Raw genomic sequence first — 440,253 nt, 5'->3', positions numbered from 1 at the left:
AGATCTGTCTGACCAAAGAAAATCAAATGTTGAGCTAATACAAAAGTATTACATTAACACATTAAGTATTAAAGTACTGTAACACTGTAAAATACTAGCAGTAGCAGTTCAACATAACAGTCGTTCGTTTTTCAGTTTCTATTTTTATTCTAAACCAATGGTTTGCAAAGTGACAGTTATCTATGTAAAACTATGCAAAATAGTTCCTTCAACATAAACCAATACGGAAATGTGACTTTGGCAACAGATCTGTTGTTCAAAATGTCCTACACACCAACACCGGACAAGGATATAATAATGTGTGAGAAAACACGTAAACAAAAAAAACTAACAAACCTGAACCCCTGCGTACTACAGTGAGGACATCCCATGGTTATGCTATGTTTTGTTGAGCCATATGAGTTATTTATCCTCATAGAGGGAATGATTACTAAAAATTACAAAGCTGCTGTCATTCATGAGCTTTATTCTAGAATAAAACTTTTTTTTTCTTTTTCTTTTTTTCTTTTTCTTTTTTAAACGGAACATGAGATGATGTGGCTAACAGCCTACTAGGCCACCTGGTGGTGTTGTTTCATTTTATTTTTCCACATGCTGATACAGGCTGTATGTCTTTAAGTCTAAGATGTAATACTTGGAAGAAATCAGTGTCTGACACATATTTCATTACATCACTATTATCACATGAATGATTGCCACAGTTGTGTCTCTTTCTTTAAGATTCTTTCTTTGAAAGAGAAAAATGTTACCCCTGGGCTTTTCTGTTTTAGAATTCCCGAACTGTATGAATTTGAATATGCAATATAGCGCCATATTATATCACAGCTTTCAAAAGTATATTACTTGAAGTTTATCTGTTTTTTAAATGCTAAAATAAAATAGTGAACGCAGTTTCCTTTTCTGACATGTAGGCTGGCAGAAAGGGGGCATTCAGGGAAACAAGATGATGTGAAATACAAAAACAGACGTTACAATAAGTAGTGTGTGATTATGTGTGTGTCCTAAAACTCAGTCCCTGTGTTAACTTTAATTTTTGCCTGTGTCTTGTTTAAAGTTACCTCAGCAAGATTTGTTGTAGTGTTGCTGTCAGTAGCTGTCAGATGGCACATGTATGCAATACTAACAGAAGCCAGGGGCTTGTTTTACCAGTTCTGCATCTGAAACCCAGCCAACAGCTTACAAGGAACTTTCTATTTATATCTTCGGGGTTTTTTTTTTTAAACTGCAGACAGATTTTATAGTTAAGGGATTTGTATGAAGACAAACCAGACATTTGTATTGATGTTGGCTTGCATTAATTTACTCCAAGCTGTTGTTACTGTGTATTTGTTATTGTTTGTTTTTGTGTAGTTTACTTTCTCTAAATCCTCTGAAAGAAACCAGCACCCCACAGTTTCTTATGTTGTAAACATTTGTTGTTTCCAGCTTTGTTCATATGTAACAATTCCTTGTTCTGTAATTGTTGTTAGTGGTGATTGTTGCACTTTACAGCCCTGTGATAGATCTGTCCAGAGTACCTATGATAAGTCTGATAGCCTCCAGTCCAACTGTGGCCCTGACCTGGATAAGAGAAAGAGAATGGATGGATGGATGGATGGATGGGAGGAAATTAAAGGGTGGATGGGTCTTGTACCTAAGAATACAGTCCACTAGATGGAGATATTGTTTTTTCTTTCATCAACAACTATGTCTATTTTATGCAATATGTTTTTTTAATCTTATAGTTTTCCATAGTTGTTTATACGCCATGGTGTTTGTTCTGAGTCATGAGGTTATCTCAGTTTACTATATTATCAATACATACATTAGAAAAACTTTGAGAAAAATGACTTTAAGGTGCTTTTCCAAAGATCTTTTTATTTAGTTATTAAATTTTTTTTTATCTATTTTTATATTTTCTGTCTCATTTTTCTTTATGTTTTGTTTTTTGTTTGTTTGTTGTTGTTGTTGTTGTTGTTGTTTTCAGGCTGTTACTATGACTCTGAAGGAGCACTGCTTCATTTCAAACAACTCAGCAAAAACAGGTGTGGCAGGTGTGACTAACAACAAGGACCTGTAACGGTCATATTTCACTAAACACATATCCAAAGGTTATCATTAACTGCCAAGTGTCTCTTGTTGCAAAGCGAAATGAAAAAGTCAGGGAAAATGTAGCTAAAATATTTTTAAACGACGTAAAGGGGATTTTGACCACCAGAAAATTTCTTTTTTTAATAAGCGAGCTCTGTTTTGTTTCTAAATTATCTCTAAGGGGATGCAGAGTTATGGGTTTGTAGATGTCAATCCATAATTTTACAGGCTAAATATCAACATCAAATTTGGAGCACATGTGGGCACTTATTGGGGCGTGGTCTTTGTGGGCAGCTCTTTGGGGCCCCTGTAGGAGTTTTTTTCTTATGGGCAATACTGATGTGAAATGTGGGGCCCATCTGTGCAACCTGGGTGGAGCCCCATCTAGCTGTGGGCTGCCCACAGACCCAGGTTCATGGGTCTCACTTTGGGTATCTGCTTAGTGTGGGCTGCCCACAGTCAGCATACACTATGGGCTGCCCCGTTTGAGACTGTGTGGGTTTGTCCACAGTGGCCTCATACAGGCCCCAAAGTAACATGTTTGCGGGGTTGCAACATGAAGCATGTGCTAGATAATTCTACATTCTACATGTATTACATAAATAATACTGACTGGAATTATTTTACAAATATTACACTTTTTTACTGCTATAATTATTTACAGTGATATTGCTTAATAGAAAATACCCTTATTAGCAAAGAAATGACACTTTTGAGAGTAAGACAAAGTAAATACATAAAAATGTGGCTATCTGCAGTAATTACATTTCTGGTCAGAAATGTTGTCTTCTTAAGTTACATAGTTAACAGTGTTTGGTGCTGTCTTGCTGACACATTTGACCACTGTGTCACTAGTTTCTATCAGTATTTCAAGTAAATAGCTTGAGCTGCTTATGTGAGTTGACCCACATAAGCAGCTGAGTTGTATTTGCTTTTGAACCACTTAAAGCCTTTTGGCTGTAATCACAGAAGTCTGCGGAGTGGTAAAAAACAGAGCTGCATTTTTCACTCACAACATTTTTTTACTGCTGAAAATGGACAATCCACGCCATTTACCAACACTGTCACACAATCTTAAATGTATTACATTACATTACTTAGCCCTGAGCACCATCTCTCTGAAAATCTTAATGTCAGCCCTCAGAAATGTATATTATCATATAGAGGGTCCCTTGTTTGATTTAGCTTGCAGTGAACTGAGGGTGCTTTGCCTTTCCGCTCATTTCTCTTCTCCTCACTATGAAGCACAAAGCCGATTGTAAGTCAACTACTTCCCGGCTGCTTTTCTAAAGGCAGAGGGGGTACGGCAGTGAACAACGGGCACCGGCGTTCAACCCCCGGCCCAACAGGAAGTGCTGAAGGGTTGCTATGCAGCCCTGCTCCCCAACTGCAAGAACTCTGGGTTCCCTGTTAACAAATGATCTGTGATTTGGGCAGTATGGCGAACTATTGGAGCAGGCACTCCAGAAGCTCTACAGTAAGAATAGATCAAGGCTTGGATGAAAGAAAGAATGAGGGAGAGTGATAGTTTGTCCTCGGCACTAAAGTGTTGTTGGGTCTGTGGCCTCTTCTCCTCCCTTTTTCCTCTGGTGCCTCTTGCTTCATCCCTCTTGTTTTGTTTCTCTCCACTTCTCCTCCCTCTCTACCTGTCTCCTCCCTCTGCATCTCTGTCCTTGGTTTATCCTCTACTTGTAGTTTACTAGCCTTACTATTACATTCAAATCTTGTACAAGAGTTGAGTCAACCAAGTACAAAAAGTAAAATAAATAAATAAAGCAAAATAAAAATACATGTGTATTATTTTCACTCCCAATGCACTGCACTCTATGTACATATAGAAAGAAAATCTTGGTGTATTTTTACTGTGTATATTAATCATGTGTACATAGTATAGTATTTTGGGTTAGCTCTAGTTTTTCTAATATATCTTTTTCTAATATAATTCCCGTTTTCTTCCTGTCCCTTGTGCTGCTGTAACAAGTGAATTTCCCCAGAGTTGGATTAAATAAAGTCTATGTGTGTCTAAATGTTTGTTTTTGGAATGAACATTTCATTGTAATCCAACTGAAGACAGTTGACAAAAATGCAATTTTTTAAAATTAATCCTTTATTTTTCCAGGTAAAAATCTCATTTCCAAAAGAGACCTGGCATCAGGGCAGCTAAAGTCAAAACACATACAACACATAACAACATAGCAATTAAAAACAAACACAATATTTCATACAAACAAGTGAAAAATATAATTTACATTCAGAGTGGGGACTACCGATTGAGGTCATATTAGTCACTACTGAGGAAACTAAACCATATCTTGATGCACACTCTAAAACCCAGTTAAGGAAATCCAAAAAAGTTGATTCTTTTTATCTGCATGTAGCGTTTTCAGTGAAAGAAATGTTTGATTGTTACGTTAATTTACATTTGAAATGTAAAATCACAGTCTATTTATGTAAATTTAATGGTATTCTAGAAGAACAGTACAAAACTGTAAAATACACAATAAAATACTTTTATATTACAATTTTTTTTACAGTGTGATTTTTTTTTTGAGGTGTGCTATAAAAATAAAATTTTACTTTACTTTAACTTTACTTTACCCAGACCTACCTACTGTGGACCTACATGGGCATGTTTGCTGGCACATTATCCATTATTTATAATAAGGAAACACCATATAGGGAAATGTGACTGTAGTGGAGAAGATGAAACCACCGAAATGTTTTATTGAACTGTCAGAAATATAAAGGCTGAGACAATTTGGCTGATTCAATACCCTGGTAAAATGTAAGTTTAACTGGGTCTTATTGATGTACTGCAAAAGAATTTAGAAAATGTTATCCGAAGCCATTGGGTCATATTTCTAACAATGACTAATGTTTTTTATATATATTATTTAATTTATGGCTCTACCTGCTGTGTCAAACCTTAAACATTAATCCATATGGGTTTGTTTACAGTGCACATCGCTGAGCAACTGTCGCTGAACCAAGGAGGGGGCTAAGATTACATCAGTCACAATCATGTAATGGCGTGACTGCAGCCATTCCCCAACTCTGCTCAGCTGTCATGACAATTTGCATATAAACAAAATGATATGAGGCTGTGACTCATTGTTATGAAGCTGGTACTGGTTGTTATACAACTGTAATGTTTTTAAGGTTGGTGAAGCCTGCAGTCAGCTGAGACTGAAGAACTGGCTCAGATGAATAATGAAACATTTCTCACACTGAAAACGTTACATCCAGATGAACAGAATGAACTTTATGAGATGTAAATTGTATTGTTTAATTCAACCATAAGCCAAGTATAGCGTAAATATTTCAGACAAATATCTCAGTGGGTCGTGATATGTGAACCTAAAGTACATTAATCGTCTTATTATGGGGTGGCTGTAGCTCAGGCGGTAGAGCATGTCATCTACTGGGATGCCGTGATGTATTTGTTTGCAACACAGCTCCTCCCTTATGCCACTGCAGTACTTTGGCTGTTTTCCCCTCCATCTCCTCTTCCTCATCCCCTCCTGCCATCACACTGCAGCCAGTGTTTCTGCCTGCCTTCCTGTAGCCAACAAAGCATCTCCTCTCTTTGTTTGGGCCCTCCTTTTGGAGAGGGAGGCCGGCCTCCAAATTAATTTTGAATTCGTTAGCATTCGCCTGCCGCAGCTTAATGACTTAACTCCTTAAACTGTAGAAGAAGTGATGTGTATTTGGTTTTTTTGTGCTTATTTAGCCATTTCTATTTTAGGCTGTAGTACGAATCTCTATTGTAAGCTGTGTATTTATTGGATCAGTAAATCCACCTGAAACATTGTCAATACTTTCATTAAAAACAAATAAACTCAAACGCCTAAAGAGGTTTGATTTCTTGCATCAAACTTTTCAATTCCTGATGCAACAGCATAAATCTATTTGTAAATATGTCTTTCTTCAGATAAAAAAGTTAAGAATATTATTAATGCCGCGGGTTTTCCCTGCTCAAAAAACAGTTAGATATATGCTTAATTTTAAGACCCTGACCCTTTTATGACCCTGGTGACTCCTTGGAGGTGTAGATGGATAGTAACATCCATACCTCTGTTACTGCTCCCATAGATATGGTCGGAGTATTCCTCTGCCTCCTAGTTCAGCCATCATTACCATTTCTTTCACCTGTGTCCTTCAGTGGACTGGTAGGCATATTATAGACATTAGTATAGATTTAACACTCACACATACATAATTAGTTATTTTGCATACACCAGGGATCTTAATGGATGATACACATCTTCTATTAGTTTGTTTAATTCATCTTTAATTTAATGAGTTGACAAGAGCCAATGTAAGTGACCAAAACAGTGAAGAAGGTGTTAAAATCCTTCACTGGTATCATTTATCATATTAGTATATATACTGTTTAAGTTGAGCATGTAAGCATGTAGTTATTGGTGTATGTTTACATACAGAAATAGCTGCATGCTTACAAGTGATAAGTGTTAGCTGTCACCAACCATAATTCATCTACTGCTCCCCCCTGCATGTATATGCGACCACTGACTCTTGTCTACTCTTTACTGCAGTTTGTGGTCCTTTCCAGCAGTCATGGTAGATGGGTGCCCCTCCGTGACCTGAGGTTTACCTGCGCTCTCTTACTGTTAAAAGAGTTTATCCACCCACTCTTATCAAGTGCTTGTTCACAGAGGATTGCCAAATCCCTCTCTAATATTGCACAATATAAAGTCATATCAGATGACTATTGTTGTGAACTTCCATCCATCCATCCATCCATCTTCTTCCGCTTTATCCGGGGCCGGGTCGCAGGGGCAGCAACCTAAGCAGAGAAGCCCAGACCTCCCAGCCACCTCCTCCAGCTTATCCGGGGGAACACCAAGGCGTTCCCAGGCCAGCCGAGAGATATAATCTCTCCACCGTGTCCTGGGTCTGCCCCGGGGCCTCCTCCCGGTGGGACATGCCCAGAACACCTAACCCAGGAGGCGCCCAGGAGGCATCCTTGTCAGATGCCCGAACCACCTCAGCTGGCTCCTTTTGATGTGGAGGAGCAGCGGCTCTACTCTGAGCCCCTCCCGGATGGCTGAGCTTCTCACCCTATCTCTAAGGGAGAGGCCAGCCACCCTTCGGAGGAAGCTCATTTCCACCGCTGCTGTGAATTTGCATTACTTAAATATAATGTTTTAGAATTGTAAAAAAGAAAAAATAGTGAAGAACTGTAAAGTAAAGACTTCAGTCTGCTGGCTAGGCTCCATGGAAATACAAAGGATCAGAAAAGTAACTGATAATAATCCACCCAATACCTAAGAGAGTGATTTCAGTCTGAACCATGAGGTGGACTATTCCTTGAGTCATATTTTTCTTGCATCTCAAGGCACTGAATATAATCACTTGTAAATGTGCACAAGAGCTGCTGTTGACACTTGTGGTGTATTGTTTTCATCATACAACTTTCTTTTCTACTTGGATTCTCTTGCATGTGCAGTTAGCGCCCTTAAAATGGTGTGATGACATCCTCAGAAAGCCTGGCATACACACCTTGGTGGCAAAATGTATGTACTGAGACCCAGTGAACCGAGCAAGCATCTAGTTGCTTTGTAGGAGATTTAGTTTTTTATTTTTTATCTACAATAAACCCTGCTTCTGACCGTAAGCTGTAAAACTGTTAGGGACAGAGGTCTTTACTTAAATGGCTAAACCTCACACTGGCAGCAGAGAAGACCAACTGTAGTTAAGTTTGCTAGGTAGTTAAACACCAGAGGAAAGGTGCAGAGGAACTGGATGAAACAGGATAGGGCCAGACTGTAGCGGACAATGGACAATCAGGTCTGTAAAGAGGATCATTGTTGGTATTCATCCAGAACCTGTACAGGTTCAAGGTTAGGAAACAGGCAGAAAACATCGCTACAGATCCCTCACATCCCAGACATAAACTGTTCAAACTGCAGCCTTCAAGCAAGCGCTAAAGAGCAGTGTTTACAAAAACCAGCCGCTACAGAGACAGTTTCTTCCCCCAGGCTGTCACTCTAATGAACACTGTGAAATAACCCACTGTTATATCATTTAGATCATTTGCTGAAGTCAAATTGAAAATGTCGCATTTTGCAAGGGAATCTTACGATTCCACTTGATGTCTCACAATTACATGACAAAAATCCTCAAATTATGCAAGTTTTGAACTCCTAAAATACAGCAATAATGTGTCTGTTTATGTCTCTTAGTTTCCAGCTGCCTGCTTTGTAAAAATAACTCAAAGGTCTTGTTTTTGTGGTGGAGGAAAATTCAAGCTTGCACCAGAAAAGAATCTTTGATTACCAGCAATAAACAATCTCATATAAACAAGTCAATAAAATATGCTGAAAGACTGGCTGCTGAAAAGTCAAGCCAAGTAACGTGTCACACTAATACATTTTTATCAAAGTATATTAAGTGCCAATAATAATACTTCAACATTTAACAAGACTTAGTATGATATGGCATGTTCTTTGCCAACACATCAGAGGTCACCTAATAATGGGTTTCCAATAATCTAAAAGTGACAATGACACAAAATGTATCAAATAAATTACATTTTATTTAATTTTAAAGATTAAATCAAGTTTTTACAAGTTAATGACTTTATTGGTGTGATCCAAACATACAAACCGGGGACAATACACAAGTAAAGAGTCCTTAGAAATGTGAAACATAGAAACTCAGATGGAAACACTCAAGGGACAGAGCTGCTTAATCACTCGCCCCGATTGTCGTGGAGCAAAACACTAAAACCCAAATTGTGTCTGAATGCAAGCCACACTGTACATGACAGTCACAAATTCAGGAGTGTGTGTGTGTATGTGTGTGTGTGTGTATGTGTGTGTGTGAGTGTGAACAGGTGAATGAGAAAGTGCCTTAAAGTAAGTATAGCACATGCACTATCCCCTGGATTTGGATGCTCTTGTACATATGTGTACATTAATAACATTTATAGCAGGTATCAGTAATGCTTGAGGTCACATGAGTAGAAAGTCTTCTTTTTAGTGTAATTAGGAAGAGAGTGAGGAAGATCTAAGAAGGAATCCAGTCACCCAATCACCAAAAACATCTGTTTGGGTAAGGACTTTTATTTCCTTTGCATATAACAGCTGTAAGCACTAATTCTGCAGATGTGAACCACTAGAATGAGCCTTGTATGGTCTTTCAAGTTAACCTTAAAAAATGATTTGGGTGAAATCCTAACCAAAAAATGTGATTTACACCAATGCTAAATTCACAGTCTGACTGAAGATGGATTTCTTAACCCCACGACCCAGATGATGACGTGACGTTACTGAGTTTTGATTTTTCTGCTGTCACAAGCATTGCCTTTTAATTTTCTTTTCTTTTTTTGGAATTACTTTTCATTGTGTATCTTCTGTGATTTGATGCATTTCTTTCTTCCTTGTTTGTTTCCCCTGCCTGCCTTCCCTCCTTTTTGATTGTCTACTCTGTCTTCATCGTTTTTCACTTGTGGTCTATTGCTCCATTGTGCCTGTGCCTTGTTTTCCATATATCCTCTTGCCTATTGTGAGCTCCTCTTGTTGCCTTCCATGTGTCCTGTCATTCTGTTTGCTCTGGATTTCTGCTTTGTGTTCCCTTTCTTAATTTTTTTTTCTGTGTTTGGACTTTTGCCAGTAAAAGTCTTTACATTTTTTAATGTTAATTGCTGATTTTAGTACACAACACGTGTGTAAGTTAGCGTTGTACCACAGGGCATGAAGAAAGCAAAATGTCAAATAATCTAATCTCAATAGCTAGTGTTTGATCAGGGATATTCTAAAGTTCAATACCTACTGACTGATGTGATATGTGGTGACCTTTCTATACACAAAGGGAATGAGCAGACGATCAAATTACAATAGTCTGTAGGGAAAGGGATTTCACCTAATTGACTCTGATGGGACTAATAAGGTTGCTTGCACTGGACTATTTTTACCAAAGTAGGACAGGCTTTCATTTAAAGTATTCACCTCATGAGTACAGTCTAGCACAAAAGTGCTAAACCATTTCTTTATATATTTCAATAAACATACTAACAATAATATAATAACAAATTTATTGGGAAAAAATAGTTTGTGGAATATTAATGAGCTTAAAGGTCCATGTTTGATATGATCGCCTTTATTTTTCAATAGAGCCTGAGCTCCCTGTGAAAGTGTTCTTGTCATTTCTTTCAATAATCTTCAGGAATAGATCTCCGGGCTTCTTGAAGGACATTCCAGAGCTCTTCCTTGGATGTTGGCTGCCTTTTGTTCAGTTCTCTGTCAAGATGATCGCATATAGGAATGTCATTAATGACAGATAGTGCTCAACTATATGCTTTTCTATCCAGGTTGATTTTTACTGCATTTACTGCATATGTTTGGGGACCATTGTTTTGATTCATGCTCAATCATCGAGGTAGGGAAATCCCAAAAAGTTGATTCTGTTCATCTGGACGTAGCGTTTTCACTCATCCAAGCGACTTCTTCAGTCTCAAGACTAGTCAAAAAATGTCCAACAAAACTTTTTGTTTTGTTTTTTTAAAGACTTCCAGAAAGCCTGGAGAACTATTGCGAAACTAAAATATTTGACCCCTTCGAAGCAAAATATATGTAAAGAAAAAAGTAAAGTATGTGCTTGTCCAGATTCACAAATCTAACCACAATATTCTACAAACACATTCATCGAACAATTTTATTTAAAGTGGACTGGTTCCCTATTGCCTACGCCAGCACTCACTTACCTGAGTCAAGGTTGGGGTTTGAGAGGTGGATCGCATTGTACGCATGCGCATTTCCTGCTTCATCTGTGGGATGTTATAAGGGCAGCCCGTAAAGCGGAGCTTGGTTCAGTCGGAAGCATCTGGACCGGACCGAGGCTACCAGGAAGCCCATTTGCAAGGCGGAGGAGATGGAGGACAAAAAGAAAAGAAAGAAGAATGAAGACTCCTCCAATAGCGACAGAGTCACCCTGAAAAAAGAAATTGGACTTCTGAGCGCTTGCGCTATTATCATCGGTGAGTGTGTGACAGCTTTTGTTATACGTGCTCAACTCACGGAGAGTGTTTCGAAGTGATGAATTCTGCGACAAGGAAAAAACTGACGAGGAAACGTGACCGAACGGAAAGCTTATAACGTGGCTGATGTACAGTTACTCTTTCTCTGTCAAGGTTAGAGTATAATTACACACAGTGTGAGTCACTCACTGTACGTATGAGCTTTTATTCTAGTCCGTTCTTTTATTCTACGTATTATATTTGCTGTACGGACACTATAAAGACTAAGATGTGACTTTTCTTTTAGACGTGGTTCGTGACTGTCTGACTCTAAGAATGAATAGCTGGAAAGTCGCCGTTACGCACGCACGCTCTGATGTATGAATGCAGGGTTCTGAGCTTTGTGTGGAAACTGTTGCATCAGTCTGAGTGGTCTGAATATGAGCGTGCATACGTGGCTGGATGATCTAAAGCTAAACTTGACAGACACGCAGAACCGGCACATCTCCCACGTGCTTCAGTGGGAGAGTTTACTGTTACCATTGTAGCATTGTCCTCGGATAGTCTACTGACTAAACCAAGGCATTAATATCGTTAATTTCAGTAACCTTATCATACCAGTTACATCATAAAATACGCTTATACTGCAGACAATGAATTTTACTTTACACGTGCATCTGCAAAAATTGGATAACTGTCAAAATACAGGAAGTTGCAGTGCTGTTTGTAGTTTCCTCCAAAATCTGATGTTGCATTTTACATATCCCTTACAGTAAGTGTACATAAGGAAATGGTCGGTAAATTTAACATATACTCTTTTTATAGACTTCTACACTATTCTAGTGTTCAATTCAATCTGCAATGAATCCTGTCACGAAAATATTTTATTGTATTTCAGAACCACATGTTGCAGGGTAGGGTTTTGGCAGTGGAAATCAGTGGCTTCAATAACAGTTCCTCATTTTTGTACATTTGTTGTGGTAAATATAAAAATTAGTCTTAATGAGTGGAAAAAAATTACTAACCAACAAATAAAAAGGGAAATGTTTATCACTGGGACAAATGGTTTTTGCAGTTCAGTGAAAGGTGGAATTCTGCGACAGTCAAGAGGCTACAAAGGAACCAGTTAATAGTTTGCCTTTTAAAAATATTTTCAGTTCAACAGTTCATCTTCATAGCCATGCTCACATCTAATGTGCTCTGATAGAAATGAGATGTAATTGCAGTTAATGTTATTTCTGCAAATTTTGCGTTTGACTCACTTTTTTTCCTTCAGTATAATGCTTTATTTAGTCCATATTTGTGAAATTATTTTGTTATCAGAGTTGAAGTAATATTAAAGTATTATAAAGATTTAATGTATTTGGTGTGAAAGACTTCCTGTATCTGGCAGTGCAGCTGAATGAGTGTGTGAGAAAAAGAGCTCCGCTGCCTGCCTAGTGAGTGGTGCATCGGGTGGGCAACAACTCAAGTGGTCATTTGGCATGAAGTAAAGTCCTTTGCCAAGTTCAAAATAAACTAGCAGGTGAGCACAGCAGATCACCACTCTTACACCCACATCACAGAGGGGTGTAAGAGTGTCCTGGGTTCAAACCTGGGTATGGAACTGACCGCTAGAGCTTCTTTCTCCCAGAGCTCTAGTTTCTCCTGGTACTGAGAAACACTTTCTGGATTCATGTTGCTCATATAAGGCAAGGACACTCACACAAATAAGAAGACATAACCAGTCATCCCTGTCATCCCATTTCAGAGAGTGTGGGATTTTTGGTCTAAGGAAATCTAGAGTCACCACTCTTCCACTTTCCACCACGATCAGTAATGAGAGAGCCTTTTGCATCTCTCTGAAATTTGATCACAGGCTCTTTACAGACTGGTGCTGATCAACAAGTGTTGTGTCATAACCTATCAAAAACACAGAAATGTGGTCCACAAAGATAATGCATTGTAAGTGGTAAGCCTGTAAGTGCTCCGGGCTGGAAAAGAGATGGAGACACAGTGCATACTCTGCAGCCCTGCTTATCCTGGATGTTTGCTGGTAAGCGTTTAAGCTGATCACATTGGGAAGGCGTTTACATACTGCACACACACAAAGATTTTCATAATTACATGTTAATGTGGCAGGTCTGTAATCATTTAAGAAACTGGTGTTGGATTTCTTCAGGTAATATGACGATTGACTGCTCATTTTTCTTCTACATTAATATTTTAAGATTAAAATAAACGCTCAGATCAGCTTAGCATAATGCTGAACTCTTGCCACAAGCACAGATGGAGGAAAGCCTGTACAGCCAGTACACACAGGCAACTTGAGTCATGCTACTACCCACCAGATACAGCCTACTCACATTGCATTTCATATGCCTTGTTCTAGTAATATAGACTGCTGAAGCTGTCAGCAGGGAAGCCTTCAGGTAGCTACTGATTACCACTGGTTACACTTACAGTTAGACAATACTCCACAACTATCAAATGTCCTGTATTATTAATCTCTAACCACACTGAATATACTTTTCTGCAATTGCTCACTTGCTATTAGTCGTGACATTAATCACTATTTTCATGCCACCAGCTTCATCATCACTCACCGCTTTATCGTAGTAGTACAAGTCCCCCTCCGTTAGGAGGTATTATACATGCAGCATTACAAAAAAAACCCACATAATATGAGACATTCTTCATTTTCCCTTTTGCACAGGAGATTTGGAGTATTTGCTTGTATAAAATGGTGAGCAATGTGAGGTCATTTTGAGAAAATTTCTCAGAGATGGTGCTGGGATATGATGCAGAGAGGGTCAGTAGGCCTGTGACTAACAGTTTCAGCTGTAGTGCCAAACTTTATGACATAACAAACACAACACTTGCATTATGTAACAGCTCTGCATCTCACAGTGGCCTCCACAATCAGATCAGACAATGAAAAATGCGTTCCTCAGATCTCATTGCTGGATCTGCATCATTAGGGAGCATTTGGGGCCATAGTGTGCCTCTGGGTTTTAATAGTTTCTAAAAGATTTACAGTTGACAGGGTCATATTTTATTGTGAGGACTCAATTCTTCTCACACTTTTCCAAAGAGGACAAAGACTTGAAGGACAGTACAAACAATGTTTTGCTGTGACAGCTGCTGTTTGGTTACTTTGTTATGTGTGCTAGCTTTTGTTTTGTCGTTTTTTTGGTAGGGGTGAGGGCATGTAAATGTCAGACTGAGTCTGAACTTGCTTATTAGTATGTGCCTGAGCCAACCAAGCTGTCAGAGAACCTTTATTTGTTCTTGTTAGGGAGTCAGCTGAGCCTGATTTTTAATGAGTCACATTTTAATGAGCCTGGACTAAATTACTTTATTATCTTATTAAATATACTAGTTATTTGTATAAATGAAATTGCAGCTTTATGGATGGTTTCACCTGTATTATCACCAGTATTAAAATATCCTACCGATATTGTGTTGGTCTCTCATGTTCTGCTGAAAGATCTGAACAATCAGGGCATAGACAGAACACCTTTTGCATGTTCAGTGATGTTTAACACTGAAATGTTAGCATCAGATCTGTTGGGTCCACTTGGTTCCATGGATCCATGAATCAGATTTTGTTCATCCTACAGATTTTCATCTGAGTGGGATCTTGAAATTAGAGGCCTGGCTGTTCCTTGGGCCATCCCTAAACAGTTTCTGCATTGTGGTGGGGTACATTGTTCTTCTGCAGGACACTACTACCTTTGAGGAGTGCTGCTTCCTCCGGGGAGTTGTGCAGGATAGGCTCCATCCTCTACACAACCCTGAACTGGATCAACAGTTAAGAAAATGGATGGCTGAAAAATAGAAGAATGCCTGTAGCCACTGTGGCAGAACACTGTACAAACAGCAGCTTTAAATCACTGAGATTAGGCTGTGCATACCATGCAGTCATATGTCAAAGCATTACTATATATAGCTACATTAATCACTAAGTGAAAGCAATAGTCACATGCCTTACTGCAGAAAGAAAATAGTTTTTTCTTTACTTCCCATCATGGCTGTGCTAGTCTTTCCTCTTCACTTTCTCCTTCTCTTTAACTACAGATGTGTGTTGTCCAACTTTAGCAAAAATAGCTTGGAGAGCTACTGTTAGAGTATTGTGACCTTCAAGCCAAAGTTTTAATAAGACTTTTGGAATCGCTTTGATTCTACTTTGTGTTCTTTATTCTGTTACTTTTCTTTTTACCTGAATGTATAAACATCTGACCAAATCATCACCAAACTACAGATAAATGGTAAATGCCATTTGTTCTAAATGTCTGGAGTTTTAAATTGAAGTGTGACAGCTTTGGGAGCACAAACCAATAAAAGCAAATCTTGTGTTACACACAAAAAGAAGTCTTTGATGAATATTTATGTATAAATAATCACTGTAATATTTTCTCCTAAGGGAACATCATTGGCTCTGGGATTTTCATCTCACCTAAAGGAGTGTTGGAGCATGCAGGTTCAGTGGGACTGTCACTCATCGTGTGGGTTTGTGGAGGGGGCATCTGCACCCTTGGGTCCATGTGCTACGCTGAATTGGGTGTCACCATCCCAAAGTCTGGAGGTGACTATTCATATGTGACAGAAATCTTTGGGGGCCTAGTAGGGTAAGTACTGTCGTTGTCATTTTTCTAGATGCATTTTTTAAAATACAGATGTTCCTAAACTGCAGTAGCAGCTTGTTGCGTCTTTCCCCCTGAATTATTTTTCCTCATATGAATTATATTGCAACAGTCCAATGGGCGTGTTGGCTTTGAACCAATCATCTGTGAGCGTCTTATGACTTTCAGAGGTCATGTGGTGTGTCAGCTGATCATAGAGCGGCATTCTAAGTCTGAGAAGGTCAAACTTGTTATATACTGTGCCAGCCTTCAGAAGCATTTCTGTGAAAGTAGTTCAGTCTGACTTTCTCTGTTCGGTTATTTTGCAACTATGAATGAAGCAAGTACCACAAAGGATTAAACACAGGAGCAGCAGCAAACGACTCAAAAATGTTAAAAACAGCAGAAAGTAAGAACTAGTGTAGGAGTTTTTGAATTACAGTTGAATACCAACACAGAAAGAATAAGAAGGGAACAAGCAACAAAAAGCACTCACTCTGGAGGTGGAATTAAAGTTTTCATTATGTTTTCAACTTCCAACGCACCAATAGTAAAATTCTGGAGTTACTTGAGTTTGAAAAAAACTCCCCCAAAGCCTTACATGTCCAAAGTATGTGCTTAATGGCTTTGGTCCTCTGACGTTTTTAATTTAATAAAATCATCAGGTCAATGCTTCCTTGATGATAACCAAGTATGGCTTGCATTTAGTAAGTGCTTTATGCATGCAAGTACATCCTTTTTTTTCTAAGTTACAACAGTGGTTGTAAAATCTGCTTTAAATGCTGTCAAAAAACGAGTGTCAAACACTGAGTGTTCGCCTGAGCACATCCTCTGCAGCTACAGATGGAACGCTGAAGCTCCTGCTAATGTGCTAGAGCAAAATTTAGTGTTGTGGTCTAGACAACCCAAAATGTGATGTCCACATATGTGGGCGCCAGGTCGTAGGAGGTTAAGTAAAGACCCAACTTCTACAGTGATGTTGTTTTGCTGACAGGTTTAAGTATAGGTGTGACTGTAAAGCTGGGATGGAATCAAAGACAGTATAAAAGACTGACCTAACATCCAGGTCTGAAAAGTGAAACCACCAACCTTTTTGCAACCTCTGTGGTTGCAGAAAGACTTAATGGTCTTCAACTGTCTTGTTCTGTGCCAGAGTAAACCGTTTCCTGATCACTTTCTGGGTCTAGTTTCTGGTTTCAGGTCATAATTAAACAATAAGTTATTTTTTTAATGTTTTTTTTTACAGTCAGCAAGGAGGATTATCCAGGGTACCATCACTGGGTAACAAATCAATCACCAGCTGTTCACCAGTGAGTTGGGTGCAAATGCTCAGCTCAAGTTGTTTAAAAAGCATCACCAATATGACATCATGGCAGCTATGTCTATTTTTTATACAGTTTATTGAATATGGAATAATGTTATAAGAGCAGTGAAAGTCCCTTCCTTGTCAAAATAACTGCCCACAAGTGACAGCCCCCCCCCTCTCCACTTAGTCTCAAGTTATTACACTGAACTTTATTCTAAATTGAAATCCCGTTCTGTCTCTTCATCCTTTAGATTCCTGTTGTTATGGAGCGCTGTCCTCATCATGTACCCAACCACGTTGGCCGTCATTGCGCTCACCTTCTCCAATTACGTCTTGCAGCCGGCCTTTCAGCACTGTTTTCCTCCGTTCATCGCCACCAAACTTCTCGCAACAATTTGTGTCTGTGAGTCACCAGCAGCCTTAGAAACTCTATTTATCTATTCCATGATAGTTTAAGTAAATGTTTATTCTAGTTTAGTGTTGTCCTTTACGTCTTATCTCTCTTTGATTTTCCACTGAACAGTTTTTAGAACTGTCCTGCCAGGGTAAACATTGTTGCTAATGCTAAGCACATGGTTCTTGATTCCAAACAAACTGAAGCATCCAGTGCAGTAAAAGATCTTTTTTTTTTTCAAGAACAAGATAAGGAGACATTCTTTGCTTTTTATTAAATATAAAGTCACACACTCTGCCACAGAGGAATTCTTCAGGTCAGCATTTCAAATGCAAGACCTTGGCAGTATTTCTTTCCTGTTTTGCTTCTGAAATACAGTCAGTCATCTTGTTCTACAGCAGCAGGCCACAACTTGCTGTAAAATTGCTAATTACGTATTTAAGAATACAGTTGTTGCCCTCAGGTTTTTGAGAGCAAGATAGCTTTGACATTCATACAGCTTGCAATACACCATGGGAACTGGGAGTGCTTAACATTCCACCTCAGGAACGCAACACAACAGTTTACTTCAACTCTGATAAGCCTGAATTTTGACTGTCCATTTATGATTAATGATTAATAATGGATAAATGCTTTCCTTAGCATTTCCATAGTGGCAAGCTGATTGGTTGCTGGCCAGATTTTTCAGGTGGCATGGAATAAACAGATGAGTGGTTGACAGATTTGTTGCTCTTCTGCGTGACTGCATGTGTGTGGCCTATGCCTGTGTCATCATGACAAACTAGTTCACAGTATCACACTTCAGACCTGCTGTTGTCTTCAACATGCAAGTCATCTGACTGAATGAGCCAGAGTGACTCCCAGTGAGGTAAACATCAGACCAAGCATCTGCTTCCAAAGCAACATAAAAAGCAACTGATCTTAAAGAAAAATATCTATTTTAACTTGCACTTGTACATATATTTCCAAAATACTGTTGCTCCTATATACGATGTTCCTATAAATGACTGTTTGGAAGACAAATAATAACAAGGAAAAAGGTACTTCCATCTTAGGCAAGTTTGTGCATTTACCAAAGTAAACCAGACTAATCAAACCAAATCAAATCCATTTCCTGCGGTGGCTTAAAGAAATGTGATTCTGTGACATTTCAGTGTGCTCAGGGCTGTCATTGTCATTTGATAATTCCACAAGAAATGTTATGCTCTATCTCCAGCCTCTAATCTGATCAGTTGGGGTATCTGTATTTAAATAGCCAGTGGCCCAAGCAGACCTTGCATGTATCCGATCCACAAACCAGCCAGTCTGGTCCTGTCAGAACCGGATGGAGAAGGGGAAACGGGATAGACGGGGAGTGGGATGGTTGGCTTCGTATGTGGGTGTGTGCGCACGTCAGGCTTAGCATTTGCTGAGTACCCTCTACTATTTATGGCAACAGAATCCTACAACTGCTGCCTACTTTGGGCAAGGGACACTGTGCGAGTGGGTTTTTGTGTTGTATTCTAGAGTGTGGTATGAGTTTGTGTGTGTGTGTGTGTGTGTGTGTGTGTGTGTGTGTGTGTGTGTGTGTGTGTGTGTGTGTGTGTGCGTGTGTCTCAGTATCAGTGTCAGAATACATAATGGTGCCAGTCTTTGTGGACGCTGCTAATGAGAGGGTGTGTCTACACTATTGTGCATTGTTACTGTCACAGGGCACCATGGAAATAGGAAAAGCGCAGAATACCTTTCACATCAATAATGATGGAAGTCCCCATTGGCCAGCCAGACATTCGAGTCAGATGTTTGATGTTTCTATTGGCTAGCTGGTTCGACCCCTGTCCTCCAATCTGGTCTATGGCATCACACTTGAGACTTAAAGTCACAGAAAGATTGTAGTCACCCGTCTGTGATCAGCAGTTATGCAAGCTTCATATCTTATGAAACTCAATCAGTCTGTGAGGAGAGAAAGTGTCAGACGTCTGATGACAGATGGAAAACATATTATTCTGAACCCTAAAAGAATCATCTATGTACAGTTGAAGCCCTTTCATTGTAGTTCCATCCACCTTAAAAACCAAAGACAGGTGCATGTAAATGAGCAGCATCATATCAGGCAATTGGCAACACAGGTAGTCGATAGGAAGGGATAAGAAAAGAAAAAGTTCAAGTTACCTGTGAAGGATAAAGTAAATATTTCATCACTTTCCAGCACCAGAATTAATGTGTTATATTTTCTTGCTGTGCTGAGTCTTCGTGAGGGTGCTCTTAAGTTCACTGAACTTTTCTTAGTTGAGGGTTTATGAATGCGAGTCAGCCTAGTTATGTTTCCCCCCTCCTTCCTCTCCTGCTGAGCATACTGCTCTAGAGTCACAGGGTGACCCAGGCGTGTGTGTGTTGGTGAAAACCAGACAGGTCCAGTTGTAAGCTGGCTGTGTTCTTCTAAGAATAGGCACACTCGACAGCCCACAGCAGCACAGCCATGCACGCTCATTTATCCTGCAGTTTAGTTTGTCATCTGCTGATCAGTTTCACTAAAAAGAAAGAAAAATTCATTTTCCAGCAGTCAACACTGTTTTATATTCTTTATGGTCAGTATTTGCATAGCGCTTTACTTGATCCTAAGGACCCCAAAGCGCTTTACACTATACACAATCATCCACCCATTCGCACACTGGTAATGGCAAGCTACAGTGTAGCCACAGCCGCCCTGGGGCGCACTGACAGAGGGGAGGCTGCCGGACACTGGCGCCACCGGACCCTCTGACCATCACCAGTAGGCAACGGGTGAAGTGTCTTGCCCAAGGACACAACGACCGAGACTGTCAGAGCCGGGGCTCGAACCGGCAACCTTCCGATTACAAGACGAACGCCCAACTCTTGAGCCACGATCGCCCCGTATTCTTTAAATATTTCTTTAAATTGTAAAACACTGTAACTTGTCTTATGGAGCCATCATCATTAATTTTATACTCAATCCCACAAAACAGTCACTATAAATGTGATGTTTTTATTTCAAAGGCCAAGAGAATATTCCAGCAAGAAGTCTGTGTTAGTCCATTATTGTGTTGGTACAGTAGGGAGAAGTTTCACGTTATGTCTCCATCACTGGTTCAGATCATTGACTTCAATTTATTTCAAAAAAGAAGACTGTAAAATTGTTTTCAGTAAAAGTGGAAATACCATTTCTATTTATTTTACTATGTGTACTACAATCTGAACTACTGCTCTAAACGTTCGTGTATCAACTGTGTATTAATTCTTTCTCATTATTTGGAAAATGGAGCCCCCCATAGAGTCAGAACAACTATGAGCATAACGTAGACACAAATTAAGAAAGCACACAAGTATGTTAGCTCAGAATAAAAACGTCATGCACAAATTCTATTTTAGTGTAGCTGAGCGAGTTTAGTTCAGGCTTCCTCTGAACCCTTGAACACACTGGATGTTTTATTGAATGCTGCACAAAACTCATTTAAAATTCGATTGAGGGCTCATGGTGAATCATCAGACTAGCGGCTGCCCTAAAGACAGAACAAACCAGAGTGGCTCAGAAGAACAAAATGTCACTATCGTTGTAGGGGATGGAAAAACTGTCACACGTTGGACAAATGACATGATTCTTCCAGTGTATGGTAGGCATCAAACACCAAGAAGAATGTCATGTTTACACAGAGCTCTGTAATGGCCTTAGAGGAATTTTGGATTTAATTTTATTATGTTGCTAATTCTCCAGCTGAAAACAAAATCACAAATGTTTTATAGCTAGAAAAACTATTAAGCCAACAGTTCCACAAGTGTACCATGGCACAAGAATTGGGGTACGGTATTGTGGATGCTTGCATAGTCATTTTGTTCTTGGTTTCAGAATTGTTTTACCCCTATTCATTATTCATTTAGAATTTTTCCTCAAAGCCCATTTAATCTCCTCCATATAACATATGTAATTACATTCTTTCCTCTCTATCTGTAACTTTCAGCATCCTTTTTTAGATCTCATAGGTCTCCTCGTTGAAGATTTTGTTATCAGATATTTTGTGATGTATAGACAGGACTGGGGAGTTTTTGCCAGTGTGGTGACTCCTGAGTCCAGATCCTGGACCAGGAGGAGGCGTTCCTGAGGTTAAAGCCTGCTGATAAATCTGCAGTGAGTTGGGGTCAGAATCCATTAAGACTTAAAGTGGTAATTAGTTAGTATTCTAGAGCTGAGGCAGCCTTCAATAGAAGCAGTGACAGCAGGACACAGATTTACCTGCACTGTCACATTCAAAGCCACTGGCACCTCCTTCCTGTCAGGGTTAGAATAGAGGAAAGTTGGGGGAGGTCGTAGTGGGGGTTCATGCAGGAACACAGAAACGGAAATTCATGTAACACTCCAAGGGTAATTGACTATAAAACACAGCAGTGTTGTAGGGGAGAGAAAGCTCTGCCCGGTGCCTCCAAAACCTCTTGCCAAAAATTCACACGTGTGTGTATATACGTCTGTGCCTCTGCCAGCGGAAGCAGCTTGTTCAGATTTCTGTGGTGGGAGGAAAACTCTAGCCCTAGTGATGGATGACATGGTCACTGCTAGGTCACTAGAGTGGGTGTTAGTGGGTAAAAGAGAGAAGGAAAGAAGTGTCAGAAGAGAGAAGGTGAAATATGAGCCAAAAAAAGAATAGGTCCCAAAAAAAAAAAAGAATGAAATGAATGAATAACTAGATTATCTTCCTTTAATACACCCCGAGGGCTCAACTGTTTCCTAATCTCCATGTTCTCATTTTAAGACACCTGCAATTCTGAGGGCATGTGAAACACAAGCAACAGATAAGTGGACTATAGAGACGCTGTGAAGATAACTGGAGTTGACAAAAAAGTGGACATACCCTGGCTGGGAAGCTTTTCCTGCCTGACAACTCTCATCCTGCTTGTAAAGTTATCACTGATTTCCACCCAATAAACCCATCACTAATATTTTTATGTGATTTATTTGGGTGTCACTATTATTTATGTTGTGCATAGCTCTAGGCAAATGACTTTAAAGTATCAGAAATGTTTGGAAGTCATAAGCATGTTATAGCCTGGCTCAAAGAGTGTGACATGAAATTAGAGACAACACAAGAAGTAACTAAGAAAATGGGGATTTAATCAAACAAGGATCTTTGTCATTTGGAAGATAATGAATTTGTTGAGCCAGTAGTGTTAAGTATGTAAGGAGAGGTGGGATTGAATTCGGAGAGCAAAACAAATCTAAAGAGTATTTGGAAGAATGAAGGAAAGAGCCTGGAAGACGAGGATGCCAGAGTAAAAGAATGAGCACACTGTGCAGGTGTAGCTCGTGCATCTGATCTGCACCCGCAGTAGAGCACTTGAAGTGCTTTCAGAACAGCACAAAAAAGAAGACAGAAAATACCTAGTCCCTGAGTAGCCTAGGAGTTTAGAGGAACAATAACAGTATTGTTTGACGTATTTGTAGGTCTCCGTTTTCTTTCTTTTGCTTGTAAGCGCAACTGAGAGACATTTGTGCTTGGCTGATTTGGCTCTCTTGGAATTGGGCCATTCGATACTATGTTGGCTTTCACAAAAATACCCTCAAAACTTAGTGATAATGTCAAGGTCAGCAGCCTAGAGGAGAGCAGGGCCACACATGTGCAGTTTACACAAGCAGGAAATAGAAAGTAGGGATTGAGAGAGAGTAATTTGCAAATTTAAATGTGTTGTTGACGTGATGCTTTGCATGAAATACACAAATACCTGTGAATAAACCTTTAACTTTTTTTTACGTAAAACTTTAATGATTTTTCTGCTGTGTGTGTTTGTGTGTATATGTGCAGTATTCCTGACCTGGGTGAACTGCTCCAGTGTGCGTTGGGCGACAAGGATCCAGGACATTTTCACTATAGGAAAACTTCTCGCGCTAGTTCTCATTATAATAGTAGGACTTGTCCAAATTTGTAGAGGTAAACACACAGACATGTGCACACATGCATAAAAAATGTTTTTCAGTAATTGGTAACAGTAATTTCTGTGCTTTGGACATGTTTCATCTGCTCTCTGGTTTTATTGCATTAAAATGATTAGTGATGAACCAACAATTATTTTACGGTTTTTATTTGCTCGTTCTATATTTCTCATCTTTCATCCAGGTCATTACGATGCCCTGCAGCCCAATGCGGCCTTTGAATTCAGTCAGGACCCCTCAGTGGGACAGATAGCGCTGGCCTTCCTCCAGGCCTCCTTTGCCTACAGCGGCTGGAATTTCCTCAACTACGTCACAGAGGAGGTCGTAGAGCCGCGCAAGTACGATATGCATAAGCAAAGCTAGCAGACACACCACAAGTTTTTCTTAAGTTCTGCCCCATATCATTAATATTTTTCCTGTCATCAGGAACCTGCCCCGTGCCATCTACATTTCCATCCCACTGGTGACCCTTGTCTACACTATGACCAACATTGCCTACTTCTCCTCCATGACCCCAGAGGAGCTCCTCAGCTCTAATGCTGTGGCAGTGGTGAGCAGCTCTCCGGCGCCATGACTGGATATTTTACAAACCCAGTTCTGAAAAAGCTGAGACACTGTGGAAAATGTAAAACAGAATGCAATAACTGAACCCATGAATCCATATTTTATTCAAAGCAGCACATAGAAAACATAGCAACGGGTTTTAGGACGGGTGGCTCCCAACAAACTAAAAATGAGCCAGTATTTTTCTTAAAATGGGACATTTTCTCAGTTTGAACATTTGAGTCGTTTTCTATGTTCTACTGTGAAAATGTTGTTTTATTAGATTTGCAAATCATAAAACTACTTTTGTTTACAGTGCACACAGTGGCCTCATTTTTGGAATTCAGGCTGTATATTCAAACCTGTTTCAGCTCATATACTGCTAAAGTCAACAGACATTCCAGGCTCCAGTTGTGTATTTGCAATCCTGTCACATGTCGAGCAGCGGTCACTTCAGTCACTGCTTACGCACGCAGTTTTATTTTGCATCATTAATGGTTATTTTAGTTTGGCAAGTAGCAGGTTGCTGGTTTGATTCCAGCCTGAGACATTAACCCCTTTGGGATTGCATCAGGAATTGCATCCAGCATAAACGTCTGCCAAATCAAACATGTGGAGCCACCTGTTGTGGAGCCCCTTGTAGAGAGGGAGCAACTGAAAGTTGTTGTTTTTTCATCGGTTGTTATTACAAGTCATTGGATTTCAATGACATACCAAGGATCGAGACTGTTATTTCTCGATCTTGAGTTCACGTCTGAAAAACATTGAAAATATACTGTAAAAAATTATATCTCGTACCTACATCGTACCTACATGCATATATAACCATAGTCTTATAGTGGTATGCAGGCAGGCTGTTAAAAAGGCTATTTAATCTTTCAGTGAATCAATCAATTAGTGCAGTAATCGAGGGGACTGATGAATTAATAAATAATTAATTTAGTCAACATGTCGGTCATCTGGACAATCACGTTTTGTGTTTTTTCAGACATTTGGGGAGAAACTGCTGGGAATGTTTTCCTGGGTGATGCCAATCTCTGTAGCTTTGTCCACCTTTGGAGGAATTAATGGATATTTGTTTACCTCCTCCAGGTACAGCACAAACGCTTTGTCTTGCATTGTACAACACACCAAACCCTAATTTTTACTTATTTTTACTGATGCCCGCTGTTTCCACAAAATAACGTGTATAACATGTGTAAATATGTCTCTCGGTAGATTGTGTTTCTCTGGCGCCAGAGAGGGTCACCTTCCTTATCTGCTGGCAATGATCCACCTAAAAAACTGCACACCAATTCCTGCCCTGCTGCTCTGTGTACGTTTCACACTAACAGGTTTATCCAGCTGTGTAGCTTCAAAACAGAGATTCAGTGCTTTAATTTTCTCTTGTTTGAACCTGTTCTGTCCTACAGTGCTTTGCCACAGTTGTCATCCTGTGTATTGGGGAGACACACAACCTGATCAACTATGTGTCCTTTATCAACTATTTGTCCTATGGGGTAACCATTGCCGGCCTTCTCTACCTCCGCAAGAAAAGGCCCAACCTGGCTAGACCTATAAAGGTATGGCACTTGTTTTATCTGGAGGTATAACTTAACCACAATAAAAGCAGATTATAGTGAGGAATTTAAAAAATGAAAATATTAAAATTATGTAAGGCAGAAAGAAAAAAATAGAAATTTGAAATAAGCTTAAAAAGCTGACAGATTCAAATAAAAGTATTTAATTTTGAATTAAATTATAATAATTAGATTTTTTTTAAACAAAGGCAAATCAATTATAAAATTAAGCTTCCCATTACATCAAATCAATAATTTTTAAAAACTTTTATTCAAAGGCTCTGAACAGTGTGTCAATTTTAATGCATTTAAAACAAAGAAGACAGTGTAATGTATAGACTGGTGATGTAGACATACACGCTAATTTTCATATAGTAGTATATAAAGTAGTCTGCAATGAATGTGTCACAGTAATCTGTGCATTTAGCATAGGAAACTGAGAGCTCCCAGCAGTCTGATTTGTGTACCACTAGATTTTGCCATTTAACAATGAGTTAGCATGCATATTGTTTTGGCGCCCCCTGGTGTCACAAATGGCAGTTACATGACATTAGTTAGTGCACAAATAACATCCACTATTTCCTGTTTTCTGTTTACGTTCATTCTCCTGTATGCCATTCCCTCCAATCGCTCTCTGTTTTTACTTTTATTGTCAAATAAAAGCTGAAAATTAAAATAAAAAGTAAAAACAAACAAATAAGTATTACATTGCAATACATTAAAGCATTAAATTAAATGTCAAAAATTAGTTTTTGATAATATCCCAGACAAATATATGTACATGTTTATATATTTGGATGCTACATGTAGAGACAGTATGGGTTTACAAATGTAAAAAGAAAAAAAAGGTAAGGAAAAAGATAATTATGTTCATTGCAGATAAATCAACATATTTACAGTGGCAAGGGTTTTTGTACAAATGTGTTTTTGTTCTGTGTAGGTGAACCTGTTGATCCCGATCAGCTACCTGATCTTCTGGGCTGTGCTGCTGGGCTTCAGCCTGTACTCTGAACCAGTGGTTTGTGGCCTGGGTATGGTTATCATGTTGACTGGAGTCCCTGTATACTTTGTGGGTGTGCAGTGGAAGGAGAAACCCAAATGGCTCTATAGATTAGTTGGTGAGTTGGTTTTTTCCAGCGTACAGAACATATTAACTATTTATGTCAGCAGTAATTCCATCTGAGTCTGACTGTTCATGATGTCTTTTCTATTGCAGAAAAACTCACGTACAAGGGCCAGAAGGTGTGTTATGTGGTGTTTCCTCAGGATGACCCCTCAGAAACTGAGCCCCTCACTGCCAAAGCTACTGACTGAGGAGTGAAGTCAAACCAGGACTTCCCCTTTTGCATCAACGTCAATACTTCCCGTTTTCGTCTTAAACGTGTTCTTGTTTGGTCAGTGAAGCACGAAGAGAAAGTGTCATATATTTTTGCACAGGTGTGGACTGGATTGGGCTGGCATGGAGCCCATTTTACCCAGTGCATGTGTTTTTAACTTTTTGGTTTTGCTGTCCATCCATTGTCATCACCAGCATGCAAAGTTTTATTTTTCATACAGATCCTTATCCTTTCCCTTCTTACTCAAAGAATCTCCATTCTGTTCCAAGTCTTTTTCTGCTTCACTTCCAGGATGCTTCCAGCATGCTAATGTGCCTTATGAAATATAGACGTGTGTATAGTGTGTTGGTTGTGCGGGTATTTGGAGTGTGTAATGTCTTATATGGAATAAGATAAATATGCAAGCAGTTTCTGCACTTAGCAATACTTCTCTATAACTGCTGCTACTTTGCACTTTGCTTTACTAATTACTCACATGATGCTCACTGTTGATCTGTTGTGGATGAGTAATTTGTTCTGTCTATATCTCTGCCTGGCTACAGAATCTGGCTGTTCTATTTTCTTTCCACCGACTTTTTAAAAAGAATTATGATTATATCACTTTTCCCTCATGAGAGATGCTGTTGCTGCCTTAATGTTTTTATTAGAGACACTCATCTCTTCCAGTTATTTTTAAAAGACGGGCAAGACCATGACTGGTTCTTGCAGGATTTTGTTGCTTCAGCAGTGATTTCATCTCTGGGTTCCCACTGTGAAACCTCTCAAGGTGCTCGACCAGCCAAAACAGTTATTACACTCTTGACCTGTTGTGATACAGTATTTGAGCACTAATGTGTTGTTGCATAACTCTAACAGAATCTGTAATGATTGACAGACGGCTGGCAGTGGATGTTTACTTGAGCTCTCACTTCCCCAAAAGCCACTACAATGACCGTAACTCAATATCGCTTATCCACTGATCAGCTGACTTAACATGACACTGCTGACATCACAGAGTTGGATTAACATCCTTTTTGTATCCCATGACCTCTTGGACTTCCTGTATTAGTCAACATTGTTGATGTATTATGGCCCAGACCTGGTCAAACTTGCAACCTCAGTAATTTTGCATTTACTGTGGTCCAGGAGATATTGTTGTTGTTGTTGCTACCTTATCGTATTTGAGTATTCTCTTAATATCTCTTTTATGTTGTACATATAACAAACAAATGAAGGTTGGGGCCTTTGGCCTTTTAAAATGAAAAGTAAACCAGCAGCTTTGAACTTTATTGAACGTGCAGTCCCTTTCTCAGCCCGTAGCTGCTGGGAACTCCATGAAAAGAGACTCGTGTCTGTCCTGCCATGTCCCGGTGCTTTTAGCTCTGAGAGCTGTAAATACTGTGTGACAAAAATAAACTTTTAAAAACACACCAGGGGCTTCTACAAAGATGACATTCCTCAAACATGTTGTGGTACATTTGTATACTGTATAATGGGTGTACCTTTGTTTTGTAAAAGACAGAAGTTGTAAATTAATAACAATGTAATTGATCATTAAATATAGCGACTTCGAAGAAACTCGGTGTGTCGTCTCCTCTGTGGGATCCTTTTTAGCACCATCAGGTCAAAAATGGGGATTTCTGTGCTAATTAAGTAAGTCGTTGGTTTTCAAGCTTTTTCTGGCATGACCCACTTCGGAAGCTTGGCAGCTGCTATAATAGGTTTTAGCAAGTTTTCAGCAATTTTTTTTTTCTTAACATATTTTAATGGTTTTGTTTTTCCTCTGGTTGTTCATGGCCCACCTGCAGTGGCTCTGCACCTCACAGTTTGAAGTAAGATCAGTCAAAGGTAACTACTGTGCAAAATAAACTATGTACCAGTAGTACGTTGGTGGTTGCACTTTGAGTAGTTTGATGCCAACAACAGTTTACTATAGTACATTTTACTATGAAAAACCAGAATGCGAGTGACGTAGTAGCTCATCCAGGTACAATCCACCACAGTTTACAGGTTATTGTATCATTTAAAGCACAGAAAAGCAAATTATATGTTTTGTTTTCATTGCACAATCTAATGAGGATAGTTTGTGTGCACATTACGCTCACACATCACATTAACTCACTGGTCTTTTGGCGACGAGTTAAAAAAAAAAATTTTTAAAAAAGAAGAGAAAAAAAAAACCCCAGAAAATAAATTTTGAAGTTTATTTATTGCAGGCACAGGAAAATTATGATAAGCAGAAGATTAAACAGAATTTTGGATCTGCAAACCCAACAATGCCATGGCAGCATTTCTCTTGCAGCACAAAATATACAAACATAATTCTCAAAACGTGAGAAACAAACATCATCTTCAGCCTGTGAAGGGAACAAAGCTTCAAACTCAAGTCTCTAATGATGATATTATCAGACAGAAGCTTTCAGCAGAACTTTACTTTCCAGTGGCCACAATCCAGTGTGCTTACCTGTGCACAAAACTATACAAACGTACAGCTATTACTAAAGCATACTGAAGACATTTTGCTAAAGCATAAACGCTGAAATTCAGGGAACAGAAAAGACACACTTATCTAAACTGGCAGGTCATAATCATCAACCTAACCACATTAGCAGTCAGTGTAACACAATTTCACTAAAGATTGTACCAAATTACCATGACTCTCCTTAAGCTGATGACTACATCCTGAATAAATCACTACTTAAATACAATGGAAGAAGACCTGAAAGGTTCCCTTTCTCTTACTCTTCGCTGTAATAATCCCAGAGCTGAGATTTCTGACATATTAGTGCACTGTACCTCCAGATCAGTCATATTTAACAATCACATGACATGTATAAAAGAGTGTTGTCTAGACAAAGACAAATCTAATCTCTTCAAACAGGTAAACCACAGAGTTGATTCATAAACCCTCCTTGACCATTGCAACAACAGGGAAAACCCCATTAAGGCGTTTTTAATGCATGTCTCTAAATCACAAAGCAAGATACGCATTTTTTTTCCAGACAGCAGCTAAACGATTTCACTTTAAGCTAAATGAGGACGGATGTTTTTTAAATAGACGTACAAGAGAACACAAGTAAAACATCTGTAAAACTATAAATAAATATAATTAGCTTATTTTTTGATATTTCAAAGAAAGAACTGGAGATGAGAACAGATTATGAGGCAGAAATTAGTTGGAAGGACTATGGAGATATCTCTAATGGCACATAACATATAGCAGCTGTTCTTGGCAAAACTTGTAGGGTAGCATGGCACATTCAGCTCATTTTAAAGAAAAAAAAACAGTAGGAACGATCTAGTTTTTCCACACGAAATGGCATTCTGGTCAATTCTCTTTTGCTCCAAACCCACACTACTTATTGGCTTCTTATTCTTCTAGTATAAATATCCTGCAGCACAAGTGGGAGGGGGGAATCACTGATATTTATAACAAAAGAAGACTGGTACATTCTTTAAAGGTCCAACAGTGATTAGCAAAATGTTACCAGTGTCAAAAAGCAGCCCAGAAACAGGCAATAACTTCAAGGCAGAAAGAGAAACGTAAAGCAAAACTTTGTACAGGTCTCCACTGAAGACTTGAAAATAGAGGTCTTTGCTTAAGTGTCCAGTATTAGAAAATTCCACAGCATAGATTTGAATTTCCACCAGAATAAACCAGCAGTCCAGACATCCACGGTGACCCAGTCATCGACTGGGATGAACAGTGAACAAACAGTATTTCCATGTGAAGCTCCTCTTTCCAAAGTATATATATATATATATATATATATATATATATATATATATATATATATATATATATATATATATATATATATATATATATATAAAGTCGGGTTCATTTAAAAGGATGGACTTTGTTTAACGGGACAGGTTTGGTTTATTATGAAAAGGATGAGAGGCTTATATTAAACTGATCATACATGAAGATAAAAACTAAAGCTACAATTGATAAAAGTGAATAAATAAGTTCTTGATGTTTCTTAAAAGTGGTCAAAATGATGTCTGATGAATCAATACTGACACTGCACAAGTGTTAAAGGAAAAGTTGATATTTTTTCTGGGAGATAAGCTTCCAAATTCTCAATTATAAATATATACTATAGCTTGCACCTACTTAGCTTAGCACAAGGTTATAAAACAGAGGGGAAAACTAGCTTTAATGACTGCCTTCAGACAGAAACTATCCTAGCCTGCACTAGGGTAACCTAGACTACCAGGTGTGCTATTTTCATCAAACTCTCCACAGGAAAATATAAAAACCTATTAAAAAAAATATCAAACCTTTTTCTGACACGGTTCAAAGCTGTATTTCAAGACATTTCTTACTGTCAACAAAACGCACAACAAGACCAAAATCAACCAGTGATATCTGTAATGGTCTGTTATTATGTAACCATGAAGAACAAATCCCTGAACAATCCCTGAATATTGAATATTGACTCTTCATGGAAATGTAGAGTCAATATTCAGCTCAATATTCCATCTATTTATCATCATATTTATCAATGTGTAAAATAAGATCTTATAAGGAAATTACAAAAATGTGTTAAATAATGAATAAATACATAAGAGTTTCAAACTCCTGCTTCCACGAGTGCACCTCGTGTGTTATTCTGTTCGATGTCCACGGCTTTGTCTGATTTCTCTCCTTACTGCTGTTATGTCTTTAAGAAGGTTGATGTGGACAAATCACAGGATTTGTTGCCAATATTTAAAAAAAAATGTAAAATTTCAGCAACAACATCCTTAATTGATGCACTCAGCCGTGACATATTAATGATGTCATAAAACAATAACAACTAACATAAACAATAAAAGGGAACAAGAATAGAGGATCGATCAGATCAATTTGTGTTTTCACTCATTAGGCTGTTATGGCTCACAGTATGTAGCGGTGCATAATGGCTTTGGGTAAAGACATAAAGGCTGTTTTGGCATTTCAGATACATTTTGCCAGTAGTGGGTTGTATTAGTACTTGTGGCCAAAACTGGATTTAATCTTTTGGAACAAATTCAGGGTAAATATCATAACGGGCTAATTGGGGCTATCTGTTTGCATTTAAATGAAGTAGTTAAGCTCTGGCATGAGCTTTAGAAAGCAATTTACAGGAAGAACGACTAATGCTGGTTTTATTCGTCTTAGGATAAGACTGCATGTGCATAATTGTTTGCAACTGCACATTTTATGCATTCAAATAATGAAATGGAGTGATATTTATTGAGTTTCATATTGTACCCCCTCCAAACAAAAGGCTGAAGTACAGGTTCTCACCTCTGACTCTGGTGGAGTCACATCTCAAGGACACTTTATCAGAACTGATATTGCAATTGCCAGCTCTCGACAGTGAGGAGAGCGTCATCCTAAACTTTTCAGCACAGCGTCTCCCTTCCTAAATCTCCTCCCTCTTCACTGATGCTTCTGCCGAACCTGCATAGGCTGCTTCTTGCCTCTGGTTTCATCTCATCCCTGCTTGGCACGTTCACAGTAAACTGGCTGTCACTGTCCTCTGGTTTCACAGAGGAAAATAAGGGCTCGGTGGGTGAAGTCACCTCTGAACCCTGTGGTTGAGGTTGAGTTGATGGTGTCTGGGAACTGCTGGGAAACACAGGGGGTGAAATAGGGGACAAAGGTCCTAAGGGGGAGTAACGTCTTAAGGAAACCCCCTTCAGGTTAACTGCAAGCTCCAGAACCAATTTTCTAGATGCCCGGGGTGGGCACAGGGGTACAGAGGCTTCCTGGGGGGAGAGAGGAAGTCCACTTTGTACTGAGGAGTCACTCTGGCAAGGAGTGGGAGGTGAAGACTCTGCAGCCCTGCTGCCATCTCTGCTGACAGGTGACAGGTCCTCTTCCTCCTCTGGACTGTCTACTGAATGAAAGGAGAGAGGCGATGCAGGGCTCTCCGGCAGGTCCACACCCACTACGTCAGACCCACCTGCAGACATGGCCCTGTTCTGAGGTCCCTGCTCCCCGACAGTCCGGTAGCTGTGAAGCCCTAGTGTGATCTGCGTGGGTCCAGGGGGATCCAGGAGTGGGGCGTGGCCTCTGCCTCGTCCTCCACTACGGAACAAGCGATTCCAAAGATGGCCTAGACGTCGTCTGGAAGAGGAGGAAGTGGAGCGGCGAGTTGAGTGACGCCTTATCTGCCTGCGCATTGCCAACCGAAGATTCTGTAACACTGAAGCCTGGATGACGGGGGATTAAAACAGAAACACGCTGAAGTTCATTTCTCTCTAAATGCAGCGTCGCCAGTGTCTGTTAGTGTGCGCGAATTTGTTACCTGGGTGGGATTGTATACAGGAAAATCTTCCACCGGAGGGATAAGACCCTGGGCTATTAACTGACCATATGAAGGAGGAGCCTCTCTCTGGACAAAGTCGGCCTCCATGCGAGTCATCTGCGTCTCAAAAGCTCTGTAAAGGAGTGAGGAAGGAAAAAACAGAGCAGGATTAGGGAAAAATCAGGAAAACTATTTGAAAACCCACAAAAATACTTTCACTTCTACAGTTTCTGGCAGCTGCAACAATCAACACCATCCCAGCGTTCCTCTGACTTAACATTCATTTAGTGGCAGAATGAGGGCCCACCTGTACTCTCGGTTCCTGAGGGAGTGCAGTTTAAGGGCACAGCCAAGAGCAATAACCAACAGGAGACTGCAGACCAGACTGCCGATCAGGGCAGCTGTGATCACTTTCCTGGGCACTGCTGCCAAGCAGTCCCTCTCATCGCTTCCATCTAAACAGTCCTCCTGGCCGTCACAGCGCCACGTCTCAAAGATACACAGGTTAGTCCCACAGTGGAAGTTTCCAGGTTGGCAATCGTAGCAGTTCTTCTCGTCAGACCCATCTGGACACCTCTTCTGGTTGTTGCAGCGTTCAGAGGCTGGGTAACACATTCCTGTACCACCCTCGCAGGGGAACTCTCCATCTGGACACATCGGACAGCCCTCCTCATCTCGACCAGATGGGCAGTGCCAGTAGCCGTCACAGCGCTGGCGTTCAGAGTAACAGCCCTGATCACTGCCGCAGGGACGCTCGCCAGGAAAACAGTAACCTTTCACCTGGTAGGATGGAGGAGAAATGCATCACTGTCTAGACACAGAAGGGACAACTTGTACTATACTTAACTGACTGTGTTTTCTGAACAAAAAGAGCAGTTACTGTTTCTAAATCAGTTACTTTGGATTAAAAAAGAAAAACACTGTAACTTTTGACAAATTAAAAGTTTTAAACAACTTTAAAAAAAGAGGTTGAAAGAATTTCAAAGGATAGATGAGAATAAACGATGAATGAAATGAACATTAGCCAACCTCAGTACCTGATATGTAGCATTGAAACCATGCCCCGGACTGTGAGGCTGGGCCATGTACAAAACGCTCATCTGTCCCCGGCTCGACTCCAACAGGGCGGGCCGCCTGTTGTTGTGATATGACAACACCTGTAACAGATGCTCCGCTCGCTGCAGCAGGCCGTCATAGACATGCAGCAAATCTCCAGGCCCCAGCTGCAGGTCCAGCTGCAGAACAATGGGCTTAGGGTCCTGAGTGTCCAACAACCAGGAGCATCTCAGCTCAGTGTCGCCGCTACGGTTCGCACGGAAAAAATCGGGAGAGGCAAACGAGCCATAAAAGTTCCCCAGACGTTTGCCACAAGTAGTGTCAGGGCAACCCAGTTCGTCACTTCCATCGTGGCAGTCCCGGGCTCCGTTGCAGCGCAGGCCCGCGGGCAGGCATCGGGTGGACTGGGCCTCGGTGCACGGCAGAGAGCCAAAGGGGCAGAGGCCCGGCTGCGCCTCAGTGGGAGTCGGCAAGCAGCTGCGTTCATCCGAGGCATCCCCACATTCATCCTGACCGTTGCACTTCCAGGAGCGAGGAAGACACTTCCCATTCCCACAGAGGAATTCATCTGACTGACAGCTGCTCTGACCTAGGTGACCTAAAAAAGAATATGTCTGGTTAGCTGCTAAAACATCACTTTTACCCCCCAAGAGATAGTTGCCAGTCTCATCTGTCTGCCATGTCCAACTGCAATCAATATCACAGGTTTTAGGCTTTTCTCAGCTTTTTAAAAAAAGACAAACCATAACAAAAAAAATGCATTAGTATTGTGGATGATCATATCAAAACAAACCAAGCAGTAACCCTGTGTAAACATACAAAACAGCTCTATTAATTCAACCCTCACAAAACTTTATTATGGCTTTATTAAATCTCTGTTTTAATGCTGCATCTTGACCTCTATGTTGTTATAACTGCTGTTACTGATGCATGCTCTGGTCTGCACAGAGATTCTGCTGCTACTTTACCCACCTCGTGTTTTCCACATATGCGCATAGAAGCATGGGGAGGTCCCAGAACAGATGCTTATGTTCAAATATAAAATACTGCAGGTGGCCCTGACGTAAATGTTATAAACATGATAATTCATTTTATTTTATTTTTTTTATTTATTTATTATTTTATTTCATTTTATTTAATAATGAGTTTGCAGTGGGTGTTGCTAATGGATTAAACTGTAGAGGTATTTCTAATATTTTCACGCACTCTGGTATGTTTATGGAGTGGATAAGCAATATGCAAATATTCTCCAGCTTACCTCTGATGTAAGAGAGTCGGAAGCCCTGGGCTTGCCCAGAGCTGTTGGCTTGAGAGTGGAAGAAGAGCCAAACACGCCCCCTGGTGGAGATGAAGGGCTGCGGCAGCACCGAGCCACATAGCCTGGATTCTCTCTTCCACGTAGGTGTCAGCAGGAGCCAGTCTCCCATGCATTTTCCTGACTCCGCCAGGTCGAAGTTACGGAAACTGGAGCATGGAACATGAGTTTAGGTGACTCGGTTATAGAAATATCATATGTATGCAGCGTATGTTTCAGGGACTCTACCTGATGGTAATAACTTCTCCTTGACCCCCCTGAATATGCCAGCTGCAGTTGACCCCAGCTGGGTAGTTTAAAGGCCAGGAAGGGCTGTAGATCACACCCCTCCGCTCTGTATGGATCTCCACCTGCTCGCTGCAGCCTGTCTCAAAAAAGACAGGGGGGATGGCAGCATACATATTAGGGAGGTCGGTCTGAATGCTCCTTGTGCACATCAGAACTAAGAACACGAACACTTGGCAGACATCGAGCATTACCAAAATGTTGGCTTCCACACTCTATAAACCGTTTTATCCTCATTCTTTTATTTGTGACCGCTACAAAAAACACTAAACGATTCACTGACAAGACAAATGACCTTAGTGCCATTGTGGGGAAGCTCCACGCTGATCAGATGGAGCTTTAAACAGAAGCAGCAGCCAAACTGGCAGCCAAGGCAACAGCATCTCCTGCTGCCATCACACCATTACTCCAGGGAGCAACACAAATGTGTGAGCAGGCCAGGAAAAGCTCCAGGACTAACACGCAAACCTCTGTGTGGTGTGCAGGCACTGAATCCTGTTGTTTTTCTAAGTAAAGGCGCAGCGATCAAGTTACCGGCATCATAATCTGCAACATAAATGTGGAATGGGAAGTATCTCATTTCATTCTTGTGCTGAAAGCAATAATATAGAGCAGGCGCATTAATCATCGCATTACTGCTTAATGCCACAGAAAGAATGAAACACATGCAAGGAAACGCTGTCTAACAAGCCTCTTAATTAACCAAAACCACAGAGACAGAACATTAGCTCAACTATGATCCAGCGCTGACACACAGCAGGGAGTCTGCTGCTTAGTGCTGTTTGTTTCTGGCTTACTTGATGAATCAGTAAAGTCAGCAGAGTGAAGCAGGGTGGCGGAGGGAGGAATCGTTTAAGTGCGGATATCGACTATCCACACTAACTTAGCACACACATAAATACCTACACATACTGGGCTGGACCAAGCTGCTACACAATGCTGTTGTTTGGTACAATGAATAAGAGAACTGAAGCACATTTTGACTGTTGTGTTTGTGTTTCATCTACTTTCAAACTCAGATGCTGGAAAAATCTGATCACAGAGAGAAAGAGAGAGAGAAAGAAAATTCACATTAACTCACTATTTTTGGTTTACCAACAGATGTAAAAAAATAAGATTTAGCTGCTGTTTTATGCTTAAACTACAGAACATGAACAGTTCACCAACAATAGTTGCTCAGGGAGCAAACCTTTTCTCTATGACATCCAGAGACTCCAAAATGCACTGCAGCCAAGAACAACTCCAGCTCAGACGCCAATAGAGTCATCAAAATATTAAAATAGTGTTTTATCAGTGAAAGGTGAATACACAAAACGTAACAACACAAGACACACTAATAGATAGTGGTGGGAAAACTACATCTATAGGTTTTGACGCTGCATTCACATTTAATGAAGATCAGCTGTAAAATGTTCCTTAAAGGAGATTATTATGTCGATCCCGTGGCTGATTATTAGCATCACGCTGGAATTATTAGATGTGAAAAAACTTCCCGTAGTTTTTTTTAGGAGCTACCTTGGGTTAGGTGATGTAAACCTCAGTGGTGCTGATAATATTTGTGTGTTTTTTAGCTTAACATATATCAAACCTGTAGTTTAATAGCTTTCAAACAAATGTAATGGAGTAAACCATGCCAAACTTTCACTGAAATGTGTATAAAGGGATATTAAGTTTTGTTTGTTTTTTTACAAAAACATTTGAAATTGCATTTATAGCTTTTAAGGCATGTAAATGTCCCTTTTTAATTTCCTGCTCTGATTACAGTGAAGCGTACCTGAGAGAAACAAGTGGATTAAGGTTGCACTTCAGCATTAAGCCCTTCAGTTTTTAATCTGCATTGTTCTCAAAAACCACACATAATCATGAGCTCAGGTAAAATGTGGAGATACTGAATGCAGTTGCAGCTTGTGTGTGTATTTGTGCATGCAACTTCAATCACCCTAGAACTTTATGTGTGAAAACATCAATTCTTTTTTTGACTTTTTGCTTTTTAAACCGCTTATCCGACTAGACTCGTGGACATCCTGGACAGGTTGCCAGCACAGGGGAACAGACAGCAACACAGGCTGGAGCACCAGGCATAAGGACAACATGCACACTGGACACATCAGCCAACCTCAAAGCTTGAAGGTTCCTGAGTTGGGATGGTGTGTTCCCCTTTAATCGTGCAAATCTCTTCTCTCCTCAGTCTCACATCACCCTGACTTAACATTCATGATCTTACCCTAACTACAACTTGTCTAACCCAAAAACCTAACCTGAACATATCCCTTTATCTTAATTTTTGAAGACCTGAATTATCTGGACTGGCTTTCTGTCCCCATAATGAAGACACAGTCCAGAACCCTCGACCCCACACAATGTTAACACCTGGATCACACACACACCTCCAAACTCTCACTCTGTGTCCCTTTAGCAGCCTTCCTCTTTATTTAAATGCCAATTAAGTGCAGTGTATGACAATGGAGGGGGGAGGAGGGGACCGTGGGGTTGACTGGCTGCAGAGAAGCAGTGATGTAATGCCGATAGCAGCAGGATCACATTTGCGAAAGCGCGTCCATGTTTCCACACTAACCGTGATCATTTACCCACCACAGATCAATAATCCCGCAGGTTTCTGCACAACGATAGCCTCTGTGCTCTCCCTCCATCCAATCAAAACAATGAAAACAAACCGTCTTCATCTATCAGATCACTTAATCAGAGACACACAGTAGTAGACAAAATAACACCCACTGCTGCTGCTCGGGTGTGAACACAGAGACGCTCCGCTCTGATAGTCACTGATGTAATCATAGTAGGAGCTTTGTAAATTACCGGATCTCCCGTAAAGATGCGAACACGGATCAAGAAATAGAAAAGCATGGCCACTTACATTTCACCGGGCAATGCGGATCACTTGTGCATGCCATCATGTGTTCGTGAACATCACAGGCAGAGCTTTCTAAACTAATTAGAACAAGCCTCCGTCTAAAACATCACAGCGGTGTAGAGACGCATTGTTGTTTCTCACCTGCACAGAGCAGAGCACAGCGGAGCCACAGCAGCCCGAGAAGAGGCAGCAGCAGGGGCAGTACCGTCAGTCCCATGGTCCGGCGGGGACCTCTGCTATTATCTCCCACACGCGTTTCGCTGTTCGCTCCACATCTGTGCGATCCACACTAGCTCCGGCATCTGCGTCCAGCCTGGACACAGCTAGAGCTCCTCCTTGCCGTGAAAAGGCATTGTGTCCTTCTTTTGCAGCGGTAGCCAAGACGCTACGATCAAGTTAGCTCCAACTAGCGATGCGGCTTCTTGTTACTCCCTTCAAAATAAAGGCTTCGTGGCAAACGTTAAGTTTTGCAGCATTATAAAACTAAACGTCCTATAGACTATAGTCTTAGATATAAAAATCAAGATTATATAGGGTTTGGATTTGTAGTTTAAAATTACAGTTGAGATGCAAAGCTAGAAATTTTTTGTTTTTTTGAAGACTACTTCCGCTCTAACTTTGGCTGACTCTACTCAGCTTTCCACATCTTAAATGAAAAAAAGTGGCTCACATAATTCTTAAGCCTTGTCCCCTCTTTCTCCAGATGAAACTTTATATATTGAACTGAAATACAGAATTACGTAGACGGCTTCTGGTAGGAAAGATACATAACAATCTTCTCCCTCTCGCCCGCTTGTGCTCTGATTCTTTTATGAGTATGCCCTTTCACTTTCGCCCTCGTGTGGTTAAACTCTTGTACTGCAAGTTGGACTTTAAAATAAATTATACAGTCCCTTTTAATTTAATAACGTATTTTGAGTTTCACATACACCTGGAAAAGTGTTTTGCTGAGAGAAAAGTACTATGTAAATGTAAAATTATGACAAATGGTGCACACTGAACAACAAAAGAAACAACTGAAAAGAAAGAAATAAAAGGCACCGCTGGGATTCGAACCCAGGATCTCCTGTTTACTAGACAGGCGCTTTAACCAACTAAGCCACGGCGCCGCTGACGGAAACTGTCGAAAAGGGCATTTATGAATAGTGAAATACATGGGTCCAATGACGTCACTGCTATGTTCAGTGTATTACATGTATTCTCCTGTGAATGCGACGTGATATATAAAGTTGTCCCCTTTTATTTTTTTATCTTATTTTTTAGGTACTAGAAAATACGAAGGGCTAAAATGTTATAATTAGCAGTACACCGTTAAGTTACATTTATCCAAATCAATCAACTAAAAGGAGAGATTAACGTGGCTTAGTCAAACGGAAGCATAAATATGAGATGACACTAAAGCATAACTTTAAAGTGTAAGAAACAGTGCAGTGCAGCAGTGTCTTCGGTGTGGATTCAGTATTGTAAGAGTACAGGGTTGAAATACACAGCACACTTAAGCGAAAAAGATGATAGTGTGTATTACAATTCCCTGTAGATTATTTCAAATTTAAGCAAAAATATTATGCTTTTGATTCCCATCAATAAGGTTTTGCATAGAATGTCACGTATTTACTATTAACTAGTACATTTAGAACTAGAAAATGCATTTTCTGAAGAAACTGCAGTGTAAATGCTGATAGCTGAATGTTTTGAGCTGAAATGGCTGCTGAATGTTGTTAAAAATGTTGAATGAGCTGAAATAGGACGAAACATTCACCTGAAGGCTGAAGTGTTGAACTGTTGAAAGCTAAAGTTCACACAGATGAAGAAGTTTCAAAGTTGGAAAGTAGCTGAAGATGTTTAAAATGTAGATGAGAAAAAAACTGAATATTTGCGCTGTGTGTGTGCGCGCACATGTATGTGTGTGTTTCTGTGTGAGTGTATGTCTCTGTGTGTCTGTATTTCCTTGTGTGTTTGTCTGTCTCTCTCTCCCTGTGTGAGTGTATGTCTCTGTGTGTCTGTATTTCAGGGGTTTTGAAGCTGGCAAGTAGCCGAGCATGTTTAAAATGTACATTAGAAAATAAAGCATGAAACTTAAACTGGAACTGAATAAAAAAGTATAAAAGATATTGAAAAGATAAATACAAGCTGAATAGCTTGACTTCGTTTTAAAGTTTAAATGGTATCTGTGGGTCAACATATGTGGAAGTAGTTAGAGTTGAAAGACGAATAAGTTGAATGAGGATTTGAAGGGTCTCCCGATTGAAATACATTGTAAATTTTTGTTGAATAAAGTTGAATAATTAAAAAATATATATATAAAAGATACAGAGAAATGATCAAGAAAGACAAGAAGTTGACCCCAGCTGTCTTCCATGGGATGAACCCCTAGACCCTTACCTCAGCTCTCTTCCTTGGGGTGAACACGTACAACTAGAGGAGAAGCGCTTTGAAGAAATGCAGAATGAAAATCTCATGAACAGAGAAAAGATTATGTCCCTGAGGCAAGAAAATGAGTGAAAGAGTGCTGAATGAAAAAAAAAAACAGTCCTACCAGCTTCAAGAAAAAGAAGGTATTATTGAGGAGAAACAATGGGCTCTGCAAGACAAAAAGAATCAGGAGCTCCAAGAAAAGCTTGATCAAGCTCTGGAAAAAAATAATGAAATCTTCCAAGAGAAAAAAAAAACAGGACATAGAGTTCAAAGAAAGAAATGGACAGCAAGCTTGAAGACATGAAGGAAAAATCCAGAGTGCTCCAAATAAAGCTCAATAAAACACTGCACAGACATAAAGTTTCTTCAAGAAAAGAACAACAGGACACACAACAGAAAGAAATGGATTGCAAACCTCAAGAGAAAGAGGAAAAATATAAAATGCACCAAATAACTCTTAGTGAAACTGCTGAAAAATCAAGAGATGCTTCAAGAGAAGAAGCAACAGGACATGAAACAGAAAGAAACGGATTGCAAGCTTCAGAACACAGAGAAACACAACGAAGGCTTGCAAGTAAAGCTTGATGAAGCTCTGGAAAAAATAAAGAAATCCACCAAGAGAAGAAACAACAGGACATCGAGCAGAGAGACATGCAGTCCAAACTCCAAGGCTGCAGGTAAAGCATAACAAAACATTGCACAAAAATCAACAGCTGCTCCAAGAGAGAAACCAACAAGAGATAAAACAGAAAGGAATGGACACCAAGCTTGAAGACATGGGGGAAAAAATCCAGAGTGCTTTAATTAAGGCTCGACAAAACACTGCACAGAAATAAAGATTTTCTTCGAGAAAAAGAACAACAGGACACACAACAGAAAGAAATGGATTGCAAACTTGAAGAGATGAGAAAAATACAAGGTGCTCCAAATAACTCTTGATGAAACACTGCTCAAAAATCAAGAAATACTTCAAGAGAAGGAGCATGAAACAGAAAGAAGAAAAACTTGTTCTTCAGAGGAAAAAACAAAACAAAAAGGAAGTACAAAACAACTGAACTGGAGGGAGAAAAGAAAAAGCCGGAAAAACAATGCTCAGAGATGCAGAGTAGCATCAATGAAATGCTGAGAAAAAACACAGAACTTCAGGAACTTTCTAACTACTTGAAGAACAAGAACACTAAAATCCAGGTGCAAAAGCAACAACAGAAAACACATGAAGCAGAATTAGAAGATGTGGAGAAAAGATGCAAGAAACTTGAGAAAGAAAATGCAGAAATAATCCATGAGTTGACAAACCTTATCCTTGAGAAAAAAAGTGCTCATGGAACAGTGCCTAAAAAAGAAGAAAAAATACTTTCACTTGTTCTGGAGGAGGGACACTGCTGCTCCTCACATGATGTAACATCGTCTTCCTCCACCTCTGTTCCATCTTAATTTTCACCGCTCCTCCCAGTTAACCTATATTAGTTCTTTTCAGAATATTCTAAGTTTTTTTAGTTGTTGTTCTAACTCTCTTATAAGTACGAGTCCACTCAATTCTATCAATTTAGTTTAGCCTGATGCAGTCCACCCAATGCTTTGACTCACTGCACAAAGTGACTGATTGTGAATGCCCAGTAACACTTCAAAGAGTTACCAATTTGTCAGGGTTTATTGCTATATTTCTTTTCTTAGGTATGTTGAAGCTTTCTTAAGTTCTTGTTGTAGCTGTTATTAGTTTGGGTCTAAGTTTCCTTGTATTTTGTTATTCATTGTTTAAGTCCATCTAGTCAATGGACGTTGATTTAAGCTAGCTGGACCAGTGAAACTGATCTTTCTAGTACAAAGAAGTTTACTACATGTTTAATGCTATAATATAACAAAAACAAGTGCAATGTCAACAGTATGAAGAAAGAAATCTGTCAGTCTGACATTTCGGGGGTTAAATTGTCATTATAAAACCAAGAGTGTAGTATAGTATAGTAAGTATAGTAGATGGTGAAATAAAATAAAAAAAGATTCTGTCTAATACATTGGTAAATAAGTATGAAAGGCCATGGGGCGGTCCTTATAAATAGGAAAAGGGGTAGGCTCAAATTTATGAAAATGCACCTATCCAAAGCAATCAACTGGATGCATTTTGAGTCTTTGATGGCCGTTTACACCCCCCGGGCCTTATGTTCGGCACCCTTTTACTAAGCACTTTAGGGTTTGCTTCTACAGTGAAGTAGCTAACTTCATCTTTGCCATAAATTAAAACTGACTTAGCACTAAAGAAAATTCCATCCTTTCCATAATGAAAAGTCAATGTGAAAATGCTGTCTAAGCTTGTCTTTAAACTTACATGATAACCATAAATAATAACGATTGTTTTTCACACTGACACAGCAAAATTGGAAATAAAATGATTTTGTTATTACTTATGTACTTGTTAAAATTAAAATAAAAGACTTTTACTAGATTGTCATTTTAACTTTCTTACATTTCCTACATACTCCACTATCCCCAAATTTGGGAAAACTGTAAAACAGATTTTTGTTTTCTGTTAATCTGCACCACACTGCAACACAAAACCCTTGCCTCCTTCGCTAGCATTACTACTATGACCACCAAAAAAAGAACTGTTTAAGGGCCCCCCGCTAATGGGTCAACAAGTGACTTCTTCAATATTATCACTATTTTGCATTGTTCCATATTTGTTTGATGGCTCATAACTTACTGCATTTTCCAATAGAATACAAATGTCAGGAGCCCTCTAAAACAAGCACTGATGAAGGAAATTCCTCAGTGACCTATCAGATACCAGCATTTACACAGGTTTTTCTGAACTCTAATAAAAGTTTGATGATTACAAAGAAGACGTAGCTGAGATTTGTTAAACACAAGGGTCATTGGCACAGGTAGGACATGATCCACACTAATTAAATAGCTTGGTTTTAGCTGTTTCACTCTTTAAATGACACTGAAAGGGCCGATAGATGCCCGATGTTCAGGTCACTAAGGGTTCCTCACATTGAAGTCAATAAACCACATCACAGGACACTTAAATGGCAACACTACTTAAATCAGCACCACTAACCAAAGCTACCAGCATGACCAGTTGAAATGTATATGCATGTATATATGCGTGCTTCTCAACCCATTCAACAGTTTACACTGTACACAAATACTAATGGAAGAAGCAGTGATCAGCTGCCTCTTCAAGAACTACAGAGGTCACAGCATTGTAGTTTCATTGGCATGTCTTTCCACTCAGACTGCTTTTAGGACAGTGTGCGATCCCGTTCACTGATGACAGCTGACTGAGGATGGAAATGTTTTTTGATTTAGTCATACAGTACCTCCAGAGAATAGTTGGCAGGATCCTTGGATTAGTTCTCGTCATTGACACATTGTGTATAGAAAGAACAACTTTTTTCCCTTAGTGAGCCATTTCAAAACTCTGATGGCTTCAACTTATTTCTAGCCTACTACTTCTGGTGGCAAAAAGAAAAACATTGCAAAAATCAATGTAACACACTACGAATGATATTTCAACAGTTTATTCAACAACTTCATAGACATTTCTTGAGAAGTGTGCTGCTTTATTGGATGTTTGACAAGTGCGGGAACCAAAGCTTTGTACATGCACATGGTCTCAGCACAGGTACAGACTATAGGTTTTTATTTATTTATTTATTTTTAAATCACACAGCCTTGAAATACAGCAGCTGATGAAGCTTACCAACAACCACTTCAGTGATATACACACTTAATGAAATTTCTGTTCGAATTAAAAAGTAAAGACAGGGGAAAAAAAACAACAAAAAAAACAAAAAAAAACAACAACAACACGTAAAAACCTAGAAAGAAACTAAAGCTGTAAAAATCAGAAAACAAATCCTACAAATGGCGCCGAGTCGACAAGTCCATGAATGCATAAGTCCGAGGATCTGCATGTCACGTTGCTCAGCTGCTTTGTCTTTGCACATTGGTTAGTCTTTTAAATTAATGTAAATACTATGAAAACAGAACCCATGTCACAAAGAAACATTCCTTTTTACTGATCTTGAGCTCCAATTAGCAGGACACTGGACTATCAGCCATGACAGAGGAAGAGAAAGGTGGGTGGGTGAAGTCTGTATGAACAGAAGATCGTCATCCTAACATGGTGTTCACTGAGGCGACCACTTGTTTCATTACATCTTAAATATTTTATATGAATTTTTACCTAAAGTTGCTGTTTAAAGTGTCTAGATCTGTCTCTGGCTGCACCAGTGTTAGTTCCTCAGACAAAAATCAAAATGATTCAAGGGCACAATATTTCAAACAATCAACAACTTGTGCACGAGTCAGTGTGATTGTGATCTGTGTCTGAGGAGCTACTGAGCCTGACCTGCCTTTGTTTAGTCTGCAACTCATACATTTTCTCCCATCTAGCTCATGGGTTGTGTGTGTCTGTATGTGTATATGTCAGAGTGGGAAAGCGCATGAGATTACTGGTGGGCACACTGTACTCCCGAGCCGTGGTGGCTGCCCTCTTCGTCCGAGCTGTCATTGTAAGCCTCCCTGCGGTTACCAGATGACGAGCTCTGGCTGACGTCATAATCTTGCAGGTCGACCTCCTCCGTGTCTCCACTGATGATGGGTGGCTCTGACCGTGAGGGCAGCATGTCTTCCAGCTCCTTCACAGGGAAAACAATTTTCAAAATACAGCTTTAACAGGCAGCTTCATTGGGATTTCTAACCATTCTCTGGTGTCAGAAGGTTGTGGGGTCATGAGTGCACTGCTACAAGGAGAGAGAGAGCGAGAAGGGGTGCTGTCTCAGGAAGAAATTCACTTCCATCCTCAGCCAGAAAGACAAGCGTGACAGAATTTAAGTACTTTCACATTCATCACAAGAAGGAATCAAATCGCTGAATGGAAGTCTGAATGAAATTAATATCTTTCCCCCCCTCTTTAAAACAACGACAACAAACAAACAGGTCATACTTTCTCTTCAGACCAAAACCAGATTATGTGACGGACTCTGAAGACATAGTAGAAAAAATCATTTGAGAAAACATGCACCTTGGGTTTCTCCCCACTAACCGTACACATATAAATTGCTTTCCACCCAAGAAAAACAGCAGTCCTACATGTGAACATGTTACAGGTCAGACAGCTAACTCACTGCTGAGCTGTCTGAAAATCATGTATATTTTTCAAGTTAAAGCAGCTGTTGTTCAAAGTAAGGTGTGCTGTGGCCTTTCTCCATCAACACTGCTGCCAATATTTCCCTTTTTCCTTGCTTGTTTCAAAGCTGCTAATAAAAGAGCAAATCTATTTACTGCCTCCGTGTGCTGCCATCACTGATGCCCCCTCAGAGGCCTGATGGGCAAGTCTGATTTAAATAATATATTTGAACTCAACTGTAAATGACTCGCTGACTTAAGTCTGTTTGGAATATAGTTTTAATGTCTTAATCTAATTATATGGAGGAAAAAAAATTGCCTATGAAGGACAGTTTTGTAATTACTTCTAAGTACGAAGAATGAGCTTTGGTCTTTGTCTATAATGAGACAAATCAAAATTAGAAGATTAAAGACAGTAAATTAAAAGCACAAATCTGTCATACCCCAAGTTTCTCAGGGCTGATCCAATTGTTGTCAGGAAACTGGACATCAAACTTGATATAAAGATCTCCTTTCTCGAAAGGGTTTCGGTACTGTGGCATGCCTTCTCCCCGCACCATCCTGACAGAGCCTAGAAAAGAGTGCCGTTTGTTTAAAATTAGACTTAATCACATTTTTCTAAACAGTATTTCCAGCACTGGGGATTTAGGGTAAACCCACCCCCCAGTGTTAGTGTGAAGAACATCTTTACAATGATAGAAACTCTCTGCCAATAAAGCCCAAAGCTGGACACCTGCTAGGCTAATACACTTATCTGGCAACCACGTCAGAGCTTTGAATAATGATGCAGTCTGTTCCTGACAAATTCAGTAAGAAAAGCAATGTTAAAAATGGATGTTTACCTGGTTCAATGACTTTGCCAGCAGGGTACTTAACAACAATTTGTCTTCCATCTAAATGTTTCAACATAAACTGGAAACCACACAGCGCCTCCACCAGCCCAATCTTGTGGTTCATGAAGAGGTCATTGCCATCTCGTCTATATGTCTGAAAATAGAGAGAGATTGTTAGTAATATCTGTCAATAGATGAAATCGTCACAGTTCTAACAGATTTAAAAACAAACAAACCAAACAAACAAAGCATCATTTCCTGATATACCAAATATGACAGTGTGGGAAAGCATGTCACTGTATATCATTACCTTTGAATAAAGCTGGGGCTAAAGCAGAAGTTAGTCAATTTTAGGGGGAAAAAAAAAAGTTTTTTTTATTCCAATAATCCAAAGAGTTCTCATCGCTGAAGCCTATTCTCTCATAAAAACCACATTAAACACGGTAACAGATAATTGTCAGAACAAATTGCTTTTGTCTGTGACTGATAGCCTTTTAAAGTGGTCAGAATCATTTTCTCTGACAGTGTCTTTTGAGCTCGTCATCTGTGACAGCTATAATTGACTGTGTGACAATGCTTCTTCATGGTGTAATTTGGCAGTCAAGACATTGGGGGAGGCTATGAACTTGGAGTTTTGTAACATTTCTTTCTTATGTTGCAGTAAAATGCGTTACACAACAGCTTTAAGAACTCCTGCACACTAAACTGACAGGCAAATAAATATCTTATCAAAAGGCTAGAATTAACAAGACAAACATCAACCCATAATGGAACACTCAGTAGAGGCCTTGTACTTTAAATTCACACTGTTCCACAAGCTAGCTTTTTTGGCACTGTAATGCTTTGTCAATTTTAATTATTTTTTATTAATTATTAGAAAACAATTAAGTTCGCACCATCAATTTTTGTAAACTGTATTGTATCCGAACACTAAACACCTCTGCCTTAGAGCATTTGTTAGAAATCAATAGTACAAACAAGTATAGCACAAAAAAGTTACTAATTTACTCAATAGGATGCTGTCAGAATGTATTCCTGTATACACAGACAAGTAGTTTTTTAATGCCTCTTAAATACTTTTTATTGTACTACTTCAAATGATTTTCAGACCTTTTGTGCCATTTCATAAAGAGTACTGATGTTCCATGATCAGTGTTTTATGTGTTGTTGCTGCTGGCTGTACCAACTCATTATGCTACAGATGTCTATGAATGACATATTTTGACATTAAAGATAGACATCCTGTGGGAGAAGGAGCCAGAGGCACTCCTGAAGCTCTGGGTGGTGTTCTAGTTAAGCCAAAACCATCCACAACCCATTTCCTTTAACATTTACCAGGGTCTTTATTTACCTCAGCCGAGTAAGGTAAGTGGCTATAATTACTAACCCATTTCATTGTCTTCCTCTTAAATCCAGAATCAAATTTAACCCTCTCAGGCCCAAATTAAGTTTTTTGCTGCTAATGCACAACCAAGTCCTGCAGTGGTACTTCTGAGTAAAAAAAACCTCATAAAATATGTATGTGGGGTAATCAGGTTGTTAGTTCTTAACTGTTGCAAATCTGCAATGTCTGCCTGGAGAAGGTTAAAAGTCTTATGACCACTTACGAGGTCTAGAATAATCAGACCCCATAATACTGTATCACCCCAATAGAGGACTTTGCTCTCAGCTTCCTGGGCTCCCTCTGTATTTGAATATTTTCTAAGTTAAATAATACTTGCATATTTCTGAATTTGGCACCATTACGACAAATAAGCTTCATTACGATTTGTCTGTTTTATTAAAATTACAACATTTAGTTGAATTGCTCTTGAAAAAAAGATCAGCATCACAAGACTGATTAGCCTATCAATCCACCACTCATGATGTCAATATAACTTTATTTCACGAGAGGACACCCATCACTTTTTGGCATCCAGCTACAAGCGTTGTTAATGCAAACCAGGAACTCAACACTTCAACCATGTAGAATCATAAGCGCTGATTTTTCAGTGAACAGAAACACTCCTTTTCTTCATTTCCAGGAACACTGTGTTCAGCTACTACACAAAATCCTTTTTCCTTTGGTCCACTGTGTGGCTGCAATCACAGCATTGTAAGATGCCGAAAGATTAACCCTTAGGTTGGGGAGCCCACGGCACACCCATCTTTCGCCATCTTACAATGCTGTAATTGCAGCCATTCCCCAACTCTCTGTGAATGGTACTCATGGCCATTGATCAGTGGTCTTTGATCAGTGGTAATGAGAATTTGCATCCTTCAGTGGGCTGGTTTCAGTCATTATGCAAATGTACGGTTTATAAGATTGGGGAAACCTGCGGTCAGCTGAGACTGAAGAAGTCACTTGGATGAGTGACGAAACATTTCTCCCACAAAACGCTACGTCCAGATGAACAGAATCAACTTTTTGGAGATTTACTTTCCTGGATGATTGAGAATGCATCAAGACGTTTTGCTACCAAAGAAATTCAACATTAAGGCATAATACGATTTAATTATAAAAACTCAATAATGTATAATGTTTTCCTTCTTATATGCACTGAAATACAGACTTTTTTTCCCTGTTAGAATTTTCTGTGATACAATTTAAGATTTTCTTACTTTATTTCTTGAATTATTGCAAACAGAGGGGGTGTTTTAAATCAGTAGCTTACTCATGAATCATAAACTCACGAACAACAGCTGTATATATTCCACAGCAGGTGCACCATTTAGCCCACAATCAAACACTATATAACACATGACTTAGGCTTTTGAGTGCTCAAAGTGCTAAAACAATTATTTAAATCTCGTATTGCATAAGGAGGGGTGCCTCAACACATAAGAAATTATTTGACATGATATCTGATCAAGACAATTGCAGCTTTTATGAGATAAAATTAATTAAAAACTATCAACCTTAGTAATGTTGCATTTTAGGCTCTGACAGCTCACAAAACTATGACTGATACAGAAATCATATTTTTCTAATCTGTATCAGTTTCACCCATATTCTATCGCGATATTTCATTTTCTTATCGTTGCCCGACATTATACCGGTATTACCGTGAACGGTATGATATGGCCCAGCCCTACCTAAGACCCATAAAATTATTATCCATCAGCGCTGCAGGAGGTTGGCATGTTAGTATGAAAGTTAGGTGAAGCATAATGCCATAGACAGAGAAACAATGACCAGGTCGTCCATCTACTACACTAAGTGAATTTACTAGAGCAAACTGAAAATGCTATAGATTGCCCCCCAAATGCCTTCCAAACTGTATGCAACGCTCCAAGTTACCACAATGCTCACAGATGTACCCAGGTTGTATGCAAAAAGTGCATTGTTAAACCACATCAGGTGGGATGGGAGGGGGTAAAAACCCAAGCATCATAATTAAAAATGAAATCATGAAACGTTACCTACAACGTTATGTTGTAGGGAAAAAAAAAAAATAATAATAATAATAGGGTCCTGGTTATGACGTAAGGTACGACACAGATCTAACACAGAAGCATAATTCACCTGTTAGAATGACTTATTCACCTTACGTGTCTGTCTGGACTGTGGGAGGAAGCTTGAGTTCCCACAGGCAGAACATGCCAACTCCATGCAGAAACACCCCAGGGAATGATAATACTAACCTCTACACCAGCCTGACACTCTGCTGCTATAACACTCATTCCAAAATGTTAAAATCTGCTCCTAGATAAATATCCTCTGTGTTAAAATAATTAAAGATTAAAACTAAACATTTATAAACACGCCAAAACTAACCAAATTTATTTAAAAAACACCCTGAAATCAAAACAAAAATCAAAATGTAATTAAAACTTATTTAAAAAAAATTTGAAATATACAAATTCTGCATGACTAACTCCAACGTCTCCGAGATTTTATTTCCACTTCTTTGATGCTTATTTAAGTTGTGCGTAAATTCGTCACCTCTGCACACCCACACATGTACTGTGTTATACATACATTTTACGAACCAGCTGAGACTATGAGATTTTGGCCATTAGTGAAAACAGAATCAACAGTTTGACATCAAAAGAATGCAACAGGAAGCTTTGGTCAGGTGTGAGGAGCTGGATTAGAAGAAGTTCACCTTTTTATGGGAGTGAAGTAATTAGCAACTGACATACAAAAAACACAAAAGGAGAATAGACTGCTCAAAATAATGTTAAAACCATCACCTCCTATTACAGAGTATGCATGGGTTACGAGGGAAAGGATAACATGAATCAGACTCCCCCCCCCATGTACCTCGTGCTCTTTTTCTTGCAGGACAAGAACTATATCCCCAGGTTCAACGCCAGGTGCCTGGTCAGCTTCTCCTCCAAAGGTAATTTTCTGGCCATGCTTCATGCCTTTGTCCACATGCACCTCCAGAATCTTCACCTCCTTCACGACTTTCTTGCCCTCGCATTTTTTACAGCGGTCTTTCTCACTGATCACCTCACCTGGGGCAGATTAAATAAAACACAGGATCAGAGATCTGTGCAGATCAATAAAACACGCAAGTGCTTAGTCATGGTTTACATCACTGTGGCACTTACCCTCTCCATTACAATCAGTACACACTGACTGCATCTGTTGGACCATACCCGGGGCCAGCTGTCTGATCATGATGCGCATGCCACGCCCCCTACACGCCGTACACTTTTGTACAGCACCCGTCTTGCCTCCCTGCCTGTATTCACACAAAGCCACAGATGGATTTGTTGTAATAACCAACAAATATCCCAGGATTAAAACTGTTAATATCTAAACTATCAAGCAGAAATAACAGCAAGATGTTGGTTATACTACTCACCCATTGCAAGTGCTACAGAGTACATTCTTGCTAAGTTGTAGTTTAGTTGTTTTTCCATTGTAAAGGTCCTCCAGTGAAACCCTACAGAAAAAAAACATGATATCAACTGATGCAAGATAAAATAGTTGTGCTGCACATCAAGAGCAATTTTAATTAATTGCAAACACAAAAACATTAAATCAATTTAATGTAGTACATCTGAGTTTCCAAGCTAGGTCTTACTTGAGTGGATGGACCATGTCTTCTCCTCTCCTCCGACCTCCATTCCTGGATCGACTGCTCTGTCCACCCATGAAGCCAAAGAGTCCACCTCCAAAGATGTGGGAGAAGATATCGTCCATCCCTGGGCCACCCCCGCCACCTTCCCGCAAGCCTTGTTCTCCATAGCGATCATAAAGTTCTTTCTTTTCAGGGTTAGTTAGCACCTCATAGGCAAAGCTGATTTCTTTGAACTACATTTTGAGAAGACCAGAAACGGAGACAAGACAAAAAATAAAATAAAATTAACTGGACGAAGGGAACTGCCTGTTTCAAAATGGCTTTTGGGATTTGACAAAACAATTAACTGACCCACTTAGATCCAGCCACACATACAGTCTGGGGTTCATTTTAGAACCATTAAATAAAAATGTGTCTTAAGCTTATGGAAAGCAGACACCAATCAACTAAACTGGTGAAAAATAAATAACACTTGGGATTTTCCTTTGGCTCCATCTAAAACACCCGAGGGGGACAGAAGTCTTGGGTACAATTTCAGCTCTCCAAAACATAAGACTTCAGAGCAAATTCACAGCAAATTGATTACCTGTCAAAACAGTAACTCAAAGTTTCAACTGACCTATACAAACTTTACCAACACTCTTAGGTCTCCAATAAAAAAAATAAAAAAAATTAGAAAGAAAACTAATAGTTAAAAAGAATAACATCTAGCTTCCATTTGCTTTGAAGATAAAATGTGACGTTCAGCATGAGTTACAAGTTAATCTCACAGCCAGTGTAAAGGATATTCTCGGTAGGACACACCATTTCCAAAACTCAAATGCTTTCATTATTATGAACACTGCCTCCAGGCTTAAGACTCTAAAGTTGCCATTTTCCTGTTGGCAACAATTTCCTGCTGAGAAAATCTCTCACTGCCATATTGGGGATGATGAAAGAGAGGCTTGTAATTCCCCCCCCACACCTTTCAATAAACATTCCAAAATCTACATTAGAAACTAATGCGAATGTTAAGCACAGCTGTGGAAAGGGCTCTTCCAACTTCAGCTCAATGTTCAATAACAATTTAAACCCTTAATGAAATGTAAAGGCTTAAAGCGAAATCACCACAAAGCAAAAGTAAAACGGGAAGTAACTCCTGTCATAACAGGACTGAAAGATACATTAAAGCTTCAGATACACAAAATACTAGGCACATCTCTATGAGAGAACATGTTCTCTATGTTTAAAATGTTTTACTTAAACATTTTAAACTATTTTTCTTCTTTAGTTATACATAACACTGATAGCAACACATTGCACTTTATCCAAAGGACTAATTTTAATAAACATCCAAAAAACAAAAGAAAGAAAATCTGCAAATCAATAAACGAAACAGAGTAATTAAGTACACATACATTAGAATTTGGTGCATAAAATGAAAACAGACTTTTTAGCTTTTTATTGTTTTCCCAATCACGTTTTTTAATTTCAAACATAATTAAAACAAACATAATCGCATAACTCATCTGGACATATGATGACCAGCTCCACTGTAAACCAGGTGGAGGCTGCCACGGAGGAGTTACCTTATCTCCAGAATTAGGGTTCTTGTCGGGATGATATTCTTTTGCGAGTTTCCGGTATGCCTAGACAATAACAAAAAACAGAGATAACTCCATTAGCTAGCAAGTTTTACATTGGGCATGCGTTGTTTACGGGAAACTTGCGTCGACATGACTCCAACACACATGAAGGAAGCTTATCTACGGTTTACGCAATCACACGTGCCTCCCTCCCCGAACAAACCTGGCCGGCCACGCACTTTCTGTCTCGGCTTTAAAAAAAATCATTTTCTCCCAACAATAATCCATAACTGGTTTAGTAGCGACGACTGCTATTCACCATTTCCACGTACCCATCCCTGGGAATTACCCTTTAGTGAAAAAAGGCAACTCAAAATGTCTGACAATTTCAGTGCTAACGCTTCTAAGCTAATTAGCATATCTTCTCGCCAAGCACGGACGGGGTAACGATAACGTTTAAGATGAAAATATGACAGCGTAATAAAGTTATCCGATAATGTGCTAATAAACAAGAGGTCGGTGAACATCAATTTAGTCTAGTCTAGCATGGCCAGTTAAAAAAAAAACATCACACGCCGGTTGGGAGAAAAAACCCCCAACCAAATTTAAATAAAAAAACAAAACCGCTGAATAAATATCAAACTTGGATTCTTCGGCTCATTTTGATCACTACGTGTTAGGAATCTATTTCCACCGTTTGTCAAACACAAAATCAAGGACTAGTTTGGCTGGTTTCGCGACAAACACTTAAGCTAAAGCTAGCGTGAGGTCAATCGTTTGATGCGTACGAGCTAGCCTTGGTTTCGGTTGACCTTTTTCACATTAACAAATTGAAAAACATACGTTTTCCTAGTCGATCGTAGCTAAACTGTGAAAGAAAAATAAAACATTTATTGAACTCATAAACGACACAGCCCGACTGTCACATGAATATCCAGGCCGGTCAGCCTGATTCACTGATAATGTTAGTTAGCTTCGCATAGCAACGCATTTCCTGATTGAGGCACTTTTAAGACTTTGAAGCTTAAACGCAATATATAATCCCGCAAATTATCTCCCGTGTATTTACCTTTTTCAGCTCATTTTCAGTTGCAGACGGAGACACTCCGAGGATGTCGTACAATTTCGTGTCGACAACATTCGACATGGTGTTGCTGTTGATGTTGCTTCGACAGGAGCTGGATGGACAAAGAGAGAAGGAGCCGGTGGAAAATGTTTGGCTCGCCTCGTGTCTCCATTTCCGGAAAGTCAGACCCGCCGCGTGTCCGCTGGTGCCCCCTGGCGTGGATGTGCTTGATGACTGATGAGCTTACACACGAGAGTAAACACTCGATTTCCTTTTCATTTTTCTTCTTCTCTTATTTATTCATTCATTCATTTATTTATTTTAGCAAATATTAATCATTTAATTAAAGTTAATTTAGACAAAGCTTGAACAATTTCTTGCCATTTTATAACTGGCCCTATAGTTACACCTTCACATATAAAAGTTTAAACTCAGTTTATGAGCTCAAACTGCCATCCTGTTTTTACAGTCTGTTAATGAAAAGCGAACTTTCTGTTTCTCTTTATGCTCACTGAATCTTCTTCTTTTGGCCGCTCCCTTTAGGGATCACCACAGCAGATCATATGCCCCCATGTCACCCTCTTCATAGCATCCTCCTCTGTCACATCAGTCTTCCGTATGTCATCCTCCACTATATCCATAAACGTTATCTGTTTTCATCCCGCCTGGCAGCTCCATCTTTAACATCCTTTGTCCAGTATATCCACTATCCTTCCTCTGCACATGTCCAAAATATCTCAGCCTTGGTTCTCTAATTTGTCTCGAAAGCATTGGACTTGAGGTCCCTCTGATATACTCATTTATAAATAAATCTGAGAATCTTTCAATTCTGCCACTTCAGCTCGATCTCCTGTTTTTTGTCAGTGACACCATCTCCAAGCAATCCATCATAGCAGGTTTTACTTTGTAAACCTTCCATTTCCCTCTTGCTAATATCCTTCTGTCACACCTCATACTCATCTCCACCCACTCCACCCTGCCTGCAGTCTCTTCTTCAGCTCTCTGTTGCTTTGGATGGTTGATCCCAGGTATTTAAACTCATCCACCTTGACTACCTCCACTCCTTGCAGACAAATTATGGTTGATTTATTATTGGGCCCTTTTATTTATTATGGAATACATTGTTTTTGAATGGTTGCATCTTAGTACAATCCAAACCATGTGATTATCGCACACTCACAACATGGGAATATAATCTTGTACTTGACCACATTAGCACTGCAGATATTTGCAATTTATTTTAATTCGTTTTAAACCCGATGCTAATTTAAGATGTCGGTCACGATTTAGAGTGGCATTGAGTTTGTTATGCCTGCACAGAAATTCAATTTTGAAGTCAGTTAATGAATTCAACCTAATAGCGAGTGTCTCAATAATTAAGATCTCTCCACGTCTAACTTGTCTTCATTTTTCATGTCAAAGATCCATTACTGTTGTGGCATATTATAACCTCAGATGTCTCATCCAGCATTAGGACCGGAGGGGGATATGAGAGCTTGTCCGTGCAAATTGTCTTGGGTGTCAGTAGATCTCCTCGTCCCGTCTCACTCCTCTTCTGAGAGGCCATGAACAGTGCAATAATACTTCGACAACAAACTCATCCAATCAGTCACACCCTGTTAATTATAAATGCTTATTACGTCATTCATTGCATGTACTTATACACGTGTTGTATACTCTTCTGTGTGTACTACGTAGCAAAAGGATAAACTAGAACAATTACTGTCTAAACAGGTTTATTACCACAGTCACAGAGCATTACTCCAATCCCAGAGAGGACATCTCAGCTTTTCAATTTCATTTCATTGGTTCTCTTCCAGATCATACGAGTGGACATTGATCCGATGTTACAATGATTTCTAACTGATTTTATTTGCCATTTAATTCACCCGCAATCTGTCATATGTCTTAGTTTATATGCGTATAAAACACTTCTTGATGTCCAGATTTGTGTCTTTAGCTCGAATCTTATCAATCTAATAAAAACGCATGCTGAATGCAGTGTGTCTGCAGGTGGCGCTGCTTTTTTATTATTGCATGCGTTTCTCAGTGATGTTAATGGTGACCTTTGGCACTTATTATTGTAAAAATACAAACAGATAGTATTTTGTTTTCACATGAAACACAATTTGTAATGGAATTTCCCACTATGTTATGCTGTGTTATAGAAATTCTACTACTCTATGCAGTACTGTGGAAAAAAGTAACAGCCATGTGCTGTTAATTAAATGCACTTGGTTAAATGTTCATCAGCAATAGTGACCACCTAAAAGCAGAGGTTTTGGCAGATCCCTGCAAAAGAATGGCTGAACGTGAAAAGAAACAACATGTTGCAGTGGCTCAAAGTCCAGACCTCAACCTGATTGAAATGCTGTGGCGAGACTGCAAGAAAGCTGCGTATAGAAACGAATACCTGCAGACCTCAATGAACTCAAACAAAGAATAGTGGAACAAAATTCCTTCACAAAGATTTTAGACTCATAATGTTCAGAAAATGATTACTTGCTGCAGGCTGTACTTAGTTTTTCACAGTACTGCATACTTTGGCTGACTGTTATTTGTAGTGAGCTGTGAGACTTTGTGAAATCTGCTCTACTGTATCTCTATTGTAGGGCCTGCCTTACGATATAAAGCGCCTTGAGGTGACTGTTGTTGTGGTTTGGCGCTATATAAATAAAATTGAATTGAATTGTTCAAGAGTGATTTCAGCATAATGTATTGATTAATATCATTAGATTGAATCCCGAGACAGCACGTGTAGGTGTCACTGTGTAGGTGACCAGCCCAATGCATAAAGGAATTAGCATCAATAACGGCCAAATACTTTAAGACTGTGTCATAAGCTTTTAACAAGGCAAACACATCATGACAGCAAAGCAAATAAGAGAGCAAGTGAGAGACAGAGTGAGAGGCAAAGAGAAAATAATAATCTGTAAATATTAATTAAGCTTAATTGGTCTTTGGTGGTCAGGAAGCAATGCATTATGCATTCCACTCAAAAAGTCTTTTAAGCACAACAGATGATGGAAGTGGAATTTGTCAGCTTTTGATTATTTGTGTTCAACTTAAACTCAATCTTAAGGTTCGCACAACTCAGGGAATAAAGTATCCCCACAGCCCCTTTTGCATCAAAGCAAACCAAAACACTTTGCATAGGCTGTGTCTGTTCTGCCTGCATGTCACAAAGTGAATCTTGTCCTGACATCTCCAGCCTGAGCAGAGTTACTTTTATGTTTTTTTGGTTACAGCGAACAGAAACACTCACACGGTGAGGTGAATAAGCTCTCATTTAATTCAACAAAATGAAATTATACAACTAGTGGTTAAAATCATAATTGAGTCCCAAGTAGGCTACATGTCTGTCACTGTAAGGAAACAGGTTGTGCTTGTTTTACACACTCGATTCATGGGGACACAGAGGAATTACATTTTCTCCTTTTAAGGGTAGGGGTTTGGAGAGGCATGGCAGAGAGAGGCTATCTTGATTCAAGCCAGGGCTCACATCCAAATATTTATATCTGATAAATGATCACTCAAAGTCTGAATCCTCTTATGCTATAAAACTCAGAGCAGAAATAGTCTTTTTCTGTATTTTTTAGCAAAATAAGACAGTCTCTTCATGTGCTCTTCCTGAGGAGAGACTGAATGAAGTGTACCTTCTGTATATGTGAGGTAACCATGAAAAATACATAATTATTATAGTAATATCACATAATTATCATCGCCATCTTCATATTTAGTTGATCATTATTGATAACAACAACTTCTTCATCTTCCACCTCATCATCAACACAACATGTCATGGATGAGTCACCTTCATAAAATCGTCTGAGCAACAAATAAAAAAGATCAAAGAGTTAAAAGCCAAGCATCATCGTGAGGCTGGATACATACTGGTCTTAACGGTACAGTACACTGACAAAAATAAAGACTCAAATAAATTATTAGAAGACACACTATCGATCATATATCATATATCTGTGCATGGCAGGTGAATAAATGCAAAAAGTCAGTCTACAACATCTCTCCAGGTTTCTCTCTTTCTGTGTTTGAGTGGTAACCCAACAGAGAGAAGTCTGGGTCTACATGCGAGAACATTCTCCTAGAAGTCTCTGATGGAAGGAGATGTTTATTGAGTATAAGACTGCAGAGACCAGATGTCTCCACACTTTGTGCACTCCGAATCATTCAGTATCCTGAAGAACAGAACCAGTAGTTATGTCAGATTTTTTCCCCACTTCCTTTTAGTTCTTTTGATCCATTCTTCCCAAACCTACACATGAGAATGAGAGGAGTCCTCGAGATTTAACCCACAATACCAGTGCTTGAAGACCAATGGCAGAAGAGCACGCAGGAGTAATCAGTTTGGAATTATAGTCCTCCTGTCTTGCATTCTTTAGATGATCGACCTGCAAGATCTGTTTCCATTTCTTTTCTTCCATCTAAAAGTCCATGGACATCGAGCGCTGTTGTGGATCAACTATGGTGGTACTGTTACGAGCACTGTTGCCACGAACACTGAGGGTTCCACAGGCTCCTCCCATCCCACCAATACCTCCAGCGATGCCACTAGGCCCTGCCATGCTCATGGCTCCTGCCATACTCATTCCACCACCCATCCCACCACCCATTGCCACTCCTCCCGTTATACCCACCGCTCCACCAATTGCTCCTCCTGCAATCCCTGATGCTCCTCCTCCTCCCATTGCTCCTCCACCTGCGGCTCCTCCACCCACTCCTGTTGCACCGCGCCCATAAATCTCACATGTGGTCTCCTCTGTGACTCGGTCCTCAATGACCTGCTGGTCGCAGTCGTGAGTCTGTGAGTGCTGCTTGTAGCCATAGCAGCTCTTCTTATAGCTGGCTGTGGAGTTGAAAGTCTTCATGGGTGGCGGCTTGGAGAAGTCGTTGTGGTAGGACAGCTCCATTGAGCTCAGAGTGGTGCGGCTGTGTTTCATACTGCCACCGCCAGTAGCCACAGAGCCTTGTGAACCACAGTGGTGCTCGTGGACGCAGCGGGACATAGTGGAGGAGCGCCGCATCTTGTGGAAGCTGTCCAGCTCCTCAGAAAGGTCAGCTAAGTCAGAGGACATCTCTTTGTCACGCAAAGAGAAGAGCTCGTAGTGGGGAGGGTCGAAGACCTCCTGGAATCCAGCCTTATTGAAAACACCAGGACGTCGAGCTACAACCTTGAAAAGAAAAAGATCCATTCAGACGATACACTTAAGTGATTACCAGGCCACTGGTTGTCCACTGTGATGCAGCATGAGCATATATCAAGACAATAGAAGGAATAACCATTTTAAGTCTTAAAACTGTCAAAAAAAATGTAATAAATGTGCTGCTTGAAGCACTCTGAAAACTAAATCTCTCCTTTTCCTATATGAGTGATTTGGTCCAATGTGGACAGAGATTTAATTATTTTCCCCTTTTCATCAGGACCTCTCCAACATTAGACACTTCAAAACCTTGGGTTTTAAATCAGAATGAATTTGTACTTTTATGTGTCTCATTTCTTACTCAAATCATCTCATTTTATGCTTCTTTTTCTTTAATTTTATCATGTCTTCCTATGTTTTTATCTCTTTTGATTATCTGAAATGTACAGCACCTTGGTTGACAGTTGTTGTTTTAAATGTGCTATATAAATAAATTTGACTTTGACTAATTTATCACATGAGACATTTATGTATGTTTTCTTTTTTGTGCTGATTAACTGGATGGGTGTCAGCTGGGAAATGCCAGTTAAATGTTAAATCTGAAACACCTAACTCTGAATCTTCTCTAACTTTCTCCACTTAAACAGTCATGTTTCTAAAATGGTAAAACAAGTACTTAAGCACTTGTTTTAGTAAGTACCTTTTGTGCCATAAACATGAATGAATAATTTAACTCAATGCACATTATTTGCTTGCTTTTTAATATATATATTTTATATCCATTTAAAGCATGAGTCAAAAGGAGAGTACTCCTTTTTAGGGTCTCCACTTTGAAAAATGTTCAGCACTCACTCAGGGAGAAATCCATTATGGGAGAGTCAGACTCCAATATTTCTGGCCACCTCAAGACAGCCATAAAGTAATGCTTACTGAGTAAGTAATGGGTTCTGGGAGTTATGAGGCATCATAGAGTGATATAAAAATAGATGGAAAAGGAAGCTTAAGAGAAAATGGTGTAACATAAGAAGATATTACAATGCGACTATACATTTCCTATCTCATGTACTGGATTATTTATGACATGTGGTGAAATCTAAGCATAAGCTTTTTTTGTTTTCTGTCTTTAGAGCTACATTCGTTTCCAACTTGTAAGTAATTCCATTGCTTTTAATATTGTATCATCTTTTTAGGCTCCGACATCTCTTAGTTGAATGAAAGTCATGAAAGTCCAACCACCGTCTTTGGACCTAATAGATCATAGAGATGACGCAAATCCCCCTGGGTCTGCCTTGAGTTGATCCCCGGTTAGGCCCTCCTGACTCGATTTCCTGAATGCTGCAGTTTTATCGTGGGAGATGTTGATTCCTGTGCATGAGAGTTTCTATAGATAGGTGTAAATATGGGCTGTTTTGATACACAATGTGATGAGGTTGAGAGCCATACAGGGGTAAAGGGGTGGGGGGATGATGGGAGGGGTTCACATGGTGTGTTTTCTGTCTTGCTCACTTTTTTCTTTTTTTTTTCCTTCTTTTTTTTGAGTTATTTGTTTTGGTTTTTTTTTTGTTTGCTTTAAAAAAAATCTGTAATTATTAATGTTGCTATGCTGTTATTATTATTGTTGTTATTATTATTATTATTATTATTATTATTATTATTATTAAGCTTGTATTTTCTGTGTTTGGTTTTCAGATGTCTGAGGTTAACCTTGAAAGGCATAGATACAAGTTGTGAGTTTTCTGTTTGTTTTTTTGCTTTGTTTGTTTGTTTGTTTTTATTTGTTTTCCAATTTAAAAATGAAAATAAAGCTTGGGGAAAAAAAAAGAAAAGTCAAAAAAAAAATAATGAAAGTCCAACTACAACCAATGGCAAAACAAAGACTGTATTACCTTTTTTCTTGGCTGTTTCATTTGGACCAGGATGGAGATGATAAGAAGAACAAGAACTATGCCTGATGAGACGCCGATAACGGTGCCATGGGTCTTAGTGATCTGATGAAAAAGCCCCTTAGATCGCTTCTCTGTAGCAAAAAGGTTAACGAGAGGGGAAAAAGCAATGAAAACTGGGAAATTTAAAAGCAAATCCAAACTCTACAAACATGCCATGTAAATCTTAATCAGCTAGCTGGAAGAAAGAAGATAATCACCTTTGCAGTGGTTTTCATCCCATGGGTAGACACAGTTCTGAACGCCATTGCAGACCAGGGAGTTGTTAATACACATGTTGCTGTGACAGAAGAAAGTATTGTCGTTGCAAGGAGCTGCAGGCAAAAGACAATACACCGAGATAATGGAATTTAGAAAAAAAGAAAACATCTGTCTAACAGTGCTGAGTAAAAGATGACTACACTGTGAAAAGGACCAGAAGCTATTTTGATGATAACAATAAAACAATAACAATAAAAGAACAATCATTTGGCTGTGGAAATCTGTAGAGGCCCGTAATAAAAGATGAAATGTTCTATTATTTTCTGAAACACTGGAGGTCTAATGGAGACACAGTACACATAAGGCCATGCATCATCATTTCCTGCACACATAACATCGGAGTGACGAGGGGAGGAGATGACGGCTTCACTAAACTGCAGCCATCACGTCAAGAGACTCTAACAGAGGGGAGACAGAGAGCAGGTGGAGAGGGGGAATAGGGAAAAGATGAAAAGAAAGGCAGAGGTGGGGATGTGGGGGCAGAAATGGCTTCGGTTCATCATGGGGGTGCAGGTGGTTAGGCAGGTGCCGCGAGACACAGCACATTAAAGCAACTTTCAGCGTATGAAGACTGTGATGGCAGAGACAGAGATGGCTGGTAATTGAGGCTGGCTGCTGGGCTCAGGAGACCGATGCACTTCCAGTCAGCAGGAAGACATGCAAGGCTGAAAGAAGATGCAGATGACTGCATACTCGTATAGACAAGTTTGGAGCTGCAGCAAAAGCCAATTCTTATCTGCCAAGTGGAACTAGAGATGGGTGATGTGGAAACTGGGTTTAGGTTACTTAAGGATATTTATAGAGTATTTTGTTTATTAGTCCAGAGGAATTGTTTAGCAGACAGAATATTTTAACACTAATAGTTGGTTAATATTTCACAAAGTCCTCTATATAACAAATGGAAAATTCATGTCGGGTTGTAAAGAAACAGGAGTGTGCAACTAAAACTTCTTATTGAGTCTAATACAAAATAAGGGAAATTAGAAAACCTGATCTTTGTGAGAGCAGCCCTATATTATAAACACTTTTAACGCCAAGTGTGTCATATTCGATACATGAGTTTCTGTGTGGTTCAGTGTGTTTTCCCCCCAAAAAATCTGATCATATGAATCATCGGACACATGCATTGCCACTGTAAAAAACTGCACAGAAATACCAGGAGCAAAACTAAAACTAAACTACTACTAAAACTAATACATGCAAATTATTATTTTATTTTTCTTTAATTTGTCAGAAGGTTCAATAAACACTCTAGTTTCTAAAAATTTGAATTTTATGGTAATTATTTCATGGTTCAAGCTTTACAGGGTTAAAACAGCTGATGAGTAGTATGCTTTCATTTAATTTGTTTCCATTTCAGTTGCCAACAATAACAGAAAATGATGTCTACAGGATATTTTCTTCATCTAATTTCAAGTCGGTTTTACACTAAATCCATTAGTATCCAATTATTTGTATAAGACGTGTCGTATATCCTGGACAGGATGGCGCAGGCACAGAAACAGCCATTCACGCTCACATACACGACAAACAGGAATCACTGAGTAACAAATGGGAGTTCAGAGAGGGAAAACATGCCAAGTCCACACTGAGAGATTCAAAGCCAGAACAGTGCTAAGCACACTGTCCAATCCTAAAGCTCATAACTTGTGCAAAATATGACCCAATCAGATTTGTCCTGTTCAGTTGAGTAAAGGATGTAACAGAGAATAGATTGGAATAAAGTAATGATAACATAAAAAACAAAAACAATTATGATTAATGTATGCCTCATATTTATACTTCTTTGTTGAGCCCAAAGGATGAGCATGCTTTTAAAATGGTGTTCACAAAGATAAATATTGTTCCTCTTCGCATGCAGTACAAAGCAAAATCTGTCTCTTATGGCTTGTTCGCTTCTCCAAACTGTCCCTTCCAAGCTCCCCTGAGTAAATCATTCCACCCCTTTTTCCTCTCTCTTTTTTTAAACACACAAGCTTAGCGGCTGTGTGCACACACACTCTCTGAGTCTTTATCACAGCTGAAACAGACTCTAGTTTGCTCTACTAGTTTCAACCCTCTTCCAAGGTCCATTGTGATGAGGGCTTTGTGCCTCCACTTGCTTCCTCTGCCTCAGGGTTAAATAACTTTGACAGCGGGACATGCATATGGGCATGTATGTGAGGTTGTGCATGACAGAGTATGTGTGCGCTGGAGTGTGCTCTCCTTCTATTTCCCAGTGAGAAAGTAGACAGGGTCGCTCCCCTGACACCGCCATCACTTCCAAACCGATTATGTGTCTCTCGCCTTCAAAATGTAGTTTCTAGGAAGGTGTCAACAGCGCTTCACCCTCACAGCCTCTCTCCTCACACAAGGACATAACTCATCTGAGTGTGTGCATTGTGTGGCCGTGTGTTTATTTAATAAGGCTTTCATGTGCCTGGTTTACATTTCATAGGGGATTCTGCTGGAAGATTAGAGCACATGACGGAGTGCAAAAGGCACAACTCATCTTGTACTAAGTGACAAAGATTAATTGTTCCCTCTGACCTCCAAGCAAACTTTAAGCCAGTCGCTGACTCTGACCAAATAAAGTTTATGAGTTCTTCAGGCGTCTTCAGACTACTCTGAGATGAACTGTGTGTTACTCAAAGTCAGAATTAATGAGGATCCAAATGATCTTAAGGACTCTTCAAGTAAAAAAACAAAAAGAAAAACACTCTTGCTGAATCTAAAAGCCTTCAAGTTGCGACTGCAATCGCTATGGGTTTGCTGATGAAAACAACATTAGCATTCACACAGGGCTTGGGAAGTGTGCAGGAGAATGTAGCAATTAATATTTCAGTCCATTCAGGCATTTAATGAAAATATTACAGTGTGCTAACAGAAAACTGTTTTCTGCCTGGCAATTTCTTTCTACTTTATACGCAACCTTTGGCAGCATTTGTCTGAAAATCTCTTGTACTTCAAAAGTGATGAAGCCCAAACTGAAATTACTTCCATTAACCCCATGCAGCATTTCCTTTTACCAAAACAGAGAAATAAATTTCTAGTTCCCTTTTGTAAGTGACCTATAATAAACACAGTATGATGCGGTGACATGCATATCAAGAAACTATTTGATACTTTCAGTTACTTAAAAATGCTGGAGTTAATAATTGGTTTTCTCATATCTGCGGTCTAAACATGGCGCAGCGTAATTAGCTTTCCTTGCTGAAATGCCACTTCAGTGTCTGCTGCTGACTGCTGATGCAAATAGAACACAGGACCTCATAAATCAACTGTTTTTACGACTGCTCGTGTGTGTGGGGTTGATAATTTAGGGCCTGGAAGATCCTGAAAGTATCAACATGTATTTCTCTTTACGGATGGGAATTGAGAACTGGTTCCAGTTGAGAAGAGGCACCAGATTCTCCAAAGTTTCAGTTTCTTTTATTAGTATGAACACATTTTTATGAAACTTGCTGAATCTAAAACACAAGGCAGCAGAACTTTTTGCATGCCCGAGTCACATGTAAGCGTTTTTCTTCTGTTTATTGAATGTGTTTGGACTCAAATAGTAAATCAGCCATGCTAATGCTGAAAACCTGTGAAGGCTTTTTTTCTTTTTTCCTAAACAGGAAAATGACAAAGACTCATTAGGGAAGTGTTAATGAATCACCAAACCAACAAGCAGAATTGATGATGGCAACAAAATCTTATCTATATAAATCCCTACGGCTTACCCGTTCTTAACAGAGAACTATTCAGCCAAAGAGGGCAAAGAAAACTACAAATCACACTCCTAATAAACAAATAATAACACAAAACTGTTATATTTTATCTTATTTGTCAGCTTAAAAAAAAGCTAGAGATGGTTAAATCCCTTTAATTAGTCAATATCTACAGAGATGCATAAAGTGCTGTTCAACAGCAGCGTTAAACCCGCAGCAGAATGCCGGGTTTGATGCCGTAAAAATTGTCTAGCTCACAGTTTTTATACGTGTGGTCAGACTGAGCCCGTTCTGTGTATTCCAGATGGCATCCAGAAACTGATGTCTTATGCTTGTTTTGTTTTTTTAACAGCATAACAAATGGCTCTAGGCCAAATACTCAACCATGTGGAAGTTCACATGAGGAAACAAGATGTTAAAATGCTGGGTCCAGGCTGAATTAGTATTGTCAGGAAGACTGGCACTCACGATCAATAAATGATGTGAACAGCATGCGGAAGCGACTGAGTCGGCTCTTCTCGTCGGCCCACATTCGTACGACTCCCATGTCGTTGTTAAGCATCACATCGTTAGCCACGGTGCTGCAGAACTTGGCCTTGAGGTTTTCAATGGCACTGCTGCCATCGTACACAGCCACGAAGTTCTTCTTACACTCATTGGAATGCTCCATCTGGTAGTCTATGAAGCGCAGGTAGATCTGGGGATGCACAGGAGATGCAAATCAAATGAAATTCACAGCGATACATCACTTCGCTTCACTGCTGTCTAACCATGACAGCAGACTAACTTTACTTTTTATGTCAGCAAAGTGTGAAAAATATTCATTAAATCAGAAAACCCAATATAGCAGACACGGAAGATGTTCAGACACTCGTAATAAACAAAACACAGATAAGAGAAGAACCCCGTGAACCTGTGAATTGTTATAAAGCCCTTCCTTAGAGCATGTAGGTATGGAGGAAGGATAAAGAGTTTAACAGATGGAAAGAACATAGATTTACTTCAACAAAGTAAATCTAATTCATCCAGGTTGTGATACATATAGCAATGTATAGCAATGTGTAAAAGTAAATCTGAGAATATGGAGCAGCGTGCTCTGTGTTCCTCACACACTGTTTTTTTCATGGTTCTCTTCAGAGAATGCCGCAGGGAGGAAAGACTAGTGAGCTGAAGCTGCAGCTCTCCTGGCATTGAAAGTCTGGGCTCAGAATGAAATACTAATGGTGTGTTCACCTGGTCAGAAAGTCAGAAAATTTCAGCTTTCCAGAAATTGCAGTCAAACACAAGTATCAAAACACCTTGTATTTATCATGTTGTACTGACCCAAAATTTAATGGGATTTTTAAAAACCTGACTGAAATGCACTAGTTTGTCCTTGAACATCGCATCGATTCTCAGCCTATAACAGTTTCACCTGGTTATAGCATGAAGCACAAAGAAGCAAGTCATAAAGAATAAGCCAGTTACAAACCAGATTTAATAAAAGCTACTTTCAGCTGCTCCCTTAGTCACAAGGGGTCACGCTAGAAGGTAGTTCTACATGTTTGATCTGCCACATTTTAACACCAGACACTCTTGCTGACACAACCCCATTGAGATATGTGGGTCTCCTTACTGGACTGAAACAGGACCTTTGACTTGTTAGAGAAACGTGTAAAAATGCTAGACTATGCAGCCAGTAGAAAGCATCCTCAATACAGTTTCTTTATTCATATAATTTTGTTACTACACCTGTGCTTTTTCTACAATAACACTACTACTGAGATACAACTTCACTTTGAGCCTGTGCCCTGTTTATGAATGTCTTTCTTACAAACTGGACATAAAGGAAGGTGATGACATGTAAACCTGCATTTTTTTCTAATTACCACTAGGGGGTGACTCCCTATTATAAAGCAGCCTATGAGAAAATACATAGCTATTGCAAACTAATTAATGACCTCAATCAGTAGTTTTACATCAGTTAAGACAAAGTAATTTTCATTATGCTAACATGGATCCATGCTGAGTAAAATAAACAACAAAGCAGGTTATGCTTTAGGATGTGGCTACCTTGACACTATATGAGGGTGCAACACTTTCCATTTCTCAGTCAGAGCCACCTCTTGCACCCAATGTGTGTTTCCAAAAAAATTGGTGACGGTTAAAATGCCAGCCAAGCTTCAAAATTAATTTCACAAACCAGTGGGTTTTGTCACAGTAGCAATGTCCATCTTATCTTTACAGTCTATGTAGCCAGCACAGCATAGTTTGCTTATTATTAAGCCCAAGTATATAACTGTGTTTCATTTCAGCTCCCACTGTGAGTAACTGCATAGCACGAGTCAACAAATTATTCTGCGCACAAGTCACGTCAGGAATAATGACATGATAAAATCATGACCATGGCTCAGATTAAATTTCAGCACATTTAGCTCACAGACACCGGTGAGCAGGCAGCAGTTAAATAGCTGCTGAGCCTGTTGCTCTTTTCCTTTTGCGTCATTGAGCTAATGTCTGGCCACTAAACTCTGTCCTTCTACTAAATTCAGATCATCTTCACTTCTGCTTCACACTGCACGTGATGAATCAGTGAAGCGATTGTGGAGGCTACTTTCTATGCAAGTAAGAAAAGAATGCGTGTCCATGCAAATCGTGTATGAATAAAATATTACTTTCCTATATACATATCAGTATTTAATGTGCATAGGTAATTACTTGTACTGTGTGAATGGATACTGTGTAATTTGTGACTGAATGCATCTGCCACTTTATACTTAATAGGATGTGCATGAATTTGTGTGCATTAGTGTATTGAGCCCAGTGAGCAGCCCAGGAGTGTGTGGATGACTCATTTAGTCACTAGGGAGAAGCAGAGCAGCAATGAATTAAGGCTAGCCAGGTTGCGGTTGTAATTCCAATGAGATTTTTGATATCTAGTCATAAATATCAGAACTTATCACTGGGTTTTCACTCTTGGCCTGAAAATATTGCCTACTCGTGAATCTCCAGGGCCACACTAAATAAAATTCGCCTGCACTGCTTTTTCCCATGCTGCCTATCTGTGTATTTGCAATGCTCACACCTATTATGTTTTAAATTACAGCCACAGTACAGACAAGACTGCCAGAAGTGTTGTTCTCAATGAAAGGAGCGCACAATGCTACTGTATGTATTACCGTTACATATTTAAATGTAAATAATTTATAGACTCACTCAGATTTATATCCAACGATCAGCCACAACACTAAAACCCCTGGAAGGTAAAGTTAATCAGCGGTCATTGTGCTACAATGCAACCTGCCTAGGCATTCATGTGGATGTTACTTTTTTACATGCTAGCCATTCAAATGTGACAAAACTGGCTCAAAAATGTGGCAAAAAACACGTCTATACAAGAGGTTTACTTAAATAGGTGAGGGTGCCATAGCTGTAACAGACTGAGTACACTCCAAGGAAATAACACTCTCAACACCAACTGCACCGCTACGTTGTAAAAACTGCTCAGCAGCAGCTCAAGGAACATGATTAAAAAAAAGAAAAAAAAGTATTGAGTTGACTCTGCGTGAATTGGCACAAACCTGATCTACCGACACCCACAAACCACCTCCTAGGCGTCCCCCTTCAGTGGTAAACAGTAAACAGGTGGTTTGTCGGGTTGTGGTTTTACATCTTCTTGGCTGCATGTTTACTTATTTACTTGATATTCTTACAGAGAATATCAAAAATAGTTTCCCAGTGACACAAAAATAGATAAAAGAAATGTGTAATAGCATCACAATAGTAATAGGTGAATGTGCAAAGAATTAATGGTGCAAAGACAGAGAACAGTAGGAAGGTGAAGCAATGGAAAGTGGGGCACACTGAACAGACTGGCAGTATACAAGATGATTTCAGAGTTTACTTCATGACTGTTTAGATATTCTGAGTCGTTCCTATTCTTGTTTGTACTCCAAGGATCCCCCCCACACACACACTCGCTTCAACTCCTTTCAAGTCCTCATGGTAAAATTCAAAATTACTTCTCCTCAGATTTCTTTTCATGGATGACTATTCATATCTATTCTGGGATTAACTGCATTTGTTGCAATGAGATTTTTGTATCATTTTCATGCGATCTTGGACAGGATTCATGCAGGTTTTTGTCATTTCCACAGTTCCATTAGTGGCCAAAATAAATATTCTGAGCTGGGGTGTGAACAGAGCCCCTGTGCTCTTACAATTCACTGAGAAAGATGTGTAACCTCAATTTTCAGTGACGCTGAGAGGCGTGAAATGATTGAACACAACTGAGAGAAACATTACTGATGCTTTAGATGTAAAATTTCTGTCTTTCTGTGGCGCTAACTCAGTATGTTGCCAGTGTAACAAATATCCCCAAGAGAGATGAATAAAAACCCTTTAATGTTATTCCACTTTATTTTGTAGTGAGAATGGAGGATGTTTAGAGATTTTATTTATTCAAGGTGTGCATTTGTCTGGCATAATGAAATGGGTTTGAACATGACTCATTCAAGCAGAAAGATAGACACCAGCTAGATTTTAGTGTTTAGAAAGCACAACAATGGAGCTCGAGCAGGATAGAAAAAATGTGTTAAGGATTGTACCTGGTTACTGACTAAAATTAGTCAGTACTGTACTGACCTTGGACTGAGAAGGAGCCTTGATTGTCCAGATACAGTCCAGGGCATCACCAGGCTTCACTCGTTTTTCTTCCTCCACCTGACTGGAGCGGATAATCCCGTCCCATCCACCAACATTAAACTGGCATTCTGCAGAGAGACAAAAGAAATGTGGAGGAGAAACATTAAAAAAAGAAAAAAAATGAAAGGAGAGAAGGGTGTAAAATAAAAAAGTCAAGAATGGGGTCACATGGATGTACATAAAAGAACCAAATAGAAAAAAAAGAGCAGAGGATAACAAGAAAAATGGTTATTATGAAAAGAAACACATGACAAACAGAGGGACAGATAATGGATTTTATTGAGGAAAGAAAAGGATTTAAGGCTGAACTGAAGTCAGCAGCATTAGGAAAAAGGACAATAAGAAGACAGAGAAACAAAGAGAGAAAGGCAGGGAGGGAAGAGCAAGATAAAAGAGGTGTGTGTTCATTCTTTCGTGTTCTTTAATTTGTACATGTGTGCTCATGTACGTCCTTTCAATTCATATACAGTCGTATGCCTGTCAAGGTACATTTACGCATTCAGCATTAACGCCAGTGCCTGAGATAGCCTCCGGTAAGCTTCTGAGCACAGAGGAGCTCTTCAAAAAGGATCGAACGCAAACCTGCAAAATACTGAAGAGCTTACCTGGGATGGGGTTTAGCAGTCCACCCACGTGCAGATGAAAATCAGGGTCTGAAATGATAAGATTTGGATGGCACATTACTCTCAATCCACATAGCAGAAACAGGTAAGAAGAGAACACAAGATAAGATCACATTAACGCATCCTAGATAAAGCAGAAAGGAGGTCTGTTTGGAGCTAATATCTGTCACCTGATGGGAGGCACTGATTTCTGGGCATACTGGGTTTAGATTTAGAAGGCTCTGATGTTGGACTTGTCTCTATTGAACGGCAAGAAAATGGGGGGGGGGGGAGAATCTATGATTGAAGAAAATTGTAGATCTATGAGAGAACTGTGGATGTCCATTCTGTCTTTTTTCATCATCTTTCACTGGTAATGAACACAAACAAGATGGGAAAGGGGGGAAGATAAGTATTCCTTTTGTTATACGGAGATCAGATTCTCCTTTATGTTTTGGGATAAAAGCAAACTAATCAGATCCTGTTCTTCACACATCTTGCTCAAAACCTTTGATGTGTACAAAAACGTGCTTTCACACTCTGTGCCATTACATTCAGTGCAAATGTGCCGTTCGGTTGCTTGTACCTGCAATAAAGGTGTACTCGATTCGGAATCCAAGGCCTTCCAGCTCCTCGTCGCTGGTGAACTTAACCCACATAAAACGTCCCGTGGATGTGACAATCTCTGGATTCTTTCCCCCACAGAAGCGATCAATAAGTGGAGAGAAACCAAATGGCCCATCACGTATTTCGATGTGATCGAAGCGACACTCAAACGATGGCTCTATGTAGTAGTTCTTATCAAAAGACAGCTGAATCCTTTGTCTAGGAAGGGCTTTGGCAAACAAGGGAGCAGAGAGAGAAAAGAAACAAAGGGAGAAAATCTGTGAAAAGAATACAATTAAGTCTTTCCTTTAGAGGACGCAGATAATCTGGGTGGTGACATGAACTTTTTAGAAGTTGGCTCAGAGCAAGGTGCAGATTATAAAGTCTTGTAAATCCTGTTCCACATTGCTGACTGTTAATTTCTGATACTTAGCCATGCTAAATGTTTACTGTATGTAAATGTTTCTTAAGGTTGTATTCAGGCATGATATTCTATTTCTAGAGAGAACCAAAATGATCAAGGAAAATGTGACAAGTGGCCCACAAGAAAGTGGTTTGACTACTGAAAAGTAGCACTGAATTAAAAATGATCAATCCAAACGAAAGTGTTTCCTGTCTCTGTACAGGCTGCATTACTGAGGACTTTCAGAGTAATTTCTGCTATTCAAACTATGAATAATGACCAATATTAGCACAGGTGGTGTTCACCCCCGAATATGATGGTCTAACTCAAAATCCATCCATTCATCCATCCATCCATCTGTCTGTCCATCCATCCATCCATCCATCCATCCATCCATCCATCCATCCATCCATCCATCCATCGCAGACAAGTTTTAGCTTAGATTTTATACTTTCAAGTTATGCTACTCAGTCTGTTTACAGTGCATTCCCTGTGTGCATACATCACTCAGAAGAATACATATACAGACAGGTGACAAATTAAAGGAAAACCTACAATGAGAAAGTAAGTAAATAAGTCAAATTTATTTATATCTTTTCACAGATAAAAATCACAAAGTGCTTCACAATACAGAAGGCGATTTTGTTTGCTGGGGAAATATTTGGCATGTATAGTTTGAGCCCACTTCTCGCCTCAGAAGAGGTTCACTTCAAATCAGTACAAAGTTGCTCTGAGCATTTCTGAGTCTTCAGTGTATGATGACACATTTCTGTCTGGACTGGAGTGGTCTCTTCAAGGACGAAAATGCTCTATCCATAAGGTATAAGGGTGCACTGAATGAGTATAAAAATTATGTGAGTCACATTTGATTGCCTTTGCATTACCCAATCTTAACCCAGCTGAACGCCTACGACAGACTTCGGACGGAGATGTCAAGCAGTGCTCTCCAACCATCATCAAAGCACCAAATGAGAGAATATATCTTGTGACAAAGTTGTTCATCCTTCCAGTGGGTTACAGAAACTTGTATGATCAATGTCATTTTCTGACAGGTGTGCAATGGCCCAACACTAAAATATTCTATTCTGCACTTTTCCTTTAATGTGTCACCCATGTGTATGTGGACACACATGACCACAGCATCCACAAATGGAGCCACTGTGGGATATGTCAGCACTGCTGTCACTGATTTTGTGAATACACAACACTGCAGTCACAGCATGAACTCTAGTTCACAAGTTCATCTGTCATGCAGATCCAGATGAATGTACTGAATGTTTGTTGCACTTTAATACCATGGCTTCCCTCCCCGCATACACACACACACACATAGTCGGTTGCAAGGGCAATTCATGCCTTCAGAGATGAATCATACTAAAAAGAGATGTTGAGGGTGAGGGCGTGGGGCTCTCAATCATGCCAAGCTTGCAGAAGCAAAATGCACCCAGGAAAAGAGAAAAAAGAGCAAGGTCAAGGGTGGTACATGTGTATGGCACAGAGAACAAGTGAACTAAAATAACCAAAGTGATTCTCTTTTCCCTGTGTGAGTTTTTGCTTCTGTTCTTGCCTTTGAATTTGAACCTTTCTGCTTGAATGAGCAGCCTGTATGCCTGCACTTCCTGCTATGAGTGCATTCACTCCCTGATGTGTTGAGTCTCATTTTCTCTATAAATTTCCATCTCCTTCTCTCTCTCTCACACACACACACACACACACACACACACACACACACACACACACACATGTAAATGACACAGCTTGATACGTAAAGAGCAGAATGTATAATCACTGAGCTGATGAACTCTGGGACATGACAATCAATGAGGCTCACTAACCACAGTTTATGATTACAAAGCGATCTGATTAGCTCTTCTACCAAACGTGAGCATCCATCTCGCTGCGATTCAGACTGAAAGGCTGAACACTGGAGCCTGAATATGAATATGACTAAGGCCATTCAGGACTAAATAATAGTAAATGATAGGTTCCATCTGTGGTGTCCCAGGCCTGCTGCGAGGTACTACTGCACACATCAGTAGGCTTATTCACCAACAATAGGTCTGAGCTTGCTTTGTCCACAGGGGGAGCACTTGAGCCATATGAAAAATCTATTCTCCACCACAGAAGGTAAAAGCACGCATCTCATCAGCATGAGAGCCTGTACTTTAACTTCATGGATAAACAGTTCATCAGTTTAGAAAACACATCAAGCAGCATCCCAGACCGCATCTCCTATAGCTACTAATGATGCTTTCCGTTATGTTTCCCGTGCGGCAGGAAACCAAATTACTGATGGGTGTGATATTTCTGGTGAACACTAAAGCTGACAAGAATGCCTACAATTCAGTGATATGCCATCAGAGCTCAGTTGTGTAGCAGATGTTCATCTCTTTTATATTTTACTTCAATAACCGAATCTTTTGCCAATAAAGATGAGCACACTGTAGCACTGCTCTGATGAGACCAGAAGTCAGGCGCTACCCACAATACGCCACTCTCCATCATTCTCAAAGGGTATCTGTGTGCTGAAACAAACTCCGGATGGCTCATTTGGAAAAATGTCAGGCTGATTGCCCGCTAGCAAAAGAACAGAAAATCAGATAGGAGCGAGGTTATATAAAACAATGCCAGTCAGGCTAATGACATTCACTGAAGGAGGCAACACGCTGAAAGGCGGGAAACTGTGTCAGCTGTTCTGGCGCTATGGAGCAGAAGATGAAACATCAGTGATCTGGCTTTACCTTCCAGGATGTAAACACACTCCTTATTGGGTGGATAGGGGTTTGGGTAGTTTGGGGAGGTGAAACTCCCGCCGTTGATGTTGCGGATCCACGTGCCACAGTCGTTCTGGTTGGGCCTCTGGCCGCCATAATCGCTCGGGGATTCTGAAATCAGAAAGACAGCGGGAAAAGAGAGAGCGACAGACAGATGGGGTATTGAGTCAAGGGATGAATGGGGGGATGATTGGAAGGCAAGGAGAGTATACGGAGGATTGGTGCAAGAAAAGGAACAAGCAGGCAGAGGCTATAAAGGGACGAGAGGCCTGAAGGAATTAATGTGATAAAAGTAGAGATAATGCCTCCTCATTTCACACTGGTTCGATATGGATGAAACAACATTAAGAGAAAATAGGAGTACCTGAGCTTACCTTTAGTTCTCTGTGCCAGAGCGAAACCCTCTTCTATTAGAAAGAAGAGTACCCACGCTGTGAAACAGAGATATTACACATTAGTCACAGGTGACTTAAATTCTGTATTCATATCCTCGAGTTCATCAGCAGTAAAGCCACTGAACAGACACCGAATGTGATCGGCTGTGGTATTGATTTCCCCTGTGTCTGATGAAAGTGAAATATAGATCAATATCATTTTTAAGTACGTCTGTGATTGAATTAGTAAATTTTTTAAAAAAAGGTATGGCTGGAAAAGGAAGAGGAGAGCTGAGAGAGAAAAGTTAATGCAATAAGGGTATATCAAGAATGAGAAATGAGGAAGAATGAGGGGAAAAAACAGTCCATTATCAATACAAATTATTCATGGAAGGACAAATAGTGCACAGGCATCCTGGAAATAACACAAATCTAAGATGGAAAGTGAGAACTAGACATGAGGTCACCATTTCATTCATTGCTTTTCAGTGACTGGGTGTTGTGATATATCTGTGTTAATGATAGCCATATTGTCTCAATAAGAAATACTGATATCATGTTCATGTTTTTAAAGATTCATACAGTCATGGTTACAGACTTTTTCTCCAACCCCCATTTACAGTGTCATTTATTTACCGAAAACAGAAGCAAAAAGACACAATTAAGAAAGCTGTACAAAAATTAATTGGACCAGGAGATTTATTTTCATCAGATTTTCCATAAATAGCAGTATTACATTTATTATGAGTCTGTTTGGCCACAATAGTGACACTCTACTACACACTATTATGACAGTACTTGTCATTCCGCGGCACAATAAACAAGGGCTACTGTGATTCTTTTCTCTAATTACACTGCATATTATTTCCATGTTAACTGATAAATTGTTGGTCTATAAAATGTCAAATAAATATTAATCTAAAAGATTGTTTACCTTGTCCTATAAGTACATTTTCACATATGACTATCAAAATGGTTTCAGTTGTTCAGGAATTCCACAGATGCTTAGCGAAACACGAAACGTGGAAGCAAAAGAATATCAATAGCAATAATAGTTTTATCTGCAACACTAAAGTGCAGTGCTAGTAGGCATTTTGGCTTCAGAAATATGTTGCTAATGACAACACTTAATGGAGATAAAGTTCAGTGTGAGATAAAGGCATACATGAAGAAATAATACAGCTAAGATTATATATAGATATGAATGGTGGGAATACTTGAATTAGTCACAGCTTTAAATGTACCTATACAGTGTGAACAGACTTGCAATGATACTTGTAGAGTTATTTAAAGGTAATTTGAATCTACCAACTCCACCTACTAATCTGCAGCCTCTGGGCACCAGAAAGATAAAGCATTCGCACAAAAAAATGGATACCGGGCCTCTGGGCCCACAGCGTTGATGAGAAGACAGGCATCTGGGCAGCGCATGGACACGGCCAATACATGGAATATGTTGTAGTACAATGATATCTGCGCTGAGAGCACGCATGTTACAGCTTCTGACACTGTCTTGCTCTGATAAGCCGCTGTAGACCTGATCCCCACTGAGTTCATAATAGGTTGGCCCGCTCACATCGAATAGGAGAGCAAGTGTGAGCGTGGCACATTGCATAATGGCACCCAGGAAGGACGGATGGAAGACTGACAGAAAGAGAGAGAAAAAGAAAAGAAGCGGGTATCTAATGAAGAACAATCCACATTTAACATGAGCAATGAACACAAACGTACCAGTGAGCCTAGATGCTTAGACTCATTTTGAAATGCACACATACAGAAACCCTCCCTCCCAGCTTCAGGATCTCATTACCTCTGTCTCCATTATCTTGCAGTGAAGTAGGTGGGAGTACGAACTACCACAGGCAATTTTGGAGAGCAGACCACCCAAATAACAGAGAGATGCTGCAAGCTCACACTGAGGCTTTTTTCACTGAATAAGCCAGAATCTAAATTCTGAAGATATCTGAAACACTGCTGCCCTCCACAAAGCTAAAGTGTGCACAGTGGGAATCTCACCACACTCCGAAGGCCTTTTGTCAGAAGTTTTAAAACACAGACTTTGTAAGAAGAGTGCTTTTATCTGTAAAGACAGAGGGCTGCAGTGACTTAAATGTGTTTCAAGTCTATAAAAATGTAAACTCACTTAAATGGCAAAGGTTGCATAATTTATTCTGGTAGTTGTAACATATTTTGAAACAATATAAATAAATCAGCAGCTAAACAGGATTTCAGTCTTTGTCACTTCAACATCAAGAGAACAACTTGCAAATGTGTATAAAAACGGGTGGAGTGTGGAGATTATGAACATAGACACAACTTGTAAAAAAAATGAGTTAATGGGCTAACATCTTATGAAATAAAGCACTCTTTTAAAAATGTAGGTTGGGTCATCTCATCTCATTGACCTCTGGTCATTTTAAAGCACAAGAGGAAACGTTACCGCCGGTTTCAACCCTGCTATTCTAGGTCATGTCACTTCATCTTTACATCACTTCTCACTCTGGCGTCCAAACCAAGCAGAAGCTGGGCACAAACTGAGGTCACCGCAGCTTTCTGAACTGAAACAGAATCAGCAGCACTGCTGTACCCTACGGAGACACCCCCTGTTACACGGGTGGGAGAAATATCATTGCAGGCCCATGAGATACTATTGCCTGCCAATGATTTAGTGTGGCTTCAAGATGAATAACTTATGGGCACGAGTTAGAAGTGCCTGGGAATTAGATAATTCCCTTGTGGCTACAAGTACAAAGCAAAGGGACATAGAAACTAAACTGTCTTTATATTAGGGGGAGATGCAGAATTCTTTGTTTAATGGCCACACCAGGCAGAAATATCCTGCAGTTCATCATGGCTGTTGCCAAACAGTTGATAAGATATGAAAGTCTCTAAAAAGGCTTCAGTTTTACTCACACTGTAACCTGTGTAGTGAAATAGTGAGGTACATTCACCCAGAGAGGGTGCTGAAAGCATCAGAAAATCAACAGCGCTGGAACACACCGGACTATGCTGGCTATTAGACTCACCGCAAGCAGGATTGGTTTTCATGTATTAATCTGAGCATTTACAAACACACCTCAAAGTCAGCAAAGGCAGTTCCCTAGAAACAGCAGGTTAGTGACTTAATATGGACAGTAATGCTTGAAGCAGCTTTTATTTTGAAGTGCAAGGAACTCTAGCCTGTTCAGTAGTTTTTACTACTTAAAAATATTTTTCTTTAAGGTTTCTTTGTAAAGCTGAACTTAAAACACTATGTATCTTCTGGTCACTTATTATTAAGTCGTGGTCAGGATAGAGTTACATGCCCAGAACTTGTTTTTTCATCCCCGTGTATTGAGCAAACCTCTTGCGGCCAAGCTACTTTCTGGCAGTGACGCTCTCCTCACCTTTGTTAGCGGTGGTTCGCTTTGCTGTTAAATCGTTTTCATGGCCTAAACCTCAGCGCCTCAGCGATGCAGTGAACTGCCCACACATGCAGACCCTTTGACAGGTTCGATGCACTTAATCGGCGTTGCAGCCTTGTGCTCCGGCGCGTGCCTCCTGTGCCAACGGCACGATCCTGTGGCTGCAGCGGGAGTCGCTCCGGCGGCAGCACGCGCGTGTGCGGGACGTCTGTGACTGGCTCTTAAACTTCGTCGTTTCCACCGCAGCAGAGAAGGAACTGGCCATGGTAGCACCCATTGACACCCGTAGCTGTAACCCGTGCATTACAAAGTAATATGAGAGTATATATTTTTAGGTTATTGATAACATATATTAAAACATATAATAGCTTTAAGTTTCCTTTTCTGGACAGATTTACGCTAGGCTACACTGTTTGTGACGAGTTGTTTTTATTACGCCTTATTGGAAGCAGTCAATGCGCGCTGACGGCTCGTATCGTTGCTGTGCGTTTTTAAAAAAAAAAAATTGTATCTGACCTTTGCTGTCCACTATGATCACAAATCTGTTCCCACTGTTTACTGATTGTAAACTGAGTGCCGCACAGATTCTGTTTTTTTTTTCTTGCACCACTGGACCATTACAATATAATAAAACCACAAAACTATTTTTATCGATTAAATGCTCAAAATACCAGATGATTAATGGTGTTCGCTTTTATTTATTTATTAAGTCTTTCTAATTAGCAGCGAATGTGCTCCGGTCGACTAAAGCCAATCAGACCTAACCAAACCCTGGAGGACCTGCGTGGTTTGAGCAGCAGAAGCTTGAACCAAGATCTGTCACAAGAGGGCAAGTAGATGCAAATAAAGGAAGAATGGAAATAGGTGTGACAGAAAGCAGGGAAAAAAACCCGTTGAAAACTGTCTGTAAATTGCATCAGATTAAGCGAAAAACATTAAATTAACGAGGCGCATTTTAATATTCTAAAGCGCATCCATGGTTAATAGGCTATTTGAATTTCATGGCACCTTCATTCTGATGGGATCAAACCCCACAACCTGCAGTTAAACTGTCAGCTGCGCTAAAAAGAGAGGATTAAACGTTAAACATTATATCCAAGGTTGAAATGTGCTGTCGTCCGTGTCGTGGCCAAGGAATCAGACCTTGACGCGCACCTCGGATGACCGAGGGGCTCCTGTACAACTCACCTCTGTGCATTTCCTCTGACGATGTGATTCCTAACCCAAAAGCACCTTTTCTAAAAACGCCCTCCTTTTCTGACCATTGTAGGGGTCCACGAGGCTCTTCACAAAATCCAACTTTGCTTGGACAAAAGTAAATCCATTACGCAGAGCCGCGCTCCACCGAGCTCTTCTTCGGCGTTCCCTTTGCTGCAAGAAAAACCCCGCTGCGAGCCTTTCAGCCAGGCATTATTACAGCAAAAGCAGCCTGCAGTTGGACCACGGTGGAGAAGACATGTGGAGGATGGACTGATCCAGCTGGGCTGACGCGCTGTAAGGAGAGGAAGGTAGGTATCCAAAAGACGCAGACGGATGGATGATGGATGGAGAGTGACAGAGAGATGGAGACTGGGGAAGAGTATGGAGGAGGACAGCAGGAGGTGGTGGAGAAGAAGAAGAGTCCGTCTCTGCCAGCTCTCCGCCCGTGTCTGAACTAAGAAACGCTCCTGAACGAGGCTCATTTAAGCCGTGGGCGCTGCTTACATCAATGAGAGGCTTGTCAGAAACACGGTCAAGTTACAGACAACGCACACGGAGCTTTTCCGGTGAGGTATTTCAAAAATAAAGTTTCACTCGCGAACTTGTTGCGATTTTTAAAGAGAAAAGAGCATAAAAAATATCTGTTTATCTATCTATGGGGATAACACTGATTCAGCTATCCCGAATAATACAGTCATGGATAACTAATGTGCTAAATATTGCACATGTGGACACTGCTCTCATTAAGAAAGGGAATGACACGTTTTCCCCACGTTCAACTTTTGCTTGTTTCACTGGATGCTTTTATTTTTAAGGAAATATCATATTTCCGGTTCTGTAACGCTTTATTTGCTGCCTAGTCTAACACAGCGTGCAGCGCACCACCTACTGCTTTGAGTCCCCTTGTCTTCCTCACTGTATCTCTCCGTCAAACATTGTCTCTCTCACTCACACACACACACCGACGGCTGGCAATTGTCTATCAATACTGTAGTGTTTTTAATCAGTTGCAATCTGCTTGAAGGCTATATTGTTACTCTCATTTTCCATGCAGGGGAGGTTTACCCTCTTCATGCATTATTTAGTAGGGCGGCCCTGTAGAGGGGTGCAGGCCCAGAGGGGTGCTCCAAGGGACCTTCAAGGGTCTCATGTAAAATTAAAGGCTGTTTAATTTAACCGTGCAACAAATTCAGATAATGAGAGCATAAAAAGAGGATTATTTTGAGTGGAAATTTGCCACTAGCTTCTCAGCAAGAAAATAAACAAAAAAATGTTCTTGGAAAGGAGCTCCAGTGGGAAATTCCTAAAAGTGATCAAGTATGACTTTGGGGTCATAATTTTATGAACAGCTTTAAGAGGAGTGGAACAGGGAAAGAAACATGTGACTTAAGCAGAAGAAACCTTTATTCTCAACTTTAGTAAGTAAACACATTTAGTAGGTTGAACATTCATTTGCAAGCCAAATAAATTACATACACCCACAGTTAATCATTTGTTAAAAAAAAGTGCAAACCACATGGAAAACCATGAGCTCATTCTTGGAATATAAATAAAACACACCGGAGCCACCCAGCTCTACAGAAATTAAAACATGAAACTAGCGAACTGTACTTTATTCAGCAGGACAACCAGGCGTCGGATGATTTGCAGGACTTTGATGCAGCAGAATTAGACATTTACAGACTCCAGGCTCTTTATTTTGGCACTCCCATGATGCAGCGTTTTAGGACAGACTCAAAAGAGACAAACTTGCACTCAGCAGACATGAAGGCCATTCATTATTTTTAGTGGGATCGGAAGCATAAAAATGTTCTGCAGCATCATTATATCACATTATGTTCACTTTTCACCAATTGCTGTCTGTAGCTGTGAGGCTGAATCAATATAATACAATCAGTTCAGTTTAATTTCACAGGAAAAAACCCAAGAGGTTCATCAGCTGTGCAAAGACAATGGACAGAAACACGTGTGTGGCTTTGAAGTAACGATGCACATTTATATACACACAATGTTAAAGGTGCTTCCTTCCCAGTGAACAAACAAAAAGAAACTGCTTTTATCATTGGAGCTACTTGTTGGGCATTTCAAAAGGATCCAAATACACTAATAACACCACTGACGATCACACTCCTAACGACAGTCGGTCCAAAGAAATCACTGCTTTAAACTTGAGAGTGATTCCCATTAGGATTTCGTTGTCTGTCTCTATGGCCTTGTTGCAGCTCCTGTACTTCTAAAACTGGAATGAATAAATGAAATGGAGCATAAATATTTAACATCTGACTCAAGGACTGAAAAATATCAAAAAGAAACGTTTTGGGGTATACGAGAATCCATTTATTGGCCCTTGAAATGAGTCTGAGTGAAAACATGTGAAGAGGAAAGGGTGGTCAGGTGAGAGGCATGCGCGGGAGGATGGGAGAGGATGGTCTCCCATGATGCAGCTTTGTTTCTTCACATGGCATCAAAATGGAAACGGTGGGCTTCCTGGCGCTTCTCTCGGTCATCTGCTTTCTGCACAACACACACACACAGAGAAACACACAAAGCCAGGTTTTTAAGGTCAAAGGAAAACAGTCATTTATCTTGCACTGGAGTCATAAATACAAGAGGACACATCATCAGATTTTGTAGCGTATACAAAACAAACAATGACGACCTTCACTTATTTCTCTAAAGAAAGTTTAGGTTCTCCATCATCTGTTGAAATGGATTTTTCACTGTCATGTACAAAAATTAATTTCTAAGGAGGGACAGAGCTTGTGCTGGAGGGGAAGAGGGACCAGAAAGGCAAATCACTACCGTGTATTTTGGGAATGCCCGTGGGGTTTTCAATTACTGGCTAACAATCAGAGATGGTAGGGAAAATTTTTTAAAAAAGAAAGAAAATCGGCTTGATTATTTCAAATCTTGGGGAATGTGCCATCAGAACTTAAAGGCATTTAGAATAATGCTATTTGAAAGTTAAAAACACTCATCACATGGTTGAGTGAGAAAACACCGATGTTAGTTGACAGTTCTAACGTGACGCAGGATTTTATTGATTTAAGACTTCAGAGGGACAGATCTGATGAAAGCTGTAAAGGATGGATTGAGTTTATTAATATCATGCAGGCAAATGAGTGAGAGTTGTAGTTTAACAACCTCATAACTGTGTTACTTACAGCTTTCTGGTTTCAGTATTCAGGGTTTTGTTTTGTATTACTCCGTCTCTCTTTTATTTTAAACCCCTGTTTGCTCTTGAATCAAATGTTTGGATTTGTATGCTCTAACAGAGTTCGCATAATGTCGTATGATTTATACTACTGTACACTATGTAAGTGCTTCCACCTACACATAACACAGGAGCTGCTCAGCCATGGAAATCACTGCAGGTTTTGTGCTGATGTTAATACCAGTGGAGGTTTGGAACTGTTGTTAGCAGAGCTTTGGCGATTTTTACTCACTATGTTCCTCAACTTCTTTCTTAGAGTTTTTTTTCTGGCAACTGGCTGCTTTTTCAATCATCTTGAGTCCTGTACCTGACCATTTTCAGAGGAATTTTCTTTTTTTTTTTTGTTAAGACACTTTAACACTGATCTACAAATCATTTTGGCACCAACTTACAAACCTGTGTTGTGTCCACACACAAAAGACAACTCAGTTAAGATTGTGTTTTTAGGTATTTTGCTACCAGCAGTCACACAATTTGTTGCAAATGTTATTAGAAGTGACAAAAATAACAGTTTGACAAACATATAATAGTAGTTTTGCAACCACATGATTTTTCCCACTGAGATAATATTGAAAACCTCGGTATACCTCCGAATGTGCAGGGGGTCCTTGAAACATCTGAGGAAACTGGACAAGTGAAGGACAGAAGTGGCAGGCTTAAGAAAACCATCTATAGAAAATGAACAGTACCTGAAAGTCATGTCCTTAAGAAATGGGAAAGAAATTGACGAAATACCTGACACCCGAGAGCTGAATTGGACCTTTAGTTGACATTTGAAGAAATTACAAGAAAGCTTGCGAAGAATAAAAGTGGAGGGTAGCTCAAGACTTTTGCATAGTACTGTGCTTCAACCTTTCCAGAGAAACAGATATTTCTGGAGGCTTTTTTTAAGTACAGGTTACTATGCAATGTTTTTACTGATTTGGCTAATGGAGGGTGGCCCATGAGCCAAATAAATACAAGACCCCTGCCTTAAATTGTACTTTATAACATCTCTAATAACCAAGGAAAAACAGAACAACAGGAACACAGAGTTTTCTGAAGAACTACTGGATTTGCCGTGGAGAATAATTTAGACATCACCTGCTATTATTTCTGCAAAGCCAAGTTACACGGGCACAGTATGTGGGAACCACTGAATACTCCACTACAAACAGGTAAACAGTGCCTGTTCCCCTAACCTCACAATAAACACGAACAACATGTGCAATCACAGAAGCTGTACATATCAAAGCTTGACAGCTGCAGCCTGAGCATGCTGTTCGTTAGCCAAACTAAAACTGATGGCAGTGAGATGACTAATGTGTGACTAAAACGGAAGTACATTTTCTTAAAAGCCAAAAGCTCTGTGCATCTGTGTGCTTGTTGAATGTGAGGACACTGTATTACTTCTAAACCAGAAACAGCTAAAATCTTGATTTGCAATCTGCAGTGCATCGGTCAGAGAACCTGAACCAAGCCCAACTGAACGCACTCAGATCTGAAAGCAGTGCTGAATAGGACGAACCTACTACCATTTATTCTTGGACAGATTGCTTAACTGGAAAATTTGTACTTTATTTACATTTACCAGTTGATTAGTTAAAAATGTGTTAGGAGAAAATGATCAAACTAAAACATTCTGGTTAACTTTGTGGTCTAATGTCTTGATGCATGCTCAATCACCCCAGTAAGTAAATCTCCAAAAGTAAATTCTGTTCATCTGGAGGTAACGTTTTCAGTGGTTTTCCCACTGAAAACGTTACCTCCAGATGAACAGAATCAACTTTTGGAGGTTTGTGGTCTAATGTTCAAATCTGTTAATAAGTGATGCACAAATTAGACTTTTTGTTAGGAGGTTAATATTCAATTACATCACAACAGGTAAAAATGTAATGTTTGCTCCAATGATTAATCAAATTCAAACATCACACAAACACACAGAGTTTCTGTCCTCCCGTCAATGTGAAAAGGCTTTTAAGGATAATATGTGTGCATTCATAGCCAACAGTCTATTATCATCATCTGGGCAGTGGGACAGACAGGCAGGTGTGATGGCTGCAGGCAGTGGTGTACGAACTAAGCTGTGAACAAGCTGACAGACGTGCAGCAGCAAAGTCCACCACCCTCTCCCAACAACACCTCCTCCCTGAGGGCCCCGCTCAAGTCACCTGCTTCTACTCTAATACTCCTGGTGTGCTGATGAAAAAAACAACAACAAAATTTCAGCCAACAGCAGCAATTTCTCATGTTTTCTGTTTACTTCTTTGAACCGGCACCTAACATCGTCTCAAACAGAACAAGAACATGTTATGATGTGAGAGCCCATGAAAGCAATTTTGTAATTTCAACATGTCCAGACTGTGTTCATCCCCGCAGTGCAGGAGTAGGGATAATGTACAGTTCTTTTTGAAGACAAGAAGGAGGAGGCCATGGGGATGTGTGAACATTTGCAACTGTGGTATCAAAAGTCACAGCTGAAGTGATACTCCACCCTACATCTCTCTTTCAGGTGTCAAAGGAAAGTGTAAAACGTTTTTCGCCAAAATAAAACTAAAGACACTTTTTCCACCCTTACTGTTGAATTTGTAAGTGTGTCAGAACCACTTTGTCCCAACTTAATGACTGTTCACTACCAACAACCTGAAAAGACCGCGATTTCTTCTTAAATGCTAAATTTAATGAAGAAGTAGTTCCTGCGTACTTGTAATACATGCAATTCTATCTTTCTTAAAAAGGACTGTGAGGGTATTAACTAAATTATTTATAAGCTGCACCTTCCAGAATACACCAAGTTGATGCTTTCCTCACCAGGTGGACGTTGCAGGTTAAAACAACCATTATGCAGAGTGAGCTCTTGCAGCCGTGTGAAAAATGACATGCAAAATGTCTGAGCTTAACAGAAAGGATCTGGGGTCGACCCTGCCGTTTAAGCCGTTTTCACACATAGATAACAGCTTTTAAATTTTTGAGACATCACCTGGAAGAAGTGCAGGTGTGAACGCAGATGTGAGACAAAGTCAGATTGGACATTAGCTGGTCTTTAAAACATTTAGCTCCCTCATTAAAAAGTCTGTATGATGTCAGACAGCGTGGTTTTCTGCAAGCTCTACCCAGACAGCTTCGGTGACTAAAACCACACAGAGTATTTCCAGTAGTGCAAATGTGTGTGAAACTACTGTAAAATGATTATTCACATGTGAAAATGGCCACGGATGAGTTAGAATCCATTATTCTATTGATCAAGGCCGTAACAGTAACAAGTGTCTGATATTCCGGGGTTTATTTGAACAAAATCAGTGATTTGTTCAATCACCTAAACATACATTTTTGGTCCCTATAATCAAACCAAGAACCTACAAATAAAATAATATTGAAGTAAAAAAAGCTATACCCAGGACACAACCCTAATCTCCTTGTTTAAAATTTGCAGACTAATTCCCAACATCAGTCCTCAACCCTCCTTATGTAAAACTAGTCTCTGTACAGAACAGTCAAATCTATAAATGAACCATTTATGTCACTTTGGGAGCCATTTGGAATCAAAGTATTCTTTTGTTTAGATGTTTTATATCGGTGTAATTGTTGGTGTAATCATTCCTGCCATTCCTACTGGCCATGTTTCTCCCAACACAAAGCCAGTGTAAGTAATCAGGAATAAAAAACCTGATCAAGTGGGTATTTTTTAAGTACAAGATTTTCATTTCTGCGGGCATTTCCTAGCTGAGCTGCAGTGAAGGGACAGTCGCACAAAGGGAGGAAATTTTGTGCTAAAAATATGCAGAAGATCCTCATCGATGTGGACAACCTCACACTGCTGAAGCCTCGTGTAAGCTTTGGCTCAACTATGTATTTATGCACAGAATGAGGATTTCCCTTACATCTCTGGAAACAGTATGGGGTCTGTTGATTACCAAGAGAAATAACTGCTGCGACAAACAGCTTACATATGTCTTATCTGCTTTAAGCCACACTTGTAAATGTGTCATAAATCCATGATCCAGTTCTTTAAATGTCGTGTTGGCCCAAGTGGACCTAATTATACCTACTCTATGCTTTTTAGTTGAATCTGAAGGGGACAAGGTCAAAGTTTTAAATAATGAGGTCAGTGCTTGTAACAAGTAAACCCTGTGAGTCAACAGCTGAGGTGACAGACTGATCTAATCACCCAGTTTCAGGAATTCTTTTCTATTTTTGTCTGTATGATGTCAGTGACATCATTCAAACTGAAGAAAATTGCATTAAAAGAAGGGTGGCCTTAAGGAAGAGGAGCCAAAACAGCTGGTGTCAGAGATGGTAAACTAATGGGTAGAACCAACAAGATATACAGTGGTGTAAAAAAGTGTTTGCCCCCTCCTGATTTCCTATTTTTTGTACTTTTGTCACACTGAATGTTTCAGATCATCAAAAAATTAAATATTAGACAAAGATAACGCAAGTAAAAACAAAATGCAGTTTCTAAATTATCTATTATCAAGGGGGAAAAAATCCAAACCTACATGGCCCTGTGTGAAAAAGTGATTGTTTGCTATCACATCTTTGGAAAGCTCAATGTGGCTAGAGTTCAATTTCTCTAGCCACACCCAAGTCTAATTACCGCCACACCTGTTCTCAATCAAGAAATCACTTAAGTAGAATCTGACTGACAAAGTTTGTCCCATTACATCTGGTGTAAAAGTAACGCAGCATTTTTAGAAAGGGAACATCATCCCATCTGTAAAATATGGTGGTAGTAGTGTGATTGTCTGGGGCTGTTGTGCTGCCTCAGGATCAGAAAGACTTGCTGTGGTAAATGGAACCCTGAATTCTGCTGTCTACCAAAATATCCTGAAGGACAATGTGAGCTTAAGCTAACGCGCACTTGGGTTCTGCAGCAGGACAATGATCCAAAAGACACCAGCAAGTCCACCTCTGAATGGTTTAACAAAAAAAAAGAAAAGAAAAAAAGAAGGATTTGGAGTGGCCTAGTCAAAGAACTGACCTGAATCCGATTGAGATGCTGTGGCATGACTTTAAAAAGGCAGTTCATGCTTGAAAACCTTTTAATATGGTTGAAAAACAATTTTGCAAAGATGAATGGGATAAAACTCCTCCACAGTGCTGTAAAGACTCGTTGTCAGTTATTGAAAACGCTTGATTGCAGTTGCTGCTGCTAAGGGTGGCCCAACCAGTTATTAGGTTTAGGGGGGAAATCACTTTTTCACACATTACCATATAGGTTTGGATTTTTTTCCACTTAATATTAAACAGCTCAATTTAGAAACTGATTACTTGTGTCATCTTTATCTAATATTTGAATTTGTTTGATGATCTGAAACATTTAAGTGTAACAAACATGCAAAAAATAGGAAACCAGGAAGGAGGGAAACACCACTGTAAAATACAGAAGGATTATTTTGAATCATACAAAGCTACTCTGGTAGTGTCCATATTATTATCTCATTTATCACTCTAAGAGTAAAGGTTTTGGTCTGTTTTTATAATCAAGACGTGATGAGGCACAGGTTTAAAGGGGTGAAATGTACATCTTTAAAGTTTGTGATTTGGCACAGTTGAAGACAAATGAATAACAACAATTCTATGTTATGTGGACTGCTGATTGTGTAGTCAGTCAATGACTTTGTTCTGTGGGTGAACAGGCAACAAGTTAAAATACTGTCAGATCTTTTTTTCCCTTTCCAAACATTTAAACGTTGCTTAAATGTTACGGCAGAGCCGTTCATGTTTTAGCATAACAAAACGACTAAACCCAGTCACTACATTAGAAAGATTTTTTGAGACGCATGTCCTCTTTTGTGGGTAAGCCAGTGCGTCCCTGATGTTGACTAATTTGCTTCATCCAAAAGACGAGCAGAAACACATTTATTCAATCTTTTTTTTTAATCCTGTCAGTTTTGGTTTGTAATAAAGCCTTCATCTATCTTCAAAGACTGCAGCATCTCATATTGATTGATGCTGTGTTCTTTTTTTTACTCTTTTTTAAAAAAAAAAAGCAACATGTTTTTAGGGAGCAGATTGATTTGATGTTCTTTCCTTTGGATAACCAATCCACTGGGCTGTGCTGCTGTCCAGGCCTGGTTTAATTGACTGTCCTGGGGATACTACCAATAGTCATCCTGAGGCTTGAATCATCATTAAGCAGCAGAGCATTGATTTGTGTCCATCTAAAGGGTTTTCTGACACAGTGGGCTGGTCTGTGTCCCAAACCAGGTGGAAAACTACAGTGATGCATACTGAAGTCTCACAGGGCTTTAATGTCAGCTAATTAAGTCTGGCCTGCATGATGATGAGATTGATTAAATTCTGCTTCATTGGTTTTTTCTTTCCCACAATTTGTTTAAAGGGGACCTTTCCTCAACTTGTGTCATTTATATACTGTTGCAAAGGTTGATTCTTGCATTAAACATGGCCGAAGTTTCAAATAATGAGGTCAGTGTATGTGAACCTAATCCCTGGGAGACGAACACTCAAAAAGCTCTGTTTCAGGCAGTTGCTCTACTCTTAGCTCTGTGCATGAGATAGGATATCACTAATATGGTAATCTCAAACACATAGCTCGCTGGCTTTGTGCACAAAAGACTTACCAATCTGGTCAGAAAATCTTCTGCTTGCTACGGGCAGCCAATTGCAATAAAATTGGCTTTAAAGGAAGAGGACAGCTATTTCAGACAAACCAATAGGCTGAACCATAGTGAGATACCATATATGTAAGATAAGACATACCTCCCATATTTGAGCCACACGAGCTGTGAATCATGCAGATCGACTCTAACAAAGTCCAAGAATAAAAATATGGGGTTCAAAATGGTTTAACAGGTGCCTTTAAATACTTGTTTCTTCTACTTTCTGGAATATAGTCATATGGACTTCTTCATATCCCTAGCTAATATTGCATTGAACAGAAGTTCACAGAATTTGTGTAAAAGCCCTGTTAGCTGGTTAGGCTGGGCAACGTGTCTTTGCCCTCATGCTTCTGCCCTCTGCCTGACTTTGTTATTAGAAGAGCAAATACCAGAGGCGGCGGTGCAAACACACAGAAATGCCAAATGTCAATCAGCCGTCTCGCCTTGACCTTAGCGGATGCCCCGCATAAAGGAGATGGGAGAAGATGAGATATAAGAAAGAATGTTAGCAGCTTTTATATGTGATTTACCTTCAGTGTTAATTCTCTGGGTGGTGAAGGAGGTTACACCACATTAGCCAGTCAGTTCAGCTGTGTGTCTTCAAGTTATCAAGGCCAGACATATAGTCCAATTCAAATCAAATTTATCTTTAAATTGTGTCAACCTGAACAACCTGAAGGGTATATACCGACAAGACACTGGAGATCGTCCTCAGATAGAGTCAATGCTGTTTAGCTTTAGGGACAGAAGAACGCTGTGGGTTTAAAACACTGTTCACCAGTTAAATTAGAGACAGCTGCAGTTTGATTTATGGCAGGAAACTGTTATGTGCAGATGTATGTAAAAATAAATGTTGCAAAGTGAAAAGTGTTATTTTCTTTCTAGAAGTAAAAAAACAAATCCATGTTTTCAATGGTATAAATGACAACTGTAAAAGTGTAGCTAAACAAAGATAAGTCATATTAAAAATTTTGTGCAAGTTAAAAATTACCCACTCATGTCTGTGTTTAGAGTGGCACATTTGAACTGGGTAGATCTGAGTTTTATTGGAATCCACTGATATTACTCTCATATAATGGCGAATATTGATTAGAAGGCATCTGGCTGCTTGCTACAGACCTAATGTTAACTTACTACTAATAGCCTGCTACATTTTAAAGAAAGATGGTGAAATGTTCCTTAAGCATGCTGCCCTGCATGTCAACCATTTCATTATACTTTGGGATTTTGCTCTTTAGATAGATTTAAGTTGCCCTTTCTGTGAATTTGTCTCTAAGCTGTACAGACACTCTAGCCTCCTGAATTTGCACCCAAAATGTTTCTAAACACAACCTTCATAATTCTTGGGCGGTACAGAGGTAACAGAAAAGTAAAAAGAAAACAAACAACTGCAAAGGATAATTTTTTCACAGCACTTTTGTATTTGGTGTAACATGGTAGATAATTGGAATTTCTACTTTTCAAATTGCAGCCTTGGCAGATTTGCATGGGATAAACATCACAGACTACCTCTGCAAATATTCCAACTGCACAGAGTTCCCCAGGTAGTACTAGTCAAGTGCAAACACGGCTTAATTCAACTGTGACTTCCAAGGAGCATTTCAATAAGAACTTCAATCACTGAACCTGAAGTTCTGCTGCATGCACAGTGGAAGCTCAGGATTATGCACAGTGGAAACCTGATAATGCACTTAGTAATCTGAATCAAATGAGTTTTCATATGCATTGTGAATGTTGGATGCCTCACCAATGTGGTGAAGTGTTTTGTTCTGAATTGAAATGATGATGAGTGCGATGTTACATATTTCGGTGCATTTGAATAATATATTCCTGTGCTGCTTCTAATCTATCTAATCAAAGCCTATCATGAGTTTGCAAGTACTATATGATATACCACCATATTATTAAACCATTAAGAAAATGTTACTGAACTGCATGCTGCGGAAATGAGAACTCTGAAACGAGTAGTCAAAAAGGCCAAAAACCTTTCTGGAACTAGTAACTATTACTCTTATTAGGGGTACAGTGGGGGGTAGTGAGACATTTTTGATTACTGTGACTAGTCAGCCTATGGACACCACAGTGTTCAAAGCCAAATATATTGTTGGTTTATGACTGACAACCGCTTCCTTCCTTCTTTCTGTGAGAACAAGACAGAACTGAGTTGAATCTGTGGGCTACTCAACAACAGTACACACTGGGACTGAACATAACAGAACTGAAGTGAAATGTGTGTAAAAGTGTCCAACGTAGCCACTGTCTGAGCTTTTCATGCTGTTCTTTTGATGTTTGGTAAATGGACGGGTACTCATATAGCCTTTCTACTCAGTTGAGCACTCAAAGCGGTTTCTTACTACAAGTCTCATCCACACAAACATTCATATGCTTTTATCTACGCCTAAGTGCTTTCTGGCATTGACACAGTCTGATGGATGCATCAGGGGCAACTTGGAGTTCAGTACCGTGTCCAAGGATACGTCAGCATGTGAACTGAAGGAGTTCGATTGGTACCAGATGTAGACATGGTTAACATCTAGCTTTACTGGGTGTATGTGCTAACTGGGATTCAAACTCCAACCTGTTGTTCCAAAAACTAATGTCAATACTATACTGTCCAACTTTCAACCAATCAGCATTTGACGTATGTACAGTACGATTCATGTTGAGCTAAGCATTTCTGCTTTTTTTTTTGAAGGGCTGCACCCAAGCACGTTTAAGTAGCTTGTGTATAAACAGAATCGTAAATAACCTTTAAGAGTGAAATAACCGTTTTCTTAATTGCATTCCCCATTTCCTGCTCTTGCAACATAGCTTTCATCCACACACTCATCACTCCTCCCATCCACCTGAGCCTGCTAGATGTATCTTGTGTACGTAGTTTGGGCACCAGCCATGCTTATTTATTTATTTTTATCTTTTTGAATTTCGCATCAGCTCAGATGAAGCTGATGCACACACACCCACGTTTCTAAAAAAGAGGGCAATTAGAGCCCTTCTGTGTGTGTAACCATGCTGCATGTCAACCTGAGTGAAGACGCGCACACACACACAAACACACACACAGGAACACATTAAGTGCACATGGTCTCACGGCAGATGGTTTGGAGAAGATGCCAACAACTTACTGCACTGCTCAGCCCAGCAGACTGTGTGTGTGTGTGTGTGTGTGTGTGTGTGTGGATGAAAAAGGAAACAATCCAGAAAAAAAGAGAACATTTGCGATAATTTGTGTTTGTGTCTGAGTGTCATCAACCCTGCTATGATGGGATACATTTTTCTGAGACTGTGATGTGTGTGTGTGTGTGCCTCCATTAAAAAAAAAAGAAAAAGAAAACAGTTTTTTTTCTTCACCGGAGGTGGTGAAGAAAAAAAACAAAACCAAAAACATGAAAACATGCATCGACTCCCTGGAGAGCACATTTATGGCGGTAATGAACAGCAGATCTGCCGTGCTGAAAGGACAGAAGAAGGCAATTACAGCTGAACGTCCTTCCAGGTTGTGACCCCGAGAACGAGAGAGAGAGAGGTAGAGCGAGAGAAAGAGTGTGTATGTGTGTCTTGGTGGGAGGCGAGAGGACTACAGGACAGGGACAGTGAGACCCATCTGCTGCTGGTTGTGACCAATCTGCTCTCTCTCTCTCTCTGTCTCACACACACATACACACACTCACACTCTGAAGCAGTAAATCACCAGGAAGAGGCCAACATTAACTACAACACGCTACTCTGTGTCTGTGTGTGTGTGTGTGTGTTCTGACCTTCTCTTGCCAATGAAGGATCCCAATAATAACAAGGATGAAGACACACACGCCGATCAGTGCGATGGCCGTCAGCAACACGCTGTTGCTGGGAGTAAGGTACAATTTAGCGCTCCAACTAAGAAGAGGGAGAGAGAGGGAGGAAGAGAGACAAAGAAAGATTGCCATATGCTGTTTTATGTTTTGCCATAGTTTTATCTGACAGAAAAACAATGCAATTACCAAAATGCTGGACATTAGCAGAGACTGTGTTATGTTAAAATAAATAAACGAACAACTCTTTCACTTTCTGGTCATACAGCTGAACAGAATGAAAGACTGCGCTCTCTCTAGTTTCTAAGAACTTTTATGTATTTCCAGAAATCCAGCCACTTTGATGTATTAACTTTATCTTCATCATGATACATCTTGCAATCTGTTAGCTTGTACTTTGTGTGAAAAGACTACCAAGGCGCCTGTTTTCATATAAACAGTCAGTTAGTCTGATTTCACTTGTGGTGTATATGTAGGTATGTGTGCGTTGGCAAACATGCAAGTATTATGAGCCTATCGAGGAAAGTGCATGTGTGTCATTGTTTGTCTGCGATGACTAGCCATCTGGAGCTCCTCCTGGGTTTTCAGCTACATGTGAATAGCGTCATGATAACATGAGGACACATGCTGCGAGGTAATAGCGTGTGTGCGTGAGCATGTTTTCTCACTTCTGGGTATTGTTTTGTGAAGATATACCACAGAGACGCTGTCTGGAGCGATCTGAGGGTAACATTAACTCGAATATGCCAGCAAATGACATCAGGCGAGGCGGTTAAAAGTGTTGAATAGTGTCCATAGTAACAAATGTTAACAGGTTCTCTGAGCAAATTATATGACTGTGAACAAGGAAAGCAGCCATTTGTGACCCGTCTATATTGTATTATATCTAGAGGTGTAAGCGTTTATGTACCTGCGGGGTGTATCATGTGGGAAAGGCATGACAATAAGTTGAGAGTTGGGAATGATGGCCGTCCACTCCTTGTTCCTTATCTCCTGAAAAGAGAAGAAAAACACATTAACTGATTATCTTTATTCACAGTAATACATTATAGCAACCATATGTGCAATACAAGCAGACTGCTTTAAGATATGCACACACCGACACAATATGTATGTTAAGCCCTTCGAGGCAGAGTAATGGGTCTCATTCTTAGCTACTGTGGACTTGCTATTTTAAGCCGTGTGTTTCAGACATAGATAACCTACTACTTGAAATAAATTACCCAGGCTATGGTGAATAAAACCCTTTTTTTTCTTTATTGTGAGTGTGGTACATATGGCCGGGTGTATTTGCATGTATGATAAAGGATTTCTGTGGCAGTTTGTGTGCGAGCGCAGCCTTCTGGAGAAGTCAGTCTCCGTCTTGATGAAATTCACATGGTCTTTTCATCATGTAACGCATCACATCGCAGCAGCAGAAAGGTCTGCTTTGAAGACTGAATTTATGGGAGTTGAAAGTTAGAACACACATTAAAAGTACATACAAAATTCTAACTGAAGTCAATTATTTTGACAAAAATCTCCAGTCCAGTAATGACTCACTACATCACATTTGAAGACTGCAGCTTGAAAATTTACAAGTTAGAGATTCAGAATTACTATTAAGTAAGATAAGTAGTGTTTTTGAATATTACCACTTCAATTTAGCAAATTCTGGAAAAACAAAAGTATTTTATGTTAATGATGTCTTGTCTCCTGTGTTTCATTTACAACTTGAATGCTCATGTTTACTGGTTTCTTTGTTTGGTATTATATCAACAGTGATTATATTAACACTGAGTGTCCACAGTGGCAGGGATACTGCTTTTAAATTATGATACATTCCTAGTTTACCCAAATAAGAGTTTTGCTTTATATTTCCTGATTAGATCTCGACTCATTTCTGTGTAGGCGAGGGAAAGACAGTGTTTGACAGACAGATCCCTCAGGCTCATCTTAAAGCTTATTTTAGTTTGAGATGTTTTAGTGTCAAAAGCTCTTGTTTGCAGGAACACTCTGAATATACTAAAGTACTTTTCTTGTGTAGAAGCTGCTCAGTGCAACCACAATCTGACCTGCTGGTCACTGAACAGCTTCCCTGTACAGGTAGGGGTACAGGTCTTACAAAAGGACACCACAGTGGCGATAATGAGGACAAATGGGACATACTGTCCAATTCTTTTTTTTTTTTTAAGCCTTTTTTCTGCCTACATTTGTAGACTGGAGCAGATAACTTACACTTTACTATGATTTTAAAGCATTTAGCCACATTGCCTGATTCAAAATTTAAATGCAAAAATGAAAGCCTGAAAGGTTAAGCAGGGCCGTTACATGCAGGTATCATGAAAATAAGCAAAAGTTAAAACAGTATGATGAATATATTGAACCTCATAGTTATGCATGAAAGCAGATTAGATTTCTTTTTTTAATTAAGACAACGGTAATGAGACATATGTACAAGAAAAAAACCCAACAAATTTACAAAGAAAAAATGATTTTGCTTTTACAGCAAGAAACCATATTGTATATTTGATTGTATACTAAAAAGGTGGCAAAACCTCATCACGCCACAAACATCCCTAATTACTAAATACTGCAATCATTTTTACCTTGTTAGCTCAAAGAGTAGGAGAAAGGAAGCCTGGTTTTAGCCTAGAAACATCAGGCTATGACTTGGATTTGAACGAGGAAATCGCTTCTCTAAAAGATCTGCAATTACAGAGTGCCTTTTAACTTTCTGCAAACCACTTTCCACTGTGTCCTTGCCAGAACAAGTTCAGTGTCTTGCACATGAATACTTTGGCACGAGAAGGGGCAACCCGTTTACCACACGAGTTAATTATGCCTTGCAAAGTGAATAAATGAGGCTACTTTGCAAGAGGAAAAAAAAGAAATCTTTTATATTGGGGAATATCTAAAGTTCTGAGACGGTTAAGACAGACTTAACATAACTGCAGAGTTTACAAACATTTGCTTGGAGAACTGTTTGACAGCAGCTTGACTCTGCATAAGTTTCAGTTTCATTTTTAGTTGTTTGCTGCCTTAGGGCTCAGCAACTAGTGGTGACATCTGACATGAGACTGACACAGGCCGTATTTAGCATCTTTATAAAACAGGGCTTAGGTTTCTGGAAAAGCCCAGTGTAGTCGTCTGTGTCTGCTAGCGTTCTTATCCATATTATTCTGCTTTAAGAGCCTGCTCAGGCAACTGGGGTTGTTCTCTGGCTCATAATGGGTTAAGAGCGCAGTGGTATAAATAGGAGAAGGGGGCAATATATTAATGATTTAAAGGCTGTAACTATACTCGCAGTTCAGAGGAAAGAATTCCAGTTCTACGTTTGGCAGAATCTGTAAGTGCCACTGCTCTTTAATTGTGACTCCTTTCTTCATCAATTGGAAGGAACTACATCTTGCTATTTTGAATAAGCGTACAGCAACGGCATTGCTTTTTACATAACAAGCACATTCTAGCCGCCAGCCATTGTCGCTTAGCTCTTGGAAAGCACTGCCGTTGGTGCGGCAACTGGCGGGGGAGCAGAGCTGGAGACGAGTCAGCCTCCACTACCGCTGCCTGGGAGCAGATCCGATCTGGCTGTTTGGAAGAGAAAAGTGTTCCTAAGTCTTCAGAGAGAACGAGAGATACTCTGGTTCAAAGCCAGGAAAACTGGCACACTATGGAGAGTGAGAGAGACAGATACAGAGTTAGAGGATGAGGAAGACAGAGAGAGAGAGTGAGAGTGACAAGTAGGGGACTGATTAGTGAAGTAAACCACTTTGAACAGCAAAGGGAATCCCCTGGGTGGAAGATAAGTGAACAGGAGGACTGAGACTCACAGAGAAAGATGAGGAGGGGTGAATAAATGAGAGGACTGATTGGACAGAGGGAAGAAGATATCCACTAAGATTCTACAAAACATCGCCTTCTGCGAACCAGCGGGCAGAAACTCTCTTTGTGCTGGAGAAAGTGTAAAGGGCACAGCAGGGGAGACAGGAAGAAAACAGGACAGAAATAAAGATTGAAACAAAACAAAAATGAGAGACAAGCAGATCAAGAGAGCTGGCAAACAGAAAGAGCTAAATAAGCCGACTGCGCAGGGTGGCGTAACGATCAGATTTCTAAACCTTCGCCTCTTTTCTCATTACAGGTAGATTCAATGGAGGTACTCCACTCCCCAGTCCCTCTGGACACCAAAGAAAAAACTACTCTGCATAATAGCGCACATCTTTAGGCATTAATTAATTCACACTGTAAAAGGGACAAGAGAGGAGGAAAAATGAGGGAAAAAGGATTGCATTCCTTTGCATGGGAAAAAGGAGGGTGTGGAAAGAGGACAATAACGCAGTTTGTTTGTGATGAGTGTTCCCGGTGCCCTATGCTGTCTGACTAGCGGACTGAGCCATCTGCAATTCTAATCAGCTGTTCAACGAAAACCTTGGTACCACACAGGAGGGAAAAGGGGCCCTGTCGTGCCTAATATTCAGAGTGACAGTGCTACGTTACAGAGAGAAAAAGAGAGACGGAGACGAAGGCGGAGAGAGCTGAACTGAAGAGAGATGAGATTAGAGGTAGTGAAGAGTAGAAATATAGACAACGAATAGATAAAAACCATAAAATAAAACCAATTTTTTATTATTACTATACTGATCTGTTGCCGTATGACAGGAATCACATATGTGGTTGATTCAGAGTCATTCATAAACAGTCATTTAGCTGGTTGCTCAGCAAAGATGTGTAGAAGTAGTAAAAAAGGAAGCCATTAGCATTTCTATTTCAGTGGGAAGCTCGCTACACCTTTATTAATTCCTCTGTTGATGTCATCAATCATCCCATACATTAAAAAGGAGCTGTGTAATCTAGCTTCCGTAAAGCATCAATCTGTGTCACATAATTCTCTCAACCTTTATTTACTTTTTAGTCATTAAATGGGCAGGGAAATCTGATTTTCTTTCACCTAGATTCTACTGCGCAATCACGCCTCTAGTGAGATGTGGGTGGCAAAATATGCTTTTTCAAGTCAAATCATTGTTTATGACACCGGAGAAAATATTGTCCTCATTAAGCAGGAGAAGCAGAGGTAAATAAAATGTGAAAATCCCTACAAAAATAAAACTGCTGGCCTGTGTTTAGGTGAATTATACATAAATCAAACCAAAGACTTCCAGTAAAACTTGGAGAGAAAAAAAGTAGTAACTGTGAGATTGTGAAGATGTCATAGTTTTTTTTTTTAAAGCTAAGATGCATGATAATTCATTTTTATATTTTATTTTTATATTTCAAGCATAAAAGCTATAAAATGTACAGACTAACGTCTCTCTTTCTATATTTATGAACTAACGTCAACAGCAAGCAAACAGTTGTGTTTATGTCATTTGGCAAACAAGGTATAAAATAGTTCCTTGCATAAACTACTGCTTTAATTAAAGAAAAATCTCAACCAAGCATTAAATGCCTTTGCAAGATTAGGGAGATACTGTAGTCTCTGTTTACCTCACTTTCTAATTTGATAAGAAAGTATGTGGAGGGAAATCCCTCTACTGAACCTTCACGAAACACCTTTCAAACTAATCTCACAATCCCTGGAAGAAATGTGCTACATCAAGCATCATCATGAAAAATGCTGGAGCAGTTGGAGAAAAACAACTTTTTTGCTCTCCGCTTATGACTTACAAAAAGTGCTTCAATTGCTCCCTCCATTAATTCATCCATCATTTGATATTTTCTTGGAAGATTTTCTTGTTTTTAAAACCACGATTCCGAGGCTCATTACAGAGACATTCAATGTCTTAGTCAGGCATGCCGTACACTGTTAAATTCAGGACACGTTAAGCTGCTCAGAAATGACTTAATCTGGCATTTGACTACAAGTGTTGTATTTTAAATCACTTTGCACCTGGGGTTGTAAAAGGCTCATTTTTTTGCACAACTTTCCTTCCTTTTGCTATTTGCTGTGACATAAGCTCTGTAAAGGAATCTTCCTCAGACATTCTGTGAGACCATGAACCCTGCAGCAGAAGTACTGGCAGTTATCTCGGTAAAATTTCCTCACCGTCTCTCCAGGCTGCCGGGGGATGCCGACGAAAAGGTGATCCAGGAAGTTGGCGCTGCGTCCGAGCCCCAGTACAGTGTAGGGCAGCTGGAGGGAGAAATAAGCTGACTGGCTTAGCTGACCAGCTACAGGAGGGAAGACAAAGAAAAGACAAGTTTGCCATCAATGAGGTATTCTTTTCAGCAAACACTAAAACCAAGTCAGAATATACATTAAAATATGAATGTATTGCCCTTGAATGTACAAGCAAGCATGTGCGGTCTCCAGATGCTGAATCATTATGACTCTACTGCCACCACAGTTAACATTTTTGCATTAATTAATTCTTTGGAAAGCACTCGAGAGAATGAAATTTGGTACACTTGCCAGTACAACTTTGTACTTCTGGCTGGTCAAGTCTGAAATTTATCATGAAAATACTTGGGGGAAAAAAGCTATATCATAATTCAGTAATCTATGAGATTCAACAATGTGCAAAAAGAGTGCAGCAAAAAGTCTTTAAAGAGCATTATTATAAGCAACTATAAGCAGTGCAGAAAATATAAACAGAAATTAGTGAACATTCTTGATACAAAGGAATCTTCTGTTGGGCTTTTTAAGTCTTAGGCTTTGGAATTCATGTACTTTAGAAGTTACTTTCAAACACGCCATCCATCTTAATACTGCCAGACCACAAGCCCCTCCCTTCCAGTGACACTGCCCAAATGTTAGCAGCATCCCTAAGAAGGACACTGCACCTTAAAACACCACAAAAACTGTGCAGGAATGACAAGAGGCAAGACAAAGGAGTTGATTCGGCCTCCAAACTCCCCAAATTTAAGCGTACAAGTACCAGAACAAGCCCGATCGACTCGCGACACCAAAAGGTTCCATTTCCGCCAACATCTTGGTGTCTGACAAAGTAGGAAACCTCAAAACGATTCTGTATCCAAGATCATTACAAGGTGTTGGTCTGGGATGGGTGGGAATGAGACACAGTGTAACATCTGAAGTCAAGTCAAATTTGTTTTTCGTATATTTAGAAACAACAAAGTGCTGTAGATTCCAGGAACGATATAAAGAACATTAAATCAACAACTTAGACTTCATCACTGGGCTCATATAATGTAAAACCATGTGCTCCAACCAAACCTATCCTGAGCACGACTGTTGATGACAACATGAATACGTACGAGTAACCATAATAAGAGGAATGAGAAGGAAATACACAACCAGAGCGACTGAGCCAGAGGGACTGCAGCATGAGACCTTGTGTTCTGACATGAAGCAGCGTCATAAAAGATACAAATCAGAGAGACACCTGAGGCCAGTGCAACACCTCTCTCTGTCTCTTCACCCAACCTCCCTCCTGTAATCTCTCCCCACTCACTTAATATTCTCATCCAATCCTCACTATTGTGTTTCCTCCTTTCTGCTCATCTCTCCATTCCTCTCTCTTGATACATCACTCTGATTTGGCCTTTTGCTTCCCCTTTCTCTCTCTCTCTCTCTCTCTCTCTCTCTCCCCTTCAGCTGCTGTATCTCGCCCACGCCACCCAACTCTGCCAAGTGCAGCCGACATAAATCAACCTCTATGTGGTAAACAAAGAGAGGGAAGGGGAGAGAGAGAAAGATGGAAGAAGAGAAAGAGAAAGCCTTGAGGCAGCCAGTGATCAGAACTAATGTGGATGGACTGCGTATTGCAGGCCAAGAGAAGCACAACAGCTATGCTTCTCTCTTTATTTTCTTTAATCTATGCCCAACCTCAGTTTGTCCGGTTCATTTTGGCCACCTGCAGTAAGGTCCTGTCAGTCCACCTGACTGCAGCTAAATATTTCTCTTCTTAAAAGCTGTTCCTTGCTGCACAAATAAAGCTGGCTTTTTACCTCAGGAACACTGCAGGGGTACAAATTGACCAGCCAGCGGGTGAAAGTATCTAGTAGCTACTATATGGTTTTAGTGCAATGAAAGCCTGTCCTTGATGCTCTAATGTCCACTCTGTGGCTCCAGTTAGCATGGAAGCTCAATGAACACCATTGACTTTTGCCATCTTCAATCAAAGAAAGCTTTTCAGCCGTGTCTATTTATGCCTAAATTTCTCTCGCTTGTTATTGGTCTATGCATTTTATTTTCACAGCTTTTTAGCACAGGGATGCGGTTTTCTGAAGAGGCAGTGTAATTGCCTTAATCACACACTGCACATGGAGAGAGACAGACGATGGATGGTCAAAAATATTGGCTGTTTCCAGGAGGAGCTGGACACTTACCTGAAGTACAAAGACAGAGCTTTTATGAGACATTGAAGCTGAATCCTGGGGTGTCTGACATTTACTGAGGTGTGCGCGCATGTGCGTGCATTTGTGTGTGTGTTAGGGGAATTCACCAGATCAGTAGAGTGGAAAGCTGTGTACTTCTGCAATAAAATTTGATTTATAAATGCTTTTTACACATAGCAACATCATCATACCAGGGATAAAAATGTTTTTCAATGGGTCATTCAGTTGACCACTTGATCCAGCCTGAAATAGCTCAAAAACCATCAAACAGACTGGCAAAAATTGACTATAATATACTACAGACTGTAAGACAATGGATCATGACTATGTTGGCGATTCTGAGACTTTTCATCCTACCCCAGCTGGTTAAATTTACATGTGCATTACATTTAAAACATGTGGACAAACACAAAATCCAAGTTTACCAAAAGTAGTTTTTCTGGCAACTACAAAGAAAAGTTGAGGATGTAAAAGGAGAAATAAATAGCAACGACGCTTATAGCGACCCCAAGTCCTGATTGATCAAAATCAGAATGATGGTGTTTCAAGATAGAGTACCTTTGTTGATATCTACAGAAACTGGGGCAACAAAAACCTCAACAACAACAGAAATGGCATCTCTGAGTAAGAATCTGAATGATTTGAATTAAAAAAAATAAATAAAAATTCTTGTCAATTGCTACTTTTGTACCCACACATAAATGTGTGGGAACAAAACTGGTGAATGTGGGACAAGGGTGTGAGGATAACACAGTGGGGGGATTAACCAAGTAAACTTAGAGTTTTTGCTGCTTAACTTGACAGGTCGGAACTCTTGTTAACCACTTCTGTCTTTAATCTAAACAATTAAATAGCCTTTAGGGTTATTTTTTTTTAATAGTTGACAACCAATAATTTATTGGCAGACTAATTCTTCTCTGTTCTCTATCCTGCAGTTGTGAAAAAACCCCCACTTCATTGCTTCACACAGAACCTCAGAGCCATGGTGCTGAACAAAAGGGGATTTTTGAGGGGATTGAACCTTTAGGCCAGGTTTGGTTTGATGGTTTTGACAGAAGGCTTCTCCTCGTTTGTGGGCAAGAGGTGGATAGCTTGCAGCCCGCCACTCAGCAGGGTAGAGTGGGTGAGAGAGAGAGAGAGAGAGAGAGAGAGAGAGAGAGAGAGAGAGAGAGAGTGAGAGTGTGTGTGTGTGTGTGTGTGTGTGTGTGTGTGTGTGTGTGTGTGTGTGATGGAGGATCAAGCAGGGTTATATTGCAGGCAGGGAGCCTGGCTTAACGTCTGCTGAGTACTGTGCGAGTGCGTGTCTGAGTAGACCGGCTAACAAACACTGCCACGGCTGGAGCAAAGCCATTTCACAACACGGGGAGGCTGGCAAAGGGTATTATGCAGAGCAGTGTATCGGAGTGTCTGCATTTTGTGTGCGCTTGTGCATATGCGAGCAAGCGCATTTCTGTCCTATCTTCCAATAGCAGAGCCAGCGGAGGTCTTGGCAGGGGATTCCACCCTGCACACATGACTGACAGCCTACAATCCATCTCTTAGAAGACAAAGGGGATTCAAAGTAGCACAAGCAGTCACCCTTGGTGTGTGTACATCTGTGCGGACTTCTCATTTTCTCAAGTTTTAAACACAGACACACTTGTGGGCAGCATGATGTGCTTCGATTCAACAAGTTATTGCTCCAAAGCCAAACACATCGACAAGCAAACGCTCAAGACCACACGCCCACGAAAGAAAGTACACAGATATCCACAGGGTCCAACCCAATTTGTGCCAAAAGAAAGAGAAAAGAAAAATATAATAGAATGAAAAGAAAAAGTTGCTCTTCATTGAAGAATTACATTTCATTTTACTGATTATATAAAACAAAGTATAGTATAAAAAAGTCTTAGAAATCTTGCTTAAGTCCTTAGAACTGAACTTGATCATCCACCTTGTTACTCCAAACATGGATTGGTAGAATACAAAACACGTTAATGTCTATTTTATTATTTTGTGTTTATATTATTTTGAGACAAAGGAAAGTAAAATAAAAGATTTGGAAATGCCACCGACTGTACACCTACTAAAGTAAACTGAGATGAGGTGGTTGCTGCTGTGATTTGATGCCATACAAGTAAAGCTGAACTGAACCTGAGCCCATGGACATCACCAAATTCTTTGTTTCCTCCCTTGAGATGCCCATCCAGGGCTTTACTACAGCCATCATCACGTTTAGCTTGTTTCTACATTCAGTATTGTATTTAATAACTAAAGAACATGCTATATCAGATTCAAATCAGGTGACTGACATGGTCACTGAAGTGCTGTTTGATCAGTTATGCAGGATTCTGCTGAATCTGAGCAGAGAGTATAGTGCTAAACACTTCAAAACTCATCCTGCTACTTCTACCAACAGTCTCATCATCAGTAAACACTACTGGCCCATGTACCACTGGCAGTGATATGGCATGTTTTGGATCATGAGCCGTTCCTTTCCTTCTACCTACTTTTATCTCTCTAATCTTGGTTTCTTCTTTCTAAACTATGCACGCTTTAAAAAATATTTTCTGCAAGTCAAATCCTGACTTCCTGTTCTTGAGTATAACCAGTGGTTTGCACCTAAATCTTCTGTACTTTCTTTCATAAAGACCTCTCCTGATTATAGAACTTGACAGGCCTCACCTGGCTATAAAACCGCTTGTCGATTCATTTTAAACCTCTGAAAATGCACAAGTTTTGTAAAACCAGTTGAATTAAAGCTGAAAGATTTAAAATCAACTGTAGCGGTGTATAAAAATTGCGTCTTTGTCTAACAAATTATGGAAATTATTATTTTTTACTCTTCTAAATCATCATTATTAGTACAGCACTTTTGTGTTATTTTATGTTTTATGTTTTCATTCTTGAATGAGCACCCTCCTGTGCAAAGTCTAGCTGTGGTAACTCTGACAGTCTTTCATTCTGTTTTGACTCACTGACAGTTTTGGCATATGATACACAACTGGGTGTATTCTTTGACACCTGTATGCTAGTCACAGTACCTGAGATAACACTCTAGGCTGAAACTAATTCGGAACACTGAAAATTAAATGACTTCGATGTACCTGAGTGGAATCTCATTTTACTTTATGTTAATTGCATTTTACTCTACTGTGGGTTGAAGAGCAAGTGCTTTTCTTAGTTTATAAAATGTATTTCACTTCCTCTCACACCATCATACCTTGTTTTCCTCACAACAGAATGCAAGCTAGGACCTTGATAAGGCTTTTGGGATACAAGCCCGCCCCCATGATATTTAAGCTGACACATTTTAACTCCTTGTGGGCATGAGAAAGCAAAAAAAAAAAAAAGCAAAAAAAAAGAAAAGAAGAGTGAGACAAAGATGAGAGAGAAAGTCGGACAGAGAGAGGACATGTATGCCTCTGAGGGAGCTTCAACACGTTTGTGTGTGTCCATCTGCCGAGATCTTATGACACATCCTGTCTCTGGGCTCTACCACCTCTGGCCAGGCACATGCAGAATAACAATGTCATGTCTATCAGTCTGAAACAGAGTCAAATTTGTGTACGGGCACAAGATGGCAATAAGTGATGTAAAAAAAAATCAAGAATAAATAAGGAATCTGAACATCAGACGTGTAAAACACAACTGTTAAAAGCAACAGCACACCATCTGCAAATCCTTCCACGGGAAAATGAAAAATGCACCAATATCATGATCCCAGTAAATTCATACAGGAAAGAAATACGGTCATAAACATAATTGGCTTGCAGTGCCGACACACTTACACACACACTCTCTCTCTCACTGCTTGGGGTTTCAAAAACGAAACATTTTTTTTTGAGAACTTCCTGGTGCCCGTCGCTATAGAAACCATTTGGTCCCCTGATGGCGATAAAAGGAGCAAATTGCCGAGATGTAGGGTGGAGCCATAAGGGACAGAAGCGCATATGCGCGCGCGCGCACACACACACACACACACACACACACACACACACACACACACACACACACACACACACACACACTACACCTGGCCTGAAGAGCCCCCTTCAGAGCCCTACAATGGTGTCAAGATCTGAACATTGATTTGTGTTTTACCACACGTGTGGCAATGGGCTCTATAGTTGTTCTGTCTTTATCACCATCTAGATTTGCGCTCTCTCTCAAATGATACAGCAATAAAACATGTTGACATCTGCATCCAGATGATGAATGAAATGGAAGCATGGTTGCATGTGTGAAGCAACAGACCTAAAGACAGTGTGCATCACTCTTGCTTGCTCGCCTTTACTAAAAAAATACAGTGTAGCTCCACGACATGTAAAATTTCTTAAATTTTATGTATTCACTTCAGTTTTCCCAGCCATGTCAGCTGTAGAAAGAAATGAAATAAAGCTACAAAACACCTGAAGAAAATGTGATTCAAATGAGAAGAAAAGTATTCAGCCTGAATCAAAAATAAACTCTATTTTTTTTAAGTTAAGAAGCCTGAAAACATTTAAGAGTTGGGAGTTTTACTGATGAACCAAAAGAGCATACAGTTATGAATAATGTTCTTGGATGGACGACCTCCTTATTATACATTCTCTCAAAATGGAAGCATTCATCAATTCTCTTGTTATGAGAAACTTTGGAAACCAGACCAAGATGAATTAAGTCAATAGTACTACCCAGCAAAACAAGTGAGTAGTCAGTGTGCTTTGTCTGGAATGATAAATGTGCACTTCAAGACTGGCAGAAGGAGGAGAAACCTGAGAGTTGGCAAAAAGTTTTGTCAGCCAGTGCTGAGTGCATTTAAAAATACAGGTCTGCTTCTTAGGATTGACAAACTTCCATCATGTGGGGAAAAAGTTTAACGTCGTCATTAAGTTACAGTACATGTCAACATTAGATACTTAAATGGAGTTTTGTTATAATCAATGCAGATGATTGGCAGGTGTGTTCAAATTACAGCAATCCCCCTCAACTGCACACTTAAGAAAAACAATTTAACTGCTTGCATAGTGGCTTGCTTTTTCTGATATTATGAAAATGATCCAGTGAGATCTGATTTTGAAATCATTAGAATAGAGAAATAAACCACGCAGTTGTGAATAAGTCTCGACTTAGATCAATGTCAACATTTCTCACATTGCACTGTAGCGCTGTGCGATATGACCAAAATCTCATATCCAGATATAAGAATTCTATCGTCCCGATAACGATATAAATCACAAAAATGTAACATTTTCTGTAATTTCTGTGAATCTCGGGGAGCTCGTCTTGCGTGAAGTGTTTCCAGCTGCGCGTCATGTAGCTGGAGTCGAGTGTTTTAACCGATGTATGAAACGATACATTTTTAGACATAAGTTGTAATGGCCGCCGTTTTCTTGGTGAGTATTTATTACACGGCGTGCTGCGGGGAAAGGCCTGTTCTAACGTTTGAGTCGAAGGTTTATTTTTTAGCACTTGGCAGCTCTTTTTTAATTCTCATCCGTAAATAATCTGCTCTTTCACGTGATTCAGTTTATTTTGAAAAGTCTCAACAGGATCTTGAGCTTTATTGTGAAAGGTTTATGTGGAACATAAACAAGCGGACACGCGATGCTGTTACCGTCGTTGTTGCTAACCACACCGCATAAAAACAGGCGCTTGTCCAGAAAGGGAGAACTTTAAGAAATGAATATAGCCACTACAGTGACCATCAAAACGATGAAAAAATATTGCCGTAAACAGTTTATTTTGCGAAACGATAGACGTTTTTATATCGTCATCCGATATATATCGTTATATTGAACAGCCCTATTGCACTGGACACCCTTGATTTGAAGACAGCAGCCAAAACCTCAACTTCTAACTTCTTCTAGAAATGCACCATTTGGGATATCACAGGGCTGTAGGCAGAGTCCGAAAAACAGTTGTGTTTTGGGGTTGAGGGATTTTAAGTTCTTGGCACACAGAGAAGAAATGAGATACAGACTTTTACATTTGACCTAACAACAGTGTATAGTTTGGATAACAGAGGTGATTTCTTCAAATTAAGAACATTTCCTACAGCATGAAATACATGTCTATAATATGAAATTCTTCCTGTACCAGGTTACTTACACTACAACAGATTAAAATACTGCTCTGTTTGCAGAATAATATTCTACCAGCAGTTCACACGCATGCTGCTTGGTGCAGCACTGTAGGTCTGTTTACAGATATTATTGCTGATGATGCAAGACACAGTGGACTCTTAATAACAAATCTGAATTGAATTAAATGTGCACTTGTCTCCATGGATAAGTTCTTAAGCTGATCATTTCCAAATCCATTTATATTTAGCCACTGCCTTTTCTATTATGACAGAAAACATAAGTCTTTGCAATTTTCTGTACCACTGCACAAATCTTTGCTGACACATGATATTGGCAAAAACAACTGACACCAGAGCCTCTATGATGGAGTACCTAAGTGGAGCTTTGTTATAAATGATAAGGCTAGTATGGCAGGTAAAATGTTTATCATGTTCCCACCCATCTCAGTTTAGTCTACTAATAATTATTAACTCCCACTAAACACAAAGAATATGATGGTTTTATTAACTGTACAGGCATTTACCTCAGCAGGAAGTTACATTTTTGATCCAATGAGGACACGTTTACAATCATTACAGTCATATTGCTTGAACCATATCATTGCTTTAGGTAAGTTACTTTCTTCAGCCAACAAACTGAGAAAATCTCAGAACAAAAACACTAAAGGACACACTGTAGCTTCCTGAGATTAGTTTTACTCTCTGTGAAAAAGTTCATGATCCATTTCGATGCATACTGTATGAGCACTTGCTTCACGGAAACCAAAGGATGTTTAGCAACACACAGGACAACAGACAGGTAGGCAATAGAAGCATATTATAAGTTAAACAGTCTTGACAATACATGGTACCAATAAACTAGCTGCAGAAAAGAGAGATTAATGGGTGAGAAGAGGAAAGAGACAAAGGGAGATAGGTGAAGGAGTGAAAAACATAGACGAGAAAAAATATGCTAAGCCTGATCAATAGTAATTCACCATATCTCGGTGTTGGGCTACCTCTCTTCTTTTCACACCAATATTTCCTTCTCCTCTCTCCCTCTCTCATCTTCGGTTCTGATCTCTCGCCACTTGCATCTCTTATCTTTGTCTTTTGTTCCACCCTCATTTTCACTCCTATCCTTTTCTCTCTGCGGCTCTGTCCTCTGCACCCTCTCATTTTCTCCCTTTTTAACCCTTTTCATTTCTCCCATCCACCTACTCCCCTATCTTTCTCCCAGTATTATGAATTCTCACTGTGTGTTTAAAGTCTATCCTCAATATACCATGCAATAAATTTTCGGAGAAAAGGTTTGCACTATTGACCTGACGAGGTCTCTGAGAACAGGGGTACACTTGCCCATAGATCAGTATGACGTCAAGTGAAATGGGCTGGCTTTTAGGATTCTGCTTGAGGAATCAGAGTGATGCAGCAAAAAGCAACATAACTGGTTCCAAGTGGACAGGTCAGCACTCACATAATTTTCTCTCTGAGGTCTCTTCTTAATTTCTTTGGATTTTTTTTTTTTTAACAAACATTTAAAAGGTTAAGATCAATATGTTTTTGGATGAATTGCTGCAGGTGAACATGTGTTTTTTAAAGGTTAAGTATGAAAGTGTGTGTGTGTGTAATTGCTAATCCCGTGGACTCATTAATCTAATTGGACAGTCTATCGAGAGCTCCACATTGATGCGGGCGTGCTACGATTCTTCTCCCTATGAGCACTCCTTCCTTACACTTTCTTTGCCTTTCCTGTTACTTTGCTCTCAAATGTCCCTTTCTTTCTTTGTCCGTGGTGAACATAAAGGAAATAGTCTTTGACACTATAGACACAACTGCACTGTCTGGACAATGTGAAGAACTCTTGAGCTTTCCTTATTCCCTGTTAGCATAATAACATTATTCTTTCTACTTCAATTTCCAGCTTGGTGAGACTAAAGGCCAAAATATGTCTGGCAGAAACAACCTAATGTAATGAAGAGTTATGGGCATGGACTATAGCTAGTTTTCCATCAAATTTATTTATGAGAGTGATGGTATTTTCTTAGTTTATTTCCCAAAATAAGAAGAATCTTTCAAGCTCCCAAGATAATTTGGATTAGAGTATAAGCACTGTTTTATCTCACTGTATCTCAGCTGAGAAATTCACAGGTGGCTTTCAAGACATTGACAAGCTGTTTAAAAAATAACCGTCCTCCACCACGTCCCAGAGAAAGTGCGGACTCCTGATTGCTGTTGTGATACTAAGGCCATTAAACCCTTAATTTAAATTATAAACTAATAAATTTGCTTGACCACAGAAGACACAAAAGAAATTATACTTGGAGAGTGGTTTACTACCATCAAAGCAGCTGATGCGCCCGTTTACCGAAAACACACAGTACATATACTTCAAAATTGAATTTGGTAAGAGTGGCAAAATAAACCAAAAACAAACACAAAAAAAGAATAGTTTGTTTTGTGTGTTGCAGCCTGGAATTGCTTGCAGCTAATGGCGTGGAGATCAGTATTAAGTAAATGATGTTATCCCAAGGCCCGTTTACACCCGCACCCACAGATTTTTTTCCCCTCTTCTCATTGTTGGGATGCATTCATGCTGAAGTTGTCAATAACGTTGTTGTTGTGGAACCTCAGCATCTAGCTGAGGGCTCTGGCTAGTGCTACAGAAGACGAGCAAAGTGATTTTTAGAATTGGCAGGTAAATGAAAATGTTTTAAACAGCTTAACAAATCACCAGACACAAACTTTGCAGTTTGGATCACAGTACATGGATGGTAAATGGTAAATGGATTGATCGTGGCTCAAGAGTTGGGCGTTCGCCTTGTAATCGGAAGGTTGCCGGTTCGAGCCCCGGCTCGGACAGTCTCGGTCATTGTGTCCTTGGACAAGACACTTCACCTACTGCCTACTGGTGTTGGCCAGAAGGGCCGATGGCGTGATATGGCAGCCTCGCTTCTGTCAGTCTGCCCCAGGGCAGCTGTGGCTACAACTGTAGCTGCCTCCACCAGTGTGTGAATGGGTGGATGACTGGGTGTGTAAAGCGCTTTGGGGTCCCTAGGGGGGACTAGTAAAAGCGCTATACAAATACAGGCCATTTACCATTCTTATATAGCGTTTTTCTCCCGGAGAACTCAAAGCGCCGTATACAACATGCCTCATTCACAAGTGCAAACTAATCTACATTCACACACAGTCACACTCCGATGAACGCATCGGAGGGCAATTTGGGGTTAGTACCTTGCCCAAGGACACTTGACATGCAGACTGGGGAAGCCTAAGATCCAACCACCAACCTTCCGATCAGTAGCTGATCTTCTCTACCACCTAAGCCACAGCCACCCTACATCTGTGAGATAAAGGCAGATGGGCTGTACTTTCTTAGGGAGAAAAAAATGTTCATTTTCGATAGATTCATAAGAGATGCCGAAGTAAAGGTAAGGACTGCTCAATGAAATTCAGTCAACTATCAATTTAAAGCTTGGGTACGGTTCCAAATTATGCTAGATTTTTTAATCATTTATAGGATCTATATATGGTGTTGTGCCGAAGATTTTTCATAAAACAATTCAAGCATAGTAATTTGAAATTGTTTAAGATTGTATGAAAATACTACACAGTTTAGTATAGTTCATTGAAGACTAAATTGGTTAGTCTACTGTACTGTTGACAGAAGTTGACAATGGTGCACTATGCTGCACTGGTGCAGAGCAGGCTGTGGTGTTCATGCTCACTGTTAGGTCACATCAAGAGTTAAACTGATCAGTCTGCTTCTGTTGTTGCAGTCAATGAAATCCACAAAAAAAGCAGTAAAACTCAGAGCAGCAGCACCAGGAGCAGGTGAACTGACCCCAGCTTGCATGTAAAGACAACAAATTTACTGGAGCTCACAATAAAAATGTTTACATGTGTTCTAAGCATGTTTTTCCTGACACTGCAGTTTTGATCATGCTAATAGAGGCACATTATATTCAAACTCTGTCCCCTGATTGTCTAAAGTTGGGACCCTGAGAGGAACACATTGCAGTGTCCAGAGTGGAGGAGAAAAAGGATTAAAAAGGTTGTTAATGAATAACTTCAACTATTCATCTCCACCCCCTCACTCCCTCTGTGTCTCAGCAGGAGTTAGTTGATAATGAGGTGTGGTGGTGTCAGAATCACAGCCCATGCTCATCTATCCAACCTGCTTAGTAAGGGGCATGGCGCACCACTGTCTGGTACAATATACATACAAGGTCACAATGAGACAGATGTTAGGGTATGCATGCATGCACATGCTGCTACCCAGACAGAACACATATAGAAATACAGTATGCACACACTGCAGAATGTATAAAAGATAAATACATGAACACATACTTATTATACTGCAGTGCAATCTAATCAGATTAGAGGGTGATATGATCATTATATCGTTTTTGAGTATATACGATGTTCCCCTCAGCTCTGGTACAGGGAAGTTAAACTCATTTTAAGTCACAGTTCACATACAGTATAGCCCAGTTTGATTTCAAGTGGGCTGGACCAATTAATCCAGTGAAACCATTAAATAATCGATAAAGAAAAAAAACTGTATGATTACATTTTTGAAAATGTTCACATTAAATGAATCAACCTGACACCCTGAAATATCTTTGGAAAAATAAGTGCAATTTCAATAACTGCACTTAAAAACTGCTTTTCCAGATTCAGTCAGTTTATTGTTATTGGAAAGAGGAACTATTTCTGTAACTTACAAGAACAAATCCACATGACATCTTTCTTCATTGTGTTAAAACTGATGATTTAGACCTCTGTCGTGGAAGAAATTAACAGTTTGAAAATCACATCTACTGATGTGGTCCATTCAAAGCTACTTGCAAAACAATGCTCTGTGATGCAAAATACTATGAAAAGTCCAAAAATAATTATTTCCTTCTGTGCCATTTTCATATCACACAAAGCAGTCCCATGTGCTTGATTGAACTTGCCATATACATCTACCATCCCTGCTTTTATTCCTCTCCCATCTTCATCCAAACGGCCTCCTTTTCTGATTAGATCTTAGTATTTCTTTCTTATAAGTAACTGCTTCCCCTCTTTCTGTCCTTTTATTCCTTTTTCCTATTTTCTACTGGAATTTCAATCCCCTATTGAGCCTCCTCAGTCCTTTCTCCATCTCTTAGCATTTTATAATCTCTCCTTTCCTCTCTGCTCTCTTTCCCTTTCAGGAGGGTGAAGGGTAAGTGAAGATCGTTGGGCCCCGGTGGAGAGCCCCAGACATCGTGGGTGTGTGTATGTGTGTGTTTGTGTGCACCCCATCATTGCTCATCTCTGGCAGCCTCGCTGGCTGTTCCCCGAGCTACAAGCTACAGAATAAATACACTTTAAATCACCACACACACACACACACACACTCACTCACACATGCACACACGCCTGCTCCCTGGCAGCACTTTGCTGCTGTTAAATGAGGCGTCTGGGGAGTTGTGCCGGCAAAGCCTTTGGCTACTTGTGCTCTCCTCCTCCTCTCTCTCTGTACACTCCAAGCTAACACACACTGAAAGAATAAGCTGGAGTTATGATGGACAGGCTATAATACTGCCAGGATATTCTAAATACATGGGAGTCTGTTTTATGAACATCCCAAACCAGGAGCACTGTCTGGGGATCCAGAGACTTCTTACTGACAAAGATGTACTGGCTGAGTGAACAAAATGTCACCATGTTCTTACGAACTAGAAGGACCACATGGACCAACATGAAAGCAAGGAGCTATTCATTATGATTATTTTATTCTGTTCTGTATGTGTCTTATTTAGAATTTTTGGCTTTAAAAAACAAGAAATACAGATGACTTGCAGCAAAACTCCCTGAGGGGTGGGGGTCACAGGAGATTCACAGTTACATGGTATTAGCACTCACTGCTGCATTTCTCTTTGTATAAGTGCTGAGAAACATTTTCACATTTATCTGACGAAAATTGCTTTGATTTCCTTCCCCAGTTCCACATCAGCCATGAAAGAGTTTGGGTTTATTACCATATCTGTAGCATGAATTATGATCAACTATGGTACACTTACTGTATGCATCATCCCTTGCACTAGAATAAGAATCTATAAAAACTCAACAGTATTTAAAAATAGCTTAATCTTAAATTCGAAGCGGTAAACACGTGATAGTCTTCTTCAGACCTCTAGGAGTTACAAAACATTTGTTTTTGTCACAAACAATTCCTGAGGAAGATATCTGGCTCTTTGATTGCTAAATGTTGCACTATGTCCATCTAGGGGGCAGGGATAGCTCAGTAGGTAAAGTGGTCGCCCCATGATCGGAAGGTCGGCGGTTCGAATCCACTTAACGGCTACCCTGAGGTACCCCTGAGCAAGGTACCGTCCCTACACACTGCTCCCCGGGCGCCTGCTTAGTGGGTCAAATGCAGAGAAAAACAAGTAATTTCCCCATGGGGATCAATAAAGTATCCATTATTATTATTATTATTATTAGTCTCTAACTGTTTGTGTCTAGTGATTTATGCTGAAAAGAACTCAAGTGGGTTTGCCTCAGCTGCCTGCTGCAGCTGAAAATGACTTACTGAAAGTGGTGTGAAGAAATCAAAACAGGACAGTTGTTGCAGTGAGCTTAGGCTATGAAGGTCTTTGATAATTCTCCCTTTGGTTCATTACTACAACTAGTCACTTCACAACACGGTTTTCACATTACGTGGAACACGACAAAGTACCTAAATGCAAGCTGAGGTTTATAAAGAAAAAGAAAAAAGGCATGCTGGATTTCTAGGTTTGGTGGGAAGAACATAGATCCTTGACCCGGACCACATTTAAAACCTTAGGGATCAAAACCTTGGGGCTCTATATTAATACTCAAAGATTTTCACTTGGAGCAGAGATAAACGTAATGTTTAAGAGTCACCACACTTCACAGCTGAGAAAGACCTTTAAAGAATCAGAAGCAGTAAGTAAAAGCCACATTGCTTTATGACATCAGTTTCACCATTTTCCTGCTGTCTCTATTCTTGGTCATACTCATGTTAAGCAGTTGCACAGTGTGTTTTAATGCTGTTTGCTAAACATAATATAAAAACGTAACCACATATACATTTCTAAAACCTTTGTACAATCTAAGCTTAGTGTGCATCCACATTAAGTGGGAGTCTGTATCACGCTCTTCTCTGTATCTTCTCTGCAGTGGGTATGAGAGCAGGTGGTGCTCCTCTCTCCCCCACACTGCTCCCTCTTCACTGTTGCTCTCTACGCCCATTTAACTGCATATTTTAAAGCAGTGGGATGTGTGGAGAGGGAACAAAACAGCCAAATACAGCAGAGTTCATGTGATTTTTTGTCCACTCTGTGTTTTGGGGCTGGGACAGAGAGCACCAAACTAAAAACTCTGCAGCTATTAGAAGATTCGTTTGAGCACAGTTTCATAGACAGGAGCTTATAGCTGTCTAATAGTGGTGAAATAATGATGATGTGAGACTGTGAAATGACCGCTCTTTCTTTAAATATGTATATTCTCCAACTGTGCCAACAGACAAATGAAACAATGAAACCTGACAAAATTGAATTATGTTGCACAGAGGAATCCACACAGACTATATATATCCCTGACCCCAGGCTGTCAGTGCGTCGTGTCCTCTTCCACTTCTCTGTCCTTCCCACAATGTAACATCAACTATGTTAACTGTAGCTAATACAGCACAGCATTGCTGTCCTCAGTGTCTCCCCTTATCTTTCTATGCATCACTCTCTTTTTCCTCACTTCTACCCTTATTAGTCTTGAGCAGTAGAGTAGCGTAGAGTTCGTTACCTCATGGGCTGCTAAATATAACATGACCCAGTGATCCTACTAGCTTTAGCAATATAATCAAAACGGCTGGAGTCAAAAGTTTTCAACTGACATTAATAAAATACCACCCACCCTAAGGTATGTAAGATTTGGATAAGGACAGAATTTTTGTAATTTTTTTTCCTCTTTGCAACACCACAATGGATTTTACATCAAACAATCAAGATATGATTGAAGTGCAGACATTCAGCTTTAATTCAAAAGAATTGCATTAACTGTTTAAAGAGTAATTTGTTTGCATAACGGAGGCTAACATTAGGCTGAAAAAACAAAATAAACCTGTAAGAGAAACAGTAAAACGTGAGTGACTGAAGACTGTCTGACGTGGTCTTGAATGTCAAGACACTCAATGTCAAAGTCTATAATCGAGAGACACCTTCATTAATGGAAATACAGGCATAACAACAAGTTTTAAACTACTATTTACACTCAAGAACAAGAAAGCTAGACTACACTTTGCTAGAAAACATCTGAAAGATCTGGCACAGTACTGAAAACACTGTGGGAAGAACAAACCAATGTGTTCAAGAATGATGGGAAGAGAAAAGCATGAAGAAGCAGAGAAACAGCTCGTGATTGAAGCACACTGTATCATTTGTCAAACATGGTGAAGGCAGTGTTATGCCATGGGTTTGTATGGCTGCCAGGTGGACTGGGTCACTAGTGTTTATTGATAATGTAAGTGCTGGTAGAAGTACAAGTTTTTAAGTGTAAACTATCTGCTTTGATTAAACCAACTGCTGCAAAACTGCAACACGTTCTCACTCTCAAAGAGTAACATTTTACGCTAGGTGACAAATCGTTGGTATATTGCGGTGCCGGGCACCCACCACGTCCCTATATTGAGAAACATGAGAACCGTTAGGAATCGTTAATTTTACTTAAATCGCTTTGGAAAACACTATCTAACGTCATTAAAGTCGTGGTTAAGGTTAGGGATAAGGTTATGGTTGGGGCTGGAACGTGTATTACCACTGGAGCGTCATTCTACTGGATTTAATCCATAACCTGGCGTGTAGCATAAGAATGCAAAAGGTCATCTTTCGCGTTCCTCCTGCCACAGGACGTGACAAATCGTTGGTATATTACGCCTCAGGAGTGAGAACGGGTTCAAAACTCATTGGACAGCGGTTGACAAAAACAAAGCATAGTGCAAAAGCATCTGTAGCTGTACTATGGAAAGAATAGTCCTTTGACCATACAAGAAGAGCTGTTTTTCAACAGGAAACAGAAATTTAATTCAGCTCTCCTAACAAAGCCAAAATAATGGATATTTTTCAAAGACAAAGCCAGTCACCTGATCTCAAACCAGTAGAGCAGCTTTTCAGTTAATAAATACAAAACTGAATGGAGAGAGACCCACGAACAAGCAGAACCTTAAGCAGCTACTGAAACAGCATTTGGCAGTCACTGACTACAAATGATTTGCTTCCAAGTAAACGTCATCCCAATATTTACATTTTTCTTAATTTGTTCAATTGCTGTTAAGCATTAACAGCTCAAACTACAGTTAACAGAATATTTTGTAAAACCCCTTGAATTATAATCCACGGGGTGGTGGACAGAGGCAAAATTACAAAAACTGTGTCACTGTCCAAGTAATTATGGACATGACTTTCAAGAGGAATTTATTTAATAGAGTGAAATGTGCAAGGAACAGTCCTTCGAGCTTACTTGAAGTGGAGCTGTTTGTCAGTAGGCGACATATTTTCAGTTCAGTTCTCCTAACCAGTTCCATCCATAACAAACAGTCACTATGGCCTCATACGATCATGAACGTATTCTTCACGAATTATAAGGAGGGTGGCAGGTGATGCAGCATGACAAAATAAACAGCAACAAGAAAACAGCTGTCGTGTGATGCTGGCACTTTCTAGAAAGACAAGTAACTTGGACTTAAATCCAAAGGAAAAAAAGAATCAAAAAAGGAAAGAAAAAAAAACAGAGGAAGCTACAGCTTTCTGAGTGTTGCTTCAGCAAGGAAAGCACTTCAGAGGAGAAACAGGGCCCCGAGTGTTTTGCAAGCTTTCACAGTATTTTTCTACGATAGTCTTCCACAAAATATAAGAAATCTGTATCCCACAGACAGACCCAATGCAGTAACTCCAGGTTTCATATTTAAGTCATAATACTTGTAAACATGGACTAACACTTTAAAACTGCATTACGACAGGTCAGATGAGACAGATCTGACACATCAAACTCATTTGTTTTCTTTTCCTTTATAGCACCTTTGTGAAGCACTATATTTTCCATTATTTCAGCTGCCCTTTCTATTTCAGCCTTTTTAGTCTTTGAGACTAAAAAGCTTAAAGGCTATTTTCACTTATAAAAGGAGAAAACAAGAAAATAAAAATCAATATGCCCCTCTTCTTCAAAGTCTCTACTTTCTCCAATATCCTCCGAAACACACCTGTGGAGTTCAGCCAGACAAAGGACTACCGTCACTGTCAGAAGGTTAAGTTATTAATAGGTATTAGGTATAATTGTTGCTGGTGTGCTAAAGCTGAGGTGGTAACATATCAAAGAAATGAACGCTTATTTTGGCTATTCTACATCATTACAGAGTTATTTAGAATTATCAGGAAAAGATCAGCCCACCCCACCCAAAAAATAAAAAAGGTCTTACCTGATGCATTTTTCAGGTAACCATTAGAATCCACTGTGGTGTACTTGACATAGGGGCCTGGCTGGTTCACACCAAAAGGCTGACAAAAAAACACATGTAGACACATAAATAAGACATCGAACAACAGCTAATATTTTGCAATCTCTTTTCACTTCAGTTATCTGTCAGTGAAGGTGAAAAAGAGGACAGAGAGAAACAATCAGGGTGCGGTGGAAGTGATACAGGCACAAGTGACCTTGAGTCATTCTTCAGTTTTATTTCCACTAGTAGGTAACACGCAAAAGTCGGACTGAGCTGATTTGACTGAGCATAAATGAGTGTGACGGTTGCATGTTTACGTGCCTGTGTGGGTGGATACTCATCTCTCATATTATCTCTTCATTATGAAGGGATGGCAACTAATGAAGAGATCTGTCGCGCCATCCTTCGCTTTACATCAACTAATCATGAGCCTGTTATACACACATACACGCTGCAAGGGAGACTTGGGCCTTTATGCTGTGACACTCAGCAGTTGGGTGAGAGAGGAATAGAAATGAGGTAAAAAAAAAGAAAAAAAGGAAAGAGTGCAATGAGGAGCAGACTAGTGGGCTGAAAGAAAGAAAGACAGCAGAAGAGAGGTGTGACTAAGAAGAAGAGGAGTGGGAGAGTGAAATGAAAGGGGTTTGATGGATGGGAGACGAGAGGAGTAGAAACAGCCACGAGCTCCACTCGTCTACAGCATTCATCATACCTTTCAGTTAGACAACAAACGAGCGGGAGAGTAGACAGACAGAAAACAAAAACAACTCTAACACCAGCAGCCTGTGCTGATGCCAAAGTTAACGTGTTTTGCAAAGGGCTTTCCACTGGTAAGAGACAATACAAGTAGTGGATGTTACTGGCTGCTTTGTTTCAGTCTTTTTTCTGTTTATTTCTTTGTCCACCTACATGCGATGAGTAGCCATATGTGCTTAAAGGGCATTTAAAGCAATCTACGCAAGACACCAGACACCACTGAAGAGCCCTTGACACAACCACGGTTAGGTCCCATTCACACAGCCCTAGAGGACGGCTGGCAACCGCCACGCACGAGGGAAAAATGTTTATTTCTCAGTCAGTTGTGAATGGTTACTGGTAGTCACTGTGCACTGACTGCTAACTGTCACCCCTGGTACCCATCCCTAGGGAAAAGTGTGTTTTCTGCGACTGGTCAGTGAGTGGTTGCGGGCTGTCACTAGTGTAAAATTGGTTGCAAAGTGGTATATTGCGCTGCACTAAAAAAAAAAAAACTCCTTCTGATTGCTTTGGTTGCTAGTATATAATATTAGCGATACAACTAGTTAATATGGAAAATGCCAACTACTCACTAAATAACTGTGAGAAGTGTTTCACAATTCCAAATGGGAACTTTAAACTCAAATGTGACTGTTGCAGTAGTAAGGCAAAACTTTTACTTTGACAGAGTGTGTTCTGTTTCCGGTTTGTGTCGCACATTTTTCACATTTTGAAATTTCACTGCAACTTGCCCAATACATGGTTAGTGTTTGCAGACAAGCCAGTGTTTTCCAATCTGCTAGTGACCAAAGTAATCCTAAAGAGGTATTTGGTCCTGCACTGCAACCCTCACCCCACCACCACACCACAACCACCACCACACACACACACACACACACACACACACACACACAAAGAAAACTGACAAAGCAGGAGAGGGACAAAAGGAAAAACAGGGAGAAGTGAACATGAAACTGAACTTCCACCTATTTTGATGCAAGCCAGCGCAATTCTTGTGATAACCAATGAAAGGTACAAGCTATAATGGAGAATGGAGTCTCTGTTATAGTAACAGAAGCGATAACGGAAGCTACAAGAGCTATCATTCTGCAATGCAATTCATATTAGCAGCCATCAGATAATGCAGAGCTTTCCCAAAAGGACCTACACAAAAAGCTCAACCCCACTCGACTTGCCTCAATGCAACCTCATCTGGTAATGTGCAGTGTAGTCCAGTGATGGGTACAGGGGACATTATCAGCACTTAGTAGAATACCTTGTACTGGGAATACCAAACAGACTTTCTAGGACTGCACTACATCTTCTCGTCAGTATCTAAAGCAAGAAGCCCATCAACAGTTTTATGCAAAGCTCTTATCAGTCTGAGCAGCTGGTAAGTTTCTGTAACTGCTTTATCACATCAGGATTTCAAAAGCCTTTATTTGCTATTACACAATGTCCAACAAATGAGAAACAAAAATCCCTTATTGTTACCTTTTTCTTTCTTTTTTTTTTTTTTTACATCACATTTTTGGTCTCATCACATCGATGCAAACATGAAGCCTTGGATACGTCAGAAAGTTACATAATGTCGTCAGGGAGTTAACCAAGTATTGATATCTGTTATAAATTTATTATGAAGGTCTGTAACTTCTCTCCATTATGAAAAAGCAAATATAAACAGCACATTTCTGGTACTGCTACTGAATGAAACCAAAACGTATCATTTCATTTTTTTCCCACATTCTAAAGCTGCATTAAATGATAGGTGCTTTACTTATAAAGAAGAGCTCATGCTGCTCTAAAGCTTAAATGCACATCACCCATTCAGATCCTCCTTGCTAATTTCCTAAATATAAAGTTGATGCTCTGCACTGATGTAAAGTTTGGCCAGCAGCTGTACCATCTCTCTTCCTGCTATAGAATACTGGAAGACTGCAACCTCTGGAGGACGATGATGTACACAGATAAGTGCAATGGATAGACAGATATATCTGTGGTCAGACATATAAGAACATAACACCTTTTCTATGTCATCATTAGAAAAGTGAAAAAACAAAGCACAATATCTTACCTTAACACCTTCAGGGCAGTCATTGGAGCAGAGGCCACTGAGTACTGTAGAAGAAGAGATGGCAAGAGTTAGACATGATACTCAGCACGTGTTACAGGTGCAGCACAATAATACAGCACTGTAAAACAAGTACCTGAAGTGCTGCTGTATCAGTTCGCCAACAGTCACTATACATATATATATATATATATATATATATATATATATATATATATATATATATATATATATATATACACTGAACAAAAATATAAACGCAACACTTTTGTTTTTGCTCCCATTCCCCATGGGATGGACGTAGAGACCTAAAATTCATTCCAGATACACAATATAACCATCCCTCCCAAACAGTGGTCACAAATCAGTCCAAATGTGTGGTAGTGGGCACATCTGCTATATTGAGATAATCCATCCCACCTCACAGGTGTGCCACATCAGGATGCTGATCTGACATCATGAGTAGTGCACAGGTGTACCTCAGACTGCCCACAACAAAAGGCCACCCTGGAATGTGCAGTTTTGTCTCACAGCAAAATGCCACAGATGCCACAAGCAATGAGGGAGCGTGCAATTGGCATGCTGACAGCAGGAATGTCAACCAGATCTGTCGCCCGTGCATTGAATGTTCATTTCTCAACCATAAGCCGTCTCCACAGGCGTTTCAGAGAATATGGCAGCACATCCAACCGGCCTCACAACCGCAGACCTCGTGTAACCACACCAGCCCAGGACCTCCACATCCAGCAGGTTCACCTCCAAGATCGTCTGAGACCAGCCACCCAGACAGCTGCTGGAACAATTGGTTTGCACAACCAAACAATTTCTGCACAAACTGTCAGAAACCGTCTCAGGGACGCTCAACTGCATGCCCGTCGTCCTCATCGGGGTCTTGACCTGACTCCAGCTCTTTGCCGTAACAGACTTGTGTGGGCAAATGCTCACATTCGATGGCGTCCGGCATGTTGGAGAGGTGTGCGCTTCACGGATGAATCATGGTTCACATTGTTCAGGGCAGATGGCAGCTGAGAATGTCCCAGTTCTTGCATGGCCAGCATACTCACCGGACATGTCACCCATTGAGCATGTTCGGGATGTGCTTGATCGGCGTATACGACAGCGTGTACCAGTTCCCACGAATATCCAACAACCTCGCACAGCCATTGAAGTGGAGTGGACCAACATTCCACAGGCCACAATTGACAATCTGATAGACTCCATGCGACGATGTGTTGCACTGCATGAGGCAAATGGTGGTCACACCAGATACTGACCGGTTCTGGGTCCCCAGACCCCCAATAGCGCAAAAAACTGCACATTCCAGGGTGGCCTTTTGTTGTGGGCAGTCTGAGGTACACCTGTGCACTACTCATGATGTCAGATCAGCATCCTGATGTGGCACACCTGTGAGGTGGGATGGATTATCTCAATATGGCAGATGTGCCCACTACCACACATTTGGACTGATTTGTGACCACTGTTTGGGAGGGATGGTTATATTGTGTATCTGGAATGAATTTTAGATAAGATAAGATAAGATAAGATAGAACTTTATTAATCCCTCGGGTGGGTTCCTCTGGGAAATTCGACTTCCAAAAAGCACAGCAACGACTGAAGTTACAGTTACAGAATTGTTATATATATATATATATATATATATATATATATATATATATATATATATATATATATATATATATATATATATATATATACGCACACACACACACACATATATAAATACAGAGACAAATATAAATAAAATATACAAAGGGGATAAATAGAATAAATAGGAATAAAAAATAAAAATACAAGTTGTTAAATGACAATCAACAATACAAACTCTAACACAAGTGAATTGCACATTTCAAGTATTGAGTCTATTGCACTGTTGACTATTTACAAAAAGTATTGCACAAGGTATTGCACAGTGAGGTGAAGAGGCACTACAGCTTAGTTGTTCCCCCCTCCTTTGTCCTCCTGTTTCCCCTCCCTCTCCCCTCCAGAGAGGAGTTAAACAGTTTGATGGCGTGTGGGACAAAGGAGTTTTTAAGTCTGTTAGTTCTTGTCTTGGGGAGAAGCAACCTGTCACTGAACAGACTCTTCTGGTTGTTTATGGCCGTGTGCAGAGGATGCCTGGCATTGTTCATAATGTCCATCAGTTTCTTTAATGTCCTTTTCTCTGCCACTGTCACCAGAGTGTCCAGCTTCATGCCGACCACAGAGCTAGCCTTCCTGATCAGTTTCTCCAGCCTGGATGAGTCCTTCTTTGCTGTGCTGCTCCCCCAGCACACCACAGCATAGAAAAGTACTCCAGCAACCACTGACTGGTAAAACATCCTCAGGAGCTTCCTGCAGATGTTAAAAGACCTCAGCCTCCTGAGGAAATACAGTCGGCTTTGGGCTTTTTTATACAGGTGCTCTGTGTTGCATGACCAGTCCAGTTTATTGTCCACCCACAGCCCGAGGTACTTGTACTTGTTGACCACCTCCACCTCCTCCCCCTCTATCTGAACCGGCAGTGGACCTTCTCTGGACCTCCCGAAGTCCACAACCAGTTCCTTAGTCTTTGAGGTGTTGAGTTGCAGGAGGTTTGTGTGACTCCATGCGACAAAGTTCCTCACCAGACTTCTGTACTCCTCTTCCTGATCATCCCAGATACACCCCATGATGGCCGTGTCATCTGCAAACTTCTGAATATGGCATAATTCAGAGTTGTAGCAGAAGTCAGAGGTGTACAGGGTGAAGAGAAGAGGGGACAGCACAGTTCCCTGTGGTGCTCCTGTGCTGCTGACCACAGTGTCAGACGTGATGTCCTTCAGCCTGACGTACTGTGGTCTGTCGGTGAGGTAGTCGGAGATCCAAGCCACCAGGCAGGGGTCCACCTCCATCCTGTTCAGTTTTTCCTGAAGCATACAGGGCCGGATGGTATTAAAGGCACTGGAAAAGTCAAGAAACAGGATCCTGACCGTGCCTTTTCCCCCATCCAGGTGTGAGTGGGCTCTGTGTAGGAGGTACAGGATGGCATCCTCCACTCCGACACCCGCCTTGTATGCAAACTGTAGTGGGTCCTGGGCATGTTGTACCTGTGGTCGGAGGAGGTTGAGGAAGAGCCGCTCTAGAGTCTTCATAAGATGTGACGTCAGTGCCACCGGTCGGAAGTCATTCAGCTCATTGGGCCGGTTCTTTTTGGGGACCGGGACGATGCAGGATGTCTTCCATAGGGCGGGCACTCTCCCCAGTCGCAGACTGAGGTTGAAGACTCGTTGTAGCGGCTCCCCAAGTTCAGCAGCACACGCCTTAAGCATCCTAGGACACACCTTGTCTGGGCCTGCTGCCTTTCTGGGGCGAAGCTTCCTCAGTTGCCTCCTGACCTGATCCACTGTGACACTGGGAGATGTTTGGGAGGAGGGGAGGGGGGGAGATGTCTTGCTGCTGAGAGAGGGATTGGAGGAGGGGGGTGTCATGGTGTCAGGAAGGGGGGGAAGCGAGGGAGGCAGGAGAGTGGGGAGAGGACTCTGTAGTGAAGGTGAGGGTGAGGGTGGGGGGGTTGTGGGCTGGTCAAACCTGTTGAAGAAGTTGTTGAGTTCGTTTGCCTTCTCCACAGTCCCCTCCACTGTGCTTTTCTAGGTCTCTACGTCCATCCCATGGGGAATGGGAGCAAAAACAAAAGTGTTGCGTTTATATTTTTGTTCAGTGTGTGTGTATATATATATATATATATATATATATATATATATATATATATATATATATATATATATATATATATATATATATATCAAACACCAATCAGGCAGATAAAAGAATTTGTTCAAAATGAATCAGATGCTGAAAGTGAAATCCAAATAATACACTATTAACCATGCTTAAGCATTCCTCATATTTACATTGCATTTTAACAACTTATTAATCAGTTCTTTGCACTAGGTGGACCTGGACAATACAGGGAGAGAGGGGAGGTTATAAAATAATTGCTAGCATTGAAAAACATGAAAAATAAATGTGCAAACTATTAGCACTGCATGCGTTTGTGGACGTGCATGCTAAGAAAGTATTTCCCTCATTTGTGTGTACTAGCAGAGCAAAGACAAAATCCACTGAATTGCTAAGCAGTCATTAGAGAAGTGACTTTATTAGCATACTAATAGGGTCCTGGGTGTAGGTTGTCTTGATTTGCCTGATGAAGTCACGCTGAAGCCCGATTTTGTGTTAATAAGGTCAACACCCAGCAATGTACTAAACAAAAGCCAAACTCAAAGGGAATATCCCAGTGCCCTTGGTAAAATCATATAGTCAGTGGATGGATAAAGCCTTAAATTTCAAATGTTCATAAATAACTACAAACAGTTTTAGTGTATGCATAGCCTCGACAACATCTGAACAAAAATCAGTGCTGCAATTATTTTGTGAAGTTTCTTAGCTATGTAAAAGCCCTTGAAACCAGGGAGCTGTACTCTAATGTAGAAACAGCAGGCGATCTGTGAATTTTGGACCACTCCACATTACATGATCTCCATTCATCCATTCATGGACTCTTTTTTTCTCTCCTCCCTCAATTAAACATTCACTTATCAGCGTGCCTCTTCTATTCATTCTCTGACATGTTTAGAATATTTATAGAACTAAGCATTAGCAAGTGGTAGGTAAAATCAGTAGGTATTAAGGGCAGTCCATACAGACAAAGATGTTGTTCATCAGTCTCTGTGTTAGGATATCTACAACCATAAAAGATATAGTTCTGCATTTACATCTTCTACTATGACATAGAACACCAATTGCACATTATATATATATATACTTCACATGTAGTAAATTGCCATCTATCCATCTTCTTAAAATTTTTACATGACTACTACTTATCTACTATGTGACAAATAGTAATAGTAATCAGTTTTAATCCAATTTTTTCAACCAATCCAATTCCAGAGTGAATATTTACAACACCACCCTTTTTACGTGGAGCAATGATGTCATTTTGTTATGACTCGTTGATACGCTAGCCAAACAAAGTGTGACCAATTATGCCTATGTCATATGCAAATGCACCAGAGATGAAGGACTGCATTGCACCATTTTCTTATACGTTGGTCACTCTATGTGGTAACCTGTCTGACATCACTATGTGAATAAACAAGGATTTTTTTTTCCTTTTAAAACTTTGATTTAAAAACAAATGGCGTACACGGGGCAAAGGCAAATTTGGTGCTTTGAAGTTCACAAGCCTATTAAGTATATGCCTGCGGCAGAATTCAGATGGAGCTCCCATCAAAGAAAAGCATGTGTTCCTTGACCTTAACTGACCACACTGCATATCAGCTTCTACTTAACATCTTTGGTACACAGGTCTGACTGAGAAATTGAATTTTATCAGGAAAAATGCTTTCATTGCTCACTGGGACCCTTGCTTTGTTCTCATTAAACATGCCTTTCAAAGAACATTTAGTAATCACATAGGTACAGTTTCTATGATACTGTCAATATTTGTTTGCCAAAAATGAACTACAAATGTTTTCATGTTGGGGTATGAAATCTGGCCAGCAGTGATCACAGGCCATTCATCACTCAATGGGAGAAGGAAATCTGACAAGGGTTGTAGTTTGTTTTTTCCAATTCCCAAGGCTGTTTCTTACTTTTTCTAAGGCCCTAGAATGTCGAATAAAGTTAGATAAAGCTGAATGACACTAGAAAACACGAGGTCATTTGGCTCTAAAAAGATCAAAGTTTTTGGGAGTACAAGTGGAAATCTGGCCTAATGCAGCAACATGGTCAAAAACAGTGCAGCGTATAATTATACTGCAGCATCAACTCTGAGTGAACGCCACATCAACACTTTATAGGCTTCTCACCAAAGTCATCTATGAAGGACACAAATGATCAATAGATCCAAGGGATCCGATTATTTATGGTGTGTTTGAAATTCAGGCTCTTTTGAGTCAGAGTACTTCTGTCATTGTCACTGACCCTGTAAAGATTCAACACCGAGGGCTCAGATTGCCACTTGTTTGAACTAAGTTCCACTTGGGATTATCAAGAAAAGGGACATAGGACATAACAGAAACAGTCTAGAGAGACTGAAAGCTACAATGCACACACTCCGTGATCCCCTCTGCTACATACAGTATATGGAATTTTTTCTGAGATCCATTTTGCACCACTGAAAACGCATTCACACATTATTAGAGAACACCCATTTTCACTCCAGTAGCATGTCTGTGTGGTTAACAGGTCGATTAGGAAACCCGAAGTGTAAGAACACCATTTCCAGTGGAGTCTGTGCATCTCTGTGGGCTGCAGCACAAACTGTGAACTTGTTTCATTTTTTAGCGTCAATCTAGCAGTAACCTTTAAAATGCATCCCGAGTAACACTATATGTGAAATGTATCCTGAATGATCAAAACAGCAGAGCAAAACAGACAGATGTCAGTGCATTAAAGGGACGACGGGTGTAAACAACACAATGCAGCTGGAATACAAATAGCATCTGTTGCATGTCTGAAATTGAATGCTTACAGCAAAAATAAAGGTACTGATAAGGTACTGAGCAAAAGTCTTGGTTCACTCCTGATTCGTTAATATTTGCTTCTAAGATGTCCTTGAGCAATATTTCTCCAGGCTTTCTGAAGGTATTTTCAAGTGTTTATTTGGTCTTTGGTTGCTTTTTCACTCATTTTCAGTCTAGTCCTTGTACCTGACAATGTTCCCAGGAATTTTTTCTTTGTTTGTTAAGCCACTTAACACTGACCTATGAATCATTCAAGCAAAAGAAAGGCTATTAACTCAAATCATTAACTAGTGTTGTGTCTACACATAGCAGACAACTTAGTAAAGAACCAAAACATGTTTAACTGTATCTCTTTGGTACTTTGTTACTAGCAGCTTGTCACAAAAACACATAACTTGGTCTCATTTCTTTAGTTGAATCAGTTTGATGAGCATAACATTGTATTGTTGCAACAATGGGGTGAGAAAGCTATCAGCTATTTGGGACTCACCGGAGCACCCGGGCATATCTCTGCATGTTGTGCAGTGTGTCCTTTGACGTATCTGAGGAAACTGGAGAAGTGAAGGGCAAAAGAAAAGGGTGTGGGCCTACAGAAAATAAACATTATATAAAAGCCATGTTCTTAAGCAATAGGAAAACCCCTGAAAAGATCTAACATAGGACCTGAGAGATTTATCTAACCCTTTAGTTCATCCATCCATCTACCAAAAGCTCATCAGGAATGGTGCTAATCGATGGGTGTTAAGAAATGGAAACAAGGAGTAAATGCTGAGATATTCTGAATTACAGAAGAACGAGAATGAATGACACACGCACAAAATGCTCATTTTTGATGCAAATGATCAATTTGTACAGACCCCGACACTGAGAGAGGCACAGTGAGTGTCTACAGCCATTTGTAAAACACGGTGGAGGCTCTGTCATGTTTTGGAGCTGCATTTGACCCAGTGGTACTGGAGCTCTTGCCAAAATAACAAACAATGGAACACTATTAGTGATGGAGTGGCCTCCCCAGGGTCTGGACCACAGCGTTGTTAGTGTGGGATGATCTTGACAGAGAACAGAACAAAAGGCCAACATCCGAAGAAGAGCTTTAAATGTCTTTCAAGAAGCCTGGAGAACTATTCCTGAAGACAACTTTAAGAAATTACAGGAAAGCTTGCCTAAAAGAATTTTGGCTGTGTTGAAAAATCAATGTTATCATACCAAATATTGACTTTCAAACTCATTCAAATTGTACAAACTCTTTTTTTTTTTCCTTACATGCTGTATCTGTTTCTATGCATATTTGCTCATTTCAGTAGATTCTTGCATCCGTTTTCCATTTTCAGAGTAAGCTGCATACTGAAGTAAAACTAATATACATGGCAATTTCTGTTTTTTGTCATATAAGAGAAAACGATTTGATGTGTTCATTTCATGTGTAGATAAAACAGTCAAAATTGGCACCTCTCTGAAATAACTGTCAGAGTGACCTTGTCTGTGTGAAGCTTTACTTTCCCTTTTCTTTCCTGTTAAATTTAAAGCCAAAAAAAGTAAAATAAAAAACTAATAACTAGACCGATCCGATATTACGTATCGGTATCGGTCTGATACTGACCTAAATTACTGGATCGGATATTGGAGAGAAATAAAAAATGTAATCCGATCCGTTAAATATCAAAAAAGCACCTCACAAAATTTGGGACACGCTGTAACTCGCCTCATAACCTTAGCATCTCGGAGCAGTATGCATCACGTGATAGAGCGGCTGTGGCATGCGAGACCTGTCAGTGGTCTGGTTGAGCATTTCGCTACCAAACCGGCATTTCATCTCCGACAAAGTTATCCCGAGAGAAGTAAAGCAAGTGTGTAAGTTCATCTCTGAATGTTTGTAAAGCATTCCCGCGGTAAGCTTAACAACCGATATATGGAGCGACTGCCTCTTCCTCCCTCTCCTGCTGCTACTTCAATCATGAAACTGATCAATGATCAGCTGATCGGTTTTTCTGTCGTGAGTCCGTCTCTCTTGTTTGTTTTTGGCCCACTTCGCGCCAGAAAGAGGAAACCAGCGGCTGAACAACAGCAGCACGTTTAAGCTTGATAAGCTGTTGTTAGAATTTATTTAATATTACTTTTTACACCAGGATCTTTTTCTACGTAGCTGACGGCTGGTAACTGTGCAGGGGCGGGTCTAGCAAAGTTTAGCCAGGTGGGGCCTATAAGGCATGAACAGGGAGAAGGGGGCACAAAGACATACTTTTCTTTCTTATTCTCATTTAAAATGTGTAGCTTTTAATAAATAATTATCCGAATCTTACACCCAAAGTTTTAATCGGATGAAAAATGTATAGAAGTCCATTACTGTATATAGTAACTATTAAGTCTAATATACCCTAGGTAAGCTATAGTACTTTTTCCATCTGTGCAGTCTGCAATTCTGTTGAAGAAAGATGCTGAATCTATTTAATTATTCTTGAAAAATAATTGACTTCTGTGCATTTTTTCCCCACACTGCATCAAATTAAAGTTGATTACGTCGATTAAGCATCATGAGGTGGAGGGTGGGTGGTTCCCTATGTTTTTGGGGTTTTTTTGCTGGGAGTTTTAGAACCCTATTAGTTAGGTTGCTTACTCTTTAAAATACCAGAATAGGGAGGATGGAGTAGGTTTAAGTTTATTAGATTGATCAGTATTGCTGAACTATGAAATATTTTGGGTGCAGTATATTTTTTTACATACAGGTATAACAGAATAGCTTTAGTGTTTGTTTTTTTGTAACTTGAGTATGAACTTATACAAAAAGCAGCAAGATATTAAAAAAACATTTTTATTGATTAAAAAACACTATCGGATTCATATCAGTATCGGCAGATATCCAAATTTATGATATCGGTATCGGTATTGGACATAAAAACGTGGTATCATTCCATCTCTACTAATAACAAGGCAGTTTTGTTCATAGGTCTTTTTAAATACACTGAGGGCTCTTGACGAATACAATATGTTCGACAACAGAAAAAGTAGAAACTTCAATCAGTGAAAGGGGGCAAAAATTTGCTACATTACAAATTTTGTGGCACAAAGTCACTCATGTATAAAGAGAAAAAGATAGACAAACAGCATCAATGCAGAAGTCCTTCACAACTCAGTGGGCACGCCATTGCTTCAGGAGATAAAATGAGTCTGTGTTTGTGTGTGTGTGTGTGTGTGTGTGTTCTGTGAGGCTTCTTTTGTTCCACATACTTCAATCCTTAGTTAATATGAAACAACTACATAGCAGCTTCACAATAGACAAAACAAGATCCTAAGAATAATTCTCGAGCATCCTATGCTGCCAATATAGTCTCAGTGTCTCACCCTCTCTCACGCAGTACAGCCTATCCAGCTCAGACTGAGCTTGCCTATTTTCTCGTGTAACATTAAGACTGATGGCATCTCCTCTGCAGGGCTAACTTAATCAAGTGGAGGATGAACTGGCCTCTGTACTCTGTGTTGGTCATTGTGCGTGTTTTCATCATAGTGATAGTGAGCTAAGCAGAGACGGTAAGCACCGTTTTATGAATAGGGCTTGTGTGTGCGTTTCTTTGTACAGTATAGTTTCATGTACACTGTTGAAAAGGCTCTGCAACCAAAATAGTCCATTTGTCTAACTGTCAAAAATAGTAAAATCAAATAAGGATTTGCTTGTTTATGTCTATGTGTACACACAATCAGAAGAAACAGAAAAGCAAAGGCACTTTTCCCACCCTTCAGATTAATCAGAAAACCTATCATCTGCAGTAAAGATTGGGGTTTTGAATTAATGTAGGGATTAAAATTAGTACACAATGTATATTTTATACTATGCAAGTAGATTCCCATGGGCTCTGTCCCAATTTTCCCAGTTCACATTAGTCACTTGTGAGCAGGTTTTCAAACACTGCCGAATGCTAAGACCTCTTGCTGAGAGATTTATTTTTTCTAATCTAGCAAAATGTTAAAAATTATGCCCTGGCCAGTCACAAATTGCTGGGCAGAACACTTGGTTTCCCCCAAAAAACAAAAACAAACTAATGACCAAGATGTTTGAGCATCTTGTGAGGTAATTATATTTAGTGAGGTGGGTGCTCTGGCTTTTAATAACACGGTGAATGCTTCTTCCCAGAAACCAGTGAAGAAGAATTCTAATATATGTGGAAGCACAGCTCACTGTGTAGGCTTATGGCTAAATTAATGATAAGTAAAAGACGGGTGCCATGCTTGGATTTGCTATACTCATCAATATGTTATGTCCAGTTTCAGTGACAGCTTGCCAAGAGCTGCCAGTTAGCTATTATTCAGATTTAACCGATGAGGTGCACTGACTGATTTGGACAAAAGTACACCGTTCTAATAAATCCTAGCCTGATATTATTGAAGGTACGTAAGGGGCACTGTGTTTTAACCCATACTGCCAGTCTTTGTTCTGTGATATGAGAAGACAGTTTGTTTCTCACCACTAAGTGTAAACCAAGTGTATTTCTTATATATAATCTATCACAGATGATCCTTTATTAGATTCATAAAATCAGACAAGCTATTTCATAGACTGTACAAAAACACCCGCTTATTAAACCTTAGCCTAGTTTTGAAACATTTATTCATATATAAGGTGCTGACATTTAATATTAATAAATTAACACCTGTAACACCTGTTTGACCAACAATTTCATCTGGCTTTCCACATAATGTTTGGGAAACTTTAACCTGAATTAAGTTTCTTCTTTTGATATCTGGGTTGTAAAAACAAACTAAACTCACTACTTAAAAAGGTGACAAAAAAATCACTGGTTACATAGAAAATACAAAAATGATATAATACTAAATTTTAAATGTAACAAAAAGGAAGAAAATCAATGTTTGTGCTCAGCTTTGATTCCCAAATATGTGGCAGAAAACATTTCATATGCTGATACACAAGAAAACTAATCACTATTTGAAGCCCTTTTTATGTTTGCTACAAACACTGCACTGAGACCTGTTGTGACATTATAGTTTGCAAGAGAAAAAGCTCTCAGAGTGTATTTTTCACACCAGAAAAATCACAGTAATACAGGCTTCACAGTGCAGAGGGGTAATTTCATGGGAAATGAATTTCTGTAACTACACTTACAAACACACAATTCGGCACGCAAGTCTTATAAAGCTGAAATTAGATTTTCAACACGATATTGCTATGATATGTTCATGCATGTCTCACTCTATTGTAGTAGCCACCTACGAGCTGGAAAGGGAGATGAATTATCTTTGGCTAAGCTCTAACACAAATGGCTGAACAATTTGAGAAATGTCTGGTGTGTGGCAGAGAGCATGCCTCCTCAAGCAAGACTCTCACCTTTAACTGCCTCCTTGCTGGCAGTCTTGGAGTCATGGTAACCACATGCAAACTTCACAACAGTGTTCTTAGCTGAAGTCATGTATGAAAGTGAAATGCACACAGTGACACACATAAAGAGTAAAATGTGATGAGCAGACTTTGATAAGGAAACATGCCACATCAGCGCTAGCAGCTACCAGTGTGAGTCAACGAGACCCATGCAGACACACACACACTGTACGCAAACACACTGACACACAAACACAGCAAACAGACAGCTGAGCTGCATTTGCTCTGAGACGCACATCACTTCCCATTGTCCTCAGGCTGGTTTTGCTGACTGCAAGGGGCTGCTTACAGATACGCGTGGACACCACACATGCCCAGACAACAAGGAACACACATTGTGACTGGCAGTGAAATGACCTCCTGCTCATGGCTTTGTGATCCACGTTACAGGGATGACATATATATTGTTACAGAACATTCACTGACTTTGTGTACTGTTTATGTCCACTGTAATACACATGTCCTAGCCAGTGCTCCCATCAGACACTTTAAAGGTTATTGTCTCGTCTGGTCCTACTGTAAGTAAGACTGGGCACAGCACAGCCGTGAGGATTCAAATCTCACGGGGAGGCTTCGTTATTCAGTCTCCACTTTGGGCAACATCATTATAAGTATGTATGCTCACTGTCGCTGAACAGCTGGTAGTGGCCTGTAGTTTGTTACAGGTTCTGATAAAAATTACGTGACCACAATGTTAATATTCCCTATCAATTAAAATAAAGTCAAACGTGGTCACAAAGGCTAAACGTCTAAAGAAATCATGTTCTCCTTATCCAAACAAATTACAGTAATTTTACAGCAAAAATTGGTCGTGGCAGCTATTTTAGCGCCAGTAAAATGATAAAACCAAGGGACCTGCGAACTGTTCTCTGTTACATATTTATCGTATACTAAATATATAAAATAAACAGAGCAAAAGGTGTGACATAAAAAACCCCACCTCCAACATCTAGATAAAAACGGCACATATACCCTTAGTGTGATAACCAGTGTTGGTCAAGTTACTTGAAAAAAGTAATCAGTAACTAATTACCGATTACTTCCCCAAAAAAGTAATCCCTTTACTTTACTGATTACTTATTTTCAAAAGTAATTAATTACTTAGTTACTTTTTAAAAACACTATTTACAACCTGAAGAGGTGATAAAGCGACAGATCTTTCAGCCCAATTCTACTTTTTCTACATAATCCATCATACAAAATGTAATCAAATGGAAAAGTCTCTTTTTTTTAACTTGTTTTATCAGTTTTAATCTTTTAACTTTATGCATCAAGCAAAAATTTAATTATATGCAACATTCTCTGACTTGAATAAATTAGTTTAACATTTAAACCTATTTTCTGCACATTCCAGCACATAAAATAAAATATTTTTTGTGTTTACACTCACTCTTTCAAATAGATGGAAGTAAAACACAGCAGAAAATAAATAAAGTCAAAGACTCAGCGGTCCTGTTGCTCTATTTTCACCTGTAAAGCAGGACTGCGGTAGGCGGAGGTTTACCCTGGTGCAGGTGTGCCGCGGTCAGTTGAAGAATCCGCGAGTTTCTCTGTGAGTTTCCCATTACGTGGTAGCGCACTCGGTGCTTGTTTGGAAGTTTAGGGGTTTTTTTCGCTGTAAAAAGTTTTCTTCCCACGCACGATGGACGCTAATGTTTTAATGTGCTAATATGGAATCAAACTCAAAGTAAGGTCAGTACTTCCACGCTTTAAACGCTGCACGCTCATACTCTCTCCCACAATCGATATGTGATCCATTGTTGATCTGCACACAGCTGTTGTCACTAACGTCGCACTGGCTTACGTCACTGTCGTGAGACATTCTCACAAAAAAAATCACGGTTTTAGTAACGCAGTAACGCAGCGTTACTACGGGAAAGTAATGGTAATCTAATTACCGTTTTTGCAATAGTAATCCCTTACTTTACTCGTTACTTGAAAAAAGTAATCGCGTTACAAGTAACGCGTTACTGCCTATCTCTGGTGATAACTAACAATTTTTTAATGTCTTTAAAGCTGACTGACAGTTTCTTTGTTCATACAGACAATTATAAACCTTATAAAGACAATGCACAACCCAAGACTGTCAATAGCCACTGAGAAAAAATAATTTTCAGGGAACTGGATTAGTCTTCATGACTTCATGAATCAAACATCCCCCAAGTCCAATTTAAAATGAGGTACTGCTTGTTATTATTATTTTTTCCATTATCTAAACCACTTCCCATAATGTGATAATTGGTCTGTCTTTCATCTACCTTCATTCTCAACAGACATTGTTCACATGAAATTGATTTATGCTTCTTTTTCTGAAGCTGATTTCCCCACTGCTGCTGGTCATTTGGTTGTAGAGGTCCAATGTCATTCTTTTTGAAATGAACAAAGACAGCTAAAATTATTGGCACACCGTTACACCAAAATACAACACCCACTGGGTGTTTTATGTAATTTCATTTGTTCTACAATAGCTTCTATTAAACATTGTAGACAGATGATAAATATAAATAAATTAACTTTAATATGTAGTATTGTTTCACTTGCTTAAAAGCTTAATTTACGGTCAGAGTCACTGAGACTTCAACTGAGCTGGTAGGGGGTGATTTAAAGAAAAATTGGACCAGGACTTCCACACTCTCTGTGTGGCGACAGGGAGAGAGAAAAAGTAGTCACACCACTCTGGAAATACTGCCTCCAGTCAAATACTACTCTGGATGACACAGTTACATTTAAAGACTTCATGTAAATCTCCTCATTGCCATTTAAATGGAATGAAAAGAAGGAATAAAAGACAGTTCTGACTGACAGGATGAGAAGAGTGGAGAGGAAACTGGAGGACCGTAAAAGAGACATTTGCAGAAGAGAAACAAGAGTGCTGACAGAGTGAGGGCAGAAGGTGAGACTATGAAAACAGAGGCTGGAGAGGGGTTAGAAGGAGGAAATGAATGGGAAAAAATGGGTGGATAAACAGAAAAAAGAGAAAGGAGAAAATATGGAAAGTGGAGAAAAGAGGTCTGAATTTCACACAGAAATGATGAAAGAGGATGTGAAGAGTGAGGAGAGAATGAGGAACATGTTAGCCTGAGAAAAGCTCCCAGATGTTTCTCAATGCAGCTAATCTGCATCCTAATAAGTGAGCAGGAAACTAATCAACTCATACAGTTCTGCCTGTCAGTCTCTCTCTTCATGTCTTTTCCATACACATAGACACACACTGACATGAACACACACTTTGAGATGCTCATGTTGAGATACCCGCCTCCTTCCCATCACCCACGATTTTATCCTTCTTTCTAATTTTGGAGTTTATGATTTCTCCCATTTCCTCCCTCCTCAGCAGTAATCATCCATCCATCTGTCCACCAAGCAACCACTTTGCATACGCGGTTTTTTCACAGCTTAATGTGGATCCACTTTGCTCTGCATACGATTTAACAGTCATGCACGTCCTTACTATGTTTTGTAATAAGTGCAAATTTAAAAAAAAATCCTTTTACACTGTTGGGGGTAAAAATGCTAAAATTTCTCCTAAATTATTAAATCTGAACACATGCACAGGTATTTTCAGTCATGTTGTTACAGGTCTATAAAATCAAGCCTCCAGCTACGCAGTCTGCCTTAACAAGCCTCTGTGAAAGAATTGGTCATTCTAAAGAGCTCACTGAAGAGTGTCGTATTCTAATAGGATGCCATCTTCGCAGCATGTTCCCTCCTAAATATTCCCAGATATTCAGCTGTAAGTGGCAATATTGCAAGTGTGAGTGTTTAGGAACCACAGCAACTCAGCCATGAAGTGGCAGACCAAATAAAGTTAGGGATGTGGGAAGTGCTGGGGTACATAGTAGGTAAAAGTTGCCCACGCTCCATTGAATCATTAACTGCAAACTGCGTTCCAAACCTCCTTTGGTATTAATGTCATCACAAACACTGTGTGCTGGGAGCTTCATGCCATTGGTTTCCATGGTCCAAACAGCTTCTGTAGGTGTAATGTGTAGGTGGCACAATACTTTTAACCACAGACTGCTGAAGCTAATGAATGGGTTCAATTATAACAAACTGGCTGAAATTGAATCGAAACTGCTGCTACACATTCTGTGGTTGGCTTCATTGTTGGTGTCTGAGAAATCTGTACCATGCTGTGACTGCAAATATAATCAATGTCAGATCCATTCTTGTTTGCTTTCACCCTCAATAAAATCTCCAGAAAGACCTGGAGGAAAATATCAGTTACAGAGAAGCTGAAAAAGAGTTGCAACATTTCTGTTTTTCCTCTGTAATTCTCAATTAACGAGGATCCATTGGAGGGCAAGTCTGGTGCCAGCAGCCGCGGTAATTGCAGATCCAATAGCGTATCTTAACAAACTTCATTTTAACTTGAAAACATGCATTCTACCACTAAAGGTAATAATGCAATGCCTGATCACAGCAAATAAAGCACCTTCCAGGATCCACCTGGCTCACAAAAGTACCGACACAACCTTGAGATGCATAACTACACATATAATTGTAGCAGAGATTGTGAGACAGGTGTCATATAGTAATTTTTCTATTCATTGCTTGCCAAATGTGGATCTTCAGGTGGTTATTATGTCTATATTAATATATTTCTCTCTAAAGCACAAAACACAAACATCAGAACTAACCATCATCTTTGTGTTATACTGAAAACCTTTAATTTCATCTTGCATGTGCGAACCTGTTTTTACTGAAATTAAAACACCAACTTTGTCTCCAAGCAGCTCAACCTGAAATGTCCCTCTGATATATTCATTTCTGGAGAGAGAGGGGATCACTGGAGATTTCTCTCTGGTGGAAGTGTGCATGCATGAAGTATGCATTAGAGAATTAAAGATGATATACTTTAAATAAGACTATCATGCACTTTAAATATAATTTTGAATATCCTGCCTGTTGGTATCTAATCAAGACAGCAGACCTGTGAATGATTTAGTGTGTACTGCAGTTAGGTAAAAAAAAATTATTTATCTAGAAAATGATTAATCACTTTACAATTTATATTCTCATTCATATTCATTTATATTCTTTCTGAATAAAAAATACAAATAGTTCTTGACTCTTGGTAACTACAGTCTCAACATACAACAATCTGTCAGCCAAAAATGTCATTTTTGCAGTGTAGCCACATTCAAAAATTAACCTTCATTTCTATTCTTGGCCATCCTGGTGACTTCCATTGAAAATCTTCACATCTAGAAACTGTCACATCCAACTCAGACCCTGTCTTTTTGTTAGTGTTGTCATCTTCAGGCCATATTATGTCTCATTACCATCTTATATTTGAATTTATATTATATATATATATATATATATATATATATATATATATATATATATATATATATATATATATATACACACACACACACACACACACACATACATAGCCGGTTACCAAGATTACGTGAAGTACCCTCAGAAGGTCTGCTAGATGATGTTAATGCAGCACTACGGGCAATACCTACAACCACGATTACCGACACTAACAAGCTGATCTACAATACGGCAGCAGTGATCAGTGAGATGCTTGGCTACAAGTTGAACAGTGACAAGGGGCAGTACCCTCCATGGAGAAGGAGGCTAGAGGGCAAGATCAAAGTAGCACGGAGGGAGGTTAGCCAACTAACGGAGTTGCAGCAAGGTGCGACAAATAAGGTGCCTAAGAAATACAGCAAGCTGTCCATACCTGAGGCCTTGGAAACTGCCAAGCAAGGACTCACGGCCTTGGCCAGCCGCTTGAGGAGGTACACCAGAGAGATAGAAGGCAGGAGAATAAACCAGCTGTTCTCCACAGAACCAGCAAAGGTGTACTCTCAGTGGCAAGGGAACAATAAGAGAACAGCACCACCAAGGCTGGAGACGGAGCAATACTGGAAGAGCATATGGGAGAAGGATGCAACCCATAACGGCAATGCTCAGTGGCTAGAGGATCTGAGGGCAGACCACAGCGACCTCCCTGAACAGGGTCCAGTAACCATCACAGTGGCAGATATCCAAGAAAGGGTCTCCAGTATGAAGAGTTGGACAGCACCGACATGGTTCACGCCTACTGGCTGAAGAAGCTGACTGCACTCCACGAGCGTCTGGCAGCACAAATGAACCAGCTGCTAGTTAACGAGAGACACCCGGAATGGCTAACTGAAGGCCGGACGGTCCTGATCCCCAAGGACCCCAAGAAGGGACCGGTCCCCTCCAACTACCGACCAATAACCTGCCTCAGTACTACATGGAAGCTCCTGTCAGGCATCATATCGGCTAAGATGAACAGGCACATGGGTCAATACATGAGCGGGACACAGAAAGGAATTGGCAAGAATACCAGAGGCGCAAAACACCAGCTACTGGTAGACAGAACAATCAGCCGAGACTGCAAGACCAGACTGACCAACCTGTGCACTGCCTGGATTGATTACAAGAAGGCCTATGACTCAATGCCCCACAGCTGGATACTGGAATGCCTAGAATTGTACAAGATCAATGGGACCCTAAGAGCCTTCATCAGGAACTCAATGGGGATGTGGCGTACAACACTAGAGGCCAACTCCAAGCCCATAGCACAAGTCACCATCAAGTGCGGGATCTACCAAGGAGATGCTCTGTCCCCACTGCTGTTCTGCATAGGCCTGAACCCCCTCAGTGAGATCATTAACAAGACTGGCTACGGATACCGACTACGGAACGGAGCAGTTGTCAGCCACCTCCTGTACATGGATGACATCAAGCTGTATGCCAAGAGTGAACGAGACATCGATTCACTGATCCACACTACCAGGCTATACAGCAATGACATTGGAATGTCGTTCGGACTGGAGAAGTGTAGTCGGATGGTATCAAAGAGAGGGAAGGTAGTCAGAACTGAGGGGATTGAACTACCAGAAGGCAACATTGCAGACATAGAGGACAGTTACAAGTACCTGGGGATCCCGCAGGCAAATGGGAACCATGAAGAGGCCGCTAGAAAGGCTGCAACCACCAAGTACCTGCAGAGGGTCAGGCAAGTCCTGAGGAGTCAGCTGAATGGTAAGAACAAGATCCGGGCCATCAACACGTACGCCCTGCCTGTGATCAGGTACCCTGCTGGGGTAATAGGCTGGCCAAAGGAGGAGATAGAAGCCACTGACATAAAGACAAGAAAGCTCCTTACCATGCATGGAGGGTTTCACCCCAAGTCCAGCACCCTGAGGCTGTACGCTAAGCGGAAGGAAGGGGGCCGGGGACTGGTGAGTGTCAGCACCACAGTCCAGGATGAGACAAGGAACATCCAAGAATACATTGGGAAGATGGCCCCAACTGACCGAGTGCTCAGTGAATACCTCAGGCAGCAGAAACCCAAGAAAGAGGAGGGAAACGAGGAACCATCATGGAAGGACAGGCCCCTGCACGGTATGTACCACCGGCAGATAGAGGAGGTGGCTGATATCCAGAAATCCTACCAGTGGCTGGACAAAGCTGGACTGAAAGACAGCACAGAGGCACTAATCATGGCAGCACAAGAACAAGCTCTGAGTACAAGATCCATAGAGGCTGGGGTCTATCACACCAGGCAAGACCCCAGGTGCAGGCTGTGTAAAGATGCCCCAGAGACAATCCAGCACATAACAGCAGGGTGCAAGATGCTAGCAGGCAAGGCATACATGGAACGCCATAACCAAGTGGCCGGCATAGTGTACAGGAACATCTGTGCCGAGTATAACCTGGAAGTCCCGAGGTCAAAATGGGAGATGCCCCCAAGGGTGGTGGAGAATGACCGAGCTAAGATCCTGTGGGACTTCCAGATACAGACGGACAAAATGGTGGTGGCTAACCAACCGGACATAGTGGTGGTAGAGAAACAGAAGAAGACGGCCGTAGTGATCGATGTAGCGGTTCCGAATGACAGCAATATCAGGAAGAAGGAACACGAGAAGCTGGAGAAATACCAAGGGCTCAGAGAAGAGCTCGAGAGGATGTGGAGGGTGAAGGTAACGGTGGTCCCCGTGGTAATCGGAGCACTAGGTGCGGTGACTCCCAAGCTAGGCGAGTGGCTCCAGCAGATCCCGGGAACAACATCGGAGATCTCTGTCCAGAAGAGCGCAGTCCTGGGAACAGCTAAGATACTGCGCAGGACCCTCAAGCTCCCAGGCCTCTGGTAGAGGACCCGAGCTTGAAGGATAAACCGCCCGCAGGGGCGTGCTGGGTGTTTTTTATATTATATATATATATATATATATATATATATATATATATATATATATATATATATATATATATATAATATCCTTATATAATTTTTTTTTTTTTTTAATTTTGTATTGTACTTTAGCTTGGTTTTTGCAAACTAACACTGCATGTGCGGTGTGTGTTTCTGGCACTCCAGCATTAGGCACTCCATATGGCTGGGTTAAATAAAAGCTATTACCAACAATTCACCTTCATATTAACTAAAATACTCAGGGTCTAAATCTGAAAAGCAACTTTAGAGCATACCAAATTCAACTGACTATACAAAAGAAACCTTCCTTGAAATACTGTCAAAACAACAAGACATATAGAACCGATATGATTTTTACCCTCTGCTTTCAATTTTATTTTATTTATTACAGAATGGCGTCCTTACTGCTAACTTTTTCACTGCTCTGTGGCTCTACTCACAAAGTTATAGCATGCTTGTAAATAATAAATGGTTCGATAGCAACAGAGGTACAGGTCTTGATGGAAAGCACTACTGAGGGGACTATTCTATGTCAGGAGCTTGGAAGCATAAGATGTCAAACCAGTACAGGTTCAGGTCATCTCAGTGTGAACATGCCTGCAAGAGTCCAGGATTCTGGCAGGCAGAAAGGCAAGGTTGCTGTCTAAGGTGTGTGTGATGGAAATTGTGATGGATTTAGCCTGGAAAGTCAAAGTACTTCATGGTATCTGAGCTTTCACTCAGAAACTGCGCACACATGCAAGTGTATACCAGGCTGGACACAAAGTAAATCCTACAGTGGGTGTTGTTCAATAATGCGCATGGGAGGGTTGAGGGATGTCATCTTGAGAAAATGGGATTTCATCTTACAGAACAGAGGACTGTATCAGGCTGTCTACAAAGACACACAACTAACTGACAAAGTGTCAAGGCTGAATATGAAGTGCACGCTTTAGGCCTCACTTACTACAGTGTAATACTATTAGCTGTGCTATCAGAGATGCCTGAATAGAATGGTAAATAAACAGTTCTATCCTCATGGGGATTCACAGGATGTGCAAGGCTATTAAGCTGAATTTGAGCTCACACTCACAAGGGAGAGGAATGAAATGTTGACAAGGTGTGAACACTTGACAGATACATTTTTATTTTGGTTGCTTGTTGCTCTCTCATCTGTACTCTGCTAGATGGAGTGAAAATGCAACACAGTGAACATGTATGAAATATTTACAACCAGAAATGTAATAAGTGAAGCTGAATGAAGAGGAGACACGGGAAAGCTGACAGTGGGGAGGAAAAAAAACATGAATTTTGGCGTGGGTGTATCTTTTTGTGTGTTGTTTGAAGTGCTGCAGTGAGACAAGACATGGATAACGATAAGGACGGCAGAGTTTAAAGAGGCGGCACGAAAGGAATTCCTGTTACGGCACGAGGAAAGGGGACGTGTCAAGGTCACACACGTACAAGCATACACACAAAAGCTGTTAGAAAACTAAAAACAAATGACTCTCTTTCACTTTTTTGGCATATATAAACCACCTAATATATAATAGTTTTAGTATTTTGCTATATTTCTTCCTAATGTAGTGGTCTTTCAGATTCCCAATTTGTACAACCATGTTTATTGATGTTGAGCCGACTATGCCTGGAGAGAATCTAGATTACAATGTGCCTCCTCTGATGCACACAAAGTCACCAGCTGCTTCTTTCCTATTAGCTGTAAGGGGTTTCATTGACAGGAGGGAATCCATGCAGAGGTTCATGCCATTTCCTTGCCTCCCTTCTCATTCTAATTACCCAGAACCCCTGCGAACCAGCTTCTTAAAATGTTGCAGAAGAGCATGTAAACAACAAGTTCGAAAGAAAGAATATCAGAAAAGCAGCAGTTCCTCTCTGACTAGAATACAAACTGAAATATGTGCACTTTATGTGGGAACAAAATTTCATCTTGTGTTGGAGCCCAGGGATTTCTGGTAAGCAGAGTCTACAACCAACCAATATATTATAGCCCACTGAATTTGGAAAATGGGTTCTGTGCATCTAGGGATAAAGATTTGATGAATATACTTAATTTCATTGGGATTTTTGTAAACAGTATTGCGACAATGATTTCAGGAATTGTTACTGTCTATAAATTAAATACCTTGCATTATTACAGCACAGCCACGTATTTTTGGCAGTCTGTTTACAGACTGGCGGCTATCTTGTTGCACTTTTAATTTTTTTAAATATTGGATAAAGGAATCCTGTCATTTCCTACACAACCCAGCATTAATAAGAGAAATCGCTAATAAAAGCCACTTGCTTGTAATCAGTGGCAAACTACTGTGTAAAGGTTGAGTGTGCGTGTCAATGTGTCAGCGTTTTTGCTTGTACAGAATCTAAAGATGTTTTAAAATGTCCATCAACTTCAGGAGATTGTGACACTTTCTTTTTCTACATCAATAACCAAAACAGCTCAAGATCAAGGTTTTCTGAGGAAATCAGAGCAAGTTTGTTGAGGTGATGATATGAAGATCCCCAATCAGAAGCTTTCCTAGGGACTGCTAACTGAGCAGCATCTTAACTGTGCATGTCAATGCATCACTTACCTACTGTAACCTACTGTCATTATTTAGCTCATGTGTGACAGCACTGGAATCCTATTGCCATAACCGTCTGTCTTCTCTCTTTTATAGTTTCTTCTTTGTCCTCTTTGTTTTTCTCTCTGTACTTTTTTGCAGGCATTTCTAGCTCAGAAACAGCATTTTTCTCAGCCCCAACAACCAGAGAGTTTATTTTTATATTGGTTGCAGTTTATTGTCTTTTTGTGCTCTTCTCTCTCCTTCCCATTACTCCCTAACTGGCAGCAGATGGCTGTCCAATCTTGAGCCTACTTCTGATGGAGATTTCTCCCTGTTAAAAGGTCGCCAAGTGCTAGCTCAGAGAGGATCACTGGGAGTTTGTCTACTGAAAGTGTGTATGCATGAAGTATGCATTATAGGGTTATAGATGATAGGCTTTAAACAACACTATCATGCACTTGAAATATAAATGTTAAATTTCTGGCTACTGGTAACTAATCAAGCAGGTGTTAGCCATAGTAATGAGACGGCTTGTGAATGATATAGTGTGAGCAGCAGTTAGCTGGAAAAATTATTTATTTAGAAAATGATTCACCACTTTACAGTCTATATTTTGGAACATCATAATAAAACAAAATGTTTTCTTTCTGAATAAAAATATTTGTTAAATCTTGTCTTGACAGTCTCAACATATATCTGTCTGCCAAAAATGTCATTTTTGCAGTGTGGTCACCTTCAAAAATTAATATTAATATCAGCAGCAGATTACATCTGCAGATGCCAATTTGCAAAATTGGGACTTGGTGAATAATTACTTCCCTTTTTACAGCAATTTAAAGACATTGTTGGTAATATGTGTTGGTGAGTCATTACAACTGCTCCTCTTGAAAATTCGAAATTTCACTTTTTATTTCAGAAACGATTAATAATTCAACCCTATGTAATGAAAACATTAGTGCTTGTCCATATCAAGTCCACGCAGACTTCTTGTGGGTACCTAGGAACCACTTGCACCTTCAGTAGGACAACCTTTCAGCTTAAACACATGTCTCACAAATGCAAAATGGAAGCCAAGACACAAGACACCTGGGTCAAATCTTAGCGCTACAACTTGATATCCAGGTCACTGCTTCTACTTCAACTAACCTTGACATGACATGTCACAGAACACACCTTGCCATTACCAGGTTGCCAAGTTCCCAGAAACAACAGTATTGCTACCAACTGAACCAAATAGAGGGTTTTAGTGTCAGTTGTAACAGGTCGGTGCAATGGAACTAACCTTCTTCTGCCTCTCACATCCTATTATTCCATGAAAGTATGGCACTGCTCTGCCACTCCTCCTTCTGACTACTGTGTCATTCAAGTGGTGGAGAGAGCAGTGATTGGTTTGCTGGCTCAATTCAAAGATGTGTATTAAGACATTTAACTGTCTAACTGAACGGGCTAACAAGTGAAGGGTACTTGCACTATACCACTGTGGTGGATACCAACATACTAAATTCCTAAATCCAAACTATAATTTTATTTCATTTAGTCTTATGACTCAAATCACTTGATCCACTATTGTGAACTTGATGTAATTTGAGCATTTGTTACCACCACAAACAATTTGTTTGAGTGGAATGAGGTCTCAAATGCCTTTATTGTTGATCTGCTGTGTCAACAGTATAATGTCTTCATTGAATCAATGACAAGTGAAAGGCATCATTGGTATACAGTGCACCTCAGGAGAGGTTAACTTGTTTTGTATGTAATCCCTTTAAAACAATATTGATTCTGAGGCATAATTTAAGTGTTAGTAAGTGCTAGTACCACTGTGTGTCGTTTTTTGTGTGTGATTCAGAAAGCAGAAGAGGAGGTGTAGTCCCTCCCCTCCCAATAGACAAAACAACAACTGTTCACCAACTGTGCAGAAACAGAAAGGGATGAGCAGCGCTCCTTTTCGTGCTAATGAGCAGAGCAGAGTGACAGATTAAATTGTGCACAGGCCCACCCCAGAGTGGAACTATTTTTACTTTTCTCAAATGTCACCAGGTACTAATGCTGTACAAACATTTTGACTTCAAAAGAACACATCTTGATTTTTACTCAAACACTGCTGCAATAAAAAAATGAAAGAAATAAAATCTATTAACTTAAAAAAAAAAAAAAAGTGAGCCAAAAATACATGAAACTATTTCTGAACAGATACTGAAGCCAAAGCTGCTTGTAGTGAGACATTTGAATACAAGTTTTACAGCACTCTTGGACAAAAAGTGTGTGCCGTTTCTTCAGACTTAGTGAACATTTAATTGTCTTCCTTGCATAAAAGAATAGAAGGTATTTTTTCGAGGATCTCTGACAGCTTTGCCTGACTATCAAAAGTGGAAAATGACAGGATAATTGGGTAATGAAAAAGTAGAAAAAGACAAGCAATAACTGTATCAGGCTATTGACTCCCTAAAACAATACACTACACCCATACCCATTGCTTTAACTTTGGGTTAATAACTTTACCTGATGATACTAAATTTTGGTGGTAAATCAGTTCATTTACAACCTGAATCACACATTCTTGGCTTGATTTTTAAATCTTTGCTGTAAAAAAGAAACAAATGCACAGTAAATAGAAAAAAAATGTAATTTACTGCATAATTATTGCATACAATTGGAAATATGGCATGAAAGCAAATCAGCCTCTTCAACCTCTTCATTAAAATTCTCTCTGACTGAGAAGGTCATGCTGACTATTAAAAGAGGTGATGCTTTAAAGAAGCTGGCCTGGAGAGAAATCTTTATGATATACACCCTCAACACCATGGGAATAAATAGAACTGATGATTATTTAAATATTAAATGCCTTTTGATTTATGTGACAGTTGATAATTTGGGGGTTTGTCTTGAAGTAAACAGGAACCTGATAATGACTTTTCTAATGGATAAAAGATGGCCAGTGGCTTTGGTATATGAGGTTTTATGCATGTATGATGGATAATGTACTAGCTCTGTCCTTGTGTATATAACTTAATTCATTTTGTGTACCTCACACACTTTAATGAAGTCTTTGTGTTGAAATATCTACGTGTACTTCCACTGAAATGTGACCCAACAGACAAGTCAAACTCACTCTACTGTACAAAAAAATATCAGGTATAATATATGCTTCGGCCGGCAAAATCCAATCACCAGTTTGTCGCATCTTATAGACATGCCAGCCAGAAACTTCTACCAAAAGAAGCCAGCTCATCTACGATTCGGAACAATCGACATTGGAACTCTGACTGGATGCAGCCGAGAGCTGGCCCAGGTACTCAAGAAGAGGAACATCGACATAGCCTGTGTTCAAGAATGCAAATGGACCGGAAGCAAAGCGGCGGAGAATGGAGAGGGATATAAGCTCTTCTACTGCGGAGAGAGAGCCACTAAGAATGGAGTGGCCATCGCACTCAGCAAACACCTGCTCCAATCCCCGTATAAGATTGAGCGAACATCTGATTGATTAATGTCTATCAGAATCGAACTAGGAACAGCTGACGTTAATGTTGTGACCTGCTATGCACCACAGACTGGATGCAGGGATGAAACAAAAAATTAATTTTGGGACACGTTGGACAGGATCATACAGCGCATCCACAACATTGTGGAGGACACCATTGGTTCAACAAAACCGGGTGAAAAATACATTGAGAAACAGGTCTGGTGGTGGAATGAGGAGGTACAAAAAGCAATAAAAGTGAAGAAGCTGGCCTATAAGACTTGGTGGCGATCGCGAGCGCATGAAGATCTCACCCGATACCGCTCGCTGAAATCAGCAACAAAGAGGGCAGTGGCCTCCGCGAAAAGACGAAACCCCAAGATTTTTATGACCAGCTCCAAACCCCAGAAGTGACCAATAACATCTACCGACTTGCCAAAGCCCGCCACCGCGTGAAGTAGGACTTTGATACAAACCATGTTGTCCAAATCAAAGGAGCCAATGGGCAGGTTCTGCGAGACCCCCGAGACATCCTTCAGCGCTGGTCAGATTACTTCGCTGGAATCAGCAATGAAGAATTTACACATCCGCCTATCCCGCCCGCGGACCCAGTCGCAGGGCCTGTCACACCAATCACCACTGCCGACGTCCAAAACGCGTTGAAGAAAATGAAAAACGGAAAAGCCACAGGACCGGACGACATCCCAGCTGAAATTTGGAAGATGATGGGCAACTGCGGTACAACATTCCTTGCAGCACTCTTCAACCATATCACAGTCGAAGACAAAGCCCCCCGAGCTTGGACATAGAGCATCACAGTGCCCAACTGGAAGGGCAAGGGAGACGTCACAGAGTGCACCAACTATCGACCAATTCGTCTACTCTGCCATGCAATGAAGATCTTCGAACGTGTCCTGGCAAATCTGATCCGTCAACTGGTCACAATCACCCCGAATCAATGCGGCTTTGTTAAGGGCTGTGGATCTATCGATGCCATACACGCGGCCCGTTTGCTGATGGAAAAGCACCGGGAAAAGAACAAGACGGTGCACATGGTCTTCCTGGATCTGGAAAAGGCATTCGATAGGGTCCCCCACAAGCTGATTTGGCGATCATTACGAACTCATGGTGCCCCGGAAGCCTATGTGAAATGGACTCAGCTGCTCTACCGTAACGTCACAAGCGAGGTCCGATGTTCAGCGGGAACATCACCAGCCTTCCCGATTACCGTTGGCATCCACCAGGGCTCGGCCCTCTCGCCCCTGCTGTTCACTCTCTGTATGGACACCGCAACGGCTGATCTGCAATCACCACATCCATGGAGCCTCCTGTATGCAGATGATGTGTGCCTATCAGAAACAGAAAACTGCCTAGCCCTGCAAACCCAAACACAAGCATGGAAAGACTGGCTCTTCGAAAACGGCATGCGCCTGAACATCAAGAAGACTGAGTACCTTGAATGCAGCCCCCAGACCAACAGCACCATCACTATCGACGGCGAGCCGCTGACTAAAGTTGCCCAATTCAAGTACCTTGGGTCCCTTGTCATCTCGGACTGCGAAAGTCTACCAGACGCCAGACTCCGTGTCAACACAGCGTGGAGGAAGTGGCATCAGGTGAGTGGAGTCTTATGTGACAAGAGAATGCCAATCTATCCTAAGGTCAATTGTGCGCCCAGTGGCACTCTACGGGTCAGAGTGCTGGCCAGCGACGACCAAACATGAACAAGCTCTTCACACCATGGAGATGAAGATGCTGAGGTGGCTTCTGGGTCTAGGCCACAAGGAAGACCAAAAAAAGCGCTGGATGGACCGAATCAAGGATGATATGAAGGCTGTGAATATTACACCAGAAGACGCCCTTGATAGAAAGAAGTGGAGGAAGGCATGCAAGATAGCGGACCCTGTGTCGCGGGATATAAACCGCTAGGAAGAAGAAGAATATATGTTTCACAAAAAAACCAATTACTCCTCTTCCTCTCATCTCAACTGCCATTGATTCATTAATGGCACCAACATAGACTAGGAGAAGTGTGGTTTTATGTTTTGAGAGGCAATAGAGTGCAATAGAGTGCCTTATGTGCTGTACAAGGAGACTAGATTCGAAATGGCCTTTTGGGAGAAGGTGCATTTACTACAGCAGATCTTTTTGTGCGGACAGTGGCCAGTTTAATTTAAGATGAAATTGAACAAAAAGCTCAGAGAGATCCCTTTTTCACCACCAACTGAGTAGCTCCAGGCTAGAAATCAAAATATGACAGATAATAGTCATGACCATCTGCTTTCGAGGTTGGGGAAAAGACTTGCTCATGTTTAATGTTCCTAATTGGTCTAGGAGGGGCTGTTACAGAAAGAAAATAAGAAAAAAAGGACTAAATGATAATATATTCAAATTTCAGTATGTGTATGTTATCTGGTGAGGACAGCTTGGGAATGGAAATAAATGTTCCTTCATGTTGCCCCTTCAAGGGACTGGTTTCAGCATGGGGAGAGTAGTGAGAAAGGGAGCATACTTGGCAAATCAGTCCCTTACCCATCACTTTAACGAAGTAGGCATCGGCTTCGAAATTGTTCTTCAAAGCGTGAATTCTCAAGTCCTGTTTGCCCTCTGCCTTGCTCTGAACCAGCATGTCTAAAATACCCTGCAAATGAAGACAGACACATAGATAAGGGACAATGAGAGCATGGCATGGTGCTTCTTCTGATGTACATTTTTATCCCTCTGACATACTGGATGTCTCATCCAGAATTATCGCATCATCTCTATTCCGCTGTCTTTCTCCTTTCCTCACTAAGTCTCTCTTTCTCTCGGTCTCATTTATAAATTCTCTCTCAGGGGCGAGTGAGAGAGCCAAGCACTGAAAGCGGGAGAGTTGAATTTAATAGACAGGCCACATTAGCAGTAGTAATTAATTCTGATAAGACAAGAACATACAGTAGATCGCAATACAGCTTCTGTACTATATGTAGTCTCTCATTAAGAGACTGGGGGTGAGTGCTGGAATCAAAGTCTACGACACACACAAAGAAGGATTTTGACAAAGGTAGTGTGTAAGAGAGTATGTGTAGATGTTTTCTAGCAAGGCCCATTTGCAGCATTAATTAAATGCTTAATATCACAGAGCAACACACTTAACACACTTAATGAGAGCAAAACCTAACAAATCATTTCCCAACGTTTGGGAAAATTAAAGTATAGCTCATCTTGTTTTATCTACTCTTCCTCTATAGTGGTGTATTGCCAGGTCCTGCATCTATTGCACCCACTCCCACAATGAATCAAATTCCAAAATAAAAATGCACAAAGTGAAGAATAACACTGCAACAATGAGGGAGAGCAAAAAAACCAAAAACACACAGAGCACTCATGCGCGCGCACACACACACGCACACACAAATAAATACAGTAGCTCAGAAAAAAAGGGGGGAAAAAAAAGCACACTCATGCACACGCTACCCCATGTGCTTATAAATATTTTAATAACAACAATGAAGCACTGAACCAAATACTCATATTCTCAGTCTAAATCAGGAGTTATTGCTTCAGAATATAAAAGAAAACCGATTAATGTAAACAATTCTGTTAATGCGCGTGTCAAAAAAGCTTTACACATAATCCACTTTTCTGCATTAGAGATATCCTAGTTTGCACACTCTCTGATATGCATTCCTCTGCTCCATTTGGCAAGGATTTCTTTACGTAGGATTTTTCACAAAATGATTTCAGTTTATTGGTATATCTAACAAAATAAGACAAAAGTGGAAAGACTGTGAGCGGAGACAAATGACCCAGAGCTGTATTCTGAGGGTCAGCTGGATGACTGCATAGTTGACTTGTGACAGTTGTTAATGCTGCATTCATAAAGAGAAAAGTACTATACTAATAGCCTACCAGTATGAAGTAATTAATTAATTAATTAATTAATATGAGTTCAGAAAGAGCAATATTATTTTTGACAGCAGGGAAATCTGACTAGTTAATGCTTTGACTCTAACAATCTAACAGAGAATGGTAGGTCTAACTAATCTAATGTTGACATTTATTCACTTGATGTCAGCTCTTAAACTAGGAGAGGTGATGAGTGTGGGTGCTTTTTGCTAAAAAAGATATGAGCCTAACTTGTCTGATATTCTCAGAGTTTGCATGTAAGAGTTCAGGTAAGATTAACTTGTCAGGAGCATTGGATCTACTTACACAAAGGTGGATGACGCTTCCCTCATCATAAAAGCAAATCTAATATTGCAGTGGGAGTTGTTATAGTTGTTATTATAGTTAAATTTTCAAAAGTACAAATATTGCAAGCTGCATACAAGGCTCCTGTGAGTCTCCTAATGTATAAATAACAACAAAATAAAATAACAAGGTTAAATGATTAAATATGCTGCACATGGCTTTTTATGTATATTTAAAATAGGCTATATTTAAAAGAAAATCAGCTGGCTAAAGAACTGTAGTTCCACTAGACCAAGATAATCTTTGGCTATGGAAATGTAGTCAAAACACAAAAAAATTATTAAGAATAGTATCCATAGAAATGAGTTTTTAAAAAGGCGTAAGAAATGGTACAGAGAATGATTTATGAAATACTACTGGACAGAACTGAAAATCAACACAAAATTTAACTACTCACGTCCTCATAGATGTCAAAGAAAGTTGCCCTGACGGCATTTTGAATGGCTCCTAAATCTGACTGGTCCCAGTGGATGTGGAACATTCGTCCAACACTGTGGCAAGTGTTGCTGTTACAGGGCACGTTCTCCAATAGGAAGGCCTGCTGGCCACTGGGGGACAAAGAGAGAGAAGGGGAAAAAAACATTGTAAGTGCATGTTACCATTTACATTTAGACAGTGACAGAGAGCCCTGGTGATGTCAAATGTAAGTAATGTTCATGTCATCAGCTGATCAGTACTTTGCTTGTGTCGAGTTTGTTATCTGGCAACAATAACACCACGATGAGTCTTAGCTGGAAGTTTGATGCTTAGAATCATTTGGAGCTACAGGCTTTTACAACAACATGACATTTGTTATGCACTTGGAATTGACAAATTAAAATGCTACAACATATTAATTTAGGGTTGATTTTCTCTTTTTAAGATGATGAGAGCTGCCTTAGGCTGCTGCCCTGAGGAAATTTTGTGCTTTTTAAAAAAACTTTAATAATTTTCTGCATGACTGGATATAGTCCAAACCTTACATTGCACTGTGTCATAGTGTATATATTGAAGGGTGACAAATTATAGGAAAAATGATGAGCCCTTAACTAACATTGGAAACGATTCAGCTGTTTTGTAAGCTTTGAGTTCATTTTTATTATAGTGCAAGGTCATCGAATGCATTATACTATAATTTGGTCCCTAAGATTTGGGACATGAAAGTTTTGGGGGGAGGTTCAAATTTTTCCTCTGTAAACCACCAGAGTGGAGTTTGAGTCAAATAACTAAGATGTGACAGAAATTACTTTAATTAAAGTATAACATTAACTGTTTAGGAAATACAGCCATTTTTGTGTAAAGTTGCAAATAGAAATTTCCAGTTAACTCTGTCAAATGCTTTTTCTGCATCTAAAGAAAATATTGTAGTTTCAAGGTTTTTACTGTATGAGTAGTCTATCAAATTAAGTAATCTACGTGTATTTGTTGATGAGTGCCTACCTTTTATGAAACCAGTTTGGTCAGGATGAATTAAGAGGGGGGTTATTTTCTCCAGTCTCTTTGAGAGAGCTTTGCAGAATATTTTTAAGGTCTACATTTATAAGGGATATTGGACGATAGCTTGCGGGATATACAGGGTCTTTGTCTGATTTTAGCAGGAGATTAATGTTTGCAGAATTCATATTTGATGGAAGTCTGCCCTTTTCTTTGATTTCCAACAACGTTCTGTAAAATCTGGTGCTAGAATCGTCCAGAATTCTTTGTAGAATTGTGCAGGAAAGCCATCTGGACCTGGAGTCTTATTATTGTGCATACTTATCAGGGCTTCCTGGAGTTCACCTGATGTCAGTGGCGAATCCAGTGCCATTGCTTGAGTGTCTAATAATTTTGGAAGAGTTATGTTGTCTAAAAACTGATCAATTTCCTTTTTAGACGGGTTTATTTGTGGTGAATACAATCTTTTATAGAAATCCCTGAAAATGTTGTTTATTTGTTTCGGGTCATATATTGTGTTCCCAGATGAATCTTGAACAGCACATATAGTTGTGTTTTCTTTATTTATTTTTAGCTGGTTTGCTAGAAATTGACCGGATTTATTACCATGTTCATAATTTTGTAAGCATAGTCTTTGTACTAAGAATTTTATTTTTTTTTATCAATTATCTCATTTAACTCTAGTTTTGTTTTGCGTATTTTGTTCAATGTTTCCTGATCTTGGTGGGACGCATAGGCTTCTTCAAGTGATTTAATGGTTTTTTCTAATTCCTGAATATCTTTGTTTTCTTCTTTCTTTTTATGTGATGAGAAAAATTATTTTACCTCTCATCACAGCTTTCTCTGCTTCCCATAGAACAGATGCTGAAGTTCCGGGAGTGTCATTATAGTCTAAATATGAAGTCCACTCTTTTTTAAAATATTTAATAAAGTCTTCATCTTTAAGCAGTGATGTATTAAATCTCCAGTTTTTACTTGGCGTAGTATTATTCTTGTGCATTAGTGTTAAAGATACAGGAGCATGATCGCTGACAGCTATAGGGTGAATCTGAATCTATAGGGTGTCTGAAATGCCATTTTTATTATAGTGCAAGGTCATCGAATGCATTATACTATAATTTGGTCCCAAAGATTTGGGACAATTTTTCCTCTGTAAACCACCAGAGTGGAGTTTGAGTCAAATAACTAAGATGTGATAGAAATTACTTTAATTAAAGTATAACATTAACTGTTTAGGAAATGCAGCCATTATTAATAATATCCAATCCTCAGTATAAAATACTTATGGACCTCAACTTACTTTGATCTCTTTTATCCCATGATAAAACATTTCTACCCTGATAAGCCCCTATCTGTACAGAAAAAAGGGGTCAGTGAACTGTTTCAGGAGTATGAAAATGATGTGAATCTGACACTATGGCTTTTAAAGTGGCAGAATATTAACTAAAATGAACACAGATGGAAAATTCTAGACAGATATATCACAAAGAACCCTCCACCACCATCATCTTCATACCAAAGGAGAATATCTTTTGGAAGAATGGTGCCCCATTCCTTCATTGAGTTACAAAGATAAGTTGAGGTCTAAATACTGAAGCTTACTGTGGTATTTCCTGCACCTTGTATTTGGCATTTCTTTACAAATGCAAGCAAATAAGTATACTTGATCATATACTTGAGTTGAGGCAAAACCCAACCCCTTTCCTCTATTTTCCACCCATCTCTGTACTTGCACTTTTTCTGTGCAGTCTTTGTCACATCTTAATTCACTGGCGAGACTAAATTCAATCTTTATCACTGGAGATAGCTATCTGTACCTGTTCTTAGATCTCAGTGGGATTGCTGAGCTTTAAAAAAAAAAGAAAAGCTGTTGGTTTAAAAATAGAATAATTGTGAAAGCCCTCAGTCAATCAGGATTGTAAACACCCATCCCCACCATCACCACTACCCACAAAGCTAGTACAAGCCTCTGGGGACTAGAAGATAGACCGCAAGCGGGGACATCTTTCATCAAGGATATTTTAGAAAGACTGTGTGATCTTTTCAGCAGCAGGAAAACATTCTATCCTCATGCTTCCAGAAAATGGTGAACAGAAAAGATAAAATACTGTAATGTATAGAGTGTGTTGCTTGATAAAACCATGATTGATGGAGACGTGTCAATACGATTATCTTATCCTCCTTGGAATTGTGTTTGACTTTGCTTAGCATGCGATCTTGTAGAGAATATAAAAAGGGGGCACATCATATGGAGTCAGATGGAGTCAAGAGAAGTACCACACTACGACACGATGCACCAACACAAGTTACTATTGTGTCAACCACAAAGGGAGGAAGACACTGCAACAAAAGAATCATTGTAAAGTTTATGTAGTGATTATGAAGTGTATGCTCTATTTAAAGTATCAGCTGTGTGCAGTTGTTACATTATGGCACCATAGTACATTATAGTTGCAACACATATCTGATAAATGGTGATGTTACATAACAGCAAGCTTCAGAAAGTGGAAACCTACTGGTCAAATTGGTACTTGAAATATGCTTGTAAGCCTCTCCACTGCTGTTAGCTGTGTGATAGGAAAAAACGGAGCTTGTGGAACCAGGAGTAAGAGAAAGCAGATGAACAACTTTTGTAATATTGTATTTTATCCCTGTAGTCCTTTTCATAAAGCATCTAATTGAAATTTTGATTGTTGCTTTTCACAAAAAAACACAAACTCCTGTAATCAGCAGCAAACAGTTCAAAGTTTTGCTAAACTGGATCGTCTGACATAAGACTTACTAACTTCCAAACACAGAGGTGGAGAAGCTACAGAGCTTGGAAACCTTAATTGTCACGTAAAATGTTGACATATATTTGGATGGAATTAACACGTGAAATGCAATGAGCAGGTTGCCTCTGCAATATTCAGGACCTGTCATGGTCCTGTCACATCAACACCCTGGTTAAGAAAGCCCGTCAGCGTCTCTTCTTCCTCAGAAGACTTAGAGACTTCCATCTGCCACTGAAGGTGCTCAAGAACTTCTACTCCTGCACCATCGAGAGCGTCCTGACGTCAAACATCTGCACCTGGTTTGGGAACAGCACCAAGCAGGACAGACGAGATCTGCAAAGGGTGGTGCGCTCGGCAGAACGCATCATTCAATCAGAGCTCCCTGACCTGCTGTCCATCTACACCAAGCGGTGCAAGTCCAAAGCTAGGAAGATTATGATGGACCTCTCCCATCCCAACAATGGACTCTTCTCACTGTTGAGGTCTGGGAAGCGCTTCCGCTCCCTTAAGGCCAAAACAGAGAGAATGAAGAGGAGCTTCTTCCCCCAGGCTATTCGGGGCCTGAACCAGGTGTAAGACTGGACTCTCCCAAACACGTCACTATAAGACTGGACTCTCACACACGTCACCACACGCACCACCACACATTTCCTATAATCCTATAATTCCTATAATTTATAATCCTTATCTTTATAATCTCTTCTGCTATTTGCACATTCTTTACTGTAAATTCCTAAGTTAATTTGTAAATTTTTGTAGTAAATTGTAAATATTGTAAAACTTTTCTTCTGTCATTTAATGGTCGGGCATTGTACAGCTACAAGCATTACACCCCCATGTCATACTGTGTATGGTTGTGTGTGTGTGACAAATAAAATTTGAATTTGAATTTGAATATTCGGGTTAACTGAAAGTAATAAATGTGCATTTAGCTGTTAATTCCTAGATTCAATAAGGACAAGAATCTATATATAAAACACTTCAAAGAGCAGGGAAGAGCAGGAATTTAATTAATTCCTATAGCAGGGACGTAACGCTTCAGGCTCAGTGTCAGCTGAGATGGTGTGCTGCTGTTTCAGAATAGCTATATCTCTGTGTGGGGTGAGTGGGGTTGAAGGGTGGGGCTGCGGGAACCTCTGTAGGATTAACTGACTTTGGCTGTAATTACAGCTGGAGGTTTGTTTAAGGTCATTCTGTGTAACCCATGCGTACTGACAATGAACTAGTCCTCCCCTCCTCATTAGGCTTAATGCAAACAACACTGTATCCAGAATATGATCGGCTCTCATTAGGACCTGCAACTGCAGCACCTACTGGACAAGACCCAGTGTAAATGGTGAGCACTGATTGGCTCACCAGTAGATAATCATGCCTGTAGCCAGATAGATTTGTTGACATTCAGGGAGAGTATCTCTGTTTGTGCATGTGTGTGTTTGAGTGTGTGTAAAAAGAAAGTAACGCTATCAAAGTTTCAGGCTGAACTTTAGAAGGTATATGATTGTTATTCGCCAATATGTGTGTGTCCTTTCTGAGATTTTCGTACTTCAAAAGAACCTCTTTTCCAGCACTGCAGGGGTGGTTATGGTAGGGATGAACTCAAGGTCATAGTGTGGATCAGACTCAGACTTACACACAGGTACATGTGCTCTCAATATATACACACATACACACACAAACACACACAACTTTGTTCTCGGCATCGGTTTTATGTTTACAGCAGCAGGTAGAGGTGCAAACCTGATATCTATTCATATTATACACATGCACTCGTGCAGATGACTACTCTGAACCCACAATTTCGCATGCTGGTGTTAATTTTGATTTGAGCATCACAAATTTCTTTTTGTGTAATATAGTATTATGATTCAATATGTATTCCTTGTTTTTTGTGTTTTTTTGTTAGTAAACATCTACTTCATGTCCTCTATGATGTCTTCCCTGTCCACATTTCTTTTAAAACAATGTTAAGACATGCAACTCTTAAGTGTTTAGCATACCAAGTCAGATACATGGCGACACTGTGTTTTATATGGCAGTCAACTCCATGGCAGTGTAATACAGTATTTCATTTAATCAATGTAATATAAATGTTTTGGTGCATTCCATTTGAAATTGGAAGACCTTTTCAACTCTAACGCCTTGTTAAGTTGGACTTCGAACTTGAATGGTTGAGCACCCTCACCAACTCCAACTTCACCTTCAAAGATAGTGGCAGTGCATGTAAACTTTAGTGACTGGTTGTGACAGGCTAAATAACCCATACAGGGACCAAGTTCTATCCATTTGCAAAAGAACAAGCACAGTGTTGTACTGTAGCTATACTCTGTGACTGGTGTTGTTTAAAGTACTGCCACAATTGTTCTATGCTGGATTTATTCAGCTAAAAAAAGTAAAAAGGATTTGCAGATTTGTGGGGGAGTCTTGTGTATCTGTAATCTGTATCTCACATATTCTCAAAGTGAAGGGAGCTGAATTTGTCTCCACCACTAAAAGGATTCTTCTGTTAGAGCCCAGCTCAAGAGATCACAGTGAAAATGGTGTGCGCTGTCCATGGTCCTGAAGTTACACCAGTTTGATTTTATATTTTAATTTGAATGCAATAAACTTTATTAAAGAAAGATTGTTTTCATTAAATGCATTGATCATAACAAAAAATAGCACCTTCAAACCATCAGTACTATTCAAAAAATTAAAATGAAAAATGTGAAAAATGTGACTTTCAATGTCTAATGTCCAAGGGGTAATTATTTTAAGGATAGGGTCCAAAATCAACACTTTCTTCCTTCTTTATTTCTATCTTTCAGACATTTAGCATTGATTTTGCTTTTTCAACCTCACTACACAGGCTGTTAAATTCTTGCCACATTAGTTGAAAAGAACACAACAACAAAATATTGAAGAGTAGTAACAGGTTTTTCTGTGATGTTCCTGTGAGGTTAAAATATATAGTTTTACTGAAATGAGATTAGTTTTAATGGGGTTACTCAATACCAGGAGAGAAATGTCCATTCTTCTTATTTCATGGCATCAAATTCTTCTGCAGACAATTATGCACCAATGAGTGAAGTCAGTTATTATTATTATTGCTTTTTTTTTCTTTTTTTTTTTTAGCTTTTCTTTAACCAGGAAGTGAATACAAACCACACCCATCCTGCTAGTTAACAACTGAGTCATCATGCTGTTTAATTTGTAATAATGTCATATTGATCACAGCTTCTTCATCCTATATTGGTAATAAAACGTTTAAATAAAAACTGACAGTTAACAAAAACATGACATTAAATGCATGGCAAGACTTATTTTATAAATACCCTAATTGCATATTATAAGGTCTTTACCTTATGATATAAAACATTTGAGTCACCTGTTGCTGTGATTTGGCGCTTTAGAAATAAAACTGAAGTCAAAAAATTTCAATTGAATTGAATATTGAGCCTGTACCGACACTAATATGTGTGTGTATCTGAGGTAGTGTGCTTGAGAGATTCCATTATTGTATGAACCCAGTGTCAGCTCTGTTTTCTTGTGTGTGTATGTGCTTGTGGGGAGTCTTACACTATTTCAGGCTCTATCCACCTTCTCTCTAATTGGCCTCCAGAGGGGTGGTGAGTTGGCAGGAGGCTGACCAACTGATCACACCAATGACCCTTCTCTCCCTCAACCTCAAAAGCTCAGAGGCACCACTGTTACCTATCCACCTTTGTCCCTTTCCTCTGTCCATCCACTCATTCTTCCATCTACTCAATTCCCTAAAGCTGAATGACTAAGCTAACCTGGCCAACTTCTTCTTCATCTCTCTCTTTTTTTCCTTTTCTGTTCATTTCATTTCATCTTATCGGCCCTTCTGCTTCTCCCTCCACCTCAGTCCAACCAATCATACGCTTTTGTTCCACATTTCTGCCTTTCATAACTCCAAGGACTAACACATGGCTACAAGACATTTTAACAGTGTGTGTGGGTGCATTTCAAATTTCTCTTTTTGTTTTGATAATAACGACATTACAGTGCCAAGGAAAGACTCCCTTCTTCTTTCTTTGGTGAAATGACCTACTGTCCCTTTATTTATAGGGTATAATTTACCTAACTATTTATTTCATTATAACTTTAAAAAACAAAACACAAAAAACCAAAAGATTAAAAAAAACCTTTAAAATAATAAGGATAGACAATTTAATTTCCATATTTTAGGTCAGTATTAGTCTTATCTCATATTTATATGATTATAAATCCACTCTCAAATGTGTTTTTACAACAGGGTAATTGTACCGTACAATTTTGTTGTATGCAGACAATCTCACCTAGTACATTGCAGACTGTAACCACGTAGCTATATGTAGTCTCTCTTTCATAGTCTATCAACCCTAAAACATTTTGTGTTGTTTTGTGTGAAGAAACCTTACCATTTAATCTGCTTTCACACCATCTAAATCACTCGCTAATCAAATTGATCCAATCATAAAAAATTCGTTGTTTATGCTACTTTTCACCCATATTAGAATACATGATTTCAGCAGCTGGTCTATCTTTTAACCCATCATACATTCATCCTCCAAATTCACACCTTGCCTAACATGTTTTTGTGCCTAATCCAGAGCATGTTGTCTTTTTGAGTAGACCTGCTGCAGATTAGAATGTCTACTAGCCAAAAATATAGATATTTTTTATTGATGAAGAGTGAAGATAAATCAGTATACTGTTGAACTGTAAAACCTTCATAAAATCTAGACTTAGATTAGGATGGTTCTTTTAATCCTAAATATTATGTAACTACTTATGATCTGGTTTACCTATTTGCAATTAATTTTATTATTATTTTTTAAATCCTGTGTTTATGATTATGCATTCTGCTTTTGTGTGTCTGATTTCTATATAGTAAAAATATATAACAAATAAAGAACTCTTTCACAGACAAGTTTTAATGAGGGCAAATAGTACTGGTACTAGTAGAGTTCTCTGTAGCCTTTGAAAACAATTATATAATACTATTAACCCACTCTGAAGGAAGGAAATAACCCTGTTGATGCAATCACTGTGGGAATCTCCAGTTGCAATGATTCAGATGTAGCAGTCCTCCAACTTATTGACCAGCTGACAATAAGAGAGACTGAAAGACTGACAGCAACAGGAAAAACCCCCGAAAGACACGGACGAAAGGTGAACGAAGGGAACGAGTGGGCAGGTCCACGTAGACGAAGTGACAGTGAGACAGCGATATGTTGTCATGGCCCCGAGGGGCTGTGATTTCTCATTCTGCTAGCCACTGTGGTGATGAACACAGGCAGTAACTCACAACGACACAATCAAAGTCAAAGTACATCCTTTGGTAGTGTCACTCCTCTACACGGTCTGCCTGCTGTCACTCACTCTTTCATCCTCACTGTCTGTGTCTGGCTGCATCTTTGTCCTCACACACTTTACAAAGTCAGCTTTCTTCTGAGTCTTGCCTTATTTGACTTTTTCTTCACAAGCTTATCAAATAACAACCACCAAATTGTTTTGTTCACCAATATGTCAAACAAGGTTTTCATTACAAAAGAAAATCACAATCTGTGAAGCAAAATTCACGTATCCATTTCAGGGTTGCAGACGGGCTGGAGCTTACCCTAGCTGTGATAGATTGAGGGGGAAATTACACCCTGTCAGGTCAGAGAAGTTTGATAGCTAAAGTTAATTTTTGTAGAGATAATAATAATAATAATAATAATAATAATGGATACTTTATTGATCCCCATGGGGAAATTACTTGTTTTTCTCTGCATTTGACCCATTCACTCAGTGAAGCAGTGGGCAGCCCACTAAGCAGGCGCCCGGGGAGCAGTGTGTTGGGACGGTACCTTGCTCAGGGGTACCTCAGGGTAGCCGTTAAGTGGATTCGAACCGCCGACCTTCCGATCATGGGGCGACCACTTTACCTACTGAGCTATCCCTGCCCTGGGTATCAAATGGGTGCCATAGTGTCACCATGGTCTAATTGACTTAAAAATAACAAAACTGAAATACTTTACCCAAATTACTGATGAACTTATGATACAAAAATAGCAAATAAATATTATATGCAACCAATCACTGGACTTGTTCAATAATTTTGTTTATTTAAAAAAATTGTAAAACTAGTGGCTTGTAAATCAGCTTTAGCTGTGACATCTATGACAGAGGGTAGAAATTATACTGGATAAAAATCTACTCGTTAACATCTTGATGCTTGCACTATAATAATAAAGTAATTTGGATTTACTGAGTTACTAGACTTCTGGTTTATTGTGCTTTTCACAAATCAGTTAAACTAAACTGATCACCTACATTTTTATGCCTATGACTGTGTGCTAAGTACAGCCAAATAGAAATCGGATTACACGTGATCTTTACAGACAAATACTAAATGAAGAATAGACAAAAAAGTTTAAAAAAAAAAAGTGAAAAAGTATACAGCAATGGAGTTTACTCAAGACTGTCCAATCAAAAACTGGATTTTGAGGACAGTAAATGTGAAACATTATAACCTGGGAATAGCCTCATTTCTACTGTGTTGTTTTAACCGACAGAAAACAGCAATAACACCATTGTGCTGTGACAATATGTGGTAAGAAATACTAGAATGTGGTACAATGACAACTTTTGACACTAATCATCAAAATGACAAACACCCTCAGTCATTACATTACTTAGCAATTTCCAAGAAAGCTGCATAATTTACTTCATTTAGGGTGTCATTTGAGTTCAAACCAGCCTCCTGCAAACAAAGCAAAACTTAGCAAAGAAAATACTGTGCAGGACTAACAAGCCAAAAGTCTCATGCTACTACAGTTTCCACTCTGGTATTAACAACAAAAACCGAGAGACAAATGCAGCTACCCTGCTTCCAACATACAGAGTAAGATGGATTTTAAATGGCATTGCCTAGCAACAGCCTGCTAAGCTCTTGGCAGCTGCTTAGTCGTGGTGCATACTGATAGATAGAAACAGAGAGCCTAACACACACACACACACACACACACACACACACACACACACACACACACACACACACACACACACACACATATATATACAGACAGCAACAGTAAAACTTAATGTGATGGAACTCATCAAGGCATCAACAAGGTGAAGAGCAGTGAGCTTTGTATAAGCAAAAGGATTAATTGCTGCTCTGCTTTATGTGAGTGGGCAAATGAATGCGATGCTATACTGACTTGAACTTTAAGTTTAACATATTTAATTAAAATTCAGCACGGACACTAAAAATACATTATTTACATTTAATTGCAAAAAAAATATTAAGAATCAAATTTTTATTTGGCCATGCTTAGTGATGCAATAAAGTACTCATAAAACTGTGCAAACATTGGTTTAAGTGTTGAGTGTGACTCTGACCAGTTTGCAGGTACATGATGCCCCATAACTACAAGTAGAAAGTTTTTTCACATCAAGAAGAGAAAAACAAGCTGACAGCAAGCCAAGATAAACAAATGTCTGGGAGCTCGGCTCATTATAATTAAAGTAACTGAAATGATGACTTTGCAAAGGGAGAATCTTTCAACCAGCATTGTAAGTTTTTGTTTGAAAAAGTCATTCTGTCATTTTCAAAAACAATCATTTATCTCTGACTGTTGGATATACATTAGCTTGGCAATAGGAAATGCCAGACTCTGCATTAATCTACAGTTATCTAGACATAGGAAGCACATGCTAAAAAACAAAATATGCAGGCTGAACCATTATTAATTGAATGAGAAAAGGCTTTGCTAGGGAAAAAAATAGCTAAAGGACAGTGAAGCATTTGACACTACGGAAAGAGTAAGCACAGAAACGAGACAGAAGCAATTCCAAAAACTTTACAGAGAGACAGGTATGTGTTAGACAGATGTGTGGTTAAAGCTTTTCTACAGAAGCACAAAGAAATAAACAAGATTGAGAGGCCTTAAAAAGAAAGGATGAAAGACTGACACAGCCATCAACAACTTGCACAAGAGTAGTCAGAAGTGGTTTTAATGAAAGACTTGCACCCAAAGAGCCTTTTCTCTTTCTCCCTTTCTCTGTGCAAAAAAACTCATGACATAGAAATGCACAGAAAAAAGAAGTGGGGTGTGAAAAATGGCAGCAGGTGCTTTGAACTGACAAGTCAAAATCTGAAACATCTGCCCTCACAGAAGACGGTTTATATGCTAAGGTGCCTACAAGACAGAGTGTCTGCAGGCAATGCTGAAGGATCAGACTCGTTTCTGGCAAGTTTGGGACTTTAATTCTGAAAAACTTTATTGAGGATTTTGTCAGAATGAAGAGACTCACAAATGTTCAGAAGAACATTTGGAAGTCATTTTCCACCAGGATGAGGACCCCAAGCATAACGGAAGCCATCTTCAACAAAAAGTGCTGTGGCCACAAGATATTGTGATAACATGAATCCAGGGAATAAATGTTAGGAATAAACTCTGTGTCAAGGACCCTGAAAAGTTTTACAAGCTGTGCAAGTGCACCTGGTATTGGTGGTGTTTTAAAAGCAATGAGTGATTTATCTTTGATTTATCTTTTTTCTGTTGAAGTTAACTGATAAAGAGAAACTAAACTAAAAGACTGCACAAAAGACAAATTATCCCACTTAGCAACTACCACTGTACTTAATATCTTGGCATGTAATTGAAGATAATTTAATCGGTGTAATCTATAAATGGCTAGCAGATTTTATTTGGAAACTGTCAGTTTAAAGTCCTTCACTCTGCCCTGAATGTGAAGGATTCAGGCTGTGAAGCACCTCTTGCTGACAGCCTGTGAAGCTAAAGGTAGTTCAAGTAGCTTGAGTATAGAGTTGTCAACACTTTTACACTGGCTTTGTATATTTTGCAAGAATCTAGTATTAATATCAGAAGAGGACATTTCCTTCTAATATAAAGAAAGACTTGCAATTCATTACAATTAGCTAGAAATTGACAGAGATGGTAAATTTTATAATGAAAAAAAGAAAACAGCCAATTTATCTGATTCTTGTCATGTAGAAACAAGATAATTATATTTCATAATTGTTGCTGAATCAAGAATGTACTTATAATTTGTTTATTTGTTTTTTCTTCTCTCATAAAACACGTGTTTATTGCAGAGTGAGACAGAATTGATAACACAATAAGGTATTTTGTGACTGTAGTTAGGAACAACCTCAAGCAGAGGTTAACTACATTATTCTATTACACTCATTGACCTATAGCCTGAAGAGGTTTACACACATGTGTGTCTGAGTGTGTGTCTTGCAGATTTGCTACACATCCTCAAGGCTTATCCTTTCCCATTGTTGATTTCCTCAGCTTTGCAAAGATTATTATGACATCTGAACGTGCATCTTCATAGACAATATCAGTTTTAAATAAAACTATCTGCAATCAGCAGTAACAAGTACTAAGGTGGTGTGTAGGACACTGTGAAGTGCTCTCATATAGTGTTTGAGGTACAACAGAAATCACTTAAGTTTAGCTGCCTCTGTCTGTGACCTCATTTCATATTCCAGAAATAGCTCCCTCTCACCTCACACTGCTACATCGCATGGGTACATGGGACATGTACACACAGACACAGACAGACACTCACACGCACACAGCTATGTAATGCAGCCCAGTGGAAGGTGCAGTGTGACATGCAACAGGGGGGGCTCTTATAAAACCGAGGAGGAACATTTTAACATCAAACACTCGAGGCCAGCAGGACGCAGCGTCTCGTTGAGGGTCGCAAATCGAGGGTCGAATGGAGATCATATGTGCGTCTTCCTGTGAATGCGAAGCCTACTTGAGTACAGAGAGGCAGTGGGGTACTGGTTGATCTGCTTCACTATTGTTGTGTCTATGAAAGTAGCGTGGTCTAACGAAAAGCGGCACTATCTGATTCAAGGAATCAGCATTTTAGCTCCAGTTGTCACAGTAAAAGGTTGTAAAAATGTGCAGGATGTCTGCTCTTCACTGGCATCATTGCATTACTTGCTAAATTTAAGTATGGGGAATGGAAGTTATACAGATTTTGTGTTGATATGGTAAGGGATCTTTCTGCTTTGTTTGTCTAATGTTAAGTTTCAGTAGCTTCATGCCATGCTTCATCAATAATGTCCTAAAAGCTTTTGTACACAACCGAAAATGAATCTATATTTTTCCTGAGCAAAGTGGAGAGCAAGATGCTTCAAGGTAAAATTAGTTAACTGAGGCAAATGGCTTAATAAAACAAATTAAACGCTGGAAACTGCTGTCCAGTTTGGGGTTTAAGCAGCTGCCTGGATGATTAGAGGCAAGAAAAAAAAACACCTACACAAGCAGTTCTTTTTCCCGCAGTAAATTATGACCAACTGGATAGAAACATATAATTTGTGTGAAAGTGAAAATATTTTTCAAGTTATACCCTACTATCAAATGGTGAAAAGGCAATTAGGAAAGAAAGCAACAAAGAAATATTATTCCCAACTTTCTATTTGAATTCTATAGTTTAGAGCAGAAAGGATTTTCACAAGCTGCCACTGATATATTCTGATGACTGCTTTCCCTAAGCAACATCTGTACAGGCTGACAACTGACTGCAATCACTGAGGTGGAGTTATTATTCATGTAGGAAGCTCTCATTCCTGCCTTCCTTTCTTTATACAGCATCTTCCACAGACTTTACAATCTTTCTCATCGAGTTGGCAAAACAAATACACATTTTTTTCCTCCATCTCTGTCTCTCCATGGCACACAAACACTGCACATACACATTCGTACTCATGCTCAATCCCTGAGAGGGCCCTAAAGCCTTAATAAGTAAGATTTAATTAGTTTTCAAAGTATATGGGTGAGCAAAGAAGGGGCTATTATCTTTATGCTTAACAGCAGCAGTTGTGTGTTCCCATGGAGAGAGCATCTCTGGTGGCATTCAGTAAAACACTATGGCTTTGATGTACAAAATGAGGAAAAGAGAAAAAAGCCCAAAGGAACGTGTAAAGGCTGATTGCTCTCCTGTGTCTGTGTATGAGAGAGCAGGCATATGGTCATTAATTTGCTTTGACTCATCAAATGCATAAAATACCTGCATAAAAATAGGAATTTATCACAGCAATCAGCACATTACTGACTTTGTATACAATCTATACTCAGTGTATAAATTCTTACACTAACTTGCCATTTAAGAACGTCCCACGATTTCATCTGGAAAAAGGTACCAGGAAACATGAGTGTACTGTAAAGAGAAGCTGGTTTTTGAAAGATGGCATCCTATTCTGTGTTTTAGAGATGCCCAAAAAACCAAATAACTGTGGACCCATCTGTGGGTAGCACAAAGAAGACAATGTAGTTTGTTATCCTTTAGTCATTCCTTCATAAGACAAGAGAAGAAAGAAATGATGTTTTTTCTTTGTCAGGATGATGTGGGAAATCCAAGAGGCATACAATATGCACACAACCCCATCACAAGATGTTGTTAGACTCATTGTGTTGCTTGTTAGTCTATATTTTTCTCGCTCTCACGAATACATGGAAAATCGTTTTCAGGACAGTAAATATTCCATTTACTGGTAGAAAATTACCTACAATTAAACAGCAAAAGTTCCCTTTCACAGTAGTGGTTCTTAACTTTTTAACATTCAACTTGCTGACAGCGCTATGGCATCATCCTGCCCTCTGTCCTCTACCCTCTGCAGCTGATGGGGAGAAACAAGTTGTATGTCTATAGTACGGTACAGACCAGCTCTTTACCCTCTTGAGGATACTTCATGTGGCATGGGAGTGTGCCCAACTAGTTTACGTGTGTTTTGTGGACTTGGAGACTGCGTCCCTCAGAGTGATGGGTGCTCACGGAGTATAGGGTGTCTGGCCCGTTGCTACATGCCATTCTATCCTTATACAACCGTTGCAAGAACTAGGTCTGTATAGCCGGCAATAAGTCTGATTCATTCTCAGTGGATGCTGGACTTAGCCGGGGCTGTCCTTTGTCACCAATTCTGGTCATAATTGTCATAGACAGAATTTCTTGGCATAGCCAAGTGACGGAAGGCTTCCACTTGGACAGTGTGTGAATCTCGTCTCTGTTTTACGCAAATGATGTGGCTCTGATGCCTTTATCAGTTGAGGTGTTTCGGGTATCTGACCAAGATGCCTCCTGTGCGAGGTCTACCAGGCATGTCCCACCAGGAGGATGCCTTGGTGTTTTACCAGACAAGCTGGAGGAGGTGGCCAGCAGGAGGGAGTTCTGGGCTTCTCTGCTTAGGCTGCTGCCCCCAAGACCAGGCTCCAGATAAACAGAAGAAAATGGATGGAATTAATTTTGGAAAAATTTGGATTTTTTTTTAAAGAATTGTGGCTTGATGCTAGGACCAGTGCTTCACAGCACGAGGGACCTGAGTTTCAACCCAGACAGGGCTCTTGTGTGTGAAATTTCACCTGGGAGCTGCTGACATTGAAGGACATTCTAGGTTATGCTTTTAGCCCCCCATGGCACACACTCAACAGAGACTGCATGAAAACTTAGTGCACTATTAAACGTAACGGCTTTGGCCTGAAGTTTCTCTCATTTAGGTTGTATTCTGGTTCCAGCTCTCCTGAGACCCTGAACTAGATAAGCTGTTAGGATAATAAATGGGTGGAGGATTGTGCATTAACACTCTCATGTGAACCTCCTGATACCTTCACATTTAGAACAGTAGGACTAGACTGATTTATTTGCAAAGTATAGGGAGAAATCTACAACAAATTCAATTTTCGCAATTAAAAGTGGTCTTATCGACTTCATAGAATTCACTTTTGGACAAACCAAAAACTAATTTATTAATGGGGCCACCTTTTCCAAAAGCAGTCACAGTGTTTCTGTGTGCAAAAGATAGCATTTAGCTCAAAAAGCCTTCTGCTGGTTTTAGACGTCTGATGAGTCGTTTTTTTGTTGTTGTTTTTTTTTATACTCCGGCAGCTGGTCAGAGCTAAAAGATCAGAAGGAGACAGTTAGTGCTGCTAACTGCTGCCCACGCCACACTCTGCTCTCTAATAGAAACACCAAACAAAAACACTCCACATAGTTCATTATCAGAGAAGAGTTTAGCCCTTTTTCAAAAGCACACTATAGTGGGAGATCTGACTGGTATTAACATGTCTACACATTAATGTCCTCTAAATGTTGACACAGGCAAACAAAAGCTAAATTCAGAGAGATCAGCAGATGTTTGGAGATTCTGTTTATCTAAAAAACATTTCTGACTCCAATTTGGGGGAAAAACAATTAATGTTATTCTAAACAGAAGGCTGATTAGACATTTAAAATAATGACCATATTTTCTTGGGAGTAAATAACAGTTGGCAAAACAAAAGCAAAAAAAATAAAATAAAAATCTCTCTACTGAGTCAAAAATGGTATATACCTTTATTATTGGCAAACCATGCCCTGAATCTCAAAAAGTATGTGGGTAAGGAAAAACTATGCCCGACTAAATGAAACCACCAACCACCAGCAGTTTATATATTGCTAAGTAAAGAAACTGTGAAAGGGATTCATAATATTTTTGTTTCTAGCTCAGTGGCAGTAAAAAGACAACCCAGAATCAAGAAAACACAATAAGGTACCCTCCAAAAATTATATATATTACTAATTATTAATATGCTATCTGGTTGATTTATAGTCAATAGGAAGCAATACATACTAATTTCTAGGTCCTCGGAATAAATCAATTTCTGCATTGGGACCCATCTCTGAAGTCTCCGAGGAAGGGTGGGAGCTTGTCACTGCTGTGGCGTGTTAGTGCTCGCTGACTCATACACCTTGAAAATGGTTGTTCTGAACATTTTATATGATGAGTGACAGGGGTGGAAAGGCTGGAATATTGCTTAGAAGCATGCTGATACAGCCCAAGGCACAACACAGAGAAATATTCATGCTGGAGAGATAAAATAGAGAAAATAGTCATACTGCAAATATCGTATTTGCTTTGTAGCATTTATTTTTTATCTGAGAAGGTAAACAGTGGACAGCACTTGGACTTAATGGGTATTAAATTATTATCTCTGTGTATATGAGAGTGCAATGATGATGTAGGCCCATTTTAATCCATTGGTCTGATTTCACTTGCAGTTATCCGCTGAAGTTAAAGGTTATGGTGACGGAGGTTTGGGAAAGCCTCAGAATTGCAGGAGCAAAGATCTGACTGAAAGTGAGGTTTCATCTAGAAGGTCATCTGGCTGTTTTCAATTACTTGAGACGCACATGCTGATGTGCACGCTGGAGACACACTTGTAATTATCTCCAAGTTGCTTCAGGCAGATTACACTTTAAAGCTGACCTTTGCACATTTTATTCAGTCTATGAATGTGATACAGTTGAGGGTGGGTGATTACAGCTACGGATAATCCCAGTCTGTGAGGGCTGTGGCTGACACAAACAGTCTTACACTCTGCATACAAAAGCAGTTTAAGAGTGGTTCATATTTTGTGTTATACCTAGAAAGTAAAGCCATTTACTGGTTTATCTAACTGCACTCTGTAGCAGCTTGTGGCAAATTCTCTTTAAATAGGCATCTTCTGAAGCTTTGACACTTTCAAAGTCACACTAATGATGGTAGTACAATATACTAAGTTTGTTCTTAGTATATTGTACTACTGTACTATGTGTCCAATTTACTTGCATAACAACTTATCACAACTTTGGGTGATCAGGACCTACATTGGTTTTTAGAGAAACAGTAGATCTTTCAAAATAATTCAAAATAAAACAAAACAATACCTTTATTACTATCTTAATAAAATTAGATGTAATTAGATTAACTGTTGCATAAAGTGAATGTTCCCAACCCACATGCAGGGTTTATATCTGTAAACATGTAAAAGGTTCATAAATCATTATGCTTTTGTCAACGTGACATCTCTAACACTACTTAGTCTATGAATGGTGAACCTCAAATGACTAAAGTGCAATTAATAACTGCTTTTTTTATTTTATTATTTTTTATTCGAAGCCGTAACAGAAAATGGGCCATGTAAGTTTGTGAATAAATCATACAGCTCTACAAGCTGCTTCATGCCTGGAAACAAGAAGAAGAATCTGCTACATGTAAACTGCACAGTGACATACTCTGTCATCTATGCCAGAAAAGGAGATATTTTATCATGAGGATTCTGGTAGAAAGTTTCTTGCATGTGTAAAAGGCAACACAGGGAAAAGGTCATGTCTTTTACTTTCACACTACGTTTCTTTCACTGAGACCGCATTGCTCTCTCTCTCGGTCTTGCTTCCCATCTCAGTCAGCATCCCAAACTTTCTGGCAATCACTGAAATGCCTATAAAATTTCTTTTCAGCAGGAAGCAACAGCCTTGTACTCTTTGTTGTGATGTTCATCTGTGTGAGCATGTAACAGTGTGCACGAGACAGAGCAAGAGTGACAGAGAGAAAGAGTCTGGAGGGACCATCTGTCCTGTGACCTGGACATAACGTAGACCAGGAGGAGTGCAGCTCTGGGAACTGCCGATAGACATTAAACTGCACAAAGATAAAAACCTAAACACGTGGCACAGATATGAAGACACAAACACACACAGTGACAGTGTCTTGGAATTCATAATGCATCCATCTCTTTCGCTTATCCAGTTCAGGATGGTGGTGGTGGGTGGCTGTAGATGAGAGGTGGGGTACACCAAGCTGCCATTCTATTGCTGGGCTAACACAGAAAAACAGACAACCATTCACACTCACATTCACACCTATGGCTGATTTAGAATACCAGTTAACCTAACATGCATGCATTTGGACTCTGGTAGAAGCTGGCTAACCTATGAACATGCAAACTATACACAGAAAGGCTCCAGCTGGCTGGGGAATAGAACTCATAATGACTGCTTCGCAAAGAAATCTGTAATTATTATTAGTAATAGTATTGAGAAAAAGTATTACTAGAGGATAATTCTAGTTTTATGCTGATATAAAGTTTCTTACCCTGAAATGGTAGGTGATGCAACTGATGCCTTTGACAGCAGTGACAACAGCTTTTTAAAGTGAAAAGGCTGGATAGTAGGTTACCTACATTGCTTACAACCTAAAATTTAAATTAAGCATACAAAAAATTAATTTAAAAGTGACTCCTCCTTGAGATTTATTGGGTTTGCCAACTTTCTGCTGAGCAAAATCTATTCTTAATATCTTCAGCTATTACACATAGAGAAACATAAATTCTAATTCATAGAACTGTAGTGTCATGAATGACTTGAAATGTCTAAGAGCTTAGCAGTCTGAATGACATCAAGAGCAAACAAACTCTGAAATCATCTTAGGGTCAATCCTACAGCCATCACAAACAGTAGAACTACATGGTACTTAAGTATATTGTCACACTGGCTTTCAAGATCATTCATTTCCCAAAATTCCCTATTAGCAGGTCTGAGGTCTTAAAATAGGAGGAAAAAAGAACAGCAGAATCAATAATTAAGCATTAATAAGATAAGAAACATATCATTCTAAAGCAGTATAAACAACTTGGTTTTTTTTAAGCTTGAGTAGTAAGAGAAAATGGCCTCATTCATACTAAATGACCTTCCAACTCTCAATTTATTCCTTCTGCTGCCTCCATCTGCTCATTGTTCCATTCATTTCACTCATCTCACACCCTCTCTTCTTTTGTTCTCCTATTTTGAACACTTAAATCAACATTCATTTTCCTGCGAGGAGGAGTGACGCGGACTGGCAGGACTTTCATCTGAAAAGCTGCTATAAATACCCAGTTGAACGAGAAGAGATGGAGAGATGAGAGAGAAAAGAGAGAGGCGGAGGGGGAGTGGGACTTGAAATAGACTAGTTGTGGGCATTACAAATATTTGGTTAGATGAGAGCATCTGAGTGGAAAGAATTTACAGAGACAGCAACGCCCGATGCAGGTTGGACTTCAGAGCGCTGCTGAATCCAAAGCAGACGAGGAGGTTGGTGGTATTTCATAAAGTATGTGAACAAAAACAGCTACATCTGATCTGTCAAGGCTATCCTCTGAAACCTCGTACCTTTTACTCAAAAGAAGTAATTCAGACCAGAGTTGTGGGAGAATGGTTGTGTATAGGCCTATAGTCTAAGCATGATATAGAATTTACTAATCAAGCCACTGGCACTGTTATGCTAATCTTCTAAGGTTTGTGGTAGCTGAAAGAGATCTAAAAAAATCTAAAAAGGCATCTAAAAAATTCTCTAACCTTTTTTTTCTCTCTTTATCCTGCTCTGTTTTCATTAGTTTATAACGTCATTTGAAAAGTTAGCTGGAGCAGACTATACTATATTGGTAAAGTGTACTGCAATAATGTCCCTGACCCAGTAGAGGATTACAAAGTTCAGGCTTCAGATGAGAGCGAAATGGAAAAAGGACGAGAGGACGGGAGACACCATTGCTTTTTGTGATTAGAGCTTTTGAGAAATAAGCCATTTGTAGATGAGGGTGAATGCAAAGAGTTAAGCCCAGCAGAACTTACTGATAATTATACAGAAAAATAGAGTTCAAATGTGTCTTTTGAAGCTCTTACCCAACGTCTTACTACTTCTGACAAACACAGCAATCAGTATGCATAGATAATCGCAGCCTTGACCTCTTCAGCTATCTTATCATCATCTCTGAGGCAAGATAATCCACAACAAACATGTCCTTCAATAAACACATACTCCTTACTCCCAGTGGTTGTGGTGCTTGCATTTTAACGCATGCAGCAATGATTTTTAAAGACTAGGCTTATCAGTCACAACGTCCATAAGCTGAAGAACAAACTCACCTTAGTCGCCTTCCTTCCAGCCTGTGCTCAGTAACACTTCTTCATTAAATTATGATGTCATACATTCTTTCAATATTAAATAGATTTGGTTAATGCTACAGTCACACCAGGGGGGGGAAATGCAGACTAACATAGGTGCCTGCATTTTATATATGAATATAACCAGAATACATCCAACTGCACGGCCCCGAGATTGAGCGTGCAACACTGTCAACCTCTGGATGACCAGTTTGCCATTGCACCACCTGAAATTGGTCACCATATGTGAATGCATTGAACATGTTAGAAGTGACCGTGCTTGAGGAAGAGAGCTGTTCTGGAAGTCTACTGTGAACAGGATTGCAGGTCTATTTCTGAATACCTTGTACACTGCAAATATATAGTTTTCTGCCTTTGAGCACTAGGATGAAAATGTGTTGCCCAAATTAACTGCCTTTGTGAAAATGTAAATTAATAAGAAATAAATGCTGCTATATTATCCCTCCTGTCCCTTGTGGGTGACTGTTGCTTTTGTAAAAAAACATTTTTTTTAAATGTCATAATGGATAGTGCTATACTGTCAGGCATATACCCCCACCCCCACCATGAGAATGCGTCATTTGCAAGTACACTAATTTCACAGTAAATTAATGAGTAAATTCATCCACCGTGTGGCATCTTTAAGAAAAGAAAGAAAAATACATTTATAGTTTTGAAAGCTAAACAAATTTGCATAAGCCATTTAATTATGCATCTTGAGTTATTAGTTTCCAATCAATTCAAATTTATGGTGCTGCTGGAATACTATAGTTAGTATAATCTCATCAAATGTAGGATGCTACACAACAAATTCAAATGTGGTTAATAAATGAAGCAAACTCAGAGGTTTCCATGAAATCTGAGAGTCTCATGATATTAATGTCAAGAAACTAGAGTAATCACTATGCAAACAAGGTTTGTACGTAGCTGCACTACATGCTGTAGGCTCCTCCTGGACCTGTGCATACTGACAGTTTATTCCTCTGCACTGATGGCTCATGAAGTGAATGATGGGAGTCAAACATTAGCTGGATTGGAGTTCGGGGACCTACTTGACAAATTTCCAAGGACCCTCTGCCAAGTGAGGATTAGCTTCATTCTCACATGAAATTATTTTTTTCAAGACACGATCTTATACAAGGATCTTGGAGGAACTTGAAAATTATATCTACATATCTCACCCTCGCACAAGTAGGTTTATTACAGAACAAAACCTGCAAATATGCACACATATGAGGAGTTATTAAATGGAGCTCAGGTGTGCTTTGTTCCTACCTTCCACTTTTGTTTTGGAGGACTACCAGGGCATCAGGGAACCCATCCAGGTTGTAGTCCCCAAGGTGAAGGGCTGGGGGTTGACTCGAGTTATCTGGCACAAAGCCCCAGACAGTTTCTTTCCGCTTGAAATCTGAGAGAACTGGTATCCACTGCAAAAACAAGTCCCCCAACAGTTAGTCATCAATCACAGTCATACCAGTGATACGTTACTGGAACCTTTAACAATCAAGAACAACAAGAATACAAAGAGAAAGGTAAACAAATGAGCCTGGTAGAGAAAAAACGTTTGTGTATATTTATCTTTCTCAAAGAAAACCGGAGATTATAACTCTTGAACAGTGTTCAGAAATCTGATATATATTAAATAAATACAGTAATAAAATCATGAATATTTAAAGTTGAATTTACATGAAAGAAACAAATTTTACATATTCTGTTAATCATAAATGACTTGGTTAAATTACCTGTCTGGAGTGGTTGTTATATGAGTTTAACCTAATTTCTTGTGGAATCTTTTATTTGCATTTCAGGTATTATTTGTACTTTAACTGCATCACAAGTTACAGATCCCTTTGCCCACACAGTGTATACACCTACACATTCATACGGTACGTATGCCAATGTAATGGAATTTTGACAGCAGTAACAAGCTTAAAAAAAAAAAAAAAAACAAGAAAGAAAGAAAGAAAGAAAGAAAGAAAGAAAGAAAGAAGCAATATCAAGCTAATAACAAATGATTGCCTATTTTCAAATGCTTTTATCTCATCCAAATCAGCAGACTAAGAGCAATGGTTCAGGCAACTGACATTAATAGCAATTTTTCTTTTTTTTTCTTAGTGCGATTAGAGCACTCCAATAATACTCAAACCTGATGGTCCAACAGTGGCTAGCTTTAAGAGCATAACAACATTAAGTGTTTCAAAAATGAGTTTCTTTGAAACTTTCAGCAGTAAAGTAAAAAAAAAAAAAAAAAAAAAAACATGACTTAAGTTTAATCCTAAATCTTCTCACCATGTAATAAATCATTCTCTTTCTCCTGCAGGATCTTGAATAAAAACTAAGGCTGCAAAAATACTTGACAAACACTAAGTATTAGAGATGTGAAAAGGAACTTATACATCTCTAACTGGTAGCACTGGAATTTTTGCAACTCTGTAATGTTCAGTGTATTTTCCCAAACGATTTTTAGAATGAACAATGTGACTGAATAAAACAAAATATACAGAAATCAGCCTACATTTCACTTACATACTACATTGAAAACAAAACTGTCACCTATAGGGGAGTTTTAGAATCAGATGTTGTGCATGTGCTCACAGCCCGCAGTCTCGTTTCGATGCAATTTTCTTTACACGTTAAGAGAATAATGAAAGTAGGCCCCCCACCTTAGCAGCATCATTTTTGCAGTTCGAAAACTGACTTACATGACATGTTTGTCCTATTACTGTTCTCCAGTTGCCTACAATGGGAAAAAAATGCTATTGCTTTCCATGTTGCAACAGAAAGGTTTTATTGTCCAAATATTCCTAAACAATTAATTTCAGCAAAGTTGTTACCATGATGGCCGTAATGATCTCTCTGCTGTGATTAGTGCCATTACAGTGAGCTGTTACACAATAGACTCCTGTGAATTACTTACAATTAAAGAGAATGAAGTGTTACACAAAGAAAAGGGGGAGACTATTATCAGCCCAAATTTTCACTTTTATAAACAGAGGTTTATGAGTAACATGTGTTATCAATCAGTGCATGTATTTGACATCAGATGGTCTACAGTTAGCATTAAACTTGGATTTGAGATACTTTGAGATGCCTCGTCCTGATCCCCAATAGGTATAATAAGGCACACCCAACAACCCACAGAGCAGCCATCAATCCATTCATCAATCCTTTTACTGTAAGTTGCTGTAGTTTTACAGATATAAAGGGAGGGGGGAAAAAACCCTTTTAAAAACTGCACTAAACGGGCAGTTTGTATTAATTACATGTGCAGTTTCTAGAGAGGCATAAGAGGGGATGCTAGAGGTTTAAACTATTCATGAATGTTAAACATACACCAGGTGCAGGGGAGAGACACCAGAGATACATTCACCACGACTGCCACTAATGGCTCCTAATACAACCAGTATGTCTCGGAAAAGAAAACCATAGCCTATTTCCAATTAGTTTGAAATCCATCATGAAAATCGTAATCCACGTTTTCTCCAAACCAGCTGTGCACACTACATGATATAGAGGTAACACACGATTGCCTATTCGTAGGCGGGGTAGTGGGCTTAGGTCACGTTAATGATGTGACGCCTCAGTGGCTAAATGCAAAATGAGCATCAGCAATTTGCTTAGAGGGTCCCAGGTTGAAATATCATTTCTTTACTCTTCATTTTCAAAAACAAAGAAAATAAAGAATAGTCATTGGCCAAGTAAAGCCCCCCCCCGCTTCAAGATGCTAACAGAAATCCCAGACAGCATTTAGAAACATGACTAAAACACAGTTATTGGCTTCTCAATTCATACTAAAAAGCCAAAGTGCAGAGCTTGTCTTATTCCCTTTGCTTAATTACTTTTGGTTTGACTCAGCAAATGTAAAGACACAAACTGCCATAACTAAGTACCACAAAATATCTGCATAATTTCAAACAATTGCATTTGGTTAAAATTGGTCGCTTTGCCCCAATAAATGCTTAAATATTATTTAAATCATCATTTTGTTTTATTTGGAAGCCAATTAAAGATACTTAACCACTTTAGCGCATATCATGCAGAATATTTTTATCGTGAAGGTAGTTGCTTTTAATATCACGTTCAAGTTCTAATTTAGTGAAACATTACAGTTGTTTTCATAAATCATGCAAATAATGTGCTTTAATTCCTTAAGCGTACAAGCAGTAACTTGAACTGACTAAATGTAGGCAGAAGATTGTTGAGGTGACAGTAATTATTACTCTTCTACATTCAGATGGAGCATTAAAAGCGAGAGCGTAAAAAAAGAAACTAAAATCTACGTTTCATCTTTTTCTGAAGATAACACCGAACTTGGAGCTTTAATGCAATGGTGCCCAAGTAAGCTATCATTAAATGACTGTTAAGTGATGTTGCGATCCAGCTTAAGAGGCTGACTGCCTGCCATATGGGCGTAAAGCTTGGCCATGATTACTGCCATCCAGAGTGGATGGAAGTGCCAGAGATTGCGGCAGTGCAGCGACTGGCAGAGAGAAGCGAACAGAGAGTAAGACCCACAGAGGCTGCTGCCAGCCTATTTGCGGCCAGTAAACACAATGCTAGACATGGATGGACATAATAGTACACTGTCCCACAAAATCATTCTCATTCGGACACATCCAGAGAGGTGGAACAATTATTCCCCTGTTAACGTAATGCCGGGGGCAAACATGTTAATTTCAGTTATTTACAGTTTTTTACTCAGGGAAGTCACCAATAAGACATCGGGTGGAAAGAAAAGAAATGGGAGAGAAACAAATGAGAAAGAAAGGAGTGAAGATGACAGGCGTGCATATACTTTAGTTTGGATGAATACATGTAGGCCTTGATCTAAAATGACAGACTGTGCTTTAGATAATGACATATTACTGAAACTGGCACTGCTTTATAAATCCAAATGATATTTATTTTCAATCCAAAATCTCTCTCTCCCTCATTTATTGAATTTTTTAAAAAGCTATAAGATGTGGTGGTTAGAATTGTGTACAAGTTTTCCAGACTGATTGGGTTACTAGATTTTCTGATTACATCTTCAATCTTTGCCCTGTAGTCTGCCAGCCGAATTAATTCACAGGTGAATTCTTTCCTCTTGAGTCCTTTGGTCCCTTCTGTGCTCAGTTCTGCTATGACATTCTCTCTCAGGACAGAGCAAGGCCTTTGCTGGCTGCCAGCCTTATCAGCACACCACTGTGCTGCTATAGGCCCTGAAGCAATCATTGTACTGTCTGTTGCTCCTTTCTGACGCTGATTAGAGGAAGTATGAGGAAAAGCATGGAGAATACAAACAGCTTCTACACAACACTGAAGAAAATGCAGACGTGTATTGTGCACTGGGTTAAAGAGTTTAATCTAAGCATTATCGTTATGTGACAGTTGTTGATGGAACTGGCAAAGAAAATTATTAAAAAAATAAAATAAAATAAAGTCAAATAAAGTCTCATAAACAAAAGACACAAAAGTGTTACGATTAAAAACCTGCACTTACTTGCGTGTACACATACAAGAACTTGAATATGAGATAAAAAGATGCTTAATGAAACAGGGGACCAAAATGAAGCCTATCATATTAGTAATTTATTTAGCTGAGTGAAATCAAATGCAAGAAATACATTATCATTATGGTCTCTTATTACATCATTTCCTAAATAGAAAGATAATTTGTGTCTCTCAAACATTACCTAATGACACAGACACGTAATGATCACATTGTGTGAACATATGGCAGAACAAAAGCAGATGATGAAAGACTTAATTGTGGTAAACTGGCAAATGAAGTCATAAAGCAAAAGTGGAAGTCATAAGTTAACTATTTTCCAAGCAAAAACACCAATTCATGGTGTTTGGACACGGCAAAAAGAGGCCGCATTTTCACTCTGTTTTGGTTTTATTGGCCAGCAGTACTGTGTAGGGAATCATGCAAGGCTCAGTGAGGATATTAAAGGTTTCTAGTCTACTTAAATAATTTTTATTTCAGAAGCTGGATGAACAGCCAAACTGACAGAGCAGCTTTTTGAATAAATCATGAAGCAGTTACTCCTTCCTTGTGGCTGCAGAAGTTTTGACATTTAATCACTAAATATAGCAGAGTATTTTAATAATGTCAAGTGTGTGTCTTTATAGATTAATCAGTGGCTCTACAGTGTCCAGTTAAACAGAGAGATACTAAGTCTAAATAACTTGAGCTCGGTTCAAATGTCGACATATTAACATTGAGTGTGAGACTTTGTGTGTGTGTGTCTGCATGCAAATGTGTTAAAGCACAAATCCAAATGACCAAGTTAATGGAGATAGAGACGATGATGGGATTTGTGTGTGAGAGGTAATCTGATACCTTTAATGGTAGTGAAGGGAAGGATCCCGCATACAAATGGCTTTTTTATGAAACAGTGAGAAAACACCATGTTAAGACAGCTTATTATGGTGTTGTGCATGCACACACATGCACATTTACATGCAAAATGTGCATGTATGCAGAAAAGAATAAGAACTAGGAAGGGCACAAACACAGACCCAGACGCAAATTCGCTCTCCTGGCTTTGCTGATGACTAAAGTGAAAAAGCCGCGGCATGCTTGCAGACTCCCATTGATTCAACTTGGCGGAGAGAGCTCCCGCTTCATTAGGCCAAGAAATTAAAATGTGGGCGGCCTGCAGTGGAGGAGGGAGGTGGTGCGGGTTTATGGGGTGATGTGGGGAGGTGCAGTAATACTGACAGACAACAAGGCTGTCCAAGACAAGAAAAAAAAAGGAAACAAAAATCACAAAACAAAAACAAAAAAAAGTGTAGTAAAGCAGTGACTTTTATGCAGCTACTGATATAATGACTATAATGCTCAGCACACTAGAACTGGCATTAAAAGACGGCGTGGGACTGAACAGTACAGAAAAAAATTAAATGTAATCGTGTATTAATGGCTTTGATTATGAGTCTACATGTATGTTATAGCAGTGTTCTAGTAAATGACTCTGTTTAATTTATTAGCACAGAATGGTATTTTGAAAGAAAGCAATAATGTCTATTTTTGGACATTTTAAATAAAAGTTTGGTTTTCCTAGAAACCATAACATCAAAGAAAATACAACAGATGCTATATACAGAACATCCTGTAGTCTCAGATTAGTTACGCATTACAGCTAGAGAGGTTTTCTACTACTAAGTGTAGCGGAAATCAGAAAGGGACACTATTTCTGTAGATGACATCTACATTGCCTGCCTATACAGTAGAACACCTTACACTGATACATCCCTTTTCAGTTTTTAAGGTTTTCTACCCCTTTTTTCTTGTCCGGAAAAAGGCAGTCAGAGTCAGAGCCAGTAACAGAGTGAGACCATATGTCTTTGTGTCAGCTGAGCAGGGTGGGGACCCTGGTACCTGCTGTCAGTGTCACCTCTTTGACCACTAACTGACCGGCTGACTGGGAAGACTGGAAGGAGGCTGTCTGACTCACACTGGCATCCCTTGCAATGCCTGGGCAGCAACAGTAGGCAGCTGGCTTGGCTTTTATGGTGGCGCTTTGTATGTTTTGGGTGTGTTGAAAGATGACAGATGACAGAATCCACAAAACACCATCAGTCACAACACTAATAGCACTGACAGGTGAAGTCACATTGCTGTAACAGCGTGAGGCATACACTGTCATTGTTGTAGCAACATTGTTAGTACAATGCTCTGATAGGAAACTTTAGATTCTGACTTTCATCAGGAATGTTCCTTCAACACATATCTCCCACCTAACCACCATCTGGCATGTAATACTCTTCAGATCACATCACAATCAAATTGCTCATCCATGTAGATACAGTAGAACAAACTCAATCTAGAAAGTGCAACCCTGAAACCACAGGATACACCAGAAGTCCAATGTGCATTCCTCAGTGGGTTACAACTGTTTGTTGGTATGAAGGAGACCTCTATTATGCAAGTGTATTTAGAATTAGCTGACTTGTTTCAAAGAGAAAGAAGTTTGCTGATGGATTAAAAACAATAAAGTACAAGATGAAAACAATTTAAGCTTTGTACAGGACAAATAAAGTATGACAACACTATTGCATGAGCATTACTTTGTGCAAGTGGGATGTCTTTCTATTTGTCGTCACTTTAACATTGAACATTGAACAAAACCATTACAAACATCTTTGATTAGCATACTCCCCACAACTAATCAATTTTCAAATGTTTCTTTCGCCACAGAGTCAGGGGATGTGGCCTGTGGCCTTGACAGCTGCTACTTGAGGTCAGACACTCATTAATGCTCGGTGAAGAGTTTAAATGAATGCTGTGCTCAGTGCCTATGTACCACCAAGGGTCTTTCACAACAGTGTTACAATTCTGTGTTTATTTGCAGTGACGCTATGTACAGTCTATGTGACAACTTATTATAGAAGACTATTTATAGTTTTGCAAAAAAACTCAAAAATAAACATCAGAGACAGGTATTGGTAATAATTATTTCTTCATGGAATTGTTTAAATTGTACTGCATACCCATTTATTCAATTATTATCTGTACTTTTTGGAGCATACTAAAGGAAGCCAGTATGACCCCTTAGACCTCTATAAAATCTCTCACTTTTAAAGAAAAACATAGCCCATGTTGTGTGACTTTAGATATTAAAAAACACCATAATTTAAAAAAGAATATCTTAAGTACAAGAACGTCAATAACAGTCACTGTAAAACATCTGTTATTTTTGAAACGATTGCTCGTCTAAGTTAATATTATGATTACAAAAATCAATCTGTAAAGTAATTTCATCAATGCTTAAGCTATTTAGAACTAACCCTACACTATATGTCAACTCTGCCATTCATATTTTTTACTTTACCCAACTGGAAATGAGGCATGGTATTAAATGCTTACAGAAGCAGTACCACTGCCTAGGAAGTGCTCCCTCATGGTGCAGATTTCCTCTGACATTCAGGAGGCTGTTTTGTCATTTTGTGGTTTGGTTTGTGTTGCTACAATTCGTTTGATAGGTGTGGTACAAAATGAACCAGTTCTCTTTAGTAATAACCTATTGTGTTAAAGAATTTGGTAGGATTAAAGAGGGAAGGTCCAAAGTGAAATAGATGCAGTCAGTATGTGTGTCTGTAAAGACAGGGAATGAAGCAAAGAGAGTGTTGGAAGCCCCCTACGGTTTCTTTCAATATGGTAAACGAAATGCCTGGAGCTGCTGCAGAGGTAGAGACAAAGCTGTGGTGGAGACTGCAGGAAGGAACACAAAAACTGCTGTTTGGAGATGAACCGTTGATACACACTAGTTTTACTCAGTGGGTTTCATCCCATCTCCTCTTTGCCAGTGTACATATCACTCATTTTCTCCATCATTATCGCCCCTCCAGTATCTCACTAAATGGGCCGTTTCCCCTCAAGGTGACAATAACAGGACAACAAAAATCTCTCTTTTACACTTTCTCTTTTTCTTTCAGCTCGCTTTTCTTTACTTTATCTTTCCCACATAACCACAAAACCAACTCTTTTCTTTGATTTCCTTCTATGTTAATCCCTCCTGTAAGGTTTTACGAATCCTTTTCCTTATTTCTAAACTTTTCTTCCTTCATCTCTTCAACCATTTTCCCAGGAGAGGCATCTGCTGACTGTGTGCTTAAAATGGCTGGGAAGCCACTCTAAAGGAGCAACCAGCCACACACATAATGTAGGATCAGGCATAATTATAGCTGGCAGAGCATTTGCACAGCAAATAATGATGAACTGATAAAAATCAACAGAGTCGTGTAGATAAAAATACAAAATGTGTGTTGGCCTCTGTTAAAATACGATATTATGTAGACTGCACATTACTACAGTTCCTTGAAAGCATACAGTTGCAAAGGTTTGGGCACCCATGGGCAAATTCTATATTTACTTAATCTGGAAAGTAAAAAGGATCAAGTACAACCCCTGAAGTGAATGCATATTAAATATCAAGGTTTTCTTCATATGTTAATGCACTGTTCCCTTGTAGTAGATTATTTTTTTAAACAAATGGTAACTATTAATACCCGTCTGCAGTACTTTTGCCCAAAGTAATTCAAAAATGTTGTCAAGATGTTGCTATGTATACTTCATATGTTGATGTATCTGATGAGGTTGATCAGATTTCCTTCTGATTACTTTTCTTTATTTGCACATTATTGTTGTGCAGTAAAACAGTGCAATCATAGCAAGGTATTGCTTTCCTGTTTTGCTGTCCTTTCACATCTTGTTTTGACTTCAGCAGCTCCCCTTAACTACCATTTTATTTTGACATGGCACAATTCCGAATTTTAAGTATCTTTTTATAGTCTTCCAATGCAATGTTGGCTTTGTAGGCATCAGATACCCATGAGATACAGTTACTTTGTGTTCCATACTGCCATAGAAGTGCACGGCAACTCTAAACAACGCTTGTGATTCCATGGAGTTCGCCACAGACTTTCAGAAGGATCCCAGAAACAGCTCCTCTGTGCTATGACAAAACCTATGTACCCAATCTATTTTTGAGCAGAGTAAGACAGCAGGAAGTCAGTAACATAAGTTTCATAGAGCATCCAGTCGATCTTCGAAATAAAACACCCTGGCCAGGTCCTGATGGTAATAAGCAAAAAGCAGAAAAAAGGTTTGCTACACAAGACTTGTTGCGGTTGGTGGTTGTGGTTGTGTTTCATAGAGATGTCCGAGTTGCTTACTGGTGATACCAGGAGAGTTCTGATGTTAGTTAAATCAGCAGCCTTTTACACAATTTTGGAATATTAATTATATTGATGTTTCAGGAAAGACTCATTTTACAATCTGCTTACTGTAGGGAGTGTATTTGTTTCTTTCGCCTTTAAAACTCAACAAAAAAAGTAATTTCTCAGTGTTAATTAAACGTTTACTTATATGTATGAAAGCTTAAAGATATACTCGTTTTCCTGTCACTCCGCTAAACCACTGCCACTCAAAGGAAGAATCCTTTGCCTGTCTCTTTTTTGACAGTGATTACTGTCTCTCAAGCAAATAGCAACACAGAAAACAACATGTGTTCACTTCATCCATCAGTGCAGATAAGTCCTTCTCACGCTACCTTCCCTCCTCTTTCTTCAACACTCCTTCTTTCACTTCCTCCTTCAATCTTTTTTTCCCCCCTTGTGGCTGACAGGCAAACAAAAGACGTCCATGTCCACAGGGAATGCGCATCAGTGTGTATCTGCATGTGTGTCTTTTGTGTGCACATGTGTTTGTGGGGGTGGACACGCAAATAAGCCTGTAATATTTCTATTTTGGACTGGAAATGAAAGTGGAAGCTTGTTCTCTGGTGGCAGAGGAAGGAAGAAAAAGGAGTGAGGCCTCATGCCAAATGGTAGGATGCAACTGAAAAGAATAATTCAAGATGGTACGTAGGTGGTGTTGTGTGTTCATATGAGTGCAAAAACATGTCTGTGCACATATAATAATTTCTGCATGGGTACATTTAATTGGATGGGACAGCATGTTTATGTGCATATCTTTTACTTCGATCTTGTATGGCTCCATAAACACAGTGACATGCAGTCCTTATGTCTTTCTAAGCAAGAGAGCCTCCTGCAGAGAGCCACGTGGGTAATGCATTCCTGAAATAGACTACCATTGTACGGGTAAACACTGCTCTACTTTGCAGCGGAGTGATTGGTGAGGTGAACTTCACTCAGCGTTGCTCATATGTAAAAACACTTCAAATAATCTTTTTAAAAGCAACCTCTTTGGGTTATTACCTTAAGTAGTGTTACACAGATATTCAAGATGTCAGGGGGGGTTAGAGTGAATTTTTGTTTCACTCTAGATGACAATTAAGTGATTATCTAACAGTTACATTTTTAACTAATTAACTAATTGGTTGATTGAGTAATATTTTCCAGTTAAATGGTATCAGAAATATAAATCACTTTAAAACTACAGAGTACTATTTTTTTTTAATATTATGCATTCAACAAAGTTAATGCTTATTTTCTCTAGTTTAATAAATTACTTTTGATTTTCTTTAAATTTCACTTGAGGTCATATACAATATTTGCAAATGTTTTGGGCACCTCATAAATATATATTTTTTTAAAATCAATCATGCAGTATCATCATGGTGGGGTCGGATCTGCCCCCCCAATTCATTTTGGAACAATTATTTTTTTAATGACATCAAAATTGTACTCATGAAAGATAAGCTGCAAGAACAAATTGAAAGTGTCTAAATCCACAGAAGAAAGGTGGTAGGCTATCCGGCATGTGCTGGCTGGGCAATAAAATCTTAAAATTGCAAAAATTATATTTCTGGTGATATATAAAAAAACAAAAAAAATTAGTTTAACATTTTTAGGACTAAGTAAATTAGCGCCTTTAATCATCCCACTTTTTGTATGTGTTATCAGTGAGCAGCAGTCACTGATAACACACAAAAGATTATCTATCAAAACAAGGGATCAGCAGCATTATATTGGATTAGCATTAACCCAGAATTATATCCAGTTAAATGTGAGCACCATAGTAGCCTAGGAAATTTTAACCTCCTAGGACCTGGCGTCCACATATGTGGACATCACATTTTGGGTTATTTAGAATAAAATACTCAATTTTGCTCTACATGGGCCTGATATCCACTTACGAGGACATTATACTGCTTCTGTTGTATCAAACTTTTAAAAAAAATATCCTCATATGTGGCTCTTATTTTTCTTAAAAATAAGGTAAAAAAAAAATCTGGTAATTCTTTGTTTTTTACATTCATTGGGCCCCAATATGCCCAAATATCAAAGAGAAATTAAAAATGCATGTCGTGAAAGAATTCGGGTCTTAGGAGGTTAAGTACCATAAGTGCTTAACACTTACCAATACCAATCACTAAAGAAAATCACCCAGTAAAGCTGCAGAATATTGTGGCATAATAACACTGAAAAATATATTTTTATCCCAGGATGTTACCTAGGATCGACCTTTCTAACCCGCCCCAAGGACTCTAACTAGGAGTTCTCCAGTGATGCTTGGTTGAGTCCTGTTTACTCTTGGGCTGCACACTGGCAGCCGCTAGCAACTCCTTCGCATGTGCTACCATAGCCTGGTTATGCTCAGTGTATTTTCGCCTTAAGTGGAAAACAAGTTTGTCGTTTCCACCTGTAGTGGGAACATCTTTCTTTCATATTTTGCAAAGTATTGTGCTTTGTTGGAGGTTGTTGAAGTAACTCGCTTTTTAGGTACTAAGTCGTCATTGAAGACTTCTTGCAGCTCTTGATCTTAGACTTGCCTGTGCTAGTCTCGCTGCTTGCACTTAGGGATGTAAATGCATGGCAAAATATTGCTATATGACATTTTTATATCTGGTATTATCATGGGCAACATGATATAGCACAATTATACAATGAGAAACCTCGTAACCAACCCTTTAAAGTACCCTAAGAAGCCTGTGCATAAATTTACTTTGGAGAGTTGGTGCCATTATAAAGGACAGACAGTATGTAAAAATATACATATTACTGCATTACTGCAAGTATTGTGTCATACCACCTTCACTGTATTATCACATTTCCTGAAAAGACACTGTTCAAACATTCTGTAAAGGTAGTTGTTGTATATCTGTCACTTTTTAAATGTCTCTCTAAAAGGTTGTTCCATACATCTTTAAGAAATCATCTAAGTTGTTGTTATGGCTAAATGTTTTGTCAGATCTCCACGTCTGAACAGTACGTGTCTTTGTCTGCTTGCATTTACATTTTCAGTGTGAAATGAGAGTGAGGAAAAAGATAATAACATACCAAACAAGATATGCTACAGTTTAGAGTATACTAAAACACACAACAGGCAAAACTGCTTTTTGTTGTGCTACTCACTATACTAACAGTAAAAGTCATTTACATAGAAATGACAACAATCCTTTTCATCCACATGAGATCCAATCTATCTTTATTTTGGGAGTGTAATAAAATTCAAATTTAGAAAAGAGGACAGTCAAGCAAAGAAGTGAGGAAAACAAATGTAACAAACATTTGTTGTAACAAAGAATGAAGAGTTTAACAAGGATAAAAGCAAACTAATACATTTGAATGACTTCAAACGCATCAAAATATGGTCAGGTGCGTACCTTTGAGTCTCTTGAGCCTGACTTGGCTAGGTAGATGGTACTTCTTTGACAGCTTTTATCCAAACATGCAGGAAGGAGATGGTCCTGGTAGCCATCGCCATCTGCCAGAAACATACACAAAACGTTAAATCACAAAGCAACAAATTCTGATTGAACACAGGGTTATTGTGATGCTTTACTTTCTAAAGCTGTGCTATTTTCATATTTTTATTCCATTACAATGTCTCACTTTTTTTTCTCATGTAGAAGATGGATCACAGGAGCACCTGCTTGTTTTTTACAAGCAAACACAAATCTAAGCAGCACTTGTCTCTTTGATGCCTTTTAACAATGTCAGTAGAGTTGAGTATCATTTTCTCAACTGATTTTCATTGCTATTAATTATTCTAATCATGATGCCATGCAGGGTTCTGATGTACAAACAAGGACAGAGCCTCCAAAATCTAAACAACAGTTTTTCAAAGCACAAAACACTTGAGTGCACCAGGTATGGCTTTGCCGCACAAACTAAGTTAAAATAGCCCAAAAAAAACCCTTATTAAACCATGCTGACTGAATCTTAAATGTTTCAACACATTTGCATCAGCAAGGATAGACAAAACTATGGGCACTAATAGAACTTCTTATAATGTTTTTGTTGCTTTTGTTATAAGTCGTCTGTCATTTGTTGAGTAACATGAGACTGTTACTCAAAATCTGTTAGCAACAAATACTGAGAGGATTTCATTGATTGATGACACCATGGCCATTATTAGCTGTGCTTTTAAATTTGATTCTTCATCAGTTCTCTCATTGATTCTTGATCAATTTACTATGTGAAAAAAAAAGGCCAAAGTGCCAAAGCAGCTTTTTGGCGTCAATGAAAACAGCATAGAAGATGACTAGCAAAAAGCCTCCATATGACTCAGGTGTGAAATGACTCGAATAAGTTTGATTTCATTGCTGCTCAATGCGGCATCTATCAAGGGAAATGTTAAGCTTGTATGTATTGAATTTTAATGAACTGGAAAATATCCTGTTCCTCAAATTCTAATATGAGTTTGTAAAAAAATGACACAGAATTGTGTTATTGTCCAGTTCCTTACAAATATCGAAGTAAAGTCACATTCCTTTGACTTGCACGAGTTTAGGACCTTTTCTCCTATTGCGGATATTTTGACTTGCCAAAGCACAGGGATCACAGGTGCGCTCAATAAAAATAATCAGCACTGAATTCCAATTGAGTATTAAATCTTCAGAGCCTTGCAATGATACAGGCATGCTTGCTGAATTATTAAGAGGAGATTTAGTAAATTAAGTGAAGCCATCATCACCTTCGCTACTTACACCTGTGTTCTTCTTGTTGTAACAAGAAATCTTCCATAACTAAACAATTTACTTTGGCTTAAAAGCACACATCAAAACACTAGAAAGACACAAATAACAAAAGGTTTGAATATCAAGTAAATGGTTTGTTGCACAGCTTCTAACATTTTGCTGGGCCAGTTCATAAAAACACACCACTTGCTCTGTGTTCATGGGTTGGCATGTATTGACACCAGACATAAAGTGGTGAAACTGCTTCCAGCCTTCTCATCGCATGGTTTATCTGAATTTGTTTCAACAGGACAGAGCAACACTCCCAGACAGATGCTGTGCCATGTGGAAGGAGAAAACTGAATGACATTGATGATGAATGACAGTACAAAGCAGGGGAGGAGAAGAAGCTGAACATGTCTGTCAGGGGCAACTGAGCAAGTGACAGAGAGGGGGGAAAAATGAGTCAGATAATTAGATGCACTACAAAACAGAACAAGTCTAAAGGTCATTAAAGCCAAGTTTTCTTTAAATAATGCACAAAATATCAAAACATTTCCTGCTGTGATGCAAACACACACTCAATTTTATTTATATAGCGCCAAACCACAACAGCAGTTGTATCAAAGTGCTTTAAATTGTGAATAGTAAAGGTAGATGTATTTATTTCTTATAATTTTTAATACTGATGGCTGATAAAATTTCAACAAAATAAACATTAAAAAAGGTGGAGTTTTTTACACTTTTAAAATATAGCTTATTTCCAGATTTTAAAATTGGCTTCTGAGTAGGCAATGATACATTTCTTTTCTTTTCTGTCTTATTTAAACTTTAATATTCATGAAATATTACAGTTTCAGACTACCAGAGGCTTAAGTATCATCATCTTTTGCAGCCTTGGTGAGAATGTTTGCTTATGTTTACTTCTCCCATCGCAGCCAACACACTCAGGACCTTCTGTTGACGTAAGACCGTGGTACCATGTGACAGAGAGATACAGGAAAGTATTCTTTAATGCATAATCCCAGTTCCATGCAGTCTCTGGAGAAGATGTGGAGTTGGAGAGGTGTAGGCATTTGAAAGACGGGCAGGTCCTATCACATAGAATGAATTGTAGGAGGCCAGTATTTTGGGAACGTGACCGCTATTTGTTAATAAATGTCGGTATATGCTAGTCATTACTGCATCCCCCAATGTTGGAGAACACAATTCCAGCAACTCTAGCTCAGTTAGCACACAACCAAGCAGAAGCTGCAAATATTGACATAAAAATAATACAATGTATTATTAGGTGGAAAGCAAAAACATGGTTTTAGGTGTGGGCAATGCTTCTGATTTATGTCATCACTGTGGGTGTAATAGAAACAAAGTGAAATGCAGAAAATGAACGCATTTGGACATTTCTGCAGTGTGGGATGTCGAGAGGCTGTAGGGAAAGAAACAGGAAAAAAAGAGACTGTGAGAGAAAATGAGTGCAAATTTAGTCCTACAGAGGATGTCACTCGCCACTCTGCCTCTGATGCTTACTGTCAGTTCTGCTATACACACAAACACACCCCAACATTAGCTCCCTCTGTCCCACCTGCCCTCTCCTCATTGAATACCTTCTTTCATCTATCTACCCATCTGTCTCTTTTATTTATGTTATGCCCTCCTTCACCCGTCCCCTCTTGCCCTCCTCCTCTTCTAGCTCACATGATATTCCTTCCTCAGTCTCAAAAGTTTCTTTTCCTCAGTCTGTCTTTCCTCTTTATTCAACCTCATTCTCTCCTTCACTCTTCCCTACCTACCTCCCTCCCTCCCGCTTTTCATCTCCCGCTACCACTGATGATGCATGTTGTGATGTAGATTGGATGAGAGAGTCGCAGAGGGAGGAAACTGCAGGTATGGATTGAAATGGAGAAGGCAGTGAGGAGAGGGGAAGTCTGGAAAGGGTTGGTCAGAGAAGGAGGCGAAACAGAGCTAAATAGCTAGAGAGAAAGAGAAAAAGGAGAGGATATACAAAGACTGATGGTATCCACTGTGACCTGATAGGATTCATAGCACACACACACAAAACAGCAGCAATAACTATGCAAATCATAATATGCATCTGCACAATAATTCAACAAGAGTCCTTGAGTCATTGTCCTGTGTATATGTTTGGCAAGTATCTGCATGCTATGCTGTATATGCTAGGAGTCTATAGGAAAATGGCCCTAGGCTTCCTTGCTTTATGACCTCAACAAATTTTTGGGCTCAATCACTAGTCATAAAGCACAGGTGTCGAACTCCAGGCCTCAAGGGCCGGTGTCCTGCAGGTTTTAGATGTGTCCTTGATCAAACACAGCTGATTAAAATGTCTAAATGACCTCCCCAACATGTCTTGAAGTTCTCCAGATGCCTGGTAATGAACTAATCATTTGATTCAGGTGTGTTGACCAAGGGTAATATCTAAAACCTGCAGGACACCGGCCCTTGAGGCCTGGAGTTCGACACCTCTGTCATAAAGAATACCGAATTCAATTCCCTCATTAGGTTAGAAAGGTAGACGAACCAGAGTATATTAGATTAGGTATTGGATGACTGGATAACAGCTTGTGACTAACAAGTTATCAGTCAATGAGAAGCAGTGTCAGTTTCAGTGTGATTCCCCTGCATTCATGATGGATGGCTTTAAAATCTAAGACACCAATAGCATAAGTGCCCAGCTTGAGGCATCGGGATTTCAGTCTTTGATCATGACACTGTAAGCACATGCACGCATCGTGATAAAACAGGGCCATATAAGATGAAAATTATATCTGACAGGTCTATAGAGATCTCCCAAACAAGATAAATGTAAACTGTGACTTATCTTTTCTTATTATTGTGTGATTCACTTTGACTGAGGGATAATCACGCTGTAAGCTTTGAAGCTATTGTTTTGATATTTTAGTTGCTTTAGGGAACTGATGCCAAATGTTGCCAACTGACATCTTGACTGGCTAATACCAGTCCCTGTCTGCCATTTACCCATGGATCTATATACAATCATCATTAAACCCATTGAAAATAGTGAGGGAGAAAACAAAACAGAACAAAACACATCTTCAGGAGGTTCTGAAGCTACCTGTGTTTGTTTTATTATTATTTTAATAAATCAGCACTGCTACTTTTTACCTCATGACTCATGTAGTAAGTCTGTGTTATGTCTATTACTGTGGATATAAGGGGGGAAAAACTAACTAAACTCTTATACAGAAAGCACATACACAACACTAAGAACATGTGCAACACAATCTAAAATTAATTCAAAAATTAAGTGCTAATTAGTGTGTAGATTGTTGTGGGTGAGTTCTTCTAATTGAGAGTGCCACTTTTTCATAATTACTGTGCAGCAGACACTGGAATAAGAAAGAAGAACTCTTGGGCTTCTACCTTCAATGAAGGACACTTTTGTGAGATATACTTTGTAATTTGCATCAAATTGCATATTAAAATGTGCAAATGAATATCTGAACTTGGAAACCGTAAACCCAGGAGAATAAATCTTTTGCATTTGCATTGGAATATCTCTAAATGCAAGGGATGTCACTAAATGGTGCCTGATTAGGAGATTTTATTTTTCCAATTGCCACATTTTCACTTCATTAACATGGTCTGGAGGGATGTCTTTCACATAAACATAGATGCATAATGTTAAGCAATATTGCTTATACAACCCACTCTGATCCTGACTAGCTCTACCTCTGTTTTACAGGTATATCCACTTCTCCTGGAGTCTGAGACAAAAGGAAAGTGATGGAGAATTTGAGACTGAAAAAGCAAAGCGAGTGCGATGGCAGAGTAGACTGGCTGAAAACAAGACAAGACTGCCAGTAAAAGAAAGAAAAAGCACACAGACACAAAAAGGGGGGGGGGGGGGGGGACTGTGAAAGGTATGCAGTGGTTGAAGAGAGAATGAGGCAGAAAAGAGGGAGCAGGCCAGAGGTTGGATGTAGCACAATATAATAAGATGAGTGGAGAAGAAAATGCCTGGGGGGAGAGCGGAGAGAAATAGGCTGTTAACATACCGACTTACCTGCACGCACACACACACACATACACGTTGTTGAGCACACGCATGCACACACAGCATGATGACAGCTTTTCCAATTTTAAATATCACTTCCAAACACATTCCCGTCTCGCTGTCTGAAATATCTCCTATCCTAGTGAGCTGCTGGTCGCTGAGCCGCCTCCCTACATCCTACCTGCGCTGACGCGAGCTGACACACTCGGTTGTGGGACTTCGTTGTGCTTTACCTAATGATGAATTATGCATTGGCCGCTGTCACTTTGAAAAATGCAATTACCTCAGTGATAAGGCAGATGGGCCTGTTTTGTCTGGCATATGCTGTGCATCTATTAAGAGTGTACTGCTGGAAAATGAACTGCAAGCACACAAACATGGATGTGTGAACAGATTCCCGTACGCTTTCATGAACAATCGCATACACATGCACATAAACAAGTGCACGCACGATTCAAGTTTAGCCAATGTATGCTGTCTGGGCATGCTGCTCAGACACTTGGATTCAAATTTTTCGCTCCTGTTTGGTATTTACAAGTGTGCATCATTTTGCCCGTGTGAGTTGAGTGGTTGAAGGCAGTGCCGTTTCTGATGGGACAAAGACGTATTATTTGGTTCCAGTTTCTTTCACTTTTAAATTACTGACACACGTATTTTCACAAGACTATTACTTAACCTTAAATCTCTGCCCACACCCAGAGGTGATGGTGTAGGCCAGAAAGGTTCCAGTCAATAAAGCGAAGATTTGTGACTTTTGAAAGTAAAAAAATGTGTTCTGGTCAGAAGCCAAACTCTAAAGCAAGGGAAAGAACCTTAAGCACAAAGCTGAGTTTTGCTAGAGTGAGCTGAAGAAAATAAACTTTAAATCAAATTAAAAAGCCAAAATTGGGGCATTTCTAAACAAATCTCAGACTCAGATTTTTTGGATGCATGTACTATAGATAAGGGAAAATGACTTGAATGTGCAAAGAGGGAAATTATGAGCCATTGTATTTTTTTCCTTATGCATTTTCAGTCACAGCGGACACTTAACCCTTCGGTGATGATCCTTTGGTGACAAGACACTAGAATAATTTGCCATTTGAGAACAGGTTACCTCATGACAAAGATGCAGTAAAGCACGTACTCACCAGTAACAGAACTTTCCAGCCACCAAACACAATGCAGTAATGATAAGAATTAATTGTCTTTTCTTTTTCTTTTTTTATTACTGTTGCTATTGTTATGATAAAATATTTAATATTTTTAATAAAAAAAGAAATTTTAAGAAACAGAAAATGACAGAAACATGTAGAGAACAGACAGGACAGCAGACACAGATGTAAATCTATGGGGGAAAATCTGGTGGAAGACAGAAAACCAGAGGTAGAAGGGTAGAGTGAGAATTGACATTGTGATGTGTGATGGAAATAATTCCCACTCCAAATCACAGAGGGATGCAATGCTGCTCTATTTCATTCTCTCCTCTCTCCTATTGCTTTTATTATCCTCCCTGCCATCTTTCCTCCTCCGTCTGCAGATCATCTACCTTGGCTCTTTTTCTATATATTTCACCCTTTTTTCCACCTCACTTCATGCCACCTTTGAAATGTGCCATTTGCCCTCACTCTTTCCTTTTCCACTTTCTCATGCATTTAAGTTTTTAAGGTAAATTCACAAGGTGCTCATTAATTAACCTAAGCGGAAGCTGGTCAGAGAGACTCACAGGAGGGCCGCACACAGAGAAACAAACGCTGCAAAATAAGATTGACAAAGTGAGACTGGATGGCAGAAACAGACTGGATCAGGTACGTAAATCTCAGCAGGTAGATAAAGAAAAACCATTGGAGCACACACAAAAATGGGACTTACATGACTTTGGCAATTTGTATAAATAACAAAGATGAAGTAGAAGAGGATTTATGTCAATACTGTCATCACTCAAGCTGCATCTATTTGTAGAATTTACAGGTAAGAACTATGTTTTCGTCAAGCTGAAATAAATCAATTTTGGACATTTGGCACTAAAATATAATACGTCTTCTTTCAGGTTTGTGGTTATTTTTGTCAAATACAATCTCCTCTGAATTATACTGCGTTCACTCTCAGTGGCACAGAGCATCTCTCTTTGTATCAGTGTCTTTTGCATCTCAGAGCCCAGAGACAAAACCATAGGTTATAATGAGGAATGCCTTTTGAGCTAACATCACCTTATACAGCATGACTGATGGAACCTGAACTAAATGTAACAATTTATTCAGTTATTTCTTTTAAACACCATTGCTTCATATATTGTAAAACTAATCATAACCACTAAAGTAAAATGAACAGAGTAAAGTGATGCTTATAAGAACACTCAACAAAATAACTAAACGGATTAAAAGACAGAAAAAGGGTGATAGCTGGTCTTCCACTAGTGTAACAATCTGTGACACCCAAAGCTGTTTAGATGAAGAACAGACGGCGATGTAAGAAAACAAGAGCAGAAAATTAGTAAGCCGTAGATAGGAGATACGGAGTAGATCAAGAGAAATAAAGAAAGACACTGACAGCTTAAGAGGGGCTAAGTGAAGCAAGACAAACCAGGACAATTAAAAAAAATCCCTCTGTATTCTGAAGGCATCTTTTTGCCTGGACTTGGCAGATTATTAGAAGCGTGACCCTTAAAGGCTTCTCTCCACCAGTTAACAAGAACAAGATGTGGAAGTGTGCATTTCCAAACTGAAGGAGAAATTATGATTTTTTTTAAAAAAGGAAAAAAAATTATGTCAAGATAAGCTATTAAAAAAAACTTCTGAGATAATAAATTCAACACGCGCGCAGATTCCCTCAACACAAAGACACCCACATGCAGCCACAGCATATAGGTCATTTTCCCTTTGGCTCATACAATATTGCCAATTTTGGCACAGGGAGTTTGTTCACTAAATATTTGATGGACACCCTTTTGCTGCAGTGAGATTAACACATTAATCTTGCCAATAAGGATGTGTTTATCAGTGTGAAGCCCTTCGTGCATGTGTTTGTGTTCATGTGCATGAGTACCGCACAAGCCCAAAAGTTAATTAAAAATGCATTGAACATTACACAGCTAATAGCAGAACATAACTCAAACTAAGTGATAAGGTTACATAGATTAAAAAAAAAAGAAGATAAACAGAAAAACAAAACTAAAGCTAAAAGCCAAAGAGCCACAAACTAAGAGATACTACATGCGTGAGATTTTAAATGTACTCTTTAGCATACTTGTAATTTAATTTTCATACAAATATCTATAGCGCTATCCTGCCAACTTACTTAATATTCACTGCCTGGCTCACAGAAGAGGGTGCATTTGATTGTTTTGAATAAATACAGCAGAAGAAATGTGTTGTCAGCATGAAGCAGCAGACATAAAATCTAAGGAAGAAGAGACCTTACATGAATGAGCACACTGCATCGTTTGCCCTGAAGACATCAAGTGGCCCCCATCTTGAAGCTCCTCAATTACGAGGGATGCGTTTGATTTCTTCCTCTCTTATGCATAATCTAACTCGCCTTTCTCAAAGACCACTACAGCAAGAAAGAATGTGATGATGGATGCGTAGTGATCTCTGAGAAGTGCAGTTCCCATGATTGGGAAAAAACACGAAGAAGAAAAAGTCTGAACTGAAGCCAGAGTATGCTACGGGGATAGCATCTAACAATACAAGATGATTCTAATATAAAAGGGGAAAAAAGATTTAGTAGAGGTGGTTCAGCATCTTCTCAGGATGCCTCCTGGGCATCTCCCTTTGGAGATTTTTTGGGTATGCCCAGTGGGGAGAGACCGCAGGCTAAACTTGCTGGAGAGATTATAATCCTCATCTGATCTGGGAATGCCTCAGGATCCCCCAGAAGGAGCTCGGAAAGTTGCTCGGGAGAATGATATCTGGACTACCATGCTTAGTTTGCTGCCACCATGACTTTGTGGAATCAGAAGGTTACAGATGGATGGAGAAAAACCAAACCCTACATATACATGAAAAAATAATATCTCTCTACTGCCTCTGACAAAACCCTCTTGAACTCTATCCACTCCTGTTATGCATCTTACAATAAAGAAACACAACCTTCTCTTTAAACTCTTACACTGAAATGAATTCACTTTTTTTTTAATCCAGTAAAACCAGCTTCCTGGTCATTTTTTTATTTTAATGGTTTACAATTTGCAGTAAAAATATGTAAGTTCAGCTATGGAATTTCTTGCAGAGGTTAAACCAGCAACATTTTCAACTGTGGCGTCAATTTTACATAAGCCACAAACCACTCTGTTCAAACAGATACTATGTCAATAGCGTCTTACAGTTCCTATATGCTTATCCTTTTCATTGCTAATGAAACTATCACAACTAATTATTGTTAGTGTGAGCAGTAAACTGGTCAGTTAGCCAATTTTCTGAAAACATTCTGCAACCATAGTAGTTTCATGGTAATTTAAGTTATTTTAACAAGTATAATAATGAGAATAATAATAACAAGAAGAAGAATCATAAAAAAAAAATAACTACATGGCATCTGTCAAAAACAAAGTGACTTAGAGATGTAAGCAACAGAAAGAGAGAAAGAAAATAATTATTGCATTATATAAAGTAGTATAATCTCATATAAAAGTAAGCGCAATCCTGAAATACTCACTTGTAAAGTTAAAATAAAAATCAGTCTAGAGTCTTTTTTCATAATGGAGTCCAGAGGATCAGTCTACCATGGTTTCAGTTCAAGAAATTATTAACAGAGTTGTGTAGGAGGATCTCCTGCTGCTTGCAGGTTCAAAATAGATTGGCACATTGGAGTGAGTGAGTTAGTGTTATTGGAGTCAAATCAAAATCAATTTGAGATTCATCCAAACAAAACTCCATACTTCAAGAGAATCTGACATTGAGACAGAGTATATAATGAGCCAAGGACCGAAACACTTCACAAGTGTTAAATTACAGTTACTGGTGCTCAAATAATCCCACACTAATGTTAAGACTAAACAATATTTAAGATGTTCAGTTCGATCAGATGTTTCTATATCAGTTTTGTAGTATTGCTTCCAAATGAGCCAGCTTGATAACTTTGACTCTTCTCTATTTGAGCAATCATTCACATACTGTAATACCCAGACTACAGAGCGCACCTGATTAAAAGCCGCATGCTCTAATTTTAGAAAGAAAATCAATTTTGTACTTGTACAGGCCGCACCGGATTTTAAGCCGTATGCATTTCACTTGTAATCTGAGATATTTACACAGAAATATTACACGTGAGGATTTTTAACGTTTAATTTAATCCGTAAGGTAACATAAACATGGTAACATAAACATACAAAAATACATACTGCAAATGCTTTTTTCCGCAAACAGCGCCTGTAACACGGCTACCTTTAAATATACGTATGTATCAGTAACACACAAATTACGTTGCTTATGTTTTTTTTACGGAACAGTGCACAAACAACATTACAATGTCTCTTAACAACCGGTAAAAATATATACCGTATATATACTACTTATCAATTTTATTGGTCTACTGTTACCAGGCAAAATGTTTTTGGCCGCATGAAAAAAAAATGCATTAGCTGCACGTCAGTATAAGCCGCAGTGTTCACAGTGTGGGAAAAAAGTAGCGGCTTATGACCCGAAAACTACGGTGCTTTCCCTTTCATTTTACTTTGTACATCATCAGACTGGTAAATGAAACGGTTACTTACTTTTAAAAACAAGCACAAGAAGGCACCAAAAGACAATGCTGCCCTAACTGAGGTGACAGCACTGTCAAGATGACCAGCCAACTTTGTGGCATGCAGGCTGCAGCCTGGAGATTAGCGAGCCAGCAGAGATTTGCAGCGGATAAATGTAAAGCTCATCTGAACAATGAATAGCGCTGGCCAAGATTGTTTGAAGGGATAAGATGTCCACAAAAATCTGGCTATGGGATTATGAGTGTGTATAATAGAGTTTTATATTGTAGTGTGTGCCTGCCACTGTGCATGGATGAGATTAGCCTGCCAGTTAAGGAATGAGCATATCTGGGCTGTAAGTATTTGGAAACAGACAGTGAAACTGTCAAACCTCAAAACACAACATAGTCCTGTTTGATAGCCTTTGAAGCATCAATGCAGAAAGAGCTTTCAGGACTTCAGGAGGAAAGGAAGGGATGTAACAGACACACACCAGGACAAATTTCAGTACAATCCAGCCTCGTCCACACAGTGACTAAATGTTGGGAACTTTTATGCACCTTGACTGCACATATTGTCATTACACATTGTCTTCTTCGATTTTTGTTTTGCTCCATTTTGGCTCTGTTCATATGGCCCTGCTACTGAAAGTATATCCCAGTGCTAGGTTTCAAACCGATAACTGTATCACATTTACACAAAAACACAGCAAACAAGCAAATGAAAAATCTTTATAATTCTCACCAAAGTCCACAAAGGAAGACTGCCCAATAATTGTGGTTTCGTTTGGCTTTGACATGACGTCAGTCTTGGTGAAGTTCCCGTCCTGATAGATGACAAATGGACAGAAAAAACATAAAGAACAACTCAAATGTTTAGTCAGAGATCCAGCAATAAAAGACAAGTCCAGTTTACCCCTCGCGTGTACCATAAAAAGCTGTAATGTTTCTGGAAAGCAAAAAGTAAAAAGCTTGCTCTTGTTCATGCACTCAGTAAAATTTCAAAATATATGCATAACGCTTATCAAGCAAAAACTTCGTTTTAATCTTATTAGAAATGTTTGATTAAATGAAACAAAAACAAGATAAAAACACGATTGGTTTATAAATTCTTGAATTACAGGCCAAAATATGCTTCGTGGAATAACTGAAAATTTTTAAATAGTTAGCATTCACAACCAGTGTTTTTGTAAGATTTTATTATTATTATTATTATTATTTATTTATGTATTTATTTTTAAATCATTGCATTTAGCAGAAAAGAAGACAAACCACATTCATGATGAGTTCAACTAATATACGGTAAAGCAACCGGCAATTGTCTCCATTCTGGATTATTTAATATTTATGTATTACATTTTAATTTTAAATGCAAAATGCCACTTTTTATATTAATATTTCATCCGTTGAAGATAAGCCCCCCACCCCGGAGAGTAATTGTTCATTTTAATATGACACTGCACCTTATTGCATTTTACATTGCTGGTTTGTGGATTTAGAGAAAACAGTGGCTGTGAGAGTTCTGAAATTTAGCAAACCTATTGGGTAAGTGGTGCCCTTTACATAGGGCAAGGAAAAAAGGCAAGGGTTTAAGTATATCAGTGGGGGGAAAAAAAGATTTGTATGTGTGGGTGCCTTTGCCTAAGAACACATGTGAGTCTGTGAGCCTGCCGATAACAACATTACTGATTTATGAGAAAGTGACAGAGTAAGAAAGATAGGAAGAGAAGGTGAGGGAGGTACAATAGTTGAGTCAGAGAACACAATCTATACATTATTATATATAAGTATATAATGTGTGGGTGTGTATATGTGTGGTCAAATGTTGTTCTATGCACAAGCCAATAATTGTTGAAATGAATAAACTATGACATGAGGGGTGTGTTATACATCTATAAATTATTGTGTTTTACTAAAGCTGAGCGATAATAGACTCAATAACAATGAGAGGACAAAGGAATCAGACAAATGGCAAACCACAAATTAGCAACTGCACAACAGTAATTTAATAGTTATAATGATGTGAAAACTATTATAACAACACAACTAGAATCAAAATATAAATTTCACTTAATGGTGCTGGGCATGAGATGTAGCAAAACAAGTGGGTAAACTATCAAGACAAAGCTACGGTGAAGGAAACCAAAGGTTAATGCAACACTATTACTGCAAATTATTAACTATAAACTCCAAAATGTCATTTAAATAAAACTGTGTAACAACACTTGCAGCACATTTTCTACCTACATTGCAATCCAGTACACTCTGTATGATATTGATTTCTATGTAGATAGAAATTCCACTACACCACAAGATTGCTTGAATATTTCATGCAGACGGAAGCACCGGTTTGAACAAAATCTTTTCCAAAGAAAACTCACGGCTGTGAAATATTTAAGGCTTTCTAATTAGAACGCACAGACGGACATAAAATTACTGTATTCTTTTCTACTGTCAGCTGTTTGCAGAATGGTCATAAAATAGCATTAACTGATTAAATTCCAGTTCCAAGCATATTTGGCAAGAACACTAGCAGTGCCTATTCAAAAGTTACTGTGGTCCAAAGTGAAAGCAGTGTAATTGAACTTCCAGGGTGTAATCTGAAAATCCCAGCTGTAATGAAAATGGTCCAGGAATGCAGGAGAAGATTACCTTGAAGTTGATTTTGAGCAAATTTACATGATTTTTTCCTCCTAAAGTTTTTGGCTGTTTTGGTTATCCCAATATATGCAAATAGAAAACATATCTGATTTTTTAAAGTGGAATCTACTGCCAAGAGAGCCGAGATCAAGTTGGCCAGTTAAAAAATAACAAGAAAGATATCAATGGGAAAGGTGAAAAATAATCAGATCCTCGAAATGATTATTGCCCAAAGCCTCCTGGAAAAGCCGAGACAAAGATCCCAGTGTACAATCTCCTGGTCTGTTTTAACAGTTGGAATTCTACATCAGCAGCTGCAGACAACACAAGCAGCCAGAAAGCTGCACTCCAGGGAAAAGCATCCGTCTACTGACAGCATCATCGCTGCCAGGCTCATCCCAAGGTTTGTTAGTTTGCTGGCATAGTCTGACTGCCCCTCCATCCATTTTCAGGCAGCTTAGGCCCTGAATAACATCGTCATAGGTACCGTGGACCAGACAGCTGCTGCAAAGCAAGCCTTCATAAGCCCGGTGAATTCACCACATCTGAAAATTTATATCATGATATTTGTGCCCTGGTAACAGCAAAGGTAATGGATCCAGCTATGAGTATAATGGGGGACTCGAAAATTGCTCTACGTGTAAAAGTAGATAGGTTTGGGAAAGAGGAAAGTCATGACTCAGACTCAGTGAGTTCTTTATTTTTTTATTTTTTTATTGCTGGACTATAAAACACCTTTCTTCTGTTATACTCAAGTGTCCCAAAAAGCCATGACATTGTGACAGTGTGCCAGAATGAACAATAGGTCCCTGAAAGTGAGGCAGTTAGATGAAACTAATTAATCATTAACTTCCTAATTTTCTCCTGACACATGTAAGACGACTTTTTGTGAGAAGGCAACCTATTTAATTGTGGTGATACAGTTCAGTTTGTGCAGGTCCTGGAGAGATAGAGTAGGCAGTGCTAAAAAAGTATTTTTTTCTTCCTGAGAGAGGGCATTTCTGAAATGCCAAAGACTGTTTTTTATCTCGGGGAATTGTCATGGGTTTAATGCTTCCAGAAAAGTATGATAGAAAGTACCTACTTGATCAACTTAATGGCAGCTTCATAGCCATGGTCCCCCACTCCACTCTGAGACATTAAGATTAGGAGACTAATGAGTAGTGCTGCCAACATGATTGCTTAGTAAGACTTATGACTGTTCAGTCTGAAGTTCCCTTTAGGTTAGTTAGTACTTCAATATTTTGACATCTAAATGGGGCTTTTGCATGACTTGATTGCGTCATAAAGAAGTGGAACATAACAGTCTGACAGAGTTGGCTAGTTGAGCCCTAAAGGTCCAACTCAAATTCCAATTATCGGTTTCATTTTTACTGGGTAAAGAAATCACTTCGTTTTGAGTTAATAACCTCAGTAGTTAGATAACATATACTAATATTTGTCTTTTAAAACTAAAATATAAAAACTTGTAAAATTAATAATTACTTCAGGAAGTTTTTGTTCTGCATTTAAATATATACACGTCTTGCCAGATTTGCTTTTAAAGCAAACTGAAAGATTATTTCTTGAAGCAATGTGGGATTCATTTGTTTGGTTTTCTCCCTTTGCTAATCATGCATTTCTTAAATACTGCTGACTGCAAGTGAAACCCTAAAAATGATAATGTTATTGCAATATTTATTTCCAGTAGGGTTACAGAGCCTTCAAGTCAACACTTACTCACCCAATGCTGCAATGAAAAACATGCAGGTATGTTGTTCTGTGCTATTTTAGGGTATTTTGGTGCAATAAGCCTTCAGTAAAAGGCCAATATTAGATTCAATTTAAATTATTTACGATACATAAATTGTGCACTGAAGGGTTAATTCTTTGCATCATGTTTGATGCTTTCAGTCCTGACAAGGCACAAATGTAGAAGTACTTAGCCTGGTGATTTAAATGCACCAAGAGGTACTTTGGCAAAAAGGTTTAAACTATCACTAACAGTAGAAAGTGCAGATTCATGCGTTTCCCAAACCTATTTGTTTCCATTTGAAAGAATTACTACTTTTGTAACTACTGTGTACTGACTGTACAAACAAATCTTCTAGGGAAAGACTGCAAAGCACAAGTGCACTTTGAAGTGTTTTTCTATGATTTATAAGAAGTTACAGGGAACAAAAAAAAAAAATTCTGTCATGCTGACATTTGAAAATGTACAAAGTAATTGATATTTAAACTCATTCAACTTGAATATTCTGTCAATTTGCTTACAAAATTAGAATCAATCCACAATTAGGAATGTGGAAGTGGTCCGTTAACTCTCTAGGCATTGACATGAAACATTTTAATAGTGTGACTGACTAGTATTGATTTTGCATTCATGTGTGTGTAAACCAGGGGCGGAGCGTGGGGGTGGCTTACGGGGCTTAAGCCCGGGTTGTTTTGTCAGAAGCCCGGGGTATTTTGGAGTGTAATTTTTTCATAGTTAGATGCCTGGCTGACAACTGTATAAAACAAAAAGTACACACAATATTCGAAGCACATAGTGCACACTGTGGGAATTTACGACTGTGCGTGAATCCCCCCCTGATATTGGTATGATCCAAGCTCAGGCACTAAGCGACTGAGCGAGGGGGCGGGGGGAGCTGCTGCCGGTGAGTGCGCTGTTGGAGAGACGGAGCCAGCCATACTAAGGAGAGCTTAAGTTTGAGCAGGTACCAAAGCAAATCATTCGTACCGTACAAATAATGTAAATATGACGGTGCATCACGAAAGATTGATATGAAACTGATCACTTGACCAATATTATTTTACTTGCTCTTCAAGTGAATCAACAAATGGCGAAATGAAAAGCCGAACAAATGCTATTTTTTAGAGAGTCTTAGCTTACGTGTGTTTATTTCATATTTTCAGTTCTTACCCTCCCCGACTAATTCGGTTTCAGTTATGTACTGAAATATAAGAATGGACATTAGAGGGTTCTTTCAAAGAAAAAACTCAGGTAAATGTTATTTTATATATTATGCTTTGTATGTTGTTCAGTATATTTCTATGCAAAACAAGAGGGATTTCAGTACACAGCAGGATATTCACATTTGTAACCAGATATTTACATACACTTTAGGGAGAAAACATAAAACATTTTTACTGTACAACATCAATTTAGAGTAAACTTTTGTTTTAGATAAATATTGAAATATATTTTGAATTAGTTAAATGTCAGAATAAAGAGAGACAGAGCTGTCTATTTTTTATCACTTTCATTAAATTTAGGAGTACATGTACACTAAGTTTATTGTTAATTAATAAGAAAACTCCAGACGATTCCATTCTGAGCTGAAGAAGCTTCTGATAGGTTAGTAGAGTCCATGTGAGTAAATTGGTGGCACAGCTGTGGATGCATATAAGGCAAAACACAGAGCCTGTTTCTGTGACATGGGAAAATCAAGAGATGTCAACCAAAACACCAGGAAAAGAATCGTGGAGCTCCATAAGTGTGGCTCAATTTGAATACAATTTGGTGCCATTTGCAATTAAAAAACACAGACAGTTTCTCTCTTTACTCTTAAAGTTAACAAATATGTTTTTATATTTATCAATCTAAAAAAATAAACATTTAGTCTGATTTGATGTTACAATTAAAAAAGTGTTTGTGTTTTGATCTGAAGAGTTTGTAAATATCTGGTTTCAACTGTATATTTGATGATTGTCAGCACAAAGAGGGAGAGAGAGGAGCAGAGATTGAGATGGAGAATGAGGACAGAACAGAGATGAACAAGAGCAGGTGAGACACACATGTTAGTCAAATGGTTGCTTACTAAAAGTATCACTGTATCATAGGTACTCATGTATCTCGTACCTAGTGTTTCTTTTTAGGTTTGCTATTTTTCAAATTCTATATTTATTAAGTTCTGCAGGCTTGTTTGCACAACAAGGCTAAATAATTATATAAACTTTTCTCAATCTAAATAGTGGACTTTGGTAGAATTAAATAAATAAGTGTAGTGCAGGTCTATGATGATTTTTAGTGCTACTATCATCTAGTTCTGATTGTGGTTATGTCTTGGTTAAGTCCTCAGTAATCCTGCTTTTGAACTGTTGTAGTCCTGTTTTAATTCTGGATCAGTTCTGGGTCTGGTTGAATTGGGGTTTAGTCCCTGTGTCTTGATACAGCCCCGACTTCGTTCTGTCTTGCTGCTCAATTAAAAAACTAGTTTAAGGTGTCCTGCATGTGTGATATATATATTTCCCTATATGAAGTCATTCTTTTTTGAACAAAACTCAAAACAGAGCCTATTAATCTTTCAGTCATTTCTACACCCCCCCCCCTCAAAAAAAAAAAAAAAAAAATCCCACATGCATACTACCCTTTAGGGCTAAGCCCCGGGTGTTTCAAATGTCTGGCTCCTCCTCTGGTGTAAACTGACTGATTTGTGAAGATAAAAGGATAAATTTTTGTTATTGTTCCTTATTTCTGTTGACATTACCTTCAACACGTTTCTGTCACTCACACCCACTCATAGGCAAACAGCACAATCACATATGCCCAGCTAATGCACTAAGAGATGCTGTGCTATGCAAAAAAACAAAAAACAAAACAACAAAAAAGAAAATAACAGAAGGGAACAGGGACCAAGTCTATCTTAGAAAACTAAGGGAGATGGGTCAAAGTGTCTAAAAACACCACTTAACCAGTATTGTGTATAAGTAACTCAAATGCTAATGGAAAAGATGTGTATGCATGAAGTGTTACTGTGCTGGTGCTTTTTGAGCTAAAAACAAGGGAGGCCTGGATCAGCTTGTGCAAGGTATCATCAAGTTCCAAAATCCCAGCAACTAGTGATGCAGGAATCCAGATTTATACAGCTCTTTTACAATACTGATACAGAGTATGAATCCAATTAGGGCTGGGCCATATTATACCGTTCACGGTAATACCGGTACAATGTTAGGCAACGATAAGAAAATGAAATATCGCGATAATATATGGGTAAAACGCGCATGCGCAGTGCCTTTGTTTTCATACGCACATGGCCAAAAAAGCATGGCGGTAACGGAGAACGAGAAGGGAGAAAGCGGATCGTTGAGTGAAACGCATGAACCAGAATTGGTTTGTAAAAATGGTGCCACTTCAGTGATGTGGAACTGGTTTGGTGTTTGTCCGTCAGATACCCTACAAAGCTCTTTTTTTTTTATAGAACATGGAAGCCGGCCGTCGTTATTACCGTATTTGTCGGACTAAGGTGCTTGTAAATCTGGGAGTAATCTGGGTCCTAAACTCCGTTCGCTTCAGGTCCCAAAGTCAAACGAACACTGCAGCATCACTGAGAGTTAAAAACGGTCTAAATTCTTTCATCTTTAATAAAACGATCAGCATTGCTGCTTTATCAGGTGTAACTATGAAGTTTAACATCCAGGCATCCATGAAATTTATTACATTTAACGGAGTTAGAAGTTAGCAGGAAGTTAGCTCGCTAGTTTTGCTAGTTACCTAAGCATGATATAGCATGTTCTGACTGAGAGATTTCTGAAAAAATTCAAACGTACAGCTCTGCTATCACTTCCAACATAAATGAAGACAGGAAACTAAACAGCAGTGACGTGTGTAAGGTTACTGAAGTTGGGCTAGGTGGTATATAATGATGAGCTACGTGATCGCTAGCAACACAGCTATGTTAGCATAACACAGCGGTCCCCAACCTTTTTTGCGCCACGGACCGGTTTATGCCCAACAATATTTTCACGGACCGGCCTTTAAGGTGTCGCGGATAAATACAACAAAATAAAACTAGTACCGGTACCGATAAAAAGAAGATTTATTCATAACACACGTGAAAAGACCCAGGAAAACCAAGTTAACGATAAAAACGATGACAAAATAACGATAAAAACCCTGAAAACCATACATTTCACACCTGAGCCTCAACTCTCGCGGCCCGGTACCAAACGACTCCGAGGCCTGGGGGTTGGGGACCGCTGGCATAACAAACAGTGAAGCTGGAGGATGAACGCTAACACTTTCCCACTCGATAAAAGTTAACGTGAAGGTTCCTGATGGTTAGAGACAAATGCAATCACATGGCAGGATGCTGTAAATGGACCAAATTTCAGTCAGAAGGACAACTGAGATAATCCATCCACAATAGAAGGTTAGTCATTAATATAGTGCAACAACATGGGAATAGAGCAGCTGTGATAGAATATAGCATTAATGAGTCAATGGTACAGACGTGGAGGAAGCAAGAATGAGTTGAATAAAGTTTGATTTATCTGACTGCTTTGTTTCGCTTAATGTGCCTTATAATCCCGTGCACCTTATGGTCCGAAAAATACGTATTTGACTTTAACTTATTAAATGTTGCTTTTGTAACTTGTAATCTGTAAGGCTTAAAAAACAATTTTACTGGTATTTATAGTAAAATTACAGCCAAGGATACAAGATATTATACCAATACCAGGGCCAAATTATTGAGTCAGGATCAAACTGATCTCAATCCAAATATTGGATCAGTGCATCCCTACCATGAGTAAACTCGTGGTAGTAAACTCAAAATCACAAAAGCCCCTTAAGGCCATCTTCTAGTGGGTCTTTATATAGCTTCCAGTTAATTCTTGCTCACTCACCTCAGAAATGTACCAGTTATTTCGCCATATCTGTAATGTGACAACATAACCTTTTAACATGATTGTGATTTTCCTGAAAAAGATGAGTTGCAGGGAGGCAAATCTGAAGAATAGGGCAGGTGGTGAGCAAAGCGATATTGGTTTGGCCAAATACTGTTTCCAATGTGCTCTGTGCTCATGACGACGTGCCATTGTTAACTTCTCTCTCCGATCCCCTGTTGTCAATATGAAGTCTGGGGATGAATTTACAGGACAAATTCAAGCTGTTGACTTCTCTACTAAAATTGCTATAACCTATTCTGTCCTAGACAGAAATCCACCTTCCATTACCAGTCATGAGCCTCCATACAAAAGTCAGGTCAGTTTGTTAGAGAACTTGCTTTGCCCTCTGTGCCAGTTTGAGAAATGCATGCGAAACTGTGGATATAGAACACTGTCTGGGGATGCAGTAGGGGAGATCGATCAAATTTAAATCACATGTGTTTGTTTTTATTCATTTATTTTATTGTAATGGGATTATTCCAGGAAGCTTTTGATCACAACTTGTTTGTGTGTAAGACTGCAGCAAATCTAATTCTAATCTATACAGCACAAAACCACAACAACAGTTGCCTCAAGGTGATTTTATATTTTAAGGTAAAGACCCTACAATAATACAAAGAAAACAGAGAAAATCCCATCAATTATATGATCCCCAACATTAATACGAGCAAGCGTTTTTGGCGACAGTGGGAAGGAAAACTCCCTTTTAACAGGAAGAAACCTCCAGCAGGACCAGGCTCAGGGAGGGGCTGGGCCATCTGCTGTGACCGGTTGGGGTGAGAGAAGGAAGACAGGATAAAAGACGTGCTGTGGAAGAGAGCCAAAGAAATCTAATACTACTTATTTGGAATGATGATACACATATGGGGGAGACTTTAAAAAAAATGGATGTCGTGAATAGCCAATAAATCTCATCAAATGGGTCCACATTTGACTTCTTCTGTTGCTCAAAGGACCAAATTTCAAGCAGAACTCTTCGAAATGACATTCATTTTCTTCTTATTATAAAGAATTTTTCATTTTGCCTACCTCTCTGATATCCTGGTGAAAAGCAAGCAAGCTGATCTGAAAGGTGTTTACCATTAAAAACTGAAAGCGCAAGCCTCAATATAAAAACACTAACTTGCTTTGATGGCAAGCAGTAGTTTATTTATATGCATGTGCTAATCTGTGTAAGTGTGTGACTGGGGATAAAAACAGCTTCTCACTGACCAGTGAACTAAATTATTATATCAGCCGTTAAAGAACTGACCTTTTAAAGCACTTGGCTCTATTTGGCAGCCAATGAAAACACCTCTCTTCACTCATCTCTTTGGAGCTTGTTGATTTTATTTCCCCCTCTGTGACTGCCTTCTCTTGTGTAATCACACAAAAACAGGGGAAAGAGGAAAGATGGAAGGAGACTTAGGGGAAGAGAAAACATAGAAAAGTAATTAAAACAGAGTGCTGGAGAAAGAGAAGCGTGCTGGCCTATGACCGATAGATGCAGCCGCATTGAACCGAAAACCACGATGGGATTAACAGAGGTCTAATGCTCTAAGGATGCTGGGAAATGGCTTGGTCTTCTGTGTTTGTGTAGATTTGCACAAGTGTGTGTGTGTGTGTGTGTGTGTGTGTGTGTGTGTGTGTGTGTGTGTGTGTGTGTGTGTCTCCATGGAATGCTTCCGAAGAAACCTTTTTTGTTTTAGAAATTATTCAAGAGTGTGGATGTACAGACTTGTTTGTCAGTGTGACTGAAAAAAATGATACACTGCTAAGGAAAACAGGAAAAGCACTATAAGTAACACCTCATGTCTGTATCGCTCAACTGAGCTAAATTAGGGTGTACTCACACAAGGCACGGTGCCCCCCCAACAATGCACTTACACCGCCTGAATATCTGGGCCTGAATACGCTTAATTTTGTCTTTAGGATTTCACACTCTTTCTTGGCTGGTCTTACCCTCTCCCTTCCCCTCCACCCCCACCCCCACACACACACACACACACACACACACACACACACACACACACACACACACACACACACACACACACACGAAAAGCACTCTTGTAGAGCATAAGGGGGTTCATGATTTTATGCATTATGTGGCTTAACTGTGGAAGCAATAACACACACTGGCCTCTCACATACTAGCTAATTAATTAACAAAAGTGATTTCATGATGTCCATTACAATCACACTATATTTATACTGTGCCCACATCCAACTCAACTGTGCCTGGGCCTGCTTCTTGCAGGAGCCCAGAGCACAACACTTAGTAGTGATCACACTTAGCCAAACAAAGTGGACACTTGGGGGTCAAGAGTGCTCTGACATGGAAGTGTGAGTACACCCTTTCACTGGAAATTCATGTGTCTTGGCACGTACATAAAAACATAAGAAAGAGGCAGGACATATACACTGGTTGTTTTAAATAACTGGAGTCACAGAGAAGTTGATCTTTTGCATATAAAATGTCACTTTGCCATTATTTGTACACAATCATAATTAGCAAATAAATTATAATAAATGATAAGGTATGGCTAAAAACATATTATTTGAGTTCACAGCTGAACTTCACCTTTGACCACTAAATACTGCTCAGTTCAGCTCAGTTCAAGTGAATAAACTCAACCAAAATTTGAAGAAATTCCATCATAGTGTGGCTGAAAAGCTGCAGCCAATGGATGCAAAATAAAATTCATAAATAGAAAAAGAAAAATTGAAAAAGCATTGCTAATAAATGAGAAAGAAGAAAAAAAGACAAAGAAAAGGATTTAACTTCTTCATAGAGTAGCTAAGAAGTAGATCAAGAGATCCATAATCTGAGACTGCAGAGACACTGACAAGGTTCACTTTGTCTTGCTCCCAAATCCTTTCCACTATACCTAGAGATGCTTGTAAGACATGCTTTTTGCAGAACTACTTATGACTTGATTGGCAGGAGGCAAAGTATGCAAAATTACAAAATAAATGCCAAGATCAACATTAAATAGAATTATAAAATACTAAAACTGTTTTGGTGTGAGTGTCAATTACTTATTGATTCACTAAAAATTCTTCAGTTCTTAACATTGATAATACTATGTACTTCACATTTTTTTTATTTCTTCATGGCTAAAAATTAATCCTTGAAAAGTGTAAGTCATAGATTCATCTGTTTTATGGTTTATAGTCTACGTATGTATCCATGTATACACCGAACAGAAAAAGGATAAACGTATATTAAAAAGTGCTTCAATGAAACAATTCCACAAGCAAAACTGAGCTGAAAACAGTATCTTTAAAATGTGGTAGCTGATCTTTGGTCATTGTAAATTCCAGTTATTGATCAGGGTTAAAAACAGATGTGATGTGATATACTGGATTTTCTTGAAAAATGATTGCATTGTGCTTGTTAGCACTTTTGTCTTAAAGGAAATTATACTTTGCATATTACTGTGTTTAGTGATATTATGGAAGTTCTTTTGTAGAAGGATAAAATAGTTGAGGTCAATGCACTCAGTGTCCTATTGTTTTAAAACTAGAATTAAAATTTTCTGTTAAACTCAATTATTCATTTTTCATTCATTTCATTTTCTCATTTTCTCATGTATGTTTTGCATTTGGATGTAGGCCCTGGCATCTATTTAGATTCTATTTCATATTTTTCATTGTAATAACTGCAGTGAAATGGTTCAGTCTGTTGAAGATTCACAACTGAATAAAAAGCTAATATATTTTTAAGATATTGTTTATGAAATAGACAAAAACAACAACAAAAAAAACCCTTCATTTGCAGAGTTTTATAAAAATCATTTGGAACTACCTCAAAAGTTTAAAGTGATCTTTCTCTGAAATTCATTTGCTTCATCCTCTCCGATTAGCATTCTTGCCACCCATCGCACATCCAACTGGTATTTGGGTATGGCAGTTTATTTGCACAGTTTTGCTCCTGCTTGGTCTCTCTCCCCTCAGACACATTCTGTCTCTTCCACATCCTTCAATCTCTCTCCGTTTCCCCTCTTCTTCCTTACCTCCTCCCCGTCCTTTCTCCTATTCCCCTTCTCTGTGATAAGATAGACTACTGTTCGGCTTGTGCCTCGACCTGCTGAATTTCAAATAGGCCCCTTTGACAAAAACCCAGAGCCATGGTCTCCCCTCCTTGCTCTCCCAGAATATTAACTAGTTCTGCAGCAGTGCCAACAATCCTAGACTCCTAAGCCCACCAAAGCACTACAGATCCATTTGTTGCATTAAGGAAATGAACACTGAAGCAGAGGAGGGGATCATCACTGTCAATACCTGTAGTTATACTTCAGGACGTGAGACTGCAACTGAGGCCATACTGTACATTCTTAGTTTATAACTGAATGCCTTTGAGACTGAACACAAATCTTAGCAATAAATAAATGAATAAATGTTGTGTAACAATAAATTAAATAGCTGTTGTATAGTGATCACCAATCTCTTTATTCTTTTCAAGAAGTAGGACAGACTACAGCAAAACCTCTGTTCTAATTTGATTGTCACAGTTAGCTATGCTGTTCTTCATAAAAACTCAAACTATACATTTAAGTTCTACTCGGAAGAGACCTGCTGCCCTCTTTCGGAACTCAACCTATCAGTCAAGACCCACTGAACCAGATCGCTGACAGTTTACCATATGACTGATTTTTAGGGGTTATTGAGTTTAACTCGTTTAAAGCTCCAAACATAGATGAACACAATATGAATATTTTACTCTAGTGCACTGTAATGAAAACGAATAAAGTTATTAAGCTCCTGGAAAATAAAGTGCAAAAATATTAACTGCTTTACTGAGATTGTGTAAACGTCTGTGGCATCATCAATGTCAGTGTATAAGCTGTCGGACATTAAATTTTGAATTTTTTTTTTAACAGAATATAATATAAAAAAGAATGTTTGGGGTAATTTAGATATGGGGTCATCTCAGAGTTTGCTCTGGAGAGCAGTCCTGGCTTTCTTGTTTGTAATACTCTGCAGTGTTTGTAATACATATAGCTGAATCATAGCTGAGCAGATGGTTTTGTATACTCAAGCAGTGTCTTCACGGTAAGTTGCCAACTAGTTTACACTGCCAGAAGCTTAAACAATTCTACCATTGTTTTCCTTTTCCAGCATAACTGAAAAAAAAACCCAAAAAACAAAAAGATGATAAGATGTGATATGTATAGCCAGCCAGTTGTAATTTGTCAAATAAATTCATTACAATTGCGTCATTGCCTGCTGTAGCTGTAGTGGTTAAGGTGGATGGAATCAGTTGATTGCCGACTTGAGGCAACATTTCAGGTCACTGTGCTTATCCTACTTGTTACATTACAAATGGCTAACCACATAAGACAGACATTATATAAATGCCAATATGGTTTTAGGCTATTAGCAGCACCATGCATGCAATACAAGCTGGGCTCTACTTTACTCTGGAGGACTGTAATGCTTCACTAATGTCAATTTTGATCATTATAGAAGAGTCTGAGTTGTAAAAAGTCACTAATGATAGGCAAGAGACTCAAAGTCACTCAAATAAGTTCAAAAAGCTTATTACCTTGTTGATCCAGGTCTCAAACATTCGGTCGTTTTTCATTGTCAGGAATAAATCTGAGAGGAAGAAAAAGACAGAAGAAGGGAGGGTGCAAGTCATTAAGTGATACATTAATTTGTTTGGCAATTATAATCAAGTATGGAGCAGACGCGCTGATCAAATGTGCTGATCTACAACACAGAGAATCACAACTGGAAATGTACACTATACTCTTGCAATAAGGCTTTTAACAGATATGGACAATGTTAACAAATCCTGAAAAAATTGAGAAGACCTCTATTGTAGCCAAAAAAAAGTTCTCTTTTTCATTTTGTCTCTCAGCAGCTAAAATTGAAAACATGAAATTAAATCTACTCTTCAACACAATATATGACGCACAGGACTCAATACATGTTTATGCTCAACTTAATTAATTAAACCAAAATATACAGAAGAAGAAAAGTCTAAATATTTTAACATTCAACAGTTGACACAGAGGAATGATTAATATCTTTATTCATTTTTGTATATTTTTGACATTTCTTCCTCCAACTCTGATATAGAGAGGCACTGCTTGTTCAATATGCAGTTTAAGTAGGTTTCCTAAAGCAACAAAGATAAATTGGCTTCTTAAAACAGTACAAGTAAAAACAAGTAAGGAGAAGGAAAAGGGATAGTGGTGGAATCTCCTGCTCAAAGCAGATGGATTTTGCTCAGCTTCTGGAGTCTTCACCCCTGGTAATGCCTGTAGCTTGCTCTATTGGAATCCTATAACCTGCACTTGTACTCATATTACTTGCTCTTGAAGCTCAGGCTGCAGGCTGCACTTATAATGCAGTTTCTGCGTGCTTCTCTTTGAGAGGACGTTTACTTTCATTCCTGTGTGCTCTGGTTCTGCCCCAATAATTGGACATGAAATAAATATTGCCATTGATCTGCTTTGGGCCCTGCTATGTGTTGCTGTGCCCTGCATGGGCATATACAAATGGTACTGAAATAAGGGGAAAATTAATAAAGGAAAAACTGGAACAACAGGACAAACGGAGGTTGTGTGTGTAATGATAGAAAGCACTATAGAAATCCTATATCCATACACAGAAGAATTATCTAGTAATGTCATGGTCATCAAAGCCAACAAGTTCAAGATGCTACAATGTCACTCAATATGCATGACTATACATGACATTAAAAATACTGTTTTGAAAGAGATTTTCAGTCAAAGCTTTTTGACTGAAAAGTGATCCTCTGATACCATACCGATTAAAAAAGTCTTGTAACAAATACACATGGAAATGTAGTCCTAGATTTCATCTGTAGTCATTTCACAAGTGACAAGTAACTTTCTCTGGATGAGCTCAACTTCCCAAATACATTCTAGGAGCTCATGTGAGAAAGGATTTAGTTGGCTAGCATTCTTAAAATCTAGGTTTTAGTGCATATATGTATGTTTTGTGCTTTACACATGCTTCCCACTGTGGCAGGTGCTCCTAATTTGGTGGATTTGAATTTCCTGGCCCTCCTTCAAAATAATTCATCAGCTTCTTATGTCAGAGAGATACCAACTATTAACTATCAAGTTACCAACTATTAACATATAGAGAATATACTACGCCATCTGTGCTAAACACACATGGATTCATGGTTTTAATAGAACCTACGGTGTACTACAAATTATAGTCATATAACATTACATATCCAAAAATGTATCTGAGGCTCTGGTGCCTTTGTGTTTAATCACAGGGATGGTGGGCCACAGATGGTGGTTATTTATCTAAAAACCAGCTACAGCTGTTGCAAAGTAATGCCACATTTAAGGTGCTCAAGCTGGTAAAACAGTTCAACTACAACTTTTAATCCTTGTGGACTTGCAGAAATGCTGCCCACGCGGACTCCAAACTTTTTAACAAATGCAAAGTACATAACAAATGTATGCATAGATTATGCATATGTGCAGACGCACAAACAAACACACAGCACTTTGCAGAGCGTGTTTATGCAGGTTTTCGTGTTACTATGTGTGTTTGGAGCCACACCGGGTGGTGTGTTGATGAGCTTGGTTAATCAGCCAATCAGGCCTCTTAAACAGAACCCAGCCGTGATTGGCTGATTAGATGCGATGGCGTTGTGTCAGTGAGAGAGGAATAGAGCAGCAGAGAGATGTTCATCTTGTAAACACTTAACATTCTCGCTGTGGGGGTTCTTCCTCTTTTTGCTCATCTTATTGCTTTTCTTTTTTTCACCCATGTTCACCACTAACAGACTCATCTCCATTATTTTCTCTTGCTTTAGACTTTTACTAAATTCAGCCCAACTTAGAAGGTCACTGCACTTATTTTGGTTAGTCTGGTCTTCACCACTTTCATGCAGCATCTTGAGGGTGTAAACTGACAATTTAAACGTGGAAAGACCACTTGAGCACTCTTGAAACTTCACTCTGTTTCCTCCCTGGACACTACACTACAGGTGGCTCTGTTCTCAGATCTGTCCTAAGAAGGAAAGCAGTTTCACAGTCTGTCAAGGGGAATACAGACAGACTGAAAACAAAGTTCTGGTTTGTAAACTATGCAATATTGTAATCGCAATGTGATTCCTTTAAAATGATCTTTTTAAAAGTATTGTACTTCTCTGTTCCCCCTTCTCTAACTCACTTTCTTTGCAATAAAGTATTCCACAAATTCTCCAGAGAGAAGAGCTCCAAATAGCAATAGAAACATAAGTGCTGCCACCATCACTCACTTTAACATAGTTTTGCTGTTACAGGGACTTATAACTGGGCTTCTAAGGGTCTTTAATATAAAGATATAAAGAGGACTCCAACAAAAAAGAGGAACATAAACAAAAAACAGAACAGAACAGAAGAGTGGATCCTATGGGAAATTCCTCCGGGTATGGTATTTCATGTTTTGACCACTTATCACAATTTAATTTTGTTCTGAAATAATGTTTTTTCAAAGCATATCTTTATCATTCTTTTCTAGTTCACTGGATACTTTTTCAGTCATATTGAAAATTTAAACCACTGCCTATAAAAGCATTCCTTTTGATAATTTAAGTTAAACAAGAAGTATGTATTTACTGCCCTTGATCATTTATCATTTCCTTTGATACCTCTGATACCTTAATGATGACCATGAGTCCAAACTACTTTAGCGAAGGATAACATGTATGCAGTAAAGTATGTATGAGTAAGAATTTATATATCAGTTTAAAAAGGTTCATAAATTTTAAACCAAAACACCATCCCATTGAATTAACCCAGTCATTTTTTGCTAGAATATAAACAGTTAAATTATTAAAAACTGAGGAAAGTCTTGTCAGTTTTCCAAAATGCAGAATCTTTGGACAGACAGCAGGGATCAAAAGGGATATGACTCAATAGGTCAAGTCTACTCCATTGTTTTAACATAAAAATCTGTTTTCCTTCCTATATTCAATATGAGAAAGACTTGCCGAAAATCTTTTTAGCTTCATTTTAGCAACGTTAGTAGGGCTAGAACGTGTGAAGGAAAAAGAAACGAAAGAAAACAAGCAAGGCAGTTTAAATGTAATACTAGTGTAAGGACCAAAAATGACAAAAAAAGTATGGATCAAATAAGGATGTCGTTGGTTCTGCTGCTTTAATTTAATCTTTTTAATTTTAGAAAATGCCCACTGTGAATTTGACAGTGTTGTATGATAGCAATGGTAAATCAGCGTGACACCAGTTTAATGATACAAAGAAATCACTGAAGCAGCCGGCTTTATGGACTGTTTGATAGTCTTTTAGGAATAAGCATTAGTTATCTGATCACCAATCTCTTGTTGGGGGGTGGGCTCCTGCTCAGCACCAAATTCAAGCCACCCATGTTTGAAGTAGAGATTAAACAGCTGGATGAAATTTTTTACATTTTCAAATTTTTTCAACGTCAAGCAATGCTATGACAGGCAGATGTTCTCAATGAAGATGACACAAAACATTGAAACATTGACTGGGAGTTCACGGGCACTGTGGTTGTCCCAGTATCACGACAAGCCACCAGTAATCCTGTCAGTCCTGTGCATTTGGTGGTGACCAGTACATCCATCAAAGCCAGAGAATCCCATCAATCCACGGCCCAGTAGAAAAAGAAAATCAGGACAGCTGCTGTGTACTTGTAAGCCATCAGTAATGCCTCAGCTATAAGGAATGTGTAGCCTTCTGCTTAATATTAGGACTATACAAACAAAGTGATTAGCAAATGTTTCTGCATGTTGAGTTTAAATTGTAGTGAGGTGTATGTCGGTGTGACCTGCACTATTATATCGCTGAATCCCCAGGCAGAACCTCTTTTGATCAGTGCATAAACTAACCATATAATCTGTAAACACAATCTTCTTCATCAGATAGATGTTAGAAGACGTAATCTTACTCAGTTTTCTTTGTTCTCAAATACCCAGTACAATTTACCACGTTCTGTACAAAAGTATTCTCCCTGTTTTTTCCTTCTTTTCTCAATTACAGTTGATTTGTCTTCTCTTATGTTTTGCTATGTTTTCTATACTGAGGGTAACTGTTTTTTAGGACTTTATTGTGCATAATGCTCTATTCTTTTCATCCCATACAACTATAGACAAAAACAAACAAATACAAAAGAAACTAATCATGCGTCTGAGGCTGGAAATACCGACTGCTACATCACTTCATCCTTTAGCTCATTTTATTTGCTGAGTCACATTTAACAAACTAGAGGCACCAAATCCAACTTCAACAACATTATCTAGCTCCTTGCAGTATGAGCACATACACTCAATTAAAGCATAGGCTAATGGAGCTGTCATCCTCCACCACTTGGGAAAGATGCATAATTGAGGTATATAAATGTGTTTGTGTGTAGGAGGGTGGGATTGCGTAACAACAATAGGGATTCAGAGCTCTAACTGGTATGTCATGTTGTCGGATAATTAAAGACATGCTAACTGTGATAGCTGACGCGATGGATATACAAGGCATCAAAAACACTGGGCAGAGGGAGACAAAGCAAAACAGAAAGAAACTGATACCAAATGGTAAGGCCATCCTGTGCTTGAGATGCATCTGAAAAAGATGTTTACTTAATTAATTAGTACAGAGCAAAAGCAAGCTAGTCCTTTAATTTGCAAAAGATGCTTTCCATCTTCAGTAACTTCACCATTTCTTCCATGTTACTCTGCTTTCTCTTTCAGGCTTTTCAGTGTTGTTAAATTGTTCCTTCCCTAGAAATGGCACTGCAAAAGGCATGCACGTCATACCCATATGAGTGGGTACATGATGAGCAGCCTGCATAAACACATGCACACCCACCCCCACACCGCATGGCTGATTTCAGCACATTATTTAAATATCTGAGCGTGCATCTGTGAATTTCTTTGTCATCAGTTTGTGATCCAGCCAATCATCTACAATCAGCTGGGCCTTTCACACTAACAGAATAATTGCAAGTGTCTCTTGCTAATAACATGGTTTTTAAAACAACAAGCAAAACAGCTCAAGTACCACAGAACAACCAGCATGGTAAACTGTGGCACACAACACCATGTTGCACAATGCTGAGGCTGTGTGGGTATTGTACGTCTTTGAGCTGTTATTTTTGGGACAAATAACAGCATGTAGCACAAAGGCTGGATGGCTGATGCAGTTCCTATTACTACATAGATGATTTGAACTGCTTAGGACAGGTGTTTGCTGTTTAACACATGCTGGCAACAAAACATGCAATGTGCCTCATGTGGATTTACAATATCCTCAATCACATAAGAGTTAGTAACTGTCTTTTTTTTGTTTAGGGTACTTGGAGAAAAAGATTTTTACTCTTCCTCTCTGGAAGTTATTCTTTTCTGCATTTAGGATCTGAAGCTTGACGTACAATTTTGATCCTAATTTTATGTATTACCACATGACTAGTTCAAGTGGCTGTTGCTGTAGCTCATCCCAGGCTGCCCCAGTTCCTCACGCAAGACTGTGGACTCCTCTGATGTATCTATTGGCATATGAATGTGTGCATGATAGCTTATAGGCAAACAACAAATTGCTGCACAAGTGTGTTCAAATGGTTGAAAGTGACTTTGTAGTAAAAAGCACTTTCAGTATTCAGTAAGAGCAGAAAAGCACTTTATAAGTGCCAGTCAATCCATTTACCAAGAGGTTCTAGAGAAGTAATGGAAAGTAAATAACCAAAAAACAGTGGCTGTTATGTTTTGGTTCCATTTAAAGAGAAGAAGGAAAAAACAGAACATATATAGTTTTTCACCTAAAACATCAAAACCCCAACCTACCAGCTGATGAATTTTTACCTTCTATGATGTGATTTTTTGCCACATCATTAATATATTTTCACCAAAAGTGAGTTGGGTCGCAAACTATACTTAGCAAAATGGTGGGGATGCATATTAGTGGAATTTCTTTTATAAATATATTCTCTTCCTCAAAATTTCCTCTCAAAGCAGGGATTTATTCCAGTCCAGTCCGGACCATTTGTTTCACCGCTTTTTCATGACAACAGTAGAGATAATGATTCTCTGGCTTAGACAAGTCGTACATCTCAGGCTCTGATTTGACTCACCACTGTAACCTGCTTTTACTAATTTATAGCACACCTCCTGCTCTAAATTCAAACTAGGCTGCATCTTTCATGTAGAAAAAGTTCAAATGTATTGTAATATTACTTTACTTTTTTAAACTTCAATATCATATAAACCTTTTCCCCTTGTTAGTACTGAGTGCTTCTTGCTTAATAAACCCTGACAATGAAGATGAAAACATCAGAGCTGAATATTTTAGACATTCTTGTAACCACATTTCATTGGATTGTTTCAGTCGATTTACATGACGCAGGAGAAAGAGAGCATAAAAGAAGAAACTCCAAGGGTGGTCTCTATCAAACTGATGTCGCTTGAACAAGTCATCTGGAGACTGGACTATATTCTATCTGGTCTGTATTCATTCATAGAGAAAATGTACATTTCTGAAGAAACTGTTTGCAGCAAGTGTGATTTAAATTAAGATCTCCAAACTGGAAGGTAAGCACAAGAAGACATATCCTAATTAATAAAAGTAAGAGTAAAAGTAAGTTCCGTTGCTGGTTAAGTACGGCTAATCTGAGAAGAGAAGAGAAGAGAAGAGAAGAGAAGAGAAGCCCTTGAGTTATTCATAGCCTCTCCATCAGATTTGTTAAGGGGATTGGAAGCAATTTAAAGGCCTCTACTGACTGTTTGACTCGAGCAGCATTATGTCTTTTTATTCCATTATGTTGAGCTGCAGTGTGGGGATAAAGACCAGGCTTCCTATTAGCCTCTGTATAAACAGATAGGGTGATGCTAGGTGGGTGCTAAGCCTCTCGCAGAGAAGGAGAACTCTGACATTGAGGAGAATAGACAGCTACAGGCAGGGGCCTATACTATCTATTGCTTTGTCTCACTATCACCTTCGCTCTATCTTTTTCTCTCTGCACACACAAAGTCTTTTATCTGCGCTACTACAGGGTAGCATCATTGCCGCGGATCAAAAGGTGTTATGACTCCCAAGAACAGTAAGCTGAAACATTAACTGGTTTGTATAAATGAATGAGCACATCAAAAGGCAAAATTTCTGGCCAAAGGGGAAACCCAGTTGTAAATGATTAAGCAAACTGTTAAGGGCTAAAATGCCTTATCACAGCAGTCTCTCAACACTCTCTCTATAGAGCTAGTCCTGTACTGCCATTCCCTGCATTCTCCTAATAATTCATGTTCCAGAGTGAAGCAAAAAATGGCAAAAAAAAAAAAAAAATTCTCCTGCCCCAAAAGTGAACGACAAACACCACCTGCATTTAAAGGGCAAGAGTGGAACCTGTCGGCAGACCATCACTTAGCGCCCATTCTACTGTCTTGAGGACCAAACAGCCCCCCCCCCCCCATCCCCCCACCCCGTACTGCCAACCCCGCTTTTTTTATTTTTTTGGGGAGAGCTTAAACTAATTAAAAGGCCCTGGTACTGGATGCTGTCTAGCTATTATGGCTTAGTGTGATATCTTATGGAACTGAATCAGTAAAAAAAAAAAAAAAAAAAAAATCTTCTGTGCTATGCTTTTACTGAAATAACAGTTGCTTTTCCATGCAATAAAAAAAAACGATCTGTAGGCATTAACCTGGCCTCTAAAAATATCCAGACACAATTATAAAAAGGACCTTGGATGGTCCAGTAGTGCAGCACTATCAAAATATAGTGGAAAGAGCCTCTCGTTTCATCCCACATTTCATGAAGAAAATTAAATTCAAAGACATGCATGCTAGGAAAATTTGTGAAATTAAAGTGGCCATAGGAGTGGATGTTATATGCAAGTGTTTAATGTGAAGTGAATAAAGTGTAGTGTGAATTTAGCTTTGAGTGGTTAGTAAGACTAGAAAAGTGCAATACAAGCACCAGTAAACTTCCATTTAATGGTGCAAAAGCGAAGTCTATATATAGAGCTGAAGCTAATTGCCCTGTTAACACCAGTTGTATTACTTTCATGTCTGCCACAGTATTAACATACAAATACACACACACACACACACTACACTGGAATACTCTGAACACATCTGCAGGTCTCTTTGTCTTTCAGCACCGTGGAAACCACATACTTAAAAAAAAGAAAAACAAAAACAAAAAAAACGCATTCATTTGCTTGTGACTCTTTGTGCTTGCAAGTTCACAATTAGCAGCTTGTTAAAAGGCTAGTGCACTTTTATGGGTGGGTTTTTGTGCGTGCACTGATTGACAAGTAAAGTTGGGTCACTGTGTACAAGATTTACATAGTATGCCTTGTACATAGAGTTTTTGAAAACGCTACGTCCAGATGAACAGAATCAACTTTTGTACATAGTATAAGATAACATAATACAGTCACTCCGTCCACTCTTGATATACTCAAAGGTTTTAGAACCCAGACTTCTTGATTCGTATATACTTTGTCTTTTTCCATCCATCCATCCATCCATCCATCCATCCATCCATACATACACATATATACACTACCAGCAGACATTTCCAAGTCCAATTCTCAATTTTAGAGACCATTGCAGCTGCTATCGGCAGTGGAAAGTGGTTAAATTGGACACTTCCTGTGGACTGATTTCTAAGGCTGTATGCTCTGACTTCTTTTTCATGACAGCCATCGAATGTTTTCAGCAACTGATACTGTAATAGGTAAAGTCAGAAACAATACTGTTCTTTTTTTAAGTAGGTCCAACTTCAACAACTGACATACTAGCCTAAAATATTAAAGGCAGCAAAAAATTCACTTAATTTGTTTGAGCTTTATTTAACAAAGAAGTATGACTCTTAAAAATAAGAAAATCTATTTTAAAAATGCTCAAGGTTGCTGTATTACCTGGCTTATTTTTCCAATGGCAGGGATGCCTGGAGAAAACCTGAGTGGTCACAGGGAGAATCTCCACAGAGGAGACTTTAAACCAAGTCTCTCTGTCTGTGAGGCATCAATACTAACCACTAAGCCACCACGCTGCCTGTGTTGTAAAAATCAATTTTGAGGAGCTACAAACTAACAGTAATTATTTTACTGTCCATTCAAATAGAGCAAGTCAATGCCATTTATTACTTAAACTTAGGATTTAAATAAATACGTACATCAATAAATAAATAAATAAAAATGGAGACTAATTACAATATAAGAAATAAATTAATACATATAAACAAACACCTTTCACACTTCAATATATAGGTTCTGTGTAAGCTTTCTTTAGTCTTCAAGGGTAATTTGAGGCCAACAACAGCAAAATAACAGCCCCCTGCTTATACCTGTAAAAGGCTTGCAGCAGCAGTAGCTGCAGTTTATCCAGGCTGCAGTGCAGAGTGGATCTGACAGCCAGCAACACGAATGCTGCATTAGTGTCTGATGTGCTGAGTGTTTTTCTGCACGTGTGCTGTCACATCACTCACCACCACAACACTTCAAGCCATTTGGGTTATATAAATGTTTTTAGTGCTACAATTATATATGACTAAAGTAAAAAGGCAGTGCAGTCAAAATAGGATAAAGGGTCAGTAAAACCTTGAGAATGGCAGCAAAAGAGAAACAGAGACACAGTATGAAAGTAATAGTGAGAGAGAGAAAGTGCCAGTCCTTGGTTTCCTTCTTGTCCTGCTGCCCCTAAGCAGGTTATTTGTTAGCCAGTTACTCAGCAAACAAGCTGTGACTCTCATCCCCCCATTGGCTGTCAAATATGAACGCAGGAGCACAGACACACATGTGAAGATGCACAGCTGTGTATAAGGGTTTATCCTATCAGGGTTGCCATGAAGATAGGCTCAAGGAAGGCTATCATTTCCAACTGATCACATTGTTTTATTTATGGAGGCTAGAGGACAAATGTCCACTTCATGGGTCTTTAATTATAGTGTGTGGGTCCATGTGTGTGCATGACAGAGTTTGGATTATATTGACAGTAATGAAGTAAAATGAGGATAAAACAGAGGATAAATGCAGAGTGTACATATGTGCACTTTCTTGTTTTTGTGTATTTCGGATATATTTGTCTACAGGCCTGCTATAAGCCATTCTGCAGCCTATCAGTCAGGCCCTCTGTGTTTGTTTGCATCGATCTGTTCCTTCTGTCTTTAACCCTCGGACTGATCCACAGCTCAGCTGGACAGAGAGAGAGCTTTTGGCATTCTGAAGGAAATGTCACAGCTGTCACCAGTGAAACAGATACTTTACCTCACTCACTTACAGCGAGGAGGGAGCAGAGACGCAAGGAGACAAGGTTGGTCTGAAAATATGTTGACATTTGAGCCCAAAAGGCTAATAACTGGTGCCTGTTTCAATGCTGGAAGAAGAAAATTGTACTAACTAACGCACTAACTGGCACCACACTGATAATCTTCTGTTCCCCCAAATCTTTTATACTTTTCCTGACCAGCCCTGTGAAAGATTTGCATCTTGGCACCAACTCTGATATCCACAGTTCTTGTCAATGAGGATTTTTTTTCCTCTTTTTGTTTTTCCTTTTTTTCTTTATAAAATTGTTTGTCCACCACTTGTAATCATTTGGTAATTTCTCATCTGTAATACTTCAGCAGCCTTTAAATATTTTTACTTGTGAATATAAACTTATTGTTTGGCGTCGTTTATTGGATTGGATGATTGAAGTCTGAAGAAACAATTTTTGCAATATCGGCAATTTAAGAATGTATTCATTAATAAACAGGGGTCTTAATACCCTGGCACCCCCCTTGTACAGCCAGTGCGGCTGTGTTGGTCACTCTGACACAAACAGCACCCCCCAGCTGATGCTACCAGTTTCAGTGAGGTTGAGATCAGAATTGCAAGTAGGCAATTCCATCCTCTCCACTCCCAAACTCTGGAGGTAGTCTCTGATAATGAGGGGGCAAGTGTTATATTCTTGGAGGACAGCATTCAGTACCAGACTGTGGAGATATAGGATTGCCACTGGTTGCAGAATCTCATCTTGATAGCACTCGGCGTTGAGATTGCCTCCAATGATGATAAGCCTTGTTTTATGATGGAGGGAGAAGCCGCCCCTCACCATCACACTGCCTCCACCAAAAGCTATTACCGTATCAGTGCGATCTAACTGCCATAGGCCAAATCTGGACTCCTCGCTGAATAATGCTAATCAGCTGCCAATCAGGCACCTGCTTGTCAACACTCGGGGTACCACAAACTAAAAACAAGAGCCTTTAGCAGAATAGGCTATTTAGCATTGGCATAGACGATTTGACAAGTTTTTCATGGGCACAACCCACATACTCAACTATGCTGTGGAAACATTTAAGGAAAAATAAACAAACTTTCCAATGATATAAGATTTAATGCCAAGAAGCACTTTTACAACAAAGAAATAATCGACCAGACACAAATTTCTTTACTCTTCGAGCTAAGTTTTATATTTGTAGTGAAGAGCTTTCAATTTAATAAAAAAAAAAAAAAAAGAAGTAAAAAAACAAGGAGAAAATGTAAAAATGTTCCCAGTGTAAACACACCTGACAAACAACAGATGCACAGAATATGAATGAGTGCATATAGTGAGTGGTTGCAAATAGACAGGATGTTATGTCTGTGATTGTGCATTACAGAATAATGGTCTGTATTTTATGCAGAGTATGTATGCTTATGAAAAACAACATAGTTGCAGACATCTGCCATCTATTTGATTATGTGAGATCAAAAAGGTCATCCTAAGGAAACGGATGCCTGACACTTGCTCACCTTTAGCCCTTCACAGTTATAGCACACTGAGGTGTCTGCTCAAGAATTCTGGCTCTAAAGAATATCATATCAAGGAATTCACACACAAAAAAACCAACTTACAGGGCACCAATCACAGTAAACTAAAAATAATCCTAAAATATTTAAGATGATTCTGAAATTAAAAGAACCAAACAGTTTGAATCCAGTGTGATGGTGAATGTAATGTCCCTTCACATTGGAAAAACTTTACAATCTTGCAATGTCAGAGTGTCCCTTTAAGAGGTGCAGGGCAGTGGGTAGTGTGCAAGTTTGGTGGCAAATATTCTCTGGCCACCTTCACTGATATGTGGCCCTGTCTCTCTGCTAGCAAGAAACCAGTGGACTGTGAAACGAGCTTTTCCAAACTTGCCCAAAGCCCACAAAGACGATTTACTATAGCGTTGAAAGATAGAGCAGACGCAAACCTTTAAAAAAAACATTTGCACTGCTACTATATCACCTACACTTCACTTGTTAATGCAGTGAAAAATGACAGTAACTTTTTCCTCTCTATTAAAATGTCTGAAACAGACCAAGAGGGTTGAAAGAGCTGCTTCAAAGATGCTCTTCTCTATCAGTGTTTTTCCCCAGAGGCTGCAACATGGCTGACTTGGTAAATTAGTCAAAACACTTTTAATAAAGAATGAATGCCGTCAATCAACGTCAAAGCAGCTGCACAGGTTTTACACAAGTACACACACTACAAGCATCCATACAAATGTATACCGTTACTTACACACAATTCTCAGCTCCTACGCAAGTACATGCACCAACTCTCACACATACAGGACCATCAATAAACTGTCTCAACATCATGATGCTAGTTCTGATATTCACAGTATACATCCACAACCTTCCCTTACAAAACTACCCCACACACGCCCAGATAAAATGCAAAATCCGGGCCAGGAACAAAGTATAAAGCTCTGCTGAATAAATCCGTCTCTAAGCCAATATGTAGGCCTACTCCACACTGTGTGACTCTGACCCCGATCCATCAAAATGCCTCATTCACAAACATGGCAAAACACACAAACGCAGAATGGAGCCACGCTATTCCCAGAAAAAATAATCTCCTAAAACCATTACAGGGAACAACGTAGGTGCAGTAGCTATGGGGACTTTCACACAGACTTTCAATCCTATTTTGTTCACAACATTTTTTATGCTAAATGTGTATCTGTCTGTGAGTATGTGCAACAAGCTATAAAAGCTCATTACACAGAGTGGAACCAAGTGTGTGTGTGTGTGTGTGTGTGTGTGTGTGTGTGTGTGTGTGTGTGTGTGTGTGTGTGTGCATACAGTACATCAGTGGAGTGTCCCAACATTAAGAGCAATGAGCAGTGTACTTGCAATAAATACACTGTTGGGTGTGTCTATTCCAGGTTAAGCAATAACATTTGCAAGGGGCACATTACATATTAAGATTGATAAACACACACAAAATATGCAAACCTAAAGTGTCACAAACAAGGTTGGCAGGACTTGTCAAAACCAACCATGTTTGTGAATTTGGTTAAAACGTGAAAATTTTTTTTTTTTTTTTTTTTTTTAAATCTCAACAACCTTCCACGGCTGAAATCCAACCTGGGACCTTTCATACACATCGTCAAACAATCGGTCACCCAATACATGCTTTAAAGAGTGTTCTTTGAAAGCAAGTACAAAAATGCCCCTCTTTTCGTCGGCCATTTAGCATTCCACACTAATGAAAGCAATACTGCCTATCAGTGACACTGCAAAATATGCATGTCCACAGCTCCTGTTCAATTAAAGAAACAAAGAATCAACGTGTTTCATGCTGGGAACTTCATTCATATGTTAATTGGTCAGCAAAGTATTTCACTAGGGATTTGGGAAAATCAAGTGATTCACATTTCTTCCCACTGACAATCTGAGTGAATCACTCTGTACCTAAAGAGTTAAGTAGGTTATCTGTCATATTATACAAAAAATTTCCATCTAGAGTTCAAATGACTAATACTGGAATATCGGAATATTTAAGCAACTGGTGGTGCTGAAAGACACATCAAAGGATCCCCAAATTTATTAAGATTCATGCTCTGGCTAAAATGGATATATGCAGCAAATGTCATGGGTACTCATCCAATAATAGCTAACACGTTTCTCCAAAAGACAAAAATGTCAATTTTCTAAAGGTTAAAAAATGGATCTTGGAGGTCAGTAAGAATTATTCTTAGATACTTTCTTCAATATTTTACTTTTCTTCTAAAGTTTGCAATATATAATATATATAAAAGAGGTAATGTATATTCACAGGCTACGGTCATGGACGTGAATGCCACAACACACCACTACCACACTTCAATTTACAACACAACTATTCAAAAAGACTGGGCATTTATTCTCAGTTTATCAAGTTACTGCAAATATGGCAGACATAGTACTCCCACAAACCAGACCCGCCAACAGTTTTTGTGGTCTCTTTTTTGGGTCTGTAAAGTTAAACTATCTGTTTAGTTAAGCTTAGATGAATATCAGTGACGTTGATCTTTTCGTTTGTAAGACACCTATGAGAATTTCAAATCCCTTCATACTAAATGCACTTTGGGCACAGGTATTCTCCAAAATGCATGACCTTCAGTGTACAGAAAAATAAAGAAGGGATCCATCCTGTCATTTTCTTCCAATTTCTTTAAAATTAGGGTTAAGGTTGGGGGTTGAGCCTATTCCAGCTGTCACAAGGTGAGAGGTGGGATACACTCTGGACAGGCTTCTACTGGCTAACACAGAGAAAGAGACAACTATTAACACCTACGGCCAACTTAGAATCACCAATTAACCCAAGGTGAATGTCTCTGGACCCTGGGAGGAAGCAGGAGTAGAAGGACAACACAAAACTACACACAGAAGGAGTCCAGCCAGCCAGGGGATTCAAACTCAGAAGATTCTTGTTGTGAGGTAAGTGCTAATCACCACATCACTGTGCTACCCATAAAAATAAGGAATACTTTATCCCATATTTAAGAAATACCTTAACATGACTATCACTCATTCTTTTAGGTTTTCACGTCTGAAATATTCCTTCTCGGAAACTATTTGATAAAACAGGGAAATATACTGGGAAAAAAATACTTTTCACATAACAAAAAGACACAGCAGCAATAACATGTTGCATTGGTTGGTTGTTAAAGCTTAAAATTTCTGTAATATCCTTCCTCACTTAGTGAATGTCTCTCTCTTGCTTTCTCTGTGCAAGTGTCCTGATTCTAAAATGGCTATTAAAAATGCCTCACCAAATGTAAACTTAATCCCTGTATAATCAATTCTTCTTCTTGGCCACTCTTGTTAGGTGGCAAATCTGTTCTCTCCCCCCACCACCACATTATTAGTCACACAATCAACAAGCCACTTCAACACAGAGGTAGTTTAATTGGATGCTGCACAGAGCATTACCATGTCCGTTGCCTAGCAATGGAGCCTTATGCTGGTATTGCCGTCTTTGTGCATGTTTTTCCCCTAAAATGGCATCTAAAATTACCTTGCAATTACTACCTTTCCCTCAGACAAGTTCTTATCATGCTCCTGATACTTCCTTCCAGGCGGTGCTCTTTTTGAAATGAAGTGATGTGGCCCCTGGAGGTTACTGTGATCCTCTACGGGAGACAGATCTTATGAGTGTGAATACTCCCACAGAACATCATTCAAAAGATAAGGACATCTCCTGTAGCCATTTTTGCTATGATGACTACGGAAGCTTTGATGACCACTGAAGCACCTGCTCACATTGGCTGTCTATTTTCTAAAGCTGGACCTCCTGGCTGTCCTGTAAGAGCGGTTTACCTGTTAATTAGGTGTCACTGTGGTGACAAGTAATCAGAAGAGAACATCTACACCTACAATGAAGTGCTTAATGACAGGCTTTCTTTTGTCATTCAAAAAATAAAACAGAGAAATATACTGTACTTTTGTTTTGTGGCATCACCCCTTTTAAGTGCTAACAAATAGTAGCCTGTTGCAGTTAGAGACAGAGGCTGGGGGAGGATGATGGCAACAAAAGAGATGATGAGCCATTTGCAATGTGTCACCACCAGGTTGGTTGGCTGAAGTGCCCAATAAGCAAGCTAAATGAGGCCTTGACACTGCCCAAGTAACTATTTCTGACTTCCCCCAGCCCTTTGCTGGCAGTGCTAATGTAGGGAGGTCACCCAATACACTACTATAGTGCTGTTTACAGGGACACTGGACTTAGATTGGGGTCATGACACAGCCCTGCAACAGCCTCAATCCTCCTTGAACGACACTAACAAAATACCTCACTGTAAAATAAGATGCTGAAGAAAGCATCCTTTAAACAGCAGCGCTGACACAAAGTTAAAAACAGAGTAAATATACTGGGTGACCAGTTTATTGGGGTTTCTTAGTTAGATTTATTGCGAAATACAGTAATATAATGTAATATAATCAATGTCTGTTACCTTTAAAAAACAAAAAAAACCCACATCTTTCAATCATCTGCTTGACATGTTGATTGACATGTTGATATGCTGCTATTAGTAGCTTAAGTAAAGACAGGTGCTTTAACTGAGCTACAGTATATGAAAAAAAAACTGCAACCTGGAGTTTATTTTAGGCTTCATGAATTCTTTGTTCTTCCATTTTACCTACAAAGAGTGTGCTGAGCAGAAGTGGGAAGTAACAAAGTATAACTACTTAGGTGTCTGTACTTTACTTGAGCATTTATTTTTCTGACAACTTTTTATTTTCACTCTCTACATTTTTATACAAATATCTGTATCTTCTACTTCTTACATTTCCAAATTGAATTTGTTATTTTGGGTTTCCACAAATTTGAGGGAAGTTTTTATTTCTTAGCACTGTTCGCCAAATAAAGCGAACAATGATGCATAAAAGACAATGCTACTTGTGCATCCAGTGCAATTTATAATTTCTGCATAATCTGTAGCAGATGTTCATAAGGCATGGTCTTGGTACTTTAGCATCAAACTAGCATTACCAAAGAGGAGCGAGTATAAAGGGAATAATGGTTTTTTTTGTGGCAAGTAATTCAAAATGCAATTTTTCTATCAGCTCACCAAATATCGGCAACCACATAAGGTACAGTCGCTAGGTTTATCAAAACAGATGCCAAGCGTCTTGTCTGGAGGAAACTAAGCAACAGTCGTCACTTGGGCAATGCCATACCTACAGTAAAGCATGGTGGTGGTAGCATTATGTGTGGGGGCATTTTTCAGCAGTAAGAACTGTGAGATCAGTTCCAGAGAGCTCTAGAGAGCCTGTATCTCAAACCAAGGCAAAAGGTTTATCTTCCAACAGAACAGTGACACTAAGCACACAGCGAAGTTCATAAAGAGATGGCTTTGGGACCACTCTGAATGTCCTTGAGTGGCCCAGCCAGAGCCCAAATTTAACCTAAGTGAACATCTCTGGACAGATCTGAAAATGGCTGCACATCAATGCTCCCCAACCCACCTGATGGAGCCTAAACTTCCCAGAAATAGGTGTATATAAATAATGATGATGATGATGTATATATATAGGCGCAAAAAGACTTGAGGCTACAGTAACTGCCTAAGGTGCTTGACTATAAATAATGAATTATGACAAACATATTAATATCATAATAGAATATGAATACGTAAAAGCATCAATGTCACTTTAAAGACAAATTTATTTTAAACTGGCTAACTAACAGGATCCAGATTGTCTTCAAAACTCATTCTCTCCCTGCTTAAGCCGCACTGTTATACTCCAGCCGGTACCGCTTAGAGGAGCAGGTGGTCGCAGCAGACAGCGAGCTGAGCCATTCTCAAGACTCACCCACTGCGTTGCTCACCCCTCCTCCCACCCTTCCTCTGCCCTTTATCTTTCCAGGCATCCTTTTATTTCAAACCATCCATCCTTTCCGGCTCAGCTTTATCACTCCATCACTTCCTGCCTACTTTTCTCTCCTCTCTCTTCCTCCATCTGCATGCCCCCACAGATAGCAGCAGCCAAAGAGTCTGACATCGACCAGATGTACAGCAAGTGTCCCCACCCCCCACAGGTTCTTCTCTCTAAGCTGTTTCCTTGCATTCACCACAGCAAGTGATTGTAGTTGAATGTACTTGACAAGTCATAAGAATTTACTATAATGATCACTGTCCTTGTGTGTTTTCTGTGATTGCACATATGCACTGCAAGATATGACTACCTAAAGCAGAGAACCTAAAAAAAAAGTAAAAGACAGGCTGACGTGTAGGCCATCACTCTGACAGACAGGCTGCAGCACACTTGATAAAGAAACACATTCTAATTTGTATTAAAACAACCCCCAAAAAACAAAGATTTTTTTTTTCAATTCTGCAACAAAAAGGGGAAATTTATTGACTTTCTCCTAATCCCTAAACAGATTAAATATGAATTAAAATCTTCTCTGGTTAAATTGTGACAGCCTTGGGAAAAACCTCATAGCTCAAAAAGATACCTGCAGTGAGTATGACATGACTAAATCCTTTCTGATTACCTTAAACACAAGGATTAGCTTCCAGAGGAAAAACAAAAATCCTCCCATAAGTATAAGTGACAGCGCTACACTTAGTGGGCAGAAGGACAGGAGTGAGATGCTGTAAAACAAGAATGAGGTGATTTCTCCATTCACTGGTGAAGAAAATGACTGTTCCATTTTCCCCTAGTCAAGCTGAACTTGTGGCATTAAATATATTTTGGTCTTTTTTTCCCAGTTCCTCAAGTTCTCTCTAGAAAAAGAATAAAATAAAAAATACATCTTTGCAGAATGAACTTTATGAAACAATTCAGCTACACCACATCTGCATCGTATGGAGATTTTTGGAGAAAAATGCACCAGTTCTTTTTTTTTTTTTTTATAAACACTAAATTTATTCAGGAGATTATATGGATTTTATGTCTCCAAACACCAAAAGGTTATGTTTGCAGCTGTAAGAAGACAGTGATTACTGTGGTTTACAGTAGGCAGGGTCTCCGTGCTGCACTGACTGATACAAATAAATAGAAAAAAATGGCATTATGGACAAAGTCACTATAAATAAGTAAAAACTAACAAATGATACATTTTAACAGCAAAAGGATCCAGATTTTTCTTTTTTTGGGTGGCAGGGTGGGGGGGAATGCTTACTTTTCAATCAATTCATAAGCTTTACTAAATAAAAGACTATAAAAGACTCAGTCTCAGAAGTCATGCTTTAAAATAGGTGATAACAGGTATCAACCTTTACACCAAAACAGTACAAGGAGACCAGCAGAGGAATGAGCCACAAAACAAAACAGTGTTGAAGAGATTTAGGTCTCAGCTGAAACTGATCATAGGTCAACAGAAATGGAGCAATATGCTAGCAAGAAGGTTAAGTGGAAGGCAACACTGCACTTTTAGAGTGAGGTGACCATAGGCAGTGTTTTCAAAGCCAGGCTTTATGTAAACATTATTCACGCTTGGGGTCTTGTATGTTCTGGCTGTAGGAACCAGGCCCTGTAGGAGGTTTTCTAGAGTTGTTTTTATGGGAGAAAAAAAACCTACCAATTCCAGGCCACGTCTTAGTGTGCCATGAACCTATGCCCAAAGGGCTTGGTTAAACTGCTGCAATCAGTGGTGGTGGAAACCTATTCCATCCTCCCTTGGGTCACAATGGAAACAATGTCTAAAAGGCTTGATTAGTGGGGAGTTTCTGTGAACTCCCAACCTCACACATGTGCCAGCTACAGCATTGGAAAGGTTCCTCCTGGATTTTTTTCCACCTTTTTTTCCTCTTAGTAGCTGTACTCAATTCCACGTTCAAGGTTATCAAACACCCGTAGTGCAAACATGCAGTGACACAAAATGTCTCAAAATTATAGAAAATGAGATCCTTGTAGCACCTTACTGTACAGTGTAAGCTCACTTTATCGACCTGCTGAACGATTTGAAACAACAAATGATTTGGGTATATTTTGGGCAAATCAGGAGGTGATTAGGGGTAAGAAATTTGTGCAGTTAAACAAAGCAATGCATTTGCAGTGATGGTGAATTATGCCGGGAGATCACAAATCATAAATTGAGGGAAAACATTTCTATATCGTTATGCAGGAAATATTATTCCACTACAGAAACAAAAGAAAAGTCCCAACATGAAGCCAAAGATGACCAAAAAAGGAATAAAATAATACTCATTTAGTTTAATTTTAGTTTTTTTAAATTTATGTGCATGATACATCAGTAAAGTATCATAGGCACTTTTGCAATATGCAGTCATTTATGATCGAAGTTTCTCTGATAATTTCCCTTAAGTCAATGTAACCTTTGTACAAGGTTGTGACAGTTTTGAAAACATGCAAAGCTGAAAGACTTGATACAATTGACAACATAAGTTGTACTAAGAACACCAAAGCATTTTACAGTTGTTATTCATGCTTAGGCAATGCTTAAACATCAGACTTACCAGCAGTGAAGTCCTTGTTGAGGTCAATGAAAGCATTGGAGTGAGGCATACGCATGGCGCCAGTTAAACTCAGTGCTTTGCTGCACACTTCAGTCCTAAGAGAAGCCAAAGTTATAAAACAACCAAAGAATTTAGACACACCACAGAATTGAACTTCAGGTGTAACAGCACTAGAAATAAAGATAGAAAACTCTTAGTTTGGAAACTTTTCCATTACCTTTTGGTGAGATAGCAGACTACACTGGAGGAAGAGCTGATGACTCCAAAAACATCTGGAATCATGTCCCCATTAAAACTGAAAAGATTGTTTTTCTTTTAATGAAAACAAGACTTCAGGAGAGACGGAGATCACCAAAGTAGTCATTTTGAAGGACTTCAATGATGAGGGAGGTAAAACATGAGGTAATGGTTGCTAATATATTGGAAAAGTTAGATAAGATTTATTATTGAAAACTAAGACAAAAAAAACTCTGTAAAAACCAAGTTTGACTAAAAATGCACAAATGGAGCCAAAAATCGAAATCAAGCAAATTATTTAAAATTCAAAGCAATTCATGTAAATTTACACTGATACTTACTCCATGACAAGAGGTTGATCACTAAAGGTGTGATTCAGCTTAATCCCCCCTCCAATATCTATACAAAATGAAGAAGGTAAAAAGGCCTTGAGTATTAATGGTTTGACAAGAACACAGAACAGAAATCAGTGGTTTTGCTTAACTGAAGTCAACAGCTACAAATTGCTAAAAATAGCTAAAGCTTGAAATATTCATTATGCAATGGTTTTTCTTGTATATATATTCTGCCTGTAGTTCAATAAAAAAGGAATCCCTAAACAGAAAATATACACATAAAAAAGAAACAAATCTGAATAATCAGGTGATGAGCTTCTACTGGCATTGTATATTAAGCAAAAGTTGGTAACATGTGGAAAATGAGGTATCATTTTTATTGATCTAGTTAATGTTTATTGTTTTGGACTGAATGGTGATAGCCTATAAAAGAAAAAAGGACAGCAGTTGCTAATAAAATTAACAATGTGTCTTTTAAATTACGGTTTCCCAGTGAGTCATGATATTGTGGCAGTGACCCTCCAAAAGGTCCTAAAAGTGAAACATCTATGCTTTCTTCACTGTAAATTACTGCAATACCAACTCTAAAACAGCAAATGGAAAGTTTGGCGGGCAATGTACACATTTTGTGATTTATGTTACATCATGTGTTGCAGCAATGATTGATTCACTAAGAATTACTGCATTGCAATAATATGCCTCCATCAACTTGTAATATAAGCAGTAAAATCTGTGGGGAAATTAATATGTGTGGATACAAAGTTTAGTATCACCAATGACAAATCTGAGCAAATGCATAATCTTGACAATGTTTTGCTTCTGTTGTAACAAGTGGATAGAGAGGCCAAGACTTTCTGTTCTCTCTACCAACCATTGTTTACAAATGCAATTTAAAAAAAATTAAAGTATCATCAGAGAGTAGAAACGGTTTTTGAGTTTCCATTTCAGCAAGCATTGATGGTTGTCGATCTCTATGTGTTAGTCCTGGGAGAGACTCGCGACTTGTCCAGGGTATGGCTTTTTCCTGTGACGGCAGGGCAGCATTTGTAAATAAATCACTATTAGAGCTGTACCTAATGTCTGGTTGTGCCCCCAAAAGATGAAAACTTCTGTTTCCTGGCCATTCTTAGCTGTGAGAAGGACATCCATCTGAGAGTCTCCATCATAATCTCCGGGAACCACGCTGGTGATGTTTCTGAAACAGCAAGAAAAGTACTGAGTAAACATAATGCTGAAATGCGAGTAAGTTCAGTTTGTCAGCACTGAACATACTTACAATCATAAATTAAGACCAGTGCCATAATAAAGCTAATGGAGTGAAATAACAAACACATATGCATACTTTCCCAAAATGTTTTTGGCTTGAACTTTGGGCTTGAAGTAAGGTGGTTTGGAGTCAGCCAAGAATATGACCAAATCAGTCTCTGAAACAAAAAGAAGACAATATAAAGACGTTTAAAAAATTTAAGTTTACTTACTTTTTATTTAAGTATATATTTTTCACAAGTCATTCTGAAATGTCATTGCAGAGAAAACACAGGTGCATTTAATAAAAATACAGCAAGACCAGGCTAATTGTCGTCCAGAGGTGGACTTCCCCCCCTCTGGCTGCTATGAGACGTTTAAACTTCGGTTTTAAAAATAAAGAAGCAAACCAAAGCTACATTGTAGCTCAATGTGTAGGTAAAAACGCATTTTATATACATTAATACATGTCAAATTACATTTTATATTAAATTGATTACATTTAATGTTTTAACTCAATATACATAATTTGTGCAAACTGTTAATAAGAAGCCTTACTGACTGTTTGCTGTGTGAAGTGTGGATGAGTAAACCTACGTTCTTTGATCGTGAAGATGTCTGTCTGTTTATCCGAATTAAAATCTCCGAAAGCTGCCACCGTCCCATAATTCCCGGGACCGAAAAGGTCGGCCGTTACATCTTGAAGAGCAAATGTGTTATACTGTCCCCCCAAAAGTAACAAAAACGCTAAAGTAATTAATTTAAGCGTCCAAATCATCTTCCTGTCAGTGTAGCTCCCAACAACAACACTGACTGTAATACGGCGCACTGCTTTACAGCAGAAGGAAATGGTAGCTGCTTTTTAAGTAATTACACATAACATTTAACGGCGTTAAGCATATGTCGTGCTTTTTTATTTCTAGTGGGAAAAGCTGCAAGTAACGTTTAGAAATAAAGATAAATAATATGACATTAGAATTTCCTTATTTACGTCAGTGTCGTGCTCCCCGAGCTATTTCACAGCTATCAAGTCACTGAGAGTTACTTAGAAACAAACCGGAAACGGAAAGAAATTGTGTTCTTAATAAATATGAGACACATATTAACTATCGAAATGAGTGCGTTAATAAAAATAAATTCAATATCTTAACACGCAGAAGATAATTTGTGGAAACACTCGGGCTTTATTTACCGGTAAGCCACGGCAGAATTTAGCCTTATGATTTCTTACCCTATGCTGAGAAGCCCGATTCGCGTTTTATTTTGAAAGAAGCTACCGGATACACCTTAGCTTTGTAGCTATTTTAACATTTTCATAAACATGGCGAGCTTAGCAGATGTCGGGTGGAAGCTCTTGGAATTTAAAGCCCGATCAAAGCGATCAGGTCTGACATAACTTTGCATGATCTTCTGCATTGTGACACGCCCGCTTTTTCTGTTGTGCTTGCAGTGCCTCTGTACGTAGTGCCTCTGTTCTGCCCGTTTTAATGTGTCTACTGCACTGTTGGTAGAAGCATGAAAGGTCAGAGGTGTAAATGTGAAGCACTCAAGAGCTATTTTAAGAGCTTCTCATCAGGTCGCTGTGAGATCTCGCCCATAGTAAAACTGTGCTGCTGTATATTACTGTGTTAAACTGTGTTCCTGAAGGACTGTGCGGGCCTGTGAAAGCTGACACATTATGCTACTCTTGCGCTGGGGGAATGTGTCGGATATTGCACAAACGTTACCTAAACTCTTAACTGTCGCCAGCTGTAAGAAGCCAACCATTTTAAGAACTGCTGATAACCATCTACTTTAAAAGAGATCTTGGTGTGAAATTATGATTTAACAAGAGGTGTATCCCAGTGTAGCCTAATAACGCAGCATTCTGAAAGCATACCATTTATGTTATGAAGAATAAAGTGCAGTAATTAGTCAAATTATGTCCTAATATAGTGATGTAGTCATTTAAACCATGTATTGTCATCTTTCATTATAACTCTACTCTTCATCACTCATTTCTAAAGAAATACAATGGATTGTAATTTCTTGCATGTTCTTGATTATTGTCGTCATCCCAGGATGTAATTCGTTGTTGATTCATGCATGTCTAAAATTGTAACTCTCTGCTACTAACTCATTTACTGTGAATTGCTGTAGATTTGTGATTTAGCTGAGAGTCGCTTGGCCTTAAATTCACCTTTTGAGAATGGCCGGTTCGGCTGCGATTACCAAGCTCCACCGGACAGTTTACAGACTCGGTAAGTAGTGACAGCAGATCTGAGGGAAACAGCTGAAGGGGACATAGGTGACGATATCTGGACTCTAGACCATATACTTATTTCACGATTACAGGAAAACATATGTTGTGAATGTGATCATCCTATTCCTTCAAACAGCAACCCAGAAAAGTTCAGGTCAGAACATTTTTTTCCGTGTTTACAAGAAAAGAAAACCATCTCATGCTTGGACTGTTGGGAATTCTGACGTGCAAAGTAGAGTATTACCCATAATCTTCTGTAATTTCACACTGTTGATACAGTGTGGCTTATGTGGATTAAACTCAGAAGAATTATATTGCTCCTCCACAGTAAGCATGAAAGATCCTGATATGGCACAAAATGAATTTACAGTATTAATGAAGTCACTGAAGTTAGTCAGGGGATTGTTTAAAACCAAGCAAACAGTGACAGCTTACATTTGTCTGATCTCATGTTAGAAATTAAAATTGGAACATTGTACTTCCTCCATGCCTGTTTAAAGTGTTATCTTTAAAAAGAGATGGATTGGCTTTGTCCCCAGCAACTTTTATGCTGATGGAAATTATGCTAATTTCAGTAAGAATGTGAATTTTTCAGTACCTGTGGTACTGACCCAAGGTCAAACCTATTAAAATGCAAATCTCAGCAAAGTGAAAAGTGTCTGAAAATGGAGAAAGTCTAACAAATTGGGGCTTCCCTCAAACTGCTACTCTCTCTCAGTTCAGAGGAAAATGTCTGCTCACGAGTCGCAGCTACTTTCTGAATGTTTAGCTCAGGGCTTGAATATCATTTTGTGTGCTGAGACTTTTGTGAGTCTCAGCACAGATGTGTTGCAGTGAAAAACAGAATGTACTGATAGCATGTGTGTATTGTTTCTGTGTTTTGTCTGCTGCCTGTTCTTGTGTCCCAAGCTGACAAAAGCCGTGGCCAGAGCATTATCCATTCAGGTTGTCTTTGTGTACATACAAAGGTTTGTCCAATAGATATGACAAGTCATAATCTCTCTAAAGATAAACAGAGTTTGGTGGCCAAAGGTCAAACTCACTTTGACCACTCAAGATATGCCTCAAGACATTATGTGCTAATTCTTACAGTCAGATAGAAAATGTCAACACTTCTTTATTCTATCCAAAAGTTCAAAGGTCAGCTTTACTGTGATATCACAATGTTTGCAAAAACACTTTTTGTCCATTGTGCCGTAACATGGAAAAAGACATGGGGATTTTGGCGTTATTTCATAATTCGGTCTCTACCTTTTTAATTTCTGCATAAATTAATGGCTGTCAGAAGTCTCTTCCTGTTAAAATGGAGTTTTTCCTTCCCACCATCGCAAAATGCCACTTATAGGATGTTGTTTGATTGTCGGGGTTTTCTCCAGAATACTGTAGGGTCTTTATCTTATATTAAAAAGTCCTTTGAAACAACTGTTGTTGTTATTTTTGGCTATAGAAATAAACTTGAATTGAATTGAGATGAAATCTATATTACTGTATAGATCAATGTAAACATCAGCTTTAGTTTGATGGATACATACAACCGCAAGCCTACAATTTTAGTCTTCTTTTTTAACTGGAAACATCCAACAAAAAATAAATGTATTCTGAAACTGTTGCTAAACTTAAACCTCTAAAGAACATCAGTTTTGGGAATGCTATTGAAGGACTGTGTTTGCAAGTGTTTGTGTTTAATATGTATATTCTTCTTCAGGCTCCATCTATGAACCTCTGAAGCTGTCAAATCTCCAGCGGGAAGATGAACCCCTCTGGGAGAAGCTGGACCGCTACTACAGTGCAGGTAAATACATTTGCTCACTCTTTGGAAGCTGCGGATTAATAATGTAAAGATGTGTAGAAGAAATGGCAATCAGAGGAGTTTGCAGGCATTTTGGTACTTTTATGGAGGAGTCTGATCATTCACGTGTAATATTTTTCCCCTGATGTAATTGTATTAATTTCCACTCAATTTCTGCCATGTCATTAAACATAAGAGAAACTAGTCCCTGTTATTCCGTATTACAGGAACATTAGATCGCTAATTTCCCATAGTAATTCCAATATCATCAAGTTTATGAGTCTTTGACACCCACATAATCTACACAGTATCTCAGTGGTTTGACTTCATCTTTTATGTTCTCTCACTGTATAACTGCAGTGCACAGTGCACAGCTTTTAATATTTTAAAACTGCGCAGAAAAAGTTTCTACATTGTCTTAGATCAGAGGTTCCCAAAGTGTGGGGCCCGCCCATTGCAGGGGGGGCGCGGTATGAAAAGAAAAAAAAAAGGAACGCTTTGGACACTGCTAGCATAATGGACAGGTTTTTAACGGGGCTCCCACACAAACGCAAAGCAGGAGATGAAGCATCGCCAAATATGCTTCCTAACATATTTGAAGCATATCTGCCCTTTAGCTTCACCTGCACAAGTGCCGAGGTAGCTCTCCCCTGCAGAATTGGTTTTCCCTGCGTCGGGAGGATCCGCTGGGCTCTCCAAATCACGGACAAACAGTATCCTACATTCTTGATTTTTAGTTCACAAACACTTGCTGTAATGACTAACTACTCCTGACATTTTGGAGATGTTAGCTCTTTATACAGTAAAGTTACAGCGGGATACAAATAACATCAGCCTGATCCTGCCATGATTTGTTCCCCGGTTCAAATCACAGACAAACAGTGTCCCACAGTTTTTTGTGTTTTTGAACCCATTTTGCACAAAGAGGCATTTTTTGAAAAAATGTTTTGATAGCAATGTTGAATATTATTACACAGGAAACAACAGAAACAACAAGTAAAATAATCACACCGTGACGCCTCTGCCTTTCTAAATAGAGGGACAGTAACTGCGTGGGTATATGTAAGTGTGTAAAACCTGCAGATAGTCAGATTAACAGTAACAGTATTTTGTCTCTATCTGCCATTCTGCAATTCATCTCATGTAAACAATTACATGGCGCACAGCGTGACGTGAAAAAAGGCACATACCTTTGACGTTGCGTGATGAACTCTGTATTCCTCGTCCACACGTAAACGCAGAAAAGGAGTTTTAACAAATCTCAGTTTTCTGTGATTCGATTACATGTGGAGGAAAGGCCCAAACGCATAGAAACAGCTGCGTTTTCAAAAATACCCATGTAGGTGTGGACACAGCGTAACAGAGTTAGTAGTGGATTTTACTACTACCTGTAATTTATTGCAGTTTACTTGTATTTGCTTAATTGTTTACTAAATGTTTGAGGTGTGAAATAAAGCGCAATGGAGTTTGGAAACAATATGGGTGTGTGTGGTTGGAGGATGTGTTTGTGCGAGGGGGTGGGGGGTTAGGTGATGGGGGGGCGCAAACATTTTTCTTGTAAAACAAAGAGGGCCCAGCAAAAAAAAAAAAAAAGTTTGGGGACCACTGTCTTAGATAATGCCTTTCACTGTTTCTGTAATCTCAACAGAGCATCAGGTTGCATGTGTTAAGGCATGATCATGATGGAATTTAAACATAATCTCTCTAACCTCAGCTTTAACAGTCTCCAACCAACAACAGTCCTTTCAGTGTGTAGCTCCCCTGTTAAATGTCACAGAAGATGATGTAGAAAGTTCCAAAATACCTGGAAAGAAAGGTTTTATAGCCTAGGCATTCTTTTTATATATTATCCAAAATGTGTCCTCATCTCTGTCTTGTGTACCTGTTTCAAACTATATTTTCCTAATTTACAAGGTGTCATATATTCGTCTGAGTTTTATTTTAAGGTTTATTCAGTTTAAATGCTGGTTTTACTGTGATGTTGGACTGGAAGAACCTACAGTGTTCTATAACTGGATATCCTTTCCTCTCCATAAACCTGTGGCCCACTGGCAACACTGCTGAGCTATTGTATACGGCAGTATTTAGTATTTAGTATTTATTTATTTATTGTCATTGTCAAGAACAATGAAATTGCGTTTGGGGCTTCCATACAACCCCAAAAAAAGAAGAAAATAATAAATAAATACCCCTTAAAACCCAAGTGTACATATTTAACCCAGTGTGACTCCAATGCAATAAGACAATCCTTAGCAATAATGTTCGTAGAAATTCAGACAAAGACCTGAGAAACATGACAAAATACAACAATGCAACCCATTCAATATTATTGTACTGTGAGATATGATATCAGATATGATAGTAAAGGCTGCATTTGTTTTGTCATTGCCAATATTCTTAAATTGCAGCCTTGGGTATAGTGATTACATCTTGCAGACATACATTATTGTTTGGAGAGAGACTCAGCTGGCAGGATAAAGGCCAGACATGGGAGTTCACCGATGTTAAAGATGCAGGAGCATTTACCGCAGCATGCATTGAGCTGCAGTGGTGAGAACAGTGTTTGGATCTGTTACTTAAGTAAAAGCAGCAAGAGCGGTTTGAAATAATGTGCAACAAGTAACGATCCCACTTTAGCAAATCTCAATATTGGACAGAGCTAAGAAGAAGTACTGGCACCAAAATGCAATTATAGCACCAGAAGTAAAAGTACTCATTAAGAAAAAAGCCTATAGTGCAGTGTTCTTTACATACTCTGTGACAATACTATATACCAGCGTTCCCCAACCCCCGGGCCACGGACCGGTACCAGCCCATGAGTCTTTTGGTACTGGGCTGCGAGAGGTGAGGCTTGGGTGTGAAATTTATGGTTTTCAGGGTTTTCATTGCTTTTTATGGTTAACTCGGTTTCCCTGGGTCTTTCCCTGTGTTATGAATAAATCTTCTGTTTTTAGGTACCGGTACTGATTTTATTTTGTTGTTTTTATCTGCGACCCCTTAAAGGCCAGTCTGTGAAAATATTGTTGGACATAAACCGGTCCGTGGCCCAAAAAAGGTTGGGGACCGCTGCTATATACTATAGCCTCTTAGAATATAATAGTCATATTAAAATCAAAATAATCCAAAAGCTAATAAACAAATCCTGGTAACTAATACCTGAAGCTGCAGAGTACATTTTATAAATGTTAGATACTCATCACTCGGTTGGTATTATCTGAGTAAGGACAATTAAATGACTTTCCAGTGTGTATTACTGCTTCAGAGCCTTTTAGGGTTTGGGCAGTACAGATACTGATACATGAGCACATTTCACCGCTGATGTCAAGTTCTTTTGACCTGTGTGATTGCAGTGTACCATGCCCTGGTACTGATCTGGTATGATTGAAAAAGAAAAGCACAGAACTCCAACCCTTCCTTGCAGACAACTGCCTCTGGTGAATAATTTTCAGCCGAGCTTCACAATCTATAAGGCGTGTGAGAGGGCAGTGTCTCTGTGCTTTCAAAAAAAAAAAAACAGCCACAAAATACATAAAATCATGAACCTCATTGTGGTCTGCGAGAGCGTTTGTCTTCAAAAGGATGCGTGTGCATGAGAGAGCGAGCGGGCGAGAGGATTGAAAGGCCTTTAAGTTCAGAATAAAGAAAAGACAGAGTAATGGGGTAAAATTTACACAGAAAAAGAGAATAACTGAAATGTACTCAGACCTGGAACATTAAACGGTAGCCAGCGGGTGAGGGGGGGGTGAGTGGTGGTTGGGAAAGGAAATCATGCCTAGCATATGTATGTGCTAAACTTATTGGCGAAAGCTGTTAACATCTTAGGAAGTCGAAGATGTTAATAGATAAAATCCCAACATATTGAACATATACGCAAAATCATGCCTACATTAGCAGAAGCTTGTCTCATTAGTTTGAAACTAACTGTGAGCTACAGACACACAAATTTGGTTATGGATAGCCTGTGTGGCTTGGTCCAGGTGATAATTCTAGAATGTGTAATCAATAAGGAGGCACCAGCCTCACTGCAGGAGAGATAAATACGCATTAGTGCTGATTACAGAATTACCTGCAGCTGTTAGTGCAGCACTGTGGCTGCCAGCCTTACCTCCCAGTCCACACAGGCACCTCCCCACAATGCCACACAGCTTTAGCATCCTCAATTTCAGAATTCATTCAGATCACCCGTTTGTATGTATTCTAGCCCGCTGTTCTATAAAAGTTAAGATTAGACTTTTTATTGCTTTCATTTATTGGTTTCATAAATGTTTGTGTGACAGGGACAATAAGCTGGCAGAAGGCTAAACAGCAAATTGCAGTCAAATGTGGGACTGTAAAGCTGCTGTGCTCCTCACAAATGGATATCGGTGTGTCTGGCGATAACCTTTTTCCTGACACAGCTTTTGGCTTATTTAATAAATTGCTGAGGTGTAACTAATAGCATTAATGTTGGTTCTGCTCTACTTAGATGTGCCTGTGAATATTACTTCTGAGCCATTGTACACTATTGCAGAGTTCAGGCACTGCAACACTTAGACTGAATGCATCTGTTATTAATCTCGTAGACTGTCAGAATGTCTGCCGTGAGACTGTTCTGTGTTTGGCGGCCTTAATGAGAATGTGAGGACAGTTAAACAAAATGGGTAATAAGGTGGCAATTTGCCGTTATTAGCTGGTCAACACGTATTGTAGTAATCTAAGCGAAATATGAAACAACAGAAAACTGTCTCTTTATGTTTGTTTTGCCTTCTGATGATAAACTGGATTTGCCTTTCTTTTTATTTTACAGTAAAATCAATACAAGTAGAGCCAGAGAGCCAAACACACTGCTTCATCTGAGCAGAAAGAGGTGGGTGCAGGAGGCAGCATCGTGTGTTGCCTCTGGCTGTGTAAGGCTATTGGATTCTGGTAATGCAGCTCAGGATGCTGTCCCTAAGGATCAGTGCTGATGCTGCCACTGTTGAAACATGGTGGACTTTTCTCCGTTGCTCTTTTGAAAATAACAAAAACCTAATGTACAGCAGCTAAATGGACACGTCATCTCAGAAGGAATGTCAGTGCAGTTGGTGTTTTTCATATTTTTATTCTGTTGGTTTGTTTTGCAGAGTGCAACCAGGCAACTTCGACTGGCTGTGCGCAGATTTCCTGGGTAGAAGTAGAAATACTGATGTTGTGTAAATGATGTCGGTGCTCCTCTGCTCATGACATTTAAGGGATTACAGAATATACAAAAATTGTGGCCTTCTCCTGGCAGTGACCGTGAACAAAGATCTAAAAACAGGGTGACCTACATTAGCATTTCTTTCTTTTCTTTTCTTTTTTTCACCTGGAATTGCAAAAAGTGAAAACTAGGCTACAGGATCTCCTGCAGGATTTTTCTAGTGGAAGCCTCTCCTAAAAATAAGGAGCACATCTGCAAATGCCAGAAGACAGTATTACACTTTAATGAAATATATACACTGATCAGTCTGCATATTAAACCCACCTGCCTTATATTGTGTAGGCATGCCTTGGGCTGCCAAAACCGCTCTTGACTCATCAGGGCAAGCTGTCGTGTCTGGCACCAGGACATTAGCAGTGGATTCTTTGGGGCCTGTAGCTTATAGGCGTGGAGTCTCTGGCAACTGGGCTTGTACAAGTGCATCCCTCAGATATTCACACTGGGATCTAGAGACTTTGCACTGTTTCTCAAGTTGTTCTTGAGCACTGCTGCCAGTTTTGCTTAATATCACTTAAAATAATTTTCTTTGTCCATTAGGACCTTTTTTTGAGTAAAGTGCACTTGCACTTGCAGACTGTATGACATCTCTGATGGGTCTGAGTTCAGCCCAGTGAATTTCAAACCACACTTGTGATGTCAAGTCAGGTCAAAGGTAATACATGCTAATTATTAAAAAGCTGCAAACTCCTGCCTTTCCTCCTAGCCTTGAGTCATTGTTTATGATTTTGAATAGCTTGTCTCATGGATTCATGCTGTTTGCATCAATAACTGCGATCATACACAGCTCTAAATTAAAGAAGAGCTCAGCTTCTCCCCATGGACCCAAGCATCACAGTGCAGCAAAACAAAGAGGCAATTTTCACACCTTGTTATAATGCATGATTGAAAGGTATAACAAGCGTTCATTCTTTTTCTCTGTAGTTCCAGCCTCGCCTACAAATCTCCCCAAACCTTTTGTGCATTGTTTGCAGCTACACAACCTTGACTTCATTAGTTTCCTCTGCTGCCTCTTGTTTACTCCAGCTTGCATTGACTGGACTGGTTGCAACCGATTTCTTGATATTAAACAGTTGCACAGCTGACAACTACAAACAAGTTGTTAAATGAATCTAAATTAAGTCAAGTCACTCACAGACAAGCTCAGCGCTACGAAGCATGTGGAAGTGGATCAGATGTTGGCAACAGGTTGGTGTTTACTACAGGTACTTAACTCAAAGGTAGCACAACAAACATTTCTGTGTTTTATAGTATTTTAAACACACAGTAAAATGACATATGTGTCATTTACATTTAGATGATCACATTGTAAATGTTAAATAATACCAAAGTTAAAGGGCAAAGAAGAATAGCCGTAAAAAATGCGAACATTTACTGAGGCAAATCACAGCTTTGGGTGAGGATTTAGCTCAGGCGTCGGATTTATTTAAGGCTTTAGAAACTGCAGCTTTTGAAGTAAGCTAATGCATTTTTATTTGTCTCGTTGTTTCATTCCACAGTTGAAAAACAAGGAAAAGGAAAGGTAACTGCCCCTGAACCAGGTGCTGATTGTTAATATGTCTTGTGTGAAAGCATCTGTTAAAGGCTGGGTGCACCATTTTCTCACATGAACAAACTCGTGGCAGATATGACACAGCCCATTGGTCAGCCCTGATGAAGACGGGGCAGCTTCTGTGTGCATGTGTGTGCTCCTGTGGCAGTTTGCGTGCGCATTAATGTGCCCTTGGTGGCTTTTCATTAGGCGGCATGTTTATGTGTGTTTGGAAAATGACTGAAGACAATAAACGGTGCTTAGTGTGCAACAGGTGTAGCTCTCAGTTGGAACCGATTTGCTGCTATCAGCTAAGGCAGTAGTGCCTCCAGCATCAGCTTCTTTTGAGACCCCATAGATTTACAGAAAAAAGCCCCTGCCAGATAGCGGTATGTCGAAAACGCAGCGCTGAACATTGAGCTTGTTTAATTGTTGTGTTGGGGGCCGATTGGAAGCGCTTGTCCAATTCTAGCAGGGAACAAAGCCAACATTGTTATCGCCTGTACCCAGACCCGCTTGCCAATATACCTGCTTTCTTTCAGTTTTAGGGAGGAAAAGGGGTGGAGAGGGGTGAGGCTGGGGTGACAATGACAAACAAACCAGTTACATTTTTCCTTCCTTCTCTTTGTTTGTTTGTTGTTTTGTTGCCACCCCTAGCTCAGTCAAAGGCAGCAGTATTAAGCTTACGCTGCTGTGATTGGGGGCTTGTTTTCGCGTTATCAAGAAAAGAATACCAGGGAAGGTTTACCTCCATCTCTCATGGTTCATCACTCAATCTCCTCTCTCCCTCCACTTTTTTTTTTTTTTAATTTGGAACCGCTCTATGGTTTCTTGTTTATGTGGCATTGAGCACACACTTCACTGATTCAGCCAGTTCCCTGATAAAACAGGAAGCAGAAGGTATGGCTACTATCGCTCTGCCTTCTGCCTCATACTGATTACAGAAGAGAGAATAAGAATACGCCTCTTTTTTTTCAATTATTGCAGTCTTTTATCTTCACTTTGACTACAAATTTAGATTGTCTTGCTCTCTTATATCTTGCTTTTCCAATTATGTTATCTGTCTTTGTCATCTGCCTTATTTCTTTCATTCTCTTGGCAAGAAAAAGGCTTTCAGGATTTAACAAAATCTGCATTAAAAATGATCAGCATCCCATATTCAGTATTTCATTGTTCACTATTTATGACAAATTAACACATATCTCATTGGTTGATCCGTACAGGGTTTGTGTTACATGCTGTAATTCTTTATTTGGGGATCCAGTGGAGCTCTTCCCTCATGCCTCTTGAATTTATGGTTAGGTCACCTCATGAATTTATCATCCTACAAGTATCATTGATATCAGTCTACCTTTCCCATCTCACGCTTCAATAAAATTTATAGGAAAAGAATGTGAAGCCTTTTTCTAAACTTCTACATAAATGTAACCTAAAACACAATTTAGTTCATAATTGTTTCTTGTATTTCTGTACTGAATGTAATGTAGAACTATAGAACATTCCAAGAGTTTATACAATCCTTTCTTACAACTGTATATTTACTACATATTTTATAAAAGGTATTGTACATTATAGAAGTGCTGTTAACTGTGGTTACTCTGTTAGCATTGAGATGCAAGCAGGTCCTTTTGTGGCTTTGTGTGTGCATTTGTTTTTCATCCAACAGCTCGTGTCACAGATGTGGAATTGCAGCAACCATTATCTCAGCGTCAGCAGGAGTAGAGAAGTTATTGTTAAGACTGGTATGAATGATGAATATCAACGTTTGTGTATTTTCTCTTGTAGCATCTGCTGTGGAACTATTCGGATACCATCTGACTTCTTCCATCTTTTTGCTCTTGTTTTTTTTTTTGCTTTTCAATCTATTGCTGTTTTTTTTTCCTTTCTCATCATCTTCTCTCATTTTCTCCACACTGTCGGTGCAGTGAAATGGCCCATTGTAAAAGAGCAGACTGTGTGCGTCTGAGACATTAGCTGCTGATTTAGTGGGACATTAGCTTGATGGATGGCTAGGCAGAAAACTCCTAACAACAGTTGATTTGCATCCAGAGAAACTTGCAGCTTGAGACTGAACAATGTTAAGCTCTCTCTTAGTATTTAGTATTTATTTATTTATTGTCATTGTCAAGAACAATGAAATTGCGTTTGGGGCTTCCATTGTTTATGTTCTACATCTATTGAGGACTTCCACTGCACCGTTTCACAGCAGAGGAAACTCGAGACCTTACCAGTTTCAAATTGAGCAATAGCAAAGCATCTCCACTCGTTTTATCCTGCTTGACTTTATGATTGTTTGATGCAGTTGAAGTCGATTCTTTAACAGATGTATTATAAAACATTGTTTCTATCCATTGTTTAAAAGGTCAAAAAGGAGGGAAAGGAAAGGTGATGCACAAAGTTGCTTTGTCCATCACCCATGAAGTCCTGTTTTTTTAAGCTAGACTTGAGCTTTTTGCCTGTTGCCCTGAAGCATGTGTGTTTCTTTTTGCCTGTTTTACTCTTAATAGGTCCACAACTCACAAAAACCCCCATCATGTTATAGTGAAATGAGCAGTAGTGTCTCTGTTTATCAGAGACTTTTTTTACTACAACTGCACATTTTCTTGCAATTAAAGGTTTTGCCCTTTGCTGGCCATTAGAAAATATATTGGATTACAGCACCTTGACATTGGCTTCTCTCTTCTTTTCTGCGCCAGGGACTTTGTGTATTTTCTAATATGCAGACTGTGGGCAGGTGAACGAAACCCAGTGTTGTCTGTTTGGTTTACTGTCTGCAAGGTTGCGCTAAAACGCTTGGCTGAATATCATCAAACCTGATGGAAGGGTGGAGCGCAAGCAAAGAAGTAGCCCTATGAATTTAGTACACCCGTTTCACTTTTTAAAAAATTGTTACCTACAGTATTGGCCTTGGCAAAAGACGGCATCCTCTGAATGTCCTTCTGTTTAATGCTAATTCACCCCATCAGCCTCTTTATCTGACTGCCAATGTGACTTCCATTTTCAGTTGACTGAACACATATGCATGCACACACACAGATGACATTCCCACCCTCTCGTCCCGCTTTCAGTAGCCTTCACTTTTTATTCATACACACATATATTTTTTTCTCCTTCACACAGACACATCTCTTCTTGATCTGGTTTTCCTTCATCTGTGTCTCCTTCCGTCTCTCTCGATATCACTCTCCTTCCTGTCCGTCTCTCTTTTGCTCTGAAACAAACGACAGTGCAGAATGGATGTCCCCTTCATTTGCGTCGGCATAATGTTCTGATGAAAAATGAAGTGATCCCTCCAGACAGATTAGTCATCAGCGAGGGGACCTCTGCAGGAGAGGTGTGTGGGCATGTGCGTGTGTGTGAGAGACATAAATTACTCTCCCGGAGCCCTTCTGTTTGACTATGCAATATTTCAGCATATATTATTGGAGAGCTACGATCTGTTTTTGTATTAAGATCTTTGAACCGTTGTTCAGTCCTCAATAACTAATGCTGAGCATGAACCTTGATGAACTTGAACCATCCTAGTTTATCTTTGCTCATCCATGTAGTGCAGACAGACTTTCACAGTCAGGACTCCAGCTGAAAAATGTCCCTTTTTTCCTTATGAAATGACCTTGGTCATTACCTGCTGTAGTACATCCCACTCTGGTGACACCAAAGCAATTAATAGATGGGGGCACTCTCTCTTTATACTAGCTCATCCTGGCACTGTAGAGTCGGAATTCAAGGGATTTTTGTTTCTCTTACACCAACATCACAGTAAGTGTTGCTTATTAATATGTTTAGAAAATGCCTACTGCTGGATTCAATTCTGTTGCAAACATGCTTTTAGTTGTCTGGGTTATATCATAACATGTATAGCCTTTATGGCAATCATTTGGGAAGCCTGGTTTTTATCCCATATATCTAAAAATCCTGTGAAAATTAGTTGCAGACATTTTCTAACTGGAAAAATGAAAAAAGTTTCAATTGTAAATCAGGAACCAAGTGTTAGACATTTAATTCTGTTTTTGCAATTTTAAAAGACTCTATATAATTAAAAGAAAAGAAGGGGGCAAGCAGAGTAAACATCTAAATTATTAACAAGACTGAAAGTCCACAGTACTGCCAACAGCTTTGTTAGGCTGTACTTAGGCACAGTGGTGTTTTTGAGCTAAATGGTAAATGTGTGCTGGCGTGCTTGCAGTGACAGCGGTATTCAGTCTTAATAGTTATACAGGTGTTTGGTCATAAATCAATGGAAAAGTAAAACCTTGGATCTGATTACACAAATTAAATGTCAGAGGATGATTAAAGTTATTAAAATTCACCCAAAGGGGGTCATGAATGTCTGTACCAATTTTTGGGATCTGAGTGAAATATGAAATGTGAATCTCATGATAGCGCTAGAGGAGATCGACATGCTGTAAACAAGAATCCTGGTTTCTGTAATGGGAGATGGGGGATTAGATAAATCTTACATCTTACTGGTGTCTTTGCTGTGCATACCATAAGTGGCTTTCTAATCTGCTTTTTGTAAGAATTTATGTACACGATAAAGACTTCACACTGGTGCAGTTACAGCAGAGCAGGTGAATGAATTAAAAAAGTACAAAGAGTGATGTGTCGTATTTAAAAAGAATCGGCTTTGCTGATTTAGACACGCAGTCGGGATCACATTTTCGATTCCTACAGTCAAAACTAGAAGAGCTTGTGGCGTTTCAAGGCTGATGGTGCATTTTGCATTTAAAAAAAACAATTCAAGTGTTTCAGGAAGAATAAATTCACATGTGAATTTAATATGTCATACCCAGATAACCTGTGTGATGGGATTTATATGTAGTATGTATTCGTATGTAGTATTGTTCACAAACACTTTTCTGGACACAGTACACACTACAACTTTTAAGGACAGAAATTGGGACTTCTGTGGTTGCAAAGGCATACATCTATAGGCATTTTTTTTGTTTTGTTTTTTTATTTCCAAGTCTAATATTGATAAAGCAATGCTTGCTTTTCTTAAATTACTTTCAAAAATCAATAAGTTGGGTTACTGTTTGTTTGTTTGTTTGTTTGTTTGTTTGTTTGTTTGTTTGTTGAGCCAAAAATGTGCAATTAATTATTTCCTGGAGTAGTGTTTCCTTTTTCATAGCATCTTGATTCTAATGTGGCTGCAAAAGAGGTTAAAAATACTTAATTCATGAAATTATATAGTTTATAATTGCTTTAGCAATATATGAGAACATGTCAGATTGTAGTCTGAGGTTATGGAACAAGGGTGAGAGGACCAGAGGCGACGGGCAGTCAACCCCGCTAGAGGCCAGCCACCATGGTACAAGTCGAGAACAAGGTCACAGGGCTAGGGGGCACCTAGCAGAGGCCCCCTGACAAGGAGGAGGTCCAAGCTACCCTGAGCCAAAGTGGCCAATGAACACACCAGAACATCCAGTCACATAAACAAGCAACCACATCCCAGGGAGGGGTAGGAGCAGGGAGTGGTGACCATGTTCCACAGGGTCAAGGCTCAACAAGCCCCAGACCCAAGCCCAGCCACGCACACACACACCCACATACAGACCATTCACTCACTCACTCTCACCCACTTTTTTCCCCAGCTCACTCAAGCAGTGTAGAATTTTACTGTGCTAAAGAAAACCTAAATTAAAATGATGACCAAGTTTCCTTACCCTCATAGAAAACATGGTTAAGTCTGTAAAGTATTTAAACATGAGCAAGCTGACACTCTCAAGCAATGTGCCCTATAAAACATTAACATAAACTGGCTCTTGTCACCTTATGCAGCAAAATGCCTTTTTTTTTTTGTTTGAATGAAAAGGAAAAAAAAACAAACATCTTTAGTCAAAGTCATATTCCTCCAGGACCGGTTGCTTTTTCTAAACTGTTGCCAAGAAGCCATCTGTTGTCACTCTGCCTAAAACTAAAAGAGGAGTGTGCCAAGTAAGTTTATTAGATCAGTTTTTGTCATCTTTGATCAAAGAAGAAAAAAAATGCATGTCAAATATCTTTGCCCAATCTTCTTCTAAATGGAATTTAACATAATCTAATGTTACCCGAGTGAATTTATGCCTGAATTTGCATACAAACAGATCCAGAGAAATGGATGAGGCAGTGACACAGCTGCACACCCTGAGGACTTTTACAGGTCAACCATTACAGCACAAGAGAGGTGTAACCTTGCTCTAGAGCTAGTTAAATATATTTCACATGTCACAAATGAGGACTAGCTTGTGAACCCTAAAGCAGAGAAAGTATGTGCTGACAGTGCATTACTGGATAGCTTGTGTCTGACTCTGGCTCCCAGTTTACATAGCGATATAGAACGAAATGGCGAGGAGGGTGTCACTGTGTTACCGAATGCATTAGTTAAAATACACAAGCTAAAGTTATGTATGCATGTGGGTCAAATGAATAACTGAACTGTTTGTTACCAATATTTATCATATCTGGTACATTTCATGTTGTTCATGCTGTCTGTTTTTAGTTTTTTTTATATATATATTAGGGGTGCAACGATACACAAAATTCACGGTTCGGTTCGATACTTTGGTGTCACGGTTCAATATTTTTTCGATACAAAAAAAATGTTCATACCTTTTTAATTTATCATTTATTAAACTTATAAATATATATTTTAACTCAAAAGTACAGTTTTTAAATTTAATGTTGCTGAAACAAAAGTAATTTAAAAAATAAATATATCTCTGGGCTCTCAAAATTTCAAAATCCCTGGTAGCCCTTCGGGCAGGGACTCTTCAGTTTTTGGTAGCCCAAAATAAATTTAAGTAGCCCAAATAAAAAAGAGAGCAATTTTTTGATTGATGTTTTGTTTCCTTTACAATATTATACATTAAAGTATAATATTGTAAAGGAAACAAAACATTAATCAAAAAATTGTTGAAAAACAAATTACAACATTGTATAAAAATTACAATCATCAACTCAAATACTTGGTTCTAATTGAACAGAAATTTCTATGAACTTGTAAGAACTGTGTAGGACATGAATCCATCTGTGTCAGATCCTGAATTTGAAATTTCCACTGAAGTCACGGGTAAGAGACAAGTGGAACCAAGATCTAGGCCATTTGCTTTTTGAAGTTTGCAAAGACTGCTAAATTTTGCCAGTGGTAGTTCACTCCTTACAACATAGTACGCTGTTCTAAACAGATTTTTTCAGGTTTATTTTTAGTATGTTATTTGCAATTGGTGTTTGTTCTGTGAAAGATATTGCAGACTGAGCAATAATGCATTTCTTGCATTTCTCATGGGTTCTAATGGGGGCCTTTCTTAAAATGACTGGTCCCAGTAACAAAGGCGCTTGTCGACTCAGAAATCGAGAGAAAAACCAACAACACACCCGGAAGAACATTATGTTATTTATTTACACGGGTGCACATAAGTGGTCCGCATGTGCGCATTCGCTGTCAAAATAAAAGACCCGCACCAGATAAGAAGTTGCAACGCGCATTTGCGTCCATATAAAAAGCACTGTTTTTGTCCGCTAGAGTGGGATTTTCACGGCACATTCCGCACCACACCTCTGTGCGTTCATCATTTGCAGGAGGTGAGCTGGCTTCAAACAACCACTTTTCCGAGAATAAGTGCTTCTTTTGTGGTTCGGACTCCTTCTGACATTTGTTTGGAGGTGGAGGAACACCAAAATAATTGCTTAAAGGAGCTTGCTTCTTCGACATCTTTAAGAGTTCTAAACAAATGTCTGTCCTCCTCCAGAAAATCTTATGTATGCAAACACGTGTTGCAACTTCATATCTTGTGCGCGTTTTTTTTATTTTATTTTGACAGCGAATGCGCACCTGCGGACCACTTATGTGCAGCCCCGGTTATATAGCTTGTCTTGCAGCCACAGAAATTCTTTTGTCCATGAAACCATAAAGCTGCACTTTCTTTTTGCCTTATAGTCTGATTTGTCATAACTTTTCCGTTTTGTGGTAAACTTTTCTTTGGCGGTCACTTCTTCACCCTGACCCGTCTTATTTGGCTCAGCAGAACTAAAATATATATCCTGCTGCTTTTACACACACACACACACACACACACACACACACACACACACACACACACACACACACACATATAACGGTCAGCGATTCTCTGCCTGATCAACCTCTCACATGTTTAAGCTTGCTGCGGGAGATTTCACTTGTCATGTTTGCATAGTAAGCCAACGATTGATAAAACGATGTCAGAGGAATTGGTGCGCAAATTATCATCACTCACCAATCAGTACTGTCGCTCTCTATACACAGTTTGCGCGATTGCAAAGTGAAAGCAAACAACAAGCGCAAATTCAAACGCGATTTCAACATGTCACATATTGACAGTGGCTCATCGATGCCAATGACATAATTATCCAGCTACATTTCCGAAAGAATGCAAAAGCATTGACATATATTTTTCCTTCCTACAATCCGGTTGTTCAGTGATGACGCAACGAATCCTACTTCCGGGTCTAAAGTAGTCTGCGTTTAATATGGCTTTTGTGTTGTTAACATGTTTAATGTTATGTATTTTCTTCTATTTGATCTCAAAAAGCTCCTAAAACAGTCAGTGATCACTGTTGACCTCCCTCGGCTTTTATTACCACTAATCATTTATTTAAGCTCAGTTTTTAAAACCTTAGGATGTAACTACAGCCCAGCCCATGCAGCAGTATATGAATGACTAACCTCGTATTGTGGATGGATTATCTCAGTTGTTCTCCTGGCTGAAGTTTGGTCCTTTTACAGCATCCTGCCATGCGATTACATTTGTTCCTGACCACCGAGAACACTCACGTTAACTTTTATCAAGTGGAAAAAAAGTTAGCTTGTTTATATTATGCTAACATAGCTGTCTCTCTAGCGGTCACGTAGCACATCATTATATACCAGCTAGCCCAACTTCAGTAACCCTACAAACGCCACTGTTTAGTTTTCTGTCTTCATTTATGCTGGAAGTGATAGCAGAGCTGTATGTTTTAATTTGTTTCCAAAACCCTGCAGTCAGGACATGCTATATTGTATTTAGATAGAAGCTAGCGAGCTAACTCCCTGCTAACTTCTAACTCCGTTAAATGTCATAAATTCCGTTTTCATGGATGCCTGGATGTTAAACTCAATTGTTACACCTGGTAGAGCAGAACTCTGATCATTTTATTAAAGATGAAAGCCTAGACAGTTTTTCAACTCTCAGTAATGCCATAGTGATCGTTTGATATATGGACCTGCAGCAGAGTTTAGGTCCAGACACGGCTAGTGACGTCAGACTGAACAATCGGATAGCCCGACGCAGGGCAGAGATAGATTTTGGTAGCCCGACTGGAAAAATCGCTAGCCCCGGGACATCGGGCTAGTGATATTGCAAGCCCTGTATCTGGATTGAGGAATCACTCATCTTTGGAAAAGAGAGTTTATTACAGAGAAATGGCTCTTTCCCAAATAAAAGCTATACTATACGCTTCTTCTGGGCTATATTCTCAGCAGCATATTGTAGCGGGTCAGGGCTGTTCGGGGTTCTGTTTGTACAGTTATGTTTTGTTTATGTTGCCATAGTGACGGGTGACGCCCTCTCGCTGCAACGGTGTGTCCTTCCTGGGTCAGAGGGCGCCCTGTGTGTTGTTGTTGCTGCTGTGCTGAGCAGTTAGCTAGCGGCAGTGTTCTTCTGCAGATGTCAATAAACGGCTGTGCTCCCTGGCTACCTCACGGGAAGCAAGACCAAACGACACCTCCGTCTCCACCTTGTCTGAGCTCGCCACAATATTAAACATATCAGGTCCCCATAAGGAGAATCATGTGCTAACGGCTGTCTAAATGACTCGGGTAAAGTTTGTAGCATGCATGTGTAACAGTGTTTATGTGGTATTATTCCACTTGCCGCAAATATCAGTGTAATGGGGAAACAGCGCCTCCCTCTCGGTGTGGCTGGTTAGGTGAGGCTGGCTGCAGTAATCGCTGCCAGTCTGCCGTAGCCATATGAGAGGTGAGTTGTATTGTTCCGCACACAATATAGCTAAGTAGTACAGACACATAAAACATGTTTGATTAGCTGACGAGCACCGAGTGTAATAAGTGCTTAGTGGACACATGTCCAACACCAGTTTTATGTACTTTTGTCTTATGTACTAAAGCGGAATGCTAATGAGATGTTCTGCCGTAGTGTGCTGTGCGGAGTGGTGTATGGCGAGCCTGTGTACTGATAATACACCGTTGTTTCCATTCAGGTACATCATTTGTTGTTGCTGTTATTTTATTGTATATTAGAAATTGTAATATTGCTGCAGTAATCGCTGCCAGTCTGCCGTAGCCAAACGAGCCTGTGCACTGATAATACACTGTTGTTTCCATTCAGGAAATAAAGTGGCAACGATCGATCAGAGACTCCTTGTCTTTTTAAAAACACTACACAACGCAGAGTCGAGGAGTCTGTTTGGGCCGAACTGTTGCAGCGGGATGAAGCAGAAACCGGTTACACATGCTTGTTGTTTTTGTCTGCTTCCACTTGTCTTTGAACCAGGATGATGTCGGCGTCTTTGAACCAGGATGATGTCGGCGTAAATGTGCAGTCATATTCGTTGTGTTCCCACTAGTGCTGTCAGCGTTAATCTCGTTGAAATGACGTTAACGCCACAACACGGCAAATGTCCGTTAACGAGCTACCCCTGATCACCCCGTGCATGAGGCTAGATGGCCAACACGTTAACGAGCTAACTGCGCTAACACACTAATTCCCACCCATGTAATTGAGCATTGCGTGGCACATCCAATGACGTCTTATCAATCGCTAACTGCTCGGCGCGGCAACCGTACAGCAACAACAACACACAGGGCGCCCTCTGACCCCGGAAGGACACACCGTGGCAGCGAGAGGGCGTCACCCGTCACTATGGCAACATAAACAAAACATAACTGTACAAACAGAACCCCGAACAGCCCTGACCCGCTATACATAGCCCCCAACTAAGGGGTCAGTCGTCCCGACGACCCCATTACCCCACACAAAGTCCTGCAAATGCCCAGGTGCCTTCATGAGTGCAACGAAACGATACTCGTATCGATATTGAACAGTGCTTTTTACGTTCGGTATGCACATGTATGAACAATACAAAATTTGTAATTTATTTTATCAACTTTCCTTCTGACGATGCTGTCTGTGTTGAGCGCTCAGTGAATCTGCGTTCGACTACTCCGCCTAGGCTGCACTGTCGAGCGCAGATCCACTGAGCGCTCAACACAGACAGCATCAAGAAGGAAGAGCGCAGGGCAAGCTAGCAAGACAGAAGTTAAGCTCTCCTTGCAACATGGAAAATTTAACCTCCCCCACCCTCATTCAGATCTGGCGTTTGGAATTATTTTGGTTTTCATGTGATGTATGACCCTGAAGGTAAGCGCGTCATGGACTAAAGTAAAACAGTATGTTGGATGTGCCACGCAATGCTCAATTACATGGGTGGGAGCTAGTGTGTTAGCGCAGTTAGCTCGTTAACGTGTTGGCCGTCTAGCCCCATGCACCGGGCGATCAGGGGTAGCTCGTTAACGGACATTTGCCGTGTTGTGGCGTTAACGTCATTTCAACGAGATTAACGCTGACAGCACTAGTGGGAACACAACGAATATGACTGCACATTTATGCAGACATCATCCTAGTGCAAAGACAAGTGGAAGCAGACAAAAACAACAAGCATGCATGCTACAAACTTTACCCGAGTCATTTAGACATTTAGACACATGATTCTCCTTATGGGGACCTGATATGTTTAATATTGTGGCGAGCTCAGACAAGGAGGAGACGGAGGTGTCGTTTGGTCTTGCTTCCCGTGAGGTAGCCAGGGAGCACAGCCGTTTATTGACATCTGCAGAAGAACACTGCCGCTAGCTAACTGCTCAGCACAGCAGCAACAACAACACACAGGGCGCCCTCTGACCCAGGAAGGACACACCGTTGCAGCGAGAGGGCGTCACCCGTCACTATGGCAACATAAACAAAACATAACTGTACAAACAGAACAGCCCTGACCCGCTACAATATGCTGCTGAGAATATAGCCCAGAAGAAGCGTATAGTATAGCTTTTATTTGGGAAAGAGCCATTTCTCTGTAATAAACTCTCTTTTCCAAAGATGAGTGATTCCTCAATCCAGATACAGGGCTTGCAATATCACTAGCCCGATGTCCCGGGGCTAGCGATTTTTCCAGTCGGGCTACCAAAATCTATCTCTGCCCTGCCCGTCAGGCTACCAAAATCTATCTCTGCCCTGCCCGTCGGGCTATCCGATTGTTCAGTCTGACAGCCGTGTCTGGACCTAAACTCTGCTGCAGGTCCATATATCAAACGATCACTATGGCATTACTGAGAGTTGAAAAACTGTCTAGGCTTTCATCTTTAATAAAATGATCAGAGTTCTGCTCTACCAGGTGTAACAATTGAGTTTAACATCCAGGCATCCATGAAAACGGAATTTATGACATTTAACGGAGTTAGAAGTTAGCAGGGAGTTAGCTCGCTAGCTTCTATCTAAATACAATATAGCATGTCCTGACTGCAGGGTTTTGGAAACAAATTAAAACATACAGCTCTGCTATCACTTCCAGCATAAATGAAGACAGAAAACTAAACAGTGGCGTTTGTAGGGTTACTGAAGTTGGGCTAGCTGGTATATAATGATGTGCTACGTGACCGCTAGAGAGACAGCTATGTTAGCATAATATAAACAAGCTAACTTTTTTTCCACTTGATAAAAGTTAACGTGAGTGTTCTCGGTGGTCAGGAACAAATGTAATCGCATGGCAGGATGCTGTAAAAGGACCAAACTTCAGCCAGGAGAACAACTGAGATAATCCATCCACAATACGAGGTTAGTCATTCATATACTGCTGCATGGGCTGGGCTGTAGTTACATCCTAAGGTTTTAAAAACTGAGCTTAAATAAATGATTAGTGGTAATAAAAGCCGAGGGAGGTCAACAGTGATCACTGACTGTTTTAGGAGCTTTTTGAGATCAAATAGAAGAAAATACATAACATTAAACATGTTAACAACACAAAAGCCATATTAAACGCAGACTACTTTAGACCCGGAAGTAGGATTCGTTGCGTCATCACTGAACAACCGGATTGTAGGAAGGAAAAATATATGTCAATGCTTTTGCATTCTTTCGGAAATGTAGCTGGATAATTATGTCATTGGCATCGATGAGCCACTGTCAATATGTGACATGTTGAAATCGCGTTTGAATTTGCGCTTGTTGTTTGCTTTCACTTTGCAATCGCGCAAACTGTGTATAGAGAGCGACAGTACTGATTGGTGAGTGATGATAATTTGCGCACCAATTCCTCTGACATCGTTTTATCAATCGTTGGCTTACTATGCAAACATGACAAGTGAAATCTCCCGCAGCAAGCTTAAACATGTGAGAGGTTGATCAGGCAGAGAATCGCTGACCGTTATGTGTGTATGTGTGTGTGTGTGTGTGTGTGTGTGTGTATAAAAGCAGCAGGATATATATTCAGGTCACTTCTTCAGGTCAGGGTGAAGAAGTGACAGCCAAAGAAAAGTTTACCACAAAACGGAAAAGCTATGACAAATCAGACTATAAGGCAAAAAGAAAGTGCAGCTTTATGGTTTCATGGACAAATGACTTTCTGGTGGCTGCAGATAGGGGTGATTGCTCAGTTCTTGTTCTGTTTAACCTTAGTTCAGCCTTCAGTACCGTTGATAATCAAATCTTAATCCACCGCTTAAATCACATGATAGGGATGTCTAGCTCCATCTTGGGGTTGTTCAGTTCATTTCTGCGAGTAGAACACTTTTGATGTCAGTGAGAAACTTTTGGTCAGCTGTAGCTAGATTATCATGCAGCGTTCCGCAAGGCTCTATCTTAAGTCCCTTGTTGTTTAACTGGTATATTGTGCCACAAGGCCATATTATTAGGGCCCGAGCACCGAGAGTGCGAAGGCCCTATTGTATCTGCTCCGTTTCTTATTATTATTATTATTATTATTATTAGGGCCCGAGCACTGACAGTGCGAAGGCCCTATTGTAATTGCTCTGTTTATTATTATTATTATTATTTCGGCAAATGAATTGGCCTTTTGAGGGCCTAAACATGCTCGAAAACTCATGAAATTTTGCACACGCGTCAGGTCTGGTGAAAATTTACGTATTTTAATGTTCTCAGACATGGCCAGGGAAAATTAGCTCAGTAGCGCCACCTAGAAAAATGAAAAACGCGGGCCCCCGGTATGGGTATGATCTACATGTTTGAAAGTCGGTACACCTATATAACTTTCAGAGTCGAACAAAAAAGTCTATTATGGCAATGTCCTAAACCCAACAGGAAGTCCGCCATTTTGGATTGAAGGTGACATTTTGGCTCTGATTTTACCGTTTCCATGCCTCGAACTTTAACGAACTCCTCCTTGGGATTTGGTCCTATAAGCTTCAAATTTGGACAGTGTCAACTACACCCTTGTGCCATGTTAAATTGCGGAGCTTTTGAGTTTTCACAATACTATGAGGCCGTGGCGCCATGGCGAATTTCGATGACTCGCCATGAAAATCTTATTGCCTCTCATTTTGTCATACATTTTCTGACCTTGACCAAAGTGAACACATATGATAAGGCTCCACCCCTGAACATATTTCAACTGCCATATTTGACACCAGGGACAGCGCCACCTAGTGGGAACAGGAAATGTCATGTTTTACACTTTGGGGTACAGTATTGTGATGGGTGACATCTGCAGCCTCAAATTTCTCCAGGAAAGCCTTAAGGAGTTGGTCTTGGGTTACAGTGAAAACTGTGACTTTTCACGAAAGGGTGTGACCCCAGCAGCATGGCGAACTTTGATGTCACGCCATGAAGAAACAAATTAGTATAACTCAATGAAATCCAGTCTGATCAGTACCAGACTTTACAGGCATGATGTCAGACCCGCCGTGAACAGATTGATATGCCCATTGTCGGAAATACGGACAGCGCCACCTAGTGGCAACAGGAAATGTCATGGCTTTAACTTTGTTGTACTGATTTTCACAGGTTGATCGTGGCCACCTCAAAAGCGGTGAATATCACCATCAGTCCCTCGTGATGCTTCAGTGCAAAAATTGTGACTTTAAACTGAACGGCGCACCCTGGTGGCAACGCGGTTCATCATGAAAGATGAAGTGGCTTTTGAGGGGCTTGGAAAGTTTATAGAGGCTTGAAATTTGGCACACACCTCCAAATGGATGAAGGCATTGTTGTTATGTAACCATTTTCCTTGAATAGCGCAAAATGGCTCCACAGCGCCCCCTACAATATTTCAAAACATCAGCCCCTGCTCTGTGTTTCATCTATGAGTCTGACACTTGGTAAGCTTGTGTAAGATATCAAGATGTACAAAAAAGTCTCTTGGAGCAATATCCCAAATCCAACAGGAAGTCAGCCATTTTAAAATTAATGTGTAATTTTGATGACATTTTCCCCCCTTTTCAGGCCTCATACTTTGACGAACTCCTCCAAGGGATTTCATCATATTGAAGCATTCTTCAGTGTGTAGAATCTAAAGACCTTTGTGATGTTAAATTGCGAAGCTTTTTCCGTTCAGGGAAACGGGGTGGTCATGGCGGCACGTAGAGTTTCAATCACTCGCAAAAAGCAGTAATCTGCTGTCACTAAAAAACACAATGTCCAATCTCTCCCAAAGGTCGCAGGTGTGATGAGACTCGAGCTTGGAAATGTTTGTTATGCTATTTGTCAATAATGGTTAGAGCGCCACCTAGTGGCATGACTATAATCCTGGTTGAATAAGATGAAATGTTAGCTGGTGATTAAAAGCATGAAATCCATCAATGTGACATCACATCGGACGTGCCGGTTTGAGGTGTTGGCAGTGGCTCGACGTGCCGGGGGTGCGAGGGCCCTCATAACGCTGCTTGCAGCTTTAATTAGGGCCCGAGCACTGAGAGTGCGAAGGCCCTATTGTATCTGCTCTGTTTCTTATTATTATTATTATTATTATTCACCCCAAACAAGGGCCTTTTTGAGGGCCTAAACATGCTCAAAAACTCATGAAATTTTGCACACATGCCAGGTCTGGTGAAAAATTTTGTATTTTAATGGTTTTACATATGAGCACTGGGAAATGGCTCTACAGCGCCACCTATGCCTTGTTAAATGCAGCCCTACGACCACATCGTTTGAGCTACATGTATGAAATTTGGCACAAATGTGTATCATGCCAAGACGAACAAAAAAGTCTGTGGGCCCATTGACGCAAACCCAACAGGAAGTCCGCCATTTGGAAGAGAAGGTGACATTTTGGCTCTAATTTTGCCATTTCCATGCCTCGAACTTTTGCGAACTCCTCCTTGGGGTTTCATTTCATAACCTTCAAATTTGGACAGTGTCAACTACACCCTTGTGCCATGTTAAATTGCGGAGCTTTTGAGTTTTCACAATACTATGAGGCCGTGGCGCCATGGCGAATTTCGATGACTCGCCATGAAAATCTTATTGCCTCTCATTTTGTCATACATTTTCTGACCTTGACCAAAGTGAACACATATGATAAGGCTCCACCCCTGAACATATTTCAACTGCCATATTTGACATCAAGGACAGCGCCACCTAGTGGGAACAGGAAATGTCATGTTTTACACTTTGGGGTACAGTATAGTGATGGGTGACATCTGTAGCCTCAAATTTCTCCAGAAAAGCCTTAAGGAGTTGGTCTTGGGTTACAGTGAAAACTGTGAGTTTTCGCAAAAGGGTGTGACCCCAGCAGCATGGCGAACTTTGATGTCACGCCATGAAGAAACAAATTAGTATAACTCAATGAAATCCAGTCTGATCAGTACCAGACTTTACAGGCATGATGTCAGACCCGCCCTGAACAGATTGATGTGCCCATTGTCGGAAATACGGACAGCGCCACCTAGTGGCAACAGGAAATGTCATGGCTTTAATTTAGTTGTACTGATTTTCACAGGTTCATCGTGGCCACCTCAAAAGCGGTGAATATCAACATCAGTCCCTCGTGATGCTTCAGTGCAAAAATTGTGACTTTAAACTGAACGGCGCACCCTGGTGGCAACGCGGTTCACCATGAAAGATGAAGTGGCTTTTGAGGGGCTTGGAAAGTTTATAGAGGCTTGAAATTTGGCACACACCTCCAAATGGATGTAGGCTTTGTTGTCATGTGATCATTTTCATTGAATAGCGCGAAATTGCTCCACAGCGCCCCCTACAAAATTTCAAAACCACAGCCCCAGCTCTGTGTTTCATCTATGAGTCTGAAACCTGGTAAGCTTATGGAAAATATCAAGATGTACAAAAAAGTCTCTTGGAGCAATATCCCAAATCCAACAGGAAGTCAGCCATTTTAAAATTAATGTGTAATTTTGGCGACATTTTCCCCTCTTTTCAGGCTTCATACTTTGACGAACTCCTCCAAGGGATTTCATCATATTGAAACATTCTCCAGTGTGTGGAATCTAAAGACCTTTGTGATGTTAAATTGCGAAGCTTTTTACGTTCAAGGAAACGGGGTGGTCATGGCGGCACGTGGAGTTTCAATCACTCGCCAAAAAGCAGTAATATGCTGTCACTCAAAGACACAAAGTCCAATCTCTCCCAAAGGTCGCAGGCGTGATGAGACTCGAGCTCGGAAATGTTTGTTATGCCCTTTGTCTATAATGGTTAGAGCGCCACCTAGTGGGACGACTATACTCATGGTTGAACCAAATGAAATGTTAACTGGTGGTTAAATGCATGAATTCCATCAATGTGACATCAGATCGGACGTGCTGGTTTCAGGTGTTGGGCATGGCTCGACACGCCGGGGGTGCGAGGGCCCTCATAACGCTGCTTGCAGCTTTAATTATTATTATTATTATTATTCAGGCGAAACAAGGGCCTTTTTGAGGGCCTAAACATGCTCAAAAACTCATGAAATTTTGCACACATGCCAGGTCTGGTGAAAAATTTTGTATTTTAATGGTTTTACATATGAGCACTGGGAAATGGCTCTACAGCGCCACCTATGCCTTGTTAAATGCAGCCCTACGACCACATCGTTTGAGCTACATGTATGAAATTTGGCACACATGTGTATCATGCCAAGACGAACAAAAAAGTCTGTGGGCCCATTGACGCAAACCCAACAGGAAGTCCGCCATTTGGAAGAGAAGGTGACATTTTGGCTCTAATTTTGCCATTTCCATGCCTCGAACTTTTGCGAACTCCTCCTTGGGGTTTCATTTCATAACCTTCAAATTTGGACAGTGTCAACTACACCCTTGTGCCATGTTAAATTGCGGAGCTTTTGAGTTTTCACAATACTATGAGGCCGTGGCGCCATGGCGAATTTCGATGACTCGCCATGAAAATCTTATTGCCTCTCATTTTGTCATAGAAGTTCTGACCTTGACCAAAGTGAACACATATGATAAGGCTCCACCCCTGAACATATTTCAACTGCCATATTTGACACCAGGGACAGCGCCACCTAGTGGGAACAGGAAATGTCATGTTTTACACTTTGGGGTACAGTATAGTGATGGGTGACATCTGCAGCCTCAAATTTCTCCAGGAAAGCCTTAAGGAGTTGGTCTTGGGTTACAGTGAAAACTGTGAGTTTTCGCGAAAGGGTGTGACCCCAGCAGCATGGCGAACTTTGATGTCACGCCATGAAGAAACAAATTAGTATAACTCAATGAAATCCAGTCTGATCAGTACCAGACTTTACAGGCATGATGTCAGACCCGCCCTGAACAGATTGATGTGCCCATTGTCGGAAATACGGACAGCGCCACCTAGTGGCAACAGGAAATGTCATGGCTTTAACTTTGTTGTACTGATTTTCACAGGTTGATCGTGGCCACCTCAAAAGCGGTGAATATCACCATCAGTCCCTCGTGATGCTTCAGTGCAAAAATTGTGACTTTAAACTGAACGGCGCACCCTGGTGGCAACGCGGTTCATCATGAAAGATGAAGTGGCTTTTGAGGGGCTTGGAAAGTTTATAGAGGCTTGAAATTTGGCACACACCTCTAAATGGATGAAGGCATTGTTGTTATGTAACCATTTTCCTTGAATAGCGCAAAATGGCTCCACAGCGCCCCCTACAATATTTCAAAACATCAGCCCCTGCTCTGTGTTTCATCTATGAGTCTGACACTTGGTAAGCTTGTGTAAGATATCAAGATGTACAAAAAAGTCTCTTGGAGCAATATCCCAAATCCAACAGGAAGTCAGCCATTTTAAAATTAATGTGCAATTTTGATGACATTTTCCCCTCTTTTCAGGCCTCATACTTTGACGAACTCCTCCAAGGGATTTCATCATATTGAAGCATTCTTCAGTGTGTGGAATCTAAAGACCTTTGTGTTGTTAAATTGCGAAGCTTTTTACGTCCAGGGAAACGGGGTGGTTATGGCGGCACTTAGAGTTTGAATCACTCGCCAAAAAGCAGTAATCTGCTGTCACTCAAAAACACAATGTCCAATCTCTCCCAAACGTCTCAGGTGTGATGAGACTCGAGCTTGGAAGTGTTTGTTATGCCATTTGTACATAATGGTTAGAGCGCCACCTAGTGGGACGACTATAATGATGATTGAATGGGATGAAATGTTAGCTGGTGGTTAAATGCATGAATTCCATCAATGTGACATCAGATCGGAGGTGCTGGTTGTAGGTGTTGGGCGTGGCTCGACGCGATGGGGTGCGAGGGCCCTCATAACGCTGCTTGCAGCTTTAATAATTAGTTTGAAATCCATTTCCTATCATCTGTATGCAGATGATATTCAACTGTACCGTTATTCCAAACCTTATAGTTAGATAAACTATCCATTCTAATGGAACTTCTTAAGGAAATTAATGGTTGGATGAGTGTTAAATTTTTGCTCCAGAGAGCATTAAGCCCCAGACTAGACATCATTTGGGATCTTTCTCATCCACTGTAAAAGCTACAGCTTCAAATCTTGGGTTAATTTTTAATCAATTTTTGACTTTTCATGTTTACATCAAGTCTATGACCTTCTATTGCTTTCTTAAGAAATATCGCTAAACTCAGGACTGTTGTCTCTAAAGGTAAATTGGAGATGCTTTTTTATGCCTTCATTGCCTCATGATTATAATATTGAAGGCTTCTTTAAATTGCCTTCAAGCTGTCCAAAATGCTGCTGCAAGGCTTTTAACTCACACTCACAAATTCTCACATATCACCCCATTGTTAAAGAGTCTGCGCCAGCTTCCATTTAGTTTCAGATCTCAATTTAAAATCTTGACTCTTACTTTCATGGCCTGATGTGGAGAGGCCCCCACTTACATCATCTTCTACATCATGCTTCTTCCTTCGATCTGCTGATAGTGGTCTTCTGGTGATTCCACGTACCGATCTAAAAAATAAATGGGATTTTGCCTTTCAAACATTTGTGCCAAAACTATGGAGCAGTTTACCTCTCTCTCTTTGCACCCTTGACTCTGTGTCTTCTTTTAAAAAAAACAAAAAACAGCTGAAAATGCATCTATCCAGATCTATCAGGCATTTGAATAATATTTTTGTGTATTATAGTTTTTTTTTATTCAGTTGTATTTTAATATTGTAAGAATCTATTGAAGTGCATTACAATCTTAAAAAGTACTTATTCATTAACAGTAAAACATATGAAAAGTGTCACAGTCATTGGTAACGTGGTGATTCTCTGCAACAATTGCTCACAAGTGCAGAATTTCTTTAAGTTGTAAAACTCTGGTTGCCCACTCTCCTTAGATTGCTGCAGCTATTTTGGATTTTTTTATATATAAATTTATAGCCTTTTTTTAAGGCTTGCTGCTGGGTTTGCTCTGGGCTCCTCTATATGACGCTGAAGCTGGGAGGTCCACTATTCCCCTGCCCCTGACATTGAAGCTGTGAGGCGCATAGTGCTCTCTCTCTCATCTTATACTTATTTATTACATTTATCTGATTTGTTTATTGCGCTTTAAACAGAATCTTATGGGGGGGGGTTGTTTTTGTTTTTTTAAATTTCATTTTTGTATTTTCCAACTGGTAATTTTACTCTGTTGATTCTTGATTTACCACCTAATTCATCAGTTAGAACGAGATGCTTTTGATATTCGTAACAAAGAGCTGCAGGAGAATACTTTACAGCCTAGAAAACAGGCGCTTTCTTCACTGGCCTTTCAACTACTTAGCTGTGAGCAGATGACATTTCCAGTTTTGCAACTATTAACCCACCACTTCTTCTGTCTGTCTCTATCTTTTTTGTGTCTTTTTAGTCAAGACAACTATTTTGAACTACCAGAGTCCCACCACTGGTCTGTTCCCAGTAAAAACATGCTCTACCTGCAAAGAGGCAAAGGTCCGGGACTCTCTGTACTGTGCTGCCAGTGCCTGGGCCTTGGCAATGGCATATCGGTTAGTATGCAAAATGCACACGCATGCAAAATAAACTGTGTAATATATGTTTGTTTATAAGTATGCAATATGTCTTTTTCCAAAATTTGTGTGGACTTAGGAAGCTGGCACCTTAGCTGTGTGCTAAAGATAGTGCTTTTTACCTAAAATTGAGTTACAAAACTCATAGAAAGCTCAACTTGACCAAAGCTGTTTGGCAGATTACCAACATGTACGTGTTTGTGGGTGAGTGTGGCTCCAAGATAAGCCCAGTTGTACTAACAAGTGCACACAATCCTTGAAATTATTTGAAAATATGTCTTTTCACACACCCAACCCAACAAGCTAGAGGTTGCAGGGTCTGTAATTGGTGCAATCATAGAATATGGGTAAACAGCTAGTGATCTGTACAAGTTAAAAACTTAGAACTCATGTTTATGTTCAGTTAGACTTTTTAAAGAACTCTTCGATTACTGTTGTGAGAGTATCTCAGACTGAAATCTAAATTCATGGTGAGTAGTGGAGGCGGAGGTCATAAACACAGATGGTTATTGCAGTGAGTCCAGTTTCTTGTGGGCAGAGGTCTTTCTTGCTGTTATATAGTGATAGATGGTTGCAGCATGTTGTGCTTCTGAATATGCCACTGACCCATAAACTCAGGAGTAGCTGAAAAACCAGTCCTATGTATTGCCTTTTTTCAGCATCACAGCAACGCTGGTGTAAAAGAAATACTAAAATAGATGGACAGCTCAGTTTGTTGGGCATTATATGAAAGCTGACCAAAAAGCCCCAGTTAGTTTCACAGGTTTTTTTCCCTGCTCTCTTCGTTTTCATGCTTACTGATCCTCATCTTTAATCTGCCTCTGTCATTTGGAGGCTTTGCTTTTTAACCACATAGGGGTTATTACTTCTAGAAGAACATTTCAAAATTTCACTGGGGCCACCAAACCCCTTTATCAATGTTCCCCTGTGTTGATGCCCAAATTCCTCTTAAGGAAAGAGCACTTCCACAAAATGAGCTTGTAACAGGGCACAGAAGAAGGGTGGGGGGAAAAAAGATAAAGAGGAAGGAGGCAGAATTGGAAAGGGGAGGTATACGAGAAGAAAGAGTGAAAGTGGAGATGCGGGAGTGGTAGAGGGGAGATTTAAGCTGGTCAGGGTTCGCAATAGAGAAGAAGAAGTGGAAGATGGCGAGAGAGGCAGAGAGGAAACTAGATGGAGGGGGAAGACGGAGGGAAAGAGCGGGGTAAAAATAGAGTGTACTGCAGTGATGTGACCAGAGGCAGATCCCAGTCATCAGTCATGGCTGCCTCCTATTAGAATTGTCACTGGGATTTAATTAAGATGATTCTCATCTGACAGGCTTGGATAGTGCCATTACTTACTTCACACCCAGATGCTGTGTGTGTTTGAGTATGTATGTGTGAGATTCAATGACAAGACTGGCAGTTGGAGTTACCACAAACTTCTATTTTAAGGAAACATGATAGCTTTTATCTGCAGCTTTGCCTACTCACTTTTCTATTTGTTATATACATTTTCTTGTTAATGACACTGGGTAGCTCTAGTGAAAATTTCCTCTCACTAACAAGTCCATGCAGTCAGTTTTGATGCACGGGGTCATGTCTTGAAGGCAGTCATTAATGCATTGTGTACCTCGTAAATTTTAAACAAGTATAACATCAGTGGCTTAGCTTTCCTTTGTTGTTAGCCAGAGTCATTACTAGCTTGACCTTTGTCAAACACATCTGACATCTGCCAGCCTCAGAAAGAATGAGCTGATTCGCACTGTGGTCGCTGCAACCAAGGAACAAAGTGGCATTTTACTACCAGTATTCATTTCAGGACTTTCAAAACTTTTCTTTTCTATACCTAACAGATTTAATTTAAAGCTGATTTGTTTCCCCACAATTTGAATGCATTTTTCTATAGTGCATTCATTCATGTTTTTGTTAATTTGCATTCACTATTAAATGTAAATTGTGTAAATTGTTAAGAGCTTCTGTTGGTTTATCAGCACTGATGACTAATATACTTCAAAGTCAGTACTACGTGTGGGAAAGTCTAAAGAGCAAAAAAAAATCACAGTATGATCATTATTTCATAGCTATGGGTAACTGAAACAGCCAGAGAACCATTGTATTTAGTCTTGGGTTAAGCAGTTTGATCTTCACAGCAGTCCTGGCCAACTGACAGCTTTAACGGAACAAATTATTGACCATTACTACTCTTCCAGTCCTCATCAGATCAGGATTTGTGTTGTCCATGTCAAAATCACATGGTAGTTCTCTGTATCACAATAATATTTAGGATGGATCCACAATCCTATTGATGAAATATGGGCTAGGCAAACATTTCTAGCTTTATGAATGCAAAAGTTTGGCTTGATCTGGGTTATGTCAACCTAAACCTGATTCATTTTTTTATTTTTTATCTTTCTTACCCCAAAAAGGGTTCAGCAGGTTATTTATTATTTGTTATTTGCTTAAACCTGGGAACAAAATGGCTTGACCAAAAGGTAGTAAGGAATTAAAGACTTAATATTTAGCATTATTTATTTATTATTTATTAAGCTGGTTCTGATGTTCTGCTTCTCTTTCACTCATATTTTATTTGAATAAAATAACAGTTTAGACAGTTCTACAATGTGTCTGATCTTCTGACTACTTGGACTTTTTTTTTCCTCGGAAAACTTGTCCTTCATATTAAGTTGTGAGATCTCTGCTGTTATTTTCGGACATTTAAGGAGTAAGAATACTGACCAAAAGACCAACTGTGACTCCAGTTAGTAATATTTGCCATTTTTAAAACAAAAGGAGTTGCTGTAGGTGACAGTTTGTCTTCATGTGTTCGGCCTTTGTTCCCTGCCCTTCAGACGCATTGATGATGACATGGGACGAACTCACGAGTTGGAGCATTCTGCCATCAAGTGCATGAGAGGAATTCTCTACTGTTACATGAGACAGGCCGATAAGGTGAGTGTTTCATCCTGGCTCAGTACAGCTTCTGCATGTTTGCATAAAAACACCCCCGAAATTACACACTGCGTTGCAGATCAAAGGTATATTCCTGCTCATCAAAGCCTCTTAGTGCTACAGCCTTGGACACATCTGGTTCCTCTTTCATATCACAACAAATAACAAAAGGAGCCAGTTGATATAGTCCTGAGGGCTTAATAACCAGCAGTCTCCTAATTTCCAATGACTTTTGCTCCGAAGGAGGAAAATTTCACGCCACCTCTACTGAAAACTGATGAATGTGTAGAGTAGGCTGTGAATGAGGAAAAAAATGGCAAACCATGTTATGTATTCAAAGAAAAGCCAGATATGTCTCCTGAATATTTTTTTTTTTCCCTCATTGAGCATATTTTTTTAATAGAGCAGCCTGCTGCGTCCCTGTGTATCTGCACGTATATGGTGTGCACCGTTGAAAGGCATCCTCTTTCATCTTGCCTCGACCTTGACGATCCAATTTAGGGGAGAGAGTTTCTCTGTCTTAATTACAAAGCTGCGTTTACACAGTTAATTACACAGAACAGCTTTCGTTATGGCCCCGTCACCAACGCTTACGAAGTACATGGCATTTTTTATGGAAACTGTGACATGGGGGCACTGCAGGGCAAATATCACAGAGCAAATACAGCAGCTGTGCCCCACTGATTAGATAAGATAGTGTATGAGGAAGAAAGGATATCTTTTATTTAACAATTACACTTTTCTTAAAGGAAAAGATTCTACCTTTGCCATTGATAAACAAATGAGGTGGCTGTTTATGTTTATTTAAAGCAGCTCTGTTCGTACTGAATACAAAGGTATACCGAAACATTTAGAGATTACTGATGATAACAATGATAATAAAAATATTAATGCTTAAAATACATTGTTTAAAATTTCACCAGATCTTTTCTCTTCCTTCAAATAATCAATTCCTGTATCTTTAAACAATGTCCTGAGGTGCTTAAACTTAATTATAACAAATAAATAAATATAATACTTGTGTGTTTTCCTCAAGGAATTGGACAATACTGCAGGAGAAACTCATGAAACAGAGCTAGTGAACAACAGATACAACATGCTATATAGATGCTCTGCTTTTATGCTGATTTGCATTGAAATTCAGGCAGCGTTATCATCCAGAACAATATTTGTTAATACAAATTTTTATATATGCAACAGAGGAACTCACTGTCCGGGCTTATTAAGGCTGCAAACAACACTCTTTTCCATTTCTATAGTTAACTAACACCGGCCTTCTTGTGTTACTGTGACATCCCTATCCTTAATACATACATACAGTGGTGTAAATGAAGTTCTTTATGATTAAGAAATAAAAAACTCTAGATGGCCCTGTGTGGAAAAAGTGATTGCCCCCTAAACCTGATGACTGGTTGGGCCACCCTTAGCAGCAGCAACAACAGCTATTCAAGGATTTGCAATAACTGTCAATGCTGTGGAGGAATTTTGGCCCACTTACCATTATTGCTAATCCAACATCTATTTCTTTAGCATATTTTAAGTCATTTTTTGTCAGTTCAGGACTCTGCAACTTTACTTTTGTTTTTTGTAATTTTTTTTTTACTGTGCTCCAAATGCTAATTATGTGCCAGTGGCTGCTGGAACACTAAATAGGCCAATAAGTCAGTGTTTTTGTATACGGCTTGTTACACTGCCTGAAGAGACCAAAACATTGATCAATTCAGGGATATGGTCACAGATCTAAGCGTAAAAACGTGAGCTGATCATTTAGTCGTGATGATCTAAACAGTTATTGAGCTCACTGTATCCCTTTAACATAACTTTGTTTTGAAAATGAAAGTCATTTCCTTTTCAGTGAGAAATGATAAGGAATTGCAGTTAATTGACTTGATGAGATGCAAGAGTTTTGTGCGTAGCTAAAGATGGAAAATAAGTGCATGAAAGTGGACTGTTAAAACAGCAGGCGTTGAAGTAGTCTGCTAAATTGAAGCCCATATTGGCGCATTGCAGCACTTGAAACAATAAGCAAGATCAGGGGCCTCTTCAAATATCCCAAGAGTGGAGCCACTTGACACTGTGGCTCTGCAGGGGCAAGAATCAGGGAGACCACTACACAAAAGCAAGTTTTATAGAAACATAAACAACAGCGTTAGCTGCTGACAGAGGTACCCCTCTTATTCTGTACACATACGCACATAAGCATTACTCACTATGGGATGGCAAGAAATGGAGCAGTTTCAGTGAAAGTGGGACAGCGGGTCTCCACTATGACCTGACTATATAGCAAAATAGGTGTGAGGGGGGACGACGACAAAAGAACCCAAATAAAAGAGCTCATAGCGTAAAGTACAGGAGATAGAGAGCTAGAAGTAAGAAAGAAGGTAGGAAGTAGGAAAAACAATGGAGACAACAACGAGGGATTTAATGATAGAGAGAGCAGTGAGAGAAGTAGAGAAAAGAAACGAAGGAGGTGAAAATGGGACAAAGGGCCAATTATTTATAACTGTGTGACAGGACAGGCGGCCCATCTGTGATTTGGTGTGTAGTGTAGTCGATGAAGCAAACACATGCGAAGCCATCAACAAACCACCGAGGATAAAGCACAACTAAAATGTTGTACATGTCTTGTTTTAAACAGTGTTATCATTTTGGTTGCCATAATCTGGCCCTTATGTGGTCCCGAGCAGAGATGTTTGTACTGTAACGTGTAGCGTGTGGTGTTGTTCCCTGATTAAACTCTTCACTCTTTATCAGGTTATTTTATTAAAAACCAAAACAAAAGAACAGATTATGTGCAGCATGTATGATTGTAGTGGGGATGAACTCTTGCAGCCAGGATTGTAAACATTTAATTTTTTTGAAACGGCTTAAAAATGTTAAAGAAATGTTAGTTCCTTTTAAACCTTTTGAATCATATTTGTATGGGTATAATAGATTGAAAAAACAGTGCAGGCAGATGGTGGTTAAGATTTAAGTAGCTGATTAAATTTAAGCAGCAAGACTAACTGAAGTGAAAAAGCTGCAAAGAAAGCTAGAATAAGCTGAAGTGGCAATTGAAATGGAGGAGCCAAAAAGGCAAACAAACAAAGACAAACATTTAAATGGCCTAAGACAAAGGAGCCAGATGTGGAAATCCACTGACTTCTGTTAAGTAAGACTCAAGTTTTTGCCTTAACTATATTCAGACCAATTATGCTTACATTCTGATCACCCTTCACCCCAGCCTTTGGAGCCAGGAAAAAACTCTGGACGTTGATGGGTCAGCAAAAGTGAATGCAGTAAAAGAAGTTCAGTTTGACAGTTTAAATATAAAAAACAAACAGCTTTAGCTCAAGAGAACATGCTGAAAGGAAGTGAAGTGTAATTTAATTTTTTTTCCATTCACAGCAGTTATCTCAAGTTGCCTGAGAGAATTATAGAAAAGAAATCCCGGGGATGTGGGAATCTGTCGTGACAAGTTGACATGGGGGAAAGAGAAGAATGGACAGAGGAGGATAGAGAAACAAGAAGCAGCATTGAATTTGATTCGTTAGAATTGACCTATATAGAATTAGAGCAGAGGTGCCATCTCTGCCTTAAGCAGTGCAACCATAAGAGACATGACAGACATTACAGTGTGTAAAGAAAGTTCATCACCATGTTTGACTCAATACAAAAGGTTTCGGTTGATATGTTTTTGAATTTGTTGAAGGCTACTCTAGTATAGCTAGTTTCTTCTAGTAACCTCTGTGGGGCCATGGATGTCTCTCCCTTTGATTTTCTCTCTCCCTCCCTTTACCCTGGACCTTTTTTTTCCTCCTTTCATCTCTCTCTCTTTCTCTCTCTCTGTGCATCTCTGTTAGGTGGAGGAGTTTAAACAGGATCCTAGCCCCTCAAAGTGTCTGCACTCTGTATTCCATGTGGACACCGGAGATGAGGTTTACTTGCACGGCGACTACCACCACCTGCAGGTCAGCCAGCAAGCAGACAAGTGAAAAAATGGGGCAACTACCAAATGAAAAAAGAGCGTTTAAATTGAATTCTTCGTGCATACACCTGTGTGTTTGATGTGTGTGTGTTACCTAGGGGTTTTACTGTATATTGTAAAAAATGTAGAGTAAAATTTGCCACCCTGGTATTTTATTTTGTGTCACATATTTAATATAACTTTAGGAAAAAATGAGGTCAGAGAAGAAGGTCTGTAGTAAGTGAACCTTGCTAAAGATGAATGAACAACAGGATGAATAAAATAGACAATCAATCTCTTTGTGACAGGTTTTGTTTCAAGTGTTTTGAGTGGGGGGGGGATTCCATTAAAATGTCTCATTTCCTCAGCCCCTCTGCCTGGCATGCATAGACGCTCAGAAAAATGACTTTCTCCGAGAAGTGCTTGTGCACTAAATTGGCACTAAAACGGCTTGTTCCTTTGTCAGTGGTATTAACAGAGGTCAGTTTGGTGTGTAGCATTTGAATGGAGAATGCATTTCTAGTGAAGGGTGGCCAATACATCAAGAGAGCTAGAGAGAGAGAGAGAAATCGAAATAAAGCTGCAAGGTTAGTTGCCTGTGAGGGGAGAAAAAGACATTCAAAAATGTAAAAGAGGTAACTTATTTATTGATTATTCAATTTTTTCCAGCAACTTCACCATTGTTGATGATTTCCAATGTCAAAAGTTTAATAGCTACTGTAAAGTCTGTCTCATTCTCTGCACTGTGCGAGAAATTGAAGACTAATTTATAAGTATGAAGTTATTATACGGTGTATGTGCAAATGATAGTAATTGCTTTGATGGCATCTTATCCACCCTACTTCCCTCTGTCACCTCTACAGATCGATGCCGTTTCTTTATTCCTGCTGTACTTGGTGGAGATGATCTGCTCTGGTCTGCAGATCATTTTCAACACCGACGAGGTAAACAAGGCGTTAAAATGACTGCGGTTTTCAATATTAGGATGTAAATGTCGGCCTGTTTATCGCTACATTTTCTAAACTGTGAAGCAGAGGCAAATAGTGTCAATCTCTGGTCTCACTTACTGTCAAGGTTAAATGTACTGATATGATTATAAACTGCATGAAAAATAACTACGGAGTTGTTACATTTTATCACTTTGTGGATTTTCCATGGTGCTGTGCATTTATGGCAATGTTGTATTTTAAAACATCTCACAGCTTCTCTAATCTTTGGAATTTTTTTTTTTGAAATTCTGTATTTATTCTAAAATACACCACGATATAGTTTAAATGATCTAAGTAATCTGATGCTACCTTCTGAAGGTTGAGCTAGCTGCTGTAAAGTAAGACCAAAGGGTCTCTAAAGCCAGTTAGATATATCCTAAATCCCCTACAGATATCCTAGAGCTGACACAAATGCAGGATCAGGGGACAGTATCTCACTTTTATAGCTTGGCTCACATTTATGCTCTTGCTGAGCCGCTCAGTTGACTTTCAGCAGAGAAACGTTTAGATGATTTCATTGTGGAAGCTTAAATAGCCTCCTGAGAATCGAACCAGTAACGTTGTGTTTGGCAACACACCAGCCCTCTATTACTGTAAAGCTGAACGGTCTCTTGTAGTTTGATTTATCTGTTGGTGTCATTTTTTTTGCCTTTTTTATGTTTGGCTCTAAATAAAACAAGAAGGCAACTTGGCTGTTAAGTTTACACACTGTGCTGTTTATTATGTGGCCCGCAGGAGTATTTGGAACGTCATTAATTCTGTTAGTTTTTACAGCCTGCTCAGCTTTACTTACCGCCACAGAGCAGTGAAATTTGTGCCCCTGGTAAAGGAATCCATTTGTTTACTAAATTGAGCTTATCTTAAGAAAGTAAGGACATGGTGAAACGTTATACCACTAACCAATTAGTGAGCGTACACACACCTCCCAACCCAGTCATCTCTCATTTTTCTCCATTTCTTACTCTGAACAAAGCAAATTGACAATGTAACTTTTTTATGAGGGCAGTCCTGTTTGTGCAGCAACCTTAATTTGCATGGTTAAACAGTGCTTATTAGGTTGTGTAATACAAACCGAAGCACGCCTCCCCCAATCTCACATTAACAAACATCAGATGCACTGAGCATAAGGGTTTGAGATTAGCTTTCTCACTGAACACTGTTTGAAATGTGTTTCATTTGGACTAATCACATTATTAGAGTGTTTATTAGTTTGTTGTTGGCTGTCACTACTTGTGAAGTCCATCGGTGTCCACTTGACTGAGCTGGAAGCTGCATTGCAGTATATTTTTTTTTTTCTTAGAGTGGCATAGAAAGGCTGATGCATGTCCTCTGAGAAGATACACTATCGACCTCCTCCCAGATGCCATTTTCAGTTTCATGCAGCATGAAATGGAGCGACTCATTAGCCAGTTTGTATGTCTGGGGTGCTTTTTTTTCACACAGGAGTATACGTGAGAGCTGCTGGCACATGGTAAAAGCAGAAGCACATGTAGTGTGCTTTTGCCAATGTGCCCACGTTCCCAAATAGTCAGCCCCCCGCCCCCCACAAAAAAAGGGAAAAAAAGCAGAACTGGCCAGGATGGTTTTCTAGCAGCAGGGAGGGGAGACAGAGGGACTCATTTGGCCGACGGGCAGTAACATTCATTAAGATACCATTAAGATACTAAAAAGTTCCCCTCGTTAATCACTCTGCTCATAAAACCCCCCAATAAGAGACCCGGCAAACACCTTTCCCTCTTTCCCAGCCTCATCTGCTTTGCCCCCTCTTTCTCTGCCCATCCTCACTGCCTGGCCTATTTAAGACCTGCACAGGTTCTGTCTTTCTCTTTCAGCTGTTTTACTCTCATCTCTCAATTCCCCTCCACCACTTTGTCATTTTAGATTAAATCTACCATCACTCAAGCACATACACCAGTGTGCTGGCACATTATATGTTTCACTTTTTAGTTAATTTTTTCCTATATGTATACTGTATAATTTTGCAGGAATCTGCGTGGGCCAGATGCTAGTTATAAGAAACATTTGAAATCGGCTAACTGCAATTTTAAACATTTCGATGCCGCTGTAATGTTTGGTGGAATCAACAACACTACTGATGAGTTTTTAGAGCATCTAAAGGGTGGCATTTGTTTTAGCTGGAATTTGTAAAGTGTGTTGATTTAGTGTCTTTATAGTTATGGGTAGCTGACAAGGCAATGAAGCTCTAGCTTCACGTACTGGTCCTCTATTCTTTTTAATTACAGTCTAGCCATAGGGTCAGTTTCACCTTGAGCATGGATTAGAAATCAGCTTTCTTTTTCACCGTAGTAACCTTTGTAATGAGAGAGTTATACTCATCACCCCAGATCAGTATCAAAGGTCATCTATCAATGGATCCAGACGTTCATTTATATGTGTGTGTGTGTGTGTGTGTGTGTGTGTGTGTGGCTGCATTTTACGTTATGTATTGCGATTCCACTTTCTTTTTGGACACATCTTCTGTCTCTAGCCCCGTTTATGCATACATGGGCATGTGTGTGTCAGTTGTCAGTATACTCTGTGTATGCAGGTTGCATAAACACAGTATGTTGCATTTTTTCCGAGTGTCCCATGTATGTTTGTTTTCTACATGCAGGTTTCCTTCATCCAGAACCTGGTTTTCTGTGTGGAAAGAGCATATAGGGTACCTGACTTTGGCATGTGGGAGAGAGGCAGCAAGTACAATAATGGCAGCACTGAACTGCATTCCAGGTCAGTAAAAAGAAAACACACAAAAACATTCTCTCCACACTCTCGTTTTTTTTTTGTTTTTTTTTTTAAACCTTACTTTTGCTTTTCTCTATACTTTTACCACTTTTGTAGTACTGGCCAGAATATGTCCTGTATGCAGGGTGCTGCAAAAGTCCTAAAACTCTTAAGTTACATACCTGAAATAAGGTCTGTGGGAAAGTTGTAACACCAGAAAAAAGATGTGAGAATGTATCAAAGATTCAAAATAAATGTTTTTAGAGCAAACCCATACTTCATGGGTTTGCAAACCCACTATATTTTACATGGTTAGCATGGTTGTCTCACAGCAAGAAGGTCCCGAGTTCACTTCCACCATCAGGCCGGGGTCTTTCTGAGTGGAGTTTGCGTGTTCTCCCTGTGTTGCGTGGGTTCTCTCCAGGTACTTCACCGTCCTCCAACAGTCCGAAGACATGCAGTTTGTGGGGTTAGGTTAACTGGTGATTCTAAATTGCCCTTCGGTGTGAATTGTTGTCTGTCTCTATGTGTTAGCCCTGCGACAGTCTGGCAACTTGTCCAGGTTCTACCCTGGATCTCGCTTAAGACGGCTGGGATAGGCTCCAGCGCCACCTGCAGCCCTGAAATGGACAAAGGGAAGAGAATGGATGGATATATTTTACACATATTTAATATGCTAAATGTGTCACTTAAGAGTTGCCATTTTACACATCCACTCATCTAATGCATTAGGATGCATTTGGAGTCATTTTTTGTATGTATCTGATGAGTAGACCAATATCGAGTCACCTTCCACCACCTTGTCCACCCACACCTGAGGGAAATGCGTCACTCTTTAGCTGGTAAATTCTTCACTGTGCTCACCTTAGCTGCTCATGTTTTTTTTCTTTCCCCCCCCTTTTTTTTTTTTAAATCTTAGCAGCTGTTGCTTTAAATTGGGGATTGAGCAGTGGGTGTAGCAGTAAACTGAGGTGCCTACTGATGAGTCACAAGAGAGAAACAATCGTTTTTTAAAAATGCAACAGTGCTTAAATGCTCCATGGGCCAAGAGAAACTATACCTTGATACTCTTCTAGTTTTATAAATACACCCGTTAAAACAGATCTTTTAGTTTTACTAAAGTATTACTTTGGTTTTCTTCTTACGCAACTGCAAATCATATTTGCCTGGGCCCATATTTGTTTCTGTCTCACTGTCGGTGAGTGCAGCACTTGGAAAAACAACAATGATGTAGAGTGTTCCATCTTCTTGAAATTAACTACAAAACCCCTAATTATTTCAGATTTTTAGTAATAGGGCTCTGAGTTAAGTTTATTTGTAATATCTATGTATTTTAATTCACTAGATTGTGAAATTCTAATGGTTTTTGCCAATGACTGTAGAAAACAGTCATTGGTTTTTGCTTATAGAGAAAACAACAGTAACTATAGCAAGAAGGACTCTTATCTATTCAATCTTCTTTTTCTTTCCTGTCCATATAAATAGATCAGCGCCAAACAATAAATGTAAAAACACTATTTCCTGCAGGAAGCAGCAGAAATGTGGGAACATGTAATGCTTTTCTTTATAATCAAGTCTATTTGATCTAGTGAGGTGTTTGTCGGGTCAGTGTGTACTGATGGAAATGTCAAATCAGCACAAGTTGGTAGCTAAAAAAAAATGTCAGTCAGCAAGTAAATAACCTATATTAAAAGAAAATGTAATGGACCAGCCATCTGAATGGTTAACCACCATGCAGATAAGGATTTGGAACAACCTGTTCAAACACCAGCACTGTTCTTAGCCCGTGTTGACTTTTTGTTACGTTTTCCCTAACTGATTTATCATCCAAGGTCAAACCGGCCTTCCTCTCCTCGCTCGGTTTCTTGATAAAGATCCTCAATTTCTGCTATTGCTTATCTCTGAAAAGCATGTCTTTTTTTCTTTCTCCAACAATCCAGAGCTATTGGCACCAGCCTGTCAAGATGTCCTCAAGAAAAGATAACAAATTCAGTGCATTGAGGAGTGCTGTGTCTTTTCGTGTTTCTATCTCTCCATGCCATGCTTTTGGATTCCCCCAGTTAATGAGTTGGCTTATATATGTACTTTTGTATTAATTACCATGGCGTATCCAAAAACGAAACAATTCAGAATGGCTCCATGGAAACACGATCTGTATAATAATCAAACTCCATATTAGAACCATTCCTCATCTGTCACGTCCGGCTTCGAAACACGAATATGGCTCTAAGCTCACAGGATTCACAATGGATCATTCCTGAGCAGTCGGTGGTTCTGTCAACTGCAGAATCACAATCACAATGAGTTTGTCCATTTTTAATCAAGTAAAGAAAAGTTGGTGTGTGTGGATCAATACTGAACCACTGTATGTAAACACACCTACTCTCAGAGTAGCAGAAGACTGTTGTACAGTCTGCAGCAATATTTTCATCATGCGAATCCTTATCTCCACCTGTCAACCGACATGGTTGCATCATCATTTTACTCTGGTCCTGATTCCAAGCATCACTTTTTTTTAACACCCTGGGTTTCCACAAAGCTTTAAAGCATTCTATGTACATGTGAGGTACTGTCAGGATTTCTGACCACTGCTGTCAGTTTGCGCGTGTTTGTGTATCTCTGTGTGTTACACAAAACTACTTTCAGCAGAACTCTTTTAGAGGCTAAATTAGCCTCCCATCATCTGTACTAATGCTTTTTAATATGTCAGCACATCTACCACCAGTCAGTGGCAAGTTTCCTGCATTTTTTCCCTTTCTCGTCTCTGTTCTTTTCTAGGGAAATCTTGGTAGGGTAGAAAGGGAAACAAAATGACAGTAAAATTGATTCACATTTAGGCTGCATTGCAATCACAGTAGCCAGCCACTGTGAAATGCACTATGTTTTTTTTTTTCTCTCCTCTCCATCATCCATTATCGAAAGTAGACCACAATCTCAGGAGCCTTCAGCTTTATTGAATCCTAACAGATAGCCATTTAAGATTCAAATGTGATTCAGAAGGCTTTCTGGTGAACTTTGGGGACTTTTGACATTTTCAAAACACATTTGGTTCACGTTGCATCATTTTTTCTGCTTTCTTAAGAATGAAAAATAATATATTCTTAAACTGATCAATGTTAGATTGAATTATACTTGCTTATTGTATGTTTTGGTGAAAGTTTGCAGTTTCTTTTCTTTTCAGCTCTGTGGGCCTTGCTAAAGCTGCACTGGAGGCCATCAATGGATTCAACCTGTTTGGAAACCAGGTATTTGATTCCCTGACTTCTTATACTTTGCCACCTCTTCCGAACTCACATTGATTTGTCTCCTGTTTAACTGTGCCACCAGGTAGTAGACTGCATTATAGCCCATTCAAATCTCCTCTGTACATCAAGAAGGTATCCTAGCTGGGTGCAATGTCACCCCGATGACCAGCCTGAATAGTAGAAAACTGCAGTTTATTTACAGGTAGACAGCATCAGTGTAATTAGTGCCGCTGTCACTGTAGCAAGATTGCTTCTCTGAGTGGACGATTGATCAGGAAAGTATGTTTGTGCATGTTTGTGTTTGTCTCAGCAAATTGTTTGTGCTTCTACAGACTGTGATCGATGGCCACAGTTGAATCAGGTTTCCCTCCAAATTTCAGAGGCAGTTTTTCTGTGTGCAAAGTCCATTAGTGGATATGTTTCTTATTTATTTATTTAATTTTTTTAGGAGAAGAAAACAGAGACATTCATTATACCTGCTAATGGATTGGAAAATGAAGCCTTCCACTTAGCAAGCTTCCTCTCTTATTATCTTTTCTTCTTATTTTCTTCACTCGGGTATTTGCCCAGAATGGTTTGTGTGGCAGTTCTCTCCATTTAAGCTTAGACTCTTTATCTTCTCATCGTATGGCTGTCGGGTATGACCGTAAAGTTGCTGTTTGTATTTCTCTTCTGAACATCTGCAAAATAAAGGATTTAACTGTGCCTGAAAATGGATTTTGTCATTGAGCTCAAGCTTGTTGAAAGAATCAATTTATAGAGGTGGCTGCTTTATGGTCCATGCTGTATGGGGCTTCTGTACATGTGAGAGAATGAGTGTGCCTGTCTCTGCCGGTCTCGTGCCCCTTTGTGGGAATGCTACAAGCTTTCCAGTTGCTTATTAATGATCTCTATCAATCTTGATGTCCCAGCTGACGCTCAAGCACCAAATGTAGCTCCTTCCCCTCGATGCCCTAAACCGGAACATTCAGTACACTCTTAACTCTTCTATCATACTTTTGCACACTCTTGTGGCTGTATATCACATTTAGCCTTTGTATTACATGGACAGACACGCATCCTTCAGTTTTGAAAAAGTCACACCCGACCCCTCACCACAGCCCCCTCAAAGTCACACTGAACGCATGATAGAAGCCTCTCGGTGTGACAAATTGAACTGGACGGATAAAATTGATCTCACATGAGGAGGATCCTTCAACTTTAAAGCCGGTCTTTAAATTCACAGTGCTGTTTACACATGGCTCTACAATCAAATCCCAACACATTCTAGTTTCTCTCAAGGGACTGTCACCTAATTCACACCGTGTCAAGAGCAGGGATAAAGCAGAGCCAAGCACATGCCTAACAAAGTCCAGTTTAATATATTTCTGTAAATTAAATGTATTTCATACATATATCAGTGCATAGAAAGTGGTGCCAAGTTAAAGTTCAAAGTAAATCATTATAGTGTCTTTAAAAAATGGGCTTTAAATAATTGACATTCAATCAATGTTCATAGCAGACCATAAAAAAACCCAATGACATCAGTGGTTTTTTTGAGAGGCGTGAGCCAAATCCTCACAGTAGGTGGAAGGATGGTTGTATTGAGAAAAACCTGAAAATAATTTATATTGACAGATATTTGCCTTCAAAGACTATCAAAGACTGCAGGTTATAGTCAACTTTTTTTTTTTTTTTTTACTTCAGATCACTCATGAGGATGCATAGTGATAGATGCACAAGGAACAAGCAGTTCTTAGTTTTCTAAAATCAAAGTTGGTTTGAAGAAAACCTTAAAACAGCATCCACTGCTCAAAAAGGGTTGAGCTGTTGCACTGAAAGTATTCTACAGATTATGTCTTATCTTAACTCATTGCCTAGTTTTTTTAATTTTTTTTTTATTGCTTAGTTCTGTTGGAAGAGATATTATGCTACAAATATACAGTGCATATTCAAACTTATTTTTTATTTTTTGTAAAAGAGGTAAATAGAAAAATGTAGTAGTTAAATCATGATAAGCTGGTTGGACTGTCTGCTTCTGCTTAAAAAATGTGACTAAATAAAAGAAGACAAAATGGCTCAAATCTAAAAGGCAAAAACACTCATTTTACATGCTTGCTTTGTGGGTTAGTGTTTTTATACGTTGCTTTTCTAACACTCTTGTTTTCTTATGTGGGTTTTTTCACTAACTTGCCACACAGCTGTCTACACTGGTGGCTAGCAATTCACTATGTATGCACTATGTAAATTTCTAGAGGAAAGCTTGCTGATTTGACTAAAAGCCTTGGCCAGATGTTTTTTTTTCTTTTTTTTTTTTTCTTTTTTTTTTAGAAATAAAAAACGCGACATTGGCAATATTCATACATAATGCATCTGACTTGCATTAGAAACTGCTTAGCAGTTTGGGGGAATTGCCCACTTGGTTTCATATAAGCACTGCTGATGGATGGATGGATGGATGAAGTGCAGTGGACTGTTTTTTTTTTTCCTGAAAAATGGTTTGATTGCTTCCCTTACTGAGTAAAAAGCACAAAATGTTCCCCCCCTTCCTCTCGTGGAAGTGTTTAAGTGATCTGGATGGACAAACTGCATCGTGGTAGTAGTGCTTCATTTTTGTACAGGGAGACTTTTAAAGTGATCGGATGACTAGCTGTTGTTTAAGCACTCCCACACTGCACTTCAATAACATGAGCAATCCAAATATATCTGCCTGGTTTTACAGCAAAACAGTGTTTTGATGTGTGGAGGTGTAATACCGGAGGCTTTGAAGCCAAATAATTTTAAGCATTTCCATATTTATGTATTTATTTTTATTTCTTTGGACAAATGGAGGACTTTGTGTATGTTTGTCGTTTTGCACGTATAGAGCTATATGTTACTGTGAAGCACAAATTGTTTAGCTGTAAATTGAATGCTTTTCTTTTATGCTGCAGGGCTGCTCATGGTCTGTGATATTTGTGGATCTGGATGCTCACAACAGGAACAGGCAAACCCTTTGCTCTCTACTACCCAGAGAGTCTCGCTCCCATGTGAGTACATCAATCAATTTATTGACTGTGTACATCTTCTAAATAATTTTAATAAAACAAAGAAAAGCATACAGATTTTACAAGTAACAAAAGGCAGAAACGACACAAAGCAATATGTGCAATAGAGCACTTCTAAAATTTGCAAAATATTATCAGCTTCATATCTTAAACATCTTGTAGAGCCATTCACTCTCAGAGTGCAGGCTTTTCCGTGGTTCCTAGAGTTTCCAAACGTAGAATGAACTTAAGTCAGTGCTTTCAACTATCAATCCCCGCTTCTGTGGAACCAGCTCACAGTTTGGAGTTGAGATACTGGCACCCTCATACTTCTACAATTAGGCTTAAAACATTTCTGTTTGATAAAGCTTGGGGTTGTAGTCAGGACTCTCTCTGGTAACCATTTCTTCTTCATTATGCATTTTATTCTTGTTTCTCTTTTCTCTCCTTTTTTCTCTTCTCTTTTACCTCACCCCTAAACCCTTACCCTGGTTCTGCTGGAAGTCTCTTCCAGAGAAAGAGGGGGGTTCTTTCTTCCCACCATTGCTTGCTTCATAGGGGATCGTCTGATTGTTGTAGTTCTCACCCTAATTAGTTTTTACCTTACAATATGAAGTGCTCTGAGGTGTCTGTTCTTGCAAATTGAATCAAACTCAGTAAACTGAATTTCACTGAAGGCTTATGACAAATTGGTACATGGTCTTGGGATGACAATGTCAGTCCAGCACAGTGAGCACTTTGCATTTGCTCAATTTTTAAAATATTTAAACTATTAACTATTGTAGAGAAATGTTGAACCAGCATACAGGAATGTGCAGTCAGAGCAAAAAAACTCCCACAGTATTTTTATGATATCCGCCTTGCAGTGATCGTTAAAACAGTGATCAAGTAACCTTTCGTTTTGCTCTAAAATGCAACAATCTTTTAAAATAGTTTATTCAAAAATCAAGAATCTTATTTTTATTTCCTTTTTGTTATTTTGTCTAAATTTATCATAGTAGAACTAGAATAAATATTAAAATATTGTTTAAATGTTGCATTTTGTCTGTGAGCTGATCTCTTTGTTCTTAGAAAAATATCCACAGTTTCACAGCATGACGCAAACGTTTCCCCCAACGCTCTTTTACGGTGTAGAGAAGCAGCTGTATGCATAGTCTCTACAAAATAGTAGCCTGTCACGCATATGTCAGATAAGGTTAATTACATTAGAGTAGATATCAATTCAACAATGTATGTTCCTCACGGTGCAGTCATTACACTGCCCGTACCTGAGCTCTTGATCGTACACCACTGACAAGAAATGGCAAAAGTAAGAGCTGGATATAGAGATGCAGGGAGGTAAAGCTCAAAGAAGAAAGCGTGAGGAAAATCTTTCCTACTCGCCAACACTCGCAGGCACTTAAATCATTACAGCTGTGTGTGCGTGTGTGTGTGTCGAACTTGTAAGCCAGAATTGTCTAGTCACCAACAGCCTGGGAGGAAATTAGTGTAATTAGACGATCAGCAATGGCATTATAGACATAGGAGACTGACATTAAGAAGTCTGAAGGAGTGCAGGAGACGCCAACAATTGTCAGGATTGTGTCAAGATATGCAAAACATCAATATATTATCACTATGTCATGTAATATGTCAAAAGATTGAAATCCAGTATTCAATTCTAGACACATTCAATACCTGCACAGAGTGTGTTGCAAGCTGATATGATTTCTCAGCTGTAGCTGCTGAGGATGTTACCATGTAGATTAGGGTTGTAACAAGAAGTTGAAGAATATAAATGAATAGGACTAGAAAGAGCTACACCTGGCTCCTCTGTGAGCTGCAGAGATATGTGCAAAGTATAAAAAAGAAACGCGCTACAAAGGAGAGCAGCAGAAATCAAAACAGAACAGAAATCTGGTCCTTAAGCGTTCATAGCCACGTCCATGTCAGAGCGCTTGTCCCTGCAGTTATTTTATAGATTCCAGTGCTCAGACAGGATATGGAAAGGCTTTGATTTTTGGAATCTGCCGTCTATTAATAAACTTTAAATATTCATAGCTGTTTGCAGTGAAGCTATGCCCTGATAATTTTCATTTCCCTTGCTTAATAGAGTAAACCAAACAATAAAATGGGACTATTAGATGCTCAGTCACAGTGGTTTGTCAAGCCTGATAACAAGATTCATTCCTAACCATAGCCTGTATGTAAATGTAGTCAGTGCTGTAGTGTTTTATTTATAAACCGACACTTTCACTCTTAAACCGCTTATGGGCATTCACGCATGTTTAATAATTCTTTCTGTAGAATATATAGATGTACAATAAATTATCTTATTGGCTTCCCTCATTTTATACTCAGAAATTATGCAAAGTGACTGTGAGATGCAGTCATTGGGAAAAGTTTTGGTCCTTGTGGAATTTTCAAAATATTTCTCTGACCTAAAATGCCAGTGGATTTTTACACAAACACTAAATGTAGCTAAAAATATATATATATTTTAAAAAAAGAAGTAAAAATATCAGCCTGGAAATATATATTATATATAGCAAATGTGGCAAAAACATTTCACGTAGTTCATAATTGTTGTAAATCTTTTTGTTTGTCTCCGGCAGAACACAGATGCAGCTTTACTTCCAACCATCAGCTATCCTGCGTTTGCTGTTGATGATGATGCTCTTTACACTCAGACACTTGACAAGATTGTCCGCAAGCTCCGTGGCAAATATGGCTTCAAACGTTTCCTCCGTGACGGCTACCGCACCGCAAACGAAGACAAGAATCGCCGCTACTACAAACCTGCTGAAATGAAGGTTTGTACTCGTGTTTTTTCTCTATATTCTGTTCTTCTTTGGATTAAAGCCACAGTTTTTGTTTCATTTTAAATAGCTCATTTGTATTTTGCCAATGCAAAGAAGAAATTATGGGGTATATTCCTAACGAAGATAATGTGATCCAAAATGTTTCTTGTTGTTCCAGGTTTTAATAAGATGGTCATTAGCGTAGCAGTTGAAATAAAAATTATATCTGTGAATAATATGCTTCAAATCTAGTAAATGGATTTTTAAAAAATTAACCCGACTTTCCATTAAAGAAAATGATCAGTTAGAGATTTACGAGCAGTGACATTTTAGAATTTTTAGACATCGAATAAATATATTGTGGTCCAGTGTGCTGACAGCTACACTTCTAGTCCTTTTGTCATGGTTTGTGATTCTTGTTGAGTATTTTCTTTAGCAATTTTCTCTTTTGTTATTCCTAATCTGTTTTTGCTTTTTCTTTTTTCATTTTACCTCCTTTCTATTATTTTTATCTCTTTTAAAATTGTCTGCGCTGTTCTTATCACCTCTGTTTAATCTGCCTCACATGTTCCATAGCAGCTAATTATTCACAGAATTAAAGGATGATACTTTATTAGGTACACTTTGCTGCTTCAGAACTATCTTACCTCTTTGTTGGTAAAGTGCTGGAAACATCTTGGTGAGCCAGTCCAGTTTGAATTGAACCTTAAGGTGCATACCTTGACTATAACAAACAATTGAGTTACTGTTGTCTTATTGTTAGCTCTAATTAGTTTGGTCATTCACCTCAGACTTCATTCACCCCCCCCCCCCCCCCCCCCCCCCCCGAGAACTGATGTATATGCAATATTTCTTCTCTTTTTGGAACACTCTTTGTAAGTCATGGAGATGTAGATCAGCAGTTTCTGAAAGTCTTAGGCCAGCCCATCTGGCACCAAAAACCATGCCATGTTCAGAATCACTTAAATCACCATTCTTCCCCATACAGATGCTCAGTTTGAGCTGCAGGATGCCTAAGTGTGTTGCATTACTGCCATGTGATTGGCTGATTAGCTATTTTCATTAGTGAGCAATTTAGCAGCTGAACAAAATGACGAGTGTATGTGTGTGTGTGCGTGCGTGTAAAATATAGGTTTAATATAACTGAGTTGAACTCAATTGCCAGTAACCACAAGCACAGCTAGCAATGCATAACATGTGGAAAAGTTCAGCTTGAAAGTGCTTGACATTTCAAAAGTTTTCGAAATTCATAATCCTCCAAAGGTTTCATCCTTTTATGATAATGCTAAGAGATCTGCCTGCGACTTAGCCTCTCCCATTCCACGCATCCTAATCCCCCAGGTATTTCACCCTAAATCTTAGCGTGCATGTGTGTGGGTGCGCTGGGTATGCAGCTGAGTTGTTCCTTATCAGTGTGTATGCTCATGCATATACACCTATGTGAATGACCGGGCATTCATTGTCCTTTAGTGAATCGCCTGTGATCCTGGCCAAATGACAGTGCAGTCACTTTAGAAGCATACCATGAGTGAATCGCAGGCTGGACTCTTAATACTAAACAAATCATTACTTTACCTGGAGAGCTAGCCTGCTAGAATTAATGAGCTCAGAGAGGCGTTAGGTAAGAAAGCAGAGATCTGTGAGTTTAGACAGATGCTGGAGTTTCTGTTTGGCAGTGAAACACTAACCAACTGTTTCAAAAGGCCTAATCAGTTGTACCTAGTAGGGATGTATGTAATCAAAGAGTCACCTGACAGTAATTTGATTCCTTAATTACATTCATGATTCATTAAAAAGGATAGTCATCACTTTGTAGTGACAAAAGGTGACTTTTCTGTCTGAAAGGTGAGGCTGAGAAAAAAAGATTTAAAAAGGCACTGATGATGGAAGTGCTTGCTTGATATGTCAGAGTGGGCACTCATGGGGCTCCAACTCTGAACCACTTTGAAATGAGCTTTGTTTAATCCTGTGGCTAATAGGATACAAAGACTCTAAAGACTCTAAGAATTATCAAACAATGTTTAATGCCTCAGTTCCTTCAGGCTCCGTCCTGCCCTTAGTTCGACCAGCAGGCAGTCAGATTTGTTGTGGAAGACACTCTGGCCAGTTAACGTTTCATAATGTAAAAACCCAATTAATTTTTTCATTCTTTAATTTTTTTTATTAATGAATTAAAAAAAGTGATTTGCCAGTTTCAGAATCCTCGCTGATTAATAGTGTTACAAATATAGTCGAAAAGCAATACCGTGAGTAAAATGTTACCTCTTTTGAGTCATAAGCCACCTCACAACAAAATGAAATGCTTTGAGTGTGTCTGACACAGTTTGCGTTTTATCTGGAGGAAAGAAATCACAGGTAGGCCGGGTTCCCCTGCAGAAGACATTGACTAAAGTTGTTGTTGGTGTTTAAGAGAGAATTCACAGCAGGGCAGGCGTCTGTGCTCCCTGTCTGTTTACCATTGACAGAGAGCAGCGGCAGCAGCCTGTGTGATAGACAGTTTTACCAATCAGTCGAGCTGCTCAAGCACAAAACACCAGGGATCCCTGTCTGTTTACAGCCTCAACGGGCCAAAAGGCACAGGCCTCACTGGGTGACTGCCTCAGCTCTCCTGTTCTCTCGTACTCTCTCCCCCCCGCCACCAAATACACCCCTCCCCTGCTTCTCTATCTCTTTATGCACTTGCCTTTCTTTTTTCCTTCCTCTCTATAACCCACCTGATAGCTGCTATTGCTTCCCGTCTTTGGTGAAATATACACCTCGAGACCTGCAGATCTACATAATCACAGAGTGCCGACATTTAAAGAAGCACATTAATACAGACATGAGTATCCGCTCAGTGAAAAGCACCTTCTAAGTGTGTTTGTACGAGCATGTGTGCCAGCTCAGCCAGGCATTTGTTATTGCATTAGGATGTCTCTGATATCTTCCATCAGCGCAGAGATTATTGAAAAAGATAAGGTACAAAGATAGTCAGAACTAATTACTTTTATAGATAGAGGGACTAAAATGCAGACACACACGGACATATGCACACATGCATTTTGTATCGATGGATTTTTTTTAAGAGGCTAATAAAATTCTGCAGACTATTTGATCTTTTTACAAACTGACCTTTTATTATTTTTAGTGTTTTTCCAAATTCGGTAACTAAAGGTGGGTTATTGTGTAGGGACAGTGTTTTGAGTTGATCCTCTTTAATTAAGCACTGAATTACTAAAGTGAATAATTGTCTGCTTAGCTTTATTGTCTATTGTAAATGTGACTTGTAATTGAATGGCTTAAGATTTTTGTTCGTTTGTTTGTGCATGGGTGCTTGTGTAAGATACAGTGCAAATACAGTAGATGAAGTGTGCAAGATTCAGAGAAAAATCCAGGAAGTGATGGTGTGAATTCAAGTGTTTATTTAGGGAACTTTTGTCTAGCTGCTGCCACTTGGTGCTTTTGATTTATTCACATTCATTTGACAGCAATGTGTTTATGAGCTGACAGGTTTAATTAAATAAATAAAATAAAAAACTGAATAAATTGGCCAAATAAGAGGAAGCAAGGAGGGAAAAACACTGAATGGTTTGACAAGTATAAAAAATGATAGAAATCATATGCCATGGCCTACAAAGTCACTAGTTCTTACTTGTGGGAAGAGGCATGGGTTACATTTTGCAGTGGATTTGTCAAAACAGCAACTGAGTTAATCTTTTAGAAAAAATTATGTTCATCTTAAATTAGACAAATGTGTGCCGAGGGTTTTGAAGTTGTTTTGGAGGCTAAAGGAAGCCGAACATCTTACTGAAATGACTTGGGTTGGTCTGTTCCAGGCAACATGAGAGCTGTCAGTCAAACTTTGTTGCACACTAAACAGCTGGACCACAACCAAGCAATCTGCTGCATGTCTGGCGTGAGAAAGTGAATCAGTCAAAGGATTCTGATTTGTGATTTAGTATGAATACACAAGCAGAACTATCTACTATAAAATTCATGTATTTAATGTGAGCCAAAGCTCCCATATTTATAAATAGTTTGAATTAAAAGAAATTATAGGATTAGAGGCAAAACCCTTAACACTCGGTCAACTATTGTGGTGGGATCAGGTGGCTCAGTTATGCTGTGGTGACATTGTGCTGATGCATTTTGGCTTCACTTGACCTTTTAGAGGGAAGGGTCACTGCAAAATCACCTTTCTTCTGTGATGGAGCGGTTCTGTCATGATGGGAGTGGTCATTGAACTACAATGAATTTGAGTATCACGCGTTATGGCCTTCACAGTCACCAGATCAGTCTCCACCACCATCATTAAAACATCCAAAAACAAAAATGTTTTGGAAGAACATGCCTCTAACAAGCTTTCAGAAACTTGAATAAAAACCTTAAAGGGTATATTGAAGCTTATTTGTGGCCTGACTAAATATGTATGATAGCTTGCAGTCCCATTTGTAACACATGGTATAGTTTATTGATTGGATTTTTGTTTGGACTTTATACTTTCAACTTTAGGTTATATAAAACTCCTGTGAACCTCACATTCTAAAATGTCAAGAAGAACTCGACCAGAACTAAAAGGCAACATCCATCCATCCTCATCCGCTTTATCCGAGGCCGGGTCGCGGGGGCAGCAGCCTAAGCAAACAATGTCTTTTTTTTTTTAACTTAAGCACACAGCGAGTAGGTATTTATATTGTTAAACATACATTGTAATTCTCTTGTCTTTGTTATACTGAGTGAAATCTGACAAATCTTTGATATTGAAGGTCTGAGTTCACAGGCAACATGGCAGTGTTTTTTGCCACAGTGTCATTTTCTGAGCGCTGCTCTTAAGTGTTTGTTGTTGCTAGGTTACAAATAATACCTTATTTCATGTTAGGTTGTAAAAGACTGAAAGCCAAGATTTTGATTATTCAGTGATAGAGAAGTGACACTGAGTCCTCAGTAAAACTAAACTCCGACTTTCTCTGTGTTTTTCCATCTATGTGTCTGTCTATTGTAAACATACTAAACTTTCACACCTCTAAATGTCCTCCTCAAAACAAACAGCCAAGTTTTTGAATTAGAAAAAAAATGACCTTGTAAAGGATCAGTAATATTTCTCTCTATACTGACAGGTTTCATTCAGAATGTCACATCCTTTATATTTTTTCTCTGTGCCATACTGTTCCATATTCAGTGCTGCTCAAATTCAGCTTTAAAGCTCCTGCGCCTCTCTTCTCTTTGTGAAATGAAAAAAGCAATAATTCCTCCCCTCTCTTCCTCTCTCTGTCTTTCTCCAGCTTTTTGATGGGATCGAGTGCGAGTTTCCCATATTTTTCATCTACATGATGATTGACGGTAAGCCTTGTTCTATCCATTGCTGCTGTTATGGTGCCTCAAGTGGGTCATTGCCATGGTATAAGACAGACTTATAGCGTTTTACAGGAAATTACATTTTTCTCTGGTTTTAGAGGACATGGATACACACTTTTTTTCTTTTTTTTTAATTTGTTAGTGACCCAAAGTAAATGGTCAGAAATAAATGAAAGACTCTAGTTTTTCCTAAGCATTTCTTTCTTCCTTTTAAAAAAAAAAAAAAAAAAAATCTAATAGCCCCTTTGCCTCTCTATATGCCACAGATTTTTCTTAAGACTAACAGACAACCTGCAGGGCCTGTTGCTCTATATGAAGCTATTCATCTTTATTGGCTCTGCTCAAAAGAAAAAAGGCAGTTAAACTGATCCAGACGGATACATCAATAACCAACAAGCCTCTACAATGAAATGCTCTTAAAAAAATCTTGTATACCTAGGAAGATTTTTATTGACAGTGCCTCACCATTTTTCAGTATTGTAAAACTATTTTATTAGGGTAACTTTGCCTGACTGATGCAGTTAACAGTTAGATGTGAAAAAGCATTTTCAATGTTTTATTGTGTGTGTGTGTGTGTGTGTGTGTGTGTGTGTGTGTGTGTGTGTGTGTGTGTGTGTGTGGGGTAGGGGTCTTCAGAGGAAATAAGGCCCAGGTCAAAGAATACCAGGAACTCCTTGAACCCATCATCTTTCAGTCGTATGAGGGTGAGTAACCACATAAAAGCCAACATGCACCCACACACATGCAGTGACCGCTGAATGAGGAAAACCGTGAACTCCTGAACACAAACATATATGATATTATCTCATCTGGCCTCTCAATATAGTTCTTTTTAATTCTTTTGATTCTGTTCTCTCCCCTTCCGGCAGCGACAAACTTTCTCTTATTAAATCAGTTTTACATATTCATACACCACATACCAAGGTTCACAAGAGTGATGCATCCAAGTGAACTCAACCTTCCCTGTGAGCTAAAGAGCCTGGCTCATGCATTCACCGGTACACATTGATGTGAGAGGACACAGTTAAATGATGAGGATGTCAAGAGCTGGGTGTTTCTATTCATCTATTCATAAAAGAAATTGAAATAATTGGAGTGCAGAAAGGATAATGATGTGAAACAGAGCTGACTTAAGTTACCCTGAATGTCTCTGCAGAGCTCTTTGTACTGGTTCTGTATAAATTAACAAAACTCCTGAAGTTAATTGGCTGGGTTTTAGAGGAGAACACAAAGGGAGTGTTTTCTGTTTTACTGTTAAATACTTATTAAAAGTGTAAATCCACCAATGGATTTTGTACTGTCAGAAGCTGCTATTGTATCTTCTTTTGCTGGTTTGCCTGACCTCCCAGGAGTCAGGGGCTCCTATTGTTTTGATAATACATAAAGCACATGCAGGGTTCAGCTATTGAAGACATGCTAATATATTGTGATGAGTGAGTGAGGACGGTGGTGGGGTCCTCAACTACAGTTGTGCTAGCCTTGAAGTAAGCATTTATATTATTTATTTAGTATTAGTATTTATATTATACACTGCAGGTCTTAATGCTCAATTCTGATTTTTTTGATCAAATCTGATTTTTTTTGTCTGATTGTTCACACTACAAATAAAATGTGACAGCAAATGCACTCTAGTGTGAACCCTCAAAGCGGCCCGCATACGCAAAAGAAGACGTCACACACAACGCGCTCTGTTTAGACCCAGACCAGACAGTATTGTTTGACTGATGGCCGTTAATATAAAGACTTGTTTCGGACTTTACGTTTCCCAATTTTGCTTTAAGTTATAAAGTTATTTTGTTATTTAGATATGGCCTAATAATGATCCTTATTGCTGTTTTAGAGAGGAGCGGTGCTTCAAAGGATAGTTGCAGATTTCTGTCAGAATCTGCAGATTATACAGTACAAATAAAATGTTCACGTTTCTCCAACGCTGTCTTCCCAACAGTTTCACTAACATCTACACTGGATGACCAGGAAGCATTCACGATGTCTTCTCCGGCGCTGATAATTGGCGTCTGTCTTGTGTCAGTGACGTAAAAGACGGATTTAATGCGACATGACCATTCAAACAGCAGTCGCTTTCTAAAACATCAGATATGTATCGGATTCAGGACCACATACTAGAGTGACCCAGGTCGGATTTGAAAATATCGGATTTGTGCCGTTCACACTGTCATACCATGATCGGATATGGGCCGCATAGGGTCAGAAAAGTCGGATTTGATGCGCTTTCACCTGCAGTGTGAACGTAGCCTAAGAGTGGGCACAAAAAGATTTAGTGTTCTTAGCTGTAGGTCCAGTTACAACCACTATGTGTGAAATATCCTGCTAAAGTGCTAAACTTAGATGGTTAACATGGTAAGCCCCATACTGCTAAAGAGAATTTTTAGTAGCATTAGCCAAGTTTTTGAATTAAGCTAAAAGTACAGGGGTGTCTCACGTAGCCATTTATAATTATCTGATTTTATTTATTTATTTATTTGTTTTTTAATAATAACAAAATAAAATAAAACTTAGTTTGGGAACAAATTGAAAAATACGCTTTAAAGTTATTTGCCTATATCGCAGCTGTGCCTCAGGAGTTAATGGTTGTCCACCAGTTGGAAGGTTGGTAGTTTAAATCCAGGCTCCTCCAGTCTGCAAAGTGTCCACAGGGAAGATAATGAACCCCAAATTGTTTCTAGTCCATCTAAATTCAAATACCAGGTTTTTTTTTTATTAAAGTCCAGGTACACACAAAGGCTTCAGTAGAAACTGCATAAGAGTCATGTGTTTAAACATGCTAAGATGTAAAGGTGATCTTAAGTACAGCAGTGGTTCAAAGGTTAAACTCAGCATCTGTACTGCTGTATGATTTGTTGCTATTATCCCTGTGTGCCACCAGTGCAAAGTTACTGAAGTACATAGTTTTTGTACTATGTAAGAAGTAAAGATTATTTTTGCTTAGTCTTATGCACATAGAGCTTACACTTCTCGTTTCTCGTGCCAGGCCACGCTATAATCCCCAAGTACTACTATGTACCGGCTGACTTTGTGGAGGCGGAGCAGAACAAGCATGGGAGCCAGAAGCGTTTCCCTAGCAACTCTGGCCGTGATGGGAAAGTCTTCCTGTGGGGTCAGGCCCTGTACAACATTGCCAAGCTACTGGGTATGTCTGTGCGTCTGTGTGCTTAGTATGTCGACTTGAATTGATGCATTCATTCACTGTACTCTGACATTAATCTGCAAGTTCACGATTAACTTAAAACTAATATGTTTTCAATAGTTTTTCATTATGAATTATTTTTTGTAACTGTAGCTTAATACGTGTCTCACAATAATCCAAGGACCAAGTGTTTATGTGGGGTTTGTTTTCATTAAGTCTTTATGCGTTTACACTTAGTTACTTGTCAATAGTCGTGCGTCAGTATCCCACAGTATTCCCTACATTTTAATGGTATTCATATCTACCTTTTGTGGTATGTTTGTGTACATTCACTTTTCAGTGGATGAGCTGATCAGTCCCAAAGATATTGATCCAATTCATCGCTATGTGCCACGACAGGACCAGCGCAATGTCAGTATGCGGTACTCCAACCAGGTAAGCTCTGATGTAACTCTATCTGACGATCATCTGTCATCTACAGGCGTTTATTATCAGTACAACATCGGATTCAAGTGCTGAAGTGTTGTAAACTTATACTACCCCCCTGTAAATATGGCTGAAATCAAAGCATTTAAGAGCTTTTAGCCTATGAAGTAATTGCATCTTACACATGATGACAATCCTAATTGTTAGTTTATTCTAGATGTCAAGTAGCTGTAAGTGGAATTTTGCTGTAGATGCAGAAAGTGGGCAGCAAGTGGATTGCTCACTCTGCATTAAAAAAAAGAAAGAAAGAAAAGGACTTCTATATTTGTAATTTCTATCAACTGGGAGGGGAGTAAAAGGAGTGGAAATGTTAGCAGTTGTAATGAAAAATCAAAAGCTGATTGCTGATTGGAATGCACTATATATAATAATAAGAATGTCTCCAGTGGTGATGGTGTTCTCTGCTAGCAGCTTCTCCTCTTGTTTAAAAGTCTACATTTATTCAAATTTAAAACAGATATTTCGATTTTATGATTCTTATCAGGCTTATATCTGGATTCTTTATATAAGCTGCTCCAGGGTTATTCCTGGCATTTTAGATCAACAAACACCTGCATCAGAGGTACATAAACAAAAAGGTGGTAGGTGGGTGGAGGTGGTATTTAAAAAGGCGAGGTCCTCACTAAAGCCACTCTTGTTCCATGCCCACGTATTCACTTTTCAAATCTGGCTGGATTTATATATATTTTTTCCAAAACAATGACAATTGATGATACTGAACAAAACTATTGAGTGTAACTCAGACTAGCTAGAAACACAGTTCTTCACCGCACAGTGTTTAGAGTCTTTTTTTTTGACATGGTTTCAAAATGCAGATATACTGTTCGTGCTCTGGAGTTTGCCTAGTCACATGTGTTACTGAAAACGAGATATCTAAACTGAGCCACACTGTTTCAGTATCAGCGATCTTAGAAATAACCAGGAAATTGTGGGAGAACCATAACTTATCAGAGTTCTACAGATCTTCACTTGCTGATGTTAAGTTTCATATTTCAGGAGGATTACATAAGCTATGACCTCACCTATTGTGCAGTTGCATGTGTCAGCCTCAAAGATGTACAGTAACCTCTCAATGCCAACTATACACCCACCCTTACTCCCGCAAGGCAATTCCCGCATCCTACCTTAAACCATTCACACTACTCAGTCCTGCTTACCACTGTTTGTTATTCATGTGTGGTAAGGTTTTAATTACTATTCATCCATCAACATCTAAACAAGCAGAAACTCTCATCTTATTTTACCTTGCCAAAGGCCAGGCTTGCAGACGAGGATTAAACCCAGTCAATTTTCTCCACAAACTACCTCCCTGAATAGCAATCATGTCTGAGGTTTAATTCTGTATCTGAGATGGCCGGCAGCTCTGTGGATCACACAGATGAAGGGTAGAGATACATACACACTGGAATGATTTTCATTTTCTTTGTTGTACAGCATCCTATTCTGTTGCTGTATGATGAATTGTGTTTTTGAAGCTAGGTCTATAAGACAGTACTAGAACAAGGCACACAAGAGAGGACATATCCTCAGAGGTATGATGAACACTAGACGGGATCAAATAGGTTGCCTGGAAAAAGATCAGCAGACAGAACAGACAGAGAGAAACAAACAGCGAGCCAGAAATGGAAAAGATCATGTCAGAAAAAATCAGCAGAAAATCATTTGTGAAGTGAGAAAATTTTAGAGAGAAATATTTGGTTCTGAGACGAACACGTATATTTTTAACTTTGTGAGGCTCACAAACATTCTTCAACTCAAGGAGGGCCACACTTACTGAAAGTTTTGGACATTTGCAAGCTCTGTGAAGACGTAACTCATCTCTCTTAATTCTGAATAATTGTTAAAGAAGGAAGCTCCCACGCCCATTACACTCCGTTACAGTTTTTGTTTACAACTTGTCTTGTCAGCTAGCAACTGAGTGCAGTTCAGAAGATAAGGGTTTGGTCTACATGTGTTCTTTTATTATGAAAACTGACCTGATGCTTTATGCTGTGTCGTTGTGTCGTTCTGTTGACTTCATCAGGTTAAAGAGGTGGGAAGTCTGGGCTTCTCAGCCCTGAACCCACAACCCAAACTCAGGTACTGCTTTTAGCAGGTATCCAAAAAATTAGGCAGTGGTATGATAGCAAGCATTGGCTTTAGCAATTAGGATCAAGTCGAATCAGTTTCACCAGCTATTATATCAGGAGCCCAAAAGGCGTTCTCCCAATGGAATTCAGGCATTAGTTCCAGCACAGGGCATTCAAGTACTGTGGGTGACAACACAGGTGTATAAAATGTATGTTATTTTCACTCTTTTCAAACACACCTTCAAGCAACAGCATAGCTACTCGGAGTCATTGATCTAAGTCTTGAGCGTTGCTGAACGACTGAAAGCAGATTACTTACTAAGCTCTCTATGATCTTTGCATTTTGGAACAACCGTTGATTTTTAGCTGGGATCAAACAGAGGATTTTAAATATGTGTGTTTGTATTTGTTAATAGGATATCTACATATCAGCATCTTGGATGCAGAGGGATCGTTCTCAAAAGGAAATCAGTATGAGTATGTTTAGCTGGCAGCACTGCTTTTATGAATTCAGTGTTTAAAGAAGTGTGCCTTGTGTGCTAGACTCCTGTTAGGAGTAGGAGTAATGCTCAGAAATGTTCTAACAATAATACTCTTGAAAGTTGATTTGTAGGCAGTGTGAAAGCTTGCTGTGAACCTGGCCTCTGATGGTAGCAGGCACGGCTCTGTGTGAAACCCATCAACAAAAGCCTATCGTATTGAGTTTGATGTTTTCAGTCTCACGCAGTCCAAATAAATGTGTGAATGGTCTTACTTCAACTTTAGTTCTGAGAAACCTGAAGGAAATTCTGGTGTTTTGTGACAATGATGACACACTCATTAAATCCTTTTATGGTTGAAAGAGAGGTTCGAGTTTTGCACAGTAAGGTCATTCAATAGCTGACAGCTTCCTACCTTAACGTAACCGTTTAATTCAATGTGCTAATTTTCATCATAGAACTGCTTCCATAGGTGAGAAATACATGACCTCACCTGTGAGTAGTCACATAGGAATTTATAAAAGGTAATATAATAATAGACAATATTGCAGTGTCATCATACAGCAATCGTCATAAAATGATGATTGCTGTCTGTACATCTGTATCTGAAGGTCAAATAGGAACTCTTTCTTTAGATCATGTAAATTTTCAAGAAGAATTAGCTTTTAAAAAGGCTATAGCATGGGTATAGTCTCCAAGTGTCATAGTTTCCATTTCCCTGTGTGTGCTTGCGTCGACCTGGATCCAACTGATGGAAGTGGTGGAATATGGACATTTCCGAAAGCTGTGAGTGCCTTTCTAACAGTAGCTATTTAACACACAACTAGTTACACAGAGTACTTCATCACTCCTTGGACATTAATGTTTTTCATCTGATATTTTTTATGGTTTTGCTGTCGTTATCATCAAAAATACCTCGTCTTATCTGGTCTAAAGTAGCCATAAGTTGTGATATATACATTTCAAAGACAGATATAATGGACTCTTGAAGGCTGGCTTGTGATGAATATTAAAATTAATTTTGCTTAAAACGTGAAATAATGATATTAATGTTTATACTTGGCCCATTGGGGGTTATGAAAGGAAGCATGACTGACATATAATCACTGTTACAGCCCAAGCAGGCTGTGTGGGTTATCCAGCACTCTCTCTAAGTCGTGTGCCAGCCCTTGTTTCCTGTGGAGCCAATTTCCACTTAGTAATCAGCACTGGCTTAAAACTGGTGTGAGAAGTTTGCCAGCTCAAAGTGTGGGCCAGTGTTGAGCTACCAGTGAGTGGCTTTGTCCTCTTGTAAGCAAGAAGCGTTTTTGTATTTTTCTTTTTAGAATTTTTCATTTCAAGATGTTTTTCCTTTTTGTGCTTTTGTTTTAGGCCTTTGATTGGCATAGCCTAGCTATTTCCCATTTATTAAAATTAGGGCTGCCACGATTTGTCGACTAGTCACGATTACGTCGACTATCAAAATCGTCGACGACTGATTTAATAGTCGACGCATCGTTTGAAGCTTTGTAAGATCACAAAAGACGCAGGAATAAGTAGCAGGATTTAAGAGTGTAATAACGGACTGAAACAGAAGATGGCAGCACTGCATGTACAAGGATGCCAGCTGCCGTTAAACCCCGAAGAAGAAGAAGAAGAAGCAGCAGCTGTGTCCCAGAATTCATAGCGCGGCCCAGCTTAGTTTCCAACAATGGCGGCAGCTAGTTAGTTTTAATATTACTCTTATTATTCTTTCTGGGTCACAAAATAAACGTTTAACATATTTTCAGGCGAGAATGTAGCTGTGTAAACCTCAAATATCGGCTCAGTTTATCAGGACACCACATATTTTCAAAAGCGCTCCGACGTTTTCAGAGACGTCTGTTACCCACTAGCTCGATAGCTAGCCGGGGGCTAGGTCACTAGCGCGGTGAGAACACCGGACTCCCGGCAAATTGTTTTCAAACCCACCGCCGTCTTTCGCTACTCAGGTTAAATATATGAGTCACTTAGATAAATTAAAAATGTTGTTGTTTGGCTTTTTTTTTTTTTGTATTTTATTTGTTCCTGAGTAAATCGGTTTGTCTGAGATTAAAGTTATAGTTTTTACACAGCTGAATAAACGTCAAGCAGACAGCTGATTATCAGAAGTGTGAGATGCTGGAGAATATACTCCGTTGTCCTGTTATATTTTAGATAGCAAGGAGTTTATTAAACTTCACTGAAACAATTGCAAATTTCATTAAAATTGAATAAACTATCATCTTGTCTTTATTTTTAGTTAGCACCTTAAAAGCTTAAAGCTGTAAGCTAATGATAGTTATATAAGAGCATATGCTGCTGGTGCAATAAGCTGTAGTTTTACGTCCAGTGGATGATGATCTGATTAGTCGACTAATCGCATAAATAATCGGTGACTAGTCGACTATCAAAATAATCGTTTGTGGCAGCCCTAATTAAAATACTGTTTTATTTGTGAATCTGCTTTGTTTGACTTTTTCTTTAGTCAGATACTTTATGATAAGTATTCCTCCCTCCCTCCTCCCCACCCTTTTGTTGAGAACATAACATTTGGGCAAATGTTTTCAGACTTAGAAATTCGCAGAATTTTTAGATTAAAAAAAAAAGTCACAGATTTAAGCTAATGTGACAAGCCTGGTAGAAAATAGTTGGTTACTTTTGCAGCTACACACTGAACATTTTAGGTGTACTTGCACTGTGAATGCCATTTACAAAGCTGTGATAAAGATTTGAAAGGAGACAGCATTTCAAACAGGGGTGTTGCAGGTGAAGCAGGTGTTTTGCTCTTCTGTCTGCATATCAGTAAATATGAGAAATCTTTTCAAGCGGTACCACCTGAAAGCTTATGTGAAGAGGATTTTATTTTCCTGTAAGACAGGAATGCCAGGGTTGTTTATTCATGCAGCTGGTGCTAAGCTTAGCGTTTCTTGGGGTCAAATGGCCACAGAATTTGTAGACTTCATCCTCTATTACCATTCATCCTCCACTGCCTCTCACCTTTACTTTTTCTTTCTTATTGCTTTGTAATAAGTCTTGCTGGATCATAATCTTGTGTTCGTTTTGCCCCCCCCCCCCCCCCCCCCTTTTTTTTAAAAATCTCTTCTTTCTTTTTTTCCGCCAACTTACCAGCTTTCTCTCACTCACACCTTTGTTTCCTCAGTATGAAGCTTAGGTATCATGTTGTGTCAGTAAAGAGGCCCAAGATGGGAAGAGGAAAAAAATATGAGTGAGGGGAGAGGAAAAGAAAGAATAAGAAATGTAGTGTATACTGTGTGTGTGTGTGTGTGTGTGTGTGTGTGTGTGAGACAGAGAGTTGTGTGTGTGTATACATGTATCAGCTGTCCAGTTGCTTCTGCATCACCAGCGTCTTGTGTTTGGTCTGCAGGCAGAAAAGACACATGGGCATGCTGAGCTTTCACATGCAGTTAAGGCCTGATTTGTGCACTCCTATTTTCTCTTCTGTGTGTATATAATTCGGTTCTCATAATGTGTCCAAAAACAGAATACCTGTTCTATGCATACATACATACACATATACATACATACAGCCTCTACATATGTCTTTGCATGACATCTCAGTCTCTATATGAAATGTGTGTGTTTTTCTGTGGGTGCAGTTATTTACAGGATTGCGTGTTGGCGTACGTGTGTATTATTCATCGTGCCTTTCCTGCAAATGTTACGCTAACACTTAAAGTCCCTGCATCAATTCATTTCACTGGGGAGAATGAGATGCTGCACCCATGAATAGCCTGCAATGTTGTGCTGTTGGTTCCACATATAAGCTTATGATATGAGTTACCGCAGGGCTTTTTGACATCAGCTCTGACATTCAGTAAAGGTTTAGAAAAGAAAATTATTTGCAAAAGAACTGGGTTGCACTCCCTCGTACAAAATCATATAAAAATACCTGCATGAGGAATTAATGCATCTTTTGAGTCATTTCCACCAAAATATCAGGAATAGTCAATTTTGAGAGACTCAATTTAGAAGCTATTCTAAACAGCAGGATGTTAGAAGCTACATTTAGCTCCTTTGAATTAAGTGCAGAGGGAGATATAGTTGTAATGTAATTTTAACAGTTTCCCCTGAATACAAATGAACATACTTATTTTCTTTATGAGGTTTATTGTCACAGCTTTTTAATCCAGTTCCTACAGAAACCCTGGCTTGAATCCACTACCCTGGAGGAACTTGGATGTGTTGGCGCTTACATGCCACTTGCACTTATATTCATGCATCTTGCTTCAATAGTGGGCACTACAAAGCATCTGTTTTTTTTTATCATCAACCTGAATCTAAGAAATATTATATCATAGATTCCTGTATTATGCATAGGTAAAGAATGATGCATTAAATCTGCATTATGTGTGCACCTGAGCAGGAAGTGGAACGTGGATTTCACTCCAAACAATAAGCTTTTGGATGGTGGAGCTTTGATTTTAGTTGGTGATCGGGATATTCCTATATGCAGCTTTAATGCATTGTTGATGTGCAGGAACCTTTTACTATTGTAGTAAACTAGAAGCCTGTTAAATAGCGTATGAAGCTGTAAAATCAAACTACACAGCTTAAATATGTATGTAAGCCATGTGGCAAGAGGAGAGAAATCAGCAAAAGCGCATTATTACAGTGCTGCTGGCCTCTTGGTGCGCTAATAATAGTTGCAAATAAATTACCAAGATTATTTTCTTAGCTGGAGTCAGTGGATAAGCACAGCTTCCCTTGATATGTAGCAGCTTACAAAAGTTCATCGGTCGACTGTGTGCTGATTTTTTGCATGAGAGAAAAGGCGCTCCCAGGGCTGTGGGGGTGAGTCAGATCAAGCACACCCTGGGGAGCGTGGGGTGACATCCCTCTGACAAACGTGCAATAATACGCAGCAGGCATAGCAATTTGGGGATCCAAGAAGTCATGAATGGCTGTGAAAGTGAATTAGCTGCTTATGTTGCTTGTGTCACACACTTGCTATTAATGTTGTGTCCCTAATGTGCTCAGCTACTCAGGCATCCTTACCACTGTGGCATTCTCTTAGTCTTTTTTATTCTTACTCTGTCTGTATCACTTGTTTCATCTGTCGCTTTGAATTTTGTTCAATTTGCAGTGTGTTCAACTAAACACGCAAATTACATACATTTCTTAAGCACATGCAAAAAGAGCATGTAGCCATCAAAAATAGCAGCTCTGTTATAAAACTCAGGGATCCTTTAGCTTTTGTTAGGCTTCTCTTTTGCATATAGATCCATTCACTTTTTGACACACACACACAAACACACACACACAAACAAACTCACACACACACGCTTGGCCCTATGTGAGAATGAGGTTAATGGAAAAATTGCATTTGTGGTCCACACTGTGGAGGCTGTCAGTCATCAATCAGAGATAAGGCGTGGGTCAAGAGGGGCCCCCAATTGGATACTACAGCAACAAACATGCCTCCTTAGAGGCAGAACGAAAGGAGGTAGAAAAGTAGAGAATGGGTAAGGTTAGAGGGGTCAGAGAGAGGCGAGGGAGTGAGTCTGAAAGAGGTATGGAGGTAAAAAGCAACAGAAAGATTACCTTATTTCATTCTATATATTAAGCATGAAGTTGGCTGAAAACCAACTTGTTAAATCTAATTGGAAAATCTGGGAAATGTAAATCAATAACTTCCAGGGTCCAAACATAAAGCTTCATTAACACAACACCAAGACAGACTTAAGTTGCTCTCTCTGTAGCGTAAGTCCCGCTGAGAATTAACAACCACAGTGTAGCTTGATGCAATGTGTAGCAGCTTTCAGCTCAATATATGCTGCATCTGGTGGAGGCCCAAAATTCAAGCTAACCTCTGTGATATAAAACTTTAGGCAGGTTTGTTTATAATACCAGCTGACTGAAATCTTTCCAAGGTTGCAAAAAATGATTTATATCAAAATGAAAACCTTTGGAAATGTGTCGTTTCTGGAGTTTTTTGGTAATAATTTTATAAAGCTAATAAGAATTTGCCCTCCTTTACAAAGCTGTTGGAACATAAAATATAGGGCATTAATGCACGCATTAACGATGGGATCCAAAAGTGAGATGGAGTTGGGTAATCAACTCTTAGATGAATAAGAAATACACAAGCAACCACATTTGTTTTTTGTTTTTTTTAGCATCACTTTGGTCAGATATTGTTTCCATTGATGATGTTTAGATGTTATATACACACTATTTACATGCCTGCTCTTAGATCTTACATTAAATGTATACGCATGATAGATAGGGCTATATCTATCACATAATCTGTAAACGTGACCGAATATAGTGAACTGGAATCTGAATCTATACCCATCTTAAATACAAAGAAATAAATGAGTGCCATTTAAATATTAAGACAATATATTTAATACAGCTCTGTTTAAATTCATTTTTCTTTCTACACAGTGTGCATGTAGCATTTCTATGAATAGATTTTGTGCAGATAATGAAAAATAAAAGTAGTGGAATAATAGATGACCCCCCCCCCCCCCTTCCCCCCACTTTGGTATATGGTTTGTGGGACATTATAAAGTCATTCTGGTATCACAACATGATAGCCAAGAAGAACACGTAGTAAAAAAGAAAAAGAAAAATCATACTAACACAACAGGAGCGCCATATGGAGTAGATGATTTCATTAAATTTTGTAATGCCAGTCTGCATAGATTTGCATAGTAATAAGAAAACCCATATTTTCAAGAAATTGCTAACTCCTTAATACTTCAAGGCTAACAAGTTCAAAGCACCTCCAGATATGTTGAATCCAAAAGAAAAATATTGTTATGGAAAATCCAACTGGATAATGAAGTTATAGGGTAATGTAATTCTTTATAATGACTCAAGAACAATATATAGTTGAGGCATAAATAACCAATATACCATATGGAGTTGATGATTAAATACTGATTATTTTTGCATGCCTTGTTGCATACATTTGCATGCTAATGAGGTAAAACGGAATTCCTTCCATTTACTTTTTTATTTGCACTTTGGATGAGAAGATACCAGAGCAAACATTCTCTTTTGTAGTGATCATGTCAATCCAAGAGCCTCTAGTTTACAAAATAACTGGCTCTATTTGTCATTGCATAGTCACTATGCAGTTCTTTTTATTCCAGATGAAGCACACAATTTTCTTTTGAGCAAGAAATTGGCTACAGGCTGAATTATTTCAGAACAGCTGTTTTTAGTATAACAGATTTAATACAAAAAGAATAACTGAAGTATCATTCTCATTACTTCTTCATGAATCTGTGTATTTTCCATTGGAGCACAGCACAGGGTGGAGAGGAGAAAATGGCCTTATTTGTATCAGTCAGTTTGCATCAGGTGGCTGTTTTGTGTTTAAATGCATGCCTGCCTTCAAGCACACATTTTATTGAAAGCATGATGTGTATTAGTCCCTTTGCTGAGACAGAAAGGCTACAATATGTGGCAGTGGCATCAACTCGTGGAGCTGTAATACTCTTTTCAATAGCTGTGCTGCAAGATTATAACACAGACGCCTGATGAGATCATTGAAATAGGTATGTGCCTCTAGATTCAGTGGATTCAGAGGTCAGTAGTAGGACACTGTTCAATAATCTACAGATTGGCTCTTTCAGAGGAGCAAAATGACACCTTAAGCAGCATGAAACAGATGGGTATTAGAATCCTTCTGACCCAAGAGTGTACACACATCCACACACACCCAGTCACAATATTTTCCAACATGTGCATCCTTCACTTCATACTATTACCGGTACACACAAACAGAATCACACATTTTTCACGCCAACATGCAAACACTTCCTTCTGTATCTTTTGCCTCACTCGCACCCTGAAACATTCACACACACAAAGACACAGATTGAAAGTGTGCTAAACCCTGCTGTTTGCCAAATGGCCTGGTAGTGGGCAGGAAATGTCGAGCTCAGTGGTCTGTGACAGTAAAAGCCCTGGAGGGATAGCTACTGACCTTAACCTGCAGGGAAATGGACATCACTCACACACACTCATGCACTTTGCATGCATTAACACTTGACACATCACCCGTACTCGGATGCGTCCTCATGCTCATGCCAATATGTGCGCTGCTTTTATGTATTCTCACAATGTGGGTGTCTCTGTGTATCTGTCTTCCTTTGACACACCTCTACTTCTTCTTCTGGGTTACAAGCCGTTCTCTGTGCCAGGGGCCCCATTAGCAATGTCTGATTGGTTTGGCCTGTCGTTTCTTTGTCTAACTGTCAGTGTTGTTGGCCAACTCTGTTGTACAGTGTCTTCGTGTTACAGGTTGCTAATAACACCAAAGAAAAAGCAGACTGGGAGGCTAAACAACCTTGGGTGGAGTAGAAGAAAAAAATCCAACTAGAGATCAAATATTTGAACCTGTGGTGCTCAGTTCATCCAAGCCCTCAATTTAACAAAAGACTGTCTCATCCCTTGTATATCAAGGTATATCAACACTTCCTGCTGCTGCTGCATTCAGAGTGTTAGGTGAGTGTGGGATTTGTGTTTGCAGCAACATGTACTCAGAAGAGGCATCTTGGCATCTATTCTCTGTTTGTTCATAGTTATTCTTGACAGTGTACAAGCCCAGGCTTTACAATAGACGCACTTTTCCCAGTACTCAAATTCTGCTTTAAACCCAAAGAATTCTGACAGCAAACAAAAGATGCCCATTTTTTTAGATTAAACAATTTGCACAACTTTTCTCATTTAAAATAAGTCTTTTGGCATTTTTTTTTCTTTAAATGTCATATGCTTTGTGCACTAAAAAAATACTAATTTTTTTAGTATTTTTTTTATTACTAAAAAAAAAATACTAATTGTTAATATGTGTATGGAAACATTCTTACCCTGCATAAATTATATTAATTTACCATCAGATTTATGAAACATGCCCACTGGCCCATTTGGTTCTTACCACTGTGCATATGTCAGAATCATTCTGACTCAATAGACTAGCACAAAATGTATAGCTTCTACACTATTTGCATGCTATCTAAATATAAAGAAGCATGTTAACAATCAGGTGAGAAACCAGGACAAAATCCAAGTCTGAAGAAACTGAAACAATTGTTTCCAAAGAGAAAGCCAGGAAAGGTAAATGTTTCCACCAGAGAGACTATAAGAAAAACAAGAGAACAGCACAGTGACCTGGTGCAGCTAGTCTGTCATTCCAAGATAAGAAACTAAATACAAGTGAAAAAACAAATCCAGATTTTCCAGCATCTGTAGACTAGTGCCATGAAATTTGTAGTACTAGTAGTGAAATGCTTTAGTACAAAGTATGAGCAAATTCAGGCACTGATTTGTGCATGAAACATTTGAATGCACCAGCCACTCACCGTCTGGTGAGAATGTGTTTTGTTGGTTGCTGATGCAATCCACTCATCTATGACTTCAAGAAAACTTAAGGTCACTCATAGTTTTCTTCTGGAAAACTTTACACCTGAAGAAAACTATGTCTATCAGATAGTATAGGAACTGGTCCCTGGCACTTACTTTCCAATCATGCAGTTTATGAAAGACTGCCCACCTGCAGTGGACTGATGCCCCACAGTTTGAGAACCAATGACCTAATTTGGCACATCTGATCCGCTGCCTTTTGTAAACAGAAGGGTTGAACAGCAGGTGGGTGGTACTTCTGTGCTTATAGTCAGAGCTGTGATCCGGGTAGAAAAAGGAGTAATCTGAAGCCTGAACGTCTGGCTCATAGGAATCACTTACATATACGTTTACCTTATTTTACCTTATAAAATACTCTTTTGCCATCTTTAATATGAACATCCACCATTGTAAGAATATTTATAAGAAAAAGAACATTCAAAAGGTTCCTGCTGAGTTATTCATAGACCATGTTTTGTTATTTTTCCAATGTGGCTGTTGACTACAACATTCATTTTATGTATAGTATCAGTGTGCTAAAATGCAAGGTGTGAGTGAGAAAAGTGGCTCAGTAGTAGCTTTTTTCCCCCTAAAGTTTGCTATCTCGGCTTGGCAAGTGTATTTTGGCTAACACGCGTACGTCTGGAGAGAGGAACAAAAGTACAGGCAGGAGACAGAAAACGTGCTTAGGAAGTTATCTGAGCGAACAAAAATACTACCGCCAAGTCTTCCCTATCTTTTGGCTTGTCTGTCAGTCTGAAACGACCAAACAGAACTAACATAACTGATACATGCAAGACTCAGCCACCAGAGAACAGCACGAGGTCTGTAATTATATGTTGGGAAAGAAGACAAATTACTGATTAAACATAGTAATCTTTTGGACGGAAATTCCCACTGATGAAAGCCTTCCCTCTCATGTGGGCGGAGGAGAGACAGATCACCCAGGGAGCTCCCTATTTGCTCCCCAGCAATAGAAACTAGAAGTTAGAGACCGCTGTGGTCCTGGCAGTAGCATTTTCCCAGGAAGTGTAGAGAGAAAATGAAAGGGAAACAAGATTATAGTAGGAGAACAGGTACACTGTTTAATAAATACAGATAAAGAGATGCAAGCAATTAAAACACAGCCACATTGCATCTGTTGCCACTACCAGATAAACTCCTAAAAGTGTATTGAATATCCTTTGAGACCAAGAAATGTCACCTAAACAGTTCATTAGTAACACGCCTGCTGAAGAAGTTTAAACTTTAGAAGCTCAGTTTTACTTAAAATCACTGTCACATTTTTCTTTTATAATGTAGAAATATATTCAGTAAATCATCAGACTGTCTTTTATCCTAACCTGTGGGTTTCCTTTAAAAGCAATTCCCTAGAGGACACTGGTATCATAATTTTTGAAAAGCAGCATTAATTCTTTATGAATGCCTACAGACGTTGTACCAGTATAACATGATATTAGGAATGTGACTGGATGTTTACAGTTTGTCATCTGTGACAGCGGCATCCTGTGTACGCATTTGAAGGTACACAGAACACAGACTGCAGCTCCCGTAGTGACCTTGGCACTTTACCTTTGCTGGCATGCATAAGAACAGCTGTGCATGCTTTAAGATTTTTAATGATTGCAGATTCCTCTGACTTCACCTTGGCTCTCGCATATGTCTAAATGATTGGATCTAGTTTATATTTATCTTGTTTGCATTTATGCTCTGCTCATCTGGTGACAGGCACAGCAGTGTATTCTGTTTGTCAAGCATTTTAGAGCTTGTGTGTGTGTGTGTGTGTGTGTGTGTGTGTGTGTGTGTGTGGAAGCGATTAAAAACAGCACACATTAGAAACCAAAATGCCCATCTGTTCCCAAAGTTTGTAATTATGCGTGTACGCTGTTGTCTGTCTTTTGTGTGGACATCTGAGTGGAGCCTGGCACAGCGACTGGGAACATATTTGTGTTTCCAGGGTCATTGTCGGCCTGCGTGTGTGCATTAGAACTCATTTAGAATAACGCATGCTGGCAGGATTTGCTAGTTTGTGTTCACGTTTTGTTTTTTGCTTTCTTTTAATGACTTGCAAAGGGGATGGAAGGTTAAGGCATTATCTAGAATTGCATTCACACGAAACGGAGAAAGACAAACATTGCGCGCTTAACTCTGAGACAACGTGTCACCGACAGGAGTTTGATCTTCATATGTGGCTGCATGTATATTTCTTTATTCAATGCGGCACTCATTTCATTATGCTCCTCTGCACACGTACAGGCAGTGGTAATCAGGCCACTTATCTTCCCCAGCCTCCCTGGCTCTTCAGGCATGATATCAAACGGGGCTGCTATGACAAGCAGAGGCTCCTGTAGCTCACACCACGGCTCACCTTTAATATCAATTGATTTTTTTTCCTTCACTCATAAGGATTCCTCCGGCGGAGGATAATATTTCTGAGCTGAGGAACAATGTATCGCTTTCTCAGTCAGTGCGCCTTTGCAATTATAGTGGCCAGCAGCATGCAATTGAATTCTTCACTTGGTTCTCCTCTGTGGAGGTGACTCCACCCTCCTTCACTCCATCTGTTTTCCTCCCTCTCTCTTTTTGTCAGTCTTTCTCTCTACAGGCCTGCTGGTTTCTTTTTCCGCCACATTGTCAGACTGAAAAACATTTCCCTAAATCAAACTCTCGCCTCATCAACTCCTCTTCCTTCTCTTGTGTTCACCTCACATTCTTGTCATGGTCTCATCGTTATTACCACTAGATGACCTTTTGAAATGATCCAACTTTAAAAATGTACACAGGAGACATTTCTCTTTCCCAGACGCTGGATTGAAAATGACTTAGCATTACTTTTATGCCCCCACCCCGCCCCACATATTTCTGCTAAAACCCCTGACACTTTGAAATTCTCTCATCAAAATATGAATCTCAGAGCTGCACAGAGACCAACTTCCCGAGGACGATACAGAGCCTGGAGTCATTCGTCTGTGTAGGGGCATGAAAAGAAGGGATTATATTCCATTCAGATAGTTTTTCTTTCTTTTTTTTGGGGTGGTGGATAAATTCCATTGCTTGCTTTTTAACTTTATGGAAGCCTTTGAATGTTTTGTTCCTTTGTGATGTGATGCTCGCTTGAGGCTGCCTCCCTCGTGCTGCGCTTTGCCAGCCGACACACTGGGAGGGATCTGACCTTGAAATAGCGTCACATCATTTGGTTCAGCAGAGGTGTTTTTTTTTTTTACTCTTAAAGTTTTATATAAATTTTATATAGACTGAGGCTTGAGGAAAACATCGTGTCAATCAATAAATATCCTCATAAGTCACTGTATGTTATAGGCAAATGAAAACAGCTATAAATTCTAGGTTTACATCACCAGAACATTTTTTTTCTCTTTTCAGTCCATCTCCTGCCCACAACTAATATCTTTTGGTTTCAAATATGCCCAACCAGCGACTAAACTGTAGCCCTGTCATAATAAACTGACTCTTTTGGTCAAATTGGGCAGCCAGCTTCTCTAAGTAGGAAGAGAAATTAAAGGGAAGAATAGGAGTGGAAGTTCAGCACACAACATTAATCAGAAATAGTGATGCTTTGTGACAACCCGATTTGCAGCTGTGCAAGTAAATCTGCTACTGCTTCAAGTTATTTCCAGTGTTTGAAAGTAGCTGAGTTTTGATTGTGTTACTGACAGGAGTGTGTTGACAGAAACCTCTGAGATTTGTGAAAAGCTGTTTGTTTGTAGCCGATTCACTTCTGGCTTGTGAGACAACCTGAGTGACAGCAAGACTGAGAGAGTGAGAGGAATGAAAACCAGTAGTGAGAATGTCAGAATCAGCGACAAAAAAAGCAGCGACAAAAAAAGTTACAATAATGAAGGAGAGAAGAAATGGTAAATGGTTATTGGTCTGTATTTGTATAGCGCTTTGCTTGGTCCTAAGGACCCCAAAGCGCTTTACACTATACACAATCATCCACCCATCCACACACACATTCACACACTGATGATGGCAGCTACATTGTAGCTGCCCTGGGGCGCACTGACAGAGGCGAGGCTGCCGGACACTGGCGCCACCGGGCCCTCTGACCACCACCAGTAGGCAACTGGTGAAGTGTCTTGCCCAAGGACACAACTACCGAGACTGTCAGAGCCGGGGCTCGAACCGGCAACCTTCCGATTACAAGGCGAACTGCCAACTCTTGAGCCACAACAGTGAATCAGAAGGAAGGAAGAGTTGGAAAAGAAAGAATGGGGAATTGGAAGGCAAACAGCAGAAATGGAGGAGCTATATGAGGAAGATGGAATGGTAAATGGTAAATGGCCTGTATTTGTATAGCGCTTTTCTAGTCCCTAAGGACCCCAAAGCGCTTTACACAACCTGTCATCCACCCATTCACACACACATTCACACACTGGTGATGGCAAGCTACAATGTAGCCACAGCCACCCTGGGGCGCACTGACAGAGGCGAGGCTGCCGGACACTGGCGCCACCGGGCCCTCTGACCACCACCAGTAGGCAACGGGTGAAGTGTCTTGCCCAAGGACAGAACGACCGAGACTGTCCAAGCCGGGGCTCGAACCGGCAACCTTCCGATTACAAGGCGAACTCCCAACTCTTGTGCCACGATCACCCACGAGCCACGAATAAATGGAAGGAAGAAAAGAAAGGTCAAGGAGCCTTCCTTGACCTTTCTTTTCTTCTTTACTATCTTATTCCAAAGGAATAAGATACGGAACACTGGAAGGATGGGAAAAACAGAGCTCCAAAGAAAGGAAAAACAGATGGAGAGCAAAACATCGAGATTGAATTATGGAAGGTAAAAATCAGTGGAAATAGGAAAAAAAAAAACTAAAGAGAGGAAGAAAGATTTGAATGGAGGACGCAAAAAAAGGCAAATGGATGTAAAGACAGAAGGAAGGAAGAACAGAAGCAGAAGAAAAATACGGAAATTCAGAAAAAAAAGACTAGAAGTAAGGAAAAGTAGAATGATACAAAAAAATGAAATAAAGTAGAAATATATAAGCAGGATGAAATAAAAGACTGAAAAGTACCAAAGAAAAAATGAAAAGATGGGAAAGAAGTAAAAAAAAAAGAAGTAAAAAGTGAAAGATCTGAGATGCACTTTTCATCTTGTGTCACAACTCAGTGCTTTTAATTTTGGGGGAAAAGTCAAATGAAGCGGAGCTGAAATTCATTTCTATTCTGCGGGGACTCACAGCAGCGCTCTCTGGCAAATGGCTTTTCACTTTGTCAAATTTAGCGAGGCCGTATCTCTGAGGGGCAGCACGCAGCATCCAGGCCTGCTGCAGACTACTGCCAGTCCACCCGGCAGCTGAAGATATACTATAGCACTTAACAGCATGTTCCATTTCAGCACTTCTTTATTTTCCTTTTACCACTTCCTTGTCTGCGTGCATTGTGGTTTCATGCTGTCTTTAGCAGCCAGGTTGTGCATTTTTCTGGAATCCACCTCAGTATCGTAATCTGTAACTTTTCATCTGTATTTTATAATCACAAGTATCCAACAGCAGTGTAGGCTGTAGCCACTTTCAAGCAGCTTATGTAGAGTATTTCTGAAAATCCTTCCCATGCAGTATATGTATCTCTCCTCAGTCTTTCTAGGATTCTGTGTCTACTCTTTTGTGGAGTTATTTATTCTAATTTGTTTGGTTTGTGTGACAGATGTGTGCCATCTCTATTTACTAATGCGCCTCTTTCATTAGTGATTGTGTGTTTATCAGTCCACACACAGGTAAACAAAACTGTGTGTTCTTTCTGTCACAGCGAAGTGCCTGAGGTTGTTCTATTCATTCTATACACACATTTGAAATAGACAGTATTATTAGACAGAAACAAAACAAACAAGCTCCCTGACTGTGTCCCTCCTCTCCGGGAGTTTTTTAAGCACTTTTATATTCCAGTTCCCTGTTTGTTTTACCTTTTTTCCCCCAATAGTATGCTTCCTCTGTAGAAGCAGTCCAATTTTTCTGAAGCGCGAGCATCTGCAGTTCAAATAGGTCAAGAAATTAGACTATGAATGCATTACTTCTTGTTTATCTCATTTTGGAAACCATTATTTGAAACACTACTTACTTGAGGTTTTTTGGGGTTGAAGGGAAATACACCCCGAAAACCTAAATACTAGGTTCATTTAGCTAGTGTAGCAAAAGTGTGCACTACACAGTAATTCTTGTGAGTTTAGTGATTTTTTTGATTGACTGTTTATTAAGCCTCAATAAATGCAACTCGATTAAGCCCAACCAAATTGAGCTGAGTTCTCCAAATGGGAACATTCGTTTCTATATTTAGAAGTGGTCGGCCAGTGTTTGTAATTACTGTCCAACTAGAATGCTGTAAAGTTTCTTTGGTAACAACAGACATCCAGAGTGCTTTTTTTTAAGCACTCTGGATCCACCTCTAAGGCATCTCGAGTTAATATTGAGGACTTCACTGCATTGTTTTAGCTTTCATCTACTTAATTCATGAATAAAATAATCACATTTCCATATCAATTCAGTTGAGGAACTTGGAGGCACTCCAGCGGTATTCAAATGATTTAATTAATCATTGCTATCCAGATGCCTCCGCTGATGATATATTCTTGGTTTCCATTTCTATTTGCTCCTAAATCTTAGTCCATGACTTCTCCAGTGGTAACTCAGAGTTTTCTGCCACTGCCCACTTGCCCTCTTGTAAACAGTATTTAAGTATTCTGTGATCTGGCCTGCTGAGCTGGATTTCCCTCTGGCACAACATGTTTGACATCGTGTTGTTATGCATTTATAAGAATACAGCAATATTATAAGAGTGCTTAAATTTGGCATGGGAAACGTATACTGCTGTGAACTAGAGGGCATGTGCAGATCCTGCTGCTCTCTGCTGCTCTCTTTGTAAATAAGTTTTCATAAAGTCACAGCAGTTTATAACTTTAAAATATCTTAGTGTTTAAGAATTAATACAAGTCTACCTTTACACTGCTCTTGCATTCTTAGCAATTTGTTTATGCATCCAGTTGATAAAATGATATTAACTATTTACTTGGGGCACTGTTTGAATTTGCCTCATCAAAGTGCATTTGAACTTAACTCTCCTATTTAGATTTATTTGCCACTAGCGCGCAGCTCTTAAGCTGCTACTAGACTCAACAGCTAACATCAGCTAATAATTTTGTTGTGTGCTAATTTAAATTAATTACCCTGCCACAATAAGGACCTACCTGCATCTTAGAACCATTATGTTGAAAGTAATGATAGTGGATCAAAACGTTTTGTCATCTTAATTTAAAGATTGGGAGCAATGGCAAACATCTAGCCTGGCCCTTCCTGAAGGTAATAAATTTCACCTTCTGTAACATTAGCTCTACAACTCCTCAACATTAACAACAAGGTATCCAAGCCAGTTTCTACTAAGCTTCTACTACTACGGATCTGCTGAGGTGTAAACCAACAATACCACATAAAGTAAAAAAGAACTCATAAGCAACTTGCAGGGCTTTCTACTGGGCAGTCTCCCACAAACCCTTAGCTCCATATTAAGATACTATCCATGGGAATCACAAACAAATTTGCTGAATCGCAACATCCACTGAAAATATGCTTGATTTTCCACTAAGAATAATGACAGAGCACTTAAGTGCTTAAGTTGTTTGCCCTTGCCAAACCCTACTTGAGTCAAACAAAGCAGCTGATTTTACCTTTTTTTTTTTTTTTTTTTTTTTTTTTATCGGCAAGAGATCCCTAGGCAAATTGTGGGCGCAACAACGTGTTTCTACTAACCAGTACAATCAGCACCAAAGACTGCAACCAGCACCAAAAACCTTACCACAGCTTAGAGCAACCATGAACAAAGTGAAGAGATTTTATTGGGCAGTCTGCTTCATAATCTGGAGTAGTGAGGTGCTGGAGCCTATACTAGTTAGTTTCCAATATTTTTGCTTTAAAATGAAAATATTTGTTGTAGTCATTGGTCTTTATTTTATTATAGCATATAGGCCACACTGAGTTTTTGGAAGTATAAATTTGAAGTTTCTGAGTTATCCAAACATCTCTCACTGGAGGACATGGTAGGGCAAATTGTCTTATGCATGGTAATTCTATTTTCTGGTTGCTTTGTCGGAGTAAATTTACCTCAGTTTGATTGATTATATGCAATCCTTAAGCTGTTAACAGCTGAATCCTTAATGCTGGCACAACGGAGGAGTGTCCGCTTGGATACAGTGCACTGTACTATACTCATGCTGAGTAGTTCCAGCAGTTATTTTATGTTGAAGCAATGCAGCTCACGTTTCATGTCCCCTTTCCGATTTCCAGTAGAGTTACCTGGGAGAAGCTAAGTGAACTTGTGGTATTTGTGGGTATGTAATATGTGGGTTTAATTGTGTAATTGGAGGCACTGTGGTACAAGAAAGGGTTCTTTTTTCCAATCAAGCAAAATTATATTCAAATGCGTGTCTAAAAACAATGTGAGGCTGGATTAAGGCAGCCTACCTGTTTTCATCAAATCTGCCTCAGTAAACACATTCTGAAATATCGTCTCTGAACTTCTTATTGTACTGAGTAGTTAAAGTTTGAGAATTTATTTGCTCATAGGTTTAAATGCAGCCCATTCTTTTTCTTCCGTCTTCTTTTTCCATTTATTTATCTAAAATCAAATTCCCTGAAGTATCGTAAAGGACTTTGGACTCTTAGATCTGCGCTGGTCTAACCACTGGGTATACCCACGGCCCAGTATGGTTTGTTAACTACCTTCTAGAGCCCCTGTGGAGAAACCACACGTCTTTTTTTCCCCCCCCACACTCGCCTCAGCCTTGAAAGCATTCCGGTCACACTACATTGATGTTTTCAGGGTTCCTCTGAAAGGTTGTTTAAAGAAACATTTGAAGACTCATCTCATTTTCCTCGCTGCAGTTGCATAGTCGTGTGTCGACTATGAAAGAAAGCGAGCGGGAGTACATATCTGCTGCGTCTCCATTATACATTTCAACATCGTCTCCTTTGCCAAATTAGTCCTTTGTCAGCTCAGAGAGCAGCGCTAATGAGAGAGTTGCATTGCAGCATTTTAGAACCCATTGCTCCCCTATTAATCTGGAGAGATTTGTGTTCAGGCGTATTTTTTTTTTTTTTCTACTCAGCCGCCCCCATCTCTCCCTCTGCTCTCTGATTGACGATAACGAGATGGTTGGCTAAAACCAGCTCTTATCGACAAAACAAAATGGCTCCCAGCCGTGTGTGTGTGTGTGTGGGTGTGTGTGAGAATGCCTACTTGTGTGTTGGTTTCCCTGGCTCTGCATTCTCTCCCTGACGATGATTCTGAGCATCAACACATACTGGCACGGTGCTCATGCTGCCATGTTCTGCTGCATGTGTGTATTAGTGTGTAACCGTTTTAGTGCGAGTATCATCACAATGAGAACGAGATGAAAGGCCGGTTCGTCTGTGAGTCACAAGATGCTGCCTGCTTCCTAAATGGCCCCGAATAGTCGATGTACAATAAAGATGATCAGCTCCACTTACAATTGGTTTGTGCACATCGAAATTACAATCGTGAAAATGAATTCTGCAAATAAAGAATGAAAAGATGAAAGACACTGAAGGATACACAGAGAGAGAAGCCTATATACAGATGAAGATGCATACAGTCAACTATTGGATAAAATAAAGCAATGGAGAAAAACTGATTTGCAAACATATGAATACATAGAAACCCGTCATGTGTTAAAGTACTGGAAAAGACATGTAAAGGTGAACTTTGATATGAAAGAATACTGTCACGAAGACCTGTAAATGCATAATAAATTTAAATAAAATTACTGGCAAATGCAAAGCAAAGTTACAAAAGCCTTTCAAAAGTCTCTTCTTGTGCTGTGGAAGATAATGAGTACAGATTTAAACTGTCAACATTTTTTGTGCCTTTATGCCTTTTTTGTAGTATATAAGTTCTCCACAAAAGACAATTTGTACGTCTCTTCAGTCACTTTTTTTCTTTTATTATTGTTGTTGATGTCAACATGACTGACACGTTTCTGTGTTCTGGTCAGGTTGGCAGTGTGTATCTTCATGCTGTCTATGAAAAGGATTAATATAATGGAGATGAAGAATACTACGATGCTGTTAACTTTGCTGATGAACTGATTTGTATTAGTGGTTTAGGATATGTTTTGTTTTTCTTTTATGTATATTCCCCCAAAACCCTCAGTTTGATATTTAACATAAAAATGTTTCCTAAAACAAACTTTGGATTATAGTTTTTGACAGATGTTAGTATGTATGATTCTGGTGCTGTGGATTCAGCTGTGGATTAATTCACATCTGCGTACATTAGTGAGTCTTACAGCAGGCAGTGGCACGTGGGATGGGACAAAACTTGATGGTGTTTGTGCAGTGAGAAAATCAAATGCCTCTGTTCCACTACTGTGTCCATTTAATGTAATTTCATTTCACCATATGGGTACTTAAGCAGAGAAAACATTAGTGTAATAACATTACATTTCTCTAATCTTTACTCCCTTTCCCCCCCCCATCTATGTCGCTCTCAACCTTCCTAATTACATTGCACTTTCCTCTCAGACAGGTACCCCTGTATCAGTTGTTTTCTTTTTCAGTTGAATTGTTTGAGATTAGAAGTAGCAATAACACAGGTTATTGTTTTTCTTCTATGCAACTGAGGTAAATTTCGATTATAGCCACTTTCCACTCAGTTTTCCAGTTTTCTTCTTTGTTGATTGATGTTAAATTGCAAGGCTCACCAATGCCAGAAAGTAAATTTAAAAAATATCTTAAACAGTAAAGAACAAATTTCTACTATATCATGGAAAAAAAACACAATAAAGTCCATGTTAACAGTGATTCTAAAACGTGATAAGAATCTTGATCCAGTTATTTACTGTCTGTGTAAATATTTGCCGACAATTTCCATTGTGTCACGACAGTCTTTAGTCAATTCTGAAGACCAGTTGTTGTAGTTCTAAAAGCTAAATACATATATATCTTTAAAAAAATGTGAGCGACAAACTGGATGGTCCCTGTTCTCCCTGAATTCGTATTTCATAGTTGGATTTGTCAGACAGGACATTTTTTTTCACGTTTGTGTCTGGTTATTCATTAGCAACCTGTAGGCAAAAGTAGTCTTCACGTAAATCTCTCTGTTTTTCTCTTTCACAGGGCCCCATAGAGAATGACATTGTGATTCACGTGGCCCTGATAGCTGAGAGCCAGAGGTAATTTTTGTGTGTGAGTGTGTCTGTGTGTGTATATATATGTGTGTGTGTGTCTCTCTCTCTTAATGTGTTGCAGACCATAAAGGGAGGTTATTTTCCGCTGCTCACTCCTAGTCAACTCTGTCAGTGCCGTAATTGTGGTGAGCTCATAAAGCTGGAGCTCAGGCTGACCTTTGCCTCATCTGTCATTCTTCTCATTGTCTGTGTGTGTGTGTGTGTGTGTGTGTGTGTGTGTGTGTGTGTGTGTGTGTGTCTGTGTGAGTACACATGTGCCTGTGTAAGCACACTTAAATACATGTGTGGCATGTGGGTATGTGTGTTAAACAGGGTCAAGTGACTCTGTGAAGCTTGTTAACCTGTAGCTCCAATTACTGCTGCTTGCAAGTCCCCATCAGGTCTCCTGCATCATCTTCAACATGTCTCCTGTATATACTGTGTCTCAGTAAAGCTCATTAGTAACATTTCGATACATGAATAATTTGCGTCTAGTTTTATATTTACAACAGTCATTCTACATTTGTTCTAATTTAAAGAGAATGAATCTAGAGACATAATATTTATTACCATTCATTAGATTTCACTTGACTCAGCCACAGCTTTAACACCTATAAATTCACAAGGCTGTAGATTTTAAAACATCAATCTGTTGGGAAAGTTTTGCAGGTCAACAGATTTTCAACATGATTTTATAGCTGCAGAGTCGTAAAACATATTCAGCTTTTAAAAAAAAGATTTCAATTCAATTCAATTTTATCTATATAGCGCCAAATCACAACAGCAGTCGCCTCAAGGCGCTTAATATTGTACAGTAGATTGTACAATAATAGATACAGAGAAAAACCCAACAATCAAATGACCCCCTATGAGCAAACACTTTGGCGACAGTGGGAAGGAAAAACTCCCTTTTAAAAGGAAGAAACCTCCGGCAGAACCAGGCTCAGGGAGGGGCGGGGCCATCTGCTGCGAGTGGTTGGGGTGAGAAGGAAGACAGGATAAAAGACATGCTGTGGAAGAGAGACAGAGATTAATAACAGATATGATTCAATGCAGAGAGGTCTGTTAATACATAGTGAGTGAGAAAGGTGACTGGCAAGGAAAAACTCAATGCATCATGGGAATCCCCACAGAAGAGGGGCCTGAAAACTGAAGGCTCTGCCTCCCATTCTACTTTTAAATACTCTAGGAACAAGTGTTCTAATAGGGTGATATGGTACTACAAGGTCATTAAGATAAGATGGGGCCTGATTATTTAGGACCTTGTATGTGAGGAGCAGGATTTTGAATTCAATTCTGGATTTAACAGGAAGCCAATGAAGAGAAGCCAAAACAGGAGAAATCTGCTCTCTCTTTCTAGTCCCTGTCAGGACTCTTGCTGCAGCATTTTGGATTTAAGGAAGGTTTTTTTTTTTTTTTTTTTTTTTTTTAAATGAATAATTTTACTGTCAACAAAATCATTTGTAAGCGGAATTGATTTGAAAAAGCAGCCATTTACTTGGCCAGAATTTGCTAGCCAGTATCAGACAGACCGATGCTAAAAGAAGTCTCTAAGAACCTCAAATTGGAATTGGAAATGGAATATGCAGGCTACTCTTGCAGCTGTTGGAAGTACACGTGTCAACAATCAGAAGAGAGATTGCATAAATTTGACCTGCATGTGGGTGTGCCAGGAAAAAGGGCTTCACAGTCCAAAAAAGAAAATTAGAGCAAAACAGCAGTTTTGCTGTAGACCAGACCTTTTAGAATAATTTACTTTGGCCTGAATGAAGCATAGTGAACAGTAGACACATTTGGCAGCGATTAAACACAGCTTTCTGGAGAAAACCATCATACCAGCTGTGAAGGATGGCGATGGAAATTTTTTGGTTTGAAGGAGGCAGTACATCCATGAAAAACCCCGAACCCTATGTAACAAAACCTTTGCTTGAAAAAGTGGTCAGCAATGCCAACAAGCTTGTGTCGGAGGCTGGTGGACAAACGCTTATGTAGAACAAGTCACCAAGTTACTTCTGCTAAAGGAGGTAATGCAGGCTTCTGAGACCAAGGATGTAGTTACTTGTTACTCATTTTGAGAACAAAAGACATGCAGACACGATCCCATTAATGATTAATAAATCATTCAACAGTTACCCGTGACCACACGAAGCAGGCCCATTATAGTCAGCATATCTCAGCAGCTTAGAGAGCAAGGAATATAAATGACGATGCTAGTTATGACCGTCCAACCGTTTTTTAAAAAAACTTACAGTGGTGAATTTCAGTTGAATGGCACTGTGCTAGATGGCCTCCAACAGTTTAAGTGAAGTGAGGACAGGATTAGATTACAGCATCTCTCCATCTATTCTTAAAATAAGAAAAATGATAATAATAAGGTGAATCATGGGTATAGTTTTTTTCTTCTTTTGAAGGAGAAACGAGTTCCATTTTTTTGTTTAGTCATAGTCTTTTAACCATATATTTGAATAGATATCCTGCTGTCCAGTTAGATTTCCAGCTTTTTGTGTCTCTCAGCATATCAGGGTTTTTCATATGTATTTTTCAACAAAAGGTCTGTGGGAGCTGATGGAGATGGCATGAAAATAATATTGTATGTTTTTTCTCTATGTGGTTGTAGACTGCAAGTGTTTTTGAATACCTATGGTATTCAGACCCAGACACCCCAGCAAGTGGAGCCCATCCAGATCTGGCCCCAAAAGGAACTGGTCAAGGTAAAGCTTGTTGGTCACATGTTGGTTAGAAGCGTTTTAAAATCATACACCTCTTTGACCTGTGTTTATGTTCTCCTCTTGTGTAGTTCAGAATGTTTGAGGTGTTCTCATTCCTATTAGATGTCCACTGGAAAAATGACAACAGTCAGAAAAGAGGTTTTAACAACTAATCAAGTAACAAACTGAAAACAACATACCGGTACTTGAAAATACACTTTTTCAGTGAGGCTTCCTGTTGGTTTTTTGTCTAGTTGTGTAGTGATGATGTCAGGGAAACTATTACAACTAAACTATTAGAAACCAAAAAAAGGTTCCTTAACACAAACTTGGATGTGGTATTTAATATCATGTGGTATTAGTGGTAATTCAGCACTCACATGGGGCATATGTCAGTCCAGAAGTGGGCTCTTCATAACGTGATTTGTTTTTCCCTCCTTCATTATGAGGCAGTTGGTTGAAGACAAACTAACTACTGCCCACAGAAGTAACTAATTAACTATAATCCACAATGAGTCTAAAATTCTACAGTCTAGCCATGTACATTTGCAATTCTTTATGATTAGACAGTTGCTGTTTGAGTGATGGATTTTACCAACGTTAAACTTGAAATGTAACTGATTGCAGATCCTTTGGAGGTTAGCGGTTAGCACAGTTAGCGCCAGTGACTTGTCCTTGAGTTACGGGCTTTTCCTTATCTTCAAATAAGAAAGCCCAGCCCTGTTTGCTTTGAATGATTGGAAGAAAATGTGAGGGAGGAAAACTGTGATAGACTATTGAAGCCACCCCACCACCAACACAACTACACAGATCAATCTTGCAGTGAGCCAGATTACATTTCAGCAGTCATCTATCAATACCCCAATACGTCTTGGCTCAGTCAGTCCATCTGCTTGTCAGTCCAGGATTTCCTGCTCTTAAGATTTTCCTCTCGATTGTCCCATCAGTCACAGCGGGGCTGCAGAGTAGTTGAAGTGACTTATTAGTTGAGCAGTCATTGTTCACATTGATTGATCAGCATAATGGTGTAGCTTTCACTGTGGCAAACTAGAGATGCATTGAGCAGAGCTGTCTCCAAATTTGGTTTCAGAACAGTATGTTAGATGGGTCAAAAATTTTGAATTGGTTTCACTATAAGCTGTTTCAATCTCGCATTTAAATATTTAAAGATAAACACAACCCTTAAAAAGCCTTTTCATCAGCATTATGAGACTAGGTCGAGTGATGAACGATAAAACCCCCAATAATAATAGGTCAGTTAGTGGTTCAGCTACATTTTTTTAATTATAAGCCACTAGAACTATTCCTTTCTTCGGTTTACCTCAGTGTAATTCTTATCTGATCTAAGGTACATTCTCAATGCAAAGTGATATTTTATAGAATAAAATGATAATGAATCTTTCTGTGTAAAAGGATTGTTTTAAAAAAAAAAAGGTAACTTTGATTTCAGCAGTAATCCTGCTCTTATGAATCAAACAAGCATGTTGTGAAAATGAAAGTCCAAATCCTGTGTGATGTAAAAACTCCCTGATGTCATCTTCAGTATAAATCAGCTTTTACTACAAAAGGGGTTGAGGTTCAATGGCTTTTAATTAAATCTGAATTCACCAGTGAATCTGCTCAGCAAATCTAAATCCCTTCAAACCTTAACTTTCATAACTTTAAGCAACAAAAGTCATAAAACTCTTGCTATTTAAAGAGCAAAATTAATATACTGATTGTGAGATGGTCTAGCTTATGCTCAGTGTCTAGATTTTTTATTTATTTATATATTTTTAAACACAGAAGAAAAGCAAGTAGCAGATTGTTATTCAGAACAAGGAACTGAGCCCTTTACATGGAAATATTCCTGTAAGATAAAGATGAGATGGAAGGAAAGTGAAGCCGTTGTCACTTGCTTGAGTAGCAAGTTTAGCACAAGCTGCTATTTTCATTCCGTCCACTCTGCTCCTTTCATCTTTTGCAGATTACACTATTTGTACTGTCATATTTATGACACCAAGCACTTACCTCCCTAGCAACTTGTGCTTCAGTCCCATAATATCCATCACTCAAATCCTTGTCTCTCCACTGGATACTGTTCCTCATCTGCATGTCTGTTGTTTGAAGTCTACCAACTCTGTGTTGTCTGTCTTTCCTCTGTCATATCCATCACTCAGTCACTCCCTAGTTGCTGGTGCTCATCTGTCATGTCGGTTACTTGGCGTTTATCCTCCACGCCACATTCTGTAAACAGCCATTTTCTCCTATCATGTCATCTCTTTGAGCTCTGTAGTCATGGGCCTTTTTGCTTTCTGTCCCTCCATCACAATATTCGTCACATTTGAATCCGTAACCCGAGTCTCCACCCTAGGCCCATATCCTGCCCCGCCCCCCATTATGTCCGTTACACCAAACAACTCTCCCCTCCAGGTCTATCATCTGCCTTTGAACTGTCATACCTGTTACTTTTTCCTTCTCTCCCTTCTGCCTCATTCTGCTGCACCGCTCAGCCTCTCAGATGGATATGCAATTGTGAGTCAGAGCGGGCACTGTGCTGAATATTAAATCTGAAGCCCAGACAGACATTTCTTCCTCGACAGAATCTGTTTATCTCCGAGTCATCACCATCTCTGGTGCTGCGGGCTGCATTTGCTCACCTCACCTCGTTTCTTGCAGCCATTTGATTGTGTTGACAACAGCTGCCTGTCGATGGGAGAGTGGCAATTACATTTGAAATGTGTTATTCCCACCCATGCACCCTTAAGCTGATCCTCTTTCATGTCACTGCTTTCTCCAAAAATAGCCTTCCTTTTAGCCGTTTCATATCTGATTGTCATCGCCGATTTCACTAAGGATGGCAATTTGTTTGATGAGACTACTCTTGAATTTTTTCCAGCTTGTGAAGCCTTCCAAATAAGATCCCAATGAGGCTCTTAAAGGTCATTAAAAATACATTTTGTTGTTTTGGGGGTGGGGATGACACTTTGCGTCAAACACATGTCTCGATAGAGACCTAAAAACTAAACTGCAGTGTGCTCATGCTTGTTCAGTTTTAAAGCCTATAGAAAGCAACCTTCTTCCCACAGTTACTCCTCCTTTTACAGCATGTACGGAAATGCAGTGGAGGAAAAAAAGGCATTGAATCATAAGCTGCTGTATGCATTCCCCAGTAGCTTTGACCTGTTGTCTTTATGAAGGCTCTGTAATCTATGATCTAGAAGACCAAAACTCTCCGGCGAGTGAGTAAAATACTATTAAACAGTCATAATGGACAAAAATATAAAATCGAGAATCAGCTTGTGATAGCTTATCCATTTCTCTTTGTAAATCTACACTGAAAAAGTGTTGGTCAATGTAAAGAGGGTTTTTTTGTTTTCTTTATTGTAATTGTAATCAATTTTGTGTCATTACTTCGACCATAACTCAGTGAAAAATAATATTTCCAAGGGACTTTTGGGCAAGATGTGGAAACTACCCATGTCATCGCGGACATTATTTCGAGCTGTTCTGCAACCTGTAAGCTTAATTTAAGTCTCTCTGGTTGTCAGCAGCTACAGCAAAACTAAATCTTTTGTGAGCATTGACTTCAGCAATTAAATGTACACTGTGCAGGGCACCAAACCAGCAATAGTAAAATATGCAGAAAAACTCCTGTCTGAGCACCTGTCGAAATGAGGAGTATATCTATGCCGAAGAAAAAGTTTTGTAAGCAAATAATTGCTCATCCTCACACTTACCCACAGAAGAAATGCGAAATACAGCTTTTTGTTACATTTTCCACATGTCAGTCTTGCTGTTTGCGCTTCGGTCAGTGGAAATGCGAGAGAATGAAAGGATGCTTTGATAGGCTGCCTGCGTGTTGTTGTTCGTCATTGGTATTCTGCACACAGGAAGAACTGGGTGCAGAGGTTCCTCCACCCTCCTTTGGGTTTTCTCCTCCAGGTCTTATCTTTGCCTGTTATGGCAATAGTTTGCAAAGTCAGTCAATCTTTAATTAACATTTTTCTACTTTATAAATAAGCATATATGTATGAAACTTTACTTTTTCCCTCTTTTTAACATAATGTTGTATCATTTAGTATTAAATGCCAGCGTTTCAGAGCAGTGAGGAACCACATAGGAGTGGCAGAGCACCACCTTTTGGAGGATGTTGTGTATTGCAATTAGGATGTGTTGTAATGCGGCAGGGAAAGCTTGATAGGCAGATTTCCTGCTCTGATATTTGAGTCTTTGTGTACTGATGCTGCATGATGATAGAACTCAGAACGTGTTTAAATTTCACGCTCATATGTTGTTCATACTGGTTTCATACTGAGCCACGTACAAAAGAGAAATGTAATACTGCAAACACAGATTTCTCTCTCTCCCTCACACATAAATGATAAGTTGTGGTGACTGTGTCACACCACTGGGCTTCGATCCAGCAGCGGCAAGAAATCAATGTCCACCTTCTTTTTCTTTGCATCTTTGCATCAGTGGATTTTGTCAGCAGGCAACTCAGTGGTAAGAAGCTTTTATCTAAAACACCAAAGAAATGCTTGGGAAGCTGAAAGGCTGGGGCTCCTGTATTCTCTCTCCTGTCGTGTGTAAATGCATTTCAGAGATGGCTGAGGGGGAGGCCGTGACCTTTTTCCTCAGTTCTGTTTTGACAAACTGTAGAGCCTTTTGGATATAATAATAAGTTATTACCTGCAAACTTACTCATCCATCTTGGTTTTACTTGCTAGTTGTTTATAGATCTGGGTTTTCCAGTTCCATAATTAGTGCAAAATGCGTAATAATGCCTATGTGTATATTATATCTTCAGACTTGACTTACAAGTCTTAATCAGTTCACCAATTAAATGTGATATTTGACCTCTGCCTGTCTTCATCAGCCAAACCATGTTGGAATTGAGAATTAATATCAAGCTCTCTTCCGGCCTCTGTGCACCAGACATACTCGCACTGCTGATGTTAACATTTTTCATCTCATAAATTTGTTCTGTACTAAAGAACTGACTCAGGATTTTCACCTTGCGACTGAAGGACCAGACTGAGGCTTGAAACTTGACTTGTGACTTGATTAAAGTCAGCACAGTACTTCTTCTGTAGAGCTGGAAGAGATGGAATTACAGTGTGAAGAGATTACACATTGACCAGACAGAAAACACCTACTCTCAAAAAAAAGGACCCCTTTCATTCTCCAATCTATATCAATCTTGGATGTGAACATAGAACTGGATCATTTTATTGAGTGGAGCTGTGATGATTTACCCAAAGGGGGAAAAACATCTATCCAAGAAGAAGTTTTGAATGTCTTTTAAAAGAATAATTTTAAATATTTTCACTTTAGTTTAATTTGTAAAGAAACAAGGTCATATTTTGTAGTTCAGTGCAAAGAAAAAAAGCTGATAGATGTTTCAATTCAATCAGTGATATGTTATGGTATTTCATGAGATGGAGAATGGTCAAAATCTAAGCAGTGAAGATTCTAATTTTTCCTGTTTTATGTGTTAGTCTTCAATAATGCTTAATCCTACATATCCCATAGCATAAACAAAGTGTCCATCCCATTCAAGTATTCGCCTGGTTTGTAACACAATCTTCATTCTAAGAAGTTACTGTTTTCATGGGCTAAATACAACTCTTCAAAAAGGCCTTTGTAACATTGAGCCACAACATTAAAACTAGTGATGGGTAAAATAAATAAATTATATACCCACCAACAGCACAATTCTCCTATGGCAGTGGCACTGAACTTTCTCGCAACTTCAAGAACCAAACTGCTCCCAGCAACAGGCAATATTTCCAAAGCCACATCACTCGCTAACTTAATTATTTTTTAGAAAGGCAGATTATGGCAGAGGAATCCTTCAACCAGTCGAGAGCCAGTGCTAATTAGCTAGCTATCTACAACTGATAAAATCTTTTGGTTGCTGTCATGTCAGCCAACAAATCCCAACAGTGTGAAATTGAAGACCAACTGTTATAAAAATTAATCAAAGCTTTGGATAGATCTGCCGCTGTTAACATCATAACTTGTATATGTGTCACGTAACAACAGAGCGATTGACAGGCTTTGCAACTCAGATCACCAAATACGAGAATAAATCATTTTTGGGAACTATCACACCAAAAGATGTTGTTGAGAACTCAGCGTGATGTCAGTGTCTCTTCTCGTGGGCCCCTGCACTGCATTACAACGGTGTTATCAGCTCTCGCTCCCATGGGTATACTTGGGTCCGCTAAGCATGCTGCTGATGGTGGCACGGGGACCTTTCATTATCGCCACGTCTCATAGCTTTACACAGAGCTACTATCAGTAGGTGGTTCTGCCATATGGAGGTAATTTCAGCTTATGAGTTGCAACAACAAAAAATGTCCCAGTGGGACAGACAGATATTGGACCCACGCTTTCATTTAAATGGTGAATAGAACTGTGCTGCATGACATTTTAAATCAAATGTGGTATTTTCAGTCACCAATTTGATCGCAGGGACTGCAGATAAAGATGTAGGTTGTAGCTTATGTGAAATCAGAGAGCAGGAAGATTTTTCCAGAGTTTAGTTTACTGATAAGGTGTTAGTTTATGTCTCTGTATAATGTGTGTGTGTTTGTCTTTCTGCAGGCATACCGTTTCCTTGCCTTCAATAAAAAGCTGGGGTTGAGTGGACGCCCAGAGAGGCCAGTGGGCTGCATTGGGACCTGTAAGGTATTTGAATATGCACACACGTACCCACAGTCATGTAAGTACATCTCAATACATGTGCTTACTGTACATATGTGCTCCATGAGACTTTGCACAGGTCATGGGTGACCACTAACCTAACAAACCTCCCACATATTGATCCACATAAATATTCCAGAGCTTCGCAATATGGCAAAAATTATTCAGCTCCACGAGTGCTTTCCTTCTTTATTCATACACTATGCATCAGTGAACGCTGAGGTTTTGCGTAGTCTCAGGCGTTATTGCATTTTAATGTGCTAAGTTGCTGTCCAGCAGCCTGTGTGCTTTGTCCGGGTATGTGCATGTTGTGTAGCTGTTACATATTAGCATTTCTAATGTCCATGTTTGCGTGGCGTTAATGTTTCTTGCTGGTGTTGTTTGCGGTTTCTTGCAAATGAAGAACATAGTACAACTAAATAAGTTGAGCTATAACAGCCTCCTCAAACAAAAGCATTGCCAAACAAATGAATCATGTCTCCCAACGCATTGCTAAGACAATATAATAATGGAACATTTATGGGGAAGATGGCTGACTGCCAGAGGACATTATCATTATCAGTGTGTGTGCCCCTGTGAAAATCTGTATGTGTGAAAAGGAGCTTTCTACCAGTTGTGTGAATGTGCTGCATCAGTGTGTGTTATCAAGAGTGATTGTGTAACTCCTGTGTGCCCCCTCTGTCTTAGGATTGATGGCATGTTTTATACGCTATCCAGAATAATGTATATGTGGCTTCTTGTGAGCTATCCGTCTTCTAATGCAGCTGTTTGTTTGCGTGTGTGTGTGCACGTGTGTGTGCGCGCGTGCTCGTTTCCCTCTAGATTTATCGTATCCTGGGCAAGACGGTGGTGTGTTACCCAATAGTGTTTGATCTAAGTGACTTCTACTTGTCCCAAGATGTTATGCTGCTGATTGATGACATTAAGGTAAGTCAGAGTCACATTATGGAGCTTACCAATGTCACGAGTCCACAACTTACAAGATTTTATGTGCTTACACAACTTAAATAACTGAGATATATTCAGCTTGTCTGGTTTAAAGAGTCTGTTTTTCAAAAAAGGCAAGAAATCTGTAATTTAATGTGATTTCTTACTGCTTTCACTTGGCCCAATAGAAAAGGCACACGCTGTCATAGACTGCTTAATGCTAGGACTGATAGTGGCTACAGTTATCACTGGCTTTTCCAGTGATAACTGTTTAGGCTTGATAATAGCTAATCTTCAATAGTTGGTGCAAAGTAGCCTCTTACCACTGAACATTTTTGAATCAGGAGATGTACAAAGTGCAGGTAGCCAAAATATTTAGCACATTCAACTGTTATCATTTGTATACTCAGATCTCTCAGCCGTGGTGGTAATTCATGGAAGGTTCAGAACTTGTTGTTCTTTTTTAATTACTTTAAAAATGTCAGACTTTCTGATTATTTCCATATTTCCATAAAAAGACTAATGATATTAATATGGTTGCATACTTTCAGGACTGCTCTATATATGCACTACATACATCAGTGTCTGACACTGATTGCCAGCTAAGAATGGCTTATCAGCATTAATTGGCACCTGCCACTGAAAAACGGTAGGAGCGTATGACTGCAGGAATTGGCATATACCAAGACTGAAATATTAATTAAAGGAAATTATCAGGCAGTCTATACCTAAGTTTCCTATGTGGTCATTAAGCCGCTGTTGTACTTTTTAATATGTAACAACTGTCAAAGAATTTAAACCCAGAGTGAACTTTAGAAATACCACAGATTCAAGCTGAAAGTTGAATCTTTGTACTGGAAGTATGAAATGGTGTCTGTGTGTTTGTGTGTGTCTGTGTGTCCAGAACACCCTGCAGTTCATCAAACAGTGCTGGAAGATGCCAGGGCGTCCTCTCTTCCTCGTTCTCATCCGTGAGGATAACATCAAGTAATATTTACACTCTATAATAGTCCTTTTGTCGTTTTTTTGTGGTCTTCCTGCTGTATGATCGCTTTCTCAAAGCACTCTCCCTTCTCCAATCTCGTCATACATCACTCACTATCTCATCTTCTGTCTAACATCCGACTCAAGCTTGCAACAAAATGTCTTGACAGAGAATTTATTTCGCTTTTTTTCCCCATCAATCATGTTTCTGTTTCTCCTCCTCCCCTCCATTTTTTTCCCTTCAGTATGTACTATCTGTCTTTATAGCAGAAAGGTGCTACTGCACATTTGCTTGCTGATTGGGTGATAATGTTTCTCATTTGTATCACTATAACCTGGCTGGTGGGCTGATTACAGTAGTATTGACCGTTATCCAGGGAGCCATATGTTAAATGTGCTACAAACGTTTAAGCAGCCAAGCTACAGCATCTGGAATGAGTCAGTGGGCTCTCATAGAAACAATTCAATAGTCTTTAGTTTGCTATTGATTGGGATTATGACCTGTCTAGGGGTCAACAACATACCAGATAAAGCACTGAGTATACTCATTTGATCTGAAGCTTCAGTTGCATACTATTAGTGTGTTTAATACAGATATTATGTCTGGAATAAAATCAGTGATACTTGTGATGAAAGGAGAGAGAGCTTATCACAATATTTTAACTTCTGTCTCATCAGAGGAAGCCGCTTTAACCCAGTCTTGGACATGCTGGCCTCATTCAAGAAGGGCAGCATCGGAGAAGTCAAAGTTCATGTTGACAGACTTCAGGTTTGTGGATCCGGTTAATTATGTTTTTGTTTGCAGTGCAAATGTCAAAGATATGCTTTAATCAACACTTAAACAATCAAACTGGTCAACTAAATGAAAAAACCCACACAAAAGTCGAACATGACCTGCAGCACCGAAGCTTTCTACAGTAGTTGGATCCAGTTAGATCAAACAGATTTAATCCTGGCAACTCTCATTGCAAAGCGAGGGCGATTTCTGTCTGTGCCCATTAGAGACTATAGCAGGTAACTGTCTGGTGAATTCACAGTGAGGCCAGTGGGTATCGTGTGTTCTGCATCCTGCACACACTAATCAGGTAGCTTGCTCACCTAAACCTAATGGAGTCTTTCCACTTGAAACCTGAAATGGACTATGTCCACTTGAGGCACTGTGAACAATGACCTGAAATGGTTTTCCAACATGGCCTGGATTTTATGTGTGAAACAGCAAAAGCAATGTGAGGCAAGTTTCTTTGACACTGAGATACTAGCTACTATCTCTCCATCCATCCATTTGCTTCCGCTTATCCTTTTCAGGGTCGCGGGGGTTGCTGGAGCTTATCCCAGCTGGCATAGGGCGAGGAGCGGGGTACACCCTGGACAGGTCGCCAGTCTGTCGCAGGGTTAACATAGCCCTACTATCTAGTTTAATGTAATTGCTTTGACTGCATTTTGTAGTTATTCAAAATAATTCTTGTCAAAATATGAAATGTAACAAAAATAGACAGATACAGCAGCACATCGTAAGCTGACATGATACTGAAACAGGATGGTAGATTTAGTGCTAGACACCAGTGAACATAAAAGGCTATTGCAGTTGATAGCTTGACTTTATTATGATTTTATTTCATAGGATTATATCTGAATACTTAAGAGAGGCCACTGGGCATGTATTTGGTTAGGTTTGGTTCTTCTTATGTGTTGAACACGTTGAATATATTTCATATCATATCATATATTTCTACAACTAGAACCTCTCTTTCTTGTGTGATCATCAGAATGGGTCAATCCTACATTTAACTGATCAATCATGCTCTTAGATTCACATATTCTTACATTTCCAAGCAAGCACAGAATCAATATCACCACTACTTTTCCTCCACTTTTGATTGTTTGCTTATTGTGGGGGCTTTTATAAAAGCAGCCGTAGAGACAGAAGTATACAGGCTGCTCCCTTCTTTTAGCTCTGACTATCATTGTTGGCTTGAGAAGGCTAAAGCTGCTTTGAGCTCTGAATGTTAAAAAAGGTGACTGGGACTGTGTGAGTGAAGGTTTTTTTATGGCTTGAATTTGGATGACAGCATGGAATTAAATGTTATATTTATAGAAGACAAGTCTTTTCCTTCTGTGTGGGTTTTGACCTACTCAGAGGTAAATAAAATTAAGTCTAAGTGCATAAATGAATAAATAAATGTGGCTTATTGGCGTTATGAAATGGATGAAACAAGTGTTACAAATGCTATGAAATAACCTCTGCCTATATGGTTCATTAGTCAGTGTTCAGTAGATGTTGCAGTGCCTACAATCCGAAGAAGAGTCAGGACCATAAAGCATATTCAAAGTAAAATCAGATTATATTTTTTCTTATTTGCTAGATTTTGAGTACTTCTGGTAGCTCAGGAGGTAGAGCAGCTTGTCCACTAATTGGATGGTTATTGGTCCAACCCTTGGCGTCATTGGACAAGATAGTGAATGCTTAATTAGCCCTTATGCATCCGTCAAAGTGCAGATGTGTATGTGCGATTGTTATAAAGGGATAGAAAAAAGCTGCTTTATTTTGCTGGTGCCTTGTCCATATTATATCTCAATTTGGTGCATCATGGAAATCTTCGTAGGGCTATTCCCAAATTTACAGTTAACCTTAAAGCTAACCTGTAGATCATCCTCAGTTTTAACTGCATGGTTCAAATATGTCTACATTGAATGATTTTGAACACAGTATTCATGATTTCAAAAACCCAGAAAATTAGGCCAAGGTAGAACCAGGATTATTTGCACACTGGTAACTTTGCAAAGTTTATGACAGTTTTCTAACTTAAACTTCACTTCCAGTGTGTTTGTGGTGTTCAGCAGAGACTTCCTCATATGATCCTTTCTTTTTCTTTTTTTGCTTTCAAGTTTTTCCTTCCCTTTGCCTATTTGCCATTCGCAACACAGCTAACTCCTACAGCTTTGAAACATTTGCTCTTCATCATCTCATTGTTATGGGGAGCAGGATGGCTCCTCTCCTACGCCTCTTATTTTTGTTTTGGAGTTAACTTCAGTTGGAATGGCTAATATCACATTTAGACCACAGGAGAAAGGCAAACCGAACTGCACTCCTACACAGCTATGCTTTTAAAATGCTCAAACTTTTATCATCGCATTACCGTGTAAGACACTCACTTGTCACTGCAACAGTACACATTTGTAAAAATTGTAAGCGTGAACTTATTGCACACCTTACTACTCCATTTGTTATCTGGTACAAACTGCATTATTTAAACGGTTGTTTTGTAAACCGAGTAACCCGACAAACTTCCCCTCTGGGATCTACGCAGCTCCTGAGTAGGCTTTTAGAAGTACTTTGTCAGTGCAGTACTGCAGAATCTCTTGAATGCTAAATTCACCAAAAAAAAAAAAGTCACTTGACAATTTCTTTGATGTGCACTGTCCTTATCAATCATTTAGACCCTGATATCTGGGGCATTTGTGGAGCAACTGGACTTCCTGCGTATCAACGAAGCAGAGTAAGAGTCCCTCTAGTGTTTATGCTCCCTTTGACAGATGTCAGTGTTTTTGCCATAATTACTGCATAAATCAAAGTGTCTAAGTGATACCAGCTTTATTTTCATTTACTGCTTTAAATGTGAAAGCAAAGCTGCGGATAACACAAAAAATATAATTTGTCTGTATCTGTATCTGTGTGTGTGTGAACAGGATCCCAGAGTTTAAAAGCTTTGAGGAGCTGGAGCTGCCTAAGCACTCCAAGGTGAAAAGACAAACAAGCACGCCCAACGTCTCCGACCTGGAGCAGCAGCCTGAGATTAATGTGGAGGAGTGGCAGAACAAGTCCACCAATGAGATCATTCAGAAGTTCCATGTGAGTTGTTCAAAAAGTACCCAAAAATAACACATTCTCTTAACTAAAGAGTACTGTGAGTAAAATGGGCAGGGCATAAACTTTTCCTCACTGTTGTCGCTATAGCTGCTAATTAAATGGTAATCTTTTATCCGAACAGCATTACCAAGACTGGCAGAAGCCCCTCCAGCTCTTCCTTTTATGCCATGTCTGACTTAATCAGTGTCGTGCCTGTTGTCACTGATGCATGCTCAGCTTTGTTCCCCCCGGGGTCTTTGCCTCTGCTTTCCCAGAACAGAGCCCTACTGTCAAACAGAAATGATCTTGGCTGAAATGTTTAACTATACTGTTTTTGTATGGAAGGCTCATCATCCCTTTCATCTGAATGTGTATCATTGTAAAGGACTGTGACTGCTTGGCAAGTCAGGCTCAGCTTGCTAGCATCCTTCTGAGGAGAGAAGGATCGGACTTCCTTGCCAAAGATGGTAAGCACTCGCATTGTGAGCTAGAGAGCAACTAAAAGCTGTACTTTCACAAATTAACAGCAAATCTGTTTAAATCGAGGAATTTCCACTTCCCAGTTTTGCCTGACATCATCTAAACTGTTTTCTACCTTAAAAATTGATGCATTCATCAGTTACATCTTATTAATTTAAATACAACTCTATTTCTCTTTGAAGTTTTTTTTAACGTCTGAACGTTTTGTTGTAATTATAGAGAACATGATGGAAGAATTGGAGAGAATCTACAGAAGAGCTGGCAGCCGAAAACTTTGGTCTGATATTCTCACACACACACACACACACATGCACTATTAAAATCTGTTCATAGACCTTTTTGCAGCAGTTCAGCCTTCTGTTCCTACATTTCTTTGGATTACATTATATTTGTCCTGATTTGATTTTCGGTTTTTGCCTTTGCTAACATTCTTCGTGTGTGTAATAAAAGAACTTGGAATGGAGTTTGAAAATTGAATGAGATGTGAACTATATGAGGATTTTTCTCTGTACTTTAGCGAGGGTTCTTTTAAGCAGTTGCTTGTATATAGACCTGTTGTGTAATCTTCATAAACACTTCAAAATAACTGTCATTTAATCTGGCTGAACTGTAGGCTGGCAGTGCGCCATGCTGCAGCTATTACCAAGAAGTTTGCCAGCTCTATAGCTCCTCACATCACCACAATTCTGGTGCATGGGAAACAGGTAATGTTCAGGCAGAGATGGAGTCAAGTCCGTGCATGAGTAGCACCGGTTAGTTGGCTAGCTTGCTGTCGAAAAAGCTTTCCTAGAGCTGTGTGAGGTTCAGCCCATCCACACTTTGGATTCTTCTTAGGCAGGTCATTTAGAGGTGTGAAAGAAAACATTAAACTGAATTTGGAGTTCATTCTTTTTTAAACAAGTTCAATAAATATGCATAAAACTTATACAATGCTTACAATATGTGAACATAAGCAGTGGCCACTTAATGCCCCTAGAGTTATCTAGCTATTAGAGATGTGTTTAAAAGAATAAGATTTAGCATCTTAGTGTTATTTAATTGACTAGCAGGTGTTGGAAAAACACGAATAGGCTAATATCTTAGCATATCAAGGAGATAAACGTATTCCTAGTGAAACCACTGGGGTTAGAAATATAGAACACAGCTAACTCTCACACAGTCGTCAGTTTGGATGAGGCAGCTTTGCCAAGCTAGCAGGCGCCTTGACACAGGCTGTACGGGCTTTCTCTCTCCATTAACCATCACAGTGGCTCGCCCTTCACTTCTGCTGTTTTGATATACATATATAATTTATTTTTTAGCATCACATGTTTCTCTAAGGCTGGCTGTATACTGCAAATGAAACAGAATTTGACTTGCAGCCACAGGTCCAATTTATTTGTTTGCTAGATGAAAGTGCTTCATAGCTACTGCGGGAGCTGGCAACACACATAATGTAATATTAGAACAAATGTGGTATAAAATTTGTGGAATACATAACTGAGCCAAATTGACTGCCTTTTTCTGTGTCTGTTGTTAGATCTTGCACAACAGATGCACAGAAGACATTCAGTAATTTTTGAAATAATATACGGGTCTTCTAAGGCAATGATATGGGTAAATGAAAACATCAAATCAGGGTACAGTGTTTTATGTTGTCAAGAAATCTCTGCATTTCTCTTTTTGATCTTTGTCTATAAAACTGCCAAAATTCCTTTTTGTTTGTGGTGTACTGCTGGCCTGTCTCACAAAAAACTGACCAAATACTACAAATGGTTGTCACAACTTGTGAGCTTTTGTTCCCCTCGGTGTTTTTATTTGATTTTGTATCCAGTTGCCTGAAATGACAACTTTTATTGTATGCTGTTTTTTGTTAATTAATAGGATTTTAGCATAAAGAAATTTGATTATGCTGTCAAGTTAAAAAAAAATTGTCTGCAGGCAGGTTTTCAGCTTGCTGGCAAATGGCATCAATACTCAGTTCAATTTACTTTCTCATTTACCTAACATGGGCCAGGAAGTGAAGCTTGAAATAGGTTCCCCAACAAAGCATCGGTGGATTGACACCACATCATGCCTTCTAAACGTTAAAGCTTTGTTACCTTTTTTATTCATTGTATTCAAGATGTGCCCTTGTATTTCTGCAGGTTTAAGCACTGAATAACTCTACAGATACACACACACACACACACACACGCTTTCACACAGAAACACACACAAAAAAGATATTCGCAGCATATAATAAGAGGAGGTTGTGTTTCAGCTGATTATATCCATGCCCCCCATTAATTAAGTATTCCATGTGTTCCCTGCTTCTGTGTTGTGGATGTGTGTCGATAGCAGGCTTGGTTGTGGGCTACCATGTGAAGATTTGTGAACAGTTTGTGTGCTGATTTTTTCCTCATAGGATTCCTGCAGGCCCGAGGAGGCAGTTTGAAGGTTGCGCTGAATCCTGAACAATGCAATCAGAAATTAGTGAACATTAAAATATTTTAGGAGATGACAAACTTTTAGATGTTATTTATAGGGACACATTTTCTAGTCATGTGTTTGACTTTTAGATTTAGATTGGTGATTTATGGTTGGTTTACACAGCTTGTGTATGTATGTGTAGCTGTATATATCTGTATGTGTGTGTGTGTGTGTGTGTGTGGGTGGGTGGGTGGGTGGGTGGGTGGGTGGGTGAATTGTGTTGCTTACATTGTTGAAATATACATTGCTGTGCTTGAGAGTCACCATCTACCAGAACCAAATTCCTTGTATGTGTCTGTGCATATACATGGCCAATGAACGCGATTCTGATTCTGATTTAATACTTTAAAGAGTATTTAATCAAATATTGGAAGAATTGCAATGATTATACATTTATTTTTTTAAACTTTAATTAAATGAGGCTGCAGTCTTAGCTGTTAGTCATTATCTGTCGTGGTGTAAAGAATGTTCTTGTGTCTTTTCGCCCACTAGGTCTGTTGTCCGTCTTGCTGCCAGTCTGTTATCTAAGCTAGTGGACAGCCTTGCCCCCAGTATTACTAGTGTTTTAGTGCATGGCAAGCAGGTAAGTGGACACACAGACTGCAGGGCCTGATTAGTGACAATCCTTTCGGCAAATTATGTCTGAAAAAATGTTGGTGGCATGTTGGGATAATAATTTTAATGTTCACTGATTAGGAAAAAAATTAAAGTTGAAATATTTGGTTTAAAGCTCCTCAAGCTGTCGTCCTGTGGGAATTGCTTAGGCCAGCTGCATGCTCATATCAATCATCACAGCTCGCCTCCATTGTGTGTCCATATAAGCTGTAGTTATAGTAGCGCTGCTGGTGTGACTACCATAGAGTCCTAATCTGCACCGTGTCTAGACACACTCCATATGCCAATTGATATATTGTGACCCGTGAATTTGCCTGATGCCACTCCCTCACGCTGGATGAGTTTCGGCGCATCATTTTCTGTCAAGTGTTATTCAGAGATTAGCCTCCTCTCAAGAGTGTCAGTTATCTTGCCTCATTTTTACCCTTCTGAGCAGTTTTAGGCATTTCATTATGCTCAAGTAGCTCAAGGTGTGAATCTGCATATAGATTGCCTACCGGAGGGAATGCTCCTCTCAACATGATTGGAAAAGCTGATTTAAAATTTGAGACGCCTGTGTTCCTCTGCTTACAATAACAGCTCAGTTGGAAAAAATAAGAGGCACCACCCCATTTAAGTCAATTCTGACTTGAGTTTTGATTAAATTTCTCGTCGTTATTGAAATCCAACAAAGCATTCCCCTTGAATTTAAACTCGGCTGTACCCAAACTTTATTTCCAGCTTGTCTTCTTTGTACTCAGTTCGAATCCATTTAGATGTATAGATGAAAGATACATCTCAGTGCTAGATTTCATCAGCTGAAGACGAGAGTAAAAGCGTGTCCTCTCATCAGTTAGACTGCTGAGGTGTAATTTTCTTGAGATGGCTTCAGAAGAAACAAATACAAAAGTGGAATCTTGAGATCTGTAATTTTTCCTACTCACTTTTATGTGACTCTGAGAGAGGAGGCCAATTTTAGATTGATGGAAAAAGGATACTTGTAAGAATTACACCTTAGAGAAGTACTGCGCTCATGCTCGCCTCTGCACATACACACTTTTGCAGATTTGCCGGACTGCAAAACTTTCTAACCAACGTGATGTTTGCTGTCTGTGTGTGTCTGTGTGTACATATGTATGTGTCTGTGGTGTTTCCTGTGATTACCAGGTGACCCTTGGTCTATTTGGACACGAGGAAGAGGTGATCTCTAACCCACTGTCTCCAGGGGTGATCCAGGGCATCATCTACAGCAAATGCTCCCCTTATGGTGGGGAGCGGGAGGCTGTTCTGCAGCAAGAGATGGTCATCCACATCGGATGCATTATCTCCAACAACCCTGAGCTGTTCAGTGGCATGATCAAGATCAGAGTCGGGTAACCCAAGTGTATTTAGTGAAGCTAGATGAATTTGAGCAGGATGGGGCAGCTGTAATTCTTCCCTCCCTGCTGTTCATTCTAGTACAAACTATAGAAAGAAGCCCTCATGTTAGCTAATCAAAGCAGTAATAGCAGCACAAGGTGACACGTTTGATCAAGAAATTACTTAATATTAGTTATTTTTGGACATATCCATTATTTCTCAGACCAAGGCTGTGACATATAAAAACTTTACAAAAACACTGGAGAGCACAAGAAGGTGGCATTGTAAATAAGTTAAGCAAGCTGTAAAAAATGGCTTCTCACAAGGGGCACAGTCAGAAATTATGCGTTGTTTTCCAGCTCATTAAAATGAAAAAGCACATGTACCTGTGGCAGATTTGACTTCATCCTTGTTTTGTTTGTTTTTTTAAACCTTTGAATTATCTGCATCCTGTGTGTGAGCATGAATAAAACCCTGTGAAGGTGTAATCCCAGCAGACTAAAAAGGCAGTTTTTTACCTGTGCACTTGACTATTGTCTGCAGTTACACTAAACAGTGATGGATTAGAACTTATTTTATCAGTTATATACGTGTGAATCAATTTATCCCTAAGTGATCATATTGATGTGAGCTGTGCAGGGCTCAGTGCCACCATTGATAACAGCACATGTGTATTATGTGGACTTCCAGATGGATTGTCCAGGCTATGAAACATGAACTGAAGATCGTGGCAGGAGACATGCCACCCCAGGACATCTACCAGCTCTCCCCCAGCGACATCAAGCAGCTTCTGCTGGACGTGCTGCAGCCGCAGCACACTGGCAGGTATTCTCTCTCTTTCACTCACACACGAACACGCATCGTACAAACACACATTATCGCACTTTATCAAGAGCGTTATCCGTGCTTTCTCCTTATATTAACTCACAGATCTGCCTTTGAAGATGCTGTGTCTTTATCTTAATGCCTCTACTTTTTGTATAATCTTTTTGACTTTAATTATTTTATCTTCTTTCTTGTCTACATTCATATCTTATTATCTGCGGCTGCCACAACCCAATTTCCCCTTGGCAATTATGAAAATCTTATCTTATCTCATCTGATCTAATACACACCAGCTCACAGACAATTTTCCTTTGGCACAAAGGCTGGCATCCTCATATTTTGCCTGTTACTAAGATGTGTTCAGCAGTTTCTTCCTCGTTTCGCCTCAGGTCTTGGCTGAACAAGCGTCAGATCGATGGCTCTCTGAACAGGACCCCTTTGGGCTTTTATGATCGTGTGTGGCAGATCCTGGAGAGGACCCCAAATGGTATTGTGGTAGCTGGGAACCACCTACCACAGGTACCCGCCTACCCCCACTTTGCTGCTAGATAATTACTCTGACCCATGCTGATTAATGATGACACTGTGTGTTGTGTGCTGTAAAAGAATCACTTTTTTTTAATCTGTGTGGAAAATTTCTGTAGGCCAGAAATTCTTTTTTGGTAAATCATTAATATGTTTGCATATGCAGGCATGACTCTCATGAAGAAATACAGAATAAGTACTTGTGCATAAACCTTTTAATGAAACCCTTAATTGACTAAACCAACTTTAACTGTTGGTAAAGTAACTACTTTTAAAGTCTCGATAATGCTCATATGACCGCCACATGGATAGTTGCTCTGCTAAAATGTGGAAACACTGGAAATGAAGATGGCTTTCTGCACAAATGTTCTGCTTGACATGTAGTAGTTAGTAGTTTTTACTCCATTTGTGAAAATGTGCCTTGCCTCCTAACAGGCTTCACTGCAGGTTATAGCCCTTTGGCTCCACTGTGGCCTGAAATCTAAAGCACGTAGACACCACCACATATGGAGTTTGCTCCCCTGAGATGCATTGACAGGCATTTTATTGCAGCCACCTTTAGCTGCTGCTTGTTTGGGAGTAAAGACCTGTAAAGTCTGTACACAAGCAGAATCCATGCAGTTCGCATGCATACTTTACGAAATGTGAATTAGCACTAATATCAGTAATTATGGACTAGAACCTTCATAAATATGGTGATGTCTGGACTTCTGGAGTCATTCACCGATTTTCTGTGAAGAATTATTTATAACTGCTGGTTGTTTGGTCAGTAGATTCAGTTAGTGTGACTTGATTAGCTATTTCTGCTCACAGTGTTTTAACATTATTTAAAATACAACAGGTTCATGTTATTGTGAAGTGTTTCTAGCTTAATTTGTTGAAATACATGGAAGAGTAAAGCTTTAACAAGCAACACAAACTTTTTTGATGTCTACAGTAGGTCTCATGTATACTGTAGCACTGCAGCATGACCATATTTTGCTGGTCGCAAACATGCAAAGACATGTTCCATTACATTTTTTTTCTCCCATTAATCACATTTATCTCATCTCCTATATCCTCATCTCTTTGCAGCAACCCACGTTGTCTGACATGACCATGTATGAGATGAATTTCTCCCTGCTGGTGGAGGACACGCTGAAGAACATTGTTCTGCCCGAGTACAGACAAATCATAGTGGAGGTAAACAGGCCCGTTCATCAGCACCAACAAATAGAATCAAAGTATTGAAGGATTTTACTCATCCTGGTATCGACTGTTCCTGTGGTTTACAATGATTAGATTTCAGTAATTTTGAGACTGTCTTCATTGTTATTAATATTAACGTCTTGCCCTCGCTCCGGTTGCCCATAGTTGCTGATGGTGGTGTCCATAGTTCTGGAGAGGAACCCGGAGTTGGAATTCAGTGAAAAGGTGGATCTGGACAATCTGGTGAAGGAAGCCTTCAGGGATTTCCAGAGAGATCGCAGCCGCTTTGAAGGAATGGAGAAACAGGTAATGTGTCTCAACCTTAGGGTGACCTGTAATATACTTTCTTTTTCCTCTTTAAACGTGACCTTAGTGTCTACCACAAAATTGTAACATCACCTTCTTAAATTGATCCTCTAAAATCTTTTATCTTCTGTTCCAGTTATATTAAGGTGGGTTCAATTTAATTAAATTGTTGAAGGGTTAACACTGACATTTTCCAATTCATTAGAGTCTTATTACATTTGTCAGATTTAATCCTGTTGATTTTTTTCCTCCTTTATTGCATCTAATTCATGAACAGCCTCTTCGTACTTGCAGCTCGTTGGTTTAGGTACTTTTTAAAGACATATTTTATCATCTGACCCTGACTTTACTTGTCCCAGGATGACATGGAGGAATTCTACAACACACCACCAGTGGGAAAGAGAGGCACCTCCAGCTACTTGACCAAGGCTGTTGTGATCCAGTTGCTGCAGGGGGATGTTAAGCCCTGCAAGGATGACCCATGCACTGTTAGTTAAATTATGAGCTTTTTTAGCCCAATACCAGTTGAAAACAGTGGACTGTCCCCCATTCTTGATATGCATTATAATGCATTATATGCATAACTTCAGTCTTCAGCAGTACCACTTTAGCAAGCTATTTTTTTCAGAGATTAGCATGTCTGCAGTTTGCTCAAGGAAATAAAAATAGCTATAAAAATAAAATTGTAATCATTAGGGATAATTCTAAAGTAGATCATGTGTTCACTTTGTTTTAGCGATACAAATTTGTGTGTTACTTGTCCAGAACAGAAGTGTTTATCCAGAGATTATTTATCTTATATCTTTACATTTTACTCATAACTAGCTAATGTCACCACACAACTAGCTAGCTCTTTTTCCCTGCTATCTGAATGTTTTTGATTAGCATATCTGCACTTTGTTTTGCAATTCATATACTGTACATCCAGGAGACTTAGCTTAACTCAGCATCTACATTCTGGTCTGCAAGAGAGAAATTGTTTATCACAAAGCTTGAACTGTTTGTTGAACTATTGCTTTATGATTTTTGTTGTTGGTGCTGAGAAATTGGTTTTAAATTCTCTGCATTCTAGCTGTCAGCTATGTCAGAAATTATACTTCAGTGAGCTGTGCTAAGTAACAGCTGTGCAATACATTGTAGGTCACCAGCAATAACTTGTAGATGTTACATAGAAGTTTCAAGGTCATACTATATCAGGAGAAAGGTGGTTCTTACACTGGTGAATTTGATTCCCTGGACATCATGTGACTTATCATGCAAAGCAGAGGGCAGTAACTTCTGTCTTTATTTCATATATGGTTCATCCAAAATGTAGCAGTCTCAATCAAAATGCAGCATGGCCTTGTTAACAGGCTGGCTCTGGCTCTTTGGCATTAGAAACACATTAGAAATGTGTGCACACATTCTAAAATGTCTTTCTTTTTAATTTAGTGAATTACATAAAATTTAGAAATGTAGAATTCAAAATACGAACAAAGTTAGGTGTTTGCTGTACTCTTAAAGGAACTCTGTGTCCTCTTATTTTTGTGCATGCAGAGAATACGCATGACAATAGGTACTGTTAGCATAACAATTGTGAGGGTTTCTCTCAGTATTACAGGTCACAAAACAGAGCTTTTGCGAGGCCTTTTTTCTCCACAATAGTCCTCTTTTTGACAATGAGTACTGCTCATCCAAAGTCTGGGACTGAGCCTCCCTAAGAAACTGATGTTTTGTTAAACGTGGGAAACAGAAAAGATTTCTGCCATCCTTAACTAGAAATGATAAGGCTCCTTTTGACTTATTTTAAAGCGTGCCTCTTTGAATATCATCACTGTGATGAATCTGCCCAACCTCGTCATGGTCTGTTTGAGTGTGTCGGTGTGTGTTCTTTGCCTCTGTCATTCAAAAGGAGTATTTTTAACTCCAAACTGTGGTTTGAAAGAATAAAGTTATCACAAAAACTACAAACATTTTTCTCTCTGTGACTTCCTGTTGTGAATTGTGCTTGTGAATGAGTAAAGAGGCCAAATGTCACTTCCAACCCCTTTGATTCTAAATATATAATTACTTTACATGAAGCTAAAATCTCATGTTTCTTATAAAACTGCAGCAGAAATGGAGTGTAACTGATATCCCCGAGGGGGTGTGTTTGGCATTGTGCTGCATCCTACCAGTTACACCCCCTCATGTTGACTGAACCCCTTATCAATCTGCATCTCAGCACTGAGTCTGCGTGAGCTGCTGTCTTGCAACACTGACTGACAGGCAGACAGGGTGGAAAAAGCCAGAGAAGATAAATGAGCTCTGCCTCATACTCGATATATTCAAGTCGACTCTGGTGAGAAGAGCTTTTGCCTGTCTTGTTGAATGAATGTTTTCCACATCGAGGCAAATCCAAAAGGAATCCCTAAGCATTAATTTAAACAAGTAACCTCAAGAAGGCTTTTCATTTCTTCCCAATTAGTTAAACACTTTGGGATGTATGATAAAGAGCCGTGCTTTCATTGAGAAAGGAGCTCTGCTTTCAAACACCAGGGAACGCCACTCATAAATAGATTACCATTCAGGCATTATGTCCTATTTTCTCATGGCCTGAATCATAAATAAGATGATATTGAGAAAAAAAAGCCTTTCTTGTATTGAAAACTAAATCATATTAGAGAGCATTGAGATGCAGCTCAGTAATATTGTACAGATGTACCGCTGAAGTCTCAAACTGATGCACCATCGGTCCACTAGAATGCAGCAGAGTCCAAGAAATGCAATTCATATAGTTTCAGTTATATTTCAAAGGTGTAACTTTCTTACCAACTTACCAAAGTAATGTCGAAATATATTAATGATCCAAACAAGTCCATGAAGCAAGGAGCTGTTATGCAGCACTTTGTTTTACATTATATTTAATATTAATTTGTGTTTTCAAATCACATTGTGGACTCCATTAAATGTCTCCTACATAAAAACCTTTGAATCAAGGAGCTTTTGTGTTCGTTCTTTTGCTTTTGCTTTTTTTGCTCTCTGATCAAAGGGTACACATGGTGAGAGCAGTCAGAGGGCCTTTTAACTTGTCCACTAGGGGGGAAATGCAAAAAAGTGGGAACTGGCGAGTTCCCTAGTGTTTGGCTGAATGGAAACAAACAAGATGGGACATTAGCAACCAACAGTGAGCAATCCAAATATGAGGGGCTTTTCATGCCAGAACTAAAGCAAATGAAATCAAAAGAGTGTTTCAACTGATTATTAGATTAGAATAAATGAATAATTACGAACTGGTGTGAATTTGAAACACCACTTATAAATTACAGTGTGGTCATGCAGGGATTCTTTGAGGGAAAGAAGAGCGTTTTGCTGGTAGATAAATGAAGTGCATATGAGGAGGCATTTCATCATAAATATATCTCTCCAGTCATATTCATGTCATTATATCCACACACATCCCACAGAACAGCAGCCATACATTTCTCTGGAAATGTGTTGTCATCATGGTGAGCATAATCGCAGATGACAAACCCATGTGGTGTGCTCTGACTGACTGTTGAAACAGAGGAACTTCATCCCATAGCGGTGAGCACAACATTCCCACATCTATATCTCTATCACACCTCCTGCTATAATACAGCAGAACATCTGCCTGCTTTCTCCCTTGCTGCTATCTGGTTTGATATGTGAGCGAAAGCCTGACTGTAGATAAAATGCTGCTATGATGTGTTTAGTCTGCAGGCAGCCAACTACAGGAGAATTTATACAGCTGTTCCCACAGGTGGTTGTCATCCATATATAATCTACACCACATCAACAAAACTGCCTTAATATTGTGTAGGTACCCTCATGCTACCCAAACATCTCTGATCCAGTTTCCCGTGAAGTCTGGCATTGGGATGATAAAATGGATTTCTTTGGTTCCTGTAGGTGGCCCCCGCTGACCCCAGTGGGCACCCCCATACCCCGCGACCCACCAGGGAGAGGGGGCCCAGGCCCATCCAGACCGGGGCCCAGCGCAGCAGCGCCTCCCGGCCCCACAGAGCCCAGGACAGTCCACCCAACCCCACCACAGAGAAAACTGCACCCACCCCACCATCCACTCTTCTTCCAGACTACATAAGACAATAAACACCCAGGCTGTGTTTATATATATCAAATATATCAACATCGTTGATATATTTCTGCATTGCCAGGCAACTGGGGTGCTCTGTGAGTTGGTTTCAGGACAGTTTAGTAATAAGAGTGAGCATCCAGTGAAAACTGCACAATGCCCTCTTGCAGATCTTCATTTGGGTCAAGCTGGAATAGGTTTCAAGGAATAACCTCTCATCTGATTTTCTGCGAGTTTGTCTAGGGTATATATGCTGTGGTATGTTGCATTTGTTCCTGTTACATCCTTTACTCTAAAAATAACTAAAGTTAAATAAACCATATGCTAACAGCATTCATCTCAAAGTCCCGGTATACCCATAAGGCCTCATGTATAAATGCATTTGTATTCTGACCGCCTGCAGTATTGTATCAAAAATCCCCTCTGGCTCAGACAGTATTTTCCAATAGAAACATTAAAGAGAATCCTACAATGGCAAGCAAGGTCAGTTTTGACTCTTTGTATTACATTTTTTTTTATCTATGCAAGGGGAAGACTTTCCCAGAGTGTAGAAAAGTGATTTTTTTTATACCTATGTGCCAAGCAACATTGTAGATAAGGTATTTGCATGAGAAATGTCAATGGACACATACAATGGGCCTTCAAGCTGATATCTAGAAAATCATTTTTAAGGCTTATGCACCAAATGAAAACATTTCATTTGAGTGAGTGGTTTGAATCCACTTTTCAGTTTGTGCAAAATTTGCCTGCCTGAGACTCTAGGGGAAAAAATGTTCGAATGGAAGAATGAAGAACCAGAAGTGGTGGAAAAGGGTAAGATGCAATGATGATTAAAATTTGGAAATACCTGCACACACTGTCAGTCAGTCTTCCCTGGGAGGCTTTCATAAAGCTGCACTTTATGGTGCAAAAAACCCCCCCACTCTGTAAAGACTATAAAAGCGAGAGCTACTGAAACTTTGCTTAGTTCCTGTACAGTAAGTGGATTTTTATATTTCTATCGCTGTTTTCAGAAAATTACAGAAATTGTCAGAAAGAATGCGCTCAATACTGGGATCAGGGAGGAGGACTGTGGATTGAGAAATTTAAAGCAGTTATATGTTGATCCCCTTTTACTTTCAGAACTGCCCTAATTCATAAAACTATAGATTCAGCAAGGTTTTAAGATTTTGGTCCATATTGACATGACAGTATCACATAGTTGCTGCAGATTTCTGTGCTGCACCTACATGATACGAATCTGTCATTTTGCCACATCCCAAAGGTGCTCAGTTGGATTGAGACCTAGTGATTGTCGAGCACAGTGAACTCAGTCATGTCCATGTTCAAGAAACCATTTTGATATTATTTGAGCATCAAGACACATCTGACCAGGCAACATGTTTCTAATCTTCTGTTGTCTAATGTTGGTGATCCTGTGACAATCAGCCTCAATTTCCTGTTTTTAGTTGACTGGAGTGTCACCTGGTGTGATCTTCTGTTGCTGTAGCACATCTGCTTCAAGGATTAATATGTTGTGCATTTGCAGATACTTTTCTGCATACCCTTGTTGTAAAGAGGGCTTTTATGGGTCTTGAAGAATTGTCTGGTCACATCGCTCTGATATCTGTCATCAGAAAGGCATTGATACTCAGTGGATAGTTGCTCTTTTCTGGACTATTCTCTTTAAGTCCTAGAGATGGCTGTGAGTGAAAATCACAGTAGATCAGCAGTTTCTGAAATACTCGGACCGACCCATCCCACACAAGAAATCATGCGCACATGTTCAAAGTCACTTAAAAGACCATTCTGATGTTTCAGATACTTCAGCGGGTCATTGTAACCATGTCTACATGACTAAATGCACAGATTTTCCTGCCATGTGATTGGCTGAGATTAGATTAACAAGCAATTGAACAGCTATACATAATAAAGTAGGCAGTGAGTATGTTCCCCGTAAGGCAGGGGACAGCAGTGTATCAGGGTTCTTTTTCTGAAGCTGTTTGCTCGCGTTATGACACACTGATGCTGCTGCAGTCTCATAACTCAGCATCTGTCATCAATAACGCCAAGGTGACACATATCTATCAATATTTCATATTAGGGCTGGCAGCGAGCCTAGACACACACAGAGAACAGCACTGGCACTGAGAGGGACTTTTACACAAGATCTCTGCTGAACTGTAGACAAAAGATTAGAAGGTACCTTGCCCGAATGAAAGAATGATTAGAATATTTGAAATATAAAATTATTCCCAGTGAAGAAATAGCCTTAGAATTGAGGTGAGACATGCGGTTAACCTTTTCTCTTTTGTACCAAGTAAACAGAGTAAATGAGTCTGCCTTAAATTTGAATCTCCAGAAATGTTCTTTCTGCATTGTGGAAACGTTATTGCTCCAGATTTACATGTAGCCACATTTTCTTCACATTTTTCTTCATATTTTCAGCAGGTCATCGTGACTCTGTCTAGACGACCTGCTTAAAGTGGTAGTGTCTAAGCAAAGCTGAACTCATTTGGAAAGTTGGACATTCACAGGAGATCCGTCTGCACTCCTACTCCTACTGCTACATGTAGCTCAGAGATGAAAGATTGTTTCAGCATGTGTGCAGATTAGATTTTTTTTTATTCAAAGAGTACTTTGAAATGTCTCAAAAGTGAAGCAATTGTGGAAGCACTATAAACCTGTGTTTTTTGTAATGACTGGGATAGGATGACTCCTTTAATTTCAAAAACATATCAGACTGTAGGCTGTAGAAACCTTTGAGAAAATGGCTGAACTGCACATTTGATCTGTCACCTTAATAAACATTTTCCTAATGAGTCTGCTGTTTACAGTATGTTTATTTTATTACCTAGAGAGAACAAGACAGAGTATCTTTTAGGCCATCACTACAGTATTATCAGTCTCTCAGTCAGATTCAGGTGTCCACAAACCAGAGGGTGACATTGTGTTGACGCTGTCCTCCTTCATTAAGTGAAGAACATGTCTACACTGATTTCAGCAATTCAACTAATGCTAAAATCATTGTGGATACTAAACAGGCACAGTTATTATCTGGCCAAGTTTCAAATGAGTCTAACCTCGGGGAGGTTATTTGCTCTATGGAGACTCCATAATCAATTAGCACTCGTGTGGTTTTTGATCCATGACAAACATGTTTAGTGGCAATTTTGGCACCAATCCATTGCTTAATTAAAAGGAAACAAGCTCAATTTCACTGCTGAAAATAATTCACAACACACGGGTTAAGCTGTCAATGACACTATACAAATAACAGCTTGACCTATAGCAATTCAACGTGAAGGTATTTTCTCTCAAACAAGCATAGTTTCCATTGATTTTGTCTCCACAGTAATTGGACTGAATATCTCTACCAGCTTTCTGACAACAAGTAAGCTGGTAGAGATATTATTTCTTTTATATTTTATAACAATAGTAATAATAATGGTGACATTTATGATCAACATATATATTATCCTCTGCACAGATTAATATTAATTTTTCTTTAAACATATACTTTTAAAATGACCCCCAAACGTCCTTTATGACCACCTTAAACCTACGGCTATAACCAATGGCTGCAAGTATCTGCCTCTTTTTTTGTTGTTGAAAACGTTTCTATGCTAATATGATTTGTCCATGTTAATGAAAAGTTTGTGTTCATCGCCTGAAGAATGAACTAAAATGAATTAAAATCTGAACTGCAAGTGAACATTATTGCCTGCACATGGATGTACTTATAAAAGGAATTTGATTTTCAGTGGCTCTCAGTGTATTGTTACGGCCCTAGCTGGGGACGTAACAGTATTCATGTGCAAAAGCAAATGTAAAGACAAGTTACATACGGAGATCCAGCTAATAGACTCAACAGAGACCTCAGTTAAGCTGTTTTGTGTAATCAAGAGTGTGGAAACAAAAATCTAAAGTTTCTGTACCTGTCAAAAAACAAACCAGATCTGTACTCAAATGCAGGTCTCCAGAGTAAAATTGTAATAGGTTTATTGTAAATATGCAAGTCAGAACAGTCAATAAAGCAGAAACTGAGAAATGCTTTGTCTTTCTTTCATGTGGTGTAAACAAAGGGAGCAGGTAGATAACTTCCAGATAACTTGTTTTTTTTTTCAGGTTCCTTTTTCTCCACAAATTTTGCACTACAGAATGAAAGCAAGCAGGAAGCATCTGCACGCAAGGAGAATCAGGTGGGTCCAAAGCAAGCTTGAGCTACACTACCACTGCTGATGCAACAATCAGGCATTAGCTGAAAGGAATCTTCAGCCGTAAGTAGGAGATGAGTAATCACAGGCTTGCACACAGGTGAGTTATCACCAGATTGCTTCCAGGTGTGCTGGTCGAGAAGCAAAGAAGCCAGAGTGAACACACACCCCCACACAGACAGGAGAGAAAGATAGAGGGCAAGTTGGCAGAGGAGGACTAGTGGACTGTGACAGGGCCACATATATCCTAATTTAATCTGAAGTGGTCCAGATCAGCGAAAGCACGGTGTAACAACTTACATTTAAAAAAAATGACCATAGCCAAGATTTTATAAAAAAAATAATAAAAAAAAGCCAAAAACAGAAACGATCATTTCTTGTTGAATTATCTTTGCAGTTCATTTACTAAACAGATGGTGAACAGTCTGAGAAAATTACTAAGTACTACAGCATGTCAGCAATATAGTTTTCCCATATTCATTGAATGTGTTATTACGCATTCATTTACACATTCCAGATAGTATTTTAAATCTTTATGACTGCAGCTGATTACTTAAATTAAGACATGATTTCCAGACATTTTACTCCTCTTTAGTAGTGATAAGCATCACAGCATAATTAATAATTCAATGTCTTAGATTAAAAAAGAAGAAGAAAAGAAACCCCCCCCCCCCGAGTGGTGCGTTTTGCAGAGCTATCCATTGGACACCTTTATTTGCCCGTTCTGATGTGAAGCCATGGGTGCATCTCTGTTAGCCTGACTTGTTTATGGGTCCTGTAGCCACCAGAGGGCCCTTGGAGAACTTGATATATGCTTTAAAATCTTTTCCTAAAGAAATAAAAGCACCTTTACCTCAAAATGTTACCTAGGTCATGGTTTTTAACAAATATATTGCCTGAGTAAGCTTTTTGTTTTAATGGAGGGTTTGTATAATGGAGGTATATTGTATGATCGACATATTCGGGGTCTTAGTTTAAAACAAGCAAATCTGTTAATCCATGCAGTTATGAATCTCTGTTTCTGTTCTGTTGTCTGTACACACTGGTTTTCACTTAAATATGTTTTAGCACGTGAAACCTGGTATTAGTATGAGAACAGTAGACAGGATACCAGTGCACTGCAACATGTGATTCCTGTCAGGATAGGACGATGTACTGCAAATATGTATTTTTTTGTAATGCATCCAATCTTAAACTCACAAGACTTAGTCTCATACTACAACTGAGGGCCATCTCATGAAATTGACTACTTTGTGTTTCTCATACTCATTTTTACTTGATTAATACCTTATCTTTTTATAGCAATTCTGCATGAGTGGCCAGTAAATTGTAGTGGACCATATGTCTTAAAACATTGTTTTACTGTATTTTCCCATATGTGTAGTTTGACTAGAAGCTTTTTATGTCAAACCTTACTACCTAATTCTGTTTGGGGAGTGTGCGAGATTAACGACAGGGTGAACTAATCCTCCCACAGACGCACTCCCTGTCTGTGTCTACAGTGAGGTAGCTGTAGGCAGATGTAGGTGAGATTAATATAAACATCCTCAGCACCATCTTTCAGTCTGGACACTTTCCAGATAAGAATTACCCTTCGTGGGAAATTTAATCCTCTCCTCTCTCCAGAACCCAACCAAAACGAGAGTTAATGCTTTCTGCTCGCTGACAGAGGAGGACAAGAGGAGGTGAGGAAGGAAAGTGGAGATGGATTGGGAGGAGGACCTGGAAGAAGGAGGAAACGCAAAAGAAGAGAGCTGAGATGCAGTGTGACAGAAGCACAACGCGGGCTGATTAGACAATTGAAAGATTAGGAGCAAGAATGAAGAAAAGGAGAAGAAAGAGAATGTGAAGGACAGTCACATCTGACCACATGTGGTGTGTTTATCTCTGCAGCAGCAGTTGGTCCAGACTGGAAATGATGGGAAACCTGTGAGGAGACTTGGGGAAGTACCACATCCCCTGACCTTGTCAGAGAGAAACTCCTCACAGCAAGAGAAAAAAGGAGTTTGGGACAGGAGAAAACAGAGCAGACAGAAGCCTGGAAATACACATAGTCCTCTCTTCTCTGAGTCAGGGAGGATGTGGTAACATATTGAAGCACCACAGTAAATTTTAAAGTCCCATTACAATTCTTCTGTAGGTTCTGTAGCTCCTCCAGATGGCTAATTTCTGTGTTTGTTTTGGATCAGACTCAAAAGCAAACATTTAATATGATTCATGTTGAAATTGTATGTGTTCATATTGGGAAGCTGCAGGGAGAAAAACTAGTAAAAAACGTTTGCATGACCCAAGGAGGAACAACAGTCACACCAATGGGAAACATGTCAGGTTGAGACTATGGAATTATCCTTAAATTGTTACTTGACAGTGTCTCAAATGAAAATGTGGAAACATTTTACCCAAATCAGTTTTATTGGCTTTCTGTTGTTTCTATGTGGCCATAAAACTCATACAAATCTTCCATCTGCATAAAATATAGATGTTTAAAATTAGACACAGTATTTCATAAAGAAAAGGTCTTTCCTATTAGTAGTATAAAACTGACATATCAAATGCGAACAATAAACGCATAGCTTAACCTTTGCTTCCCTCGGTGGGCTTTGTGTTCTGTATAAGCTATGTTGAACTACTGCTGCAAAATGTACACTGCAGGTGTTTTTACTTGCTGTGGAATGCAGCTGTGAAAGGGCAGCAGACCTTCCACCTTTTTCAGAGCTAAACTACTTAAACTTAGCCTCTAACCTTGGTCGTCCAACACAGGGTTGAGCATGCAGTATGCTAGGGAGTAAGAAAAACAATAGGGCAACATTGGGTCAAAGTCCCTGTGAGTTTCTACAACAGTAGTAAATATAGATTTTTTTAATTAAAGAAAATAGAGCAATGGGGCAACAAGAAAACAGGATGTTATTTCCATCGTATGATTTTCAGTTTTTTTTACATGAATAAAAGAACTTAGACTGAACTAAAATTGTTGTGTTTTTCAACAGAGTCTGGAGTGTCCTGCAGGCAGAGTCAGCTTCACTGTGCACACCAGTGTGAGTGGTGCTGAAACAAGGAACTCCAGCCTGGTAAGGCTACTCTACTGTAAGCCTACCCATAAATCAGCCATGCTGGGGCTGGATTGCTTGTCCGCTAAGCTATCTGTCTTCCACAGCACTCATGCTACTTCAAATAGCGTCACATCTGCTGATGTCTTGTTGGTGCTTGACCAGTGCTGTCAGCTGATCATAGCTCTTTTACTTTCTCCTCCCTTCGCTTACATATTGTCTTTATCTCAGCCTGTTTGACTTTCTGGACCATCTTACCATCTTTCTTCTCTCCTATCTGACTCCTTTTGTTTCAGACTCATATATTTCTCTTTAAGATAAGATATTAAACATTTTACACATCTTTTTAGGGAAACGGAGACGAGCAGTGCCAAAAGAGACAGTGGCAAAAAAGGAAGAATGTAGCCAAATTCACGATTATGTAAATGATTCTTTTATGTGTTGTTCATGCTTTTGTTTCTGCTGTTATGACCTCTGATACCTTCAATAAAGGCTACCAGATATTAGGGAAGAACCAGGACAATGAAATGGTCTTGTTCTTATAAACATTCTTTCCAGTAGTACCATAGAAGCCCACAAGATGGCAATACACAGCAACAAAATAAACAAACATGGTAAGTCCTACCTTATACTGCGGAGGCTTGATGTTGGGCTGTACCTCTCAAACGATGGCATAAGTAGGAGTTAATATACTAAACAGTATAGAAAAATACATAAACATGGGGAAAAAAACCTTTCACATATAAATGACAGCCTTAAATAAGATCAGATAAGAATGGCAAAGAAGGAGGCAGTCTGGACCAAGGTCATAGGGGACAGGGTCCTCTATCCTCTTTTGTCTTCTCAGGGACATGCACTGCAGTAATTACATCATAACTTTGAGGAGACAGCTAGGACAAAAAATGCCAATTCAGCTTTCAAAACTCAAAACTCATGTGTTTAAATAAATATAAAATGTTTGATTCTGGTTGACTACGCATACACTACTGGTTCTGTTTGTCAGATGAAAGGTCTCAGCATACTGAGAGGATCATTTTAAATTGTCTTCAGATGATACTGATGACTTTTCCTATCCAAATCCTCCAAGAACGTGTGCGGGTACTTGTTTTAAGCACGCATGGTGATTTTGTCATTTTTATGCAAGAATGAACAAACTATGATATGTAAATATCCACATGTGTTACCTTATAAGAGAGAATTTCAGATTCTGTAAGCTCCACTTTCATGCAATTAACAAAGCAAACTGCAAAGCTAAATCCCTACTTGAACAGAAATCGTCCAATTTTAGAACTTTCTTCACATTTACTGTGTAGGTTTGTGGTAAGTGTAACAAAACGGTTTTTGGTTGTTGGTTTTTCTTTTTTCTTTTTAAAATACTTAAGAACTGCAGGAAATTTAAAGCTCTTCTTCTTTTACTTTTTGTTCTGTTGTCTGTGAAGGTTCTCAGTCATCCAGGTCATCGTAGTCAAAGGAGCTTGCAAAGAAAAGCGTCTGGACTTCTTTAAGTTACTTGAAGACGTTTCACCTCTCATCCGAGAAGCTTCTTCAGTTCTAAGGTGGAGAGTCCCAGATATAAACCTAGTGGGAGTAACCCCCCACAGAGGGACAAAAGGACCCCCTGATGATCTTCTAATCGCCTGAGCCAAGGTGTGAAACTGGGTGTGGGTCCCAATCAGCCAGAGTTTCGGGTGTGTTCATTGTGAACATTGCGTTTTTGTTCTGTTCACTGTTCAAGATGATCCCACACTTTTTTAGTAATGTTGAGGTCAGGCTCTGGCGAGACCAGTCCACGACTGATACTGCTTCATTGTGTGTTTTTCTACCCAAGTATGCTTTTACTGCATTGACAGTGTGTTTCGGATTATGTTGCAATAGATACATGCTGCAAAATGTATCTATTGCCACTTAATCGCTTTCCTGATGGTACTGCATCCAGCCTAAGCAGGATATTTTATATGTCCTCCCCAGCCACATCAATTTCTCATGGGGGATCATCTGGGATCAAGCCAGATGAGATATATACATTCTCTCTAACGGGTTTCATAGAGTCTCCTCCCAGTTGGGCATTCCTGGAACACCTCAAAATGGAGGTGAACCATCTCAACTATCTCTTTTTTTGGTCCCTCTGGTTGTCCAAGAGCCTCACTCTATCTCTAAGGCTGAGCCCAGCACCCTACATAGTAAACTTAATTCAGCTGCTTGTGACTGTGACCTTACTCTATTAAGCATTAAACATATTTCATGACCATAGTCGAGGGCTTGGACATAGATGGCAGAGTCCAACATACTCTGAAGATGTGCTTGACTTTGTGCCAAGGACCAGACACAGTTCCCACCTGACGGCCTGTAGCAGCAACTCTTGAACCCCATACATTCACAGTACACCCCACAGGTGTCCCAGGGGAACCTGATTATAAGAATTCACCAAGTCCACAAAACATATGTAAAGAGGATAAAGTGGATAGTCGAACTCTCACAATCTCTCCAGAAAACTTGTGGTTCACTGTTCCACAGCCTGAATCTGCATTGCTCCTACTGAATCCAAGGTTCAACCAAGACACCATTTTTGGTGAGGCTTCACCATGTATCAGCATCTCTCAGGTCCTGTGCCAGTAGTTTTGCTTTTTCCCCACTATTTCTTAAGGGCATAACTTTCAGACACCATTCATCTGTACATATTTTTTTTATTCATGCCACTTCTTCCAAAAGCACACCATACTGTACCCAACCAAACCCTACAAACCCTAAGTTGTCTGTTATGTGCTGACACAAATCTGGTTCATCTCTGTGGTTGTGTGCTATTTTACGTTTGAATGATTGAAGTGGTTCATCAAACACAGAAAAAAACATCCCTCTGAAAATGGTCACATATAAAAACCGAACTAAGAAAATTAGCAACAAAAAAGCAGCCAGTGTCCAAATTAATGAATTGAAAGACCTCTAGAAAGGCTAGAGAACCTTTGCTCAAGGCCACTCTAAATAAAAGAAATAGCAAAAGTGTGGTTCCTTGGAAGCAACATTTCACATAAAGAAATTAAAGGTAGTCCAAGGTTTTTCACAGCACTGTACTTTCAGATGTTTTTGACTAATGTTTTATTGGATATGAATAGATATGAAACGATTTGAGGTCTCAGTGCTTTTGGAATGGATGTTGACTTGGTCTCTGGAACAGTATGTGAGTAACATGCATGCAGGTAAAAATTAAATACTGGAACTCTCTGAAATCTAATACTAAGTAGATGAATCTCTAATTTTAAGGTTTAGTAAGGTGCAGAACAGGAAGCAGGGGTGGGGATGAGAGAAAGGACCTGTTCTCCATTTCAACATCAACATTAAATGCAAACCAAAGACTGTTTTTTAATACATTAAAAATGAAATGAGCCTCAGCTCTTAGTTTTGAGGAGTTATTTTACATGTTGTCCTTTTCTCCTGCAGCGGTGTATGTGTGCAATATGTTTGGAAGTGAACTTGAAAAAGAAAACAGATTTCTTTCTTTTTTTTAAACTAAAGTGTGTTATCAATTATTTTTCAACCCCCACTTCCCTCTGAAGTTAATACCAGAGAGTGAGAAACAGAGCCACATTTGCATCTCGTGCTCCCCTGAAAATTTTAAATGCTTTAATTTCCTGCTTTTGTGCACCCTGAGAATAGTATGCTGCTAATTGGTTCTTTAGAGTGTATTAGAAGCATAGCTGCTGCTCTAATAACGGCTCCATTTTACACTGGATCTTTGCAGTGCAAATTCAGAGGTTTACAAAACAGTGTTTGCCAACAAAGGTTGCCTTGAGGCAGTGGGACTGCTATGAATAACTGATTAATGAATCGTGTTTACACTTGGGGTGTACAGCTGCCTAAATGATGAAGCTCCTGAATGAAACAAAAGTACAGAAACTACCAAACACCCTCACAGTGAACATCTTTTGTCTGTCCAGAGCTGACAATTAGAATCAAGTTGACCTAATTAGTCATTTATTTTTGAAAAAAATAAAAAACTTCTTTTTAAATTTACTTTTTTTCTTAAATTATGAAGTTGTTCAGTTTTAAGGTTTCACATATGGCAATTTGAAGTGAATGGACACAAAGTTACTCTATCATGTCATATCATCTCATCTCTTGTCATGTCTCTATAAGAGGACTTCAGATTTTCTGCAAAAGCTGAGCAAAGCTGCTGAGAAGATGGTTCTCTGCAGCACTTTATTAATTAGGCCTTTAGTTTAGAAAGATTATATGGAAGCTTTTTGAATAAAACCCTTGTATAAGTCGAACTACTTGGGCTGAACGTCACGTGCCATGTCTAAGAAACAACAGGTGCTGCTTATCCTATAACGGAGCATGGAGGTGGCAGCATCATACCTGAGGGGGCTTCTCAGCAGTAATAGACGACAGCCAAAAGCCCTGTTTCAGAGTGCACAGAGACTGATGCAATAGATTAGCTTTTTCCCAAAATGTTCAACCCAGGAATGGATTTAGAACAGTTCTTTGACTGCCCTTTAAAGCACAGACAGTACAGAATATCTGGGAGGAAACCTGAAGATGGCTTCTTACAGATGCTCCCCATTCAATTCAGCAAAGTTTAATAGGATCTGTGTGGCAGAATCGGAAAACTCCCCAGGGCATCCGAGGCTTGTAGAAACTTACCAAACAAAACTCAAAACCATGATCCCTGCCAGAGGGGCTCCTACAAAGGGCTCCTACAAATTATTAAATTAAGGGTCTGTTCCTCAATTGAAACACACACTTGACTAAAACATTTGACAGCTGTATGTAAATACTCCATTAAAGGCTCAAATCTAAACTGTGATTCTGACCCTGGCCACTATGACTTCACCGCACACATTCGTTACAGTTTCATATGCTGCAGCTTTGTTTGGTCTTTAGAACTTAGAGTACTATAGTACAGAATGTGTAAGTCAGATGTGCGTAACACTTTCTTTGATTTTAAAGTCTTTCCTCCCACTAATGTTTTCTCGTTTCCTCATCTGTCAGGGCATAGACAGAGTGGCATTGTGTTTTGTTGCAGTAGAGCTCTGGCTCCTCTGATTTGTAATCCAAGATGAGAACTGGCTGCCTTTTGTTTGGTTTGATTTCCCTTAAATGACTGTTCTCTAGTTTGACAGCAGGTAATTGTCCCTGTGTGTGTGTGTGTGTATGTGTGTGTGAGGGGGTGTATGGGCTCACAACATGTTTATGCAGACAGCTGTGGCAGGTGAGGGGATTTTTCTTTATTAAAGGGGACTTGAACCACTAAAGAACTTCACAGTTAAGTGTGTTGGCTCCTCAGATCACATTTCTCATAACAGTGCCTCCAGACAAGGAAACTGGAACAGCCTTCATGTATTAATGTGTACATTTGAACACATTATAAAGAACCTGTTTAATACGGTCCCTATTGTTTTCTGGAATATGTTTTTTTCTGCTTCTGTTCTGCTTTTTATATGATTTTCTGCAGCAACAGAGTACATGGCAAACTGGAAATTCTTATACTCATAAATCTGCCTGTGTGTTATAGCCAAGAAAATGTGCGTATGTCTGTATGTTTCCTTCTGAGATGATGAAAATTGGATGATTTGATGTTTGGCACTTGTGTGTGTGGGAGGATGTGAGCAAACATGTTTGCCAGAGCACCCTCAAGCCACGTAACCTCTCACTGTTGGCCTCCACCTTTAGTAGAACTTTTACATAAACATATCTGCTTCTACCTTTTCAGGCCAAGAACTCTGAAAAGACCCGTATCCGCTCTTCGCTGCAGAAAATTAGTGAAAAGACCCGGGGCAAGGGATGCGAGTCTGGGCGTTGACACTCCCGCTGAACAGATTGATCATTAAAACACCACGCTGTAAAACAGAGTGTAAACAGTCATTACCTCAAGCAATGATTGAGTCATAATTTTCACAGGGATTTGAAGAGATATTAGGTGGAAGTCTGGCATATTTAAAGTCAATCCTTGGTTACAGTGAAAACAAATCTGTAAAAATTTATAAGCTCTATGCTATGCACACACAGACACACAAACTCACTACAAAACGTTCACCACCAAGACGCAACATGCCTTGATGTATACAGTAATTAAATAAGAGTTGCTGCAGGCGGGAGCTTAGTTGAAAGGAAGAGTGCTGATCTAAGAGAAAAGTCTTCATTCTGTTAAATGTACTATATTAGTGAGTTTGTGAGCTACATGTTAAACATGAAACTTGAGCTTATGATTTACACAAACACACTTTATGGCCTCTTGTAAAAACAGGTCACATCGTGTAGATGTTTAAGGATGTCATGAGATAATGGTGCATTAAATTTGCTTCATCTTTTTTTTTTTTTAGCATTGACATTATACTTATTGTTTTTTGCACCTTATTGCATCTTAAAGGGTAAAAAAATATTATGACTCCTGGGGGTATTATTTGTTTATTTTGTTCTTTTCCCTCTTTTATAACCTTTTCAACCTTTATTTAAGCACTAAAGATTTAACTAAGAAATATTAAGACAACGCAGTCACTTTAGACTCCTGGGAATTTGTTTTGTGAGATCAGCTCCTTAGGATCTACTAACTTGACAAATAATTTCTAACAAAGGGTTATTCCCATCCCAGCTGTTACAAGAAGTCAAAACACCAGGAAAGGCCTTCTGCCATTAAAAGCTCTATCTAGCTGTCAGAAAACCAGACGACCCTGTTTCTCTGTATCCTTATAATCTTTTGTGCTAATGCTGCATTAACTTTCTTATATATAGAAAAAGGCTCATAGTCTGCAGGGGTGTGCAACTTGGCACGCACAAGCATCAAGCCTGAGATGATGTCACATCTCGAGCTGTAAGAGTGTGTCATTTTGCCTCCACGCTGCGAACTTTAAGTGAAAAGGAGGTGGAGAGATTCAGCTGAGCAACAGAATGACCACTCATTCACTCCAATCAGGGCGGAAAATTGCGAGACAAGAGATCCCTTCCCTCCAGGACTTCCACCTAACACACACATGCGCACACACTTGCACAGTGATGATGACTGGCTTCCTGTGGCCCTGGCAGCAGTTGAAAGCGGTCGGTACGATCAGACAGACCAAGTTAGGCCACTATTGTAACAGATGACTAGAGAAGCCATGTGACCACTTTGATTCTCCCTGCCACTGCGCTGCTGTGGGCGGGGCTTATCAAAGTATGAGCTCACATGTGTGGCAGTTGCTCTTGTTATCATTGTTCGGACGCGGCAGTAAATAATAGCATGCAGCTTTGTTGTGGACAGAAGTGCAGATCAGAAAACATTAAAAGTTGCTGTTGGAAGCTGTTCTAGTCACGTTCATCTTATCTTTTATAAGTAAGAAGCTCCTATTGTTCTCATCTTGCAGAAACACTTTTGCTGTGAATAATGAATGAAACAAATAAAATTGTTTTTAGTTCCCTGAAATGAAAAGAAATGTTGCATATTAGCTTAACGTGTATATAATTTATGTCTAATCCATACATGATATCTATTTATGACCAAAGAATACTTTGGGATGTGACAGGATTACATATTCATTGCTGCCTGCATCATTCCTTGCTTGCTGTTAGATTACAACTTTCTTTCCCTGCCTGCAGTCAGGGGTTTTCTATAGCACGAGTAATAATGTGCCATTGTCACAGTGAAGGCTGTATTACTTTCATTAGTCAACCTTGTGAAGGATTATAAAGAAAAGTGGAACTGACTTAGCTGCTGTGTATGAATGAGCTTCAGTTCTCTGACTCTTTGATACAGATATTAAATCACTTTAAGCCCACACCACTGGAGACATGAAACCTCCCACTATGTAGTAAACCTGTAAATCCTTAAGATTTCAGTCCTATAGAAACTCAATGAACATCCTCTGAATTCCCAGTAAATCTAAATTAAAATGTGTCAGGTTTTATGTCGAGGTTCTTTACAGTGACAAGGGCGAGTAGTAAAGTAATGATGCGATGAAAAAGGGACAAAATGATGTTCTAACACAGTTTTTCAATATTCATGAGTCTTTTGGTGTTTTGGTGCTGGGAGTGAACTGACTGTGGAATCTTAATTGAGAACTCATCTGTTAGGTGTGCTTTTACAGCTGCCTCGGCTCAGAGCATTACTGTGATTTACACATGAGAAAAAGACACATTTCTCTTGTTCTAAGAAACGAATGAACAGAGAGACAAACTGCCTCAATAATAGACAGAATGTCTTTGCTTTGACAGTGGAAACCACTCATTGAAGATTTAGCATAATGAAAACACAGCACTTTCCCCCCCCCCCCCACACAATAGCAGTTTCAGATACACAATGTAGATGTGCATTATAATTATCATCATCTTATAAAGGATCAGGCTTAGCACCCTGTGTATTTTGAGGCACTGTTTGGACAATAAAAAATCAACCGTGAAAGCTGCCTTCCGTTACAGATCCATGAGAGTGAAGGCTAACCAGTTTCCACAACACTCATGGTGGTTTAGACGATTATAAGGAAGGAGGGAAACTTTTCTGGTAAACATCCTGGCCTTGCATATGGCAAGCCACTGTATATGTATAGTATCACCAGCCAGTAATGGGGGGATCAACCCATTTTTGATGTATGACCTTTATGTACTGTCAAGACATGTACAGCTTTTAATGTAGGGTTCAGTGACTGCATATGGTATGGCCATATGGGTTCTTATCTGTTCTTGTAGCATCATCATTACAAAATGATACATGCAGATAAGTGACAGATTAAAAGAAAAATCTCAACGCCAGCTGTTGCACTGAGGAAATCCAGAGTCTGTTGTACTGTTATGTGCATTTTTGGGTCCACTTTCCACCTTTCAAGCATAAATCACTGCAAACTAATATCTAATTTAAAAAAAAAAACTTTTCCCTGTGGTCAGATGTTTCTATCCTGAAGGGATTGGCCTTTTCCATGATTATAAAGCCTCCTCCTCTATTGGCCTAACTTCATAGTTGTTATCAGCCTGAAAATGATCATATCCCATGATCTTCACAATTACGGGATGTGAATGTGTTTGTGAAGGGTCTCAGTCATCCAGGTCATGGTAGTGTAAGGAAAAACTGAACTTCTTTATGTGCTTGTGTAGATGTTTTACCTCTTTGTTAAGAGGATGCTGTCCCAGTATTAATCATGTGCCTCATCACATGAGCCAAGGTATGAAAAAAGGCATGGGTCATGACTTAAAGAAGTACAGTCACTTTCTTTTCAACCTCCTTAGACTACCAGATCTCAGCTCACTTGAATACCCGTCTACTACCATCACACAAAAAATAAAATCATGGAAGAATGGTGCTCAATCCCCATAGAGATCTGTAAAATCAATGCCAAGACTAGCCTAATTTGAAAAGTGAATGGAGGTTGTTGGTAATCAGTAGCATGATAATCAGCTGTTCAGTGATTTGAAATTGTTAACCAATGGTAACTGGTTAATCTGTGCTTTTGTGACTTTGTTTACATGCTTGCCTGTTGAACTCAGTGGACCCAGCACTTTGAACGAGGCCTTGTGTGGGTGAAGAGTAAAAACAAAGAGAATAATTTGTTGTCACATGTTGCGCTACATTAGCCTGGAAATAAAAGTGGGTCTCGGAGATTGACGGTAAATTGAAATTCATTTTTAAGACTTCCTTACCCACCAGATTGTGTTACAGATTTCCTTAGCTCTAGTAAATAAACAGAACCATTTGTGGGGAATTTGAGCTCCATGTTCCAGAATTTATTTATTCTTATGAAAAAAGGAAAGAAAAAAAAAAAGTGGTCTTCATTGCTCCTTGAATATTACCCTTTTGACTATTCAACCTATTCCATAATTTATTTTAAAGGTAATAATTATTCACTACTGTTGGAAGTCAGACCCTTTTAGAATTCACTGACGTACTTTGATCCATACAAGGAAATTATCTTTGACAACTGGGAAAAGGCTTGTTCTGACAGTAGCTTATTGTTGGATTTTGCTGGCATATACTGTGTACTAGCAAGGTAGAAAAAAATGCTGAATGTTTAATGTATGATCAAAGACTTCCTAGATACTAGCTGAAACTCTGGGAATAGCCTTCTGAGGATGAAATATGGAAGTGTGTATGATGGTAAATCACTGTGGGTGCAATAATTGCAGCCAATAGTGAAAGTTAAAGTTCAATTCATTTCTTTGCAGCTCCCAAGTGGTAAAGTCAACAGAGTAATCGTTCCATCTGGATCTAGCAGAGTTACATGGAAAATATATAAAAGTATTCTTTATGTATTAGTAGATCACATTACATTAGTAGACTAACAGTTCGCACTTTGTTTTCTTGGTGTACAAGTCTTCAGTTCAGAATGTCACGTCCACGTCACGTCATGAATGATTCTTGACTAATTGTTCTCACAATGACAGTAATACCAGGTTAAAAATATTGGTCCCCTTCCACATCAAGGCCAGTATCCCTGCTTCTCTGGACTCTGGACATTAGTTTGTTTACAGAGCCTGCCAACTTGCTAGCTCATCAAAGAGATCAGTCACTCTAGATCAGTCAAGGCATCCTAACATATGTTAGGGTGCTATTTGTTCACTATAGCTCTGCCTTCAGTTTTGCTGTCCCCTGGCAGCTCACTCACAAACCATATTACCTGGATCTCAGCTTACCACAGTTTACCTGGATCCTCAGGTGGCATGACTAGAGTCCTATTTCTTCTCCACCATAACACTAAACACAAAGACGTGCGAGGCTGTGTATTGAGTTTGTATTGATTCCCTATTCCCTCTTTATTCATGATTGTCTTCCTGCATTCACCACCAATACCATCATAAAATTCACTGATGACAGTGATTAGGCTGATTTCCAACAATAATGAATCAGCCTACAGAGCGAAGGTGCAAATATGGTGAGATGATGCTCAGTGTCCCTTAACACAGGGAAGCCCAAGGAGCTTATCGTTGACTTCAGAAAATCATGTGATGAGGATTATGTTCCAGTCTTCATCAAAGAATGAAGCATGTACCAAGCATCAGGTTCCAGGGGACCAACACCTCTGAGAACTTCTCAGTGACTGCCAATTCCATGGCACTGCTGAAGAAGGCACAGCAATGACCCAAAGAGGTGCTGCTGATTTACTACTGCTGCACCACAGCTCACAATGTATCTGTGTGTTGGTATCTCAACTAATCACAAAGCTCTATAGTTGATTGTGTCAAGAGCACAGAAGATTATTGTAGTATAGCTACAAGCTGTGGAGGATGACATGTGGAGAAGTTGCCTTTGAACGCAAATGCAATTCCTTTATTAGTCACTCTTCATAGTCACTGGATCAGTTTGCTGTCTGAGGCCATTCATGTCATGTATCAAATATGCATTAGTTGAACTTCAAAAAATAAATAAATATATATATATATATATATATATATATATATATATATATATATATATATATATATATATAGGCAAAGTCTAGAGAAAATAGATACATCTTTAGATGTGAAAGCTGATGACAACATTTCTGGGATTCAAAATGATATTTTCATGTAGCAATTCTGTGAGTGAGGTTTAGAAATATTGCAACACTGTATCCCATTGTCTTACTAAAACAAAAATAAAAACAAGAAGGCAGAGGGGGATTCCCTGTGCCAGGGAGGTGAAGATGAAGAACACTTACTTGAAGAACACAGTGGTGCCTTTAGCTACATGCAGATTGTGAAGAAGACACATTGCCAGTTTTTTAGAATATTATTACTTTTATTGATTTAAACTGATTTATTTGGGGGGCAAGTCTCTGTCTACTACTTCCAGCATAATTCACTTCGAGTCATCACTGACTTTAAGAGAACCCTTAGAACTTGCTGACCCTAAAAAAACCTTACTCAGCAGGCTTGAGATCACATAGTGAAAAGACTGCACGGTGCAGCAATATCCTGCTCTCTACTGTAGGGTTGGGGACAATGAAGCTGGTGTATGGGCGTGGGGGTGTAATCCCATCTGAAATGATCTCACCTCTCTTCAGGTCACTTCATCATTGAGGCCCTACATCTTTTGTCCTTTTCTTTCACTCGCTGTATTTCCTTCTGTGTTTTTCTTTTGATTGAAAAAGCAAATACGTTTACCCTCCAACAAATACACACACACACACACACACACACACACACACAAACATCAGTGAGAAAAGAGGAGATAGAAAAAGTCAATAGTGCTGTACCCTTGGAGGACGGGATGTCAGAGGTTTGTCTTTGCCCATTGTCCAGCCTCTGAGGCCAGAAACAGGGCAGGGTTTACAGCTTCTGCCCCCAGACAATGGGGCCCTTGGAGGGGGCCAGGACTGACAAAGTATAACAAGCGGCTGGGTTCAGATAGAAAGGTTCAGAGAGGTCATTTAACTAGACTCAGCTATTTAACTTTTGGGTCTGGTTGTCAAAAAGCGATCCCTTGTGACTGAATTTGGTCTGAAGATGGAGATCGCAAGCTTGAATTTTGCCAAAGATGTCAGGTAAAACTAATATAGCTTTACTTTAGGTTAGAAGCTCTTGCCAATAAGGCATCATTTAGCATGAAATAAATGACCTCTGTGGTCAAGAATTCTAGTGTGCACCGTACTTCCTTCAACTTTGTGGGTGCATTTTACAAACAAGCAATACATATTTATAAATACATCAAAGGATGGCCCTTCCACCCTTGGTCTGTCAGAGAAGCCACAAATTGAGATCCATGCGCAGAAGTCCAGGGATGAGATTATCCTTAGAAAGACAAGTTCTAAATACAGCAGGCCAACGTGCCTTCCTCGTGCTGTGCCCTGGTTGCTGAACCTGCTGGTTTTTCTGCTCCTGGCTGCTCGGTGTATTTTTGCAAGAGATGTTTATCCTCAAAATGCTGGTTGAGCTGTAATTTTGGTCGTTCATTCGTCTGCGTGTCTGTCTGTTGCTCTCCAGGGAAGAAGCGAGGCTGTGGTTGCTGACCACTAGCGCAGACTGGGGCTGAACTGCTCATGCAGCTTCTCCTCTGGCTAATACAGTAACGCTCGTGTAATATGTGCCATTTCAGATGTGTTCAGGACACACCATCTAGTCATTGAGTGATTAAAAGATAAGAGGTGCTACATTTAAAGTCTTGCTTTGAAAGGCATAATTCTGAGAATGTTAGATACAGTACCAGTTTGGTACATCTACTCATCAAAGGGTTTTCATCCTTTTTCCCATTTTACAAAATGCAAACTCAAGTGGAATTATTTTCCCACTGTCTTGATGGAGGTCCTGCACATGCTTAGCGCTTGTTAGCTGTTTTTCCCTTCACTGTGCAGTCAAATTCAAACCAACATTAGGTGGCAATGAAGGCCAGGTCTTCTAGTAATCACTCCATATCTTTTCTTGGTGAAATAATGTGTTTTCACTTATTGTCATAAAAATAATGAAAAAAGGCAACACTGGGGAAGATGTTTTAGTTAAAGGAGTCGGAAGACTGGAAAATGAGTAGGCTAGTTTTGGCTAGCACTGTCTGCGTTGATGAGCACAATTCATCTCTTTGCAGTAGGGGACTTCTGCAGACTGGTTGTACTCTGGTTATATTTCTATATAAAAGCAAGGTTACAGGGCACCCATATGATTTTGCAGTTTAATTGCTGTCCTGCAACAATTTATTTTATTTGTGGAGGAATTTCTGAACTTCTGTTCAAAACTATGAGGTTCTGACTCGGATCTCGATGTAAGTAGTCAGTGTGATTTTCTGTTTAATGCAAATTTCTGTTTATGCAGAAGGCAAACGTTTTGCAGGAGAGCCACTCTCTCAGTACCTTTCTTGTTCATTTTGCTTGTTTTTTTTTATTTTTAATTCTCTAGCCTTTCTGCCATTACAGACCAAACATATTGAATTTAATATTCTTCTTCACTACTTAATTTCACGTTTTTGCATGTTTTTAATGTCTTTGGTTGTCTTCATTATTGAAGGAAACTGTGAAAAAAGCAGAAAAAAATACCTCAATAAGAAAGTGTATCCAAACTTTTCATCCAGAGTCTAACCCAGTAAAAATGGATGGCACATTGACCCATTGATTTGGTCCCTTGTGTGTAGACTTTTCTACACATCTGCATGTATCTCTTTTGGATGATTTGGTTCTCCCCCCACAATCCAAACACTTGTCAGCATTCTGAATTAGAAACATTTTCATGTCCTACTTCATAGGGTTTTCAAATGTATTGTTGAACCCTGTCAACTATTCATTTGAGACTCTGCAAATGATTACAGTGCACATTGAAAAAACAAACTTCCAAATGTTTTGTGTGGGAAACCAATGACATATGTTGCTTTTGTTCATCCACATTAAATGTCTGACTTGAAAACTGTTAGCAATGAGCTAGAATTAGGGTGTGTAGCACCATTATTTACTCGACTATGAAACATTACATCAGTACTTATCAAATCCCAAAGTTCAAATCAGGACTTATCTGAGCCAAGACCTCAGCACCATTCATATCAGCCAGTGTGAATGGTGTCATCTTAGTAATACTACAGACCTGCACTCTCTCACGTCTCCGCATGGGGATTGGGCCAACGGGAAGAAGGCTGGATAAGGGGATAAGGGAGTATGGAAGACCCCAGGGCTCATTATGGGAAATCCCGATACGTAGAGCAAAACAGAGGACTTGCACTGTGAGTGAGCCAACACGCAGCCATGTGATGTGAGAGATGATTTTGGGATGGAAGGGGGGGCAGACAGGAAAGACACTGGCAGTTGGTGCATCCCTGACAGAGAGAGACGAGTCCTGCTAGTTGTCACGTTGTATTTGTAGCATGGTGGTGGAGCACAGAACACAGACCTCCAAGGCTGTTGCTCTTGGCCAGGCCTCATTATCCCATCAGCTCTGAAGTGACTCAGTGAGGCAGAATTTTTTCTGTAGCTCCTGTCTCCAGCCTCTCACTCGTTCTTTGTTTTAGCCGACCCAGCATCTTCACACATCATCGTCTTTGTTTGTAAATTCAAGCTTGGTATCAGACTTGTACTTTGGATTTTTAATCATTTAAAGTATTAAGCACAATTTGAAAAAAAAAAATCTTACATGATGCAAAGTTTGTTACAAATATAAGTAATTTTCACTTCCCCGTGATGGGACAAATGTCTTGAAATTCTAATAAATTATTAGAATGAGTGATAATTTCTTCAAATTGACTATAAACTACTCTATATTCTTTAGATATCAAAGTTTTTGTAATTAGCAGAAACATTGTGAGTCGTTAAATAAATAGATGTCCAATAGTTTGCATTGGTTAACTGACCAATAAGGACTAGCTAAGCCTAAGTGACTACACACTTCCTAACAGCATATTCTTCCAGACTCATCAAGTCTTGTATGCTGAGAGCTGTAGGTGAAATCTGCCACGTGGTCTGGACAGATTGCGCTTGCTTAGACTCAGTGAGGGGTCATCCTAGCTTGTAACAGACACCGTGGACTCCTGATTGTCCATTTACTTGTGGAAACAACACACAGTCTCTACTTCAAATAGAGTAACTGCTTTCACCCAAACACAAAACTGGCCAACCTAACTGTAAGCTAAATTATAGTTTTACTGCATGTAACTGACAACAAATCTGGTCACTGCTGCATGAAAAAAATATCTCCTAATTTACTAATCAAGACAAAGTCGCAAAGTGTACACTTTTGTGTAAAAATCCTTTAGTGCTTGCCAATGATGCATATGTCCTATGTGAAGGAGTCCTTTGTGACTGTGACAATGCTACCATTTGCTAATTGCATTGCACCAGATGATAAAGTTGCACAAGACTGATGTAGCCCCACTTTTCACTTACAACAGCAGGTTTGATGTTGCACTGATATATCTTGAAACCTCCTGCTATCCAAATCCCAGCTGTCTATCTGTATGCTCACTATTCTGCGCATTATTTGAAGAAGAGTTTAACGAATTTACATCTCATTGAGATAAACGATGAAGCAGTGAAGCCTTTCCACACTGAAAGATTAATAAGACACTTTTTTGGACTCAGGGCAACAGCTTATATGTCTTTTCTTTTTGGTAATTGTACGTTTCCATGAGCTCAATGTTCCCGTGTGCTGGACAGTCGTATCCAGTGCTCAGGCAGGAACTGTGCTGCACTTCTAACTTGAAGGTTTCCACTGTCAGCTGTCCCTGGTGCCTCACATATCAACAGATATAATAAGAAAGGAGTATGCTCCAGAGGTCCTGAAAAGGCCTAAATATGAATGGAATAGAGCTGACTATGAGGTTTTGCCAAACATCAGCTCTTTTTATTACCTGTCATCTGACGCCTGCAATTCTTTGTCTGCATAAAGCCATTAAGCAGGTATCTGATGCCTACGGGGCACCATGTGACACAAAACAAATGCCCCTCTGTTATTCTTTACCTGTAGTTCCTGAGAGAAATAGAATGAGGTAATGCTGCTCCACTTACACACTATCTGCACAAGCAGATAGCATCATAAACCTTTACTGTCTGATGGATAAACAGAGTAGGTCAACTATCCCATGTCTACTATTACTTTCCAGGAGAAAATATTCTCACTGAATCTGAAACAGAGGCTTCCCTGCAGCTGCTTTTGCTTCCACTAAATCCATCTCCTCTTATCCCTGGCTCAGGCTTGCCCTCTTCTTTACTGGCATTAAGATATCCAAAGATTACGCCCATATTCAGCCCTGTAAATATTTTTGTCAAATGAATGTTTATTAAGAGCTTCTTATTTTCACTGGAGAGCAGATGATGGGAGAGGTTGACAGCTGCTTGGCATAGTTATACCTTTCAGCCTCACCGTCATCCCTCTTATCACAGACACAATGCTAGTCCAAATACACTATTGAGTCATCTTTTGACAGTCCTGGCCTCTGCCAAATTCCTGTTTGTGTTGACATCTGTGTCCTTGTGTGATCTAGTGAAGGAGCATGAAATTTATAAGCACGAGCTGCTATCTTATAACCAATTTCTGGAGTTATTGTAGCACTTTTGGGAATACAGTGTTCAAGTGGGAAACATTTATTTTCAGTTTTATGTTCATGTCATCCAAAAATAATAGCGTTAACTGCAACGTGTGTGTTGGGGAAGGTGGTGTGAATTAAATACAGGCAAACTAGAGTAAGTAGAATACAGATGATATTTTTGGCAAAACAACATTTCTGAAATGCTTTTCTCACTAAATGAAAACAGTGAGTCAGTCAGTGGTTTTGTGGCTGAGCAGAATCTCACAAACCTAAATTTGATATATGCATTTCATACTGTATACTATATTATTGTCAACAATGGTGTAACAGGAGAACAGATTAAAGTGGTTCATAAGAAGGTATTTCTACCAAGACAGATGTGTTTTAATCCTGGGTGGATGGGTGGGCCTGAAAGTATTTAGGAGGAAAGCTCAAGCTGCATTTCAAAGCAGCCAGCATCACTTCAAGGATGAAACAAGTTTCATACCTCTGCTGTTTTGCACTGTTTCACCTGTCGATTTGACACTGTGAAACATTAAGTGAGACAATGAGCTGTAGGGGTTCAGTAGGCTTAAAACAAATTACTTCATACATTATGTTGTCTAGATGCTGTATGTCTGAATGCCATAGCGTCATTTAGCCCTGTGGCGTGAATAAGGCACGGCGGGACCACCGAGCAACGTTCAGAGCCAACTTTATTTAATTCACGTCACACCACACACCCACCCCAACCCCTGAGTCCACGTGTTTTAACACGGCGGGCGTGATTGCGGATGCCGTGCAGGTGCGTCCGCACGGCACCGCAAACCACGCCCCACCACAAGCCCGTACTCCCAAAATTTCACTTTATAATTCTGTCTTTTTTGTGTCTAGAGACTCTCAAATAGCCCTTACAAACAAAGCTATGGGCACACATTTTGAAAGTGGTTGAACTGGAAGATGTCTGTGTTACTTATCTCGGACAGTATTCTCCTACCACTTACACTTGGGTTGAAGAGAATAGAAGAATAGCAAAAAATTGTTAATATCTGATTTACATGAAGAACAAAATTAATGTGCGTTGCAATGGCAAATACAGGAAAAAAAAACACTATAGAAAACTTAGAAAGAGCCATTTCTGCAACTGCAAATGAACCAGCTTGTCTTTCTTGCAACTTTTTTACTCTAGGGCGGGTTACTCTACAAGAAATAGTCCCTGTGTTGTAGTTTATGGAGACTTTTATGAAGAACATAGAATTGGGTTTGTTGAGGGAGGCAATAGACATTACAGTGTGTGTATGTGTGTATGGGAAGACTGGCACATACACTGGGACCCGAGGGCACCACCAGACCGTACCTAATTAGAATTAAACAGCGTATTTAAACATTGCCCAGTCATCTTTGCCCAGCCCCGCCACAACAGTTAGAACCTTCCTATGTTTGTCTGCTGAACTATTTGCACTATCAACACCATGCACTGTATAAATTCATTGACAGAAGAAGACACCAATACCTGTAGTGTGCAGAAAAAACTTTTACAAAGTGCTAGAAATGCGCAAATTTGCATGCATTCTTCTTGCAAACATCAAGTATAATTTATAAACTGTGCTGATAGAGTAAAATACAACACTACTACTTGTCTTGGACTGATGTCATGTATTTCTGCTATTTCCTCAAAGCTTGTTCAATTTTTAAACTCCAGTGCAGTGATGATTGTAAGTATATTTTATGCAGGCTTGCATAATTGGCAAGTCTGTTAATTCATTGTACAGTGACTATTCACAAATCTTTTCCTCGCAGGGTTACGTATGTTTCCAGTGAAACACAACAACACAGGCACCTGGTTACGTTTTAAAAACTGGGAGAAAACTTGGAGAGATCCTACCAATAATTTCTTTTTGGAGTGATGTCTGAGGTTTCTCCCCCAGAAAAATGACTGTAATTTAAAATAAATGTCTTACATTTTTACTCCACCTAACCTTTTGGATGAAGTCATCGTTCTGTTGCACTCATCTAGATTAATTAGATTGAGGCTGCTATGAAAACCAAGAATGTCAAGAACAGTAATTTGGTGGATCAGGACAGGAAATTACTATTAGAAAAATTGCTATTTTACATTATATTTACACAAAAAAAATGTTTTGAAAAGGGATGTTAGGGCACTATTGGTCAATCATTAACCCAGATCAAACAGTGTTAAAGGGCTGATATTCCCAAGGCCATCTTGAAGGTCCAGTTGAACTGAACTGTTTAAATAAGCAGTGAAACAGTCATGACCTCTTGCTGTTTCTGGATACAGATTTTCCACTTTTTCTGGTGTTCCTGAACATGAATTTCTCAATATTTTTTTCATGTCCCCGAACAACATTTTTCGCCTGTCTGGCCACTGTACTGATTTAAATTTATAATTTCCACTTTGAAATGTTGGAAACTTTCATACTTGGAGCCTAGACAAGTTGGTTGTTTAAATAACCCTTTCACTGCTCTCACTAGAGGACCAGGTTTGAGTCATATATGCTGCATGTTTTCATATTTCATTAGGAATTTAGGAATTTTAAGAATAGAGTCTTTTTTTCTTTGTTAAGTTTAGGCATTAAAAATACTAGATTACGTTCAGAAAGATGATTGTTTATGGTTGCTTGTTTTGTTTTTTCAAAACTGCAGCTTCTGTGTTGCCCTGATGACAAATTCCCATGAAAATATTTTAGGCTTACTTAAGTTGTGACTGTCAAAAAACATGAGAGTTCCATTAATATAAAGACAATGATATTGTTTTCTTTCTTTTTTTATGTGCCTATTTCAAGTTTTGTTTTTAGAGTAAGCTGATCTATAATATCATAAGTGTGGCTGTAATAAGTATTTAATTTAGAGTCCTTATTTCAGATCTTTAAATTATTAAACATATTTATGGGTCTCTTGGGGTCAGTCTTGATAGCTTTGGTGAGACCCACCTTATTCGCTGAAACTATTAAAATGGAAATGTGATTTTACACAATCATTTATGGTCCACAGAGGAGAAAGTGTAAAAACACTGATCTCACAATTACTGGTTTTATTTAAAAAAAAAAAAAAAAAAGATCTGTAAAGGTGAGATTTGTGTTTATGCATATGCTAACTTGCTACGCTACAATAGAAAAATAGAAAAATTCCTAAAATAGAAAAATTCTGGGACATATATCTACATTTTAGCTTTAGCTCATTTTTAATACTTGTTCTGATCTCAATATTTAGCTGAGAATGGTGAAAGTGAACCAATACAGTAAAGGTCAGGCTTCCAAACCAAAACAGTGAGCTAAAAGACGCTAAAACATGAAAGCCCTTTAATAATACTCTTTGACGTCAGGATTCATTTAATGCTGTTTATATACAGATAGTTTGGGTCAGCTACTTGTTAATCGATGATTAAAGTAAATGTATTTGTTTCATTCAAGCCACAAATGAATGACGTCTTCTTAGTGTGCCACCCCCCTGCCCGCCTGCCTGCATCTAATGCAGATTCACTCACTGGAAGCTAAAATGAAAATAGGCCTCCTGACTCTGAACTGAGCTAATGGTATTTTTGCACTTCCGCTACTTTGCCATTGGTTCACTCTTTATTACATTAACTTTATTTATTGAGCACTTGTCAAAACTGTCCTTCATCAGAGAATGTCCTCAGGAAGTAGAGTCTCTGCAGGGTTCTTCACCTGATGGGAGATGTTTGCGAGGTCTGCTGACTAGAAGGATTTTGAAATACCCCACCTTTTTGCGCCCTAAGCAGAGTCCTCAGTATGCCTTGGTTATCATCAATTATCATCTTGTTTGCTTTTTTCATGTTAAAGTCCAAGTTTTTATACACTAGAAGTGCCACTTAACCAAGTATTGATCCTCCTTCCTATAGGTTGTCTCAAAGTAATTGGTTATGAGTCCCACTATGGTGGCATCATCTTTGAATTTTGCGGTTAAAGTGTGTATGTGTCTATATTTCTCTTTGTGTATTATTACTAGGTGGGTGAGAGTGAATGATCTATGGTGCATGGCTGGGCCTGGGTCTGGGGCTTGCTGAGCCTTGGCCACTGTGGGACATGGTTTTGCTCCCCATTGGACGCTTCTGCCCCTCCCTGAGATGTGGGTGCCTGTTGGTTCTGAGGTACGTGGCTGGATGTTCTGGTGTGGTTGTTGGCCCACTCTCTTGGTGGCTTTCCCTGGCTTGGACCTCGTCCTTATCAGGGGAGGTTCCTCTGGTCGTCTGGGACTTTCACCTCCCTCCTTCACCTGCTGCCTGTGGCTCCTGGTGGGTGTTAGTGTGGCTTCCCACCCTTATTATCAAGCGCATTTGTGACAAAGAGACACACACTCTCTCTCTCTCTTTCTCTCTCACACACACACTCTCTAGAAGAAGATTTATGTATCCATGTATTTTCTAGTTTATCTGTTCCAGGTGCTGTTTGTTTTTTCTTGCCTAAAATGCTGAATGTAAATAATTTGATTATGTACATTTTCATTCAAGTGTGTAAATGTTACATTTAAAGGAATCTGGCCAAATGAAATTTATTTGATATGTACAGATTCAGTTTATACCAAGCATAAATAATAATTATTTGAATAAATAAATTCAAAATGTTTGCGTCATGTTTATGAGGTCAAAGTATAATTTTGTAACCTGTGAGGATATCATATGTATGACATCCTCACAGGTACTGCTTACAGCTGCTGCTTTCTTAGGAATTGGGACAGTCATGGCTGACTAGAGGCAGGTGGAAAATGCAGCCTGCTTCAGGTTAAAGGTCTTTGCAAATGCCTCTGTTAGTTGCTTTGCAAAGGGCTTCAGTACTTGTAGCTCTGGCCCAGCTGCTTTACTTACTTTTTGCTTAGATCTGACCTCATTCTTCCCTGAATATGCAGGATATACACTGACCTCATTGTTCTGGTGGTCAAAAGCAGCAAAGAACTTAAGTGTGTCCAGCAGAGTGTTGTCACTGGAACTGGCTGTGTAGCTTTTTGTTGAAGTACTCCTCCATGAGGTATCTGTAACTGCACTTGGCTCTTCTGATGCCTCTTTCATTAGACGAGTAACAGAAACAGGCTGAATCCACATTAGAACAGAAAACAAACAAACAAACAAAAAAAAAACCCATAAGTGATCGATAGGTATATTCCTTATGTTCTCATTTTAGTCTACCAGTCTATTTCAGTCTACCTTCTTGTATCCTGATTTTTTAGATGAACAAGTATTGATGTATGGTTTAAATAACTAAAAAAGTCTGTTCTTTGTGTTTCAAATTGTTTTTATTTTGTAGAAAAAACTGACGACACACAAAGAGTTAAAAAGCCAGTGTGTTATATGAATATAAATGCTTTTATGCATTTTCATGAAAACATATCTACAGTCCTATGGTACCTACAGTCCTGCATATTGCTTTATAAAAACCAGCTAGGAAAACTGTGTAGTTGTATACAGATGAATCAGATGAATGTCTACATATATGACAGAGGCACAATGAATTTAAAGCATAGAAACTTATATTTAAAAACTAAAAAGATAAACTGTCCCAGTGCCACAGAGCAGCAGGCTTTCACTCTGTTTCACTACAAACTCTCATCAAACTCACACTCAGTGGGCAGTTAGCGCCTCCACTTGCACAGGCTCACTTGATGTCATCAAAGGCAGAAACCCCGGGTGCTGATTTGATAGAAACGGTCTCTTTGGCTGCTCGCGACTCAGGGCACCTGGCTGACAACTGATGACATCTCCTTTTTCATGTAATGATCCCTTTGACTTCAAAGTGAAAGTAGGGGAATCCCACCTCAGATATGCACACTGTTGCATGTAAACCATGTATTTATCTCATCCCCCCCATTGGCAAGTTGTGAGCTGAGCTGAGCTGCCATTTCCTCTTTCTGAGCATTCTTTAGCAGTTTAAAGCTGAAACACAGGGTTTTAAGAAAACACGGGATTTTGTGTGATTATAGCAAAACTCAGTCTGAGAAGCCAGAAGAAAAATCCAGAGAAATAAGAAAAAGCATGTACCAATATAAACCAATTTGATTAAGTGTAGTGTGCATTGCAAAAAAAGTATTTCAATAGCAGATATTAGATCCAAGAAACATTTTCAAACACAGTAAATGTGGCATTGTCAATTTAAGTTATGGATGTGTTTCATCTGGATATCAATGGCATTTAATCAATAAGTTTATTGACTTATTTATAAGTTTTATTACACAGGATATATCCTGTGTGATGTTACCAACTGATTTGTGTACTATGTGTACTAAACAAGTAATTTATTCTATTTTTACAGTATTTTATTCTATTTTGTATAGTATGTTATTCTGTTTAACAATTAAGGCACTCAAAACTACAAAACGTTGCATGTACTGCACGATCCTCATGGTACTGATACACTATTATTCTGCTGCAGGCTACTATAGATTGTGGCTCTCCAGCTCTGTTGTAGAGATTCCACAACTAGAGTAAGCTCCCTTCATCTTTTCAGTTTTACTTACTCCCCAGTACCCAGCTCTTTCTCTGAAACGCTACAGTGAATGTGAAAAGTTCATCTGACCAACAGTAGAGACATTATTGGGAAATATGACGGGTTGATATTAACCTGAACTGTCCTTTAGTCATCCTACATTGAACTGGGAGAAAAACAGTAGGGAGAGAACAGACGCATTACTACATGCAATTTTTAGCATCACTTGTTGTGACGTCACAAACAAATGTGGCTTTATTACTTTAGGAAATAACGTAGGGCATGTAAACACATACGTTAATCCACTCATTGCACTTTCACTGCTGTGATTACAGTTGGTGAGGTTCCAGAAAACACACAACCCTCCAAACACTCAAGCGTGTAGACTGAGAAATCCAAAGCTTGACAGACCTGTCGTGCCTACTTAAAATGGTTAAGCTTGGAATGCAAAATCTCTGTTTGACAGAGGGGTTTAATGAACAGTCAATTATAATGATTCACAGTTTAGACATAAAAGATTCTGTAAGAGTAATGTGGAGAGACAAACAAGTCTAAAATCCTTTCCAAAAGCCTGTAATCTGAGGGCAGATATTCAGAGCAGAGCCATAAGCTGCACGGTTCTCTGCTTCCAGATGACTGATATCCCAGATGCTGCTTCCGAATTCTTAGATGGACCATCTGTGAGCTAAACTATAACATTTCACATCTTTCATTTCTGTGTGGGGTAGAGAAAAACAACAGAAGGTGGACTGCAGAAGAAGTATTCGGCAAAAAATGAGACTATCAGTGACACTGACTACTTATACTGCCAACAAACACTCTTAGAGACATACTGTGTGTGCATGGACAGGCTGCATCTGCGCTCATCATAAACTTGCATTCTAATCCGTTTTTGTGTAGACATCATCTAAACATATTTCAAATCATTGAACGTGATTTGATGACATTAGTTTCAAACTGAAACATTATCACATGTTCTGAACGTGATTAGCCCATGCTCTGTCTATTTCTGTCCACACAGAAGAAGAGTTCTTACAGGACAGGAAAGGACAAGACGCGACTGACAGGGAAAGAAATGCCTGCCACCGTGGCAACCGCTGACATGGCTTAAAATAATCCTGGAAGGACAAACAGACAGAAATTCACCCCAAAAAGTCCCGCAGATACAAGCAGGAGGGGAAATTACAAGGTCTGAAATGAGGACCAGATACTGGTGGAAAGGACCGATGAGGAGAGAAGAGGAACGTCTGGTACTGGAATTGTATGTTTTGGGGCCCGTGCTGGAAAAAGCAGTGCCTTGTGACAGGCAAAACAAACAAACAAAAAGTGAAAAGAGACGTAATCAGGGGAAAAAAGCTGACATGTTCCTGAGGTTACAGCTTGGGCCTTTTAAGGCTTCACTGAAGTGTTTGACTTTTAAGTAAATAGGTTCTACATCTGATTAGAAACAGCATGCATCTGCTTTTCTGGCCAGCTCTGCACCCATCCTAAATGGGTCTTCCCTGTGGGTAACTATATGGCACAGTATAATGAGAAAGCTTAAGCAGTGATGAATGACATCAATGCAGTGGAGCCTAAGCCCTAAACCAAAGGCTCACTTTCAAAGCACAAAGTTGTGTTGTAGAATTGAGCCACATATTGGACTTTGGTTAAACAATTCAATGTTCATTTCAATATAATTTCACAAATAAATGACAAATTAGATACCTTATTAGTGATTTTTTACTAAATTTATGTTGTGTTCCACCAACAGACTGTTTTAAAAAATTGGCCTGAAGTGCAGTGATTCCACCTACTGGGACAGAATTTCATGCTTCGACACCATCTGATGTTTACAACTGTGACTAAATGTTAACTTAGTTTTAGTGTTGGACAACAAGTAGAGAAAAAGAGACAAGATTTGCCTATAGGTAGTGCACAGAAAGAGCCACTGTCTAACTATCTCCTAAGCGTCTCCTATTGGTAGAGCCCAGAGATTAAACACTTTACAGCTTTACAGCTGTGGAGCTGAGTGTTTTTTTTCCAAAAAAGATTTTGATAAAAGAAGAGGTGATGCAAAAAAAATGATAAACTACAGTTCCAGCTGGTATGAAATTAAAAATCAGAGTGGGGTTTAATTTCAGCAAATAAAACAAAATTCTGATTTTTAACAACTGACTTGTTTCCTTTTACTAGTTTTAATTAATTTAACACAGATTACAGATTCAAATTAGCCCCTTTTATGGTAGATTAGACTGAGCTCAGTGCAATTGTAGGTTCGACAGAGGATCTGGGTCATGCAGATATGGCTATTTTCACTGTGATGATGAAGAACTTTGAAAGCCACCTTTCAAATATTTGTTCTCAGGCATGTTTTGCTGCAAGTACAATTATTTCTGTGTATGATTGAGTACAATACGTCTGCTAGTTCTGAGATACCATCAAATTGTCAAAGTTTCTTTACTCTGGTTCCTTCCACATCTTGTTCCCAGTACAGAAGGCTCAGAGGATAGATGTGGTCTCAATATGGTCCCCGGCAGCTGGGTTGGCCAGGAAATCTAACTGCTTATATTTCCAGCTGTAACTGGATATGTTGTATCGCTTTTGGGAAACAAACAACAGATCGGCCTGACAGACCCTGGTAACTCAACAACCCAACTGGGGCAGAGACATGATGAGAAAGGAAGAGACTGCTAAGGGCTTTAGACAGTGGGTTTAGTATGCTGTAAATAAGCACATCATCTTTCAACACAGTGGCAGAGTGCAACAAGCTGCGGTGTGCTGGGGTGTAACAGTACTCAGATTATAGATTTGAAAACATCTGTAGCCACCACCAACAATGCAAACAACATTTTAAGTGGAAGAGAAAGTGAGGCGTCCGTGTTAAGAGAAAAAGATTAACACTGAGGCAGAAATAGCGGGGAACGAAGGACGAGAACCACATCATGCCGCTCAGACCACAAATCTTTCCTCTTTCTAATTTTCTGCATTTTATATGGCTCTGGCAATGGAAACTAAGAAGTGCGCTGTAGTGTCAAATGAGCAATTACATCTACAATCATTCAGAATCTTTCCTGAGAACTCAGAGAAACATTGTGGTTTTATTTCCTCAGGAACTCTGCATCAGACTGCGCGGATGACAGTGCAATTACCTGCTGAAGTGCAGTATAGTGCAGGAAATTTTCCAGCAACCTCAAATCACTGGCACTTACACTGACACTTAGGGCCACCAAAACTGCATTTTACATTGTAATGACAAACATAAGCTGTAATAAGCCAGTGAAATAACCTATATCATATAACTTAAGAGTTTATTCCCAATTTCTGTGGACACTGGGTGGAAGGTCTTGAAAGCCAAGTATATTAAAAAAAAATGCTAGGGATAGTAAGGTTTTTTAGAAGATGTTTTAGATCTTCTAATGGGATCCAACAATTCAGTCATTCCTATATTTAAGATAGCTTCAGCTTTTACTATCCTGCTTCAATAAAAAACTATTCAACTAAAATATGTTGAATTATTAATACTATTTCAAGACGCAGAAAAACGGAAACCTCACCAAGTGTAGGCTTTGGAATCTCATAACCACATCTGCTTTTCCTGTGTGTGTGTGCTTTTGTTTGTTTTAATCAGTTGAAAAAGAAATACTACAAGAAGATAATTACATGTAATCAAGGCTTGTTTCCTAACCTACCCAAGTTTGCACCATGGTGTACACTTGCTCCCACACTATCCCCACAACCCAGAATTACTTCAAGCTTCACTTTTTGTGTTAAATACATAAAAATCAACATGTTAGAGACAGAGAGACAGTTTTTGGAGCTGTACTGAAAGACAGTCAAGTGATGTAGCTCACTGTAGATAAATAACAGCTAATGAATAACTGATTATTAGCTTTATCTTTACTTCTGCCAGAATGTCCAGGATGCTCTGACAGTTTTCCTGAATACTCTGTTGTATTGTCTGTAATGCACATCCTGTTAGATGTGCTTCTATTAACAGTTTGTCTGTTACATTGATGGGACTGCGAGTCCCTTCAAAGCAGAGGCCGGTTAATTTGCTACGGTAATATACCCCATATGCTTACAAGCTGGTAGTTCTGGATCACTTAAGTATAACTGATTGTTTGTCATCTTACTCTTTTTCTTCCCTCGTTTTCTTTGCTTCTACCTTCTGGAGAGCCTCCACTGCCGTAGGTTCATGAATTCTCTGTCTGGTTTGATTGTTGTTTTTTTTCTTTTTCTTGGCACAGCTGGTGTTCCAAGGTGCGGGGAAAACTGGAGGGCTGGCGTTGTCGGCTGTCAGTTGTTTCAACAAGACAAGCACAGAAGTATAGAGCACGAAGAACAACAAAATGTGCTACTGAACTTAGTGTCTGAGGTTTCTTGGGTTATATATCAGAATTGTGCAAATAGACTATAGTTTGAGTTCCATCAGTAGACAAGAAAGAATTCTATAAAAATTATTGCTGTCATAATATTATGCAGTTCTGTCCAGAAGACAAGTGTTTAAAATTTTCTTCCTAATGCAAGAAAAATGCATTAGATTTTTTTTTCTTTTAACTGGTCTTTAGTAATAGTTCTCCATCCTTCCTGAAGGTTTTTAAGTTTTTTTAATGGAAATATTTCTTTAGTCCTTGTTGTTTACCATTTTTAGAGAGATGTTTTTTCTTTTTTTTAAGCGACTTAACACTGAGATTTGTCATTCGAGCATAAAATAGCAAAGCTTAACCTCTACATGTATTAGACGACCACATAATTTGTTTCTATGCCTATGAATGTAATAAAAAGATGACAATGATGACACAGTGTGACCTTAAAAATACGAGGGAACCGGACAAGTGGAGGACAAAAGAAGAAATGGCAGGCCATAAAACTATCTACGGCAGATTAAAAACTATCTGAAAGTCATGTCCTTACGAAACATGAAAAAAAATCCAGTGAAGACCTGACACGATTCTTCATTGATTGATCTGTTATTTGTTGAAGTCTCATCAAAAATGGTCTCAATGGAAGGCTGGCGGTAAAGAAACTATTCTCATGGGAGAGAAAAGGCTGAGATATATCAAATTACACAAAAGAATCTGACTGAAAATCAGTAACAACAGGTCTCAAAGAATGATTTTAATTTTTTGGCTTAAACTTCATGTTTGAAGAATGCCAAGAGCGAGATACAACACCGAGTGTCTAGACTAGCCATCTGTAAAAGACAGTGGAAGTTCTCTCATGGTTTGGGGTTCTGCTTATAAATGCAGAAAGGTACAGTCATTCAGTTGATCCTCTATCCAATACCTTTTGGAAAGCATCTGAATGGCTTTATTTATCAGCATGACAATGACCCTAAACACACTGCCAAAACAATAAAAGCATACCAGATGGAAAAACACACAGTGGAACTCTATCAGTGCTGGATTTGCCTCCTCAGAGCCCGGATCGCACCATTATTGAAGGAAAGCAAGTGAAGCAAGTGTAAGATGATTTGGTAGTTACTTCCTACATACTTGCAACATAAGATTAAATAGCCCACATAGTTATTTAGTACTTTTATTAAGACAATGCGATTCATAATTCAATCCACACAAGGTGGTACAAAGTGTTAATATGCTTTGTGATGTTGATATCTGTGCAGAGATCTGACAATATACTTCAGTTATGTTTCTGTTGGTGCAGCAAAATATCAAGGTGTTTGTCATCTATTCACAATAACTAATGCATTGTATTAATTGCTGCAAATTGATGCAGGCAAGTGACAACCTCCTCTTTAAATGTCAAAAGAGTTAGCAACCACTTTGCCTTATTTACTGTAATTGGATAGTCATTAACACTGCCGCAAATAGGGGGAAATCAGTAAAGCACGATTTTCCTCAAATACTGCCAGAATTATTTTGGTTCACGAGTCCACGGTTTTGAATCAATTTGTGCTAATTTGTGTGGCAATTTGGCACAAACTGCTTTTCAGCCAGTTTGCTCTTAAAACCTCTTTAATGCTTGCTTTTCTTAATCCAAGCTCTGTATTTATTTTATATCTTGTGCATTTGTCTTAACTCGGCCATTTCTTGTTTTGGCACAGGCTTTATTGACGCTTAGTACTATTTTTGTTGGAATGTTAATATAATGTGATGAAAGCACAATGTCATTTGCAACCACAAGATGAAACACTTTGCTGACAGTTTCACATTTGCAGATGAAATGGAACCTAATATGGTCTGACAGACTTCGGGGACCCCGGGCAGTTCTCATGTCAAAGCAGAATAATGAAACCTTGAGCCTTTAGCTGCATTCAGGGAATCTTTCATATTTGTTGCCAGTTGTTTATGTACAGCCACAATAAGGAGGTTTTCTCTGATTGCCTTGGATTCTGCCGTAAATTCCTAACTTCCACACTTTTCTTTCTGCACTCCCTTTATTGTGATTTTCTTTTAAATTTATGTTTTCTTAAGTAAAACTACTTCAGTTATCGCTGTCTCTCTTTTTCTCCGTGGTCAAACAAAAACGTCAGTGGGATCTGGCTTCATCTTTGTTGGTGTATTTGAAAATAAATCTGCGTTATTGTAAGTTTAAAGTTCGTACTTACAAAGAAAATCTGCCTTTCGAAATGCCGCTCAGATCTTTGATGTTGCCAACTTTTGATTAAATATCGGCTCACACAACTTTTAAAGCTTAAATTTCCCGGCGGCCTCTGAAGGCACCAGCAGCCCAGCCGCTGTCAAGAGGAGAATCTCTTTTTCTTCTTTTATCTACGCGTGGTAAATGATGCCGCGCGCTGATTGGCTGTCGGCCGCTGACTTGTGCTCCATCCCGCAGGCCCACTCTCTCAGAGCCGAGCTGAATGCTCAGTCAGCGCTCCTCCCGGTGATCCCCGACACCGCTGGCCGCCGCTTCTCGCCACACACGCTCACACGCTTACACATACACACTCTCGTGTGTGCGCACCGCGTCTGCGCGCACCACCGGCTTCTGCAACTTTCCGACTTCACCTGAGCGAGCAAAGCAGGCGGACAGAACCACTAAACAATGCGTGCCAACTGCACTATGCGCTACCACAGGTTACTACTTTTGCGCTCATTTAGGAGGTAACGGAGGAGGTGTGAGCTTGCATGCCATCACCATGGATTGCCTTTTTCTTCTGTTATGGACTTTACCAATCCCGCTGGTCGGCTGCACCTCAGTCAAGCTACTCTCCACCCTCTTGTCCTGGAGTATTTTCAAGGCATGTTGCACTTACATACGAAAAATATATACGTGTGCACTTTTAAATTCAGCACATGCACGTGTAGTTTGCGAGAAAAAAACCAAACAAGCAGTTGTCTCTTATCAGCAAGACTAAATCAGCGACAAACTTGTCTAATCACATTCATTGCGGTGAAAAGTGATCCCAAATTAATCTCAAGTGCAACTCATATTTCAGTAGAGGAACTCGATATCCCCTTTTGGCTCCCAGTTTTCTGCTGCTTGTAACCTGTTGCTACCTGTCCATTTATGATTTTTTTCTTTCAGACGCTGCACATTTACTGCTCACAGGCCTCCCACACCGTTTCAGCCAGCTATTCTTCCAGCAACAGCCACGGATTAAATCATGGTGAGTGCTTGTCTTTTCACATCTGAGGATGTTTCTTCCAGCTGGCTGTATTCCATGTTTATAGGGAGAAAGTGAATAAAGTGAGATAAATGCCAACATTGAATCAGTTACTAGACCAGAGTGTTAAACAGTGAAGAATATTACTTGTTACACAGTGTGACATGACTACTGCTTATGTGGATGGAAATGATAGAAATGCTTGTTTACATGAACCAGTGAGTGCAGTACTTATTCAAAGACTCCCTTTTCTGTCCTCCGCTTTCCCGAATGTGATTTACATACTTTTGTTTACTCCCAGCACTTTTTCCAGAGGTATACTATAGAAAGGTTTGGATGCTGAAAATAACAATGATGAAAGAGAGATAGATGTTTGAATGAAAATGACACCTTGGTGACTCCACTGGCACATATAAGCAAGGAAGAAGACAGCACTCCCACTTGGTCAAATTATGCATATTCTAAATTATACTGAAAATTGTAGTTAAAACATGATGTCTTTGTGCTAAAGTATTTGACATCAGAATTTTTTGATGTAGTCTTTCTATCCCTTATCATCCCTTATCATCAGACTACGTATTTGTAACCCCTGTGGAAGTGGACTCTCAGGGAGCGTACCTGACCCATGATGTGACCAGGCGAAGCCATCGCGGCAAAAGGTCCTTGCCTCCTTCTCTGCACTATCGCCTCTCTGCCTTTGGGCATGACATGCACCTTCACCTGCATCCATCTTCTGTGGTTGGCCCTGGGTTCACTGTGCAGATGATCAGCTCAAATGGCATCACCACAGCAATGGATGATGCAAAGGTTCACAACTGCCTTTATCAGGGATTTATCCGTAACCAGTCGGCCTCCTCTGCAGCCATATCGACATGTTCTGGACTGGTAAGTGTCAGTAACCTCTGGCTGAGCTTTTGTTACATGAAAAACTGAGTCATTTTATGTTTTACCTCAATTATATGGTTTTATTCTTAAACTGATTACATGCTTCTACTTAGTTCAAGAAAGGCTGACAAAACACTTCTAAGTCAATTTAGATGATTTCACAACCCTAATGGGAATTTTTTTTTTCAGTTTCTGATAAGTTTGTGGAGCTAAAAGGCTGTCACACAGCAGATTTTGCACTCCACCCCTACCTCAAGTTCCATGCCTTTATTTGTCCTTGAATGCTTCGTGTCCTCTAGCATTCCAGCTGTTTTGATGCACCATTGTCAGACTTTGGTCATATCATGGGTGAACTGTAACATGACATCATTACCCATGAGTGTATGCATCAGTTTCGGTGCTTTGTCTGGAACTGCTTTGAACACAGGGAGGAGAGGACATAAGAGAAAGAATAAAAGGAAAAGAGCAGAAGAAGAGAGAAAAGTTACACTGCTACAGGACAGTACAGTGAAAAGGCCATAATTTAGTCAGGGATGTCATCACTTTTTCCTTGACCACTGTGTTACAGTGTAATTTTGGCCATTGCTCAGGGCAGTTTTCTTCAACCACTCGCCCAGTGGTGTACCTTGTAAGTAATGGTATAGGTCAACATTTAGGAAAAGGCATTACAGATTACAAGATAATATCAACACGGTCCTTGTGAGTTTTACTAAAGAAGATTTAGGACAGGGATAGCTCAGATAGCCTAGTTACTTTAGCACTCTGGAAAAATTTGCTTTGGAGATGCTCATATGGATCCTGCTGCTGTGTGATGCCACAGCTCTGTAATAAACTCAAGGGAGGGACTCCACAAACACAGCTGGATGCAACAATGTAAATCTTTTCATAAAGCATTAATTACCACCAAGTCAAAACAATGAAATCTGTCCATGTGCATATGCATACATCCACTAGTGGCATGCAGTGTGTGTCTTTTGTGCCTTTTGGTCATCTATAAGCTTCACTATTTTCTTTGGTTTATTAGATGTTTAAAAGATCACATTCAGTGTTTGACACATACCATACCAGCATGGACCAGATGGACATATTATACCCCCATAAATGCCATACTTACATTTATCATCTAAGCTCCATACCTCGTCTTACCTACTCCTCCTGCGCTTGCCCTCCTCTTTTGTCCTCTGTTTGCCCTCCCTCTACATCTCCTCTTGTTCACAGCAATTAAAGCCAGGGTGAAGTTTGAGCCGCCTGGCTGGCACTGCTAATCTTTGCATTGTCCCTTTCATTAGGCTAGCTCCCACTAACAATAAAACACCACTGACCCGTTCGCTTAAAAGAGCTGCGAGGACACAGTGTGATTGGGTTGTGATTGCATTTGAATGAGTTGGTACAAACACTTTGATCTATTTTTTACTCTTCTTGAACATTTGCAAGTTTTTGTTTTCCTCTTCAAGTCCGACCACTGGGCCACTGATGGATGTTTTGTTATCGTTATATTTCTAGCAGATAAACAGAGTTTTCTCCAAAATAAAATAATTAAGTAAGACACAATGACAAGTACACTGAAAAGATACTCTGGTACCAACCATTTACTCTGTCTCTTTGTAAAAATCAGTCTGTCTGTGTTAAATTGCTACGAGCTGTAGGACAATAAAGACATTTAACCCCTTCTTTTCATCTAGCCCTCTGCTTAGAAAATTTGGATTAGGTATAAATGAGGAAAGAGTCATTCAAGTGTGCTGACTGCACTGATGGGCTTGAGTAAAAGATTAAGGTGGGATTAAAGACATTGGTTGAAGGAAGAAAGGAAGAAAAAAAGAGGAAGACAAGGATACAAGAGAGAAAATGGAAAAGAGGGTAAAGTAATGAATGAAAAGTGAGCTGGGTCAGGTTGGGAGGCAGCACACGAGAGAAAGTGTTGTGCAAGAGTAATGTGAATTTATTGTCTGTGGTTCAAGCTCCCAGGGAGGCTGGATAGTCTCTTTATAGAGAGTTGGAGAGATGGGCTCTGTTTATGTCAAAGGGCTTTGGAGAAGAAATGAGGTGAGAAGAAGTGAGGTGGAGATAGGAAGAAAAACGTTTTCTCGTGCTTTGTTTCATTGTCTCCTTTCAACAGAAACAAGGAAATGGAAGAAAAGGGAAAAGACAGTGTCTGAAACAGAGCTGTGGACCTTGCGTTTTAATAAAAGCAGAGGTTTCAGCACCAGACCCCGGGCCAAATAAGGGCTGGGACATTTTCTTTTTTAAACAGATGGGAGTGGGATTCAACTGTTAAAATGAAGACCAGGGTGGTATTAAGAGCAGAGTGGGATAGCTGGATGAATGACTTGCATAGTGGGATTTTCTACTGTAAATCCTTATTAATTGAACATGGTGTTATTTGTTGGGTTTAATCACTTTCTCCATGACCTGTAAAAGCACCTTCTGTTCTTGAATGAACCAAAGTTGTCTGCCTCACTTTTGCATGAGAGATGAAAGGATGCCTCTTTAGATGTAATGCTCTCTGATTTGTAAGAGAAGTGGATGGTGTTGGGGGTTGGGGAGGGGTCTTCTCTCTTTCTTCTTTTGAAGGTTTCTCGTCTGAGGTCACTGTGCTGCTTGACCTAAATTTTCTATTCATTGGTGTATGTGGGGGTTGGTGGGACTTAACCTGAACTCTTAACAGGTCTTTACAATGTTCAAGTTCAGTGCTGCTCACCACCTGTGTGAGTCCAGAAAACAAATGATTTATAGCTCCCCTTTGTCTTTCTAGCACCTTCCCAGGATAGGAAACTCCTTACTGGGTAAGCACAGCAGATCTGAATTCTGTCCGGCCTGTACTATTCTCTGCCAACCCTTAGAAATACAACATTAACACATGATGCATCTTAAACCACAGTTAAAGTGGTTTGAAGTGGTTTAAGATGCATTGCCTTGTAGTAAATTTGCAGTACCTTGTGAAGTATAAGATAAGATAAGATAAGATAGAACTTTATTAATCCCTCGGGTGGGTTCCTCTGGGAAATTCGACTTCCAAAAAAAGCACAGCAACGACCAAAGTTACAGTTACAGAACTGTTATATATATATACACACACACACACACACACACACACACACACACACACACACACACACACACACACACACACACACACATATAAATACAGAGACAAATATAAATAAAATATACAAAGGGGATAAATAGAATAAATAGGAATAAAAAATAAAAATACAAGTGAATTGCACATTTCAAGTATTGAGTCTATTGCACTGTTGACTATTTACAAAAAGTATTGCACAAGGTATTGTACAGTGAGGTGAAGAGGCACTACAGCTTAGTTGTTCCCCCCTCCTTTGTCCTCCTGTTTCCCCTCCCTCTCCCCTCCAGAGAGGAGTTAAACAGTTTGATGGCGTGTGGGACAAAGGAGTTTTTAAGTCTGTTAGTTCTTGTCTTGGGGAGAAGCAACCTGTCACTGAACAGACTCTTCTGGTTGTTTATGGCCGTGTGCAGAGGATGCCCAGCATTGTCCATAATGTCCAGCAGTTTCTTTAATGTCCTTTTCTCTGCCACTGTCACCAGAGTGTCCAGCTTCATGCCGACCACAGAGCTAGCCTTCCTGATCAGTTTCTCCAGCCTGGATGAGTCCTTCTTTGCTGTGCTGCTCCCCCAGCACACCACAGCATAGAAAAGTACTCCAGCAACCACTGACTGGTAAAACATCCTCAGGAGCTTCCTGCAGATGTTAAAAGACCTCAGCCTCCTGAGGAAGTACAGTCGGCTTTGGGCTTTTTTATACAGGTGCTCTGTGTTGCATGACCAGTCCAGTTTATTGTCCACCCACAGCCCGAGGTACTTGTACTTGTTGACCACCTCCACCTCCTCCCCCTCTATCTGAACTGGCAGTGGACCTTCTCTGGACCTCCCGAAGTCCACAACCAGTTCCTTAGTCTTTGAGGTGTTGAGTTGCAGGTGGTTTGTGTGACTCCATGCGACAAAGTTCCTCACCAGACTTCTGTACTCCTCTTCCTGATCATCCCAGATACACCCCATGATGGCCGTGTCATCTGCAAACTTCTGAATATGGCATAATTCAGAGTTGTAGCAGAAGTCAGAGGTGTACAGGGTGAAGAGAAGAGGGGACAGCACAGTTCCATATTGTGGTACATTTGTAAACATTTTCGACTTGAGCAGTGTGACTGCTCTAAATAGCATTGTTTGTGACTTGGCAGTGTTCAGAACTTAAATGTTTGAGCGTCAAATACACCCCCCATTAGGCTGGTTATATCAGATAGTGGTATAGCTGACCATGACCTTTACTACAACCTTTCCCAAGACCCAACAGGCCAGGTCAGAGTCAGCCTGAGCTCTCTGGTCTTCATTGGCTTAGGTCCAGATAAACTAATCCATTTTTTCTTCTCTAGGATTTCTATAGTTCATAAGTTGATGCAGCAAACATGCTACCCAATGACCTATTGTTTCTACTTGATAGTTAAAGCAGAAGAGGTAAAGTGTAGATGGCCATTATAGGACCATTTAAGTGGAGCTACGTCTGTCCGTTTTTTGTCAGTTTTTAAAATAAAGACCATCAGACATGTACCCCACTATTTAAAGTGATATACTTTAAATGAGGCCTGTGTCCCAGGCTAAGCTAATATGTGTCCCAGGGAAGCCTTTTGCTAACAAGTAGGTAGTCGTGAAAATATCATATACCTTCATTTCCCACAGAGTATATTTTCTGCAATAACCTGAAGTCTCATGGGAAAAGCACCTTTGGATTTTTGTCATGGAACCAAGACATTTTGTCTCTATAACCGATGCACTGTTGAATTTCTGAATGGTCAAGTACTTGGGTGAAACCACATTGCACACTGACTTGAAGAACATTCTTGGTCAGTCAATTTATGCTACTGTGGTTGTATCCATTTGTGGAGTATTTGCCTATGGACCCTATGGACAAAGGTTTTCAGCCAATACAAACATGCTCCCAAGCAGTCCTGCAAACACTTTGTAAGTTATAACTTTGCTCTTCTTTGCGGCTGGTTGATGGACAAACAACAGCACAACCATAAGTAGACCACAGACAAGTAGTACTACATATTTTTGACACTGACCCCTTTTGACAGCTGATACTTTGTAGGTGGAGAGGCAGTCCAGAGCTGCCCACAGCTGTCAATGGACTGTCCACACACTACTGAGCCGTAATTTCCTCATAACATGTCTGTTAACCTCATGAATGAGACCTCTTGGATCTTTATTAGGGTCGTAATGATCCAGCAACCCCCCAGGTACCACAATTTATAGCTTAAAGATGTGTTTGAACAATCAAGTGTGAGAGTAAAAACATTAAACAAAGTGTCAATATACACCTCCTCTGTCTTTCCTCCATTCACTTTCATCCTTTCAGGAAGGTCAAACTCAGTGTTTGATAGCCATCGTTGACACAGCTCTGAGGCTTGTGGCAAGCACCGGTGACTGTTGTAAGAGGAGAGCTGAACTTACACCCTCTGTTCAACTCCACCAGGCGTGGGACTCCCTGTGGCGTGAAGAAGATGCTTGCTCTTTTCCCAGGCGTTGTTATTGATGCTGGATGTACTTTGTTGTTGTTGAACACTTCACACTGTGAATATATGAGAGGTTGAGCTTCATTTCTTTTTGTGAAAATGTGACATCGTCTCTTGCTAAATTTTTACTGACATCAAATTCCAGTCAAGAGTTGGTTGTTTTTTTTATTGAATAGTGATGATTTAAAAATTAGTCCTACCCAAAGATGTTGTGTGGGAAAATAAACCTGAAAATGACACTATTTAGCCAAACAGGACATTGAAGTGCTTGCTTGCGCTGAATATTCAACATATTGTAATCCTGTTAGACTCCTAATGGGGCTGAGACAGCATATGATTACTCATCCACAGGGTTGGAATGTAGACAATATATGATGTGTGCTGCCAATCCCTTAGGCTTTTGGAGAGTTAAAGTGACACTTGAATGACCGATTTCCGGACAACTTTTGGGCTATTTGTACCTGTCCATTATCTGTAAAGCCCAGCAAATTGGAACATCTTCCCACTACAACATACTTCCCTGGCTTGGCCATAATTCAGCGACTGGGCCGGGCCACAGAGGAGCTCAGATCTTGGCGCTATACGAGTAGAGTGGCCCGGAGCTTTTTCCCTGGTGGTCTGGATGCTGACAGTGATGTAGTGCCCGCTGTTAGATGCCAGCAGGAGAGGGGGGTCAGGCTCTCAGCATGGGTGTGGGATGGTGTGTGTGTGCGCTTGTACGTCCTTTCTATGCTGTGCAAGGTCTTTCTCACACAAGACTAATGGCCACTGTTGAAATGCTCAAGTGGATGCTGCAACTTCTACAAACAGAGGCCATACATCAAATCTGACCTACTGTTGTCACCACTGCAGCACATTGACTGGTGCTGCTGTAAAACAGTCCAGATCTGCAGAAAACTTAGAACTGCCTCGTTAATAGAGTAATGAGCAGTAAATAAAACCCTTTTCAGATATCATCACAGATAAACCAGTTAAAGTAACATGACTCACTTTTGCATTTATGTTCCTCAAAACTTCATTAAGACTCATGACATACACCTTTAATGGAGAGAGCTATGATATAGGTGTGATATTTGTAATACCTGTGAGTTTGGATGTCAGCATGTTGTAATCTTTTGCATGCCTGTCTGGTCGTACAACTGCATGCAGTTCAAACTTGCGCAATGCTAAAAGTGATTTGTAAATGCTGTTGCTGTTGGGACTTATACAGAGTCTTTGAATCGATTTGAATTACACTCCTGCCTCATTTGCAACACAGTAGTGCTATATTAGTTAGTAAAAGTGCTAAAGCTGCACTGTAACCCACTTATAGAGAGTAATGGCACGTTGAAAGAGGACATTTCCATTTTTATGGACTGGTGTGGGAGTAGCCCTCCTGTTCCCTGCTGTGTCTACATGGGATAATTGAGCGAGCCCATGCCCAAGGGCTCCAACCGACAAAAGACTCAACCAACACCATCAGTTTCTCACTCTGTGTGTGCCCACCTCTTCTCTGTTCCATAGACATGCTCAGAGGGTGTCAGTAGGTTGTTCAAAGGCAATTAGTGTGGGTAAACAAGGGCTGCGTGACCTCAGGCTATTGACACATTGTGATTCTAATGAGCTGTACATGAAGAGAGTTATCCATATATGCTATCACTAATAAGAGTGTTTGTAAATAGTCCAGGTCCAATTCAGTGATAGTAATTTTTTTAAATAAGAAAACTCCACTGTGCTGGGAAATACAGTCATTTGAAAGTAAACATAGAGAAATTCAACCAATGTTCCGCCCTGTCATTGCTGCTTGGCTCTTTTCTTCTTTTGATCCCAGTTCCGAAATTAACATGTCTTCTTTACCCATTTCTTACCCCATTTTAAACACACATAATTCACATAAGCAGACTATAATTACTCAGATTGTGATTCTATTGAATTAGTTAGATGCCTGAGGGCTCTCCTTTGCTCCTGTGTGATTTTTTTCCCCCTCTTCGCCACACACACTGTGTTCACGTGATTCTTTGCTGAGCTGGAGTGCAGATGTGCTTTAGAGCTCAGTAATCACCGGCTTGGGGCTTCTCACCGCTCGTCCCAAGTCTTAAACAGCATGTAAGCACTTACTCATTTGCCTTATAATATCATGGTAGGGAACTTTAAAAGAGGCTGCAGTTTATACAGAGACAAGCTAAAGTTGCCGTCTACCATGACAGTTGTGCTGCTAAAGAAACAGTGCTTGTGCTTGTGCTGACTTTATCCAAGGAAATGAAGACGTTTTTCTCATGTACGAAATAGCGACTTTGCTGACTGAAGGTGACTTTGTTGAACCCGTAATCTGACTGTGACGTAATGAGAAATGTGTGAATGTGGGGTGAAAACTAAAGTGGTGTTTAGCAGAGAGTGCTCATCCCTTTAATCTAGTAAGGTCTTACAAGTGTTAATGTAGAGAGATAAGTAGAGGTCTTCTCTATCAACTTTACAGGTGGCCTTTCTGTGGTCTTTGAAGATTGTGCCTGAAAAAGAATCAGCTTATCTATCATTTCATCTGTAAATCTATAGATGAGTACAAGAGTAGTGTGCTTTTCTCAAATGGTACTGGCATTTTGAGTAATGTTATGCTTCCCTCAACACAATAAAGATGTCAGAGTGGTCAAGTCAACAAATGCTGAGGTAGTGCAACTTTTAGTCTTTATTGTGCCTGAAGAACTAGAAGAACTGGGTCAAATAATGCAAGATCAATCATAGGTTAGATTTAGTTTTTCATAGCATGTTTTTCATGCTTTATCACTTTACTGAATAAGACACTATAGCACAAGTGCTTTGGGTGGCGAGTAAGATTTGAAAGCATTACGCTCTGATTTTATGACTGTATGTGTAATCCTAGATAACTAAGCTGTTGCCATTTTCACACATCCAGAAGGGTTCAAATCTGACACTAATCGATTGATGTTACATACAAGGCAGGAAGCTTATCTTTATCTAATCTGATTAGTCTAACTTGGCCTTATGACAGCTGCAAAGGTTACATTCTTGAAATAGTCACTCTTACAACTACATGAAAAAGTAAATAAAACATGCTTGATGCATATACCTAGAATTGTTTACGGATTAAAAGATGAGAAATGCTCATTTGAGTGAAAATTGGTAACCTGGAAAATGGACCAAAAAAAGACTTTGCTTCAGTGTTATTCTGCCCACTGCTCATACACTGGCCTGCTTGTAGATTCCAACTAATCTCATAAAGTTTGCATTTTGTGATGATGTCAAGAACACCAAGCAAAAATTTTGTAGGCGTTGGCAAAGCTTTACAAATATGAAACCACCGCGGATCAAAAATTCATAATAGAAAGGGAGAAAAAAATGGCCTGTGTTACAGTTGGAGGTGTCTTTTCTTATTGTGGTCTATGGGAAAATTCTTTTTCAGCTGCAGAAGAGTTTTGGGCAGAAAAAGACAACTGGGAAAATTTTGGCAACAAAACAGACTTTCAGTGTTATATCCAGCTTTTTAATATATCCATTATTACACCAATAGAGGTTTGTGGGGTGTCAGGGGAGGTAGACTCTCCCCAGTATTACGAACTTAGCCAAACATCCGTAATTTAGCAAAACAAAGTCCTTACTCGTCCAAAGCACCATCGAACATTCTTTTCAATAAAAACCTGAGAGCTAGCAGAAAAGCAGGTTGAGCAGAGGAAAATGGGAATTTGAGTGTGAGCAAATGAGCTTTGAGCATGATCCCACCATATTAAAGCACACTCAGCTTCAGTGTGTAAACACGCAGTAATCTTCTCTGACCTCTCACCTTGTCATTGCGCTTGAAAAGCCTATTTATGCTCTGCTTACTTAGTGCTCACGCCTTGCAACATACTCCTTTGTGTATGCGGTGTTGGCAGCTGTGTCCAACATTAAGAGTCCACTATAACGTCATACTTTGGTATTCACTAAAACACAAAACATGCTGACAAAAGAAAGTTCAATCTATACATTGAGATAAAAACACAAGCAGACACAGAACCATATTTTAACCATTGTTGCAGATGGAATTCGTTTCCTGTCATTATCATCACAGACTCTTCCATCTGCTATCTGCTGGAAAAGAAAGTGGAGAGCTGGCAGATTTGGTGACGCAGCTATAGAGAGAGAGAAACAGAGCACAAGCAGGGATGTGAGTTTTGCACTAATCAAGTTCAGATCTTTGTGTTTCTTTAATTTTAATGTAGGATTCTTATGGTTACAAAGTTACTTGTCATCTCATGGTGACTTTATATCATGAATTGGTTTACATTGCTTTGCATTGTAAGGTAAGGGCTTTACATTATTATAAAGAGACCTTTCATCTGTAACATTATGGCATTCTGAATGCTTCAGTGGGGGAAAATGTGAAATTATGTTTTACTCATGATTAAACTGTTATCATTTAATTGAAGGAGAAAAAAGATAAATAATAAATAAATAAGTGTTTCATCTTTAAAGAGGAATATTTGATTAGGTGTATGTTTTTGCAGGCCAGGTATGTGCTGAATGCCAGGCAGATGAAAAGATGGGTAAACGAGAGGCGACAGCGGTGTGTGCTGATTGGACACACCTCCTTTGACCTTCTCTAGCTCTGTTTTGAATTCCAAACTATTTTAGGAAGCCACAGTCAATTTTTGCCAAGGGCATTTTCTCTCTCTTAATTCATTTCTTTGAGTTGATATATTTTATTCATGACCCAGAGGGAAATTTTCTTTCCACAATGTGTTCGCAGTGCAACACAGCTGGAGCAAGTAGTCGTGGAGTAGCTAGCATAAGGTTTGTTTTGGCATGTATTGATATGCTGGGCTTCAAACTATTGAGATTGCAGAACAAAACTCCCAGCCACTGGACCATGTGGACATTACATATAGTCAAGATAATAAAATTTGACAGTTAGCTTCCTGTAAAACTTCACGTTGCACCAAGATTGATGGAAGACGTAGAAGATTTATGGACAGTTGGGCGATCAACTGGGAGCTGGATGGTTATAGAGATGGATGGTTCGATGGATGAATAGATGGGCTTGATGATGGCAGTCTGCCACATATCCAGGCACTGTTTTCACAACAAGAGCCTCACCATGGCTTCCCTTTTGTCCAGCCTCTGTTTATTTTGCCACCTGCTAGTCTGGGCGGAATGGGGTCAGTTCAACAGGAGCAGGGCACTGTCACTCTCTCTCTCGCTAGTTCTCTCTGTCTCTCTGTCTCACGCATGCACGCACGCACGCATGCACGCACGCACGCACGCACGCACACACGCACGCACGCACACACACACGGTGAGTTAGATGACACACAAAAAGGCCATAGGTCACTGGGTCAGCGAGTGTATTGCAGTGAGTGTGCACCTGATTGATTGCACAGCTATTCTGTGTACATTTGTAGAGTTGCAGAGTGAATTAGGTAGAATACCGTGGTCAGACGGAATGTTTAAGGTTCAGTAGCTTGATCTCTCGTTCTGAGGCCGGTTAAGACTACTCGATTAAAACTGCACGCCAAAACACTGCGTTGACATTATTATGGCAGGCAGGACAATTGGATTGGGTTCATAATGTGTTTCGGGAGGAACCCTGCAAACAAAGCCTGTCAAGCATCCTAACATTTTTAGTTTTTCTCCAGCCATTCAAAGCATGCCTGTGTTTTTATATTCTTTTCAAGTAGAGGTGACATAAATAAATCATTAGTTCGCCATGTCGCAAGTAAAATGTGAGAAGTATGTGTCAGGAGAGTAAAGAAAAAGATACTTTACTTACCATTTAAAAGCCAAGATGATAAACATTTCCAGCACTAAAAGATCTCTTTTTTTCTTGGATTTATTCTCTTTCTTACTTGACTTCCATTATCTTAATCAGTTCCAAAAATATTTCCTGTTAGACTTGAATTGAATGAACAATAAACTTTTGAGAAAACACACAGTACACTGGACAAATAATATATCAAAAACAAATCCAGGAAGAAATCAAATGCTGGCAGTGATATGACAATGTCAGCAAGAAGTGCTGCAATGTAGTCTGTTTTCAGTAAATTATATTTTGAAGTAAGGCTCTAACCATGAGTGATCTCATTTTAGTTGCGCACACAGTTTAGATTTTGTTGAAATCAATTAAAAACAAATCCCAGTTTTTAAAAATCCCCCCACCAGTAATTTCACGGTGTTCTGTCTTCTAATTAAATAAGACCTTTTCTCTCCTTAACATCTGTAAACTCTTAGAGTGCACATCTGCCTAATGTTAGGATAGAGTTTGGGTTCGAAGAATGAGTGAGGTTGTGGTGGGTGGATCTTGAGGTGATATGTGTGATACAGTAGAAAGGATTTCTGGAAACAGCTGCTTTAGCTACACTGAGGCTTTGACAAAGCTTGGCAGTGTGGACTCAAATACCATTGTAGAGGTGATTTGTGTGTACACTTTGTAAAATACAGTTCAAATCTGTCAAATATGTTTTGTCTTAACTCTTATTATATAGTTTATCTAGAAGAATTTTCTTGTAACCCTTTCTACTTATTGTGATCGACTTTTTTGTGTGTTTTGCAGTCAGGGTTGATCCGTGTGTCTCAGGAGGAGTATTTGATCGCCCCTCTACCCCAACATCTGGCCAGACAACACAACTACAGTGCCCCCAATGGTCATCACCCGCATGTACTGTACAAGCGCTCAGCAGAGCACATTGTCCACAGAAGATCCAGAAGCCCCTCTGACGTCAGTTCTTCTAGACCTGGCAACCCTTACCTTCATGATTATCATCAACAGCAGCAGCATCATGACAACCAGCATGGAAAGCTGCAGAGGCAACACTTCTGTGGACGCCGCAAGCAATGTATGTAAGGGAACCTTTAATTCCTTTCCTTTATTATATGTATATATCTATCTCTCTATCTAGAGATAGAGATAGAGAGATATGGTGTGTAACATCTGGTAGACAATCATTTCTATCCTTTACATCTATTCAGCTATTCAACGTTTTCATAACACAAGTTTCATCTTACCATTAAACTGCGTGGCTTCCATATGTACAGAATATTTATGTGCTGCATGTTAAATAGGACACTTTTACAGTCTTAACTTCTTAAACATTACTGCTGTTGTATTTAAAATGTACAGTTCAAGGTGAAGGAAATATCTATTCTTTCTGCCAGCCACATACTGTCCAGTTTTGAAACTAAACAGTTAAATACAAGATGTGAACTGTCATGTAAAGAACCTGTGTCTTAATCTCCTGTTATTTATTCTGAGCTTTCATGTTACTACACACTAACTCATTGGCTCAACTAACTGATTATGTTTTATTACTATCATCTTTAATTAAACATTATGTTTGATTCTGTTCAGAGTTTACTCTGGCAGGATAAAGAAGGCTCTGATAAAACAAGTGAAACCAACATGGAATGCTAAATAATAATCTAATATAGTACCTCATTTTGAAACAAAAAACATCACCATAGAGGTTTATAACACTTTATAATAACAGGTTTTAACGCATGTGTATGTGCTGTGGGTTCAGAAAGTCTGATTCTGATATTTCTGATTCTGCTCTATTTTAAAGTCAGTAATCAAAAAGAAAAGATCAGAATTCCTGAAGTTGTATCTTTCCGCTGAAGCAGCATTTACTAAGGTGAATTTGATCTGCTCAGCAAAGGCTTGTAAGTAAATCAACCTGCAGCCGTCATTCACCTGCTATACTGAATGCTTTTTAAGTAACATTGTGAGACTGGACAACACGGCACCAGATCCATGTGAAATTGTCACAAGTCAAATTATTCCAAGCAAGGAGGTTCTTTTCCAGTGTCAAATTGTGTCTAGACTGAAGGTTTCTGAGGGGGAAGCGCATTACACTCTAAAATGCTGCGTGGAAACTGGATCAGTTGTATCTAAAACACAATCAGGCAGACCAAATGTGACTACATTAATACATCAAACATTGTTCACTGGGAGATAGAAAAGCTAAATCTAATAATAGTTGCAGAATTCGCTAAATAAAGAAAGCAAGACTGCAGTCAGCAAAAGTATTGTTCTAAGAAAAGCTGTGTAGTCGTAGTCTCAAATGATTAAAAGGGTCTCTAAAGTGCATGTCAGGATGGGAAATAAGGCCAAAGACTTGAAGTGGGCTAGAACTTTGCAGCTTTCACAATGAATGATTATAGAAGATTTAATTTTCTAATAAAGTCTGAGATTTGTGGATAAAAAAGAAATAAAGATAAAAATAAAGAAGAAATGATACTACAGTATCGACTCCACCATGAAACACAGTCTGGCAGTATATTGGCAGTATATTGTGACAAAGTTGCTGTACACCCATCATTATTCTGCTCCATAATGTAGCAGAATAATGACTTTGTTCAGACCCCAAAGCCTAAAAAAAGCCTGTGTGCATGTTATCCTAAAAGTAAGATGAAATCATACCACATCTGTAATTCAGTTTTCCAGGGATTCAGCTTTTCATTCAAATTGTTATGCTGCATTCACTGGTGTATTCAGACTTTTTGATCTTACTGTACATATATTATGATGATTTATGTCTGTATTAAATATTTGAGAACACTCAATTTCAGTGCATTATATGTTTATCAGCATGCATTTCAAGTTGTTGTGTCCAGCTAAAAGTGCAACACTAGCCTGAAGCTACTGAACCCTTAGGCTTTTTAACAATTGTTTTTTTAGTGATGATAGGAAGCAGCATGGGGAGTGAATTTCCTGTCCTTTCAACACCAGAGCACGCACTTTTAACACCTGGCACGAGCCAGGACAAAGAGTTGATTCATTTGACCCTCACTGCCAAGTTTTCTATCTCTGAGTATCATTGTCTGTCTCCTTCATGCTGTCTCCCTCTTTCTGTGTCTCTCCTCCCTTCCTTTTTGCCTCTCCCTTTTTGCCCTCCTAGACGCACCCAAGCCTCCTGCTGAGGACCGCTTTATCATGCCTGATGAGTTTGCGGTACCTGAGGTGGAAGGTCCAGGGAGGGAAAAAAGATCACCCATTTCCAACAGGGTGGGAGGTCTGAATGTGGAGACCCTGGTTGTGGCAGACAGGAAGATGCTGGAGAAACATGGCAGGGAGAATGTCACCACCTACGTCCTCACCGTTATGAATATGGTAGGGCTGAAAAAGACAAGGGAGTGGAAGTGTTGGAAAGACAAGGTGTGACAGAACATATGAGGTAGCAATCGTTCAATTACAGATAGGAAAGCTGTCGAAATTTTGTGTTTCTCAAAGCTCTTGTTCATTTACCTAACATAGCAGGATCTCAGCAGATCAGTATTTCCTGCGAGGCAAGACACAAGTGCTAAGCTAACTTTATAAGCATTCAAATTTGCAACGTTTCTCCAGAGAAAAGTGCAAAAACGTTGCTAACCCTTTATGTTTGTGATATTTGTTTGATTGCAACTTTGAATGCAACTTTTTGCCACTTTCCTCTGTTTAAAAAATAAACAAGTTAATTTTAAGTGTGAACTAGGATATGTCAAAATAAATGAAGGAGGACTACTTCCAAATTCTTTAAATTCACTTCAGATCATCAGATCATCACCTGGACGGTTCAAACTTGGAGACAGTTGGGTGTTTCAACAGAAGAATGATCCCAAACACACATCAGAAATGGTTTTAGATTGGATAATGAAAGTTAAGATTAAGCTTCTGGAATGCCGTCACAAATTACCATGACACTCATACCAATGGTGACTGAATGTGAACGTCTGACTACAACTCTTAGTGGACACAAATCCTCACTCAATCATTTTATGTTTCTCCCCAAAGAAGAATGGTTTCAACGCATGCCTATGTAATGACACTATCAGTGGTTCAGGTCCACCTTTAGAGACTTTGTTGCACACATACATAATCCTTTTATCCCTATATTTTCTGCAAAAATGTTACCAATAAGTATTTTCAACTAATCTACAGGTTTCCAGCCTTTTCAAAGATGGCACCATTGGGAATGATATCAACATTGTGGTGGTTAGCTTGTTGCTGCTGGAGCAGGACCCTGTAAGTAGATTTACACTAACTCCTTGCCTGACTGTGCTGCTTTTAACTTGACACTGATTAAAATACCCATGGCTGTGTTCTAAATCTCAATTGTTCTCTCTACAATTCCAGTTGGGCTTGACCATAAATCATCACGCTGACCAGTCCCTCAACAGTTTCTGTCAATGGCAGTCAGGCCTTGTGGGGAAAGGTGGTAAACGGCACGATCATGCTGTTCTCCTCACTGGACTGGACATTTGTTCCTGGAAGAACGAGCCCTGTGACACTCTGGGTGAGATAGGGCTTAGCTCACTTTAACAAGCCAAAGATCTTTTTTTTCTTTTTTTAAAGACGCATGTGAAAAGCAACAGTGTGACTTTGTCTGGACCACTGACAACTAAGAACCCCTTGCATTGCTAAATGTTGTCACATTTTGGTTAACAACAGCCTAGATGCGATGCTGTGGGTGCAAACATTATAACAGGGCTGACAGGTGAAGCGAAAATAGTTGTCAAGAGATAGACTGGCAGTCATTTGTCACTATGAGCAAACCCTATATTTTACTAGAGTATTAAGCTGTGCCATAAAAAACTAGTGACAGTATGAATGCAGACACATGCAGAAGGAGAAGGGGGTTGATATGCAAGAAAGTCAACAGATTGAAGTATAAGCACCAACTTGAGCTGTCACTTCAGGCAAAAACAGCTCATTAAAAATATCCTGCCAAAGCTGTCTGTAACAAAAAAAGGTAGGGTCTAACCAAAAATATTTTAACTAAATGAAAAACAAAGCTGAACCATTAATGTTAATGTTTAAAATCTGTCTCTTTTATTCTAATGGCTCAGTCATCCTGGACTAACAATAGGACAGCAACTTCCTTACAATTAGTTACAAATAGTTGTGACCACCAACTGGTCACCCAGAGGTTGAGCATACTCACCTTCAACCTCAATATTTGTCCTAAATTTATGTTCCAAATCTTCAAGGTTCTCGCTGGACTCTCCTTTATTATAAGGGGTCAACATAGCAGGTAGCTTGATTCCCTTCCTGGCACAATACCAAAGGGAATTTCTGTTTAATGGGAAATTAAACAGAAATTCCCCATTTTTGAAGCAACCATTTTAAAGGCAGCTGCTCACAGTTGTAATAATTTGCATGTATCCAACCAATGTTCTCTAAACTGAGACTAACAAGCTATGTTTGACAACTAAATATTGACGTTGGTTATTATATTTTTGGGCCCATTGGAAGAAATTGCTTCCTGAAAATTAGAAACCCCAAGTAAAGATTCCTCATCAGCTTATCAGTTACAGAAAAATCTCACATCTGGGTAGTTAGTCACTGTGCTGGTGCTATCTGCTACACAGTTAACAGTAGTCCTCTGTGTTGATTGCTAACAAAGTCTAAGAACTAATTTAAACTAAACTGGGCAGGACATCTGAGGTTACATTTGGCAGTTCTGTGAGATTCCCCTTCCAGGCAAGCACGTGTGTGAAGATACATGTGTGGCACATATTTGTTGTCTTTACAAACTGTCAGAACAGATTGTGCGCTCAGTGTAAGAGAACAAGAATATGATACAGATTTGGGGTTTTATCTTGCTTGTTTTTGAATTTTCAAGTAGCCCAGATTTTCAAATAACTTTTCTCTCCTTGTTGTATCTGCAGGTTTTGCCCCCATCAGTGGCATGTGCAGTAAGTACAGGAGTTGTACGATCAATGAGGATACAGGACTTGGCTTGGCTTTCACCATTGCACATGAGTCTGGACATAAGTATGTTTAGAAGAAAGAGCAGCAGACTGTCTCAGAATGTAATGTCATTTTGGAAGGGGCAGCCTAATTGCCTTTATGCTGTCTGTGGATGTAGTTTGTGTTGAAGTGACAGATGTGGTCTGATTTAAACAAACACACTCTGAAATAAGAGCATTACGTTAGACCCCTACTTCATCCACTCCATGACATTTTATGGGAGAATAATGGAAACTACCCAAGGCAGTGCAGCTCTGTGTTTATATTTATACGTTACCGGTGGGACTGGAGGCAGTTTATTTTTGATATGTGTAGATGTCATGTTGCGGTAAAACTCTTCTGTGTGCCTCATATGTTCTTAAAACAAACTATGAATTAAATGTATTCACCTGGGTAATAATATGTCAAAATATCCATACACATAAGTATCCTAAAGCTATTAATCACTGACAATTTGAAAACGGCATAAGTGTCAAACATATGACATGGTAATGAATCAAAGAAGGGAGAAAATGTTGCAATGTATGAAGCAAACTGTTACAACAAATTGAATGACATCAGCAGGGTCTTTACATAGAAATCTATCAGAATGAGTGAAATCAAGCCAATTTAAAGAATTCATGTTCATTTTCTTTAAAATCCTGTAACATTTTATAATTTGTCTCAGTATCAAAATGTGAATTATCATTATCATAAACTTCCCCTTTACTCACAAACAGCTTACAATACATGCAAGTCCATGTATTTACCGTATATCTCATTGCGACTGAAGTCTCTTATCTTCATTTTCTGTAGTTTTGGTATGATCCATGATGGGGAGGGAAACCCTTGCCGTAAGACTGAGGGTAACATTATGTCCCCTACTCTCGCTGGTAACAATGGAGTCTTTTCCTGGTCCACCTGCAGTCGGCAGTACCTTAGCCGCTTTCTTGGGTAAGCCCAGTTAATGCAGATTGTTAAAATTACCAGTCATGCATTTGGCTTTCCTCCTTACTGACACAGGTACTGTTCTGTGTTCACCAGAACAGCCCAGGCATCCTGTTTAGTGGATGAACCCAAGCAGATCGGTCAGTACAAGTATCCCGAAGAGCTTCCCGGGCAGCTTTATGGAGCAGACACACAGTGCAAATGGCAGTTTGGCTCCAAAGCCAAACTATGCAGTCTTGATTTCGTCAAGGTAAAGTAATCACCTAATTTGTCAGAATTATTCGATCTCCATTTCCTTTTTTTCCCCCAACATGTTGCAACTGCAAAAACAGTTGTAACATGCGGTGCACACGATGCTGAGTTACTGGGGGAATTAAAAAACAACAACATATTTTTTCTGGCTTTAACGATTGTGATTTATTATATCTTTCATTTGATAACAGCCCAGACCAGGAAACAAACAACAGTTCCTTACACTAAAGAAAGAAGTGTTAACCATGGTTGTATTTCTACATGGACCAACAGTCCTTAATCATTTACTTTTCACATGTTTCTTTGCCAACACTGAGAATCGCTACAGTTCCTTGTAGTGAGAAGGGGGCACCCCTGGACCATATAGGAGCTGGAATTTATCTGCTTTACAGACTTAATGATCCAGTGCTAAACTGGCACTTTATTAACTAGCACAATCTTTACATCAGCAACCTTAACCCCCCCCACACACACACATTTGACCTTCATTAAAATGCATTCCATCATTTGAATGGGTCCCTATACCACCACCCCAGTCTGCATCAAACCCTTGTTGTTTTGGTATAAGGCTTTATGCTAGGTGCATTCAGTGATGTTGATTCACATGTAAATTTTATTTAAAATGCCTCAAGCTTTTCTTCTTGCATGGCTGTAATTGCTGGGAAATTGACTTTGCCAAGTCGTATATATGGCATTAGCCCACATGACGACGCCTTGGCTGTTCACGACTTCCCCAGATTCCTCCTATGTTTCCATAATAAAAGATCAAATACTATATTTGCATTTCTTAGACCTGTGTAGGAGTTGGCAGGTGGTATATTAACCTGCATGCTGATTAACAGTGGATTTGAGGGTTCCATTCACACTTTTCACTCTTTTTTCTTGACCCTGACATTATCATGTACAAGGACTTTCAGCATGATGCCATAGCGGTCACCCACCTGCTCTATGTCAGTGAAGTAGATCTGCATAAGGTTAAGTCTTGAACACACCAGGGAGCTGTCTGTCCTGCTTCCTCACTCCCTCCTTTCTGATTCCATTCTCGTTGCCAGTTGCAGTTGGGCCAGTTGCCAGATTCTGCCGCCTGTCTCTCGACCCCAGCTCTCCCTCTGTGCTCACTCACTTGCTCTGTCTCTGTATTGTTGGGTCAGATGACACATACAATTATAGCCGGTTTCATTAAAGAAGTTCAATGATTAGTCTCGACACAGAAGCACTGTGGAGAAGTCTGTCAGAGGCAGTGGGGGCTTATCAAGCAAAGTGATGGTGGTCCTGGCAAAAATCAGGTAGAGGGAAGAGAAAAAGGAAAGGAACTCTTAACCAAAAGATGCCACGGATAATAACATCAGCAAACACCATGTTTGATGGATGTCTCATTCTTTGCGTGTCTCATTCGACAGGACATTTGCAAGTCATTGTGGTGTCATCGCACAGGGCATCGGTGTGAGACCAAGTTCATGCCTGCTGCAGAAGGTACCACTTGTGGCCCTGACATGGTGAGGAATGGTCTCCTTATTTATATGAAAGATCACAGCAGTCAGAATGTTATTCTCCTGCTTAGCATCCTAATAATTAGCATTTTATTGAGTCAAACGAAATCCTTTCATCTTAGAAAAAAAATCCTAAAAGAGCTTTAAAAAGATGCAAGGATTTACTTTAAGCTCAAACTGATGACAGCTCAAACTGCATTTTTTTATTTTATTTGAATACTTCTTTGATCATAGATAATTAAATAAATCAGACAAAGTAACCATCGATGCTCCTCGTACATGCATGGGTGCACATTTTGGACACTACTCTCCCAAATGGATTGAATTGATTTGTACACACAGAAACATGATATTTAGAAAGAGTGAAAGGCGGTGATGTGTGTGAGTGCAGGGTTTGGCTTGGATCAACCCAGGTCTGCTGCACAATAGATGTGCATGTGTATGTGTGCATTTTGGCTGTAGATAGAGAGTCTCTATGTCCAGGTGTGGTGCTGGGCATTTCTCCAGACCAGGAAACAGAGGCGAGATGCCAGGGCCAACACTCAAGTACTGATAAGAATGCTATTTCTGTTGTCGTCTTCTCTTTCATTTCCTTCCTACTCTTTTCTTCAGTGGTGTCGGAGGGGTCAGTGTGTTAAGTATGGAGAGCATGGTCCTAGAGCAGTGCACGGCCAGTGGTCAGCCTGGTCTCAGTGGTCTGACTGCTCCAGAACTTGCGGTGGAGGTGTCATGTACAGAGAGCGCTCCTGCACCAGCCCAAGGTATACATACACTTGCACACACTTGCAAAACCTAATCTAATTCATCACCTCTATTTTAATGCTTTCGATAAGATTAACTAGGCAAACAGTCGACAAAATGATTCATGTTGTCACGCAGCTGCTTCCACAGTACAAATCTGAGGTGCAGTTTGGGCCAGAAAGTAATTCTTGAAGGCCTTGTATTCTACGTTTTTTTTGAACACCTGAAAGTGCTGGCTGCCAGGTAGCTGTCAGCACAGTTATGTACGCACATTCTGTTCGTGCACACACACACACATGTGCTGATAACTGCTCTCATCAGTCAGGCTGACAGTCCAGACGGACAGACTATCTCTCCACATGCTCCAGACAAGGAACACCTCCTGATGGCATGCTCTTTTCTCTGAAAGCTGCCAAGATAGTCAGCAAACGTCCCCCATTGCTGCTCACTCAGACAAATATAATTCTACATAATTCTGTAGACCCAGATCCCACAGTGCATATCTCTTTGTTAGCAAAGCACTCTGTTCATGTCATTACAAGCTTGACAATTTTCCAGTGTTAATGTTGTATTTCACCACAAACATGCAATCTCTCATTAATTATCCCTCGAACACGTAAAGATTTACTAGATCTTTTAAACCTTTATTTCGCTTCCATAAAATACAGATTTACTGCCGTTGTTCTATTACTATGCTACAATCAAGCAATGTGGCAAGTGATTGACTCAGCCTGCAGACGGTTAAACACCTGCCCCCACGCTGGTTCTGTAGCATGGTTACAATGGGATACTTGCGAAGGTGATTAATTTTGTGATTATTCATTTAATCTTCTTTTCATCCTTTACAGTGTCATGTGTTTACTCCATAAATCAGAAGTGATCCCATGGTGACCATTCTTTAGCAAGTTTATCTTATGTTTAAAGAGGTTTTGCTGTTTGCTTCACACACCTCAGAGAATGGTTGACTCAATTAAAATAATAATAATAATCATCTTCATCTATTGGAGCCACAGCCAATTAGCCGACAGATTCTTAGATAACGCCTTCAGTATTTTATTTCTATTTTTTTCAAGCCATTGACTGAATCTCAAGTTTTCCTAATACTACATAAAAAGAGGAAGAACTGACAACAAAAAGAAGCAGCTTTGCAACATAGAACAGATAAGCATGCATGAGTTTCTGAGTGTTTAAGTGCAGGGAAATGTTTTTGTCATGACAGGGACACAGTTGCCCTTTTAAATACAGCTGCCTTCATATGTCTTGTAGCCATGCGAAGTGTATATGTGTGACTTGAATGTCTAAATGACTTCATAATGTCGGCTTTTTTTCTCTTGTAGCTATTCACACGATTGCCACGGTTGTCAGCCGAATGCATAAGAGCCTGGACTGAGTCACTGTCAGCCCAATTAACAGGCTGACCTGAAAAATCCAATAAAGTTTAATTTAGTCATAGTCATAGTCATAGACATTGACTTAATTCATGTTACAACAGCACAACATATATATATATATATATATATATATATATATATATATATATATATATATATATATATATATATATATGTGTATATGTATGTATATATATATATATATATATATATATATATATATATATATATATATTAGGGGTGCAACGATATTTGTATCGATATTGAACCGTTCGATACAGTGCTTTCGGTTCGGTACGCATATGTATCGAACAATACAATTTTTTTTCAAAAATTATTTTTTTCAATTTTATTTTATTTATTTATTTTTTTGTGTCCCGTTTGGATCTATAGCCATCAGAATTGTTGTCTTGAGGCCAAGAAAGATGCCAAGAGGATTTATTTTAAGTGGATCATCATATTGGTCCATTTGATTGACCTTTATTATAATTATGAATTTATTTTATTTTCAGTTGCAAACGGGACAGACATGACTGTGGGATAGGACAGGGGGAAAGAATGAAAGAAAGAGGGGGAGAGAAAGAAAGAAAACCAAAGGGGAGAAAAAAAAAAGAACAATACAAAATTTGTAATTTATTTTATCAACTTTCCTTCTGACGATGCTGTCTGTGTTGAGCGCTCAGTGAATCTGCATTTGACTACTCCGCCTAGGCTCGAGAGTGCAGCCTAGGCGGAGTAGTCGAACGCAGATTCACTGAGCACTCAACACAGACAGGATGGTCAGAAGGAAGAGCGCAGGGCAAAAAAAAAAAAAAAAAAAAAAGGAAGAGCGCAGGGCAAGCTAGCGAGACAGAAGTGGACCTCCCCACCCTCATTCAGATCTGGCGTTTGGAATTATTTTGGTTTTCATGTGACGTATGACCCTGAAGGTAAACGAGTCATGGACTAAAGTAAAACAGTATGTTGGATGTGCCATGCAATGCTCAATTACATGGGTGGGAGCTAGTGTGTTAGCGCAGTTAGCTCGTTAACGTGTTGGCCATCTAGCCCCTCTGTATAGGGTAGCTCGTTAACGGAGATTTGCCGTGTTGTGGCGTTAAGGTTATTTCAACGAGATTAACCTGAAAGCACTAGTGGGAACACAACGAATATGACTGCACATTTACACCGACATCATCCTAGTACAAAGACAAAAACAACAAGCATGCATGCTACAAACTTTAGCCGAGTCATTTAGACAGCTGTTAGCACAGGATTCTCCTTATGGAGACCTGATATGTTTAATATGCTGCTGAGAATATAGCCCAGAAGAAGCGGATAGTATAGCTTTTATTTTGGAAAGAGACATTTCTCTGTAATAAACTCTCTTTTCCAAAGATGAGTGATTCCTCAATCAGATACAGGGCTCGCAATATCGCTAGCCCGATGTCCCGGGGCTATCTCTCCCCTGCCTGTCGGGCTATTGTAGGAAGGAAAAATATATGTCAATGCTTTTGCATTCTTTCAGAAATGTAGCTGGGTAATTATGTCATTGGGTGAGCCACTGTCAATATGTGACATGTTGAAATCGTGTTTGAATTTGCGCTTGTTTTTTTGCTTTCACTTTGCAATCGCGCGAACTGTGTATAGAGAGCGACAGCACTGATCTGTGAGTGATGATAATTTGTGCACCAATTCCTCTGACATCGTCTTATTAATCGTTAGCTTACTATGCAAACATGACAAGTGAAATCTCCCGCAGCTTAAACATGTGAGAGGTTGATCGCGCAGAGAATCGCTGAGCTTATGTGAGTGCGGCAGGATATATATTTCACTACGATGACCTGGATGATTGAGAACCTTCACAGACAGATATATATTTTAGTTCTGCTGAGCCAAATAAGACAGGTCAGGGTGTTCATGCCTTTTTAATTTGTCATTTATTAAAATTATAAATATATATTTTAACACAAAAGTACAGTTTTTAAATTTAACCCTAACCCTTGTGCGTGTTGTTTTTTAGCTCGTCATATTGCAGCCACAGAAATTCTTTTGTCCATGAAACCATAAAGCTGCACTTTCTTTTTGCCTTATAGTCTGATTTGTCATAACTTTTCCGTTTTGTGGTAAACTTTTCTTTGGCTGTCACTTCTTCACCCTGACCTGTCTTATTTGGCTCAGCAGAACTAAAATGCTTTTACACACGCACTCACATAAGCTCAGCGATTCTCTGCGCGATCAACCTCTCACATGTTTAAGCTTGCTGCGGGAGATTTCACTTGTCATGTTTGCATAGTAAGCTAACGATTGATAAAACGATGTCAGAGGAATTGGTGCACAAATTATCATCACTCACAGATCAGTGCTGTCGCTCTCTATACACAGTTCGCACAATTGCAAAGTGAAAGCAAAAAAACAAGCGCAAATTCAAACGCGACTTCAATATGTCACATATTGACAGTGGCTCACCGATGCCAATGACATAATTACCCAGCTACATTTCCGAAAGAATGCAAAAGCATTGACATATATTTTTCCTACAATAGCCCGACGGGCAGGGCAGAGATAGATTTTGGTAGCCCGACTGAAAAAATCGCTAGCTCCAGGACGTCGGGCTAGCGATATTGCAAGCCCTGTATCTGATTGAGGAATCACTCATCTTTGGAAAAGAGAGTTTATTACAGAGAAATGGCTCTTTCCAAAATAAAAGCTATACTATACGCTTCTTCTGGGCTATATTCTCAGCAGCATAAGGAGAATCATGTGCTAACAGCTGTCTAAATGACTCGGCTAAAGTTAGTAGCATGCTTGCTTTTTTTTGTCTGCTTCCACTTGTCTTTGCACTAGGATGATGTCGGCGTAAATGTGCAGTCATATTCGTTGTGTTCCCACTAGTGCTTTCAGGTTAATCTCGTTGAAATGATGTTAACGCCACAACACGGCAAATCTCCGTTAACGAGCTACCGCTGATCGCTCCGTGCATGGGGCTAGACGGCCAACACGTTAACGAGCTAACTGCGCTAACACACTAGTTCACACCAATGTAATTGAGCATTGCATGGCACATCCAACATACTGTTTTACTTTAGTCCATGACTCGCTTACCTTCAGGGTCATACGTCACATGAAAACCAAAATAATTCCAAACGCCAGATCTGAATGAGAGTGGGGGAGGTCCATGTTAAAAGGAGAGCTTAACTTCTGTCTCGCTAGCTTGCCCTGCGCTCTTCCTTCTGACTATGCTGTCTGTGTTGAGCGCTCAGTGGATCTGCGCTGGACAGTGCAGCCTAGGCGGAGTAGTCGAACACAGATTCACTGAGCGCTCAACACAGACAGCATCGTCAGAAGGAAAATTGATAAAATAAATTACAAATGTTGTATTGTTCGATACATATGCGTACCGAACCGAAAGCACTGTATCGAACGGTTCAATATCGATACGAATATCGTTGCACCCCTAATATATATATATATATATACACATATACACATATACACACACACACACACACACACACACACACACACACACACACACACACAGGGGTGCACATAAGTGGTCTGCAGGTGCGCATTCGCTGTCAAAATAAAAGACGCGAAGAATTTCGCATTCATATAAAAGGCACTGTTTTTGTCTGCCAGAGTGGGATTTTCACTGCATATTCTGCACCACATCTCTGTGCATTCATCATTTGTTTGAAGCCAGCTCACCTCCTGCAACCACTTTTCCGAGAATACGTGCTTCTTTTGCGGTTCGGACTCCTTCTGACATTTCTTTGGAGGTGGAGGAACACCAGAATACTTGCTTAAAGGAGCTTGCTTCTTCGACATCTTTAAGAGTTCTAAACAAATGTCTGTCCTCCTCCAGAAAATCTTATGTACGCGTTTGCGTTCATAAGATTTTCTGGACGCACCTGCGCACCACTTATGTGCACCTCTGTATAAGACTTGGACTATGTCACACATAGTATCACTACTTGTATTTCTTACCATAAGTCTAAGTATTTCTAACTTTTCTAACTAACTGCCCTTCCGTTGCAATATAAAACCCTTTCAAGTTACACATTTTCACCCTCTAACCAGTGCTATTACCCTTGTGTATTAGGATTCACACAACTTCAACTTCTATTTCACTTGAAAAAACAAAAACAAACCAAGTTAATATCACTGTAGCATGTGAACCTGTAATTGGAGTTAATTTGACTTACAGCAGCAACAAAAGTACTTGTTTAGGGTAAGGAAGAACTCATATTTAATGTTAAAATACAACCTTTCAACCCTTTACTTACATTACAAAGCTTAATGTTACCAGTGTGATAAGGTAGAAGAGGCCTCTATAATCAGGGTAAGGTAATATGCACCTTGTGCAGTCCTAGTGAGTAGAAAGTGGCACTTACAATTCGAATTTATAGAACTGATTACAGTTAACAATTGTGATTTAATAAGCTGATAACATTTGAAATAGGTGGTTTGGTGTCTGAAATCACACAAAGCCAGATAAATGCATTGTATTGTCTCATTCTTTTTCTCTGTACACATTAAACAGCATTAAGTTATCATGTTTTTCCAAACTTGGAAATAGAAATAATATGCAATTAGACTTTTCTAGTTGTCTGCAAGGAGAAATGGTACCTGTTTTGGTATTGTGATGCTGATGTATAATAAATAAGAATCAATGAAATGGACTGAACTTTCTGTACGGTGCTGCATGTCTCATTGTGCAGTATGATCTCCAGAGTAAACCGCAAACAGTGATTTCCACTACATTGTCACAATCAGTTTCTAGTTTAAGTTGCATTTTTGATTTTTGCAGTTCTATCAAAACGATCTGACTACATTTTTTTGCCTTCATTTTAAATGTCACAAATTTTAAGCCGAGTGTTCAAATGATTCCTTAAAAATGTATTTATTTATTTTTTTCCATTGACCCATTTCATTATATCAACTCTATTATGGAGTCCATTAAGATATTCACAGAGTTACACAGTGTCTTATTTACTCATCCGGCTTCATCACTGCTTACTTAACAGCAGGCAGTCACCAATGTGTCTGTTCTGTCCATCACAGCCGACTCGTCTCCTAATCCCTGCGAGGGATCAAAGAGACAGGCTGCTTCTCATATGATACACATTATACACCATGACTGGCAGACCGAAAAGGGTCAGGTTATCTGCCAAGTTCATTTATCATTCTTGTAGAACTAAGCAAAGCATTGTAGGAGAAGCTGCTGAAAATAATGGATTGATGCTACCAACCGTTGAGTTACGGGGTCAGACAAACAGAGAGGGGATGGAAAGATGTTGAAGGCTAAACATTAAATCCATTAATGAAATGTAATGATATCATTATCAGAATAAACACAATTAGTTGTCAGAACTCCTTAAATGTAAATAGGCTGTGGTTGTCTGTATAAAGCACTGTTTCACATGCATCGCCATCCTCAGCTGAAAGAATTCAGCCATTCAGACAGACCCAAGCCTGATCCCGACAGCAGTGTGTACCCCTGAGTCACATTTTACTCCATGACTCATGATATTCAGAGTGTGTTTGTCCCCAGTAATCTCTGTGATTATTTTGGCCCCTCTGCTCTTAATCTGGGCAGAACGAGAAGGATTAGCCTGAATTGGAGTGCCTGTGTCTGTTATCATCTTTACCCCTAAACTGAACCGTCTGGATAGTCTGGGGGTGTGCTACTAAAAACTTGTGAAAATATCCCTGACACTTGTAACCTTTGCCTTGCTACAGAATCCTCAGTCAGCAGGAACAGATCCTAAAATAATTTGATTCTGCACAAACTCATTCATTTTATAAGGTAAGCACGTATGTTTTGCTCAGGCTTGTACAAGGCTTCCGATCAGCCGACTAAAGCCTTCCCTTCTAGGAGTAGCTCCAAAATGGAAAATGAATCTTCTCCCCTTGCCTCCCTCTTTTCCTCACTCCATCTCTGTCCTTGCTCTTTCATTCCCTGTAGACCACCTGCCAGATCAAAGATCCTAATCCTTAGCAAAAAGCCTGGGAGATTAGGTTCATGATCTTGACCTGGTTTTATAAGGAGCATTTTTTTGGCACACCCCATTTCAACAGGGTACACGATTAGGGAATGATGGTACTTAGACCATTGTTTGGTTGGAATCTCCCAGTGGACTTGTAAAGGGGTCACAGCAGCAGAATGTGGATCTATTTTTTATGTGAACTGCAGAAAGGGAAGTCCTGTGAGGGACAGGGAGGGAGCAGTTGACTCAGAAAGATGACAAGACTAGACATAGTGACCTCTGAACTACAGGGGTTTCGGCTTCTGTCTTTGGGCAGATTTAGTAGGCTACTGGGACATTTAAACACCCTTCAGGGTCATAAGGACCCTGCATTGGGGCTTGTTGTATCTGGTTTCTGTCTTGTTGTTAGAAGTAAATTTACAGTTGCAATGATACTGGATCATCCAGATAGGAGAGGAAAGAATGATAAAGAGAAAAGGAAGAGAGACAAAGAGTGCTGTGAAACTTAGGGGCCACTTGTACAAAGTCTATGAAGTGCATTCAACTCCCTTCTCGAGTAAACAGCCCATCTTATGTGATTCTCAGATCATGAGACCTTGACTGATGGAGTATACACCGTAAACCCCCGCTGGCCTGCCGTAAGCACATTACCATATGGGCTGCATTTGTCTGCTGCTAAGTCTTAATAAGATCAGGAGTGCAAAACCTGTGCCAAATCCCCCTCTCACCAAGGGATGCATGCTTGGCACACAGCAAATTCACACATATACACAGGCACACCTTGAATGGAGTTCCATCAGTCTTGGCAGCTAAGTCATTCTGTGATTGAGTCCAGGGCAGAACAGATATCTGCTTGTCTTGTTTGCTGACATCCATTATACACAGACATTTTCATTTGCTGCAGAAAACTCGAAAGAAATATACATCTAGTTTTTCCTGTGGTGTTTACTGTTTCTATTAGGCACTGTTTGTGTTCCATTGCCAAAGTGTTTCATTATATTGTCACACTTAGTGAACTGTTTTTATTAGACGTGTTTGATCAGCATGGTTCTCCAGTCTCTGTATGTATGTGTGTGTCTGCGTGCGCACTTCTGTAAACAGCTAAACTCAATTTTCTCTGTTGGTGGTTGTGTTGGAATGCCTGGCATGGGTTTAGAGAGCCTGGGAAGTCTGACATGGCATCTTGATGTTCACTTAATGTCAAGAGTCTGGTTGTGTTTTCTAATAAGTGGTGACTGGTTTGATCATTTTGGTGACACATTAAAGCGCCACTTCCTTTTTATCAGCTGTTGATTTTATTCATGTGGTATATAAATTGTTGATTCAGCATAGCTTGTAAGCATGTGACTTATGATGTGATGAAGCAGCGTTAAAAATCCCACTTTATTCAGTTAAATGATTCAGTACTTGGATAAATAACTTCCAAAGCTTAAAGAACGAGTTTTATGGGCTAGTATGAATTTTTGACCGTTTGCTGAGAGAGATCACTGACAAAATCTGCATGTTTTTGATGATATAAACTTGAAGCTGCAGGCAGCAGCCAGTTGGTGAAATTTACCATTTAGAATGGGTAAATATCTAGCTTGATGTTTTTCAAAGATAAATAAATGTTACACTTTTTAAAATATTTTAAATACACACATTAAAATAGACAGATATGTGTATTGTGTGATATATGTTGAGGTATATGCTGAGCAACAAAAACTTTTGCCTAATGTGCTGCTGGTCCTTCACGTCCTGCCAAACAGCTTGGATACATTTGAGTCGAGGACTCTGCAGGATTTCCGAAGGTCCATCCAGCCAACTATTTTATTAACTATGGTCACGGGGACTTGAGCTTATTGCAGCTGACAGTGGATGAGAGGCAGGTTTCACTGTGAGAAACCCACTGGTCTATTCCAGGGCTAAAGCAGAGAGACAGGCAACTATTCACACCTACGGCCAATTTAAAACCACATAGGGCTGTTAACAGTATCTTTATATTGTGCTATCTATTATACCAGTATACCATGTAAGGCACCCTAAATTATTCAGCTAGACCCTAATAAGACATTAATAAGAGATCCTTGAAATACTATCAGTTGCAAGTCGAAGTCACAATGTACCAGACCTGTTCCAGGACAACACCCTTTCCCTGGTTCATGGTTTGTGCCAAATACTTCCAGGAATATTCTGATGGACATCTGACGATAAGAATTTGGCCTTTGTTAAAGTAGCTAAGGTCTTTACACCTGACCATTTATCTCCCATCCAACTCCTCGACTACAAGAAATGACCATTCATTTATTGTATAGTCTTTTACTTTTAAATGTACAGACTTTTTTATGTACTCCATTTGCATGTTAATCATTATTGCTTCTGCAAGATGGCTTTTACAGCTTTCTCACAGGTGTACAGGGATTTCATTGAAAAAGTTATATGAATAGAACGAGAACTAGAAGTGTTGAAAAGAAAAAATTTGGGTGGATCTTTTCCACTGACCAGCTGTCTCTCCCGTGAACTGCTCTGGCACGTTAGTGCTGTTGATATATTGCCAAAGGTCCTGTAGCACTTAAACAAATCAACCTTCCCTGTAATTCCTCTCCCTTTTCTCTGTCTTATCTCGTCTTCTACCCAGGCCACAGAACAATGGCAAGTTTTGCTCAGGCCCCAGCCGTCTCAACCAGCTGTGTAATATTCGTCCATGCCCTCCCAATGCTGTGGATTTCCGTGCCCAACAGTGCGCTGAGTACAACAGCAAGCCCTTCAGGGGCTGGTATTATAAGTGGAAACCCTACACCAAAGTGGATGGTAGGTGGTCAGTTACTTACAATCCCCACAAGTAAATGACACAAAATACAAAATACACAGTAGATCTTGTGGATTATGAGTAAATACAGTGATTTACTGTATTCTTGGCACATTATATTCATTGGCTAAAGGCCACAGAGCTTTTAAATATACAGAGAATTGCAGATTGTTCAGGGCAGGTTTGCTTGTCTTAATTCTCTAGATCTTTTATATTCTGCACCCGCTCTGCTTCCCCAAAACTCTTTTAAAAAGAGTTTCTGTAATGCCAACCTCTATTTACTGCTGCAATGATTAGGGCCAATAAGCTGAAGGAAACTATCACTGTGTGTAATGTGCATGGAAGACATGTAGCCACCTGCACCCTCTGACACACCGAGAATAGATTTAAAAAGGAAGCCTGCGGGCCAGCTTTGTTACACAGAGCAAGGGAAAGAGAGTGCAGTGAAGGAGAGCCGTGTGTTTGGCTGTCGTCCCAGGCCTGTTTAAGCTGGAGATGAATGGGGGGTGATCTAGAGAGGAACAGATTCTGAACTGCCTTCTGGGACCTTGGGCCAAGTCACCTTCATCGTCATTTATTTTAATCAAAGACGGCTGTAGAGACTTGTCTGTGATAACTGATCTGAACTACAAAATAAACCTGTAGCCCCATATGAATACCCCTGGGTGCATTCGTAGTTGCTGTCTTTTGTGTTTCAGTCTTAGTGCATACCTGCAGAGTCAGTAGCCTCTGCAGCTGTAAACTGACCAGACAATAAAACTTGAAGAACAGTTTGTGCATTTTACAGGTGATGCCATCATTCTTAATGATACCTCTCTTCCTCTCCTCTGTGCAGATGAAGACATCTGCAAGCTGTACTGCATTGCAGAAGACTATGACTTCTTCTTTGCTATGTCCAGCAAAGTTAAAGATGGCACTTCCTGCTCTGACCACAAAGAAGATGTCTGCATTGATGGAGTGTGTGAGGTATATCAGCTCTGTGGATTCACTGTACTCCAAAAGTGAATGTTTTCTGTTGTCTAGTGGTTGTATGAGAGGCACAGTTAGTGTCAGAATCAAAAGACAGTGCAGTTGTCTGTAGATAATCAGTATGTGCAGTTGCATCAAATGCATTGAGTAAATGGAAAAAGGGTAAAAAAATCTTTTGGAGTAATTTCTTTGGCTTACTTAGCACTGGGAAGACACTTTTGCACTATTTTAATGTATTCTCTGTTTTCCTTTATTTATGAGCTCTTTATGAAAGCGTTTTAAAATTGTTGTCACCTCAGAGTAACGCTGCTTCTCTAGTCAAGGTGATATTCATCTTGTAGTCTTTCTTCTTGAGTTATCACCCTTTGATGCATAGATTTGTTGATAGTTGGAGAGTTTATTTTATTGACACATGCACTTCAAGAAACAAGCTTATCATGCTCATTTTGCTCCATTCACACTGATGGCAAACATGCATTTGTGTGTGTGTTTAGGCTGTAGGTTGTGACCAAGTTCTTAGCTCTAAGGCCTCTCTGGATGCCTGTGGAGTTTGTAAGGGAGACAACTCCACTTGCAAGTTCTTCAAAGGCCGGTACACTCTGCAACACCGGGCTAACGGTAAGATTGTGTTTGTCCTTGTTAATAGTGTGTCTGAACATGTTAGGTGGCGTACACTGAGTATTTTTACAATACAAAAGAAGACTTAACCAAAGAAACAAGGATAAAAAATTAAATCCACAGACAGACACATGCACATAATTCCACTGGATAATGGACTGACTCACCTCAGAAGAGGTTAAGCCATGGTAAAATCTGGATGATGTTAGCAGGATGAAACATGACAGGATTATAGAACAGCAATAATAGCTAATAATGATTTAGTGTTGGCTGTTGTTCTTTCTCTTTTTGAAACCAGAGTACTACTCCATGGTGACAGTTCCAGCTGGGGCTAGAAGTATTCACATTCAGGAAATGGAAGTCTCCACTAGCTACCTGGCTGTCCGCTCCCTGAAAAAGAAGTACTACTTGACTGGGGAGTGGACTGTGGACTGGCCAGGGAAGTTCCACTTTGGTGGAACCGTATTCGACTACCAGCGCTCTTTCAACAAGCCGGAGAGCCTGTATGCTGCTGGACCGACTAATGAGACGCTGGTGTTTGAAGTAAGCCGCTGCTGCTGGGTGACATCCGTCTATGGCAATTGACAGTGACAGGGGTCTTTGGCGGATCTGCTGCACCTCCTTTTTAATGCTTGGACATGATGAGGGTTAGATGAAAGAAGTTTGGTGCTATGGAGAAAAAGACTGGTTGAAGCTTCCTGCAAATCTTCTGTGAATAATTAATTGTTTTGGGTGTCTGATTATGCCAGAAATGGGTGGGTGCTTTGTAAAGAATGGACACATTTTTATCTAAGTCACAGTGAAAACGATTAAAGGGCACACATTGAACACATCTACTGTGCTCGCTAGCAGCCTACAGGGACTATTTTAGTACTAACTGATCTCTGTAATCCACTTGTATCATACACAAGAATTCAGACAGGGCACCCTATTGCCAAACTCCAGTCCAAACAAAGCCACATGTTCATATCTATTGACATATATTCACAGCTGTTAATGCAGACCCTGTGCTTTGTTGTAGCATTGCAATTTAAGTCAAATTGAGCAAGTAAAATCCCAACATGAACGGCCCTTTAGTGGGTAGGAAGAAAAGCATAAAATCAGATGGTTACTTGGAGTGAGATATTCTGCACAGTAAAGCAGAAGATTTATTATGTGGTGGTCCATATTTCTGCTTCATGTTTGTATTCAGTGGTGTGTTAGAAACCAGAGCTTCAAGGGGAGTACGAGTCTTTACCTGTCCTAAAGTAGCAAAATGTGATGCTGGACAGAGGTATCCTCCTGAAAGCAAAACTAATATTCAACAAGTGGCCAAGTCATTCTGAGGTTTTAAGTGAATGCTGGTGGGAGGTGTAGGATGTTTTCTCACATAACTTTGTCCGCAAAAGCATTTATTTTGTTTTGACCTTTGAACTCCAGCCGTGAAAACAGAAGTGAAAACCAGGTGAAAGCCAGACAGTTTTTTTTTTGCCATGGGGGTGGGGGTGATATTCATGTAAAATCTAGTCTCCCCTCAATGCCCTGGGCTACTGCAATACTGTGGTTAAAACAGGAATGATTGGGCTGTAAATCCAACAGGAATACCAGTGTGATATTTTCAAAGTACTTGGATTGGATGGTTACTTGTTTGGCCATCAGGAAACATCCGTGTTTATATAGCTTTTTTAGAAAGAGGCTTTGGTCTGTGGGCAGTTTAGTGGAGTCTGTGTTGTAGTTGGCATTTGAAAAGCACATTGTTGTCCTTTTGCAAGATGAACCCTTGCAGAAGTGCAGAGACATGCACACATAACGTGCATCTTAGTTTCAGTCGTGGTTGATAAGATAAGATAAGATAAGATAAGATAGAACTTTATTAATCCCTCGGGTGGGTTCCTCTGGGAAATTCGATTTCCAAAAAAGCACAGCACCGACAGAAGTTACAGAGTTATACACACACACATATATATAAATACAGAGACAATATAAATAAAATATACGAAGGGGATAAATAGAATAAATAGGAATAAAAATAAAAATACAAGTGAATTGCACATTTCAAGTATTGAGTCTATTGCACCGTTGACTATTTACAAAAGTATTGCACAAAAGGTATTGTACAGTGAGGTGAAGAGGCACTACAGCTTAGTTGTTCCCTCCTTTGTCCTCCTGTTTCCCCTCCCTCTCCCCACCAGAGAGGAGTTAAACAGTCTGATGGCGTGTGGGACAAAGGAGTTTTTAAGTCTGTTAGTTCTTGTCTTTGGGAGAAGCAACCTGTCACTGAACAGACTCTTCTGATTGTTTATGGCCGTGTGCAGAGGATGCCTGGCATTGTCCATAATGTCCATCAGTTTCTTTAATGTCCTTTTCTCTGCCACTGTCACCAGAGTGTCCAGCTTCATGCCGACCACAGAGCTAGCCCTCCTGATCAGTTTCTCCAGCCTGGATGAGTCCTTCTTTGCTGTGCTGCTCCCCCAGCACACCACAGCATAGAAAAGTACTCCAGCGACATAGCTTAAAGAATAGCAGTGCTGGATTATTTGACTGATCGGCACTTTGTGTAAGGGAGAAACATTTCAGCGGCTGTTGGGAGGTTTGTCATCAAACTTGGTACAGATAATGCTCAGAAAATACATTCCACAAACTTTAAATCAATTCCCTATTCTTTTTTTTTAATCAACAGGATAACAATATTTTCATATAAATTACTCACCATTTTCTAAATAGATAAGCAAATAATTTTGTACAAACATTTGTGGTTCCTAGTACTTAGACTTCACCAAGTCTAAGTACAAAAATAGGAGAAAACCCCACCTCAGCTCCACTTTATGTTTAGAGCATCCCCTGAGTGATGCCAGAGAATGGAAAACATTTTAGGTTTGTGTGCTGGGGAGGTATTTTTCCATGACCTGAGTGGCTGATAGATAAATGTTTAAAATACTGACCACTGCAAACTCTTGAAAAATCCATGTGCTTATATTTGACAATATAAGCACAAGAGCTACTGATCACAGAGACCCGAACAGATTTTCTGACAAAATCAACAAAAAAGTATGGTTTTATGAGAGCGTGAGATTAGTGACAGTGACATTATATATGACATCAGGGTTGTCAGTCAGTAACAAAGTATACAAAACTAGCTGCAAACATACCCAGTAAGCTATAAACACACACAATGTCAGTAAGAATAACTGAACGATGATTGTACACGCTGGTCTGAGTGGGCTGGAATGTGAGCCATAGTTTTTTGACTATGATGACATTGCTATTGGCAGGTTAATTGCTTTGAATTGTGAGCGCAGCACAAACAGTAAAATGAATCTGTCACATATCATATCCATCACACTTTACATACTGATTTCTGTCTATAGCAATATGTACAAAGTTTTCTAATGCAGCGAAGGATCGTTACAGACGTTTTGGAAACAGTAATTTTAAGTTTTGCATGTGGATCAAGAGATTTAATAAAATGTTACGTCTAAACAGTTGTCTTTGGCTCACTATAGTGTCATATTAACCAAAAGAAATAATAGCAATAACTACACAAATGTGCCCTATCTTGAAAAAATGATAATTTAAAGAAAGTTCCTTTTTTTAAGGCTGATGGTACTCCTCTTACGTGTCTGTGTGTTCTGATCATACATCTGTCCAGCAGTGGACTCGGCGATGGCTTGCAGCTGATCTGCAGATGACATGACCATAATCTCTATAAGTATGTCCTGTAATTACAAAAAGGAGAAAGAGGTTGATAGAGGGAGAAGGATAGAAAGAGAGAGGATGCAGAGTGAGATTAAAAGATTAAGAATTCTGCAATTGAACTCTGGATGTGAGAAGTTAAGGTCAGGGCACGAGGACTTTAAGTGCAAATGAAAAGAGCCAAATGATGGAAGGAGAGCGCAGATCTCTTCATCTGTTTCACACATTCTATTTAACTGGTGCTGTCACAGAAAATCTGAGAGAGCACATGGGGGAGGATATACACACGGATCACTTGCAGACTCTCACTCAGCTTGAAGCGCTCAAAGAAAAACAAATGGTAAGGAGTGTGAAGTAAACTGTGACAAGGTGTCCACATCTGCACAGCTGCTTAGCTGGTAGGAAGGATGAGGGAAGGGGGCATAGAAATAGCTCACAGGAGGTGGTAGAAGGAACAGACACAACATATGGCTGCTTCCGGAGCTCTAAGTGAATACCAAGTAGGATTATTCCCCCTGGAATTGGCATTCTTGTGGTATGGGAAGCAGGGTCATGCCAGTCCAACACAAAACGCTGTGAGATTGATATCTGAGTCCACCACATTGCAATTCATCATCATCCCAGCTGACTTGACGAGTGCTGTGATTGTTGGGTTGTGAAACCAATACACTCTGTGGTCTGCTGTTGCACTCTAGGAAGCTAGACACACATTAGTTTCACAACTTAAATATGTTTGTAGCCACTGAAAGTCATTCAAAGACGATAATAAACATTTTCCTTTCCTAAAGCCCAAAAAAAGAGGATAACTCAAGTCAATAAAGACCATCTTGAGCTATGATTTTTATTACTTAATAATTAAATTCCATATTTGTTTCGCTATGTTTTTCCTTTTCATTTTAAAGCATTTTTGAAAATGAAACCCTTAATTCTGCTAACCATCTGCCACAGTAACATGTCCTTGTCTGATGTATGTTTATTAGCACCAGGAAATGCAAAGAATTCCTTTGTGTCCCTGGTTCCCAAACTTATGTCTAATAATCTGATCACTGAAACAAATAGGAACAAAACTTCCCCAGGTGAGTTATCGGTGCAAAATATGAACAATATCATTAGGAAATATACTGGTTAAAAGATTTCAAGTTACACAACAATAATAATGTGAACATTTAGCAAGTGAAACACTCAAAACTTTACTGTTATGTTTGCCAAAAAAGACATATTCTTTGAGCTGCTTCGCCATAGCAGATTCACTCAAGGCTTGTTGGCAGTTTGGTGTTTAGAGGTTCCCAACATGTAAACTATATTTTAATGAGCAATGATTTCTCAGAAGTTATGTGGAAAAAAGAATTAGGGACTTTATGTTAGTTGAAACTTACAATACATCCTCATACGTAAACGACAAAACAGCTATATTGCCAGTAAGACCCAAAACACTCATGAATCTTTCCACATTTGCAATGCTAACGACACTAGTAACAAGACTAAACGTAGTATGGATGGTAATGGATGCTAAACTGCATTTGGTGGTTAAAGATGTGATGGTAGAAGGAAAATGTCTTCCGTCTGCAAAAAGCTTCTCATCTGTTGTATTTGCTAGCACAGTCACAAGCCCTGCTGGTATCATCACCAGTGCGTCTGAACAGTTTGGACATGATACATGCACTCACTAACACGTCTGTTGGAGGCCCCCTGAGTAAACCCTCTGCGTTGTGCTGTTAGTGTGTCAGTGCAGATAAGGCTCATGTAGAGTTTGGGTCAGTTTTCATGTCTTGTGACTAAATTGAGGCAATATTTTGCTGCTTCTGTAAGTTTGCTTTGACTACAAAGGAGTTCACAAGGCCAGTGTGTGTTCTGTCTATTAAATGGGAGCATGCAAGTCATTGAAATTATCGCTGGTATTGTTACTGATTGCAGAAAGTTGTTGATTTTGGCTTGAATAGTGGTAGGTAGGTGATTGTTTTTTGTTCGTATTGGTTTAGTTGTTACTGAAAGGTTGAGCTTTGGGTTTAAATGATCAAAAACTAAAGCAGCGGTGGGTAGGTTTGTCTGAAACTATTGTTTCTATTTGTCTCCTCAAATGCGAACACTGTGGTTGGTTGGGTGTTTTAAACATTGTACATTTCTTAGGAAAGAAAGATCAGTGATTTGGAAAGCTTGAACAATTCAAGGGCATCTAAGTCCTCTACTAAAGTGACTATAAAAACTCTGACCAGAGTTGTTTTTGTAGCTGCTGTTTCACATCACTGGTGGTTGTTTGGTGAAAGAGCAGAAAGTTGGTTTGCTTGGATAAGCACAATGTCCCTGTGTGGTTAGTGGTGGCAGTTTTTCAATGGCATTGGGTTTGGTTGGTGTTGGTAGCATGGACAAAGAAACTGTGGGTGTTAAAATGTGGCCAACCCTTATGTGGTTTTGTTGAGTCTGCAGTTTTTATCACTTTAGCAAGATACTAAAGTTTAGTATCTCAAACAATTAGGAATGTGTCACGGTGCTGGGTCATGTGACCCAGTGTTTGAATTTTTATGTATCTTTTGTATTCATTTGTGTTATAGTTTAACTCATCTAGTTGATTTCTAGGTTGCAGTTTAGTCCTTTGTTTCTTAGTCCCTTTTGTCATCTCTCCCTGGTCCGTGCGTCCACTTGTCATGTTTCATGTCTGTGTGGCTCCTGTTGTCAAGTTTGTGTCATGTCTATGTCTCTGTGTTTCCTGTTTTATTTTGGAAGAGTCTGTGTTTTGTTCATTGTAATTAGTGTTTCTCTCCCCTGTGTTGTCATTATGTTTCATTCTAGTCAGCTGTGTCCTCATATGTCTCCACTTCCCCTGATCATGTGTGTATTTAAGTCCTCAGTCTTCCTGTGTTTGTCGTCGTGTCATCTGTGTTACATCCCTCATGTCGTGTCAGGTTAAGTAGTTTCAGGATTCTTGTGCAGTTCATGCTTCTGTTAGTGATTCATGTATTTCATTGTTTCGTCATGCACTCTGCACAAGGTCCTGTTCATAGTCATTGCCAGTCTTCCTAGTTTGTCATAGTTAAGTCAAAGTTTTCCCAGTGTAGGTTCTAGTTTAGTTTCGCCTCTGTCCTTGCTGCTTTATGTTGCCCCTATATCAGCCATAATAAAGGCTCGCCTTTTGTTAAAGTTAGTTCTGTCTCCTCGCCTGTGTCCGCACCTGGGTCCTCCACACACTCTCCACATGGTCTGCCACTGCTGATTTGACTCGTAGGTAGTAATTAAGGTTACTTGATGGCAAAAATGCAGCCTAAAGACACTTAAACCATATAGATGTTGAGAAAGATCTTAAGTAGAAAATGTGACATCAGAACCACTTTTGCCCCAACTAAAATTAAATTGAAGTATTGATTTTAAAACACTGACTTACGGATACATTTTTCTGACATTGGGTATCTGCTTGCTCATAGATTTACATCCCTCCTTTTGTCCCCCATCTTGCAATAGCTGACTTTATGCATTGGACAGTTAACAATCAGAAGGTTATTTTTAAGTTAGTGGAAGCGTCCCAGAGCTGTTTAATGTGGATTGAACCCAGGAGGTGCTTGGCGTTGAATGGTTGATGGTAGATTCCTTTCAACTTTAGGAAATACCCCAAAGAAAATACACCTGTCAAAATCCATTATCACAGATGCTGATAGACTGTGATGTTTCTCAAGAATCACAGGTGGACTTAATACATTTTGCCAAATGGGCTGAGGAGTAATAGTTACCCAACCTGGACTAAACCGTGGTTGGATGCAAAAGAGACAAAGCTATGCTGAATACAATCCAGTGCAGTGTTTTGAAATGGTTTAAAATAACACACTAGGAGCTGACTATGTAAATGCATGTCAAGCAAAACTTTTCACCGCAGCAGGGAATTCTTATGGGGTTGTTTTAATGATAGCCTGATGCTTCTCCTGTAATGGGCATGTCTGCATTCATTCATCCATTAGTCTCTGCCTGACTTGAATGTTCAAATAAATCTCTTGTGCAGAAAAGGTACCTCAGAATCACTGGGCTGTGTAAAGGACGTGGTTAAAAAAAAGAGACACATCACAAAAGAAAATGGAAATTGTCCCTTGCATGAGCATTATATGATCCAAATAAAAGTGTGCTCATCCAGTTCAGAGTAGAAATGGAATAAAGCGTTTTGTAGGGTTTCTAGAATCTTCTCATTAGTAGGTAGTCTGTCGAGCAGCTCGAGTAAACTTGAACGGCCTAAATAGGCTAATCACATTGGCGGTTGTCTTGCATTTAGTCTCTTACAGTGGGGTTCATAACAAATGGGTAATTTGCTTTGGTTTAGAATGCGCAAGACATAATACATGGATTACTGGAGGTCTAATAATCAGTCGACATTTGAGGGAATACGTGGGTTTGGTGCTGAAAAGACATGTAGATGAACCAGTGCTAAATATTTGCCTTACTTAGCTTCTTAAATATTTAGTGTTCCTTTCTGTTTAGTATGCAGTAATGCTATATTCTCTAAATTAAGCTACAAAGGGCGGCTTAGAGCTTTGAGGAAGGATCTAAAGGTTGCTAGTGTCACTCCCTTGAGCAGCTGGGAAAACGCAGCTGTAGCCTGGTGGATGACTTACAGTTTGATAAATAAAGGTTAAAAGATAAACTTTCTCTACACAGCTGTCACCTTTTTTGACTGAATGTTTTCTTGTCTGATAGATCCTTCTGCAGGGAAAGAACCCGGGTGTGGTATGGGAGTACACTTTGCCTCGCACTGAGAGGAAGCCTGATTACAGCTGGGGTGTGGTGCGCTCGGATTGCTCTGCTCCCTGTGCCGGAGGTGAGGCAGTTTTTATTTGTATGTCCATCTGTTGATGCCTGGATAAAACTAGAGGAGTTCTGTACACAGGATAAGTAAATTAAATTAACATTTGCCAAAATCCACCACTGAACTGCAACAGTCAAATCAAGCTATTACTTTAATTGACAATGTAGCAGCAAAGACTTCAAACTTGGAATTGATGGAATTGATCATCAATTAAATAGCAAATAAACTAAGAAGACTTCTTTTAACATCTCAATTTGAAACAAAATCCCCAGCGTTTTAAAATCTGCTCAGGATTTGGAATGCATCAAATCAGCCCCTGATGAAAAGCCTGAATGGCATAGCAACAGAATCTAAGTTGCTTACAATAAAAGAGAGGCAGAAATATGTGCAGATGTACTAAAAGTGATAAGGAAAAGTTGTGTGTGTGTGTTTATAGGTCTGATTTTTCTGTGTGTGGCTGTTTTTGTGTTGTGTATAATACCCTGATGAACAGTGTTCCAGGAAATGTGCTAAGGTTAATGAAAAGCACCTTTGTCAGACTTTCTCCTGAAAGACTCACAGCTACTATCCAGCTTACTTGTTAGTGAATAGCTGTTGTGTTTAAGGTACATGTAGTTTCATTTGCCATGCCTCTAGGTGCTGCGACAGCCGGCAGACCTCTAGACATATTTTTTGTGTTGATTCATGACAGTTAGAAAATTTAAATTTGACTTTAAATGCATCCACATTGCAGGGATGAAAAATAAAGATCCTTAATTACCTGAAAGAAACACATTACGATTTCTCTGCTTCTCTCTCCCTGTCTCTCCATCAGGTCGTATCTCAACCAAGGCTATCTGTTTGCAGGACCAGAAGGCTCAGGTCAACTCCAGCATGTGTAATCCCCACACCAGGCCTGCACTGGGCTCCCATCTCTGCAATACGCAGCCTTGCCCTGCATAGTAAGTGTGTGTGGGTCAAAGAATTTCTATGTGTACAGTTGGCTGTGGGATATGTGGCATGTGTCTTTATGCTGCCAAATTTTCAGGAACCTAGGGCGCTGGTTTTTTTTTTTTTTTTTAATAGGTGCGCACACACACACACACACACACACACACACACACACACACACACACACACACACACACACACACAAAAATACTGTGGTTGAGCTGTCTAGAGGTTGCCTGTGGTCTATTTGCTGTGGCTAGCCAGCACTCCGCTCAGCCTGTGTTCTTCTTGTCACTATCCTCGTCTTTTCTTGGCCCACTTTTTTTTTTTTTTTTGAGAAAACACATGAAAGCCCACTGCATCTTGTGCTCTTTTGGATAAGTCTTTGTTGCCTTGAAGTGTTTTCTCCAGCTGTGTCTCCATGTGAGTGTCAAGTGTTGGTAACTGATCTCTTGTCTACATGTATGCCCTGATGATTTTCATTCTTTCATTTAGACCATTTAGTTTAAACAATTTTAACATGGCCTTTTAACCCGTTAATGATCCTGAGACCTAAAAATGCAAAATATGAGAAAAAATGCTACATTGTTTTTGATCACTAGAAAGAAACTTTCCGAGCTCATGCTTCATCTGAGCTGAATCTACCGCTGAAGTCACAGAGGTCATGTCCATATTTCTGTCAGTGTTTGTAGTGAAATAACAAAAAGAGAGGGCTTCATTGTGGAAATGTAGTTAAAAGCAACCAACATCTTAGAATGCAAACTCTTTAGATTTTTAATATGGATTGTGACATTTTAGGCTAAATATCAAATTATGCAAATGCAAAAAAAAGAAACAAATTTTAGGCAATGATTTAACTAAAAAGGAAACATTGGGGTTGAGATGAAAAAATAAAGAAAAGCAAGGCTAAAGAGCAGGAAGAAGACATCAAAGCTGGCTCTGAACGACTGCTGATTTCTGTGCATACCCTCTCATATATACTCAGCCCAAAGCTTCCTGCATTTCTCAGTAGCAAAACCATGGCTGTGTTTTATCTCCTTGGTCTAGACACTGAGCCTAATGGCATGCATTTTTAAAGGAGACAGTGCATTTTGGGACCAATGCAGCAAGCAAAGGAGGAAAACAGGAGATAGTTCAGTGGAGTAACAAGTTGAAACAGCGCTGAATAAATGGGCCCTCTTCTACAGTATGTAGGGCTTTGGCTCGGGGAAATTGAGCTAGCTTGATTTACAGCATTGCTCCAAAGAACAGGCAAGAAACTGTGTCTTAGGTTCAGAGAGAGTACTCACTCATGCACATGCAAACACACACACAGAGAAAAGCAACATGCCAACATAGAAAGGCAGCATGCATTCTTATAGTTCCTTTTCCAAATGCATAATGCTGGAATCATGTATTTCTGGTCCAAACCGTGCTTTAAAAGTAGAAATATAAGCTGCTTCTCTGATCTTAATGATGTTGTTATTTTGTTCACTATTAGCCATGCTACAACAAGTCCAGACTGAACTTTCTCCTGTGTCAGGAGTTGAATAAGCCAGACAGCTATCAGTTACACCTCCAGCATACAGCCTCTGTTTCTTACTAAGTTTCCCACCACCCGAGAGGACATTTCCTGCTCCTAATCTTGGGCATACCATTTCTGCTATCTCGGTGAAAGCTATTAAACAGCCTTGTTGCGTGTCCCATCCGCCTCTTTTTGCTTAGCGCAGAAAATGGTATAAATAATTACTGTCCATGCAGGGAAATAAATAAGCTTGACACCCATGGATTCTATTTTCTACAGTAGCTGACAGTTTTTCTCAGATGGTTGTGAGTATGGGCCAATTTATGGATGCTACACAGGAAGCAAGTTGAGTTGAGTGAGCAGCATGAAAGCTTTAATGACTGCATTAAGACCTCCAGGATGTATGGGCACGCATTCAAGAGCCCAGCAGAGAAAAGAAAAATTGACAATGAAGTGGATGCATGTGTACTATGTGAGTGAACATCAGTGTTTGGGTGGGTGTGTGTGTGTGTGTGTGTGTGGAAGGAGGGGTAATGTGAAAGTGCCTGTTTATCTCTGTGACATGTATCTCGGGTGCTGACAGGCCTATCCATGTTTTATTGTGCAGAGATGGAAGGATTCCCATGGGGCCAGGCCAGTCTAGCCATGCAGAGCCAGTCAACCCCCACCCCAAGCCCAACGCTCACAGCCTCACATAAAATACACACACAGCTTCACCCGTTCACTCTTATCTACTCCCTTTCTTTTGCTTTAGACCTGTTCTCTCTCTACTTTGCGGGGATGCTGGACTGTGATGTTGCAGCAGGTTCCCATAACATGGGGACGGAAGGAGAATTTTAATAAGTCAGTTCAAACATTTGGGCTAGCTTGAAATTAGGAAGAGAATCCTCCTTTAAAGATATTTAACTCAGCATGAACATCAGTTTTGTAAGTGCCAACAAATCAGTTCAAACGATCTATGTACCAGGCATATTTACCACTTTTTAGGATCTATACTGCAAAGTTAAGAGTAAAATAACTTCAACATGAAAAGAGCACCTTTATCTTATTACTCTTTTCAACTTGCAACAGCTTCTAGAGCTCACTGAATGTTTGTGAAGAGACAAAGGACACAGTAAATGCATTTGCTAAAGGACTGGACATGTGTGGGAAATGCAAACCAGACAAGCAGCTTGTTAAAGAAGGTTGGATTGTGGTATATAATTATGCTTAGGATCTTAAGAAAACCACACGGCTCCAATATTAGAATTAGAATAGTTCCATTCACTGGTGGTACCTGGTCTGCAGCCATGCAAGTACCAGAAAATATACAGTCGAGCTTTTCAGAACCTCCTTTGCAGCAATGTGCTGTTCTTACCTCAGGTAATGAAACATTTTAGAGATACAAATTACAGCTAGGTCAGTGGTGGTTTGCAGTGAAGCGGAGTGGCTCTTCAGCCACTTTCCCCCAATGATATATTGTTATTTATAAGCCAGGAAAAACAGCAGGGGAAAAAGCAAAACAGTCCACAAGCCAAAAAATCCCAAACCATTCCTTTTGGGTCCCACTGGTTGACATCTATCCCATTTCCAAATTGTAGTTTAGTCCCGCAGCTTCATTTGCCTGTGGCATTTGAACAAAAATGAAAGCATTTTTCTTCCCCTGAAGCAGGTCGGTGGTATGGAGGAATGGTCCCTGTGGTAGCGTGTTCTCTCAGAACTGGACAGCGCCATCTGCCCATCCCTCCATCTCCCTCTTCTAAGCCTGTGGTTGTCAGACCACTCATTTGGTGAAATCTCCCCCTACAGCCCTGATGCCAAGACAGAAACTATTTTAGACATAACAGGAGGCTTTTCATCAGTGGTGAAGCAGGATTTCAAAAGGACAAAGAGCGAAGAGATTAGAAGTAAGAAGATGAGGGCAGAGTGAACAGGTGAAAGAGAAATAAATGAGCCAAACAAACCAAAGGGGAAGAAAAAGTGTTGCATGTTGTGGTTGGCCTTGAGGAACTTGAAAAAGCTGTCATTAAGAGTCAGGTATAGAAATGGTTTTCCTGTTTAGTTTCATATACAATGATAAATATGGAGATTGATCGAACTGCAGAGACATGAAGATATATTCTGTCTTTTCTTTTATTGCTGATAACCAGCTCTGAGCCAAGAATCTAACTTAATGAATTCATTTTTTTAATTTAACCAGGGTAGAAAGGGCTGTTTTACGAAGCACAACAATAAGAACTTTTCAGAGATGTTTGGTGCGATGACAGCTTGTATTTCAGTGGGTAATTGAGGTTTATTGGTAAAAAGGAAGTTCTTCTTTCCCACTCATGCACTTGGGAAAAGCACAGAGTGGGATTGTCAGTTTCTATGATATTGTAAGGTCTTGAACTTGGAATATGCAGCTCTGTGAGACAACTGTGCTGAATGGCACTAAAGTAAGATGCAATTAAATAAAACTCAATTTCTGTATTTGAGCAGTGACTGAGGCAAACCTTCCATGTTTTCTTAAATCTCCTCTGCTCTCTTGGCACAGTTGGGCACCAGGAGACTGGGGTGCTTGCAGTCGGTCATGTGGTGGCGGTCAACAAACCAGGACACTGCGCTGCATGAGGAAGGTAACCTACCAACGGGAGGAGGTGGTGGCGCACTCCTTCTGCCCTGTAATCTCTCCGGCCCAAGTCCAGCCCTGCCACACCCAGTCCTGCCCGCCAGAATGGAGCACTGGATCTTGGTCACAGGTGGGTTTGTAGCAACATTCTAAAACCACAAGAGCAGCGTAGCTTTTAATTTTGACAGTCCACGTTGACCTAGGATGAATCGCTATGAAGTTTTGTACTGACATTTACGATCCCTGCAAGTCAAATCCTAATGACTTTGGGAACCTCTACCTTTTCCTTTATTGCCACATGAGGTTTATATTCATGGTTTAAGGAAAATATTTTGGCAACTACTAAATGGATTTCTGTGACACTAGTTACTGTTATTCATGTTCCCCATAGGGTAGTCTGCAATAACTCTGCTGACCCTTCACCTAACAGTCAATCTAGTGCCATTAACAAACTCAATGTTAACACTTAGCAAATGTCCGTACGCAAACATGTTAAACTCAAGAATTAAACTGTTGTGCTCTCCATGGCATTACACTGATCACATTTAGAACACAGTAGCACTGCACAGCTTCAGAAAGCTCTTAGCAAAATATTGAACACTTTTTTCTACACACATTAAGAGCGACCGTGGCTCAGGGGGTTGGGAAGCGTATCTGTAACCGGAAGGTCGCCGGTTCGATCCCCGGGCTCTCTGTCCTGGTCGTTGTGTCCTTGGGCAAGACACGTTACCCTACTGGTGTTAGCCAGAGGGGCCGATGGCGTGATATGGCAGCCTCGCTTCTGTCAGTCTGCCCCAGGGCAGCTGTGGCTACAACCGTAGCTTGCCTCCACCAGTGTGTGAATGTGAGAGTGAATAGTGGCATTGTAAAGCGCTTTGGGTGCCTTGAAAAGCGCTATATAAATCAAATCCATTATTATTATACCAAGACGATCTGACATTTTATTTACTCCTGTGCATTTCCCACCATGAAAAAGGCTTTAGGTATTGTTTTATAAATTTTGGTTAAAAAATGAGTTTATTTCACTCATAGGTGTCAATACCCAGTCTTTGCCTACTCTATTGTTAAGTCATTATTTTTTTACTAAAAGGGTTAGAGGTTATGAGGGATATCTGTCATAGCTAATTTATTTTCCTTAAGTGCAAGTAAAGCATCACCAGTGTGTGGTCAATGCACACTGGTATGTCTCTGCCTGACAGAACCCTGTCTGTGTCTAGGAAGGTACATATTCACTCATACACTGAGTTTCCTTTTCAAGCTGTCAGTTGTTTCACTCAAGCTCAAACAAATGCTCTGCTGCCCTCTGTTGGATTTTTTTGCCTTTATTTAGATAGGTGGGTCCCATTAAGATTATTTTCCTATTTATAGGAAGTTCTGGATTTGTGGAACACAGTACGAGATAAATTACACAATGTTAATAGTCTTTACTAGTAAAGAAAGATCACTTGTCAGGAACATTAAAGTTTTAAAAAAATTCAGATTAAAACAAATTCTTACCCTTTTCTATATTTCACCTCCTGTCAAAATTAAGTCCTTTGTGTTGTTTGACATATCTATTTAAGAACTAACTGTATCCATCTAGTAACATAGCACATGCTTAAATAACGACACAGCTACATAAGGTGGAGTCAACTCTTTTATAAGCAATGAGTAGTTATTCGCTGCACAGAACTGTTTTGTTTCTTTGCAAAGCATGGTCTTGATTACATTGTTTAATGATCTGGCTAGTTGATGGATTTGGCTGGTTCCTCTTTATCTACAGTGCATCACATAATAGACTGAGCCTTTCAGTGCTCATATCCCTGTATACAATATTAATAGCCTGGCAGCACATCTGATACTTTGTAAACTGTTCCAGGTTGTTTAGCTGATGTGACCTGTGCAGTCCGGACATTCAGCTGCCATTCAGCCATCATTCTTCGGGACACTCAAATTGTGTGTTTGCACTATTTTGTAACAGCAGCCTGAGTTCAGTTTGCGGTCAGGCAGAGACAAGGCCAGCGTCCCTGAAAAGATCAATCGGAGCTTTTAGTGACAAGAGGACAACTGGGATGTGTGTAGTTGTGAGTGTAGATGCTCAGATGTGTGTGTCTGTTCTCTAATAAATTAATGCGGTGTGTTCAGATAATCTGCCCTGATGGCTGTGCTCCTCAGTCCCAGTGGGGCAGTTCGACTCTGCTGTCCATCTCTCTGCAGTTCACATGGAGTTTACAGAACCAATGTCTGCTGTTAGTGAGGACTTTGATGAGTTGGGGTCACATTCATCCCAGAGTTATTGGTTTATTGTGTTTAATGACAGGCCATAATGTGCTGCCATCAAACCAGTGACCTTCTGTTTGCTTATCCACCATGTGGTGAATTAGGAATGCATTAACAGTGTCTGTGCCAAGGATTTAACTGCTGTTAATATGGCCTAATGTTTAAATGTGATGGAAGCTGAAGGTTAAACCAATCATAAGACTATAAGTTACAGTGTATGTGCGTACAAGTAATCTGTGTATGGCCATTAAACCTTTGCTTAGTGAATCATTAATATCCCAAGGATCATCTGTAGTTTTGACTTTTGCTCCACAATGACTTTTACTTCCTACTTGTCCGTGTTCAGTGCTCCAAGACCTGCGGCCGTGGCCTGAGGAAGCGGACCGTGTTTTGCCGCAGCACCGATCCAGGGGCCAAAGCTGTGGTGGTGCCCGACAGCATGTGCAGACAGCACCACAGACCCAAAGCCCAAGAGACCTGCGTCCTGCGGCGTTGCCCTAAGAATGAGAGGCTTCAGTGGATCCCCACTCCTTGGGGAGAGGTAAGAAAAAAGGACTCATGAAACTCAAGAAAAATGGAAGTGAACTGAATTTTGAGTTCAGATCCGCAGTGAGGCATTTCTATTTGTGGGTCAGTTTGTTGCTTATTGGTGTGTCTGTCTCAGTACAGTGCGACAGATGAAAAAGTAGTGTCCTGAAACTATATAAAACATCAGGAATAAACATTCTTTTTTTTGATGTTGGACCCTCAGAATAAAGAATACAAAGCCCTCTTTCTAGCTTGCCCATTTTTCAAAAACACTTAACAATCATACAGGGAGAAATCTATCATAGAACAGAGAAAGCAGTTTCACAGCCAGCAGCCTCAATAGACCAGAATGAAATGCAACATGTTTCATCTGGAACTATCATTACTCCTCTGCTTCATTTCCCCGCACTGCGCTTGTTGAAAATAATACTGGCACAAACAAATTGAACTGGGAGTAGAGGAGGCAGGTTGGGGGAAATAAGTAACTCTATATATTTTACAAAACTGAACATCTAACTTTTTGTGACCTGTGGAAGATGCATTTCTGCAAAGAAACTACCAACAACCAAAATCAGGGAATTAAACTAACCGTAGTGTTTATAATTCATTTCATTTCACACATTATCAGTACATACTACCAATGCGCAAATTACAGTAGGTGACCTAATTAATATTTTACGATCTGCTGTGGTGAGCGCAGCTGAAAGATGATGTTTGAATATTGAGAGATGAAGAAAACAGTACAATAATTATCTACACCTGAAGCCCTTTTTTGCATTCTTTTTACAAATAGCAACGTTAACTTAATAATTGCAGTGAAAAAAACAAACATCTGTGAAAAATCTTGGCTGTGTTAGTGAGATACTCGAGCCTCTTGCACTTCACTCTGCTTCTCTGTGGCTGTGTGAGAGGGAGCTGCCTGGGTCCCGCTCACAGCCAAATAAGCTGAGAGTGAAAGAGAGAGAAAGTGAGTGAGCGCAGAAGGACAGAAGCAGTGTGACCACAAATGACAGCAAAACGAGTCTCATTTTTCAAAACCAAAAAACTTCAAGCTCCTCTTTTGTGCACATATTCTTCTCATCTAGCTCCAACCTCTTTTTCATCCTCCCTGTTGCTCTTCAAGCCTTCAGTGTACTGAACCTTGTAGGCCCTGAACCTTTTCTAGCCATTAACAGGGTGTCTGCCTGGCATGTTCAAATTGCCCACCGTAGCCTTAGGAAGTGCAGTTTTGGAAATGTATAACATGTATAGTCAGAAATGTTATAGATTGTTTCTGCTCGACTAAACTTTGCGTGATGTGACTTTTATTTGCCCCATTGAAAGTACTTAGTTGTTAGTAAATATTTGTTTTGCTATACACTTGGAGCCATGAGTGTGAATGATAGGTGGTTAATGGGGTCCCATGCTTCTGAAATGGATAATGATTAGCAGCGGTTGCTACTTTGTGACAGATCAAATGTGTTGGCTCACTCGATACTAATACTGAGAAGTTTCACCCAGGTGAATCTGTGGAAGTCAGTTCAGATAGGATTTTTTTTCTGCATTTGTGCCAAAGATGGTCATATTTTTACCTGTTGTAGCAGAAAGCCGGGCTGATAAAACACACAGGTGACACAAACTGTCTGCTCATCATATATAATGACTGAAAAATACACAGTAAAGCATATCAGGGTTTTCTTTTTTTTTTTTTTTTTGCTCCTTAACTACAACAGTAAATGAGCTTGCGGTGTCTGTAACTACAGGAACCATCCCATCACTTACAACCACTCACAGAGTTCATTTTCTAAAGCTGTCCCTCCTGCTTGCACTCTGTTTCAGTGCTCCAGGTCGTGTGGCTCAGGCATCCAGAAAAGAGAGCTTCACTGTGGGGAGAGAGACTCACAGGGAGGGTATGTGCCTTCAACTACACACTAAGACATCCCTCATACTTTAATAGATCTGCACAGATACTTGAGACCCCACTGTGCCATCTGTTTACTATCATCTGAGTCAGAATTTCAATGTTTTTCAAATGAGAAGCTCTGTAGGTATAGTCATTTTGAGCAGATAGCCTGTCCTCTCGTTGCACAGGTATGTGGCGTTTACTATACGGAGGTGCAGGAATATAGCCAAACCTTTGGTGGATCTTCAGCAAGGATGCAACCGAGGTCCATGCCCAGAGCTCCCTCGGGTGGTCCCTGGAAGAACGACCTCAAGCGTAGTGGTCTTAGGCTGGTACGCCTCTCCCTGGCAGCAGGTAGATTTTCTTGTGCTTTGGTTAAATGCTATCTACATCAAAAGATTTTACGGATACTTGTGTGTTCAAGCTGAAAATCTCACAGTTTGAAGATTTTCTACCTTATATGACACAGTATGATTACAGCTTTGATGTGTTAAAGTTACACTGCTAAAAATATAAAAAGGGACACTTCATATCCATTTGTTAAACATCGTGTCAAGAAATGTTATTTTATCTACCTTTAAAGTTTATTCAGACTGACCCATGTTGCACTACTGCCTCTATGGGTCAGCTCACATCAGCAACACATCCTGAGCCCTCGACTGTCACACAGAGTTGGTCTTAGGTCAGTTTTCACTTAAATCGGACTAAACACGGACTGCCATTGTCGGACTCTGATTGGTTATGTCATGAGGCATGTGATACTGATGTAAAAAGTGTAAGAACTGCTCAAAACCTGATTTCATTCTTTTTGAACTATTCTGTCACAGTACTTGTCACAGTAAAGATTTATAAGTTGCACACATTGTAAGTGACAGATGATTGACTAGAGCAGCCTTTTATTGTTAACAGTACCCAGCATGTTCAGTCCTTGCCATGCAAATCACTGATATCAAATGGAATGCTGCCTTGGCAGTAGGTATACTGAAATGGCTTAGTGGGCTTCAGATTGAACTTGCTTTAACTTGTGTCCACTCTAATATGAATGGGTTGGACACACCACTCTAGACTCGGGTGATATGTACACCAGCTCTAAAAATTGATTTATTTTCTATTTCACTGTCTCTGAATTGACATTTTTTCGCTTTTGTTTAAGAGACTCTCTTCAGTCTGAGTCTTTTGCATAAATCATCAATTGTTACTAATTGTCATAATACCACATTCAAGTGCCCCCCCCCCCCCCAAGAAAACTAAGTGGCAGACTATACAGTGTAGGTGATGTAAGTTTACAGATGTAGCAGAGGTCTTAGCCAGAAGTGGAACTGTGGATATGTGGGATAGGCCAAAAGATGTAGTCTTTTGGGGTACGGTTGTGTCGACTATGTGTTACATCATCTATTATGCAAAACGTCTTAAGGGCAACCTCTTATAGTGCAGGTCTTATTCTGCTTGATCTCAAGCTTGTGATCCTTGTATGATTCCACCAGAGAAGATATCTCTTGACACCTGCTGCAGGGCAGGTACATGGTGTTAGGGTTGTTTGTTTTCTTCATCTGTTCTTTGTCTCTGCGTAGAGTTTTCTTCCATTCTTTCCCCTCCCTCCCCTTATCCCTTTATTACAGCTGCTTTTCCTCTCTCAAACTTTTTCCCCTCTTATTTGTATGACTGTGCTTCCTCTTGTATCTCTTCTTCTCATTTGTTTCTTTTCTTTTTGGCTCACTGCCTCTTCTCTCCTGCCTTTGTCTCAGTGCTCTGTGTCCTGTGGCGGAGGAGTCCAGACTCGATCCATCCAATGTCTTCGACAAGGTCGCCCCGCAGCTGGCTGCCTGCCACACCAGAGGCCTGTCACTTCTAGGGCATGCAACACGCAGTTCTGCCCGGCTGCTCCCCCGGCTCCAGCACATCGCTCTAGCAGCCGGGTCACAGCTGCTGGACCAGCACTGAAAGGTATATTTCTCCGAGGGAGCAAAGAACAAATTTATTCAGCATCATTAAATGATGACCATATAATTACAGACATGGAGGAGATTTACTATTGAGATTTCATTCAAAGACTAGCAGCCCAAGAGTTTGCAAGAGTTAGCATCATACTGTATCAAAGTAATATGGCAAACCAATTAGTTAGCATGCCAACACACTAATGTGTAGCACACTTCAGTTTGTTAGTATTTTGCATGTTAAGGAGCTGAACCATTTCTCACCTTTTCGGTGGCGATGACTCAGAGAAGAGAGCATTTGGACTATTAATTGGAAGGTTGGTGGCGCAGTCCTCATTTCCTCCAGTTTAGGCGTTCTTGAGCAAAATAGTGAACTCCAAATTGCCCCTGATGCATCCATCAGAGTATGATTGTGTGCATGATAGTTAAAAAGTGCTTAAAGGCATAGAATTAAATGCTGTACGAACGAGTGTTTGTAAATGGCTTTCAATAACAAGCACTGTATAAGTATCAGTCCATTTATATTAGCAGGCCATCACACTAAAGTGTGTAACAGTTATTAACATCATTAAACACTAGCCTATACACAGCTTAAAACCAGCATGTTAGTATTGCCATTGGGAGCATATTAACATGCTGACATTAGCACTGTGTGTGTTGGTGTTCAACTAATTAGTCACTGAATGAACTGAAAAACAAAAAAGTTTAGCAATAATTTAGTCAAATGTTTTCTGGTTTGCTACTTTCTTTGCTTTGTTTATTCTCATATCTTCAAGTTAATGTTTATTCTTATAATATGTATAATAGCATTGCTTCTTTTTGTTTTCTCTTCAGAAGAACACTGTGTGGATCACTTCAGCTGGTGCCACTTGGTCCCTCAGCACGGCGTCTGTAACCACAAGTTCTATGGAGAGCAGTGCTGCAAGTCCTGCTCCAGCAAGAAGCCATAGAGCTCTGACACCTCTGAGTCCACAACGGCCAGCCTCGAACAAAAGTGCTGCTACGGAGACCATTCAGGGGCAAATACCCACTACACACAGGACTGTGCACAGCAATGTGTGTTTTCTTCCTGGAGTACTTGACTAATGCATTTTGTATAGAAGTGAAAGAGTACATACACAGACTTTGTTCAAGAAGGCAACGTGGCTGCTGATGCTCTTCTGCCAAAGTGGTGTCATCAGGTCAATGCTCACATTGAAACTGGAAAGACAGTGAAATCCAAACTGAAGACTTGTTGTAAAATATATGTATCTTGATATTTTGTGGAGTATTTTCCTCTTGAAACCCCTGAAACTAGAAAGCCATCAGGACAACAGGAAAGAACAATAGTGTGATTAGTTATATGTTGTGCATTTAAAGGCATCTGGTTTCGTATGTCTTTGTTTAAGTTATTATGGGTCCTAATATATGATTTTACATTTTGTGAGATTTACAGTGGATTTGGGACATGTTATTTTTGTGTTTTGTGCCAGTCACCCTTGCATTCACATGATTCAGTTTTATATGGGGCGTTAGTAATCAGGTGAACTGCACTTCTCCTTCACATGATGTCCACTTGTCCTGTTTACTACTCCTGAATCGCACCACGTCACATTCATGTCAGTGCTATTTAAACATCCGTATCTGTGTACCTAAAATATGTTATTCAACTGCGTTGTAAGTGGTTGTATTTTTTTTTAATCTCTGCTTTATCTTTATGGTAAATAACTTCACCATCTATCTGCTTTTCTTTTCTTCACTGCATTCTCTCTATCGATTACAGCCACAATGAGGTGAATAATGAGTAAGGCTGTCTGCAAGCCTGGGGGAGAGTAGAGGAGGGTGAAGAGGGAGAGAAGAGGATGATTGCTCGGTAAGCGTGGGTGCAGTCTAGATAGCAAGGGGTTTTGGTTATTGAGAGAGAGTAGTGTAGGTGTGTTCTTCACAGAAGTCTGGTCAAAATATAGAGACGTGGCAGGTTGAGCTTGAGATAAGAGATGATGCACTCGTGTTCATTTCTGTTTTGATTGGGGCACAAAACAACATAAAAACAACATATATGCAGTAGTTTGGTTGAAGGGAATTTTAATGGCTCAAACTCTAAAAGCAGACAGTAATGTAAAATAGACTGACTGATTTATTGGCAATCCAATATTAGCTACTGGCTGGTCTCTCAATATCTACATTTATAACAACCGATAAATACAATTTCTTAAAAGAGATCAAGGAAGAAAAGCAAAAACACCCTTGAACCAATATGAAATCAAGACGTAAACAAACCAATATCTATTTCTTTAAATAAAAGAATCTGCAAACATGATTGATCAATGTATAAATAGTCTACAAACTCACCTATTATGCTATTTGATTTACCCCCTTAAGAAAACGACTAATAATTTGAGACTTCAGGTAATACTGTATTTATAGATGTATATAAATATACAGTATAAAAACGAAATTGTAGTCAGGCTAAAATTTTCTTCGTACATAAAACTGTTGCCTGTAGTGACAAACCAATGAAAAAATGTGATGCATTTTAACTTCTTGTTTTTTTTTATATTTCCCCCACATCTTTACAATTCA

General features: G+C 39.5%; 7 protein-coding genes across 14 annotated transcripts; 3 read left to right on the top strand and 4 right to left on the bottom strand.

The window, feature by feature from the left end:
* Positions 1 to 10,867: 10,867 nt before the first annotated feature.
* Positions 10,868 to 28,267, top strand: slc7a10a (solute carrier family 7 member 10a). The gene is made up of 11 exons (XM_082532943.1): positions 10,868 to 11,071; positions 15,456 to 15,660; positions 17,212 to 17,363; positions 23,144 to 23,269; positions 23,456 to 23,609; positions 23,698 to 23,821; positions 24,803 to 24,906; positions 25,033 to 25,129; positions 25,227 to 25,376; positions 26,314 to 26,491; positions 26,590 to 28,267. Exons 1-11 carry the CDS (start codon positions 10,966 to 10,968, stop codon positions 26,685 to 26,687), a joined length of 1,494 nt encoding a protein of 497 aa, XP_082389069.1. The 5' UTR covers positions 10,868 to 10,965; the 3' UTR covers positions 26,688 to 28,267.
* Positions 28,268 to 30,598: 2,331 nt separating this feature from the next.
* Positions 30,599 to 39,329, bottom strand: lrp3 (low density lipoprotein receptor-related protein 3). 2 transcript variants are annotated; one of them, XM_082536361.1, is made up of 7 exons: positions 38,643 to 39,329; positions 35,573 to 35,708; positions 35,288 to 35,493; positions 34,011 to 34,627; positions 33,281 to 33,753; positions 32,974 to 33,106; positions 30,599 to 32,878 (listed from the first exon to the last, which is right to left on the bottom strand). In XM_082536361.1, the coding sequence occupies exons 1-7, from the start codon at positions 38,716 to 38,718 to the stop codon at positions 32,066 to 32,068; spliced, it is 2,454 nt and encodes an 817-aa protein (XP_082392487.1). In that variant the 5' UTR covers positions 38,719 to 39,329; the 3' UTR covers positions 30,599 to 32,065. The 2 variants fall into 2 exon arrangements, with proteins under 2 accessions (XP_082392487.1, XP_082392488.1); XM_082536362.1 differs by having other exon boundaries at positions 39,172 to 39,329.
* Positions 39,330 to 44,421: 5,092 nt separating this feature from the next.
* Positions 44,422 to 54,738, bottom strand: dnaja2a (DnaJ heat shock protein family (Hsp40) member A2a). Its single transcript, XM_082536865.1, has 9 exons — positions 54,532 to 54,738; positions 53,466 to 53,525; positions 51,901 to 52,130; positions 51,679 to 51,759; positions 51,422 to 51,555; positions 51,129 to 51,325; positions 46,892 to 47,036; positions 46,493 to 46,620; positions 44,422 to 45,559 (listed from the first exon to the last, which is right to left on the bottom strand). The coding sequence occupies exons 1-9, from the start codon at positions 54,607 to 54,609 to the stop codon at positions 45,371 to 45,373; spliced, it is 1,242 nt and encodes a 413-aa protein (XP_082392991.1). The 5' UTR covers positions 54,610 to 54,738; the 3' UTR covers positions 44,422 to 45,370.
* Positions 54,739 to 57,782: 3,044 nt separating this feature from the next.
* Positions 57,783 to 80,151, bottom strand: neto2a (neuropilin (NRP) and tolloid (TLL)-like 2a). Its single transcript, XM_082535069.1, has 10 exons — positions 79,618 to 80,151; positions 75,026 to 75,082; positions 74,619 to 74,762; positions 71,455 to 71,703; positions 70,872 to 70,919; positions 70,207 to 70,334; positions 66,052 to 66,280; positions 61,831 to 61,944; positions 61,574 to 61,704; positions 57,783 to 59,717 (listed from the first exon to the last, which is right to left on the bottom strand). Exons 1-10 carry the CDS (start codon positions 79,625 to 79,627, stop codon positions 58,971 to 58,973), a joined length of 1,857 nt encoding a protein of 618 aa, XP_082391195.1. The 5' UTR covers positions 79,628 to 80,151; the 3' UTR covers positions 57,783 to 58,970.
* Positions 80,152 to 81,015: 864 nt separating this feature from the next.
* On the bottom strand, positions 81,016 to 236,403 carry itfg1 (integrin alpha FG-GAP repeat containing 1). 2 transcript variants are annotated; one of them, XM_082526686.1, is made up of 18 exons: positions 235,987 to 236,403; positions 235,487 to 235,568; positions 235,218 to 235,339; positions 234,151 to 234,208; positions 233,790 to 233,867; positions 233,573 to 233,667; positions 212,959 to 213,011; positions 198,886 to 198,967; positions 187,151 to 187,251; positions 174,366 to 174,517; positions 151,568 to 151,718; positions 149,470 to 149,578; positions 120,843 to 120,886; positions 118,013 to 118,091; positions 99,262 to 99,386; positions 94,147 to 94,229; positions 93,204 to 93,321; positions 81,016 to 82,143 (listed from the first exon to the last, which is right to left on the bottom strand). In XM_082526686.1, the coding sequence occupies exons 1-18, from the start codon at positions 236,165 to 236,167 to the stop codon at positions 82,084 to 82,086; spliced, it is 1,773 nt and encodes a 590-aa protein (XP_082382812.1). In that variant the 5' UTR covers positions 236,168 to 236,403; the 3' UTR covers positions 81,016 to 82,083. The 2 variants fall into 2 exon arrangements, with proteins under 2 accessions (XP_082382812.1, XP_082382813.1); XM_082526687.1 differs by lacking the exons at positions 81,016 to 82,143; positions 93,204 to 93,321; positions 94,147 to 94,229; positions 99,262 to 99,386 and adding an exon at positions 117,637 to 117,796.
* A 288-nt stretch (positions 236,404 to 236,691) lies between these two features.
* Positions 236,692 to 344,120, top strand: phkb (phosphorylase kinase, beta). Of its 4 annotated transcripts, XM_082523269.1 has the most exons (32): positions 236,692 to 236,774; positions 237,529 to 237,629; positions 239,337 to 239,423; positions 267,424 to 267,562; positions 270,417 to 270,516; positions 274,359 to 274,466; positions 275,326 to 275,406; positions 278,066 to 278,181; positions 281,357 to 281,420; positions 284,333 to 284,428; positions 287,020 to 287,217; positions 292,467 to 292,524; positions 293,166 to 293,243; positions 295,529 to 295,687; positions 296,025 to 296,119; positions 319,237 to 319,292; positions 321,904 to 321,997; positions 328,586 to 328,669; positions 329,507 to 329,611; positions 330,516 to 330,598; positions 331,274 to 331,364; positions 334,034 to 334,092; positions 334,283 to 334,445; positions 334,828 to 334,909; positions 335,142 to 335,199; positions 337,866 to 337,956; positions 339,135 to 339,340; positions 340,017 to 340,151; positions 340,541 to 340,670; positions 341,751 to 341,858; positions 342,030 to 342,170; positions 342,530 to 344,120. In XM_082523269.1, exons 2-32 carry the CDS (start codon positions 237,578 to 237,580, stop codon positions 342,665 to 342,667), a joined length of 3,255 nt encoding a protein of 1,084 aa, XP_082379395.1. In that variant the 5' UTR covers positions 236,692 to 236,774; positions 237,529 to 237,577; the 3' UTR covers positions 342,668 to 344,120. The 4 variants fall into 4 exon arrangements, with proteins under 4 accessions (XP_082379395.1, XP_082379393.1, XP_082379394.1 ...); XM_082523267.1 differs by lacking the exon at positions 237,529 to 237,629 and having other exon boundaries at positions 236,706 to 236,774; XM_082523268.1 differs by lacking the exons at positions 237,529 to 237,629; positions 337,866 to 337,956 and adding an exon at positions 335,536 to 335,626 and having other exon boundaries at positions 236,706 to 236,774.
* A 39,206-nt stretch (positions 344,121 to 383,326) lies between these two features.
* Positions 383,327 to 439,408, top strand: adamts18 (ADAM metallopeptidase with thrombospondin type 1 motif, 18). Of its 3 annotated transcripts, none has more exons than XM_082520619.1 (24): positions 383,327 to 383,978; positions 384,266 to 384,347; positions 384,916 to 385,229; positions 397,293 to 397,575; positions 399,637 to 399,848; positions 400,656 to 400,739; positions 400,851 to 401,010; positions 402,386 to 402,491; positions 403,263 to 403,400; positions 403,491 to 403,644; positions 405,047 to 405,142; positions 405,749 to 405,897; positions 415,858 to 416,030; positions 416,864 to 416,994; positions 417,492 to 417,615; positions 417,914 to 418,158; positions 425,959 to 426,079; positions 426,882 to 427,008; positions 431,014 to 431,218; positions 433,694 to 433,888; positions 435,694 to 435,764; positions 435,946 to 436,111; positions 437,503 to 437,701; positions 438,529 to 439,408. In XM_082520619.1, the coding sequence occupies exons 1-24, from the start codon at positions 383,877 to 383,879 to the stop codon at positions 438,639 to 438,641; spliced, it is 3,750 nt and encodes a 1,249-aa protein (XP_082376745.1). In that variant the 5' UTR covers positions 383,327 to 383,876; the 3' UTR covers positions 438,642 to 439,408. The 3 variants fall into 3 exon arrangements, with proteins under 3 accessions (XP_082376745.1, XP_082376744.1, XP_082376746.1); XM_082520618.1 differs by having other exon boundaries at positions 438,526 to 439,408; XM_082520620.1 differs by lacking the exons at positions 383,327 to 383,978; positions 384,266 to 384,347 and having other exon boundaries at positions 385,138 to 385,229; positions 397,293 to 397,579; positions 438,526 to 439,408.
* The last annotated feature ends 845 nt before the right edge of the window (positions 439,409 to 440,253 follow it).

This window comes from Aulonocara stuartgranti (assembly GCF_965226115.1).
Source record: "Aulonocara stuartgranti genome assembly, chromosome: 1".
Classification (NCBI taxonomy): Eukaryota; Metazoa; Chordata; class Actinopteri; order Cichliformes; family Cichlidae; genus Aulonocara; species Aulonocara stuartgranti.
Note: the sequence above shows the minus strand (reverse complement) of the source record. Positions and strands in the feature narration are given on the sequence as shown.

Coding starts and splice junctions, on each gene's coding strand:
- slc7a10a (XM_082532943.1), top strand. CDS start 10,966: ATGGAGGACAAAAAGAAAAGAAAGAAGAATGAAGACTCCTCCAATAGC. Junction 11,072..15,455: donor CGCTTGCGCTATTATCATCG/GTGAGTGTGTGA, acceptor TTTTCTCCTAAG/GGAACATCATTGGCTCTGGG. Junction 25,377..26,313: donor ACCTGGCTAGACCTATAAAG/GTATGGCACTTG, acceptor TGTTCTGTGTAG/GTGAACCTGTTGATCCCGAT.
- lrp3 (XM_082536361.1), bottom strand. CDS start 38,718: ATGGGACTGACGGTACTGCCCCTGCTGCTGCCTCTTCTCGGGCTGCTG. Junction 35,709..38,642: donor CTGTGCTCTGCTCTGTGCAG/GTGAGAAACAAC, acceptor TTTTTGAGACAG/GCTGCAGCGAGCAGGTGGAG. Junction 33,107..33,280: donor CTCAGGAACCGAGAGTACAG/GTGGGCCCTCAT, acceptor ACTCCTTTACAG/AGCTTTTGAGACGCAGATGA.
- dnaja2a (XM_082536865.1), bottom strand. CDS start 54,609: ATGTCGAATGTTGTCGACACGAAATTGTACGACATCCTCGGAGTGTCT. Junction 53,526..54,531: donor CTGAAAATGAGCTGAAAAAG/GTAAATACACGG, acceptor GTTATTGTCTAG/GCATACCGGAAACTCGCAAA. Junction 51,326..51,421: donor TACTGATTGTAATGGAGAGG/GTAAGTGCCACA, acceptor AATCTGCCCCAG/GTGAGGTGATCAGTGAGAAA.
- neto2a (XM_082535069.1), bottom strand. Junction 74,763..75,025: donor TCTGGCACAGAGAACTAAAG/GTAAGCTCAGGT, acceptor TTCTGATTTCAG/AATCCCCGAGCGATTATGGC. Junction 66,281..70,206: donor AGGCTCCTTCTCAGTCCAAG/GTCAGTACAGTA, acceptor GTGCATCCCCAG/ATCTACCTGCGCTTCATAGA.
- itfg1 (XM_082526686.1), bottom strand. CDS start 236,167: ATGATTTGGACGCTTAAATTAATTACTTTAGCGTTTTTGTTACTTTTG. Junction 118,092..120,842: donor ACTGCCCTGAAGGTGTTAAG/GTAAGATATTGT, acceptor TTTTTTTGTCAG/CCTTTTGGTGTGAACCAGCC. Junction 94,230..99,261: donor CCCGGCAGCCTGGAGAGACG/GTGAGGAAATTT, acceptor TTCTCTTTTCAG/GAGATAAGGAACAAGGAGTG.
- phkb (XM_082523267.1), top strand. CDS start 236,711: ATGGCGAGCTTAGCAGATGTCGGGTGGAAGCTCTTGGAATTTAAAGCC. Junction 278,182..281,356: donor AGCACTGAACTGCATTCCAG/GTCAGTAAAAAG, acceptor TTTTCTTTTCAG/CTCTGTGGGCCTTGCTAAAG. Junction 341,859..342,029: donor ACAGACAAATCATAGTGGAG/GTAAACAGGCCC, acceptor GGTTGCCCATAG/TTGCTGATGGTGGTGTCCAT.
- adamts18 (XM_082520618.1), top strand. CDS start 383,877: ATGGATTGCCTTTTTCTTCTGTTATGGACTTTACCAATCCCGCTGGTC. Junction 397,576..399,636: donor CTGTGGACGCCGCAAGCAAT/GTATGTAAGGGA, acceptor TTGCCCTCCTAG/ACGCACCCAAGCCTCCTGCT. Junction 416,031..416,863: donor ACCCTACACCAAAGTGGATG/GTAGGTGGTCAG, acceptor TCCTCTGTGCAG/ATGAAGACATCTGCAAGCTG.